At 38.2% G+C, this 427,956-nt stretch overlaps 1 protein-coding gene across 4 annotated transcripts; it reads left to right on the top strand.

Moving 5' to 3' along the window:
* Positions 1-69,571: 69,571 nt before the first annotated feature.
* Positions 69,572-357,674, top strand: NELL2 (neural EGFL like 2). 4 transcript variants are annotated; one of them, XM_074374993.1, is made up of 21 exons: positions 69,572-69,713; positions 70,358-70,443; positions 70,893-71,021; positions 119,690-119,840; positions 147,154-147,327; positions 147,417-147,513; positions 149,834-149,906; positions 150,077-150,159; positions 151,044-151,172; positions 152,656-152,758; positions 191,505-191,596; positions 195,197-195,299; positions 200,591-200,719; positions 226,473-226,598; positions 273,209-273,331; positions 276,109-276,204; positions 335,900-336,040; positions 344,894-345,087; positions 346,518-346,694; positions 348,119-348,343; positions 356,963-357,674. In XM_074374993.1, the coding sequence occupies exons 2-21, from the start codon at positions 70,389-70,391 to the stop codon at positions 357,011-357,013; spliced, it is 2,451 nt and encodes an 816-aa protein (XP_074231094.1). In that variant the 5' UTR covers positions 69,572-69,713; positions 70,358-70,388; the 3' UTR covers positions 357,014-357,674. The 4 variants fall into 4 exon arrangements, with proteins under 4 accessions (XP_074231094.1, XP_010962467.1, XP_010962468.1 ...); XM_010964165.3 differs by lacking the exon at positions 69,572-69,713 and adding an exon at positions 69,750-69,966; XM_010964166.3 differs by lacking the exon at positions 69,572-69,713 and adding an exon at positions 69,890-70,191.
* Positions 357,675-427,956: the final 70,282 nt, after the last annotated feature.

Below are 427,956 nucleotides of genomic sequence, written 5' to 3' on the forward strand. Positions count from 1 at the left end.
TTCGAAGGCTTAGATGATAAGGCTCTTCTGCCTACTTCATCTAGAATTCCCCGGCTCTCAGACCTCTGTGGATAGTCCCTCAAATTCACTTGAACAACAGAAATTATGACTTCTTATGATTTTCTCTCCTGTGTGTCTGTGTCACAAATTTCCCTCTGCCTTTCTTTTATAAGGACACTTGTCATTGGATTTAAAGCTGAAGTCCAGGAATGTCACATCTCAAGATCCTTGACTTAATTGCATCTGCAAAGGCTCTTTCTTTTTTTTTTCAGGTAAGTTTGCGTTTACAGGTTTCAGGAGTTAGGACATGAGCATATCTTTTTTAGGAACCACTATACAACCCACCCCAACTGTATTCTACAATATCAGAGCAGAAGACTTGAATAAATAAAACCAGCAGACTTAGACTCCCATGGCGTGTGTGGCATTACCTGTAATGGAATTTGACTTCTATTGCTTTGACTTAAGCTTTTGTGCCAACCAAGTGAGCACTACTTGCAAAAATATTTGGGGCAGGGAAATTTTCCTACAAATCGCCTCCATTTCAAATTTCTGTCTACACTGGGAAAATTTCAGAAAATGCCGCACTGATTTTTTCTAAAGCCCTCACATGGATTCCAGATGTTGACCATTTAATGCAAGAAGGTGTTTCCTCATTATACAAATGTGGTGCACATCAAAAAATTGGCATTGTTTAATTTATGACTCACACGTGAACCATTGTTTTTTGTGATGTTGTTATTTTAAGTGATTCATAAACTAAACAATGCCAATATTTTGGACACGTACCACATTTGTATAATGAGGAAACACCTTCTTGCATTAAATGGTCAACATCTGGGACCCATGTGGGAAGTTCTTTGAAATTTTAAAGAAAGACAAATTAGCATAACGTACGTTTTCTCAGAGATGCAGCTAGCCGGTAATCAAAAAACAGAGTGAACTTGGTACTATATTGTGGTTAAGAAACTAGGGATTGTTTTTGACAGAAGCATCCAATAATGTTTTTACAGCATTATTTTGAGAATGGGGTAGATGGAGGTGTGGAGGGAAATACAATATGGGCCGTGTTGAGTTAAGGATGAAAAGTCAACTCAAGTGTACTCTCTTAGTACGAGTGTAAAAAACCAAAGCCTTTCTGGAGGGAGGGAGGAAAGCCAAGGGGATGGGTGTCCTAGAAGCTAATGAAGAAACTGAATAAATTCTCTCCTTCTTTGTTCAGTTTGAAATACATATGTATGTTACATCAACTGGATCAATGCTGACAATAGCATAGTTAGATGGGAGCTCAGAAAGGACCACCGGATATGGCAGTGAGATCTTAACAAGAACAGCTGCAGTGGAGTGATGGCTATGAAAGCAGACTAGAGTGGATTTGAGAGGATCAGAGGAGAGGTGTTGGGGGAGAGTAGTTACCAGCAAATGGGAGCCAAGAAAGGGGCAGTATTCTCAGGGGGAGACGGGGTCATTGCTAATAGGAGTGATCCAGCAGAATGAAACAGGAGAGAAAGGAAGACTGTTGGAGAAAGGAAGCCAGAGGGGATAGGAGTCTAAAGCACAAAAACAGAAAAGGGGAGGGTTTAGCTCAGTGGTAGGGCGTGTGCTTAGCATGCATGAGGTCCTGAGTTCAATCCCCAGAACCTCCACTAAAAAATTAATTAAACCTAATTACCTCCCCAACCTCAATTTTTTTTTTAATGAAAAGAAAAAAACCACCCAAAGGCAGGCACCGGCTTTGCGTAGGAGCACAAATACTTCATCTGTAGCAAACAGAGAAGATAGAGTAAGGGTGCGGATACTGGTAAGTGTGCAGTAGAGGGAGAAATTCTTACTGCTTAAAATTTCTTGGAGTAGTAGCTAAGAAATCAGCTGAGAGGTAGGATATGAAGGAGACAGTGGAGGTTTATGTAGAGAACTTGGTGTGAAATATCTTATTGGACAGTAGATTACATGACAAGGTTTGAAATACACATGTATGTTACATCAGGCTGGTAGTCATATTGCCAAATCTTTATATACTTATTAATTTTGGGTTTGTTTGAACCAATTACTGAGAATGTTATGATTAAAATCTCACTGCAATAGAGGACGTGTCAAGTTGCTCATGCCGGTCTGTTGAATTTTGCTTCACAGATTTTGAAGTTATTTTATTCGTACGTATAAGTTTAGATTTACATTCTCAGTGAATCAAACCATCTGTCCTGTCGCAAATCTCTTTACCTTTGGCAATGCTATTGTGCTTGGAGTTTCTTTCGCGCTATTAGCTGTCCTGTGGGTGATATTCCACACTTGTCGTTTTAGCCTTTATTTCCTGGTGTTTCAGGGTGTCTCTTGAAACAGCATGTAGCTGAATTTTGTTTGGTTTAATACAATCTGTGTGGAGTAGGCAAGAGAGTTGTGTGTGTGGGTGGCGGGCGAGGGGTGCTAGAGAGATTGTATTCCACTTCAGAACTAAATTTGGAAAAGAACATCAAAACAGTGGGTGCTGGTAGCCTTTTAAAAAAATTGGGGGGGGGGAGGTAGGTTATTGGTTGATTTATATTCATTTACTTATTTTAAAACAGAGGTACTGGGGATTGAACCCAGGACATCGTGTGTGCTAAGCATGCAACCGACCGCTGAGCTATACACCCTCCCCTGCTGGTAACTCCTTAAAGAGATGAGGAAAGCAGGTTAAAATTCATGCACTTGTTGGCAAATGGACAGCAGAGCATGAGAATTATTCTGTACCCCACAAGGATTCCAGTCGAGGTGATAAGGATGCTTTGGATGTTATACACCTGCAGGGACACCTGTGACCTGCACATGGGGCCAAATCTATATGGCGCAGAGAGAGACTCCACTGCCAACGAGCCCGTTAATGGTGTGGACTGGGTTCACTGGGTTCTGTTCTCTCTGCTGTGAATCTCAGAGGCAACACGTTTACAGGAGGCAGGCATAAAAACAGAACTTTGGGAGGAAGTGACTCCAGAACTTCTTGTACTATAATTCTTTTAATTAAGGATAAACTCGAATAGATGCCATGAATTTCACAATTCGGTTAGTCAATCTTTAACTTAATATGTATTGATTGCCCGACTCAGGCACTGGGTTATGTGGTGGGGAGTCAAATCAGGTGAGCAATGCACCTCAACAAACCTAGGAGGTTTATGACTTTTTAAGCAACATCCTTGGACTTTCTGCAGACATCCAGCAATTGGGAGACCTTAGTCAAAGGTTTCTGGGAAAAATTAATCTGTAGGTGATGGTAATTCACAGGGGAAAGGATAGTCATGGGGGAGCCCATCACTCTGCCTGCCACAAGAGTAATAAATAGCAATGGTTTCATTTTGGGGAGAATCATACTTAAGACCGGAATGCTTATCTCTGGGGCCCATGGGGGAAGTGACTGGGACTCTTGTTCTGCATGCTAAAGCATGGCTCTTAACATGTCTGGGAATATGCTAAGAGCAGCGGACCCTTTAAATCAGTGGTTCTCCAGGGACATTGACATTGTAATGTCTGGAGGCATTTTTGATTGTCATGATTGGGGCTGTGCTGGTGGCTTCTTGTGGGTAGAGGCTAGGAATAAGGCTAATGATCCTGCAGTGCATAGGACAGCTCTCACAACAAAGAATTATCTGCCCCAAAATGTCAGCAATGCCAAGACTGAGAAACTCCACCCTAGAAAAAGATAAGTCTGCATAGACACACAAAACATTGAGCAGAATTCAAACAAAGACATGTCTGCATCTATACACAGAATTTTGAACACAGTTTCAAGGATTTCAGGGACTTCCTGAAATCTATCATTCGACCAACTCTGAGTTAACCGATCTCAGGTCACATCCTGGTTCTGGAAGTTTCTGTGTAGTCCCGTATCAGGAAGAAAGATAAACTTCTCTGAGCTTTGTTTCAAACAAGTGAATTAAATTTTAGGACAGCATCAAAAATGTGTTTAAAGGTTTACATTCTTTGAAATAAAGTACAAATTTTAACAAAAACTTTCCACTGTATTTTCAGATCATTGTATATTTTAAGTCAAACATGATACAAGTGTTTTTGATTCCTATATTAATACATCAAGATGTTTTGTGTGGGACATTTAATGTTAGCAAAGTTGTGTGAGCTTCCTTTTTAGTAAGTCTCCAAAGGGTCATTTAATTTTTTAAAAGTAGGAGGTCATGTTTTTCCATTAGAAAGTTCACAACATGGGTTCAAATCATGTTCAAGCACACAGTCTCAGTAGGATTTGGAAAAAGCAAATCATCCCTTCTTTTTTTTTTTTTATCATGCTTATCCTACATGCAAGTGCTTGGGGAATGACTTCAGTGATGGCTAAATGGATCTTTGTTCTATTATATTGCCAATGAAGTTTAGGCTTTTAGTCTCTTTGTAACTGTTGCCTCATTAAAACAGTTAAAAATTGCAGGAAATGGCGTCAAGTTCTTTGGTGAACAAGTGTGCTAATAACTTTCATAAAAATCTCACTCTTTGGAATTTATAAAACTTTCTGTTGCAGTCTAGGGATTTATTACAAAGCTGATTATATCGACCCTGCATATATATTAAAAGGCACGTTTTATTGCCCATTCAATAATAATATGCTCTGACTTCAGAAGTGTTGTATTAAATACATGCTATTTACTGTTCATGGTCCAGGGTTGAAAAGCAGACAGATTTAAGAAAAAAAAGCACTCCAAATCACTGAGCAATCTTTACATTTCAATGCCATTGAGCAACATAAATGTCACTCCTAATCCTTTGAACTCTAGCTTGTATGTCTGTTTGAACAAGAAGGCATATTATTTGTAGCATTTTTTTCCTCTCTGAATATGGAGCTCAAAATGCTAGAGATGATAATTACAATTGCATTTTAAAATGTTCACTGACTATATGACTGTTTGAGAAGTTCATAGGGAGGATCGAAGCAATTGTTTAGTTTTCACCCATTCAGTCATTCACTTACAGACATTTATTTGTTCCAGGCTCTGAACTAGGAAGTTGGGGTAATATGAAAACGCAGTGAACAGGGATCATCTCCTACCTGGGTTGATTGTTTGAGGCAGGAGATAAGGGAGGGCATCCATTCATTTATTCATTCAACAAACGCTTCCTGAGCACTTCCTGTGTTACAGGTACAGTTCTAAACCCTGGAGGAACCATCAGCAAAGGAAACAGCCAGAGTCCCTGTCTTTAACAAGCTTACACTGAGCGAGGAAAGCACTGGGAAGATCTGACGGGGGGGATAACCAGAAGAAGGCTGTTCCTGCGGAGGAATATGAGCAGTCACGCTAATGACAGCACCTCCTCTCCTTGTGTCTACTACGTGCCGGCTGCTGTGATGAGCTTGTTTAATTCTCTGTCATCCATTGAAGTAGGCATTCTATAAAATGAGTAAACTGCGGCTTAAAGAGACTAGATATTTCACTGAAGGTCATAGGCTCTATGTGCTATTTACTGAATTTGAATAGTTTGTCTTCAGACTAAGATGCCTTATTGTGTAAGTGTTGAGGAGCCACCGATGGCTCTTTGGCAGCGTTTTAGGAAGTGTGATTTGGCATGATGTGCAGCATGAATAGCAGGATGGTATTAAGGCTCCTGTAACCTCAATGCCTCCAAATACTTTTCTTGATGACTCTCCAAGGGAGCTGTCTGAGGATCTATGGCACCAAAACATGTGGCATTTGATTATATTTAATTGTATACTTTATTTTATAAGACCTTGTGGATATGTCTTTGAGGGCATTATCATCTTCTTGAAAACTGTAGAAAAGTTCTGTTGATCATATCCATTTACAAATCCCCGCCTTTGCAGAGAAGAACCCATTCCATATGATTTAGCCCTGGATGTCTCTGCCTTGCAGATGCAGAAGAAGACACATACCCCAGGCCTAATATGAGCACCCCAGTCCTCTGACCATTGCGCTTAGTTCGGGAAGAGTTGTCCCTGGTAAGTTTCTGCCAGAACTATTGGGAAAGTTGCCTTCTTTCTGTGGAGGTTGCTGAGATAGCCTGATGTGGGTCTTTGGGACTGCAGCTATTCATCGTGCCTAGAAGAGCTGTCCAAGATAGGAAGAGTGAGAGCCTCATATGAGCGCCTGGATCCCACTATACCTGAAGGCAGAAACCTATCAGCTTTTCGTTTATATAAGCAAATGAGATCTCTATTATAGTTCAACTTGGTTTGAGATGGGGTTTGATCACTAGCAATTGAAAGAATCCTGACAAGTAGAAATGACATGACATTGATTGCTTTTGTATCCTTCATTGTACCTTGACTATAAAATGCTGAGTTGGTGAACACAAAACTTACTGAATTCAAACAATTAAGAATACATAGGCAAAAATGCAAAATATTGGCTGTCTTAGTTAACTACCTACTTCTATTTCAAGGAAAGATATTGCGTCTCAAAATTCCCAAGTCATGCAGGACATGGTAGTAAAATTTTGCTTTTAAATAGAATGCTGGCATTCTACTTAATGTTTCTGAGAGTTTTTGAGGCTACTTGTAACACAATTTTCCAAGGGAAATACAGCAATTCAGATATATTAGAAGCTTGATAGAAACAGGTTTATGAGAAGTAGCTTACAGTATTCAGGTTTTGAATCACAGATCAACATTTTTACTAATGGCAAATAAAATAATAGTATTCCATGAACAAGAAAGCTTGTGGAAACTTCAGAAATCACAAAGACTGGTGAGGGATCAGCTTGGGATACTGAATTAATAAATTGGTGATACTGTGGGATAAAGCAGCAGATGGAGACAGCGATGGAGGCTGAGCCATATTTGCGTGAAATCATTGCCTTCCAAGATGCACAGCAGGGTGAGCATTGGGTAAAACCTATTAAAGGACTGTTGATGTAAGTGTGAGCAATTGAGCAAATAGCCCAGGGTCTTAGTAGCACTGAATGATCTGCACAAAGGGGTTCAAGAACGTTTCCATTAAATCAGAGAATGTGGTTTTATAATTGAAAGTGAGAGGTCACCTATGGAAGATTTTTTAGTTTTCCTGGAAAAAGAGCAGAAGTTTCCTCTGCTTATTACCAGTAGCTAAGCAGTTGGTAATATGTGCTTAGTACTAATTATACGCTAATTATATTCAATTTGTTTTTTTTTCTCATTTATTCCATCCCCAAACCATGCTGCATGCCAATGGCGTATTATTCCTAAAATAATCATGACAGCTATTGGTATCCTATGCTCTAAATACCTTAAATTTAGTCCCCACATCCAGTTTAAATCCAATAGAAATATTAGGTCCTTTTCTGAGAACTGCCTCTCCAAGATATTTATTTCATACTTCAATTGATAGTAGATCTGTATTTGCCACTCAATCACCTAATGTAATTAGGCCTTATTGTTCTTTAGGTATCTCAGAGTTTGGTCTATATTTAGGGAGTTTCTGGCGGTGGAGTTACACAACCGACTTAACGTTTTATATCTGCTTCTTGCCAGATAATCCTTGACCTGATTTCATTCACTGTCTGCACTGTTTTTTTTTTTTTAATAACCAAAATGTTATTTTTAAAAGGTTTATTAAGGTTTGATTTATATATAATGAACTACACATATTTAAAATGTATAAAATGACACATTTTGGCATGTTTACACACCCATGAAAACATAATCACAATCAAGATAATTAAAATATACATCATCCGCTCCCAAAGTTTCCTCATGCCCATTTGTAATCCCTTGCAGTTTCTCTCTGTTGTCTCTCAACCCCGTGCCTAAAACAACCACTGTTTTGCTTTCCTTTCATTTGCATTTTCATACCCCAGAATTTCATATAACTGAAACTACAGTATGTACTCTTCTGTCTGGCTTCTTTCACTCACCATAATTATTCTGAGATCCATCCATGTAACAAATCAACAGTTCATTTGTTTTATATTGCTGTGTAATATTCCAGTGTATGGAGAGACTACAGTTTGCTAATTATTACTCATTGACCTTTTGATAGATATTTGTATTGTTTCACCTTTTTAGCTATGACAAATAAAGCTACTAAAGCGCTGGTGTATTCAAATGTTCATATGAATATGTACTTTAATTTTTCTTGAGTAAATACCTAGTTGCAGAATGGCTGAATCACAGCACTTCTCTTCATCATTATACTGGAGGTTCTAGCTTATTCAATACAGCAAGAAAAAGAAATAAAAGGCATCCAGATTGGGAAGGAAAAAGTAAAACTGTCTAGTTTACAAAAGACATTATCATTTATGTAGAATATTCAATTGAATATGCAAAAATCTATTAGAACATAAATTAGTTTGATAAGATTTCAGATACAAGGTCAATACACAAAAAACTGTATTTCTATATAGTAGTATTAAATAATCAGAAATTGAAGTTTTAAAAAATACCATTTACAACATTATCTAAAGTTATTAAAAACTTAGACATTAAGATGAATCTATTATCCCACACCACCAAGCAATTATCATATAGCATTCATTTATGTCCTACGGTGCAAATTAATTCTGCCACTATCTGCCTGGAGAAAGTATCAGATCTCACAAGTTAAGGGCTCAATCATACAAGACTGCCCACCTCACCCAACTTTAGATGCTAGATGCAAGTCCAGGTTGTCACCTATGCTTCTGATTGACTGGCTATAGACAGGAGGTTCCTTTGACCCCTTCCTTGGGTTTGATTAATTTATGAGAGCAGCTCACAAAACTCAGAGAAACATTTTGCTTAGTAGATCACTGATTTACTATAAAAGGATATGACTGAGGAACAGCCAGATGGAAGAGATGCACAGGGAAAAGTATGGGGAAAGGGTGGGGAGCTTCCATGCCCCCTCTGAGGGCACCACTCTCCCAAGATATCCACGTGTTTATCAACCCAATAGTTCTCCAAACTCCACTGTTGTAGGGGTGTTAACTGGAGGCTTCATTACATAAGCGTAATTGATTAAATTATTGGCCATTGGTCACCAATTCAACCTCCAGCCCTTCTCCCGTCCCTGGAGGTTAAGGGGGTGGGACTAAAAGTTCTAATTCTCCAATCACATGGTTGATTCCCTTGGTAACCAGCCCCCATTCTTAAGTGCTTCTCAAAAGTCACCTCATTAACATAAACTCAGGCGTGGTTGAAAGTTTTTTATGACTATCAAGATAACTTTATCACTCTTATTACTTAGGAAATTCTAAGGGTTTTAGTACTAAAGGACAAAGACTAAATATAAACTTCCTAATATAAATCACAACATCACAGGGATAAATCTGATAAAAATATGAGAAAGATCTCTACACTAAAAACTGTAAAAATTGCTGACAGAAATTTTAAAAGACCTCAATAAATGGAAAAAATATACATGTTCATAGATAGAAGACATAAATTTGACTCAAATTGATTTTTAGAGTCAAAGCAAGTTCAGTCAAAATCCCAGAAGGTTTTAATGCAGAAATTGACAAACTAGTTCCAAAATTCACATGGAAAGGCAAAGGACCTAGTGTAGTAAAAATAGTTCTGAAATAGAATACCAAAGTTGGAAGATAAGCAGTAGCTAATTCCAGGCTCACAAAACTGGAGTAATCGAGAAAATGTGAAACTGATGTCAAGATAGAAAAGCAGATCAATGGAAAATATTACAGAGCCCAGAAATAGACCCACACATATACACACAACATTTTTTTTACAAAGATGTGAAAGCATTTAAGTGAGAAAAGATAGTCTTTTCAATAAATTATGCTTGAACAATCATGTATCAACATGCGAAAAAAATAGTAACTTTGATTCACTCCATGCACAGTTTATAAAAGTAGCTCAAATGGATCACAGATCTAAATATTAAACCTAAAAATATGAGGGATGATGTCATCAAGATGGTGGCTATAGCTAGCAGCTATGGTCAAAAAGAAACACAAATTCAAAGGAGATGTGATTAAATGACTTTTTCCTCCCCCCAAAAACCTAGCATGCATTTAGCACTGTGAAAGCTACATCTTGAAAAATTGTCTGGTCACTCTAGATTTAAGCAAATACTTCAGAGGAGTATCATATATTGAAGGATTTTGAAAAAATGTTTCTACCACGTGAAGATCTATAGAAATTACTATAAGAGCATAGACAGCAATTGAGCAAAACAAGCTTTTGGACATATTTTGAGGTCACGCAATAAAATAGAAATTTGATAATGATTTAGAGGATTCCTCTTTCCACTCATCAGAGAATATAAGGAATAAAGGCCTGAAAGAAATGGTAATTTCCTGTCTCCAAACTGAGCTCATCATCATTAAAAGAGATCATGATTTAACTATTAAACATGTCATATCTTTAGCAGGCTCTCCACTAATTGTGGTCCTCTTTACTGGGTATGCCAGATGTGGCCTGGATGTCTAACTCACACGGGCATCATAACGTTTTGTAGTAAAAAATTCCTGGCACCACCTCAGTCCTTTCTTGTGCAGGAGAGCTGTAGGGAGAAAACTAACAGAAATGAATTTCCAAAGACTGTAATGCTTGAAGATTTTCTGCTTAATGATTTTTATACAAATTACCCCTCTCACGCCACTGCTGCAGAGATTACTGAAAGAATTTTTTTTTTTTTTTTAAACTTGAATCCTTGTAAAAAGCCACAGGAAAATTACAGCTAAGCATTTCAAAGCTCTTCCAAGAATTCAGGAAACTGTTAGACTTCTTTGAACATTCACTGTTTTTAGTTTCCTAATTATTTCAGTTTGCAAATTGAACCGAGGTTTACTTCTGCTTTGAAAGTTCACACAAATATTAAAGGATACAATTTGCCTCAAGATTTACGAGTGCCAGTGATGGTGTTGGTTATTTCCATACTGTTTGCAAAGATTTTCCCATTTGATGATAATTTAGCAAATAGAGATTCCCCTTAGTGTTAGTCTGTTTAGATTTTAAAAGTCATATAGATGTGGAAATGGCTCCCAACTTTTCTAGAATAATAATAGGATTTTTTAAAAACTTTTTATTTTGAAAAACTTCAAAGTGGAAAGAATGAACACCTATAGAACATCTTGTAGGTGTAGCAGTTGTCAGCATTGCTACTTTTATTTTCTCTTTCACTTCCTTTATGCATATGTGTATTTATTTTTAAGAATTACTTAACAGTAAGTTACAGCACCACACCACTGCATTTCAATGCAGTCAATGCTTTGTCAGCATTACTTCCTAAAAGGAATGGTATTGCAATATGTATATTGCAATGCCATTATTACACTCACAGATTTAACACTGATAAAATATTATTATCTAATACACAGTCAGCACTCAAATTTCCTCAGTTGTGTTGATGATGTTCCTTACATCCCCTTTTAAAACAAATCCAAGATCCAATCAAGGGTGATATACTTCATTTAGTTGTCTTGTCTCTTGAATCTCTTTAATCTAAAGGAATTCCCTTTGTTTTGTCTTTCATACTCTTGACATTTTTGAAGAGTCAAGATCTGTGGTCTTGGAGTATGTCCCTCCATCTGGTAGAGTAATGGTCTTTTCACCCTAAACAATGCTAGTTAATCAGGTACCTTTTCTGAAAAAAAAATAAGCCTTTGTGTGAAGACTTTATAGCCATCTGCGCATTTCTGATGTTGCACATCGTCTACAACAGATCTAGTGGATTAGCGCTATCTTCTGGAGACACTTGAGAACCTGGCTCAGAGGATGAAGGTGGGGAATCACGGGGATGTATCTTCAGCATGTCTCCTTGGCTCCCAAGCTCTGTTAATTCAACAGGTCACTGTCATAGGAATTTTCCTACAATTACACTCTTTCATCCAGTCTTTCCTCCACCTAAGAGCACACTGCCCCAGGTTTGAATCCCAGCCCTGCCCTGTATTAACTGCAGCAAGTATTAACCTTATTAACCTTGGGCAAGTTTCTTAATCTCTTTGAACTCATTTCTTCATCTGCAAATATCACAAGATCATTGTGATACATAAAATAATGTGTATAAAAAGACATAATAAATAATGAATCATTGTAAATAGTAACTCATTAATGATAAAAGAAATCACAAATAACTATGAATCATTATACTGGCTCCTTATCACCTCTATTCTGAAATTCCTCTCCTCAGTCTGATCTTTGGCGACCCTGTGGCCTCCACCACCACCATATCTTTGTCCCATGATTTCCATCTCTTGCGGTTTTTTTTTTTTTTTTCCACTGTAATTGACACACCGTAGGAACTCAGTATACACTGAATGAATAAGTGCATATGTTGATTTCCTTCCTCGCTTCTTTTCCCTTGTTGCCTCAAAGGGCCTTTGTCCTCTTTGTCTCCTAACGAATTAGCAGATTAAGTGACATTAACAGATTCTGATTAAGTGTCAGGCGGTGTGGTACAGGGGCTGTCCTACGTACTTTAGGGAATGACAAGATTCATCAGATGTAACCTCCTCCCTTTCTTCTCTGAATGAGTTTACAATCTGGCTGAGATGGTGGGATATATTCATATAATAAAAATGCAACAGAGGACGTGATATGCCACGAGAGAGATACAGAGGAAGTTCCAAGAAAGCTGAGAGGAGGAAGATACTGTTTTGTGGTGGTGGTAGCCCTTGAGATATTATGCCCCGATGGGTGGATGGGACTGGTTCAGACATTGGCCCAGGTGATGGGGCAGGAAGCTAGGAGGAAATCGTGGAGGTGCTAGCAAGGATATTGATAGTATGGAAAATTAACTGCACCTGGCTAACATTTTTCTATGCATAATTTTTAAAAATTAAAATTGTACTAATTCTTTCTGTGCTAAAATAAAAACTCAATGTATTTTTTTGCAGAAAGTTGTTAAAACTAAGACTTCTAAGACATAGAAGAGCTGAGACATTTATTTATTAAATGTTAGACTTTTCATAAAAAGAAATATGCTGTATTAGTTGAGGTTTCCCCAGAGAAAGAGACTCAATACTATATATATAGAGAGAGAGAGAGAAAGAGAGAGAGAGAGTATATATATATATATATATATAGGCTCATGCATTAATGGAAACCAAGAAGTCTCTCGATCTGTAGTCTGAAGCTGGAGAACCAGAAAAGCCAGAGGTGTACTGAGTTGAGTCCAAAGCCCTGAGAACCAGAAGCACCGATGGCCAAGGGCTGGAAAAGATGGATAATCCCAGCTCAAGCAGAGACAACAAAATCCCTTTTCCTCTGCCTTTTGTTCTGTTCACCCAATAGATTGGATGGAGCCCACCGGCATTGGCGAGGGCAATTTACTTTACTCAGTCTACCGATTCAAATGCCAGTCTCTTCTGGAAACACCCTCACAGACGCACCCAGAAATAATGTTTAACCAGTTATCTGGGCATCCCTTAGCCTAGCTAAATTGACACATAAAATTAACCATCACCTAGGCAAATACACCCTTTAAGTTTATTGTGAACAATCCCCAAGTCTCTCACTCATTCACCTTTAGTGTAGAGTGCTCTTTGGTCTCGAATTAGCTCTCACCACCCTGCCGGTGCCAGTGCCGTTGTGATCCAAACACCTTCATCTCTCCCTGCGTCCCTGTGACAATTCCTGACTTATCTCCCAGCTCCCACCTCTGCCCTCTGCGGCCTGTTCTGCCCACAACAGCCAGGGTGCCCCCTTTCAAATGTAAGTCAGACCATGGCACCCCTCTCCTTAAAGCCCCCCAGTGCTCTCCCTAAGCTTATGTCTCATCAGTGTCTCAAGACCTGATTCTGGGCTCGTTCTCTGAGCTCATCCCAGACCATGACCCACCGGCTCACTCGGAGCTCCGGCCCTCACCCTTCCTCAAACGCGGCGGGGGCGCTTCTGCATCCGGCAGTTTCACTCGCTGTTCCTTCTGCCTGGATCGCTCTTCACTCTTTCACTTCCTGCCCCTCTTTCCTTTCCTGCCGGTTGACGTCAGTAACGCCTTCCCGGACCTCCCTGTATAAAAACCACACTTCCCTATTCCCTGTGTTTCCCTACCGCCTTAACCTGTTTTTCCCCTCCATAACACTTGTCAACTTCCAGCATTTTATTTATTTACACATTTATTTGGTTATTGGCGGTCACTCCCTGCCCCACCCCCATGCCTTCTTGAAGAACACAAGCTCTAAGAGGGCGGAGACTGACTTGTTTACCTTTGTTTCCTGCTCTACATCCAGTGCCTAGAACGGTGCGTGGCATTTGCTCAATAAATGCTTGTTTAATAAAGAATTTTTTTCTTCTAAAAACGACTAATGTTTATTGTAGAGACTGGAAAAATGCAGAAAGATACAAAGAAAGAATATTTATTTCCTCCCCCAAAGATATCTATTATTAACGCTTTACTAAATGACTTCCAGGTTTTTCTAAAATATGTTTTTTCCTTTTGTGCAATCAAGATTATTCTTTATGTAAAGTTTATATCCAGCCTTTTAATAAGCATATTGTGAGCATTTTTACACTATGTCTGCTTTTGGGCTTGTGATTTTCCCTGCTAAATTATACAATTTTCAGTACTACTCTGTGTTTTCCAATTGTTCATATAAGTTAATAAAATAATAATTGTATATGTTCATTTATGTCTAAAGGATATGCAGTGATAGACACCAGGTGAAGAAATTTAAAATAGACATTCTATTCACATGATAATAAATACTTGAAGTATTAAAAAAAAAAAAAGTCCATGGTGGCCAACATTATTTCCTAAGGGAATAATTTTCTAGATGAAGTTTACAGTGTTGGCATGTCAATATTTCAGGTGCCAGGACTACCGAGTTTCTGCTAGGACACTGTAAAATTGCTTTATATTCAGTCCATGGGTTGTTGAAATAGCTTGCTTTTGGTTACCTAGAAAAATGGATGTCATTAAAATACTCTTTATATGCAACCCTGGGAACATAGCCCATGCATAATGTATTCATAAAAAGTTCATTTTATTTACAGCTTGTCACATAATGTGGTATAAGGAAGCACAGTTCTGATATACTTCAATTGAATTATGCTTCTGTTTTTGACAGAGTGGGGAAATATATTTGTAAGAATGAATTAACACACCTTGAACTGCCTACTGTTTGAGAAGGAGGCAGAGAGAAACACATTAACGTTATTCTGTTATTAAAAACATCTATGGCGATAGACATTTTGGACATTTAATAGCTGTTTGTTTTCTAAATTGGGTGCTTGAAATAGTTTGTGTCAAAATCCGATGACAGTGACTCTAGAAAGCAGGAAACTCCTAGAAAAACATTTTTTTCAGAGTTGCAGTTTTATAATGTGGATGTGAAAAAAAACCTGTTGTTACCTTTTCTGGCATCTAATCCTTTGATGTTTAATTCAAAGTAATTCAGGGACTAGTTATTGTAATTGACTGCTATGGCAAATTCTCTATTTTGTGTATGGATAGAGACAGTGCTTGGTTTTGTAGGACAGAATGTACCAGTACAGCATTTGAATAGTATATCATAGCAATATTGACAAACATCTAGTCAAATAAACTAATTTTTCCTCCAACATGAATTCATTAATTTACAAATCAATAAAAACATGAAAGGTAGAGTACTATACCGAGATCAGAGAGGAGATAAGAGGTATTTTATAGTACTTAAATGAATATAAGTGCTCATCTAATAGATACACTGAGAGCTAATGAGGTCTAAATTCCAGTGTAATATCTGCGTAGATCACTTATTATTCATTCCAATTCTTGGGTGACTAACTCCCGTGCCACTCATCTCCCATCTTGCTATTCTGAAAATACATACTCCTGGTTATTAGGGATTTCAGAGGAGAAAAACAAATGGATCAGTGGAAATCTATCATGATTACAGAAAAAAAAGAGATGAAAGAAAAAAATCCAAGTGCAAAACTCCAAGCACATGTCCTGAGTAAAGAGACTTAGACAAAAGCCAAGATACTAGTTAATAATATACAGCTATTGTGCATTGACTACATTTCTGATTAGAGGATGGAGAACTCTTAATAGTTGTTTCTGTGTGTTTCTGGGTTTTCTCTAGTTAAGAATATAAACTAACAGAAACTAACTCATGGAATCAATTGACCTTATTTCTCTAGCCACATCTTCTGTTAAGAATCTCAGTGCTGGTTCAGTGTCTCCAGACAGTAACTACAGCCCTCATCTTCTCCTAATAAAAAATACAGCTGTAACTATCTGGTCTGTTGAGAGCTGTTAGGGAGATTAAAACAATTTGGAATTAAGGTAGGGTATTTGTGCGATGAAGGCTAGGAAAAATTGACTGTAAAGAGACCTGAAGTTTAAAATCTAAATTAACAATTTAAAACTAGGCTGAAGTCAGTGTCCAAGGGTCTAATGCAAAGACAGATGGGATGGGAGAAACGTCTGTGTGGGAGCACTAGGTGGGATCAAAATCATTAAACGGAATCTCTATGCCTGATGTTGGAATGGAGCTCAGGGGGAGTGTAGAGACCAACACCAGGTAAAAGGCCTGGCAGAGATTATTTTGGTAAGTTGGCCCCTCCCACTACATTTCCTCCCCATCCTGCTTATTCTGGTGACTGTAATTCAGGATGAGGCTACTGGTCCCTCTGGAAACCAAAGGTACCAGACATGCAGGTGAAAGTTCCATGTAGATATATTGGTTACACCAGGTAGGAGGTTAGGTAGATAGGCTATAGCCTGATGTTCAAGAGAACTATTAAAAATCTATGCCCAAAGTACAAAACACGGCAGGTTTAGGAGAGCGGACTTTTCTGGGGCATCTCATGTTTCAGCAGGTCTGATTCTTAATGGTCTGCAGTCTGGATGGATCCTGACAGAGATGCCAGATTTTATTAAAGGTAGCTTGGAACAGCACTGAATGATATACCCAGAGTCTCTGAGATTCCAATCGTATGAGGTTAAATAAAAATAACAAGACAACAAGAACAAATTCCTTTTATTGACTGTATTCTGTTTTTAAGCATCGTCTGTAACAAGTACTTTTCCATTTTCTAGATAAGGAAACTGGAGATTAGAAAGCTGAATTATATTACTCATCATATGAGGCTAGTAAATGGCAAAGCTGGAATTTGAACACGCCTGCAAGATCCGAAAGGCTGTATATATTTTATTATTTTCTAATTCCGACGTACAACTTTTCTCCTTCGGGGCAACATCTCTGGATATGTGTGAAAACCTAGAGGCTTCTAGCTGGGAAGGTCTTTTCTCTACGAAGCATGCCAGGCATCAGTGACCCAGAAGGCATCCTCATCTGGCTCCAAATACCCGAGGTCCGTCGCCTGCGTTCACCTATTTCAGCCTCAGCGCCAGGTCCTGGTCGGTGTCCCGCCTGCAAACGTCACCGCACCCCCGGACCGTTTCCTCCCGCGGCCCCCAGGGGGCGGCCTGCAGGAAGAGCCCCCGGGCCCTCTAGCGGTCAACCCCGGGACCAGCGCTCCCAGGAACATTGTCAAAGCCCCGCGGGTGTTGCCCCGGGAAGCAAGGGGGTGTGACACCACCTCTAGCCACCCCCGTAGCTTCCCTTCAGGTGCTTCTGGGGCGTGTCCGCTAGCACTGCCCCGACTCACGATGACTCCTCAAACCTGCCAAGTGTGCACTCTCGGATGCTACAGGGTAGATTCTATCACTAAATTTCAGGAAGAATCAAATACAGGTATCTAGAGGATGTGGCAGCAAGGCCAAAATTTGTTTCCGTATGTCCCTCAAAATGCACAGGGTAGTTTATTTAAATTGACCCCCAGAAGCAGCTCTGGATAGCTTATACTTCCCCAAGGTAAATATTTAAAGAGCTCTAGAAACGCTCAGATTACATGGGGTAGTACAATTCTGATTTTCTGGGATGTTTTGGGGGTATATTTATGGGATATATTTAAATAACACTGGCAAATAACACTGGCATGTTCTAATGTAGGGATATCAGTCTTTCCCTTTGATTTTAACATAATCATAATGACATTACAGTAATTTCCTTGTTATTAATTTAATGTAATAACTCTAGATTATTCTTATTATTTTGGAACAAAATATATGTCTCTCTCTCTCTCTATATATATATACACACACTTTAACATGTGTATTTGGATATAAAATATCGATAGCAATTTTAAGTCTATTTCACTGCCTCCAGTGGAGTTTATTGATATTATTTTATTATTATATTTAAAATAGACCAGTTAACAGTGTTAAGTGCTATAGAAGATTTAAATAGGAGTATGACAGGATTCCTAACCTCAGAGTTCAGGGTGAGGAAATAACATTTGAAAAAGATGTAACAGTGGAATTCCATCATCTTAGCAAAACAAAAGCAAACTAAGCAATCCCAGAAAGAGAAGAGAAAGAAAATTAGAATTTGAATACTGCCCAGCATTCCTTTCAGTCATTACCTGGAGTAAGTATGGCAGGAAAGACATGAATCTGTGGTTCCCTCTCTTGTCTCTGTTCTGGGGGCATCTCAAGTTCAAGCATAGCACTGAGCTGAGTGTGATTCTAATTTTTAAAGATATGCATATATGCATTTTTCATATAAAATGGACCCTAAAAGCAAGCACACTACTTCATCTGGTGCTCAACCAAAGAAACAGGACTCTGTTCCAACGCTGGAGGGAAAATTGGCTGTGCTGAACCAACTTGCGGTCTTCAGTGGAGCGCCTGTCCAAGGACTCTTCCAGGGTAATTTTGATTATTTGTGACTTTCTTATTTCTGATGTTAGAATCTAAGAGGCGTGATTCAGTTGTAAGATAAGTATTATTAGAGAAATATATACAGTGGAGGGGCTTGGGTGCCAGGTTAGGTAGTTTGAGTTTATTTTATAGAGTAGGAGGCTCTTAAACGTTTCTGGATAAAGGATGACATGACATTGGATTTGAAAGATTAATTAGGCAATAATATTCTAGATGAATTGGAAAGTGGCAGTTGAGGCAATTATGATTGTAGAAGTGAATGAGGAGTGACTGTCAGACCTATGGTGGAGGTGGAATAAGTTGTCCATTTTAACTGATGAAGATGGATTAAAAACACAGCTTTTAAGTTTGGGTGACCATAACATTGGTGGCTTCTGTCGACTGAAATAAACTCACAACCTAAAAGTTGAGAGTTATGTTTTATTCGGTGGACATTTCTGAGGACTTGAACCCGTTCGAGCCCAGGATGACAGCCTCCCACATCGCTAGGAGTAACTGCTCCAAAGGGTAGGGGAGGAGCCAGGATATATAGGAGTTTTACAACAAAGACCAGGTAGTTGGAACAATAAAAGAATACTTGCTCTCTAAAGAAAACCAGGCATCTTGAGTTAAAGAATTTAGCACTTTTCTATGTATGGGAGGAAGCAAACATTTGGGCTCATAGAATTCATTCCTTTGACAAGCACCTAGCTATCTAGGGCCAGAATCCTGTCCTTTCTTATTCTGAGTCCCCTCAGGGTGCACCATTGTGAGTGGCTGCAGAGGGCAGGCTGCAGGCTTGTCTTCACTGGGGGGTGGTGGCAGCCGCTGATGACTTGATGGTTTCAGCATTCTTTGTTTACTTATATGGTTTGCAGTATTTTTCGTTCACACTTCCTTAACCAAAATTAGGGAATTCAGAAGAACTGGTCTTGTTTAAGAAAGATGAGTGTGATTTTAGATGGAGTGTGAGGTGACTGTGGGACATCCAGATGGAGATGTTACTAAACTGTTACTAAAAGTTCAAGAATTATATCAAATAAGGGGAGAGGGTATAGCTCGAGGGGTAAAGCTCATGCTTAGCATGCATGAGGTCCTGGGTTCAATCCTCAGTATCTCCATTAAAAAATACCAACTAATAATAAATAAATAGACCTAATGACCTCCCCCCTCAAAATAAAACAAAAAATAAATAAAAATTTAAAAAAGAATTGTATAAAATAATGCACTAATTTTGAAGGTAGAAGGAAGAAAAAATAATAAGGAAATAAATGTTTATAAAGTAGAACAGGTGTGAGATTTCAGGAAGAGGAGATAGCAAATGATTTTAAATATTGCTGAAATTTCGAGGCAGGATGGATACTGAATTTGGACAGGTCAAAGTTTGAACCCTAAACTGGGATATGTGGTTTCCATCAAAGGATTTTTTTTTCTGATTTATAAATTTGTGTGACTAACAAATGTACTGCAAAAATCAGCTGTGTATTTAGTTACACAGTTCACACTTTCTATGCTCAAAATAAAAGTGTAGAAAACTGGGGTTTTCTCAGAAATGATTATCCAAGTGGTCATTAGTGACCTTCTAGGAGAATGTGAGTCGAGATCAGATTCCAAGCCAAGGAGAACTGGAATTGAAGAAATATAATTTGCTTTCCAGGAATTTAGTGATAAGAGCCAGGAGAGAGACGAGTATGGTTAAGAAGGCAAGAAAGAGCTGGAAGACAGCTCAGACCAGTCCGATGGTCTCATTGCAGCTTTTGGATTATACTTCAGTTACTCTTACAGCCTTTCCCTATGCACACACTGTTTTGGAATCATTTAGTATGACACAGACTTTGTCCATGTACTAAAACAAGTCGGAAAAAGTCATGCAGCTTTTGCTCTCACGTGAAACTAGAAATACACAGCAACTACACTGAGTACGTCACCTGAATGGAGAGATTATGCAAGGGTTCAGTCAAGAAGATGGTTTCCATGACTCTGAATAACTTCTTTAAAAATTTTTTTTAATTTTTTAATTTTGTTTTTTGTTGAAGTGTAGTTTATGTACACTGTTAGTTTCAGGGGTACAGCAAAGCAATTCAGTTACACAAATACATTTATATATATATATATATGTACACTGTTAGTTTCAGGGGTACAGCAAAGCAATTCAGTTACACAAATACATTTATATATATGTATATATATGTATTCTTTTCCATTATTGAATAATTTCTAACGTATCTTTAAGGTTCCTTCTATCTGTGAAATACTATGATTCTCCAAATCCTAGCCCAGAAGCCTTTGAAATAGTGGGGTGGGAGATGTAGCTGTTTCTGGGGCAGAGGTATTTCTCATTTCGGATGTGAGATTAGGGTGATACTGAAAAACCAGTCACCTCCTGAGTGCTCGGCTCTTTAGTGGGATATGACTTTCTCAGCTAAGCGGTGTTTTCCATTGGGCCCATTCGGGCACTTACAACACTTATTGACCATAGAGAATTACGTGTAGCTTTCAGAGCATATTAGGTTTAGTGAGATAAGAAACATGGTCCCCACTCCTAAGGGCACAAGTCAGACAAAATGGAAGGAAAATGTGTTGGAAATTTGCCTCGAACAAGTCCACTAATATGAGCCAAACATTCTATTCTGAGACGAGGAGTTAGAGTAACAGTACCTGCCACATGATGGCTTTATAAAGTTTGACATTTATAACATCCTTATCACCCAGCGCCTGGGGATGGAGCAGGTATTATCTTTTTATTGTATCTTTCAGAAACTATCTCATGCTTTCTCTTCTCTCAAAATCTTTAGCTCATGGAAGACCTGAATGTAGGACTTTCAGTGCTAAAACTGGAAAATTTCTGGGTAAACTAGGGCGGATTGTTAACCTCTGTTTGGAGCAAAGCAACCTGACTGTGTACGTGCTTACTTCCTGCAGTGATCTCTCAATCTCCTTGTCAGTCTTCCTCATTTGGTGAAGATTTTTACATTCAATTTACATTTTTCTCTCCATCACTGCTCCTGTTCATGTGGAAAATCCATCCAATGCCTTGTTTTTATTTAGTTCCTTGACCTTTTCTCTTAGAGTCTTTTCCTTACCTTCCCCTGGACCTTAGCTGCTGGCTCTCATGGTCAAACCTTAAATTTTGTCATTATGAATAACTCTACTGCCCTCAAAACATCAATTTCTAACATCCAAGTCACTGGCCACCTCTCCTCTCTTTTCAAGTCACTGCCTCTATGATCATTCTTCTGTTAAACTGGGGCTTCCAATCCATGCCTTCCTTGTCTCCCTCGCTGCCTTACTCAGATGACAGAAATCAATACTAATTAATCCTAACTGTTTGCAGAAAGGTAGGATAGCTTAATGGCTACAGGTGTGAGCTCTGGACCTGCACTCCTTGAATCTTGGGTCCAATATTTATTAGCTATGTGGCCTCGGAAAAGTTTCTTAACATCTCTATGCCTCAGTTTCCTTGTGTGTGTCTAGGGTACTTGTGGGCTCAATGTATTAATAAAAGTAAAATGCTTAGACAGCATTTGGCACATAATAAACATTCAATAAGCATTTCCCAAGCTTGCAGATGATGGCTGGAGAAAAACAACTAACTGTTCTCAGTGATCTCTTAAATTTTATGACTGTGCGTCTTAAGTGGGCCTTAATGCAGTCTCTGCAATTCAGTGGACCACAGTTCCCATTTCCTTATTGATTCATTTTCTCTCTCTCAGAGATTACTGTTTCACACCTTCCGAAATTCCAACTCCTCCTCCCTGCTCCTCACTCTCCGTGGATGACTTTGTTTCTTATCTCACTGAGAAAGCAGAAGCAAACAGAAGGTAAAGCTGTTTTTCCACCACCCAGCCTACCCCATCTGTGACCGTCTGTTACAATGAAAGTATCTCTTTCCCCATTTTGGGAAAATCCTTTGCTTGTGCACTGGATTCCATCTCTTTTCACATTCTCAAGAGCTTTATTTCCACAATTAGCTCTTTTTTGTCTTGCATCATTACGTGACTTCTTTCTTCTCTGCTATAAAGTGCTATATTATTAAGCATCAATCTTAAATAAAAAGAGGAAAGAAAGCTCCCTGGCTTCTCTGCCCTGTATCTCTTAATGGCTACCGACTTACTTACCATTTATAGCAAACAATGTCTTGACAGTTTCAGCTCCCACCCTCAAGACAATTCTAATCAGGCTTTTATTCCACTGTTCCACCAAAACACACACCTGGGAGGGCCAACAGCAACTTCCAGCTTGTCAAATTGGATGATCCATGCTCAGTCCTCATCTTACTCTGCTTGTCCCCAGTGTTTAACACAAGCAATCACTTCCACCTCCTTGAAACTTTTTTTAAACTTGGTTTTGGGACACCATACTGTTTTGATTTATCGTCCATCTTTCTTCTCAGTCTCCTTGACTGGATTCTTCTTTGGGTCTCTAAATATGTCTTAAATAACAGAGTGCACTCAGAGCTCAACCGTTGGCTCTCTTGGGCTTCCTGAAGTGATTGGAGTGACTTAAACCAGGCAAAATCAATTCCGTAGGCTTCAAATGAAGCAATTAGAACTGCATTGTGGAAAAGGGAATAGGCATGGCTTGTAGGAAAGAGGAAGGTCAATTATGATTATTTTTATGCTGAATTTTATTAATATCAGATTGTTTGATGGAAGCAATCTTACAGTGATAAATTCAGTCCCACAAATGTCTTCTGAGCGCTGGCAGTGGAAAATGGGAAGGGAGACTCCAAGATGAAGTAGATCAGCCCTTGCCAGCACTGTCCTGAAAGCAGTCAGGCTGTTATCCTGATTTAATTAATGGGAATTTAAGAGCTAAATCAATACTAGAACTAGGACCAGAATTCTTGGTGGTTCCAGGTCTTTGATTAGGTTGATTACTTTCAATCTGCCTCCCAGATTGAAATACAATAAAGAATAAAGTGTAGTTAAATTACAAGTTTAAAACGTATTCAAGTGGAAAATTGCTGGAAAAAGTAATAAAATAACAACCACAAAAATATAAATTTCCTTGGCATTTTCAACTTAACTACCCCTGAGCTGCTAAAAAACATATTCTCCTCTTTTTCAACAAGATCTCAGATTTTTCAACCAGCCACTACTAGGATTTTTGTATTGGTACAATTGGGTTTTCTTTTTGGAAACTGATTTTTGATGAAGGATGAACTAGAATAAAGATGGGTAATTCTATTTTATTATTAAAGTCCCAAAGCTAACGCTTTGAACAAACGCATGTTTTAGAAACATGTAATAATAAAGGTGCTTAACCACCCTTGAGGTTTTCTGTATGACACCTGAGAGATTTGAGCAGTTTGTCTATTTAGATTTGGGTTTTGGTGAATATTGTAAAGATTAGAAGTTTGGATATGCAATTTATAACAAACCGTTTGAAAAAATAATTCCAGTGTTAATAGTGATAGTGACTTTCTACTGAGCAACGACTTACAATTAACTGTTAGGCTTCTGTTACATCTTGTATCCCTTACAATGACTGGATGAGGTAATGTTATTATCCTTCCCAGGAAGACACTGAAATTCAGAGAGCTTTGATAATTTTCCCAAGGAAATGAAAAACATGCTCTCAGCCTCTTACTTCCAAAGAGAAAGAGAAGGAAACAGTTAAGTACCAGGTATCACACCTGGACCTTTTGTGTAACTCCCTTGTTTAATCAAAAGTAGGAGTTAAAAAATAGATTGTAATATGAGCTTTGTACTTAGCACTTTGTGTTACAAGGTACACTTTGAATGGCATTTTAAATTAGATTTGCTGTGAGTCATGACTGTTCCTCATTTCAGCAATGCATTTTAAGAGCAGATGCCAAAATTCTTGACCCTGTAGAGAGCTATAGAATTATTTCACATCAAGGTTTTTTTCCTCTCATTTAATGATTGCCGAAACATTTTTACTTTGCAAACCAGCTTATAAAACTGTTCCCTTGCTTAAAAGTGAGGTTGCTGGGAATTAGGTCTGCATACATAGAGTACAATCATATGGACAGCCGTCCCTACTTGAGCACCCAACCACAGCAAGTGTAGGACACTCCTGAAAGAAGCTGAACTTCTTGTTTAATAGTGGTTTCTCTCGAGAGCTTTACTTCCATTTGCTGGTTAAAAGTTGATCAGTGAGTTTCCTTGCTTTCTGCTGTCAAGCAGGCGGATGTGGATAGCTTGAGGTGAATGCTTAAATGTGGCCAAATAAAACAGAAACACAAGTTAGTCAAATAAGACAAACTGGACTCCAAATTGCTCTTTGTTAATGATTTTTAACAAATTCTCCTTCTGTGGTGGCTCCCAACTCTTCTGTAATCAGGTGTTCATATTTTAGTTAAAAAATAGGTTGGGGACAGCGGGAGTCAAGAGTTAAGAGAGAGGAGAGGCGAGGAGGAGGGAAATGTACCACACTGAGAGATTTGTCATCTTTTTGGATGATATTAATTTTCCCTACTTTTTTTTTGTTTAGTTCTTTAGCAAGTAAACGGGCTACATTTTAAAATTTTTATTTGATTATGTAAAGAAAATTTAGAAAATTTTAGAAAAAAATCATCCTCAAGTCCCCCTCCCCTAAATTTAAAACACAAATATAGATACAGAGACAATTTTTCTTGTATCCACTGCCCTTGTTTGTTCAGGAGATGGAGTTGTTAAAATAGATTCGGGGCTGAAAACCCACAAACAAGAGCTTGGTAAGTGACAGTCTTAGAAATAAATCAGCACCGTTATTGGTTAGTGCTGGTCTCGGTATCTTAAGGAATACCTACATCGTTCTTCCCCAGGAGATTATCACTGTGGCCAAACGCAAATACTACCGTAAAATAGAACTGATTCAATTCAACAAACGTGTTGAGTGCCGAACCTTGATTTTCCAAGAGCTCACAGCCTTAAGAAAAGCAGGCAGGTAAATACTGTTCAGAATTAGTCATTAGGAGTTAAGTTCCATATGAGCTTATGAGCACCGAGGGAGCAGAGGTGGTTTAATTCCCAGAAGGGCTGGACCGTACTCTGTGCTTTTTAGGGTTTATATGGGGTACATGGCAGTCTGTAAAAGTCTGTAGTCTTTGAAAAGTACGTTTGAGTATAGCGTTCACCCAGCGTTTCAGCATTTGGCTCTACCCACTGATTTGGGAGAATGAGTGAAAAATATTCTCCCCTTTCTCTTATCCCTTTTACCCCTTTCTGTTCAATGTCCTACAGACAGCATAACTTCCGTGATGACCTTCCTGAGCACTCCCTTCACCTTGAAATGATCCGTGTACTTCACTAGTCTCATAAGTGCACGTAGGGAGGGACAATGTGTATCAGTCACCTTTTTACTGCCCCTGCCTAGCAAGTGCTGGGCATCCTGTGGTCACTCAGTATATTTTGGTTAATTGAACTAAAAGGAAGAAAGAAAGACATACGTGCTGCTCTGATCTTAACTCAAACAACCTTATTTCCCCTCCCACCTCCTTGACTAATCCCTTTGTTTCCGATTGTGGATATTAAAGAAAATGCTCCCTTAATAATTCCTTCAGAAACTGTGCTGCAGCCGTGTTAAGGGTTTCCCTATTTCCTTTTAATTTGAAGAAAAGGATAGAAAAGCCAAGACCTCCAGCTTTATTCCTTTCCCACCCCTTTACCCCCTTTCCCACTCTCAGATTTCTTCTTTCGTTTCAGAGCAAGCTCTAATAAAGATATTAACCTTGTATTTTTTTAGAAATCCGTAAAATAGATATAAATCACCTGGTTTCTGTATTATATATGTTATTTCTCTAGGCTAATTCCATCCATTGCTGTTTGACAGACATTCCAGACTAAAGCGTTTAAAATAATAAATTATTAAAAGACACTACAGTTGGTGGCCAAGAAATTCTATCACATTTTTTTCCTAAAGGAATCAAAGCGGTTTACTAATTATATACTTTATTCCACAAGATGGTGCTGCAGTCCTTCCAATTATTTGGAGTCTAGCAGCCCATGGTTTTATTTTTTTTAAGTCTCTCCCCCATCCCCCTATTTCTTTACATGTAAAAATGACCTATAAGAAAGAATATAAGACTGTCACTTCATAAAAGGCCATATTTACTATCTGACTTTAAAGAGGTCTATAGGGATAACCATAAATTAGCCAATAGCAGGCATTAGTACCCAATGAATAATGACCAGAAATGAGATATCATAGGGTGTATTTTTGCAGTTTAAACAATTGTTTAGCAAGAGAAAGAAAAATTGTTAAACATAATCTAACTCAAATATGAATTAGGAATTTATTTTTTAAGCATTATGGATAAAATTTTTATGCTCTTTAATACTATTTGTAGTTTGGGTATTCAGAATAAGCAAGTTGTTGAATTCACTGGGCCTTTTTTTTTTTTTTTTTTTGGTTTATCCTCATGTAGAAAAACATCCTAGATATAGGACTAATTTTTTTTTAACTAAATATTTTGGTGTTTAATCGAATTCTCAGGTTTGTTCTAAATATTTTATGATTGTTTCAAAGTTGAGACTTCCCCAAATTTATGTATAAATTTGAAGTTAAATCCCATTTATAATAACGATTCTGAACCCCTTTTATGTGCAAAAGCACAGTTTCGGCTGGATCTACTCAAGAAGGCAAACTTTCACTGCTACTTTCCTATAATCTACTAAATATGAAAAGGAAAAATGGTTACTGCTAAAAAATGTGTTCAGAAGACAAATTTAAAATATGTGGAGAGTGATTTATTTTTGAGATTTACTTTGACAATACTGGATTAAAGTTACATACAGACCCCATATACTAAAGATTGTAATTAATGCCTAACATAGTCTTGTTAGAATCATAAATTTATTAAATTAAATAAGTCCAACATGAAGAGAAAACAGGTACATTGCTGTGTATGACTCTTATGTCTAGTTGCAATGAGTTTGTAATGCATTTACATTTATAAAATCACTGACGTTATCAATGAGACAACAGTTTGTGTTTACGAATTGCACATTTGTAAGGAGTGAATTAGTCAATGTGCTAATTAGAAAACTCTTGTAATAAGAGAAGACAGGTTGTGGGTCCCTTTTATCCGTTCAATCCTATTTGGATATTATAGTGTTGAGGGGGTGGAAATGCCATGGTTAAGTTTCAAAGGGCTGAATTCACAGTAGTAGATACGTTTGTGCTTTTAGTTGCTGACTGAAGTATTTAAGCCTTTTCTAGTTTCATTATTGCTACTACTGATTACTTTTTTTGAAGGTCTACTGTGAGTCAGGCACGTGAAGCATTTATTTAATTCACACAATAGTGATATGGAACAACTACCATTATTCTGCTTCCACAGATGAAAACACTGAGGCTTAGGGAAATTAGGTAATATTCCAGGGGCCAGGAGGCTGGTGAGTGGGGGCCAGCATGTGAATGCAGGTTTCTATGACTCCAGAGTCTGTTAACCATTTCAGCCTCTTACTTATACCGTGTGTGTCGTTACCATGTTATGTAGCTCTTGGTGAGGTCTGCACATTGAATATGAAACTTACTGTTCTTAATATGTAAGGAATAACTTAGGATTTCAATGTTGTCTATTCAGGGCACAATATAAGGGCTTGTGCAAAGGGGATTAGTTAAGTTATTATGGTACAGGCAGTAAGCAGAGCATCTCTCAGGAGAAGAGGAAGCTCCTTTTCCTTCTTCTTCCCACTCCCTAACTTCCCCCTATGTCACTTTGTCAGTGTACAGAGTACAAGCTTCCATGGCTCTACTGGGCAGACCTGATTGTATTAATTTCAAAAATACTGAAAACCCACCAAGTTCATTACCTTCCAACAGACAGGCAAAAGATGAAATGTTTCCATTTCAAAATATTATCTTTTTAATAGATATGAGTTTTAAAAAACACTTGGTAAACTAAAATGACCACTGAAGGGCTTTTTGTGCCATTTATTGATGGAGATTTTCTGCATATTCTGTTGCAAAGTATGTACAAGTTATTAAAGGAAGCCCAGCTGTAAATATCTTTTAAAAGTAGCTAGCTGGTCATGTGGATGATACGGACTTGGGTAAACTGAAGTCTTCATAGAGAAAATAAGCCTTAAGAAAGTGTATTCTAACCTTAAATTAACCCCAACTCTAAGGGTTCATTGCCTCCCTATGTGAGGCCAGAAGGGTCAGTTGCACAAGGCACAATGAGAGCTAAGAAGCAGAGCATCACATGCCTGGTGATAGAAGAATTCATGAATCCAGTCGTTCTGCCCTTCTTCCATCCGTCCAGCTGCCATTTGTTGGTTACTTAGTGTTTGTAACATATTCGATTCAGTAGTTATCGACCCGCTGCTACAGGCACGAGGTGAGGTGCTGCAAGCCTTAACTTACACACAGAATTAAATCATCAATCCAATATGTTTGCCTCAGTGTGCACTAATATCTTTTACGGGACTGCTGATTCAATCGTTTGGGGCTGTAGTCCTGGATTTTTATTGTCAGTTTGTTTAAGCAGGCGATAGTCTGTCAACTGATAGAGTTGATGGAGTTTATGGATTTGGGTGACTGAACTGATCTGTTTGGTGTTTAAAGGATTCGGTATGTGTTTTAGACCTAGTGATTCACATATTTGGGAAATGTAATGCTAAATTACGTTACACCACGGTTTTGTAGAAGTGATTATAGTAATCATAGTAATACTGTTTATAATTAGAATAGTAAATTTTACTTCATTGGTGGGGAGCAAACTTCATATGTTAGTGCTATAAATATTCCACTGAGGATCTGACTTAGTAGCTTCTTTTCAAGAAACACAGAGGAAATGTGTTTTCTTGGGCAAGACACCATCATCTCTGTCCCTTGGTTCCCTTAGTGGGGAATAAAGGATAAAGAAGCTGTACCAGGTGATCTCTAAGTTGAGGTTCAATACTAAAGCTTTGTAATTTTAGGATTTGATCTTCCTCCTGATTTTAGAAATATGAAGAATTCTATTTTAAGATTTTACTGTTAGGAAATGCTTCGCAAGTTCTCTTACACATTGTAGACAGTAAATGTAGTTGAGTGAATAAAAGGTAGCATTAGACCAATATCAACTTTACATTCATTTAATACCTATTAATTGAGCATCAGCTATGTGCTGGACACTGATCTGCATGCCTGGGAATCATGCAGTAAATCAGGATTTAAGTCCCTTTTCTCATTTAGTTTACAATATAGTAGGGAAGGATGGGTAATAAACATGTAAAATAGCAGTGATTTGGGATAGTAACAAATGTCCTGAAGGTAAGGGGGAAGACTTGAGGTGGGCAGGTGTGTATAGACAGGATGGTCAAAGAAGGCCATCCTGCTATGTGATGGTCAAGAGTAAGAATATTCCATTGCAGATACTAACTAGTAAATATAAGATAGATAAACAGCAAGTTTCTACTGTACAGCACAGGGAACTGTATTCAGTATCTTCTGGTAACCTATAATGAAAAAGAATATGAAATTGAATATATGTATGTATATGTATGACTGGAACATTATGCTGTATGCCAGAAACTGATGCAATATTGTAAACTGACTATACTTCATTAATTTTTTATTTTTTTAAAAAGAGTAAGCATATTGCAGGCATTGGGAAAAGCTAAAGCAAGGGTCTTGAAGTCAGATGTTGGCTGTCATCTTCGAGGGGTACATGGCGGATGGGTAATGAACAAGGAGGTGGTCTGAGATGCGGCTGGAGTTAGGCAGTGTCGAGATGGGGACGGGTCTACTAGGACTTAGTAAAGAGTTTGGATTTTCTTCAGTCGGAATGAGAACGTGGGGAAGTCTTAAATATATACCTAATTCTCCCCTTAAATAAATGCGTATTCTGAGCTTGTGGATGTTGAATTATACTTAAATGAAAATTTTCTGTTCCTCCCTTGTATCCATAGTGATACCCTATTACTGTCTTTAGAAACTCATGTCTAAAATTCCTTTATTAAAGCAGGAATGAATGTCTTTCCCTGTTCATGAAGTGAGGATTGCAATATTTCCAAAAGCCACTTTGAGACATGAGAAGTAAACAGGAATAAACTTCAAGAGGAGAAGAAATATATATTTGTAATCAGTTTTTAGAAAATTCATCATTTACAAACCCTTTTAATTCAGTGAGATTTCTGGAACAGTGGGAGTCTAATTCCTATTTTTTGTGATAAGGAGTTAAGATTTATGATTTTCCCTCCAGAGTCCCCTTTATATTATGAATTAGAGTACAGATAGCCTCATCATGAAAATACAGATTTTACTTTATCCTGGGGTAAAGGAACAGTCTAGATACCACCTCATTATGCAAAAGGAAGAAGGAAAATTCAAACTAAAGTGCATTGATATTCTTTCATCAGAGTTATATATAATTTGGGAAGGCAGTAAATATTAAATGATAATTAGGAAGTTGGTTGACATCTATTATTAATGTGAAACTCACTGATAGTGGGGTAAAACTCGTGTAGAATGATAGTGTCTAGTTCAGCACAACTCTTCCCTCCAAAATATGGAAGGATGAATTATTACATGTAAATGGTAATGTACTGGTTTGACCAAAGAAAAGCAAAGGTAGTATGTGTTTTTGGTAAAGTCAGTTAATGTCTGAGTTTCAGTTTCCTCACCTCTGAAAATAAATTGAACCAAATGACTTCTAAAGAGGCTTAGCATTCCAAAATTCCTCTGATTCTGTGCAATTGACACTGATAAGTTAATTTTGTAAACAGTAAGGAGAGAAGAGGAGAGAGTGTTTATGATCAATTTTTGAATCAGAGATAATGGAAGGGAACAGAATATATAAATTTTCAGATGAAAGGCTCTTCAAGGATGGGTTGGTTATAAATAAGCTTTTGTTTTCTGAATAATAAGACATCTTAAAATTTGCATTTTTTTCCTCTGAATTAAGTGGAAATTGGTTTTCACAAACATTCCCTAATGTTGCCCATTTCAAAAGCAGTTTCTGGAAAGAAAACTCTGTATGTGTTACTGCCTCCTGCATGAGTTTTCATGCTCTTACAACTCAAAGTTAGTTTTGTGAATTAGTCATGGTATTAAGTCATTGCTCTGTTTCTTGCCTTTCTTCTATTTATGAAGTTCTCAATAATCCAAAGGCATATCAAGTATGAAAGAGTAGTTCAAAGCTGAGAAGGGAATGAGAATTCATTCTGGTGACAATAACTTCTCTTGGGTTGGGTTTGTATGTAAGATGTTTATACTGGAAGCTTGAATACTGCAAGGCAGGTTGATTTCCTGTATGAAGAATATTTATCCAAAACTTACGTGGAGTTGACGTGTGTACAGAATAAATGCCAAGTGCTTTAACTGCTGTAAGTTTATCATTGATAGATATCAGAAGTAAATTAAATTTTATAATTACCATTAAATGAAATTTAGGATCTCAATGTTAAGAATAAAATTCAGAAGATTTAATGTTTTTCAGTATGTGTTTAATTTTTTTAAAAAACAAATTAGGCAGTGGAGAGCTTATATTCAAGAAAGTAAGGGGGAGGGTATAGCTCAGTGATGAGTGTGTGCTTAGCAAACACAAGGTCCTGGGTTCAATCCCCAGTACCTCTATTAAAATAAGCAAATAAATAAACCTAATTACTTCCCACCCCAAAACAAAAATGAAACAAAACAAACAAACAAAAAAGAAAACAAAAAATATTTCCTCTGGATTGTAAAGAAATTAAGCATATAGTTAAGTGCTTTTGTTTCTCAAGACATAATCCAAGACCTTTCTCTCTTCTCTCTGAATTCTTTAATCAACTACCATCTCTAGGTCTGTGATTCCTTACACTGATGTCTCTGGCCCAGCCCTCTCGGCCAAGATCTAGACTCATCTGTGACCCTGCCCACTGAGCATCTGCGTGTGGATATGTCATTGCAACCTCAGTTCAACGTGGTCAGAACTAAACTTACCCATCCTTTGTTACTCGATTCTCTTCTGGTTCCTTATCAGAAGAAATGATACCCCGTTCACCCAGCAGCACAAGCCAGAAACCTCGTCCTCATCCTCTGCTCCTTCGCATCTAATCCACCACAATCTTCTGCTTGTTTTTTTTTTTTTTTTAATACATATACAATCTTTGAATCTGTCTATTTCTCCATGGCTAGTTTCCTTCTCTGAGCTACCCTTATCTCTCATGCAGACTTTCCCTCTATGTCCTCTCTTGTCTTCCTCCAATACATAGTCAGGAACCAGAGGGAAAATTTTAAAAGGCAAATATGATTATTCATTCTTCTGGAGACCCTGAAAAGATTTCCCATTGTCTACTAGGAGAAGGTCAAAATGATTAACCTGGTGTCAGTGGTCTGGCCCCTGTCTGCTTCACCCTGATGTAGCCTTCCCTTCACTTTTTGGGCCCTCGCCACCTTCAATTATGAATTTCTCAGATGTACTATGTTCTTTTCTCTAAAGCCACATAGCACTTCATAAGTGCTATTTTCTTTGCTTAAAAAACTCTTTCCTGTCTGTTCTTCAAATTAATTCTCATTAGTCCCTGGTGAGCAGTTAACTTCTATTTATAACTCTTGCCCAAGTATCATTTCCACAGGGAAGCCTGTTTTGATCTTTTAGTAAAGGTCACATCTCCTTAATAAACACCCTTATTTTGTACCTTTTCTCATTCACTCATTCACTCATTCATTCATTCTTTCACCAATTGTTGAGTGTCCACAATGTCATGTACTCTTCCAAAAGCTGGAGGTGGAATGAGAGGAGGCTGATAACAATCATAGGGACAAAACAAGTTAATTTCATTATCTTGATGAAGATTATAAAGAAAATTAAACTATTGTGTTAGAGAATGACTTGAGAGAGGTACTTTGGGTAGGATGTTTGCATTAAATTTAATGGATGGTAGCTTGTTTAATGTTTGTCTTCTCTGCAAGAACACAAGTGCCCAAGAACCGGGACTTTGTTGCCCTTGCTCAGCGTCCTCACCACTTGGTACGGTGCCCAGCATACGGCAGACTCGATAAGTATCACTGAGTGAATGAACTGACCTACTGTGTTAGTTTTGTAGGGCTTCCATATCAAGGTACACGACCTGGGTGGCTTTAAACAGTAGATATTTATTCAATCACGGTCCTGGAGGCTGGAAGCCAGAAATCAAGGTGTCAGCAAGTCTTTCTTTCTCTGAAGTTTCTGGGAAAGAATCCTTTCTCACCTCTTCCTAATTTCTGGTGTTTGCTGTCAGTCCTTGGCCTTCCTTGGCTTAAAGCTCATCACTCCATTTCTTCCTTCTTCATTACATGACCTTCTTCTCATTGAGTCTGTCTGCTCTATCTCAGTGTCTAAATTTCCCTCTTTTTATAAGGATACCAGTAATTTGATCAGCGTCCAGTGTAACCCAGTATGACCTCATCACTTGATAAACGTCTGCAAAGACCCTACTTCCAAGTAAGATCACATTTATAGGTGTGGAGGTGGGACACACGTCTTTAGTCGGGGAGACGACCCACAATACCTACATCTCTAAGTTAAAAGAAAATTGAAAAGTTGACGTTTTAGAAGTTTAAAAGTGTATTTTAAAAAGTTGATATTTTAAAAGTTTAAAAGTGTAGCTTTTAAAACTTATTTTTAAATTGTATGTGATGTACACATATTTGAAAAGGTGTTACTATTTTACTGGGTGAGCAGGATAAATTACTTTTGTTTTGTTCTGGACTTTTTAGTTGAATCCTGACCACACCAATATCCGTGCCATCCTAAAAAATCAATACCATGATATGAACCAAATTCGTCTCGTGTTCTGTTTCCTCAGCAGACAAGCACTTACTTCTTCCTATGTTAAAAATGAATGTAGAAGGATATTCGTAACACTTGCATCATAAAAATTCATCCTAACATTTTTGCAAAGACTATGTGTGGAATGTTGACATATTTTTGTTATAAAATGACAGTTTTAGTGCAAGTTGTTTTTATTGGGACCAAGGAGAAAGCGCAAACAAAAGAAAAAGAGTATGTTACAGTACTACCCACATGTGAAGTGAACCTGTCAGGCAACAGAATGACAGAGGTACTTTCTGAAAAGGTGGGGAAGTTCTTTTGTGTACGATGGGGGTAGGGGAGTGACTAATATTATCTGCTTTATGCTTCCTATCTTAGGAAAGTATTCCTGATTTTCCCGCTGAATGCCACCTTGCCCTCCGTTGAATTCCATTAGCACTCTTGTTTTTAGTTTTCTCAAATGACCCTTACCGCATGCTTATTGCTTACACTGTTCTGAGCGCTTTACATTTATTAACTCAATTAGTCTTCATAACAGTCTGTTCCCATTGCACAGCTGAGGAGCTGAAGCACACAGAGTTTACAGGACTTGTGAGCTGGAGCCACAGTTCAACCCAGTCTAACTCATGCGCCCATCATGTTATACTGCCTGTGTAGTTAGTGAATTTTGAACTTATTTTATACCTCTGCCAGATTGCAAGGAAGCTTCTGAGAACTTGGTCACTATGTCTTTCTTACATTTGTATCTGCCCCCAAACCTAGCTTAGTATCTTGTGCGTAATCGATACACTCAATAAATGCTTGCAAAGAAATGGAAAGTTAGACGTTGGTTTGCACAAGTTTATCCAGTGTCTGGGGCTCTGACTTCCAAAATGTAATTTACACAAGAAGATGTTCATTTGGAAAAATGGAATCCTGAACAGACATAAATAAAATAAGTAAACTGACAAATGCCCGTTTGGGTGCTTCCAGCCTTCATCCTGGGTGCTTCTCCTCTTCACTTCCTAACCCCGAGCCCTCTCCTGCCAGCTATAAAAATGTGCACTTAGGTTGGGATCTCAAGTGTTTTCACATTTAAGTGTATTTAAATGTAGTTTTAAACATTTAAACATTTAAATATAGCTTAAAAAGTTACCCCCTTTAAAAATATTTATATTATTCTAGAATTAATCACTTTAATAATTTCTACCATCAGTCAGTAGGTGAGGGAGGTATTTATTTGAACAGGAGCACTATCCCTAAGCTACAGAAATTATACCCATTTTTATGTAAAATATTATTTTATAAGTTTGTTGAAACTTTTATGCTTGTTTGCACTATGTATAAATATAATATTAATAGCAAATAAAACCTTTAATCTTTATTAATCTTTAATTTTAAATCTGGGAGTTTTAACATGTAGCCATGTTGGTATTCATTTGCTTGTTGGAATTTCTGCCACATCAGAATTTAAATTTAATTTTGCCTTTTTATTATATGATATGTGCATCACAAGCCTGTGGGAAGTAGATGAGCTTTAATAAAGATAAAAGTGAATAAAATGGGAATGTCAATAAACCTTGTAGCTCATTAAACATTTGGATTCACTGAGTATTTATCTATTAATTTTAGATGAGACTACATTAGGAAACCTTTGTTACAAGAAGGTTGTAATTATGTGAATAATATATTCAAATTCAATATAAAACATCTTCTTCCACATCTTTTTTACTGACAATTCTTTAGTAAGAAATTTCAAGGAACTGAAAGACTTAAAAAGTAATGATTAAATATGCAAATATAACAATTTATAGTTCTTTGTAAAGAATGAAAATTTAAAAGATATGTCCAAATGGATTCTCTTAGACATCTCATTACCACCTTAATCTATTCTAGCATTTGTGATTTCATCGTTTTATTAAGAAAGTACACTTGTCTCTTAACCCTCTTTATTGTTCTTTCCATTTGTGTATTTGAAAATTCTCCCTTAGTTCCTATTAAAATACATAATCTCAAAATTATTCCTTTTTTTCTCTGTAGAATGTTCCTCTTGTAAGAAGCTCTTCAGTTTCTGACCTAAGGTTAATCCATGTGTAAAGACTTTACTTTGAGAATCACTTTTTTTGGTACTACCATCAATTATCCATGAAAATAAACATAAGCTTATGAATGTATGACGATGAAAAAAGTAAACATTCATTTTCTGGTTTTTTTCTTTTTTTGGTTTCGGAATTTGGGTTTATTTTTAACACTGAATTATGTATTAGTTTGCTATGGCTTGTTAAAAAACAAAATTCAACTGAGTAAATTTGAAGATCTAATTGGCTTTATTCAATGATTCATGAATCAGGCAACATCCCATCTAGCAAATAGAAAGGAGCTCTGAAGAGCTGCAGAGGAGGAAAGGCTTTTAAAGTTAGAAATGGGAGGGGAGGGTAAGGAAATCATAAATAAAAGAAAGGATTATTTCAGACAAGGTCACCTTTCAGTTGGGGAAGGCAGGGGTCTTTCAGGCAGACTATCTCAGTAGTGCCCAGGCAGTTCCAGGATGACTGGGTAAGATTACATCCCCAGAAGAGGCTGAATCTGTGGTCAGGTTTGGTTTTTAAGTCTTGGTTCACTGCCTAGGGCTTAGCAAATTGACTCAATTTTGGGCCTGTTGTCTCTTTTTCAATAGGCTGCTGTAACAAAGTACCAAAAACTGAATGTTCTTACAGTAGGACAATTTATTGTCTCATAGTTCTGGAGGCTAGATGTCTGAAACCAAGGCGATGGCAGAACTGGTTTCCTCTGAGGGCTGTTCCAAGCCTCTCCCCTCTCACCTCCGATGGTTTGCTGGCTGTCTTTGGTGTTTCTTGGCTTGTGTACACATCACCCTGATCTCTGCCTATGTTTCTGTCATGGGATCTTGGACTCTTCGGTCAATAGAAATTAATAAGGGGCCAGACTAGAAATTCAGGCAAGGCTTTATTGGGACTCATGCTGTAGCACAAGGGAGTGAAAACAAGTAACAATTTCTCTTGCTTGCTTCCTAAGAGGGGGTGAGCAGGTCCCTTGAATGGGGTGAGGGTAAGGATGGATGGGTGGGTCTGGCTGGAGGGGGTCTGCCCACCCCCTTGGTGGTGCTATGTGCAGGGATCATACGCGGGACCCTGCTTTTGCTCCTGGCACCTCAGAAGTGACAGTTGTTTTTGGCCTTTTGGCATCTTATTTTTCATAATTTGCCCCAACTACGAATGCATGTAGTTAATTCTAGTCCCTTATAGTTCTTCTGTATTCTGTTGCTTGAGGAGACATTTGTCCAGGTACAAGCACTCCAGTAAAGGGTCCGAGGTCCCAGTCTATCTCACCTTTACATACACGTGGTGATTTTTCCTCTGTGTGTGTCTCTGTCCAAATTTCACCTTTTTGTAAGGATACAGTCATACTGGATTATGGCTCACCATACTGACCTCATGTGATATTGTGATGTATAATAAGAAATATGCATTCGGTCTTTGTCTCCGATTTCAGTACAGATCTCCTAAAATCCTTGGAAATTCCTAAGTGTAAAAAAGGTGGCTTTTGTTATGTTAATGAGGTGACTTTTGGAAAGCATCTAAGGATGGGGGCCCATTGCCAGTGGAGCCAAACATGTGATTAGAGGTTGTAACTTTCAATCCCACCCCTCAACTACCAGGGAGCAGAGTCAGGGCTGGGGGCTGAATCAATCACCGATAACCAATGAGTTAGTCAGCCAGGCCCATGTAATAACCCTCTATAAAACCCTGAAGTGTACGTACCAGGTTTGGAGAGCTTTGGGTTTGGAGAGCTTTGGGTGGGTGAACGCAGGGAGATGCTGGGAAAGCAGTGCTCCTGGCAAGGGCATGGAAACCTCATCCCTTTTCCCCATCCCTTGCCCTATGCATCTCTTCTGTCTGGCCCTTCTGAAATTATGTCATTTTATAATAAACAGGCAATCTAGTAAATAAAATAGAGTGGGGGGTGTTGTCTTGGGACTCTCTCATTTATAGCCATTTGGTCAGAAGCCCAGGTAACAACTTGGCCTTGTGACAGGCATCTGAAGTGGTGGTGGGGTCTTGTAGGACTGAACCCTTAGCCTGTGTCATACGGCGCTATCTCTGTGTAGATGGTGTAAGAACTGAGCTGAGTTGTAGGACGGTAACCTGGTGTCCTGAGAATTGCTTACTAATATGGGGAACACTTCCCCCCCAGCCCCCACCCTCCACACATTGGAATTGGTACCAGAATCCGTTTATCTCATTTTAACTTGATTGTCTGCAAAGACTATATTTCCATATTTCCTTTTTCCATTGCTGAAAAAACTGAGGATTAGAAAGGTTAAGAAACTGTAAAAGATAGGCAAGTGTATCATTTAGGATGTTTGTGGCTACAAGTAACTGAATACCCTCAACGTGGTTTACCCAAAGCATTAATTTTTTTCACGTACAAAGCGATCTGGCAGTAGGGTGGTTGAAGGTCTGGTTAATTCATTGGCTGGGCAGTGTTGAGAACTCAAGCTGTTTCTATCTTTTCACTGTGTCATTCTCAGGATGTTGACTGTCTTTGTCAGGTCTGTTGAGGGTCATATGCTCATGATCTCAATAAGGAGGGTGAAAAACTACATATGTGGTCTTAACACCATCTACATTGGGAATCAGGACTGCCCGCAGGGGGAAAGGGAAGTGGTGAATGACTGTCCGGTAGTGTCTGTCATTGGAGAGATGCTGTTGGTCATCTCTGCGTGCCACCCTTACAAAGGTTATTAATAGAAAGGCTCCTTTTGGAAGTTAAAGATAGGTAATTCATTTAGTCTGACATAAAATCATTGGTTAGCAAGGGTAGAGGAGTGAGGCTTCATGATGTGTTTAGGTACGCAGTGGCTAGAGGTACTTATAAATGTACTTTCCGTGCACAAATATGAAGAGAGGAATACTAAAGTTCTGAGGTTTTCCTGATTGGCAGGAGAATCTACACGTGTGTGTGTGTGAGTGTGTGTGTGTGTGTGTGTGCAGATGTGCATATGTGTATGTATGCCAAATTAACATAAGGCTAGTGAGGTCATTATGCAACTCAAGTGATTAATACAAATTATAATATATGAATATAATCTACAATAGAAATGTTTATGACTTTATGCAACGCTCCAAAACCTATTTTGCAAATGTGGGAGTTAATACAAGCTTTGGATATAATGGGTTACTTTCCAGATAGAAAAAGAGAGACTCAGCAAAACAAATGTGCTAACAAAAGAGTCCTTTTCTCTTCACGGTAGATCTGAGACTAATTCAACAGAGGGGATCTGGACCTTAGGATGAAAAGTAGGGCAGAATCGAATTTAATTGTAAATGTCATGTTTCTCATTAAATGTATGCCACTACCACCGCTCTAGATTTAGCATCCATTGAAGTTTTCTGCCTGAATTTTTTATTGGGATGGTTGCATCCAGGTTTGCAAGCCACACTTCAAGGGAAATGTAGCTAAAGTGAAGCTGTTTGGGGCAGAGTGACCAGGACCATGAAAGAACTTGAAACATTCAAACAAAATGGTGTTGGTTTTCATACTACTGCAGACCAAATTACTACAAACTTAGTGGCTCAAAACGACACAGTATTAATTATCTCAGAGTTTCCATGGCTCAGTAGTCTGGGCACAGCTTAATTGAGTCATCTGCCCAGGGTCTCATGGGCTGCATTTTTATTTAGAGGCTTGGTGGAGAGAGGATCTGCTTCTGAGTTGACTCAGGTTGTGGGCAGAATTCGTTTCTGTGAAGCTGTATGGCTGAGAGCCCTGTTTTCACTGGCTGTTGGCTGGAGGATGTCCTCAGGCTCTAGAGGCACCTGCAGTTTCTAGTAGCCATGCACAGTTCCTTGCTTTGTGAATGTTTGTCCTGCTTGAAGTCTCTGACTTCAGGGAGAATCCGGTCACTTTCTTTAAGGGCCTTCACCTGATTAATCCAGGCCCACCCAGGGTACTTATCATTCTGATTAACTCAAAAATCAACTCATTTGGAACTTTAGTTACATCTGCAAAATCACCTCATCTTTGCCTTATTCTGCTGGTTAGAAACAACACACATGTCCCACAAACACAAGGGGAGAGTGTTTTACAGGGCTTAAACACCAGGGAGTGGGAATCATGGCGCCACACTGGGGTCTGTCCACTGTATTTACCTGGAGAGGCCTCAGGTGGATGTGATACTACTGCACTGGTCCTGTGGAGTGTATTGTCTCCTCAAACTCCCCATGAGTCACTATATTCCTTTATTTACAGATGTGGAAACTGAGACTCAGGACAGTTAGGCAACTTGGCTGAGGTCACACACTTAGGAAGTGGTTGGGCCAGGTCTGTCTGAATTTAAATCTTGTACTCTTTCCATATTATTATGTTGTCTATTTTTTCCATATAACCATCAAGGAGTGTACAGTCATCTGTATATCAATATGTATAATCATCGTGGTGTGGAGTGAACTTGGTTCAGTGCAACGTTTCTCAATCCTGGCTGCACATTAGAATTACATCGGGAGCTTTGAAAATATACTGATTCTTAGGGAAACTCCAATCATACCAGTAAAATCAGAGTCTCTCTAGGGTAGATGCCAGTCAGTGTGATTTTTAAAAATGTTTTCTTATCAGTAAATGTCCCAGGTAAAATGTTTAGTTTAGGTGACATAAGAATGGCATGAATAACAGGCTGAAGGTGAAATGGACCATTTTGGGAGACGGTGGATTCTCTATCAATCAACATGTTTCCATAAAAACAATACAGCTGCTTGGCAGGAATGTTATAGAGGGAATTCGATGCTTGGTTGGACTGGAAGACCTTCAAAATCTCTTTTGACCTTGATAGTCAATGCTTCTATAATGCTGATATTTAATAAGTGCTAAATATGACTTATAATGGGTCAACCTAAAGGGTCTCAAATTTTGCCATTTTCTTGACTTCTGTGCTCCATATAAATCTCTTGAAAAGTCTGTGTTGTGGTAAGGAAGGAAGTGTAATGCTAGATGCAATGAGAAGAGCTGGAGAGATGTGGTGGAGAAGAGAAGGTTCTAGAAATTTTATTGGAAAGGAGATTAAGAAAAGTTGACAGTGATAACCTATTTAATATCAGTTCCCTCAATATTCCAGGATTCTCTGGCTTCATTTACTCCCCTCAGTTATAATAATTTCTATTTTTTGAAATGTGAGTTTAATATGATGATTGAATCATACCAATTTCTTTTTAGCTTAGTTAGAGCCTGAACCCATTTCATTTACTTGATTTCAGGTTGTTTTTATATTTTCAATTTTCTTACCTTTATACATTTTTATTTTCACTTGATTTCCCTTGTCTATTTCCTGTATAGAATTTTAATTTCTTTCACAGCGTCTTCATGTTCATAACTTTACACCTGCAGTTATTTGCAGTTTTTATACAGTTAAGGTTGGCCTGTGGATTGCTTGACCATCTGCTGAGTCAGCGCCTTCTAATACATATTACCTGTTAAATTATGTAGGCTTTTCCAATACTTTAACTTTGATTTAAAACATACTTGAAATAGATAATGCAGATTTTTGAAATTTAAATATAGTAGGTGATGAAATATTACATTTTGGAAAGTGGTGGTTGTGAATATGCATTAAAGGTGTTTGGAAAAGCTTTTAGGTTATTCTGCAGTGAGGCAACTTCCAGCCCAAATGTATTTGCATCACGTTGAAGCAAATTGCAGGGATTGATGAGTGATGTCATTTAAGAAGTACAATGGGCTGACAACTTCATACATATAATTAACACAAATTACCGAGCAGTGGTGGTGGTGATTTTATAATACTTTCCCGACTTTATGCATCTGTTTCCACAAAATGCAGACAGCAGAGTCTTGAGGGGACCATTCTGCATTCTAATGGCTGATTCTCACAGTAAAGTGTCATTTGACCTTGGACTCTGCCTTTATATTTTGAAGAAGTTTCAGAAGAAGTTTCAAATTATTGGAAAGAGAATTGTAATCTCCACTTCCTTCTGTGTATATTGCTTTCAGTTCCCAGATGTCCTGCCAGTCTCCAGTACAATTGACATGGTCACAGAAGATGCAGGCTAGAGTGGGAATTCTTTAAGAACTCATTACATGTGTTTCGTTTCCTTATTAGTGTTCCATGGTTGTTGTTTAAGATCACATAGTAAACAGAAGGATGAGAAGACATCTAGTTTCTTCATTTACTGAGAAAGTAAGATAACCTTGACGATGAATGAGGCAAAATGCAATTAGAAAGCAATTAAAAGGGGAAGGGTATAGCTCAGCAGTAGAGTGGGTTCTTTGCACGCCCGAGGTCCTGGGTTCAATCCTTAGTACCTCCATTAAAAATAAATAAATAAATAAATAAATAAATAAATAAATAAATAAATAAATAAATAAATAAATAAATACCTAATTATATTCCCCCACAAAATACATAAATAAAGCAATTAAAAATTATTGACTCAGACTCCTGCAGTTAGTTAGATATTTTGTACCATTTGAATTACCTTCAGGTTTATAAATTTTGCTAATTTGAAATATGCAAAAAGTGCATTATTTTTTATCATTATCCTTTTCCAACAAATATTATGAAAAATGAATTCTCTTGAAAGTTTCCTTTTTCCTGAATCTATGCAGGCTTTATTTTTGATGCCATCTTCACTGATGACTCTTAAAATTATATCTCTAGCTCAGGCCTCTCTCTAAATTCCGGGAGAGTATATCCAGTAGCCTCCCCAATACCCCTCCACTTTATTGAACATTCACCAAATGTTTATTGAGCAGCTATTGTGTGCTAATTACTCTTCTAGCCTCTAGGAATAATATAGCAGGGAACAAAACAGGGACAAATCCTGCCTTCATGAAGCTTTCTTTCTATTGAGGAGAGACAATGAAAGAAAGAAAATAAATGCAATGCTAGATGGTGTTAAGTGCTATTAGAGAAAATTCCGGAAGGGATGATAGAAAATATTTGTATGGGGTGGTTTGCAATTTTAGAAGGGGTGGTCAGGGAAAACCTTATTGATAAGGTGACATTTGAGCCATATGAAAATCTGGAGGAAGAATATTCCAGGCAGAAAGAACAGCATGTGCAAAGGCCTGGCTGGCTTGTTCTGGAAACAGTAAGGAAACAAATGGAATGGGAGGAAGAGTGTGTTCAGAGGGGTAACATGGACCAGATCATGGAAGACTTCGTAAGGACTTTAGCTTTTACTTCAAACGAGCACTGAGGGTTTTGGACAGTGGAGTGAGACCACCTGACTTCCATCATAATGGGGTCCCTCCTTTGCATGCTGTTTTGAGTATAGACTAAAGGGGAGGATGATAGCCAGGAGGTCAATTAGGATGGTGGCTTGGACCAAGGTGATTGTGGGTAGAGGTGGTCAGTGGTCAGATTCAGGGTATGTATTGAAGAGGAGCAGAGAGGATCTATTAGACAACTGGATGTGGGATGTGAGAAAAATGACTCCAAGGCTTTTGACCTGAGCAATCAGAATGACCCATCCAACTTTTGCTGACGTGGGGAATTTGTTTTATTCAATCTGGCGGGGGAAGCCTTATAGACCTTGCTGTTATCAAATGAAGGCTATACAAAGCCTTCTCAGCTTTAATCCTCAGATTTTGAGTTTTTAAACTCTTTCCTACAATTTTAATTTTTAAGTAACTCTGAATACCTTTTTTTGGAAAGAAGATATAATCTGAATTTTCAAGCAGCTATGAATTCAGTGTGAATCATACTGTTTTCTTTAAAATACATTAATGCTTATGAATTTTTTTTATTCTATTAAGCATTTGGGAATCTCTTTGGTAAATTCACAATGGTTTCTAATTTGAAACATAATGCTTAATCCTTTCTCGATCTCCCAATTATTGGTCATCACCATATTTTGGATTGGGAAGAAGTTACTATATGTCATTTATCTTTGTTTCTAACTCGAAAGCTGAATTTTGAAAGTAATATTTTTTTCTGCATATAAAAATAATGCATACTGATTTTGGACAATTTGAAAATTAGGAAGAAGTTCATTTCTATGAAGAAATGAACAATCGACTTTATTCCTTCATCCTTCTGCTACATTTTCATACCCTGGCTTTTTCACCCAGGTGTGAGGAGACACTAGTGAGTGCTAGGAGGCCATGGCTCGCTACCTGGGGTAAAGATCGATGCTTCAGTGAAGTTTCCTACTGAAGGGAAGAGCCCGAATGGCCTTGTTTTATCTCATTTTCACCAACGTCTAAACAGGCTGATTTATTACCAAAATTTCCCAGAATAAATGTGCAATAAAATACTTTGGGAGAGGAAAGAAAAACACTCCCTCTGACCCTGGCATATTTATTTTATTTACTTAACAAAAAACCGCATTTTGCTTATTATAGACCTAGCATTGTTCTAAGCACTTTATAAATATGAAATTACTAAATGTATCTAATAATCAGAACAACTTTTGAGTTAGGCAGTGTCATAGTTTCCATTTTACAGAGGAGAAAATCAGCGCAAATTGGTTAAGTAAGTTGCCCAAAGTCATACAGCTAGTAAGTGGATTAAGTAGGATTTAAATTCAGACAGTCCTGCCTGCTACTGTACCCTGATGACTTTGTATCCTTTACAATAAGAATTCAAGCTCATATTTGTCTTGTTCAGATAAGCCCAGTAAGAATCTAATATTTCTACTCCTGTGGCCATAATTTGAATTTATAAGGCTCATGTATTTTTCTGCATGATTAGGCTTAGCATGTAGAAGGTACTAAATACATGTCTATTGGGTGAGAAATAAATATATATGATATCATGTGGTAGGAAACCAGTTTATATAGCAATGATCTCCCCATTGGCCCGGTAGCATTTTTCAGAATATATTCCCACCAAATACCATTCTTCTAATGTGCTCCTTAACAGAAGGGGAATTCTGTAGTCAAATTAGTTTGTAAAGTTGTGTATTTTCTTTTCCTTTTGAGATGCACAATGTGTGTTGGTAGATTAAGAAATGCAGAGATGTCTAGACTAAATAAATCCTTTAAATTTTGTTTAACTGTATTTGATGAGAGAGCTTTCTTTCTCGTGTAATACCCGACAACATCCCATCAAACTAATGTTTGTGGAACACACTTTGGCAAATAACTACTTACCAGGAGTAAAAACAGTCTGCTTAGTCTAACAGACTACTTAACTATTTTAAGAGTAAATTACTTACAAAGCTACAGTTTTAATTCCATTTCACAAATTTTATCATCCATTGTTTCTCCTTGTAAACCACACCTCTCCCTTCACAATTAACCTAAATGTCCTGTGTATTTATTCCTCTAGGTTTTGCTGATGCTTTTCCATCTGCATGACCCTCCTGTTTCCCAGTACCACCTGCCCCTCCACCCCGTACATAGACCTCCTTCAGTCTGAGCCCTAATTCAGTCCTCAAGGTCCAGCTCAAAGATCACCTGTGGCCCTCCTCTCAGAAAGATTTAATCACCTCCTCTGGTCCTCTAGCATTTGGTACACAAATGCATATTGTCAATTGATATTTTTCTTCTGTGTGTGTCCTTTCCCTTAGTTTATGGGTGACTTGAAGACAGGGATGTGTCTTTTATCTGTTTTGGTTTACTTATCACATAGTAAACATGGTCACAACAGACAGCTATCTTGAAAAGTTTCTATACTTTTTTTTTTCTTTTTCAGTTGGCCGTTGATAACATGGGCTTGAACTTAACTTGGTTCCACTTAATACACGATTTTTTTCAATAATAAATTCTACGGTAATATACCATCCACAGTTGGTTCAATCTACAGATGTGGAACCACAGATAAAGAGGAACTGTGGACATGGAGGGCCAAATGTGAGTTATACTTGGATCTTTTCTTTCAAGGCTCAACTGTACTTTTGATTTTGACATGTACACCCAAACCAGGTTGCCCATAAGAGCTCTGGAGCTTTCTTTTTTTGGGGGCCACAAAGATCAATGAGATAAGTTTTCTTTTTGACTCGTTTCATCTATTTATCTTTGTGAAGGATTATAATTTGTGAGTGTAATTAAAAAATCTAAAAGGGAATATTTAGTGCTTAACTGCTGCTGAATCACAATGTCTTCATATAGCTAAATGGTCACCACTAAAATATATATGTTATTTCTTAATAGTCTTCTTAATTTTAAACAAGTGTAATCAGTGTTCAGAATGATTGCAACAATTGTCCGAAAACTGCAGATTTCCCTGTTGATGTGGAGTGGTTAGAATACACAGAGAGGAAACAGCCTCATGTTAAATGGCTCAATCATTTTCTTCCTTATCATTCCTCTTGCCCTCATATTTGAAAAATAGTACTTTATTATTATTTATTAATTTTTTACTTTTTAAAAATTGAAGTATAGTTGATTTACAATGTTGTGCTTGTTTCAGGTGTAGAGGAAGTGATCAGATATATATATATATATATATTCTTTTTCAGATTCTTTTCCATTATAGGCTATTACAAGATACTGAATATAGTTCCCTGTGTTACACAGTAGGGCCTTTTTGTTTATCTATGTTATACATAGTAGTGTGTATCTATTAATCCCAGACTCCTAATTTATCCCTACCTCCCCCCAGCCCTTTCCCCCTTGGTAACCATAAATTTGTTTTCTATGTCTGTGAGTCTATTTCTGATTTGTAAATAAGTTCATTTGTATCATTTTTTTTTTGAGATTCCACATATAAGTGATATCATATGATATTTGTCTTTATCTGATTTACTTATTATAATCTCTGGGTCCATACACGTTGCTGCAAATGACATTATTTCATTCTTTTTATGGCTGAGTAATATTCCATTATATACATGTAATATTTTAATTGAAGTATAGTTGATTTACAATGTTGTGTTTTATATATACACCGCATCTTCTTTATCCAGTCCTCTGTTGACGGACATTTAGGTTGCCTCCATGTCTTGGCCATTGTAAATAGTGCTGCTGTGAACACTGGGGTGCATGTGTCTTTTCAATTTAGAGTTTTTGTCTTTTCTGGATATATGCCCAGGAGTGGGTATGCTGATCATGTGGTAACTCTGTGTTTAGTTTTTTAAGGAACCTCTATACTGTTCTTCATAGTGGCTGCACCAATTTACATTCCCACCAACAGTGTAGGAGGGTTCCCTTTTTGCCATACACTCTCCGGCATTTATTATTTGTAGACTTTTTGATGATGACCATTCTGAGAAAAACGGTACTTTGTTTTTAAATGTAACTACTTATTCACTTTTTAAACTTACTTAATCAAGCATTCTATTGATTTCATAGTTTCATTATTCTTATGTGCTCTGTGTATAGGTATTTTTAAGGTTAAATACTTTAAAAGTAAATCTAAATAAATTATGTCAAGATGCTCAACATGACTAATTGTTAGAGAAATGTAGATCAAAACTACAATATCACCTCACACCAGCCAGAATGGTGTATGTACACACACACACACACACACACACACAATAGAATAGTACTCAGCCATAAAAAAGAATACAATAATGCCATTTGCAGCAACATGGATGGACCTGGAGATCATCATTCTGAGTGAAGTAAGTGAGAAGGAGAAATAAAAATGCCATATGATATCACTTATATGTAGAATCTAATAAAAGGGACACAAATGAACTACTTATTATCTATAAGTTAGATGATTGATTTATTGAATATCTGTAAGCTCATTTGTCCTTTATGATTGATTTACTGCATTCTGTTGATTCTTATCTTGTATTTGGCTTTATTCCTTTGATAACTATGTAAGTTTAAAAAGCTAAAGCTCTAAATTGTTCTTAGAAACAATGAATAGTACTTATATGTATATTTTAAAACAGTTTTATCTCTCAATGAGTTACTCTTCCTAGAATAAACTTTGTTTACCCCCACCCAAAAAAAAATTAGTGATCACCTAATAAATAAAAAGCTTAACCAGGACAGTTTTGGGGCAAACTGTGATATCATTACCATAAGCAATTCTTTGTTGGATTAATAAATGAACAGCAAACACACACACCACAAATAATTAAATAAATAAATGCCAGCTGACTCTTCTTTCAGAGAAAGTTGAAATCCATTAGTCACACAGGTTCTTTTCTGAAGGGCTCCCCCTATAGGTATGAGCCAACCTTAAAGATGTCAGGATGATTTACCCACTACTTAATAGATTCCTTTTTAATCTAGATTGTTGAAATAGCTTTCAATGGTCTTTCTAGTGTGGTCATTAATACTCTGTAAAAGGCAAAAGCAGGTTCCTATTCCTTATGATGAATACCTATCTTTAGTGGCGCAAAGATTCATCAGCTCATTTACTGTAGACTCCTTGTTGAATATAATCTTATTAACTGGACATTTTAGCTCCTGGCTCACTTCACTTCTCTCAGCACTTCTCCTGCCGTAATTCTTAAAGGTTTTATCGTCCACATGAATGATGCTTCTACTACTCTAGACACTTGGTTCCTTGTCAGAGAGCTTGTTCTCCATTATTCCTCAAATCCATCCTATGTTCACTCAAGACCATATCCTAACTAATACCTTCAGCCTTGCCATAATCTTTGATTCCTTCCCTGACTATAAACTCTTTTCTCCCATTTATTTCCTAGTACCCCGATTCAACAATCATCTGACCCCTACCTACTTAGTGTCCCTCATTTCTTCAATTTTCACTGCCTTTTTAACTTGGCTTACATCTCATGATTAATCACTATGTCATTTTCTTGTACATACCCTCTATTCTTTTGCCATCATAAGACGGGTTAAATAAATTCTTGATCACTGAACTCAGCAAGATTTATAATGTTACCTGGCAGTCATATTTCCCCATGCCCCTCATACTGCCATATTTCTACACATCAATTTCATATCATCCCCTCTCCCCAAACCACCACCATCTCTGTCCCATCCTGAGTTTAAGCAGATGACCTTGCTTTCCCTTTCACTGAGAAAACAGAAGCATCCAGAGAACATTCTTAAGCTTATACCACTGCATTTAACCACCTTCTGCCATTGAGTGTCTAAGCTCTGTCTTCTCCTGTTAGCATGAAGGAAGACCTATCCAAGTTGGCAAATGCCAGCCCTCTACTTGTGTATTAGATTCCATTTCTAGAATGTACTCAAGAAAACCACTCCAGTGATTCTCCCTTCATTGTCTTCAATCATCAGTCTTCTCCTCCCTAATGCTCCTTTCTCACCTTCTTACCGACATACTGTTACGTCTTCTGTCTTTAAACAAAAACAAAGACAACCTCCTTTGATCCTACCCTCCCTTCTCTGCTGATACCACTGCGTTTTTCTCCCTCTCTTTATAGCAAAATTGTTCCCCAAAGTTGTCAGTCTTTACTCTAATTTCATTTTTTCTCATTTTTCTCTTGAAGCATTCCAAACTGGCTTCTGCCACCATCATTCAACTGACATAGCTCTGGCCAAGATTACTAATGACCTCTGTGTTGCTAAGTCCAAAGATCAAAAATCAATCCTCATCTTACCTGACCTACAAGCAGCACTTGACATTCCCACGACACTGCCTTCTTTCAGTTTCGCTCCTAATTCACTGGCTTGTTGGGGCCTTTGCTGTGTCTTTCTGTTCTTTCAGAACGCTTAATGTTAAAGTGTCTCAGAACTCGTATTCTTCTCTTTCTGTCTATTCTCATAGTTTCTGTGATCTCATTTGGTCTTATGGCTTTGCATGTCATCTACATGCCGATGACTCTGGATTTATATTTCCTCTGTGTGCCTTTCCTCTGAATCTGCATCATGAAACTCCAGCTGTCAGCTTAGTATCTCCATTTGGATGTCTAATAGTCACCTCAGGTTTACTGTGTCTCAGATTTATCTTCTGATTCTTGTTTCTCTTCCCCAACCAGTTGTCTGTCTAGATTCTCTATGTCAGTAAATGCCAATTTTATCCTTCTTAGTTGTTCATATAAAGACTGAGCGTTCTCCTTGATTTCTCTCTTTTTCTCATACTGCACATCCAATCTGTCAGTAAATCCTATCATCTCTGAATTCAGGGTACCTTCAGTCTCACCGCTTCTCATCGTATTCACCCTGGTTGGAGCATCATTTCTCCCCTGGATTATAGTCTCCTAGCCCCTCTCCCCCTTTCTCCTTCAGTCTTTGTCAGAGCAGCCAGAATCAAACCTTTTATTTATTCTTTCTAGATGGAATGTTTTATTTAAAAATGTTACAGAATATTTTATACAGCAGGTAAACAGAAATGGATACAATCTTTCCCTTTTGTCCATTTGAAAAAGCTATTTCAAGGGGTCACAGATTCTTTTAAAACTGTTGATTTATAGAGATCAAAAAACCCCACACACTTCCCATAAGACTCTTCCTTGCTGGCCACAAAATACGAGCATATGAATCCAGTTTCCCAAAATGAGAACATAGGAAGTTCCTAGGAGACAGAATTGGTTCTGTGGTGATTAGACAGAACTGTAACTTGCATCCAGGAAGGAGAGAGAGCAGAGCTCTGTTAGCAACCCACAAAGGCCCGGGGCTTTCCCCTCTCCCCCTTTCCTCTCCTCCTTTCCTTTCCTTCTTTCTTCCTCCCTTCCTCCCCCCCACTTACTTTCTTTCTTTTCTTTTCTTTTCTTTTTTCTTTCCCTTTCTTCCTTCCTTCCTTCCTTCCTTCCTTCCTTTCTTTCTTTCTTCCTTCCTTCCTTCCTTCCTTCCTTCCTTCCTTTCTTTCTTTCTTTCTTTCTTTCTTTCTTTCTTTCTTTCTTTCTTTCTTTCTTTCTTTCTTTCTTTCTTTCTCTCTCTCTCTCTCTCTCTCTCTTTCTCTCTCTCTCTCTCTCTTTCCTGTCTCTCTTTTTCTTTCTTTCTCTCTCTATCAGGATTAAAATATAAGTTATTTACTATCATTTCTTTCCACAGAATCCTTCAGTGACTTTCGATTTCACTTAAAGAAAAAGCCAGAGTTTTTACTGACTCACAGGCTCACAAGACTTGGCGCCCTGTTACATCTTTGACCTCATCTCCTCTTGCTCTAAGCCCAGCCCTACTGCTGCTGCTCCAGGCGCACTATTTTCCTTTAGTTCCTCAGATATGCCTAGAACATTCCTGCCTTAAGGCATTTGCTGTTCCCTCTGCTAGAAGCCCTCTTCCCTCAGGTACTGCCACAGCTCTCCTCCTTGCCTCTTTTGGGTCTTGACTCCAACATCCATCTTTCTGAGGCCTTTACTAAACATACTATTTAAAATTTTAACCTCTCAATAAACTTCCTATTTCTCTTTCCTACTTTATTATTTCTGTTAGTGCTTATGACTAACATATACTGTATAATTAATTAATTGTAATTACTTTAATTGATTACTTGTCTCCCCAACTTCTCCCAGACTAAGCCTTTGAGAGGGTAGTGATTTTTGTCTCTTTTGTTCATGAATACATCACCAATGTCTGGTGCATAGTAGACCTTTATTAAACATTAAACATTTGGTAAATGAATATATGTGTGATTGTTACACCAAAGGGATGTCTATTTGTGACAGTTCAAACCACAGGGCCCCCTCTGAGGCTGTGAGTGCTAGTCAGATAATGTATGATCTACCTGCTGACTGCAGGGTAACTTGATGATGATATTGGCCGGAAGAGGATATGAAATAATTCAATTTATCCCTTAAAAATGATTTGGGAAGAGACCTTAAGGATATGTCAGTGCTCAAATGGCCAGACATTAAAGAAGGAATTTATATTCATTGATTTATAACCCATTTTCTGATCTCTAAGTTTTGCTTGATCAGTCTGGTCTCATTGAATAGTCACTTTAAAAACCTATACTACTGAAACATATTTGGAAATTAGAGTCATCACAGATAGGATTTATAAAGTCACGAGAACTTATGCTTAGAACAGTTAAGTATAAGAAAGAAAACATTTGAAGCATAAAAAATACCACATAAGCAAATTGCCAAAATATGACAAATGTATTAAAGATAGATAATGAGAAAATGCCAGCTCACAAATACAACTACATTGGAAGAAGAAATAGAGACTATCCTAGAAAAATAAAAAATAAACACACAAGAAAAAAATCTGCATCATCAGAACTCTTACAAATAAGAATTTTCTTTTTAAACCCATAAAGCTGCAGAAAATATGGTTTAGTAGTTTCATTGTCAAAGCTCTGATGTCTCCTGCCAAAACTGTGTCTGACCCTCATTGAATAACGCCCACTGAAGAATCACCATGAAATATCGAAATCTCTAATAAACTTACCAGGCTACCTTGTTTTAAAATATAATGAACAGGGATTCTGTCCCTTTCCTTTAAATCATTTCACTTCAACTTTACTTTTTAGTATTCTTGAAATTTGATTTTATTTATAGCATGATGTTTTGGTGTATGTATTGCTGTGAAAGCACTTTAAAGTGTTTTGAGGAGAATTAGAATGTTATATCTTCAAGATTCAAAATAGTTTCCACTGGGTATTTTTGCATCTGGCCAGCATGCAAGGAAAGAGAGAGAGTATGGAGATTTCAGGAGCCAGACCTGGGAATGTTGCATATCACTTCTAACCACATTCTGTTGGCCAGAACACAGTCAAGAGCATTTCCTAAACAAGGGGGCTTGGGAAATCTATTCTTGCTACGTCTTCAGAAGAAAAGAGAGTGTGTTGAACATACAGAATCATTTCTATCACAGTGTCTGATCTAGCTTTTTCCCATGCACATGAGATATTTAATGCTGTGAAATGAAATATAGTTTTTCTAAAATAACATTTAATCCTTAATTTTGCTATCTTTGTAAACAAAATAGTCCAGAACAAAAACAATTCCTAGACATTTGATAGCTTTGTTTTCAGTGTTCCTGACTGTGCTTATTAATATGCCTAGATTTTAAAGCTGCTAAGTTTTAGCACAGGAAAACATTCCTCTTTTCCACATCTTGTTTTGTAAGCGTGACCCTTCATTGGTTTTCTGTTGTTTCTGAGAATTTTATGATCAGTTTCTGCCTTGCGTTCTGTGATCTGGCAACCCTGGCAGGGATCTGAGCAATATCAGCAGCTGATTATTACTAATATCATCTCAACAAATTTGAGAGGATTCACAGCTTCTTTTTAAGATTCTGATTTCACCAGTACTGTGTAGATGGGCCTTTTTTTTTTGAAAGAATGGCAATAATATATTTAGTATTTCTTTGTACAGAAGAACAAAATACACTTTAAAGTTCTCTGATTGAGTCACTCTTGTCCTTAAAAACCTACAATGGTTTCCTGTTGTCTTTAAAATAAAATCCAGAGTCGCTATGGCTTTCAAAACTACGAGCTTCACTTACCTGTCCATCCTTCTCTCCTACTTGTCCACGTTGTGCATTGTGCATCTAAACTAGATTTTATTCTTCAGACAGCGAGGAGACATGTGCTTCTGATGTACCATCTGACTGGACTGTCCCTCATTCTTTCTACCTTTTAAAAACCAAGTTTTTAAAGCCCAAGTCAAACACTCTGTTCTCCAAAAAACTTCACTGGTCTCCCCGTTAAACTACTGCCTTTGTCCTCTGTGTTCCTCTAGTGCTTTAAGTAATTTGTCTCCCACAGAACTAGTTACGTTTTGTTTTGCCCGATAGGTTTATGTGTATATTTATGTATCTCTGAGGCTAGACTACACATTCCTTAAGGGCACATGCCTTTAGAAACAGAGAACATTGTAGCTTTGACCATTCCTGTGTATTCCTTGGCCATACAGTTCCTTTAAGAAATGTTAGTTGATTTTGATTAAAATTGGGAAATTATGTAAATTTCTGTCATTTACTGACAAAGGGCACTGGACTAAGAGGTGATGTTAGAAGTCTCGTGTCAGCTTATTTAAGGAAGCTCATGGAGCTAACCTCAGCTGGATATCTTGAACTAAAATATCCATTTTATTCTCTTTTTGAACTTTGCTGTGTATTTCATACTAGCTTACACTAGCAAATATATTTAGCAACCAACGAGAATTGCTTAGTTGGATGATTTTTTTTGGTGAAGTAGCACAACTTTTAGCCTTTAAAAAATGGCATCTTGCCTTCCGAGTTAGCCAAACTAGGACCTGCCCTGATAGCCCCTCTCCCTGTCTTGCAGGTAGAGTGTGGGACGAGAATGGGGAGATAAAATGAGAACTGGAAGGCTATTCCAAACAAAGCTAGAAGTATAATACAGAAAACTTAGCTGTTTTTGTACTTGGCCTCCTTTGGCATTATTTTGTGCCCTCCCTCCTATCTTACCCCACCTCCCCCTTTATTCCTTTTCCTTTTCTGCCTCCAGAAGGCTCAGGGGCTAAATAGTTCTTAGAAGTATGCAGTCGTATGTACTATGAAAGTGAGGGGTCATTTTTTACTTTTGCTGCCCAATGAGTCTGAAAATGTTAGTTTATATTTTTTTCTGAAGATATGAGACATTTTTGTGACTGTACCCTGTACACTGCTGTGTAAAAAAGTCTGTTCAGTGCCTATTTATTGTACAACTGCAATTTTCCTGGCATTTGGGATTTGATGATAAAAGAAGGTAGCAATAAATCTCTGTCCCTATGGTGGCTACATTCTAGAAGGGAACACCGATATTAAACAAATAGTTATAAAGATGACAAGTCCATCCTGTCTACACTATACATCTATACTAGGGGAAGTATAATGTGTGAAGTGAGAGAGAACATGGAGTTTTTATATATGATCAGAGTAGAGAGAGTGAGAGGGAGGTGGCATGAGATGAGACTGGAGATCTGGGTGAGGATGCTTTATGTAGGATCTTGGAGACCAGAGTTACTCAAAGCGTGGTTCTGGTTCTAAACTGTTTATAATGGGTCCACATGAGATCACTAAAGAGCAAATGTTTAGGAACTCTTATTGCATTTTGACATTACCACAGTATCTAAGTGTGTGGTTTGCAGTTGACGTTTTAGGTAGAAGTATCCTCTGATGGTGGCACTGTAATAACAGAATAGCGTTCTGGGATAAATACCCGGATTAAGAAGCTTGTAATTTAACATTTCTTAATTGTAAAATAAAATTTCTTCATCGAGAAAGCTTATTATGAGAAAGATGTTAGCCGAACTAGACAACGTGTTTAGTGACATAGCGGAAATTGTGCAGTACCTTAAGGCAAATGTGTTAAATTCTACTACATTATTATTTTCTTTATCATGTGATGATGTGAAGGGTAGGAAAGCTGACCATAAACGGCTGTTTTTGCATGTTGAGTTATGATGACTATAGAGGGAAAACGTTCTGTTGAGAACGTCTGAACCACAAAAGAAACTCTTAGTCTTTTTGCAAGGAAAGAAATCACTTTTGTCGTGGCATTTTAAAGTTGTGAATTGGACAGCATAGATTTGTTTATATATCTGACATCTTTGATATTTTAAATGATCTAACTCCATTCGTGCAAGGAAGGAATGCAAGCTATATTTAATAATAGATGAAACTGAAGAGTAAAATTGGGGGTTAGTACCATGGAAGAACAGTTTCTATAGATTGTTATGACATGTTCTGTAATTTAATGAAAAATATCAATGGGATAATTGATAATCTTGGCATCTTGACATCTGTGAGTACCTTTCAAATTTGATAGAATGTTTGGAATTTTACTGTGTGTCAAAAGAATATCTATGCATAAAAATAGTGGATACAGCATTCCTTTTAATTTTTGGAAGATAGTGTAGATTTAACCATGACTTTACGTGAGAAAGCATTGTAACTGTTTATTGATAAAGGATTAAAGATAGATTTTTGAAAATATAGCATCATTTGCTTTATTTTAGATAAAAGTTAAAAACAAGTATCCTGAGCTTTCAGTAATTCATTTTCTTCTATTCCTGCCAATACATCTTGTGAGACTGATTTCTCTATTATTAGTGTTAATAAAACAAAACATAGATATATGTTCTCCCAGAGAGCAGTATTGGCACCTATTCAACCCAGATAAGTTAACAAGCAGAAAACAAGTGTAACTATTGATACACACAGTGTTCATTCAAAGTGTGTGTAAAGCAATTTAATGCAGGAGTTTCTATTTTCTTTATAACTTTTTGTTTTTTATGATTGTGAATGACGAAAGTTATGAGCATAATCGGCAATTCCCCATTTTAATCTCCTACATGCACATTTTCAGTAAACAATGTGTATAGTTTCTATAATTTTTTTCCTGTTATATTTGTTCAGCTTAGATTTATTGAAATGTAATTTTAAATCTATTGAGTTTGTATGTCTTTTAAAATTTATTTTTCTGTAAGCTCATTTTATTATACTTCACAAACATAAAGTTTTAAATCTCGAATCTGTTGATTTATGATGGATTCGAGATTGACAATTTGTCTGTCACTTCAATAAAACTGAGGGAAAAACTAGTCGTCACCATAGATAGTTTGAGAATATGTCTGTAGGAAGGTTGAGGATTTTGAAACTGTCCCAAGGGCAGGAAGAAGCCTTTGAACGTTCATGGATGGCTGCTTTCCCACTGTTAGGGTTGCTGTGTGGACTTTCACAGTTAGGAGGCTTGGGAGACCCCAGCTGTCAGGCTTGCTCAGGTGCTCAGAACAGCAGCACAGCTAATCTCAAATCCTGTGGCCAGCTTGGTTTAAGACAGTACAAGTGCCACCTCTGTAATCTCTCCTGATGTGCAGCCTCCACCCACTCCACGCAGGAAGGACATACCCATCACATTCCAGAAATACCTGATTCAACTGCATTAAGATAATTTTAATGGAGGGGAGAGGGTATAGCCCCCTGGTAGAGTGTGTGCTTAGTGGCAGAGTGTGTGCTTAGCATGCGTGAGGCCATGAGTTCAATCCCCTGTACCTCCATTAAAAAAAATTGAAATAAATAAACCAAATTACCTGCCCCCCTAAAAAATAATGTTAACAATTGTCATTAAGTGAGAGATGCCCTTTTATGCTAAATTGTTAGCAAAATCATGGTTATATGTATAATTACTAAATATGTGAAGGGTTGATCTGGCTATGTTTTATTTAGAATAATGAAATTTTCTATTGAGTTGAAAAGGACTTGACGTAGTCAACTTGGGCTCAGAGAGTTTTGGCAGAAAGAACTGATTAAGAATTTGGGTCTTGAACTCAGAGATTGGAGTTAAGTGGCTACAAACCTGAGGCTGCTGGAAACTAAAAAAGGCAAAAAAGGATCCTCGTGTAGAGGCTTCAGACCATCACCTTGATTTCAGACTTCTACCTTCCAGAACTGTGGGAGCAGAAATTTCTGTTGTTTTAAGCCACCCAGTTTATGGCAATGTGTTATGGCGGCCCTAGCATGCTAGTACCTGTGCTGACGGAGTGTCTTTGGTGTACGAATTTCCAAATGAGTTAAACTAATGTCCTTTCTAGGATTGCAGTGTTTTTTTTTTTTTAAAGAGTTTGGGTGTTGGAATCAAATTGTTACGTGTCCTTTAATTAACATTGACCTTGGGCAGGTTATTTAATTTTTCTATGCTTCAGTTTCTTGACCTGTAATAGTTTGATGATAATGATAATAATAATAATAGTAATAATAATAATAATAGTATTTACCTTATAGGGATAATGTGATTAAATTTTTTTATATTCCTTTTTATATTCTTTTTCATTATAGACCATTACAAGGTATTGAATATAGTTCCCTGTGCTATACAATAGGACCTTATTTATTTTATACATAGTAGTTAGTATCTGCAAATCCCAAACTCCCAATTTATCCCTCCCCACCCACTTCCCCCCCAGTAACCATGTTTGTTTTCTATGTTTGTGGGTCTGTTACTGTTTTATAAGTAAGTTAATTTGTGTCCCATTTTTTTTTTTTAGATTCCACAAATATGTGATATCATATTGTATTTTTCTGTATGTGTTAGATATTTTCATGACTATGATGAGTTGGTGGTGGTGATGATCTTCTGAGCTGCGCATTTGGACAGTGGGAGAATTGGCTGTAGAAACCTGTGTGTTGTCTTTGTCAGTCTGACGATGTTTTTACCTCTACTCTAGTCATTCCACCAAACTGTTCATTTCTGCACCTTTGGGGATTGATCGTCACATGTTAATTCCTTTTTCAAATGCTCACATCTTTAAAAAAATGAAATCCTATTCCCAATCATACCTTACCCACAGGAGGAAAAAGAAATCTATCAGATGTGAGCATTTGAAAAAGGTCTTAAATAGGAAGCCCTGACTAAGACAGGCACGAGTCCTGCTCACAGAGAGCTTTCAGCCTGTTGGGAGAGGTAGAAAAAGCTTTTTCTATACAGGATCCTTACCCACAGGAGGAAAAAGAAATTTGCTGTGAAAATAAAAACATTAAAAAAAAGAAAAGAAAACAGTAACATGTAACTACTTTAACAGTGAAGAATGAACAAAAATTCAGCAATAAAACAACAATGATAAAAATGTAAAAGACTTTGGCTCTTAAGGAATGTGTTCCGGATGTACCTGAACTCCTGCGGTGGCAGTGGCTGAGATGAGAGCCGAAGGCATTTCATTGGTTTATCCTGCAAGAGAACAACAAATGTGACATCTCTAATTGTGTGCGTATTGCATATGGATCTGCCCGGAATTGGAGCAGGGAGAATTTTAGCAAAATCTGTTCCTATGGCTTCAATGACCATCTTTGGGCTAGTTTAGACCTCTTTTCTTGGTTCCAGTCTATTTGACATTGCTCCTTGGATATCTGACAGGTTCATCAAACTCAATAAGCTGTGGTCAGAGTGGCAGGGCAGAGGAAGCAAGGATGGTGTCCTCCGAGTGAGAAGAGGGCACATGGATAAAGTCAGAAATTGGGACACCAGTAGCACACTCTAACCTGAAAGGGTGGTGATGGAGAGGCTGCCTTCTCCCCCAGTATCCTGATGAAATGTATGCACCTTTAGGGGCAATTATATGGAGGCAGAAAATTTTGAACAGAGTTTAAACTGGAAATGACCAGGGGGGAAAAAAACCAGAAGTGATCAAATCAGCCTGGAATTCACTAGATTAAGCTTTCTAGCAACTCTAAAACGAGATAGCTAGAGTGGAGGGGTTAAGAGAATCAGTTCTGGCGGCACACTCTCTAGGTTTGAATCCCAGCTCTCCCAGCTCCAATCATCAGCTGCATGATTCTAGTGAAGATATTTAACCTCTCTGTGCCTCACTTTCCTCATCTGTAATACGGGTACCTCACAGGATTATTAGAATTAGTGAGTCAGTTCTCTTAGTTGATGTCTGACACATCGTAAGCACTCAATGACAATAGTGATTATTCTTTCATCAGGAAAAAGTGAGGCCTTAAATTGAAAATGAGGTATAGAAAATAAAGTTACATTTTTGTACATCTGAGTTTTGTCAGTCAAAATAACATCTCACCTACAGAAGGGAACAGGATGCTACAATAGTTAAGCCAAAGGAAAACAATAATTTGTTGTGTGGGTAAAGGGAATCAAAAGGTGAAAAATATACCTGTAATGTCAGAAAAATAGTTGTCAGTCACATTGATGCAATTTGCTGTGGGAGAGGGAGGAAATGAAACGAGTATCTGTGCTTTGGCGTTTTGAGAAGCATTCTTGTCTACAATCAATAAGAGCCTGAAGTACTGAGATAAATAACAAGCGAAAATAAGTTGTCAATTTCTTTTTGTTGCTGACAAAATTTGTTACAAAACTGCTGCTAATTTTACACAAGAGGTTTTGCTTAGAAACTTAGATCTCCATCAAAAATTTCATTTATTGAATTCATTTTTTAAAAAGTGAAGTATAGCCAGTTTACAATGTGTCAATTTCTAGTGTACAGCATAATGTTTCAGTCATACAGATACATACATATATTTATCTTCATATTCTTTTTCACTATAAGTTACTATAAGATATTGAATATAGTTCCCTGTGCTATACAGAAGAAACTTGTTGTTTATCTATTTTATATATAGTAGTTAATATTTGCAAATCTGTTGAACCCATTTTGAATGTATAGTACTGATCAAGACATGAACGAGGTGGGCTTTTTCTATGTCTTAGCCACTGTGTACAATGTTCTGTAGAAGTTAATGAGGAGGTTTTACGTGCCTTACAGGATTATGTCCTGTTGATCAATAGTTTGTATACTTTCATTCTAGTAAATTCTAAGTAGTAATAGCTGCCATTTATTAAATGCTTACTATACGCCAGGCACATACTAGGTGTGTTTATCTGCATTTTCTTGGCTTCAACAAATATTTACTGACACCTACAATGTGCCAGGCACTGTGGTAGGTATTAAGAATAAAGCAGTGAAAAAAAATCCTGTGGAAAATGGAGGTTACATCCTGGAGTGGGGGGGGGGGGGATGTAGACAGTGAACACATAGGCAAAGCTACAATAAATATATAAATCAGTAAAATTAAGCAAAGAAAGGTGATAGACAGTGTTGGGTGTGTATATGGGAGTGGTTTGCAATTGTGAATGGGGTTGTTTGGGAGCGACCTCACTGAGAAGGTGACATTTGAAAGAAGTGAAGCAGCTGTGTGGGAGAGAGCATTCCAGACCGAGAAAACTGGATGTGCGAGTTCCCAGGGCAGGAGCGTTTTTGGATAGTTTGAGAAACACCCAAGAAGCACTAGGGTAGAGTCAATGGGATGAGATAGATAATGAGAGATTTGGTCAGAGACATGCAGGTGGGGTTTCATGTAGCTGTTCATGAAAGTCCATGTGGGTGGTGCATGATTTTCCTGGAAGATCTAGAGGCAGCAGTTTTATTTTTAGATTAATCTGTTACTCTGCCCAAGGTCCCTTTGGCCAAAGTGGTGATCTGAGACTCGGAGCATGGTGTTCATAGTTGGACCTCCACAAATATCTGTTGTGTAAAAGAATAAATTAGGAGAATGAGGCTTACGTGCTAGCTCTGAAATTAATTAGTTGTGTGACTTTGAACAGATTACTTACTTGTCTGCATCTTAGTTTGCAAATTGGGAACTTTTCAAGCTTTCCTATTAAGTGATCGTGAGTGATGGCCAGTCTTCCCTGCAAGCCCCTTACTTGGGTCTATAAAGGTTGAGAGTCAGCTCACACGGGGAAAGGATAAAGGTGACCTGAAGACCCCCGTACCACTAACACATTTATTTACCTGCTCACTCAGCGGCTCTGTCCTTTTGTTTCCCTTCTCAGCTCCAGTCTTTAGCCAAGACAGAAATGCTGGAGATAGAGGCTGGCTCTGGCAGGGTGACAGAATTCTTGAGGCATTTCTTCCTGTCAGAGGATTTGATGATATGTGTGAATTGACACTTTGGCCAGGCTCATGTTGAGTCTTGGTCCCTGCCAGCCTCTTTAAGATACTAACATAAACTTATCCTCGTTCTCAAGCCATGCATTTGGGAAACCCACTCTGGATTTTGCATCTAGTAACGACATGTTCATCAAAAAGAAGATTCTGATGTCAACTAATCACAAAGAATTATGTGATGAGTCAGGAAAGATTTTGAATTATTATGTCTTGAAGCCTGAACTTAATAAATTACCTTTAAGATGTGGGCTACAAATAGCCTTAGAAAAAGAATGATTTTTGATGATCGCAGAGGTAGAATCAAATAAAAATCTTCCTTTGAAGATGGATTTTTTAATGACTTCTATATTTACCATTTCTGGAGTTAAGTTTACAGGATGAAGGGAGAAATCTGATGTAAGTAAAGCTGGCTTCTGGATATTGCTAAGAATATTCTGGCCCTTAGCCCTTCTGGGGAGGTTTACATTGTCTCTTAATGTTAGACAAAGCCTTATCCTTTAATAGAAAACCCGAGGCAAGGCCAGAAGCCAGCAGACCGGCTGGGCCCACATGGATGCTTTATTCTATTCACATGAACACGAAGTACTGCAGTGTGTTGGCAAAAGCAGCCAGTGCTCACTCTGTTTGTCCATTGGCAGTTAAAAATAAGGGCTGCATGGTAGGATACATTTTTAAGCTGATGACTCATGGCTTTTGCAGACTGGTAACATTTGATAAGCCAGTAAGTCAGTCCTATCCTCAGAAATTATATATATACACACACACACACACACATACACACACACACATATATAATTTATATTTCAACCAGTAATGCTCACTAGCTAACAGTGCTATTTAGTTGACTATTAACACATTTCTAGTTCTCTTTTCCTTGCCATTCCTAGGGACTTAGTTTAATTACCAATATTTTGCATGATGGTAACTGAATCACAAAGGGGAGTGACAGAAACAGGCCAACCCTATGTGGTGCAGTTTAATGTGACAACAGCAGGGAGAACTAGCGTTTCTAGACTGCACAGCAGTTTTCAGAGTGGACTTGATCCTCCACAGCCCTGGGATAGACAGGCATTCGTTATTATGCTCTCCTGATGACAGGTGCGGGCAGGTTGCGTTTGGCTCAGGGAAGAGATGGAACGGGGCCTTGACCCAGAGCTGACCAAGGTCCAAGCTGGTTTCTTTTTGTCATGTTGCCTCTAGAACTGGGTTTGAAACACTACTTCCTTATTTTCCTTAGAGCATTTCAACTGAATTGTGTGAGTAGTTCAAAGTGTGTGGAGAATATAGTGTTGACTGAAACCTAACCTCCTTCTCTGTCCCAAACAGGCATCTCTTTTACCTTCTACTGTTGCAAGAGAATAAGAGTGTGCTTTGGAAGAAACCCACCTTTGTTATAAAAATTCTCTTCTCCCTCTTACCCTCCTTTTTTCAGTCTTGTACATAATCATTTTCGTTTTGAGATACTGCCTCCTGATTCTAATCTTTTTTCTCCTATACTTTTCCTTTTTGCTGTTTTAATGTTATCAGTCTCCTTTCATCTCTTAGGACCCCTTGTCGTTGACTTCTACTTTCAGAATCATTCTCTTATTTTCTGTGGTCCTATTGCTTTTACAAAACCTCACAAATAAATTCTTGAAGTGTTGGGCTCTGTCAAGTGACATGTGAGGTAAGGAAAGTGTTCAAGTCTGTGGCTAGTTAAATAAGTCTGAGCCACTCTACCCTTGAGCCCTGGAATAGAAACCGAGGTACTCTGATGATTGTTAATATAAAGTGAAGGAAACAGGAAAATGAGTCAGGGATCACTGCATCTCCATCCCACATTTTGTAACAGTCAACATGTGAAAAATCATATTGTTGCATGTTCATTCCTTTTCATCGCTGAATAGTGTTCCATTGTGTGAATTTACGACAATTTATTTATCTACTCCTTCCCTTTCCCCTCCTCTCCCTTCCCTTCTCCTCCCCTTCCTTATTTCCCTTCCATATGGGTGTCCAGTTGTTCAAGCATCATTGTTTAAAAATCATCCTTTATCCATTGAAATAGCTAGATGCTTTTGTAAAAAATCAATTAAGCATATATGAGTCTATTCTTGTACTCTTTATTTTATGCCATTAATATATATGTCTGCCTTCATTCCAGAACCACACTGTGTTGATTACTATAGCTTTATAATACAATCTTTTTTCTGCAAATGATTCTTTTTATTTTTTATTCTTTTTTTAAATTAAAAACTTTTTTAGTTGAATTATAGTCAGTACAATGTTGTGTCAATAGTCAATATCTGGTGTACAGCATGTTTCAGTCATATATATATATGGTATAATCTTAAAGCCGGTTAGCAGACATTTAGTCCTTTCTTAAAAGTTAGTAAGGTATTTGGTCTACACCAAAGGGTTCTTGATATTTGGTCCTATCCAAAACATCCATGAGCATATTTGGTTCATGCCAGATGGTTTTGGACAAACCAAATACCAAGGACCTTTTGGCTTGGACCAAATGTCTCCAGTGGATGTTTTGAACAGGACTGAATATGATCAAATATCAAAGACTTTTTGGCATGGACTGAATAGTCCTGCAAGTATCAGGACCTTTTCGTGTGAATCAGGTGTCTTATAAACATTTTGGAAAGGACCAAATATTCAGGACCTTTTGTTATGGACCAAATGTCTTATGGACATTTTAGACAGGACCAAATGCCCTGCAAAGTTGAAGTCAGATAGTGCAAAGACTCCAGTTTGTGCTTTTTCATTTTTTTTGGCTTTTCTACTTTCTTTTTTTTCTGTGTAAATTTTATATCAGCTTGTCAATTGCTACCAAATAGCCTGCTGAGATTGGACTTGTCTTGAATCTGTAGATAGGTATGAGTATAATTGATTCCTAACAATATGAAATCTTATCAATGAGCATGGTAAATCTTTTCATTCATTTAGGTCTGCTGTAATTTCACTTGGCAATATTCTGTAGTCTTAAGTGTAAAATCTTGTCTATGTTTAGATTTCTCCATAAGTATTTAGTGTTTTTTAATGCTGTTATAAGTGGTATTGTTTTTTATTTATATTTCCAATTATTCTTTGCTAGCATATAGAAACAAAATTAGTTTCTGTATGTTGGCCTTGTAACATTGCTAAACTCACTAGTTCTAGTAGCTTTTTCATAGATGCTTTGGGAATCCTCCTAACTTTACTTTGCAGTGAGTTGTTTCTTTTATCATCAATAGTTGTTGAATTTTGTCAGATGCTTGTCTTGCATCAATCAATATGATGAAGTAATTTGTCTTCTTTAGATTACAAACATGGATTACATTGATGATTAAAAAACTGAATCAACCTTGCATTCTTGAGATGAACCTTTCTTTATTAGAGTTTGTTATTCTTTTTGATGTATTGTGAGATTTGATTTACTAATATTTTGTTGAGGGTTTTACATGTGTGTTCAAAAGATGTATTTTTTTTTTATCTGTTTTAGTTTGCTTTTTTTTTTTTATTGTCTTTGGTTTTGGAATGAATAATACTAGTCTCATAAAAAGAGTTGGGAAATGTTCCCTTCTCTTCTATTTTCTGGAAGATTTATGTGTAGTTGATGTTATTTCTTCTTTAAATGTTTGTGTTATTTTTCTCTGGTTGCTTTCAAATTTTTTCTTTGTGATAACTTTCTTTTTCTATTGTTTTCATCAGTTTGATTATTTTATCGCTGGTCATGGATTCTTTTGTGTTTATCCTATTTGAGATTCATTAAGCTCTTTCAATATGTAAGTTTATGTCTTTTTCCAAATTCAGGAAGTTTTTGGCCATTATCTTTTGAAATACTTTTCTTGATACTACACTCTTTCTCCTTGCCTGGGGCTCTGATGACTTCTGTCTTTCTATTTGTTTTAAGAGTGTTTGCCCTTATTTTATGGAGCATTTTTGTAATAGCTTTTAAAATGTCTTTTTTCAGATAATTCCAATACCTGTGTCATCTTGGCATTGGTTTCTGTTGATTTTATTTTTCTTATGTAAGTTGAAGTCTCCCTGGTTTTTCATATGCCAAATAATTTCAGATTATACCCTGAACATTTGAATATTATGAGACTCTGAATTTTGTTAAATTCTACGGAGAATGTTAATTTTTTTTTTAAAGCAGGCAATTTGCCCTGCTATATTTAGACTGTGAGTTTTGACTAGCATTCTTTGGTGTGATTTTGAAGACTTTGTAGTGTTATTTCATGTGTGTACCACCCAGAGGCAGTCTGTGACTTGGGTGATGGTCTATTTCTTAGAAGTACTTACTGCTACTGTGGTGGTAAGTTCAAACTCTGGTCTTCTTTCTCAGTTTGCCTGCTGGTACTTAATTTTCAGAGTCCTCCAATACTCCATGCATTCCGTCCAGGTTTGGTAGCATTCAGTGGGAGAAAGAGGATGGAATGTGGTTACTCCATCTACCCAGGATTAAATTCTCATGCATGCTTTAGTTTTTGAATTCTTTTCACTCTTATTTGTTTAAATATTTTCAATAACACTGTCTACTTCCATTCTCTCTAGTTTCTGATTTTATCTCACTAAGTAGATGTGTGTTGGATCTCCTAATCAAAACACTGTTCATATTTTCCATTTTTTTATCATTCTTACCAGATTCTCAGTTAACATCCTCAGGTCTCATTTTTTTTTGTTCCCAGATTTTTTTATTCACTAATTTTGAGCTCTATCTGCTGCTTTTTATAGCCAATGTTTAAAAAATATTTTTAAAAAATACTTTTATTTCTAGAAATTCTATTTGGTTTCCTTTGAAAAATGCCTAATTTTTCCTCATACTTCTCTGTTCTTTCATTACTTTTTCCTGTTCCTTAAAAAAGCTCCAATAACTTAAAAATACATTTTTTTATACTTTTTGAACATGTTTTTCTGACATTCTGAGTTCATGAGATACTAATTCTCTTGTTCTGTGCATGTGTCTCCTGACTGTTTTTCATGGTATTTTATTTCAATGCAATGTATTACTGTTATTGTTATTATTATTATTTTATTGTGATCCTATCTTCATCAGATTTTTTCCTCTTATGTACCAGAAGTTGTGGAAGCTCCCTTAACAGAAGTTTTATGTTTGCTTTTCAGAAGACTCTAGGGGTTTTATTCTAATTTCTGATTTCAGAACTTCTTACACCAATGGGGAGTGTGATTGTGGATCATGTACTTGCAAGCAGCAAGGCTTGAGAGTTGACATTTATTATAGGTGACTTTGTTTTCCACCTATGGTTCTGTGCAGCTGAACATACAGTCATTTTTGTCAATTCATAGGCCCATGTGCTAAAGTTTATACACATATAAATATTTATATTTACATGTATTATATAGTATAATCATTCAAAGCTCCCTATTTTTATTGGAGGGGTCAGTAACATCGTCACCTCTTCTGGCTTTGGCCATAATTCATTGTTTCCAGTTCTTGCATAGATGTTAAAATCTTACTGCATTATCTTAAGGCCTGTATTGTGTGTCTGAAATCTTGTGTCCTACCCTCTCCCAATCATTACATGAGCTACTCCCTTCTCTGCCAATTTTCAGCTCTCTGTTTCTCCCTAGCATCTGGGAGTTTTCTTTCTTTCTTTTTTTTTTTATTTAAAGCTCAACTATGAATAAAATAATCTTGAACATTGTATTTAGCTTTGAGATGTATTTATGACAGAAGGGGATTATCTCAGGGTCATTAGAGTCTACCACTTTGACTAAACTTTATGTGGTTATTATTAAATTAGTTTTCTGTGAATGCTGAAATAAAGTACCACAGATTTGTTGGATTAAAACAGCACAAATTTATTATCTTACAGTTCTGTAGTTCAGAAGTCTAAAATAGATCTCACTGGGCAGAGTTGTGTTCTGTGTGTGTGTGTGTATGTTGTGTGTGTGTATGTATGTTGTGTGTCTGTGTGTGTGTATGTTGTGTGTGTTGTGTATGTGTATGTTGTGTGTGTGTATGTTGTATGTGTGTGTGTTGGGGGAGAGGGTATTATTATGCCTATCAAAATAATTGCAAGCAAAAATTTTAAGACTATCTAAAGGATATGTTGATTTAATATATAAGACAAAACACAACATAAAGAGGTGAGGATAAAGGGGCCAATATGGTGGTAAGCTTTCTATAGTACAATTCAAGTGGTAACATATAGGCTTTAGAGTAGATAGTACAGAGTATGTGTATTGTATTCTCTACAACAGCAATTTAAAAAGCTATACAGAATGATATAGCTATAAGACATACAGATAAAATGGAATATTTAAAATACTGGCATTTAGTGAGTAAAGACCAGGGATGCTGTTAAGCATCCTACAAAGCATAGGACAATCCTAACAAAGAACTGCCCAACCTTAAAATGTCAATAGCTCTGAGCTTGAGAACTCTTGTCCAGGTTGAGAACCCCTGCCTTAACTAATAAGATGACATAGTTAGTATGGTTTTTCTAAAGCTTTGCATTTTAATTTTATAGAAACAATTCTCTCTTTCTGTACTCATATTTTAATGGTTTCCATAAACTTAATTAGGTCACATAATTACCATAGCAGGTTCAACTGGAGTTAAGTTTTGGAGGGAACTTAAGTGCATGTGACAAGGTTACTAACAACCAGCTTTCAGCATGTCATAGGTGAGAGTCAGAGAGGTTGAGAAGTACTCCTGATTTTATGATTTGGTTGGGTACAAGCAGGTTAGGAGAACATCTACATGTAAATATATGTGTGTGTATGTATATTTATTTTTCCCTCTCATTATATCTTTCAATTTTTAATGTAACTTTTGTAGATACTTATTACAATTCATTATTTTGGATATATAGCTATAGAAGGATTTAATTTCCTGATGAATAATTTCCTTTGAATGAATTCAAGGCAATTATATTAATTTTATTTTGTATATTTTTGCAAATTTAGGACATTTCATAAAACAATGCTTCATCACACATAAGTACCAGACTATTTCTCAAAATTTACAAATTTACAAATAGAATCAAATGGAAAACTTGATAAGGAGATAATTAAAATAAACTTGGGGAAAATCTTCCAGATTCTGATTTTTTTTTCTCTTAAAAGTTTCAAGACAGAACTAAACATGTTCCCCTCATCCCATTATAGTATAATACAGTACATATTGCTCTGCTGCCACCTCTGACTCTGCCTGGTAGTATTTTGGTAACTGGCTGCCTAGGATCCTTTTGAAGACTTCAGAATCTATTGTTTCGATGGAAAGTTAATAAACTCAATTAACTGGTCTTTGATCGTTTTTGAAACTTTTTCAATATGAGAGTTTAATGAGAGTTTCACATTTTACCTCAAAATTTTAGGTCTACATTGAAAAATATTGTATACCATTAACCTTGAGTCTGCTTTTTTGCCTGCTGAAAATTAGACCTCAGATGACCTCCTTTACAGTCCCGACTTGGATGGTGAAGTGTGGGTAGCACCTGTATGAGTGTGGCCAACAATAGGGTGGCTCTTCTCTCTTGTCCAGGCTTCCTTGTCTTCTTCTGGTCATTTCTTCACTCCTGGACCCCATTCCCCATGTGTGACATCTATTCTTTTCTATCTTACCTATCTTATCTATCTTTCCTATCTACCTATCTATCTAATATCTATCTATTTATCTATTTATTTATCATTTATCTATCTTATCTATCTAATGTCTTTCTTCCTGTCTGCCTATCTGCCTATCTGCCTGCCTGCCTGTCTGTCTGTCTGTCTATCTATCTATCTATCTATCTATCTATCTATCTATCTATCTATCTATCTATCTATCTATCTATCTATCTACTATCTAATTACCATTTACCTCTTCTTTTCCCTTTGGGCAGGCACCCAGGCCGTGCTGCCCTTGCCTCCTGCTGTGCGCTGGTCCTGGAGAATCCGAGCCAGGTCTGGGCGCTGTGTTTGGCAGGGGGCGCGCGAGGTCCCGGAGCTGTCCAGCAGTTCCTGGCTAAGTTCTCTCCTGCGCTCTCAGCGCGAGGGAAGCTCTCCAGCGCCCCGACCCGGGCAGGGAACCTCTCCCCTAGTGCTCCCGGGGCTTCCCAGGCTTGTCGCCCATCTCCGCCAGTTTCTCTCTACTTCGTCCAGCCCCACCTCAGCAGTCTAGCTTGAGTCAGTAGCTTTCCTCCGGAAATCCCCGAGAGGGAGTCCCCTCTCCAGTCCCTGGGGCTGCACGGTTGGACCCGGGCTTCCCTCCTTTGCCTAAAAGGCGGGCGGCGAAAGCGTCTCCTTTTAGCCTCGCCTTCTGCGTTTGGGTGGTCCTTTCTCTCTCTCCGTCTGTCTTTCTAGACAAGCGCCCTAAATCGAGGGGTGAGGGCAAGGACTGCCCATCAACTTAGCACCCTTAAAAAAGATCTTTGGATCCCAAAGGAGGTTGGCGTTGCCGGGGTCATCCAGAGGGGGGAGGAGGAGGGCGGAGGCTGCAGCAGCTCCGGGGCTCGCTGGACGGGGTTTGGAGACCAAGGAGCCCGTGCGGGAGAGGGACGCGGGGCGCCGGGCCTCGCCCTCGGGCTCCCTCCCTTCCCCTCCTCTCCCCGCCTCTCGGCCCGCCCCTCCCTCTCCGAGGAGCCGTCTCTCCTCCGCGCGTCTCCGGGCGCTCTCTCCATTGTCTCTTCCTTTACAACAGGTTCGGGCGGCGGGGAAGACGGGCGGGTGCGGGGCCGCCCCAGCCCCGGCTTCCTTGGGGCAGCGCTCTTCCTCCGGGTGTGCGTGCCTTCGGCTGCTTTGATTCGGCTCCGGAGCTAATTCCCCGGTGGAGCAGCCCCTGGCGAGTCCGACCCCTCCCTCTGGGCCCCCTTCCAGCCCGTGCCCCGCCGCCTGGGCTCTGCGTGTGGGAATGATGTGCGCATTGGTGGGTCTAAGTTCTTTCTCATGCCTCAGGGTCCTCCCTTTTTCTTCTTAGGCAACCAAATCGTACTAATCTTACTAATCGGTAAATCAGAGGCAGCAGGAGAGACAAACGCTGTTTTCCCGCTTGATTCCAAGAACCTCTTCGATTTTTATTTTTATTTTTAAAGAGGGAGACGATGGACTGAGCAGATCCACACCATGGAGTCTCGGGTCTTACTGAGAACATTCTGTTTGATCTTCGGTCTGGGAGCAGGTGAGTGGCCCTAGAGCTGGGGCGGGGGAAGGGGTGGCCCCCGCCTCGGGGCAGACCCGGCTGCCTGGGGATGCCTCGCTTTTCCTCCACCCGAAGTAGGTCTGGAGTGGGAAGCCTGGAGTAGGGGGCGGGTTTGGATTTGGATTTTTTCTGTGCTTGTCTTGGAGACCGCAGGGCGGGTCACACCCCTAGTCCGGGATCTGAAGGCGGAGGGGAACTTTGCACGGAGAGGGGTTTAAAGTAGGTCACGGAAATGGGACTGGGTTCTCCGCTATTTAAAGCTTGGCTGCTGATCTCAGGTAAGGCTCTCGGCGGCGGAGGGAGTCGCCTCTCGTCGACAGTTTCCAATATTGTCTCTAAGACGCCGTTCTTTGCTGCCCTGGAGGAAGAGGCTTGTATTTTGATGGAGCTTCTTCTTTCTTTCCTCCTCCCTCCCCCACTCCTTCCAGTCTGGGGGCTAGGTGTGGACCCCTCCCTGCAGATTGACGTCTTAACAGAGTTAGAACTTGGGGAGTCCACGACCGGAGTGCGCCAGGTCCCGGGGCTGCATAATGGGACGAAAGCCTTTCTCTTTCAAGGTATGAGAAGCGTGCTCAGTCCCCAGTGTGATTTCAGTTCGAATAACCCCAGGAGGAACTGGCCTCGCCGCTCCTCCTAACTTCAGTATTGCCTCATGCGTGACAATGTCTGAGCTGAGATGTGAAGGGGTCACACACACCTCCTGTCTCTTTTTAAGTGGCTTGGTTTCTCTTGCCACCCGCCCCCTCTTCTTTCTTACTTTGTACTCTTGCCAGTTCTAATGGATAGTCCCTTAATTACTGTACAGAAACTCCGGTGGCAGATGGTTGATTTTGGAGTCTAGGGAACAATGAATTATAACACAAACGCCTCGTTTGTGTGAAATTGATTTAGGTTGGAAATAGGGTAGCTTAATCTTAGTTAAGATGCTGCTCTCTGAAAGTTTCAGATACAATGGTGCCCGATTGGGAAAGAATTTCTTTATGTGGGTAGCTTTGTGGGAAAATTAGTATCTCTCAATAGTTTTATCTACTGTATATCACAAACACGATCTTTGAGACAAGATTCCTCGTTGAAAGATCATGATTTTTCCTTCTCTATCAATGACAAGAGAAAGGAAATAATATTCTCTTAAAATTAATTTGAAAGTGTTTAAAATAGACGTTAATTCAAAAGTATACCTGGTGTCACCATTAATCGTGTACTTAGGATTTTAAAACTTTTTTTTGAAGTCAGTGGACATTGACTATGCACGAATGTCTACATTTTAAATTATATTTAAGTATGTTTTATAGTCAGAAGCAAATTTCAACGCATCAAGCCTTCAGCTTTGATTTACCAAAGCTTTTGAAAATTGCTTGGTTTGTGGGAAGATGCTGTGATATGAGCTTCTAAAAGGTAGCTAAACACACACAGACTAGTTTCACATATGGTGAAGCACAGATGAAGGCAAAGCGAGAAGTGGGCTTTGGTTTGACATCTCTGATGGGCTGACAAAAGCATCTTCTCCCCATCCCACCTGTATTTTTCTTTGGTGATTTCGGTGCTGTGGCTTAAAAAAAAAGTGCAACTGATAATTACTAAAGAGTTGAATATGCAAAATAAAACCACTTCAGCAAATTTGCCACCAAGAAATAGGCATAAAACTTGAGTTTCTGTAATGGTGTTGTTGCATGATATAGCCAGTATGTGTCACCATGGACAGTAACACCAAAGCTTACAGTTGGAAAAGGAGGAAATTGACATGTGTTGCATTTATTTAAAACAAGTTTACTCTTACAATAAATTAAACACAATTTTCTATTTTAATTACGGTGAGCCCACTAAATGTTTTTATTGTGACAAATATTTATGGTAATACTTTATTTACTTAAAGGTTTTTTTTGGGGGGGTATGTGTGTTGGGGTGGTGGGGTGTGACTTGGATATTGAATCCTTTAAAAACAATGACCAAATCTAATAAAGGAAATAAGGCTAGACTGTCCGCAAAATTCACATAGTGGAATAAAAGTGTCGTTAGGGTTAAGCTTCTGTTTTTTTTTTTTTTTTTTTTTCTTCTTATTTAATCTCTGATTTTTCAATTCCTGTGACCTGGAAACGGAATTATTTCAGGACTGACAATTTGAGTAACTGGAAAGCTTTACAGAAGTTAAAGCTCCTGATAAATGGCGTTGAAATGCCCTTAAAATTTCCAAAGGTTCTTTAAATTGTGTTGCTGTTCTTTTTGGCTTCTTCTGAAGAGTGTCTGAGCTGTCACAAATAGAAGTCTTCAGGACTGTGCATTTTATGTTCCAATGTTTAGACAATTAGACAATTTCTAGGAAGTAATCTCAAGGCACAATATCTTTTCTCAGTTAATTTTTTAAAAAGAAATGTTTAGTATTCATTTTTATTTAAATTGCTAGTTCTTGAAGGTAGGCACTGTGTTGCAAATAAATTATCCATAGTAACCGCATATCAGTGCACATTGATAAATTGTTGTTGTTTCCTTGTTGGTTATCAAACCCAATCTTGGGACATAATAAATGTCTAACAAATATAGTTTATGAGATTTAAGGATGTAAAGTTTTATTTCCTGCCAAATTATGAGCCGTATTTCATATAGCCAATCAACCAGCAAGTATTTGCTGCCTGCTGTGTTCTCAGTAAGCATATAATACTGATGTATTTATTATGCTCTAATGGTGTCTCTTATTCTAAGGTTTAGATCATCAAAATGACAACAGGTGGACCTTTGGCCCTGCTTAATCTGCATTACCTTGGAAGGGTCTTTGCTATTAGGATGTGGAAACTGTTGTTAAGAAGTCAGTTCTGACTCCTACTGCTTCACTGGGATTCCATGGTTTTTAGAGAGACAAAAGCTTTCAGCCTCCGAAGATTTTATGGATTCGATTTATAGTGAATTGAAGGTGCTGCAGGTATTTTGTATAGTCTGTAAAATGTCATAGCAGGAATAGTAACACATTATAAAACCTGTGAGATGCTCTCAGATTTCATATAAACCTATCCGATGAGTTGCTTTGTGCTGTCAGATATGTTCTAAACAGATGGAAGAGATTTTTGAACCATCAAATATCTCCTGCAGTAATATAATTATCTTCTTTTGTGTCTTATCTTTAAATTAAAGAAACCTCAACGTATAATTTCCCAGTGATTTTTGCTCATTTAATGTTGCTTCTCCTTTTGGCTACTTCATTCTTCTCTTTAGTAGTTTTTAAGATGCTTGCAATTCAGTACTTTTTGAAACTAAATTTTTTTTTGGTAAATTATTGTGTAATAATTATGTAATATTTATTAAATATGTATGATAAAAAATAGAAATATATTTCAAAGTCATACCTAATCATACATGAATATCACTGAAATTGTTTTGTTGTTGAAATTTGGTTTATAGCTGCTTTGGAAATTGAAGTAATAAGATACTAAACTAGACTATCCCTTGACACATGTGACTTTAGGTCTATGCCAATTATAATAATTTTCAAGAGAAAAAAGTGACCAGGCAACAGTTTGGAATCTGTATCAAGATCTCCCAAGTATTTCTAGCTACAATCTGACTGATAGCCACAAAAATATACTTATGCTTTTAAAAAAATGGAGGACAGAATGCTGACAATCAAAAGGAACCTATGAAAGGTTGTAAAGTTCTGAAATGTTAAGGACTAGTGCAATTATAAACAGAATTCTACCACCCTGGTTTAAAATCTAGGGGATATTCTTCAAGATGATGATCATAATAATGTTCTTTCCTCTTTGAACAGGAGAGCCCAAGAATGAGAGTACACAGAAGCATTGTTCTAGGACTTTCTAGCAGCCATTAGCAGGATTTCTAGATCTTTGGTTTTAACACTTTTTCTGGCCAGGCTCCGAAAGTATATACTTTCATCTGTTGGCTTAATAAGCTTTTGTCTAAAGTATTCACGGATTTTATAATGTCATTTATCCCCATAAGAGAAGCAGATAAAATCAAAGCATATTTTCTTTCTGAGTTGGTACTTTGAAAATAAATTTAGTAATTGTTTTTTAAAGAACTTTAAGATTTGAAAGGGAAAACAAATCTTCACAAATCTACCCTTATTCCAGTATTTGAAAACAGGAATGCAATTGGGCATTTGGTGGTGGGCCATTGACTCAACAAGGCAGAGGAAACTGCATTAAGGGATATTAAGTGGCAGTGAGTGTTTGTCTTCAGTATGATGGTCACTGAGGACTTACAGACAATGGTCATTGATGCTCCATTAGAATAGAACAGCACAATGACTAAAAGATGGGCTTAGAAACCAGATAGACCCAAATAGAATTTCATTAGTTGTGTGACTGTGGTGAAGTTACTTAATTTCCATGAGCTTCAGTACCCTTGATTATAAAATTAATGTTGTTATAAAGAATTTCTTTTGTGCAGTTTATTCTCCTAGGTGTTAGGCAAGTAACAAATTGAAGTTAGAACTTTACTTTCATAGTGCCTGAAAAATCATCATTAAACAATTCCATGGATAATAATGTAGTCACTATTAAGATAAATGATATGAAGAACTAAGGGTGTGATGAGAATCTATATTCTTGTTTAGGGAGTCACAGGATCAGTGAAATTGTCTTTGGTGAAGGGTCATTTAAGTGGATAGCTGAAGGGTAAATAAGAGTAGTCTGGAGAAGAGGAGGTGCGAGGATTTAGAAAGGAAGAGTGACACCAGCAAAAGAAATGGCATGAGCAAAAGGTCTTGGGCCTGGAATGAGCACGGTGCCTTTGAGCAAAATGGAAGACATCCAGCATAGTGGAAATATGAGCGTTATGACAGGCAATGATACACATAAGAAAGCATGGATCAGGTTACACGGTAGACCATGTTTATACAGAAGAGCTGAACATTTATCATTTTACCAGATCTATTGTGGTGGGCAGAATAAAAGTCCTTCAAAGATGTTCACGTCCTAATCCTAGGAAGCTGAGAGTATGTTATGTTACATGTCGAGGAGGAATTAAAGTTGCAAGTCAGCTGACCTTAAGATAAGGAACCTACCTTGGATCATCTGGGTAGGCGTCATGTAATCACAAAGGTCCTTTAAATCTGGAAGAGGGAGGTAGCAGAGTCAGTGTCAGGGTGATGGGAAGAGAGAATGACTAGATCTGCCATTGCTGGCTTGGAAGGTTAAAAATGGACCATGAGCAAAGGACTGTGGGCAGTCTCCAGGATTTGGAGAAGTAAAACAGATTTTTGCTTACTGTGTCCAGAAGGAACACAGCAGAGCTGACACCTTGATTTTAGCCTAGTGATATTCAATTTGGACTTCTGATCTCCAGAAACGTGAGATAATAAATTTGTGTTGTTAAATCACTAAGTTTGCAGTGATTTGTTATAGCAGCAATAGGAGACTAATACAGATTTTGATACATGGAACTAGGAGACTCCTGTAAGGAATGCTTAAAAATGTAGAAGGGGCTTTGAAATTGGGCAATGGCATAAGCTAGAAGAATTTTGAGGATCATGATTGAAAAAGGCTAGAATGTCCTGAATAGAATGTTAGTAGAAATATGAATGTTGATGATTCTACTTGTGAGGACTCAGAAAAAGATGGAAAAGCATGGTGGAGAAAATTCAAATTATCTTAGAGAATACCTAAATTGTCACAAACTGACTATTTGTAGGAATGTGGACATTAACGGCAATGCTAGCGAGGGTTCCGATAGAAATCAGGAATGTGCTATTGGAAACTAGAGGAAAGGGGACCCTTGTTATACAGTGGCAGAAAACTTAGCTGAATTCTGTTCTGCAGTTATGTGGAAACAAAACTGGTAAACGTGAACTTAGATATTTAGCTGAAGTGATTTATATACAAAGTTTTAAAGGTGTAGCTTGGCTGCTTCTTGCTGCTTATAGTAAGTAACATGTGAGAGGAGAGAGCTAGGTTGAGGGAAGAACTGTTAAACAAAAGGGATCTAGGATTTGATATTTGAGAAATTCTTAGCCTATGCAGATTGCAAACTGTGCTAAAATTGGGAGATTCACCAGCAGGAACGCCTGCTCTGGAAAGAAAGCCAATGGTGTGGCTAAAAAACCTTTTGCTAGTGCATCAGAAGTAAGGTCAGAGTATTCAGTCCCATGGAGGGCTTTCTGAAGAAACTGAACATGTGATGCATGGATTCCCTCAGACATCTCAGCAGAAACAAGTAATAGAGACGGATTTATCCAGGAAATATTTGTGGAGGAGCCTCCTGTCTAAAGGAGTAAGTCTCCATGATACATATGGGAGACCCACAGGTTCTTGAGAAATCATACCAGCCATAACACTCCTGGATTGGCCTGAAAGGGGAAGTGAAAAGGTTGTCGGAAATTCTACAAGCAAGAAACAGGCTGATTAAACCACTCAGCTGCAAATGTGAGGCACCTTTCATGGACAGAACTGACAGATCAGAAGGCAGAGTTTAGAACCCAGAGGGTGGTGCCAAGAATCACAGATGATTATTCCCAGAACTTGAAACCAAATGCAGTTTGCCTGACTGGATTTCAAAATCGCATGGTTCTGGTGTCTGATTTCTTTAACTTGCATTTTCTGCCTTTGTGAACGGGAATGTCTATAACTGTTATCCTATGTCTATTCCACCATTGTATTTTGGGAGCAGATGACTTGTATTTCGTGAGTTTTACTGGTTCATAGTTGAGAGGAATTGTGCCTCAGGATGAATTATACCCAAAGTCTCAGTTAGACCTGATTTAGATGGTAAAATCTGGGGGCTCTTGAATTGGTAAGATTTAGCCAGATTTTAAACTTTGGGTCAATATCCTAATGGTTTGAGACTTTCGGGGACTTTAGGATAGAGTAAATGTGTTAGCCTGTGGGATGGATATGAGTCTTGTTGAAGGACAGATTGTGGTAGGCTGAATAATGGTCTTCCAACTGCCCACATACTTAATCTTCAGAACCTATGTTTATGTTATGTTACATGGTAAGGGGGAGATTAAAGTTGCTGAAGGAACTGAAAGTGACTAATCAGTGGACTTTAAAATGTGGAGATTATTCTGGATTATCTGGATATGCCTCAAGGAATTACTCAGGGGGTTGCTCACAGGGCTCTGGGGGTGGCTTTCCCCGGAACAGTGCCTTGGGCCACGGTCACGGCACTCCTCTAAGTATGGAGGACGGATGTGGAAGGGTCAGTGTCAGTGTGGTACAATGTGAGAAAGGCTTAGTTGGTCATTGCTGACTTTGAGGTTGGGAGTGGGTCATGAGCCAAGGAATAGGGAAGCTTCTAGAAGCAATAAAAAGCGAGGAAATGAATTTTCCCCTAGAACCTCCCAGAGGAACACAACCTCACAGACACTTGATTTTAGCTCAGTAAGATTCATTTTGGACTTCTGAACCTCTGGAACTGGGAAATAATAAATTTGCGTTGATTTAGCCATTAAGTCTGTAAGTGATTTGTTATAGCAGCAATAGGAAACTGATGTGTATGTCAAACATTAATGTTAATTTACTTTGTAACTGAATTAAACTTTCTTTTGAGCCCTCCCTCATCTATGCATGAGGATATATTTGTACAGTGGCTGGAAATGGGAACTAGCCAGTTAAAAGTTATCTTAGTCTTTTTGGGCTTAAACATTTTTTAAGTGTAAAGTCAGAGTTCGTATTAAATGCTGAGTCTTTAAGGGATTGTCACCATCATTTAGCTATGCACTCATTCTGAAAACAGAGTAAAACCAAGAGGTGGGTTTTTCTAAAAATTATATTTCTTTTTTCAAAATATACCCTTCCTCCCTGTGAAAGGTTAATCCAGAGGTTGGGGTGGGGGGAAAGTTGAAAAGTATGCATACTTTGAAAGTAGAATGGATAGCACTTAGCATGGAGTTTGGCACCCAGCGAGTGTGGCAGTCATAACCACGGACGGGGCAAGCTTAAGTAAAAGTCTACCAAATGTGCCAGGGATCTCTGTAGGAGGCCAGCTAGGTTTGATTTGGGAGGAGCGGAGCAATCTTGACAGGCTCTGACAAGTGGATAAATTTGAATGTCATGGCTGAAGTCCCCCCTGCATAATGGCTGAAGTGAAGGCCCTGTCTTTCTTTGGCTTTCTTCCATCTCTCACTGGCTCACTCTCCTCGTGCTGGCCCCAGACCCTACTCTTGCAGACACCTATCCTTTTTTGAGTTCTTGTTATGACCTGACCATCATTCAGATAATTATCTGTCCATATGCTAACTGATAACCTAGGCATTAGGTATGAAGGTCTTATGGTGTGATATGTCTCCTGTTCATTTTACTTTCATTCAATGTAACAAGTATTTATTGCATTGCTTCTATGTATAAGGATAGGACATACTGTATAATGGAAGAAGGAAGATATCTATGTAAATTATTACAGGAGGTAAAGCAGAAACCAAAATCTAATTGTTAATAGTGCTAAAGAAAATTTGGGACTTTATCTTAAAGAAGCTAGAAACTATGAAAATGATATGTCCTAGTCTATATTTGGTAAAATATACATAATCATTTAACTATGAGCCAATTATAAGAACAAGTAGAAGAAAATCAAGTATTGAGGTTTTTTGTTTGTTTGTGTGTTTGTTTTTGCAAAAATTTAATGAGAAATCATTCATTTTGAGGTATTTATCATTCTAGTCAGATTTTTATTTTTCACTTAACAAATTTACCTACCTGTGTCAGGTCATCGTAAGTTAGTGCTTTTGTGTGTCATTTGAGCAGTCCTCTTACACTGTTTTTATTGACTTCATGAAAATGTTCATCTTTTGCTGGATTTCAGTTTAGAATTGACATGGAAGAAATAGGTGCCAGTTGTATGTGGAAGTTCATTTTATAAGTAAACAGTTTTATTAGAGGACATTTTTGATATGGTAGCTTTTGCTTCACATTTGTTGAAACTCAGGTATGGACCACTGTAATTAAAAAGAATTAGGGAGAGAGCTGTTGGGAAGGAAAGTGGAGCATAACTCTTCCCTTTCCCATTATGCCCGCTGCCAGGACTTGGATGTGGGCCCTTGGACAAGTATTTGCTGAGTTGTTCTTGATGGCATCTCTGCTGACAGTCTTCATTCTGGGGAAGGGGCAGAGAATCCAAGCAACCATGGGTCTCTTCCTTCAAAGAGATGATTTTAGAATAAGGACAACAAACCAGTGCTCGGAAGATCACAGTCTACTTGTCTTAACAAAGGGAAGAAATGATGGTGGCAATTCCAAGTTCATATTGACGTGCAGTAGTAGTTAGGAACACGGACTCCAGAGCTGGATATTTTGGGTTTGAATTTTGGCTCCTTTATTCACTAGTTGTGTGAACTTGAACTTGTTACTCAACTTATCTCTGCTTCAACTGAGGTAATAACAGTACTATTTCTTAGAGCTGATGTGTAGATGATACAGATAAAACTGTATGACATTTCCTAAGCACTCAGTACTTGTTAAATACTGTCTTTATTTTGGAATTAGGTTGGCAGCAGGTAATGCTCCCTTGGATTGTTTTAGGAGCTCCCTGGTAGCAATGCTGGATTTCATGGGGGAGCTAAGGTAAGGTGACTTTTGCGTGATGCAGGGAGGCCAGGTGAAGGTAAGCTGGAGTTGGGGAGATACTGACCCTGGAGCATCTCTGGTTCTGATTTTGCTGTTTTGGCTTTTTTGGATAGAGGAGGATATGTGATTTTGGTAGAAAGGAATGAGAACAGAGAGCCAATCTGGAGAGGAAGGGGTTCTAATCTGCTGTGTTGTACCACTCTTCTGAAATGGGAACATAGAGAAAAACAGCAAAAGAAGATTCAGAGGGTAGCTCCTCTGTAGTCACCCCAACACACATTACTTAAAATGTGCATTGAAAGTGTAGCTTCGATTTTCAGTTATATTTTGTAGGGGAGAAGTGCTAGCAGTTCTGAGGAATAACAGAGTTGTTTTACCTAGCTCTGTCTGGGTGACCTTGGCGTTCCTTGGCCAAGGTCCCAGTTTAGTTTGTTGGTGGGAGCTGGTGATAAAGGATGAGATTTCACTGAATGGTGGTTTAGGGGCCAGAGTAATGTTGACAGAACTGTTGAAGTGGCTCTGTGGGTCCTTGATGAATTAGAGTCACTTCACCTACGTTTCCTGCTACTTCTTTGGCTCCTCTTGAATATCTTACTGGCATTACTGTTTTTCTCTATAGTCCCGATGCCAATTTTTGTTTCAGTGGCACCCAGTACTCTGGTCTTAAGTGATTTACTGTCTATCTCCCTGTTGAGACTATAAGTTTCCCATCGAAAGGATCATGCCCTGTATTTCTCCTGGCCACTAGCAGCTCTGCCCCAGTTCCCTTTTCTGGATTATTCTCCTCCATTTCTTTTTCCCGGTGAACTTTTACCTATTATGCAGGACTCAGCTAAATTGCCACTTTGGCTACAGATCCTGTTTCTTCCTCTGTGCTGTCTTAGCCTTCTCTACTAAAATAACCACCTCACTGTGTTATAGCTAATTTTTTTTTAATATAAAAGCCTCTGACTTCTTTTACGTTCTCCTTATGCTACCTTCTTGATCCAAGCCACCGCCATCTTTTACCTGGATTACTGCAGTCGCCTCCTAAGCGGTCTTCCAGCTTACACTTTGCTTCCCTGCAGTCTGTTCTCAACATAGTTGCCAGAGTGATCCTTTTAAAACATAATACATATGTCACTGCTTTGTCCCAGACATTCAGTGGTTCCCCATTCCACTCAGAGTGAAGGATAAAGTTATTATTATGCCCTACAAAGACCTCCATGAACATTCCCCCCTACCCCATTACTTTTCTGGCCTGATTTGCTGCTTAAATAAGCCTTTGCTCACTTGGCTTTAACTCCACTGGCCTCCTTGCTGCTTAAATAGGCTGGTACTCTTCTGACTCAGGGCCTTTGCACTGGCTGTTTATCTGGTCTGGAATCCTAATCCTCCGGATGTCTACATGTTTTCCTCCTTACTTTTGACAGATGTGTTCTCAGATATTAATTTGTGAATCAGGTCTACTTTGACTACTGCGTAAGATTTCAGCTTGTCTTCCCCCACACAGGTATTCTTGAGACCCCTTATTCTGATCTGTTAGTTGCTACAATGTTTATCAGCTAACATGCCATGTCATTCACTTATTTATCATTTGAATGGTTTATTTTCTCTCTTCCCTCTAAAAAGGAAGCTCTATAAGGGCAGGGCTTTTTGAGTATTTTATTTACCGATCTATAACCCAAGTGTTTAGTGTACATTAAGAAGTCCTTAAATATTTGCCACATGAATCTACTTGTCTTGCCGACTAGAGTGTGATCTCCACGAGGCCTGGGACTCTGCCTTGTTCCTTCTTGTGGCCTCCTGGCCTATTGTGGTGACACTCATAATGTGCTCAGCAAAACAACTGTCAGTGAATATTTGTGGCATTGAATTGGGCCTGCTTGGTCACGGCAAATTTTTTTTTCTTTTTGGTGACATTATTATGTTTTATACTTATGTAACTTTCAAGAAGGCTGAAGAGCTCTTTTTCCAAATCAAAACATCTATTTTCTTCTCTGCTTATAAGAAAAGGTAAGAGTGTTGAGAGTCTTGGGTAAAAAGGTAGTTGTGCTTCACTCGGAGCTCTGCGTTGTACTGAGAGGGCTCTTCTCCACCCTAAGATGCAGCGTGCCTCCGAGGAAACAGCCATGTCTTGAGGAACGTGGAGATCCTGAATGCTTTTGACCATGAAGGTTTAAAATTTTAGTTTGAAGTCTTGTGAATTCTCCACTTAGCAGAGACCCTCAGATTCATATGAACGTATTAAGAAAGATTTCACAGGCAGATAGGATTAATTTGGATTATCTGTGCTGTGGTACTTCGCTGTTGCAAGTAAACCAAACAAACTGGAATGTGTCCAGAGCCCAGCAGCTAGAGGGTTGGAAGGGCTGGAAACCCTGTCACGTGAGGAGTAGCTGAAAGAACTTGGAATTTTTAGCCTGGAGAGTAAAAGACAGAGGAGCCATGACCCTATGTTTTAGATACTGGAAGGACAGTTCCATACTGAGGGACTTCTAAGGTTTGTTTTGTGTTTTTCTTGAGGAGTGATTCCCAAATGTCAGCCTAATGATCAGAGGTTAATTGACTACCTTGTTAAAGCGACTCTCCGGCTTTCCTCAACTAAATTCGTTATCTCTGGGGGAGGGGATGAATCCTGTATTTTGAAAAATTATAGTTATAGTGATTCTCATATTCAGCCAAATTTGTGAACCGTTGACTAAAAGTAAGCTCTCCAGTATAGCAGCCACTGGCCACACGTGGCTCTTGAATACTTGAAATGTGCCTGGTACAGACTTGAGATACAATGTAAGTATAAAAATATACATGGGGTTCTGAAGGCAATCTAATAAAACGAATGTAAAGTCTCAATATTTTGATGTTGATTATATGTTGAGATAATATTTTGAACATATTTGGTAAAATAGATGTATTATTAAAATTAAAATCATCTGTTTCTTTTACTTTTTCAACATGGCTCATAGAAACTTAAAATTGTTTGTGTGACTCACATTTGTGGCTCTCATGCTTCTTCTACTGGGCAGCACTGTTACAGGGGCAAAACTAGGAAAGAAAGTTGGGAAGAGGCACTTTTTGAGTTGATGTAATAAAACCATTTTCAACAAATAATTCCAAAAATTAAGAGGCTTATTTTAAGTCATATTTGTCTTTCCATCCATCCATCCATCCATCCATCCATCCATCCATCCAACCATCCATTCATCTGTTTATCCATCCATCCATCCATCCAATACACACACTTCTGATAATACTCATATAGAGATTAAATGACCTATTTCAGGGAAAATGTTTCAATGCGGTGGAGTGATGATTAGATGAAATTATTTCTAAAGTTACTTTAGTTCCAACTGAAAGTAAATTATTATTTTTTTCCTTTTAATTAACTTTTTTTTTGGCTGCTAACATTGGTATTAGTTCTATAAGGGCATAATTAACATAATATAAACTGCACTCCTTTAAAGGTAAAATTTAACAAGTTTTGACATATGTATACCGTTGTGAAACAATTACCACAATCAAGGTAAGGAACATACCATTCAGTCGCAAAGATTTCTTCCTAGCTTTTTTTTTTTTTAACTTTTCTTTCTATTGTAACCACAGATGGCTAGCACATCCTCTTGTCATCTGTCTGACAATCCTTAACACTCTCTTCAAAACAGTTCCCTTTTAAAAAGCATCTTGGATTGTTCTAGTACTCTGAAGTTTGCTACTGAGAGATAGCCTGCCATTTACTACTGTGCTCTGCATTCTGTATCTGTGTTATAAATATTCATTTTTAATGGCAGTGATCCACTTTATTTCTTCCATACACTGGTGTTTTAGTGTTTAATCTATTTTGCTTGTCTATTTAAATGGAGAATCCCCTAGGCAAGCAGTATGTCTAATTCTATGTTCCTACAGTCTAACACGTTGTACTGAAGGACCATTAAATGTCCCAGAATAAGTGCCAAATAGATTAAATATTTCAGAGCGGAACTTAACCTATATTTTTAGAACTTATTTAAATTTTCAGCGGTAATTGGGAGCCGAACATCCTCACTCTGAGTTGTGTGTGTTGACATATTCCTGTAACCGAGCAGAGATCTTCCTGGAGACTGACAGATTGTTAAAAACAAAATAAAAAAGGCACATAAAAATGGTTGCTCTATGCTACCAATGAGAGGCAGTGCTCCTAGTAACTGACTGCTTCTGGATGCTTCCTGAGAGCCTGTTGATTTTTGGAGAAGAACATGTACACTGATATGCTTTGGTGTATTCTTACTACATTTTATCAAATTGCTAATTATACTGTAAATACAGATTTATTTAAAGTATGAGGACTCCTGAGAGGCAGTTTATTTTATGATACTATCATTCATACATTTTTTCTTCCTTCTGAGACATTTTCAAAAATTTGTTGAAATATAAGTATTAGTGTTATTGTTTTTGTTAAAACTTTCTATCCCCTGATGTTCAGAGTGAACTTATATAGATACTTAATAGATAATTTAATTCAAATATCTTATAAGGCACTGCGACTCGAGGCTTTCTGTTTTTGCCTTTCAAATGAAAAAGATTTTTCACTACAGGAGAGGAAATATCATGCCCTAAGTAAAAGGGAGAAATGCTTTAAAATATCCCAAAGAAGGGATTATTGAATCCAAATCTGAGTTCATAGAATCCAAACTTGGGCTTGTCTGGAGGTTTAGGACACTATATATTTTATTATGATTCTGAAGGAAAGAACACTAATGTAACTTTGCCAAATTTCTTTAACTTAAAATTCAGGGGTCAGAAATTGGAACTCATTTTAATTGGACTTTTAACATTTCTAACTCAAATCTGAGTTACCTCTTCCATATCCTTTACCAAATTCTTCCTGAAGTTCATCACTAATTCTATGATGAACAATTATCCTGATGAGATAGAACATTGTTTTAAGTTATGCTTTTTGTATTTTATTATATTTTATGTGTTCTATTGAAATATAGTCGATTTACAATGTTGTATTAGTTTCTGGGGTGCTTCATAGTGATTAAGTTATATATATATATATTTTAATATTCTTTCTTATTATAGGTTATTACAAGATATTGAATGTAGTTCCCTGTGCTATATATACATTAGGACTTTGTTCTTATTTTATATTTAGTTGTTTGTATCTGCAAAAAACTAAGTTTTATTTTTTATAAGGCAATTATGGGTTAAAATTAAGAGTTATTTGAGATTGAAATGAATTGGATATAAGCACTTGAGTTGGAGTATGAAGTTGCAGTATGGGAATTTGAAGGAAATCAGGCCCATAAAGGGAAAGAAAAGAACACAGAATAGATGTGTATTTATTGCCACTCACCTTGAAAACCCTGACTCTGATGCAGAGGTCAGTTTTTTAAAGTTGCTACAAAAATTTCATTATCCTTATCATAGACGCCTCTCTGCAACAAAGCATCTCATAGTGCATTTCATCCCTTTGCTGCCATGGGTCTGCTTTTTAATAATAGAGTTGCATTTCCAGTGAAAGTAGTGTAATTTAAATTGTTCTTTGATAACACACTTCCAAATTAGAACATGTTTCAGAGACTAACGGAAAAAAATGAGTGTTCACTCTGTGAATCATTGACCAGGGAGGAAACTGTTGAGTGGGGAGAACCTACCTATTTAATGGATGATTACTTTTTGTTATTTTGGTCAGCAAATTAGTAAAGTCAGAGGGCAAAGTTGGGGAAAGGACAGAGGGCCTGTGGAAAGTTGCAGGCTCAGTCTTATTTCTAAAACTCTCCGGGACTGATGTTAATTACACAGGCATCAGACTAGAAAAGAGCTGGGTTTTAAGTAAACACTATCTTAGCTGCGTCAGGAAGAAACTAGAGGGAACGTTTGAATGGTAGCTAGCCATCTGTGTGTAACAAAGCTTTTCTCTCACGGGAAAAACACTGAATAGAGGCGCAAGTGCAAAATTATCTCATTTTAGACTTTCTGAAGTTATTATGTAACCATGCAACACATATGTGCCACTGGGAGCTATTGGAGCCCCCCACCCCCACTATCTTAGTAGAAGTAGGTAAGGAAAGTATAATTTGTTGAATTTTTTTCCAACGGTGCATGTTGAGATACAACTCCACAGAAGGAAAATTTCATATCATTAAATTGAGATCTAGAATTTCAGGTACAAGGCTCTCCATTCAAAGAAAAATAGTACATTGGAGGCTCTGTTGATATTGATGACCATTAGACAGCGCATACATTTATATTTCAGTGGATTAAATGGAAAGAATTTATAAAATAAATATATAAAAATATGACAGAGGACAATGGGAAGTGTTGGTATTAATGTTCTACATTCTTGCTGCAGAGAGATATTTTTAATTAGGGAAAGTAGAGTGGAATGCACTTTCAAACAAAAGATGAAATGCTTTTGAAGGGCAAAATCTGTCCTTGCGGCATTGTAGGTATTGAGAAAGAACAAGATGTGGCATTAGATGCCACAAACAGATTCAGCTGTCAGTGTGTGATGCATGAGGAGACCTGAGTACTGCTGGCCCTGGGACTGGGTCTCACTGGCACAGGTTGCTGCCAACATTTGAAACTGAAGTAGGCTGTTTTGCACATGGCACGTCATCCCTCTGTAGGAGGAATGGGGTTTATAATAAATGTTAGTCAGCCACCATTCCCTCCTCCAGACAGACCACTAAGCTTTTTGACATTTTGATTTTGAAAGGACTAGCATCTTTGGAGCTATAGTTTAAATCTATCTATAGCTGTAGCTGTAAATAAACAAATTACTAGTGGAAAGTGGAAATTTAACAGCATGCTAAAAAAGATTGAAAGAAGATAATACTTGCCTTTATATCATTCTGTTTAATATCACCAGGTACTAACACTGGTTGGTTATCTTTTTTATATGTACGTATATTATTACTGACATGCAATCATAAGCAAAAATCTCCAAATTCGGACTTGTCTGAAGTTTTAGCCCATTTAATGTTTTTCTGTTAGAAAATGCATAGATATGACTTTACCAAATCTCTTAGCAAATTTTCCTGAAGTTTACCATTAATATTTATTTATGAAAATGAATTCTTTACTCCTTTTGATTTGTGGTGGTGGATAGTGGTCGAGTGGATGAGTTTGGAAAACTAACCCAGTCAGATAGTGTTTACTATTTGCGGGACAGTGGTGGGGTCATCAGATGGATTAAGGTGTTTCTATTATAGACAATAACTGTTTAGGGTTCACTTGTTAATTCTTTGGACAGAAAAGGGAAATGTTAATGAATTAGTTGATTAGTGCAATATGGATAGCATTCTAGCCTAATTTCATTCATAGTTATATCCATCCGTACGTACAATATAGGTATTTTAAGTATTCTGTTTGTAGGATAGTTAGGCTCCCACACCCTCCTGATAACCCCAAGAGCAAAATCATGTCTGTTTCACCTAATCCCATCATCTGGACTCACCACCTTCTTCCTAAATTGCACTTTCTCCATCCAGGCTTCTCTGGCTGTTCTCTTCCGTTGACGTCTATGTTGTTGTCATTGTTGCCAAAGGTTTATAGAATCCCTATGGGCTCCATTTAATTGGAGGGTATTGCCAGAGCTAAGTTGCAAGCACCTATCATTTCAAATTATTTATTCATTTTACTACTGTTTCTCATGTACTTCAAGTCGGTAAATTTTGCAACAACTATGAGAAACTTTAGTTTCATAAACTTGCTTTATTCCATGAGCTGTACTCAGTTGTTGCGTGTATGCTCCCCATATTAACTTTTTATAGAATAAAAGATTGCTATTCTGTATTGATACCCTTTTTGATGAAATAAATCTTTCTAATTTAATGTAATCCTCCAAAATGAAATTATTAAAAAAGTAATCTTTAAGAATAACTTATTAACAAAACCATTAATATATTCTGGTTTTAAAGCAAATCAAAATATTTTTGAAATGACTTTCCTGATACCATTAAAAAAATGACCAAGTGCACAGAATGGACATCCTTGTCACTCCATCTCTTACACTTTGCCACTTACACAGAGCCTTCGCTTCCCACTTAGTTCGTTTTTATATTGTTGGAATTATTTATGTCTGCATTATTTTCATAATCATGAGAAAATAATAATTAAAAAATCTTTTTCAGGATGACTAAGTTTTATCTCTCAAAATGATTATTATTCCTACGGAACTATGTCAATCTATAAAAATATATTTTCATTGAGACACAAACAACATGCAATTGAATGTGTAAATCTTGAGTGCTTAGTTTGGTAAGTTTTGATTACTGTGTATCTGCTATCTAAAAAGCAGATATAGAACATTACCATTCCCCCAGAAAGTTCCCTGAGCCCCTTCGTGTCTGTTTTCCACCCCATCCTCCACAACTCTGCTCTGATTTCTTACCTGATAGATTAAATAAGTTTGCCTATACTTTGGAATAACACAGTAGGTATTCTTTTGTGTCTGGCTTCTTTCACTTAGCACAATGTTTTTGAGTTTATGTTGTGTGTTTCAGTAATACATTTCTTTTTTATTCCTGAGTATTATTCCATTGTATGAATATACCGCAATCTGATTATCTATTTTCCTATTGATAACTATTTGATCATTTTTCTAGATTTTGGCTATGTGAGTAAGGCTGCCATAAAAATTCTTGTATAAGTCACTTTTGGACATATGCTCTGTTTATCTTGGGTAAATACCTAGGTGAGAAATTGCTGGGTGGGTATATATTTAACTTTTTAAGAAACTGCCAATCAGTTCTGCACGGTGGTTGCACTATTTTGTATCACTTTGTACTCACAGAAATGCTCCACATCCTTACCAACGTTTGTTTTTGTAGTCTTTTTGATTTTAACCAATTTTGTAGGCGTGAATGGGTATCTCATTTTGGATTTAATTAGCATTTTCCTGATACAGCATAACATACCATTCAGTTATTTCTTTTTGTGACATATCTGTCCAGTTGTACAGTCCATTTGAAAAATGAGTAGTTCGTCCTTTAATTGTTGGTTCTCACAGACTTTCTTCGTATATTGTGGATACAAGTCATTTATCAAATGTATGCTCTGTGAATATTTTCTCCCTGTTTGTGGCTTCTTTATTCATTTTTCAATGAAGGCCTTTGATAAACAGGGACATTTAATTTTGATGAAGTCCAATTTATCCTTTTTTTCTTTTACGGTTTATGCATTTTGTGTCCTGTCCAAGAAATCTGATGTTCATCTAATTTTAAAAACCTCTTAATTTGTGAGTTCCTTCTTCCCAATGTGTAAATTCAGCAGAAAGAAACAGACCTAAATTATCTTAAAATTTTAAAGCATACTGTCATTATTGTTTATATGGTCAAGGCAAGTAACATAAATAAGCTCACTGAACCAGGTATGACAGTATGAGAAGCAGTGAGGTCAGTAGCTAAATGGGAGGTTCAGGTTTCACTGAAAGCTATTCAAATTCAAATTTACATGTCTGGAGAGGGATAGGCCAGTGAGGGGGATCATTACCTCTGCCTTAAAGAATTAGCGAAATAGATACTTATTAAATGATTTTTGTCTGGTGACCAGTGCTTAAAGCATGAGCTCTTTTCAGGTGAGAAGGAGTGATCAGTCTGTTGATAAAAAAAGCCCAGTTTCTCAGATAATTTGTCCCTTTTGCATTTTTTTTTCTACAATGATAATAGTTCATAAGGAGGGGAGTGTGGCTTTGGGGACCTCATCCCCAAAGGAAAGCCTTGAAACTTGCACTTGAGTTTACTTTGATGGAGCTGTGCCCCAAGTTGATACAATGCAGCCCCAAAAGCCATCATCTTCCCAGGTTCAAAGGGAGTGGGTAGGAGGCCTCCTCTGCTCTTTGATGCCCCATTTATTTCATGCACTTCCCTCTCTCCAGGCTAAAGCCTCAATAGAGGAAAATCTTTCCTCTTTGCTCCTCTTTTTATTTTCTTCACAAGCCTTTCCAGTCTTGTAAGGAATGTTTTTTAATTTTAATTTTTTTAATTAAATAAAAATCTTCTTGTGTTTCCCTTCTACTTCCTCACTGTCATGGTGGAAGCTTGGCTCTTGGTATATACAATGAAGGACTTGAGAAATGTATAAAATCCTCTCTGGATATAGTAGCAGGCTTGCAAGGCTATAGTCTTTCTGCAAAATCCTATTTTTGAGTTACAGAAGTTGAATATTACTTAGGTTTTGTTTTTTTTTTTTTCATTCCTTCTGTACTGAGCCAGAAACCTTCCTCCTAGGCAGAAGGATGCTTAGGCTAGCTAAGGTGAATGTATTCAGAAAGGCACATTAATAATTTATAAAATATTATCCCAGTTCCACATAAGAAATAGAAATAAGTCCACTGGGTTAAATCTACTGTATTAGTCTCAGTGGAGTTAAACAGTAAATAGTAATAGGATATATGATTACAGTACTTAAGGAACATGCATCTTACTTTGGGGGAGAGGATTAATAGAAGAAAATACCTATGTAAATAAAATAATAATCCAATGCACTTATTTCATAAGGACGATGATTTACATATTCCATTCTTAACGTTGTTTGCATCCTGCTGTACCAGTGAACTTGGCGTGCGGTCAGTAACTGCCCTGCCAATAGTAATGATGGTGATGGTGGTGACTGTACAACTGAATTTCTAGCCAATTACTGTGGCCCTTTTTCTGTCCTTACCTGCCAGCCCTGAAGGTATTAGAAGCATAGAATATTATGTAATATTCTGAGTTCTGGTATCAGACATTGTATAGTATGTATTGTATAGTATAGGGAGAAAACTTTGCCTGGTGGTGATCTCCTCTTTCTTAATGTCCCTACAAAAGATTCTAACAGTAAAAATCCACCTTCCAGGGGTAGGAAGGGATAAATTAGGAGTTTGAGACTTGCAGATACTAACTACTATATATAAAATAGATAAACAACAAGTTTCTACCATATAACACAAGGAACTATATTCAGTATCTTGTAGTAAACTATAATGAAAAAGAATATGAAAAGGAATATATGTATGTATATATATGACTGAAACATTACACTGTACACCAGAAATTGACACAACATTGTAAACTGACTATACTTCAAAAAAAAAAAAAAATCCACCTTCCAAAGACCTGTGGCTGATACTGGCTTCAGAACATGATTGTGTGTGAAATGTCAGAATGCCATGGGAGACAGATGGATTGTTTTTAATTTTGGAAAGTGGTGTCCCTGAAAAATCCCAAGAAACATCTGTATGGATCATTCATATAGAGTTTAAATGGAAATGGAAAGGTCATTTGGACAACTTAAAAATTATTGGACTGGGAAAAACCAGAGAAAAGTGTTTTAGGATTTATTTTGTATTGATCATCTTAAATGGGTTCCATTGCTTACAATGAAATGTCATAATGCATTGGCATATTGTCTGAAAGGGGAGAGTATGGAAGAAAAATTAGATTTTTTTTTCACCTGAAGCCCAGGCTCCTCTACTACTGTGGCAACTTAAAATACAATGGGTTACAGCAGGAGCAATAGTGACATGATAAATGATGATGGTTCCAGAGGAGCTGTGCTGATCAATATCGCTAGTGATCCATAAACTGAGGACTCTCTTAGTGAGGTTTGATATGATTAGATCAAGCAGCACTAAAGAAGCCATTCCCATCTGTAGCATCAAGAACCTTCATAAAAGCAGAACGTCCATTTCAATGTTGACACCATTGACTGCCTGGCAATGCTGGAATTTTTCCTACAGATAAATGCATCGTTAACTGTGATGGCTCCGAAGAAACTTTTGTGGTCTTTGGGGGTCAACGATCTCTAAATATATACTTGCATAATAACCACAGATGCTATGAGAGCACTTTTATAGATACCTAGCCTCTAAGTTGTCTCTTAAATGGCCTTAAACCATGTACATGGCCAAGTCAGTAACTTCAGTGAATCCACTCCAATCATTAGTCCATATGGTGATTAGTGCTCTTGGTGTCAATGTTCCAAGTCCATTTTTATTATAGCAGCATTTTGTAAGTCCAGAATAAGCACTGCTGGAGTGTGATGCTCAAGTCATTTTCCAGTCTAAAGTCTTGAAATTTATGTCTTTAGGATTAAATCCTTCACATAAATGGAGAATAACTAGGCAAAGAAAAAGTACATCTTGGCTCGAAGACTTTTCTTAGAAATGGAGGCAGATTGAATTCTGCTGCTACAAGATCTTTGGGGTGACTCTCGTGTGAACTGAGAGTAGATCGGATAATAAGACTGACTGACCTTTAGTTTTTGCTTTAGGGCTGTGTGTGTGTGTATGTGTTTATTTATGAAAAATCTCTGGTTTTCAAAGTTCCAAATCTTAATCTTTAGCATTGGGTCATTTCCTTCACTTCAGAATACCAAGTTCCATTGAATTTAAGATGTAGCTTTTACCTTAAGAACTACTGCCTGCCCCCAGCTTGCTTTCTAAATCAAAGGTGTCCAATGGAAAGATGTGCTGTGTGGAAATGTCCAATATGGTAGCCGTTAGCTATGGGTTGGTATCACACGCTTGAAATGTGGCTAATGTGAATGAGGAACTGAACTTTAAATTTACATGGCCAGTGTACTGGTGCAGCCACTGCACACCATACTGCAGGCCACAGTGTACACTATTCTGTATTGAACAGCACAGCTCTAAATACTGTACCTTGTTCCAGCTACCTTCCCTGTACTTTAAGTCAGAAATCATTATATTTGATTAAGAAAGGCTTTTTTACTCAGTTAATGGTCTTTATCCCTTTATCACTCATTTGTGATGGGGAAGTTGTTTTGTTTGACATATACAACAATTAATAGGATAACTGGCTGTTTAGAATACAACTTGGAGCCTTTATTATTTAATCTCATTTTCTCAAGTTACAAAGTGATTAAATACTTTAAATTTTTTTAGTCTATATAGAAAAGGAGGCTCACCTTTCATTTTGGAAACTTTATTGGAACTTTAGGACTCATTATTTCTATTTTTGAATGGAAAATATAGGGGATTAAGAGAGTAGGTCCAAAAATATTCAGTAAGGGACAGGTTGGAATTATCTGCCAGTTTATGGCTTGCCAGAGTCAAAATAATGGAATGAGTACCAATTGTAAATTTAAAAATTAGAGTCCTTTTATGTCACTTGTACACAGTAATAAACACTCTCTGTGGTGTTATTCTTCACTAATATGAGAAGAGGGAAATAAAGGTTTGCTGTGACCAGATCTCAAGAAGTGAATACTTCCTACTATAATAATAATTTATTTAAGCTATGGACTGAATTTTAAAATTGAGTAGAATTGTGCTCATCTTTAAAAATATTTTTCGGGTTCTAATTTTTCGAGATATTGAGTATAGTTCCCTGAGCTATACAGCAGATCCTTGTTGTTAACCTATTTTATGTATAGTAGTTAGTATCTGCAAATCCCAAATTGCTAATTTATCCCTTCCCTCTCCCTTTCCCCTTTGGTAGCCATAGTTTGTTTTCTATTTCTGTGAGTCTATTTCTGGTTGGTAAATATGTTCATTTGTATAATTTTTTTTAAGATTCCACATATAAGTGATATCATATGATATTTGTGTTTCCCTGTCTGACTTACTTCACTTAATATGGTAATCTCTAGGTACATCCGTGTTGCTGCAAATGGCATTATTTCCTTCCTTTTTACGGTTTTGTAGTGCTCCATTGTATATCTGTATCTATATCTATATATATCTATCTTCTTTATCCATTTATCTGTTGATGGACATTTAGGTTGCTTCCATGTCTTGACTATTGTAAATAGTGCTGCTATGAACATTGGGGTGCACGTGTCTTTTTGAATTAGAGTCTTCTCCAGATACGTGCCCAAAAGTGGGATTGTTGGATCATATGCTAACTATTTTTAGTTTTTTAAGGAACCTCTATACTGTTCTCCATAGTGGCTGCACCAATTTACATTCCCATTAACAGTGTAGGAGGGTTCCCTTTTTTCCACACCCTCTCCAGCTTTTTTAATTTTTAGACTTTTGAATGATGGCCATTCTGATCAATGTGAGGTGATACCTCATTGTAGTTTTGATTTGCATTTCTCTAATAATTATCGACGTTGAGCATCTTTTCATGTGCTTATTGGCAATCTGTATGTCTTCTTTGGAGAACATCTGTTTGGTCTTCTTTATATTTTTTGATTTTGAGTTCATTTTATTTTTTTTTTTTGTTATTGAGTCGTAAGAGCTGTTTGTATATTTTGGAAATTAATCCTCTGTCCGTTGCATTGTTTGCAAATATTTTCTCCCATTCTATAGTTGTCTTTCCATTTTGTTTATGGTTTCCTTGGCTGTGCAAAAGCTTTTAAGTTTAATTAGGTCCCATTTGTTTATTTTTGCTTTTATTTCCATTACACTAAGAGATGGATCCAAACAAATTTTGCTGTGATTTATGTTGAAAAGTGTTCTGCCTCTTTTCCTCTAGAAGTTTTAGAGTATTTGGTCTTACATTTAGGTCTTTAAATCCATTTTGAATTTATTTTTGTATATGGTGTTAGAACATGTTCTAAATTCATTCTTTAGCTGTCCAGTTTTCCCAGCACCAGTTATTGAAGAGATTGTCTTTTCTCTATTGTGTATTCTTGCCTCTTTTGTCATAGATTAATTGACTATAGGTGAATGGGTTTATTTCTGGGCTTTCTGTTCTGTTCCATTGATCTATGTATCTGTTTTTGTGCCAGTACCATACTATTTTGATTACAGGTTCTAATTTATATCCAGTGAAATGTACAGAGGCTAAGTGTACAGCTCAGTGAGTCTGACAAATACATATACTGTGTATCCTGTATCTCGTGACTCTAGGTACTCCAGTATTTCTCATGCAAAAAATTCAGGCATCCTTGTACCTCTTTCCAGCTGATCCCTCCACTCCTCTTCTGCCACCCCGACTTTTCAGGAAACTCTGATTTCCATAACCATAGCTCAGTTTTGCTTGCTGTTTCTTGTGTCTAGATTCCTTTGTTCAACATAATTTTTTTGAGATTCATCCATGTTGTACATCTGAAATCTGTTTTTCTTTATTGTCATCGTATAAATATTTCACAGCTTGTTTTTACATTCTTTTGTTGATAGATATTTGGGGTTCTTTCCCATTTTGGGCTATTATGATTAAAGCTGCTCTGGAAATTCCTGTACAAGCCTTTTGTGTACATATACTTCCCTTTTTATTGGTAAATATGGAGGAGCGGAATTGTTGGCTTCTAGTATGGGTATATGTTTAACTTAATAAAAAACTATTGAACTGTTTTCCTAGGCACTTGTACCATTGTATCTTCCCTCCAGCTGTCTGAGAGTTCCAGTTGCTCCATGTTTTCTCTTACATTTGGTGTTGTAACAGTGTTGTGAATCTTAGCCGTTCTAGTGAGTATATAGTGGTATCTCTGGCTTTAATTTGTATTCCCTGATGAGGAATAATGCTAAGTACCATTTCCTGTGCTTACTGGTCATTAAGATATCTTTTTTGGTGAAGTTTCTGTTCAATTCTTTTATTTACTTTTTATTGTTTTTTAAAAATTATTGAGTTTTAGGAGTTCTTTACATATTCTGATTAGAAATTAGTCATCATACATATATATGCATTGTAAATCATTTCTCTCATCTGTAGCTTGTCTATTTTTTTTTTTAATGAAGTCTTTTGATGAGCAGAAGTTTTAGCTACCTAGGGTAGCTGTAACAAATTACCACACACTTGAGTGCTTAAAACATCAGACATTTATTCTCTCACAGCTCTGAAGGCCAGAAGTCTAAAGTCATGTTAGCAAAGCTGCCTTTGAAGAGTCCTTCCCTGCCTCTTCCTTCCTTCCTTGCCTCTTCCTTCCTTCTGTGGGCTCCCAGCAGTCCTTGGTGTTCTTTGGTTTGTACCTGCCTTATTCCAGTTTCTGCCTCTGTCTTCACATGGCCTTCGGTATGTGTCTCTGTGTTTTTGTGTCTCTGTGTGCTACACGGCCTTTTTATAAGGATATCAGTCATTGGCTTTAGGCCCACCCTAAACCAGTATGATCTCATCTTAACTAATTCCAAAAAAGGTCGCATTCTGAAGTTCCAGTGGACATGAATTTTGGGAAGACTATTAAGCCAGTAGACTTGCCTCTTTATTTTCTTAATGAAATCTTTCGGTAAACAGAATTTTTTCACCTTGATGAAATCCAGTTTATCTATTTTTTTTTTAAATTTTATGACTGATGCTGCCTGTGCTCTGTCTAATAAATCTTTGCCAGCCTGAGTTCTGAAAGATATCCTCCTGTGCTTTCTTCCACAAATTTCGTAGTTTGTATCTTTTATGTTGAGGTTTGTAATGCATTTTGGATTTGTTTTTGTTTTTATGGCAGGAGATGGAATTCAAGGATGATTTTGTTTTCCATACGGACATCCAATTTTTCCAGCATGATTTACAGAAAATATTATCTTTTCCCCTTCGAATTGCCTTGGTGCTTTTGTCAAAACTTATTGAACATACCCATTTTTCTAGACTCTCTGAGCTTTTCTTGTATGACACTGCTCTTATTACTGTGGACTTACAGTGTTGACATCAGGTAATACGAGTCTTCATCTTACTCCTCCCCTCCCCCCTTGCTCTTTTTCAGGATTGTTTTGGCTATTGTAGGCTCTCTGTGTTTTATTGGGTTTTGTTGTCTTCTTCTAAAGAATACTGAGTTTTTGTTTTGTTTTGTTTTGTTTTTTTCCCTGATAGACAGTCACTTCACTGGAGGATTATCATTATCCTGGGAAGGCTTGGTTTTAGGATTTGTTAAGGTGACTCTGGAGTAGCCATTACTCTGTAGCTAGAGCGGTTACATGGCCTTTCTGGCTTGAATGCTCTTGGTGTTCAGAGAGGTCTCTCCACTCCGGATGGTCATAGCCCAGTGGCTTGTGTGTGTGACCTCTGGAATCTCTATTCGGCTCATACTCCCCAGGAGCTGTTCTCCACCAACCTCTTAGAGTCTTGTCCGGTGTGTGCACAGCTTAATAATTGGCCAAACTTGGTTCCTGGGAATCTTATGCAGATTCCTGGAGCTCTTCCTCTGCACATCTGTCTTCTGCCTTCTGTGCAGCAAAGACTGTGGCTATCTCTTTGAGCTCCATCCATCTCCCCGTGCCTCATTTAGGAGTGTGCACCTAGGCAGAAAATCAAGTTTCTGGCATGTGTTTGTCCAGTGACTAAATAGAATTGATTTCTATATTTTGTCTAATTTTATAGTTTTATATAGTAGTAAGTACGTCTGATAGCCGTTGCTGCATTATGGCTGAGACAAGAAGCGTGTGCAATCCTTTGGGAAATAGAAATGTAAATTGTATTACTAGTTGGCTAGATTCTTGAAGATATCTAATTTTAAAGAATTTGATCTAGAAAGTTGAGACAAGGTACATGATAGAGAAGTAAGGACTGTGATAAAGACCATGGGGTGCCCTTAAAGAAGTTCAGTTACTTCTGGCAGTCAGGGAGACTGCAAGAATTTTGAAATGTCATAATGTAAAGCCTGCCAATTTCTGTTCTCTTCTATCCATTGTACTTCCAGCTAGGAGATTTCTGAGGCATTGCCCAGTGCAGAAGTGTTTGCTGGTCTATTTATTTTAAAATGTTGAATTTTAATACTATTATTATGGTTTCCCCCCAATAGGTAGTTAATGCCAACAACAAAACACTAGTTTCGGAATATTAAAAATAGCGAGCTTTGGGGTCTGCTTGCTCATAGTGCTTTGCAAAACTACTTGTTATCTCCTTAAATTCAGACATATAAACAACTGTCCTAGAAAGACATTTTTAGCATTTTAAAAGACATCTCTTTTCCATGTACTTGACCTACTCCTGCCTTGGAAAAAAAGGAGAGAAAATGAATTGCTGCATTTACCATGGCACCTTTCACTTACTCATAGTACAATTGGTTTTAAGCTAGAGATCTCTAGGAAAAAGTGGTTGAAATTTCTGTTGACCCTTTATGATTCATTGCTTTATGAACCTGTATGATTCATTGCTTAGTTACAGTTTGTTAAGAGCAAATACAGTATATATTATGCCATTTAGAAAGAAAAATAAAGAGCCTTGCTTAGAAAAATACATTTCAACATCAAAGCAATATATAAGCATTTTCAGCCTACTTTGGGCCAGTTTGGATTTTGACTTTTTGATTATGGAGAGACATTAACTACTTTAAAAAAGGCCAGTATATAAAGTGACTAGGATGGTTTAGTCAGTAGTTCGCAACCGTGTGTATTGTATAATAAACCTTTTCTAAAGGAAAAAAAATTCTGACTCCCATTATGTACCTAAATTATTTGTATTATATTGTTCCTTAAATTTATGTAAATGTAAAACATAGTATAAATTCCCTGTGCTAGTAACACTTATACTACTTTTAAATCAAAGCACATTTACAATTTAAATACAAACAAAGCAGTAAATACAGATTAACAACATTAGTTTAATATGATGGATAATGTTTTGCTGAAAAACTAAATCGTTGTTTACAACATAAAAATGGTGGTGACTGCTGGGATGCAGGTTCTTTTTTAAAATATATTTTATTGAAGTATAGTCAGCTTACAGTGTTGTGTCAATTTCTGGTGTACAGCACAATGCTTCAGTCAAATAGGAACACACACATATTCGTTTTCATATTCTTTTTAAGCATAAGTTGTCAGGTTCTTTTAAGCCCGATTCATGTACTGTGAGATGATTCAATTCTGTCATCACTTTGCTGTGAATACTGTGAAACCTTTCTTAGCATTTATTCAGTATTGTTACTTGGCCATCCCTTGGTCTGAAAGCCATTGTGTGTGTGTGTCTTCCATGTATCTTTTGGCATTTGTCTCTGTCAGTTATAATAGTACTGTTGGGGTCAAGGCAGTTACTGAAATTTCATGACAGTCCTCCAGAAAGTGGTTTCCTAGATGTGCAAGTGTGTATTAATACTGACATTAAACATTATTATCAAAACAAGTCACAAAATGATACAGTTCTTACAGGTAGCCTAGGGACTGTTACGAAGGCATCCACACACATACAGTTTAATAAACCATCTTGCAGGGTGGATTTGAAGAGGCAAAGATTAGATGCAGGGAGACTAGGAGACAGTGGTCCAGAGGTGGGATATCCAGAGCTTGACCTAGAGTGGAAGTGGTGGACTGGAAGAGAGTCAGTGGGTGGTGACTGATCACTGGCCCCAATAGTCCAGTTTATTTGAGAGACTTTATTTATTCATTCAGTCAGTCATTTCTTCATTTGACCACTCATCACAGGGGAGGCTGTCTTCTATGATGACTAAAAATCTTACTTTTTTAATTGAAGTATAGTCAGTTTTACAATGTTGTATCACTTTCTGGTGTATAGCATAATGTTTCAGTCATACATGAACATACATATATTCCTTTTCATATTCTTTTTCATTATAAGTTACTGCAAGATATTGAATACAGTTCCTGTGCTATACAGTATAAACTTCTTGTTTATCTCTTCTATATATAGTAGTTAGTATTTGCAAGTCTCTAATTCCCAATTTGTCCTTTCCCATCACCCTCCCCTTGGTAACCATAAGTTTGTTTTCTATGCCTGTGAGTCTTCTTCTGTTTTGTAAGTAAGTTCATTCTTTTTTTAAATTTAAGATTCCACATATAAGTGATACTGTATGGTATTTTTCTTTTGCTTTATGGCATACTTCACTTAGAATGATTATCTCCAGGTCCATCTTTGTTGCAGCAAATGACATTATTTTATTATTTTTTATGGGTGAGTAGTATTCCATTGTGTATATATGTGTGTATATATATATATATACACACACACATTGTGTGTGTGTGTGTGTGTGTGTGTGTGTATCTCTCACATCTGCTTTATCCAGTCATCTGTCAATGGACATTTAGGCTGTTTCCATGTCTTGGCTATTGTAAATAGTGCTGCTGTGAACACTGGGGTGCATGTATCTTTTTGAATTAGAGTTCCCTCTAGATATATGCTCAGGAGTGGGATTGCTAGATCATATGGTGAGTCTATAAAAATCTTACTTTTATCATCTGTCATTTCTTCATGTTTAGTGAGATAAAAAAATGTAAAATCTTGGTAACTCATACGTTCTCAATAAATGAGGGCTATTACTAATCCATTCACATTTATTGGGTTTTAAATTATGTCAGGAAATAGACTAAATTGGAATAGAGAAGACCTGAGTACTGTATTCAAGGCATTCACAGTGTAGTGAAGGATACTGATGTGGAAGTAAGTAAATGTCCTGCAGTCTGGTAAGTTCTGCAGTGGTGAACTCCGTAGCACTCAGTGGACTGCATTCTGAGGAATAAGTCATCACCTCCACCAATTCTAGCAAGGTCTTCTGGACTGAGTCCTGGAGCAGGGTGCTTGACTGAGTGGGAACCTGGACAGCATTTAGGGCCTTGTTTGACAGGCCAACGAGGTAAGGAAGGACATTCCAGGGGGAGGCACAGCATTTGCAAAGGTACGGGGGAGGTTCAAGAGCTTGGTGCACTTGGAGGTGCACAAGTGGTTCGGTGTGTATGAGATGCAGCACGCATGTGGGAGAGTGGGCGGGGATGCGCTTGGAAGGGCTGCGACAATAAGACAATGTTGAATTCTGAGCATCCGAATGGAAAGCTGACCTGTGGCATCTGTCTTGCAAGCGTGTGCCATTGGTTGTGGGAGAAACTGAGAGAGCCTGGCTTAATTAGTGTAGCCAAGTCCAGCTGCCAGCAAAGCGATCCAAAGCTATGTCCCCAGATGGCAGGCAATAGTGTTGTCATGGGCGAGAACAGCAGAGCTATTATGGTCCTTTTCAGTGGCGTCATTATGAAAACTTCTCATCGTGATCATAGTCCTGACAGCACCCTGAGGGAATGGTAGTTTTCAAGTGAAAATTTCATTGAGCAAGTTGTGTTAGGAGTTTGAAAAAAAATCCCAATAGTGGAAAGAACTTTGAATTAGATTATTACCAGTACACATTTCATATTAATGTTCTGCATTGAACTGCAGGGCCTTTTTGGAAAGCATTTTTGTTCTGATATTATTCAATATTCAAATATTGATATTATTTTGAAGATAATGCAGGATTTTTTTGCTTTTATCTACTAATGCTCATGTTCTTAGTCGATATTTATGAAGAGAAATCTCATGGATGCTTAAAGCACTGATCTGGATTATTATGCCAGATAATTCTGTTTTTATGACATGTTGCATATCATTTATATGTAATCAATCATCTCTTTTTTATCTAGTACAAATTTCTTTTTCTTTAGAACCACTGTTGTAAGTAACATGAAAACATAAATATAGACTGGTTTTTCTAATAACGATTATAGTGCCTTAGTTTTCTCTAAAATGTTTGGAGTTACCAAGGTTACCCAAGGGGCACATAAATATTCTGCAGAAGCATAATTAGCACAATGGTACAGAATCATCCTTCACAGATGGTATAAAGGAATCAGAGACAAATTTTACAAAGATCATAATGAGAGCAGGAAGTAGTGTGATATAAATTCACTCATGTGGTGCAGATTGAAGTGCGTGTGCGGAGGTGTGGGAGATGCTCAAAATTAAGCCCCCTCATCACACTCTGAAAATTGCCATCTTGCAGTCCTCAGGTCCTCCTCCTCAGATGTTAAAGCTGTGCTTCCAGGCCAGCAGAAGAAAATGTCATCGTTTAACACATTTCCACTTGGTCGATGAACTCATCTCCCCTTGTGGCTGCTCAGAACCGTTGATGTGCGTGTTGGAATGACTGTTCATATCCACATCTGTTAGAGGGGTGTTCTGTTCTTCCCGTGACTTTTCTGTCACGCACTGTAATAAAAATGTAGGTGTTTTAGTTCTGCTAGAAGAGCTGGAGATGTGTCCTATTAGCTGGCATTGATGCTGGACTATTTATTTATCCCTATTTATTTATTTATCTATCCATTTATACACATCAATTTGAATTCTTTGAATATCAAAGTGTGTATGTGTGTGTGTGTGTGTGTGAGAGAGAGAAAGAGAGAGAGAGATTAATTGGGCACTTATTATGTGCCAAGCACTGTTCTAAGTGGTCTGTTTGTCTGTCTGTCTATCTATATCCTGACAATGATTCTATGTACTATTATAATTCCCATTTTACAGATGGGAGCCAAAGGAACTGAGGCCTAGAGCTGAAGCTAGAAAGTGATGAAAATACCTTAGACTTTCAGCATACACTCACTCCAGAGTGCAGACACATGTTCAGAAATGCTTATTCAAAATGTAGGTACATTTGTGTAGTGAAAGATTGGTGATCACGATACGTATATTACCTACGTAATTCATGTTGACATTGCTTACAAAAACCATTTTCACAATTGTTCCATGTAAGTAGTAGTTGTTGGGTTTTCAATATAGCCAACAACGTAAGTGCTCTGACTGACCTTTTGACGTATCTCCGTCGACATCATTTCAGACATCCTTTTAGTGCTTTGGGGAACACTGTGATACCAAATTCTGGTACCATGTTTCTCAGAGGGTCTCATTACCTTTAATCAGGGATATTTGTATCCTGCATCTTCTAAATACTGAAGACAGGTAGAAGGATTTGAAATGAAACCTATCGGACTTCCATTCCTAGGTAAATTTTAACAATGAGAGAAATAAACTCTCTGGATTGTGGTTTGCTCATGTTGCTCTTAGAGAGTTGAGGCTTCTGTGAGGTGCATTTTGCAGCATTACAATCAAGTGATCTCCTGTGCAGGTTTCACAAAGGCCATTTTCCTTGTGGAGCTCACATCTTTTAGGAAGCTATTCTCCACTGATTTGTGCTTCTGCTTTAAGATGATTTCAGGATATTGTAATAAAACTGGCACAATATAAGTCCTTAATGCCGCAGAGAATTCTGAATTGATTTAATGTGGACAATCTAATCCATTCAGTTCTGTAAGGAACATTGCCGTTACCAAAAATGGGGCAGAAAAGTCAGGGCCTTCGCAATCAGAAAACCAAAATATAGTTCTTTTCCTCCAAAAATATTTGAAAAAAATATCTGGAAGGTAAGAATCAACTTGTTAAGAAAACCACTGTAGAGTTTTCTTCTATAGTGTTTGGTTTCAAGGTAGCTCTCCAGATGCACGGCTGTGGTGGTAATGAGATGAGATGGTGTTGGAAAGTGCCCACGTGGTGCCTGGTTCATAGTAAGCAGTCGCTAAATGCTAGCCTGTGTGCCCATCCATCAGCTGTGAAGGAAGGTTGAGAACAGTGTCTGCAGTGGACAACCTGGGCTCAAATCCTGGCACTGCCATTTATCAGTGAGAAACCTTCAACAGTGGTTCTCAACCACAGACAGCTTTGTCCCCCCAGGGGACATTTGGCAACGTCTAGAGACATTTTAGGTTGTCACCCTTTGGAGTGGGGTCCTACTGGAGGCCAGGGATGCTGCTAAACATCACACACTGTTCAGAACAGCACCTCCTGCAACAAAGAATCGTCTGGTCCAAAACATGTACAGTGCTGAGGCTGAGGAACGCGGACCTCAGACAAGCAACTTCATCTCTCTGGAGAATACGGACACTGATCGTGCCTGTTTTGCTAATACGAAGAAAGCACTTAGAAAAGTGCCTCGTACCCTAAGCCCACAGGAGATGTTAGCTCTTGTTATTCTTTAAACAAAATTTCTAGAAGGCTATGTGCCGGGCACCAGCCTAGATGGTAGGTATACAGTGGAGGTGGAAGGGAAAGGGGCTCGGTCCCTGCCCGCGAGGAGCTTGCTGTTTCTGACTGCAGGGGGCGCCGCTAAGGTAGTAGGATCACTGTGGGGGCCACCTTGTGCTCTCTCTGCTTCCCTCCTCTTAAAGCAAAGCTCCTTCTTCATCTCTTTTTAAAAATCTCTCTTTTAGACTCAGAAGATCCACCCAAAGAAGACTTATTAGCCCAGGTTCCCCATCACACTCATCTGGACTTTAGCATCACAAACCCCTCACCTGGATCCACATGCAGGCACTGCCAGCCAAGTGTAATTTGAGAGTCGGGGTCAGGGGTCTCTCTCATGCCGGAGGCTCTCCAGTTAGAGAATGCTCTTCACCCCAGGACCACCTCTCTTCCTTCCTTCCTGGCTTTGGGTATCTTAGTCTTCATCAGTGCGGGGATCCCTGAGTCCCTTCTGTATCTTCCTTCCCTTGTTCCTTCTGAGCTGCCAGGAGCATCTCAGGCTCCTGCTCTTGCTCCTGTAGCCTCGTGTGGCTCAGCAAGGGGGAACCTCCACTCCCTTTACAGGTGCTGTTTTGGGAGGAGATATTCTTAGGGTCCTAAGTGCAAAGCTTGGATTGGTTTCACACCTAGAGGCTGAGCTTTAAAGGGTGGTCTGTGTCAGCGCTTTTAGGCTTGAGTAACTGAGGCCTTATGCCAGCCATTCCCAGTTCCTGAGCCAGTTCTGCCCAGGACAAGTATACCTTGGGGCCTCACCCTACTAGTGTGGGCGTGCGACTCATTGGAATTCACTCTGCTAATGATTGGTGCCTGGAAAGCTCTGTCCTGCAATGCCTACTGGGTGATACTTTTCTGTACACCCCACTCTGCTGATCCAGTTCACTTAACTGGGCTTCTGCTCTGAGCCATACAGTTCTTTGAGTAACACGGTGTCTCTGAAAAGGCCGATCACAGAATCATGATCTGTTCCTGACCACCTGTCTAGATTTCTTACCCATCCCACCTCCCTTCCTCCCACATGCCTTGTGTTCCAGCAACATAGAATCCTGGCAGGTCCACGAAGATACTGTGCTTCTGTTCACCAGATGCTTTGCATAGGTTGCTTCCTCTGCCTGGATTTCCCAACTTGAACCAAGCCAGAGTTCACCTTGACTTCTTTGACTATTAGATGTTGAACTCCCTCCTTTAGCATCTAGTCTACAGCCTGCTCAGTTATCCCATCCCTCCGTCTCATCTTGGCTTCCAGATTTCTCCCTTGCTCATCGAGGTGCTAGGCATTCTGAGATCAGCCTCCTGGATTTATGAAACCAGAATCTATTAGATTTAAATCAGCCACAGCATACTGCAGTAGCTTGAGGACCGAACCATCACGTATACCATTGCTTCTCTGAAAAATGCAGGCCACGGTCCTAAAAACTGATTGGCCAGCAATGTTTTAGAAACAGTCACATTTATAGATTGAAGACTGACCACAGCAAAAATGTGTGTGTGTGTGGGTATATGTATATATTAACACTTACACACATATAGACACGTGTTTATCTATACTATATTTATATCTTCTGCAGTACTTTATGAAACAAGAGAGAAGAATTAATAACACTAAAAATAAGAATTCAGAAGAAAAACAAAATTAGAGTATATTTCTAGTGAGTGAATGTGGAATTGTACAGATAAGAGAGCGAACGCATGCAAATGAGGAAATCTGTGAATGAATCGTTAGATGTTGGTATTTAAATAGGAAACATATTGTTGACGTTTGGGCCAAATTACCTAAATTAGAAATGGTAAGATATCTTTCACATATTCGTATGTAATTCAGAGCCATCTCCAAATGTGGTATTAAGGTAGGAATACCCATTTCATCTTCCAAATGCTAGAAAGAAAACAATTTTGTGGAATTGGAATATGAACCAAAGAGGAAGAAATATATTCAGATAGGACATTCTGGGATGAAAGGAAGCAACTTGTTATAAGCTACACTCAGATGTTATGGTTTCAAAGGAATTTTAAACCCCAGCAATTTTCCTAGCCTGAGCTAATGAGATTGCTGGACCTATTACATAGGATGGGCCAGACCTCCCTGGTCCTCTCCATAAACCTGTGTAGCAGGGTCAGTTGGCATTTGCCCTTGAGACCATCAGGCATCACCTAGAGATGTGCAGTGAGCCCAGGGTTGTAAACCTTGCTTCAGTGGACAGTTCGGATGGGAGGGGAATGCTGTCTTTAGACAACCAAGGTCGGTATGTTGTTTTATCTTCCAAACCTGGAAAAGGAAAATTAATTCAGCTCTATTCAACAAGTATTTATGAACTCCATCTCTCTGTCTTGGCCTATAATTGCCAGTAGTTAGGAATAGAAGTAAAATGTACAATTCTTGCCCTCAAGGAGGTTAAAATCAGTCTTGCTGAGGATGTAAGACTAGCATATAAAGCAATTAGACAAGAAACAGAAAGATACAAGACAGCACAAGGTGCTACACTGAAAAATAATGGAAGTTTGTGGTAAACAGTCAGCGCTGTAGACCACTATGAGAGGAAAAGAATTGTCAGGAAGGTGGGGCGTGACATGTTGAATCCGGATTGCAGTGTAATTCCAGGATTATTTTAATGCCTGGGTTCTCCTCTGTTTTTGAGTGTAAAATACAGATGAGGAAATTGTCTGTGGAGCCCTGTGTAGACTTTTCACATGAATAGTTTTTTAAAATCAAATTTTACACAGCAAAAGAAAAAGAAAAGCAAGAACATTAGTTTGTTAAAGTGTTCTGAACGTTCTTTGTAGGTCAACTCAAAACTGTCCCCAGAACTGATGGGGGAGCTGAGACAAGATGAGTGCAATGTTTTCATTTGTTTTTTGGCCATTCAATTAGAAATGATTTTCTCTGACATTCTAGAAATTTGTAACATTTCTAAGAAACTACTCAACCTACACTGTAATCATCTGAGGGGAAAGTTTTGAGCCTGTTATTAACTGATTATTCATTTTTCTGGGAACATCCTCACCTCAGAGTGTTACAAAGGGATAAGTTCTTTTCATAAATCTAGAATCCCCCTTGCAGCCTTGCTAGCTCATTCCATGGGGAAAGAAGAGAGTCTTTGGTCTTAACATATAACAATATAAACACTGTCGTAAAATTTTTTTGTATGTATTCTAGTTTTGTTCATTGGAGTTTTCATCTATTCTACCTTTTAACTCATAAATATTAAGCTGGGTGGTAATGCAAAGGAATATTTGAAGGCAAAATAAATCTGTAACCCTTTACTGAGTTATCTGAGCAAAGAACAAGGTACTGTTATGAAAAGGCATAGAAGTAGGTGATGAAGTCATCAATGAACAAGACAATTGGCCACACTCACTGTTTTCTACATGGATTGTGCCAAGAAGGGGAATTACCAAGTTGATCCCTGTACTTGGAAAGCCCATCATAGAATGAGAGATGATAGGATATGCCCCTCAATGTACGTGTCAACAGCAGTGATAAAACAGGAACTATTTGCCTCTTTTCTGATTCTGTAGCATCTAGGCTTGTTCAAACTAAGCACATCATCACATTGTTTCGGTCTTCCTTTCTAGACATAAACATACCTAAAGTTATAAAATAATTACTCTTAATTTAGGGAAAATTGTTTGTTGCTACCAGGGGTCAGTAAACTATGGCCCTGCAGACCAGATTTGGGGCCTATTTTTGTATGACCCTTTGAGCTAAAAATGGTTTTTACATTTTTAAATGATTGTAAAGAAATAAACATAAATATAAAAGAGTATGCAACAGAGATGTATGTGGCCTGCAGAGCCTGAAATAAATACTGTCTGGCCATATACAGAACATTTTCCTGATACTTGTTATATTCATTTTATTTTTTAATTGAATTATAATTAATATTATATTTGAATTCTAGCAATATTATGTTTGTTTCAGGTGTATGGCATAGTGATTTGATATTTGTATACAGTATTAAATGATCACCACTGTATGACCAGTTGCCATCGGGCACCAAATGGAGTTGTTATATTATTGACTAGATTTCCCATGTGTACTTTGCATCCCTGTGACTTATTTATTTTATAGCTGGAAGTGTGTTCCTCTTAATCCGCTTCACCCATTTTGTCCATTGCCCTACACCCTGGCAACTGTCAGTTTATTCTCTGTATCTATGAGCCTGTTTTGTTAAGAACTCTTCACTTTGTTTTTCAGATTTCACATGTAAGTGAAATCATATGGTGTTTGTTTTTCTGTGTCTGACTTATTCCATTTAATATAATACTTTTCATGGCTATCCATATTGCTGCAGATGACAAGATTTCACTCTTTTTATGGCTCAGTAATATTCCACCGTGTGTATATGTGTGTGTGTGTGTGTACCACATCTTCTTTATCCATTTATCTGTCAGTGGACACTTAGGTTGCTTCCATATCTTGGCCATTGTAAATAGTGCTGCAATGAACATAGGGATACATATAGCTTTTTGAATTAGTGTTTTTGTTTTCTTTGGCTAAATACCCGGAAGTAGAATTGCTGGACTGTATGGTAGTTCTGTTTTGAATTTTGGGAGGAACCTCCATTCTGTTTTCCATAGTGGCTGCCCCAATTTATATTCCTGCTGACAGTGCATGAGGGCTCCCTTTTCTTCACATCCTTGCCAACAAGTTTCCCTTTTTTTTGATAATAGCCATTCTGACAGATGTGAGGTGGGACCATATCAAACTAAAAAGCTTTTGCACAGCAAAAGAAACCATCAACAAAATGAAAAGGCAACCTACTGAATGGGAAAATGTTTATTTGCAAACAATATATTCGATAAAGGGTTGATATCCAAAATAAAGAACTCATACAACTCAATGAATGTCAAAACACAAACAACACAATTAAAAATAGGCAGAGGACCTGAATAGACATTTTTTGAAAGAAGACATAGAAATGGCCAACAGGCACATGGAAAGGTGCTCAACATCACTAATCATCAGGGAAATGCAAATCAAAACCAAAAGGGGATACCACCTCACACCTACTGATCCTTGTTTTAAAGAATGACACCTCATGGACCATCTGCATGAGTCAGGGAACTTGGAGAGATGTATTACTTAAGGGATGGGATAAGCTCCTGTAACGAAGAGACCCAAGGTGCAGTATTTAATTAAGAAAGAAGTTTATTTCTCTCTCACTGAACAGTCTAGAGGCAAGCAAGTGGTTCCAAGGCTGATGGGTAGCTCGTCCACGTGGCATAGTCTAAGGCACCACGGCACCCTTGTCCTCACTGAAGAACTTGACTTACTGCCACAAAATCCTGAGTCCAGTCTGAGAGAAAGCAGAGTTGGAGAGCCATCAGTTTCCTTTTTATTTTTAATTTTTTAATTTTTTAAAATTTATTTTGTTTTTTAATTTTTCTTAAGAAATAGGAATTTTTTTATTGACATGTAGTTCATTTATTGGTTTCGTTTTTAATAATAAAAATTTGACTGCAGTACATGTTGCTTCTACTTACATCCTGTTAGCCAGAGCTTCAGTCACCTGGTCACTTTAGCTGGGATGAAGTTTCTAGCTGGACGGCCACGTGCCCAGATGAAAGCGGGGAGTTTATTACTAAAAGAGAAGGTAATTACTGCTGCTGGAGGACGACCAGCAGTCTCTGCCACAGTAGACAGTCGTATTGAATTACTCCTGATCTTCATTGCTCAGCACAGAGCTAGTGTTCAGTGTATATTTGTTGAATTAATCAAAGTGAGCAGGAAACTGGAGGCAATACCTTAGCCCAGGATTGGGCATTACCGGAGACATCCACGTCTTGAAATGGGAGGGACGTAAGCCTGGTAGGGTTAGATGTTAGGCTCCTGGGAGTGGAGTTTGTATAGCTTTTAGTAAGGTGAAGTCCAGAGATAAGCTTAGACAGTAAGTGAGTCTGCTGTGCTTTATCCAGGGGTGGTATCAGCACTTAAATAACGAATTTAATTTAGAAAAACTCAGAGGAGTAGGAAGGACTCCAAGAGAGTGGTAAGATGGGGTGGTGGGGGAGAGCATTGGCATGAGTGGGAATTGGGGGTGGTATCCAGCTTGCTAAATGGGCGAGTCCAGGAGCCCCACACAGTTCAAACTCAGGCAGGCGTCAGTTGATGGATCTAGCATTCTGACGCTTTTTAGCAGGATTCATCCATTCCTGACATCAGAGGTCCCACCAAGCAGATGGGTGTGCAGGGCACAGTTTCGAGTTCTAGGCTGGGGAACAGCTTTGTAGGCTGGGCCAACATAGCAGGGCTGGGAGATGATTCATTTTAGAGACAGAACAAATCCTCAGATTTATTTTTTCATTGTTGTTGACTCTTTGAGCAGGAAGACTCAGTTCTGGGCCTCACTTCTGATTTTCTGGCATCATTATCATAACTGGCTCCGAAACGGAGGGGAGACAGGGCTGGGGTCTGGGGAACAAGGGCAGGGGTTGATTTAGGCCTGATGTCTCAGACTCTGGATTGAGAAACTGATTTTACTGAGTCCCATGTCCTTTGGTTCTTTATAATGCTGCTTTCTTTCTTGCAGTGAAAATAATAATTGTTTTTAAAAAAAGCACAATTTTGATAGGGTGATAAATCACAATAACTGATACTTTGGTGTCTTGTTATTCTAAAATAATTTGATTATTGTAATTAAAGAAGGATAAAAGCAGAAGCAACTCCAAAAATTGATGTCTCAGGTCAAATTGGCCTCTTAGGTGGGAGATGAAATTGTGTACTTCAGCACTTCAGCTCTGCATAATGGATGGGGCACCAGTACTGTCTCTTTGGCTATTCAGCAAAGAGTCTGTTAGAATCTGCTTGTGCAATCTGAGGTTGCACAATTTATAACCTTCACATTTTATAGATGTAAAACTACCTTATAGATCCCTATTCCTATTCTTATCAATTAATAGGTACAATGAAATATTGAAGACATATAATAAAAGTCTCACCTTGATCCTGTATATTTTCTTCCTTCTTTTTACACTAATAAATCTACAAAGCCAAGCCAAACAGTGGCAAACATGTGGATAAAAAGATAACCAGCTTTTTGAATGTACATATATATTTTTCTCTCTTATCCATTTCAGGGACTGTATGAGTATTTGATCAGACCTCAAAGAAAATAAATGAATGACTTATGATTCACTTTTTACCTAAAAATTTAATTTATATATATTTCTTTTGAATTTCTAGTTACTCTCTTAATAGATGAACATTTTACAAAGAGTAATTATACGTTTAGTTAAGACATAGCTAGGTACTATATATAGAATAATTTACAAAAGAGAAAAATTACCTAATTGATTAATTTGTACACTTAACTATTAAGGTAAGTAATTTGTTAATTTAAGCAAAACCTCACCCATCATAACTGTATCAGTATAGGAAGGTACAGCTGAGCCTTTTCATCTACTGTTAAGGGTAAGACCAGTGAAAACTCAATTTTTTTTCCTTTCTTCTTTTTTTATTATAAAAGAAATTCAAACGATCCATTTATTCAGGTTTTCTATGGTTTTAGTCAAGGCAGAAGCGTGTTTTGTAAATTACGACAGTCCATGAATTTAATTTTCCTTATGTATTTAAGACATTGGCTCAGGATATTAGATAACGCATTGTATGCATTCAGTTTGGGTAGAGTCAGATGTAATTTTGAGCCGCTTTAAATAAAGGTCTAGCAAATGACTGATTCTTAAATCTGCGACATACGTTCAAATGATTTTGTTGAGGCTGCTCTCCATAGGTAAGGAGGCAGGAGCAGCAGGAATGCAGCCAATCTCTTAAAGCTGTGAATGACGTCGCCATTAGCATCATCATCATCGTCATTGTCATCAATCATCATATTCCCTTTTATTTGCTTAGTATTTCTGCCTACTTGATCTTATTCTCGAGCAGTATTGCAGTTGGGAAAAGAGATGATTAAAGAGGAATGCTGTTTCGGCTCGTTTACCTCCTTAATTTTGCTGGTAACAAAGCAGCTGGTAACTTCACTGGTGAGGTTCTGAGGGACTGCTAACCACTAGCCAAAAGCACTAATCGGATTGTAAACTCAGGTGCCAATTTTAATTTTAATCTGCAGTGCAGATTATAACAGTGAACGAAACCAGAATACTTAGACTGGTTGACCAGTACTGCTCTGTCTGAAGGAGAATGTACCTCGGAAGCCAATTATCCTCAGAAAGTCACTTGTTAGCCAGAGAGCAAAACAACAGAATGGAATAATCTTAATATCTTGTATTATGTCTGTTACGGATAAAAACACTTTAATTTTAAGCTTCACAGCATAGAGGTGTTTATTATTTGTAGCCCCCTACATCCTGACTACATTTTGTTATACTTTATTAATGAGAATTCCAACATTTTGAGTCGTAAATGACTTTTTTACTAAATCCAGGAGTAGAACTACTATTTGTTTTTGTTTCTTTGATTCATTCATGAATGCTTATGTCTCTGATCATATTCATGTATGTATGTGTATTTTTATGCGGTTAGGTATTCACAACATTAAGCCAACAAACATTTTTGTAAATAATACATGAAGCTACAAGTGTTTATTATGCATTGAGTCAAATTATAATTAATTGCAGATTTGAAAGACACTTTTGAAATTGTTTTGGGGTTTAACAAAGGGATATTTCCAAGTTGGTTTCCTAGGAGTATGACCTTGCACTCCCCGGACCTCGTAATGTAACGGGTATAATAGATGTCTAAACTGTGAGGATGTGGCGTCATTAGATGTGAATTTGTTGATGAAAAAGTTGCAGATTACTCATACATTTTGCCCAATAACTTTTTAAGGAGAATTACTTGAAAATTATCTTTTTATTTATTTATTTATTATTTATTTTTTAAACATTTTTTATTGAGTTATAATCATTTTACAATGTTGTGAGAATTATCTTTTTAAAAAGCTTTTGGTTTTAAAATTTACTGCGGTTTACATCTCAGTAGTTTTGAGTGTCAGCTGAGAGATTATATGATATGAATAGTTATGCAGATTTGAAAAATCCAAAAGGACCCAAAGATCAAGAAAAATGTATTTATTTGTCTTCAGAATATATTTTTTATGAAAGCTAACTTAAAATGAGGGTTTGTCTCCTCTCCAGAGTGTGCTCCTGTCGTGTTCCTGTCATAATAGGAGGCCTGGGTGGGGATTCTGGCTGTGACACTTGAACTTGGTAGGTTCACTCCTACATCCTCTCATATGTGCCTTTGGTCGGTCTGTTGGAGGAGGTCATAGAGAGGACGTGACCACCAGTTGACCCAGGAGCTGGACCCGGGTAATTGGAGGCTCCTGGCCCCTCCCATCCTTGAAATGTATGTTCCACCGTTCCCACAGTGGGAGCCCTTTCCAAAGACACAGCCTGAGAGAACAATGTGTTGTTCAGACCGTCTGGTTGGTATATGTGACTGAACCTAGTGAAGGAAGGCCTCTTTGTAAACTTTTAAAGTTCTGGTGGGCGGGTCTGGAGATCTACTCGACTTGTAGCCGCCCAAGATAAGCCCAGGATATAAATTCTCTTGCTTGCTAAACTGGCCACCTACCAACCTGGAGTGGTCTGCCTCTTTCTGCTGTCTCGCCTTGCGCGCGGTGTATGGGGCCAGTTTCAGATTGCACTCAGGAAGCTCCCGAAGTTTTGAACCAACAAGTTCCTGATAGAGTAAGTTGACAGAAATCAGCTTTGATTTTGAGCCACTTATGGGGATAATCTCCAGTGTCTTGGTTCCTCTGTGTCTCTTTCTCCTCATCTGTAATTTCTATTACTGTGGAGCTGATAGTCCCATTTATTTAAAGTTACTGTGAAGCTGAAATGAGATTGTTTATGTTGAAGGACTTGGCAAACTGTATACGTGGTGTTAATCCAATTTGAATGGCTTTTAAAATTGTCATTATTTTGCCTTTAAAGTTTGTGCTGTAAAGGCGTGGATATAGTGAAGGGAGGGTAAGAGCAGTGGACGCCAACTGTAATAGTGGTTCTAACTTCATATATTTCTAACCTGAATTTAGAAGACAACAACCTTTCATAGAGACTGGGGTGGGGAGGAAGGTAATCTGGTGAGTTTTGGAACATTCTAAGTCAGCCTGAGGTTAGACTGTTTTTATAATTGAATTTGCACATGGTATTTTTATTAGTCTGGTTATGTGGCGGGAAATCAATTTAGGTTTCTACACACCACCGGTGGGACAGAAACCTGTCAGGGGACAGAGGCACATTTGATTCATGGTGGCAGTTGCAGTGATGCAGTTTAAGTGCAAAAGAAGAAAAGATTTCTTACCGATTTCTTTGTTATTGGAAGATGGACAAATCCCTTTTACTAATGCACTAATTACCCAAATCCCTTTACTTTTACTACTAATGCACTAAAGATACTTAAAAAGCTCCACTCTGACTCTTTTTCAGTAAGCATCCATATTTGCTACCACGTATATACTGGCATTAAGCGATAGCCTAGTTTAGAACGGAACCAGTCTCTCTCTCCATCTCACCCTCACTCACTTTCCTTTCTCCCCTAAACTGTGTATGTGGGGAGTTCATGGCACAGTGTTTAAATCCCTAGAAATTGTTACTGCAGCCACATAGGAACTCATCACTCCATCCCGGTAGTCCCATGACTGAAAATGAGTATTTTGATGTAATTGCTCCTGAGCGGCTCCATTATTTATTAATCACTGCTTTAAAACACCACTTGTTTTCTTAGTGGGAATTTTAGGCTCTGCACACAATAAAAACGGAAAACACTGAAACAAAGTTTTGTTTTAAACTTGAGCAGTTCTCGAATTAAAAAGACAATACAGCATGCGCGTGCTGGTAAGTTTTCTGTAAGGCTTCGGAGTAACATTGAAAGACCCCTTTTCTCAGCCTGTTTTTCTCTGAAGAGGCAGTTCAGATGATCTTCCCAGCCCTTCTTTGACAAGAAAGTCAGTTGACTTGGATTTTTGTCCATAAAAGAATGATCATTCACAGTTCTCTAGAAACTAGAGCGTGGCAGGCAGGATTTGATCTTCAGAATAATTTGATTGCTAGAAACTTTTATGTCAGTTGTCATCAGTGGAAACTGATACTTTGTGGCTGAACCTGGGTTGCTTAGGATGAAAGTAAGCTCAGAAAGTTGCCACAAGGGTCTTATGGCTTCTGATTTTTTTAGTGGGTTCTACAGTCTCATTGCTTGTAAGATTAATAATAATGTATCCTACTCCTAAAAGCCACCACATGGTGTTGTTAATGCGGAGTGCAGCTCGTCATCTGCATAGCTGGCATTGGAGCCACATTATTCTGGGCTCAGAGTTGGTTCTCATAACCACCACACTTAATTTTTTTATGTGTTCCTAACAGCAGATCTTGCTCAAAAATTGCTCAATAAATAACTGAACTTAATTATAAATCTTGAAAATGGAAATGATAACAAAAATCAAGTAAAATTAAGTCTCACATGGTGATTTCTTTGACTTGATTTTCTGGTGAGGACTAGAGCTGTTTTCTAGTAATAATGCACAGAACCACAGAAGTCTCCCCCAACATTATATAATCCTTGAGATGAAAAGCAAAAGCAGGAATGCTAACTTTACAAACTGGGAAGCAGAAATGCAAATGGAGAAGGTGACCTTTCTTTAAAATCACTGCTAAGCGAGTCACTTAAGAAACTAAAAATATTATCTTATATAATCACTGTTTTTCTGGATTATTTTCTGTGTTGGTACTCTCGAATTTGCCTCTGTTTGTGAGTGGCAATTGAGCACAGATAAGGGTGCCACGTTCAGGAGGCAGTGCAATTTAGTGGAAGGAATGCTGAACCAGAAATTATCATCCGCATTACACATCTAGCATGCCGGGTGCCTTTGGGTGAATCACAGGATTGTTCTTTGACTTGCTTTTCACATTGAAAAAGGCAGTAGTAATCGTTGCCCTTGTCAAGCTTTGTGAGAATAAAATGGAATGTGGGTTCAAAGGGGAAAATATATTATTTACACATTTTTGAAGGACAAGTGTTTCATGGTACCAGATGTGCAGCGTTATGTATAGTACATGTATAGAGTTATATGTGTTTTCCCTGCTGTGCTGCAAATGTAGTGTCTTTATGGTCCATCCTTTTATCCTCCTCTCGCTCCTGTGATTCCATGATTTGCCCAAGCCCTCCTATGGCTTTAGGTGCCATATTCCGATGACCTCTGCATCCATATGGCCAACTGTGACCTCTCTCTTGAGGTCAGATTCTGTAGTCCTGCCTCCTACTGGACTTCCACACGCACGTCCTCAGAAATGACCTCAGAACGACCATTTCTAAACTGAAATCCCATCTGGGTACCACTGTGCTCCCACTGCCTTTCTTTCATTTTTTTCTCTCAAGCTAGAAACTTTGGATTCGGTTTTCTCCCTTTCTGTTGCCTTTTGCAGGTGTTTTATCAGTGACCAAATTCTGCTTTCTAAAAATCTTTTGAATTCTCCTCCTCATTTTTTCTGAGCTACTCCCAGAGTTCAGGCCTGCATCAAGTCCTTCCCAGACTCAGTCTTAATGAATTCTTGAAAAACATGTTTTTAAAGGGAACAATACATTAGGGTTGGTGGGAGATGGTGTTCTGTGGACAGAAAGCTGAAAATTATGGTGCAGTCATGACTTACACTTCCTGTAGGTGCTCTGTCTGTCACATTCGGGTAACTTATCTTCACCTGTGTCCTGGGCCCCTGGGCTGGGGATGCCAGATTCTTGCAAGCCTCAGTTTTTAAACCTCTGTGCAGTGAACTTGGTTAATTAGGGATGGAAAAAAAGAATATCTTTTTCCCCCATCTCTACAGCATTAGCTGAATGGGGCTTCTGTTGACCAGGGTTGTGCTGGAGGGTTCCTCCTTCCTGCAAGACACCTTAACCCCCATAGTGGGAGCAAAATAGGAAGGTAATGGTCTTGGGGGAGAGGTTAGACCGGACAAGAGATCGTGTCCTGAACTGTGTCCCTGCATGAGTGAATAGCTTCAGTCTAATCTGGATGGAGACCTTGTAGGACCCCACTTACCACCCTGGTGGGATGGAGGATGGTTCCATCCTGCGGGTCTCCTTAAGCATCTCAGTGCAGAGATCCAGATTCACTCGGTGCTTCATGAATCAAAGTGCCTGGCAGTCAGTGTGAGGAGCAGGAGCACTGTACCCCCATCACTGCTGAAAGCCCACAAGGTCAGTTTGATTTGGGGAAGGGCATTTAGGGATGTCAAAATGTGATGTTTAAAATGTGGCAAAAACCAAAAAATTCAGTGAATTCAATTCAACCTGAATTGCCAAAGTTTCTCAAGAGTTTTCTCTGTGTTCCACTCTTTTCTCTCTTCAAATAAACTCCGACATGGCTACCAGAGAAAGTTTTCCAAAATGCAGGCTGCCCAGTTTAAAAAATGGTTTCCCTTCAACTACACATACCTTCATCATGTTTTCAATCATGATGATTTACATTTTTACCAACGATACTCAAATGTAATCCATTTTTTTAGATCCTTCTTCTTTTCTTCGTAAGGTCAGTCTTCACATGTCATTTCATCTGAAAACAGAACAAAACAAAACAAACAAAACCCCACAAAAATAATAGTATCTCTCAACTCTTCCCACAAATCTGGCTCCAGAATCAATGGAGAATAATAGAGAGATTTAGTGACGGTGTCCTTTGCATACCAAATGACAAAGCTTCCTAAAAATCCTCTGTAAGCATCTCTTTTCTAAAGTTCTACCTTGTCAGGCAGTTGCCACCATTTCTAAATTCCTTTTCTTTCACTCTAAGGGCTTAAGCTCCCTGGGCCACACCTTCGCATCTCTCTGTGACTCTGATCATCACTTCTCTATTCAATGTGGTCCTTCCTCTATTTCTCTCATTTGCATCCCTGTCACCCAGCTCAGCCAAACAAAGGATGCTGTTCAAACTCCACCTGCCTGGAAAGGGGCAGGGGAGGGAGCATAATAAATATTTATAATTTAATTTTAATTTTCTTTTATCTATCAAATTAAAACAAAGTAATGAAGTTTGTGAATGAGTCACTTGTATATACATTGGAGTGGATGAAAAGTTAATACCAGATAAATTATTTGCACAGAATCACATTCTGTTTGCCTGCTTGAGGAAGCGGAAGGTTTTGGAGCCTGGAGGAATTGTCTGGCCTGTCTCCACAGTCTGTCTTCACTCTAATGGAGTCTGGGGAGAAACTGCTACATTTACTGTAGCAGAAATTGCAGATTATTGTGATGCTTCTGAGTTGTGTATGTTGAGTGCAGCTGAGGATGTTTCTTTTTGGAAATGAGAGAGTTTCTTTTTCTTTTAGCTTTGAACAGATGTCCCATGCCTGACTTCATTGCCCTGGACTGGGTGCCTGCTCCTGTATCAGTTACTGTGGATGGGAGTAGGTGATGCTCTGACTGGTCAGGGTCCTTCTCATATAGAGGAAGTTATGGATTAAGAATGGGGAGGGATCGTTTTTCCGTGGTAGATAAGAGTTATTGTTCCTTATTTTTTCAGAGAATAAACTGATAATGGTGACAGAAACAACTCGTCCATTACATTGACACACAAGGTCCTGCCTGCATTGTCCAGCTTTGCTACCCAGCCCCATCCTCCAGTGTCTGCTCTTTGCTGTTTCAGCCATGTCCTGCCCTTTCACACATCTGTGCTTTTTCGCAAGCTATTCCTAGGACTGGAAAGCTTTCCCTTCTCTTCTTTACCTGCTGGACTCCTGATCAAATGCATCTGTTTTATGAGATCCTTCCTTCCAGACAGTATTGGCTACTTTTCCCTCTGTAATCCAGCCACACTTTGTCCTACATGTATATCATTTCTTTCCCTGTATTGGGATTATTTGTCCCTTCCTCTATTTTATGGGTATCTTGAGGGCTTCTCCATGTCTGTGCATCCTCAGGGATAGACACAGACCAGGCAATTACATTTTATTCCATAAATTTATGGGACTGGAAATGCAGAGAACTTTGGATTCATCCTGTAATCTCTGTTTCATCACTTGTGGTTCTTGACCTGATTTCTGCTGCAATGTTCCCAAGGGAATGCTTGGAAATGTGTGGGAGAACTTTGAGTCATCACGATGACTTGGATCGGGTGCCACTGGCATTCACTGGGCAAGGACCAGGTGGGCTCAGTGTTCTGCAGTGCATGGGACAGTCTTCCACTGGAAGGATTGTTCCCTCCAAATGCCAGTATTTTCCACATTGAGAACTCTTTATCTGGCCTAGCTAGTCTAAAGCATGGAAAGGAAGGGGATGATTTGATAACAACAGAAACTGTTTTTCTGTCTCCCAGCAATCCTTTGCACACTCGATGAATTAGGAGAGCCTTAGGCTGTGTTAGCAGCTGGCCTGAATGATAGGTTTTTCCTGTCCACTAAATCCAGTTCTATCCTTTGCTATCTCTTCCGCATCCTCTGGGTCCAGAGGTTGAAATGCAAGACTAAACCAGAAGAAAGTGCGGCGCAAAACCTTCTGTTCTCCCAGTTCAATCTCTTGTCTGAGCTTTCTCTAAGCCTGGGGAGAGGGACGTGGGAATTAAATTCTATGTATTTCTTTCCAAAATAGGGTAAGATAATTTGATCTTAATTTTTCATCCATTGCACAGAAGGCTGAGAGTGACTAATTTCAATGATCTTTTAAAAAACCTATTTATAGCAAGCCTTCTGGCTACAGATATCAGTGTGGAAGGTGGCACATAGATTTACATCCAGTTTTCTGTCAGGAGGTGTCAGGAAAGCTAAGCCGCACTATTGTGGTCTTTTAGGAACTATTCTCCAAAGGACCTTCTTTTGTTCCTTGTTGGCACCGTGTCACTGACCGTGAGGCTGTGGTGTCTAGGATATAGGAAGCATGTAAGGAGAAAACTTGGACGCTCACTTCTTCAAACAGGGTTCTTTGATTCTTTGCCTCAAAGGCATTTTTGAAAATAAGAGCCTTGAAACACAGGCTCAGTAATTCATGTGCTTTACTGTCCTGTATTATATGTAACAAAAAGTCTTTTTGAAAGATTTTTACCAGGGGAGTCTGGAACTTGGTATTTTTCAGCAATTACTCGATAATGTTTTCTGAAAGCTGTTGCATGGAGAAGATACTTTATAAAGCCAAATTCTAGTCTATTTACTGTATGCTTCTTTTTTCAGATACTCCCAGAAGTATAAAAGCATCCACTGCTACAGCCGAACGGTTTTTTCAGAAGCTGAGAAATAAACATGAATTTACTATTTTGGTGACCCTGAAACAGACCCACTTAAATTCCGGAGTGATTCTCTCCATTCACCACTTGGATCACAGGTACGTGTGGCTGCTGGAGTTCCCTGTGTTTTTATCATATATGGTTAAATCAACACATTAAAGAGGAGTAAACAAAAGCAAGCTATGCATGATTGGTTTAAAACAGCAAGAAGAATTTTGCTACATTATGCAAAACCACAGACACAAGTAATTGAGATCAGCCTAAAAGCAGAAGGAGCTTTTGATGTTGCTAAGAGCACACAGAAGTCACCATTCCTAAAACACATTTATTAATGACTAAATTCCTCCCGAGATGTCTTCCTCAGTGTTAAAGTCAAACATACTTCTTCTTAATTGGTGAACAGTTAGCCACAAAAATATCATATTCTCTCTTTCTTTAGGATACTGCCTGAGCTTAAAGTTTAAAGTCTTAGCATTTTAATCACGGACAGAGATTCTTTTTCAGTGCACTTCTTAGACCAGCAGTTACAGCTGGATTCTTGGATGCGTGTTGAATCAGAATGCTGTCTAACATTTCCTAGCTCCTTGCACATGCAGAAGCATGATTAGGCTAGCTGGTGGGAGTAGTGAGGAGGAAGGAGGAGAGAAAAAATTCTTGCATGCCACTTAGCAAATATATAAATTGCTACCAAATAATATCAAACAGCTTAAAGTGATTCCTTCCTGAAAGACTAGCCACTACTCTGACCATGAAAGTTCCTTCATGTTCATATTTTAAATATCCACTTCATGACCGTCTGTGGACCTTGGGCAAATCACATAACCTCTCTGTGCCTCAATTTCCTTACTTGTAATATGAGGATAGTAATAGTACCTCCCACATAGGTTGTTGTGAAGATCAAGGAGTTTATACATGTATAAATATAGTGCTTTACATATATAGCGGATTTAATGGTCCTGCTCAGGTGAGGGCAGAGATCTCTTATCAGAGACAGGGCTGCCTGGGACTTGGCAGATCTTCGCTAAACACTAAAGGGCAAACAGAAGCAAATATAAGTGGAGAACAAAATATAGCAAATTGACACGGAGAGCGGGGTTCCTGATCACATGCTACCTGGGTTACTCTCAGGGATTTAAGACCCCATCTAATTCCATCTTTAGCCCCAGTGGATTGGCATAACTTCTCAAGCCCCTCACTGGGGTTTCTTTCCTCCCAGGTTTTGGCCTGTGTTTGAGAGGGGGGTTCCATCCTACACTCATCCAGTTACTGGCTTAGGATCCTCAAGACAGAGCAAGAAAAGGGAGAGGTCCATCTCCAAGGGTTCGCTAGGGCTTTTCCCCGTGCTTGTTTCTGGTCCTCGTCTTCAGGTGACGGAAATCGGTTGAGCTCCTTGCTGACAGCACTGTGACCCCGCCCTTCTTAATTGGTCTTCAGGCAACATGATTCCCACACAGTAAAGGAATATCGTTCCTTTACAGAGCAGCCTGATTTATTGCTGATTATTTCCGCTCACTAGGAAATTTCCCCTGTATTTTGGGCACTCCATTCTTCTGCCCTGTGACTTTCCCCACTACTCATTTGTAGGGACATGGAACTCACCCAACCTTCTCCCAGATGGCATCTCTCACGTACTTGATGTCTCCTGCAGCCTCCTGTCTGTCTTGGTCCTCTTGCCTCTGGGCTGACCAGAGCTGCGTGCTCCATCTGCTCTTCTTGAGACTTGATCAGCAGCATGTCACTAGGTCTGCTGCCCTCATCTGTGTGCATCCCAGATGGTCAATGTTTTTGTTGGTCCCTAGAGTTGAATCTATTAATTCTACAAATGCTTGACCGACATGGACTTCTAGTAATCTATGCACTTTCCATCTGATACTTATTAAAATAGTTTGAAAAAAAATTTAGCACCTAGCTCATAGTAAGGATGTGGACCACTGAAATCCCCGACCTTTACAGGTAAATAGATCCTTGAAGGGAGATTTGCTGTCAGACCCTTTCTTACTGTTTTCATAAAATAGATTTGTTAAAGTGATATGTAAGGCTTTATACTGACTTATTTCAATTAAAAAGAATATTTATTTTTTCAGATTAATATAGCAATATATTTCTATTGTAGAAAATGTGGAAAACTAAGGGTCATAAAGAAATAGGAACACTCATACAAATCATGTCACCAAAAGAAGACTAACGGTGAAATTCTGTCATATTTTAATCCAGGTTTTTTAATTTGTGTGTGTAGATATGCCATATTTTGTTTGATCACCTTTTTGCTTTTGGATATTTAACTCATTTCCTTTTTAAACTTTAATAACAAACATCATGATGAGTGTATTTATACATAGATCTCTGAGCTCAGCTCCCATGCTTTCTAGTTACTCTTGTTGAATTTAATATTCATTCTGCAATTTCTTGTTTTACTTATTCATTCTTCCTTTGTATCACCTACAAGTTTGATGACGTTTGCCTAAATGAAAACCATATTTGAGATAGAGGGTAGGTTTTCTATGATATTAAAAGATCATTTAGACTTGTAAGGGACTTTTCATTTGCTTAATGAGTCAGCAATTATTAAAGGCTCGCCGTGTGCCAGGCACAGTGCTCGGTGTACTCCATGCATTAGTTCATTTTAGCATCAATATTCGATAGTGGTTAAGCGTGCACATCTGGAGATGGACTGCACGCATTCCAGGCGTAGCTCTGAGACTTACTGCTTTGTGACCTTGTGCAAATTACTTATCTCTTCCCAACTTCAGCTTCCTCACCTGTACATTCATATAAAGTGCTTGATAATACGATAGGAAAAATTCCGCAAAAATCTCATTCTACGACAAGATCATTTTCATTACCATTTTACAGATAAGAAAAACAAGCCTTAGAGAGGTTAGGTTGTTAAAGGTCCCCAAGAGTAAGTGCAGGTGGGGTTTGAACGCAGGTAGTGTGATCTGTGCTGTGCCTTCTCGAAGTGTCTATGAGAGGTTCTTTACTAGCTTCTCTTCTGCCTGTTTTTCCACAGCATCACTTACCTAGTTACTGACAGAGTCAGTACCCAAACCCACTTCTTCCGATTCTTTTCTTTCCTTCCAGCTTTACTGAGATGCGCTTGACATGCAGCACTGTGAGTTTAAGGTGTACAGCACAAAAACTTGACGTGCATGCATCATGAAGTGATGCTCACAAGTTTAGTGAACATCCATCATCTCATATAGATACAAAATCAAAGAAATAGGAAAACAATACTCCTTGTGATGAGAACTCTTAGGATTTACTCTCTTAACAGCTCTTATGTATAAGATACAGCAGTGTTAATTATATTTATCACATTGTACATTACACCCCTGTACTTATGTATCGTGTAACTGGAAGTTTGTACTTACTGACTACCTTCAGCCAACCCCCCCCCCCATCCCCTGCCTCTGGGAACCACAAATCTGATTTTTTTTTTCCCTATGAGTTTGTTTGAAGTGTAATGGACCTACAACACTATATTAGTTCCTACTGCACAACATAGTGATTTGCTATTTCCATACATTTCAAAACGATCACCACAGTAAGTCTGGTTAAGATGTCACCAAGCAGAGATAGTACATGGTTATTGACTATATTCCCCACACTGTGCATTTCATACTGGTGACTCACTTATTTTGTCACTGGAAGTTTGTACCTGTTAATCTCCCTCACCTATTTCTATCCTCCCCCAGACCCCATCTCTTCTGGCCACCATCTGTTTGTTCTCTGTATCTATAACTATATTTATGTTTTGTTATGTTTATTTATTGTTTTTCAGATACCACATATTAGTGAAATCATACAGTATTTGTCCTTCTCTGGCGGACTTGTTTCCTCAGTGTAATTCTGACTCGAGTCTGGTGTGTTCACCAGTCCACTGTGATTTCTATAACCTATCACCCTCACAGACCTTGTGTTATGGCTTATATTGTTTTTTCTTCCTGTTACTGTTGCTGAAGTTATCCTTCTCTCCTTAGTCTTATTTGCTCCCATTTCTTAAGTTTTATCATTTCCTGAATACTTACGTATTCTCCGCTTTTTTTTTAACAAAAAAATTTAGGTGGTTTTAGAGGTATCTAAAGGACAATAAGATAAATATAAAATGAAATATGCAAATCAGGGCAAAGAAAAAATAGGAACCCAGTCAGATGATTATTTTGGGGGGGGGTCAGGTAATTAGGTTTATTTATTTATTTTAATGGAGGTACTGGGGATTGAACCCAGGACCTCGTGCACGCTAAGCACGCACTCTACCACTGAGCTGTACCCTCCCTTCCTTGCAGTTAGATGATTCCCAACTAGTCTTGGTTCTGAGACCACAGACATATTTCTCCTATAACTTTCTATGGCAAAATGTTGTGAGTGCTTTTAGAGAAACAAGTTCAGAGGCCCTCATGTCAGCAGGTGGTATCAGGCCACCGTGCACCTTGAAAACGCAAACCTATAGTGATACCCGTATCGTGCATCTAGGTGTGAAGGTGTTTGAGGTAAGACTGTCTTTGAGGCCCTTCGTAGTGTGCACGAAAGTTCCGTACAACCAAGTTTTACTGCTCAAAATGCCAGTAGCACTTCCTATGTGAAACCCTGATAAAATACCATGTCCTTCAGACAACAGTCCATCTAAACTGCTTTCCTCAGTGTAGCTCTTAAGAATAATACTGCATTCAAGTTGGACTTCTCTGATAAATATCCGAATTGCGGCTATTCTTTGTTGGCAATTAAGTGAGAGTCAAGCATTGAACTTCAACAGCAATTGAGTTGGAGGAAATAGTGACATTTTATTATAAAAATTGAGGAGCCCAGCAAAGATACACCTGAACAGAAGGCACCCGCATCTGGCTATAGTGGCTGAAGTGGGCGGTTCCCAAGGGCAGGGCCAAGCTTCTCTTCAGGATGTGGTGTGGGTCCTGCTCTCACATACTAGTGGATGGATCCTCTAGGATGTGGAGGTTTTAATTTATGCTACAGATTTTAAACATGATGCATGGTATTTGTAGTGAATTTTATAAATTAGGAAAATCACAAAGAAGGACGTAAAATCATCTGTATTCTTACTCCTGTACGGATAGTTTCTAATATTTCCAGTTATGAATGTCTTCAAAGTGTGTAGATACGTTATTTAAAAGATTGAATCATACTGTAAATAATATTTTATAGCTTTTAAAACTTTAGCCAAGTGTTTTCATGCTTTTCCTATGCCAATAAATATTCATTTATAATCTATTTGTTAATGACCAAATAGCATTCCATTACTGGAGGCAAGTTAAAACAGGGGTAATCAAATTCTCACATTTGTCATTAAATAAGCCAAACTCACTATCCAAAAAATGTCAAATTTTGATCAGCAGAACTGTCTGGGGTATTCATGAAGATAAACCAGTTTGCAGAATATGTGCCTGGAAAAGTGAATGACTTTATGTGCTTCATGGGATGGTTAGCTATAAATCAGTTAAATGTTGAAACATGCCCATCAAAATAAACAAGGATCTGTCATCCTTTGCTGGCAGTGATTAGGTGCAGGTCCAGCTGTCTGAAGGTCCATCCTGACTCACGAAAGAGCTCTCCCCATGCCGAAGGAAGCACATTTCCTAGTTGCTAGTGAGTTGAGTGAGATCACGGTGCTGCAGCTGACTGCAAGTTCTTGCCTGCGTGGTAGGACGCAGGGCAGCAGGAGGATTAGGCTCTGTGAGTTTGACTGCAGAGTGCCGGCTACTGAACAAACCCTAGGTAACCATCAGTGTTAATTACTGGAGATGATGTGAAACACCCCCCGCCCCCATCAGTCCCTGGCTTCAGTCTCATCTCTGTGCGTATTGATGGGAGTGAGCTATCCTAAGATGTTTGGCTGTCGTGAAGCTTGCTCTGATGCCGAATGAAGCAGGGAGAAGTCTGAGAGATAGAGGCCGTGGGGAAGGTCAGCTCTGGCACTGGGCACTGGCGGAGATGGAGGGAAGTGGTATCATTCTGTAGGAGTAGAAATGCCGAGTACAGTGGCCAGTCTGCTCATCATCTGTGTGTCACCCCCTTCCTTTCTTTCTGCTCGTCCAAATGCCGCACACACTTCAGAACTTCACTCACATCTCCACGAAGCTTTTACTGACCTTTCCCGTTTATGTTCATTTCCTCCTCCACACGGTTTGTAAATTTGGGCCCCTCCTTTTGGCATTCTAACATAACGTCTTGCCTTGTTATTTACATGTTTCACATGTATACATACGTATTAACTGCATAAGAGACATTAAAATATAATTTACTGCCTTCGATCGCAATTGTAATAAGTATTTGTTGAAGGTTTTAAACATTTAAATTGTAATTAAAGAACAAATTAGTAATACATCCTGTAGTTCAAAATTTAAAAGGCACTATAGGATATAAAGGAAAAAAGTCTACCTCTACCCCCGTCCTTGGCCACCTAATTTCTGTCCCGGGGGGGGCAAACCACTATTATTATTAAAGATGCTTTGAAGATAAGAACAGTATAAAGAAGAAGATGTCTCTCAGCCAATCAGCAGTGTCCTGGGGCGGGCTCCTACTGGCTGACCGGAGTTGAAGCTTTGTGAGCTGTCTGACATTACTGTTGTAGCTTGAGGTGGGTCATGGAAATCATCAAATGCTACAAAGCAGAGCTTTTTTTAAAAAAATGTATTTTTATTGATAAATATTCCTTTTAAATGAGCCTTTACTTTTTTCACATTTCTTTTCTTCTGTCTTTCCTAAACAAATGGATAAATGAACAAATATCTGAGAATTGTTTCTCTAGAGAACAAAGAGCCAGGGTTCACCTGCACCACTGCCTGTAGTTCTGACATCTCGAGATAACCACCATAACACTCTGGGGTGCGGCTTTCTAATCCTTTTCCCAGGTGTACTTGTGTTTTTGTGTGAAATTTTTTATGTAGTTGATAACAATTTTTATTAGATTTCTCTTTTTTTGCTGTAAAGGATTGTGCATTAAACTTGCACACCCCATTTCACCTGCTGTGCTGTAGTACAGAATTAGATGCTAAATGAATATTTTGTGGATAAAGAAATGAATGAAAGATCAAGAGAAAGAGCATCATGAGTACATCGGGAATTGTCAATGACATCACAAAGGTTTTACCAGGCTGGAGCAAAGGATCTGGAGAAGGTTCAAACTGCTGTACTGATGCAGGGTGCCTAATCTAGCCTGAATATCATTAGCTCTAGACTGGAGGGTTTCTCTGACTGGTAGCCGCTGCCTCGAAACGACTGTAAGTCAACTTCCTAGAGAATAATGACACCTGTAATGAGCTGTACAGCAGCATCTCGGCCACGGCGTGAAAGCTGGAAACCTAATCACACAACTTTGTTGGACTGGACATACGAGACTAATGGACAGGCTCTGGGTTCTGGGGTGTCTGAAGTGAGCTGAGAGCAAGATGGCAGGAGGAAAGGCAGATATCACAATATCTCAGGATTGGAAAAGGGCTTAAGTCAAATCTTGGTACTGAAACACAGCTTCAGACAAAGTGACATCATTATGAAATGGCCGGGAACCTCACCAGCAGCGCCTCGGTGCGCTGTGAGCAGTCTCATTAGGCCTTCCAACCTGAGATGCTGGTTTCAAATCGTGTTTTGCAAGTCAGGGCTGATACTTAAAAGTGGACTACAGACTTCGCGTGAGCACAGTGAAGAGATTGTTGACTTTCTGTGTGTGTGTAGCCAACACTGTCTTTTACTTTCCTTTTCTGATATTTCATTGTTAGTGCAGAGAAATGCTAACATGAGAATTACCTAGAAACAACAGACAGTTATGTAAAGTAACTATATATGGTACTTTATATCTGAAATCATTAAGACACAGGCAGATCAAAGGAGTCTTCTCATCATTATAGTTTTTTGGCTATTGTGTCTTGAAAGGAAAAAAAATGAAGACCAAAGAAATAATTCTAAGATATTGGTTCACTTATCTATTTGGGCAAGAAATATAGAAGAAGAGAAATAGGAAAACAGTAGAGGCTCATTTGAAAAGCAGAAGTATATTTATGAGTAAAAATGAATGAGAAAATTTCCCCAAATTCTGAAAGAATTTTGTTCTTTTTTTCTTACTTTTACAAATTTGCAATTTCTTCAGGATAAATAAAATCTTTTTGTTGTCCCTTAGAGGTTTGGCACAGCCCCCTAGCGTATGTTCTGTGCTTTATAACACTTCTCTTTACTTAAGATAGTCTTGAGATTTAGGCATATAAATAGATTCTCATGAGGTTATTATTAGGATTTTTTTTGATACCTAAATATTATTTATGCTTCTGACTTTGAATAGTTTTCAAATAGCCTACATGGAAATAATTTGTGGCAGTAGATTTATATATAAATACAAAGTTGTCTTTTGCAGTTGACCATCATCTTCTATATTAATAAACTTGAGGTGAAGTAAATGAGATTTTTTCCTACTTTCTTAGCATTAATTATTGTACATTCTGGGTGAGTAAGAATGTCTTTATGTATGAGGCTGGTGAAATAAGTCTTGATATTTGTGAGTGCTTGCCATATATTAAGCCATTTCTTTCTTGATATTACTAACTAAAAGATAAACTTACTGGCAATATTTGCTTGGCTTAATGGTTCCGAATTAAAAAGATGACTACATATTATGGATAAAATGAACAGACTGACATAGCAGCTACTACACTCTTTAGTTTTTGGTTGCATTTCATAAATAACATTAAGAATAATAGGATTTATAAATTAAAATTTTAAACCCCAATTCTGTATAATTTAAAAAACTTAACTTGTATTTGATTCTCTTGAAGTGTGTTTCTATGTCATTATTTATCTCAAACCACATTGCATCTTTAACGTGTATTTTAATGCCTTATGATTAGAAAAGTTGCAATATGTATTTGCATGTGGTTAAGTGTACGCGTTATCATTACAAGGCGGGCACAGTGAGTTGCTCATCAAAGAAACTCAAAGTTAAGACCCGGCAAGCAAATAGGATTTCTCAGATTACTTGTACGTACCAAGTTTGTATATAGGGGAAGTGATGAAAGGAAGTACACTTTTTTTTTGTTGTAGTATAGTCGGTTTACAATGTTGTGTCAATTTCACGTTTTAATATATAGAGGTTATTTCATGGAGCACAGATCTCTTTCCCTGCTGAAGAAGCAAGGCATTCTTCTCCTTCCTGTCAGCATTCCACTCTTTCTGTAGGGGCAACAGAAAATCCTTTGGTGGCTTCTGCTGCCTCCAGGGATTAACCAGCCATCCCCGCCTGCATCACACATTTAGGGTGTTCACCTCCGCGGACAGAGATGCAGAGGGCCAGGGGTGTGTCTAGGCTCCTTCCTGTTTTGACCTCGTCCACTTACCGGGCCTCAAATATCTTAGACCATTACAAGACCCTTCTGTTGCATCCACATCCGTCTTGTACCTCATTATCTACTTTCTTCACTCCACATGACAGAATACCAATACCTTGGCTGTACTGGCCCATGTAGCTACAAAGATCAGTTCGCTACTAATTTTTTAAGATTTTTTCCTAGCATTAAAAAATATTTCTAATAATTGGAAAAGATTCTAAATACTGCTTTCTTCACTTGAGAATGAAAAGTTTCAGAATGTTATTTTAGTTCTTTTTTTTCCCTTTGATAAGCACTTGTGACTTTATTATTGCCTCTTTCACAACTTTTGATGATGTTGACATGTTTAAATTTTAGGGAACAGTAGCTCTGCCTGATTGCCTTCCAGTGAAAAGCTTCTGACTAAATGATTTACTTACTATCTAATCATGCTTCAAAAAGAATCTTCATGAAATGATACTGAAATGAATGAAGATTTTTTTTTTCAGTCATTAGCCCAGAATTTTTCTAGGATAAATTCCAAGAAATGTAATTTGTTTACTAACTGTTTATAATAGTGTTTTTTTCCTGTATTTCAGAAAAAAAGATTAAAAAAAATACCCAATGTCCAATTAATTACCATCAAGAAATCTTGTACCAATGTAAAGTTCCACAGACCAAGTAGGAGAATGTGAGTTTCCCTGTGGCTAAAACAGCTTTATCACATTAAATAAATCTTTTCCATTTTGAGTCGGGACGTAGTATATTGCATTTCTTTGGTTACTAGTGAGATTGAATTTTAAAAGATAATTTTGCTGTTCATTTTTGCTGTTCCTATACATTCTTTTTATAGGCATTATTTTTCTATTGTTATTTTCTTAATTGTTTATATAATCTTGGCTAATGACTTCCTATGTGTCATCGTTTTTAAATTTTTTATAATTATTTTTTCTGTTTTGCTTCCTGCCCATTAAATTAATTTTAATTGTAATTGTCCTGTAATTTTACATCCTTGAGCTAAAATTATTTCATTTATTCCATCCAGTCCCTCACAATAATCCGGTGAGATAACAACTGTTATTCTCATTTCACAGATGAGATAATTTAGACACAGAGTTTAAATCAGTTGACTTTAAGTTCTCACACTTAGTAAGTGGTAGAGCCAGCCTTTTTACCCAAAGCATTGTCTCTACAGTTCTCTTCTTATTCATGTGTGTTTTTATTATTTAATTGTTATTTCAATGAATTTATTCCTTGTAGATTATTTATTTAAAAATGACTTTTCTCATCTTGAAATCAGTTAGTCTTCCTTTCTTAAAATATATTTTTTACAGATTCCTTTTCATCTAATGCTTGGATTCATCTAAAATTTACTATCAAGTAGGTAAGAAATGAAGCTTTAAACATTTTTTCCAAACAGATAACTGATGATTCCAACATCATTTATTTAACTCTTCCCTCACCCCTCATTTGAAACATCTTTCTTTATCATAAATGCAATCCTATATTTGTATTAAAAATCATTTCTGGGCTCTCTCTGCCATTTCATCAATCAGTCTGTTTATTTTTGTAACAGTAATACAATTACATAAATAGGTTTTTTTATATTATAAATATAGCTTTTCAGTGTACACAGTTTAGAAGTGCAAATGCAAAAAAATTAAAAATCACTGTTCAAATATGATATTATAATATATTGATGTATTCATAGGTGATATTCAAAATATATTGAATAGAGGTGTAAATATAGATATACCTATCCAATTTAGTGTGTGTGTAATTCTGCGTGCTATGAATACACACATACACATATATATAATACTTATTTCCGGAAAGGTTTTACTTATTATAATCTCATCAGCAGTTTAAAGTACCTATGTACCACTTTCTTCAACAGTGACTTTAAAAATTTGCCAATCCAATAGGTGAAAAGCACTTTGTTGGTGAGGTTGAATATTTTCTCATATGTTTACTGGCCATTGATATGTCTTCTTCTGTAAATAGCCTATTTAGATACATTGTCGATTTTTCACATTTTCTTATTGATCTAAGTGACTGTTTAATAAGAATATTAACTCCAATCATCCATATTTTTCATTTGCCTTAAAGTCTTTATGGTGATTTTTGATATGCAAAGTTTTCTTGATATGCAGTGGAAGCAATAATTTCAATCTGTAGAAGGGTGAGGTAATGTTAATGACATGGTGAAGAAAGAATATGTAATTTTCTTCTCAAAGAAAAGAGAAAGCCAATTAGAAAATTCCAGGAAAAGAGTAAAATTTAAAATTTCCTTTGTGAGAAATTCATGGTCTGCTATATAAAATAGAACAAAATTTGACATGAGTTTGGGCACTTTGGGGGGAGTAAGAAAAAATGTCATCTGTTCCTGATGTTATTGGACAGTCTTCTTGGAATGTTGAAGAGTTTGTTTCAGTGAAGGCGAGATTATTATCTCAGCACAAAATTTGACTCTGCAATGAATACTAACACATAGGCATTAATGCAAATACTGCTGATTAGTTTACTATTGATGTTTTAATTTAAGATCTGTAAAGGGTACAATGATACCTTTGTATTTTACCTTCCATCTTAATCTGCCCCACTCTACTCAATGAATAATTTTTTGGTCCTGCCTATTAAGAAAAAGAAGTTGACAACTTGAACTTAGATCTGGGTACGCTCATGTAGTGCATCCAGTAGGTGAAACTGGTGTTCCCATTGCCAGTTACCCAACAGCTCATTCTTTTCTCACATATTTGTAGTGCCAAATGTAGGACCAACTCTTCTTCAGTTCTGAGGTCTGCTTCTGGGCCTTGTATTCTATTCCAGTGATGTGTTTGTACTCCTGCAGTAAGAACCGTACCACTCTGATTACTGTAGTTTTATAAGACTTGCTGTCGTATAGTTCAGGTTTCTACTTTTCCTGTTTGTTCAGAATTTTTTTTGCTACATTTGAAACTTCATTCTTTGGTATAAACTTTAGAATCAATTTGATAAGTTTCATGAAAAAAATTCCATTGGAATTTATATTGTAATTATATCACATTTATAGATTAATATGTGTTAAATTTCCCTGTATTCATTGTTTTAAAATTCAGAGATATGACTTATCTCTCCATTTCCTTTCTTGTCTACTTTTGTCTTCTTTATAATTATCTCCATAAAGGGCATATACATATTGTGTTAATTTTGTTGTTGTTGTTGTTAGGAACCTTACAGTCTGTGCTGTTACTCAGGTGGGATCTTTATTTTCCCATTATATTTTCTAATTTTTAGAAGACTTAGGTTGATATATTACCAGAAAAATCAATTCTGTTTTATATCAAAAGTAGCATCTTCCATAGTATTTAAATTTAAATTGTGCTCTCTTTTGTTTCTGAAAGAAAGTTGAGTTTTTTGGATTCAACTCAGTATAATAAGAACATTTTCAAGATGCCATCAAAGTTCATTTAACTCTCTTTTCTTTGTCTGCCATACCTTGATATGCACTGACATTTCAGTGATCTTTTCCAAGATGAATGCTGAAGGATTGTTGTAATATATTTTAATTCTTTGGTATTAAAACTCTTCTCCTTTTAGTCTTCTGATGTCGGTGTGAAACATCCCAAATGCTCTTTAGGTCTTTGATCAGTCACTTAAAATCATTTTTCAAAGGGTTCATTTGAAAATTTTGATCTTTCTGCATTATCTTTCTTGTTATCTTTCTTATTATCAGGTGACAGGAAATAGAATTCAGCTTATTTGTAACTTGTTTTGTTATTTCTTGTAGTTGTGGTAAAGCCTGTACCTTTTCAAAGTCCATGCAAAATATTATTTTGGCATCCTTATTGACATGGGGTTTCTGTTATCTCCATTACGTGAGAAGTCTTACTTCCCTGTCTATTGTGTACACACTTGAATTCCACTGATCTTGGCAGGGGGTCATATTTTTGTGGTTGAAATGATGTATTGATGTATTTCATAATAGTTGAATAAAAGTCTTTCATATTTTGCTTCTTCTTTTTAGTGATTTTTTTTCCATTGAGCATTTTGAAAGGAGGAGACGATTGACATGCTGTCATGTTTCCTTTGTACTTTAACCTTTGATTATTTGAAACTCTAGGTGGTCTAAAAATTATGTCTGTTTATTATTGAGGATGCTGGGTGCACCACAGAACACATGAATCCCTGAATATTTTGGCTTAAATCCATTTAGTTTAGCCAATAAAAATACCCTGAGCAGCACCAAAAGGGAAGTAAGACGTGTTTTGAGGAAACAATTTACTTTGCAAATGACTTAAACTATGCACTTTGACGGGCTGAGCATTATATTTAAAATATTTTTGCTAATACGACATCTGAAAAATGGCCATCATTTCTAAAATTTACCGATCTTTGAATATTAGTGAATTTGTACTTTTTTATATACTTGTTAGTAAGTTGCTAGCATCTCTGAGACTTGATGAATAGTTTCTAAATATCCTTTTCCATGTTTACATGGAAGTCTTGCCATTTTTCTTACTTATTTGTAAGAATGCCTTATCTGTTGAGAATGTCAGCTCACTGTCAGTTGTATGCAGGAGAGTTCCCACTTTAATGATTGCTTTCAATTAAAAACTTTTTGGAAATAATTTCAAACCTACAAATTTACAAATTTCAAACCTACAAATTTACAAAGACAGGACACAGAACTCCCACATCTTCTCTTACCAGATTCCTAATTGATAACATTTTTAGCTCAATTGCTCCGTATCACCTTCTATCTCTTATTCCAGTGTACCTTTCACTGACAATATACCCTTATCACCTTAAAAACCCTAGTGTGTACTTTCTTAAAAAACAGAAAAAAGAACACTCTCCCTGTGTAAGCATCATAGACATTCCAGTCAGGAAGTTGACATTGACACCACAAAATCATTCAATCTTCAGACCCCACTGAAATTTCACCAACTATATAAACAATGTCTCTTTAAAATTTTTTTATTGAGGTATAGTCAATTTACAATGTTGTGTTAATTTCTGGTGTACAGCATAGTAATTCAGTTATATATATATATTCTTTTTTAATATTCTTTTCCATTATAGGCTATTACAAGTTATTCAATATAGTTTCCTGTGCTATACAGTAGGACCTTGTTGTTTATCTATTTTATATATAGTAATTAGTATCTGCAAATCTCAAACTCCCAATTTATCCCTCCCTATCTCCCTTCCCCCTGGTAACTGTAAGTCTGTTTTCTATGTTTGTGAGTCTGTTTCTGCTTTGTAAATAAGTTTGTCTTTGTTTTTTAGATTCTACATATAAGTGATATCATATGGTATTTTTCTTTCTCTTTCTGGTTTAATTCACTTCATATGACAATGTCCAGGTCCATCCTTGTTGTTGTAAATGACATTATTTTACTATTTTTTTTTTATGGCTGAGCAGAATTCCATTGTATAAATATACCACAACTTCTTTATCTAGTCATCTGTTGATGGACATTTAGGTTGCTTCCATATCTTGGCTATTGTAAATAGTGCTGCTGTGAACATTGGGTGCATGTATCTTTTCAAATTAGAGTTTTCTCCAGATATATGCCCAGGAGTGGGGATTGCTAGATCACAGGGTAACTCTATTTTCAGTTTTTTAAGGAATCTCCGTACTGTTTTCCGTAATGGCTGTACCAAACTATATTCCCACCAGCAGTGTAGGAGGGCCCCCTTTTCTCCACACCCTCTTCAGCATTTATTGTTTGTGGACTTTTTAATGATGGCCATTCTGACTGGTGTGAGGTGATACACCTCTTTCTTCCTTCTTGGTCTGTGATTCCATTTTTGAACACATGTTGCATTTGGTTGTCACATCTTATCTCCTTCAACCTGGAATAGCTCCAGTCTTTCCCTGGTTTTAGCATACTTTATGGTCTCAGAAGTATAGTCATTTCATTCCATATTATCACTCTCAATCTGGATCCATCTGATATTTCCTCATCACTCAGGCCATGCATTCTTGTGAGGAATACAGCAGAAATGATGTTGACCACATCTGGAGGTATACTATGTCAATACATTCTACCATTGATGATATTAATGTTGGTCACCTGGTCAAATTGGTGATCCACCAGCTTCTACAGTATTTTTCCCTTTGATTTTGATTAGTATTTTATGGGGAGATAGTTCAATTTTATTCCAATATTCTGTTCCTCATCAGACCTTCACTCACCTGCTTTAATATCCACTGACTGTTCCCACCTGTATCAGATACAATTGCTTCTTAGTGACATGAGTAAAGTGATAAAATGGAAAATTGAACTCATTCTAACTCAGATTCATTTTTTGTACTGTCAAAAACTTGAGGAACACATGTCATGTAAAATATATCCCTAAAAATGGTAATTCAAACTTTATTGCATCTCATTTTAAGTGCATATCAGCAGTCACTATGTAAGGCATTTTTAAGTTAACTACTGTATTTTTCTTTAATTAAAATTATTCATCTATACTGAATGAAATTTGGAGAAAATCATATCTCATTTCCATACAGATGATCTGCCTAACTTTTCTACCTTTGTCTTTATAGCTTTATATATAGTGTTGCATTTATTGAACCAAAATTCACAGATATTTATAAAAACAAGATCAGAGTGTAGATAAGTTATATTTCCGGGCAAATTTTGCTGAGGGGCTTTTACATTTAGCCTTCTGTGACATCTAATTATTGAATTTTCACTTTTTGACATTTCTAATGGTTAAAAATGCATGTATTCTTCATTAAAAAAATTGATTATTTTCCATTAACCAGTAACTGAAATAAATAAATGACAAAATCTTTGTATTCTCCAATTTGTCAGAATCCAAGGTCTAATGCAGGAGTTTTGTTCAATCAGAGTGAGAAAAATTTGCTTATGTTTAAGCTCTCCATTTGTAACTAGATTTGATAGTGTAGAGTAATAAGAACTAATAAATATGAAAACAGTATAAAAATGTATGGTGATGTAATATAAAGTCTTGGCAGAAATGGAGAAATCCTAGACATGAAAAAAGAAGGCCTACATTTACAGCAGATTATCATCCAGGGGAGTGTCCGCTCAGGAAGGTGATGAAATGGGAAGCTCTTTGAGGGCCTGGACGTGGTCTCTTTTCCCAGCATTCTTCGTGCCTGGCACAGTGCCTACGGTCAAGATGGCTGGTAGATATTTGAGGAGGGACCGAACGAGAAGTGCAGAGCACCTGCTGATACTCGGTCTCGGGTTCTGGTTGATTTCTTAGGTTCATTGAAATGTTTTCTCTGCATTATAAGGATGAACACTTTACGAGGTTCCTACCTTGCGTCGTGTAGTCCCCTAAATACCTGACATGGATTAATCTCGTTAAACGTGCGTCACCATCTTGGAGGTAGATACCATTATTATCCCTATTTTCCAGATAAGGAAATGGGGCCATGAGGGTTTGTCTTATGTCCAAGGTTACAGTAAGTGGCAGAATCAACATTTGAACCAGGCTGCCTGGCTCCAGGGCCCGTTCTCCTAACCACTACTTGACAACTTCTCTATGTTTTAGAGCAGTCCCATGGCCTTTCTACTTCCCTCAAAACCCGAGAACTCTATTGACAGGGTTAACACTCTTGCTTTCTGTTGAAGACAACAATCATATATTTTCCCTCTATTTAACTTTTTTGTTATCCTAAAATTTTTTATCTAGAAATTTTCTTTCTTAAAATTTACTGCTTTATTTCAATGGCATCATCATGGCCTGCTGAGGCTGACACAGTATAAATAAAGCCCTGGTGGCCTGATGGTTGGGAAAAATATTTTTTAAATTTTTAATTGCTTCTTCATAAAAAGTTTATGCTAAAACTTAAACATAAGATTCCTACCTTTTTAAGATTTCTATAATAGCTAGAATTTGGGGCCAGACTGGATCTATTTTCTTTAGTTAGTGGTGTTCTGTACCCATTTCAATTGGGAATGCTTGAAGTAATAGGCTCACTGAGAGCGAAATGTCACCTCAGTGGGTGACCCATGAATCCTGTTGCCTTACTCCTTGGCTCTTATTTATTTTGAACAATAGAGGAGACATGATGACCCATGAAGCATGTCAGAAAACAAACGCTGCAGTGTTGACAGCTTACTCTCCCCTGTGACTAATTCCTTCCTTTCAAATGCAGCCTGCCTAGAACGTCTAGCTGTCTTACATGCATCAGTGCTTTTCCTTTATTGTCTGCCCATAGTTTCAGAATGTGTTACATATAAAGCTGCCTGAAATTCCTACACAGGCCAACCTCTATTGGCCCAAGGAAGTCCTATCGATTTTTTTAGGACCTTAGGAAAGCAAAATGTTAATTTAAGGGGAAGATTTGAAACCAAATAAAATACTGCATGAAATCAAAGTTCATTGAGGGTCTTGGGGGGTCACTTAGTCGCTTCAGATAGTTGTGTTCCTAAAAGCATCATAAATCACTTTTTAGGTGAAGGTGAAGATGAAAAGTTGCCATCTTGGGAATATAATTTTCTTCCAAAATATTGTTTCTTGTTTATTCTTTAAAATAGTGCAGTTGCATGCTTGCCTTAATACACTTGTAAAGCCACTTAAGTATCTGGAAATTGAAGAGAACGTTGACATATTCTCTTGGGAATACATATATTTATATATATATATATAATATATATATATAAAATAAATATATAAATATATATATATATAAAATAAATAAATAAATAAATATATAATTATATATATATATATATATATATATATAATTTTTCATCTAGAAATATTTTTTCTTAAAATTTACTTCTTTATTTCAATAGCACCATCATGGCCTGTTGCAGTTGATGCAGTATAAATAACACCACTGTGGCATGCATGATTGAGAAAAATATTTTTTCTTTTAATTTATATATATATATATATATATATATATATATATATAAATTATATATATATATATATATATATAAATACACACTCACACAAACACAAATCCCAATTCATGCAAAACTACAATAATACTTAATTTGTTTGTAAATGTATATGAATTTTAAGAGATCACCAAGTTCTTTCCTTCAGGCTGACTTAAATCATTCTAACAAGTAAAACTACATACAGAAAAGATGAATTTATTTTCCTTTTAACAAAAGAGTTTGACCTATATAGCCAAATTCAGAAATTAAAAAATGGCATAATACTGATTTTTTTAAAGTAAAATTAAGCACAGAATATCTTATGCACTAGGTGATCAAGTAACTAATGATTCCTCAGTAAGCATGTTACTGTCTTCTTACTTATCTACGTGTATATATATTTATAGATCCTTTCATATTAAAGTGGATGTGTTCTGAGAATTTGATGTGCAAAATATAATTTCTATATTTTTTGAACCCTACTTGACCATTAACATCCATCATGGATGGTTCCCCAAATCCAGGGATAATTCACTCTACTTCCTTCCTGCAGAAATAGAATTACATATACCCAGTCAGGGAAGAAATTTATGTTTTTATATAGGTCTTTAAAAATAACTCTTCTGTAGGAGTTTCACCTTTAAGTTCAAATGAAGTGATACCTCAGTTGATAAATCCCTTGAGATCAAATGTATTTCATTACTTAACTATATTAAACACACACACATATGCGCGCGCACACACACACACACAACTCCTTAAAGTCTTTTAACACAGAACTGCTGATGCTTATATGTAAATCACCAGATCTTCTAATTTTCCTCTTAATATGTTAATCTGAGTTGTATAGAAAAAAGTATGACCATTTCTGAAATGAGAAGAATGTTATATATTATATAGTATGGGGATAGTACGTTGGAAAAGTTTTAGAAAGAAGGAAAGAATGCAGTGACCCTTTCTCAACCTACCACACTTCAGTGTAAACCCCTCTTGGAGAGTTAGTGAAGGGTGAGACTTTACCTTCCTTTCAAGTATCATTAACATCTTCACATTGGAACAAGGACCAGAGGCAGAATAGGTTTGGAGATGCTTTCAGGAGTGGGATGGGATGAATCTAGTCTCCCAGTAGACACCCTGAGTTCTCAGGGAGTGACGGTCTTATTGTACATAGCCTGTACTCATAGGTCGTAAATATAAGTTGAGAATCATTGCAAAGGTCTCCTTTTTCCCATATGGATATTAATTGATGCTCCCCAGTTTTTTTAAACAACCATTATTTTCTCTAAGAATTATAGTCACTTTTGCTATAATCAGCTGAACCTATATGTATGGGCCTGTTTCTAAGCTATCTGTATGGCCCTGTTAGTCCGTATTTCTATTGCAGGTTTAACTACTGTGGTTTTATAATAATTTTAGATATGGTAGCATAAACCCTCCAAATTTTGTTGTTGTTCTTCAAGAATATCTTGGATATACTTGCATTTTTCACATTTTATACATGCTTGTAATTCTAGAGTCAGCTTGATTTTTGGTTGGAATCTCATTAAACTACATTTAAATTTGAGGGATGATTTATGTATCTCCATTAGAGATTTTAAAATTTCTTTCAGTAAGATTTCATGTAACATTTTATTTCATTTATTTTATAGAGTTATTGCACGTTTTCTGTTAAATTTATTCTGGGGTATGTGATGTTTTGATGTTAATTTAATTGGTGCATTTTAAATTTTATTTTCTAGTTGTTAGCAATACAAGTGAGTTTTGCACATTAATCTTCCAGTGATCTTTGTCAAATTAATTCATAATTCATTATTATTCATTTATTCATGAATTCATTTATTATTTATTATAATATTGACTACCAATAACAGTGATAGTTCTTTCTTTTCAATTCTCATACATTTAAGATTTTTTCCTTTCTTTTTTGCCCTGGCTATTCAATTCAATATGGAATAAATATGGAGTAAAAGTGTGCTAGCATCTTAATCTTCCCAATCTCGTGGGGAATGCTTTTGATATTCCATCTTTAAATACGATGTTTGCCATAGTTATTATTGTTATTTTTGTTTATTTGTAGATTATTCATCTCATGTAAAGCAACTTTAGTTTTATTCAAGCCAAAAACTATGAAGTGTTCCTTGATTCTCTCACACTGCACATTGAATTCTAAGAAAATCTTTTTTCAGTTAAAGAAGAGTTGATTTACAATGTTGTGTTAGTTTCAGGTATATCGCAAAGTGATTCAGTTATACATATATATGTGTATATGTTCTTTTTCAGATTCTTTTCAATTATGAGGTTATTATAAGATATTGAATGCAGTTCACTGTGCTATACAGTGGATCCTTGTTGTTTATTATATATACAGTAGTGTGTATCTGTTAATCCCCAACTCCTAATTTATCCCTCCTCACCTTTCCCCTTTGGTAACCATAAGTTTGTTTTCTATGTCTGTGAGTCTATTTCTGTTTTGTAAACAAGTTCATTTATATCATTTTTTAGATTCCACATGTAAGTGATATCATGTAATATTTGTCTTTCTCTGCTTGACTCACTTTACTTAGTATGATAATTTCTAGCAGTCCAACCTCCCCAGTTAGTCTTCCTCAACCTTGCGCGTGCCGGTGTGTTCTTCTGTTCATTCTTGATAAAGCAGGGGAGACTCATCTTCTCTGAGTCTGCCACTTCTTAGTACTCTTTCTCTCCAGTCTTTTTCTAATTTCTACCTGCCTGGTCTCAGTCACAACTAAGTGAATTGAGGTTATGAGAGGACCTGGCATTCAGTAGATTTCCAACAACTCATTTCAGCTCCTTGACTTTTGTGAGTGCCCCGTGCTGTGGAGTGAGTACTCCCTTATTATCAGTGCTTTATCATATCTGTTCTTTCTCCATCCTTGTACAAGACCTTTCTCAAAGTGATAGTTTAAAAATACCCACGATGCCACTAAATTCTCCTCCCCTCCAGGATCATAGCTCAAAGTGTTGTTTCTTAGAACATTTTTGTGTCATGATGGCCTCATCATTAGTAGTAATAAATTACCTCCATTTCATGAACGGCCATTTTTCCTTTTATTTTATTGTAAACACAATTATCTGGGGTAATAAGATGGAGAGGTTGTTATTCAAGCTGTCATGTTCGATCCCAGGGCTTCAATCATGAATCAGTTCCATTTGCTACCGATCTTTCCCCTTGGTGATATAATTTTGGCTCCTGGTTATATTATTTATGAAGAAGCTTTTTTATCCTCACTGATCTAGCTACATCCCTCTCCTTGCAGCAAGAATTTCATAGTAGTATTATTTTTAGTTTTGAAATAGCTAAACTTAATTTTCTGTTAATAATGTGCTTCTTGTTGAGGCTCTCTAAGCTTCAGTGTTATTTGGCCTTATTCATTGTCATATTCTCAGTGCCCATAGTAAATATTCGCTGGAATAGATGAACGAATAAGGCACAGTTTAGAAAATAGTCTTCCTTTTATGGTTTAAGAGAAGGAAGGTCTTTGTTTTATAAAAATGAAATGATCGACCCTATGAAGTCATGAATTATTGGTCACCAGATGAATTCAAACAAACTAGATGACCATTTGATGGGAATATCAGAGATGAGATTCAAGCTTCGTTACTTGGGTAGATTCTCATTAAATTACTTTCTGTCTGATATTCATGCTGAAGTTAAAATCAACCTTGAAATTACAGGTGTTTAAATAACATGCAGAAATATGTCATAGGAAATAGAAACATAATCATAACCTGTGTGGAGTGCTTACTCTATCAGGACTGTGCAAAGTAAGTACTTGTAACTCTTACTTCATTTGTAAAATGACCGTATAAGATCATCAACTCTTTTTTTTTTTTTAACATTTTTTAAATTGTGTTATAGTCATTTTACAATGTTGTGTCAAATTCCAGTGTAGAGCACAATTTTTCACTTATACATGAACATACATATATTCATTGTCACATTTTTTTTTTCACTGTGAAGGTCGCAGCTCTTATTACCCCTATTTGATAAGGAAAGAAACAGACTTGGAGAAGATTTTTAACTTGTCCTGTTGATGAACTGTGGAGACAGGAGTAAGACTCTGAGATCTTTTAATTTGCTACATTATACAGCCTTGCTGATGACCAAATACCATTGAAAACAAATGAACAAAAATAGAATCAATATGATTCTAATGAGGGATGCCCAAGACGATCTCTTTTACTCCCCTCTCTTCCATCTTTCTCAGTATTTGAGGGCATCATTGGAAAAGGCGAGGTGAAACAGCCATATTAGACGAACGCAGCCGCCTAACACACAATAATTCTGGCCGTACTACTGGACTTCACGTTTCATGTTTTACTTGTTATTCTACAGCCAACATAATGCTGTCAGCCAGTTTCTATGAAAGTGCAATAATCTTCTGTCTTGCCTGTAACTTATACCTCTCAGTTTCTCCATTTTTTCAACTAAAAAAATGTTTTCTAGAGGCAGTGGGTATAGCTCAGTGGTAGAGTGCACGCTTAGCATGCATGAGGTCCTAGTACTTCCCTTAAAAATGTATTCAAATTGCTTGTTGTTCACAGAATTGGCTATAAGGAAGCTGGACTTTATAAATGATGCCTGTTTGGGATTATTGACAAATAATACAAATAGTTACCATTTACTGAGTGCTCATTTTGTTTCAGACGCCATGCTTTATATGGATTGTCACGTTGAATCCTTATTTTACAGATGAGGAAACTGAGGCAGTGAGAGGTCAGGTCATAGGTAGTAGCTAGAGGCGGAGCTGATTTTTCGATTCCAAAGCTTGTGCATGTGACTCCTTTGCAACTGTACCAGCTGTGAACCACAGTAAGAATGCATCTGGCACTAAAAGTGCATGTGGCTTTTCTTCAGGTGATGAATTTACACCTGGATTATGGCTTAATGTTCTGAGATGATCTGATCATTTTTCTATGTAGGTTCAATTTAAGGCAGCAGAAAAATTCTCATTTCCTGTTGCATGCAACCTTTTCGTCAGATGAGACATGACCTTATTTTTAATCCTTTGATCTTGAGTTATGAAGGAGGTTGTTAAAATGAATGATGTCCTGCCACCATTGCCTCTTTCTCTGAAGCCTAATCTTAGTTTATATTTCTGCCATTGCAAAGGATATTTGATTAACAAGGGCATCAATTATGATAAAGGGTGAACTTTATTTCTGGTTTTAGTTACCTCTCAAAATTATGAATAACAAATCAGGGAGACATGATATGTTGCAGTGTGACAAATTATCTTCTTGGGATTTGAAATGTGATTTTAATTTAAGATAGTAAATGCTCATTAAACCTAAAAGGGGGAAATAAAGGGCAATGCAGAGAAGGTTAAAAATCACACATGATTCTACCACTCAATAGCTTTTAAAAATGTTGATACATTTTATTCCAATTATGTATTTTCCCCGTGTGCACAATTGTAATGTATTAATTAGGGTTCTGGCTCGTAAGGGGACTTTGGAGGGGGTGGGTGGGGAGGGCAGTTTAACAGAACTGATAGGAGGCTTGGGGCACCTGCGTTTGGAGCAGGCAATAACCAAAGGCAGCCCTGGTGGACTAGCAAACGAGAAGCAAGATGCAGAGTGACCTCAGTATAGCTGACTGCGATGCTGCTGCCCTGCCACCATGCAGGGGTCCCTCCTCCTTCCCTTCCCTGCTGTGCTGCATCCGGATACCCAGTCTGGAAGAAGAGTATCAGGTTGCTGGGATGTGTCGTGGGCCTGCCTGTGGCTGTACCACCAGGAAGGAAGAGACAAAATTTGACCTTGGCTTTTTGAAATGAAAAAGATAGCTGACATGTTTTGTGTGTGTCAAGTAGTGCTCTAAGTGCTTTCTTAACTCATTCCAATCCTCCCAGAAGGCCTCTGAGGCAAGTACAGTTCATATCCCTGTTTTGCAGTTGAGTAATCTGACGAGGCACAGAGAGGTGACGCGGCTTGCCACTGCTAGGAAGGCTGCCAGGATGTGAACCAGGAGGTCAGACTTTAAGGCTTGGGGGCTTAACCACACTGATCTGCTGAGCTTTGGGGTGAGGGGAGGGGTGAGGAGGTCCAGGCCTGCCTCTCACTGAGATGCCGCCCAGTGGGGTACAGGTGGAGTTCTGGAGATGAATGTAACTGTTAATAGATAAAAGATTCATTGAAATATGCCTAGTGTTCATCACAGATACTTTTAAACGTATAATTATGCAATAATCATATTTTCCTGTAATGTGATGTTTTTGTATGATTTTGTGCATCTTAATAGTGACTGGTTTTGAAGATTTGGATTGACTTCTTTCAACCTGATTTCCCTTCTTTTAATGAGAGCTAGTAGTTATTGAATACTAACCACATGCCAGGCACACCTCTAAGTGTTTTATATCATTATTTTTTTCTTCACTGAATGTGTTTTGTGGATGACTTATCTATTTCATTTCATTGAAAAAGAACAAGTGAATGATGCTAATACAAATGTAACTTTTAGTAAAATATTTAACTTCTGAAGGGTTGTTCTTTTTGGGGAGCCTTGTGTCAGCCTCTTTGTTATCAAAGGATGCTGTTAGTGCCTCAAGTTTAGGACTCCAATACAGGAGACATTTCTAATACTGTCCAGAGGAGGAGACCTGACCGACAACAGTGCTAAGGTTCTTGCCTCCGTGTGTTAAGAATTGTAGTTACAGAACAATGGGGCGATGTGTTTGCAGGTGTTTTTTTTAAATGCAAACACCTCTCCATCATTATAGATTTCACTAGTTGAGTTGATTAAATTATGAATACTTATTATCAAATAATAAGACAGAAAGGATTCTCTGATTGGTATCTTCTGGATCTAAACCCAAACAAGTTGGTGTTCTATTTATCCTTAATAAGTTCTTTGGTGTTCTATTTATCCTTAATAAGTTCTAAACATGATTTATATTCTTGACTACTTAGTTTATTATTTTAACTTAAAATAGAACTTTTACTACATATGTGTTTGCATATATTATATTAAAGAAGTAATACATAATTAATAAAGAACATTCAAGGTTGTAAAAATATTTGAGAAGGTTCTTCACATCCTTTTCCCCTAAATTCACTCCTTTGAGGTGACGACGGTTAACGTTTTGGCACATATTTTGATCTTTTTTCTAAACACACACACACAGTTTTGTCAAACTAAATGGGATTCAGTAGAGCTTTTTTTAGTTTACTTGATAGTTAACTTTGGCATTGTTTCATGTCAGAACCTCATTCTTTCAGCGAGTAGCATAGTGTTCCAGAATATGGATGTGTTATAATTCCCCTGTGAGCAGAAACTCGGTATTATATCAGATTTTCACAATTTCAAGTCTGCAGTGAGTACCTTCTGCATACATCATTGTTAATTTGTGCTGTTAATTGCAGGCTAGAATTGGAATTGCTGATTTAAAGAGTATGCACATTTAATGTGTTCATAGTTTTATCAGATTGCCTTTCAAGAAGTCCTTGTCAATTAATTTGACCACAAATAGTGGATCAGAGTGCTTATCCCCACATTCCTATTGACACTGGGTATCATTAATCATTTTGATTATTGCTAATCTAATGGGTGAATCCACTGAGTTGCTTTTTTATTGATTTGTGGGTGTTCTTTATGTATTGTGAACATTAACTTTTGATATGTATACATTTCATCTTGTCTTACAGAATGTCATTTGTTGTCTTAATTTTATTTATAGTATCTTTTCCATTGAGAAATTTCAAAATTTTTTGTACTTAAAATGTAGTTAATTTATATTTTATTTTATGGTTTCTGCTTTATTCTAATTTCTTCTCTCTTCCAATTATGGTTAATTTCCTTCTTCTGCAGGATTATTTCCAGTATTTTATTTCTTACCAGTTAAAATACAGAAAGACTTTCCTTGATATCATGTCTTTCAGAAGCTATCTTCCCATTTCTCCCGAAGTGTCTGTACTTGTCTCTGATTTATCTCTGCCCACGCTTTCTCGAACCTACTTCAAGTAGGCTTTCTTCTCTGAGGTTTTCTGAAATAGCGTTAGGGTCACCAAACATCTCTGTTTTACTAAATCCAGTGGTTGAGCCTTCATCTTACTTGACCTGTTAGCGGCGTTTGATTGATGCAGTTGACTGCTCCCTCTTTCTCGAGGCGTCTTCTTCATCTCTCGGCCTTTAGGACATGACTTGCCCTTTTTTCTCCTCTAATTTCATGGCCTATGTTTGCCTTTGCTGGTTCCTCCTCAAAATATTTTCTCCATGTTTCAGACTCTTATTGTTTGTTTTACAGTAGAATGTTTGGTAGCACTTACTGAGAGGAATAGGAAAAGTACATCTGATTCATCTTTCTGGAAACAGAGGTCCTGCCAATCATTTTTATTTATATTATAACTTTTTTATTGACTTATATTTAGCTTACAATGTTGTGTCAGTTTCTGGTGTATGGCATAATGTTTCAGTCATACATATACATGCATATATTCCTTTCCATATTCTTTTTCATTATAGCTTACTATGAGATATTCAATATAGTCCCCTGTGCTATACAGTAGAAACCTGTTGTTTATCTAATTTATATATATAGTAGTTAGTGTATGCAAATCTCGAACTCCCAGTTTATCTCTTCCCACCCCCTTTCCCCTCTGGTAACCATAAGTTTTTTTTTCTATGTCTCTGAGTCTGTTTCTGTTTTGTAAATAAGTTCATTTGTGTTGTTTTTTAGATTCCACATACAAGTCATATGGTATTTTTCTTTCTCTTTCTGGCTTACTTCACTTGGTATGACAATCTTCAGGTCTATTCATGTTGCTTCAAATGGCATTATTTAATTCTTTTTTATGGCTGAGTAGTATTCCTGTGTGTGTGTGTGTGTGTGTGTGTGTGTGTGTGTGTGTGTGTGTGTGTGTGTGTACACCACATCTGCTCTATCTAGTCATCTGTCAATGGAAATTTAGGTTGCTTCCATGTCGTGGCTATTGTAAATAGTGCTGCTATGAATATTGGGGTGCATGTATCTTTTCAAATTAGAGTTTTCTCTGGATATATGCCCAGGAGTGGGATTGCTGGATCCTATGGTAAGTCTATTTTCATTTTTTAAAGGAACCTCCATACTGTTCTGCATTGTGGCTGCACCAATTTACATTCTCACCAACATTGTAGGAGGAGTCCCTTTTCTCCACACCCTCTCCAGCATTTATCATTTGTGGGCTTTTTAATGATGGCCATTCTGTGTCAATTATTTATATGACTCTTCTTCTCTGTGCAGGTACCTGGAACTGGAGAGCAGTGGCCATCGGAATGAAGTCAGACTACACTACCGCTCAGGCAGCCACCACCCTCACACGGAAGTGTTCCCCTACATTTTGGCTGATGATAAGTGGCACAGGCTGTCCGTGGCCATCAGTGCCTCCCACTTGGTATTACACGTCGACTGCAATAAGTAAGTGGAGTGTCCCCAGTTCAGGAAATGGAAGATTCTGAAAAATGACTGTAAACTCACATTACTTACATGCTGTTTCTTTTCTGCAGAATATATGAAAGAGTGGTGGAAAAGCCTTCCACAGACTTGCCTCTGGGCACAACGTTTTGGCTGGGACAGAGAAATAATGCACATGGATATTTTAAGGTATCTTTTGGTTAAAGTTTGAGCTTCAAGTGTAAATATAAATGCTTTCTACTGAGTTTGGCAAAGTACTTTTTGCTTTTTGGGGTGGAAAGCAAAATAATTTGTACAGTTTTTTCTATTTGTTTTCTATTTCTATTTTAGTGGGTTTTTTTTTTTCTTTTTACATTGGTGTTCTATTGAGCTGGCCTACACTATTTTCTCTTTTTTTCCAAATGAGTTTGATCTTTAGACATAACAGAGATGATCACAAGGCTGCAATCAGGGCTGTTAACATGTTCTTGAAATTAGGCATTCAAAGTAATAAAAATCTAAAATGTTAATATACAAATAAACTCTCCACCATTGAAATATAATCTTTGATGGTCTTTTTACAGAGATGTTAATAATAGAAGATGAAAACTTTTCAATATTTCTTATTCATAGTCTCCTTGTACTCCTGAAAGTGAGAAAGAAAGGAGTACATATATATGATCAATCTATCAGGGCTAGAAAGCAGTGATAATCTATATCTTTTTCTTTAGTGTCTAATAGAGACCCTCCACAAAACTGCATCATTGTAAAGGATCTAAAAGACATCCCATTTAACTTTCTGTATTTGAGGATAAGGAAAGAAAGTCCAGAAAATCGCTTGGCTGCAGCCCATAGTGTAATCATTTTTCCTCCAGTGACTCTCACGATGCCTATAATGCAGAAGTGGCTCAACGAATGGTTGTGAAATAAAAGAATGATAGGTGGTGTGTCTAATTCATGGCTTTCCAGGTAGAGTAGTTCCCAGTAACTTTAAAATTGTGTTCTAAGAAAGGTTTGTAATCCTAGAAAGGTGTTTTAAAAACTTAAAACTATTACCTAAAAAACCAGGTGCTTTGAATATATCATTTCATCAAATCCTAGTCTTGCTGGCCTTGGTGCAGGGTCTTTTCTTCACCCTTTTATCAATACGTGAACCAGTTCAGAGAGGTTAAGTAACTTGCCCAAAGACAGTCATGGGGAATTGATTCCATGCTTGTGAATCCTGAAAAGTCAAGGCTTTTTTCCTCCATAAGGGATAGCAAGTTTGTGCTGTCAATGCTAAGTCTCTCCTCTGTTTAATCCTGGCAGCCTTTCTCATGGTGCCCAGATGTGGCCTCGAAAGCTTCTCACACATCAATTATATGTACTCCTCTAGGGGTCATAATTTTTACTGTAGATTGTAAATGGTGTCCAGTAGAGTTGTGCAGTGCACAAACTATAAAACTGTACATGGTAGCCTTGCTTTCATAATCCAGACCCCAAGCAAACAACAGATTCAGCTATTCACATAGAATAGTTAAATATTTATCATTTACACTGACACACTTTTTGTACCATGCTATTTTATCAGATTAAATATGTAGAAGATATATAGGCCAGGATTTGACTGGTAAATCTTTGTAGGAACATTCAAAATTGTCTTAATAATATGTTGGTACTGCCATCTCTGTCATTAAATATTCTGTTTGAATTTTTTTCAAAGGGATAAAGTGAAATATTAATTAGAGTATATAAAGTTGATGAAGGAGGAGAGAGGGGTGGTTTCATGAAGGGACAGCTGGAGTGTGTCTGATGAGGTCATTTCTGAGCTTCCATTTGCGCATTGCTTTAAGAGTCTTGATAGCTGGAAGCTAACTAAACGTTAGTGACCAAGGATGCATGTAAATTTCACATATGAGCATATGATGTGACCTTCTGGGTAAAATGGGTGATTTCCAGCTGGCATGTAAAAAAAATTTCATGCTAAACTTTCTGTACTCCTAAGGACTCATCACTAAGTCTTGCTGTAGCTGTTTAACAAATCTACTGACCTTTTTAAATTGAGAAATTTGCTTAAAAAGATCCAACAGGAAAATAAGAAATGCCCAAATAAGCATTGTTTTTCTGACTCAGTTTTTGTCTTCTTTTCTTTTTGATGATTGTAATTAACTGAAAATTGGTATCAGTTTCACTGTTGCTAATACCAGAAGTGATTTTCAGGTTGATTTTTAAAGGTCATTTTCAAGCCTTTCTTCAGTGGCTAACTAAAATAACTTCCCCCAAACAACACGACTATTGCTTCTTAATGGTATCTTGACATTTAATCTTAAGGCTTTACAAATATTACCAATAAGAAAGTACATGGGTAATCATCTATTTTGCCTGATGTTTTTCTTTCCCTTTGGTTTGAAGTCAACGCAATGTATTCAAAAAGATTTTATCAGGGTTTTTGGTGAGTCTCTTCTGCAATGTTTTCCTTTGTGAACTTGACAGTTGAACATAATTTGGGTAGATGAAAGTAATACGTCTTTTTAAAAATTTTCACACACAGGGTATAATGCAAGATGTGCAATTGCTTGTCATGCCCCAAGGATTTATTGCTCAGTGCCCAGATCTTAATCGCAGTAAGTCCATTAGTTCTTGCACTGTGTAATGAAAAGTGTGCTTTTTGCTTAATTTTGTCCAGAATGCCAATGTGAAATTGGAATTCTCATATATTAGTTGTCAGCATAGACTTAACCAGATTGAACCCCTTTTAAATGTAACTTGACCAATGTAGTGTTTGTAATTCCAGCCTGTCCAACTTGCAATGACTTCCATGGACTCGTGCAGAAAATCATGGAGCTGCAGGACATTTTAGCCAAAACATCAGCCAAGGTAAAAGCTACGTAGAAAAATAGTGCAGAGGGAGCGCAGAAATCCTTGAGATCCCTTACAGTTCCTTTAATAACCACCGTTGTTCACCTTTGAGACTTTTCTTACACCCTACTGTGTACAAGGACTGAATCAAAATCCCTACTCAAGGAAGGGGCTTATAAATATTCAAACCCTAGCCATCTATATAACAGATGTGTCAGTAAATCAGGAATGAGGCAGATTACTTGGCTTTTACATTACTTACTACAATAGGATTTATTGTTTAATTTAGTTTTTGTCATTATTTATTTTTATTTAGTTTTTCTTTATGAGGAAAGAGGCAAGAGGACATTGTAAAGAATATGGACACTAGAATTATGTGAAGGAAGTGGTCCCCACAAAGCTTCCCAGCACTGTGTTACAGTTGTAGGATTATTTGCTGTCTTAAGCACGTGGCGGGTTTACCTACCGTTTCGCCAGGCTGTTGTCATAACAGTTACTGATGAGCTGAAAGGTGTGTTATATATCGATGATTTGTTTCTGATGCAGTATCAATTCTAAAATTTATGTTTTCACTTCAGCAAACAGATTCATGAAATTAAGCATTTTAAAAATTAATGGAAGATGCCTCTGGGCACTGTGGAGGGTGCTATTTTGACTTAGCCTTCATTTCCATCTTATAAATAATGCTTTTTTTCCCCCAGAGGCAAGGGACAAATATACTACAAAAATAAGGGAAAACTCCTTCTAAATGAAAGGCTTCAGTGTATTTATAACAGATTGTTGATGGGCACAGCCAGCATTACTGCTGTCCACCTAAAAAACAATCCGATGCCTAGTGGAGTATTTTGCATTTCTGCATTGCAGCAATGGTGAATAATATAACCCCTTCCTTTGTGCCACAGCTGTCTAGGGCTGAACAGCGAATGAATAGACTGGATCAGTGCTATTGTGAAAAGACTTGCACCATGAAGGGAACCACCTACCGAGAATTCGAGTCCTGGACAGACGGCTGTAAGAACTGCACATGCCTGGTATGGCTTCTGCTGGAGCTCACACTAAGGGAACTCAGCCGCACCCCCACTCTTTAAAAATTTATTAAAACAGTGTAATCGTGAAAATTTCAAGACCCATTTCCTTGAGACACAACACTAAAGTGACAGCAAACCCGGGCAAATCTTAAGAACTGTGTGTTGCATTATTAAAGACACTTTCTAGCCCTTAAAGATGATGATAGTTTAAGAATGCTGTAAAGTTTTAAGTTTATCCGTACACACATGACATTAACAATTTAAATTGGGTCAGTAAGGGAATTCCCAAAGGATTCTATCTTGTAATCCTTAACTTTTCCAGGGATTTTTCCCCTCATGTTTTTATTAATGCATTTTTATAAAACTAAAGTATATGCAATGGGAAGTATGGGGAGCAGATTGGGCTGTATAAACAAATGATAGGCTTTAAATAATCTTTAAAAGTTTACTAATACAGTGGAATACAAATTATAGAGCTTTAATAAATATAATTTCTCTAATTGCTCATTAATAAAGTAGAATATTTAGTGCATTCTTATTTTAAAAATATAAGTTCATCTTCAAGGAAAGGTTCAAAATGAGTTTGGTTTTGAACTTTCAAATTCCTCATGAATGCATCTGTTAAAACTGGTTGACTGGAAAGAAGTCTGAAGTCTAAAAAGAATTTGTTTTCCCACGTTCATCCAGTTCATTCAAAAATGGAACATCATTGATATAAGAAGATCAAAGTTAGCTGTGAAATAACCACACATGCATGTGTGTGTGCGTGCTTTGTATGATTTCTATGCGGGAACATATTAAATTCTTACCAGTTTGGCATTTTACCATTTGGCATTTTACAAATGCGGTAAAACCTTCTCCACTTGTTAAATGGGTGCCAAAAATCAAATTGAGTGAAATATCAGATGTGGTGTGGTGAAGTCAATAACATGGCTAGATAACATGAAGCTACCTGGGAGTTCTGGATGACCTTGGGGAATCAAATTCCTTGAGGTCTCCTCTGCAGGTTGGCACCTCCTGTGATGATAGTCAGCACTGATTCATGGTGGTGGCCTGTCCGAGCTTAAATATCCATGGGAAGATTTCTGTGTCCCGAGACTGGGTCTTCAGGATGGCAGCAGCTAGTCCAGAAACCCCCTCATTTGTTGATGCTCACTTTGGGAGTCATCTGGGGAGATGAGTACCCCAGACATACCCCCAGCCTGCTAGTTCCCTGTCAGTGTGTGCCCTTCCCTCCACCCTTGTCCTCATCCACTTGACAGCAGGAAGTGAGAACTGTAGCTCAGTTGCTGGACAGAAGATGGGGCCAATTACCATCTGTGTTATGAGCCAATTTGTATTACTGTGGGTCTCTGTATTATGGGTTTTACTGTATAATAACCAAAGAGAATAGTGGGGCGTTTGAAATTTAAGAACCAAATTAAAAATACTTGAATGCTACCAAACTGCAACTTGGACATTCTTTAAAATACTGTTTTCTTCTCAGAATGGAACCATCCAGTGTGAAACTCTGATCTGCCCGAATCCCGACTGCCCCCTCAAGTCGGCGCTTGCATATGTGGATGGCCAGTGCTGTAAGGAATGCAAATGTGAGCATAACTTTCGTGATGAATACTCTTTTGGCCAAAAGAAAGCTTCGTATTGATAAATATTCACCCACCATTGGTTTAATCTGGGGAAGCTAAATAGCTTTTAGAGATGCTGGCAGTAGGAAGAATGCCTTCTCTACTTTGGTTGAGCAGTTCTTTTCCATTTAAAAATGCTGTACTTGTATTCTAGCAAGAAAATTTTTTTGGAGGAATCTATTCTGTATAGTGACAGTGGTAGCAAAGACATGGAAGAAACTTAGTGGAAGGCGTTTCTGTCATTACACTGCTTGATAACAAATACCTCCCAACTAGGTTAAGAATAGTCTGCACTCAGCCACAATGACCAAAGAAATCCAGGATACAAGTGACCTTCAACAGCAGGTGATACGAAACTCCATTAACCCAAACTGCAGAAGTACACATTGTTAGAGGATTGTCCACTGTGAACAGGGCCGGGTTCTTAATTCATAAAAAGAGGCTCACGCCACTGACTGAGGAAGCTGCCTGCCTTCTAGCAGCTGGTTTATGCAGTTCACTGGTGACGTCTGGAAGTGCTCTTTGAACAGGTTCTGTATCATTTATTTAATAACAGTAATCATTGCATCTATATCACTTATACTTTAAAAGACGGCCCTTAAATCCTTGTTAAAAGTAGCACTTAAAATTTAGCTCTTTTTTTTTTTAAACCAAGGGTTAGGTAATATATATGAAAATCGGGCTGTTATTAAATTTGTAGTATATCTAGGGCCATATAAGTGCAATATAATTATACACACACATGCGCACACACACAAGACAGAAAGGATGAGGGAGGGTAAAGGAGAGGGAGAGAAAAGTACTGGCTGCTTTTCTAGGGTTTTTAATCTTTGCTCCGTTACCATTGCCATACCTTACTCTCGCCTACGCAGTGTGCAGGGTGCAACTTCTGACGAGAGTGACAAGTTATCAGAGAAAAATCAGGGAGTCTCTTTGTAGTCCATTGATTGAGTTCCCTGAGGAGCTCATTTATATTTAATTTTGTTGGACTTTACATTGAAGCCAGTCCATTTCGTTAGAGTGTATTATTAGCCTAGTGAAGTAGGTTTGGCTGAACCAGGAAGGATTGGATGCAGTCACTCTCACACAGATCACTAGCTCATTTCCTCGGAGGGGGAATCTGAGTTCTTCCTTGAACTTGTCTCAGTAATGAAAAGCATGTGGTGATATTCAGTAGTTTTCTGAATATCAGAAGTGGATGCTTGGAGGTAGGAGGAAGAAGGGTCCTCTTTCGGACTTTATATGCATAACACAATAGCAGGCATTGTACTTTTGCTCTAACTTCTTTTATTCTTTCCACTGATCCTTCTACATTGTTACCTGTGAATAGGATAGATTTGCAGTAAGTGATGTTGATTTTATTAGCGACAGGCTGATTGAAATAATGGACCATCATGATAGATGGATTAGTCAGAAATTGTGAGTTTCAGTTCTGATTCTACCATTTGTCTCTGTTACCAACAGAAAGCTGCCTACTAAATCAGACTATGCTTGAAATCTTCCCAAAAAGCATGCAGTTAGACGTAATGAAATGGTAAAATATTTTGAGATTCATTAATGCAAAGTGCTTCTGGCAGACTTTGGTGTTAATGATTGAAAATCAACTGTGTCTCATATATAAAATAGTGATAGCTGTTAGTAAGCGATCAGTGAGTGTGGGGACCACAACATCACTGGAGAAGTGCCAGAATAATTCATTTGAATCTTTCATATGGTTAAAAATAATAAGGATGGAGTGACTCTGTCTTTCTGGTCATATTCAGTGATGAAAACGCCATAAAATATAGAGGATTTGTGTCCTGTATTTGTTTGTGTTTCGGGTATTTGAACTTCTGGTTCTGATGAATTCGACATTTTACAAAAGCTAGCAAGATATCTTCAGTAAACAGTCATAGAAGTTTTTTTTTTTCCCATAAAGGAAATAAGCACTTAGTTCATATGGAAGTATTAGAGATTATTTGGGAGTTTGTCTCCAAATAGATAAATTTAAAACCAATCACTAAAAATATTTCAGAAAATGTGCTTCTGAAAAGTTTTGCAAACACTTACTTTATGAAAGATAAATAGCACTTAAATTTAATAATCAGTAGCTGACTTGTTTAGACAGTTCAGCTTTTCACATGTGCTGAAAATGGGAGAAGCCAATAGTTAGACATACCCATGATGTTGTGTGTGTGAGTGTGTGTGTGTGTGTTTCACTGTTACATATGAGGGGAAGGAAACTGTCTCATTCTCCTATGTTAATTTTCCTAGTATTATCATCGTTATAATTTATGAGAGCTTATTTTTGGCAGAATATAAGTTAAGTTCTGTATGTTTCACTTTTTAAAACCCAAGCATAAGCCTTCTTCTTATACACTGCGCTCATTCTGTCTTTGAAACTCTTTTGCTCAATAGCCTTTTGAATGACATAAAATTAACAAAATATATTCTTTAGTGAGAACTGTTTAAAGAGATTCATCAGTGATTGTTTCTAAAGCCCTTGGAAGGTAAAACACATAACCTAACCGCTGAACATTACTCTTCCAAGACGATAATGAACAAAGTCATTGCGTGTGGCCAGTTTTGTTTGGTCTCCTTTATTTAACGCTTTCAGCCTGGCTTCATTGGAGTTGTTTGTGCAACATTCAGCATCCCTATTTTGCAGCCTGCTTTATATTTTCTCTCTGTAACTTCAGCTCCAGCCCTTTATCCAGAAATAAATACTGTTGAATGGTGAGAAGGTTGTTGTTCTGGGAAAGACGTCAGAGAGAGCCAAGCCTGTCCCTTGTCTTTATTTGAATCTACATAAGCAAAGTGTTGGGAGGAGGGGCTTAACCTTTTGTGTCCCCACCACTGAGCCACTGTGATGGAGTGAAACAGAGACAGAATGAAATCCGAAGGCAGGAATGCCAACACCAAACCATTAAGGTAATAATAATCACAACTGTAATGAAGTCATGTCACTTCCTTAGGTTAGAAGGCACATACTCTGCTTCTCATGTGATCTTTACAACAGCTCTGTAAGTTAGGTGTTGCCTTCATTGTCCTAATAAGGGAGATTATGTGACTTGTCCAAGAGCATACAATTAGATGCCCTAGAAAAATTCTATCTGGAAGTACTGTGCTTTGCCAGCCTGCTTCTCTCTTTAAAACCATCTGCTATAATTAATCTAAGTGATCCACTTTTATTGACTAGTAACTAAGCTTTTCAATGACATAAACACATTTGGGGTCCCGGCTGAGTCTAGGTAGAATTGCCAAGTAGGCAGTTTGCCTTTGTCCCTCTATCTGCCCCCCTTTCAGCCACTGCCACCACATCCTTTATCCCAGTCACAGCTCTTACCCAGCCAACAGCAAGATCGACTGACACACATTCAAGGCAGCTCTAGAAAATATAAAGTATAAGTATCTTGGATGACTTTAAATCTGAAATAGGATGAGGTCTAACTAATGAAAGTACGTAAAATCTCAAGCCAGGTTACAAAAAAAAAAAGAATTATTAGAAAGTAAACATCTAACGTTCTAGGAAGTAGGAAGTTACTGAAAATCACTGAAATTAGAAAAAAATTGAAAGTATTCAGTGCATTCTTTTTTTTCTTTCAGTGGATTATAGATTTAAGTTTGAACACAGGGCTCTGCTTCACAGAAAAGGTGGTTCATGGAAATAGGAAATCTGAAGCAAATCTGAACTAATGCTGTCATGTCTTTTGCAGAAGAGGCTGTATTTTAAAAAACAAAGAAGGCAGATTTCCTCTCCATTTCTAGAAAAGCATCAAATACAGGAAATAGAAATGTGACCTTCAGAATTGGTTGGTGCTTGCCTGGTAGCCATAGTTACTATAATTGGTGTTTTCTCAAAGAGGCCGGATTTATATGAATGAATTAAAATTATTCTTTTGGTTGAACAATGTCAGAGTTTTAATATGTAATATAGATTATATTTTAATATGTTCTGTGCTATTGGGTATCATATTGTTTTAATCTTCATTTAAAAGCACTCAGCTTACATAGAATCTATTTGCTATTTTGTCTTTGCATATTGAGTAGTTAAGTAGGTGGGTTATAGAGTTAGACTTTCTAGGTTTGAATTCTAGCTCTACTGCTTATTAATTTATTAGCTGTGTGACTTTGGTCAAGTTACTGAACCTCTCAAAGTCTCAGTTTTCTCATCCGTAAAATTATATCTAAGGGTTGGCGTGAGGACTGAGTGAGGAATACACGTAAAGTGCTTAGAACACTGTTAGCTATTATTATTGTCTTTATTAAAAGAATCATTTATGTTTTTATTGATGAAAATACAAAGTGGTGAAACTTTCTCATCTGGCCAAAAAGCTTAAAGCTACACAGGACCTTAGAGGTCATTAGAGCAGCAATTTGCTTTTGAGGAGCTGAGGTTTCATTATCCGTATTTTACGTAGAAGTAATACAGCCCAGGAGGTTAAATGGCTTTTCTAAGATTAAACAGTTAGTATGTAATGCAAGATAATTTTTTTTTTTTCAAATTCTGTTCTGATACACAGTACTACTCTCAAGGCCATTCCTCCATCAACATTTTGAATAGGTCTTAACCAAGTTTGATACTAAGAACAAATTTATCATGCATTATGTAGTCTTCTGTGTCTGGCTTCTTTCATTCAAAATCATGTCTGTGAGATTCTTCTCTATTTTTGCATGTAGATGTCGATTATTCATACTTATTGTCATAAATATTCTATCCGTGTTAATGTACCAAAATCTAATCTATTATTGCAGAGTGAATTAGATGGTTTCCAGTTTGAAGCTCTGTAAATAGTCCTTTTATAAACATCTTTACCTGTTTTTTGGTGTTGTGCATGCCCGATGGGTATATGCCTTAGAGTTGTTTGACCACAGGATAAAACTGTTTTATTCGTTGGCAAAACTGTTTTACTCTTTGGCATACTCTGTTTTGTCAAAAAGTTTTTTAAAGTGGTTATACTAGCTCGCCCTCCCACCGACGACGTACAAACATTCCAGTTGCTCCACACTCTCACCCACACTTGGCATTTTTGGACTTTTTAATTTAAAGCATTATGATAAATGATGTTGGCACATCATACTGTACTGTTGCTCAAATTTGCGTTTCCCTGATGACAAATGAAGATGAGCACCTTTTCCTGTATTTATGGACCAATTTCATTAATTTAAGAGTAGAATTTTTTTTATATGAACACTTTCCTGAAGAGCCTTTCTCTTGTTTTTGGCAGAAGACGGTAGTTTGGGAGGTTTGATTCTTTTATTTTCGCACTAGTGTGCAAACGTGGATGATTCTAGCTCTGTCACTTACAAGGCATAGCAAAGTAGGGGCAGAGCATTAAATGAATGCTACTCACGTAACTTAGGGATTTTTTTTTTAAAAAAAGGAATGACAATATAATGAAACTGACTCAGAGACTTTTGAACATATGAATATAGGGAAGAGGAAGAAAATATATTCCACCTAGAATCTCTTTGTTCTTTAAAAAAAGAAGAAACGTAATTTACATTGGCTATATATAAAAAAGAAAATAATTTTGGAGCAACATAGCCAATAAACTTAGCTGTCTCTACAGTAATTTTGGAAGCATGAGAAATCTGTAATATGCACCGGGGGTTCTCATGCATGAATACAGTTATAATTGAGTTGGCAAGTTCGCGTTATAGAGACATGAGGGGCTACCTGACCAGAATGCTGATGCTGGCTGAGGGCATCTATGCAGTAATGAAAAAGGTAGACACAGCAATCAAAAGGAAAGTGTGTTGTTTTAGACACCAAATGCAGTATTTTTAGAAAGCTTCCTGAAAGTCAGTAGTTATTAAGGAATATTATGTCAGCAAACAATTGAATGAGCTGAGAGCTAAGGATGTTGCTGTAAATCATGTGCACTGCCTTGGTCTGGATTCAGTATTTTCTCACCAAAATTACCTTAATTTAGTATTTAAAATAATATTGGATAACTCATAGAATGAGGGCACTTTTCTAATGCTGTAGCTATGTGTGAAACACTGGGCAAGAACATAGTTCGCTTGTATGTTAGTTAAGATCATTGAGCTTAATTTCACTGAAGACAAATAGCCACATTTTATTAAAGAGAGATTTTATCAAAATAACCCTGTAGGCTTCCTGAGCACGCTCATTAATTTTGTGCATGTATTTTTTCATAAACTCTTCAAACAGGCATTTGGCATACTGCTATCTTTTAAACATTATAAAAACTGATAAATGTCAAATCAATGGAAAAAATACTGAACTGGCAATATATTAATAAGCAAGAGTAATTAACAGTATAGCCTTCAGATTAATGACTTTGTGAGACACGACATGATACATTTTAATGATTTTTAGAAAATAAAAAATCTATTGTTAACAAGTCAGCTTGTAGCAGAGCTGGGAATGCCAGGAAAAGGCAGGCAGGGCAGAATTATAGGATGATGACAATGTCACAGTGATTTGCTGCTGTGTCCTCTGCTCCGCAGTCCTGAGATGTTTGACTTGATCATTCTTCCTTCCTAATCCTACTCTAGCATTTTTAAGGTTTTACCTAAAAATAAGGCATGCATATAGCAAATAGTCAATCCATCCAAAAAGATACAAAATGAAACGGAAAAATCTCTCTTCTCCTCCCTCCCCTACACGTCTAGTTCTAGTGTATCCTTCCGCATGATTATCAAGGCGTCCACTCACGTGTGCAAGCGTAGGCTTGTCATGTGCATGTAAAGGATGTCCTGTGTCTTCCTGTACTTTTATCTTGAAAATGTTTCCGTCGTAACACTTTTAAAAATGGCTGCATAGTCCTCCAGTGTAGAGTTTATCATAATGTTATTTCTTCCTTCTCAAAGGGTATTTTGATTGTTTCCAATTTATTGTTGTTTTTCTTATGAAGGCCAATATTGTGGGATGTCATTCATAGATAATCTTGAGGCACTTTTATATGGCTTTATACGGTCAATTGCTAAGGGCGGGATTGCTGGATCAAGGACCATGGCACCTTTAAATATTGCTATCTCTTGCTCCCCTATTCCTCTCTTGCTCTGAATGACTCTGCAGAAAGCTGGCCCTGGGTGTTTTCTCGTCTAGTGAGGAGCACTAGGTGGCAGTGCCCAGGGAAACCTGGAAACATTTTTCTCTCGGTTTCATGGCTCTTTTGTTTTGTTTTGTTTTTGTTTGTTTGTTTTTAATAGAAATATAGTCAGTCTACAGTGTTGTGTTAATTTCTGTCGTACAGCATAGTCATTCAGTTATATATATTTTATATTTTTTTATATTCTTTTTCATTATAGGCTATTACAAGATATTGAATATAGTTCCCTGTGCTGTACTATACAGCAGGGCATTTACAAAGGGCATCAGGGGGTGATTGATTTTCTTTTTCCCAAGCAACTTGGACAACGTAAGAGCAATTCACAGGAGACCCCTTAATGAAGGATAGTCTATGCAAGCCTGAACTTCTTGTCTTACCACAAACAATGTTGTCTGGTGAGCCCATAGGAAATAAGTTTTACAATTAATTGCTGTTCTGCATCTTCAGTAACCATGGATGGCCTAAGAATAAATTGAATTTATTTATTTTTTCGGAAATGAAAGTGGTTTTCTGGAAGACCTAACACAGGTCCTGCCCTCTGATTTTGAGGCATTATGCTGTGCCTGTTTAATCATGTTTTTTCTAAAATAAGAGAGAGTACTCAGCCTCTAGTTCTTCATCTGAATTGTAATTTCTCTTTATTATTAAGATCCTTGAATAAATGTATTTTGTGGATTTTATTATTTTTCATGCCCCATTACATTTGCTCAAAAGAATTTCTCTGCCCATCTAATGACATTGCTTAAATGGCATAAAACCTTCAGAAGAGAGCTTTATGCAGATCTGTCTGTTGATAATAATTAAATCAAACTGTCTGGCACAATTCAAGGAGGCTAAAAGTGGGACCCCTTAGAGGCTAGTCCTCCTTACCAGTGTAAGGCTTTGAAACAAATGAGAGGATTTCAGATTTCCACCAAAGCCAAAGAGCAATCATCTACATATCATTCATCCGAGACTCAAGTGAAGAGAAGAAAAACACTCGTCTTAGGCAGAGAATGCAGCCTCTTATCTGCAGTGTTGTTAGGTAATTGTTTCAAAAAATGAGCTGATTTTCTTCTCAATAGAGATCATACAAAATGGCGTTTTGAAATCAGAAGAGGGGAAAAATAAGATATATGCAATTTAAAGCCTCTTACAAGTTGATTTTGGCAATTATGTGAAAAGTAGTAACTCAGGAAGACCAGCCACGTAACAAAGGTAAATGGACACCATAGTGCCCATTGGAGGGTAGAGCCACGGGTCCCACCGTCCCCAAGAAAATGTACAGAACAGCGACACAGCACAGCGGACTCCCTGCAGGCTGCCTTGAATACTGTGTGTGGCCTGGGCTCTCTGGTATGTATTTACAGACTGTATGCAACTAGTATAGATTAAAAATTTGATGAAGAAAACACAATGATTTAGGGGTTTAGTGGGAGGAAGGGTCAGAAAGGAATTCTCCTTTTCAGTTCAGAGAGTACAACAAAGGCAAATTTCTTTTTATATAAAAGCTGGCTCCCAATTCAAAACTATTACGCTATTAAAAAACACACACAGGAAATTACATGACATTGTTTTAAGAGTTATTAGTGGAGTTGGTGGTGGAGAGAATGGAGCTGCATCCAGCTCAGGAACAGTAACTGTGTAAGACATCCGTCCCTTGGAACGGCCGCTGTAATCCTGTGGCCTGCTACTGGAACATTCTATCCACATAGGTACTAGAACCTTTGCCTAGAATTTGCTTCTAACTGGCAACAGCTCCTAGTCACACTCTCTCCACCCCAGTGGTTGGAATGTTGCCTCCAGTAGGGAACTGGCTATGTGGTCTCTGGAGTTTGGGCCACACCGGGTTTTTAGGATTTGATGTTCACATCTTGGCCTCGTTTGTTTTATACTTTAGTTACATTGTTGGTGTACAAGCATTTCTGGGCTGGCTGACTTCAGAATTGCCCTCACCTACAAATGTTATTTCCAAGTTGGAAAGACATGTTTCACAAACACTTGTGCAACAAACTCAGCAATGTAGCACAGAGAATTTTAGGTCTCCATAGTATAAGAGATCATATGCAGATACAGTATTTATGATTTTAACATTGGCAAGGGACCTGAATGATTCCTGAAACACACATTTGTAATTTTGCTGAGACCTGAATTTTCGTCCAACCAGCTGTGAGGCTTAGCCTGTATTGCAGAAGCACATCACTGAGCTGAGTGCTTCTCAGACTGTAATGGGAATGTGAATCACCTGGGGATCTTGTTAAGATTAAAATTATGATTCAGTGGTTCTGGGGTGGGGCCTGAGAGTTTGCATTTCTAAGCAGCTCCTGGGTAATGCTGCTTTGTGGAACACTCTATGATTAGCAAAAATTTAGCTCATGGATATGCTTTCCTGATTGTTCAGATTCTCAATGGAGCTTTATTTTTCTCTCTTGGATCTTAAGTATGCAGTAAGGTCTCAAAATATATGTTTTAGGGTTTATGGTTCGAGCTAACATTTATTAAGTATCTTCTGAGTGTGGGAACGTAACATACATCATTCTGTTCCTTCTCATATGATTTCTAATTTACAGATGAGAAAACCAAAGCTTAGAGAGGTTCCTTTACTTGCCCAAGGTAACACAGCCAGTAAAGTGGCAGCGTTGCGGTGGAACACATGCAGTGTTTCTCATATGCGCTGCCTCGTGTGATGTGTAACATGTTTCCTTGGTGGAAGGAGAGAATCAGTTTGAACAGAGAAGTAAAAAATTTATGATGTTCAGGAGGAGACAGCAGTAATCATATGTTGAAATTATATCCAAATACTTAGGAAATACAATTTTATAACACATTGTCCTCAGTAAGAAAGGAGAGAAAGATCAATTGTAAGTTACCCATTACGTGTTGCTAGTGTGAAGCGTCTGTGCCTGTTATAGGAAGCAGAACTTTTCATTGCTTTGTGGTATATCAGGTATGGAACAAAGACTGTTGATTCTGATAGTTCAGGAAAAGAAAATTTAGAAGCAACTATTTTCTGGTTGGATTTTTTGATTTTGGCAAAGAATGGGGAAAGAACTTTGAATTAAAATTTCAAAGTATCTACTGAAAAGGTCTAGAATAGACCTACCTGGATTATTGATTGGAATTCTTGAAAGTCTGTGATCAGGGAGAATTCTTCCTCCTTCATTCCAAAATCTTCTTTTTTTTTTAATTTTGTTATATTATTTTTTGATTATTTTCCGTCATAGGTTATTACAAGGTATTGAATATAGTTCCCTGTGCTATGCAGTGAATCCTTGTTGTTTATCTATTTTATATATGATAGTGTGTACCTGTTAATCCCATTCTCCTAATTGGTCCCTCCCTGCCTTCTAAATACTCTTGGTGGAATAATTCACATCAGTCTAACTTCCCAGGCCTTTAGTGGCTTGCCACAGTCTTCATAAGGTATATAGTTTCAGTTTATGTTGGGTGACTCTGCTGCGATGAACTGTGCTGTCTCAATGTTAAATTAAACTGTTCTCGTTAAACTTGTTAACTGTTCGTGTCCCACATACATTGAAGTCTTCGGATTTTTTTTTATTGTAGATCTTATAAGAATAAGATTAATAAAAGCAACCCAGCATTAGAAAGCTTTAGGACAATGCGTTTTCCATCAGCTTAAACTCCTTTTTCTCCTTTGCAAAAATTCCCTGATAAATCCATGCCCTTGGAACTGTGCTCCGTGCCCCTTAGTTCCCGGGGTTGATTCAGACGTCGTGGTCTAGGAGGAGTTAGTGAACCTGCACAAATGTACTTCGTAATGTAAAACCGAGTGTGTGCAGATGGAGCTGGATAGTCTCTTGGTTTTTATTCAACCTACTCCAGCCTTTTTGACCAATTTTAGGTCCTCATAGTTGATTGTAGCATCATTTGTAAGAAAACATGAAAGATGAAGTTTTTTTTTTCCCTGAGTGATTATTGTTAGATTTGGGAATTTGGGAAGCTAATTCTTTAGTGTGTTTGGAGGGAGAAAAGAAATGCAGTGGGTAACACATTTTTTTTCCACACTGTTTTGTGGGTAAGCATCATGTCCTTAGAACAGTTAAAAGGTACGCTTTTCTGATCACAAACAAGTTGATCTTGCAGCAAGCACTGTTAAGCATTTCTCATTTATGTTTATGCCTATTGTCTACCTCCAGCATTTCTCAGGCCCTGAATCTCAGAAAGGTCACTTTTATTTTGTTGGTTGGAAAGGAGGGTGGGGGTGGGCTAGTATAGAACAAGATGAACATTGTACTTGTTCACTGATTTATTTAATCTATTAATGTCCCTTCGGACCATGATTTCTAAATGCGGTAGGGCTTAGAGCTGGGGGAGACAATCAGCTGAATGTGAAATGGAATTGGATTAAGTGTCCTGGCTGAGTTTGCCGTATGCCCAGGGATGAGTTTAGAAGCAGGAGAGCTTGGAATAATCCTAGAAATAGTAGTACGGGGGTGATTGTTCTATGCATATAGAAATTGAGTGAAACAAAGGTGAAATTATGTGTCTTGCCACCGTGTCTCTTTCCAGTAATTTTCAATCATTTGGAAAATAGTTATTAAGTGCCTCCTCTGAAATTAGTCTCTGCTAGATGCTGAAGATAGAGTGGTGAACAAAATAAGATTGCTCTCTGCCTTCATGAACCTAATAATCAAGTCAAGGAGACAGGCATTAATCATGTAATGATCAAAAATGCAGTGAAATGTTGCAGCAGTAAGATGTTGATACAGCACATGTTATAAGTGAAATTCACCTAGCATGGAGATCAGAGAAGGCATCCTTCAGAAAATGATGTTCGAGGTGAGAGCTGATAAACAAATAACATTACACTAGTAAAGAGAAGAAGAAGAAATGTTCAGGCTGAGGAAATTTAATATGCAAAGGCTCTGTAGGGAGGTAGGATGTTGTGAGAGGAGGCTGGTGTGGCTGGCTGATGGGCAGAGAGTCAAGGGCAAGGTGTGAGATGCAGACGGAGAGGTCAGAAAGGGCCAGATGAAGGAGTTTTATTTTTATCCTAAGGGCGATGGTATGCAAGTTAAATATTTTAAGCAAGGAAGGTCTGTTTTAGCAGTTATCCAGAAAAGACTTGATGGGACCTTCATTAGGTAGGAGTGAAATATATTTTTAAGAGAGAGCCGACAAGATTTTCTGATGGCTGGTTATGGGTAAGAGTAAAAGGGGAGTCAGGATGACTCCAGGGTTTGGGGATTGAGGAAGTAGACGGATGGAGTTGCTATTAAGTCGGATGGGGAAGGCTGCTCTCTGAGCTGGATTTGGGAGGGTAACTAAGATTAAGAGTTCCTTTTAGATATGTTCTGTTTGACAGGTATGTTAGTCATTTAAATGGAAATGTAGACAAGTAGTTGAGTATGTGAGTCTGGAGTGTGGGACAAAGATCAAAAGTACAGCTAAAATTGGGATTGTTGAATTTTTTTTCATATGTTTCTTGGCAATTTGATGTATGGTGTGTGGTATCTCGTCCAGTGTGACTTAAGTATAGTGAATGGTGTGACAGTGTAAGTAGAGTATTTTGTGGTGAAGGTGGAGAAGGATTCAAAGACCAGATAATACAGGGCCTTTCAGGTGATCTGAAAGATCTTGATATTTAACACCAAAGCACTAAGAAGCATTTGAAGGGTTTTAAGCAATAAAATGTGATAAAGCATTACATTTTAGACAGATTACTCTGCAGTGGTGTGAGACCTGGATTGAAAGGAGCAGTAGGAGATACAGGGCATTAGGCAGCATTAGCACTAGTCCAATTGAGAGGGTTGCAGTCTGGGGTAGGATAATGGCTACAGAATTGGAAAGAATTGAATGGATTTGAACATGTAGGAAGTAGAGTAGGTCATTTATGCTGACTGGATTTCAGGGAATGATGGAGAGAGATGGATTACAAAGAAGTTTCATATTTCAGATTTCCGCCAGTAGGTGTATGATTTGCTCCTGACTGAAGTAGAGAGAACTGGAATACAAGCCAGTCTGGGCGAGATTATGAGTTCAGTCTGATCATACTGAGTTTGACATGCCCATGGGTGTTTTAGAGAAAATATTCAAGTTTGATGTATAAGTTAGAAGTTTAGAAGAAAAGTCTGAACAGGAGATACAAACACAGGTAGTCATCTGTATACAGATGCTAATTGAAGCCATGGGGGTTTGTTAGAGTCACTTAGGAAGAGAATATAGTGAGAAAAAATGAGGACAGGGACCAACCCTGGAGGTATCCTAACATTTAAAATCTGCAAGAGGTTGGATGAGCCTGTAAAACCATCTGAGAAAGTGTTGTCACATGGAAAATCAAAAGCATTTTTTGTACCAGGGGAGCTATGGGAAGAATGTTTTAGGAAGGAGGAAGTGGTGCATGATAACAAACGTACTGTGAGGACAGGGACGATGATATCCAACATAGTTCATCAGATTCAAAACATGGCTGTAACTAACATCATGAGAGCACTCTTGGTGGACCAGAAAGGAAGCCAGCTTGGAGTGGGCTATGGGGAGTGGATAGGAGGAAAGATGGTGATGCTTTTTGCAATAAATTTGTCTGTTAATGGAGGAGAGATGTTAATGGAAGGAGAGATGGACCAATGGGAAGAGACGGACCAATGGGAAGAGATGGATTGGCAGCACATGGTAGGGTCTAGGGATTTTTTTTTTAAGATGGCAGAGAATAGGAATAGATAATATTTAAATGTTGGTGGCATATACAAGAGAGAGGTTGAAAATAGAAGCGAGGAATTAATTGATGGTATAGATTGAGCAGAAAAGATAGGGCTCAGAGCATAATTGGAGGCTTTTACCTTTGATGAATGGAGGGACACCCCCTACAAGAGGGAAGGGAATGTGGGTGGGTACAGATGTAATTAAATGTATTGATTTGGTGGAAAGGAAATGGAAGGAGTGGAATCTGTCTGACAGCATTTATTTTCTTTGTGAAGTGAGACCCAAAATGAATTACTGGGGAGAAGCAGCAGAGTCAGAGGTAGAGAGACAGGTTGAAAGGTAGTTGCCTAAGAAACCTTAAATTTACTAACTAGAGGCTGCTATTCATCCATCTGTGTGTACGATTTCCCCTTAACTTTTTGACAACCCACGTGGAGGCATGAGGAAAGTAGATTGATTCATCCATGGTTGGGATTTTGCTTTCTGGATAAAGTTTATGATGTTGGCCAAAAATGGATCAAAACTGAAGACTTACAAGATTTAAGTTGGATAGAAAAGAAGATCAGGACAGTTGAGGGCGAATCAATAGGTAGAAAGTGAATTCAGATTGAACAGGAAATACTAATAGGGTTGAAGAATAAATGCAGTCAGAGTCGTTGAGGAGGCAACTTGGAAGCGTGAGGAGTTTGAGCCGGAGAGTAAGTAGAATGTCTGATTTAGAGCAATTTTGAGTGAGACAAGTGCAGATTATGATTATACAAGTGAAGTGGGGGTGAGGGTGGGGTCAAAGGAGCCAAGAGGTGGGGTGCTGGATGGATGGGTCAATTACTTAGATGCCAAAAATCTTCCAGAATGTTGTAGACATTTGGATGGAGAGAGAGATTGGATGGAGACCCAGATTTCAAAGTCAGCAATGAAAGAAAGGGAATGTCCAATGGTGTGTGTGTATGTGTGTGTGCGCGCGTGCATGTGCGTGTGCATAAATGGTAGGAACGCTGGTGACATGAACCTCAAGGAGCAGATTTTTGTTTGGGAGAGTGGAGAGTGTATCTTCTGTATCAGTGTCTTCTGACTCTGAAGTATGGAATGTGTACTTCGTAGTATACATGAAGTACATGAATGTACTATTCATGAATACATCACTTGAATACGTGAATGCATTATTTTACTAGGGCTGATTAGTGAAATACCATAGACTGGGTGGCTTAAACAACAGACATTTATTTTCTCAGAGTTCTGGAGGCTAGAAGTCCAAGATCAAGGTGTTGGCACGTTTGGTTTCACCCAAGGCCCCTCTCCTTGGCTTGCAGACGACCGCCTTCTCGCTGTGCTCTCCATGGGCTTTCCTCTGTGCCTGCAGATTCCTGTTGTTTCTTTGTGTGTCCAAACTTCCTCTTTTTATAAGGACACTGGACAAGTTGGATTAGGGCCCACGCTAAAGACTCATTTTAATTTTATCGCCTCTTCAAAAACTTTATCTCCATATATAGATACATTGTGAGGTACTGGGGGTTAGAACTTCAACATCTGAATTTTAAGGGGACTTAAGTCAGCCCATAAGAATGAAGTATCTGTCATGGTAAAAAAGCATATAGTTATCCCTTGAGAGATCCATTAGGCAAGTGGTATTCTTGTGGGGAAACCAGAATTCAATGAAGGCCAAAAGCCAAGAGGATGAAGCTGTAAAAGTGGTAGAATTCAAATTCTGGAGCACTCGGTGACTTTGGCAGTGAGGAGATTTGCTGGGTGTAGGTAAGTGTATAAAAGGAGAATCATAATGCAGTATAAAGGTTAGTATTCAGGAGGAGTGAATGAACAGAGTTTAGCTGATTGACTCACAAAGGGGGAAAAAAAAGGAGACATTTGAATTAGCTGTCTCATAGTGTTATTAATAGTAAATCCTGATGGGAAAAAAAGTGGGTTTGCAGTGCTTTTCACAGTATTTTACATTATTTCTGCTGCAAAGTGAATAGGTTTTCTTTTTTTATTCTATACTTTATTATTTCTATAAAGGAAAGCTATTGATTTTGGTCTACTTATTTTATAACTTCATTATTGGTTCAAATAGTTTCTCAAGGATTCTTTTTTCCAGGTAGTCATTCATCTCTTCCATAAATAGTGATCATTTTGTCTCTTTTCCAATATACTTCTCATCATATTAATTCTAATAATAGTGGTGACTCTGGAAATCCTTATCACATATTGTCCTAGCGTAAGGACTGGATTTTATTCTTAGAAAACGCACGCAATAGTCTAGTTAAAAGTTAATGGAATTTAAGCCAGGGTTGGTGGCCCTGAAAATGAAAGAAAAGGAATAGTTTTAATAATAAAATACTTGGCTTTTGATGGGATATAGAGTCTGGAAGAAGAAAGCTAAAGATGATTTCAACATTTCCTCTTAGATAACAGAGAAACTCAAGGAGAATGCCTCTCGTGTTTCGCTGTTAAGTAGAAGATTATTTCCTCATGGTAATTGTTTGGAAGGGTAATAACTGGGCCACAGTCTATTCATCATTTTAATACTTTTAGCCACAAACTACCAAGCTGGATATAGTTATACCAGCTGTGTTAACAGATTCCTTTGCCAACACTGGGTCTCATCATTTACAATTTCATTTGTTAGATCCATAGGAAGAAAATGGTATCTCTTTATGAATTCTTAAAATAGTCTTCTAATTTGAGGTCTGAACAATATTCTGTTAGTTTTTTTTTAACTGGTGTGATTTTAATATGTAAATACATTTGGGGTTCATCTTTGCTTATGGTGTGAGGTACCGATATGACATTTTTCCTCCCAATAGCAACCCAGTTTTTGTAACTCCAGATGGATAGCATTTTGAAAGAGGCAAATGTGGCCTGGGAACACCATGTGAAGGGAATAGCATCAAACCAAAATTTACTTATTGAAAAAATTAATTCATTGGGAATAAATTTAATAAAAAATAGTCATTAGTAATATAGTAGGTGCGAACTCCTCACTTTGACATTTAAAGCCCTGAACCTGCAATGGAAAACAGGCAACGAGCAAGCAATTATAATACCAGCTTATATCGACTGAATGTAACCATTTTATGTACATTTACCTTATACATTACCTCATTAAATGCTTGAAATGGTCCCAGAAGGTATTATTATCATTCCCTGAGGAAACAAAGTGTTGAAAGGTTAAGCAGTTTATGCAGGTCCCATAGCCAAGTCCTAGGCCACATTTCACCGACCTATTCACTATTCCCTAAAAATGCCGTCCATATATTTTTGTTCTGATGTGATCTGAGGCACACTGATAGCACTGTCCATGGTAAAATCAAAGAGGGAAGAGAGTAGAAATCCATCTGGTCATTCGTGCATCAATTCGTTGAATAACTCAGTGCCTCCATGTTCCAGGCAGAGGTTGAAGGGCAGGGGACAAGGTAAGGAATACAAGAGACGGAAGCTCTCTCTCTGGCATGAGGAGTTGGATCTGATCAGATCCTCTCTCTGGGATGGAGGCAGTGAACACAGAATAAATGACAATGATGTGCGATTCAGTGTAGCCTGAGGGAGCAGCATGGAGCAGGATGGGGCAGAGTGCTGTGGTCTCTCCAGGAGGCGGCATTTGAGCAGAGACCTGAAATAAGTGAAAGAAACAGCCATGTGATTATTTGGGAGACAGGATGTGCAGAGGCCGGAGGGCAGGTTTGTGCCTGGCCCCATGTGTTCAAGAAACTGTGAAAAGTCCAGGGCTGGGCTGGGGGAGCCTGCAAGGCAGGGTGGGAAAGAAGACGTGGCTTACAACATCCCGCGGGACCTTGTAGACTGTGGTCAGGACCTGGGATCTTACTCATCCTGCTCAGTGGTTTAGCGGATGGTAATGAGGACTCGAGCCTGGGCTGTGGCAGTGAATGGGGCGCCCCTGGGGCAGCGCATCACTTGGCAATTGACTGAACGTAGGTGGAGGAGGAATAAGTGACAGCAACATTTTGAGGCACAACTGAAGTGACTGAGAATGATGGTGCTGTGCAGAAAGGAAAAGATGGTTTCAGGAGAAGAGGGTACCGTCTGGAGGTAGGAAGTTGGGGAACATACGTATTTATGGAATGGCAGGTGGACCAAATGGACCAGGAAGGATTAGAGATGTAGGAGGGGAACCGAGGTGGAGCTGAGTCTCGGCTGAGTCGCGGGGCACTTGCCAGGACTTGCTGGGTGGAGATTTAGTGGCCTCCTAAGAACGCTGTTACTTTTGCTGGGAACCAAAGGCTGCAGTGTGGTGGACGCTGACTGCTGTTGAAGTCAAATCTAGATTGGAGCCAAGTCTCTGTCTCTTATGAACATTGTGAACCTGGGTAAGTCATTTAAGCTCACTTTAATTTCTTTGCTGCTTTGTTCATTTCTATGAACAAGAATTTTGTTTTTACTTTCTTATCACTTATAATTTATATTTTTTTCTTACAAAAAGAGCTCATAGACTTAAACATATATTTTTATCATGTAGCTTTTGTACATACTTAAAAAGGAAAATATAAGTGAAATGAAATGGTTGAAACTTCTTCACCTGCAGGGCCTTACACTCTACACTCCTTTCTTTTTAAGTCAGTGTTGGTTTCTGTGTTTTCCACACACCCTTTTCATCAGGCCGCAGAGAACATTGGTGATTTGGTATTTCCTTTCTTTCTTTTTTTTTTTTTTTAACTGGAGGGTGGTTGATTTACAATATTGTGTTAGTTTCCGGTGTACAGCAAAGTGATTCCGTTATATATGTATATATACACATATTGTTTTTCATATTTTTCCATTATGGTTTATTATAGGATATTGAATATAGTTCCCTGTGCTATACAGTAAGACAGTGTTTATCTATTTTATATGTAGTAGTTTGTATCTGCTAATCCCAAACTCCTGATTTATCCCTCCCTACCCACCTTGCACTCACTTGTTGTGAGTTTAAGTGAGATGCTGTATGCCAACTTTACTGCTGGAACAAAATAAGCCCTTATTAATGGTGATGTTATGATAATTAATCCATACTGAGTGACTGTTTTAGATAATGTGTATGAAATAACTTTATGAACATGAAAGAAACTAGGTGTGAGTTGTTAATGGTGTCGACAAAACTGAGTTCCCAGCTTTTCTGTACTGCTTTCTAACTGTACTCCTATACTAATTTTACAACTTTAGATGATTATATAATAGTCAGTGTTTTGTAGAAATGTGTGTAAAGCAAAATGGTGGTATTACCTTTTTGCAGAATGTTCAAAATGAAGGCTTAGATAATGAATTGGAGCTGAGAATAATTTAATTTTGGAGTTTTATAGTAAAATTACAAGTTCTCATATTTTGAATTTTGATGATCTCAGTATTTTGACCAGAAATTTCAGCCAGTTAAGGAAGAATTATTTAAAATTTGAAGTAATAATGTTTCTGTAATGTATATAGCTTTAGAATCATGAAGTTGAAAGTAAATGTAGGAAAAATATGAAATGAATTCTTGGCCATAGATGTAGGTATTTAATCTTATCTGTAGTTTCTGCTTTTGTCTTTCATAGATTTTTTTCTTGAAAATAAAATTGAAATTAAATCTATGTAGCTACTAGTTAATTTTAATGATTATTTTAAGAAGGAAGATGAAATGTGCTTCAGATTTTCAATGAAATGTATGTGAAATATAGTTATCTCGGAGGCTCAGATTCTTTTAGCACCTGAGCCACTCCCTTGAGACTGTAAGGATCTCTATCTAAAATAGAATGTAAAGAATAAAATATAATTGAAAGTGAAAAAATCTGAGTTGGTCTTTGAATGTCTAAAGAAAAAACGATTCCTCTGAAACCAAAACAAATATGAATACCTTTGCCATTCCTTTCTTCACCTTTTCACTTACTGTGTAATTGTATTTTATTTTCTGTTTCCTTATATCTCATCCCTTAATGACCCCAATTTTCTAATTGGTCCTCTTTGACCTACACAAAAGCCTGCTTAAGCATTCAATGAGTTCTTTATGAAATTCTGTGGTCATTTAATCTGCTCTGCAAGGTCCTTTTTGGGAGCTTTGTTCTGTTCTCCAACTTTAGGAGTAAGAGACTCTTGCCAAGTCCTGATTTTTATTTTTACTTCTGTTAGTAGTATTTCAAGGAGAACCCAAATATTGTCCACTCTGCTTTTATAATTACTCCTTATAATTTTCTTTTGATACTGGATCACTTTGAGAAATGCAGAATTCCCGTTGTCATCTGACTTAACTGCCTTTGTAACCTGTTATCTTCATCTTCCATTTAAAATATTTTAGTGCCAGTTATCAAGACTTATTCTCTTAATGTTTGTGGTTTATCCAAGCCCAGATGTATAGAAACATAATAGAAAGAAGTAGTCTTGCCTGAAAACTTTGGTCAGCCATGTTGCTTTTGTCTGTTACCATGGCGCCTGGGAGGGGCACCTGAAAAAGGAATGAGAAGGAGGCTTTTCCACGAGTGGTGTTCACTTGAATGTAGTAGTTATTCTAGTAATGCAAGTTTCTGATTACTCTATCTTCTATTAGTGATGTTTAGCCGTAGTAATCCAGAGTTTTATTAATACAATAAATGGATTTTTCGAGTTGCTTGATTTTGCTTGCATTATGCAGTATAGTCATATGAAACCAAAACTGTCCTATAACTTCTTGTTTTTTCTATCAGTGAATCCTCTAACATTAATGTATTGAGGCATATCTACTTCCTCATAAAAGCCTCAAAATAATTTATCCTAACATGAAATTTTAATAAAATTTCCCCTTCTTATCTAGTTAGCTCTGCTAGGGCATTATGGGCTTCTTTTGAACCCCATCTGCTCTAGAGGCTGTAAAGAAACATACCTCCCCTTTTCATTTGATCTTTAGCAATACACACTTGTTAACTATATTTTATTTAAAAAAATATGAAAAGAAAAAAGTAGTCTCCTTTGGGCTTCTTTCCCTTTAAGAAGAGCACCCTTCTAGTTCAACCCCTTGTGGAAGAAAGGTCTTTTCTTGGAATGCACATTACACAGAATCTTGGTATATGTACTCTGAATCCCTTCTATAATTTCTCATTTTCTCTTCCTTCTAATTTCCTAGGCTGGTTTTCATGGCTCACATAATTTCTCTGGTTCCCATAATTTCACCCTTTTGTGGTGATAATCTTGTTGCTTGAGAATCTTTCCCACCATTTCAGTGCCATCAACACTCATGCAGTGACAGAGTGTGCAAACTAATGCTCCTTATGCTGTGGTCCTTTCTCGGTTTGGGTACCAGTTGGCCTTTCACGCCAGTACATTCTGTATGGTGATGCCACCTCTCCTGCTCTCCCAACACAATCTGCAGTGGTTCTAAGAATAGCCTTGGCCATTTTCTCTTTTCCTCCTCCTAGGAGGCGTTGCCTCTCTGTTGTTAGCTAATAAGCATCATGGCATCTTGGAAATATAGGTAATAATCCTCAAATGCCATTAATTTTTCTTACTTTATCCCCTGAAGAGGTGACTAAATAGTTTCTTCTGGGGATGAGAATGTTCAACACTGCAGTAATTTTTGATGTGAGCAACATATGTCCTAGCTGGGGAAAGCCAGAAGGAAAGAAAAATGGCCAAAAGTATATTAAAATAGAATCAGGAAAAATAGTAGGATGATGACAAAAATTTATATCCTATTTTTTTCCATATGTCAGTATACTTGAGAAAAAGGGTAACGAAATATAGAGGGAAATTGAGACAACATTGAAAAATATTGAGTATGTGTCATAAATTATTTTTTAAAAGAGCTGATAATGCATTATTTATCTTTTCACCTTTATAGTAGTTCCTGCTGTACTGAATCCTCCAGGGAAATTTCCTTTGCATTTTGCCTTTAGCGAAACCTGTTGGGAGTAACAGGCAGCTTCAAGAGGTTCATTACATGTTAATCTTTGATTTAAACCCTTGCCGATGCTAACAAAATATCAGACTGGGTCCTTTGGCATCATCTTTTTCTTTAGAGGACTGACTTCGTCATGCAAGGTTTATGTGGCATGAGTGATAATTAATACTGAGATCGCTGTTTCTATCAGAACCATTTTGCCTTTCATAGTCTCTAAATTATTTGTGCGTGTGCAAATTTACCAGAATACACATCCCAGAAAGTGGAATAATAGTAAATGTAATAGTTAAAATTTTTTTTTTAATCTCCTCTCTTTGCTAGCCTTTAATATTCCCTCTTTGGCATTTGATTTTATTATTTGAATACTTCATTTGGAAAATTTTTGTCCAATTTTGTTTTAATTTAGTATGTGGATAGACCTTTTCATTGCTTTCATATTGTTCAAGTTTGAAGAATTTGGTTTGTGGAAGCCAAAGCTGCCTGGATGTTTCCAGTCCTATTCAATAAGCAAAATGTGCTCTATTTAATTACAGCGCCATGGAAACTAAGTAGTTCTCAACATTCAGTCTTATATGATCCCTTTTAAGCCATATTATAGGTACAGTGAGGATAATAGCAATACTGATTTATTTATGTTTGGTCCCTTTGCATGCACAATATTTAGTATTTTAAGTATTAAAGAAGAGAAAATAAATACACTGATAAAATAAATTGAATACACTGGATAAAATATTTAATTTTATTATTTCTATAAAACATGGGATCATGAGGAAATAAAAGAGGAATGATTCCTTGTCTATAGAGATTAAGGGGTAGAGCAAATAATACACTTACCAATGATTTATGAAAATGTGTCTACTGTGAAATGGCTGGGCTTTTTGCTGCTGTTTTTGTTGTTGTTGACGTCACGTAGACACAAAGAAGCACAAAGGGGCACTTTTATTTCTGTATTATCTGTTAGCCCGTATGAATGTTAATGCTATTTGTATTCTACAATGACAGTATTGACAAATGTGCCCATCAGTTTGAAGTTTTCTGAAAAATGCTTTTGTGACTTCTGATCTTTTGATGTCACTAAGTGCTGGTAATTTACTCTGTCCACATTTTGTAGAGTATTTTGCTCCTCTGATGGAGAATCCTCATTTTAGAGATGAGAAAATTGAGAGTCAGATAAGGGGCAGTATAATATATTGATTAAAAGCCTGGGCTCTAGAGCGAGACCACCTGGTTTCAAATCGTGGCATTGCTAATTACCATCCGAGTGACTTTGGTTAGTCCGGTGGATTTATTGGTAGAGTTAGAGTTGATATATACAAAGCACTCTGAACCCTTGCCTGGAACATAATATGTTCCAATGAGTGGTAGCTACTATTGTTGCTATAATTTTTATTAGGTGACCATATAGATTATCCTGTCAGTCTTAGATCAGCGTTTTTCTCTCTTGCCCATACGCTGTTACCATGACACATGCCGCCCTCCTACTATGCTGTGCTGCAGTGTATCCTGTCTCTCTCTGAAAGTCAAAGACACATGCGGAAAAATGGGGCGTGTGTGAATTTTAGAACTGTCCTTGGTACAACACAGAGGATTACTTACCTGTATGCCAACTGGTAACTGGTACGGAGGAAACCAAGTCTAAAACTAGAGAATATTTAGTTCACGTTCATTAGTGTGTGTGTATGTTTATATAAATATACATTTATTTATTTATATATTTTATATATTATTTATTTTATATATTAATGTTTATTTATAAACATTATATATATACATTTATATTTATTTAATATTTGTATAATGTATATATAATACATATATATAAAATGTTTCTTTGCCCCTTTGTTAAACCTCACACCATCCCCCATTCTAAGCTCTTCTTAGCTTTTTCTCTTGCATTTTTAACTGTATAGATGTCTTTTTCTATACTGAATGCTGCAGCAAGTTTTCTTTTTTCACGTGTTCACACCCAATACCATGCCATACAGTTTTGGGTTTAGCCATGGATGTCTTTGAATGCAAGTTACAGAAAGCTCTAATGCAAATTGATGGAAAAAAAGGAGAGAATTTATGGTATCACAAAAGAAGCAGTTCTCAGGGCAACTCAGGGACGGGTCTGCCAGAGTCTCATCCCTGCTTCTCTTTGCCTCCTTTTTTCCTACCCTCCTTTTTTGTGTTGGCTTGATCTTCAAGATCATAGCAAGATGATTATAACAATTCCAGGAATTACATTCATCTAGAGGAATAAAGAAAATACCAGCTTTCTGTATCTGTATAGCATTCTTTTTTTTTTTTTGAGTAAAGGTAGATTTATTTAGAGAGATACATAGGCTGTTTCAGAAGGCAAGAGAAAGGCCATGAGGTGTGGGGGTTGGGTGCTCAGGTTAAAGTAAAAGTGGGTACACACTCCATCACTCTGTAGACAGAATGTGGGCCGTCTCCGAAGACGTAGCGAGAGAGCGGATAGCATTCTTAAGGGCAAGAAGTCTTTCCTAGAAGTCTCCTCACGGGTTTCCCCATGTCTCTTTGGCCAGAATCGTGTCAGACCCCAGAGCTCAACTTACCATCAGAAACGGCAGTTGGATTCCCATGATTAGCCTAGAATAATAATTTGGGTGGAATAGAGGATGGAAAATTGCTTTCTGTAAAGAGCCAGACAATTAAGTTGTTTTTTTTTTTTTTTTTTGCAGGTAACATGTTCTCTCTTGCAGCTACTAAACTTTGTCTCTGCATATAAACTCTGCATATAAACAATATGTAAATAAACCACCATGGCTATATTCCAATACAACCGTGTTTATTGACACTGAAACTGAAATATCATATAATTTTCATGTGTCATAAAATCTTCTTCATTTTTTTTTTTTCCCCAACCATCTAAAGATGTGAAAACTGGTCTTAGCTCCCAGGCTGTACAATATTGTACACCTATAACTTATATAATACTGTACATAAACTATAATTAAATGAAAAATAATCTTAAATTGATGGTACCAGAAAAATGAAAGGCAGATGGATTTGTTCTGTGGGCCATAGTTTGTCAACACTGAATCAACTCTCAGGACCAGTACAAGCTATTTTGACTAAAGAAATTCTAATCTTGATATTTGTGTATGCTTTATCTTAATATTTGTGCATATTCTTGGAACTTTATTTTTCATACCATTTAGATATATAAAGAATATTCATTTTTCTTCTCTGAAACCACTTTTGGAAAAAAAAATTATTTCTATCTTTCATTTCCTGCTAAGGAGACATACATATGCATCATTACAAGTTGTGTAAGAGGGATGTAGGAAAAGGATAGGCTCTGTGAGAGGCAAATCTTGGGACTAAATGTACACAGGAATTGAGAAGGCCTTCTGTAAAAAAGTACCATCTAAAATCAGAAGGTGGGTATGCAAAGTGTGTGTGTGTGTGTGTGTGTGTGTGTGTGTGTGTGTGTGTAGCAATCTGCCTTCACCTTAGACTTCAAGTTATTCTTAGAAATATTATTTTTTCAAGTACAACTTGACACATAAGAAAATAAAACACTAAGAATGAGAACTGGCAGAAACAACAGAGGACAGAAAGAGACAGCAAAGAGGTCAGATTAGAATTAACCCACACTTAGTATGATACAAACATGCTCATTATTTTAAAATAAATATCAAGTTAAGCCTGGATTTATTTTCAGGGAACAGGAAGACATATGATAGCTAATCTGAGAAAAGAAACAGGAACTCTAGATAGGGAAAGTGGAATAAGTGGGAAAAAGTACAACTTCAGCAGACAGATGTAATAGCACAGTAGATGGAGATACATAGAGAATTAGTGAACTGGGAAATAGGTCATAAGAAATTATCCAGAGATTAGAACAAAAAATTTTTAACAGTTGAAATATATTAAAGAGAAGGAAGAAGAGAGAGAGGACATAGGAGAATGTTTAATATACATTTCTTCTGAGTCCCAAAAGGAGAGGGGAGGGAAAATGGCTGAGAATTTTCTGGAACTGATAAAAGACACCAATCTGCAGATTCAAATACCCTAGTGAATCCCATAGAAGATAAATTAATGTAAATCCTCATCTAGACACAATATAGTGAAACTTCAGAAAATTGAAGACCAAGAAAAATTCTAAAAGGGATTCAATAACAATATTACTTTCAAAGTAATGAATGGACCGATCACACTGACTTTTTAAAGACTGTTGTTATAGAACAGTTTTAGGTTCACAGCCAAATTGAGAGGAAGATACAGAGATTTCTTTTATACTCTGTGCATTGAAACATGCATATCTTCCCCCATTATCAGCAACACTCACCAGAGTGGTACCTTTGTTACCAAAGATGAACCAACATTGAATATCATTATCACTCAAAGTCCATAGGTTATCTTAGGGTTTACTCTTGGTGTTGTACATTCTATGGGTTTGAATAAATGTATAAAGATAATTATTTTAATGTTTACAGAGTATTTTCACTGCCCTAAAAATCCTCTGTGCTCTACTTATTTATTCCCTTTATCCCAAACCCCTGATCTTTTCATTGTCGCCATAGTTTTGCTTTCTCCAGAATGTCATATATTTGGATTCATACAGTATGTAGCCTTTCAGATGGTTTCTTTCACTTAGCAACAGGCATTTAAGGTTCCTCTATGTCTTGTCCTAGTTCGATAGCTCGTTTCTTTTTAGCACTGGATAATGCTTCACTATCTGGATGGACCACACTTTATCCATTACCTATGGAAAGACATCTTGGTTGCTTTCAAGTTTTGGCAGTTTTGAATAAAGCAGCAACAGTCATCTATGTGCAGTTTTTTGCATGGACATAAGTTTTCAACTACTTTGGATAAATATCAGGGAGAGTAGTTGCTGGATCCTATGGCAAGAGTTTGTTTAGTTCTGTAAGAAACTGCCCAACTGTCTTCCAAAGTGACTATATCATTTTGCATTCCCACCAGCACTGTGTGAGAGTTCCTGTTGCTCCACATCCTCTCCAGCATTTGGTGTTATCAGTGTTCTGGGTCTTGGTCATCCTAATAGGTGTATTGTGGTAGCTCATTGTTTCAATTTGCATTTCCCTGATGACACACGTGGAGCATCTTTTCATATGTTTATTTGTTATCTGCATATCTTCTTTGGTGAGGTGTAGGTTAAGGTCTTTGGTCCATTTTAAAATCAGATTGTTTTCTTGTTGAAATTTAAGAATTCTTTGTATATTATGGCTAACAGCCCATTATTAAGATGTATCTCTTGCAAATATTTTCTCTCTGGCTTGTCTTCTAATTTGCTTGAATTTGTCTTTTGCATAGCAGAAGTTTTAAATTTTAATGAATTCTAGCTCTCAATTATTTCTTTCGTGAGTCTTGCCTTTGGTGTTGTATCTAAAAAAAGCATCACCATACCCAAGGTCATCTAGGTTTTCTCTCTATTATTTTCTAGGAATTTTATAGTTTTGTGTTTCACATTTAGTTCTATGATCTATTTTGAATTACTTTTGGGATGGGTGTAACGTCTGTGTCTGGATTTATTTTTTCACATGTCCAGTTGTTCCAGCAGCATTTGTTGAAGAGACTGTCTTTGCTTCATTGTATTGTCTTTGCTCCTTTTTCAAAGATCAGTTGACTATATTTGGGGAGGGGGTCTATTTCTGGGGTCTCTGTTCTGTTTCATAGATCTATTTGTTTATTTTTTTTTTCAGGATCACACTGTCTTGATTACTATAGCTTAATAGTAAGTCTTGAAGTTGGATAGCATCAGTCCTCTAAATTTATTCTCCTTCAAAATTGTGTGCACTGACTTTTCAATAACAACAGTTGAAGCCAGAAGGGAGTGAAATGGTATCCTTAATGTGTACAAGGAAAAGAGTTTCTGCCCTAGAATTCTATGCTTAATAAGAATAACTTTATGAATGAAGTAAAGTAAAACTGTTTCAGAAAAATTAAAAGCTGAAAAAAAGTACATAGTAAATCTAAATGAATATTGATAGACTAAGATAATAATTATCATCATTCTCATACCTTATCTTGTAGTAACTTATGGTGAAAAAGAATATGAAAATGAATATATGTATGTTCTGTATGACTGAAGCATTGTGCTGCACACCAGAAATTGACATAACATTATAAACTGACTATACTTCAATAAAAATATATTTTAAAAAATAGAATATGTAAAATTTTTAAAATTCAACAATAACATTATGGTATAGTGAGGAGTGAAACGTGTTAAAATGTGTTATTGAGTGAGTGTAAGGGAAAACAGACTGAAGAAAACAATCAATTTAAAATAAGTTGTAAAATGAGGAGGAAAAGAAACAGATAGGCAGGGGAAAAGCACAAAATAAGATAGTAGATTTTAAAATTAATTACATTAAATGTAAATAGACTGAATGGTCCAATTTAAAAAGTGAATATTTTGAAACTGAATTAATGAAAGTCAGCTCGTTTAAAAGATGCACGTCTGAAATGTGAGGATACAGAAAGGTTAAAAATGAAAGAATAGTACAATATAGCCCATGGAAAAGAAAGCTGGTTTCTTCTATCAGACAACATAGATATTAAGGTGAAAACTATTACTAGAGTTACTTCATAATAATAACATTTCAAATAACAAGGAAGACAACAATTTAAGTTTGTATATAGTCTCAATAATATAGTCTCAACATATATGATATAAAATTGACAGAACTACATGGAGCAATAGATGAATCCACAGTCAGAGTGAAGTTGCAGTAATTGCCAGAATACAGGTGTGTGCGCGCACACACACACACAAATCGTTAAAAATACAAAGCACTTGAACGTGATGAACAATTCAACCTAATGAACCTGCATAGACCGTTAAGTCCCAAAGTGCACGTTACATACTCCTTTAAGCACCCACGGAACATTTACCAATATTGATTATGTACTGGGTGATAAAGCTCATCTCAACAAATTTCACAGAAATACTTTATGTAGGATATTCTATCCGACCACAGTGCACATAAGCTAGAAATCAGTAACAACAGATAAATGAAAAATTCCACGCTGGAATTCATTCAAATAAGCCCAGCTAATTTCCCCCTCTGCCTGGGGCATTTTTTTCCTTGTCATTTACCCCCACATTAGCTCATCTCAGCCTTTGGTCTCAGCTAAAGTGTTACCTCCTCAGAGAGATATTCTCTGATCAACCCAAAGTAGTAATCTCTGATCAGATCCCAAATGGCCGCTTTGTTATCCAGTGTCCAATTCTGGCTGGTTCTTTACTTGGTGTTAACCTGCAATTATTGCTTATTCGTCTGGTTAGTTGTCTTGAATCCCCCTCTGTATTGCAGATTCTGTGAAGGCAGAATCTTTCTTGTTACGGCTGAGTCCCCAGTGCTGAGCACAGTGTCTGGCATATAGTGGCCACCCAGGAAGTATTTATTGACAGCATGAGAATGAACATTTCCATAATTTTCTTCTTCATAAATGGAGGTGAAGAGAAATGCAGCAATACATATGATAGTATCTTCAAAGGCCTGAAAAAAATATGAGAAGCCCTTTCACTTCTTAATTCCAGAGGCTTCAGGGGGAATGCAATCACATTTTGACATGTTATTATGAGAAGTGTTAAGTTTGGGGGTAATTTAATTCTTAATTTCCAGGCTTAATGTGTTTAACATTTTAACCTCAATGTTTCATTTAGCATAGCTGTAGAAAATTTTACCTAATTGGCCCCCTAAGGGGGAAAATTGTCTGAAAATAGGGAAAAGTGCTATATTTTAACAAATATTTTGTCCCAAAATACAAGTATATTTTGTATCTAATGAGGCTCAATCTCTAGTCTCACAGTGTGCATGAATTCCTCTCTTTCTTTCTCTGTCTCCCTCTGGCATCCTCTCCCCTCCCTCACCCTCTCCCTGGTCCTCCACTTCCATTACTCCTGTGACCTTTTTTGAAGTTATAAATGTAAGTAAATGATTTAGAAGTTAAGAAGCCACTGGAGGTAGAACATTAGGTTTTTAATGTTATCCTTAACTATAGCATAAGAATAAAGTAATTTTGGCTAGGTTCTTTTAGTAACATCCTTTGAGTCACTCTGTGATAATATTCAGGATGGAGCTGTATGTTAAAAGCTCACTGAGTTGACTAGTTGGATTCATCTACATCAGTCATTCTCAACACTGGCCATTCATCGAATCACCTGGATGCTCTTATAAAATACTGATGCCCAGGCCACTCCCCTAGAGATTCTGATTCACTTGATCTGGGTTCCACACACTGGTATTTTCAGCAGTCTCCCTGGGTGATTCTTACGTGCAAGCAGAGTTAATAATCAGTGTTCTACAGCGTTGCCTCGCAAGGCGTGATGGCTGGACTAGTAGCATCATTATCACCTGGGAGCTAGTGAGACATTCAGAATCTCAGGCCCCACTCCAGTTCTACCTAATCAGGATCTTTATTTAAATAAGATCTCCAGGCGATTTGAGAAGCACCCATCTATAATTTCCATTGGCTCTATTAAAAAAAAAAAGTATCACCTCAATTTGAGGCTAAATCTGAGGCCATGACAGCATAAGTTAGATTTGCAAGCTAACCAGAAGGTAGATGTTTGTTCCCAAACCTACTGCTGGCAGTTGTCTCTGTATTGTAATTGTAGTATTATTGAAATACCATAAACACCTATACGTACGTAATAGATAAACCAATGAGATGGGAATGTGAAAAGAAATCATTTTTCTTCTAATAAAAATTAAGTTGAGGGCTTTGGAAACAGATGATAAACTCAAATTGCTAAAAACTATACTCTTAAATTAGATGTCACTAAGACAATGGTAAAATGTGACAGAAAGCAAGGGACAAGAATGATCCCTCTTCAGATTACTTGGCGAGTATCTATCTTGTTTCACTTAAACAAACAACAAATAGAACTTATAGGCAACACATTATATATTTATTTATATGATCAAGATTATAGTGAAGAACAATCTAAGAATCCATAGTGAAGAAAAATATTCTTCAAAATGTTGAATGTGTGTGGATGTGTTTTTAATTAAAATATTTAAGGTAATACTTATTGTTGACTGTCATTTCTCACTTTGAGTTTTTTCAGACTGGACCAAATTCCTACCCAGATAACATGGAATACAGAGGCTCCTACTGAATATCTATGTAACTGTCCCTATTTGAACATTAATTGTATTTTTCTTTTTCCCTAGATCTTTTTTCTTTTTTCTGCATAGTAAAATGGTTTTCAAGCCTACCTGCACCCAAGCAGCTTTGAAAAATAAAGAGGCCCAGAGCCTACCCTCAGAGATTCTTATTATTATGCAGCTGAGTCTAGAGTTTTAAATATTCTTCAAGTGATTTTAATATGCATCTGCAGTTGAGAACTGTTGGCCCAGTAGATTGGGAGTGTATAAATTGGTTATAAAGTCAATTTATCATAAACCAGTTCCAGCTTATATAAGTATCCTGATTAGACGTTCTTTAGTATCTGGTCCTATATATATTATTATGATTATTATTCTATTCTATTTTCTGAATGTATTAGAGTACTCGTCCTCTGATTAAATAATACTAAAGCCTTCCTCCTTCAGTGCTCATTTTTAAATGTTCCTCCTCTGAGAAGCATTTCCAGCTACATCGTCATAAGACGTTTTTCTTCCTCTGCGTTGTGTGGAGTTGCTGTGTGTCTGTTTCCCACGCTGGGCTGAACGCTCCTTGAAGGCAGGGAGGCACCTGCCTAGTACAGTGCCTGGTGGACAGGAGGTTGTCATCAATGTTTCTCATTTCCACTGGGTGTTGCTACTCTTGCAGCAAGTTTTTATGAAATTATTTTGCTTCTCTTGTTTAACCTTTTGTTGCTTTCTGCTTTCCTTTCTCCTGCTCCATCTCAGTTTATACTTTACAGTCTTTCTGTCTTCTGCTGTTTCTGTTAGCAGACAGAGGGACCCCTCAATTAAGAGGCCCACCAAAGTGTGGTCCTTGCTGCCAGCTGTGAAAGTATTTGCAGCAGAGGCAGAGGGACAGAGTGAATGGTTGCTTTTTTTCTTCAAAAGAGAAAAAAGATTTGACCAGGGAGAAGGAAAGAAAAGCACTCCTCTGGGAGAAGGAAATACTCGAGCTGGGTACTATCAGCCAAGATGGCCTGTGGAGACAGCTTGGCTCCGGTTGGGCCACGTGGATTTTTATGAGAGGCCTCTGCCATCATGTTCTCCTTCTGGGTGTGATGGAACCAATCAGTCCTTGTACAGGCTTTTCAGTCCTTGTATGGGCTTTTCTTTCTGGTTGTTGTCATGGCAATGTTCAATTGTCATGAGCTGGTGGGTGTGTCACTTAGCATGCTAATGTATTACAATGAGCATATAGTGAGGCTTACTGTCCACTGGAAGTCAAATACTCTGCCATCTTGGGCTCAGTTGATTCTAACCAGTTCTTGTTTCTTCTCTTTAGATTAGAAACTTAGATTAGAGTAATTGGTTTCTATTTGAGGGAGGGGTAGGGGTATGATCCTGGGGCATCAGCCTTGGTAACAAAAATAAAAGTTGCTTTTATTCAGAGTGCCTGCCTTCTGGTAGACCCAGTGTACCCCCACCACACACACACACACACACACCAAAAAAGAAAAAAAAAAAATCCAAAAATTCTGATCAGCCATGAAAGTTTTAAAGGGAAATGGAGTAATCTCAGTTAATTGTTGAGATAGGCAGTCAGAGTCATCTATAGGCTTGTCTTTATATTGCCACGAATGCTGTATTTTTCTCCAAATCTTCATCGTGCTCATTTTTCTTATTCCCAGGAGATTAAATGAATTGATTACATTATTAGTTTTAAAGAATCGATCCTATCGTATGTAAGCTAGGATCAAAAATAAGGCCAGTGATGGAAAGGTAGTTAAATGAAAAGAATTTCAGGATATATCTTAAATGGGTAAAATTAAATTAGGGGCAAAAGCACGACATTCTTCCTTCCAATTATAGACGTGGCCTTTTTGCTGTGATCTTCTAAATATCCAGTTCTTGTTTTCCCAGTACCTAGCCCTCTAACTCAAAGGCTGATCTGGAGAGGATGTTAGAATTTTTGCGTTTGTTCTATTCTGGAAGTTATTTTTAGCCTCCTTTGCCTCCTAACCCCTCTCTCCTGCTAGATTTATGGTGTTTCAGGGCCTGTTCTCTTTGTGGAAGAATAGGCTACTGACCTAAATTAAGGCCCCCTAGGAGAAGCCCTCTTTGGTCCTTTAGAAGCCCAAGGACCTGATATTTATAGACTGGGAGGGGAGGATTGCACATCTGCTCTCAGGATCTCATTTCCTCAACTCTAATATTAGTTTTGCAAACAACGAAGTTCCCCAACAATTAATGAAATTTGGTTAAAGGAAACAATCATGTATAATTAATGAATTTGGGAATTACTTAAACACTCTGAAATTTCGATCATTTAAAAAGCATTGAGTCATAGAAATTGGTTTTATGTAGAGGAAGGGAAAAATTTACCAACAGATTGTCCAAGTGGACTTTCATTGTATGTGTTGCCTTGTATTATTCATGTTGATAAGTTACTGCTTGGACAGTAGCCAGAGACTTTTTCATTAACCGATAGACAAACCTGCTCCCATTTCCAGGTTCCAGCTCTACTCAAGTGGAAACTAAGCTGCCATTTTACAGCAAGGGCCAACTATTTCGGTGAGACCCGATATATAGGACCTTTACTATAAGAGGCAAAATCAAAGGATAAGGTCAAATGGAAAACGTGAAGATTAGAGAGGGACAGTTGTCTTTTTTTTTTTTTTCCCCTGGCTTTTCGTCAAACAGGAAGCTGGAAGAGAACTTACAAAACAAATTCAACAAGCCTTTAGAGTTAATTACCCATGGCCAGTGCTGGGTGCTGAATACAAGATTCAAAGACATATAAGACACTCACTGTCCCTGTCTCATGTTGGAAAGATGAAAAAAGAATACAAGTAACTAGAGGAAAGGAAAAATGGATTCAGTGCTCTAATAGAGATTTAAGCATTGTAAAAGAGGGAGAAATTAATTTATAGCACTTAGTGCTCAAATCGTTTATTACAACCATATTGTTAAGAACTGACTCTGAGTGAGTGCAGATTTCAAAAAATGGCTGTGGGCTGGATAAATGCAGTGTGGCTGATTGGAGTCTTTAAAGAATATTGAAACACTTTGAGATGTTTTTGTTTGTTTGTTTGACTCCACGGAATCTTAGCCTGCCTCATGAATGCATTTATTGAACATTCTTTTTAAAAATGGATAATAAAACCATCAGTATATATAATTACAGTTAGTGAGATATGTTCTCATCCAACAGCTTTGATTTGTGTATCACTGACAAATAACTATCGTGTTGGCTCAAAATGAAATAACTGACATTGTACATTGGGTTTCTAAGAGCCCTCCCATAAGAAATCAAGATTTCAAAAAACATCACATAAAAACCACTGCTGTATACAGCTCTGCCCTTAACAGAGAGCTTAAACAATCTAAAGATCACCCATACCTGGTGTTTTCAGAGAGAATTTTAAAGAAACCATAAGTTTCATTTCTCACCTAAGTGAATCTTACTGGCTTTCTTCTTGGCATCCATAACTTTTAATTTTATGCTGTATCATTTTAAAAGGTGTTGATACCAGTTGGGAAAGACTAGACTCATGTATTTTCAATCCAGTAATAAAAAGGAAAAGCTAAATATCCAGTGGATGTGGAAATGTTTAGAAGTGAAATCTATGTCTTTTTGCTTTTATATTCTAAAATATTGTTAGATAGATTTGAATAATTCTTTCGAGAAGGGTTTGCAGAAGTTGTTTTAAATCTCATTAGAGGCATCTGCATTTTCTATTTCTGCATTAATGACCAGTAAATCGGGATTTTAGTGTGTAATTTAGGGCTTTTAGAGTTTTACTGGCTTCTTTTGCTTATCCATTTCTCAGTCTGTTCTGTAAATTCCTTTTCACCTTTTTTTTTTTTTTTTAACAACTGATGACTTTCAGATTTGCCTCTGTTGCATTTCCTGTCTTCCTATTTCTTGTTAATTGTTAAAATGGCGGGGGGGGGGGTAGTGACAAGAAAATAATTCATATTAATTGCTTTTGCACATTCTCTCATAATTATGGTGCTAGTAACTGTGTAATTAGTAATCCATAGCCTTGGTGAAACATATATACCAATTGTAATAACATCCTATTGAATTTTCTCTGAGTTCTAATTAATGTCCCTACCTATGGCTGAATAGGCTGTTCACTGGATGACTCTGAGTGACATAATTCACATGATGTGAATGGTACCCCCTGGTACCAGCGTATACCAGAGTCATAGTAAATATGCATTTGACATTGGTTGATATTAATAACTTAAGAGTAGCCACAGTGCTGTGGGTGAGTCTGACTTCATGGGGGCCTAGCTTCTTAGACTGCAAAGCACTAAGACTGTGTGAATGAATACCATCTCCCTAGAAACTTCACATCTTAGAACATAAACATGTTATATACTCAGTAAATCACTTAACATAGATCTTTGAAAAAGCAGCCTTGTGGCCATAATTCTGCTTTAAGTCAGTAAATGATTTGGACATAGGAATTCAGAGTTATAGCATAAGAAATTTAATACTGTGTATACACACACCAGCACGTGCACACACACACACACACACACACACACACACACACACACACACACCCCAAAACTAGGAAAGAGATGAAGTCTCTGACTATGAACACATGAATGCAATTCAGCTAAAGAAGAAGTCAATACAGCAGAGTGATTTTTCCTTTATTGTTTTGTTGAGGAAGTGATTTCTTTTACTTTACACCCTGCTGGGAAAGGGTAAACAGGCAGGTACGATTCAGTTAGGGAATTCTAGAGACTTTCTTGCAGTCAATGTAGTAGCCACAGTGAGTATTACTATCTTTGAGGCTTGGTTTCTGGAACCTGCAGGGACTGGCCTTGGTTAAAATTGGGGCCGATGCCTAATCTAATTCCTCTCCTCTGTTCTGACACTTGAGCAGCCCAGGGCTCAGTTCCTTCGTCTTGCCTTCTGCTTGCCTAGGGACCTCATTTCGATAAGTTACATGGACTTTTCCTTCAAACAGATCTGAATTAAAAAAAAAAATCCTCTATTTTCCCTCTTCAGAATTTATCTGTTCTGTGTTCTACTCTCTCATGCCTTTCTAGTCAACCTATCCTTGTAAACTGTTCCTCTTTGTGGTTTAAATTGAATTAATAAGAGAGCCACGTGTGCTGGGTGTTGGTTTTTCTTCCTGGGCAGCCCGGGTTCCCAGTTCCATTCTCTCTCCTTCTCTGCCTGGCTCTGTGCCCCAGGAGCTGGACTTCTGCAGACCGCATCGCCCCGCTCTCTTGCCAGCTGGCTTTGGGGAGGGTTTGCCCATGGGAGGCCCTGGCAGGAAATTGGAAAGCTGGAGGAGAGAGAGTTGGCCATGTTTGTCCCCTGCCCCTTCCCTGCACTGGGCTGGGTTTCTGGCAGTACCTGTGTTTCTCATGATTTCAGCTCCCACCAGGCTGTCCCGCCTTCAGAGCTTTAGTTCAACTTGGGCTCCAGTAAAACCATTTCCTCTCCTTGTCCCTTAGCCCTAGGTGGTGGTGACTTGTCGTTGCCAGAGCCTGGGTCCTTCTCGAGCCCTTGTTTGTTCCCTCAGCCTTGATCCAGTCGTTTCCTCCCATTTTACCACTCAGTCTCCTGTGTTTACATGTAACATGAATTTCTTAATTATAGCACTTTAGCTTGGCATTTATTATAGTTAGTTGTGTACGAGTCTGTCTTCCTTACTCAGTAGTGAGGGGATGAATCATATTTCTTTCTTCTTTGATTTCTAGTACCTGGCAGACTACCAGGCATGTAGTAGGAGCTCAGTACATGCTTGTTAAATGTATTAATAAATTAATATGACTTTTATTCCTGCAATCTACTCCTTTGTCCCAGAGCCATCCTAATGGTATTTTCAGGATTCTTTGTAGTATATTTTTAGGAATGAGTGTAGATTTCTGAGTTTCTTAACACTTTTACCCTAAAGAGCCTAGGGAAGTCATACCCTGTTGACATTACTAGGTATAGAATTATGGAGAGCCACAGCAACTGATCAAAAAAGAAATGAGACAGATATCACTCACTCTGAGTTCTCTTGAAGCCAGATTCACCCTGTTTGTGCTCATTGCTTGAAAGGAAACGAACCCATTGTGATCTCATTCGCTTTTGTGTTTCTCCCTTTGCCAAGCTCCATTTGGTGCCCTATTGTCTCACAAGTTGCCTATTTGAGTCTTTTGAATTAAGAGTTTCAAACAGAAGGTCCATCTGCTCCGCTTGAATATTAAATTATCATCAGACTTTGTATAAGAAGAATTTATCCTTGTGTTTTTTTCGGTGTTTTCTTTTCCTTCTGTTCTAAGAAAAAGACTTGGGGCATCAGTTTTTTCCTTCAACATACCCTTGAACTTGAATAGGCTGCAGTTATCAAGTTGTATAATATAATAGATAGAGGAACCTTTGACTGGCAGGTGCTGAATAGAAGTAAGAAGGTTTTATTTATTCTCCTTATCTTATAAAATGTGGTACTTATTAAGTATAATTGAACACACAATGCGCCAGATCCTGGTATTGTGAGGTCACTGAATCTCATAAGAAAAAAAGGCACACTCTTTAGAATTACATGTTGGAGAGATATATTTTACAATCAGGTTCATTAAGTAAATGCGCATGCTATTTTAATTCATAATATGATAGATAGTATGCAACTGACAATCTGTAGTTTCATTTTGAATATTCATGAGTGAGCAAGCTTCAGCCAGTTTTTAACTAATATAATTTATGCCAGTAAGTTGTATTTGCTTCCAGCAAGCTCCAAAACTTTAAAATCAATTTGCCAGTAATATATATTATGGAGTAAAATTTGATAATAAAAGCTGAGTAAGGAGATCAGTTGAAGATGGTATTTTAAAAATATGCATGCTTTCCATTATTTAAATGTGCACCTTTTAAATAGTTAACTTTTCAGCAAAGATGAAAGTTGGGTTAAATATGAATATTTGTACGATATAGATTCAATATTATTAATAGAAGTATGTCTAATTCATTATAAAATTTTAAAGATAATGGGATATGTAAATTCTGAGGAGGGACTTTAACTCACACAATGGAGTTAAAAGGAAATGTACTCACCCATTTTGTCAAATCCATGTGGTTAAAATTGAAAATTGGATTTAATAAGTAGGGCTAACAGACTGAGTCCTTTCCTATTGGCTGATCACTTCCTCTGGTCTTTTGAAGTAATTAGCTTGGGTTGACCTAGGTAGTGTGGAACTCCAAAGCATCTACAATATCGAGTACCCTTTGAAAGAAAAACAATACAAATTCATGAAAACAAAAGTTGTTTCAGAGTCTTAGAAGGATTCTAAACCAGAGAAGGGTACTGAAGGTTAAGCTCCACTTTAGGGTAAACCTGTCTCTATTTAGGTGAATAGTCCACATGGCTAAGTATGTAACATTCTCTTCAAAGCAAGCAAACGTTTCCGTTGGCTAAATGTTTGTGTGGATTGTAAATATTTTGGATGTCTCAAAAAATTTTGATACTTTCCAAGCATTTTCGCTAATTAAAAATGTTTCCCCTATCGAATCTGAAGTTCTGTTTTAAAAGTTTATTTAAAGGCGCACATCAAGACTTTTCAATATCCTAAACAGGGCACCCAAACACACGTGTACTTACAAGTAAAATAATACCAACCCGTGAAACATAAAGTCTACACATAAGTACTAAAATTAAAGTAGTTTCTTTCTAAGTTTCTGTTTTAAAATTCTGTAATGGTATTTAAAAAATGAACTTGTTTCATATTTGCATTGCCCTGATTTGTAGCTGCCCTGAGCACCTGCTTAAGCTACCCTTAAGTGAGACCTCATCCCACAGGCAAGTAATTGGCTTAGAGTCTGTTTATTGGCACTCCTTTTTTCAGAGTTTAATTCTGACTTACCATTGCCCCCCCCCCATCCTTTTTGTACCTTATTTTAACTCTCTGAACTTAACAGGCATGAAAATGACTTAAGCCTACATGTGCCATATACTAGATTGAATTTAGGCTTATAGTTACTCAAACACATTGAAAAGGCATAAGAACATGTGAAATATTGTTGCAAGAAGATCTGAATGCCTGTAAGCTATTTTTCCTAATGTAAAATCTTAAAAAATAAACATATGTATTTTTTTATTCCAAAGCTATATGCCAGTTTCAAGGACGAACCTACTTTGAAGGAGAAAGAAACACGGTCTATTCCTCTTCCGGTGTATGTGTTCTGTATGAGTGCAAGGTAAGAGAGCTTTTCATGCATCTTTCTAAATTCTTTCCTGTCTATAAACGCAGTAACTAATGTTTCTTTAAAATCTCACCATTGTGATGCCTTTAAAAGTTCTAAGGCAAAGAGCAAGTCTAAGATATTGATTATAGTTCAAAGGTATAGAAATTATTTTTGCAATCATGTAAATTAGTGGTTGTAAAGTCATTTCCCCAACAAATAAAAATGCTCTTTTACCAAGTTAAAGTTTTATGAAGTAGTCTTTTATTTTCCAAATACAAATTGGCTCCTTGTTTGCTGTTTTGAAGAAAATGCAGATAAAGGTAGACTCAATCTGTTGTCTGTCTTGGTTTTGACTGGTGATAAATATCATTCAGTCCAATTAAAGACAAAACATAAAAAAAATAAGCTATTGGATGGAGATGAGACTGATATTGATCTTAATCCTTTTGGGAGGGATCTTTTAAATGATTTGAAGGGGAATGCTTTATAAATGTACTACCATGGTCTCTTGAAGTTTGCTTGTGAAGCAAATGTAATTCATTTTAACTCTGTTTCTTGACCTGCTAGTTGAAAAGCTAAATATGTTTCATAACACTTTTCACATTTACCTTTCATAAAGTATAATTTTGTATTCCTTGACCATGATGTTATATTTCAAGCCATATTTTATCTGAAGGAAGCTGTTTATATATATAAAGCTTTTGCTTTAGGGTTCATTTACATTTGATCCTTAATTTTCTTCTTTAAATACCTTCTGTACATGCTTATGGGGGACATTTTTGTATGTATAGGTTATGTAGAAAATTAATAGAAGTGATTGACTCTGCTGGCAATAAATCATGAACATTCATATGATTGTTAAGTGTTGGGGAAAGTAAAATCCTCAGAATTTTGCCAAGATAAATTGAATCTGAAAAAAGCCAGCTACATACAGCATGCATCTTCAATTGGAAGACATTTGGGATAAGCTAGGAGGGGAGGTAAAGAGACAAAACTGTGACAGATTTGATTTCTCGAACATGAAAGCTCTGATTTCTTCATGCCCATTATAAGGTATTCTAGCTGCTGCTTTGGGCTTTAAATCAGCTCTCCCACCATGTAGGTTGCCATCTTAAGGATAAGGTTGCTGAGGCACAGGAACGATAACACGAATTGCTGAAGCTGTATTTCACGGTGGCTTTTTCTCTCTGCATCCCTTCACCCATGCTGTTATGAGTGGGAGTAGGTCCCACTGTAGATATAAGGATTGGAAGACTTGGAGTGAGATACAGTAACACGAAGGAAATCAGAGAAAAGTCACTGCAAGGAAGGTGGAAAACTTTTGTCAGTTGGTTCCTAAGTAAACTCTAACTTTGAAATATCAGCCCTGAGTTTAAAAATCATGAGAGCATTTGAAGATTCTCCCCTTAGTGTGTGTATGTGTGTTCTTTTCATTTGGCTAGTGTATTCCATAATACTGATAATTATGATTGGGAAATTTATTTGGATATTTGCCTATTTGATGTTAAGATACCTATAAAGTGATTTTATTTTAAACTGGGTTAGTGAGAAGTCTGCATATAGTCAACTGTGCAGGTACTTAGTAAATATTGGGTGAGTGATTGAACATTACCTCTTATTTACTCAGGCAAAAGGTACCATTTCCTACCCTCTAATGCTGTGCTATGCAGTAGAAGTATGATGCAAACCACACACATGATTTTTATTGGGCTAAATTTTATATATTCAACCCCATTTATCCATAATATTATCATTTCAACATGAAATCAATATAACATTCTTAATGAAATATTTTACATTCTTTTATTATAATAAGTCATCAAAATTTTGCCTGTATTTTGTATTTACAGGGGTCAAGAGCTACATGTAGTTAGTGGCTATGGATTCTACTTCACAGCAATATTGGATTTCCATATGCTTGTGTAGTTCTCAGCTGCATTCTTGACATTAAGGACTCCTATTGTTTCTTCTCCCTTCAGGCCCCTGAGCTTCTGTATTTACACCTTTACATAATTGACAGCTTTCTCAGGCTTCCGTCTTCTGGGCTGTCAATTCCAGTCCTTCTTTGTTTCTTTATTGTCAGTTTTGTGGTCTTGAACATGTGTCCTGGGGGGTAGGGGGCGAGGTCTGTGAGTTTAATAGTAACATAGAAAAGCACTGTGGTCCTCAAAGTAGGATTATCAGAATGAACATTATCATCCAACCAAAGGAAAAATAGCATTTGACTCCACTGTATATATATCTCCTGACATTTTCTTGATAAGAGATTATGGTGATTTGGAAAAGGTCCTTTCCATAGACAAGCCAGGAAGAGGGGGATATTGAAATGAGTGTTTCTTTAGTAAAAGCAGTACTTACAGCGCCTGAGGACTCCAGCCCAGGAGGCGGCCTCTCAGATGGCTCTAGACTGCTCCAAAGCGGTAGGGGAGGGGCCAGGGTATATAGGAGTTTTTGCAACAGAGACCAAGTAGTCAGAAAAATCAAAAGATGACTGTTAATTAAAGAAAACCATATATCTCAGGTTAAGGAATTTAGCGCTCTTTTATGTATGGGAAGGTACAAAGTTCTGGGCTCATTGAAATCATTCCTTTGGTAAGCACCTTAGCTAAGGAGGGCCAGTATCTGGCTTTTCCCATCCTGAGTTCCCTCAGGGGGGCACTGTTGTGGGTGGCTGCAGAGGCCAGGCTGCCTGCTCGTCTGCATTGGGAGCTCACTCTCTGGGGCGGAGGTAGTGGCTGATGACTTAAAGGCCTCAGCATTCTTTGTTCACTGATATGGCCGGCAATATTTTTCATTCACAGTTATTAAAATGGAAACCTTCAAGTTCCGATGGGTTTCGTTTTTATTACTTATGCACTGGTAAGCATCCCTCGTTCTTGAGAGATTGAAGGTGGACAGTAAGAGGTCACATGCTTTGAGGGCCACGCTACTCCGTTTATCAGCAGTGTTCTGTGTTTTGTTTTCTCCTTGAGTAGGATTTAATCTACTTTGGCTGCTAGAACTATAATCATTTTACACTGATTTATTCATTCATTCAGGAAATTCTTTGAATGCTAACTATGTGCTAGAAAATACACTAGACACTCATGCACAAAAGAGATGTGAATACAGTCCTCATTTTCCTTATAGTTCTGTGAGAGACCCCCCCTCTCCCCCCCCAGTATTCCTTACTGGACTCATTTGCGAGAATCTGTTCATAACAGCTTAGGAAACTTTAAAATGAAAGTGTTTTAAAAGTTCAGTTTTTGTTTATTGTTTTTTTCCAAAGTGAGCCGTTGATCGAATTCAAGCCGTATCTTTGCCACAATTGTCATCTGGATGTGCAAATATGTTGTAAACTAACTGAATCTTTCAGGATCACCCTGATGTTTGGCAGATTGAAACTATGGCTGCAGTGTGGTTTGCTCCCATTCCCAGAGCTGGCTTGTCAGTTTTAAAATGGCTTTCCAGTTGTGATTTATGTCATTTTGCAAGTGAGCCTGTGACCTGCACAGAGGTTCTCAGGATGAAAATTTTACTCTCATATTAAAAGAGATTTTCAGATGCTGGATCTGGAAACTTCTTAGCCAGTCCTAATTAAGTTTGAAGCGTTTATTTTCTGTTGTCTAACAGGAGCAGACCATGAAGCTGGTGGAGAGTTCAGGCTGTCCCACTTTGGACTGTCCAGAGTCTCATCAGATTACCTTGTCTCATAGCTGTTGCAAAGTTTGTAAAGGTAAGACTTTTTAGTAAAGTAAGATTTCTGTGCATGAGTCATTCTAGGAGGGTAGTTCAACTGACATGAAATAGAAATTTTTATGAGCAAGTTATTTCCAAAGACTGTCGAATTGAAATCTAGATGCTCTCATGAATTTCTGCTGGGTGTCTTCTATCTGACTCAAGTTCCGGGACCTCTAAAAACTTCTGTGTCCTGGTTCTGAGTGAGCATGACACTGGCGAAAATATGTACACAATAGGGCTGAAATATTTGATTAGTTTTTTTAGGGGTGGGGATTTGCTTTTCTTTTCTCTTCAGTTTTTTTTTTAAGTAAAGTATAGTCGACTTACAATGTTGTATTAATTTCTGGTGTACAGCATAATGATTCAGTTATATATATATGTATATATTCCTTTTCAGATTCTTTTTCATTATAGACTACTACAAGGTTTTGAATATAGTTCCCTGTGTTATACAGTGGGACCTTATTGTTTATCTATTTTATATATAGTAGTTAGTATCTGCAAATCCCAAACTCCCAATTTATCTTTCCACTCTACCCCTTTCCCCCCGGTAACCATAGGTTTGTTTTCTATGTCTGTGAGTCTGTCTCTGTTTTGTAAATAAGTTCATTTGTGTCTTTTTTCTTTTTAGATTTCTTTTTAGATTCCACATGTAAGTGATACATGTGGAATCTCTTTTTGTCTTACTTCACTTAGTATGACGATCTCCAGTTCCATCCATTTTGCTGCAAATGGCATTGATTCATTCTTTTTTATGGCTGAGTAGTATTCCATTGTATATCTACACCACAACTTTATTCAATCATCTGTCGATGGGCATTTCAGTTTGCTTTTATAATTGACTTAGCATAATTCCCATCTGACTACTTCACATCCCTCTCTTCTCAATTCCAGTCTCCTTCACTCATAGACCTCTGTACTACTGAGAAGAGAGAGGCCATCAGATATGCCTCGCTTGTTCTGTGTTGAGTCTGTGATGACAGGCCTACAACCAATAAGTAGAGGGGACTTAGATATTTAGTTCAATATAAGAAAACAGTAAAATTTCAAGTATTCAGAAACGTAGTGGGCTGTCCAGGAGGCAGTGAGTTGCGCATCATGAAAGGTTCTTAAACTTGGTAGTTTGTTATAGATTCAAGTATTAAACTGAAGGATTGATTTTATGGAACGTTTTATGATCCTGCCAACCATGAAATTATATGTGCCTTCCTGAATTATCATGAAATTATATATTTGTGAACCTACCCCCTTCCTTGGACCATGCACCTTGAGGACAGAGGTGGGTCTTTACATTCATCTCTGTATTCTTAATACCTAGTATGACACCTGGGGTATAGTTGGGGCTCATAGCTCATGTCATTGTTACTATATAACAAATTACCCTAAATGAGCTCCTAGCCCTTGTTACTAGTATCTTTATTGGTGCAAAATCAAGCTTAAATAGAAAAAATAAGAAAAAGAAATTTTAAAAACACATACTTATTTCATTTTGTCTTCTTTTAACCTAATCTATTAACAGGAGGACATAAGACCCCCCCCCCCCCCAGTTTTGAGGAGGGTGGTGCAGCTTTTTCATTTCCTTTTTAGCTCCTTTTTCCATTCATTCAATTAAGAGTTCTAAAATCTCAGCTCTGTCAATAGCTTTTTTTCTTTTTTAATGTTTCTCCATGCATGGGAACTACACTTGGGGAAAAATCAGAATTATCCATCAGCTCGCAAACAATACTGATATGAGTTAGTGTCCTTTTAGGCACAAGTGATAGAACACCCAGTTCAGCTGACTTAAGTCACAAATGGAACACGCGGCCCCAGGAAGCCACTTGATTCAGATCTGAAATCTTGCCCCTTTGCTTAGATGAATCTCTTCTTTTGTCTTCTCTGAGGTGGCTTTCTTTTCAGGCTCTGTGTGTTCTCAGGTAGACCCCTGACATTCTTACACTCACGTTATTGTGATACTCAAGTAGGTGGAAGAGAAAGTTCAGTATGGTCATGAGTTGAACAAAAGTCCCAGTATTGAGTTTCAGTCATCTGCATGAGCCCAAACTGGATCATACGCTCAGGACTGAAGAAATGATTGTGTCCAGGCCAATGGGATGCATTGATCGGTGTGACCTTAATCTGTGAGCAATAGAATCCATTTTCCTTTAAGCACCTAGGCTGACAGTAGGGGTGAATGGTTCACCCGAAGTATGACTAGGTTCTTTATTCTGTTTTGTTTTCTCAAAAAGGAGACAAACCAACAAATATCCACCTCAAAATTATTGTACTCTTTCTCCTGGTTGTTATGTATGCCCTTCATTTATATTGTTCTTACTCATAATGTTTGGTATCCACCTTCCCTGCTTAGTCAGTCATACAGAAATGCATATTGCTTTTTTACAGAAAGATCTAGTACGCTAATAAAAGACACAGAACTTCATGTAAATTTGAAAAGCCTACAAAAGGAATAGAAAACTTGGTATCCTTCTGGTTAAAGTCCAAAGGAGGAAACAAAAAAGAAAGGGTAGATTGTGTTAGATCATTGATCTATGCATCTGTAATATATGAATTTTCTCTTATGACAGGTATCTCAACATGTTTGGTTTATGGCTTATTAGTAATACTCTAATTGCTTTAATTATTAATGAATACTATACTATTATGCTTTTACAAAGATGATCTCATTTGAACCTTACATTTTTGTGAGGTAGATATTATCCTAATTTTACAGGTGAGAAAACTAAAGGTGTAGAAAGGTTAATTAGCTTACACAGCTAGCAATTTACACAGCCAGTAAGTGGTGGAGATCAGATGTAAATCTGGGTCTTTCAACTCCAGAAACCAAGCACAGATGAATAGAAATGCAGCTATGAAGGCAATAGGACTGTGGTTGATTGCCAACGCATGCTCTGATTTTTTTGAAGTTATTCCCTGTAGATTGGAAACATGTCCCTTTAATTGAGTCTGAATTTTCTACCCATCGATAGTGAGCCTTTTGACCCTGGTATTTTTGTATCTAAGTAGTGAAACAACCAATAGATTCAATCGACTTATTTGTTGAGAGAATAGATCAAAATAGCTATCTGACATTGTTAAGAGTAAATTAGAATTTTGGCAGAATTTTCAATGTTCAAGTCTCTGGATTAATTAAAAACCTGCATCTGATTAAAAGTAAAGTACTCCCCAACTGAACCTAAAACAATGAAAAGTAGAATCACATTATTATCTTATAGTTGGAAAATTCTTACAGCAATTAAACACTGCATGCTGAGTGTGTGCATAATACTTGATGCTAAAATGAAGGGGTCGTACCATTACCTGAGCAGAACTGGAAGTGATCGTCATAGAGGTGGCATATGGCGTAGACAGTGATCATGGATTGGGTGATCTGTGATGGGAGAAGAGAAAATGCAGTGAAGTGAAAAGTTGAAAGAGAGCTTTGAAAATTACAAACTTATGAAAGAAAAAAACACATCAGAAACAGTACCTGTTCTCAGTCACTGCCCTCTGAAAGTTACTTGAAATATTACAAGTGAAATTATACAAATTTAGTGCTGTGTTGATACATGGCCTCTTAATTCTTGGTGTATCTTAAGGTGTGGGCCAATATTTTTAGTAATTGTGTTTTAATTTACAATAAATATAAAGTGATTTTTTGGAGCCTTTTCATTTTAGGTTGATGATGTGCTGAGCTATTGAGATAGAGAATGAAGGCAACTTTTTAGCTGAAATTTTTCCCCCTCAGGCGTTGTAAAAAGACACTGGAATACATTTTAAGAAATACAGTCTCAATTAAGCTACTTAAAGAAGAAGAAAATAAAAAGACCCTAGGGGAAAACATTTTTAACTCTTCATCTTCTTAAGAATGAACTTTTTACTTCTAAATTTTCAGCCTTAATCATGAGAATATAGACTTTGAAGAATCTCGCCATGAAACGTTAAGTTGTCAAGTGATTTAAATGCTGTTATTAACTACGTATTTTTCTGGTCTTCATATGCTTCTATTTTATTTTATTTTTGTAGAAATCACTAATTCTTTTGATTTTTTTTCTCTCCTTTTTTATGCCATCACCGTATTTTGAGAGCCTCACCCTTCCTAAGGATTTATTAAGTTATACAAACAATATTTGACTATATATTGTAGTTGTATTTCATGAGACGTATGTTTTAACTCTGGGGTGATGATCAACATACTAATTATGGGCACAAACCAATTGGAATGGACACCAACCACTGTGCTGTACCAGAGTATACCTACGGCTGTGATACAGTTTAGTTGGCCCTTTTGTTGAATCAAGTCATTCTACGGTAATTTGATAACAAATAAGATGAGACAATGTAGAACTTCCATCTTCATGATTTGCTCAAGTAAAAATCTTTTCTTGGCTGCAGATAGATGAATTTATTTTGAGCTATAAGAAATGTATTCTCCTAGACTTCTTTTTTACATAGTGAAATAGTAATTCATTAGGCAATGTAAAACTAGATAGAAAATTTATGCATCAGGCAATTTGAAAATTGTTTGAATGATGTATAATGACATAACTTCCATTAAATATGGATTCCAGTGTTCAAGCTTTTCATTTCAGTGTTTTAGATGACCTTTGAACAAGGGATTCACCCAGGAAAAAAGAGATCTTGAGAGATTACACATGATTGGTGTGAATCTTTGTAAAATGTTCCATTTTCTTTCCTCTCAGAAAGACTTTAGAATCTGTGAAATCTTTGTAATTCACAAAAGTTTTCTTTTGAGTGAACATACTTTGCCTTGCAGATTTCCAGAGAAAATTAAAGTTGTAATTTTCCTTTTTTTTTTTTTTAACACATTGAAAATTTTGTTTTTTAGGGATGCCAGGCTGTCTGTCATTTCTCAAATACACAATGTGCACATCTCACCGGTCTGTATTACTCGTTGTTATTGACAGTGTTCAATCACTAACTCTCAGATCAGTTTCCTTCCTCAGTGCATTATCTTCTATATTGTAAATCTTCATTTTGGACTCCAAGAATCTTTCTTTGTTTCAAGTATTTGGAGGACTAATTAGAATATTAGAGACTAAAGATAGCATTTGTCAGAAACAAAGGAGACATAAAATTAACCTCAGGTAGGAATTAATTGAGTTAAACACATAAAAACACCTTTTTTGCGCACATAGCATGTGGTTCTATAAACACTGGATGAAGAGACCAACTTAACAAATCATTTAAGGAAATACAGATTCTAAATCAAAGGAAGATATTAGGAGACGAAGTTTATTTGCTCTGTCATAATTTCATTTATCATAAGAAGTTTCTTTTTTCTTGTAGGTTATGACTTTTGTTCCGAAAAGCATAACTGTATGGAGAATTCTGTCTGCAGAAATCTGAACGACAGGGCCGTTTGTAGCTGTCGAGACGGTTTTCGGGCTCTTCGAGAGGACAATGCCTACTGTGAAGGTAATCCTTGTAATGATGTGGAGCTTGGCTGTATCAATTTCCTAGGATTGCTGCGTGCAAAATTTATTAATTTCCCAGGTTGTCAGGTTGATGGGCCCATTAAAAGCAGTGAATTTAATTTGAAGCATATTAATCAGCTAAAAATAATTATCTTTCAAATTAAAGTTTTCCAGCTATCTGCTATATGTCAGACTAATAAGCTAATGTGGCTGGTTTCTTGAATTAGGACAATACTTCCGCTGTGAAATTGCCATTTTCATAATTAGATATTCCAGATAGTTCACATGTTGACGTGATTACTGTGGCTTGCAGTTAGAGTTGTAGTCAGATTTTGCTGTAAAACAAAAATTTTTGTCTGTTTGTAGACAGTGTTGTATAACAAAGACAGTTAATTAACAGGAAGGTAAAGTGCCCACTGATATTTTTGTTTGCTACTGTCAGTAATCTCAGTGTTTGTATTCACGTTCTGTGGTATACAGAAAATAGCTTCAATGGAATAAATAGTTTCCTAGTCATTTAAAAAAATCTAAACGAATATCCAAGATAGTTTATTGTCTCGTTGAAACCATCTCAGTACACCGAGGAGGCCCCTGGCATTCACAAATACTGTGGTTTCGACTATTCATGAAGACCCTAGAAGTCCATGAAATGTAGTGATTTATAATTTCCTTGAGGCACAGATTTGAGTAATTCTCATTAATTGTTGACTAGCTAGTGGGTCTTGCAAGCAAGAACACTGATATGGTGGTATTTAGGCACTTGGATGGCTCTAGACTTACCCTTTCCAAATGTCAAGAATGTGCTATCAGTTCTCGGAGATTGTGTTTGGCTACATGATGATTTATTGGTCCTTGGGAAAACAATTTCTATTGTTTCCCTTAGCTCTCAATACATTTTCTCTGCTTTGAAAATTGATAGTCATTTTTTAAATTGACTTTTGTCGCAGTGTATTCTTTAAGTGCTTCTGATGCAGTCCTAAAGAGACTATTCCATTTTTGCCAAAGGAAAGACATATGGCTTCCCTTCCCCATTCATCATGCAGATTTATTAAAAACTCCTCATTTTGAAAGGTTTTATATTAGAAATGAACTTAAACTTACTCAGTAAGATAATGTATTTTCACTATTATTTGAGATCTCTAATATATAATAAATTCCACTGATATTGTTGATATGTATAATATGAAATCACGATATAAATTCATGATACCTCTTTTTGAACCTTTATTTTATGATCATTATTTATATTTTGAGCTGCTGCTTTTTTTGTAGTTGTTAAGTATATTTACTCTTGTAATAAATATTTAGTGAGCACCTACTGTGTACCAAGCACATTTCTAGGCACTGGGTAGTAAATGGTGAATAAGGTTGATAAGGTTCCTGTGCTCAGGAGCTTATGTTCTAGGGAGAAGACAGAGAATAAATGGGTAACTTAGAAGCAGAGAAGGTAATTTAAGTTTGCAATTAATAATAAGGGAAAATGAAACAAGATGATGTGATAGAGACTAACTGGAGATTAATTTAAATGAGACGATCAGGGAAAGCTTCTGGGGCTGAGGTTGGGAGGGTATTGACAGTTGACTTGAGACTTGATGGTAAGGAAATAGCATGGAAGGATCTGGAACAGAGCATTCCAACTAGAAAGAATAACAGGTAGAAAGACCCTAAATGGTAACTAGCTTTGATGTTCTGGAAACAGGAAGGAAGATAGTGTGGTGGAGCAGACGAGTTATTTAAGATGCAATTAGAGAATCAAGTAGGGACCAGGTAATGTAGGCAGGCTCTAACTATTTTCAATTCCTCTAGTAGGGGAGTGATATGCATAGACTTGTATCAAAACGGATAGCTCTGGCTGCAATGTGTTAGATGAACTATGGAGTTAGATGTGGTAGAGAGAAGACCATTTGGAAGGCTTTTGAAAAAGTCTAGGCAAGGATATTGATGGCCAGCCTGGGTTAAGAAAGTGATAGGAGAGTTAAAGAGAAGGAGCGTATTCATGATATGTTTTGGAAGTAGAGCCAACAATACTTGCAGGTAATTTATTGTGGAGGAGAATTACAGAGAGGAGAAGGGTGAGAGGTGAAGGAGAGTCAAGGTTTTGATTTTGAGCAACACATGGATGATGTTGCCCTTTATTGAGACAGGAAAGAATTCAAGGGAAGAGGCCAGAGATTTAGATTAAATTACTTATCAATGCAACCTGTTGAAAATTGATTTAATTGTAAAGACTTGATCACTGTTTATCTGCATGTTTATCTGTAGCACAAAATGGCAGCCGTTTCCCATTCTGAATGGATTATACTGAGAAATGGTTTGTAAACCTCCTCGTTATGTATTTGTGACTTAAGGATGTAATCTTCAAAAGCTAAGAAAATGATGGAAAAACTTGTTGGTTCATTATAGAGATCTTGAATTTTTTATACATGAGTACTTCTAGTGTATCTTTTGTTATTCACGATAATAGGTTCTGAAGTAGTTTGATCAGATTTGGTTTTCTTTTTCATTTGGTTATTGTAATTGCTAACGTTAAGAATTTTTTTAAATTGAAATATAATTGAATTACATATTATATTAGTTTCAGGTGTACAATATAGTGATTTGATATTTTGATACATTACAAAATGATCACCATGGTAAGTCTAGTCACCATGTCACCATACAAAGTTATTACAATATTATTGACTATATTCCCTATGTTGCACATTACATCCCATTTATTTTATAACTGGAGGTTAGATCCTCTTATTATACCTCACCTATTTCACTCATTTACTTTCCCCCTTCACCTCTGGCACCCACCAGTTTATTCTCTGTATCTACGAATCTGTTTCTGTTTTGTTATCTTTGTTCATTTGCTTTGTTTTTTAGATATGACATATAAGTGAAATCATATGGCACTTCTCTTTGTCGGACTTATTTCACTTAGCATAGTACCATCTAGGTCCATCCATGTTGTCACACATGCAAGATTTCGTCCCTTTTATGGCAGAGTTATATTCCTGTGTGTGTGTGTGTGAATGCCACATAGTCTATATCCTTTCATCTATTGATGGGCCCTTAGGATACTTCCCTTCTCAGCTATTGTGAATAATGTTGCAGTGAGTGTAGGGGTACACATATCTTTTTGAATGAGTGTTTTTGTTTTCTTTGGAAAAATACCCAGAAGTGGAATTCCTGCATCTTATGGTGGTTCTATTTTTAATTTTTTGAATGAAGGTAAGACTAGGTGTGGGAAACCAGTGGATGGGAGACAGGGGTGGCTTGCAGTAAAAATGGAGATGGAGATGTGGGTGTATCTGAAAGCACGTGTGAGGTAAAACCAGTCTCGATCATTAACTGGCGATAGTAGATGATAAGTAGAGAGGTTTCAAGGTTGATGCTCAGGTTTCTGGCCCGAGCAATAGGCAGATGATAGTGCTGTTCACTTGGGAAACAGATATGGTGGGAAAATCGTCATGTTGGGTTATAGTGCCCAAGGGACAGACGAGTAGGCAGTTGAGTAGCTAGTTGAATATACTTGGATGTAGAGTTCAGAGAAGCTTAGGTTGTACATAAACTGTGGGATTCTTTGGCATATAAATGGTAGTTGAGGAAATGGAAGAAATTACCTAGAGAGTTTTGAAAAATTTCAAAGCATTTTATTTTAAAAAAAAAAAAGATGATTTGGTGATGGAGACAGCAAAGTCATGGCTGAAAATTAGGAAGAAGAGAAGAGATGGTGGTGTCACAGAAATCAAGGGAAAGAGAGGATTTCAAGAAAGTAGATGCTTCTGGGAGATCAAGAAAGATGAAGACTGAAAAATGTCCTTTGCATTGAACTTTATGGATCAGCTATGGTGATTTGGATGCAAAGGTGATGACAAAAGCCAGCTTGAAGCATATTCAGTATTGCATAATGGGGAAAATGGATCTGATGGAGGAAGAGAATTCATTTCGGATGTGAAAGGAAGGAGAAAGAGAGAGCAGTAGCTTAAGGGGAAGTGAGACTAAGGAAAAGTTTTCTTTCCTGCTTCTTTTTTTCCCTTTTCAGTTGTCTGCCCCCACCCCCAGTATCTCAGCCTTGCACATGATAGCTTCTTGTTTTGAGTTTTGCAATTCCTTAGATATTTATAAATGTGGTTTAAATTAAGATTTTATGAGTTGATGGTTCATCCAGCTTTTACATATTAAGGATCTAAAATATCTGAAAGTATATTACCCTACTTTATGTTTCTTGTGAACTGTACGTTTATCATATTTCTCTTTTAAAAATTATTTATCCATCTCCATCCATTCAATATCCCTCATTCCCTATGAGTCTTACCAAAATTTTTACTACTTTCCCTTTCATTTGATCGCTTGCCAGTAAAAATTGTCAAAAATTAGGTTGGATGTTGTGTTTTTCAGAATGATGCTTTGCTGCATGTCTTCATTTTAAATTGAGAAATGTGGGAGCTTTTGATTTTGACTACACTTCCCTCTTGACATTACACTCTTAAGTATTATTTTAGGACCGTCTTGGCATTCCATTTTAGATAATGTCTTCAGAAGCCGTTTATTTGGTAAGTTTCTTTCTTCAATGCATAATAGGTGCCAGGGATTATAGCTGTGTCAACCCAATAATACATTATGATGAAGAAGCTTTTTCCCATTTCCCAAACCCCTTAAAATTCCTGGCATTGTTGCTATCCAAGCTTTTGGCATTACACTAAGAACAGGAAAGTAAGTCTGCATAGGTGCGTTATTTATATAGTTGCATGTCAGGTATAACTGATGCAGGAAAAATGGATGTGGGTGGAGGAGGGCCGTGTCCCAGGCTTCGGTTGAGCCCCTGGGACATGCCCCGCCAAGTGTGGGTCCTTGGCTTCGCACAGGAAAGAATTCAAGAGCGAGCCACAGTTGAGTGAGGGTAGATTTACTTAGAGATACGCCGAAAAGCAAGAGAAAGGCCATGAGGTATGGGGGTTGGGTGCTCAGATTAGAGGAAAAGTAGGTACACAGTCCATAGACAGAGTGCGGGCCATTTCCGAAGGAGAGAGAGAGGGCACGAGGCACCATGTTGCCAATTTTTAAGGGCTTGTGGCTTCATATGCTAATAAGTGGAAGGACCAATCTAAGTAGCCTGGGGAAGGGGCTGGGATTCCCAGGAAGTTGGCCATTTCCCACTCTTTGACCTTTTGTGGCTAGCCTTGGGACTGTCATGGCGCCTGTGGGCATGTTATTCACCATGTTAATATATTACAATGGGCGTATAATGAAGCTCAAGGTCTGCTAGAAGTTAAATCTCCCACCGTCTTGAGCCTCAAGGACTACTGGGGGTTGAATCTTCCACCATTTTGATGTTAATTGCTGTATCTTTCCTTTAATGGCTGTGCCCTGCCCCCTTCCTGTCTCATAACGAGCAAAGTAGGTAATTGATGCCTTATTAATGAAAGGAAGTTTGAAAGACATTTCTTCAAATTAATGAGACTATAGGAAATCTGAACCCCCTAAAAGAATAATCCCTTACTGATGGACCAGCTTCTCTCAGATTCATCTTATCTGTTTCATTCTGACTGCTGCTGCCAAATATCATTCATTCCACCTTCTGTTTAGTCATCCTCTCTCTAGTGTCTCACTCCCTTCTGCGCAACCAGGACCCATTCTCCAGATTAATGTTTACAAAACACCATTTCTTCTACTTGAGAGCCCATGATCATGGTGCCTCCTTATTGCTCAACACATTAAGCTCACACTCTTTTGCCAAGGTTCCAAAGCTCTCTGCTGCCTGGCCCCACACAGGTATTTAATCTGTTGATTCTTAGCTGGTCACATCCAGTATTTCATCATTTTCTTTCCTCTCGATGGATCATCTGTGTTGTGGGTTGAATCGTGCTTCTCAAAAATTCATATGTTGAAGTCTTAAGCTGTAGTACCTCAGAATGTGAACTTTTTTGGAAACAGGGATGTTGCAAATGTCATTAGCTAAGATGAAGTCCTACTGGACAATAGTGGACCCTACTCCAATATGACTGTGGTCCTGATAAAGTGGAGCGATTTTGATACAGACACATGAGGAGAATGTCATCTGAACATGAAGGCGGAGGTTAGGGCGATGCCCCTACAAGGTAGGGAACAAAGATTTCCAGTAAAGCGCCAGATGCAAGATGAGGAGCATGGAGACATTGTCCTTCTCAGCTGTTAAAAGGGTGCAATCCTCCAACACCTTGATTTTGGACTATTGGCTATTAGCCTATAAAATTGTGAAACGATAAATCTCTCGTGCTTAAACCACCGGTTTGTGATGCCTTCGTACATTATCCCTAGAAAACTAATGCAGTCTGACAAAAATGCCTTTTGCTTTTTTTGGTCTATCTGTAATTTAATTATTGTTTTAGAATGCTCAATTTTTATTTTTTTGAAGATTTCCTTAATGAGTTAGGTGCACATAGATTTAATTTTTGAAATCTATTTTTTATTTTATCTGAATGAAGAATAAATACCGCTTTATATGCTGGTTTATTTCTAATTGTCCGGTTGTAATACTTTACTATATACTATATTATTTATTAAGGGATTTGTATGTGTTTATTTGTATATATTTCTACCACCTGTAAGTGTTTTGTGGTCAAAGACTCTTTATTTTTCTTGAATTCTCCCAAACCTCTAAAATAGAGATAGATAATTTAGAGATTAAGAAATATTTATTGGTGGCTTGAAACGCTTAGATCGCTGAACAGGTCAGCACCTTTAGGCTACCTCATCACTAAAGAATTTATTCAGGATAAGTATTGAACTTACTGAATTGTGTTTATATTGCATAAAAAAATTTAACTGTCATATAGATTTTCATAGCTAAAAAGGGATTCAGTCGTTTTAAATTGGTATATATTGTCCTTTAAAAAGTATTTTAAGTAGTGCTAGGAAAGGAATTTATTCATTTATAACACTCATTATACCAATATATGGCATGCATATTAAAAGGACTACAAATCCCAGATTTTCCTATATCCACCATTGCTTTTACTGAACTCGCTTTTTGCCTAAGGTTTGAATTTCATCTACAACTTGCAAACCAACTGAGTTGAACATCAAATGTTTGGCAGGTAGAAGGTGCTTAGTAAATGCCAGTTGAACGTGAAGCTTGGAATCAAAATAAACATTTGTTCACTTGCTATGTGCTAAGCATGGCACACCTTCAAACATAAACTATAAACTATTATATTTAGGTATCCAATTCAAATACCTATTTTTTTTTTTTTACCGGTGACACTAAATGAGACACCGCCTTCTCCCACCCCATTCCTGTCTTTTTAAGTGATTCTTTTGGCTAGTGATACCTCTTTGATCTTTTTTGTTGTGCATTTCAGTAGATTCTTGTCCATGTACAAAGTACTGTGACCATAAATCTTAAGGAAAACAAGTAATTTCTCTACTTGTTTCTATTTTGTATTCTTCTTTCCTGCTGTTGTTTGTCAATAAGGCTATAATAAAAAACAGCACCAACAACTAATAACCATATTGTTCTTTAGAGACATTTAGAATGCTTTCCACATACAGCATCTTATTTCGTCCAGCAGTCCTATGATGCAGGCATTATTGTAATCTTCTGTTTTGTGGTTGAAAACAATGGAAGAGCTTGGAAATAAAGTGGTTTTCCCCAAATCACTCTTATTCAGACAGCAAACAGTAAACCCCTGTCCTCTATCTTGAAATCTGGTGTTTTTTAACTTCTACTGCTTTTAATTTACTCATTAGATACCTAATCTAATTCTTATTTTTATAAGTAAGAGTAGCATATAGATTTTTCTTTAGAAAGACTTTTTTTAAGCAGCTAACTGGCTTTAAAAATAGAATGTTTCTGGAAAGGGAGAAAAAAATTGTAGTCCACTCAAAAAGCAACTCATTCACATTAGAGGAACTGTGATGAGCTGAGACCATGGTAAATAATCCACACAGGAAGACATTGGGAAAACAAACTCTGTCTCTCTTTCATTCCCTTCTGCCCTTCTCCTCCCTCCTTCTGACCTTCCTTCTTTCTTTTCTTCCTTCCTTCTTTCTTTTTTTCTTAGTTTCACACCCTGATTCCCTTAGTAATGAATTCCTGACATAGCCTGTATCTGCATATCATTAATTATGGAATATAGAGCCAATCTGAGAAGATTTCTTTAAGAGTAAGATGAGTGATAGCCTCACAGACTTGCTCCAAGAGATGTGAAGTAAAATATATAGAATGAGCTCAATTCTCTGTAAACCTAGCCCACTGGAGCTAATGGGAGTCTGCTAACAGAGTAGGGATAGATAACAGAGGACCTAGCCCAATGGGATTAATTAGGGAATTCTAGCAGATGTTGTAGCTTTCAAAACTATGGTTAATGATGCAGGGTCTGTTGGGTGTTATGGTAGAGTTTCTTAAATAAAAAAGGTCCAAGCATACTGTATTAATCAGGGTTCTCCAGAAAAATAGAAACAATAGGAGATATTTAACAATAAGAGATACGGGAGAGAGAGAGAGAGATTTATAAGGACTTGACTTTTATGGTTATGGAGGCTGAGAAGCAAGCTGGATAACCAGGGGAGTTGATAATGTAGTTTAAGTCAAAATCCAAAGACCTGAGGATCAGGAAAGCCAAAGGTGTAAGTTTGGGACCAAGTACAGGAGACTGGTGTCCTAGCTCATCAGTCAGGCAGGCAAATTTTCCCTCTTACTTAGCCTTTCTGTTCTATTCAGGTCTTCAACTGATTGGATGAAGCCCACCCACATTAGGGAGGGCCATCTGCTTTACTCAGTCCACCAATTCAAATGTCAGTCTCATCCAGAAGCACCCTCACAGACGGACAAACCCAGCATAATATTTGATCAAACATCTGGTCACCTCATGGCCTAGTCATGTTGGCAAATAAAATTAACCATCACAGTTAAAAATTAGCCAAAAAAAAGGAGAATATAAAAAGCATTTCTGATGTCTCCAAATGTGAATTAGCCTTTTAATGGCATCACCTACCCATCCAATCAAGTGAAAAAGTTGCCACATAAAGCAGCTTTCAGAATTTATATGATATATGGAAACATTTAAGTGTTTTTAGGCATTGAGGAACATCTCCTTAACGTGTTTATAATGCTGATAAAGTAATGTTTTGTTTTGTGTTGTTTTGTTTTGTTTTGTTTTGTTTTGTTTTGTGTTTTCATGAAAATCATTTCTTCTCCAATTGAGGAGTTTCAGTGCAGAACTTCTGAACATCCCTATCAAGTGACACAGCTGAATTTGAATTTGCATTAACAGTTCTGGGCTCATTCATCATTGACTCTCTGTGTTGCTTAACTTTAGCTTTCTCTAACTCAAAAACAATTTCTATTCATTTTTAAACTTGATTAAGTTTACATTAAGATATTCAATCAGAGGAAAAGGGTATTTTTTCTTAGAAGCCAGGGTCTCCTCTGATATGAAGGGAGGACATTGAAGTTTTAAAACCAAACTTAATAAAAATTAAACTTCTCTGAATTTCTTCTCAGGCATAGTTTCTCATGCATAGGAAGTTGAGGAAGCAGTCAGTGCTATCCATGTATTATCCTTTTGAAACAAAACATCATACTTGTGTGACTTCTATGGTCAGCTGTTTTTTTTCCCCCAAAGAATGCACATTTCTATTGAATACTCATACTTAAGTCTATTGGAGTTCATGATCACTTTGGATTCCCTGTAGAGGAAAATTCATAAATCAGTTCTCAATTAATGATACATCTGTGTATTAAATAGGGTTAAAAACAAGTACTTTCTTCTGTCTGAGGTGGATCTCTAGGCTTTTTTTGGGATTTTGATTTATGATTGGCTTCTATCACTAGACTTCGTATAGAGAATCTCTGTCCTGCATTCATTTATTTCCATTATTTATTGAGTACAAACCATGTGCCAGACCTTGAATGGGTGCTGGTCATGAAGTCGTGGGCAAAACCAATTGACGCCTCCTCTCATGGAGCTGACTTTCTAGGGGAGGTACCATTTAAAGTCTATGCCCATTTTCCAGATGCACATGGAAATGAGAATTGTGATTGAAAGTTTTATGCTGCGTTAAAATAAGTGGCCCTTGTCTTTATAGATTTTTGGTGGTTGTTTTTTAAGGCATTATTTATCAGAGGGGATATGGGGTAGGAAGGGGTAAATTAGGAGTTTGGGATTTGTTTATACTAACTACCATGTATAAAGTAGATAAACAACAGGATTCTCCTGTATGGCACAGGGAACTATATTCAATACCTCGTAATGGCTTATAATGAAAAAGAATATGAAAAGGTATATATATATACACACACATACATATATACACATGTGAATCACTATGCTGTACACCAGAAATGAACACAACATTGTAAATCGACTGCACTTCAATTAAAAAAAAAAGACCTTATTATTCAACATGCTGGTCCAAGGACCAGCAATATAGACCATCACCTGGGAGCTGGCTGAAAATGCAGAATCTCATACTTTATCTCAGACTTACTGACTCAGAGCTGCATGTTAACAAGATTTCCAGGTGATTTCTATGCATATGAAAATTTGAAGGGCACTGGTTTAAGGCATAGAGTTTATTAATTTATCATCTTAATAATTTAGTAGCTATCTAGTGTTTTTTAACCATATGTTCAACAGGAGAAGAATTTTAGTGTTCACAGTCTTAGTACATTTTCATTAGTATACAATTTCATGTCCTCAACTTAATATCTCAGAGTGCTCAGAGTTTAGAGGGTCAAGCTGCATCAAATTCATCCAAAGAGCTTGTTAAAAATACAGATCCTGGACGCAGCCTTTATTCTGTTTTGGTAGGCCTGGATTGGGTCTCAAAATTTTGCATTTTCACAAGCTTCCCAGGTGATTCTTACGCACGTTAAAGTTTGAAAAGGATCATTTTAAACTAGTTCTATATTGACGTCCTTCTAAGGATGAATTTTCAAAAATTGTTATTAATTTTGAATCTTTAATGAATATATGTCTCCCTAGACAGATGAACTGTTGAGCCTGTATGGTCATGTATCCCTCTGTATCACAGTGGTGTTGGTTTTAACCAGGATCTCTCCACTTTAGTACTACTGATATCTTGGACTAGAGAATTCTTTGTTGTAGGGGGCTGCCCTGTTCATTGTAGGATGTGTAGCAGCCTCCCTGGCCTCCGCCCGTTAGATGCCAGTAGCATTTCCATGTCCACCTCCCCACTTCGGTGAAAAGGGTTTATGTAGAGGTCTGTAAAGGCTGCCTGAACCTTTGGGCTTAATACTGAATGGTGGGAGAGACATAATGTGATGAGGGGAAGGGGATAAACACTTACATTTAGAACAAGGATACTGCAGCGCCTGGGTCCCAAGGAACAAAACAAAATTAGGTAGAAGAACTTTTTCTTCTGCTTCATTTTTTGGAGCTCTGAACATGCTGTGAAGACTGAAAAAGATGATGTGTGGTGTCTCAAGAGTTTTGTAGTTTGGGGATGGGAGCTTCTTGCAAAGGGACAAAAGTAGGAACACAGGGATATGTATTAGCTTTGGCAGAGATTCATGGGAAGAGCCTTGAGGATGCCCAGGGGTAGGGTAGTGGGCAGTGATTGGATGTACTGATTTATTCCTGGACCCAAAGAAGGGCTCAGGGTGCACTCAGATAATTGGGTGATGTTGAAGTGAGGCCTTTGATTTATGGGCAAAAAAATCTGTAACCATAACCTGTAACGTTATTGAATTTCTGGTGTGATTTTGAGTTTTGTTTGGCCTACTATTCTCAACAGATGTCTTAACCTTTGCATTGCTTTGTAGTATGATGGAAACATTTACTGCGTGCCAGTGTTCAACAAGCGCTTATAACTGTCATCCTTTTACTAGTCCATTCTGTCAACGCTGAAAAGTCAATCAGAACAAACACCTATTTTGTACAACTCTTTGTGCATAGAGAGTCATTCTGGTACCTGGATGGATGCTTTGCAGATTTATATGTACTGCTGCCTGTAATTATTTTTAAAAAGTACACGTCAGAAGGAATGTGGGGATTTAATAGACAGGAATATAAAATCTTTATATAATCAAATCAAAATCTTTCCATTTTTGACAACTGGCGGGCAGTTTTGATATTATGGAAAGAACATTGCACAAGCAGACTTGAATTTAATTCTTGTCTCTGCTATTTACTCACTGTGGGAACTTGTGCAAATCACTTCATATATCTGAGCCTCAGTCTCCTCACCTATTAAATAGGGAGAAATTGTCTCACAAGGTTGTTGGGGGAGCAGAGGTTAAGTAAGATTAACTAGGTGAAAATGCCTTCCAGAAAAATAAATTGTTGGTGTAAGTTTGCCATTGAACTTCTGTTTCATGCATACGTTTATTACTTCCAGTGTGTTAGTCAATTCATGCAACACGAATTTATTTTTGAAATTAAGATATTATTAGTTTACTGGAAACCTGAGGCAGCAATACTCTCAAAGCCCATGTGATAGTGTCTTATTTTATAAGCCAACTATAATGAGATCGTTATCTATTTAGTAACTGACTGACCATGAATTAGTTCTAGAACCAAACCATTTTATGCCAAATTCCTTCCTGGTGTGAATAATCGTCTAACAAGTTCTTGGGTACAGAGTATGTATAATTTGTTCTCTTTTTGCAAATTATATGATAAAATTTTGTAACCATGAGAATTCATGTTATTTTTCTATGAATGAGTAGCAGGTTAAAATACTTGATAATTACATGGTGTGTGTACTTGTTTTTAATATTAGGGAGAAAACATCTGCTTAGAATTAAGAAAATCTGTTGTAGGTGTCTTCTGTGAAGCAGTGGTTCTTTTTTTTTTTTTTTCATTAAATAAACAAAAATCATTTTTAAAAAAATCCACCTCTGGAAAAGAATCTGTTTGAATGATATGTGACACATTGCACATTGAACAATTTTTTAAAAATTTAAATTGATGGAAAAGTCTTTCTGCAAATTCATTAAGTTTTAAGGAACTATAATTTAGAGATTAAGTTATAAATACCATCTCTGTCTAGCCTTTCGAGAAATCCAGGTCATCTGTTCTAGTTATATTTGTTAAAAGTATTGATGTCAATTAGCAAATGTTGCTTAAAATGAATCACAGCTATTAGCATTCCTTTTACAGTTCTCTTCCTCTCTTTATGTATTCATTAGCTTTCAGAAGAAGACCAATTCCAATGTAAAATAAGATTATCATGAGCAGCAAGGACATTGGGGAGAAAAGGCTTGGAGACAGGAGATGGATTTTGAACATGGTCAATGGCAAGAAAACAGTATAGCTAGTAATACAGAAAAATTGTGCAAATAAAATAAATCTAACTTTGATTCAAGGGTCCTGAGATGATGTTTGGTATCTGTTGTGAAAACATGTGATGTTGTGAAGAAAAATGAAATGACATGGTCAAAGCAACAAACACCAGCGTCAATGTTAGTTTCATTGTTAACTGTTATGAGCAGAAATAGGAATAAGTTTTTAGGAGACCACAATAGCTGTGAATTGCGGGAAGTAGTTTTGCACAAAACTAAATGTCAGAGGCAAGTGAGAGATTTGAGTTACGTGGAGAAGGACTTGACTTTTTTGGGCAAATGACTATCCCAGAGCAAAAACAGCCTCATATGTTTGGACACAAGGGGCAGTTAGAAAATTGGCACTACCCTGAATGAGCATGAAATGTTGGGAAAGAGACCAGGACATAACGGTTCTAAACTGCATCATTATTCATTGGTGTGATGTAAAACTAGATCCCTGGGATTTTGATAATACTGAAGAATATTTTCATTTTTACTTCTTATTCCATTCTAAATTTCCTCCAAGAAATTTTTCTTTAATACGAAGTTTGTGCTCTTAAACAGATTTTTACAAATTGTGCATATCCTTAAATAAGAGTGTTACGGTAAAGAAATGGGACTGAAATTGTGGAACATACATGTTTGTTTATACCAAGTTGTTGTGAGGCCATACTTCCTAATCAGCATGAAATGTTGATTAAAATTGTCAAATTTAGCAATGCAATTTAGTCAGTGATTTGTGTATAAACAAACAATTGGAAATTGGAGTGGCTTCATATCTTTCATGAAAGCACTGATGTAATGTTTAGATTAATCTCATAACTCTGAATGAGCAGCAATTTGGATATGGCAATGACTCAAACCCTTGTTTTTGGCAAAATAAATATATATTTGTTAAATTAGTTTTTAATACTTAAAAATACTAATCTGCCTCCTTGGAAAGAATGCTGTTCAACTTAATGATTTTTATTTATTTATTTGTTTATTTATTTATTCATTGGTTTTTCTTTGGGGGTAATTAGATTTATTTACATATTTTTTTTAGTGGAGGTACTGGGGATTTTTTTTTTTGAACTCAGGACCTTGTGCATGCTAAGCATGTGTTCTACCACTGTGCTATACCATCCCCCCAAACTTGATGAATTTTCAAATTCACCATGACAAGGCAGTCTTTCAAAAGAGCCTGTCTGTACATCAGTTGCAAGTAAGTTGGATTTATCAAAACAGCTACTAACTAGCTATGAATAAGCACAGACAAAAAGTGAAAAAATAGAGGGAGGCAGAACATAGCTCAGTGGTAGAGCACGTGCTTAGCACGCACGAGGTCCTGGGTTCAATCCCCAGTACCTCTGTTAAAAATAAATAAGTAAATAATAAATAAATCTAGTTACCTCCCCTCTCCACCGCCCCATAAAAAGTACGGAAGTAGAGACAGATGAATTCCCTGTGGCCAAAGAGATTAGGGAGACACTGTGGAGGAACTGGACTTCATCTGGGCCTTGAAGAGTGAATCCAAGTTAGACTGGCAGAGAAAAGTAAGCCAAGAGAAAGAGCAAGATGAGTTTTGGAGTTTTTCTGCTTAGAGGAGGCTTCTGTCCAGGTGTGTTAGTAAGTTAGCAAGGATGGAGACCGGATTGTGGAAGAACAGAGGGTTACATGGAGTGATTCTTCTCTGGATTTGCCAACCATGACTTACAGCAAACATTTGGGAAACTTCTCAACTTTGAACAGGTGTCTTGCCTGTGACTAGGTCGCAGGGTTATTGTGAGAATGAACATACAGTGCATATGAACATGCACTGTAAGACTCAAAGTGTTACAGAAATGGCAGATGGTAGGTCTACACAGCTGTATGTGGGTGGTTAGCAACCCTAGCTGGGTGCCCACCCCTGCTTGTGACTGTACTATGCATCCCAGCGCAGGTTCCTGGCACTCCTTACAAGGGTCATCTCAGACCTTCACCATGCCCTGCAGACCGTCGACTCGACTCATTCCCTCATCCTCAGCAGCTGTCCTCTTTACCAACCAAACAGAAAACAGAAACTGACTTCCTCGTCCTGCTGCTCTCACTACGTGAGCCCACATGCATCCACCCACCCTCTCCTCCTTCTCCCTGGTCTCAGTGAGATGGACACTCCCCCTCCTGGGAGTAGCAGGTCCCTCTCAGTACTGATCTCATGTCTCCCTGTCTTCAGAGGAAACCTGCTCCGTCCGTTATCCTCCTGAACTCAGTTTTCAGCTTCTGTCTGTCCCTTCCCATCAGCTTTTAAATATGCTTAAGTTTCTCCATCAACCCACCTCCTCTTTTAGCTTTTATGTTACTACCCTCCTTCTTTAGAGCCAGATTTCTTAAAGGTGTGATCAGTTTTCACTATCTTTTTTTCTCCATGTCAGATGCTCTCCTTAACCCACTTCAGTCGAGATTTTTCGTCCCACATCCCCTCCAGACTGCTCTCACCAAGGTCACAGATGACTTCTAGATTGTTAAGTCAGACGTCTTTCAGTCTGTCTCTTGCTTGACCTCTAGGCGGCAATTAACTCTATTGATCACTCCCTCCTTCAGACACCTATTTACCTTGCCTTCATGACAGCATGCTGTATTGATCAGGAGACAGAGTTGCAGACAACAGAATCCACACTGGCAGTGTAAGCAGAAGAGGAATATATTGAAGGATGTTGGGTGGATCACAGTATGTCTGGGAGGACAGCTCTGGATGATGCTAAGGGACAACACCTGTCACATCTGGGTACAAACCCCACTACCTCTGCCTCTTGACCTCAGCGCTACAACTCACATAAATACCACCACTTTTCACTGCTGACACCCAGGACTGTCCCATTCCCACCGCCCTGAGTGCCCAGTGCCTTCTGCACCCTGCCTGTTAGAAGATGTCACAGCCGTGCTGAGTCATGAGTTCTCTTCTGAACTGAAGTTTGGCATGAGTGTCCCTGAGGGGCAGTCCTAGGTTACAGGCCTATATTCTAGCCACCAAGTACACTGAAACTTTAGAGTTGTGACTTCTTTCTTGGGGAGATAGTTGCAGACTCCCCAGACACAGTGTGTTGAAAAGGTGATAACTACCACTATTTCAACATTCATCTACCTCCAGCAGCCTTCTAGTTCGGCTGCTACCACTCTGAGCAGTCTTTCTCAATCTCTTTTCTTTACTTGTCCCTTAAACGTTGATGTCCTGCAGGACTCTGTCTTAATTTCCTTCCTCCTCATTCTGCGCCCTCTCCCTGGGTGATGCTGTTTAACCCCGTGGCTTTAATTACTGTCTCTCTGCTTAGGACTTCCACATTTTGATCTCCAGCCTTGTCCTCTCTCCTGAGCCCTAGGCCCGCATAGCTAAGTGCCTCTTGGACATTTCTACTTGGATATGTCATAAGCTCCTCCAAAACAACATGTCTAACACCATACTCTGCTGTAACCCAAATGCGTTCCTCCAGTTCCCCACAGTGCACATCCACCTCGTCGTTGAGAAAGAAGATGTTTTCTTTGAGAGCTTCCCTCCCTCGTCTGCAGGTGTCCAGTCAGTTTACTTATTTATTTATTGAATCTGCCGCACTCTCTCCATATTCAACTAGAATAGACTGTCACAGACACAGGACCCCAAATACTAAGAGGGCTTCCTCCTAGCGTCCAGTTTTCTCTTCTCTAATCTATCCTCTACCTTGCCATTAAAAACATCTCGCTCAGCATCTCATGTTATCTCATCCCCCTGCATGACGCCCTTCGGAGGAAAAGCACACCCTCCCCCGTGCCTGTGCTTATGTGGGTCTAGAGTATCTCCAGAATGTCGCACCGGAGATCAGTAACCGTGCTTGTCCCGGGATTGGGAGTGGGAGAACTGAGTGGCTGAGGGCCAGACTTACTTTTATTGTGCGCTCTACTGTATCTTGTAGATTTTATACCTTGCACACATATGGCACATAAAACATTGATTTAAAAAACTTCAGCAGATCTCCACTGACCACAAGATAACATCAAACTCTTTCCCGTGGCCTGCAAGACACCACCAAACACCTGGCTGCTCACTTCATTAGCCACATGGAATGTTTTGCTGTTCTTTGAGTTCATAAAAATCTCTGACTTTCCAGCACTTGCATGTAATTCCTTTGTTTGAAATCTCCTTTTTGTCCCATCTCACGTGGCTAACGCTGCTTCTCCTTTAGTCCTCTGCTTAGATGTCACACCCACCCTGGAAGCTTTGCCTTGCCTCTAAGACTAGATTTGCAGCCCTCACTCTTTTTTTCCAGGTGGCACTATCCTTACCAAACTCTCATAACATTATTATCACTCTTACTACTATGATTATTATTTGTCTCTCTTCGCAGAAAAACCGTAAACTCTGCAAAGTCAGATACTAAATCTGTCTCGTTCAAGGCTATGCCATTGGTGTCCAAGTTCACACTTTGCACATAGGAAGAATTCAATAAATATTACCCACGTGAATAAACTACTCATGCTTTCGTTTCCTCTGCCCCTTAATATTCAAAATTATCTCACCTTTCCCCATAGGTATTATTTCATGATCCACACTCCACCCTGTCTCAAATTTTCCTACTGCTTGTCTCTCTCTGTCTGTCTTTCTCTCCTTGTGTCTCTGTCTCTGTCTGTCTGTCTGTCTGTCTGTCTGTCAGTCTGTCTCTATATATATTAGGAAAGCCAAAGCTAAGAATGATATATTCTGTTAAGAGTAGCAAGAAAACTCATGTTAACGCTGGAGTTTCCACTCTTCTTGAAGTATGTACGCTACAATTTACAATGAATGAATTTTTTAAAAAATGAATGAAAGAAATATGTGGCTACTATTTTGAGATGTCAGAAATCATATGTTTCAGTAGCATATGATAGATATAGTTTTTAATACGTACAAATTAATATTTGGTAAACAAACTCATTAATGCCACTGACTTTAAAACATGATTGCTGGCAGTCCCTTTAAATGTTAGCTTATTTGTAAATGGCATTTTAATTTATTCTCTACTGATTTTTCACTGAGCAGCCTACTTATACTTGCAAATTTTTTTATTTTTAAAAATACTTCTCTCTTCCCAAATGTTACTCTCAAATCTCTTTCCAGAATGACATTTCTCGGAACTTAGCCTTTTTCTCGGTTTGTGAATTAAGTCGCTGATCTCTTTGCCAAGCTTTCCAACCTGGTTTTTCACAGCTGGTGGGCTAAGACTTAGCAATAACCCACACCCATCTGTATTATTCTCCAGTATGTGGAGTTTTTGCCACTGAGATTTTTTTCAAGATTTTATTGGCTGAGCAAGAAGACATTAGTGTCCATTAATGTGCTAATATAATCCTTTTACAGGGCAAAATTGAGAATGCTATATAGCCTTCAAAATACATCATGTTTTAAAAAATGGTATCAGTAACAAGCCAGGCATAAGATGGGGATGGCTGCCTTGTGCGGCAGAAGCACATGGGAGAGGGGGCAGCATGCCCGAATGCCCACTGCCTCCAGGGTTAGTGTGGAGGCCAGGCTGTTGGCCAAAAGGAACATGAACTTGGGATCGGGGGGCTGGAGACAGAGTTCTCATGCTGATTGCCACTCTAACTGTGTAAACTTGTGTTAGAAGGATCTTCCAAAAACACAGAGCTGGTTCAATTAACCCTCTCCTAAAACCTTTACCATTTCGGGTAGGATGGAGTCCATGTTTTTAATGTGGCTCACGAAAGTTTCATAATCTGGTCCCTGTTGTCTGCTTCATTCATCTCTGGCATCCAAGAGACAAGAAGTGTTGCTCTGTCTCTTTAATTGTAAATGACTGGGGTTTGGTATGATTTCTCAAGTTCCTTCAGGTCTAAAAAGCCATGATTCTGAATAATTACAGTCGGCTTCAGCTTTCAGATAGGATAAAAGGGAATTTTTATAAATTTATAAACTCCTATTTCTAAAATGGATCAGTTTGGATTATCCTGCAGCAAGAGAAGCTGTTTAAGAGACGTAGTTTACTTCTGCGTTTTAAGTCTGATAGAGCATGTTTGTGTGTCCTACAGAATCCTAGAGAGTCAGATACTTCACTGCAATCATATAGATCATGTCCCCTTTGTTAGAGTGGTAAAGCACGAGGGCTTGTAACGACTTGGAAACCTCCCGCCTTTGTCTTTATAGATGATTCAGTTAAGGTCCAGCGAGATGAAATGCCTGTCAGGTTTATAACAGAGCCAAAGACTAGACTCCACGCTTCTGTATTCCCTCTGTTGTGTTCTCCCACCGCACAGGACTGTTTCACCAGTGTGGCTTATGTTCACTGTTCATACAAAGAGCCCACGTCTACGTGAACGCCTGGGCAGTATCCTGGGAAGACAAAGGATGCACTCTGCCAAATAGAGCTCCAGCTCAGGCCAGTGTGAAAGAGGTTACTTATCTTTCCTCCTTCCAGCTGAAAAGCCAAGAAAGGATTCATTGATTCATTCAGCAGATATTTAGAGAGAGCCAGTCATTGTTCTAGAACAAGGTCTCTACCCTCTTGACTCTTATATTCCAGTAGAAATAGACAACAGACATATGCACAAGGAACACAATAGGATACTTCAGACACTGGCAAGTAGTGTGGAGCTACTGGGGCAGAGAAGTTACTAGATCTAGTAACCACCCAAGACTCAGACGTAGAAATCTGTGAACATTCTCCTCACCTCTAGTGTACCTTTATTTTTTCCTTCATGGTTTTTTTTTTTTGGTTTTTTTTTTTTTTTTTGGCCTACTGTTTTTTTTTTTTTTTAATTGAAGTATCAGTTTCTGGTGTACAGCATAATGTCCAGGTCATGCATGTACATACATATATTCATTTTCATATTCTTTTTCATTAAAGATTATTACAGGATATTGAATATAGTTTCCTTGTGCTATACAGAAGAAATTTGTTTTTTTTTTTTTGAATCTATTTTTATATATAGTGATTAACATTTGTAAATCTCAAATACCCAAATTTATCCCTTCCCACCCCTTTCCCCGGTAACCGTAAGATTGTTTACTGTACCTTTATTAACCCCACAACTGCATCTTACCAACTCTTGTAAGATGTGTTTTTCTATGCTACTTCCCCACACCCCTCCTTTCAAATGCCTTAATGTCTTCCCATCACAGCAAAGAAGATACCTTTCTTACATTTGTTGAGCATTAAGTGCATTTGCATTGTGTCTCTTATCCCGTAATTGTATTTTCCCTGCACAGACTCCATTCGAATGGAATATTCTTTGTTCCTCAACATTTCATGTTTTTGCCGTGTAGGCTGCCTACCGCAGACTTGACTCTTTGTAGTACTGTTCTTTGAACGCCTCTATTTGACAGGAAATTCTATTCTGTGACAGTCCCCTCCAACTTTGTGCAAATCAGTTGCTTTAAGCCTACTTCTTCAACAGCCACCTCAAGTCCTGCCACACCATCACGTATTCTTTGGTTGCCTCAGTCCTTAGTTGTCAACCTTCCTTTTTTTTTTTCTCTCTTTTGGCACTTAGCATGTAGGACCTCATGTTGCTATTCCTGTGAGTATGTCCTGGTTTCTTAATTTCATTATCAGTTTATCATGTTGGTAGAGAGAAGAATTATAAAATTATTTATATTTTATATAAATATAAGGGGAATGTAAGTTCCCAAATGTGTTGTGCATTAATTGGTGCCCAGACACATATGTGTTAAAAAAAATTTGGTTGCTCCCTGTTTAATGCACATTGTGTATGTTTCTGTCATCTAGGATGCCTCACTTTGTAATATCATTTAAGTGTTATTTCTCCAGCTAGAATTTGTCTTTGTTGCCTTGTGCAGTAAATGGGCATGGTTCATTCCATTATAAACTTGTTGAATAAATAAATGAAGATTTTTAAAAACCAACTAGATATTTCAAAGCCTGCAGTTTGCTCATGTGCATTGTGAATTTTAAGGAGGGATATGGAGGAAGGATAGTAGTATAATGATAGGAGCATAGTAGTATAATCTACAAAAAAAGGTTGGACAGGCCCGTGTCCTCCCAACAATGGAGGATGTAAACCTAACAGTGTTAGAGATAGTATTTAGAAGGCCAACTTACCGTTTCACAAATTATCCCTTAGTTATAACTATTTGATCATGTAATACTCTCTTTTCAAGGAACCATGACTCTCTCATAGAGATATTACTCTCTAAGGTGGAGGCTTAAAATGTAGAAGGCACCTGGCTAGATGGTGATGATGATGATGGTGATGATAATGGTGATGATAATGGTGATGATAATGGTGATGGTGATGATAATGGTGATGATGATGATGATGATGATGATGATGATGTTACTATTTCCTGGATCATAAGTCCTCTTAAGGCAGGGTCTATTCTTCAACTCTCTTTGCACTAAATTTTGGAAAGGATGTTAAAAGCCACATGGGTCAGCAGTGCACCCTTTGCTTGACTCTCTACAGTATGTCCAGCCCATGTGTGAATACATCAATTTTGCTGGAAGCTACCTCCTGTGGCAGCTTTTCCAGCGTTGTGCTGTTCTCTCTGCTTAGTGGAGCCTTGTGTTGAAGCATGCTCTGTCCATGGTTCTGTCCGCCTGCGTTCTTTTTCTATCTCTTAGGGTCATCAATATGACTGAAAATCCAGTAAAGTGACTTGGACAGAGCAAACATTCAATAAATGTATACAGAATTGAACTGAATTGTAAGAATTTGACTCATTAAGTTTTCGAACTGGGGTTTGAAACGAAAATATACTCTGGACTAAGTTGGAACATATTTTCCAGCAGACTTTCACTTTTTGTGCTGTGAGTATAAGCACATGTGAATGGAAATCACATCCATGTAGCTCTGCACGTTTAGTATGTAAATGTGGCTCTTTGAGGCGCTCCTTTCTTGAAGATGGGTCATGAGAAATTTAAAAAGGCAGTTGGCAATTAGCTATACAGCATCGCACGATATGTTTTGGTGTTTTACTTCTTTTCCCCTCACAATACTGCTCTAGCAAATGGGCTCTACACTTTGTATCTTTTAGTCAGGAATCCTATATTTCTGTGTGACCCAAATCATTCAGGTTCCTAAAAGGTTTCACAATACATAAGTTCCTCATTTTTGCTTTACAACTCTATGTTGTGTTTTCTCTGACCATGTGGTAGCTTACAAGGGAAACATCTGTGAAAGGAAATTGGACAGGCCATTGTCCCCTCAGCAGCCTGGGACCTAACAGTGTTAGAGACAGTATTTACCTTTCACAAGGTACCCCTTAGTTATCTTACAAACGAAATTATCCAATAACTTGTGGCTGCAAATAGAGTCACATTAACAGAAATAACCGCAATCCAGTCTCTTCTCTCCGTCTCCTCCCACAGGAGTTTAGTATTCTCAAAGCTGCCGTCCTTTACGTGTTCTTGGGAGGAATCTGGGGCGCTGTACATGTACTTATGAGTTTGATTTGCCGTGTTTGTAGCTACTCCTGCTGGGGCGGGCGTCCTTCTGTGGAATACCGTTTGGAGAAAGGTACTCCAGTGACTTCCGTGTTTGATGTTTGCTCCAACTGGGACTCAGTTCTGCTCTAGTCATTGAAGCTACTTCCTTGACTCTACCAGGATCTTGTTTTGAGGAGATGTCACAGTGTACCCAATGTATTTGTTCTTTTCTCTGATACCCAAGGTATCTTCCCTGAGATACATTCAATATATTTGGCTCTTTCATCCCCAAAGGTAAATCTTTGTGCTTTTGTGCACATGGACTTCTTTGTGGCCATCCCTCCAAGCTCGCAGCTTAAGCCCAGGGGACTTCTGCGGTGGTTTTCGGTAACTTTGACTTCACTGCAGCCCCCTCTCAGAGGGGCAGGGTTAAAGTCCTTAGATCCAGCTGAGTGCATTAATAATCCCATATGATTCCTATTATGATCTTAAGACCCTGGAAGCAAATGAGTTTTCTTCATGTTCCCCAGGGTGCTTGTAGTTTGGTTTTTCAGGCTGTAATTGAATGTGATACTTTCCTTACAGACCAGTGCAAACATACAGAGGCAGCATGGTATCATGACAAGAGTATTGTACTAGAAGTCAGAAAATCTTAGAGTTGTTTTTAGATCTCCCTTGAACTAGCCTTGAAACATTTATTCATTCATTCTGTAGCATTTATTGACCCCATAATGTCTGAGACACCGTATAAGGTATTATGGATACAAACATGATTATATATTAAGTGGTTCTTTTTTTAAATTATAGCTGATTTACAATATTTCGTTAGTTTCAGGTATATAGCAAAGTGATGCAGTTTTATATGTGTGTGTGTGTGTGTGTATATATATACACACATACATATATTCAGATTATTTTCCATTGTAGGTAATTATAAGATACTGAACATATCTCCCTGTGCTATACAGTAAACCCTTGTTGCTTATCTACTTTATGTATAGTAATTTACATTTACGTATTGTCTGTGGTAGCCTTCATGCTACCAACAAGAGTTAAGTGGTTGCAACAGAGATCCTATGGCCCAAAGTCTATAATATTTACTATCTGGCTCTTTACTGAAAAATTTTGCTGACCCCTGCATTAGATTCATCCCAGAGAAGGTTTAAAAATAAAATTGTTCCACCACAGATAATTAAATCAGAATTTGGAGTGTGTAGTGGGGTTTTCAGAGTTGTCATAAAAACTGATATTTTTTGTTATTTTATTTTTTAATTTAATTTTATTATTATTATTTTAATTTTATCTTTTGTTGAAATGTAGCTGATTTAAAAAAAAACACGACGTTTTTTAAAAGCATCTCAGATAAATACAATGTGTAGCAAGAGTTAAGAAACACAAATAAATGACCCCTACCCTTGAAGAGTGTGTTTAGCTTATGGGAGAGAAGAATCATACAGAAATTAATACAGGTACAGATGGCTATATCTATAATGGAAACATTTACAACGTTCCAAGGGAGCACTGCATAGGGAACATTTTACTTCATTAGGGAAGTTTTCACAGAGAGACATTTAAACGGATTCTTGAAGGATGAATCAACAGGTAGACAGGATCTACTGGGAGTAGTGACAGGGAGAGAAATAGAGGGAACAGCATATGCAAACACACACAGGTATGGAAGAGCGTGGCCCATTCGAGGAATGGTCAGAAGCTGAGAGGAAGGAAGAGGGTGAGGTCCTAGAATATAAAGCCAGAAAAGTAAGCATCAGTTGGGAAAGGCTTTGCTGCTAAGACGTTTGTAGTTTACTGTGTTGACTCTGATTTAGAAGTTTAATGGACAATTGAGTTTCTCTAAACCTGTTTTTTTATCTGTAAAATAAGCAGTTGGCTCAGATGATTGCCAGAAGCCCTCTAGCTTTAAAATACTGCTTCCTGAAAGATTGTGTCAGTTTCTTCCTTTGATGCTCTCAGGACTGAGAACACAGTTGCGTTTATGTGAATGGTATGACTTTTGTAGTGTTGGGTCAGCTGACTATCTCCCGTAATTGATGTATTTCTTTTACTTTTTTTTAAAGCTATTGCTTTAATTTTATTCTTTTGTGGGGAAGGGTAATTAAGTTTATTTGTTTATTTAATGAATTGAACCCAGGACCTCATGCATGCTAGGCATGTGCTCTCCCACTGAGCTGTACCCTCCCCCGACCCATTTAATAGTACACACGAGGTCCATGCTGCTTTGTGGGTTCACCACAAGGATTTGAGAAAGCAGACTTCTGGAGGAGAAGTACCTTGCCTGGTCAATGCATTAAGGCCCTTAATAAAAAGTATTACATGATGATAAAATACCTGTAAAATACTTTATGATCCATGCAGAGAGGTGCTATAAAATGGGGACAGTTTTATTGTTAAAATTCACATTTTTCCCAATTAGTACTAGTGCTTATTATGGGTTAGCATTTGAAATTCTCTACACTCAAAGCTTAGGATGTGAATTACTATGGAAGTTCTCCTACATGGTATCTTATTTTGCCATTTTATAGCTTCTCATTTATATCAGGCTCAACACTGTAATTTAGATTCTCTCTGTTCAGACACTTACTGGGATAGCTGTATCTCTACTCATACATCTAATAAACTACATGTTATTGGTTTCATAACTTTAAGTGAAGTTTTTCAAGTTCTGGTGGATATTGAATATTATATTTACCTCTTGCAGGGTCTCCCCAAGTGTGCAGAATAGCCAGTGAATCAAAAATAGTATGTGGTAGGCTCAGTGATGGAAGCTTCCCAGACGCTAAGGCAACCCAATCTCTACTTTATGATTCATTTTATCAAACATACTCTCTAAGGTAGATGAATGGACTGAATATTTCCAAATATATCTTAAAATGATGCAAGTTGAAATATAAAGACAACTTTGAAACTCCTGTAAGAGCTGCTAGGAAAAATTGTCATGGTTTCTGTCATTTGAGCATCAAACGTTTCTATTAAAGGAGAGGTTTTGAATACTTTTTAAAAATGCTTTTCAATTAGTAACTATTGCCCTCTCCCCACCAAAGAAAATGACAGAGACACTCTGGAATATGGGCCAGTGTTGACCTCTTTGCCCTGCTGTTTCTTCACAGACATCGATGAGTGTGCCGAAGGGCGCCATTACTGCCGTGAGAACACGATGTGTGTCAACACCCCAGGCTCTTTCATGTGCATCTGCAAAACCGGATACATCCGAATTGATGATTATTCATGTACAGGTAAACAGTGGCTATTTATGAAATAAAATCTTTCTGTGCCTTAACTTTACTTTTAAAATTTTCTTTCACCTTCAATTTTTTGGAGAAGTATACCATAAGTACCTCCTTTTAACAAAACAAGTCATAAGCAAAAGCCTGTCTTCTTGATTGGGTAGTTAATTCTGACTCTGTTCTAAGAAAAGGAATACCTCCTTGCTCTGGATAAGTTTTATACTCCCTGTTAGAAAAGTAGAGAAAAGTGAAAGAACAAAATCAATATGATACTAATTTTATAATTAAATAGTATTTACATTCAAAACGTGTGTGAATTCTATGGCAAATCTGAGAAACAACCCCTAAATAGTATTTCCTTTGTATGACAGTGGACTTTTGAATACAGGAATAATGACATAAATAATGTGATGTTTTCAGAAATAGTCTTGGAGTGCTAGGAAATGGAAATATTAAAGAGAATAGAGCTTCTTTATACCTCTGAGAAGTGCAGTTGAGTAACTACATCAAAGAGGTTTTGCCATGTTTGTTATATGAAATATCACCCCTGTCAGTACCATCCAGGGTCCTGCTCAGGGATATCTTGAGTGTTAGTAGTGTCCTTTTTTTTTTTTTTTTAACATTTTTTTTATTGAGTTATAGTCATTTTACAATATTGTGTCAAATTCCAGTGTAGAGCACAATTTTTCAGTTATACATGAACGTACGTATATTCATTGTCACATTTTTTTCGCTGTGAGCTACCACAAGATCTTGTATATATTTCCCTGTGCTATGCAGTATAATCTTGTTTATCTATTCTACATTTTGAAATCCCAGTCTGTCCCTTCCCACCCTCCTCCCCCTTGACAACCACAAGTTTGTATTCTATGTCTATGAGTCTGTTTCTGTTTTGTATTTATGTTTTGTTTTGTTTTGTTTTGTTTAGATTCCACATATGAGTGATCTCATATGGTATTTTTCTTTCTCTTTCTGGCTTACTTCACTTAGAATGACATTCTCCAGAAACATCCATGTTGCTACAAATGGTGTTATGTTGTCAGTTTTTATGGCTGAATAGTATTCCATTGTATAAATATACCACATCTTCTTTATCCAGTCATCTGTTGATAGACATTTAGGCTGTTTCCATGTCTTGGCTATTGTAAATAGTGCTGCTATGAACATTGGGGTGCAGGTGTCATCCTGAAGTAGGGTTCCTTCTGGATACAAGCCCAGGAGCGGGATTCCTGGGTCATATGGTAAGTCTATTCCTAGTCTTCTGAGGAATCTCCATACTATTTTCCACAGTGGCTGCACCAAACTGCATTCCCACCAGCAGTGTAGGAAGGTTCCCTTTTCTCCACAGCCTCTCCAGCATTTGTCATTTGTGGACTTTTGAATGCTGACCATTCTGACTGGTGTGAGGTGATACCTCATTGTAGTTTTGATTTGCATTTCTCTGATAATTAGTGATATTGAGCATTTTTTCATGTGCCTATTGATCATTTGTATTTCTTCCTTGGAGAAGTGCTTGTTTAAGTCTTCTGCCCATTTTTGGACTGGGTTGTTTGTTTGTTTTATTATTAAGTCGTATGAGCTGCTTATATATTCTGGAGATCAAGCCTTTGTCAGTTTCATTTGCAAAAATTTTCTCCCATTCCATAGGTTGTCTTTTTGTTTCACTTATGGTTTCCTTTGCTGTGCAGAAGCTTGTAAGTTTCATTAAGTCCCATTTGTCTATTCTTGCTTTTATTTCTATTGCTTGGGTGGATTGCCCTAGGAGAGCATTTTTGAGATGTATGTCAGATAATATTTTGCCTATATTTTCTTCTAGGAGGTTTATTGTATATTGTCTTATGTTTAAGTGTTTGATACATTTTGAGTTTATTTTTGTGTATAGTGTAAGGGAGTGTTCTAGCTTCATTGTTTTACATGCTGCTGTCCAGTTTTCCCAACACCATTTGCTGAAGAGACTGTCTTTATTCCATTGTATATTCTTGCCTCATTTGTTGAAGATTAGTTGACCAAAAGTTTGTGGGTTCATTTCTGGGCTCTCTATTCTGTTCCATTGGTCCATATGTCTGTTTTTGTACCAATACCATGCTGTCTTGATGACTGTAGCTCTGTGGTATTGTCTGATGTCTGGGAGAGTTATTCCTCCAGCCTTTTTCTTTCTTTTCAGTAATGCTTTGGCAATTCTAGGTCTTTTGTGATTCCATGTACATTTTATTATGATTTGTTCTAGTTCTGTGAAATATGTCCTAGGTAATTTGATAGGGATTGCATTAAATCTGTAGATTGCCTTGGGCAGTGTGACCATTTTAACAATATTGATTCTTCCAATCCAAGAGCATGGAATATCTTTCCATTTTTTAAAGTCTTCTTTAATTTCCTTCATCAATGGTTTATAGTTTTCTGTGTATACTTCTTTCACCTCCTTGGTTAGATTTATTCCCAGATATTTTATTACTTTGGGTGCTACTTTAAAGAGGATTGTTTCTTTACTTTCTTTTTCTGTTGATTCATCCTTAGTGTAAAGAAATGCAAATGAGCGTTAGTAGTGTCTGAAGTTGGTCCTAAGATAAGACAGCCTACTCACTTCATAGTCTGTAGGTTTCGACCTATAGAATATGAAAGAAAATGGTGCCAGCAGGGTAGACTGCCGACTATGAGGTTTGAGAAAATGTGAGTGTGACATAAGACATTCTTTTGAATTTTTTTTAAATAGGAGAAACATAAACATACCATATTTTAGGAAAACAGTAGAATCATAAAACTGGAGAGCACTTAAGATGTTATTCTTGTTGTTTTTACTCTACCTCCAACTTTACAATTTTTATTAAATAGATATATAAACCATACTTAGAAGGTTCCAGGGAAAGAGACTCTGTAATACTTCCCAGTAAAAATATGAATCTATAAGTAATATATAATCTATATTATCTTATGCCTATGGATTAGTGTGTCCTCTTCTAAGTTTTCATGACAGTGACCATACTGTGAACTACAGATTTTCCTTGACTCAATGATGTGGGTGTGAAAATTTTGTAAGTTCAAAATGCATTAAATGCACCTAACCTACCAAACATCATAGCTTAGCCTAGCCTACCTTACACGTGCTCAGGACACTTACATTTGCCTACAGTTGGGAGAAATCAACTAACACAAAGCCTATTTTATAATAAAGTGTTGAACATCTCATGTAATTTATTGAGTACTGTACTGAAGGTGAAAAGCAGAATGGTTGTAAGTGTATCGGTTGTTCACGCTGGACTCGCTGCCACTGCCCAGCTCCATGAGAGAGCCTCCTACTATGTATCAGTAGCCTGCGAAAGATCACAATTCAGAATTTGAAGTGCATTTACTACTGAACGCAGATCACTTTTGCACCATCGTAAATTCAAAAAAACCGTAAGTTGAACCATCATAAGTGCGGACCATCTTTACCTGGTATCTTGTTCATTAGTTACAGCAAAGGGAAGGTCTTTTCTCTAAATTCAAGTGTAATATTTATATTCAGACAAAATGATGAAAATAAAATGTAGTGAGAATTGACTTCCCAGTCCATGGAGAATAACCAAAGATATTGCGAAGGCAGAAAATATAGTTAACGTGGAGTTGCCAATGGATTTACAAATTCTTGCTTTTTTTTGGTCAGTTCATCCTAAACATTTCCACATTATGGAAATAATTCTGCACTTTTTTCTTTAGAAAAGAATGTAATCACATTGAGTGGCAGAGTATCCCGAAGGAAGAATGCAGAGATATTTTTCAAGTGAAAAAAGGAATATAAAAGGGCAAGTCTTAATAAATACATGAAGAATGAAATAAATAGTTTGCTGTAATATTGGTAATATCAGTAAATCTGAGTTGCAATGTAATGGTTAACAAAACAAAACAAAAGAGCTATCTAAGATAAAACTGTTCAGAGAGTGATATTTCAGAATGTGCTCATTAAAAATAAGAGTGCTGGCAATTTTCAAGGTGTCTGCATATTCTTGGCATTAGAGACTTAAATAGCTTTGTACATTTTTATATTTGCTAGTCATTTTTTTGTTTTCTTACATTTTTAAAAAGTGTTAGAGACAAGTAAGTAAGAGTACAGGACACCTAACGTGGCCTGGTGTTAAGTGAGAAGTGTTTCTTCGGGGCAGGGTATTTTCAAGACATTGATTTCCATTCTGAGCCTATCTGTTGGCTGTAAATCCAAGGAAGAGTTCACCTGTCATCCCTGTAGAGCATCTCCTGTTTGGCTTTACCTCTCCCAGTGTATTTTCCTTCTAAATTAAGTCCCACAAATTACTGTTTGTTTTTGACAATTTAGGGAGAATTTCCCCTTAATATTTCAAAGTATCTAATGATAAAAATGAAGTGTCCCTTCATAGGAATTCCAAAACCATCTCAAGAAAAGCTGTTTAGGCCATGATTTTTTTGCCTACGGAGCCAGAGCCAGGAATTTCACGATCTGGCAAATGATGGAATGTATTTCCTTAATGTTGTACCAGCATTTCCAACTAGTACCACAATTTCTATACTCCCACTTAAAGAAGAGAGACTTCCTTGCCCTTAAATGTCCTATCTCTAATGAGTAGGTGTACAAATTTGAGAATTTACATCTACACATAAAAGTTGGATTTTCTTGGGAATATGAGTGGATTTGTTTTTGTAGTCCAGAGTCAGGTGCTCTTGGACAAAACCTCTTATGCTAGAACATGTAGGGTCAGCACATATTTAGGGTTCCTGTAAAGGATATGAATGTTTAAATTCTCCCTCTTTGAATCTTTCCCTCCACACTCTAACATAGCATCTCTACAGAAGGCTTGAAGAAATGACTCCTCTCTGATGAAGGTTTGCCTTATGGTTGAAGGCATCTAGGCTGCACCTTTTCAAGAGCTCCTTTAAAGCCAGGGTAGGACTTGATTTCTCTGACAAAGATTGGGGTTTGTTTTCTCTGAATTTTAGAAACAGATTGTCACATACTTGCAGAAGGAGGCCTTCCAGAATACATGTCAAGACACCACTGCAGAGCCATTCTCTGATATTTGTGGCTGAGCACTTGAAATTCTGAATTTGTTTTGCTTCTAGAGCCCTACCTCTCTTTCCAATTGAAGAGTGCCCTACCAGAACGTACCTGACACCATCTGTGCTGTACCCAGCAGACACTCAGACATGCTTACCCCACCTGCAAATTAATCACAGGCATTCTAATTTGAAGAAGAATCCAAGGCAGTACACATTACTTTATAGTCAAGAGCTTCGATCAGTAAAATAAGCCTTTTTTTTTTTTTTTTTTTTTTTTGCTTTTCTAACCCTGTAGCTCTGGAGTAGAAATTATGTATGCTACAGAGTAATCACCTTCCATAGTTGGTGGAATTACACAATGTCATTCTTTCAGTTTCAAATAGTTTGAGTTATAGTTTCCCCACGATCATAAAGTTTTAGAGATGGAGGAATTGTGAAAGCCAACCTAGTCCAATCTCCTAAGTCCCACAGACGAGGAAAGTGAGGTTCAGGGGCAGTAGTTGCCTCACCGGTGGTCATGGTTAGTGAGAAGCCAGAGGGGCCAGGAGAGAAGCCTCCTTACTCTTAGCTCTTGTATTATCCACCATGTGTTCAATCTGAAACCATATGAAAATAGGTAAGAGGAAAAGGTTCATGTTTTCTGGAGAAATGCATTATTCACTGTATAATGTTCAGTAATTAAACTGCCTTTGTGTAGATTGTTTCACTTCATTAACTTCAACTCCAAGAGGAATTTTTTCCCCCTATAGATCTTAGCATAATAAACCTAAATCAGAAATCAGTCGAAGAAATGGAAATCACCATTTTCTGGGCCTCTGACTCTATTATAGTTTCACTGGTGACTCGGTTGCATCGTTTGCATCGTTTGCGCAAATGACACAGCACTTTGAACTCCTCTACACTCCTTAATGTAATTTTCTTGCCAGTGAGGCTGGGTTTTTTTTTTCCTAGTTAGCACTTCATAATCTCTGCCCTTCTCACATCCTTCCCTGTGCTCGTAGAGGAAACTGTGGATGTACCTACTAGTAAAGAGAAAGGAAGGAAGGAAGGAAGGAAGGAAGGAAGGAAGGAAGGAAGGAAGGAAGGAAGGAAGGAAGGAAGGAAAGGAAGAAAAGAGGAAGGGGGAGGGGGGAGGGAGGAAAGGAGGAAAGAAAAGCAAAGGGAAGAATACAGGTTTGTTTTACATGAGCCAAGATATTAGAAGCCCATTCTTCCATCTCTCCAATTGCAAAAATAATTTAATTTTTATGCAGAACAAAGTTTCTTGATTATTTATCTGGACTAATGCCGTTCTTGGTTCACTCACATAAGTGTGTATTAAATTGGACAAATCTTTCTGAGTTCCTGGACCTCTCTTGTTGAAACTGGTCTTGTGAAATGGACAAAGAATAAAATATCTCTAGAAATAAAGATGGGACCAAGAGTTTTGGAATTATCAAAGGATGAAAATATTCTGAAGGAAAAGGCATTCATCTCAGATCTTCCTGATACATCTCTCTGCTTTGATTATTACAATTAAAACACGGAGTCCTCATTCTTTTTTGTTTTGATGAGCTTGTAATCATCTCACTGTTGTGTAGTTTTTTTAGAGTGGGAGCAGAATGGCAAGGGTGAGCCAAGGGATGGGAAAGGTCTTGCCCTACTTAAGGGAGAAAGAAAATCGATCTTTTAGGGCAGTGTTTGCCCAACAGGAATGATTTTGCCTTTGCACTTACTGTAGGTTCTTTGACAAAGTCTGGAGACATTTTTGGTCATCACAGCTGTGGGGAAAGGAGGTTGCCACTAGTATCTGTATGTAGAAGCCAGAGACACTGCTAAGCATCCTGTAATATTATTAGATGAGCTGTCTTCTTGAGGAAATGTCTTATTTTTCTGCTGGGAGTTTTGCTCAGGTTACTTTCCAACTGAGTCATTCATCTTTCTCCTACACAGGGCGTCCCGTATAAGACAGCCCTTCATAACAAAGAGTTTTATGACCCAAATGTCAGTAGTGCCAGGGTGGAGAAATTAGGGCTCCCCAGTCAAAACTGTAGGTGTACACTTTCTCTTTAACTTTCCCTTTTCCTCTCCAAGTTTCTATTAGGCCTTGTAGAGTCATTTTTTCACTTTTTAGGGTACCCAGTGTCCTTTTATTGGCCTTTTGGCCACAAAAAGGACCTCTTCTCAGTAAAACCCACTCTCCCCCAAGTTCTTTCCTCTCCTTTCTCTGATCAAAAAATCTGTTCTTAGCTTGACTTAGGGGAATGATTCCCCAACGGTGAAACTGTAGGCCTCACCCAGGTGGCAGAGGGGATTTCTGAGGGCCCTCAAAGCCCCTCGAATTACACTTTCCTGATGCTTTCCCGGTATGTTTTCCACCGACCTGGACTGCTTCTGTCATTCTAGAGCTGCTAACGCTGGCTGTGGTCCATGTCACATAGCACAGAAGGTCCATAAAGTCTCCAAGCACAAGAAGTCCTAATGGATACTTGATCTTTGTTGTTAAATGAAGAGCCTCCCCTGGTGTTCCCCAAGGCCTTTCACTTCTTAAAGTACTTAATTTTTATAGCATTGAGTACTCGTAATGCTTACATTTTATGATCTCATTGTAGTTACTTCTTTTTCTCTAACATGGTCAATACTGATTTTTTTTTTTTTAAATCATCACTACCATCCTATTTGTCAGGTTTTATTACTGTTGGTTTTCCAGCATTTTCAAGAATTTTGGATGCTATTGACATGCACAGAAGGTCACAGAGGATTTACTACTGGGCAGCTGAAGTGAAGATTTTAAGTCAGTTCTAAGCCATGCGTGCCTCTTCCTCAAACAGGCTGTCTTGTGTGTGTATATTTCTTTCAAATTTCTTATCAATCAATGCTAGGAAAGGTCATTTGCTTAAAGTGCTGAAAGAGATGATATTTTGGAAAGGCATCATAACATTATTCTTTTTCATTCTGCTGTCTTCCCAAAAGAACTGAAATTGAAGCTAGTAATTTGTTGTATGGATGGGCAACGACTTTATTATCAACTGTTTAAAAATAGCTCTCGGATTTATCAAAATCACAAGTACGGAAGAAGGTGTACTTTATTGTGTGTGTACCGTGATAATTACTGGTATATACATAGTAAAGGAAATAGAAATATTGTGGACAATCGCAGAGAGGATAGGGGGCCAGGAGGAGCACAATCAGAGGGGACAGAGGGAGGTCAAGAACAGGAACTGAAAATATGCGTGTCAGCTCTCGAAAAAAGTGCTAAATAAACAAGTCCATTTTAGTTGTGAAGGGCCTTAACTCTATTTTTAGTAAAATGCCCAGCACGAATCTTGAATAAATGTTAGCTACTATCATTGTTGTTGTTGCTGTTATGATTAGGCAAACTATCCTCTTGCGGAATGTCTTATTTCCTTAGGACACTTTTAGTTGGGCCCTTTTCTCTGGCTATTTTTCATTTGAGTTATTTTTATTATTATTATAAATCGAGAGCTTTGCTGGAGCAATGGAGTCAATGTGTTTTTTATTTATTCAGCTGTACTTATTATGTACCTGTGAATAGGGGCTTAAAAAAAGGAAAGAAACCTGAGTATAACCGAACAGTACTTTCTCTGGAAGTTAGGAGGATTTGTTGCACTTCCTGCGATCAGGGAGGTTCCTCCTACTGTTGTTGGGAGTGAGTGTTAAGTGGGGTTACCCTGGGGCTAGGGGTCTGTATCCAGGCCCTCCTGTGGATGCTAATCTGCCCAGAGTAGAGACTCTGACCTCAACAGTGTGTGAGTCTGGTCAGTCCCAGCCTGGCTGCTTCTATGTGAATTTCTTTTCTAAAGAATCACAATCAGCAGACAGTCCTACCATCTGGCCACTAGTTGCCATGACTATTGGGAAAGACTTTTGCATTTTTATGAGCAACTGCTCCCAATTTTCTTCTCCCGGAATCGGCATTACAAAATATGATCCAGTTGTGGTATATTTCATAAAACATGAAAAATCAGATTTTAGTTTTTACAGTGTGAAATATGGCCCCTGATGCTAAAAGCTGCCTCATTCATCTCCTGTAGTTCACTGTCTATTATTACACTGTATAGTTATTAGCTGAGTAACTTGAAAATATAAACATGATCACAAAAGCAAATTAAAATACCAAGCCTCGGGTTTCAAAGAATTAATAATGAAAAGCTATTTTTAAACAAACATAATAGGGAAAACCTCTCTAAAAGAATGTGTCCTGTGGTTACCAGGAAGGGTTAATGTTTAGAAAACTTCAGGCTGCTTCTCGAAAACTTGCAGGGAACAGAAGTGAGATGTGTCTGCTCAGCTAGTGAGGAGGCCAAGGCAATGTGCTTATCTCTCTTCTGAAACACATATGTGCACGCATACAATTAGCAGTCAGCTCAAAATGGAACAGGCTCAAAGGCTCTGGGAGCCGAATTGCCTTTTTCAAGATGAAAAGCTTGGAAAAGAGTCTGTGCTATTAGAGTCTGTCAGTGAGTGGGGGGGAGCACACCAGCCCTGATGGAGCGGTTCCCAGGCTTGTCGGAGCCTTTGTGCAGCATCTCAGTGCAGCCTTCGTATCCACGTATAACCTCCAGCCCGGCCGTGGTTTGATCGTCACCTGCGCATTGAGATGATGGGAGCACCCTCATTAGCCAGCCCCACCTGCTCTGACTTGGTTGATAAACCCTGATTCACCTTTGTCCCCAATGGAGTATTATTTGAGTTTATAATATTATGAGATTTTTTTTGTGTGTGAAAAGCACAGAGCTGAAAACTCACATAGGGGAATAAAAAGATTATACATGCCAGGAGTGTGATAATAGTGGTGTCTTAGCAACAGACACCTGTGGAGGACAGGCTTACTGAAGTTGAAGTTGAACAAATGCCTTTCATTTCCTTCCTTGATGGTTGGCTTTGACATGTCAGCCGGAATGAAGGTTTAACCTTCTTTGTGCCTCTTCACTGTTCGATTGCTCCATGGCACAGAGTTCATCTTCTGGTTCTGCTGCAGATCTCATCTTGCAGTGGCTGGGTAGCTTCCTGGTGACATCGCCCTGTCTTGGTGTTCTCCTTTCCTCCCCACTCCAAGGTATCTCTGCAGTGTCACATTCAGATCATGGGTTTGGGCTCTGAGGGTGAGTTTCTTCTCTCAGATCTGGAGCTTTGTCTCTCCTGTGTTCTGCTGGGGCATAGCACTCACTGACTGTTTGGATAGTGTTTTCACTAGTCTATCTGTTGCCACCTCTTTTAGTGATTGTACTTTCTTTAGATAACTTCTGATACCACAGAAGAGGCTTTCTTTCACTTAAACCAAGTTCTTTAATCAGAGGGACTAATGTTGTATTAGTTGACTAATGTTGTATTAGTTAGCTGCTGCTGCATAACAAATACTGCCCCTCTTCCCCCATTTAGCAGCTTAAAGCAACACATATTTATTGTCTCACAGTGTCTGTGGGTCAGGTATCTGGGCATAGAAGAGCTGTATCCTCTGCTTCAGGGTCTCTCATAAGTTCATAATCAAGCTATCTTCCAGGGCTAGGGAAGGATTTTTTCCCAAGCTTACTTTTGTGGTTGTTGGCCTATTCAGTTCCTCACTGGCTATTGACTATTGATTGCCCTCAGCTCCTTACTGTGTGGGACTTTCCAACATGGTAGCCAGTAAGAAAGAGAGCCTGCCAGCAGGATAGAATCACCATCTTTTGTAACCTAACCACAGGAATGGAATTCTGAACCTTTGCTGTAGGACATTGGCTAGAAGCAAATCGCTTAGGTCCAGCCCATTCTAAAAGAAGGGGCCTATATACCAAGGCATGTATATCAAGAGGTGGAGATCACTGGGGACCGTCTTAAAGGCTGCCTGCTATAGACATTGAATATTACAAATAGTTAACTAACCTGCTTCAGCTAAAAACTGATAAAGAGCAGGTTGAAGAATAAGAGTAATGAGAGAGTAGTGAAAATGTAGAAGAACTGTGTGTGACCGATGGTGAAAATCTCATGAAATGTCCCACATTTCTCTCACTCTTCTTTACACCGGAGCTTTGATCTGGGTGCACAGTAAGGTCATCGTCCAATTTAATAGCGGGAGAGAGTGTAAATGAATCGTTACTGTGGTACATTCTGTAACAAAGCGATGTGCAGAGAGCTGTGGAAAGCCCAGAAGAGGCAGTGAGTAATCTGCTTTAAGTCCAGTTTGGGGCAGGCATCACTAAGTGATATTTAAATTGAAGTTTTTAAGGACAAACAGGCATTTCAAGAGAGGAAGAAGTGAGAGAAGGCATTTCAGGAGGAAGGAAGAGTAGGGAAAAAATACAGGCTCTTGTATAATAGCAAGTTTACTGGGAATGGAATCGTGAGAGATAAAGCCAGAAAACGCTGTGGAAATTCTAAGACACATTTTTTGGTTTCTAAAACATTTGACTCAGTCTGTGCACCATCTAATTGAGATGTGCATGTAGAAGAGTCAATGCTTTATTTTGTTTTTGTTTTATGTTCTTTTTCTTTTTTTGTGGAAAAGTTGTTTATTAAATTGATGATATGTCTAACCATCAGTGCAGAATCAAGGTGGTGCGATATTTCATTGCAAAGAAGGCAGAGTGCTTTATCGGTATTCTTGGACCTCCATGAAAGTATATTTGCAGTGTGTTCTAATCAGAACTGATTTAACATTTTTTCTGGAGCAAAATCATAACCTTTAAGTCACTACCTGAGGCATTTTTTTAACAATAGATTTGCCCATCCATGTCCATTAAATGTTAGAAAATGCCACAACAAACAACAACAAAAAGACGGGAAATGGGTAAGAGTTCCATAGAGCTTCTCTCTTTAGTTGGCCCAAATCGTAACTCTTTTGTGGCATTTCAGTTTGCGGATACTAGCTCCTTCAGGCTTCTTGGATTTGAGTCTTTGTTCTGCCGTCTACTAGATGTGATCTTGAGTGATTTACCTAACCCCATAATACACTATTATTATTAGCTAACATTGTTGAACTGTCCAAAACTATATTTAAAAATGATTCTCAGTTCCCATCTCTTTTTTAAAACTATTTTCTCATGTTAATTTACATGCTGTGTTAGTTTCAAGTGTACAGCAAAGTGATTCAGTTACATATATATATTCTTTTTAAGATTATATATATGTATTATTTTCCAGATTCTTTTCCATTATAGTCATTAGAAGATAATAAATATGCAGTAGGTCCTTGTTGTTTGTTTGTTCCACCCATGGCAGTTTGCATCTGCCACTCCCAAACTCCTAATTTATCCCTCCTCTCCCCCATCTCTTTTCTAATTGTTGAAGAAGAACAATTCAATTCCAGTAATTCTGGAGCAAGTCTGGTGTTTGTGGGGAGAGTTAGAGAGATAGTCTATTCAGTAGAAGGGGGACCCAGTTCATATTATGCCCAAATTCCTCATTTAAATGATTGAGTTGCTTTTTTTTTTTTCATATTTGGTTTTAGTGTAAAAGTTAAGGGTGCTCATTACTTTAAAAACATTTTCCTAGTCAGCTTGTGTCTGATGGACACAAACACATAAACACATAAAACTACGCAGAAACAGACTATACATTTTACCCAAACACAGGGAATCAGGTGATGATGTAGTACACTTCTCATTTGCCTACTTTTTAAAAAAGATTCTGAACTTCATAATATGAAGAAAGTTGGCAGACAGTCATTTTGAAAGCACTATTTTAAAAATGCATTTGTAGACTTAGTTGTTGGGAGATTGGTGGTACCATAGCTCTTTGGAATGGAATGCAGGGTTGTTGAGAATGACCTTTTAATTCACGAAGGCTCCATGCCAACGGGACTATATCTGAGCCACAAATTAGTGACCAAAATTGGCTTTCAGGAGCGATATATTTGGCTTTGGGGACATTTTAATGATTCAACATTGAAACAGTCAAAAGATTTCATTATGAAAATCTGGATTTCCAGATTGCTGTCCATTCATTCTGGATCTGCCTCAGTGCAACTCAGTTATCAAATCCAGCTAATGGTAGCAGTCCCCTTGGGAGAAGACAGTCTCCCCAGCTCGTCACAAGTCCTCATCTCCCAGCCACTGAGATCCAGCAGTTTCAGTAAGAAACTGATGTTTGAATACTGGATTCCTTTAGCCGGTCTGCTTTATCCATTTCCTTTATCTGTCTGACTCATGAATTAGGGTATTTTTAGTTTGCAACCCATGATTTATAGTATTAAAGTGATCATAAATATGGTCATCTTAAGCCATGGAGATTTTAATATAGAAATAATGTCAAAGGTTTGGCTTTTTTATGAGTCATGTTCCTACTAAATCCATAAGTCACGTTGAAATAAACCTCGGAAGAACCATCAGACGCTTCACTAAATTTTGAATTCATCTGTACTGGTTTTCCTTGCAAAATTAAATAATCTTAAAATAGTAATGTCACAAGCAGGATATACATGCCATTACAGTGTAGTGTCAGAGAGTTGGCCAACATTTAAAACTCCTAAAATTTTAGTTCATTGCAACGTTTGTACAGAAGACATTGTTTAGAACCAAAAAACATAAAATTTCTCAATAAACCGGAAAAGGTCCATGGAAGTGAAACTTGTGAATACTGGCTGTTGTTTTGTTTTCTAATGGCCAGTCTATTCTTTGATAGATGTGATATCTTTGAAAAGGAGGTAGCAGCCAATGGCTTGTAAGGAGATTACATCGATGTAATTATCTAAGCGAACATACCACGTAGCTTCAGTTTGCAGGATTTCACTGTTAGTTAATTGGTGAAAGAGGCTCCCTTCCCCTATGCAAGTACTCTGCTCGAGGAATGGGGCCAGGAGCTGCTGGCTTTAGCGTGGTTGATGTTAATGATGCTTTTGATTTTGTTTGGCTTCTCTTTATACACATAACCATTAGTGATGTTACCCCTCTGTTAGCAGTGAAGCTCTCCACGGTCTGTGCAGAATCTGACTAGTCCAGTGATAAACCACTGAGAGGGCGGAGGAGCAAAGAGCCCTGTGTGGCTGCCCACCAACTGTCCGTGTGACCCACAGGCAGCTCTCAGGCTTTCTGAATCTCAGCTTCCTGTCAGCCAACAGGGGGAAAATATGATGTATTTGTATGTGGTCAAGACTCTTAGTTGCAAGTAATAGGAACAACTCTGGCTGTCTTAACCTTAAAGGGATTTCCTGGGAAAGTGTAAGTGGCTCAGAGAACACATATAAAGCTTGAAGAACAGTCTGGAAACTGTGCAGAGACCAGGGCATTTCTGGAAGCTTTGAAGCCCTAACAGTTTTCTGAGGATGGGGCGATTTTAAGTTGTTGTCACCCCTGCTGCTGGGGCCACTGCTGGATGCTGTGTGGGGACACACAAGCACAGAAAATAAAAAAGAAGTGTCCCTTTGCTTTCCAGCCACCGACTCGGCATTCAGAATTCCTGGGCAGAAGCGTGTAGTTGTTCTGGTTTGTGTCACATGGCTGTGTATCGGCCAACTGGCAGGAGGTTGGCTGGGGCGGAAGTGTCTCGCCACTTTCCATAGTGGGAGGGGTGCTCTGCCCCCCTCTGGGACTCACACAGTAGGTGATGTTTTCAGAATAGACGAGCAGCTGAGATACTGGATAGGCAGAAAGGAAGAAAAGTGGGGGCAGGGGTGGAGAGTAAGAGACACACAGAGAGAGAGAGAGACAGAGAGAGAGAAACCTCTATTGTCCTTACTTAATCAGGACTCATACATGCTAAGCATACGCTCTACCACTGAACTATATCTCGCCCTACCCCTGGAAGTACCTGACTGACAATCACCTGAGACTTCAGCATTTCAATTCAAAGCATATTTGACTCTGCAAGGCTTCAACAGAGAGCCTGCTCCAAAGCCTTCCAGCAGGAGAAGGCTTCAATGTTCCCAACATGTGTCAGTCTCAGAGTCTAGCCCTGTAAGCCTCCCCATCGTCTGCTTCTGCCCACCTCTCCCGCATGGTGGGTTTGCATCCAAATGCAGTGACCCATGCAGCCGACTCTCCTGCTCCCTCCCAATCTCAGCCAAGAAAACCGAACAGCTAAAATGCCAGAAACCAGGAGCAAGCAGCCTCTGTCCCCTCCCCTGCAAACCCCACAATGCACTGCACAGTAATGGGGCAACCAACTAAAAATCATGTTTCTTGTTAACATCATAACATTGGTATCTTTGTCTTACTCAGTTAGATTTTTAGACCCCACTTATCCCGTGATGGCAGTTTTTATTATACCATTCTCCAGGAATGTCTTTGCTGATGTGGTTTTTACTGGCCCATACCGCTTTCTTTCCCTTTTTTTAAATTGAAATGCTACTCATCTTCCATGGCTCAGTAAACATGGGCTCACCTGTATGAAGTTATTTCGAGTCTTCTCATTAAAAAGTGTGAGTTAATTTAGTAGCTAATGGCATAAAGCTCAAGTAGATTTAGTGTTTACCTTCTTAGTCACAGTATGACATTTTAATGGATTTCTCCATCTGCATTTCTATAGCTCTTAATTAAATCTGTTTACATTTGTACTTCGTTGTTTACACCTCTGTCTTCCCCCATTAAATTATATGTTATTTGAAGACAGGCTTTATGTCTTTTTCATCTCCACACCCACAGAGTAAGACTTGGTAAATTTCATAAATATTTCTTGAATCAATTAATTAATATTGGTATCCTATCTCTATTAGAAGGAGAGCAAAGGAGTGATTGGCTAAAGCATTCACATGAGCAGTGCATTTTGGTGTTTTCAGATGTAGTTTTATCAACAGAAGTCAAGAATAGGTCTTCGGGCTAGATAGCATTTCTGTGGAATATATAGCCCTTATCTTGGAAACACTTCCCGGGTACTAGATATTTAATTAACATAATCCCATGCGGGAGATATCCCTGTTGCACAAAAGAGAAGAGAGGTTGAGTAACTTGCTCAAATTAGTTATTATAAGTGGAGCAACCCTATTCAAATAAGGAGAGGAAAGCACATTTGGCTACTTGCTTCTTTCATTATTTTAAGGAAAGCCAAACTGTCCCCAGAATAAATATGTGAGCCAAACATATATTTGTGACTTTGGACTGGCTCTGAGTCTCACCATTCTCAAGCTCACATCCATGGGGTTGTATATCAGAACTAGTCCCAGGCAGAGCTGGGTAGGGGACCTTCTACCCACTCTTTGGCACTTTGCTCAATGCCTTTGGCTTCAAGTAACCTGATTCCTTCTGGATGGTCAGAATGGATGTATGCTCTCACACTGGGTTATGCCCTCTCCAGGCATTCATTAAACTACTAATTATGATACACATATGTGTATATATATATATATATAGCACTTTTTAAGACATTGTGCCAATAATAACAGGAGCTGACATTCATTTGTGTTTACTATATGCTGGATACAATGCTAAACCCTTTACATTCATTTTCTCACGTAATCTTATTAACCATTTTTTTTTTATCAGCACTGTTATCACCCCCATTTTACATATAAAGGAACTGAAGCTAAAGAAATTTGTGTAACGTCCCAAATTTCTAAGCTTTTAAGTGATAGGACCACTCAGGGAGGTAAAGATAAGTGTCCCAGTAGTGTTTTGACTTAGCAATCAAAATAGCTGCATAGATCAAGAGTGATTTTTAAGTTCCATTCATTGAAATTTTTCTCTGACTTCTTCCCTTAAGTTGAATTCTTTATGTTCGGTAGATGGTATAGTACTGTCCACAAGCATCACTCTGGAGCAGATCACCTGGGTTTGAATTCTGGCTGTGCAGCTTAACCATGTGACCTTCAGCCAGTTACTTAATCCTCAGTGCTTCTGTTTCCTCTTCTATAAAATGGGGATGAAATTAATAATACTTAACCTCACACTCGATGTGAGGATTAGATGAGTAAAAAAATATAACATATGTATATAACGTTTACAGCAGTGCCTGGCATAAGTGTTTTGTTTTGTTTTAATATTTATCAACTGTGATTTGGAAGACATGTGCTTGTAGCTTTGGATGATATATAAGTACTACCTATACTCTTGGGGACTTTATAATGTATGAGAGGAGATAGAAATACATTCATTGAATCAGTTAACTAAGATTAATAAAAGACAAAGTTAATTACTAAACAAAGGTATAGGTCATGTGCTATGGCCATTTGCTTGTACAAAATTACAGGGATGGATGCAAAGTGAGGGAAAAAAGAAATGAGGGGGAAAACATTGGCTAGGAGTTAGGAAGCAAGGGGTGTAGGAAAGGACTTAACGCTTACTAGCTGGGAAACTCAACAGTTACTATATCTCCCTGAGACTTTCTCTCTTGGCAAAATAAAGAAATTATACCCATCTTATAAAGGTATCATAAGGATTAAAAGTATTAAGTGTTTGAAGTGCCTACAGCAATGGCTGTAACCTAACATCTGGTTAACCAGATAATATGAAATTCTATTCTATTATTTAACTATAAAAGAGATTATTATAGCCAAGGAGAAATTTGGAATTCAGGATAAGAAAACATTTCTCTCCCAGTCTAACCCATTTTTGCCTCAGCCAACCCCCATTTGCTAAAGCCCTGGGTGTGGAGGCCACCCTGATTCCTTGCTCCCCCTCCACATCCAATTCATCTACGTGTCCTTTGTTTTCATTTTCAAAATAAGAACTCAGAAACGCACACTTTTCTCTATCTCCCTCGCAGTATATAAGTCTAAGTCACCCCTTTTTGTCACCACCACATTGTTTTTCACGTTTGGCCTTATGGTCTCTTCTGCACACAGCAGCCGGAGCCATCATTTAAAAGCAATAATTGACCCATTTTCCTCGCATTCCTTTTGCGCAGTTGCTTTTTTCCTATCCTTTAGGTTTTAATTTAATTTAAATATTACTTTTCTTGCCACCTTATCTAATTAGCCTCTTCCCCATTCCTTGTGGTTTCCAATCATTTCACCTATGTTTCCTTCAAAAACTAATTCACACAAACCCTTTATGTGTTTTTTTTACTTATTGCCTATCTTTCCCCAGCTCCTGTAAGCTCCGCAAAGTCAGGGAAAATGTCTGCCGCTTTTCCTTTGTTCATCACTGGATACCCAGAATGTTTCCTGGAGTACTTGATGAATGACTATCAGTAGACATTTGGGTCCATTAATTCATTCAACAAATATTTGTGGACTAGCTACTGAGAGTATCAAAGTACATATCAGAGTTTTAAAGAATAAAACGTAGAATGTAGTGTATGTATATACTTTACCTTGTCTGGTATAGGATGTCTGTGGAGTTTATTATTTTAGTGCTTTCAGAAGACTGACAATGAAATACTTCTCCAGAAAGCCGAGCCTGAATTAAATTAAGACATTTTCTCCTTTGTCAATCCAATTGCCATACTTGCCTGATTCTATTTGAGGCGAAGTTGGGGATGTACCTTACAAAATGCTAGCAGGTGAATGTCATGTCTCTTTTTCACTTCTAAGTTATATTGCATAGAATTTATCTCAGATGTATTACACAGAATTAAACTCAGTTACTTGTCACACAATGAGCTCATCTCTATGGCAGTCCAGCTAGCCCCTTACTCATGTTTATTGCTAAACTAAGCCTATTTTGTCTGTATTTTTTCTTCTACTGCAGCATAATGACCTGAATATGTTATTCCGAGATTATCCCAGCAGAGGATTAGAATGAGGTGGTTAATCTCTCTGCAATGGTTTCTGTGTTCACAGCCTATCAATAGCGGAGTCTTCTTTTGTAACAGTTGTAAATGTAAATTTGAGGCACTTTCAACCCAAATGTTCTGTTATCCTTCCTTTCGAGTTTGTCTTATCTTATCAAACATCTCCCTGATTAGATCAGATTTTCCCTGGTAAATTCACTGATACCCTTCCAAGTGGAAACTCTGAGCCATGTTTCTAGCCTTTTTTTTTTTTAATCTTCAAAACGTTTTCTTAAAGTATAGTATTTTCTTTTTAATTTTGTAAAATCTGTGTGTTTTTATGCACATAATAAAGCCAGTCCACCAAAATGAAGTCAGATAACACTTATCAATAGAAACTTTACTGAAATTCAGGGGAAAACAAATACATGTTTTAACAAGCTTGACAAGGTTGAATTTAAACAGAGCACATTTACAGGAAACCCTGAATTTTGCTGCTTCTGTATTGGTACATGTTTTCTTTTGTATGTGTTTTATTTCTGTCTGATACAGATGTATTAGATGCACCCAGTAAAATAAATACAGAAAAACCCAAAGAAGGAGGAAGGAAATTAAAATCCCTCAGTATCACATCTCCCAGAGAGACTGCTGTTAATATTTTAGAAATAAAATTTAAAATTAAATTGGAATCACACTATAATACTATTTTTCAGTCTTTTTAAATGTTCAATTTGGTATGAATATTTTCTCGTGTTAATAATCTTTCACTGCATAATTTATAATGGTGGTTTAACATACTATAAAGTAGATAAACTATAATGTATTTAGTCAGTCATATTGTTTGAAATTTTAAGCTCTTACCAAATTCATTCTTACAGAGAGTATGTGGTATAGGAATTTTTGTAAGCCTCCTTGATAATTTCCTTAGGATGCATTTCTATAAAGAAAATCATTGGGCCCAAGTTGCACACATTGTAATGCTTCAGATGTATATTTCCAAATTGTCCTCCAAAAGTTTTCCCCAATTGTATTCCCACTTGGCAGCATACGAGAAGGCTGGTTCTCCAAACTCCCATTTGCACTGGTATTTTCCTTTTTTATCTATCAATTTTAAGGTTTAAAAAAAATATATCTATCTATCTATCTATCTATCTATCTATCTATCTATCTATCTATCTTGGTCTTTTATGACCAATGGATCTGAACATTGTTGTAGCATGGGTGTATTATTCTTTTTTTCTTTTGTAAGTTGCGTGTTCATATCCTTTGATCCTTTTATCTATTTTGGCTGTTAATGTTTTTTTTACCGATTTCTAAAAATTACATGAGTTTCCAAAACCTTTTTCAGGTTGGATAGCACAATTAGCAGGTTAAGAATCATCTAGAAATCCTTGCCTAGAAGGTAAACTAACTGTCCATCCCAGGGGAATCATAAACTGAGCTGTGGGAAAGTGCAAAATAGTGACTTCATTGGCCATTCTTTTCTAGCTTAAGAAACTTGTGAATATTGCAAGGAAGGCAAATATCATCCTCATTTCCCAGAGGAGAAAATTATACTTCCCCCAATTAAGAAACTGGTATAAGGCATCATAATTTTTAATACTTAGGCCATGACTAGGATTCTAGGTGCCAAGTCTGCTATGTTACCTTACTTGTGTTTATGATTTCCTTTTTTCCCTTTTCTCTTCTTTGCGGTTGATCTTTCCTCACTATTTTTTAACGACTCATCAGCACTGCTGGGGCATTTTAATCAATGTGGTTTTGGGTTGCTTCTCACGTTGTCAGGGGAGACTGGCTTTATGACGTACACTGGGCATTACCAGATGCCTTGCAAACTTGAACCATTTCATTATCTCTCATTTTATCCAAATCTCTTTTTATCATGAACTCAATTTGATCAAATTTTACAGTTAATTTTGTTACCTACTTCTGGAAAGAAAATATTTTTAATAAATAGACCAAGGGAAAAGAAACATGATTTAGCTGACAAGGAATTAAGACCCTCTTTGCCTTATTTCTGCTCTATGCTTTGGCTATATATAAATGCTTAATTATTTTCCCCACTAATTTATTTTTCATATAAGAAGATGATAGCATTAAAAGTCACCATTTTTCAGATATGTGCTTTGTTTTGGTGTTTTGTTAGTGGTGATGGCTTTGTCTGGAGTTAGCCATATGCTCCTTCTCAGTTACATCTGATTCCAAGAGAATGTAGCTGTGAGGATTCTGGCTAGGGTCTGGTATCTGTGGGTCATTTTTTTCTTCCCCCTTCATAAAGTAAACATAGTCCTCTCTAACACTACTTCTCTTAACTGGTTTAGTTCTAAAGTTTTAACAGCCTCAGCTCCATGTTATCACCCCAAACCATTTTGGAATCTAAATACATTTGATGACTGAAAGAAGTGTTTGGAAACTAAAGCATCCTGAACAGAAAAGCATCCACCTTATTGTTTATGCTTTATTGCAGAATTCCTGCTTTATAGTATGTTGCACTAAATTTGCCCACCTTGTTCCTCAGGTATTTCTACATGAGTAACATGTCAACTATATTATAACAAACATAATCTGGAAGATCATTTAGTCTAATAATGCTCGTTGCTAGGCAACCGTGTTCCCAAAATAGCAGCTGAAGCAGTGCAATGTCAGCAGAAGATATCTGAACAATGTAGCACATAGAAACGTTCATGTATGTACTGATTTTACAGATTTTAAGTTGTTAATATGGTTTTTAATCAAAGCGAGAGAAAATAAGTGCTCAGTTTAAAGCTTTCGGAAATTCAAGGAGGCAGATTAACTAATTGTTTGTAGGGACAGGTAAAGAATCAAATACCAGATCTATTATTTAACTGCGAAGGAACAGTGGGCAAAATATTTACCCCTTCAGCTTAGTTTTAACGTCATTGTTACAGGTATGATAATCACATGTACCCTGTGGGGCTGTTGTGAAGACTCAGTAAGAAGTGTTTCATGTAGTTCCCGGTGCATAGTAAGTGTTCGATAGGTTAGTATTATGTTGATCGTGATGATGGTTATAGTTCAGAAGGTCATGAAAACCATTTTTAACCCTTTCATATTTGGGAAGCAATCAATAATACTTCTTGAGCATGAGCCGTGAGTAATAAACCATACAGATAAATGCTTGCCTTCAAAGAATTTGCAATTCCGTTTGGGAGATAGGTATATACAAGAGAAAAGATAATGACTGCCCAGCAAATGCAAAGGCCCTGGGCTGGGATAAAAGGTTAACGTGTTTGAAGGACTGAAAAGCACTTGGGTGTGTAGCATAGTGAGCAGGGGAGAAGGTGGTGAGAGGTGAGAATGAAGGGGTCAGACAGTGTCAAGTCATGTAGAGTCTTAAACCATGAAAGGTGTTGGAATTTTGGTCTAGGTATCATAGTAAGCCATTAAAGTGTCTTAAGCAAAGTAGAGATGTGATCTGATTTATGCTTTAGAGACATTTCTGTGAGGACTATTTAGAGAGTGGTTTGGTTGGAATTAAGAGTGGACTTGGAAGGACCAGTAGGAGGCTCTTCCAGGCTAAAGATGACAGCGACCCAGGCCAGGGTGATAGCCCTGGAAATGGAGAAAAGCTAGCAGATTCAAAACACTTTGAGGGAGAATCAGCAGGATTTGTGATTTATGGGTTGTGCAGAATGAGGTCAAGCGAGGAGTCAATCGTGACTCATATTTCCAGACTGAACAGTTGGGTACATAGTGATAGTGAATAATGAGTAAAATATCAAGATTAGCAAGGAAAAGGAATTAACTTTTAGGTCCAAGAATTGACAATGAAAGAAATCAAAGTCTTGTCAGGAAGCAGCAAGGAGCAAGGGGCCCAGGTCTGCTCAGGATGATTGATGTGTGTGTCAGGAATGACATGGGGTGGGGTGGGTGAGATAAAGTCGGAAAGGAATTCATTTGCACAGGTACATGGATATCAAGCAAATAATTTGTAGATGTGTGTGGTTTATCCATTTGTGTCATTATTTCTGATCATAGCTACCCCTACTATCTGCAGACTTTCTTTCCTGCCTTCCCCTTTAGTCACTCCTAATCCTCAGGGAGGGTGGTGGGGGCAGGGAGAAGAGCACAGAGAAGAGCTGTGCTGTCCCGGAGGGTAACCACTGGCCACAGCCCTTGAAATGTGACTCAGCTGAATTAACATGTGGTCAAGTGTAACATATACATCAGGTTTTGAAGACTTATATGAAGAAAAAAGATTTAAGTATCTCAATTGTTATATATTGATTATATGTTGAAATCATATTTTGGAATGATTGGGCTGGATAAAATATATTAAAATTATTTTCATTACGTATTATAGTGGCACTATTAGAAACATTGAAATATACATGCAACTCCTGTATCTTTGTTGGACAGAGCTACTCTAGACTGGTTCTAACTCAGGCCAACTCACCTGGGCCGCCTGCAGAGTGGGTTCTGTACTGCCCGTCTGTACTTTCCTGAAGGCAGTGAGCCTGATGAGTAGAGCAAGTGAGATAGTGTGACTGAGTCTTTCCAAGGTACACGATCAACAGACACTTTACCAGGGTCCTTGGGTGAAGCTATAGGTCAGCTTCACTCACAGGAGAATTTGTTAATCCGCTACAACCCCAAATAAGGATTTTTGCTAACCATTCCAAAGCTCTGCTGATTCCTCTTTTCATTTTGTTTGTTGCTCTCCCTACAAGATTTGGCTCTTTTGCCTCAAGATTTATATGATCGATTCCTCCTGTAAATTTTCTCTAATCAGTTCTTCCCACTCAGAACTGTATGTCGTGCACTTGATTGCCATCAATCAGGTGATATCCCAGTGCTAATCATCATAGAAAATGTGCATATATTGAGGACTTTTATATGGCCTGTGTACATCTTAGAATCCTCACAAGGTCGTTGAGCCTTCAGTGGTACCTATGATACGACGTTTATTACTGGATCCTTAAGGGCATTATAGGAGACTCGAGTGAATGATTATTGAGCATTCTTGAAGACAAAAGAGTTGGAATCTGGTCAGGACAGACTCAGTCTAAAAACTACTTCTGTTTCATTGATTAAGAAAGACTACATGAAGGAGAAGATGTTTCAGGAGTTATTAAATGGATAGAGTTTATAAACTAAGTGTATATGGGGAAGAGTGTGACATAAATTTATAGAGCAGGAAAATTCTGAGTAAGACCATTCTGACTTTTTTTTCCCTCCTACTCCTTTATAGGATTATATTTCTTCTTCCTATTTTCTTACTCAATTTCTTATTCTTCCAATTTTGAGTTTTTTCTGCACACAGTTTTCACTGGTAGTCCCATCCACTAGTGTAGTCAAGAAGACTATTGCTCTTTGTGGCCCTGTTACAGAATTCTCCTTTGGTATAACAACTGTAGAGATAACTGAATTATAATTAGAGCAAAAGTAATTAATGAGATGATTCTAAGAAGACTGGGATACTGGTGTTTTTGGTCAGTGTAGCCCTTCCCCAGATCATAAAGAATATATCAAATTTTACTTCCTTCAGTTTCCCACATCCAGGCTTCGTGCAGACAGTTTCTTTTTCTTCTGTCTTTAAATATGTTAATGCCATTGATCAAATCTTGGTCAACATCTCTTTTTCACTCTGTCCTTTTGGCTTTTTAAGCAGAAGTGATGATAATATTAAAAATGATTTCCTCCAGTGGATCAGAAATAGTTCTAGATGCTTTACTTATGTTATTTAATTTAATTTTCATAACAGTATTATACATTTGGTGTTATTAGTCCCATTGCATAAGTGAGGAGTGTGAGGCATTAGAATTTTCAATAGCTTGCCTAAAATCACACTATTAATAAATACTGATGCCCAGGTCTGCTCATTTCGAAAGCCATATTTTTTCAATGAGTGCATTTAAGTCTATAAATTGCTATCTAATCTTTGCTTAGGCTACATCCTACAAATTTTAATATATAGTATTCTTCGTATCATTTAGTTCTAAATATTTTATAATTTCCATTGTGAACCCTCCTTAACACATGGGATATTTAGCTGTGTTTTCCCCATAACATGTGGAATTTTTACTACTTTATTGATTTACTTGCCTAAAGTAACTTTTTTAGACATCTATTTTTAATTGAAATATAGTTGATTTACAATGTTGTATTCATGTCAGATCTACAGTACAGTTATTTGATATTTTCATAGATTATACTCCACTTAAAGTTAAAAAATATTGGCTATATTCCCTGTGCTGTACATTCCATCCTTGGATGTTACTTATTTTGTACCTAGTAGTTTGTACCTCTTAATCTCCTTCCTCTATCTTGCCACTACCCTACCCCTCTTCCAACTGGTGACCGCTAGGTTGTTTTCTGTATCTGTGAATCTGTTTCTGTTTTGTTATATTTATTTGTTTTCTTCTTTAGATTCCACATATAAGTGAAAACATAGTATTTGTCTTTCTCTGTCTAACTTACTTCACCAAGCATAATACCCTCCATGTCCACCCATGTTATTGCAAATGGCAAAATTTCCTTTTTTATGGCTGAATAATATTTCACTGTATATATAGACCACATCTTCTTTATCCATTCATCTGTTGAGGGACACTTAGATTGCTTCCATATCTTCGCTGTTGTACATAATGTTGCTGTGAACATTGTGGTGCATAGATATAAATATCTATTTTCATTCATTATGCTTTGAATTTTATTGCTTTAATTTTTAAGAAAACAAGAAGAGTAACAGCATTATTTTTGTGCATCACTTTCATATGATATAAATAAATAAAAGATATGGATCCTATTTTCAAAGAGCTTAGTCTGTTGGAAAGTTTTATTACAAATCAGAGCAATCAAAAGTAGACACTATAATAATGCCTAGGAGTTTTGAGGATGAGAAATTCAATGGGAATTGTCTCAATCAGAAACATTTTTGTGAAAGTGATAGAATGTGAGTTAGGTCTTCCAGGAAGGATAGAATTTAAGAGAATTGGGTGAAGGGATACTCAATAATGTAACATTAAGAGGAAAGTATAATCAGAACATCAAAAGTTCCCACAATTTCAGTTTAAAATGAAGACATGTAGCAAAACATCATTACAAAAAACACAATGTTCAGCCTAATTTTTGACAACTTTTATAGATTATGTGTATTAACAAGAGACCAAATGAAAGGGAAGTACTAAAAATTTTGATAAGACTCTATAGGGAATGAGGAGCATTGAATGGAGGAGTGGGTAGAGGGGTAAATTGAGAGTTCAAGATTTGCACATACTAACTGCTGTATATAAAAGAGATAAACAAAGTTCTACTGTAGAGCACAGGGAACTATATTCAATATCTTATAATAACCTATAATGAAAAAGAAAATGAAAAGGTATATATATATATATATATATATATAACTGAAACACAATACTATACACCAGAAATTAATACAACATTGTAAACTGACTATACTTCAATACAAAAAAAAATTTAAAAAGATTTTAAGTGAAGAATATCCATTGGGTCAATTAGATCTTCTTAACTTACTGTAATGTTTAAGAGTTCAGACTTGGAATTCAACAGATCTGACTTTGAATCCAAGCTGCCCCACTTAAAATGCTGTGACTTTGGTGAATTTATTTAACCTTTTTAGGCTTCATTTGCTTCATCTATAAAATGGGGATAGCAATACCTGTTTCATAGGATTGATGTGATAACTCAATCAAAGAACAAAGTAAATCACGTAGTGGTACTTGGCACATTGTAAATGTCCAACAAGCAGTAGCTAAATATAAGCTTAGATGTAAATGTCGGCCAAATGCTGAGGCGTTTTCCTGCTCATATCAGCTCTACTTGATTGTACTGGCATAAATCTTATATCCTCAAAGTGATCGAATGTTAAGTATGCAAAACATGCATGTATGTATTGCTTCTGTATTGATAATGAACCATAATTAACGGGGCTGTTAGTACATAGGTACGAGTGACCGTGAGGGCTTCACTATTTATTACAACATGTGACCAAAATGTTATTCCTTAAAAGAATTCTTTTTAGTTGAGGTAGTACTACTTATGGGAATCTTTTCAGAAGGACAAAGGCAGATTAGAAAAGACATTTCTAGGGTAAACTTATGTTCTAAAACCCTTTATGTACTCACAGTTCTAGGTTAGGAAACAGCAATTGCTGTGGAGTTGAAAATTTATGACAGCATTGGCAAAAATAACAGTGCAAGCCCGCTTCGGTGGTTACTGGTGGGGTCTGGGGAAAGTGATTTGCTAATAAATATTTCTCAGTCTGCATTTTGATTCCATTACCATGATACTCATAAAAATGAGTGAGAAAAATAACCTTTTAACCCAGAAGTGCCAGAGAGAGTTACCGATGTATTATTTCATTGTATGTGTCCAATTCATCTCTGAAATGTGGAGTCCATCCATAAAGACCTTGTATTAATATGTGACTGTGAAGATGACAGCCTGTACATTTCCAAACCAACTTGCCTCTGACATCTTTGTGCTGCTTTTGGTTCTGATTCATTACTACTGGGGCAACACAATTCTGTATTCTGTTGCTAAACACAGTATTTATTTCTTTAGCTGGATCTTCATATTCTAGTTCTCTAAAACTCAATCTGATTTTAGATACTTCTGTTGACTAGATAATCCTGTCAGTAGACAACATGTTTTCAATACACTTAAAAAAAAATTCTCCTGAGGTGATTTCCAAGTGATTTTTTTTTTTTGGCAGATACATTAAACTCTGCTAACCCAATATTTTGCTTTTATAGTGGACTCTGTTAATATGCTGGAACTGAAATTACACCCTTTCATGCTTCAGTTTGAAAGTGACTATTTAGGCCTTTTATATGGAAATAGTTCTCACTCATAAGTAAAATTAATACAGTAGGATGAAATTATGGTATTGGACTTCTTTTTACCCAAATGTAGGTGCACTTTATATAATATCAAAATATAACTGCATTCAAATAAAAGCCTGACATTATACAATTATTCCACACTGACTGCAGAAGCTGTTAGTCTTATCCCTCACTGCGTATTTAGTCTTCAGACCTAGAGAATTTCAAATTTAGAGTCATAAAGTGTGATAAAAGGCATACAAATGGAAGGATACATTAGTCCAGTTTGTAATAGGAACTTTAATTGATTGCTAGAAAGAATGCAGAACAAAATAGACAATTTGGCAGTTTCTTAAACAGCTAAACATAATCTTAAAATATAATTCAGCATCTCAGATAACCAACTTATTTGAAAATTATGTCAACACAAAAACCTGCTTACAAATACTCATGACAGCTTATTCATAATCACCCAATGAAAACAAGCAAGATTTCCTTCAGTAGGTGAACAGATAAACATTGAGAACCTGCTCTGGTCTGGGCACAAGGCTAATCGTAGAATTCCTGCTCTCATTGACTTTATCATCTGGGGTTTGGGAAGAGTAGTTAAAAGACTAGTAAACAAGTAAGTGGATGAACATTATCAAATGCTAAGTATTCGCTATGTAGAAATGCTATAGAGACCAGCATTGGGGACCTACTTAGATTATGTGATCGGATGAAGCCTCACCAGGGTCAGGAGAGAGGAAGAACCTGGGGAAGACTTTACAGGTGGAGAAATCAGCAGGTCCAGATACCCCAAAACAAAATGCTGCCCGATAACCCAGGTCAGGTCTCAAGGTGGGGAATGTTATACAGAACCCAGTGGGACTGGAGATTGGAGTAACAGATTTAACCACCTCAATCTCAGCTGCATAAAACCACATTTTGACTTGGGTTTGTGTCATAGTGTATGTAGCTGAGTGGCTTACCACTCTCTACCATGCGGGTGGGTGGCTATGCTCTAATTCTTCAGCAACCACTGCAAAACTGCAAAGTCTGAATAGTTCAGAGAGGATTTACTGATTGACCATTGTTTTCAGTTTCAAACGCAATACTACAATGCCCATTGTATTAACTAACATTCCGTGCTGTTATATGTTGAAATGTATAATTTTCTATCTTAGTACACTAAGATACAAGGTGTTTGTGGGTATTCATGGCTTCATCTTTACTAATCCTTCTTGATTTTCACATAGCACTTCCGTCTCGATATTCGGACAGCACTTATTTACCTTAATTTTGTTACCAAAAAAATGAAGATATTAAATTTAAAAGTTGGGTTCAGTTCTTTTGTGTTGCTGTGGAATGAGGATCTCTATTTCAAGTCGCTGTGTACTTGAAATACATATCAGCCCTCTTTACTCATCGTTGGGTTATACTGCTGGGTGCACTCAACGCTGATGATCAAGTACAAGTCCTTTACTTTTGACCTCCTCACCCATTTATTCATCAGTTTCTGCTGATGGTGCCAAACTATGTTAGAACATGTGAACCCAATAAGAACACAATTAGTTCCATTTAATGATAACTGCCCCTCTGGTATGGTTTCCAGGAATCTATTGCATCATTAAAACAGGAACCACTTATTTGCAAAATCAAAATCATCTGGTTACTCATATACTTCTGGTAACATATTGGTGTTATCCACAGGGAGGGGGGAAATGTGTTTCATGAATGTGTTTGCAAAGAGTTTGTACTACCTTCTCCAAAGTGGGCTGGTTTTTAATGCTATGTTTAGCTATTCAATCTGTTAATCCCAGTCTTAGAATGAGAATTTGGTAATGATACCCGTTTTTTTGGAAAAGAAAGGGGAAACAAGTTATATCTGCAGGCAAGTATTTATCAGTGCATTTTTATTTTTTATTCTGACAGCCTACCTGTAATTTGTGAAGGATTTTGGCTGGCAGCCAAGCTCAGAACAGTCAGCTATTACCGTTGTTTGTTTCTGTATGTATTCTCAAGTGTCTTTGCAGTTGAAATAAGTGACAAATTTGGTGCACAGCAGACCATTCCAGACCAGGATTTTGGCGGATGCTCTATCTATTCAGTTCTGACTTTTTTGATGCATCTGCTTTTCTGGAAAGTATTCTGTGCATCTTTATAACCAGTGAGAACGCATTCTTCAGTTAAAGCAAAACTTTGTTAAAAAGATTTGCATTTCAATGGAAAAAATTAGATTAAAGCAGAATCAATACACACTACCTGAATTACGGTAAGTAATAAATGTCCATTTAGATTTGGGCTTTAATTTTTAAGCATTTATTTAGCAAAATACTACCCAAAATCTGTAGGCAAAATTTTTATTGGATTGACAGCAAAAGCAATTCTGAATTTCATAAAGCATTCACCAGGGAGACAGTATTGTCAGCAGCAGTAATTACAGCAGGTAATTGTGTCATTTACCCTGTTATAGACCACTGAATGTGACGAGCATGGGACATACCAGCTGTCACACCCCGTTAGCTTTCATGTTCTGGGATTTGCAAAATCACACTAGGACTCACTCCTGGTGAATGAAAGGAAAACAAAAATAAAGTGATTGCAGCTCTTTTGGAGAGATTTTTCTAGAAAACACGAAGTTTACATTTCTGTCAAGTTGGAAGTCAATGTGGGCATTCCTCTCCCTCATGTTTGTGTCTTATAGTCAAAGGCCATTGGACTGGAAGTAAATGTATCTCAGACCCATTCTGCTACTTATTAAACATGGCTTTGGATAAGTCATTTAATCCTAGTGAGCCTCGGTTTCTTCACGTGGTCAGTAAAAAATTTTCTGAAGGGTACACCCTCTGAGGTCCAATTTCCCTTTTAAAATTCTTTGCATTTCTACTGGGCATAAATACTCTGTTAGGCATTGTAGATATACCAGTGAACAAATTAGGGTTTCTGCCTTTATGAACCTATTGTTCTAATGAGGAAATCAGACCATGAACAGATAAGCAAACAGTTTTACATAGTGTCACGTTAGATGGGAGCAGGTCCTGACAAGAAGGATTCCAGGTGAGCAAAGGTATGAGACAGCCTCTCTGAGGAGGCGCCCTCTGAGCAGAGGCCTGAAATAAGTGAGTGAGCCATGAAAACTCGTGTGTTAAGGAGCATCTCAAGAGGAGGAAACAGTAAGGTATTTTGTCTGTTCAAGGAACACAGAGAGGCCAGTGTGTCTGGGAGGAGGAGAGGTAGATGACTGCACTGGGGCACACTGTGGCCATGGCGAGGATTTGGAGTTTATTCAAAATATGAGTGAGGGGACCCGGGGAAGGGTTGAGAGCAGAAGGATGTTGTGGGCATTTTAAGTTTTGAAAGACTCTTTCTGCCTGCTGTCCAAAATAAGAAGGCTACTGGTGGGTATATTTGCATTTTAATAGAATACACTCCAATATACTGGTATATATGTGGCCACTTTTTCAAAAATCTCGTGATTTCAAATTTATGGAGGAATTTTTGTAGAGGTGTCAAAGAAGACTAACGATTACAACTGGGGTTCTTTTGATAGCTTTTCATTTTTTTTTTTAAATTACCTCTGAGTTTTATTTTACTTTAGGTACTGTAGAATTGGCAGGAATCACCACAAAGGAAGAAAAATGCTAACTTCATTTGTGCTGGCCTGTTTAGTTTCCAGTCTAATTCAGGAAAGACTTTGGGATATGATACTGCTAGATTTGACTGAACAAAGGATAACAAATACTTTTCTAGGTGTCTTTCACTAGAATTGTTGAATTGGGACAGAGAGAGTTCACTAGCATAAATCTAACCAGACCTGAAGAAAAGTCTGCATGTATTCAGTGTTCAGGCCAGAAGCTTCTTCTGTAACATTCTAGATGGCTTTTTTTCGTCTGTTGGTGTATCATGCCGAAATTGAATGATAGCAAAAAACTGCTATCAAAATAATTATTTTGCTTTAGTGTCTCAGGCAGTTTAGGCTGCTATGACAAAAATACCACAGACTGGGTAGCTTAAATGGCAAACATTCATTTATCACAGTTCAGGGGGCTGGGAAATTCAAGATCAAGTTACTGGCAGCTTCATTGTTTGGTATCAGCCATCTTCCTGGTTTATAGATGGCAGTCTTCTCCTTGTGTCCCCACATGGCAGTAGGTGCGTGAGAGTCTTGTGGGGTCTCTTTTGTAAGGGCACTAATCCCACTCATGAGGGCCCCATCCTCGTGATCTAATCACCTCCCTAAGGTCCCACCTCCCAATACCATCACCCTGGGGATTAGGCCTCAACATGTGAATTGGGGGGAGACAAACATCCAGTCCATAACTTTTAGTCTGTCATTTTGTCTTGGGTTACAATGGGTTGAGGATGGAGGATGGAGGATGGAGAATGCAGAGTCCAGATTAGAGACTGAAGCAGAACCAGCCAGCAGAGAAGTCAATCCCAGTCTACTTGGTCAATCTGCCATAGAGGCCCAGGAGGCTGCTTGAGCCAGCTTTTCTTTGGTAACTTGGAAATGTTTCCCATTTTGCCTTCTTGCTTTCCTCCTTTTGTCCCCCTTTATCTTAAAGGGACATTCTGAGTGAGTGAATGGATTTTATCATTTGTGGGAGGATACGTGGAACATGCTTAAGTAGCACTCAAGGGGGGAACCTTTAAAGGCACTAACTAACTTGCCAGTTGAACTAGATCTGGACCCCCAGTGAAAGGAGGGAAGGAAGGCAGGCAGTGATGAGGGAGGGTGCTGGGTGTAATTAGAGGAGGGAGGAATAAGATCTGTGAATACAAAGGGCATGTGTTTTCCCCAGAGCCGGACATTGCCGATTATAATTAAAACACACTGGCAGTCAGGGAGAAGATTAGAAGTTACAGGTTTTTTTGATTTTTTAAATTCATGCTGTGGAAGAATAAAGGAACGTAGAATGTGTACATTGTAGAGGAAAGTAAGTTAAGCTTTCCCTGGGAAATACGGGCAAGAAACCGAGAGGTAAGAAGGCAAGCCGTGAAACCAGAAGGGAAAGGAAAGAAAGTTAGGATGGGTGGGGGGCAGGGACCCAGCCCTGCTTGTTATTCAGCTGTCCCTTACTGCTGCACATCTTCTGATTTTGAGGTCAGGTTTCTATTCACATCTGAACAGCAGTCCGATTGGGATCCCAGAAGCCAAAAGGCTTGAGGACCTATGACGCACGTAACAAGGGAAGAGCTGTCTGCTTGCTGGCTTGTTGAGGTGGCGTGCATACCATTCAAGGAGAGTGAATGGTGGGATGGCAGAATGAAGTCTTTCTTAAACTCCTTTGAACACTTTCCAAGATTCCTGGGGGCAAGGGATCTCCTCTGGGAGAAACTGAGAGAAGAATTACTGCATTTGAAGGAAACTCATCAAGTAAAAGTAGGTGATTCAGAATAAGGTTTGAAATCAAAGCCATTTCGAGTTCTTTGAAAAGAATATAATATAAAAAAGAAGAGGTACTCTCACCATATTATCAGAAGAGAACATCCTTTTTGGATTTTAAAAAATCGATTTTAACTGACAGAAAAACTGACAGATTTTACTATTCTCCTAAGCTGATTCCTGCCTTTCAAGAACTGAAAAAACACAGGCATAAATTAGTCACCAGCTTGCTACCTATCTTCTCTCTATATCTAGTCCATATAAATTATATGCATTCATACATATACGTATATACACACACTCATGTACAATATATTCACACACATAAAGAGATACATTTATGTGTATTATTTTACAGAGAAACAACTATAAATATCCTGAGGACAGGTTTTCTGCCTAATTTATTCTATAACAATTACAATTCTTAGTTACACATAGTCGAACTTCCATATTCATAACATAAATCAACATTATTGCAGTTAGAAATACTAAAGGATATCAAAAAATACTAGCTTTAATATGTCAGAGATACTCAAATGCTACGAAGCCCAGAGTACACAGAGAAACATGAAATAAAAGTGTGCAAAAATACTTTTATATGTAGCTTATGTTTTATCAAAAACCCTGAAGAACTATATATATGTATATATATATATGTATATATATAAAAATAACTATATACATATATATAATCCTTTGGAATAAAAAAAGAGTCTTATGTCTTGTATTTTGCTGTGGTGAAGACTCCAACAACTTGTCTAAGAGAGATGAATATTGTAAGGAAGCTCATTTTAAAAATTAAGTTCCTGAGTGAAAAGGTTGATGAATCTCCCTTGCCCCATAGTCCCAATCCTTTAATATCCAAGGAATCCTTTTATTTTCTGTAAGTTGCAAGATAAAATGTCAGAATATGATGTCTGATCCAAGTGTGGAAATCTTCTAAGAGTCTCTAGGATGGAATACTGTGGTTGCTTTTCTTAGATAATTTTATATTTCAAAAGTTCCCTTTCATGTTGCATTTTGTTTTGAGAGGCTTTGTTTCTGGTGCAGTTTGTTGAACATACTCTCTATTCTTGCGATTTTTTTCTAGGCATTAAAGCAGAGCAGGCCTTAGAGCTTTGAATGAAAGAATAGATCACATGGCATTGGGGCGGGTGATTTTTTTCTCCAGTAGAAGTTTTCACTGGCTCACTGTGAACACCTTTCTTTTCTTTCCAATAAATCTCGATAAATGGGAAAACATGCCTCTTTCCAAATTTAGGGGCAGCATTGACATGAAAACATAGGAGTGTGAAGTTAAGGGTCATGATCTCTTACAAGGTACTGCTCTAAATGGGAAATCCCAAGCATGTTACATGGATTTGAGTGAATACAGTGTAAAGTATAAAATACCAGATGTGAAATACTCTGAGAAATTGAAAATATTGATGTTGTATAGATTGAAGCCTAATGGAAGCCTTCTTCATCCACATTTACCAAGCACCTAAATGGGACTGGGGATTGAACCCAGGACCTCGTGCGTGCTAAGCACACACTCTACCACTGAGCTATACCCTCCCCGCAAATGTTTTTATTTTTATAATTCATTTAGCAGCAACATTTGATCTGATACTGTGTTATTTCTCATCTTTATTTAATCAGTTTGGTAAGAATCGTCATACTTTTACTACAGAAATAGCTGTTTGATTACTGAGTACTGCCTGGGTCCTGCTGGAGATTTTACTCCTGTACTATTATTAGGTCCCTTTAACAGAGGAGGACACTGTGATGTAGAGAGATTAAGTAATTTGTGTGCGATATCACAGCTAGCAAAAGGCAGAGCCAGGCTCCGAACTGAGATGACCTGACTCCGAAGTCTTTATAGCCTTTCAAGTGCTGTGGTGGAATTAAGCACAAGGCCCCATGGGGCCTACGGGGCTCAGGCAAATTGAACTGAGCGGGGTTTAAAGAAGGTTTTTCTGAAGAAGGAAGCATTGTTTGATCTGAATGGGGAGGGGTGGGTAAGAGAGTTAGACAAAATGGGGAAGGGCTTTCTGGGCAAAAAGCAGGGATGCATATGTGACATACACAGAGACTGACAGGCATGATCCTTGGCCACCAGTAGAGTCCCAGTAAATGATATCTTTGAGAAGCTGATGCAGTGCGGGAATTGTAAATGATGCAGTTTGGTGTCACAGCGAAAGTCTTGATGAGGAGGTGGTGACTCGGTGGCTAGTAAAAACGATGGTATGTCATTAAAAAAAGAATTAGGAGAGAAGAAGAGAGAATGGGGAAGAGAGAGAAGATCAGATTTTATTTGAAAAGTCATTCTGGTAATGCTTTGGAAATGTACAAAGCAAAGGCCAGTGTTGTCATCATGAGGCTGTTGCAATAACCCAGAGGAGGTAATTTGTGCCCAAATTTGGGCAGCTGTAGAGCAGTGGAGATGGAGATGGGGGGATGGCGATGAGAAAGAACTGCCAGGGAAGTAGACTCCAGATGAACTGGTCCCTGGATGTGGTGGCTGGGAGGTAGGGTGGAGAAGTCTATGGTGACTCCCAGGTTCCTGGTTTGGGAGGAGGAAAGGCTTACAGATATATTTAGATACAGATTCATCTGTGGGTAGGAAATCCGACACTGTTCTGTTCTGATGACCTGGATGGTTTTCTGCGTAGTTGTTGGTAGGGTTATGTGCCAGGAGTGAGGGAATGAGGAAGGGGCGGGCATTTGTAGAGAAAACAGCACAGCTGCTGACGGGAGCAGAAAAGAGAGCAGGAGGCGGACAGAATTGTCACTACAGAGCACGTACTTTGAATATTTTACATTAGCAGCTCTCTGAATGTTTTGCACGTTACATTGAGACACACTTTATAGTGATTGATTTACTCATGACCAGATACTCCCCGGAGATCAATTTTGTGCCAGTCATTGTTTGGATGTTGTGGGTGATTGATGGTGATTGATGAGTTAGACCCAAGGCTTTAGCATCTAGATGGTTATCCAACAGACAGATTCTGGGTGGAGTGTGTTTACTCAGTTGCTTGTCACCATCCGTAGAGTAAATTCAATTTCCTAATACGTTCTTTGCTTTTATACTTTGATTTCTTAATTCTGTCTTCTTCACCATAGAAACCTTTGGAAACGTACAAGAGAGGAGGCAGTGTTGTCAAAACCAGAACAACAAAATCCCTAAAAGTCAGAAGCCTTCTCACTTCTGTTCCTCTCACCACCATCTTCCCAGTCACCCAGATTTGAAACCTGAAGTTATTTTTTATGCCTTTCTTCCTCTTGGCTCAGAAAATGGATTCACTGTGGGATGCGTTTGTTCTGTGTCTAAATCTGCCCCTTTCTCCATCACTTTTTCCGTCTACTGCAGGCCCTCTTTTCAACACAGTTTCGTTCCACAAAAGCATAGGAACGGGGATGTAGAAAATGAATAAGACATGATTGCTTCCCTAAAGGGATTTGAATCTTATGATGTCCGTGCTCGCTTCCCAACTGTTCTTGCCGTGCCCTGTGGTTCTTCCTGAAGCTGCGCGTGTCCATTACTCAGCACGGGGCTGGGCAGGTAATAAGCTCCCGGCTTCCGTCTGTTTGCTTTCTTCCCCTTTCACTTCTCCTTCCCCCGCCCTTATTCTTTTGTTTCCTCCCTCTGTGTTGCACAGACTCCTTTCTCAATTCTGAATAATAATCTAACTCTGATTCAAAAGGAGAAGAATAAAAAGAAGAAAGAAAGATTAAGGAGAGAGGAAAGCTGGTTTGCTAACACGGGACACCCACTTTGTCCAGGAAAGCTGGTCTCTCCTCATCTGCACGTTGCTGTTAATTTCCCTAAACATCAACTCTAATTTTATTATGCCACCTTTTACTGTAGAGCTGGAAGTGGCTGTTTCTTGCCCACCAGATAAAAGCATGCTGTGCTTCTGCCCCGAGTCACACTTACTCCTTACTCTTCCTTTCCAGCTGTGCCAGCTCGATCACTTCATGGTCCTACCATACCCCATGCTTTCGTCTTTTGCACCTGTGCTCTCTCCGTGTGGGATGCACCTTCCCATCTCTATCCTTGCCCTGTTAAAACCCTTCAGATCTTTTCTCAAGACTCACTTGTTTGGCCTGTTTCCTACGTGACACTTTCCAGGATTGTGGGAATAGCCCTCGGACCCTTATCTCTTCCTCTTTAAGCCTCTTGAGATCTTTGTTTAAAGATTGTAGTTTTTTTCCTTTAATTTTATTTTAGTTTTTTTTTTAATTTAAAAAATTTTTAATTGACATATAGTCAGTTTACAGTGTTGTGTCAGTTTCTGGTATACAGCATAATGTTTCAGTCATACATATACATACATTTATTCCTTTTCATATTCTTTTTCATTATAGTTTACTACAAGATATGGAATATAGTTCCCTGTGCTCTATGGTAGAACCTTGATGTTTATCTAGTTTAGATATAGTAGTTAATATGTGCAAGTCTCGAGCTCCCAGTTTATCCCTTCCCGCCCGCTTTTACCGCTGGTAACCATAAGTTTGTTTTCTAAGTCTCTAATATAGGTTGTAGTTTCTTTTAAACACTGAAGGCAAACCTGACCTTGTCACTTCCTCACTGTATGACCTTGGGCAAGATGCGTATTTGCTCGGGGAAAGCTCTGTCTTCCTATTTGTAAACTAGGAACAATAGGAGTACCCATGGAAGAGAGTTTGGTGAAGACCGAAGGGGACAGTGCATATAAAACACTTAGTGCGGTGCTTTATAGCAGGTAGGGAGCACTGAAGGATTAGCTGTTGTCATTGTCATTGTCACTACGACTTTCTGTCTGATAGCACTAAACAACACCTGCAAGATATCACAGTTGATTGTCTATTCACGTCGCCAATCCTGTAATAGTTCAAAAGGTTCTTGGAGTCACAAACCCCAGTTTCATGCATCTTTGCCTCTTCCAGAGTGCTAGCTAGAATCACGTAGCAGAAGTTTTATTCGTGTGTGTTGAAAGAACAAATGAAAGTCATCTGGCTGATGGTTAAAAGTATTTTGTTGCCCTACAGGGTGTCGGGACAGAGCTTAAAGCAAAACAAGTTTTTGCCATAAAATCAAAATTTGGATTACTTTTCAAAATTACTGTAAGGGCAGAGAGGAAATTTGAGTGTGTTTTAATTATTAAGATTCTTTTTTAAAATATTTTATTTTATTTATTTTTGTTTGGGGAGAGGAAATTAAATTTATTTTCTTTAAAAAATTTTTTTAATTGAAGTACAGTCAGTTACAGTGTGTCAATTTCTGGTGTCCAGCACAGCGTCCCAGTCGTGCATATACATACATATATTCATTTTCAGTTGTTAAGATTCTTGCTCAAATAAGGATTAAGAAAGGAGGTTGAACATACCAGTGAAAAGACTAGAAGGAAATAACCCAAGCATGTCAGAGGAAAGAAATCTGAACAAATCCATGGTTGCCAAACAAACCGAGGGATAACAAGAATTCAGTGTTGAATGAATTGGTATGGTCAGTGAACAGGAAACTTGAGTAATGAACAAAAGAAATGCTTGGATGTTAAAAAAACGAGTTTTCCTGGGTATACTCCTGATGTAGGCACTGAGCAAGTTTAACGTTTAATTTCTTGTAGTTACTTGAATAGTGTTAAAAGTAAAAATAGATTTCTGTTAACATGCCATTGTAAAAATAGATTTTTCTCTGTTATATAAAGCGAGTAAATAAGTAACTGTAGGAAACAAAATGAACAGCTTTTGCTAAGTATGATAGAGGCATGTCTTCCTCTTGATGTAACCATTGAAAGTTTCTTCAATGGCATTTTGGAAACCAGAAAAGTGTACAAAATGTATTTGATTTCAGAAAAGATTATGAAAAGAACAAATTCCGTGAGGCATTTTAGATTTTCTTCAAATAACTGAAATAGAAAAGAGAAGCCATTAGCTAGCTAATATAGTCAAAGTGAATTTTCCCAACGCAGTAGATAATCTAATCAGATGAGAAGATAACTAATATTTGTTGAGTATCTATTATTTGCCAGGGTGTTTGTATTCATGATTAAAGTTTATTCTTTGCAACAGTTCTCTAATGTAGGTCTTCATTTTCTCATTTGTTAAACTTAGAAAGATTGGCTAACTTTCTCAGGCCACTGAAAACTAGGATAAAACGTCTCAAACCAGGGCTGTCTGGAAATCGTATATATATCACCCTGCCTCCTTGCTATTGCTTGCTAAAATAGCTTGTAATTTTCTTGTATTTTCACTTTGTCATTCATATTTAACTAGGGTCTTAGTACAGAACAGTTGATGGAGGACATGTTAAACCATAGAATGAACTGTAACAACCTTCCGTAAGAATCAGTAATCATTACGACAGATGTTTTGACTTCAGGAATATGTGTTGTTGGTGGCAGTGAGCACAGTGTCTTCATCTAGCAGACCACTGAGTATCTGTGGTGGGGCAGGAGGGAGGGAGAAGACGGAGGGAAGGAGTTCCAGTTCTTTCCAATGATAGACACCCAAACCATCTAGAAAGTGTTGAGTTGTAATAGAGAACATTCTTTATATTTAGTATATGCTTGTTTTGAAAAGACCTGCCGCAGGATAATTATCTTGTGAAAGTATTAAGGAGCTATGGACAAGTCCAAAGAATTGTTTAGTTTGAGAAATGGAGATGGTCTATGTCACCATTGTTGCCATTCTTTTTAGAGTAAAAGAAGAGGTCTCAGTTGCAGACCCATGGGCTGTCTTTCCCATGGTCTTAACAGACCAGTGCACGTAACTACACATTGACTTTGTTGGGGACACAAATAAGCGTAACTCACAGAAGAGCTTCTGCCAACCTAATTGATATATTCAGGCAAACAATCTGGTCTACAGAAATATAAGAGGAAAATAACCAAGCAGCTCTACATTTTTGAGATAAACCACCCTTCTAAATATATGTTTTGATGGTGTTACACTCTTCTCAAGAGTAATTTACTCTTCCATAGGTTTCCTTGTTTCAAGAATTGTTCAGTCTTAAGCCTAACAGAGCTTGTTCCCCAGTTTCCAATAATCAGAGAAGAGTTAAGACCTGAGGTGCATTGACACTAGGTTTAGAGCCATATCCTGTCATATTCTTAGAGAGAATTTGCTCTCTGTAAATTTATATTCCAGGAAACACTTGGGTCAGGGAAGGGGAAACAGCTTTCTTTGTGGAACTCACACCCCTGTGTTAGGATAGCTGCTGTTTTCCTGACATTTTTAGATTTGGACGGGAAAGTAGAAGATTGGGTATAGACAGTAGAAGCCTTGTGACTGAAGAAATCTGTCAGAGGAAAAGTTCTCCAAGGGTACTGGGCCAGCTATGAAGCTATGAAAGTGTATCACATTCTGTCACCAGAAGAGTGGAATTTACTGTATAAAGGTGTCAGCCAGAGGGTCTGGTATATTGCAGGGGTTGGAAAGCAGAATTATCCAGAAGCAGTGGATGGTATTACCAGGGCCTGACCACTGGTATCACAGGAAAGGGCTCTTGGACATTGGGGGTGTCTGTTTGCCAAACTGCATCCAGGTTGAGCTTCCAGAGATTGCTGAGTTGGGGGAATTAGTGCTGGAGTCCAAGTTCTATGAGCTGGTAACTGCTTTTCAGGCTTTTGTACTTGCCCATATTGGTGTCTTCCTTTTCTTTTAAAAATGTCTCTCAACTGTGTGAAAATGTGGATTTTAGTCTGAACAGAACCTCAAGTGTTTTGCCCTAAGGAGTTAGATAATTTTCTTCTTTCTTTATTGAAGTATAGTTGATTTACAATGCTGTGTTGGTTTCTGGTGTACAGCAGCATACTGATTCAGTTATACATATATATATTCTTTTCCATATTCTTTTTTCATTATAGGTTGTAACAATCTATTGAATGTAGCTCCCTGTGTTATACAGTAGGACCATCTTGTTTATCTGTTCTGTATATAATAGTGTGTATTTGCTAATCCCAACCTCCTAATTTATCCTTCCCGTCCTCTCCCCTTTGGTAACTAAGTTTGTTTTCTATGTCTGTGAGTCTGTTTCTGTTTTTTAAATAAGTTCAATTTTGTATTTTTTTTTCAGATTGCACACATGAGTGATATATCATATGATATTTGGCTTTCTCTGTCTGACTTACTTCTCTTACTATGATAATCTCTAGGTCCATCCCTGTGGCTGCAAGTGGCATTATTTCATTCTTTTTTATTTGGCTGAGTAGTATTCCATTTTACATACACACACATACATACACACACACACGTGTACATACATACATACAACTTCTTTATCCAGGGTTAAAAAATACTAGAAAATACAATAAAGAGATGATAACTTCCTAATTGTGAAGCATTAAAAACCTCTGGATAATTGCAAAGAAGAACACTAGGTTTAAAAAAAGAGAGATTGGAGAAAACATATGCATTAAGTATGTCAGGAGGCCCCATTGCATAGCAATTGGTAACCTAGTTTTTGGAGTCAGAAGTTGAGGTTTCACAGCTCTACCACTAACCAGCTGTGTGATCTCAGGTAAGATCCTTAACCTCTACAAGCCAAGTTTAATGTTCTGAAAAATAATAATAATCTTTCCTAATTAATATGAGGCTTAAATTAGATAGTGTATGTTACAAAGTACACATATAGGGCAAGCACTGAATTATAGCTACGATTATTACAAATAATTTGGGTTCATTCAAATTTGTAAAAGGCTCACAATTTCAAAAACAAAAAAAAAAGTGAAGTGCATGAATGCTGTTTCAATTTAGAATCTGCACCTTCCCCCCCACGTACATAAAAAATATCCATTATCAGATGCTCCATTCTCCGTGAAGTCATTCTTAATTTCCCACCTGACCCAACTAGAAGTGCCTTCCTCCTTTGATCTCTCCCTCTTTAAGCAGAGATTATTTCCTTACTTCAGTATTTCTCATAATGAAGCCATACACTAAAGACATTTGTGTTTTTGTCTTATCTCCTCAGCTAAACTATGTTTTGTGAGGGTAGCTACTATTTATAATCATACTTTTAATTCCAAGAAGATCCGAATACACAATAGACATTGAAGAAAATTGTACTGAATTGAATTGAAATGTAGATATAGTTAAATTAATTTTCACTTTTTATTTTCTGTAGAATTTGCATTTTGTATCATAGTGAAATTCTTGACTAGAACACGTGCTGTGTGTATTGTATGTCTGTGTTGAAATCCTAGGGTGAAAAGCTATGTGAATTCTGGAGTGGCTGTCTTGTCTCTAGGCAGTGCATTCATCCTGGAAACAGCTCAATATGAATACCAATTTTAAAGTCCAATCGTATGTTAGACTATATGACTGATGACCTTTTGGGTGTGAAGTCTTAAAATGATTTTAAGTATATTAATTTACTCAGGTTAAGAGTTAATCAGTGAAGCTATAGTATTATTGTTATACATAGCAGAATTTAGGTGAATACAGATGTGTATTATATTACTTTTTTCCCATAGAGGAATTTTACTATACTGAGCCTTGTCACTGATGTGAAATCAGTTTTACATAGTGTCTAAAGGTGCAGAGCAACCACGTTAGGGCACACAGGACAAATCTTTGCCACTTATCACTATAAGATTATTCCGTATATAACATACTATAATAATTGACACCTGTGTTACTTTTGTTTGGAACTGTTGAGTGATATTGTTTTCTTTCCTCTTTTTCTATTTTATTTAAACTTAAGATTAATAGATACAAAAATGATTAAATTTTTATTAAACTTATTAGGTGCTAATATTTTTAATGAAAAGAGTTAGAAAGAGGTACATTTGGTTTCAATCTCAGTTATTACTTGGAATGTCCTGTCACACAAACCATGACGTATTAACTGAAGATGTGAAGATAGCATTGAATCTGATGACTTGAATATTCTGAACATCAGACCTGAAATGTCTTCTTTTCATTATATGTGAAATAAAACTTGGAATTCATTCACAGTCACGTCCTGACATGCCCTTCTCCAACTCTGGGACATAATATTGATTTAAATTTTGTCTTAATATTTCTCTCCTTATTTTATTTAATTTTACACATTATATGTTAAAAATGTTGGAGGAAATATTCAAAATGGATAAGCTGACTGGTGAGTTGGTTGTGGAGTCTTTGGGGATGTGTGAGTCAGGGAAAGGGTAGAAGCTGACATTTGACCAAAGTTGGATGTGCAGCAGCAATAATTAACTGTTTATTGAGATGACCTTCTAGAATATTTGCTCCACACTTCGTTCACATTCTGATTTGTCAAGGGCTGTCAAATTAAAGTTAATTCTTCTGTGAGATTACAGTAGAGGCATTTTAAAAGGCTTTCCTTAAGATCACAATTTACATTCGTCGATAATTGTGAGTGTTAAGTGTAACCAGCTTTATTTTAAGTAGTATGAAAAAATTTAAGTGACAATATAAAGGAATTAATATTTTCTGTTTTCAAAACATGTCGTGCTATCTTAATTACTATTTGAAATATCACAAATCAAATAAAGCACCACAATAGTAAAAGTAGTGAAAAATAGCTTAGACTTTCTTTTTTTAATTGAAGTATAGTTGGTTTATAATGTTGTGTTAGTTTCAGATGTACAACAAAGTGATTCAGTTATACATAAACATATATTATGTAGTCTTTTTCAGATTCTTTTCCATTATTGAGTACAAAATACTGATACAGTTCTCTGTGCTATATGCTATACAGCGGATCCCTGTTTATTTTAGTAGTGTGTATATGTTAATCCCAGACTCCTAATTTACCTCCCCCTGCCCTGTCTTTGGTGACCATAGTTTGTTCTCTATGTCTGTGAGTCTATTTCTGGTTTGTAAATAAGTTCATTTGTATCTTTTTTAAAAAGATTCCACATATAAGTGATATCATATAGTATTTGTCCTTCTCTGTCTGATTTACTTCACTTAGTATGATAATCTCTAGGTCTACCCATGTTGCTGCAGTGGCATTATTTCGTTCTTTTTTAGGATTGAGTAGTATTCCATTGTGTATATATACCACATCTTCTTTATCCAGTCATCTGTCAACGGACATTTAGGTTGCTTCCATGTCTTGGCTATTGTAAATTGTGCTGCTATGAACATTGGGGTGCATGTGTCTTTTTCAATTAGAGTTTTCTCTGCATATATGCCCAAGAATGGGATTGCTGGATCATACAGTAATTCTATTTCTAGTGTTTTTGAGGAACCTCCACACTGTTACCCATAGCGGCTGCGCCAATTTTCATTCTTACCAACAGTGTAGGTAATTTTACACATGTGTAGGAGGGTTCCTTTTTCTCCACACCCTCTCCAGCATTTATTATTTGTAGACTTTTTAATGATGGGCATTCTGACTGGTGTGAGGTGATATCTCATTGTGGTTTTGATTTGCAAATAGTTTAGCTTTTCAATAGCTTTCCATTTTGGCATCTAGTCTACAACTGAACAAATTGGAATTGACTTGAATGATAATGGCAGGGGAGGTTTGTCCTAGCTTTCCGCTGATTTGGTCATTCATTCTTTCAATCAGTTATTCAGGAATCTTTGTTTGAAGCTGAAATGAAATACAAAAAGTATATATAAAATTCTTTTCCCCAATTTCCCACTCCCAGGTGGGTCATGAAGTAGACAATTATGATAAAAAATAATAACAGAGCCGTGGATCTGGTGCTAGGGAAATCAGAAGCCTCTAACTGTGCAGGATGGGGAGAGAAAGGTATTTTCACAAAACACACATTTTAGTGTAATCTTTAAAAGTGGTAAGAATTTTTCCAGAATTCATGGGCAGACACTTCACTTACAAGGAACGATACGTGCACGGGTGCACGTGGATAGATTTAGAAACCTGAAAACTGTCTTTACCCTTGAATTGCTTAGAAGCCACTCATCCATTTTAGTGGCCACTGAGAATAAATGACAACAGAGGAAACCAGATCCCAGGTCGTGTAATCATTTAACGTTTATTGAACATTTTCATACTGGATGCTGAACTGAATCTTGTTAGACCCTTCCTCTGCCCAATGACCACCGTCTGATTAAGAAGACAACCAAGACAGGGATGGAAACAGCATCAAATCAATCAGCAGCTGTCTTTAAAGGGCGGAAGGGCTGTCCTTATAGAGATTTATAGATTAACTGCAGCGCTTTGCTCTGGGAAGAAAACTGGCAGCAGCTGCAAACTTCACAGTGTGGGTTTATTTTGCTTCAGGCAGCTGAACCTAGAGGTAGGTGGGCTGCCCATTCTGGTCCCTCTGATATTTAATAGTGTCCAAGGGTAGCCCTGATCAGGAGACCTGGGTGTAATCCAGCTATGGTCTATGCTGTCATCAAGATGCATGAATTTATTTAAAAGCTGGGAAATATTCTAATTCTAGATAATAAAGGTGGCATGATATACAATTTAGGGAAATTGAGCCAGGGATTTGGATAGAAAGGTATCTATTCATGCAATTCTAAAACCTTAATGATTGAAATCTCTTGGTCCTCAGAAAGGTTATTGGAAATAATCTCTATGAATTTTATTATAGGGCTGTAGTTAAAGCTGTCATAACTGTGTGCTTGTATAACACAGGACAAAGAACCATGAAATGCTACTTTTTTAAAAATAAAACAAAGAGCATTCTATTTTAGTAGTTGAAATAAGTGATTTTGGTCTAATCTCAACTACATATGCCAAAGGCAATTTTTTTTTCAAAATTACAGGTATATTACTATTATATTATCTAGAATAATGTATATCATTTGGAATACAGAGAGTTCCAAAGTAAAAAGCAATTTTTTTTTTTGCTTTGATGATTTACATCACAGTGAATTAATGGCTCAATTAATATAAGGCTATTAAAATGTATACTTAATTTGGGGCTTAAATAATATTGATGTCAGAGCCTGGGTAATAAGTAGTCCCGTGATAGGGATTTTCGATGGCTGAACTAACTTGTATGCGTTTCACTTCCTACTCATCTTCATTTCAATGCTGGGGCTGGTTTTTTTTTTTTGTTTGTTTGTTTTTTTTCTCATAGGCAGTGTATTTATTCCTTACATTTACATTTTTGCTGAACACTGAGCTAGAATTCTAAAGTTAACTAATACTCCCGTGCACTTGGGCAGGCTGCTTAAGCACCCTGAACCAACCTTGACTCATTTTTAAACCAGTAATAAGGAGGATATTGCTTCAGCTTCTCTTGCAGGGGAGCTGGGAAAATCAGACGATTCAGTGCTTTCCAAACTGTCAAGTTACACACAGTTAAATGACGTATTATATTGATTGTACATTTAAAAGTCTGTATGTATTTACACATATCATAAAGGCGAGTTTGTCTTATTTAGTAGAAGTGTGATACTTTCTTTACAGAAAGAGGAAACATACCAAGAAATTTAGATACTTCCCCAGCAGTTTGCAGGTGTAACTTTATGCCTGCAAGTGAGGATATGGGTGTTAACTGCACCTAATTCCCAAAGCTTCAGCTCCAGAAACCTGCAGATCGGGATTCGTGGAGCAATAGTTACACACCCTTTCCTGTCACCCTTCCTGTGCTACAAGAAAGAGTTAGGTGGCATATTTAGTCCATGAGAATAATTCCCCAAATATTAACCACTGAGACTGTATACAGCTGGCTCTGGGATCTGCTTCTGAGAATTAATCTCTCTCTTTGCCTCTCCTCTGCTATTCTTTTCTACTGTTGGTGGGCCTTCTGTCCAAATCCTTTTGCGTTCAAGGTCTGGGGATGTGTACACTAGATATGTATTTCAAGACGGGTAGACAATATTTCAAAATATGAGCTATTCTTTAATAGGTAATTTGTGTTTGTCTGTGTTTGAAAGAACTACCATACAATAACAGAGCTGAAGGTGCAATGTGAAACACAGTGTCTTTGAGAAATCTCTCTTTGAGTAACAAAAATGTATTCTCGTTTCAGAACATGATGAGTGTATCACAAATCAGCACAACTGTGATGAAAATGCTTTATGCTTCAATACTGTTGGAGGACACAACTGTGTTTGCAAGCCAGGCTACACTGGGAATGGAACTACGTGCAAAGGTAGGAGATTTCAGCGCCCGCACCTCTTCCATTAGGGAAAACGCAGTCCGTCCCTCCCTCTCTCCACCCCTTCTCGTCGCTGTTACTTACCTTCTGGGCACCGTCACAGCCACTGAGAACTTTGTGTATGGTTCACAGTCTTCCTCTTGGGTTTCATCCGTGTTTAAGTAGCCAAACTGTTCAACAACTTTGATTTAATGTTCCGTGACCTCAACCACAATGGTTTTCACCTCTATTCCTCTCTAGCTGACCTTAGCCATAATCACATCCTGGGCACTTTTGTAGAGAACTGCTCCACCTTTGAAATCTAAACTTTAACTGTTTATTGTCTAACCCCAAGTCCCTCTGTTTCCACTCTGCCCAGTCTGTTCTTCCCATAGTTCTCAATCTTTAATCTCTCTGACCTTTTTGTCCAGTTTACCAGTCTCCCCCCGTGTTCCGATGTTTCTTTTTGAGCCCAAGCATTGCAGCTGTATTTTTTTTAGCAGCACTAACAACAATCAAGTAGTAGTTTGTTCTGCTGCTGCAATCCACTGTGGAATATCTATTTGGGTCAGTCTGAGAGTTTATCTTCCCCACTCTCTCTTGAGCTGTTAAGTACTAACTAACTGGGAATATTGTTTTGCTACAAGTTACTGTTTCCCATTTTACCTGGTTTGTCAGTATCAGTCAATAATTCTGAGATTTTCATTTCCATCAGTGGATATTCCAATGGTAGTTCACCACCGTTCATTAATTCCCTCTTCCCCCCATGCCCTCCTTTTCCTTTGTCAGATGAGCTTACCTCCTACTTCACAAGGAAAAGAGAGGGTCTATTTTAGAAACCCCACCAACTTCCATAGGATACAGTCCATATTCCATATTATGTCACATAGGTTTATTTATGACTGGTCCAACTTAGGCATTTTAAGCTTCAAAATTGCCCTTTCCTCAAAAACGCTGTGTTCATTATCCTGGAGTTTACTACTATTAATTTTCTTTGACACCATGCATATGGTAAGTAGGAAATAACAAGAAATGATTATTAATGCAGTGGCCCATGAACACAGGTCTAAGACCTGATCTACAATAATAAATTGGATGCAAATATAGGTGGGCCAGAGATTAGTATGGTTTGTCAAAGTCTATGGAAATCTGTAATTTAGCACGTCATAAAGTAATCTGCTCATTTGAGGGTCTAAATCCTACAAAGATTTCCTCAGAAACTAGAGCAGTCTTGAGAAAAGCTAGACTTTTAAAGTCCATAGTATAGTATAAGTGAACCCTTAGGACTTCCCCAAAGCATCCAGATTTCAGAGAGCTAAGATTTCTTCTGGGAGCCCAACAACTTCTCACTCTTACTTGTATTTGACTCTCACTCCTAATCAAGGTGAAGAATAAGATATATAGCATAAAGAACTCTTGAAGTCATGAACAGATGCAGACAGCTAATTCTTATCTTTGAAGGAAGGAGAACTTTCAAGGATCTATAAATTTCTTCTGGAAGTTAGGACTGCAGGTTGCCTGCATAAAGACTCCTTTCCTGTGTGCATCTCTGCTGGGAATGTCCAAAGCTGAGAGATGAGTAATTTAGATGTAGGACCTGGATCATTGAGTCCTGTCCTCTGTCAGCAGGCAACAACCTTACAGATTACTCCGAGGAAGACACACACATGGTCTGGTGGACGTACCCTTTCTTTTTATGAGGTTTAAATTCTCAATCTCTTTGCAAATCCTTGGTGGCTAAGCTATTCTTTTCACCTAGGATGAAGACAGATTAGGACCTAGAACCAAAAAAACCAATGGCTGCTTTGGGCCCCTTCCTTTAACACACTAGCAGGATCTCAGATTTGTACAGTTGGCCACTCTGATTAAGTACATCCTGACTAATTAGAGGAAGCACATGGCAGAAAACTAGAGGAAAGCTTTTGCCCCAATACCTGAAACAAGCTGGTCTAGTCCATCCATGACGAATCCTGCCAGGCTGAGGAACAGTCCTGAGCCTTTCAGAGCCAAGGAATGAGCTAAAGTGGAAATTGAAGCTTCTAAAGGCACTTCCTCAATCTCACCCATCTTGACTTTCTCACCTGTTTTGAAGGCAGCTCCTGCAATGGCTCAGAGCGTGGCTCCTTTTTCTACTTGTAGAAACACTTTCTCACTCACAAACCCACTCTAACACAACAGGCAATGCAATGCCTTTGCCCATGACCCTGGATCCTGACCTGTCCTTGGCAGAGGAATGCAAGGTTCTTCCTGAAGAGTCTTTAGCAAATTCTCATTATTGGCTCTTTTATCGTGGGACTGATTTAGAACTTTTTGTAGGATGGGCATTTCTCTAGTGTTTTGATACTTTGGACAGCGTGTAGCATGATCAGAGCCTCAGAGGGTTCAATCCTTTCTTAAAAACTTTCTTATCTCATTCTCTAGATCGTGGTTTACTCCTTAAGAAAACTGTCTAGGCTAGCTGTCATTTTTTTGTTTCATTTCAAGCCAGTTCGTTACAATGAGATGCAATACTAATTCAAATGCTCTTCCTGGTGTGTAAGGTTACTGTTTTTTGTTAAGAGAAAGTTCAGTATTTTCTTTTACAGGTGAAAATATTTCACATTGGAAAGAATAATGTTCTACACACTGTGTTGAAGCTTCTTACCTATCTGGAAAGTATTCTATGAAAATGAAACTATAATAGCACTTAGCGTTTGATGTCTACATCCCAAGGCCATAAAGAAAAGCTGGTTTGGAGTATCTTGAGCGACTCACTTCTAAAGTGCTAAAATAATGTGTCTGAATTATTTTAGCGTTTTGCAAAGATGGCTGTAGAAACGGAGGAGCTTGCATTGCTGCTAACGTGTGCGCCTGCCCGCAAGGCTTCACCGGACCCAGCTGCGAAACCGGTAAGGATGTCATTCCATCTTCTAGAGAGTGAATTTTTATGCCAACGTATAAAGTAATCCACGAGGAAAGTAATGTTTCAGGTTTCAAATGGGCTCTCGAGGGATGGAGCTATTAACACAGAAGTGTTAGGAGAGGGGAGGTGGGCCGTTTCAGTGACGCCTAATCACTGGGCGTTCCCCCAGGGTCACTCTAAGGAGGTTCTACAGCTCTTATAACTAGAAGCATATTGAACTTTTTCAGAAAAATATGTGGGATTGCCTGAGATTTTACAACTTTCTCATTCATTTTACTCATTGGGAGCCCATTTTCCCTGGAATCTGTATAACCACAGTAAAACACAGAGGTCAAGCTTATGGCCAGCTCACTTCCTAGGACACACTCCTTCCTGCATCTGCATCTGAGATTTTTACCTTGTCTATTTACTATTCATTGTTATTTGTTTACAAAATACTTAAGGTTTTCTGTTCCTTAATTATCCCTCATCCAAGTCCATTCAGAACTTACTCTTTCTGCTAGACACTAAAACTAGGAAGTTTTAAAAATATTTAAAAAATATATATATATAGGTCTTTATATAGCTTATGACCCAAAGTAAGATGTTTTGTCAGTTGAAAAGACACACTTTGAGAATGTAAAAATTGCATTGAATATTAGCTCTTAATTAAAATCATGTCAGTAATAGTTTTGGTTGCTTTGAGTTAGGTGGGTTCTAATAGCAGACAACCTCCCCAAATCTGATTATTGTCCCTAAGAGAAAGCTGCTGCCACCAGTGATGGGTGGTCGCCAGGTCGCATTGCTTACCGTAAATCTCAGTATGGTAAATGCATGAATGTCATCTCCATCCTACCTGCAGGGTCATCTGGTTTAATAAAAGCACTGACTGATCAGAATGGAAGACAGAAAATGCTCTGGTCCCTTTGGGAGGTGACAGTTTTTCTGCATAGGTGCTGCCACCGTGCACAGAAGGATGCTCACAGAAGGGCCTGCATCACTGCATCATTTCTTTCTACAAGTAACTCTAAGTGGTGCTTTTCAAACTTCAGTGACTAATTGGTTACAAAGGCTCTAATAGAAAATGCCCCGTGGCTATCTTTGATAGGTGAGACTCTTTCTTACGGAGATCATTTCCTTAATCAGGAGTTCTAAAACTCGTGCATGTGAATCACCCATAGCGCTTGTTAACTTGTTTAAAAAATACGGATTGCTGGTAATTAACCATCATAAGATTTACTAGATCAAAATCAGGTATTTCCAATGCAGTGGTCCTACAATGTTTCTATCTTGTGATCTCCGCTGATAAACCCACACACATCCAAGTACACGGTGACCCTCCTGTGTATGAACATCTATGGTGACCATGTTTCCTGATTGTATTTTGTGCTGCTTTTGGTGCAAAGTCTGGATGCTGAAATTGTGACTTTTTCAGGGCATTTCAGTGGTGTGGAATTTTGAAATAAAGGCCGTCCCAGAAAATCTGGGATGAATAATGGCTATGCCCAATCCTGCATATCATTCTTCCACCAGAGAAAAATCATACAATGAGATTGTGGAAGTCCGGGATGACATAAGATTAATCTGAGCAATGTAAAATTTAAAACTGGAGCTAAAAATAACCCAACAGAATATTTAGCTTTCTCTGTTTAATTATCCTTGAACTTTCAGTCTGTGAGAAGACAGTCCCACACTTGCTCTAAGTAGCTGTCTATAAAAGCCAAGGGCTTTGAGAAGGACAGGTGTGGATTTAAAATCTAGTTCAACCGTTCCCTTGTTATGTCACCCTGAGCAAGGTGCATAACTTCTGTGTCTTTTACTTTGTGCATCACCTTACTCTCCACAGGTCTCCTTCTAGATAGGTATTGTCTCCATGTACAAACAAAAATAGCGGTTTCATAGTGATTAAATTTTTTCTAAAGTCATAGGGTTAGCAGCCGAATACTAAGGTCTTTCTTCTCCCAAACTGAGACTTTTTAATCTAAATCAGTGCTCTTCAAAGATTCTTCTTAAGTCACTCTAATGTCAGAGGAGAGAGAAGAATGCCTTCATCCAGGGAGGTCCTGAAATGGTCTCCTACAAGGATGAATAAAATTTCTTCAAAACATCAAGTTTTAGCCTACGAATTCATTTATTTCAATTCCATATATAAATACTTAACTTACTTACCAATAAGTAGAGTTGTTGCTCCAAGACAATGGGCTGTAATTTATTTTTGCCTTCTAGCATCTCTTGACCCAAGACTGTGTTTCACTGTTTGAGCAGCAAGGCATTCCTGCCTCCTAGCTGAGAGAATGTAATAGCAATAGTGGCCTCAGAGCATCTCTCCCAATTACTGCTCCAGGTTAGACCCCAACTCCTCACCTCCCAACACCACCACTTTTGTTGACATAGATATAAATGGAAGACATGCCCTTTTAAAAACTGCCTTCAGATGAAAAGAGACTCGTGTGAAATAATATATTCACTCATTTAGTCAATAGATGTTTAGTTACGATCTGTAATATGCTGAGCACAGATCTAGAAAAAGGATATAGCAGTGAGCAAAACTGGGGCCCTGCCTGTGTGGAAATTATGGTGTAGGAGGTTTGAGGGACTTTAAACAGGAAAATAAACACATAAGATATTGTCAGGTAACAATAGTGCTATAAAGAAAATTAAAGCAGATAGTATAAAATTATTTAACCTGTGGACTGTGTTACATATGATGGATATTATTATTATCACTGATATTTACTTTATTGATAAAGGTAATTAGCATGAGCTTCTATATCACGTCCCAAGATTTCAGTGGTTAATGTAAAAGGCATATTGCTCACTCCCATCTCAGTTTGATACGTCAAATTGGGATTGGGGTGTCTCAAGCTAGGGATCCTGGCTGTTGGCATTTTGTGAAGAAGCCACGCTCAGTCCCTGACCTCTGGATCCGCCAGAGGAGAGGCTCACAGAGAAGGCATGGAAAACGCACACCCAGTGTTACTGCCTCGGGGCAGAAGTGACATGTCCCTTCCCCTCACATACCACTGGTAAGAACGAACCACGTGCATTCGAGGGGCTTAGAAAACATGGCTGAGCTGACTGTTCAGGAAGGTGAAACTGGTGTGGTCAGCATCCAGCCAGTCTTTTGCCATATCCGCCGTCTGTCATTGCTGCTACTTCTTACTCAAAGCAATCAAATTGTTTTCCGCGTTCCTCTGATCTAGTCAGGGCAAGGAGCTCTGAGTTACTTCCCTTTTCCACCCCTGTCTTCTTTCCACCCCTGGCAGGGAGTCTTCCCTTGGAATTCCTGGACCCCTGTGGGTCTATGGATGGACTTCGGGGGTCTGTGGATTCTCTGAATATCTGTGCATGTATATGTTTTTCTTCAGTGAGAACTGGGCTCTTAAAGTTCTTATATGAGTTCTGTGATTTCCAAATAGATAAGAACTACTAGAGAGAGAATCTCCCATCATTGATCAAGAGAACTAACTGCTATTTCATTCTCTGGACGATGATCCAGACTCAAACACCTGATGCTCCTTTGGGAGCTTGAAGCCAGAGACCCCCAGACTGAACTCGTCACCTCCCCCGTGACCGTGTGCGTGCTACGCGTGCGCTCTGCCGCCGAGCTGTCCCCGCCCCCGCCCCCAGTCAGCTCCTCGTGGTTCTCTTCACTAGGCTGCCTTTCTTTCCATTCTGGTTACAACTATAGTTGTTCAGGGCTCAGGCCTCTCTCTCTCCAGCTTGGTCTCCACAGACGATCAGAGCACGAATCTGATCACATCAGCTCATGTGGAAAAAACCTCAGTGCCTCCCATTGCCCTCAGGATAAAGGTCATGTTTCTTAACATGACATTCAAGAGTTGACTCCTGCTAATCTACCCAGTTTTCACCTTCTTGTCCCTCTGTCTCCTTGCCTCATTTCCATGCCAGGCATTGCATTTCATGGGGGTAAAGGGTAGAACGTGGCACTTTTGAATCTTTGAGACATAATATAAGGCCTGCCCCTTAACAGGTGCTCCACAAATATTTGTTGAATGAATAAACAAAGGTGTATGTACGGGAGGAGGAAAAAGATGATGTGGTTGCTTCCATGTTTGCTGGGCAACTTTGAGTATTAGTTGAAAGAGGTTTTCAGGGTCCTCTGGTCCTGTAGTCTCACGTGGCAGATGAGGTAATTAAGGCACCGAGAGGTGAAGTCACTTATATATGGTGTTTAATTGTAGATACAGATCTGCAATTTAGAACTCAAGTCTTCCGATCCTTAATAGGCTTAGGAATTCATCCTACTGTCATCACTTGCGAGGTCTGTGCTTTTTACTGTGCCCACCCCTTCAACCACCAGATAGTCCTGGTGTCTTTAACAGTGAAGACTGTGTCAATGCTTCTCTCCCAAGGCAGGGAGAGCACCAGGATTGCCAAGATTTCCTGAGTACAGGAATGGCCTAAATTTGGCCTTGCTGGACTTGCCTGCTGCCTGAGAGCTTAGAAAGGAGTTGAATTCCTGGCCCCAGTGGCCATCTGTTGAGCCCTCACAATGGAATCTCTGAGGATGAACTAATAGGATTTATGCTTTTTTTTTTTGAAAGACAGTCTTAATGTGCATGAACTTTACCAACCCCGGTTACTTTAGTTGAGGTCTCCTCCGAACCTCCTCCCCCTAATTTACTTAGTCTCTTTCTGCATCATGTGTGTCTTAGTGAAATGGCTGAATCCACTTACCAACTTCACAGAAGGGCTATGTGCATGTTTTGTACCGAGTAAAATTCATTTTTCATGGCCTTCTTTTCTAGCCACTGTGTCAGGCCACCCACCTGTGCAGCATAACTTCATTTTAAAAATTAAACATCCTAGTATTCTATCACATGTTTAACTCGGATTTAGCAAGGTGATTATTCCTTGGATAACTCAGTAAGTACATGCTACAGTTTAACGGTTCTGTCACTGCCTTGCTGTATTTACCACACAATCGCTAACCCTCAGCAAACATGTGTCTGAGGGCCTAATTAATATGCAAAGCTGTCTTCTTATACTAAAAGTAAATCTTTCAGGCATGATTTACAGCATAACTGAAAGATTTCACAGTCCTCTGTAAGTAACTGCTGACTTAAATCAAATTAAAATGCTTATAACTGGGAAAAAGTTGATATCAAACAGTTAAGCTAAAAAAATATGCTACACTATCAAAGAAAAGAAAATCAGACATTTTGGTGGTAAATGGCTTTGTGTGTGTGTGTGTGTGTGTGTGTGTGTATAAAATAATGGGTTTCTTGACCACAGATCAAAATGCGAGATGAGATTTTCCAAGAGTAATTAAATGAATATAAATTTAAGTTGCATTCCTAAGTGTTTTGTAGTTTTTTAGTATCTGTAGTTTCACAAAGATGAAATGAAGCTTGAGGCGTATATGAATGTTGCTTTACCTCCAAGGTAACTTCAAATTACTTGAGATTGGTTGATTTGTAAAGGTTTGTATTATTACTGCTATACTATAGGTGGTAAAAATCTTTCAGTTTGTTTATAGTAACAAAGTTACTTTGCTAGCAGTTTGGGTATGCATAGTGAGCATTTATTATTAATGTCAAATTGTACTAAATTTCCTGATTTGGTTAAACTAGCACATTTTTCATCATTAAAAGAATATATTGATTAATTTCATGATCATGTAGTTTTTTTCTAAAAAGCATATTTTTCAGAAGTTTACATCATTTTATATCCTTTTACACAGAGACTGAAAAAATTCAGAAGCAAAGGAAAAATTTCAAAACATTTCTGACCATAGCGTACTTTGCTTTACCAAAATGACTCATAGTGAAACTCTGTTACCAAAATGTATGTCTTTCTGTGGGACATGAGGAGAATTTGAGTAAAAATGCTGAGCTCACATAGTTAAAAAAGAAAGAAAAACTTTAGCTTTTACCAACAACGGTGATCTTTTTTTCAGTGTTAGTTTGAATTCATTTTGCTCTAGCTAAACAAATACAAACTTCACACACAAAAGCCATTAGATAAACTTTGTTGTAATGAAAACATGGAATGAAGGAAGCTCAGCTTCTGATCCTTCTGAGTGTCTACTAAAGTCACTGTTCCAGACCTGAATTTCTCAAGGGAAAAGACACAGAGCAGATCATTGTCTAGCTTTTGTAATGTGGGAACAGACCCAAGGAAGGAGCTGTTAATTTGCCCCAGGTGGGGCCTCCAGTCATTTTTACTGAGACCCATTTGATCTTCAAACTTGGTCTTTAATGATAAAAGTGAATGACTTACATTTGATGAATGAATGTGCATTGATGAACTTTGGATGAATTAGGAGTTTAGATCCCAATGTTACTTTTTCCTGTTACCAAATTAAAAACAAACAAAAACTCTCGCCAAAGGCTTTTTGACCACACCTGCATATGAGTGAACTTGAGTACTTAAGACATATTTTCTCTTTATGTTGGTGATCCTCTTTTAAATAACTCTTAACCTCTTTTAAATAACCCTTTCCTTGCTTAATGTTGTTGCCAATCCCTTGTTCTCCTTGAAACATTTCACATAGTGGGCAGAATGCAAAAATTGGAGTCAGAGCGACATCAGTATGAGTCCTAGCTGTACTGTTGGCCTTTTCTATGTTACTTCATTTTTCTATGCCTTAATTTTTATGTATCTAAGATGAAGATAATAATACCTACCTCGTGGATTTGTTCTGGAGATTAAATGATGGAAGCAAGGTGCACAACACAATGTCTTGGATGCAGTTAGTATTCAATAAATGACATTTGATGCAATTATATTATGCATTTTAAGTAACACTTTGTATACAGAACTGTTTGAAGCTTTTAAATGGCCTTAAATTAGCTGGACATACCCTGAGATGTTATAAAATAAGGGTTAAGAATAAGAAATGACTAGTTTTCTTGGTTTATAAATCAGCTTTAAGTATAATTTTCCTATACTTTATTGGTTTTAAATGTTCAATTTAGGAATTTGCATTCTTTACACTTACTTAGAACTTCTTTATTTTAGTTCTAATGCAAATCTTAAAAAATTAATGTTTTATGGAAATTTAAGTTTTGTATTATTCAAAAATTAGTTGAAAGGTCTCAGTGTTAAATCTCAAAGTCATTCTTCCAAGTCCTCCAGGTTAATTGGAAAAAAAACTTTCTCTTTCCATGTATCAGTCATGTATAATAGATAACAACTCTGATGGGGAAATTTTTCAGATTCTTTTATTTTAAGGCCCACCTAATTAACACTGGAAATGAGGACACATCATGGAGTTAACGTAAGGGAAGAAAAATAGGTTTCACGCTGTTAGAAGGCAGGTCTCCAAAAAAAAAAAAAAAAAAAAAAAAAAAAAAAAAAAAAACAACCAAGTGGTTTGGGATTTTGGAAAAGATCTTCACTTTTACTTTAAAAATATTGATAATTTTTTCAATGGATCACCTTTGAATAGAACTTATATTATATACCCCTGAGTTCCTAATATCCTTATCACCTCATTTTTTACTCAAAACAAACCAAATAAAAGTCACTTTTTAGATTTTTCTTTGATACTATTCTAAAATTAATTAACTGAGTATTTCATTAATATTTTGAATAAGCAATGTATGTACATGGTATAAAATTTAAAAGGACAACGAGCATATAGTGAATATTAGATTTCCTTTATATCTCTTCCCTAATCATTGCTTTTTCCCGCTTAACAACATGTCTTGAAAAATCACACTATTGATACATTTTCATTAGACGGAGTCATTCAGATCGGAAAGCCAGTGTTACAGAAGCCTGCTACCACTCAAAGAGTAGACTTTAAATTTTTAATTCTGGGGTTGCTAATGAGAATGCACATGTTGGGTACAAGATTTCTTTTTTCCCCCTTGGGCACCCCCATCCTTTGGTTGGGAGTGTTCTACAACTTTCTCGTTCATAACTTCTAATATGTTTTACATACATAATCTGATGAACATCTATTCATTAGAAATATGATAGGGGAATGTACAAACTGGGTATCCGGGAAAGACTTTAAAAAGTGATAGATAGAGGTGAACAGCTACCTGGCACTCAGTTTTCTCTAATTCACAATATGTCTAGGACACATTTTATTTATAGTCACATTATTTTTGCTTCTTGCATTCAATTTCTTTCTTCTGTGTTTTGTTTCTTTCTTCCTGAAGGACCTACTTTAGAACGCTCTTAGAATGAGTCTGTTAGAAAATATGGCTTAAGTACCCAAGTTCCCTCATACGCAGGTGCAGTCAAAAAGCCTTTGGTGAGAGTTTTTGTTTGTTTTTAATTTGGTAACAGGAAGGAGTATTGGTCTGAAGTGGGCTTGGCGTGATTTTCCCTCTTAGGTGAGTTAGGGGTGGAATTCCAGGTTGCTTCCTTGGAGCGCTGTGAGGGAGGCATTCCACTGCTTTTCCAAACTCTGAGATTTGTGTTTAGAAGTCTGCATTCCGTTCACCTGTAGTTCACTTGAAAATACATTTTTGTTCTGATGACTTTTAAGACCCCCCTTTCCCAGTCTGTGGCTTCAGTACTGGTATCGATATTTTTATTTATCTTGTTTGGGGCTCTTTTAGATTATTGAATCTGAGGAGTCATCTTTTTCATCTGTTTTGGAAAACACTCAGACTTTGTGTCCTGGAATATTGCTTCTCTCTCACTCTCCTCTTTCCTCTGGACTCCCCATATGTTGACCCTTGTCATTCTATGCTTCTTCAACTTTCCTTAGTATTTTCCATCTCTTTATCTCTCAGTGCTGTGGCCTTTGTGATTTCTTCATATCCATCCCCTAGTCTGCATCAGTTATCTCCTCTTCTCAGCTTTGTCTAATCCTTTGTAGGCCTGTCCACTGAAATTTTTTTAGTTCCATAACTACCTTTTTCATTTCTAGGAGTTCTAGTTTTCAAATTTTGGTTCTTTTCCCTTATGTTCTTATTCATTTCTTATAGTTTTGGCTCCTTCTTTTATATCTTTAAACATACTTATATTACATTATAATCTTTATCACATTGCTGTATTGTCTGAAGTTCAAGGGCATCTCAGTCTGCCTTTTACTATGTTTGCTGACTCTTGCTCATGATGCAGTGTTGTTTCATGTGTTTTGTTTGTTTGTTTGGTTGGTTGGTTGGTTGGTTGGGTTTTTTTTTATGTCTGACCTTACTTTCATTGAAGCTTTGCCTGTGAAACCTCAGGCCTCTTCCCTCCAGAGGAATTTTGCATTTGCTTCTGCAGGTATAGTAGGAGTATTATGATCAATATTTGTGTTAATTTCTTCGCCAAGTCGTATACCACCCAGGTGGTATAAACTTAAACTTCAAAACTCTGTAAGAGCAAACACTTTTTTCTCCTTGCCGAAGTACAGGCAAAACAGTGCCTCCTGCTGACCTCCTGTGCTGGTGAACGTTTTATTTGAGTGCATGTGTGTGTGTGTGTGTTCCTATCCTGCACTTAAACTGAAGGGCAGCTCTTCAAGGATCTTGTGGTCACCACGTGGACCATAAAATCCAAATCTTCTGTTTGGCTTCTTCTTGTGCCATAGAGGAATTTCCAGTTTTAAAAACGAGCTCACTTGTGAATTTAATATTATTTTTAAACCATGTGTTTGCAGAAAGAAAATGTTAATGTTCTGCCGTTCTCAGGATGACTGGAATCGGAAAGAAAGTCACTCATTTAAACATAAGTATGATTTTACCGATGACTTAGTGATTCCTGCAAACTATGAACTGTGGTTGCTAACAAATCTGCTCGTGGTGGCAGAATAAAAACGGGGCGGAACATAGGAAGGAACAATGATAATACGAACAATTTAACCCAGTTTACTAGAAGGGGGAGCTGGGATGTGGCTGCTGCTTTCTCTCCACTCAATCTCTGATGCTCCCAAAGAGAGTCTGTCCTTCTCTCCGGAGGGTTCTCATCTGTGGCTAGTTTCCATTTCTTTCTTCGTGTAAGCTTTCTGAAACAAGCCACTAGGGCTTAGGCACAGCAAACCCATAGCAGTCAGTTTTATCCAGCTGACAGGTGACCCTTCCTTTGGACTTCTGCTGCTTTTCGAGAGAATAAAATATATTATAGGTTTTTTTTTTTTAGATTGAAACTAAGGCCAGGGTTAAATATCAAATATATGGGGATAGAGTCGAGTTAAAGAAGGCGACTCACATTTGCAAATGACATAGATTAGGGAGGGTAGCTAATATGGCAAAAGACAGAACCAAGATTCAAAGCTCCTCAGGTTGTAGGCATGAGGGGATCGGAATCACACTCTGGCATTTAACAAACATTTAAAAGCACCTCCTGTAGTTGTCCTACTTTCAGCTTTCAAATAAGGACACGCTGCTGCTACCAGTGTTTCATTCTTAGATTCTTAATTCTGATCGCTTACATCTTGGGCCCACATTCATTGTGCACTTTGCCCTACCCCTCCGACTTTCTTCTTTCCTCTAGTTGTCCTTTCTCTCCTCCCCCTGTTTCCTCTTTCCTCCTGCTGGAGTACAGGTTCCTTGGGAATAGAAATGAAACCTATGATTTTGGGTTTCTCATAGGGCTTGGCATCATGCTTTGCATATGGTAGGCATTCAATGAATATTAATAAAATATAAATACCTTTTTGCATTTGGTTAGAAAAAATAATTGCACAGGACAAAGGAAACCAAATTTAACAGTTCCGTGCTTTACTTGACTGTCGATCCAAGTTAAATATGAGCTAAAGTATAAAGGGCTAGCTCTGAAAGAAAATACATACTTAGTCTGTGTTAATAGAAACAATATGCAAAATAATATAAGTAATAGTCTCCCTGAATTCTGTATTACTTATTCCATGGTGGAATATTACATTCACTTTGGCCAACAAATTTTGAGAGGTTCCTGGCAACTGGGAGTGTGATCGGGAAATAGTTACTGGGAGGTGAAACTTTTGGCAGATATAAGAGGATGGTTGAATAAACCCTAGATGTTAACCAAGAAATGAGAAAAAGAAAAGAAAATTGAACAATAGTATGCAAACTGCCCTTAAGTACATGGAGAGCTGAACTAGCGTGTGAATTTGGGGGATTATGTGTGGCTCTAGTGTGCAAAACTAGTCAGTTTACCAGGACACGAGTTTGAGCTCCAAATAAGAAACAAACTGATTATCGTGGGATGACCCAGCCTCCACGTTCAAGCAGAGCTGAGATGCCCAAGTGGTAGAAACTCGTAGGCCCCGGAGGATTTCCGCACCGGGTCTGGTTGGCCTTGGCCTGTTGGGGTGACCTAGGACTCTTCTCATTACAGTTTTTCATAGCAGTAGTTACTTCCATCTGCCTGGCTAAGGGCACTTTCTGCAATAATAAAGAGGCAGTGTAGCATGATGGTTAAGAGTTAAAGATAGGCTTGGAAGATGGTTCTCTGGGTATGCATCCAGCCTCTGCCACTAACCAGCTGTGTGGACTGGGGCAAGTTACTGAACTTTCATATGTCTCTGTTTCCTTGTTTTAAGTAATAATCCTTATTTTATTGTGTTGTTGAGAAGATTACCTTAGTTAATACATACCGATGGCTGCAGCATTGGCTCGGTGCATGTTAGTTATTATGATGACCTGACCCCTGATCCCTACAGAAGCCCTCTAGGGTAGTTAATATTACCAGACGAGGAAACTGCAGTTCAAAAAGGTAAAGTAATTTTCCTCTGGACTGTACAGCCAGTAAAGCGGGGAAATGAGGAATCAGGCTGACGAGTTAAAATACCCTGTGCTCTTTCTGCTCTGGTATTTGGCCTCCACTGCACCATAAAGGTGATTAAACGCCTTTGAAAACGGCAGCAAACTTTGTGGAATATAGGTGCCAAATTATCTAAATTAAATATTTATGGAGTTCCTGGGCGCACGCCGCACAGCGTGACATGTGTGAAGATGTGGAAAGGAAAATGCAGTGTTTTTCCTCTTGGGAGTTTATATCTCTGTCGAATGCACAGGGGAGCATTTTATCTAAATAACAGGGAAAGAACAGGTGGAAACAAAAATAATAGTAGTACCTTTTAAGTGATTGCTAACTACTGTTCCTGTCTGATATGGGAACCCCAGAAGAAATTGCTCTCAAGAAGAGTGAAGCTGTAACCCAGCGGTTGTAATTTCCAGGGGAAGACTTCCTGATAAACTCCTACTGCTGGGGCCTGGAAGGCAAGCAAACAGCTGATTAAATGTGTGAAAAGTAGACTGTAAAGTGTTAGATGGGTTTTTATTGCCAATTTTCTCAGTATTCAGCCTGAAGGTAATTATAAGGCTGAATAAGAGTGAACTTCGACTTCTTGTTTAATCAAAAGCCTTAACAAAACAAGTTAAAGGAATTCTCTGATATTCTTAGTCTTTTAAGATGTGGAACTCTTTCTTCTTAGATGAGCTGTGTTTTCATTTGCCTTGAGAAGCCTTTAAAATATAAATCACTCACTCAAGCATGTTTTTATTTCCCCCTTTGGATTTTAAAAGGCTCAAATCCAGTCTTAAAATGAACGTTACCTTTTTCTTTTTTATAGAAAGCTGAGTATATTGGTGCTACTTCTTATTGTTCTCTTTAAAAATGTTTAATTCAAGGAAAATAAAACCAGCTAACTACAACTATTTGTATTTCTCTTTTCTTGAAAATCAGTCAGTCTAATAAGACTCTGTAAACATGACAACTTATTATTCATCACGCTCTTTCTAGTTTTGACCATTTATAACAGAGAAATTAATTAAAATACAGAGACCTGGAAGCAGTCCTGAATAGACAAGAATCAAAATTAAGTTTCATATTATAGGATGCCAAAACCTTTACTCAGTGACTGATGGGAAGGGGGCTTTACCCGTAAGTCACAAAACTTAATTACAAACCAAAAGGTGCTGAATCTCTGTTACACAGATAATTTTTCACCCTACGCTGAGTGAGAGGCAAGATTTAGTGTCTAAAATCAATTAGATTAGAATCAATCAACTAATTTTAGCTTATGTTGGAACAGAATGAGGAGAAGTATTAGAGTTTGTTGACATTATTAATAAATATTCATACCATATTATCTGAGATCAAGTCTTTATCTTCAAGTTTACCTTCTTGAAAGGCAGACGAAAAGGAGATGTGTGTTGCACACTTGTACTCATTTACCTTACACCTCACTCCACTACTGGAATGACTCGGAAATCAAAGATAACTTCTTAATCACTATTTCCAAAGGGTTCACATCTCTTGATCTTTCTGCAGCCCCCCTCTTTCTAGCAACCCCCTTTTTCTTTGGTTTCCTTGACATGACATTTTCGTCAGGCTGTTGTACTGCAACAACTTTATGTTGGGGGTGTTTTGACTCACATTCTAAGGGGAAAGGATAGAGAAGTAAGTGAGTCGCCCCAGGTGCCAGAGCTATCCAATTGAAGAGCTTGGCGTTAAACACAGGATGGCAGAAACCCAAAGCCCGTCTGGAAGTGCTGTGCTGTTCCCCACTTGGCAGCTCCTACACACGTGGGCTCTTACTGCTCTCCCTTCTCTCTGTCTGTCTGCCTTGGTTGGCAGTGTTTTTCCTCTTCTTCTCATTTCCTGCCTGTGGAGATTAAATTACAGACTTGATCTCCTTCTTACTACTATCTCCCATGTGGAGCTCATCTACTCTCAGGTCTTCAAAAGGAACACCTCCGCAGCTTAACTCCCACATCCCAAGGGGCCGCTGTCTGGTTCTACTTGGACATTTTGCACGGGACCCTGCTCCCCTTGTGCTGCCTGGATGCTGAGTGTTTTCCTTCTTCCATATTGGAATCGCCTTGGCCCAACCAACCACCCATCTCCTTTCATGTCCTTCATTCCCCTCAAAGTAAGGCCAGTACAAATAATGTGTAGCCAGATTTTAAGCAAAGATTTGAAGCTAAAAGGCTGAGGACTAAGTAAGAAAAAAGCAAAGATCCAAAACCAAAAGGAAATAGCGATCCCATTCTTTGACTGTTTCTTGCCACAGAGTCAGAGGCAGATTTTCCGCCAAGCCTGTGAAGCGTAAGCTTCTGCTCTACTTATCTGACCTTGCTTCCTTCTCTCAAGGCCTTGGGGGGAGCCCTAGCAAGGTGCTCACCTGGTCATATACTTTTGTGCAATTAGCGATAGTTATATATTCTGATATCTCTTTTTCCTGAAAGGGCCTTCAAAATGATAAAAGCTTCTGGTTCCACAAATCCACTCCTGCAGAGTTAATTCTTCCCAGGCAGGATATCTTCTACCCTTAAGTCCTGGCATCATTCTTCTGTTCTCTCTGTAGACTCTTCTTTTCCTGGGGCCCTTAACCTCTCTTTGTAGCTTTCAATTCAAGCCCTTTAAATTTCTCTCTCTCCCCCTCCCTCTCTCTCTCTGTCTCCCTCTGCTACCCCCCCCCCCCATCTCTCCACTCTCTCTCCTCTCTCCTATGCTCTGGGCGGCAGGAGAAGGAGCAGCATTTTTCATACTCAAAGAATCATCAAGGTATTTTCCTAAACTAAGACTTTTCCCTCTGTTATGACATGTACCATTTCTCTTATTATGCAAAAACAATTTCAATCCTTATTTTGGACTGCCTTGTAAAATTTCCTGATACATCAGCTGGTCGTTATTGAAAACGTAGCATATGCCCAACATGGTGCTAATCACTTTACATTTTTTAACTCAACTTTAATCATAAAATTCAATCCATTTAATACCTTCAGCAGGGCATTACTTCTGTGGTTTATGTCCCTTAAATGATGACCCTGGGCTGTGCTGTGGAAATGTATACGCGTGTCATCAGGGACTTGAAGATACAGTGTGCCGTCTTTCCTGCTGGGTGATGTTGCTCTAACGCAAAGGGGTCTGTTAGCGGAAAGCAGGTATCCCTAGATGGTCGGGGGAGCCGCTAGAGGCCTAGTTAATAACTTACTGGTAATAGTTCTCACCTGATTCTGATGGATTTGGCTTGTATATGTACAAAAAGGATAAGGCAGTGCTTACTTACAGGTTGTATTGGGATGAATATATCTGAAGCTGTGAGTTCTGAGTTGAGCAGGCGTGAATGTGACTCAGTGAAGGGTGAGTGACGGGAGGGAGGAAGGGGTAGCGCCTCGGACGGAATGGGTATAAGAAGGAAGTGAGGCTGAAAGCGGACACCCATCATCTGAGTAACAGGCGAGGTGTGTAGTAGCGGGTTGGAACAAGTCGGCGATTTCCAGCACAAGAATGGGTCTGTGCGAAGTTTCTGTGAGGAGGACTTCAACAGGCATTCTGGTGAAGAAATTTTCATTTCCTTTTATTGTTACCAAATCAAGAATAGTCCTTGACAGTGACCTTAACAGCTGTGCCCTTCAGCACGCATTGCTTAAAACTAGCGCTTCTTAGGACTTGAAAAGACTGCCTGGAGCAAAATTGTTTCATCTTTCTCTTTGAATTTAAACGCCATAAATGGAGTATTTTGGCATCCAGCAGTTCTTTTTTCACTGAACTGACTGAGAGGAATGAGTGCAGCTCAGAAAAAGGGTTAACCAGGGACCCCTTAGGGTGGTTATGAGTATTAAGTGAGCTAATTCACGTAAAGCACTTAGCACAATGCTTGGCATATGCTCAGTGCTAAATAAATCTTAGATAGTACTACTAAAGTTAACTGAACAAAAGCGTACAGACAGAAAGTTGATTAGCTGCTACCAGAGAATGAGGGGAGGGGGAAATGGAGAGTCATTGCATAAAGGATACAAGAGTTTCTGTTTGGGGTGATGAAACTTTCTGGAAATAAATAGTGGTGATGTTTCTACATTGTGGATTTAATTAATGCCACTGAATTGTATATTTAAAGTGATTAAAATGGAAATTTTTGTGTCATGTAACATCTACACAATAAAACAAACAAACAAAAAAAAGAAAATTTAGTAAATGATGACTGTCACTTAGGCTCAGATTCTTTTGGTTCTGCCTGATGCCAGGAAATACACACATTACATAATTTCCGATCTAACACGCTGACTTGTTTCATTGGCACCTCTGGTGTCCTGTAATCCAAAGGGGAAGATCCCCAAGGTAGAGTACCCTCCAAGACGTCCCTGAAGGGGGCTTGGAGCTCATCTTGGCAGTCTTAGGGCCCCTTGGGCACAGGGTCAGGAGAAAACCACTTGCATTGACAGATGCCTGCAGCTTGAGCAGGGGAACGTGGCATGGGAGCCTTTTCCTGATGCCTCATGATGCCCCAGAGAGGAGGGGCGAGGCTTGAAGGGACAAACTCGGTCCTGGTGCTTATCAGTCAGCACCAGATGTGCTGGCTCTTTTACTTTCCAGTGCATCTAGGTCCAGCAGTCAATGCATGCCTTGCACATTGAAACCAACTCTTAACAGCATCCTACAAAATGTTGATCATTTTAGATCCAGAAGGTTCTACTAATTTAGCACTGGACAGGTGACCATCTGGGGGCTCATGATGTGGTCCCTAAAAACCAAGAAAAGCTAGGCCCAGACGAGACATTTTCCCCTACGATTTCTTCCAACTACTTGGTGGATTTTAGAGAATCTAGAGTTATTAAAGAAACATATCTCTTTTGCTACATTGGAATTACTAAAAAATAAAATCTGATCCCTCCTTGAAGCCTGGGGTCAGATGACATGACCTCAGAGGTTATTTTTGACTCTGATTCTACAATACCCATCCAGCATAACTAGTCGTGAAAAGAAAAGCGATATTGTTTCAACTCATTCCCTTTACCAAGTTATGAAAAAATATATAAAATAATACATGTGATAATGTTGTGATGCAATATGCATTTACTGGGTGTAGATGATTACTAAGCTTGTTTTTAAGCTGCTGTTGTTCATCAGTAATAGTCATGATAATTATGTTAGTTTAATTTCTTTCTAATTAGAGGTAATTCCTTGTGTAACTTGGTCTTTTAAATGTTGAAGTCAATGCATCGCTCAACAACTAGTATTTTAGATTAGAGATAGTTGCTCATTTGTACTGCACGTGAGGCGGGTGTGCTTTTAGTCCCTTAGCCACATGTACTGAGCTCCTGCTTTGTGCAGGGCACTGGGGTAGGTACTGGAAATACAGTGGGGAAAGAAATCAGGCAGTGTGACCTTGCTCTCATGAGGCCTATTTCATCCTCCTCAAAAAAATAACCTTTTATCTTAATAATTTAGATGCTAATATGCTATAGAACAAAATAGGGGAAAATTAGCTACTTCAATGTGTCTGTTATTGTACATGACATAGAAACCCTGTGAGATAATTTTTATCACCTCCATTTCACAAGAGAGGAAATTGCCTTAAGACACTTATACAACAAGTTAAAGCATAGTGTTTCTTATCAGAGTATTTGGTAAATTCTATATAATTATTTTAAGTACCTTAGCAAAATGAAGGAGAAATTTGAGAATTAGATGGGGCATAGACAATCCTACTCTGAGCGGAGCCAGAGAGAATGATAATTTATTATAAAAAATTAACAACAGCACAAGAAATGCTTGTTTTAAGAAATCACACATATATGACATGTAAATAAGTGTGTCAGTCTATCTGGTCTTTCTTCAAAGCCCATTATGTCTAACCAACTGACTATAGCATCAGGGCATTCAGTCAGAGGTGATTTTGCCCCCCACAGAACATATGGTGATGCCTGGAGGCATTTTGGGTACGCATAACTGGGGGGGTGGGGGTGGGGGTGGGGCTGCTGCTGGTAGCAAGTGGCTAACGGCCAAGGCCAAGGATACTGTCATGCTAGCAATACCCAGGACACAGCCCTGTAGCAGAGAAGTATTCAACTCAAGGTTCAAAACCCTTCTTTATGAGTGACTATTAACTATTTGGTTAATTTATGCACGCATGACCATACACAGTTTCATGGTGTGCAGATGGTATAATATTGTACCTGTGATCCTGTGATTTGTTATTTCTACTTACTACAAGTTGGAGGTTCAGTCAGTGCATTTAGTTCTGTCTCATTCTAGAGAACTGCATAGCATTTTCTCTGTACGTGTACATGTGTCGTAGCTTATTTAATTCTTTTTGTATTAGACATTTGGATTGCTTTCAGTTTTTTGCTATTTCAAACAGTTGCAGTGAACATCCTCAGATGTACACTTTTGTACAAATATGAAAGCATTTTTCTAGGACTTTTTCCTAGAGGTGAAATTGCCAAGTCAAATTGTTCTATGTTCATTAAAAAATTTGGTAGGTGTCACCAACCCCTCCAGAAAGGATGTACCCAGGTTATATTCCCACCAGTTGTCTTGAGAATGACCAGAATATTTTCAACTTTGCAAGTGTGTTTTACTAAAAGGGGACATATCATAAGCAAATACAGTTGTGCTCGATTCCAAGAATGTCTGGACAGACAGAGCCACAAAAGCCCATTAAACTGTATCAAAGAACGTAATAATGGTCACTAGAAAATAGGACATGATGATCACAGAAATCGTTCTGTTACACAGGCTGTGATGTTGAGAGGACTAACCCCCATTGCAGGAGTATCCAGCAGGTCTGCATTGTGCAGTGAGCTAATGGATTCTGGCTGCCTTGTTAATGTGATCCACTGTGTCATCTGCCTTCTCCTAACTGCCTGGTAGCGGGAGTAACAGCAATTGTCCACGGGATTTATAGCTACTTGGCTTTTCAGGAAGGCAGAGGGAAAATAAACCAGAAAACAAGTCGTCCCCCAAGTCGTTAGAAAGGAACCATGAATAAATGGATGCTAAGCATGAGATATTGTTGTTTAGACATGGAATAGGTAAAACATGAATTAAATAATCTCTTCCCCTAACCGTTCCTGAACAAAACAAGTATATAAATAAGGCCCAGGTATATAATAGAGGAATACAACTCAACTCACCGCTTTGCATATGACATGGAGAGCTGGTTATATAAAGCATGATGGATGTGTTGGCTGAGAGAGTGTTGTACAACACAAGATGCCAGCTGTCTCTCTGCATTGTCAACAAATCTTAAGGAAATCTCTATCATTTGTATGACATTTCCCACCGGTTCCTCTGTCATTAAGCTGTTTGTCCCGTAGGACGGTCACTCTGGCAGTCATCTGTGAATAGGATTGGAGGCAACAGTGTCAGAAAAGGTAGAGGCTTCCCCTCCTGTGGAGCACACATTTTCAAGTGGGAAACACACATTTAGAAGTCAATTATGGAATTATTTAACTATCTTTGTGATGAGTTGAAGGTGATGATATGAAAGATGTAACAGGGTACCTGCCCTGTACAGGGGTGAATGGGGAAGGCATCCTTAAAGAAGTGAAGCTTCAGTCAAGGCAGGGGAACGCCCTTTTTACCTTTGAACACCTAGAGCAGTTTCTATGACATTTAGGATGCACTGCATATATTTTGTAGTGTTTTCATCCATTTCAAGTACTAAACCTCCCTATGGAATGAAGGCTTCATAAAGAAAACTAATAATATTATAAATCTTTGTCTACTACTCAGCCATAAAAAAGAATGAAATACTGCCATTTGCAGCAACATGGGTGGACTTGGAGATTGTCATACTAAGTGTAGTAAGTCAGACAGAGAAAAACAAATATCATATATCACTTATATGTAGAACCTAAAAAAAAAAAAAATGACACAGATGAGCTTATTTACAAAACAGGAACAGACCCACAGACAGAAAACAAACATGTGGTTACCAGAGGGGAAAGAAGGGAGGGATAAATTAGGAGTTTGGGATTTACAGATACTAAATACTATATACAAAATGAACAACAAGGTCCTACTGTACAGCACAGGGAGCTATATTCAATGTCTTGTAATAGCTTACAATGAAAAAGAATATGAAAAAGAATATACAAATGTATAACTGAATCACTATGCTGTACATCAGAAACTAACAGCATTGTGAATCAACTGTAATTCAATGTTTAAAAATTAAAAAATAAACAAAATAAATCTTTGTCTTTTCATTAAGAATTAGCACAGTGCCTGACACATTGTAAGGGACTAATAGTTTCATTCATTCATTCGTTTTACTCAGTCAGCAATGCTTAAGATGTGCCTGTTACTATTCTAAGCCCCCGGGAGATAGCAGTGACCCAGATGACAAGGTCCTGCTCTCATGAGGCTTACATTTTGGTAGGGGATCAAGACAAACATACATATAAATAAATGATACCTAATGTGATGCAGTATAAAGAAAATAAATAGGCCAACCTGGTAGAGTATGAGCATTAGTAGTTAGAAAAATCTTTTTTTTAAGAAATGGGATTTAAGGTTTCAATTTATGCCATCAAACTACAATCCCCAACCTTCCACGTTGTTCACCGCCTTTCATTCATCGCAGATGTCTGCGTCTGGATGACTGTACTTTTCCACCACACCCTCCATGGCTCTCAGTTTGCATGTGGCTGACCCACCCGAAACCCTGGCTTTTCAGTCCTTTGATCTTCTCACCTCCTCCATCACCTAGTCCCATGGCCATAACCTTGACCTTGTACTCACTTAACTACATCACCCCCGAAATCTCACTTTCAAGCATCTTAGGCGACCATCTCCCATCCTTCCATCTCACATGCTCTAATACCTTCACTCCATTAATTGTTTAACTTTATTGAGAATATTAATCCTTTTATCTAAATACTTTTTTAATACTCAGCTTGATTCTATGGCTCAGCAATCGAAACACTCCTGTATGAATATTCATTAGTTCTCTCAGTCTTTCTCCCTACATCGTAATAACTGTCAAAACCTCATCCCTTGTCAAATACAGCCCTTGGCTTCCTCCGCTGTGCTCCAGAGCAGCTGTTGGTGGCTGGAGAAAAACATACAGCTGTACTGACTGGTCGCTCTACCGTCCTGAACTCAAGTGTCCAAAGAGAATGCAGAGCCACCATTCCTTAGAAGGTTCCTTTTCCACTCTCCAGAATCGCTGCTTCCTGCCCATTTCTGTCTCATCAAGCCTTTAACAGTTCTCTCCATCAAACTACCCCCTTCACAGCCTTACTCACCCCCTACTATTGATGACCTTACCTTTAACTTTTTTGTTACCTAAATGAAAAGGAAGAATTAGCCTTGAGAAGATTTGGGAAAAAATGGAAGCATGTAATTTTTTTTTTTCTTTTTCTTTCTTTCTCCACACCCTTTCTCAGAAGTGGCTGCTGTACCATTGTGTTTATAGCAGCATGAGTTCAAAATTTTTTGTTGAATTGAATCTTTTAAATGCCAGCCATAATTGGATACCTTTTTCTTTTCAATATTTACATGTCTAGGCCCTCATTTGACCTAGTTTCTTCTTTTGCCCAAATTCAAAACTTCCAGTATATTTCTAAGATCTCTATGTTCAAGTGAAATCATCTTTTCAATCATAGTTTTTAACTGACTTTTATTACCTTGTTATAATCTTACAGGGAAAGTGGCTCTGTGGCATTTAGGAACCCTTAACTTTCACTTCAAAAAGAACTCTGATTTTTTTCAAAAATGTATATTTTATTCTTTCAACCGGTCTAGAAAAAGACGAATGGTTAAAATGAGCCAATTAAAGGTTTTACACGTACTTTTTAAAGTATTGAGAGTTACTTTGTAGCTAAGACTCATTCCGCTGGAATATCTCCTTCATTCTGTGGGTTGATTGTCAGTATTTAAACAACTTTAAAGAAATTGTTCCAGATATTTCGAAGAGTGTTTTGCAATGAGATCTTTAATGCACAGATAACTTCTCAGTTACGACTCAAGTTATAACCTTTCATTAGTTTTTTCTGCCTTCAGTTTATCAAGTAGGCAATGTAGATTGCAAAGTGGAATTGCCTTTCTGCTTTTAAATTAAATTTCCATAAGATTAAAAGTTCTAACTACTTTTCCTCTGATTAAAACCTACATACACAAAAGTAGTTGTCCATTAGTGGTAAATTGGTTAGTAAAGACTGGTGGCTTTAAGTATAGGCTTTAATCTAGAACTACCAGAACATTTTATTTATTTATTGAGAGACCTGAAATTATACCCATATGAAAACCACCTAAAATAGAAATGGAGTTACTTATATAATTTGCTAAAGCTTTCAGAAGTTGAAATGTACATTGTCTCATGTAAATATTTAAATCTGTGTTAAAAATTGCCTCAAAATGAGGTTAACCTATAAAATGTTTTACTGTACTGACCATTTTTTGCAATAATACTGTTTTTATACTGATTTTAAAAAACTCTGCAATAATTTAAAACTCAGACTCAAAATCTTTCTACTTACCAGGGCACAGAAATAAGCATTTGTTATACGAGATGAGATGAAATATATAGCTCACAAACACTGAAACATCCTGAGGTTTGCCTGTAGTGATTTTTGGAATTTAAAGGCAATTTCCAGAAATTCAGCAAACCCAGCCCTTCTAATTTTTGTTTTGTGTATGAATATGCCCAGGTAAGAATTTATATCTTAAACATGGGAAGTGATTTAGAACAATATACTTTGTCTAAAGAAGTCAGTTGCTTTTGGCTAATGTGAATTGGTTTTTCATGTGATTTCTGGGGAATATACATCAAAGGAATAAATTCATGCATTGGGATCACTGTGGTATCAGTAAGTTGACACCAGATTTTAAAAATCATTTATAGATTTAATTATATGTATTATTGATATCTTATTTCTGCAGATATTAAAAAGTAGAGCATGGAATGGTTTGTGAGTATTAGCAGATGATCCATGAGGTTGACACTACTTGGTTTTCTTGAGATGAACCAGTTTCGGTGGAACTTTGTAAGGTACACCAGAGGTCACTTTGTTCTCAGGGGTTGGTCCATGTTATGTGAGGAGGGGATGATGCGGAGGAGAGAGCATCTGAGGTCCATGGAATGGCATCTGTCCTCCCTCTCTCCCCTGAGAGTAATTTGTGCATCTCTGTGGGGTACTTCTGTGAGAGACGGTCGTGCTGTGAAGCAAGACTGAGGAGAATTGCCCACTCATACCCTCAGCTCAGTCTCAACATACACCTCCCCTTAAATCATTGTGGATCTTCCGCATAACTGTCCTCTATTCTGATGAACCCATAATAGAAAAATGACATTATGCAGTTAAGGAGGTTATGACAAAAGGTTATGTCTAATGGAAATGTAACTTTAATTGGAAGTGAGTATAAAATTCATGCAGACTGACTTCTGGAGAGGTTCCTTCTCTAAACACATACCACTGTAGCGTATTTTAAAAACCAGTCTTGTCAACCCAGGAACCATCCCAAAAATTTATTTCTTGGTTCCAAGAAGCCTTCTGGGTAGCTTAAATAATCCCATAAAATCACTCCATAAAATTGATGTTATAAATATTTGAATATGGCTTAACAGTTTTATAGAGCTATGGAATACATTATATCTTTTGACCCTCTTAGAAAGCGCTGTCTTTATGATTTTATGACATGTATTCCCCAGTCTGGAGGTGAGGAAATTTAGGCTTAAAGAGTTAACGGATTTTTGTTTTCTGGTCTCACACAACAAGAAAGTGGCAGGACTAGGAATTAAAGTATGGTCTCCTGATTCCAAATGTGCCTTAGAAAACAACTGGCTTCATTGATTTAATACTGTGAGAAAGAACCATTTAACTGTGTTAAACTAAAGTGTTAAAGTTAAACTCACACTGTAAGGGGCAGTACTAAATAATTCTGTGTTACGTGGTGAGGCATCAAAATAGCTGGGGATATAAATTTTCAAGTTAACATCTTATAGAACCTATCAAAATATGGTTCCACTCAAAATCAGTTTACTTTAGGATTTGAAGTGTTTGATGAACAGGTGTGAGGCTAGGGTGCTAAGTGTTAACAACTTGTTTCAGAGCAGAATGGTTACTTGTATGCCTTTTGGCACAGCATCCTAGGGTCTCAGGTGAATACTGTCCATGCACTTTAACAGATTCATAATTAATTAAAAAAAAAAAACTCATCTTACCTGTAAGTAGTGCCATAGTATACCTACAAGAGTGAGGGAACCCTGTGAGCCAATTCCAACTTCTGATTTTTCACCAAAACATGTCAAGTTGGCTGCCCATGTGCTTGAATCTAGCCAGGGGAAAATCTGTTTCTTTGGGAAAACTTGTATGCATCATTTTGCTGGATGTTAAAAACTCTTCCTATTTCCCTTTGCGACTTGGTTGCCAGGAGGCTCACTCGCCTACTCCTGGTGCCTCTCAGTCTTTCCTGGGAGGTTTTTGCTGCCTTCACTTTCAATTAGTTATAATCTCTTTGGGAAGTATGCAAGGTATTAATTAAATAGACACATATATCTAAATTTTGAATACAATCAAACCAAAGTCTACAAGAAAGAAAGTAGCTTTCTTATGATTTTACTGTGGTACTCTCATTGGTTTTAAGAAATTTTCTTATTTCTCTGAATTGTCTTTTCATATCCTTATGCCTCTTTCTATCTTGATTAGTTTTTTTCGCTTTAAATTTAGTTTCAAAATTGAAATTTTATATTGTTTTCTTTACGTGCACCTGAAATACTACATGAGAGGATGAGATTTTTTTGGTTGTTGCTGTCTCTATACATTTAAATATGTATTTTGTTTTTATATATTTAAAATTAGGTTGCTGTATTTTGTTTACAATGTTTATAAAGGGAAAGGTGTGGCTCCTTGAAGAAAGTTAATAAAGAAAAAAATACTGGTAAAGTAGAGGTTTGGAGGAGAAGGACTAAAAACAGTATATACTAGTAGAATCAAAGAGAAATGATGAGTTAAAATAATACTTTAAGTCACACATCTATACTTAAGGGAAAATATTCAGGGTATTCAAAATGAGTACAGCCCAGCTCTTATCTCTAAGGAATTTAAAATTCGGTAGAAAGACTTGAAGATACACAAATTACTATAGCGCATGGAGAATTCAAAAGATTAAAAAAAACAGAACTTTCTTCTGATTGGTGAGATCTAAGCAGAAGTCAAAAATGCATGTTAGGTTTGTTCAGGTTTCATGTTAAGGGTCAAGGAAAGTGGGCTTACTATCATATAAATGCCATGACCCAAGGTTCACCAGTTCAGTTGGAGCTGAGTTTTGTTTTTTGTTTTGGTTTGGTTTTTTGCCTTTTTTTTTTTTTGGAAGGGGGAGATAATTAGGTTTATTTATTTATTTTTAACAGAAGTACTGGGGATTGAACCCAGAACCTCATGCATGCGAGGCATGCACTCTGCCACTGAGCTGTACCCTCCTCCTGGAGCTGGTTTTAAGAGAAGGCAGGCTCTAGGGGTACATAAGAAAACGAGTGTCTGCCAGCAATGATGATGATGGCAGTTAGGATAATGACAGTGATGATGCATTTGGTCATTCAATCCATGCTTACTATTAGCACAGGCACTGTGATTCAGTGATGAAAAAGACTGCCTGCCCTTAAGAAGCTCATGGTTTAGGGAGTACAGAGACCTAACCAAACAACCCCAGTGATAACTCACAGGTGCCACTCTGCTCAGTCCCGCAGAGGGTACAGGCTACCACACTGCACAATTGCACAGACCTCCTCCACATCGTGTCTAGGGCAAGTGGGGGAGGATGTGACCCACTCAGGGATGCCAAAGATGCCAAAGATGCATCCCTGAGATCTAAAGAAAGGGTAAGAGTTCAGTAAGTGCAGTAGGGGGGAAGTGCGTTCCATGCAGAGGAAACAGCACATGCAAAGGGCCTGTGATGAGGCAATGAGACCCATTGGAGGAGTGGAGAGGAGGTCGGTGTGCCCAGGACACAGAGCCCAGCAAGAGCCTGATGTGAAATGAGGCTCACTTTGTGAATGTTAAAAACTCTTCCTGTTTCCCTTTGCGACTTGGTTGCCATTGCATCACGCCCCTTTGCTCGGTTAGTTACTAGTGGTGATTTTTGTTGTGATTATTGCTAAAATCTGTGCGGTTGTCCATTCTACCATCTGGAGGCAGGTAGGGACCAAACTATGAGGGTCTTCAATATTTTGGTCTTTACTCTTCCAATCAGAGAGAAACTATTCAATCATTTCGTATGGTCAGATTTTAATTACCCAAAGAAGAAATCGGAAGGAAGTAAAAGTAGGAGTGGGAAGAAGAATTAGGCAGCTACTCGAGAGAGAAGTGATAATAATGGAGAAAACGAAAATGTATTGAGCTCCAACTGAGTAGCAGACACTACGCTGAGCGCCTTATATGCATTATCGAGAACTTGCCTGGATGATTGTGGTGCTCTGTCAAAGTCAGTTCACATTTCCACTTCTCCGCTCGTCCCAGGGCATTAAGCAAGCACAGTGCAGTTCGACTAAGATGTTAGCCGAGATATTGGAGCCAAATGGATGACCAGAAGGCAAGACCGTAGACCGAGACTTTCTCTCTCGACATTTCCTTATAAATTCCTCTTTTACTTCATATCTCTCTGATGCCAGGTATGGGCAAGTGTCAGTGCTTTGTAGCAAAGACACAGCAAATCAAGAAATCCAGATGCTTCCAGGTCTCTAAGAACCAAAGCTGCTAGGATTCAGTAGAATTATTGTCCTATACATGCCTGACTGAAGGTGAGTCCTCAAATTTCTGTTGTTAGGACAGCTCTGTTTACTTAGAACTCCTACGTTTTAAGGAAGTTAAAAAGTTATTAGAATGGTAGCTAATAAGATGATACCCAATTGTGCTCACTAATTTCTGTGTATTTTCTTGAGTCATTTGCTTGTTAAAGAAATATTTGCTTTGGTGACTACAGTGTCCAAGGCACTGTTTCAGCACGGAAGAGACAATAAGGAAAAATATAGGTGAGAATTCCTGCCCACGTGGAGCTTATGTTAGAGGGAGGGGAGGCAGGCCATGAACAAGACGTGTAAATAAAACATATAATACATTAGATGAGACTATATAGCAAATAGGATATGCCTTATCTTTGATACTTTATTTATATTATAGTATAGCTTGGACTCTATAATGTATATAAAATACTTATTAATGAGAAAATTAAAGCAGATTGGGGGTAGTGTCAAGTTTAAGTGCATTTGGAGGTTGTGATTTTAGATGTCTAAGGAAGGCATCCCTGAGTCTGTGACATCGTCATAAATACCTAAAGGAGATGAGGGAACCAGTTATGCAAATATATGGGGCAAAAATATTCTTGGCGGAAAGAACATAAGTAACTGTTACTTAAGTAACATTAAGTGCAAAATCTCTGAAGAACTAGCGTCTCTTGATTCAAACCATATTTTCACGCCCGTTTACAAATGCTGACAATCAAATTCGTAATATTTAATAAAAAGTCGTACTGTCACAGAATATTAAGTGGCTCTTTGGCTTTCTCTTTTCAAATTCCATTTAATGTGGCGTACAAGATGTTGAATGGTTTTTATTACAGCAAGATATATTATGTTTTAAAAGTTTCCTCTAAGGTTAAAAAAAAGAGTATAAAAAATGTTTGTTGTAGATATTTAAACAGTGTTTTTAAATATAGCACAATATTGATAAAGTGCCTAATGTTAAAGATGAAGATTTTGGTTCATTTTTATTTTACACAATTTCAGAGTTTATGAAGTTTCAGTTCTCTTTTGTAACCATAATTTGCCCAGATTTTTCAGATGGCAAAAGTCTGATGAAACAAGCATACAAACAAAACTTGGTTACGTTAAAAAAAAAAAAAAAAAAAGACTGGGGAAGTTCTTGGATTGCGTGGTACAGGGAGGACTCTCTTAATTACAGGGTGATGCTTGACTCAAGACAGGGAGGTTCCCAAGACAGCAGTCATGCAAAGACCTGGGTGCAGAGTGTCTGCATGTGAGCGTCCTGTATCAGATTTCCTAGAAAATGATGTGGTCTTCCTGTGTGCGATTAAAATCTGTCTTCATTGTGAAGACTTACGTTAAGTACTTTTTAAAACTCTTTTTTATTTGTTTTTTGTTGTTGTTGTTTGTTGGTATTTTCTTATTGTTTTGGGGTCTCGGGGGGTTGGGGGGGTAATTAGTTTTATTTATTTATTTTGTTAGTGGAGGTCCTGGGGGTTGAACTCAGGACCTTGTGAATGCTAAGCACGCACTCTGCCACTGAACCGTATCCTCCCCCAACATTAAATATTTTTAAACAGGTTTCCTCTTGCATGTATTAAAGGTCTCTGTTGCAGAGACCCCAATTACCCTTAGCTGAATTATGTTTGCCAGTTCTCCATATCTATTAACTTCATCCTAATTACTTAAATCTTCTTTTTCCTGCCAACTGTATATTCTGTGATTATGACGAGTCTTTCTTTTCATTTGGAAACTTTAAGCCACATCCATTCCATCCTTCACTGCTCTTGATCTAGTCATGGCTTCCGCAGAGATGTTGTCGTCTTCAATTTTATTTCCTTTGGGCCTGCAATTTTCGTTTTCTTTTTTGCTTTTCTACTATCTCACTTTTTTTTTTTCCTAAAGCTGGTGTTTAATTAATATATTCCTACAAAGTGCTGTGGGAAATTTCCTTCCGTTTTGGAGTTGTGCTTTTTCCTGGGCTGCAGATGTTCTGTTTTTCTATGGATGGCTATATGATTTGATTGTTTTCCATAGTTTTTGTGCATTGATTCAGTTCCCTTTCCTCATTGTTTACTCACGCTGGGCCAGTTTGGTCCAGATTTTTCTCTTGTCTTCTTTCCGCCCCATCTGAGAACTGTTTACTGTGCCCTCCTCAGTTGAATTCTAGCCATGATGTTCTGTGGCTTGAGGGCCTGGTGGGCTGCAAGGGGAGATCGGCCCAGGGAGTGACAGGGAAGCTTTGCCCTCAGTTCTAGGATTTCACCGCATGTTTGATGTCACACTTCAGTCCACAGAGTCAGAGAACTGTCCCACTCTCCCAGAGATTCGCCCCAGGCCTCGGGCTGGCCCCTGATTCCATGCCTCACTTTGGTACTTTCTCTCCTCTTGGTGAATCAGTCTTGGTCACGCACATCTGTCTCACCTGTTTGTCCCCTGCTGTTTCCACTGCTCTCTATAGTCAGAGGAGAGTAGGCACTTAAGTTTTCTTCTTGAAGATCTGGGAGTATTATTAAGAATGTCAGAATCTGGTCGATTCTCCCACATGGTTTCTTGGAAACAGGATGGGAAAAGGAATGTGGTCATGTCACTTGGCTGCAGAAAAGAAGGTTTCTTTAGCTAAGCCATTGTATCACACCTCTTTGCTCGGGTAGTTACTGGTGGTGATTTTGTTGTGATTATTGCTAAAATCTGTGCTGTTGTCCATTCTACCATCTGAACAGTAAATCTCCTATTACCTGCATATTACTCTAACTCTTTCATTTACCTGTATATAAACAGATGCAAAACCAAACACTGAAACATAGTTGTCCAAAAGACATCTTCAATCAGGTGAGTATCAAAGCTTTGTGTATTTGTTAAGGAAATTCCTAGTGTTTCCTAATTGGCAGAGCATTGTGTTTGTCATATTTCTTAAGCAAATCAAAATTATCACCAAAATAACAAACGTTTGAATCATTGGATCTTAAAAGTGTTAGATATAAGCAAAACGTATAATGATGGGCTTGGAATGATAGAATTTCTTTGACGAGAGCAACAAAATACAGAATGATCTTCATGACCTATCCAGAGTTATTTCTGTTTTGAGCACTGTGCCATTTTACCAGTAATATTAAAAAGTCCATCACACTTTTGTTATGGTCTGTCTTTCTCTTTTTCTATTTTTTTAAATGTACATGTCAATGGATATACTCTGCATACCAATTCTTGTTGAGAGCCATAAGCTTCTACTAAAATTAAGTTGAAATCTTAGAAGCTGTTTTAGACCTGTCAGGAGAAATGACATTGTACAATCAACTTTTTGTGCAGTTTTTTTTTTCTTATAGACATGGGGCCCCAAGAAATATTTGTCAGGCTGAGGGTAAGAACTTTTCATATTGCATGCATTGTGCCAAAATGCTTCAAAACTCATTTTGATATCTTAATAAAGATATTTACCAAATATGGACAATTATTCATTTATCTGACGCATGTTTATTAAATGCTTACCATGTGGCAGGAACTCTTCTAAAGATTGGAGATGCTCTGCTGAACAAGATAAAATACCTCCCTTTACATACATTAGGATGAAAAAAATGGACAATCTGTGAAAAAATAAAGATTACCTGATTATGTTCTTAATAAGCATTTTCAAATCTAACCATTTGCCCTTCAAACTCACTCATTGCTGATCTGAGACAGTGTATCAGTGCAGGCTAATTGCTAGCTGGTGCCTGAACTGTGTATTCTGGGCGACAGACCTATGCATACACTGGGCTAAGCCAGAGAGGCAAGACTGTTCATGGAGATATAGAAAGAGGGGGAATGAATAGCTGAAACTCTTTAAAGCTTGCCCCATTTACTGCTCCACCATCTAAAGAGGGGAAATGGTTGTAAGGGCTATTTAAAGGCTGACCTCTGTGGGAGCTTTTCCTTTTGCTGCTAAAATGGCTTTTGTTCACACACCTGTTTTCAGCATACTCTTTGTAAGGTTCCACCTGGCTTTTTTTCCTCTTAATATATAAAGTATGTGCTGTGCTTCGAGCCTATTAATAAAACACAATAGGGTTGTTGTGACCTTGATTCCTTATGGAAAAACCCCAATAGATTGTCAGTGCAGCTTCCAAAGCTAGCTTGAAATATTAGCTGTCTTTACAAGGCGAGAAAGCAGTACCACACATTTCGCTAAATTTGGTTTGGACAAAATGCATTTCTGTCCAATTCTTCAGGTGGCATATACTGATTTTCACTAATTGACACCGTATTCACGAGCTACAGGTAACAATTTTACCCCAAGTCCAAGATGTAGGGAAATGAAGCAATTTAAGTTCCAAGGACAATTTGGCAGGGAGATCAGTAGAACATTATCATTTTAAAGAGGCAATCCTTATAAAAGATAAAAAATCAGGTTGTAACTTTTGGGGCCAGCACTTAAAATTATAGTAGTCTTCTATCATTTGGTATATAATTTTTTTAGCTTAAATTTTAATGGGCATTGACATACTCTGCAGCGATGGTAACAGTAGGAAAATACATTATATACAAGTTTTTAAAAAAAGATTGAAGCATACATCTCATTCATCATGCCCAATTAAGTGTTCAGAATTATCAGCTTCGATTGTTACAAGTGTCCTCTCCTTTGATAGTATTGGCCACATAATAGGATACTGTCACCATCCCAGTTGTCTGTGGGCCTATGATTGATCAATTTTTGACAACAAAGAAATGTTAACAGGGCTACATGGCGAAGCAGGCACTGGAGAAAAATCCCTTTCACAATGTTTCTACCTAATTGTGAGCACCACCATCACCACACATGGTAGAGCAACACGATTAAATTTCCTTTTGCTCACATTTCGTGGGACCTGTGGGGGTGTGCAGAAATCAATGGGGGATCAGGAAACTGGAAAATTACATACTTGCAGAATTAATGAACTATAATTCTGTATTACGTTCTCAATCACATTGTGCTTCCTTTTCATTAATAGAACTAAATTGGTTTTCCATAGACAGGGTACTTTTTAAAAATGCAATCATGCTTTTGCTCAGATTAAAAAAAAAATGTTACCTGCTTTTCAGATGAGGCTTGTTCTATCATGAAATTTGTCAGTAGGAAATATATAGAGAAGAACTTATCTGCTGTGTTAACTCCACCTGTTGTAGTGCCTTGAAATCAGTCTTTAAGTCCCTGGCTGGAAATTGTAACTCATTTCTTAGTCCTTGTTCTTTTTAAGGAGAAAAATGTTTTTGAGATAGGTATTGCTACCTAATAAGAGTGATAATCAAAGGCTTCTCTGAATGGAATGAATATCTTCTCATAAAAATGTTCATAGTTCAAAATTTAGTTAATATTCAGAATGCTTATAATAGTCTCATGAGGATTTCCGTGGCTTCATATGATTTCTGGGTCCCAAGGCACAATAGCCTTTGGACATAATGTTCAAATTTTATAAAACTGATACCTAAACGTAACTTTCAAAATCTTTAGAGAGGTGTGAAGCAGAGCCATTTATAAATTCAAATTAAGATTATTTTCAGCATATGTGGCAGTGATTAGTTTAGCTAAAGAAACTAATTCATTATGGTAGGCATATAGCAGACATTGCTTTCTCATTAACAGGATGGCTTTATTGCTGTGGGCTTTACGTGCACGCACACGCACATGCAGGAACGCACACTATAGTTCAGAATCACAAAAGGATGTGTGGCAGTCTAACCTTGTAAAAGCAAATTCTGTCAGGTTGTGTGTGTCAGAAACAATTACATGAATTTCTGGTAACGTTACTGTTATTACGTACACATCCCTCAGATTCCAGCCTTTAAGAATCAGTTCATACTTCCTTTCGAGGTGATTCTCTTTTAAATATTAATAGTAATATGATGAGCTGTAAAAGTATAGACTATGATACCGTATTCTAGATGAATCAGAGCCAAAGGCTTTTATGCTTCTATGGTCTCACTATTGTGTTTCATTTCCATGATATCAAATCTCAAGTCAAAATTCAGTCTGAATGGAGCTAACACGTTGCAAATACGGGAATGACACAATGACATAAAAACCAACACATGGTTTTTGTTATAAAGTCAGCCACAATTTGGAATCAAATTATTTAAGATTGATTCCTAATTATATGATTCTGTAGTCTCTTTCATGAAATTGTAATAATTTGCTAGCTTTGAGCTTTTCACTTCTATCAAGCATTTGTGTCACCCCTTACACATACTGAGCTGTATTTCCTGCCACCAAATCACTTATTTTACAATCATATGTCAAATCAGATCCTTTTCCTTTTCAACCTTCCTTTCATCCATAAAGCTTTTATTTTTTCCTGATAGCCATTGAAATTTATTTTTCTATTAAACAGTGGAGTATCTTCTTTTCTTTATTTTTTAGGTATAATTACATATAGTAAAGTACACAAATCTTCAATGTTCAGCATGAAGGATTTTTTTTAATTGAATTATAGTCAGTTACAATGTGTCAGTTTCAGGTGTGCCATAAAGCTTTTAATGTCTCTGGTCTTGCCGTTCGGGCCAGCCACACCCAATATATTTTTCCTTTCCTTCTGCAATTATTTAGTATTCAACTCTTTAATTATTTTTTAATTATTATTTTTAAATCTTCATAGATTTATTTATGTGTATTGTTTGTGTCTACCTGGATGTCCCTTCCAAATTTAAAAATTCTCAAGTGCATTTTGCCAGCTTGGCCATTTCCTTACCAAATGGCTATAGACTGTGGAAAAGTCCTCAGCTGTACAGGGAAGTGACCTACACCTTACAAGATAATTACATAGCTGGTCTCAGGCACGAAGTGCTGGGCACGTCGTGGGCATATCTGAGTGCCCGTCTTATTTCTGTGGCCTTTGTTCTTTCCTCACGTGCTCCATGTTCTGATTCATCCTGTATCTCGTCCACTTGTAGCCACATAAAGGGGCCCTGGTGTGATTTCACCGCAGGGTGATGTATCGCTTGACTCTCTTCCCCTCCACTCACTCCACTGAGGCAGACCCTCCCCTAGAATATTGTGACAATGGCTAAGTGATACTGTACCTGATGGTATCTGTGCCTGTGTGCCCCCTGCTGCCCTCCACTCTCTTCCACACTGTGGACAGACTGCTCTTTCTAAAGCATGACTGATGACGTTGGATCCCAGCCTAAAACTCTTCAGTGGTTTCTGAGTAATGTCACAATAAAGACCAAGCACATGAAAGTGGCCTTTCAGTGCCTTCACAATTAGACTTCTGCTCGCTTCTTCAGCCTTCTGTCTTGCCGTTTCCCTCATCCCACCCCCAAGACACATCCATGTCCTTGTGAGCGCAAACACAGGCCATGGGGTCTTCACAGAAGCCAGGTTTTCTCTAGCCTCCTGGCATTTATGGGTTTCTGTCTTCTAACTCCTATGTACTTTTTTTTCAGTGTTTTAAAATTTTTTTAGTTTATTTTTTATGTTGTCCAGCTGACTTTTTAAAAAAAAATTTTTAGTTGAAGTGTAATTGATTTACAACATTAGTTTCAGATCTACAGCAAAATGATTCAGTTATACATATACATGCATAAATATTTTTTTTCTTCCAATGTACTTTTTGATTTCAACTTAGATATGTCTTCTTCAGGGAAGCCTTCTGGGGCCCCAATGTACAAACTAGGTACTATTTTTAAGCATTTTCACATACCCTAAGATTCCTACATCATAGCACATGATACCCAGCATTGTAAGTACCTATTTGATCCTAATTCTCTCCATTAAACCAATAACCTTTATGAGGACCACATCTGCATAATTCACAATTGTATTCCCAACACTTAGTATAAGGCTGAACACAGAGCAGTTACCAAATAACTTTTTCTTGTCTCTTGAAAAGCACATTTTTACCTTTTTTAAAAAGGGCTGCAACAGGCATTAGACATTTCATATACTATCAAGATGGGTCTAGATCAGAACAGATGGGCAATTCTGTGTAGCTTAGGTAGGGCTGTTAGACCCAGGAAAGATATTTCTGTACCTAAAGTAGTGATATGGAAATTAAGAAAAAAACCTAATGGTAAGTGCAATATGAATGTCATATAATGAAGATGCCTGGTTGGTCTTTTTTTTTCTTTCATATTTCTAGGCTCTGTTCAAGTACCCACTAAAGTTACTGTTTCCTTGTTCCCTGATTTTGATCTTTCTTCCAATACTGTTTCCTCTCTTCTTCATTTTCTCATTACCCTAGAGTTATCTAGAAAAATTCCGATTAGACTATATTTTAAGAACAATATTTTTAGATCCTGATGGGAAAAAAAAATCAGAATCTGCCCTAAAATAGGTTAAGTATTTGTGTCTCTTTTCTGTTTGCTCATATTTTTTTCACGAAAGAATTCCATTAGCATTACATCTCATTGGCTGATGTATCTGGAAACCAAGTATAAAGATATTACAATTCCTAAAGAGTAAATAGCATTGTTAAATGAAGGTTGCATTAATTTTTTAAAAAAACTAAAAATAATTTAAGCACTTTTATCCTGACTCATGAAAACAGAGTTTTTATGTCTTATTGAATTGTGAAATGGCACATCAGACAAAATGTATATAGTACAGTAAGTACAGCACTTCACAATTTTCAAGAAAATTTTTACGAAAATTCTGTGAAATGTGTATAAATGTTCCTGTTTTAACAGATCATGAAGCTGGATCAGCAAAGGTAGCTAATTTGCCTTATAGCACAAGCTATTAAAAGATCAGTGCTAAATCTGAACTCAGATTTTCTTTTTTTTCATATTTTGCAATTTGTTAAGATATTCTGAGGTTGAAGAATATTCATTGGTCAAATTATTTTTAACTTTTTTTGGAACTATAATTAATTAATTTATTAATTTATTTATATTGAAGTATATATAGTCAGTTTACAATGTCAATGTCTGGTGTACCGCATGATGTTTCAGTCATACATATACATACATATCCTCGTTTTCATATTCTTTTTCATCATAGGCTACTGCAAGATATTGAATAGAGTTCCACGTGCAACACAGTAGAAACGTGTTGTTTATCAATTTTACATATAGTAGTTAGTATCTGCATATCTCAAACTCCCTATTTATCCCTTCCCACTCCTTTCTCCCCAGTAACCATAAGTTTGTTTTCCATGTCTGTGTAAACTCAGATTTTCTGATTCCAGCTATAGGACAACCCCCCTAGCTGTGGATGTGTATCACATGTTATAGTCTTTTTTGTTATTCAGGAAACTTTTTGTGTGTGTGCATGAAGTCTCTTCTAGGCTGCATGCCAAATAGGGCATATGAACTTTGTGATTAATGTGTTGTTCCCTTTTTCTAATGAACTCCATCCATTCCTGATAGTATTAACCTACTGTCTATGCCATCTTTTCTCGCTGACATTATCTTCTCTTTATTTAGTGGTATCTGTGAATGCTAATTATATGGTGACTTCTAAGGTTTTCCATTTGAATTTTTAATTTTCTTAAGGGCAAAGGCTGTTGCAAATCTCTCAAATGTGTATCTATTGTCTATGAATAAATAAATCTGTAACCTAAAGCACTTGGGAAATAGCCTCACTAATCACTCGCTCACTACATCAAATTAGTCACAGTTGTGTAGTTTTACCTTTTAAATAGCTCTGGACTCTATCCAGGAAGTCTTTCCCAACCTCCATCCCCATTGCCATCATTCTTACCACCTCTCACCTGAACTATGGCCAGAGCCTCCTATATGTCCCCCTGTTTCTATGGTCCTTCTATTGAAATCCATTGTCCAGACTGACAGAATGGTTGTCCTAAAATGCAAATCAGACCAATCACTCTCCTACTTCAGTGAAGCCAAGGCTCTAAACGTCCTAGGAATGTGCAGTTTTCAGTGTCCTGTCTCCACTTACCGTTCCAGCTTCACCTTCTCCCACTTCTTATTCCTGCCCCACTAGACTGTTCCCTAAAGCAGTAATCATAATCGTAATCATAATAATGGACTGTAATTGAGAGTGTGTTCTGAGTATTGGACAATGTGTTCAACACTCCATTTGTATTCTGTAATTAAGCCTTACCACCCTATGACACAGATTACAATTCTGTTTTACAAATAAGAAAACAAGTCCGGAAGATTTAAAATTCGGTTGCCCCACTGTCACTCGACTGGAACATACCAAGGCAGATACTGGAACTCAGGAAGTCTGGTTTTAGAACCCTCTCTAGAGTTGGCTTGAGAATGTCATGTCCCTGTGACTTTGCACTTGCTCTTCCTGTTTCTGAAAATACCCTCCCCAAACACAAAGCTTCTTAGCAAACTTATGTTCATGCCTCAAAACTTTTAATTTTTACCATCCTCTTCCAAAATCAGGAGACATCTTGTAACTGATAGTGTATCATTGTTGAGTTGGCAGTATTTTTATTTTAGTGATACATATAATAACATGCAACTTTCAATTAATGAATTAGTTGGGTTTGATAAATTATGGTAATTTTTAGAGTTCAATGTCAATTGTGATATTAAGTCTCTTGAAGTCTAAAGCAAAAGGAAGAGACTGCTTTCACAGATCTGAATGCTGGGGTTAGAACATTCCTGGCTCCTTGGGTCAGTGGCTTTCCAGATTTAAGGCATTCAGGGGTTACCTGGGGACTGCATGAAGGATGCAAATTACCAGGCTCCATAACCTGAGAGTCTTTCCCAACCTCCATCCCCATTGCCATCATTCTTATCACCTCTCACCTGAACTATGGCCAGAGCCTCCTAAGTGCTCCCACTGTTTCTATGGTCCTTCCAGGATTCTGATTTCACAGGTCTAGGGCACACAGATCAGAAATCTATATTTTTATCCGGTGTCTTCAGAGGATTCTGACTCACAAGGTCCACACTTTGAGAATCTCTGCTTTAAAGGATGCAAAGCTGTTGTTAGTATTTAGGTCTCCGATGGAGCTTCAGGATGAGTATGGGTTGGTATAGGTGATGATGCTAATGCTGCCCGGACCCTCCGATGAAACCCATTGGCAGATGCACAGGACATTTGCAGACTGTAGCATCTGATGAAAGAAAAAGTGAGAGCACACTCTGAAGTCGTATCTCAGTGTAGTTTAGGGGAAACCAGAAAACAGCTTAAATGTACCACTTGTGTCTAAAGTTACGGGTTGGGGGGGTGGTATAGCTCAGTGATGGAATGCATGCTTAGCATGGGGGAGGTCCTGGGTTCACTGCCCAGTACCTCCATTAAATAAATAAGTAAAACCTAATTACTCCCCCACCCTGGAAAATGATTATTAAAAAAAAATAGTTAATAGAGTACTAACAAGCTGTGTATTCTTCTGACAGTCCTCACAGATAATTTATATACGTATGCAGATATGTATTTCATATACATACACCTATATGTGTGTTTATTAGAGTCTGAGTCTAACAGGGCACAAGCTATGTCTGTAGCCAAGTGCCTGGCACACTGTAGAGACCCAGCCCAACAATGTGCGTTCACACATATGACTTCATACCAAAATGCTGTGCCTCCTTGAGCCCACCATATAAATACTGGGAGCTGAAACAGCTCTCCCCGAAGACTGTTAGAATATGTACATCATTTAGCTCTTCCTTTGATAATGGAAGTTATATCTCTGTTCTTTTTTCTCGATAAAGAATTTCCTGAATATAGCTTGTTTCACTGCTTTTACCAAAAATACGTATTTTGCTTTCTAATACTTTCCTCTGCAGGTGCACCTCACTCATATGTATTAATAGCATTCGCCTTCTGGCTTGAACATTTCTTAACATAATGACAACTTCAGGGATGATTTTTGGTTGGAATTCGTATGTCAAGTATCATATCCTTTCATTACTGAAATGATACAGCCGGATGAATACAAAAACAGAAATATTCCGTCACGTGATGTCACAAAGTAGTTCATTAAACTAAAGAAATTTGTTATCATCTCATTTATGTACTTTTCCCAAAATAGTTGTCCTAAGGCTATCCAGAAATATGTGCTATATTCTTGACCTGCAGTAAGTTTATTAAAATAAGATTATCAATAACCATGATGGGAGGTTTTCAGCAGGGAACAGTCATAGCATTTGAGGGACCAGAAGGAAACTGTCAATTCTCTCTACACTTGGTAATATCTGTGACATTAACCTTTTATTTCTTCCAACCTATCTGTCAATGTGTTTAGCAAGTCTAAAAATAAAAAAGGCCATTTGTACTAGAAAGTATCAATGGAACTGACAGTTGTATCTATTCAATGATAATTAGTATTTGTAACGATGGCCCTGGGGCACTGTAAGTTTCTCCTACACCAGTAAAGAAAGATTGAGTTATGTTTGGCATAGTTTTCATAGCTAATGGGTTTTCTCATCTTGTAATTATTTGGAAATCATCCTTGAATGGTATGTACGATGATCTACTTAATTAGACTCACTCCTCAGTTAAGTCGGGCACCCTTTCCCAAACCTATGGCTGAATGATGACTTACTGGGACTAGTATGAGTATATTTATGTATATTTATGCATATTTATGCAGTATTCTCTTCTTCAAACTCAGGACTCAGAATTTTGCTGGTGACAGAAGCAGGAGAAGAAAAAAAATTCCATCTGCAACTTCCGTCTCCTTTCTAACACTCCATTTTCACCTTCCATCTTGTTCTATCTTGACCATCAGAGGAGAATAAAATAATTTGTTTCATGAACTATTTTTCATGCATACAGAAATAGCAAATTGGGATTAAAGTTCAGTTACCCATTCCATATTTTGTATCATCAGTCTTTCCCTTTTTTACTGGTGTCACTTCCTCAGCTTATAAATATACTCAAAGTTTCATTAAGTTAAAATATTCCTTGAATCCTTGCTTTTCCTTTCCTTTCTAATACCAACATATCCTTTTCCTCTTCTTCCTGGTCCAACTGTTTTGAAATGAAATCTGTACTCACTGTCTTTATTTTATTGACCTTCCATTTACTTTTCAACTTAATTCTCTATCCCCTTTCTCCTATCTGAATCGCTGTATCCAGTGGCCTCGCTTCCATTTTCGTTCTGTTTAACCAATTTGACATTGTTGAAAATTCTCTCTTCCTTGAAATCCTTTCCAGCAATTTCCACGTCTTACTGCTTGAGCCTGTTCTTTTTCCTTAGATTCCTCTTCCTCAGTTTTATTTCCTATCTTGCGTATTCTTCTTTAGCAATTCCATTTTCTCATCTATTTTCATGGTTTCATTTGCAATAGTATATAGCAAACAATACCAAATCTGTGCTTTGTTTTCAGCCTCTCTTGAATCCCAGATATGTTTTCATGGCCAACTAGACATCTTTGCCTACATGTCTCATAAGCACTAAAATATCAACAGCAAAGTGATCTTGCATTATTCTCTCCCTCTTCCCCTCAACATGCACTTAGACGCCAAGCCTTGTAGTCTGACTCTTCAGTACCCCTGCATTGATCCTCTCTGCTGAAACCATCATTACCTCTATTTATTGTCCCTCCTGGTCTTCCTGCCTCTAATTTACCTTTCTTCCTACCATCTTTCCCTTCTAATCCACCTCCAATCAGATCTGCCCTGTCTCTACCCTTGATGAACAGCATTCCAGAGGCTAGGACTGGACAAAGAATATTGGTACTTGCTGTTTCCATTTTGCCATATTGTTTTGGCAGTTAATGGAAGCAGTGGCCCCTGGACAGGGGGCATGGTGGGGGTAGGACCAGATCAGAGTTTAGTAGATAATCTATAATCCAAAAGGGGCAAGACACAGAGGACAGTTAAGGGATAAGCTCCCCAAAGCAGAGAGTGGGAGCCCAGGTTCAAATCTGGAACAAGGCATATTTCCTGGGAGAACAAGCAAGGGAGCTCATATGTGGGAGCTCATATCTGCTTCCTGCTGCCATTAGCATGCTGAGAGAGCTTCCAGAGACAACTCATGAGTGAGCACCCTATACTCCAAAGCGTGCTTGTCTCCATATTGCTTTCAGGATAGTACCTAAAATTCCAGCTCCAGCAAACAAGTCCCTTCAGCAACTGGCCCCAACCTGTTTCCTCTACCTTGTCTCTCTCCCTTTCCCCTCACATAAAGAAGCCCCTGCCACACTGAGTCACTCTGTCTTCTCTGACCATTGCCATCCTCCCGTGTCTATGCATAGGCGGGTCTCTGTTTGGAGTTCCTCACCAGCTCCTCTTTCAAGTGGGTTTAAAAGTCACTGGCTTGGCCCTGCCTTTCGGGCAGAGCACACACCTCTATGACAGCCCTGGCAAGTTCATGTCCAGTGATTTGCTGACCTGTTTGTACCACTAATCTAGCTTTTGCAGAGCTGGATCTGGCCTGGGTCAGCGCTCTTAACAAATCCCCTCCTATCCCTGAAGGAGGCCCCGGCTTGCTATACAAGTGTCAGTGTCTGTTTCTTTAGATAGAAGAATTCCTCCAGGTTGAGTCCCACTCCCTCCACTGCTCCAGTGTCAACTGTCTTACATCAGGCTCCTCCTCCTCCCCCTCAGGCTCCTCCCCCCACTCCTAGCCCCTTTGGGCTGATGACCTGGTAACACCCCCTGCCAAGTTTAGTGTTTGTTTCATCCCCACGTGTTTCTCATAGATCTCGGTCACGCACACTCCCACCACCCCCAAGGGCAAGCTCTGCCCAGTCTTCTGTCTTGGTTAGGCTTTCAGACCAGCCCCTTTGGGGAAGCACCTACTTTCCTGGAACGACTTGCCTGTTTGTTACTGAATCCACAGTGCCCGACATAGAGTTTAGAACTCATTACACTCTAATAATGTTTGTTTGATTAAATTGGATGGAAAAGCCCTGAAAGAAACTATTGAAACCGTATTTCCTCTTGTAAGATGCCAACTTTGCTGGATTAGAATCATCGAATTAAAGAGACTGTGCCCTTCCCACTCCGTGTATCATGGAGACTTAAAGATGCTCAAGAGCTTATTTCGGTAACTTACCAGGGGCGCTGACCGCTGCCTTCTAAGTGCTGTGCTCAGCAGAGTGGACCTGCAGGCAGCACACACCACGAGTACTTGCGTGCTTAAAGTGTGTGGACCTTAGCAGCTTGACTTCGCCAGATCTCCGGTGCCTCGTACCTGGCCATCCTCTCTTCAGTCCGTCCCCCACTGATAAAGTAGGGGAAGTGGCAGGGAAAGATAAATATCACGTTATCCACCTTTGGGCAGATTTGCTGGTGGATTTGTCTCCTGATTAGATGGACTGCTCAGAACCTCATTCAGGTGGAATCACACAGCAGGCAGGCCCAAGGAGCTCTCTGAATTGGAGGATTGAGTTCACATTTCTTGGCCTCCTGTCACAGTGGCCTTTGAAACTTTTAATCAAGCAAGTCCGAGATTTGCCATTGGTTAAAAGGTCATTGTCACTTCTGGGATTCTGCTGTCCATTCTTCACTTCGGTGAACTAGGCAGCTGAGCGTCTTTGAAGTGGATGATGGTGTCGGCTGGGAAACAGTACTAACGAGCTTCAGGAAAGCCTACTAACAATTTTATTCCTTCAATCACTTTATTGTCAGTAACATGAAGGATCAAAGATTCATAAGAAATGCTGTTCACTGTAGGAATATGAGCTCAGATAGAGGGTTACTGGTCGTAAGACACACACCAAAATAGCTAGAAAGCAAGTTAGCTGTGTTAGGAGACATACGATGAACCAGGAAGTGTGATACGTCCTCAGGAAGAGGATTTCATCTCAAGCTGGGCCTGACCTTCTAGCCCTTTTAAGATTCTGTTCCCACAACTAGGTCCGTTGATTTCCAGACAGGGTGAGCAGCCTGCTGCCCACCAGCCCTCCCTGTGAGTCCCGGCCAGTGCTGACCAGCTGCCTGGACAGTCATCTTTGCTTGCAGCAGCGTCTGGGAGCAACTGCCAGCCAGACTGACCTGCTAAGTTTGATTAGTATTCAGGGCTGTGGTGCGCCTTCTTCTGTCACGTGGTTTCCTCATCCTGAAAAGGAGGTTTCCCAGCCTGTGTTCCTGAACCCATGCCTTTGCAAAACGTCTGCTTCTTAATGTGTCTAAAATACTGTGTTCCTGTTAAGTAACTCCTATTCTAATGGCTCCTGTCCTCAAGTTCCCAAAGTCACGCAGTCTCCCTTTACCCCAACTCTGCCTCCCTTATTCCCCCCCAAGTTTCTGTAATTAATTTTCTAATCTTTACTGCTAATTTTGACTCCTTTTCAAAGGATAAGTTGTTAACATCAGTATTTGGAAGTTGTTTAGTCATTGCCAGTTATGCACCAGCAAATGATTAAAAACCAGTTTCTGACTATTGCATTGCACATGTGCATCAAGCTGGGAACAACTATTACTTTTTATTACATATTTTATTAGTTTCATGGAGCTAAAGTTGACATGTAATGTGCTTCACCTATTCAAAGCATGAAGTTTGATAAGTTTTGATATATAGCATACATCTGTGAAACCATCACCACAGCCAAAATAATTAATATATCCATCACCCCCCAAGTTTTCCTTTGTAAAAATAAACGCTCCTTTGTAACTGCACCACCCCACTTCCGCAGGGAGCTACTGATTCCCCCCACTTTGTATCACTATATGTTACTTAGCATTTCCTAGAATTTTTTGGAAATTGAATCATACAGTGTGCACTAGATTGTTTCTTCATTCTAGTCTAGATTTGATTTATTTATCTTTCTTGTTAGTTGACAGGGCATCCAGGCCGGTGAGTGAGGCGTATGGAGAGAGGTATCTTAACAAACTGCGGCTCAATTTGTGGGTCTACCCCCTGTGAACAAGATGACACCCATTCAGAGTTTTCAAATGTGCACTTCTAAAATTTCTATCATCAGAATGTTACGTTACTGTATAGCTTAAGTTTGGAGTCCTTCCTGAAAGTTTTCTCTGATAATATAGTAACATGCCTTTAGCAACCACCACCATAAGGTAGTTCCCTACACGTAGGACATGGTATCCGGAATCTGAAGTCGGTCCTGTTGCATTAGCACGTTTACCATATTAGGGTCTAATTAAGCCACAAAATATTTTGCACATGTCTAAATCATATTTGGGTGGAGCTAGTATGTGTAAATTAGCAAAGATGCTCAGGCATTAGGTTCCAGAAGGAAATAGCTCTGGTGTGTGTGTGTGTGTGTGTGTGTGTGTGTGTGTGTGTGTGTAATACTGTGTATCTGTGTGTACAGTAGTACGTGTCTGGAAATCAGCCATCTCATTCATTTGGAACACTTAACACTTTTTTTTCACAATGTTCAAATCATTGTCCTTTATAATCTTACTTTATGATTTATCTACTAAAATAAGCTCCTTATTTTAAGCGTTCCCAAAGTATAAATCACTTTATATTTGGATTTTTTATCCTTTACTTTGCACTTAGTTGCATTAATCATAGCTTCTTTTTTTTTAGAGTTGTTTTTTTTTTTTTTTGAGGAGAAAAAGATCATTTTTTTATATTTGCTGAGGGAGCAATTCTTAAGCATATTTAATAGGGTTACCAGGCTGTAGATATGAAGCCAAACCACAGTCTAAAACTAGCAGTTACTGTCTTACAAAGCTGCCTTCTTAGGGTTAAAGGTTATATTATGTCATGAATCAACCTGGGAGATGGGGGGGAAGAGACTCATGTATAGGACATGTTCACCTTGACCATCTCTCCATGGTCCAATTGAAATGGGGAGATAAATAGAGTAGATACAGAAGCTGAACAAATAAAGCCTCGGCGATGAGAATCCCGAATTATAGGTCATATTTTATGGCACATTTGGGATCCTTGGCCGATGACAAAATAAAACTTGAAATTCACAGCAATAACTTTAAGATGATGAGGAAAGAGCACTGTCATTAATGCAGGGATTTGGGGATGATTTCCTCAAAGTGTGAGTACAGTGTAACTGGTTCATAACTTTTTTTTTTTTTCACGTTTTCATGTGGTCTTCACATCATGTGCCAAAAATCATTTTGTAATTGCCTTCTTTGTGGAGAATTCTATATAATATTAAGAGATTTGGTAGTAATAATAATAGTTTTGGGTAGAAGTCTTTTTTTTAACTGGGGAAAGGCAATAATCACATGTAAAATTTTAGAATAATTAGCTTCATTGTAAGAGACCCTGTGATTGAAGTTTTCTGTGAAGTTCCAGAAACACAGTCAGTCTGAGTAAAGAGAGCGTTTAGGTCAATCAGTCAAAAAAAATATTGTGAAGAAAATACGTAGAGACTTTTTATAAACCCTTCTCGGAGGTGAATATATGACTTTAATTTCAGGATCATCTTTAGAAAGAACAAGCTATAAGGGACATAATTCATCTACTTCATAACATTGAGGAATTAAGAGACACGGAAAACAAGCCCAAATTACCAGTTAACCCTTTGATAACTTTAATCTTCTGGAAAAATTTGTGTTTTCTGTGTCTCGAAATGCTATCAAATTACATGCAATGAACAAAGTGCCTAGATAATCTAACAAAGTGATACCAAGGTAATTTTTCTAAATTACACAGCTGCATTCCAGGCTCTGCCCCAGATACTGTGTTCGCGTTAATAGTCCAAGGCTGTGCACTGTGGGCCCCTAATTACTAGCAATCGGACCAGTCATTTTCTGGAACCAGTCTCTGCAGAGTATATACACCCAGAGGATGCTCCCACGTACGACCTGGATGTCCTTGGGCCCCTTCGGTTTGTGGGTCCAGGATAACTTTACTTTCTAGGAAGGGATTCTGGTAGGCAGTGTTACAGGAGGGTACTTTGTATTAGGATCAATCAAAGCTTACTGGTGATTTTCAGTCATTGTGAGGGTCTCCACTCCAAATTGGGTACCAGGTCCTATCGATGCTACCCTCAGTAGTCTTCTGAGTCCTTCCCCAGATGTAGTATCTTCTCCCCATCAAATCCTTTCCTGTTTTCCCAAACACCCTCCACCAATTTATCCATCTTTGAATTTCCCAACCTTTGCTGCTATTTACAGACAGCAGGGAGTACATTGCTATTGTTGCTCAATGTTCTCTGTGTGAGCTGGGCATGGGTATTGGAGGAGGGAGAGAGGGCCCTTAGGAGAGGAGAAAGCCATTCATAGACAAGAGGAAAAGGGAAGGAAATGGGAAACACACATATTAGTACATCAGGTTTGACTCCTGGCACACAGATCTGTCTTTCTTGCCACATGAGCTTCTCAAAAATCAGGTTCCATATTCTCTTCACCTCTGTATCCCCAAGGTCTGCTAAATCAAATCTGGGCCCCAGTCAGATCTGTTGCATGAATGAATAAATAAATTAATATAAATGTGGACATGATGGCTTATGTAGATTACATATGCTTCTAGCAAAAAAAAAAAAAATACCCATGTTCAAGGGAGAAGAAATCATAAAGCAGGGCACACAACAACCAATTCTTAGATTTCCCATGCATGTGAGCTTGACAGATAGAGTTCAGATAGTGCATTAGGGTACAGTATTGAATCCCTGAGAGGAATATTAGCAGCAGTAACAAATAAGGGTCCAAATACATTATGACTTAATCATAATAGAAGTTTATTTCTCAGATAACTGTCCAAAGTGTTTCTGATTGGCAGGAGGTCTAGGGAATGAGGCCCCTTCTCTCTTTTGCCCCCCTTTCTATCCCTCTTTTCCTGTTTCCTGGGACGTTGTCACCAGCCAGCAGAAGGGGAGGAAAGAGGGTGGAGGGCGGCACACCTGTTTCTAAAAGCCTTGGCTGCTCATATTCCTTTGGCTGGAGCTCAGGTAGCCTAGCTGTGTGCCAAGGAAGAAGAAGAAACAGATTTCTGAGAACTGTTAGCTGTCTGTGCAGTGTGCATACTATATACTATATACTATAGTTTTTATTCTTCCCCCAGATTTGTCTTATTCATAGGTACTATGACTCCATTTTCTTCATAATGACAAGAGATTGAATATGTTGGTAGGAAAATTTATGGCCAGCGAGGTAGAATTCATCAATTAATTTCCCTGTCTAATAAATTGCACTTTTCTAGTTAAGTGAATTTCTTTTGTTCTCTAGGCACAGGAGATATTAGAGTGGAAAGAATTACAGAGGCTATCTTCATAGTTTAGGGAGAACCTGCCACTTGGGCATAAATAAAGGTGATTTAACGGAAAGTTTCCTTGTTTTTTAATGATCTGCCGTAGGAAATAAGAAGTATAGAGTGCTTTATTTTATAATTTTGCATTACAGCTATTTTTATTTATTATATTTGAAATAGTTCTAGTTAAAATGTGGGACCGATTCAGTCTTTATGGTTTAAATTTAAATTTCAAAGCAGTTATTGTTAGTGAGTGTAATTCTTCAAGGAGTGTTGGTTAATTGGGAGAACAAAATGATAGCTGTCATTAAATATCATATCCCTTAAACCATGTCAAAAATTGGGTAGCTTAGTCTTTTAAATCAGTCTCCCTGATATTTTTTTCTTTGGTTTTAAAGTTCAGATATCCTTCTTGTTTTGGTTTACTCACTGTGAGCCAAAGTTGAAAAGATCAGCACTTAAGGTATGTTCTTAACTTCACTACAGAATCATTTCCGTTGAAGAAATATCAATGCTTAAATAAATCCATTTCACTAATGATCTTTCAAATATTTTCAAAACTCATATGTGAATCCAAATACCTCCTACGCATGACTCAGTCCTGTTTGTTAAGGATGAATTCATCAGATTTCAACAGATAATTACTGAGCTCCACTGTACACCAGAATGTATCCTAGAAACAGAGGGACTCAGAGATGGATAATGTAAAATTCAGGCCCTCTGAGGGCTTTCATTTGCAGACAACCTAAGTATCCTCAGTGAATGAATCGATAAAGAAGATGTGGTATATATACAACGGAGTATTATTTCGCCATAAGAAGGAAGGAAATCCTGCCATTTGCAACAACATGGATAGACCTTGAGGGCATTATGCTAAGTGAAGTAAGTCAGACAGAGAAAGACAGTGCTGTATGAGGTGACTTAGATGTGGAATCTTAAAAAGCCAAACTCATAGAAACAGAGAGTAGAATGGTGGTTACCAGGGACTGAGGGGTGGGGGGCCCAGGACCTCATGCATGCTAAGCATGTGCTCTACCACTAAGCTCTTCCCTCCCCGTCACTGTGCATGTAGGTCATTATCTTTGCTCTAGCACCTTAGTACTGAGATGGTGTAGATAAAACAGGACTTCCAGATGCTTCTGTTGACTAATGCACTGAAACTACTAGAAGGGCAAACTTGTTGCCAAATCTCTTTACCACATTGGAGCCCACCTCTGAGCAGCAGGATGAATTCCTGGGAAACACAACCATGAAAAACTACAAGTAGATACATGCACTGCAATGTTCACAGCAGCACTATTTACAATAGCCAAGACATGGAAACAACCTAAATGTCCATCGACAGAGGACTGGATAAAGAAGTTGTGGTAAATTTATACAATGGAATACTAGTCAGCCATAAAAAAGAATAAAAATGCCATTTGCTGCAACATGGATGGACCTGGAGATTATCACTGTAAGTGAAGTAAGCCAGAAAGAAAAGAAAAATATCATAATGATATCACTCATAATGTGGAATCTAAAAAAGAGACGCAGATAAACTTATTTACAAAACAGAAACAGACTCACAGACATAGAGAACAACTGTGTGGTTATGGGCTGAGGAAGAGGGAAGGAAGGGATAAATAGGGAGTTCAAGATTTGCAGATACTAACTACCATATATAAAATAGATAAACAACAAGTTTATATTGTGTAGCACAGGGAACTGTATTCTATATCTTGTAGTAACCTATAAAGGAATATGAAAACGAATACATGTCTGTATATGTAGGACTGACACGTTATGCTGTACACCAGAAATTGACACCACATTGTAAACTGATTATACTTCAATTTAAAATTAATTAATTAATTAATTAATTAATTAAAAATAACATTTAAAAAACTGTAAGTAACGTGTGGCAGCTCTGCTCATATAGGGATTGTTTTTCCTTTGGGTCCCTTCACATCATTTCTCCAAGCACTGTATAAATATTTTTTTAAAAGTTTAAGTGTGTCTGTGTGTGTAAACAATGATGTGATGGAGTAGTGGAAACAGTGCTGTAATGGTATTTTACTTCCAGATACAATACCTGGCACTTAGTAGCCAAACAACTGTCAGTTATCATCCCTCTCCTCCTTTCTTCTTTATATCAGATAATCAAAAAAACGTAGTCTAAAGGTTTTTTTTTTTCTCCTTTTTAAAACACATTACTCAGGTAGAGAATTAGGCTGAGTCCGTAAGATCAAACACTCAGGATAAGAAACCCTTTGATCTATCATTTGTTGGTGCCCCAGTGATAAAATCTAATTGTACAACTGATCTGATTGATCACAAAGAAATAGGTTGTTCGAGAGAACAAAAAATATAATTAGTCTGGAAGAAGTTTGATTAAGTGACCTCATATTGACAGGACCAAACAGTGGCCATTAGTCTGTGTGGCTGAGAGGTTTTGGAGCACTGAAACAAAGCAAATCTGTCTTTAAGAAACCCGTAGTCTGTTTCACTTAATTGTAATTGGAAGGAGTTATTGGTTTGCTCAATTGCCTTCTTTTTGGTATTTTGTCCCTTCAATTATTTATGTGGCGGAGCTGTGGTAGTTCATTACTAGCTGAGAAGCCTGTTTCAAGCTAATGGGTGCTTTAACAGAGATGGAAGCAGTGGTTATAATAAAATGGTCTGAAAGTAGATCGTCTGTCAGAGATCTGACACTTGCTCAAAGCCAGTAGATGCCATCCATCAGTCCATTTCCTGCTTGAGACCCACCCAAAGCTCTATCCCACGACTTCTCCAGATTCAGATACGGGGAAGCTGTAGTGTCCCGTTTGTGTATTGGCAGCAGTGAACTCATTTCTCTCAAAGCAGTATTTCTTGTGATACAAGTTTGTCAGTTAGTTCACAAATAAATACAGAGGAGCTATTTTGACTGTCATCTTCCCATTCCTGGTGTGCCATTCAAAGCTTGTTTTCCTGAATAACCCATAAGTGAGCTCATCAGAATGCAGAAAGCCTTTTTTAGTGCTACAGTAATAATTAGATAGCTGGCAGGGAATTATTACACAAAGGCACTCTAACTGTCTTACTCTTACTGGATAGTTTGAGGAAATCAGCTTCCTTTTTCTCCTTCTGGAAATAATCTTGAGGTGGATCAAGTAGGCAAGCTAATCCTTGCTATTCAAAAGTGGCTGCCCAGGAAAGCATAGAAATCAAGAGTTTCCTGTTTCTACCCTGATTAAAAGCAGTCTACTTCGTATTATAGGACTAGCAGGTTCATATTATCTTGGGAGCCTAGCTGTAATATCATCTAGTAAATGAAAAAAGCATGCCTATTTTAAAAGTAGGTACTTGATCACAATGTAATAAATGAATAAATGTTTTAGCTGATTTGCTGGTATTTGTAGGAGTAAATCTGGAAGTTTTTGCTCAGCCAGGTTTTATTTCAGTGTCCTAGTTTTCAATGATCAGACTGCCGTAATGACCACCCTGTTTTTTGTGAGACATTTGACGTGTACTTGTTAAATAAGTGAATGACTAAAAGTTTTCTAAGTCCCATATCCCGTACATTAAGCTAATCTACTTTGTAAAAGGGATGGAAATGGCAACGATGTTTAAGTTTAAAGGTGTTTCCAGAATTCTGTTTTATTAATAAATGTTTTGTTCAGCTTGGTGCTCATACATCAGAGGCAGTTTCAATTCTAGGTTAAACCAGAAGTATTTATTCTTAAATTTACATCAAGAGGCCATTGGAAACGCCCCTCTGCACTGTTGACAGCCCTCTCTCCTCTCCGGAAGCCCCCTTCTCCCTTACACTTGGGATATTCCCACCTCCTCGCTAACAATTCCTCCTGCAGTTCCTCCTCCCTTTTCCACCCCTCCATTTCCCCCCCAAGGAGTGTCCTTGGTTCTTTCTTGTCTCTTTATAGTCTCACCTTCAGCAGTTTCATCCACCTGTTCCTAGTTCAGAAGCATCTTGCAGTACCAGTTCTGATTATATTATCCGCACCTCTCCGGTCCTGGTATCTTTTTCCAGAACTTCTGTCTTATTTATCTTTTCGTCCAGATATGACTACTAGCAAAATTGCTATCCTGCTGTTCTCAACATTTCTAAAATGAGGCTTCTGAAAGTTCTTCAAAAATATTTGTATGCGTATGAAAGAAAGTAGACACATGGTTAAAAAAAATCAACACAGAAGAACTTGGGATCAAAGGCAATGTCCCCTGACTCCCTTCCTGCTTACCTTCTAGCAGCTTTTCTGAAAGGAGTTCCTCCCTCATCTGAACTACAAGCCAAAAGATGACCTGAGAGACCCATTTCTTAGATCTCCCAAGGATGGTACATGACTAGTACCACACCAGCCACACAGGGGAGAAGTCGATTCATGATTTACACAGGATGCCTCAGGGCATTGGAACTTAATTCTCTTGCGAAAGCCCAGTTGAGACGAGGTGCTCGGGGGGACCACTTTCCAGTTCTCCTCGTATAGTTACACCACGCTTTGTTTAACTGGTCAATTTTAGACGTCATCAGCAGACTTCTTTTTATGACGGATGATGATTCTCCTCTTTTATACCATCCTCCTTCCATATTCCCTTTATTCTAATGTAAGTTACCTTTTCAGCCTTCACCAATATATTTTTCACCTTCATTTCTGATTTTATCTACTATGGACAGTTTTTCTTGTTTTATTTTCTATGTAAAATAAAGATGCTGGTTCTGCTCATCACCTCTGTCACCCAACTTCTGTCATCTGCTTTCTCCCAACTTCTGGTTTTTGTCTTTTTACGTTATCAAGATTGATAAGTTCTGTTCAGTAAGCACAATGAAGTATCCCATGTTCTCACTATCAACTGGGTTTAAAATGTGGAAGGTCCCTAGCATTTACATCATTGTAACCATGTAAATATTATTTACTAGAAGGAAATAATAGTCTATTATATATATATATTTCTTATTTTAAAAACCTTTTGTTTTATTTGTTTTTTCTTAAAGTTTTTAATTGAAAACCATTTTTCTTTTATACTTCATCATACATTCATTGTTTAAAATAGACTCTTATCTTCTGGTCTATAGACTTCTGTATCAGTCTGCATTCAACCAGGAAAATGAAGCCACTACAACCATTATGGGAATAAAGAGTTTTATATAGAAATGAGGGTTTACACAGGTGTGGAACAGCGTAGGGGAGCTAAAGTCTGCAAGGGTGCACCCAGAGGATTTGAGAAACATTCACTTATCACTTCAGGCTGACACAGGAGAACTAAGGCAGAAGGCAGAGCTCATAGGAACCACTGACACTGATCACCGTGACTTCCCAAGAATAATGGCATCTTCCTTCTTTCTCTCCAGCTAATCTCAGGAGTTCCACTCATTGTTAAAGTCTAACACAGAACCATGCAGAGAAAGGGTCTCTGGGAAATGTAGTCTCCAGCCTTAGAAATGAAAAATGGTTGATAACAGCATTTATCTCCTACAGCTTCTCCCCAGAATACTTTCCTGCAAAAATCCTCCCTGAATGAGAGGTAGGATCAGAGCAGAGGTATGACACAGTCTGACATGTATTTTAAAAGAATTATCTGGCTGCTATGAATTCAGAATATAGGAGGGGGAAGGTAGAATCGGGTATTTATTAGGTTGTTACATTAATTCACGTGGGAGATGGTGGAGACATGGGCGGGAGTAGTAAGCATGAAGGTGTTTGGAAATGATGACTAGATTCTGGATAGATTTTGAAGAGATATTGCCAATAGGATTTCCTGATAGATCTGATAAGAGGTGTGAGAGAAAGAAAAATTAAGAATAAATCTAAGGTTTTTTGCCGGAGTCACTGAATGGGGTTGCCATTTTCTGAGATGGGAAGATTTTAGATGGAGGAGTTCAGTATTCAAGTAGAAATATTGAGTGGGAAATTGAAACACAGGTCTAGAGGAGAGAAGAGAGCTCTGGGAAGAAAATATAAGTGCGTTAACATGTCATATTCTTAGAGCTGCTGTAACAAGCACCACAAACTGGGTGGCTTAAAATAACCTCGCAGGAATTTACCTCGCAGTTCGAAATGAAGGTGTCAGCAGGGCCGTACTCCCTCTGGGGGCTCTGTGAAGAATCCTGTCCTGCCTCGTCCAGCTTCTGTTGGCTGAAGGCATTCTTTAGTTGTGCCTCTGCCTCTGTCTTCACACGACTTCCTGTGCCTTTTCTACATAAAAGTACACCAGTCATTGGATGTAGGGCTCCCCTTAAATCCAGGGTGATTTCGTGTTAGGATCCCCACCAAATTGTATTTGCAAAGACCCTAGTTCCAAATAAAGTTACATTCTGAGTTCTGATTGGACATGAATTTTGGGGGGGAACAGTATTCAACCCACTATAGTTAGTTTTCAGTCCACTGATGGCGGTTGGGTATTTAAAGCCCTAGTATTAGATAAAATCATTAAGAAGTTAATTGATGGAAAAAGAAAAAGCTGAGAGTAGGTCCCAAGGGAACTCAAACTTTTGGAGATTGAGAAGATAAGGCCTGCAAAGAGGACCAAGAGATAGAGGCCAGTGAGATAAGAAAGCTAAGACAGTGGTGCCTCCTTGCAAAGGGGAAGGAGTATTGTAAGGAGAGAATGATGACCTACCGATAGGTCTTTCTCTACCTGGATTAAATTCCATTTATATTGTGTGTGTGTGTGTGTGTGTGAGAGAGAAACAAACACATTTTCTGTACTAATTTTCTCCATTTAATATTTTGGTCAATTTTTTGACATAAATATTTGAAATAGTCCATAGTAGATAAAACAAGAAATGAAGGTGAAAACATATATTGGTGAAGGCTGAAAAGGTAACTTTTTTGTAGTTCGGATGCGGAATTCCTTTCAGAAAAGCTTCTGGAAAAATGAGAAAGTGTTGTCTTACCATCTTGTTACTGCATCTCAGTGAAGGCTCTCAAGCTGACATCCCGGCCTGTGTTCCCTTCTGACCTAGCAGGGCTGGAAGGGTGGCATTCTGAGCTTGCCGCTTAGTTATGTGGTATTACTAACAGATCATTCATTCACTCAGTAAATGTTTATGAATCTCTAACCATGTGTCCAGTTCTTTGCTAGGTGTTAGACATGTGGTAAAAAAAATACACAAACATAGTCTGTGTAGAACATATTCAAAAAGACAAGCATTAATATTTATACAAATTAGTATTTTTAAACTATTATGATACAAAGGAGCTTTTCAGGGTAAAAGAAATGTTTTAGATCTTGGTTGTAGTAACGGTTGGGTTACATGTCAAAAATCATAAAAGTGTTGGTGATGTTTTATGTATATAAATTTTGCCTCAATACAGTTGGCTTTAGGTCTGAGGAGATAATATATATAATATGGTGACCATAGTTGGTAGTGCTGTGTTATATAATACAAATTTGCTAAGAGAGTAGAACTTCAGTGTTCTCACCAAAAAAAGAAAAAAAATAGGTAAATATGTGAGGTGATGGAAAGTTTAATTAACTCGATGAGGGAATTCTTCCACAATTTATACATTTATGAAATCATCATATGTACACTTTAAATATCTTACAATTTTATTTGTCAATTATACCTTAATAAAGCTGGGAAGAAATAACATTTTTTTTTCAAGGAAGATGAAAAAAAAACCATTTAGGAATAAGCCCAGGCCAAATATGTAGAAGGCGTCCTTTCGGAAATCTATATAGACCATAAAAATATAAAAATCATTCAGGAAAGAGGAAATACATCATGTGAATGGATGAAAAGATTCAATAATGTAAAGATGTCAGTTCTCCCCAAATCAATCTATAGAATCAAGTCAGACTTTCCCCCTCCCCGCCTCTTTTTTTTTGGTGAGAAATTCACACACTGATAGAAAACCCAAAGAGTCAAGATACTTCTGGAAGGTGGGGGGAAAAGATAGGAATAACCTGTTATGAGCCAGGTACTGCTTCTCCTGTGAGGCCTTGGAGAACCAACAGCAGTAGTTAATAGGAAATTATTAAGAAACATGTTATTTATAGTTCAAAAATAGAAAGCTCTGAGAAGTTCAGTAAAATACTCAGTTACATTGCTGACAAGCCAAAAGGTTGGAATTCACTCATGTTAAGATATACACTGAGATATCTCAAAGCATAGTCTGTTTCTGGTTGGCCAAGTGATGGTCTTGAGAGGCAGCCTCATGGGGAAGAAAGAGCCCTGAACTTGGTGCTGAAAGAGTTCTGGCCCGCAGTGTGACCTTGGGCAGCGTGTTTGTTCTGCCCCCTTGTTTGTCCGTGGCAGGGGGCCAAGAATATCTCACGTCGCTGTTGTGAGGACTAAGTGATGTGATGAAGAAATTATGCCTTTTTTTTTACAGCAGACATTAACTTCCTCGTTATGAACTGTAAAGTAATGAAAATAATTTTCACTAAATCCCAGTGTTATCAGTCACACTGTGAAGAGGATTTTTACAATTTTCAAAGTTTATTTATATATATAGTCATATTTTATTTTCAAAAAATGTATATGGGAAAATCAGTCTTCTTATGAAATTTTAGACAGTATTTTACATCCAAATCTGGCATAGTTATAAAAAATACTGTGATGCTCAAATGAGTTTGCATTCCTTGAGCGTGCTTATCTAAATATTGAAAGCAGATTCTTCAGAAGCTCAGCAAAAGACAGAGGAAAATGACCTTGTGATTTAAAAAAAATAATCTAGACAGCAAATACTCCACATGTGGGTAATCAAGAGTTGATTAATTGTTTTCAGGATGTTTAATTGCCTACTGTTTATCAATATAATTTAACTACCAGTGCATAGAATAGTGATATAAATAGTCCAAGTACTGTTTTTTATGAGAAATGTTGTCAGGTTCATTTTCATGATAAACAGTATGAAACACAATCCTCTCATTATTTGATTTTATCATTAAAAGTACTATGCTCATTTTTTTTAAAGTATTGCATTTTCTTTTCTTTTGTTTAGAGTAGCAGGTTCAACAATGGTGAGGGTTTATTTTAGGTATGGGTGGCTCTAGACATTTGCACATATTTTTGTTATTCTTAGTTATGTTGTTACAATGGAAGTAACTGTTACTATGCATGAGAAAAGGTTTGTTTATCATTCAGGTGTCTCATTTTATAATTACATTTAATCTTACCAAGAAATAATGTGTCACTTTCTAAACTGATCCTTTAAATTCTGACGTGAAAAGCCATTTTCAATTGGCAACTTCTGAAGCCAGTGGCCTGTGACATTTAGATGGCACTCAGTCTTGTGTCACCATACCTGAGGGAGACAAAGAAAACAAGATACTGACATATGTGAGACATTTTAAAAAAAATTCATACCTTTTCTCTTCTTGCTCTTCTGCTTGTTGGTTTGTTTTTAATGATTCTTCAAAACATATGTGCTTCCTAGAAAATCTATCCCCACAGTGCCTTCCACTTTTATTATCCAAGTCGATTTTGATCCTTGGAGTATGACTGCTATCCATGACTGCTGTTGGATGGCTAAATATCTTTTGGATTTTAGATTCTCTGTGCTCTGGGACAGCATCTTAACATCGTCACTGTTCTAAATGTAGCTGCTGAAAAAGTTCTAATTGTCCCTAAGGAACTAAGAACTAGTTTCTTTCCAAGACAGAATATATAATGAAATCACAGTTTTTCATAAAATTTATTTTTAGTTTTTTATATAATGTACCTACAGAGTATAAAGTTAAGGTCCTTGTAATCAAGACTAAATCATATGAGCTTATACATTCTGTATTTTCAAATACTCTTATTCAGTTTGGAAAGTAATTTGTTCCAACTTGGTAGTTCTTATGTGGAATAAAATAGTAACATTTTTCTCCCCTAGGTCTGCTGTTCTAACTCAATCAATTGGTTTTAATTGATCTAAAGAAAGTATCAAAGAAACAAGTTCTTTGAGTATTTTTAATACTATTTTCTGTTATTATATGATATATAAAATACATGTGCTTATTCAAAAGTTCACATAACATTTATATAATTCAGTAATATTTATATTTGTGTATAGGTAAAATATACTTAGTTCTTAAATTGTGCATCAGATTTTTTCACTTACTAAATGTTTACCGAGTAATAAAGACATACATCCCATCAAATAGCTATGGGTTGGGCTGTGTGTTTTATCTTCAGCTTTAATTAGAGCCATGAGCCCAGCAAACATACCTTGTGCCAGGGAGTGTGTACTTAAGCAATTCAAGCACACTTTTTGTTTTCCACTGGGTTTCACCAAAGTAGAAAAGTTTGCATAAGCGAATCAAAATTAGCAGGAACATGAAAGTGTAACATGAAGCAGTATATATTATCCAGCTGATTTTTCTTTGCTATTCTAAATGGTAGGAAGTATATAATTTGAGGCAAGACATATGTCTACATATACTATATTTTATACATTGAGTCATATTTTAAATGAATTAAGACATTTCACTACCTGGGAAATTACTCAGTAAATCCTTATGAGATGTGAATAATTGCTCCATATTATATCCTGGTGTTTTCAAAACTTCAATCATGTGTATACCACCTTCATAAGTTTTGTCATATTCATATACCATTTATACCAATATTTACTTAATGTTGCTTGTAATATTGCTCCAAGTTTATATACAATTTCAGTATTGTACTATTCGTATCATTTGCTGTCAATGGAAATAATTCAGAAATAGAAAAATGCAGCCATTAAAATAAAGCATTTGCCTCTTATCACCTAAATACCACACCAGTGATGGCAGATGTATCACGTGTTGGGAAACACTGTCCTGTATGACTGTAAAGTCAGACTTTCATAAATTGAATTTTCTTAAAATAAAGCACAATTTAGGTAAGTAGTAAACCCGGTGAGAGCAGGAATTATTTCTGGTTTGTGTATCGTTGTTTCCCCAATCCTTAGCACTTGGCATATAACAGATATTCAATAAATATTGAAAGGTAAATGAATGAGTGGCATCTATTTGCATATTCATCCTTTAAAATACTACTTAATAGTAATAAATAATACAATAATGCTCACAGCTGTATGTGAAGGTACATTATGGCCAACTTATGTTTGTATCCCCAGTCTCCAAACACTGATATACTGCATAGCATTTCGATTAAACTTTATTGGGTGTGTTTATTGCTCAAGGAAGGTTGCTGTGATGTAAATAAAAAGAAGTGGGGATGAGGCATTATAGGGGTGGGCCTGGTGATTGGAAAGAGCGACAAGAGAAAATGGTGAGGAGTAAAAATTGAAGTATATATCTGTATCGTGGGACCTGAGGTAGCCCAACAACTGTGTTGCAGTAAGAGAAAAGGGCTAAATTAAAGGGTAAACAGAGATATGAAAGTTGCTTCAGTGGAGAAGGCTCTGTTCCTTTAATGGTTACTGCCAAATTACCAATGCTAATGACCAAACTCTTTTTAAAAAGAGGTAATCTAAACCTCCCCCTCATGGCCTTTTTCCAATAAACTCACTTTAAAGCTTAAATTCATGGACAAAGCTTTTGTCCATGCAACTAAGAAATGACATAACCAATTTGCTGCACCATTTGGGTTAGAAGAAAAGACCATGTAAAGCTGAAATGAACATAGCATTTTCGTTTCATTTATAAACCAGAGGTTCATCAGTTAGGGAAGCCGCTGAAATACAAATAGGCTCAGTAAATTTACGAGACCTTAGGAAATGGAAGCAGACCACATCAGCCATGTGTCAGGAAGTCAATGGTTAGCTGGTTTGGCCTCTAACAATTATTTTGACAACAGGAATTGCCGGCAGTAGCAACTGACTCTTCAGAAGGGGAAACAGAGGCAAGCCATTCATAATTCAGAAACAATGTTAAAATTTTGCAATGATATAAAATATTTATTTATTTATTTATTTTACTATTACCTAATCTAAAAGAACAGTTTGCACCTTGTTTTAGCGAAGGAACTCTGGGCTTATCAAGAAGTAAATAAGTGATGGCTTATTTCTATTTTTTTTAACTTATTTATTCACTTTTTCAAAAATTATTCAAAAATGTGTCTCTTTCAAGATTGAACAAAGGAAAAGAGAAAATTTAAAAAGAAAATGAAAGGAATATATACTTCCAAGAATTTGGAGTCAGACAACACTGAAATACGAAAGCAGTAAATACTGCGGAGCTGGAGTGGATTGTCTTGGGGGTGGGGGTAGAAAGGACTGTAAAAAGCACCTGATCTTTCCTTCAACGTGAGGAGCATCATGCTGGTCGCTACAGCAGGGACTATGACGAGGTGTGGGAAGCATGTGAGAAAAGGTTATTCTTGGCAAGTGGAACCTGCAGTCATGGCAAAGGGTTGTCAAGATGGATATTTTTGGCAGCTCTGATGGTACAGCACCATCAGATCACTTAGCGACGTCTAAGTCAACCCCAAAGCACCTGGAAGGTAGATAAGAAGAAGGGGACACTCTGTAAGGCGACTCTAGGACCTCTCTGTGATGAATTAAAGAGATCTGGGTGGGCATCAGATGTTCCCATTAATCAACAGACTGAACAAGAAGAATAAAGGGCTTACAACACTTGGGAATAGTAATAAGCCACTGGAGGAGATGTATGAGACTTAAGGTACATACTCTGTTCAAACAAGTTTGCCAATTTCAGCCTGTGTCTCATTGTATGGAGTGTATGCCTACATGTTAGGCAACTGTGCACTTTTAGGTGACCTTGGTTAAATCCCATAATTTCCTTTGCCTCATTTTTTTTTCATATGTCCAATATGCTACCTACAAGGCAAGATTTTTTTCAAGAATTGAATGAGGTAATATATGTAGAATCCATTAAAAAGTGACATAAATGGGATATATTCTTAAACATATGAAGCATGTTGCTGCATGAATGCTATTGCCACATACTGGAGATTGGGCTGATAGTGATTTTAAAAAACCCTAAAACCTCAGTGATTTAAAGCAAAAAGGATGATTTCTTGCTCATACTGTATGTCCACCCCATGTAGAGGAGGAATCACGCAAGAACTCAGGCTGATTTGCAGAGCTTCTGGAAGTTGCTGGTCATTGCGAGGGAGGAAGGGTATGTGCGAATCACACACTGCGTCGTAAAGGCTCTGCCTGGAAGTGACACACGTCACTCCCTAATTGGCTTCAGGAAGTCACAGGGCACCCTTAGCTTATGTCCAGAAGAAGGGTTGTAAGTATTTGGTGAGCAACGCTAACGACTACCACAGACGGTTTCTTTCCAGTTTCTGCAGCTGGATGACTTTTGGGACAGAGAAGCTGTCTAGATGCCTTTCCTGTTGCTGATATCACTGCATTCTTTCTGTATCGCTTTCAACAACCAGGGAGACTTCCTTGATTTTTGTGTTTTCTCAGTTTTAAGTATTTGGTGGCACTAAATATTTTAATTGCCATCTAGCAGAATATTTTCGTTTCTTTGAGAGAAAGGCAGCAGTTGTCTAACATCCCATTTGTCTTTTCTTTCCCAAATAGACATTGACGAGTGTTCTGATGGCTTTGTTCAGTGTGACAGCCGTGCTAACTGCATTAACCTGCCTGGATGGTACCACTGTGAGTGCAGAGATGGCTACCATGACAATGGGATGTTTTCACCCAGTGGAGAATCGTGTGAAGGTCAGTACAAGGAGAAGACCTCAGTCTTAAGGTTTTGAACTTGAGGGCGAAGCAGTGACATGTAAACAGTAGACATTGATCTAGTGTTTAAGTTATTGGTGATTTTTGCCATGTGTTTATACAACAGTGATGGAAAACGTGTTCAGATCTAACTTTTGCTTGCTGATTATGATAGTTAATTGATTTTTAGATAATTAAGCTTGCAACAGTGAACCAATTCTCTATGGATTCTTGAAACTCTTGAAGGGTGTTTTTTAGAATAAATAAACCCATAATATCAGATAATTTTTTTTAAATGGCAACATGTAAAACTCTGACCCAAAAAGAGCTATAGAAAAAAATAGATGAGGAGAGCAGAATAGAGGGAAAATGAGGGAAGAGGAAATGCAATGATCGTATGGCCAAGGAAAGCATAATGCATGCTACTCTGGGCTGTTCCTAATGTATCACTTGCCTGGCCAAGTCGGAGATGTTTAGTGAATGTTAGATCCCTGCTTCAAAGAAGATATCAGTGTAATAGGAGTGAAAATTCAATCAGATTATATTCAATTATTTACCATTAATTTTGACTTATTTTCAGTGAATTGACACTCTGCTTCTTTAGACCCTCTATTATTAAGGGCACATTTTTTAGAAGGTGGACAAAGTAAACAAAGCACAGTGAATAATTGCCAGGGAAGCCACCCACACCAAGAGGATTTGCCAGGAGAGTTTGTCACAGGATTGGAAAACAAACCTCAAGAAGTCGTTATTTTCTCCATTGGTGTTTACACCTCATAGAGTAACAGCCTGGGAGAATGATGCGGCTAAAATGACACAGTCAATGAAAGCCTTGGAGAATCTAGAGTAATAGTACTTGTCACCTAAATGATGAGATGCCTTTTATCCTTGGGCCTCAAGAGGGTTTCACGCAGAGAAAAGTGAAACAGACATGGGTGACAGATGCCAAGGCTCCCAGCGTGCTTTGCCAGCGGCTGCACCGCTCGGAACCCTGAGCAGAGGGTTCGTCTGGATTTTCACGTGGAATGGAATGCTACTGCGTTACCAGGGGCTAAACCTTGGCATTTGCAGACAGCCCCTTAGCTGTGGTCTGGAGACTTCATCTTGCACTTGGTGGATGTTCCAGGGTGCGTACATCCAGCCCTGAAGAGAAAGCCAGGAACCACAGATTACAGTTCAAGAAGCAGCTCAAACAGTGTGATTTTTCTCTTCCCTGATAAACTATGTTGCCTGTACCCTGTAGTAAATTATGAGGAAGAAATCTTCAGTGCTACTTTTTAAAGATTGTCTTTTATTTTAAGCTACACACACAATGAGTGTAAGCTGATTATAAACAATTCAAATCATACAGAAATATATAGAGCAAAGCTGAAAATGTGTCTTTATTTCATGTCCCCTTTTCCCCATCCTTCTCACTTCTGCTCTAGGGGTAGCCTGTCTTTAATTTTGCTTGGTGTCCTTTTCTGTGCATCAGAATGTGACTAGAAAAAAAGATACTTCTGCTGACATTCTGCTTTCCCTATCTTTTAAATTTATGACCCCATATCTCAAGAGGGCTATGTTGGTTATCTACTGATGCATGACAAATTACTCTCAAAACTGAGCAGCTGAAAACAACAAACTTTATCTCACAGTTTCTGTGGGTAAGGAATCTGTGCACCTTAGCTGGATGCCTCTGGGTCAAGGTTTCTAATGAGGTTGCAGTCAAGTTGCTGGCCAGGTTATGGTCTCATCTTGAAGACTTGTCTGGGATGGGACTGGGGGGAATAGGACTCTGTTTCCAAGGCCACTTATGTGGCTGTTGGCAGGCCTTGTTTCCTTAACAGGGGAGCCACTCCACGGGGCTGGGAGCTGGCTGCCCATGAGAGAGCTGGTACCCAAGATGGCAGCCCCAGTCTTCCCATAACTTAATCTCAGGTGTGACATTCATCACTTCTCCTATAGTCTATTTGTTAGAAGTCAGTCAGTAAGCCCCGCCCACAGTTAAGGGGCGAGGACTACACAGCTTGTGAATATTAAATGATGAGGATCATTGGGGGCCATCCTGAAAACTGCCTACTTCAAGCACCATCAGCATTGCTCAGCATTTCTGTTTTATTTCTTTATTTACATTCCCCTGTACCTCTCTGATACAACCCATTTCAGACCTTCTCCAGTCTCCTCAAATCTTGGATGCCACTTCCTTTCTCTTCATTCTCTGTTGATAACTCAACTTCTTATTTACCTGAGGAAACAGAAGTGCTTCACTTTTCCACCAGGGGCTGTATTCGCTTACCCTCATTCACGTCTGTAACTGCTGCTGTCCCTCCCGCCTGTTTCACCGAATGAAGTTTTATTTCTCTTATCAAAAATTGCGCGCTCCATTGTACCTGACATCTCATCCTTTCTCACCTACCCGAGGTCTTTTCCATTGTACGATCCACTTTCTCTTCCAAGTCGTAAGTACTCTTTCCTGCTGCCTCTTATCAGCTTACAGCCTGGAGTAGCACCCATCTTTTAACAACGAAACAAAAATAAACAAAAAATAACTTCTCTTGACATCACCTGATTCTCCAAACACTTCCCTTATTTTTCTGCTCCCTTTTAGAATAATTCTCTTTGAAGGGATCTTCTGTACTCTGTGTCTTTGCTTTCTTGCTTCCAGGGAGGCGCTAGTCCCACTGCTCCAATGAGTGCTCTCCTTTCAAGATTACTCACAGCTCCCACCTTGCCAAATCCACTGGTCCATCACCATCTCCTTGCTTGACAACTTAGGCATTTGACCCAGTTGATCATTTCTCCCTCTGGAGACAGCTTTCTTCACTTGGTTTTAAGGATGCCACCCTCTCCTGGCTTTCTCGTACCCTACAGACCTCTCATTTCACTCTCCAGAGAACTGCCATGTTTAGGTGTCCCAGGACTCTTGGTAGTCTCCTCTGTCCATTCTCAATCTCCAAATCAACCAGTTCCACAGTTTAAAATGATGTCTGTATATTCCTAGGTCTTTTCTTCTAGCTGCAGATTCGTGTGTGTAGTTGCCCACTAGGTGTCTCAACTTGGACTTCTTAGACACCTCGACTTGATGACTAAAATAAAACTCCGGATTTACTCTCTAAATCCTAGGCCCCTAAACACAAGTGCTCCAGCCAACTTCTTGCAGTCATTGTTTCTTTCTTTTCTTTACACTTCATATCCAATACGTCAGTAAGTCTCAGAATTTCAGTTTTCAAAATGTATTCGCAATCTTACCATTTCTCACCATGTCTACTGTTACCATGTTGGTCTAAGTCATCATTATCCTATCATTATTGACCACTGCAGCCGTCTCCAGACTTGTCTCTCTATTTCTGCTCTTGACTCCCATAGAGTCTTTTTTTCTATAGCACCCAGAGTGATCCTTCTAAATCTGACGTTAGAGTATGTTACTCCTCTGTTCAAACTCCTGGAGCCTTCCCATGTCTCTCCAGAGTAAAATCTGAACCCTAAGTGATTTACAAAGGCATGTATATGATATGGGTACTTGGCTTTCTTGCCGCCTCTCAAATATCCTGGCTGATTCCCTTTTTATGTGCTGTTCTTTTTGTTTGGTTCCCCCCTACCTCCCACATCTTTGCATACTTCTTAGTTCACTTAATTTAGATTTCCTCTAAAATGGCTTCCCTGAGTCTCCTGACTTAAGATAGCATCCTACCCCAATACTTCATTTGCCCTGCTTCACTTTTCCTCCTGTAAAGTATAAGTTCTCCTGAAATGATTCCATGTATTGTTTACTTGCTTGTTATCTGCTATTGAATGTAAGCTTCAAGAATAACAGATTCTGTTTGCCTGTCACTCACCAGTGCCTAGAACAGTGTTTGTGACATAGCAGATGATAGGTTTATTTGTCTAATGAAGAAGACAATAGTTAGATGATAGATAGATAGTATTTTAACCAGAAGTAGGTTAAGAACATAACCTATGTTAGAAGCAGGTATTTAGTATGATACACGGTAGTTATATAGTGTGTTGGAAGTAAATATATATGTGTGTATATAATAGTTATCAGGACAAAATGATAAAATGTAATTAGTACATTAATTGTTGTCCAGAAAGTAACATGAAAAATTAAACTAGCCATTGAAATAATACATGATAAAGACAAATATAGGGATGTAAAGGATTCTGTGAAATGCCTATGCAGAAAAGGCTTTTTAAGGAAATTTCATAAATGCAGAAGCAGTGAAAAATTTATTTTTAAAAAAACAAAATTCTAGAAAAATGATTCTATTATTCCAATAGAATTTATAATGATTATCAGAAAAATCTACTCTTCCAGAAAACGATGTGCTCTTAAGGATTTTAAAAGAACCCACCTCTGTTATAAAAAAGAGAGAGAGAGAGAGAGACTAAAATGCTTCTTTTTAACATCTATGCATTTATTGCAATTTCCGTGATTTGTAGAATTTTAATATTAGTATTTAGAAGGATGCAGTTATATAAGAGTATGATTATATCTGAGCAGGTTCCATTTTTCTGTTGCTGGGGGACAAAAAAGTGTTTCAAAGTGGGCAAAGCCATAGCAGTGGGTTTATAATTTACTCTGAAGTATAAGATTCATATTTGAAAACAAGAATAAATAAATGCACACTGTTTCACTACCTTTCCGGCTGTGTAATCTACAACATACATGTTTATAAGCTGCATTCATACAAAGTGTCTGCTGTTTAGCTCATCCATGTACTTCGGAGGTATAGACATTTAACCCCCAGGTAATGTGCAAGGGTACTATTTTCCTTGTTCATATCATCATTTCTAATATACCCGGAAATTTGTCTCTCTCTGAGAACAAAGCCTAGTGTTTTTTTTCTGCATAAGAATATTTTATTTTTATGCCCTTTATTATTGTTATTTCCCTATATTGCTTTAATTTCTGGATTGTCTTTATGCTTGGCGAGGTTTTTTGAACTTGTAATAACAACAACAAAAAAGCGTTTATAGGGTAGCATCTTTTGAGTATTACGTTCAAGCCAGTTACTATAATCAAGAAAAGGGACAAAAATAAAATGATTCTATTTCTAGTTAACAAGTACTTGCTAAATATATGCACAGGTACCTTGAGGTCTTTTACCACGCATCTGCTGCGTACAAATGTAAAGGAGGTATGGCCACTGCTCTCAGCTTGGAGTAGAGATAAAGTATGTACAATAAGAGTTGTCATACAAGAGAGAACGTGGTGAGTTTCTCAGTGGAGGAGAAAGCTACAAAACTGAAACTGATAAATGCCTGAGAAAGATATAAATTCAGAGCTGTAAGGAAACAAAGAGAGAAATTATTTCCTGTTTGGGATCAGGAAAGGCTTGAATGTCTAGCATTGTTTCTGGACTTAAGTGTGATGTGATTATTGGCAAGTTGAGATAGAGAAAGAGAGTGCAAGCAAAGTAGCTTTAAATGCCTTTCTAAGAAGTTTGAACTTGGGTCTGAAGGTCTGTTTTTGAGAAAGGGGATGATGAAAGGGTATCTTCACCAGCTCCGGGTTTTGGCCCAGTGCTATTTTCTGAGCTCCAAACCCATATATGCCGACTTACTGGACAGGTCTGCCTGGAAGCCCACAGAAAGTATATTTCATCATGTCTTAAACTAAGCCATGCCTTTCCTCATCTCTGCCACCTGCTTCCTCTCCCCAGCAAAATCTTGCTCTTCTTTCTGTCTACAGCATCCACCAAATTTTCCAAGTCAGAAATCTGAACATCATTTATGACCCCTCTGTCTCCCTAATCTTTGAAGCCAACAGATCACTAAGTTGCTTTATCTTTGATGTTGGCTTAGAAGATTCTATCTTTGTTGTTTCCTTCCGTCATCCCCACTGCTGCTGATCAGTGCAGCGTTGTGCCTGGGCTCCCAGCTGGGCGCATACCTGTCCAGCTGTGTGACACTGGGAAAATTATCCAACATTTCTATGCCTCAATTTCCTGATCTAAATAATAACTGTACCTTTAATGGTTGTTGTGAGGATTAAATGAGTCATTATATGAAAGTACTTAGAGTCTGCTATATGCTAACCATTATACAAGTGTTTGCTTTAATTATATGACCATCTCTTGTCTGGAATACTGAACAGCCATTAAGTGATCTCCTAGCTTCAAGCTCTAATCCACTTAACCCCCTCTTCCAAAAAGAAGCCAAAGGAATCTTTCTAAAATGAATATCTATCTGCTTATGCTTTTTTTTTTTTTTTTTTGCTATTCCCTAAAATGACATTTTCTTCTCTTTATAAGGTTCAGAGTTCTTACAACATGACTTTAAACTGAGCCTAGGGAGCCTCTTCTGCTGCATGTCTACCCCCTCTGCTCTCCTGGACAGTCAGGTCATACCAGCACTTCTGATCCTCTGACACATCTTGATGGCTCTGCACTTTGGGTCTTCACACACATCATTACCTCTGACTGGACCACCCTGCCTCCTCTTTGCTTGGCTAAATCTTATTCATAATTTAAGTGCCACACCTGGAGAATGTGTCTGTGGGCAGGAGAAAGATCCAGAAGGAGCCACAAATGTGGTAGGAAGCAAGTAAAGAAAGCTGATCAGGGAGAGGGACTGAGCTGTGCCAGGGCTGCTGCTGGACCAAGTTCAACGGAATCTGTAAGCTTTGGCAGCATTATTTCTTCAATCGCTCACTAAAGGAGTTGTCAGTATTTTTAAAGTTGGAACTTACACATACTATAGTAATTTTTCAAAGCAGAATATACACCCTTTATGTATATGTCATGTAGGAATCTTACATTATGATAAAGTGATACGTAAAAGTGAGTCCCAAAATTGTATACTGTCATTCAATGGGGAGTAGTCTCTGCGTTGGGAAACCCAGTGTAGATAACAGACAGGAGAGATGAGAGGAGTTCAAGTTAATTCAAGGCTCATAGGACAGCAAAAGGTCATTATTTGTCCATTATCATGTTACATATTTCTCCAGTTGTAAGTACATGCCGACCATTGTTGTAAGCAACTTTTTACTCTATTTCTTTATTGTTAATGTACTTTATTTAAGAACATCTTCTCTTCTTTGTTTTCTACGGCAAATCCAAGGACTCTCTCTGCCTTTAGCCAAACAAACAAACAGACAAACAAGCAAACAAACAAAAAGACCTGATAGCAGAGCTTTTATTTTAGATATCAGGCAAAATGAGATGATTGCAAAAACCCAGCCATTGCCATTAATGGAATAATGTCCTTCAAGTAGGTATTTAAAGGGTTGAATATATGTATAAATGGAGTGGACGTTAAAAGAATAGTAGGAAGTATTTGTAGAGTTTGTGGTCAAAGAGACCAAGTGACTATGGTTAATGTTTTTCCTGCTTACCATAATTCCTAATTATAAGAATATTTAATAGAAGACACAGATCAACTCATCAAATACATCTGATTAATCTGAATAGACTAAATATAGACCTGATTTATAAAATTTCATTTCCATTACCCAGAGAAAATTATTTCTGATCTGAATATATATATATATATAAAGTACCAATGTACTTTTTAAAATGCTTAATATACCCTCATGCTGGGCAATAGTTCATTTTTCTATGATTATAAACAGTATTATCCTTGACAAATCAAGCTATAATAAAGTTTACTGTAGTTATAATAAAAACCTTTTCAGCTATTATCCCAATTCATTGGTTTTGTTGAGATAATTAGTTAGGAACTAATAAAAATCAAAGTACATAGATAGAAATATATGATTTATTTTCAAGAGTACATATATGACAGTACTTAAGTATTTAAGAATTTAAATGTGGCTAAAATATAATCTTGACTAGTCCATGTCTTCAACAATGTTAAAATCAAACCATTTAAGGAAGATAATTATTAAACTGTCTATAATTTTGAAGGAAAATCAGTGTACTGTTCCCCTAGTTAAAAGCTGTGTATTCTATCTTCTCTCTAACCCACTTTTCCTGCTGTGATTTAATTCTGTCTCTCTTGACCTTTACTCAGAGGAAACCAGTGAAATGGGAAATAACTCCTCACTGCCACTCACACAATATCCCTGAAATGTGTTTTGTCTTGTGACCTTTAAATGACAGGGATAAATAAAATGAATCACATCTCCTCGTATGGACCTGATCTGTGGGTCAACACATGTTTGCTTTTAATCTGTATGAAAATGCTTTAGGCTAGGCTTGCCAGGGAATAGGTGAGGTCGGGTGAAGAATGGGCAGTTGCCAACTGAGTCAGGCAGGAGATGAACCAATGATCTGAAATGGAAAAGTTAAGAAGTCGAGGATTCTTTGTGCGAGAGAGGTGGTGAGGGGCAGGGTGTAAGGACAGTGGGAAAATTCCTGGACTGTTAGGGAAACAACACCGAGACAGAACACTGGAAAGAGCTTCCAAGTGGGTGACACAGCTGTGAGAACAGGGCTTGAAATTGAATAAAAATGTCTCAAGAGTCCAATGATATTTCATCTCCCACTAAGAAAGGATTTTCTGTAAGCACCATTTTAACATTGAGGGTGATTTCCCCAATTTAAAGAAAAAAATTATAGGCATGTTTAGAATTTCCACTGCCAAACTGTGTGTTTGATAAATTGAGTCGTATTCCTAACTTTCAGAAAGTATAAATGTTTCATAAAGCCTAATGGTATTTACAGAGATACACAAGTTGAAAATCTAGCCAAGGTTATTTGGTGTTTGAAATCCAGCATGATAATATTTTCCTGTGAAATCCCTAGGTCATTAACATTGCTTCAGTCAGCATTTAACAGGCAGTCCATGCTGGTGAGATGAAATTTAATTTCTAGTTGAATGCTTTATGTCAGGAGACAACTTGCCTGATCGCAGTTGTTTGAAACTGAGCATGTTCTAAGCACATGGCCTGCTGCCTTCTCTTGGCTGTAGATATCGATGAGTGTGGGACCGGGAGGCACAGCTGTGCCAATGATACCATTTGCTTTAACCTGGATGGTGGATACGATTGCCGATGTCCTCACGGAAAGAACTGCACCGGGGACTGCATCCATGATGGAAAAATTAAGCACAACGGTCAGATCTGGGTGTTGGAGAATGACCGGTGCTCTGTGTGCTCCTGTCAGGTTAGTATAAACAAAAGCTCTTAACCATTTTTATCGAGGCATAATTTGCATACATTTCAAGTGTATGACTTGATGAACTTAGACAAATGCATACATCCATTTAACCATCATCACAATTAATATAACAGAACATTTTCATCTACCCAAAATGTGGCGTCTGTCCTTTCTTAGTTAGTCCTGTGCTCCCAGCCTCAAGCCAACACTGCTTCCAGTTACTATAGATTTGATTTGTATTTTCTAGAGCCTCATATAAATGGAATCATATAACACAGTTGGCCTCTGTGTCTGCAGCTTCCACATCCATGAATTCAACCAACCGTGGATCTGGATCAAAACTATTTGGAAAAAAATTCCAAAAAGCAAAACTTAATTTTCCCTGTACCAGCAACTATTTATGTAGCGTTTACACTGTATTAGATATTATAAGTAATCGAGAGAGAATTTAAAGTACACGGGAGGATGTGTATTGTTTATATGCAAATACTATGCCATTGAGCATCCATGGATTTTGGTGTTCTCGGGCATCCTGGAACCATTGTCCCGTGGATACCAAGGGACAACCATGCATACTCTTTGTGTCTGGCTTCTTTCTCTCTGCATTATGTTTTGACCTTCATTTATATTCATTACGTGCGTATATCCGTAACCCATTCCTTCCTACTACTGAATAGTATTCCCTTATATGGAAATACCACAATGCGTTTATCAATTCATAGGACAAAATTCTGTTTCTAACTATGCTAATGTTTCTATAGCCACAATATCATACTTGAATGAATTCATAAATGAAGCCAGAATGGACGAGCTATGGCCTATTTGGGTTATATTTCAGTTTTAGAGAGGTGTTCTGCGAACCCAGTTGATAATAGACATTTAAATTATAGTTAAGTGAATAATACCAAGGATTCAGCTGTTATTAAAGAAACTGATAACAGCTTGTACAAAAACATAAGGTTAAAATATTTCTAGAAACTTGATAGTATATAAAACTTGTTGACTAGCTACATGCCCTCACACAAAACAAAATTTAATTAGTATTCAAATTACTATACTGGTAAACAAGTACATATATATTTATATAGTCATACACAAATTTACTTACACATAAGGACCACGCAGTGGTTATCATTTTATACTGGTTATTTCTGAAAAATTTATTTCCAGTCAAGTCACTTAAAGAGTAATGTGTGGAAAGGAAATTGGAAGTTCTCCAGCTTGGGTAATTTCTGTGTGCTAGCTACAAAATGGAATTTTAAAGAAAATCAGTTATATTGGGTAAATAGTGTGAGTTCTCTCAACTTCCAAATCAACATCTGAGATCATATATATTATGTATATAAAGGGACAGCCACATACAGATTCACACATACGATGTTAGCATTTTGAGAAACGGAGGCTTTTGGTAACTGCTTTTGTCCCTTTTCATACAGAATGGATTTGTAATGTGCCGACGGATGGTCTGTGACTGTGAGAATCCCACGGTGGATCTTTTCTGCTGTCCTGAATGTGACCCAAGGCTGAGCAGCCAGTGCCTCCATCAAAATGGGGAAACCTTGTACAACAGTGGCGACACCTGGGTCCAGAATTGCCAACAGTGCCGCTGCTTGGTAAGTTCAGCTCCAGGAAGTGCAGGAAATGTTCAAGCCCAGAGTTGAAAGACGAAGGCAACCCTGCCCTGCCCCCTCCACCAGTGTTCAGTACCTGCCCATAGCACTGGCAGTTACAAAAAGAGAACCTGGTTAGGGTGACAGCATGATAGAACTTACGCATTCTGGACCTGAGAAGGAGTGTCCGGGTGTAGATGTGGTACACCACGTCATGTTAGTCTTCAGAAATACCTCCAGAGCTCAAAAATGGCTTCCCCAATCCCATTCAGTTTAAGTTTACATAGAGACGGTTATGAACAGAACAGTGACATCCAAAAAACTCATTTTTTCCAAGTGGACCTTTTGCTAGTCCATTTCTATTACGTATGTTCGGACTTAACAAAACAAAAACAAAAAAGCATACTTTTGTCTCCTAAAGATTGTTACCATCAATACTGTTCTGGGAGGCACTGTGTTTTACATATAATACGAATTTGCAATAAATACTTATTAGAATATAACTGAGTTGTCTGTATATATTTATGCAACTTCTACTGGAAACAATAGGTAAAAAAGAAAATAAAGACTTGATTAAAAAAAACAAAACCCACCAATCATTTTTTTCGTTTGGCCGAATTCCTTGTTCCTTTTTAGTGGTGTAAATGAAAAGAAAAATTTTCTTCCTAGAAGAAAGTTTCACAGATGCTACTTGAAAAGTTGTGGCTAGTTTCTGTTTGTGGGAGGGCGTTTATAAGGCATCGCTCTTCTGTTGCTTTTCTTTTTTATACTTTCAACCCCAGAATCGATTGAAAGAGCAAGGTCCGTTTCTGTGCCTGAAGGCTGCTTCCCTCCCCAAGACCAAGAGATGCAGAATTACGAAGAAAATAGGAGACAAGTGGGAACTTAATTTTAAAAAGACCCAATTCACACAATTTCCCCACTCGGAATAAAAAAGACTGAAATCCGTTCCTAGTTTTGTTTTGTTTCCAGTATCCCTACACTGAGAAATGTCAGATTCCCTTTGTACTTCAGTTTATTTTCTTGTAAGTGAACACACTTTCTTTTTGCAGAAGGGAATAAATGAGAAGGTAGGGGAAAACAAGAATGGGGAAAAAAAAAATCTCTTAGGCAAAAAGCTAAGTGAAAACCTCTTCCGTAGTAAACAGTGCTCCTTTGTCATGGGGAAAGAGAGAGGCACACGGATTTGATTGTTTTAAGAGAAAGGGTTTTGGCTTTCCTTGATTATTGTTCTTGTTTAACCCTTGAAGACTGTTTTAAAATCCTTCTGCAGTACAGAGCTCATCACTCTGACAGGGCTTTTGCAGATTCCCTGCAAGATTTGCAGCTGTGACTATAAATGTCCATCAATTAAATTGAGTTCTCTGTAAACACTGTGCTCCCTGCCTCCCTCTGCCTCTGCCCTTGTGCACCTGCTTTCCTTACAGCAAGGGGAAGTGGACTGTTGGCCCCTGCCTTGCCCGGATGTGGAGTGTGAATTCAGTGTCCTCCCAGAGAATGAGTGCTGCCCGCGCTGTGTCACCGACCCTTGCCAGGCCGACACCATCCGCAATGACATCACCAAAACCTGCCTGGACGAGATGAATGTGGTTCGCTTCACTGGGTCCTCTTGGGTCAAGCACGGCACCGAATGTACTCTGTGCCAGTGCAAGGTAAATCCCATCATATTCAGGCAGGGACCCCTTGGCCAGCCGCTCCCCGGGCTCACAGATGTTCACCTGGCCAATAGGAAATAGGATCCTATTTATTGTTCACACAGAGATGGGAGGAGGGCCACTTGGCTTTATTAGTGCCAAGGCCGACTGTCGCGTGCATCTTCTGCTGCATATTCAGGGAGAAGGAGGCGGAGGTGCATGGTCAGAAACCAGAATGATCGGTTTTTTGTATCACCAGAACAAAAAGAACCTACATGAATTGCCCTGAAGTATCTAACTGTACACATCTTTCAAAAAAGAAAAAACGACAACACCAAAGTTCATGTTTCTTTCATGATCGAAGACAATTTTATTTTATTGATTTTCATCTTGTCCTTTTATGAGCTAAGTTACTGATAAGAGGTAAACATATTACGTTTTCCAAAGTGACAATCAGTCTGGCAAAAATGGGCATGTTTCTTGGTTTGTTGTGGTCAGTTACATTGAGTTGAAAATTTAAGATCTATTGTTTACCATATTTTATTTCTACAGTTAGAGGAAAATCACTATAGTGACTTTTCTTTTTATTCTCATTAGAAAATGGAATTGGATCTTTTACTTCAATGAGGACAAAAAGATCAATAATGTAGGCAGAGTATATAGAATTCATAGGTGGTGACAAAATTGAAAGCATTCTACTTGATTATTGTTCCTACAAACAACTCATTTACTGGTCATTGTACTTCATAGTCAGAATTTTGAAATCGACACGAAAATTAAGTAAATAATCTGAAAAGCTTAACAACAGCAAGAAAACCAACATATCAGATTTTTCCCAGCATAGCACAGCCAGGTGTCTATAACTGCTCTATTTTTTTAAGAGAGCAGTTCCATTAAATTTTTTTTTCTAGTAGAGCAATTTAATTCAGATTCACTCAGTACAAATTTCTTACTGGAGTGGCTTGATGTAACAGGGCAAAGAAATACAAAACGATTTAAGTTTTGAGGTACTGTTATCTATTTCAAACCAAAATTTCTAGTTCTTTCAATCAATGCAACTTGTCAATCGAGCAAAGCTTTTTGAGGGAACATTTAATGCAATTTTCTAAAAGTGCATTAGCATATTTGAAAGTTACTACTACTACTACAAGTTGCTAATAATATAGATGTAATGTTGCTTTAATATACATTTAACGTGAGTGCATTTAACAGTGCGTATCTGGAAACTTCAGCATTAATGACCGACAGGGAAATACTTTCTGACATGTAATTACCAAATAGAGTTGAGTCCCCTTACACTCTTAATCTAACTGTTAGATTAATGTTCTGAGCAGTGACAACAAAAATATATACCAGGTGATGGAATGAAAACCACACCAAATATCTCTCAGATATTTGCAATAAGAAAAATGCATTCAGTAATAGGCAGAAAAACATCAGAGTGATTTCTGGGCTAAAGAGTGTGAATGAGCTTGTCGTTCACTGCCTTACAGCAACTACCAGGAATTTTTTGGCTGGTGGTAGGAAGATATTCCAGAGGGTGTATTTTGGCATTAAATTCATTTCTTGTCAGATAAGTACCAATCCTCAAAAGTTACTATTTGATGCCATTCGTCTTTTACCTTCTTATTAAATATGAGTTATAAAAATATGCTCAATGTTACCAAATGTATCCCTAATACTCATTTTATTATGTTTACTTTGTGCTATTTTAAAAATAAAATTTATGCCAAACAGGCTAGAGATACTGCATTGGAGGTGAGCATTCTTCACGATCTGGTGCTTTCAGAGCACCATTTTTACCTATTGTCTCCTCATCAGACTGCTTCTGAGTTATTCGTTCTAGTCAATAAATATACATTGTGTAGGGTATTTTGCTAGTGCCTGGCTATAATGATCAGCAAAAACAGACACAGTCGTTCCTGGAAATTATCGCCTGGTGGTCACATGTGGCTGTTTAAATTTATTGAAATTAGGTTAAATTCAAAATCTAATGCCTTAGTCACACAAGCCGCATTTCAGCTGCTCACGTGTGCTAGTGGCTGTCATGTTAGACAGCACATGTAGAGGACATTTCTATCATCAACAAACATTCTGTTGGACAGCACTGGTCTGGAGGTGAAGAATGTGGGGTCTAGAGTCAGGATACCTGGATTCAAACCACACTAGTAATGGTCAACTACACTAGTAATGTGACCACAAGGTACATTTTTTAACCTTTCTGTGTGGCTCCGTTTTTCTTATCTGAAGATAGGAATAATAATATTACTTACCAAGGAATAATGGTAGTGCCTACTTGAGAACATTGCTGTAAGAATTAAGAGAGAGGATACACACAAAAAGTTTCCTACACATTTCACATACGTTGAGTGAGCGCTCAATAAATGTTGGCTTTTATTACTATTGGTTGTGGAGTAAGTCATGAAACAGACCAGATAAAGACAACATTTCACAATAGTGAAATAATTGAAGTATGGAAAAAATTAGTTTTATGAGGCTGGAGCTCCTGGTTGCCTTCAGCTATTAGAAACAGTAAACAAAGTTTGGAAAGTGGACATCTGTACTAAAATTAGAATGGATAACTAGATCTATCTATGGAAAAAAATACCCCATGAATGGACAACGTTATAATGAAGACTTTAATATATGATCAGGAGAGCTTTGCAAATCAAAAGAGGAAGAAAGGACCAGTCTATAAATATTGGAATGACTGAACAGCAAGTTGAGGGAGGTAATTTATATATACTTTTATGTTATGTATCAAAATAAACTCCATGTGGGAAGTGCTAGGTATTAAAAATAAATCAAGACAAAATGTAATCAAATATTTATCAAAATTCTAGAAGGGAGATTCCTTTTCTAATTTAAAAGTGATGAAATACGCCTCAAAGAAAATTTAGAGCTTCTATATATAAACAAAATTAGCAAAACAAAGTTACAACCAGAGATGGGAAAAATACTTTCAAGAGATATGATTTTTTTATTAGATTAAAAACATATGAAAATTAATATGAAAGTACTTATTTCCCCATAAATAAATCAACAAAGGATGAATAAACAATTCACTAAAAAAAACAGAGCTACTAAAAAAGAGAAAATCATTCAGCTTTTAAATAATTGAAACTTAAATTTAAAATAACATAATGAATCATTATTTTCACATTCTACAGCAAAAAAAAAAATTTCACAATAATTTCTAATGCTGACAGAAATGTACTGGAATTGTAGTTCTTATGCAATGTCAGTCACATTGAAAAATACATGTCAAGGGCCACACATACACCTGCTTGCCCACTCCCCATCCCCATGGGGAAATATGCAAAAGATCGTGTTAATCCTGCTTCTGAGAATCCAACCTAAAGAAATAATCTAAAATATGGAACAAGCCATATGCATTACAATAGTCACCTCAACATTAATTGGCATACAGAGTCAAGGAAGAAACCAAAATAGAGAAATGGTTACCTAACAATAGAAATACAGTTAATAAATTATGGTAACTCTATGATATAATATATAATATATCAAAATTATTATTGTATGTAATTATATAATTATATTATTCAACCATTCAAGTACTAACAATGCTTATCATAAAAATTAAGATTAAAAATACTATGTATGATTTCATATACACTTTGATTACAAGAAAGTTGAAAATAAAGGAATATAAAGTGATTCCTGCGAGGATATACAAATATGGATAGTAGTGGAATTTTAAAATATATTAATTTTATGAAGATAATTTATAGCCATGTATTATGTATACATATATAACTACATGTATTATATATACATGTATTATATCTATAATACATATAATTTTAAAACAATTGATATATTAATAATATATAATATAGTGAGTGATTGATAAATAATAAATATATTAAATCTAAAAATAGTAAAATATTTTATACATCATATATATTATACAGAAACATTTTACTGAAAACCAAAAGTCAACTTTCTTCTATCTTGATTTTTAAAGTTTAGTTTGTAAAGAGTGATGATGACTTCTTTACCAATAAATAGAAACAGAAATAACAGGATGTTAAGGAAACTTACTGTGTTATATGTAAAAATAATTAGATTTTATAATTAGTTATGACAGTAGTAGGCAGTTACTATTCCTAGCAATCTGACTAAGTTTCAGTGGTACACCTTTTATTCTAATTTTGATCAAGGTAATGTTTATTAAGGTGAAATGCATAGTTATTATGTGTATAATTTAATGAGTTTGATGAATCAAAATATTGAATATTCCAACACTCTAGCAAGTAATTTTTTGTCCTCTTCCAGGCAATACTTCCCATAGGACACCTCAATTTTATTTCCTTGTAATAAATATATTTTGCCTATTTTAAATTTCATATAAATGGAATCACACAGTGTGTACTCTTTTATGTTTAATGGTGAAGTTACCATTTTATCATTATGTAATGTCCCCCCTTATCTCTAGCAAGGCTTCTAGACTTGAAGTCACTTTTGCCTGGTATTCATGTGGCCACACAGTATATTGTTTTGATCCTTCCACTTTCAACCTATCTGTGGTTTTATATTTAAAGTACATTTGTTATAGTTAATGTATAAAACTCCTTACTTTTTTTATCCACTGTGACACTGTCTTGTAATTGAAGTGTTTAATCTATTTACATTTAATGTAGTTTTTGACATTAGGGCCACCATTTTGGCATTTGTTTGTTACTTATTCCATCCATTTTTTTATATTCCTAGTTACTCATTCCTTCCTTCTTTATGTTTAGTAACATTTTTTTACATTATTCAATTTTAATTGTTCTTTTAGATTCTTTATAACTCTTTATATTATTATTTTAGTTGCTGGTATAGGGATTATAATATATTATTAATTTTATTACAGTATAATAGATTTAATATTATACCACTTTGTATAAAATGTTAGAATTTTGGAATAATATGATCTCATTCCCTTAGCCTTTGGCCTACAATAATCATATATTTATAACTATGTATACTATAAACCCTAAAAGTCCGTATCATTATTTTTGCTTTAATCAGTCAGATATCTTTTAAAGAAATTAATGGAAGAAAAAATGCTGTATTTTTAATTTTACGTTTGTATTTACCCACATATTTATCATTTGTGGTTTTCTTCATTTCTTCTCACACATTTGAATCTCCATCTGTTGTCATTTATCTTTAGCTTCAATGACTTCCTTCAGCATTTTCCATATTGCAGATATACTGGCAATAAATTCTCTCAACTTACAATTATCTGAAAATGTCTTTATTTTTGAAGGATATCTTTACTAAATAAAGAATTCAGGATGGACGGATTTGTCCCAGCACTTTAAAGGCGATGCTCCATTGTTTTCCGTTTTCTCTTGTTTCAGATAAGGATTCAGCTCTCATTTGTGCTTTTGTTCCCTCATGTACAGTGTGTCTTTTTTCCTGCTCTGTCTCCTTTCATGATTCTTTCTTTATATCTGGTTTTTAGAATTTTGACCATGATACACTTAAGTATTGCGTGTGTGTGTCTTTGTTCTCTTTGGCTTTTGCTAGGCTTTTTGAATATCTAAGTTGAAATTTTTTTCACCAAATTTGAGGAAAATTTGGCCATCATTTTCTTTAGATATTTTGTCTGCCACAGTTTCTTCCTCTTATTCTTCTGGGAGTCCAACTGCATATGTGTTATATGGTCTAATACGATCTTGAAGATCACTGAGGCTCCATTTTTATTTCAGTCTTTTTCTCTTTGTTATAAAGATTAGATAATTTCTATTGTTTTTTCTTCAAATTTACTATTTCTTCTGCCATCTCTAATTGCTGTTAAACCCATCCAATGATTTTTCATTTCAAGTATTGCACTTCTCAGATTCGGAATTTTTATTTAATTCTATTTCTAGTTTTATTTCTCTGCTGAAATGTACCATCTTTTTTCATTCATTATGCCCATTTCCTTTTTATTTTTCATCTTTGTATGTATTTGTAATAGATACTTTCCAGTCTGCTAATTATACTGTTTGGATAGGAATTGAGTCATTCCTATCCACTGCTTTTTTTCCTGATGAAGAGTCACTTTTTCCTGTTTTTCTTCACATGTCTAATGATTGTTATGGTTTCCTGGATGTCAGGGATAACAGGGTACGGACACTACATCCTATTTGTTTTCTCTGAAGACTATTTATTTTCGTTCGAGCAGATTGCAGATTACTGGCTGATCACCTTGCACTTGAGAGGCTTGGCTCTACATTGGGTAGGTGGGTCCATCCTAGATGCGGCCTTAGTTCTACGGTGAACCTCTTAATCTTGAGACATTGTTTTACTCCTAGTTTTTGCCCTTTGGGGCTTTCAGTGGAAAGCCTGAATTTTTTATCACTTCTTTCTAACTTGGCGAGACACAGATTTCAAACACTGCTGCCCACAGTGAGCAGCATCTGAAATCTCCGCTCAGATCTTTCAGACTTCAAGCTGGGACTCTCTGATTGTCTCTTTAGAGTCTCTTCTGCAGTTGGAAGATCAGCCAAGGATTTGAGGGGAGTTTATACGCTGATTCGCTCCCTTTTTCTCAATATTTTCTCCTGAACTTCCAGCCACTCTGGCAGCCCTCAGGGTTGTCCTCTGACATCTGGAGCCTATCAGATGGTGGCTTTCTGCTTGAGTTATAGTTATCCTAAGACTAGGGACTGCCCTAAAGGAAAATGCCAAGTAAAAATGAGTCTCCCACAGTACCTTTTCCTTCTTTCAAAGATTGAAACCCCCTCCGTGTCTGCCTACTTCTGGTTACTGTGTTGCTTTAAATAGTTTTTATATTTTGTCCAAATTTTATAGTTATCTGTCAGAGGGTTAGTCTTATATAAGTAACTATGTCATTACTGAAACTGGAACCCCAATGGAATATTTTACTAACCTTTCTTGTATGAACTGTGTTTCCCTGATTGAGGAGCTTCCAATGACATAGTCTGTAGAGCATCCATGTTGCTATAGCAGAACGTATTGACATGGAATAAGAAAAACACTACTGGAAGATTTTGGAAAGTACGCAGTCCCTTCCTAAAACATAGTCTTGGCCACCATACTAATGATTTTCCCCCCATAGGGTTCTAATGCTAGTTTCACATACTTAACGACAGAAGGCTCCAGAAATTCTCTCTGCTCAAAAGCCGTACAATTTGAGGCGCTGATATTCTCAGGAACTGGTACACCCCTCACTTCATTGGGTCAATGGATTGGGAAACACCATGTAACCAGGTTATGGTCAGAAAACCTCTGGTTCTGAACATAAAGAAAGAGCTTTAAAATATGGCTAGAGATCCAGAAGATGGTTGTCACACTCTTTTGCCCTCAGACTAAGAACTCTGCTTAATAACAGTTAAGAAAGGGGATTAGGTTTAATTGATCATGTTCTTCATGGATATCGACTGGCTTGTCCCTCATTTCATCAGCGTCAACAAAGGCTAAAATATCCAAGTCCTTTCTTAAGTTTTATCTTAGACAGACAGACACTTTGGGTTTTACCACATTAAAGTATAAATACATTTTCAACCATCTAAAGTCAATTATCTGAGAGAATATATCAAACAGGAGATGGGTTTTAGAATCAGGCTAGCCTGAATTTTAATCCTAGCTGCACCATTTTACTAGCTGTGTGATTTTGGAACATGATATTGAAGCTTTCTGATCTTCAGTTTCTGAACCTAAAAAGTGTGACTGTTAATAGTGATCCCATTGAGAATGCTGTGAGGTTGAAATCAGATAATGTATTTAAAGTGCCTGGCAAAGTGTCTGACACAGAGTACGCACTCCAAAAGTAGAAGGGTATTATCATCTTACGGTTGTGGTAACAATATTAGCATGATCATTATTGTTAGCTAGCTGGTGGGAGAAGGTAAGAGGGCAAGGAATTAGAAGAGTAAGACACAAATCTCTTTCTTTTCCATAACAGACTACACTATTTGGGTATTTTGTTATAAAAACTAATTATGCATATCTGGCCCTTCCCTGACTATTTTTCTTGCCTCACCTCTGCACAGTTTTCTTCACCAAGTTAAAATTCTCACCCAGACTGGACCTTTTTTTGGTTTCTTTTCACTATAAAGCCTTCACTCTTTCTGTTCCCTGTGCTCTTGGCCTTCCTTTTCACAGAACTGTCTTGAGTTCTTGGTTTAAATATCACTTCTACAGAGAAGTCTACACTGGCCGCCCAATCTAAGTAGCCAGTCTCGTATTAATCTCCTGACACCACCTAGTTTGTTTCTTTTCTAGAACTTTTCACATTTTTTGATTGTATGTTTGCTTGTCAGTCTTCTCCTCCCAAAAACTATTAGCCCTGTCCTGTGAGAGTAGTGACCATGTCTGCTTTATTCATCAGTCTAGCTAGGGCTGGATTTACTCAATGCTTGTTTTGTCAATGAATAAATGAAAGAACAAACGTCATCTGAGGGAGGCCCACCCAGTAAATACAGGTGGCCTATCGTTTGCCACAGGTAACTGGCCATAGTTGGAAAGACATGAAAAGTGATTGGGCCTTTGAACTTTCAGGGGCACATATGTAACAAACAAACCATTCAGTTGTGATGGGTACCAGTCAATAGGTGTGAGTATTTACCAATAGCTTAAAAATTCATACCATGCTTTTCCCCCTCTTTTTTCCTCTAGAATGGCCACATCTGTTGCTCAGTGGATCCACAGTGCCTTCAGGAACTGTGAAGTTAACTGTCTCACTGGAAATTTCTGTTTGAATGTTCTTTCATTAAAAAGACCGAAAAAAAAAAAGTTACAACTTAAAGTGGATGATTTGTGGGCAGCTAAGTGCAGCATTGTTAATAGCTGAGTGAACTTTCAATTATGAAATTTGTGGAGCTTGAGAAAATCATAACAGGAAAATTCCTGGGGCAAAACCTAGACCAGAATCCCGCCTCCTCGGCGTCTGACATCAGCATGTAGAGAATGGGTGTGGAATACACACCGTGACATCAGGACCGCTGGATGCAAAGCCCGAGCTTCTGGGAGATTTGAAAGCCTCTCGCCTCACTGGTGCAGCGAATTTTCCCTTGATCAGAATCTTCACGAATCAGTTCAGTTCTTCACTGCAAAAAATAAAATGCAAGGCAGTGAATGAATTCTATTTTCAGAAGCAAAGCGAAGGAGCTATAACATGTTATCTGTACAGTATACACTCTGAAAAGAAATCTGAAACAAGTTATTGTAATGATAAAAAAAATAATGCACAGGCATGGTTACTTAATATTTTCTAACAAGAAAAGTCATCCCTTTTTCCTCGTTTTACTGCACTTACTATTATTTGGTTGAATTTGTTCAGTATAAGCTCGTTCTTGTGTAAAATTAAATAAATATTTCTCTTACCTTATCACGTGTCCGAGTGTCTTGCTCAATGTGTTCCTTTTTTCCCACACATGCTTCAGCCTATAAATTGCTTTCTAGTTCTGCTGATGAAAACTCCTACCACTGCCAAGCTGAAAGGTGATTGTCACTAAATTATATGCCTAACCAGGCCGTGCGATGGATGCCTTTGTTCAGCCTCTGTGGATTCTCTCAGTCACCTCTCACCCTGCCTTGTATCCTGGGGGCTGACCTCCATACATCGTATTAATAGATTCTCTTGTCCTCTGGATTCTGATTCGGTTTGACCAGTGAGGACAACTGGTAGGATATCAGAAAGAGGAAGCTTGGATATTTTTTCTGCTGGCTCTTTTCCTCCAGGTCACTGCCCTGATTAGCTGTGTCACTTCCTGAAGGCCACATCTCCTGACACGTGGCCCTCTCTGTTCAGCTACCCTCTCCAGGTTCTGATAACTGCTATTTGCTTCTCCTGGCTTAAGGGCAATAACTCTGGCTGTTTTGTCCTTGCCGGTACCTGCTCCATTTCTTGTTGTTCCCTGTTTCCTATCGCATCTTTATAAATGGTCCCTTTGTTAAACTCTCTTTAATTAGCCAGCTTGAGTACACCATCTGTTTCCTGCCAGGACTCTGGCTGATACACATAAGGAGGGGCGTAGGGGAGGGTTGGGAGTATCTTCAAGAATTGGTACTTCACATTTTGATATAAAAACGTAAAGAATTCCAGCGTTAGGAGGGATTATGATATTTCATGTTAAATGTTTCTGATGCACTAGAATCTCAGCAGGAAAAAGGAAACTGGTACCCAGCTGAGGAAGGTAAATTCAATATTGCCCTATTCATATGTTTTGCATTAGAGTGAAAAGCAAATACAAATATCATTAAATTAAATTTTAGTTGCAAAAAGACTTTTTTAGAGAAAAAAAAAAAGTGAACAGGATATGACTCCCACAAGCTACACAGAAATGATAAAGTGGTGTTTAACTACCCCTTCCTCATTGCCATGGAAACAACCTAACACAAGCTGAACTGAAAGGATAATTTATAAATATCTTTATACTTTGGCATGTGTACCATTTATTGAATGTGTGAATTCAAGTATCTCTTAATATTCCCTGGATTTATCATAATAATTTTTTCTGCAGTCTTTAATATTTGATTTAAAATTTCAGCAGAGCCTGAAGTTTATTTTTATCAGGTATTATTTACTATGGTAACTTGCCATTTTTTTTCCAAAAGGATATTAATTTGAAGTTTTTTCCATCTATGTTTTTCCTTACATAGATTTGAGATTTCATATTAAATCTTCCTAAAATATGTTTATCTGCTTTTATGAGGAAAGTAAAACATAACGTGTGCATGTGTGTGTGTGTACATACACAGACTCACAATCTACGTCCGTATACTTGTGTGTATTCATCACGTAGATATTTTACGCCTTCTAGAAGAAGCAAGGCTGGAACTGCATGCTGTCCATCCATTATAAGCCTTTATAGGACTCTGAGCATATTGGTAATTGCAGACCCTGGCTTCTATAGACTTGTGAAAGAAAGCAAAGTCATAACATTGAGAAGAAAAGAAGGAAAAAATAAGATTATGTTCTTCTAAGGATCATTAAAGCAATGAATGTGTTCAGACTGAATTTTTTTTTCCTTCAAGGTTTATCCTGTAAATAATAGATCCCCAGGAGAATTACTGTTTACCCCGGCAAACAATAATCAATTGCTTCTTAAGAACTTTGTTCCTTGAAAAAGAGGTAGTTAAGGCCCTATTTCTTACTCTGGAGATAATTGGAAAAATGCCATGCTTGAATTATGCCAATGTTGTGGGAAAGTGAGAACTAAGAAGCATGAATTTAATTTGGGGGTACTTGGCACTTTTAAGAGCAGCCTTTGATGGAAACATTGGTACATTTCCTTTATTTTCCCTTTTCTGAAAGAAAAAGGGCAAGAATATTTGAATATGATTCTTCGGTAATTCATGAATGGTAATCCATATCCTTTACCTTCCTTTCAAAAGACCACCATGTTGCTTTTTCCCTTTGCCTTACATGGTGGTAAAGAGAATCATGTGTAATTGTTCAGTTATACTCCGATACCATGGAACTCCTTTCATCCTCCCAACAACTTTATCTAAAGACAAAGTTGAGACACCTTATAAACTGAATGGTATATCCAAGTTCTGAAACAGCAATCAATACTCTGCAAATTGGAGTAGCTGAAGTTACTCAGTTGAACAAAGCTGAGGTCACATGTACTGAATAAAAAATAAGCTTCAATTCACTAACCATTATCCCATCTATGAGAGCTTCATGTTGCCGACTAGCTACGAGGTCCTCTGAAGGTAAGCAGGTTCCACGGACACCTGCACCCGTCCCACTCCTGTTGACCTAGCACTAAGCATTGATGAGACCAACTGTTTGTTTTTTTTTAATATAAGTATAGTCAGTTACAATGTGTCAGTCTCTGGTGTACAGCACAACGTCCCAGTCATGCATGTACATACATATATTCATTTTCATATTCTTTTTCATTAAAGGTTATTACAAGATATTGAATATAGTTTCCTGTGCTATACAGAAGAAATCTGTGTTTGTTTAAACTAGTTTTATGTGTAGATGAGATCAACTTTTCGTAGAGCAAGGCTTATTTTTGTTTTTTTATGTTTTCAAACGTGGAGTGCTAGTGGTGCGATGGGAAGCTGATCTCAGAGGGATTCATGCCGAAGGGACCCCTGAAAGCAGTGAGTGGCTGCTCCGCCCCGTGTACGCTTTATTCACTGGACGCTCCCCTTCGGCAGTCACTCCGTTGTCATGAAGTTGGCGCCTTGTGTTCTTACTGACCTTTCATTATTGATGTACTGTTTTCCACCTTGGAATTCAACATCTTCTATAAAGGAATTGTCACTTCTTTGCAGAATAATTGTCCTTTCTTAATAGACCTGCAAGTAGAAAGGCAGGAGTGCCTTGAGCTGTAGTGGCTTTGGATAGTGAAGAAATAAATTGATAAAGGATAGAACCATTGGAGGGTCTGGAAAAATGATAATCTGAATTGCAGTTTCCTGTAAACCTTGTATTTGCCAGGAGGCTGGGACAACTCCAAACTTTTTATCTTCATACTGCATTTAAATCATTGTTCGCAGAGACTATTTGCATGGCAGGTTCTGAAGTTTTTTATTTTGAATGACAAATGGCACAACATATTACTGCCAACACCAAAATATTGCATTTAAAGCATCTTCTCCATTTATCTCCAGTGTTAGGTGCTTTAGTAAAACACTGTGGAATAAGAGTGTGACTAGATGTAGAAGTAGAAATGATACCAAGTTTATTTTTGAGTAATTTTCTTTCTCTTTCACAAAAACACAGATATAAATAGGGGAAAAGGAGAAATGGGAAATATACCTTTCTAAATAATATGTAAGAAGTCCAGGAATAAGTTTATCAAAAGAGATTCATGGCCTTATGGAGAAACATAAAACCACATTGAACAAATTCTATTCTTGAAGACTTACTATATATCTGGCACTGTGCTAGGCACTGTGTGAAGACTTTACACAGTGAGCCAATTTCACTGCAATAGTCCAGATACCACAGTGGAAACAGTGTGTACAGAGCAGAAGCATCCACATATTGTGTCCTCATTGGAGTTCATGTCCTAAATGGGAGGGGGGAACAAAATGAACAGATAAATAGATGCTATGTCAGGTGAGGACAGGTGCTATGAAGAAAAATTAAGCTGGTTCGGGGTCGTGATATGGACAAGGGTGTTAGTTGAGATAGCGTCAGCCTCTCTAATACAAAGTGACGTTGGAGCAAATACTTAAATGGCATGAGGGAGTGAGCCGTCTGTGGGGGGAGAATGACAAGCAGCAGGAACAGCGTATGAACAGTCTGAGATGGGAGCATCCTTACAAGTGGCGTGAGCGGACTGGGCAAGCTGAGATGGCAGAGGATGGGGTCACAAGAGCGGCTGGTGACCAATAGCATAGGTCTTCCTAGGTCATCATTAAAGATTCGCGTTTTTATCCTTGGTAAGATGGAAGTTGTTAGAGCGTTTTGAGCATAGTGGTGACATAGTCTGATTGACAGATCACTCTAGGCCCCATGTGGAGAGTAGACAGGGGAGGGAGGCGAGGTGGGGGGAATAAACATGGGCTCAGGAGGTACATTTATACTGCAGAATTTCCAACAAGATAATGATTTGGACTAGGACGGCAACTGAGAGTGAGAAGTGAGAACTAAAGGGATTTAACATTAAAGAAGATCCAAATAAGAGAAAAAATGTGTAGAAGAGTAAACACCATAAAAATATTAATTCTCCCCAGCAGTTCTAATAAGACAGAAAAGTGATCCTAAACTACTATAGGAAAGCAAATGGCCAAGAATATTTTGAAGAGTTTTACCCAGAGGGCAGGGGAGACTTGTGATACGAGAGGGTATAAAGCCATAGGAATCGAGTCATTGTCAGAAGAATAAATAAGATGAGTGACAGACCAATATATAATGGCATCAAGACCTCAGAAAGCATCCCACGCACAAACAGACACGTGAGATGTGACAGAGGTTAAACTGAAGAAGTGGGCATGTGGAAGCTGGTTATGGAAAAGCAAAAACATAAAATCACATCCTTATTTTATACAAATTAATTCTACATAGATTAAAGACCAAAATATAAAAAGCAAAATAAATTTATAAAGACATTTGAGGAGAATATTTTTTGACCTTGGAATATTTTTAAATGGACTCAAAAGTCATATATCATAAAACCATAATTAAACCTTACTACATGAAAGAGAGGAAAAGAAAGGCCACGAACTGGAAAAGATATTGGCATTATATACGATCACAAAGGATTGGTAATCAGAATATATGTATTTTAAAACTCCTGAAAAAATAAAAGTACAAAGTATCCAATAGAAAAGTGGACAGAAGACAGGCTAGGTGTTTCAAAAGAATGGAGACCCTAAAATGGCTAATAAACATATGAATATTTGTTTGGGCTCCCTAGTCATCAGGTAAGTTTATATTAAAGGCAGAATGACCAAAGTTTTTTAAAAAATTGACAAAATTAAAAAGCAGGATAACACCAATTGTTTGTGAGGACGTGAAACAACAGGAAGTCTTGTACACCAGTAGTGGGAGTGTGCATCGCACATCCCTCCACACCACTCTGGAGGGAAGTTTTGTAATATCCAAAGCAGAAGATGTGCACACCCCATGATCCAGCACGTACTCCTAAATGACATAGAGCTGACTGTCCAATACAATAGCCACTAGTCATTTGTGGTTCTTGACATTTAATTTAGTTACATTAAAATTCAGTGCCTCAGTTGCATGAGCACATTTCAAGGGCTCAGCATTCACTCTGTGACTAGTGGCTAGCGGCTACTCTAATGGCCAGCACAATGATGTTTCTTTCCATTGTTGTAGGAAGCTCTCATGGACAGCATTGATCTATAGAGATTCTTATAAATGTGTTTAAGAAGACATGCAAAAAAGATATTCATAATAACATTATTTATAATAACTGAATTCTAGAAACCACTCCAATGTCAATCAGTGGGATCACTGATAAACAAAATGTGGTATATTTATATTTTGGAATACTCGAGAGCATGAGAATGGGTAAGCATTACATGTAGTAACATAGATGAATCTCTGAAACAGGTTCAGAAAAAAATCAAGATGCAACAAAAGGAATAACATAGTATTTATATGAAATGTTTAAATATGTGAAACTTTGTGTGGTATTTATGCAAGTATACATATCCTAAAATGCATGGGAATGATAAACATCAAACTAGGATAGCAGTTGTCTCTGAGAGGTGGAAGAGGGGTGCGGCAGACAGCGTGCATAACTGTGTTGATAATATCTGTTTATCATTTTATTCTGTATATTTCAGATATTTCAAGATAATGCCATCTATTGCCAGCACTCAGGTAAATGAATTTACAAATTGATTAAATACGTTCTTATTTATATTTCTATACCCAAAACTAAGCCCGTTCGTTTTTCACATGCATGTGTGGAAGTCACAAGATTTGTGGAAGCCAGGCTTTAAACAAATGTACACGGTAATGCCTACAAGTTTTCCAGTCCTAATTATGCATTTAAGTAAATATAATACTACTACTTTAAAGACAAATAATAAAAGAAGAAAATCACATAATCTTACCACCTTTGATACTTTTTATTCTTCTTAGTTCTTTGTCAAATGCTAACATATTTTACTTTGCTGCAGTCAGCATCATTTTTACTTGTTAGAAATACAGTTTATTTCCTTTAACTTTTTCACTATTATAGATGCTGCTACAATTCATACGTTTTAAGTTATTTCTTTAGACCACATTATCAAGAGTAGATTTAATGAAGCAGGTTACGAACAGTTCTAATGACGTAGTTCAGCTTTTTTTTTATTGCGGTGTAGTTGATGTACAATGCTTGAGAAGTTTCAGATGTACAACATAGTGATTCACAATTTTTAAAGATTATATTCCATTTATAATTATAAAATAGTGGCTATATCCCCCATGTTGTACAATATATCCTTGTAGCTTATTTCTTCTATACATACTAGTTTGCAGCTCTTAATCCCCTACCCCTATCTTGGTTTAGCTTTTTTATTGCTTATCCAAAGGATGTACCAATGAATATTGCCACTGACAATGTATGCAATTATTTTTAAACTTTGCCACCATTGAATATTATCAATTTAATTTTAGTCCTCTATTGTGTATCTTTTATAGGTGTAACATGGTACATCACTGTTTTAATTTTAATTTCTCTAATAACTGTGAGATTAAACTTATGCAGGCATTACCATTTTCTACTAATGACCTTTGTTTATATACCTCTTGTGTTTTGATCAATTACACATGAGATACTCATGTGTAACTGCTAGAAATCCTTTGACATTTTTTTGCCACTGTTTTTCTCGGAATGTTGTCACTTTTTATAGATTATTTCTTTTCACTTTTAGTATAAGGAATTCTAATAGGTATCATTGACGGTTACTTTTGCAACCTCTTATATTTCTTCATAATTCAGATTACTGTACCTCCAAATAGCTCTTTATGACCATTCCAAAAATGAGAAACTCATCACCTCCAGAGATCATCCAAAAACTGTCTGAGTTCTTCTGAACATCACTTGAAATCAATTTTCCTAAATTTCAGCTGAATTTATGTCACATTGGTCCTGGCTCTACTCATTGCATTGGAACACACAGACTCCTGTCCAAATGTCCTTCCAGAGCCTTCTTCTTCCAGTATTGAATTCCTCTAATTCCTTTAATCTGTCTTCAAAAAACTCAAACTGTTCTTGTCCGGATCTTCTCCCATTGTTCGTGTGGCCGTGTATGCGTCCTGCCAAGAACCAAACACCATATTCCAGGAGGAATCTCTTCAGCCAAAGACACACTTGGTTTAGGACCTGAGACTATAAATTAGGACTCCTTTACTGGACTTCTCTATTTCACAGAGAATAAAAACATTTTTTTTCCTCTCAATTCACCAAGTGATCTCTTCTGATACATTTGAAATTCATAAAAACTTTAAAATGCTAAATAAGAGAACATTTATATTCAAATTATATTCTCCCAAGTGTGTTTACAAAATCATCTTTCTAAGAGCATATTCAATGCTGTATAAAATCGCATTCTATTCGGTGGTATATCACTATTCCATAAAGAATCCAGCAGCATGTATTTTCTACTTCAAATTGAATTTTTCTAGTAATTTGGGGTTTTCATCTATAGTAAATATATTTCTCAGTTGCAGGTCTTTGCGCGTCATTTCATGATATCAAAAAGATTTTCCAAAGGAAGATGACTTCGCCTTGCTATGAATAAAACAGCTTGATTTTATTTTAGTAATTTGAATCATTCTGACTGTGAAGCAGAGTCAGTAGAAATAGAATTGTATTACTTTGATTCAATTCTCCCTCTGCATAGAGCAGGACACAAGTTAAACACTTCATTAAGGGATGATTAACAATAAAGACAGTTATTGTACGGACACATTTGGGCCATGTTTTCTGAATGTTAGTTTTGTTATTCTGTTTGTGCCGTATGTTAATTAGGCCAGAGTTTTATCTACCTATTTTTTTTGCTTTATGGAAAATTGTTTATACTTTGTCTTTTATCAAACACGCACTGTTTTGATTCTGTGTTGCTGTATGGATATTTTAATTACTCTTTAAAGTTATTCTATCACTCTTACTGTTTGATAATCATCACTTTGTCATCATTCTGAGGAAGGAAGACAATTTGGGAAGGTCTGGTCCAAGCCTTAGAGAATCTCTCTGAAGGCGACTTGTTCTGATGCAAAGGGAAACATCACGGTGATGGGATTGAGTATGGAAGCAGTGAAGAATGTGGAACGCTTCTTAGCTGATATTATTATTATTATTATTATTATTATTATTATTATTATTATTATTATTATTATTATTACATTTAAGTGCTTTATTTCTATAACATAGAATAGTTTTCACGTCTTCTTCTTGACATCACATTTGTTTGGAAAAAATTTAGATAAGATGTTAAATCTAATCCTTGCTCCAGTTTGCAGTGAGGTTAATTCTCCCCCTCCTCCTGATCACTGTTACTTACACTAATTTGTTAGTTCTTACGAATATACCTGAAAGCAGGATTCACAGCCTACTCATCTTTGGCTTTCAAAAAGTGCAGGGGCTAGCGTAGAATAGACTGTCTATCCATATTTTTAAGCTCTAGGTTTTTTCAACTTTATTGAGGCATAACTGACAAAATTTTAATATATTTAAAGTATGTGTCATGATGAATTGCTATACACAGACATTGTGAAAGGATTTCTGCCATCTGGTTAATTAACACATTACTTCCATCACCATATCCATATCTATACCTATATACTTATATAGATATGTAGATATACAAAGAGAGAGAGAACATTTAAGTTCTACTCTCTTAGCATGTTTCAATTATACAATACAGTGTTATCAACTATAGACACCATGTTCTACATCAGATAGTCAAACCTTATTCATCTTCCATCCTTGTATCCTTTTACCAACCTCTTCCTATTTCTGTCACTCCCTGATTCCTGGCAATCACTTTTCTAGTCTCTCTTTTTATGTTTGATATTTTATTTTAGATATTATATCTAAGTGATACCATGAAGAATATGTCTTTCTCTGTCTGACCTGTTTCACTTAGCCTACTGCCCTCAAGGTCTAACCATATTGTCACAGACGAGAGGATTTCTTCCTTTTTGTGGCTGAATAATATTCCATCACACACACACATCTTCTCTAGCCAGTCACCCATTGACAGACATAAGATTGTTTCTATATCTTGGCTATTGTGAATAATGCTACAATGAACATGGTAGTGCAGATGTCTCTTTGAGATCTTGTTTTCATTTCTTTCAGATAAATACCCAGGAGTGAGATTGCTGGACCAGATGGTAGTTCTGTTTTTAATTTTTTGAGGAAATTCTACACTGTTTTCCATAGTGATGGCACCAATTTACATTCCCAATAGTACTTAGGGTTCCCTTTTCTCCACATTCCTGTCAAAACTCGTCTCCTGTCTTTTCAATGATAGCCAACCTAACGGGTGTGAGGCAATATTGTAATATTGATTTGAGTTTCCTGATCATCAGTGATATTGAGCACCTTTTCACGGAACTGTTGGCCGTGTGTGTATCTTTTTCAGAAAAATGTCTGTACACACCATCTGCCCATTTTTTAATCAGAATGTTTGTGTTTCTTGCTATTAAGTTGTATGTGTTCTTTATATATTTTGGATATAAACCCCTTATTATATACATGATGTGCAAATATTTTCTCCTATTCCACAGGTTTCTTTTCATTATGTTGATGGTTTCTTTGTTGTGCAGAAGCTTTTGAGTTTGATGTAGTCTTACCTGTTTATTTTTTTTTCTTTTGCTGCCTTTGCTGCTAGTTTCAAATCAAAAAAAAAAAAAAAAAAAAAAAAAAAAAAAGAAAGAAAGAAAGAAAAGAAAATCATTGCCAAGACTAATGTTAAGGAACTTATCCCTTTTGTGTTTTCCTAGGAGTTTTACAATTTCAGATCTTAAATATAAGACTTTAACCCATTTTGAGATGGTTTTTGTGTATGATATAAATTAAGAGGTCCAGTTTCATTCTTTTGCATGTGACTGTCCGGTTTCCCAACATTTATTAGAGACTAATATTTCCCTGTTGTATATGCTTGGCTCCCTTGACATGTCAATTGCCCATACATGCATGGGTTTCTTCCTAGGCTCTCTGTGTTGTTCCACTGGTCTATGTGTCTGTTATTACACCAATACTACACTGTTCTGATCACTATGGTTTTGTAATACAGCTGGAAATCGGGGAGTGGGATGTCTCTAGCTTTGTTCTTTTGCTATTCAAGGTCTTTTATGCTTCCATACATGTTTTAGGAGTATTTGTTCTATTTCTGTGAAAAATGCCATTAGAATTTTGTTTTTCATTCCCTTCCAGTTGTATTAAGATGTAATTCACGTGCAGTACTGTATAGGTTTAAGGTGTACAGCATAATGATTTGTTTCCATACATTATGAAATGATTATCACTGTAAGTTTAGTGGATGTCCATCATCTCATATCGATACAAATTAAGAAATAAGAAAAAGTCTTTGTGATAACAGCTTTTAAAATGTGCTTTCTTAACAACTTCCATCTATAACATACAGCAGTGTTAACTATATTTATCATGCTTTACATGACATTCCCTAGTACTTATAACTGAAGGTTTGTACCTTTGACTGCCTTCATCCAGTTCCCCCCACCACCCCCACCTCTGGGAATCACAGATCTGTTCTAGCACAATACCCTCTAGATCCATCAGTGTTGTCACAAATGGCAACATTTCATTCTTTTTTTTTTTTTTACTACTAACTAATATTCCATTGTTGGAATATACCATATCTTCTTTACCAATTAACCAACTGATGGTCATTTAGGTTGCTTCCGTATCTTGGCTACTGTAAATAATGCTGTGATGAACATAGGAGTGTGTATATCTTTTAAAATTAGTGTTTTTGTTTTCTTTGAATAAACACCCAGAAGTAGAATTGCTGGGCCATATTTTTAATTTTTAATTTTGGGAGGAATCTCCATGCTGTTTTGGGTGGGTGCTGCTGGGCAGGGCCGAGGCCTGGGTGAATCCCAGGGCTAGTGCCAGTCCACTGGTGGGCCGAGCCATGTTCCAAGGTCTCTTCAGAACCTTTGGTTGTCCCAGATTTGGTGTGTTGGCCTCCTTGTTTGGTGTGGACATTCCTGGCACAGCTGGCTGTGGGGTCCAGGGTGACCTGAGGCTGGTGTCAGCCCACCATTGGGTGGGCCTCTCCCAGGGCAGTGCCTGAGGGGCACTAGTTGCCCTGTTGCTGGTGTTGGCCTGCTGGTGGGTGGCCTGTGTCCTTCACAGTAGGCTGCGGGCTCTGATGGTCCCACTGGTGGACAAGCCAGTTCCCAGGGAATCCCAGGGTTGGTGCCCGCACCGATGTGTGAGGTCAGGTGCAAGGCTCGTGCTGGCCCATGGTGCATGGAGCTGCATCCTGTGGTCTCTAGCTGCAGAGTCGGGGGTTCCCAGAGCTGGTGTCAGCCCAGTGGTGGGTGGAGCGAAGCCGAGGGTTTCGGGAGCTGGTGCCTACCTACTGTATGTGAAGCTGATCCCAGGGTTACTGCTGACCCGCTGGTGGGTGGAACCAGGTCCTGCGCCCTCTGGTGGACAGACCCATGTCTCAAGTGGCTGTGGGCTAAGGGAGTCAAGGCAGCTGCCTGCTGAATACAGCTGTGTTCCCACCCAGCTACTTGCTTGGCATGACCTGAGGCATGCCAAGACTGATGCAGACAGGCAGGTGGCTGGGGCTGGATCCTGGTGCTAATAAGCTAGAAGGAAGATTCCAAAAGAGGGCTAGCCAGCCCGTTTCCTAATAATAAAGTGAGCTCCCCAAAATGGCTACTACCAGAGTCTATGTCCCCAGAGTGAGCTCCAGAAGCAAGCGGGTATGACCCAGCCTCCCACAAAATTATTTCCTCTGCCCCCTGGGTCATGGTGCAAGCGAGATTTGGTGTGGGCTCGTTAAGAGTGAGTCTGTATTTGCCACAACCCTCTATCTTTCCTGAAAACATATTCTTCCTGAGCCCACTGCATACATTATTATTTAAACACAGAATTCTTCCTTCAGAGCCCAGAGGCAGCTGTAAAATCTAGCTCACCAGGACTCTGGGAAGCCGTCTTGTCCTGGCTCCTCTGTATGCAGGACAGCTGTATCAGAGCGCTGTTCCAGGACGGCTTCTTCAGCCAGAGCCCTGCAGAGAAACATGGAGCGTCAGCTCAAAAAAGTTTGGGAAAGATCGCAGAGCAGCCTCATTCCTAACTACCAAAGCTGCAAGAGAAGGTAGACATAGGCTTCCTGAGATCCCTAGAATTCCCCTCCATTTGGAGCAGATGAAGGATATATATCCTTAACACAAACTCTCAGAAAATATTGCCTATTTAAGGCCAGTCCTACCCACTGTCCCTGAAGTGGCTCATTCTCCATTTAGTGGATCAGTACTGGGTCCCAAGCCATTACCCCAATGCAAGGAAGTGCCAGCATTTACAGGCACTTCTTTTTCAGTCTATATTGTCAAAAATATCTGCATCTTGGGGTTACTGGAGGAGCATCAAGACTGGTTACCCCAAATTCCCCTAAAAATTCTGAAAGATCTGGAAGTTGTTAAAAACCAAGAATGTGCTAGACCTGAGTTCACATCCCTGCCCTGTCATTCACTAATTTAACCTTGGTGAAGCTCACGATCTGAAAAATGGCAATAATAGCTTGTCGGCAATAATAGCTAACTTATAAAGTTGTCAAGAAGGTCACATTCTCTTACTTATTTGTTTATATTATATAGTTACTGAGATGAGTGGCTTTAACTCATCAAATACATCAAACCAAAGAAGGTTCACTGTAGGACTGAATACACAGCTAATCCTGACATGAATAACTTCATGAGATTGAAAACAAAAGAAATTAAAAGTTACTCCTAAGCTCCAAACCAGCTCCCAGGGTTACAGTGCAAACGGTGAGCACTACAAGGGAAAAGAACTCCCACTTTTAAAGCAGTGCTGCAAGCAATTAGGTTCTTGTCTTGCCACAGAAAAACTCAGAGACGAGACATGGACATTAAGAAAGTAAGGTGAGGTTTATTGACGGATAGGTAGTGCATTCTCAAGGGGAGAGTGGGCAGGCTCAGGTGAGCAGCTGCCCTGAGTTTCTTTGGCAAGTTGGTTACATAGTGTGTAAAATTGAATGGGCGGAATATTCATTGGGGAGGGAAGGGTCTGGGGTCATATTCCCTGATTTTCATCCCAGCTCCACCTTCCCGAGGGGAGGAGGGATCTGTGCCCTTATTTAGTCAGAAGTGTCATGGTGTCGGTGCATGATGGGTACTTCTCATCTGCAAGCCTCATTTTATTGAAATGAGGGCATAGTGGGCAAAAGGTTACATTCGGACACTGGAGAGTCCTGTCTCTTCCCACCTTTACTTGTTGGCTTCCAGGACACTTGTCACCCCAAAATGTGTGATTTCTTATCAGTCCAGAGGCTCCTGCTTTTCTTTGTCTGCCCAAGGACCTCTCTTATTTGCATGATACCTGGTTTCCTGCATTTGGCCTGTGCCCCTCTTTTTTGGCCCAGTTCTTGCCATTTGGCCTGTGCCCCACTTTCTCTGCTCATATCTAGCTATCTGCCTGCTCTAACAGGAGGAGATCTGCCGAGGTCCTGGTCAACTCACACGGCATGCTTGGCTGCTCTTCGGAGGGAGAGTATGGAATCTGCCTGGTTTCCTTCCTCTGCCACCTTTTGGATTCTACGCCTGAAGCTAGTATATGCCTACCTGCTGACTGGACATTCCTGATCAATCCTAGGAGAATCCAAGGAGATGGGTATTTTAAGAGCCTTAGACCAATTCTCTGGCACATGTCTTGCTCCTTATCTGGATCTGATTTTCGGTTTACTTTTTCCTCAGTTGTTCAAATGCCTCTCTTATACCTAAGTCCCTGTTTCATTCCTTCTAGTATCTTCTCAGAATCTTTAGGTTTGAAACCTTGTATTGCTCTTTCAAATCCCCTCTCAAGGACTAGAGTCTAAATGACTACATAGAAAGCTACCCAGTGGCCACCAAATTCTCACTGATCTGAATGAGAAATAAATTTAATTGTTAAGCTGTGGAGATTTTAATGTTGTTTGCTACAGCACTCGGTCTAACTAATACTTAAGTTTTCCAGGAGGAGTTGGAGACTATGTTTTCTCAGCAGGAAGGTGGTCAGCATTTTTAAAATCAGGAAAATACTGGGTCATGGATAAGACATTTGCAAAAATCTGTTGCCAGCAATAATTAGGTAAGCAGACCATGCGGTTACTGAATGGTAGCTCTTGGGGAAGAGGTTAGAAAACAGGGTTAGTCGTGTATACAAGCGAGTGTTATCTGCATTTGGCAGGTTATTATAAGAAAGGATTGAGTTCAGGAAAAAGTTGGCCACATTGCAAGCAGAAAGGAGAGGGAACAGAAAAAGTCTGAAAATGTGGGTCATCAAAGGCTTGGAAATATTTTTGTTCCTAATTCCCAAACAGTAAGTGATGTGATTGAGAAAGACCTTGAGTAACCGAAAAACTTCTGCTGATCAAAGTGTCAAAGTCTTGCAGCAAAAATCACCCACATTGATATCCATTTTTAGCCACCACTGAATTAAGAAAAAACAACTCGGGGGATTAGGCAATAAAATCAAGCTGATTAGAGACCAATGTCTGGAAAGCATCTTTGGCTATGGTTGCAGGCACATGGCACTGACTGCAAGCAAACAGACCTGAAGCTTTGTGTATTAGGAAATTGTGTGGCGCATAAAACCGCGTGGGTCTAAGGCAGTTTGCAATAGGTTAAAAAAAAAAAAAAGTTAAAATAGGTTAATACAAGACTGGAGTTTTATTCTCTGAAATTCTGCTTTTGATAACATATTGTGTGTGACACTTTGTCTTTAAATGGTCCGCATTTGCTTTTAAAATCTTTGGTTAAGTAAATAAGTATTGTTTAACAAATTCTAAAAGTGCTCTGGATGTCCTGCTAACTTGAAATTTTAAAGGAACCCTGAGGCATCTTAGATATTAAGTTAACTTGGATTAATTGATATGTTAAGTTAAATGTAATCAGTCATAATTCTAGTAATTGTAAACAAGTCTCTCTTTATTAATTGCAGAGGGGCACAGGTTCGTCTTCCAAAACTACCTCAGGGCTGGGTAGGGGCGCTGGCGCTGCCTCTCAGGGAGTACAACTCTCTGAGTGCCCAGTCTAGGGGTCCCAGGGGCAGGACAGCCTTTTGCTTTTGCATCAGAGGGCGATAACGTGCTGAAATCCTCGCATAGCCATCCATCATCGGATGTGGGACAGTCGTAACCTAGAAGACATAAGCCTTACCAAGCAAGAGATTAAAGAGAAAAAAGTTTAAAGAAGAAGATTATGACTGTTCACTGTAAATGAGACCAAATGTCTTAATGTACAGGCTTCCCCGTGCCACACATTACCGATACACAGTATTCATACAGAGGCTGAATTTTTCTTGGGGTATACTCGTTTTGGGGCCCCTATTTGGGGGAGGGCCACATATCCAGATATATTTTCAAGATGTAATAACAGATCTGGGAGCAGATGAATTTTAACAAGTAGCCGTCTGGACCCATGGAAGAGAAAAGTTATGAACACAAAGGTCTATTAGTATAAAATAGTTAAGTCTCATAGTATTTCATGTCCTCGGCTTAGAAGAGATGGTGGCAGAAGTGGTTTTTATCCATTATTTTAATAGATTTCATATGACTCTTTTTTTTTTTTTAAAGATGAAGCATCTTTTTTACATCAGTTTAACTCTATAATGACAAAAAGACTTAAAAGGCAAGGTTTTTAAGTTTAATCCAGATACAGGACTTTATTTACAAATATTTAGATTAATAGCATTTTGTTACATCAAATGAAGATCGCAGCAGACTGAATAAATCTTGTCACAAGAACAGTTAAGACCTGCTGTAACTAACTTCGGAAATCAGGGAATTGCATCATGGGAAGTCACAGTCTCGGGCTTGTGACTCCTACGTTACACCCCAATGGATGGATTCTTTTATTTGTAAATATATACACATTCCAGCAAGTCCTGGGCCCTGGGGGAGTCCCTAGTCATGCAACAAGTGTAAGCAGAATGGATCGATGTAAGCCTTTAACAGAATGTACCAATCTACTCCAGGAATCTCGTTTTTAAAAACGTTAAAGACAAAGGTGAAAATGAATCCACAAATTAACCAAATTCTATTCTCTGCACATTCCACTTTTGGCTTTTATTTACCATTGACTATACAATATTCTACTACACATTTACAACCTGGAAAGATACATTTTTTTACTTTAGTGTTTCTAAAAAGAGATTGAAAATGTGTAATTTAAACACTGCTGCTGAGCTGAGCGCATTTTGTACTATATGCTGAGGTTTTCCTATCCTACTTCAAATAACTTCTCAATTCCCAGCCTGAAACATGAATTCAATTAGAAATTGATGAAAGAAGTGAAGACCTTGTTAAATATAAGTTTGTTATCTAAAGAAATAAGATTGTTTCCTTTGCAATGCAGTGTTCTCTCAGAGGCCAAACCGCCTAGTGCAGAGTAATAACTTACTTTATATCAATACAAACATTGAAACACCATTAGAAATACTTTCCCTTTTACAAAACAATTTATGCCAACATGACATGATGTAGCCCCTCATACTAAGGACACAAAGGATATCAAATTATTTTACTGTAGTGTTAAAAGTGCACGATTTAAAATTCCTTAACAACAGACCTACAGTTCTGGCTGTCTGCTTAGGAATCTCACCATTGCAAAAAAAAAAAAAAAAAAAAAAAATTCTGATCATTATTATTCAAGTGGTTCTAATGTAATGACAATGGTTCTTATTTAAAAAAAAAAAAAAAAAAAAAAGGGAAGCCGGAGAACCAGTCAGAGGAGGAAATGGGATGATGGTAGCAGATGCTGGAGTTATGACATTGCTCGCTGAGGCCATGAGCCAAGGAATTTAGGAATCCTCTGGAGGCTGTGAATGGTGGGGAATTGGATTGTCCTATAGATATTCCAGAAGGAACACAGACACAACAATACTTTGATTTTAGTCCAGTTAGACTCCCTTTGGACTTCTCACCTCCAGAAATGCAGGGCAATACATCTGTGTTGTGCCAGGTCCCTCTTTGTGATGTTCCAGCAGCGGCAGCAAGCTAACACAACACGTATTGATGCTACCAGACTGAGCGCACACTGAAATAGTCCCAACCGACAGGAAACAATTTCCAGAAAAATTAGAAAAATGTAAAACAAAATATCTTATCGCAGTAAAATTTCTTCACAAAAATAAGAAAATGAAAAAATAAGGCCACAGCCTACATGAATTTTCTCATCTGTTAGCCAAGCAAGAACACTATTTGCTGATTGTGATGTAATTACATTGTGCTTGATTGCAGCTGAAGACATGCATCCAGGAAAATTTAATTCAAAACTATTACAGTTGCTCAAAGAATTAAGGAAATTGGAAACGACATCAACAGTTGACAAAAAAAAAAATTAATGATAAGGTAGATGATTTTGAATTGTTTGTCTTGGTTCTTGATGAGTAAATGTTACTCCACTCAGTTGTTCTTGGCTGCCAAGTTTTAAGCTACCGAATCATGTGAGTAGAACAACTACAACTAACCATACTTCAATAAAAAAAAATTAAAGTTTGATGGTTTAGCAGGGTTAATGTTTTATTGTCAAAATAAACAGTCAAAATTGAATTTTTTCTCAACAATGAAAACTGCGCTCAGTCAGTATTATCAAACACTGAATGACTTTGGAAATCACCTTTTCCCACGGAATTGATAATGTTTAAGTGAACTCAACCTCGAATTTCAAGGAAAAACAGCATTTATATGTGAAATACATGCCAGGTAAAGGCATGTCCATAACAACTGCTGTTGTTTGAGTTACAAGCAACGTCAAGCTGCTTTATACACTTTCTGCGCTGTAAAATTAAAACAAAAATCAAAATCGCCTTTCCCATGAAAATTTGCAGTAATATGTTTTCTTAGGCCAAACTACTGTGACAGCAATATTTTTGGTATCTCAAAGCAAGTACAAAAGAAATTTCCATATTTCAAAATCCATATAATTATTCAATAGTGGAAATTTCTCCCAGTCTTCAGTCGGAAGTGATTAATCTGCAATGTAATGACAGGTTGAAGGGCGATAGAAGAATCTAATAGCATCCTGAAAATGCCTTCCAAGAGATGAATATGGTTAATTAAAATCATACACTCATGGATTGATATCATTGTTGGGAGAACTTATCCATGTGAAAAGATGAAATACAAAAAAACCTCAATACAGATCAGCATTAACTGATGAACATTTGCAATCATTTCAATTATAGGTAAAGTTATTTTAAACCTTAACTAAGCAAAAAGCATCCCCCAATAAAATAATTCAATTTTTCTCATTAGTAGACTTGTATTACAAAAAAACTGCACTTAGTTGTTATATTTTAAATTTCATCAAAATAATGTTTGCCGAAATTTGTTTTCTCTCTTGTTTTATAAGTACCTACATAACAGCTTTGATTTTGCCTCTTGACTAGCACAGCCTAAAATATTTACTGTCTGGCTGTTTACAGAAAATGTTTTCTGACTCTGCTTTAGAAAAGTTGGAGCCTTTAGATACAAGGAGACTGGATTCCTGATTACTGTGTGGAAGGCTGATCACTGAACACTCAGTTGGATCACTGAGTGAGACATTAACCTTCATTGCGGTAAGCTACCAAGATTTGTAGGTTGTTACAGCAGCCAGTGTTACTTATCATGACTAAAACAACCTTTTAAATTAAGTGATTGAAATTCGCAGTTAAGGAAACCTCAGAAACCATGAGTATTTCCAGGAAATACTAAGTCACTTTAGGAAACAGCTACAGATGCATTAGCTTACTTAGTAAAGCAAATCGGCGAAGGAAATTCATCTTTCATTAATTCAGCCAAGATTGTTCAAAGCACTGTGAGTAAGGTTATGTGCAAGGTTGATTTGATGTTTCTCTTTGAATTATAAATTCCCACTTATTTTTGAGTTGAGCAATTTAATGCATTTAAATCAGTAAATCATTAGAAGCCAGAAGCAATCAGTTGTTCAATGGAAGTCGTTGCTTAAACAAAGAAAGAACGTGCATTTTTGCTTTGCTAAGTGAGGACTTTGTCATCCCTTGGAGTGATGCTAAACTGCTTCTTGCTTGCAAACCAGAAAATAATAAATTTTGAGGTCTGAATGAAACATTACTATGCAAACTCCCAGAGAGAGCACTAGGCAAAGTTTTATAATGAAATGCAGCCACCAAATTGTCTATATTTGTCCCAATTGCATGAAAAACTAGAGAAAGCAAAACATTGAGGAGAAAAAATTTTTTTTCTATTTGTGTATTGTGAAGTGAACAATTACTTGAGGTGAGAAGCATTTCACTTTCTGATTCAAAGTAGAATCGGGTCCATAAAATTAAATTATATAGGCATGGCTCAATATTTTTTTTAAAAGTCACATATTTTAAAATTACTTTCTGGATGTGTTTGATATGACTGTGCATCCAGATCTCATCTTGATCATTCTAATTAATTTTTCCCCAAATGTTCCCAAGCATGAGAATCCCTTGGGGTAAGTGTTTGTTAACATGTCTGTTTTTGTACCCAGAAGCTGATTCCTTAGGTCAAGTGAAGTCCCAAGATGCTGTACTTGCACAAATTCACCTTGGAGGTTAAAGTGGATCCCAGCTATTATGAATGAGGCTCACTCAGCCTCCGTCCTTCTTCCTAGACTCTCTTGCAGCTACAGTTCTGGCTGCAAATTAATTCCGCTAATTAGAAAGCACTTGCAGAAAATGTGGAAGGCAAAAAGCAAGGTGGAAGCCATCTTTCTGCCCCTTTTTGGCTATTTCTGGAAATTTTACTTACCATTCTGAATCTCTGAATACTATGATTCTCACCTCTGTGCTTCGCCCACTGGGCCAGCCACTTGTGCCCCTAGGTTGTGTCTCAGATGTTGCTCTGAGCTAGTCCTGGTCACTGCCAGCCCTTCACGTTATGTCCTAGAAACGACTCTGCTACCGCCCATCAGGATGCTAAGCCTACCCTTGCACAGTTTTGGTTTTCTAAGCACCTTATAACTGAGTGGGTATTGAGGTGGAAGCTTTGTCTAAGAGCCAAATCTAAGTTATCAAAATCAACACCCACGTTTAGAGTTGAGTTACCATTAGGTGGCTTAAAATTGAGCCCCAGAGCACTGGGCTAGTACACAAATCCCTCCTGCATCAGGTCCAGATTGTCCCAAGAAATGTTGAGAGGGCTAGTGATGGGTGATGGACATAGACTTGTAAAAGCTATGATAAGAAGTAGGTTGTACAAATTGATATAAACTCTGCTGAGGGAAATTTTATTTTATTCATTTATGTCAGTCCCACGTGCTGATCCTTTTCATCAAACATGGAATTCCCAAGGTTTGAATGAAGAGGAGCTTTGGGACAAGAATCTCCAAGTGATATTCTGTCTAGCTGACTCCATGACTTGTATCTTTCTGCTAGGATTCCCTCACTTCCATTATCACTGCCAGATTCGCTCTTTAAAACCATGATCCAATGATGAAAAAAATACTTAATACCCTTAGCAAAGCTGAGCTATATTGGCATTTAAAAACTTACCTGTGATTCTAAGATAGATAAGATTAAACAAGAGGAAAATATAAACCATATGAAAAGTGTCTATTTCTCTAAGAATAAACTTCCTTCTAGATAATTTGCATTTGCTTTAAGTTTTTACAATCGCTTTGATTTCAAAAGGGTAACCTATCAATAAAACATGACTATATGTATGTAAAGTATTTGAAAATTAAATTTAAAAAGCAAATAGGTTCTATTGACTTTATTCTTTCTAAATCTCTTGAGAATGCAGAACACAATTTTGTTAATTTTCATTAAATATTCTCTGTACTGTTTAGTAGTTTTCTTATTTTCAATAATAGACATGTATGTTTTCATTTTAAAAAAACATTTAAAAATAATTCTTTCAGATTTCCCTAACTTGGGGGCCACATGTTTTCTCTCAATTTCTTTAACCATAAAACCATTTCACTTATAAATGATAAGATGAAGGTAAATGGTTTTGTTACAAGTAATTGTGTGAATCCATACAATTGTTCAAATATCCTTGAAACTTTTAAACTTGCTATCAATGCTTACATAGTGTCACTGAATAATCCTGGGAATTATTGACTGCTGTTTCCTCATTTTCCCTAAGAGAATCAAAAAAAGAGAACTGAAGCACCCAGGACTACACATTTTCTTAGTTTATGGCAAAAATGGGAATAAATCCCAGAATTTTAGGTTCCTGTTTTAAGACAATTTTATTACAACACAGCTGTCTCCTTAATTAGCTATAAAATAATAAAAGGTCACTTTTGAAATAAAAGTTGTAAGTAAAAAAATTCTTTATGCAGCAGATATTTAAGTAGACTTATGATAAATAATATTATAAAATCTCAGTTTTGCAATTTAAGATATTTAAGAAATCTTACTTAATTCCAGTGCTTGACTTGAGTGATAAACAAAGTAGCATGTAGTTTTAAGCCAATGTAGTGCCCTAATAACATATTACAGTAAATCTCTTCAATTCAGAAGTATTTTTTGAACATTGCTACTTACTGAACACGGTTCCAGTTTCCAAGGAAAATGGTTGGGGTGGTTGGGGAGGTTGGAGAGGACATAAAAGACTAAAGAAAAGTAAAGGACACTGTGTTTTTATTTAAACACATCCTTCAGTATCTAAGTAGGTAGGGGGACAAGAACAAATAAAAGAACTTTCTTAGTGATCTTTTTTGGTCTTTAAAATTTTGTATTTGCTAAGATACAGTGAGAGAGGGCATCATCCCTAACTTTGCTCTTTCCTTCAAACCCCAAGTTCCATTCCAAGGATACATATTACACCTCTGTCTTTAAAATAGTTTTGGAGTCTGACACCTCTTGCCATCACTACCATTATATAATAATAGTATAATATGTAATAATATAAGAGTCTGACTCCACTTGTGGATACTTGACTGCTCCCCTTCTGCCCCACATCTGGAGAGCTGATGAGAAAGCCCCAGGTGCCCCCCTCCTTTGGCACCAGTGGAAATGCCAAGCCATGCGTGGGAGCTCTCAGTCCAGCCCCACTCCCTGAGCGCCTTAGTCTCCCAGGCCGTCCTCCTTCCCTGCTCTCGCAGCTGTTTTTTGGACCACCTTGGGAGGTTTGCCCAGTTCTCTCCAAAAAGCCTCCTTATATAAGCAATAAACCTTTCCCTGCCCTCTTGATGTGCGGTGGCGGGTTGTGGGGTGGGAGGTAGTCACACCTGACATCTGAGCTCAGTTCTGGGCGGGGTGCACCCCATTTCTGTGGAGGGGCCCTCGCACATTATCACGCTGGCTTAAGCTATCACTGACCCTCGCCTGGATTATGGCAACAACCTACATTTTTGGTCCCCAACTTCAGCTCTTGTCCCACTGTTGTGTACTTCCCATAGGGCCACCAGGGTGATAAACATGCAAGCCATATCATGTCACCCCTCCATTCCAAGTCCTCCGATGGAATCATAAGAGCCAAACTTGTGACCATGGAACACAAGACTTTCTGCAATCTTCCTGTTCCTGCTGCTACGACATCATCTCTTACTGGCTTGCCATTCGCCCTGTTACCCTACCCTCTGGCTAGCCACAGTGGCCTGCCTGTTGCTCCTTAAACATCTGAAGCAAGCTCCACCTCATTTTCACGTACTGTACCCTCTGCTGGACTTCGGTCCTCTCCTCTTCCTCCGCGTGGCCAGATGGCTAGTTCTCTCACTCTCTTCATCTTTCTGCACAAATACCACTTTATCACTGGGGCTTTCTCTGACCATTTGTACAAAAAAATAGTAATCCCCTCCCTCTCTAACTCCCAGTCTCTATTTCCCTGCTTTATTCCTTTTTAAGGCATTGATCGCTCCCCAACACATTGTATAGTATATAATTGTCTGTTTTCAGCTAGAAGTTAAGCTCCCTGAGGTCAGGAACTATGTTTTGTTCATTGCTGAAGCCCAGTGCTTATCAGTGCCTGGCACAGAGTACGTCCTCAGTATTTGCAAAGCATGCCTGTGCACCTCCCACATGCACACCAGAATCCCTAGTTTTGCAAAATCCCCAGTTTTGCAAAATCCCCTGGTGGGTAACTAAGCAATGATTTAATCCCTCATTCTCTCTATAGACACACTGATACACAATCTAATCTGTGCAGTACCTTTAACCTTAAATTCTATTTTGAGTAATATTACTACTGCTGCTCCTGCTTTCTTTGTGTTGGCATTCAGCAGGTATTTCTTTATCTCTAATGGTGACTGTCTGGAGAGTCCAGTGGTGGTGGTGGTGGTGGTGGTAAAGGCGCTAACAGGACTGACCTATGGCAGGACCAGGCAGTGTTTCTTGACACCAGCTCTTCTTGATTCTTGGCCTGTTTCCCAAGCCTGGTTCTCTATTCTTCCCAAGGATTCTGTGAGCTCCCCAAATCCTTGCAATAATTTTTTTGCTTCAGTTAGCTAAAGTCGATGCCCATTGCTTACAACCAAAAGTTCTAACTGACATACTATTGTTTCCTTTGACTGAGATAGTTCATGACACTCTGCTCTGATCTGAAGCCAAGGAAAAATGCCTTTTCTCCAGCCTCAGGAGTATCCGGGTATGCCTAAAAGGGATAAACTGGCTGGCTGCAGAAGATGCTTCTGATGCACACAGGAAGAAAGAAAAGAAAAAGAAAAAGAAAAAGGAAAAGGAAAAGAAAAAAAGGAAAAGAAAAAGAAAAAGAAAAAAGGAAAAGAAAGAGAAAAAGGAAAAGGAAAAGGAAAAGACAGAATAGGGATATTAGATATTTTTAAGAAGACCTATGCTCATTTCTTTCAGGGCTTGAGTCCAGAGCAGTAATTTTATTTTCATGTCAGCTCTGATGACTTTGGGTCACAAACATAAATCTGCTTTAAAAACACACACTCACATGCTAGGAAAGGCCTCCAGGAAATATTCTATTTAGTTGTTAATATATTTACATTTTAAAACACAAGTGAATAAGGATGGAAACATAATTATACCAGTTGATCGTAACAGCCATTAGTAGGCATGCAAATACCACATTTAATTTGTCTATGAGTCCTGGCCAAAGCAGGGGTGGAGGCCTTTCCTATGGGAAATACACATACAGGACATCATCTCAATAATAATAATTCTATGCCTAAATGGCCCTAAAGTCTAGAGGAAAAACAAGGGTTTATATCCCCAGCACTGAATATGTCTGCTACATAACAATGTTCAATAAATGTTTGTTGAGTGAATTCTTACAAGGACTATCCTTTATTTGGCATTTAGTTATGTTCCAGGCACTTAGAAAAGCAATTTATATGCATTATCTAATTTAATCGCCACTAATATTATCCTTATTTCACAAATGAGGGAACAAGTGAAATAAGGTTAAGTAAGTTGTTCAGTGTCGTAGACCTACTAAGTGGCAGAAAATCCCCTCTCGGAAGCCTCGTCTAAATAGAGAGAGCCGGGAAATGGGCTATTTCCTCCGCGTCTTCTGCGTGTGCTTTCAAGAAATGACTGCTACCACTTTTATTTCAGCTCAATCATCTTTGAGCTAAGTTTTATTATTATCATCAACATAAGTGTATCATAGAATAGAACAGAACAGAAACTAGAAATTATCTCTTCTTCTCCACCTGTATCTGTTTTCTTACACAGTCTATCCAGACCTTTATTTTTCCTCCTGGTGAGGTGGGGAGGGTTTTGATGTCACCTACAAAAGGGACAAGGGCTTTGGGACATGGTCAGGATCTATGATTTCAGGGAGCAGGAGGAAAAAGAAAAAATTTTCCACTTTTATTTATAGAGATAGGATTTCCACATACATAAGTCACTGCCTAGACAGAAACTTGACATAGAAAAGAAGCATGAATCCTGGAGAGCTTAAAAAGAAAGAAAAAAGAAAGAAAGAAAGAAAAAAGTTGACAGTTGTTAATTGGTTAATTAGTGCGTCACTAAAATGACTCCAAATTTGAGCACTCCCAGATGAGCAGTAGGAAAAGTTAACAGGAAACAAATTAATGCATTTGAAGTAGAATGCACAGCTGTTAGTCAGACCAGCAGCTGGTCTGCATTTTCTTGCCCACCCTTGGCAAGGTAGGGCTTTCCTGAAGTAGCGTATGATCGTGCATCGAACAAAATGGATACTCAGTAAATATGAGTTCACTTTCCTTCTTCAAACCACCCTCCTCCTTCATTCCTTGTCTGCAAAGAGAGGACCTGAGGCCCCTCCATGTGCCATCAGCGGAGAGAATGCATACATGCATCATTCACTCAACAGCACTTCCTGGGGGTCTGCTCTGTGCCAGGCACCGTGCTAGACATTGGGGAAAAGCCACAAACCAAACAGACAAGGTTTCTGTTCTTCTGACGGAACTCATAGACTTTAAATCAGTGGTTACGTAACAATCTTCATGATGCTATAGAGATACAGGGGACAATCACCCAGAATCCAAGAGGTGGAAAAGATGTCCAGACTGAGAAATAGTCTTCCTCTTCTTCTTTCTTCCTCCAGGGGTCCCACACCCGACATAATTGGGCAAGAATGGAAGAGGAGTGGGTTTAGTATTGTCAGTGTTTGCATAAATCAGGTTGTACCTTGCCTCCAGCTCAGACTCAGACCAAAGCCTTGCTCGGAGTTCCACCTAGTGTTTTCAGGGAGCACGCATGTGGTCACACTTCTAGTTGCCTTGGTCCCCAGGGAAGCTCCTGGCAACACACTTGGAGCCAGAATCTCAGGTATCCTTCAAATAGGTCAACAAGGGATGTCTGAGACGGCAGGTGCTCTTGTTCTAATGTCAGTAGAGGATCATGGGGTTGCACACTTACCTTCTGTTTGCTGTGTCCTTCAATCTCCACGTGGCTTTATAGCTAAGTAATTGTTCTTGTCACAGCGCTGAGCTTTGGAGGCTCATTATATCATAAACATAGAGGCATATAAGAGCTGTCTAATGCTTGTGGGCAGCCAAAAACTATTTCTTAATAGTAATAGCTAACATTTATTAAATATTTCCATGCCAAACACATTTCATTTATGGTCTCTTGGAGACATTATTATTCTACTTCATTAAGACCTGTGATGCTCTAGCAAGCTAGGTTTGGGGGTTTTGAAATTTAGCTCAGTTCCTAAGAGCTTACATATTTTATTTCAAACAGAAGACTTCAAATCAGGATCTCAGAATTGCATTTAATTTCAGGGCATTTCTTTCTATCATGTCACCTAAGGTAAGTGTTTTAACCCCATGGGCGATGATTCTTAAAAGGAAGGGGTTAAACTAGATAAACTCTAAGATCTTTCCCACTGCTGCAGTCTTTCTAACTCAAACCGATGAATCCTGCTTCTACATAGAAGAGAATGAGCATCATGAGGAGTTTTAAACCGTTTGCTTTCTTGTTCAAGAAAAGACATAAGAAAAAAGAGAAACTGATTTTAATGGCACCTAGACTAAGCAGTATTGTTTCATTTTTTTTTTTCCAAAAATGTTTTCTAATTCCCCATGGGTGTTCTTTATACCTGGCTAGATAGAAACTTCAGAAGTGAAACCCAAGTCTTTTCCAATGAGTCTAAAATGAAATCCTAATGAGACTACATTCAATTTATATAAGGGTGAGAATTGGGAGGGGGGCAGCTTTCCCCTAGCACATTTGCTGCCAACTTTTGAAAAATGGCCACGTAGATAAGGTTTGTCAGTCTTCCCACCATGGCCAGCATTCAGACCTCTGGGAAGTTGGAAATGAGTATTGTCCTCTCAACTACAGCCTAAGAGCAAGATCAATTTTCTGCTTTATCCAAGATTTTTGTGAAATCATGAAAAAAAAAAAAACTTTAAAGTGTCTCTTGCAAATTTCTCTGCCTCCAAAGAGAGAAAAATAAAATATTTCATACCTCACTGGAGAGCAGCAAGAACTCATGCTTGTTTGTAAATGTTAATCAAATGATAGGCACGGGTACCTGCAAAGTACGGTTTCTCTCTAAATTAAAATGGGCCAGGTTATTGACTGAGGTCTGAGTGACTATTACAGCTGGCGTTGGGTATGTAATTTGCATTAATTTGGATCTAGGTGGGAGCTGTAGGGCTTTCTGTGGACAGTGCCTGTAATGATTTATTTAAATTCTGACCGTGCTTTCTAATAATGTAAATATTCATTACCTCTGTTGCTGACTTGACTTTTAGGATATTGAGAACATTTTCTATACATAACGTTTGGCGAAGTTTCCTGGCTCCTCTGCATTAAATGCTATGAGAAAGTATGTGTTGCAGGGAAGAAAGAACCAAGCTGAGTGCTTTTCAATAATTCATCATTCTTCTGGGGTGAAAATTCAGCACTCACATTTAGAAGCACTATTGTTACCGAGTCCCAGCTCGTTCTGCTCACTGCACAACAGGCCAATAAACTGGGAGAATGAAGTGCTGGGGCAAGGAATAATGACTTTATTTGGAAAACCAGGAGTTCAGGAAGATGGAGGACTAATGTCCCAGAAAACCATCTTGCCAGGGGCAGGATGTTAGTTCCGTTTATAGGTCGAAGAAGTGGGCGGTGAGGAGGTAAAGAAAAAGGCCATAAGTGGTTGTAAATATTTCTTAGTTTTGGCCAGACTCTGGGAGGGGACGTGTTAATTTCTTCCTTTCCCGCAGCTGTTCACAGGTGGGCTGGGTCAGGATGCTTCCTGTGAGCTGAACAAAGGCATTTTAGTTTAACATTCAGGCATGGCGGGCAGGGATCCCAGAGATGGGCAATTATGTATATTTTGAACTATACGTAACACCCCTTTAGTGATTAACTTGTAGCAAAAGCAAGAGAATACAAAGTTTAAAGTAAAAGAAACAGATCCAATATGGAGTCAGATTTGGTCTTCTCTATGACACCGTTCCTACCTCCAAAATGTTAATATTGCTTTTGTTCACTGCAAGAGCTGGATGTGTCATCAGACCCTCCCTTTCTTGGGGTGTTGTGAAGCGTGTGAAGTGGCAGCACATCTCCTTGGCCATTCCAGGACAGGAGATGTGTGCCTGGGTCTTGACCGAATTCTCAGCGGTCAGTGTGGAATGGTCATACCTTCACACCTGCAATCCTGGGAGAAGAGAACCAAGTGTTAGCCAGCTCTAATGATTTCTCATCATCGTATCCTGTTACCTGTCAGTTCCTCCCAAACTTTCTGACTTCCACCTCTTAGAGCTCTCCCCTCTGCTCACCCCCTGGCAGCTACAGTGGCTTCTTTGTTGTTCCCTCAGACACCTGAAGGCAAACATCACCCACTCCGACCCCCGCCCCTGGGACCAGGGTCAACCTTCCACATGCTGCCCAGCCTTCCTGCCACTTCCTGCTGATCTCAAACGCCACTTACCAAAGACATCTTCCCTAACCACCCCCTCAGGTAGCACTCCTCGCTCCTCAGATAACCCCCCTCGCCCACCCCCTTCCTCTCTATCAAACTCTTTATCTCCCCAAGTTGGTTTATTTTTTCTTTAACTGATAACATTATTTTATATATATTTATTTATCTTCCCCAACTTATTACCCTGACTTTTTCCTTCCACAACTATTATCTCAATCTGACATTTATTTGCTTGTTTTATGTATTTTTTTGTCTCTGACCCTCTACAGTACCTTCATTGCCTAGAACAATATAGTCATCATTCATTAAGTACTTGTTGATTCAATACATGATTGGATTTTGATTGATAAGATTCTCTTCAACTTAACAATGTGTGAAATGTTCCTATTAGCTTAAAAAAAAAAAAAAAAAAAAAAAAAAAAAAAAAAAAAAGAAAACACCAGTCAAAAAACTCCCAAAGCCCCTAAGCTTTTTCAGCATAATGTTCAAGGTCTTCAGGAGTTGGGCTCCACACTCCTGACATGATCTTACCTTCCACTCTGGTCGCCCCCGGGGCCCATGCAGCATGTGTTCTGTTTCCGAGGAATGTCAGCTGTTTCCAGGATACACAGCATCTTCTTACACCAGGCTTTGTTCAAGGTGTATTGTATGTCTCTCTGTTTATCTAATTAAATCTTTTCCTTCTGTGGTAGTTTGCTGTAACAAAGTAACACAAATTGGTTTCTTGAACAACAGAAATTTGTTGTCCCACGCTTTTGGAGGCTCCAGTTTCTGCTGGTTTATTAGCAATATTTGGTGTTCCTTGGCTTCTGCTGATTGCTTTGATCTCTGCCTGTATCTTCACTGGTGTTGTCCTTGTGTGTTCATGTGTGTGTCCAAATTTCCTCTTTTTAGAAGGACACCAGTCATACTGGGTTAGGGGCCCACACTACCCCAGTACAACCCCACCTTGACTAATTACATCAGCAACGACCCTATATCTGAATAAGGACACATTCCGAGGTATTACGGGTTAGGATTTCAACATACATATTTTTAGGAGATACAATTCAGCCCTTTCCTTCAAGGCCTAGAACAAATACGACCCCATCTAAAATGCTTTCCTGATGCTTTCAGTGAGAGTCTGCTCCCTTCTGTGTCCCCATCATGTTTGCTGTATATAGATGTGTTTTTCCTTTACCAACACCTATTTCACTAACTCATTCACTTACCACTCAATGCTAAAGGATGTTTAGTTGTCTCTCTGGGAACATACGGTAATAAGATAAGCCTTCTGCCCTCTTGGAACTCCCAGACGAATGGGAATGAGATTCTAAACTCCAGCCAGACAGAGATTCTAATCTCTTGGTAGATACTCAGCAAAATTTGGTTGAATTCCATAATTACTCTCTTATTTAATATTGCCATGGTAGGTCCATGTGGAGAAACAATAGGATAACAAAGAAGACTGTTTTCACAGAAGAGACTTTTGCTTTTCTCTGGAAACAACAATGGAAATTGGGCTGATCAAGTGGGAAATGGCAGAGTCCCAGCAGCGGTGGCAGCAGTCTGGGGGAGGCATGAGGGGACAAGTCATGGGCTGTTGCAGGGAGTCACGGGTGCCCAGATGTAGACACGTGAGGAAGCTGGGAGGCGCCATCAGGAGTCATATCATGAGTGTCTTTTGAGTCATAATTAGGAAATCAGGAGTGACTGGGTGTTGAATACAATTCTTGTTCTCTCCAAGTTGACCTAAAGCCCCCAAACTGAGGGCAATCGATGTTAAGAGGCACAACAGACACCTTATTAGATCTTAATTGAGTCCAAAGCACTCTTTCTCCTCTTTTCCCCACCCCTCCTCCCAGCTGATAGGAGAATTCAGTTTATTGAAGAGGGGATTGATAGAGAGAGTGAATCTGATGCTTCAAGGAAAAGTACTTTGCGTTTCTTTCATCTCTTCATCTCCCCAAACTGAGAGAGAGCGAGGAAGAGAATGAATGAGAGACACTCAGAGAGGCAGAGGGGCCAGAAAAAAAGAAGAGGTCAGCGTTTTCCCCCTCTGTTGGCACTTGTTCGACTGCAGAAACTTAGTCTCTTCCCTGTGGAGCTGCCGGAGGGGAGAGAAGTCTTGGGGAAAAGACGTAGATCTAGAGGTGGCATGTACGTACTGGCCAGAGAGTCCCGCGGATGAGAAGCTGGGCAGAGCTCCACGTTCAGGCAGCAAGGCTGGGAGCAAGGAGAACGTCAGGGCTGTTTCCTCACCCAGCATCATCGTGGCCAGCGGTGCCTCTGAGATGATCACCCGAGGAAGGGCTGCTTCCCAGGGTGCAGGGGCCTCAGGGGTAAGACGCTGTGCGCTGAGTTACTGGGGCAGGTGCTGTCAGGCAGGAGGGCAGAGGGCATGGAAGGGTCCAAAACAGGTCCCCCAGAGAACGCTTCAGCCGCTGTGTGAATTGTGCAGTGTGGACATCCCCCTGAAGAGCCCACAAAAATGCCTTTGAATGCTGCTCCTGGGAAGGCATTGCTGGTGAAGAGAGAATTGCGTACAGTCCTATGTGATTAAATAGCTCTTAACCTTTTTTTCCACAGTCTTTTCACCAGGCCAGGTCCTAGAGCCAGAAGCAACAGAATGAGAGGAGGAACTAGAGAAAAATAAAAGAACAGACCACCCTCCCCCACCTCTTCCCTGCGGCAGGACCACCGCCACCCCCCAGCTTTGAGTTTGCATGCTAAACTGAAGTTTTCATTCAGACGGGGCTGCATGTGTTTCTACAGCTGAGCAGCAAGTTGGTTGTAGCATCTGATTCAGTCCATTTGATAAACCTGTTACACAGACCTTATCTTACAGTGGATACAGAATTGCTAAAGGTTTTCAGTCAAGGAGATGTGTATTTGAGTCATTCTAAAAGATAACACCAGTTAAATCCTACCCTTCTTCCACAGCCCAACCATTACTTTCTCAGGTCAGCCTCCTCCTCCCTCACTCAGTCAACTCTCCCGATTTCTAACATTTACCCATATAGCAGTATTTGCCCCTCTTTCAGAGACCAACTGGCTGGTTTTGCTCTTATTATCAGCATTCTTTGATAAATGCCTCTCTCCCACATGTGCATGGATGCTTAATGAGTATATAAATGGTCTGTTATATTTTTCTTTCCTTTTTTTCCCCCCACTATTTTATTTTACAGCCTAGCAGTCCTTCCATAAAAATACTGACTAAATAAAAGGGCAAAAATACACACAGGCACACCTCCTCTTCCTGTGCTGTCTGATGGTGTTGCTTCACAAGTAATTGCCTTTCTTACAAATTGCAAGTTGGTGGTCACCCTGCTTTGCCAGATGCTAGTTAGCGATTTTTAGCAATAAAGTATTTTTTAATTAAGATATGTGCATTTTAAGGCATAGTTCTGTTGCACACCAAATAGACCATAGTATAGTGTAAACATAACTTTTACATGAATTGGGAAACCAAAACGTTCGCTCGCTTTGCTGCAGTGGCCTGGAACAGAATGCGCAGTATCTCTGAGGTGTGCCTGTGTGAAGGAAAACCCGGGCGGATCTAACAAGATAACTCACAAGTCTAGCAATGTGAAGGAGAGGCTGGGCTGGGCTAACAAGATAACTCACAAATCTAAGTATTGGAATACTGATCTGAGTTCTGCTGGACTAACTTGTAAATCTAAGTTAATTAGTGTTGGTTTGCTGTCCATGTTTTTTGCTAGCCAGCTGGGTTTTCAAAGATACATATCTGGCTTTGGAATGTTGGTTTGCTGCCTCCCCGCCTCCACTTTTGTGATGATAATGCTGCTAAAGCTGTTCCATGCGTATCGGTCGAATACCCCAAGCTTGTACTTTACCCTATAAAACCTCATGCTTACGTCTTGGAGGGGCTCAGAGCTTCGGAGCAGAAGCCCCTCTGAGCCCGCCGGCGTAATACATCTGAGTACTCCAACCCTCCGAGTGGTGCTTGTTTCTTGGCTGGCCTGTCGTTTCCGTAACACCTGTACGTATCTTTCATGCCTCCACTGTCAATTCCCTGAAAGTGGGAACTCTGCTCTACTGGTGTTTGTATTACTGAATTGATCTAGACTAGTACTCAGCAACTCTTTGTTGAAATTAAGTTATTTCAATGCCCTTTAGTGATGTTGAAATCCCAGGTATCTGATAATTCCCATGTGATAGCCTGTGTCTATTCTTTTCTGTTGATCTCAGTCTTATTGTCTTGCCTCTTCATGGATTTTGTTATCTCATTGACTCTGTGTGTGATTTTGATTTGAAAAAAATACTTCTAGAAATTTGAGGTCTAGCACACTCTTCTCCTCCAGGAGAATTCTTACTTGCTTCTATAGGTACCTGGGGGCATTAATATGCAGGGATCATTTTACTCCAACTACAGAAGGAGATTTTCTGAGTGATGTGGATGGCTTGAAACCAGGCTGCAGTCAGAGAAAGGCTAGTGTACTTTTAGGTCACCTTTTCTCCTAAGGTCTAGTCTTTTGGGGTCCCAATCCAAGATGCAGCTGGTTTACCAAACTGCAACTGTGGACCCCGCCCCTTTAAGGTTGTAAAATTTTTTTTTAGTCCTCAGCTGTCTCACCTGGACCAGCAAATGTCCCCCGGGCAAAACCAGCCTTTAAGGAAGGAATCTCTTTCTCTTGCCAAGATCGGTCTGATATTCCCCACCATCTATCTCTTCTCAAGCAGATGATTTTTATCCTATGCCCATCTTTCCTAGTTGTTCTCAGTGACAGTACTCAGAGCTGGTCCAAATTACCCAGTCCATCATTACTGGACTCTGTAGTCTTGAAAATCACAATGTTGAACTGACAATGCTTTTTTCCCTAACTCGAAAAGAACAACCATTGGCTTTGGCAGATTTTAGGTTAGCCATAGCAGGAATCTTGGACTGTTGCCTGACTACTGGGTAACATTTTGAAAGCTACCAGAAAACATTAATGAAATATCAGATTCTACGCCTCTAGAGTTCAGCCAAGTGCCTCCTCAAATTCAGAGTGAAACAGAATACATTTAACCTTCCATGCAAGTCAGCCTTAGTTTGCTATGAATCTGTTTTCATCTCGGTTATGATAAAATGTAAGAATTAACATTGTGGTAACTTAAATAGTTTCCCCATAAGATCCACTTACTAAAACAACAGGATTTGTGAACAGAGAAAAAAGAAATAGAACAATGATAGGCAGACTCTGTGGACCAGACTTCTTTCTGTGGCGGCTTTAACATTATTTATCCATTAATTCATCAAATGTTGATCAGACCCCCAAGATGTGTCAGGTGGGATAAAGAATGCTGGGAATGGGAGCAAAATTGAAAAAGAAGTCTATGGTTCCTGTCTTCCCGACATAACGTACACTCCCAGCAAGCAGTTGATGCGTTATTACTCTAAACTTTCCAAAATTTCCCAACATTCATTCAAGAGGTTCTACTGCCCAAACACGTTTGGAGTGGGTCCTGAAACGAGCACTTCATGGCAACAAGAGATGAGCATTTGCTGGGAGCAGGGGCCAGGGAAGGGAGCGAGAAAGAGTTGACATCCTGGAAGGAGAGTTTCCAGCTATGCCGTTCAGGATGGAGATGGACAAGGAAACTGATCTGCAAGGTCACCTTAAGCCCCAGCTCCCAAGTCAATCCCTTTCTCCTACCCCACCTCTCTTCTCACTATGACCAAAGCAAAATGCCATAGGGAGACTTCTGCTCAGATGGATGAGTGGCGGTCTGTAATGAAGCCACAGATAAGACACAGCACTGTGCCTGCTGTTTTAACAGATCAGAAGCTTTAATGAAAAGCTAAGAGAGAACTGAAATCTGTCAAATTCACTAACTTTACTTATGCCTTAGACTTTTTCCCCAGGAATTCCTGGAAATAAAGCAACTGTTAGGCCAAGCACGTTTTCAAAGTATGAAAGAGAACTAGAAAGTTAAATAGACTAACGAAATGCTGTGGAAATTAATCAAGCTCCTCATCTTAGTTCTTCTTGTGTCTTAAAACCAGAGCTGTGACCAGGAAGTCTCCATGTGTCTCCTCTCTCTCTCTCTCGTAAATAATTCAACCAAAATGACACATCTTGGTGAAGTTCAAATATTTATGAATACGCTGGTTGAACAAACCTGCCAACTTCGGATATGGAAACTAAAGACAAACGTCAACGTTGTGATTTGACAGGTAGAAAATTAGAAGTTGGAGGATTACAAATGTGAAAGATTTGAGATTTAAAGGGCTAAAACGTAAAAGTAAATGCAACTGCATTAACACCACAATAATTCATGTTTCCTGAGGAAGCTAATCTGACGGTGGCAGTCTTAATTGTAAAACTGCACTGTTTTTACTCTTGGTTTGCTAATATGTTAGTTAGTTAATTAATTAATTAAGTAATTGAAACTGAGCTTGGTTGTCCAATCAAATTTTAATTAACACATTAATTGGAACTAGTCAAACATAACATTGCTTACCAGCAGCCCTCTGGGACCCGCTTTTGAACAGATCAAAATGACTTATAATTAGGTGTCGATTATTTATATGTAAATGATATTGCTAAAGGGCCTGAGGACATCTTGAAAAGTTTATTCTGAAGAGGTTTAAAATCCTTTCCACCTGTAACCTTATTTTCATTTATTATTAACTTTCTTAGAATGATGTATTTGCAGAGAACAAACCAGTGTTTTCTCAGCTTGCTTTAAACAATTCAAAACTTATCACAAATGAATTAATAGAATTCCCTTATGTTCTATTTAGTTTAGTCTTTCAAATGGAAGCTTATCAGTGGATAAATGACATTGTGTCTATTTACAAGAACCAGTTTGACTAAATCTAGCTTACATCTGGTTCCTTTCTTTTCCCTGGAGGAAACATGTCATCAACTAGAACGGCTGATTTATTCTTTTCCTTCTCTCCTTTTTTCCCTTCCTCTATCCCTTTCTTCCCTATTTCCTTCCTCTAAGATCAGGTCATCCCAGAGGGCTGTTCTCTTGCTCTCTGCACATCACCTGCTTCACCTACATCCTATGCACATGACTGACCTTCCCTCCTAATCATAGAGCCTTAGAGTAAATGCCGGCAGACTTGCTTCTGGCCACAGCTAGTGATTGTTCTAATCTTTAGATCAGAACATCTCCGCCATGATAGCTTATCAAAAGGGTGGTGAGGGGCACGTTCCTCTGCTGGTTTCCCTGGTAACCAGTGAGTCAACCTGATGCCAATTCCTCTAAAGCTGGTAACTTCCCCCTTCCCCTGGTCTTGCCTTCTGCCTGCTGTCCACAGGGGTTGTCGCTCCAGGACCCTTTTGCTTCCATTGTTTAAGATCCTCCTGTCTGCCACTGTCTCCAGGCTCTGCCTTCCTTCTTTCCTTCCTTCTTCTCTTTCTCTCTACTTCCCTCCTTCTATCCTTCCTCACTGCTACTTTGTAGGAAGGTCCCGAGCCTTTCTGTTTGTCTGTGTGTGAGGACACGCCGATTAAGTGTTTGTTGAATGTAGTTTTTTCATCAAAGATATTTCACACTCATGTAGAACTTGCATAAACATTTTCCCCTTTAATCCTCATAATTTAATGATATTTAGAGATAGTAATTTTTTTCATTCCATTGATGGAAAAATAATCTCATAAAAGCAAAGTATCAAACTCTAGATCAACAGTTACTAAGTCATGGCATTGCTACTATTATATCATGCTTGCCAATATTAAACAACTTTATGTGCCATAAGATTACAAAGTAAAATATCTATTAGATGTATCATGATTATGCTGCATGGATATATGGCAGAGTCTGGTTGGCCTGCAAATATTCTCTTTCCCTTTCAGTTTACTGTGCTTTTTTCCATCTTTAGAGGCTAAGAAAAATCATCTCTCCATGTTAGATAAACTTAGACCCCCACCAATTCCAATCTCTAAGCACAGAATCCCCTGAAACCTAATTTCAAAAACTCAGAATATTCTATTTTATTTTATTAATTTTTGTTTGTTTTTTAAATGAAGTTCCATCAGTTATAATGTCTCAATTTCTGGTGTACAGCACAATGTCCCAGTCATGCATATATATATATATATATATATATATATATATATATATATATACACACACACACACACTTATATTCATTTTAATTTTTTTCATTAAAGGTTATTACAAGTTATTGACACAGTTCCCTGTGCAGGATATTTTAAATGGTGTTCTCACCCTCTAATTTTGCCTGTAAAATTAGAACATTTTTGTTCTAATGTACGTTTTTGGTCGTAGGTCATAACTACTTTTTATGTCTCCTCTAAGGTAAGATGTGGGTCCTTATCTAAGGCTTCTTCCATGAAAATAGACAGGAGGGTCACCTGATATATATATATAACTTTGACTTATGATTTGGTTAATGTGTCTATGCTGAACCTCATCACCTTACCATTATAATTTTACATTTGTGCTTGTATAAATGCCCAAAACTGAGTGTTTTTCACTTTAAAAAGATTTAAAGCTATTTTTTTTAACAAGCACATGATCTCTGTGCCTCTTCCTCTAACCTTTCTGACAATGTTAAAATTTCCTAACTTGATAGGTTTATGAACTTAAAAAAATAATCAGTGAGACAACGTGTCCCCCATTAACCTAGGGCAAACATGATTCATACGTTAAAAACAAAAGGGAAAAAAATCTGACAATAACATCCATAGAAACATTTCTGAAAAAGTCAAATACACTATTGAAGAGCTGCTACAGAAAATGGGGATATGATAAAAAATACATTAAAATATATATGCGTGTATATATAAACAGAAATACATTTAAACATGTACATGCAAGCTAAAATATATAATTTGTATATTTGTACATATGTATCACACACATGCTCACATAATATACATAAATATGCCAGAAATGCTCTAAGATTACATCATTTCCCTTATTGAAGGGGAATATGTTGGCTGATTTACTTGGTAATCGATTAGAAGAAGATGGAATGTTCTGGGTTAGGCTCCTTTTAGTAAAAATAAACAGTAAAATAGTCCTTACTATTTGATTTATATTTTGTCCCCATTTCTATGATTAGCTAAGACCCTGGTAGAAGAAATGACACCACTGGAACTGGCAGGTGTCACAGAACCCTGGAATTGCATCAACAAGTAGTGGATGCAGGCAACAGCATATATTACAATTACATCAATCACAAGTGCATTCTTATTAGAAACCTTAGAGCATTGCGGCTGCTGGAGGAGGTCGCTGAGAGGACATGACTGCCAGTAGATCCACGAGCTGGACCAGGGCAGGACAATCGGAGGCTCCTCGCCCCCTCCCATCCTTGTACATTTCACCGTTCCCACAGTGGGCGCTCTTATCAAGGACACAGCCTTGAACAATGTGTTGTTGAGACCATCTGGATGGTACATGTGACTAAACCCGGCTGAGACCTCTATGTAAACTTGAAAAATTCTGGCAGGTGCGAGTGAGATCTACTCATCCGGTGGCCACACCCACGACAAGCCTCGTGTGTAAATCCCCTTGCTTATTAAACCTACCAGCTCCCAACCTGGAGCGCTTTGCCTCTTCCTTGGGCCTCTCCTTGCCCTCCGTGTATGGCAGCCAGTTTCAGATTTTACCCGGGAAAGTCCCAAGGCTTTGATCCAGCAGTGGCATGGGAATGCGTTGCTTACTTAGAGATTGTTGACAAAAGCAGAACCAAAAACGCACAGTTGACCTGTTCTGCTAGTCTTCCCAGCACACAGAGAGCTTCATTCCTGATCTCCACCCTGAACAACTTTCAGGGAGTGCTGAAGGTCAGGGCATGCAGTGGCTAATGGCTCAATCCTTGTAGTGACGGAGGGCAAGCAGTCTTCTTTAGCTGGAAGCTTCCTTCCTCATCCCCATTCCACCCTCCATAGTTCTACAGATTCAGTTGACAGAAGTTAAAGTAGAGAAAAACTTAATCTGTGTCTCCAAGGTATCACCAGCTTGTGGGTGGAGATGAAGTTAATATTTATAAAGTTATAATTTCTTATTTATAATAATAAAATAGGTATAATTATTATAAATTACACTGGCTTTTGTACCCACTTGTAGATTCAAGTCCCCCAGCTTCTCCAATATTCACCACCAAGTATTCCCACAAAACCCAAAGGGCTGTCTTATGTGCTCCCGTGAACAATTAAGCCCCCTTGGGACTCTGTTATTGCTCCATTAGGTTCCAAAGATCCCTCTGGGCACCATAATCTTCTAGGAAACTCCGCCATTGCTCCCCCAGGCATCATTGCTAATGCACTCAAGTCCACAGCAGACAAATGGGCAGGGGGTGGAATGCCTCTCTTGCCTTTGTGTTACCGTTTGTCAGAGGGGTCCCCAAGAAGCACCGCCTGGACACCAGCATTCTCAGAGCTTTTGTGTAAAACTGCACTTTCAGTTCTTCGTTATCGTTTTCCCTCACTCTGGACGTGCATCCAGGCTGGAGATGGATTTGAGAGACAGCCATTATGTTGTACTCAAAATGCTTATTCCTTCTCAGTGACACAGGCTGTGTTATAAGTGCGCCAAGCCTGCTTCCGTCTTCTCTTTATAGGAACACTTTTCTAGGTGGCTTCTCAGACCCTGTGAAGAGAGAGCTGATTCAGGCCCATGCCAAGGTGGGCTAGAGTTACCAGGAGGTCAGGACGAGACATAAATTGGACTAAAGATGAAACCCTTGCTGTAGAAATAAGAACACTTTGATGGACTGGTAGAACTAGTAGAAAGGTCAATTGGTGCTCTGATACTTAGTTCAAAAAATAACGAAAATTAATGGCAGTTTCACAGGAGAGTAACCCAATGCTTAGCAGTCATATTCCTTTGAGGAAAAGAGTCTGAGTGAAAACTGGACCATTGAGAGTCAGCTTGGAATTCTGACATGAAGCCCCCTACAAATGAGGAAAATAATTTTGGAGACAGAAGCCTGGTTTTATCACTTACTGGTTGTAAAATCTCGTTTATCTTTAATTTTCTCACCTGTAAAATAGAAGATTCTAATATGGAGAAAACTATGGCCTTAGATGCTATACTTCTCCTTGGACCCAAACCATATAATGACTTTTCACTCCCTCCTTTCAATTGAAATGAAATAAAAGATACAATGAAAACATATGTATCTTTTATATTTTTAATGTGAAAATTAAAAATTATTTTGTACAATACCCTTTGTACTATATGAACATCCAGGGCAAATTCTTTTAATATTTTGTGATTATGTCACTTCCGCAAAATCAGGATAAGACATCCTGGATAGAGGGTCCTTTAGACAGATGCCTCTGTACCTACTTACAGCTTCTTCTGCTGGATCTTCAGAACGACCTGTTTAAGGTCACTCAGGGGCCAGGCCTGAATGGAGTGGGGGAGGAGCTGTCCCATTGGTGCTGGCTGTGTCTCATTGAATTCTCTCCCTTCCCTTGAGGTCCTGAATGGTCCTCTGGGACAGTAGGGGAAACAACTGAGAGTGAAATTATTTGCATATGCTGAGCACTGTGAGTTCTGCTGCCTTTAAGCACTGAGTTTCTCAGCCTGATTAAGAAGAACCAGGGATTAAAATGAAGTACATGACTCTTTTCTCCATGTTCACTGAACTCTTTTCCTAGAACCCAAACTTTGCTCTCGTTATTGAGTGACTGGGTGGATCTGGCCTTGTACACTATAAAACACTCTATGAATATTTTTAGGATAATTATCACATGAGATAGAATAGCAGAGCCGATTTATTAAGCAGTCATTTATTGCCAAGACTGGGGACCAAAGTCCCAGTGAAGACTGATGTTATGAACTAGAAATGTGATGCCTCGGACACCAGCCTGGAATGAAAAATTAAAGTTCCAACAATAAAATCAATTCTCCATTCTTAACCGGTCACCTAAACGAAACCCGTGATGTCCCAAGAGTGTTTGACAGCTCTTTCTCGGCTGCCATGTCCTGCTCTGCATGGACCTGATGCCTGGTACCAGGGAAGCCAGAGATGTGTGAAGCCACCAAGACAGGATGCCCTCCTCCGTGGTGTCTCCTTTCCAGATGTTCACTGTTGTGATTTGCTGGTGGAGCTGCTGAGTTTGCACTGTGCTACAACACAAATTACAAATTACAAATGACAAAAGTCTTCACTGCTTGCAGATGGCACTTCTCACAGCCTACAGAGAAGAGCTGCCCCATGCCCCTACTGTCTCCACAAATCTTAGGGAAATAGCTCTTTAAGGTGCCTTTGGATTTTTCGCATGTTCTCCTTTCCTTCACACTTATGAGGGAGATTAGAAACTTTATATTCAGTGCAAAATGGCTCTTCCTTTTTGTCATTAGCTTTTGCTGTCAATAGAGGCCCATCGTCCTTTGTCCAAACTTATGAACCTCAGTCCTCTCTTCCCTTAGGTTAACATTGTTCCCTCAAGGACTTCACTGTAAGTTCCTAAAGCAAATAAACTGGTGTCATGTGCATTCTCATCAGTCCTCCAGAAGTATTTACTCAAGTCTGTATTCCAGAATGAAATAAAAAAGACCTTACACTGCCAAATTGGGCCTCCTTGCTAAAAAACAAAACAAAACAAAACAAAACAAAACCTTAGCCACAAAGTATTGAGAGTCATGTGTAAATTCTACACTTTAAGGCATTGTTTTATAAAGAGTATGCAACCAGTTGTCTGAGAAGGTTTATTTCTTTTTGCCTAGAAATGGATTGGAGTAGAATCCATGACTCAGTGGATGAGAAACTGAATTTCCACTAAAAACTCTGGTATTTCGTCCCTCAAGTACTGCTCCTGGAAGGAAAACTATCAGAGCTGGAAGAAGTGTCTCATGCGTGCATCACTGTTCATTTATTCAAAGATAACCATTCACTACATACTGTGTGTGTGTGTGTGTGTGTGTGTGTGTATATGAGAGAGAGAGTCAGTATTCTAGCCGGTGGGTAGAGCAGTGAATAAGATGACCAAACTCTGGCCGTTATGGAGCTGAACAAATAAATGAGGTAAATCCAGACTATAATATATACTGCATAAGAAATTGTTTTCATTATCTCGGGCTGTCATAACAAAATACCATGGGTTAGATGGCCTAGATGGCTTCAATGATAGAAATTTATTCCCCACACTTCTGGAGGTTGGAAGTCTGAGATCTGAGTGCCAGCATGGTCAGGTTCCAGTGAGGACTCTCTTTCTGGCTTGCAGATGGCTGCTTTTCTGCTTTGCTCTCACATGGTGGAGAGAGAGGTAACTGTCTGCTGTCTCTTCCTCGTAAGGGCACAAATCCTACTGTGAGAAACCCATCCATCTTCATGACCTTATCTAAATTTAATTACCTCTCAAAAGCCTCATCTCCAAATACCATCACATTTGGGAACTAGGTCTTCACCATAGGAAATTTAAGGAGACACAAGTTAAGTTCTGCCTGTAGCAGAACTGAGAAAGTGGCAGTTCTGTGAGATGCTCAAGTTATTTCAGACACAGAAACAGCAAATACAAAAGCCCTGAATATCTAAAGAGTATGGAAGGCAGATGAGACTGGGGACAAAGAAGGAAGAGATAATAGCAGCTCGGACTAGGATGATGGCTCTGGAGAGAGAAGGAAGCAGATGAATCAGGAATACAGAACTATCAGGATTTATGGATTAGATGTGGAGGATGAGGAAGAGGAGGAATCAAGCTGACTCCTGAGCACTGGAGCACCAGTAACTCAGAAGGGAATTCTGAGCTTATGACCCAGAAGAGCAAAAGCAACTCTATAAGTTCAGAAAACAGGCAAATAGTTGATCCAAATGATCTCCCAAAGATGCCCATATAGCTATGTGTTGATCATTCTGAACTACAATGAAGGTATCTTCAGAATAAGTTCTTATCCAAAATAAGTCTCAGAGACATGGAGGCTGGAAACCAAAAGATGGAACTGATCAAAATGAAGTCATGAGTCATGAATTCACATATTACACTTTGGCCCTATTTACTTCACTTTGATGACATCTGTGTGTGAGAAGCAAATTATTTCTGTATTAAAATAAACCATGAATAATTGTACCTAATATTTATATAGTGCTTACTTTGTACTACTTTTTAAGTGCTTCACATGTTGTTAATTAAGTTAATTAACTAGTGCAATTAATTGAACCTTATAATAGTGCTCTCATTAGGCCCACTGTGCAGATGGTGAAACTGAGGCACAGTTATTGCAATGAACTTCATAAGGTGTCAGAGCTAGGGGGTGGGCAGTGCCAGGACTACACACAGGAATCTGGAACCAGAGCCCATGCTTTTACCCACCTCCCTATAGTGTCTCATTCGTGACTAATGAGGTTGGGACAATTAATGGGTTAAACACACTTGTTTGCAGAACTAATGATTTTGGGGAAAAAAGCATTTGTAAAGAGACTTTTATGTACTGTGTAGATCAAAATAAAGCACAACTTCCAAGTATTTTAAAGTCTTTATAAGCCAATTAGGACCTTCTCGGATCAATCCTGGTCTGGTCATGAGAGAAACTGAGTCTACTGTGTGATTTCTCTCCTGGAGTTTGAATATTCAGCATTATTGTCCTCTAGAAGGTGTTTGATCCATTCCACTACCTGTGAGCTGTTAAATTAATGTCAATTAATAACATTTACCTGTTTGTGCAAGCTGTCAACAGATATAATGCTATAAATATCACAAACTTTAAAGTGGAAAATAATTTACTTCTTCAGTATAAAACTATTTATTGACTTCCCACCATGTTCCAGCCACTCTCCTGAGAATGGTGTCTCAGAGAGTTTTAATTGCTCCTCCACAAACACAAGGCTTAATTTCCTGACTTGGGTACAGAGAAAGATAATGACCACATTTTTAACATGACAAGTTTAGAACCAAAAGTTGCTTCATATCCACTTATTTTTTTTTCCTTCATCATGGTACTCTTTTCTTCTAATGAGTATTACATCAGTGCCCCTGAAATGATCTGACTATCTTCAGTTATTTTCTGCAGGAATATGTTTTCAAAGATGACATTTATTGGCCAAGAAGGAGGCACTATAAGTAGTGTGCTGGTCCAGCGCTGCACTTAATGACAGAATAACCTGAGATGAGATTTAGGACACAAACTTTTAAATGTTCCATATAATGGTAACTTGCTTTGTGTTCTGAATGGTGCTTGCTAATGAGTTCTACAGGTTGTCAAAACTTCTCCCATATCTCGTTTTTATAGCATAATGACCTTAGCCTGCCTGCTACTGGGCAGGTGCCTCTTCTGGTTTTCCTCAGCAGATTGTACAGAGTAAGAAAAGTCAACAGCCCAGTTTTAATCTCAGTGAGAGGAATAAGCCCAGGAAGAGTTTCAGTCAAGCTGTGCAGCCTCCTGACAGGGAAATACCTGGTTTTCCTCTTTAGATGCACAGTTTACAAGCTGCAATTGACAGTTTCACAGAACTTCTCAAGGTTAGATCTCGTGGTTCTTTAAGGTCTTACTGAGGGGGCTGTGAGTGTATCTGCAACCACCCTTTCCTGCCAAGCTCAGTTCCGTAGAGCTTTCTATCCTTGAATGTGCTCAATACATGTTAAGGCTGGCGAAGTAACTGGAGGAAAGCTATTAATCACTGCAAAGGTAGGTGTTGGTGAGCTAAACCAAGAGAAATCTGAACACTCTCCTCATGTCATATGGTACAAGGTTAATGTGATACTGTTTTTGATTTTAAACCCCTGTCAAATATGGAATGAATTTTAACCTACTTAATTTTGCTGATTGTTAGAGAAAGGAATAATGGAGAGTTGATTTAATCAGAGCTGGAAGCCATTTTGTGCACGTGAGCATGGTTAATTCATATGCGTATTCCAGTGAGCATGGGGCTATGGCTACTTTTTTAAACTTAAGGCAGAACATACTAGTGGAAAATTATCTTGGAGCAAAACCTCTATATTTTTTATACCGCTTATCATGGTAGAATGTATCTTTGTTAATAATAATACAGAAATAATAATAGTAGTCCTGATCTGAACTGTCATTAAAATGCACACCACTGGTGGTAGCAGATTTGAGAAGAACCAGACTTTAGGTCTTTGTTTCACTACTCACTCTTACCTTTCCAAAAAGAATGTCATCTGTGTTCCTTTAGTGAATTTTTCTCACCTAAATTTTCCAGAGCTGTATTGCTTTAACCACATCTCCACCCATTCCTGCTCAGCTCCCTTTCTCTAGGAGTAAGGTCATAAAATTCTACTAATAATCATTTACAGTGTGGTTTGTATCTTATAAAAATATATTTTTCATTTTTTAATGCAGTTCTCTGTTTCATTTTCTAAATTAAAGTATTGTCATTTTACAATGTTACATCAATGTCTGGTGTACAGTGTAATGTTTCAGTCATACATATACATACATTTACTCTTTTTCATGTTCTTTTTCATTAAGGTTACTGCAAGATATTGAATATAGTTCCCTGTGCTATACAGTAGAAACTTGTTGTTTATCTAGTTTATCTGCAGTAGTATCTGCAAATCTCAAATTCCCAATTTATCCCTTCCCATTCCTTTCCCCACCTGGTAACCATAAGTTTGTTTTCTATGTCTATGAGTCTGTTTCTGTTTTGTAAATAAGTTCATTTGTGTCTTTTTTTTTTTAATATATTCCACTTATAAGTGATGTCATATGGTATTTTTCTTTCTCTTTCAGGCTTACTTCACTTAGAATGATGATCTCAAGGTCTATCCATGTTGCTGCAAATGGCATTGTTTTATTCTTTTTTATGGCTGAGTAATATTCCGTTGTATAAATATACCATAATTTCTTTATCTAGTTATCTGTCAATGGACATTTAAGTTGTTTCCATGTCTTGGCTGTTGTACATAGTGCTCTATGGACATTGGGGTGCATGTATCTTTTTGAATTAGAGTTTTCATCTTTTCCAGATATATGCCCAAGAGTGGGATTGCTGGGTCATATGGTAAATCTATTTTTAGTCTTTTGAGGAATCTCCATACTATTTTCCATAATGGCTGCACCAAACTGCATTCCCACCAACAGTGTAGGAGGGTTCCATTTTCTCCACACCCTCTCCAGCTTAATGCAGTCCTTTAAAGTAAGATCCATTTAATTCCAGATGCCCATGTGTTGAAGCAAAGGCTCAGGACCATTGAGTGCCATTGTCCATGGTCTTGTGCTTGTAACCAGCAGACTGGAGAAGGCGATATGGTTGCCATAATTATGCTTCTCAGAGTATTTCTCCACATGTGGATCTGAACCACTTATATCTGAATTGTCTGGGTGCTTGTTATAAATGTTTGTTTCTGGGCTTCATCCCAGAACTACTGAACCAAAATCTCTTGCAATAATGCCTGTAAATCTCTTTTAAAATAAGTAGTATAAGCAATTCCAATACATACTCAGTTTAAGAATCCCTATGTCACACAGGGAACTATATTCAATACCTTGTAATGGCCTATAATAATAGAGAATATGAAAAAATATGTATGTACGTATATATAAATGAATCACTTTGTTATATACCAGAAATTAACACATTGTAAATTGACTACACTTCAATAATAAACAAAAAGTTCCCTATATCATACTATAGTATCATTGAGAAGATCATCTACATGAGGTTTTTGAATGATTTTAATGTTTTGTTTGTTTTGTTTGCTTTAACACAGTTCATCCTCAGAACACACCTGGTTTTGGCACAGAACAGATATTAATCTTCCTGCATCTCCCCTTTTCCCTAGGTCTCTTAAAATAGAGAAACTGTGACAAGGGGGAAGGTGATTTGCCCAAAATCACAGAGCAAGTCCCAGACTTGAAAGCAGTTTTGCAATATAAATACCATTACCAGAAATCATTTGAGTTAAGACTGCTTTTAATGGGAATCTATGTTAGATGCACTGTGGAGGAAAATAATTATGTTTCAGCAATGTTTGTTTCTATGGTGTAGTCTGTGCCAAGGCAGACATTGAAAATGGAGTGTAGATTTTTAAAATTAAGAATAATGAGCAAATCTTGACAGAAAATGTAATATTGCCCTTTGAGAGCTAGTTTCTACTCCAACTTCCAATTAATTGTATTAACTGTTTAGGTCTCAAAAGGTCTAATTAGAGAAAGCAGAGGTACCAAATTCTAAGCCTCTGTGATGGGTCAAGAGGAATATATCCTTTGGTTGTGACTGTTAGACTGAATGATGCTCCTCCCAATATGGAAGTCATGGTCATTGTCTGATGGTCTTCTCTGACTTTGGTGTTTCTCTCTTGAGTATCTTTCCATTTGTGGCACTGAGGCTTAAGGAAATCAGTTTGGTATTCACCTAGGATGGTATATTTTATTTTCTGCAGTTAAAATTGGGTGGAATGACATGGCAAATTGCCATTGAAAAAGGCACGCCAAGGATAAAATAGCAGAAAGTTAAATAGATTTATTTATTTATATGTTTTATAAAGAATATAGTTATTGAAGGAAATGTATAATCTTTCCATGTATGCATTTTTATTAATGTAAAATTGTCCACATATGACTTAGAGAATTCCAAAGCTTAATTCGTAAATGAATGTAAAGCATCATTTAATTAACAACAACAACAACAACAAAAGGATCATGGATGTTCTTTATTGAATTGATCAGTAACTCATTCTTCTATCAGTTCCCTCTCCTCCATTCCCCCAAAGTCATGTCCCTTTCCTGTGGGGTTCAAGTCCTTGTTCCAAGTTGGGGCAACTCTGAAGGGCCCTCCCAGCTCCAACGTTCCCTGTAGCATGGGGTGAGAGTTTTGTTGCAACCTCATCACAGTTGAATTTCTTCCTTTGCCGAGTTCTACTTCACTCACCCCTCCCAGGTGTAGATCTGGAGTACACTCCCCAATACACCTCCTGTATGCAAATCTCAGAGTCTGTTCCCAGAGTCTTACAACTGGTTCTTTTGAGAACAATGAGTGATAACTTCACCCCAAATCTAATTAGAGGTGCTGAGACATCCATGCTGAATATACTTAAAAGGAGCAGAACCAGTCTGGGACCATGAATCTCTATCAAACATTCCTGTCTATTTGAAGCAAGAATTGAGTGATATAAACCTACAGGAAGAATAACTGAGTTTGAGTACAAACTCTTTAAAATTTGGTTTATTTCACTCAGTGTAATGTTTGAAACTCATCCATGTTGCTTTGTGTATCAGTAGTTCCTTTTTTATTACAGAGTAGTATTCCACATATAGATATACTATAATTTGTTTACCCATTCACCCTTCAGTAGATCATTTGGTCATTTCCAGTTTGGGCTATTTTGAATACAGATCTACTAAATGTTAATGTGGATTCCAATTGTGAACATAAGCTTTCATTTATTTTGTGTCCATACCTAATGGTAGAAGAGGTAAATTTTATGATAAGCACTGTTTATCTATATTAAAATTAATAACATGTTTTTGAAAGTAGCTGTATAATGTATATTCCCACCAGCAATGTATGAGAGTTTATTTTACATTTCCCTGATGACTTAAGATGTTGAGCATCTCGTCATGTATTTTTTGCCATTCCTATGTCTTCTTTTGTAAAATATCTATTCAAGTCCTTTGTTCATTTAAAAAATTGGCTTGTCTTCTTATTGTCGAGTTACAAGATTCCTTTATATATTATTTATATTTATACCAATTTATTTATATATATTTGTATATTCTGTACACATGTCATTTGTTAGAAATTTCAAATATTTTCCCCATTGTTGCTTACCTTTTTATTTACTTAAAATCATATTTTAAACAGCAGAGGTTTAAATGTCTGTTTTCCTTAGTTGGTATTTTTTATGGTCTAAAAAATATCTCTGCCTATACCAAGGTCACCATTTTAAAGTCAAAAACTATTTCTGATTCAAGCGTTGTTTACATGTGTTCAGTAGTGATGTTTATGTGATTGTTGAATTCAAGATCATTAGAGCTGGAGGAGCATGGATCTAAACGCAGCTAATTGTCACCCCAGTTGTTTAGCTGATGGTTAAACACGTAGGTGGTTACCTCAGGCCAAATGGGATACTATGAAAATGAGATCGCATCTTTCATAATGTTTCCACTAACTCTGATCTGAGCAGCTACTCTTTGGTAGGCACCAAAGAAGCATAAATTCAGTATCAGTCACATAGCTGCAAGCAACGGGAACCACCCGTGTTACAAGCAATAAATGGATTTACAGGAAGGGTACTGAGTAGCTCACAAGATTGCGGGGAATCTGCAAAGCAGTCTTTGAAAACAGGCAGGAACCCAGAGGGCTCTGGAGGCTGAAAGGCAGGAGGATGCTGGCGTGATGCTTCCTCTGCTAGCGCGATGGCTCTGTGGACATCGTCTCTGTTGAGTACTTCCGTTGAACCCCTCGACTTCTGTGGTCCACCACCTGGAGTGAATTTTAACACTCTCTTAATTTTTGCATTATTTGTTCACAACTCAATGTTTTGGACAGAATTATTAAATTAGCTTATTAATCCTCTTTTGTGTGTCAGGCTGCGTTCTAGATGCTGGGGATACACTCGTGAACAAAGTATATGAAAATGCTTTTCATTATGAATCTTACGACACTGAAGAAAAAGGCAGACAATCACAATAAATATGATAAATAAACAGCATATATAACATGATAATATGTCTGTTACTTGTTTTCTAGAAGTAAGTAGAGGGTGTGTCTCCTATTTTGGCTTCTATTATAATCGAAGTGGGCATTGCGCCACATATTTGCAAATGGGAATTTCCCAAGGTGGGGAAGGAATGGGATGTTGGGGAGGCAAAAAGAAAGAAAAAAAAGTATACTGTGGATATTGTTTAATGTAAAGCATGGATCAGTGCTTCTTATTATTTCATATTTACTCAACAACATTTATTGACCTCTTTGCTCTAATTATCAAAGAAGTCAGTTCCACATATATTATTATTTCATTTTATTATCACAACAACCCTTAATCCTCAATTACTATCCGCCTTTTCTCAAGATAAGGCACCTGGGAATTCAGAGTGGCTGCTTACCTTATTTGAAGTTGGAGAACAGGATTTATTCCCAAATCCTTTCATTCTATACCTTGTGTTTCTTTCACTATGTCATTCTTCTAGTTAACAGAGAGGCTTGCTTACTGGAACCTTAAATGGTGGGAAGTTTAGTGTACGTTCAACTACCTTCCCATGGTTCTAGTTCCCCACCCACACACATGATAAATTCCACAAATGTCCCTAATCCACAGAATGAGCCTTCATGACTTTTCCTGTGGCTCTCACCAATATTTCAAAATAATAACTGGCCCATACTGCAGTTCAGGGCCAATTATTTCTACTTCTGGGGATAAAAAATCAGAGGAAGAGAAGCAATTATTGCCTCTTTCACTGATGGATGAAGTGCTCCTCATCCGTAGCAAGTCAGATCATAAAATACATAAAACCGCATAAAAAATTACCAGCAAGTAGGAAAGTATTTCCACTGACCTCAAAAGCACTCAAAGAGTCACTGATCTGGGGGGGTCACAAGATGAACCATTATCATTGCTTGTTTGCTTCCATTAAGTGTTTACACTTGGCATTCTACTTGGCAGTAAGCTCAAGGTTATGCTGTCAGTGCAAGATCATTAGCTTTACAATTTTTCCAAAAGCATTTACCTTAGCAAATGTTCATCCCAGCCTCAGTGAACATGTTTATGTCCAGGTGTAAATCCTGTTGCTGGAGGATCTGCTTGCTAATTACACTGGCTGCCGTTCTTTATTTCTCCGTGCATGCACTGGGCAGCAGAAATTCATCAGCAGTCTTTTCTTCCTGAACGGCCTGAGCTGAAGTTTTTAGCATAAGCTTGAGTTGTTGTGCCTTGGTAAGCAATTTCCTCCTGCCAGCTGTAGGTCTAAGGAGCCGTGTCTTTTTCACCCCTGCGTCATCAAGGCGACTGGAAGAAGTGACAAATGTCTAGCTATTTTTGGTTAAAGTGGTGTCAATTTGATGTCAGAGAATGTTCAGGCTCATAAGTATCTTCCTTTTTTTTTTTTTCCCCTCTCTCTGAATGTTCTTGGGAAAAGAAGGGGATGTGTTTTAGGGGGGAAGGTGCAGGGGGGTGGGAGATGCACAGGAGACTTTAAAGAGCAACTGAGGTGGGAGGGAAGGGGGCAGGGTACAACCACTGAAGGAATGACACAGCAGTGGAGGACAGGACCAACTGGTTAGAACCAAGATGGCAGAAGATTTGGCTCCTGGTAGACCTTGAGCCTCATGGCACACCCACCGGCGCCATGACCGTTCCTAGACTGACTATAAAAGGTCAAAAAGTAGGTGGAGGGAGGGTGTTCCCTGGAAATCCTCACCACTGCTCCAAAGTAGTTGAAGTAATCCTGCGACTCATTAGCATATGACATCACCAAGCCCATAACATCTAACAGCTCTGCATCTCGTGGTCTCTCTCTCTCTCTCTTGCCTTCTGAGTCGGCCCATACTCTGTCTATGGAGTGTGTATCTTCCTAAATAAACTTGGTATCACTTTACCATGTCTTGCTCTTGAATTCTTTCCTGCACGAGGCAAGAACCTATTCTCCCACAACACAACTAAAATATGGTTGGTACTGTGTTCGGAGCTTGAGCTACAAGGAAGACACTGTCCCTATCTTCAAAAAAACAAACACCTCAAAACCCCCCTGTCAAGGGGAGAGAAGATCACATAAAGAAATAGTTGCAATGTTGCAATACATACTTATGACAGGGATTGGCTCAGGTTGTCATAGAGACCAAGAAGTCCAGCAACCTGCTGTCAGCAAGCTGGAGAGCCAGGAAAGCCGGTGGTGTGAGTCCTAGTCTGGGTCCAAAAGCCTGAGAATCACCAGTGCCGATGTCAGCGGGCAGAAGATGAATATACAGACTCAAGAAGGGAGCAAGTTCATCCTTCCTCTGCCTTTTGTTCTATTCCGGGCCCCTGAGAGTGTTGGATAATGCTCAGCCTCGTTGTTGAAGGTGATCTCCACTCAACCTGCCCGCGCAGGTGCCAGTCTCTTCCAGGAACACCCTCATGGCCACTGGAATTTCACCAGCTAGCTGGTCATCACATACCCCAGTCAGGTTAACATACAAAAGAAGCCATCATATAAGGCATAGTGTAGGAGGTAAGATTTTTGTTGTTCTCTCAGGTAATTGAGAGTTCAACAGATTGGGTTTTAAAATCTGTTGTACGCTTCAAATTTTCAGTGTTAAATTTGAATTACGCTGTCACATACGTATTACTTCTTTTTCTGACTTGTTCCTGCAGTGACCTTTGAAATACATGTTGCATTTTTATATACTACAAAATTCCAATTACATACATGTATACATGCACATTTATCTATGTATATATGTGTGTGTATATATGTGTGTGTGCATTTTGCAATTCACAGATCTGGAGACAATGACTAGGAAACAGCTGTTTGAGTAGTTGTCCATCTACCTGTAGTTCTGGAGCAAAGAGGTAAACAGAAGCAGGACTGAGGAAGAGATAGAGAGGCTGCTTTGGGAATCTGATGGCAGGGAAACCTCTAGGTCTTTAAAAGGGCCATGCAAGAATTTTGCTACAGATGGTGTGTTACCCCGAAAGCCAGAGGGCACTCAAACAAGACTTCGTAGAGTCAGAAGACTTGGATTCCAGTTCTGTTCTGGCCACATTGAAGATGTGTGACTTCACGTAAAACCATCTGTCCTACCTGTGCTCCGAGGTTGTGGCGAGCGTTGAGCCAAATGAAATAGCTGTGGTCTTCAAAGTTCTCCAGAGACATAGAACCGATAAAGAGATCAGTGATAAGAAATTAGCTCACACTGTTAGGGAGGCCGACAGGTCCCAAGATCTGCAGTCGGCAAGCTGGAGACTCACAAGAACTGATGTTGTAATTCTAGTCTGAGTCCAAAGGCCTGAGAACCAGGATTGGTAATGGTGTAGTTCTAGTCCTCAGGCCAACAGGCTTGGAATCCAGCAAGAGCTGGTGTTTACATCTGAAGGTGGGAACAAAATCACCATCCCAGCTTCAAGGAACTTCCTCCTGCTCATGGATAGTCAGTCTTTTTGTTCTATCAGGCCTTCAGCTGGCTGAATGAGGCCCACTCACCTTCCAGAAGACAATATTTTACTCAATTTACCGATTTAAATGTCAATCTCATGCAAAGATACCCACGCAGAAGCACTCAGAATAATCTTGACCCCATAGCTGGGCACCCCATGGCCCAGATAAGTTGACACATAAAGTTAACCATCACAGAAGGCCAATTTGCTAGGTAAACTGAAGAGGCATAAGACTAGAAAGTGTTCATATGAGGAGTTCATACGTAGCCCCTACCCCTCCGCAGGCTGCAATAAATGGGGTGTTTGTTCCTTTATCCAGTCATTCATTACCCATTCATGTTTGAGACCTGTCGTGTACTAGCCACTGTGCTTGGCCTGGGGATAAAACTGCAAACAAAACAGTTCCCATCTTCATGGATATTGTCATCTGCAGGAGAATCGCACATTAATCAAGTCTCCACAAACATAAACAATGAAAAAGTGTGCTTAGTGCCAGGGGGAAACTGTACCAGAGGACCACAGGCTTGGGCTGGGGGGTGGAATGGGGTTCATCATAAAGTATCTGATTAAAAATTCTGTTAACCACAAATTCCAGCCATCCCAAAGGCTGCAAGGGTGTCATGGTTAGAAACGTTGACTCTCGGGCCAGGTTGCCAGAGTTTGCATTTGGGTTCTGCTAACTACAAGCTGATTGGTGTTGGCTGGTTGCTTACCTTCCCTGCATTTCATTGTTCAACTCTGTAAGAATGGGGCAATTGCAGTACTAACTTCTATTGTTCTTAGGAGAATTAAATGAATGGATTTATGTGATGTGTTTATGAGTAGTGAGTGGCAGATAGTGATTACTCGAAAAGTGCCAGTTATTAAACGGAGTTCCATTCTAAGTAGTTGCTCAGGCAATTCCCCTTCTTTTACTGAACGTGTGCTAAGCACCTGCTACCTTCTGGGTGTTGATGATACAGAGATGAATGAGGGCAAATTACTGTGAGGTCCTCTGAAGTCTGGAAGGTAGGAGCAAAATCTGATCAGACACTGTCCACGGCAGAAGATAAAATGATAGATGTAAGCAAGGGATTTCTATCTTACCATGCTAGTAATGCAAGTCTTTGAAAGGTTAAAAGCTTTCACTAAACTCCACTAAATAAGGAATAAGGATAGCCTTGTGACTTTATTAGAGTGACTGCAATGTGGAGTGTGTTAGAAGGGATGGCAAGATGAGGGGGAGGGAAAGTTAAAAAGCGAGTCAGTACGTGGACTGATTGGATGGCAGAAGTCAGGGAAAGCAATAAGCTAGGATGACATTTATGACTTGAGCATCCGGCTGACCTGTAGGGCCAGCTACCAAATAGGAAATCGATGCGAACTGTTCCAAAGCCCGGGTGGCAGATCGGAAGACCTCAGCTTGTTTGGTAAATATGGTAGCCTGTGGTGGAGGAGAGGTTACGTGGAGTCTATGCTTTCTCTTCCCCACAGTCTGGCCACTAGATGGTGTGTCACCAGGATAGACAGTCAAAGGCCAACTTCTAAAAGCCCGAACATGTTTAGCCAAAAGCACAAGAACTGTGCCGCACTTTGCCCCAGCCTCCTGACTAGCACCTTGCAGAAAAGGCTCAGGAGAAAGGATTCTGGGACTTTCTGGGAGAAGGGACAGCCAACCCTCTAGCCTGGTTAGGTTACAAAGTTCTGCGTGGAGCTGGGGGATGCTGCACCATTGGTGCGTTGGCCTCCGGCTCCTGCTAGGTTCTTATTCCACATTTGTGCAAAGGTAGTGAGGACAGGAGAACGCTCCTAACGGGTCATTTTTCTTGAACATATTCATATGTTTAATAACTATTTTTCAACCAGTTCTGATATCCCTTAGACTAATTACATACTCTAGGGTCTTAGATTTTGATCATGATCATTCAAATGTTTAGTAACAACCCTTGGAGCTTGATTTCTGATGGGGTACTTCTAACACTAACGAAACTGCCCTGGGGTGTAGACGAAAATTAACTTGCACAACTGATTACAGATGAAAAATCCTTCACACTGTTTTATGAAGTAAATTTTTAACACGAATTTTTAAAGTAAATGATCAATATACTAGCAAGGTCTGTGGGAAAGTTTCAGACACACTAAATATGCGACGCCTTTGGTGTCCAGGTGTATACATTTGGCAGGTTTTTACATATCTAAATCTGAAGTTCAGGAGAGAGGTCTTCGAAATACAGAATCAGGCATCACCAACACAGAGTATGCATGAAAAAAAAGGAACGAGATTAACTGGCCTGAGTAGAATATGTGTAAATTAAAAACTCATTTGCAGAATCTACCCCGGGTAGATTGCTTGATTGCCATTCCTCATGGATAATAATCAGAATGGCCACATTAATTGCTTGTATCAACTAATTAATTCTTAAATAACCCTGGGTAGGTATTATTATTCTACTTCTTGTAGATGAGGGAACCAGAGAAGTAAGTTGTCCAACATCACATAGCTTAAAAAAAAAAAAGCAACATGGTGCCCATGCCCTTTGCACTACAATGAAAACCAAGGTCTTGTTAGTAGCAGAGACAAGTTAGGTGGTTTTAGTAGGTAAGCGAAATGTAGGGATTTCCTTTATTTGTGTATTTCTAAAACAGAAAAGCAGATTACTCTGTCTACGTAAAAGCTATTGAAATATTCTGTTTGTTCCTGGAAGGTTCAGCCCTTCGAGTTTTAATTAAGCTTCTTAATTAAACAATGTGGGAAGAAGCATTTCTGAGTGGCAGATGGAAAGAGAGGGCAGGCAGGACCACAGCCCGAGGCAGGACCCTCAGGAAATAGTGATGTCCGATTCTCTCTCCATGAATTCATTGTTTGGCTCATCAGCGAGGTCAGGCACGTGCTTGGCATGCATGGGGTCCTGTGTTCAAGCCCCAGTACCTCCCTCCATTAACAGCAACAACAAAATAAAAATAAAAATAGTGCAGCTAATCAAGATGCTTATCAAACTTAGATCCCTGTAGAAATAAAAGCAAGAAGGGAAAGGTTATTTTTAAGCAAAGAGACCAGGAAAGATTAGTGGAGGAGGTGACATTTATATTCAGCTTTGAAAGGTAGAGAAGGAAAGGTGTGTGTTCTAGGCAGAGGGAACCCCAGAAGCCATAGCAAGGACCTTGGCAGTGACTGGCAGGTGTGTGGCAAGTCTGAGAAAGCTGGGAGGAGGAGATGAAGCCAGAAAGTAAACCGGTGACAGCCTTTGAACTCCAATTTAAGGAATTCTGATCTATTCTGATGAAAGGAAAGGAAGGCGGGGTGTTATTGAAGGTTTCTGAGCAGTGGATGAGATGATTACCCTTGTGAAATATTACGGCAGAAATGTGAAAGGAAAAATCAAGATGAAAGATGAGTAGGGGGTTGTGGCAATAAATAATAGGTAGATAATAAAATAATAGATAATAAAAAGCTGGGCTGGGTGGTAGCAGTGGAGGTAGACAAGAAGGTATCTGAAGTATATTAGGAAGGCTTAGATTCACTGCTGGGTTCGATTTGTTTTTTAAAAATTGAGGAATATCAACTGATGGTGAGGTTTCTGGCTTGTGTGAGTAGACGAGTGGTAACAGTAATCACATGCAGGCAGACTGAAGCCACCTGGATGATGCAACTCCCTTAGATGTTTTTATAAATGTACAGATAAAAAAGTTTGAGATGATGAAGATTACTGTTATGCATTCAGGGTAGCATGTCCTAATGAAAGCAGGTCTTAGACCACATTCTGCCACCCCCTTAGACATTTATTAAATATTTTCCAAATAGGCACAAAATAGTGCATACGATCTGTCTTGTAATCGTATTGACATCCATCTCTTTGTGCTTTTATGGGACTTACTCTTACTGCAACTTGCGTGAAACAGTCACCTAAGGCAGACTGAACACTATTTTAGAGGCAGAGCGTGGTCACATTTCTAGCAACCATCAGGAAACAAGGATTCTCTGTTCCACGGGCTGGACCCTGAGGGTCCTTAGGGATTAAATTTTGAGTGCCTTCTCTAAGAGTACAGTTCATAGGATTTACTGGGTTCTTATGCTGGGTCATTAAAATACCCGCATCACTTGAATATCATTAATTTTACCAATGAAAGCTCGTTTCTGGCACTCATGAAACTGTATAGCAAGATCAGATCAGAGAGCAACATAACTGGAACACCGTGGAAGGTACTTTGGAGTGTAGCCTTTCCCATCTAATATTAGCTTGCTAGCTGACCCCCCCCTACACCCCCCTCCCCCCCGTAGAAATGAGATTTCCTGTCGGGACCACTTTAAACAAACATGCACACATTTGCATCACTCTATGTTGAAGTATTTTAAAGTAAACTTTCTATATTATAACACCAAGATCTGGAATACAAGAAGAGGAATGGTTTTGAGGAAGGAAAAATAGTTTGCTTATGTAAATCCTGACATTTTACAAAAATACATAGCTGTGCATAACAGGAGGATGTTTGATCACTAAAAACAATCTTTTTTCGAATGTACTTCTTCTTTCCTTTTCGTCGGTACCATGTAAAATCCTCTGCCAATAGAAGCAAATAACAAAAGCTGAGAGCAGTTTTCCACCAGCCTTTTTTTTCCTGGGATCCGCATTTGAGAACATTGGCTTTCTAAAGAAGGGAAAAAGTAAGATCATATCGGGGCAAAAACTGACCAAAGAAACGACACATTCCAATGTGTATAAATTGTGTGTTGATGCTCAGGGAACGCTGCAGAAAATGAAGCAGGCAGTATGTTTGTAACTAAATCTGATTCAGTGATTCTGAGACTTAAGTTCTATGAGATGTTGCAGGAAGGGCATGAAAAATAAATTCTGTTTGTAGGGCTATGTCAAAGGAACACAATGGCATGGGCAAAAAGACAAAATGAGCTGAGCTGTACTAGCAGAATCTCTTTGATCTCTCCCTCCCATGCTTCTGGCTTTCTTCGCACCATACTGAGGATACTAGCAGGACCCTGTGGGGTCCTGCCAGGTATAAATCTTTCCATGTCCCCCATTTCTAGTTCCTAGGAAATAGGCTTCATTCAGTCTCCTGGACTTTCCCTGAGTTCCAAAAGGCAGATTCACACAGCTTCAGGGAAGGGAGGGGATGCAGAAAGGAGCAGTCAAGAAACAAAAGTGCAGCCCTGGGGCAGGGTTCTGGTTCCTCCTCAAGGAATATACATAATAATACATTTAATTTCTTCCATAGGAACTAACCCCCCACCCCCACCCCTGCCTCTTGTTTAAGACTGAGTAGGATCTTCAGAGATGGTTTTTTGAGGGGGACATGGGGTCCACCAGACTGCTGGCATTATGATGAAAAGCAACTTTCCTTTTTGTTACCAGGGCTGTTGCCCCAGGATCGTACCCCTGCCCCTCCCTTGAATAGAAACCAGTTACTCTTATCTAAGTCTCAGGAGGCAGCTGTAAAGAAAAGAAACAAGACTGGTTAGAACCTGTGAAGCCCAAGATGGCAGAGGATTTGACTTCCGGTGGACCTTGAGCGTCATTATATGCTCATTGTAATTCATTAGCATGCTCAGTGATGCCCTCCCAGCGCCCTGACAGTTGATAGTTGCCGTGACAACAATTGGAAAAGTCCATATAAGGACTGAGAAGTAAGGCGATGGGCTCCAGCACACCCAGAATGAGGACCAGACGGCAGAAGCCTCCCATAAAAGTCCACGTGTGCCTGCCTGGGCTGGAGCTGTCTCTGCTGGCCATCTTGGTGGATAATTCCCCATTTGAGCTCTTTTCCTTCTCTCTGTTTGAGCACTTTCTTTCCTTTTCCTCTTTTGAGAAATAAAGCAGGTTTTTGTTTTTTGGGTTTTTTTTTTTTTTTTTTTTCACTTTGTCCCTCTGTCTCTGCTGAGACGTCTTTCACAGCCAGCAGCAAGGACCCGCACTTCAATGGGCCTCTTAATTTAGGAGTCCCTCTATCCGCCAACACTGGTATGAAGTCTGGGTGTCCAGCACAGAGCAGGAAGGGAGGAAGAAATTTTCCTTTACCCTTCTAGGTTCTGGCTGATCTAAGAATTAAATTGAGATCAGGCAGGTTAACAGGAGAAAATTAAACAAAAGTTTAATAATATATATACATGGAAGAGATCCCCCAAAACTGAATAATTTGCCAAATGGCCAAAGCCCTCGCCCCAAATACCACCTTCAGCTAAAGACAAAAGAGAACGTTGGGGAGAGTGGTTTGAGAACTCAAAAGTCGGGGAAGGCAATTCACATAGAGATGAAAAAGCAAACGTTTGGTAAATAAATGTTTGCTGGTCCAGGCAGAGACAATGGGACACAAAGCGGACTCTGACCCCTAGGCCCTGCCTAGAGTTTCCCCCACCATAACTAGCCCATATTCTTTGCAGATAATAGCACTGTTCTGGGAACAGGCCCTCTATCTAAATTATTTCAGGCAGTTAGGGGGAAGGTCAAAGTTTTTTCCCAGAGTTTTTTGGGCCTAGATTGTTTTCATCTCAAAATAATCCACAAGCCCAAGAGATATTCGAGGGTTAGCAAGATTTGCTCCCCTACAATATCTGTACATCTATAGATAATTTATAGATCTATACATTTGAATCTGGCTATACCCCTGGCTAGTTCTGCAGCATTGTCCAAGTTTTTTAAACTTCTCTTGGCCTCAGTTTCTTAATCTGTAAAAAGGAGATAATGATTGTGTCTGTTGTCGAGACTATGTGGGGCCTGGCTCACAGCACAAAAAACTCAGCAAATGTTACTGTCATCCCTGCAGTGCAGTGTCGGGAGGGACCACACTGAAAGTTGTGGTTGTAATTGTTGTCCTTTGCCATGGCCCTTCTTTGTTGGGTAGATCCATCAATGCACCTTGTGTCATGTCTCCTGTGTTTGGTAACAGTCAGTTGGGTAGTTCTTCTTAGTTATGGTTAAGACTGATTTCCATCGAGGAAGAAGGAGCAGGGCATTTGGTGGTGGACAAGGGAAGTCCTTCTCAACACCCCCCAGTTTGCAGAGGAGGGTAAATATGGGGCCAAGAAGCCTCCTGTGAGGAAGCGAGACCTGCATCACCTCACTATGGGAAGGGAGAATCTAGGCTCAATGTCAAGTTTAAAAATGGGGGCAGGGCTGTTTTCAGTTTGCTGTGATACTAAAGCATCAATGCCCATTGCATTATGCTTTATATAAAAAATGGCCCTACCCTGAGGATAAACTGAAGAGCTTCACTTAGGGACCTCAAAGGGGTGGGAGACTCCTCATCAGCCTACTCCTTTTGTGGGGTATGTATTCTTAAGAGTGTCATTGTAGCAATGTGACTCCACCCATGTGAGTAAAAGGGACCAGTTTCCAACAGCAACCACACATGGCAGTGAGGAATCGACAATGGTGATGGACTAGGCAGTTGCCAGTCCTCTGAAGTGTGGATGGGGCTGAGTGGCCCGGGGTTAACAACTGAAGTGAGGACATTTCAGGGAGGTGTTACTGGATTCTGGAATAATTTGAGCAAGCAAAGTTTTAAGAGTTTTAAGGAATTAGGAAAATAAAGGGTCTAAAATCAAACCACTTATATTGTATTGATCCATCCTTCTATCCATCCATTCATCTCCCCAATTATTCATTCATTCATCCCTTTCTTTGTTCATCCATTCAATATGTACTTATTGAAGGGGCTATTTAAGATAGAAAGCTTTACAAGACACGTGTTTTTTGTTTGTTTGTTTTTGCTATGAAGGGCCAATAATCCCACCAACTAGATACGTTTCATGGAGAAGTAAGGAATATTATTACATTTAATTTATTACTATCCTGCTAATGAAGCATTGTATACTCAGTCCAAATAGTGATCTCATCACATGCTGAAATGTTTCACTTTGCGTTTGCGTGTGTGTGTGTGTGTGTGTGTGCGCGCGCGTGTGAGTGTGTGTGAGTGTACAAGTATTTGTGTTTACAGATTCTTGGGAGGAAAAAATATCTATGGTAATCTGCTAGATATTAGCCTAGCAACTGCTATTTTCATATGGAAGTTTGTTTTGAAAAACAAAATAAAATAAAAGCTGCACAACACACTACCTGGAGAAGAAAACTTCAGAAAGCCTCCCTCATCCACCTCTGGAGACAATTCAGTATCAGATTTGGCTCCCGTGGAAATACTGCTTGCCTTTTCTTCTGGTGCTCACACTGATAGAGGTGTTGATGAAGACAGCTTGCCTAATCACCTAGTAATGAATATCCACCCACTGCCACGCCAGCCTTTATGGTTCTGGAATAAATGAATTCCCACCTGTCATGGATTATCAGATATTTCTGCATCTCTTCAGTAAGAGTGATATTATTAACAGTGCAGTAAAAAGAGGACTGCATCTGTGTATTGGTCTTTGTTCCTTTATTCTATCTTCTATATTTTGCTTTTTGATCTCAAGATGTTGGAATAAGCATGTTCTTTGGATGCAAGAAGCCACCAGATCCAATATTCCTTAATTAGTGTAATCTTTTAAAAAGCATCCCAATATCCTTAGAAAGTCTTTGAGCACCGGGCAGAATGGGGAAAGAGCCCAATGCACCTATTTAAAAATTCCCATTCGTAGCAGCATCTCGCTGAAGTGTTGTAATCAGCTGTCAGACAGGCGGTCTCCCCGTAGCTTCTGGACAGCCTCAAGGCTCACAGAAAGACGGTGGAGAGGGTCAGGTTGACAGATTGTTTTTGCTGTCTTAACGAGCACAAATGAACTGATTTTGCTGAAAAAAAATCTCTCCGGATTATAACAGACAAAACATCTTTCAGAACATGATATGTTTTCGCGGGCAGCTCTGGTTTCTTCTCGTAGAGGCTGCCAATCCAGCTTGCCTGTTCTAGTTTATGCTTACTGATATTCTCTCTCTTTTTTTTTTTTTTCTGTGATGACTCAGCCTCAGCAATTCCCCGAATACACAAACACAAGGTTAGAAAGCAAAGGCAGAATATGTCATTTTTTTTTTTTCACCAGGGGAGTCCAATGATGGAGGCTGACATCAACTGCTGAGTCATTTTGTCTACGTGGTGGTTCAATTCCTCTTTCATGGTAAACGCATTCTTGTGAGCATGCACACATGATACAAAAACTTTACACGTCATGATCTCTCTCCTCAGGTCCATGCGTGTGCTTTCTACAGCCCCTGACCTGCCTGCCAGGCCACTGGCCGCGACCCATAGGTCCATATATATTCTGACCTTGGTTTACTATTCCTTCCACGCAAAGTATATGACCAGGTAAACCAACCAAAACACTGCCCGCTGGGAAAAATTTCTCTTTCCAATGTCTGTCAAGGCCGTCCCTGAATGAGCCTTATTAGATTTGCTGTCTACATTCAGCTGACTCTCCTGTACCCAGCCAAGCCATTCATTAGCCAGGCTTGGGTTTTTTCCAATGAGTTATCATTTGGGATCTGCCATACGCCACATAACAGACGAACAACGTACACTATTACAGTAGAGCTGGGTGCTGTCTTAGTCAGTTCAGGCTGCTGTAACAAAAACACCACAGACTGGGTGGCTTAAACAACGCACAACTTCTTCTCACCTTTCTGGAGGCTGAGAAGTCCCAGATCAAGTTGCAGATGTTGTGTGTGCTGAAGGCTGGCCTCCAGGTTCACGGACAGCTGTCTTCCGGCAAACTTCTCACATGGCAGAGAGATTCCGCTCCGGGCTCTCTGACTCCTTATAAGGGCACCTACTGCACCACGGGGTCTCTTCTCCTGACACCTCATCCAAACCTAACACCCTCCCAGAGGCCCCACCTCTGAAGGCCATCACACTGGGGACTGGGTTTTACCGTATGAATTTTGGGAGGAGACGAATACTCAGTTCATAGCAGATGCCGTGGGGGGCGGGTCTGGCCTACTGGCGTGTGCCCCTTACTTGTGCTCCCTGGTCCTGCTTGTGCTCGACACCAGGTGCATCGCTTTCGTCTTGCAATGAACTGTTTGTGGGCCTGCCCGACCTGTAACCGGCCCATAAGCAACTGAGCCGCACGGTCAGGCAGTGTCCCGCCTCCCCCAGGGCCTAGTATCGCATTGGGAGTAGCTTTGCACATGTCGTTCTCTGCCGCAGGTGGCATGGCCTTGCTCCAGAAACCCAGGGGGCCTGTGTTGTGACTGTCTCAGTGGGACACAGCACAGGCTCCACTCAGCCTCTTTTCTCATCACTGATGCCTCCAACACGGTGGGGTCTGTGGATCTCAGGGTCCGAGAGGTGGCAGGGTGGCTTGTCCCCATCTTAAACCAGCTGCAGTCCTTTCCTGATCAAGGCTCAAATCCCCTTAAACCTGGAAGCCTTTCACCTTGCCTGGTATGTGGGCTGGGACTGTATTTCTATGCGGGGAATGTGGCTCGTTAAGCTTCTTCTTCTTCCTTCTCCCCCCTCCCCCTTTTCTCCCCCTCCTCTCCCCCTCCCTCTCCTTCTTCTTCTTCTGTGGTAGGAGGTGCAAGATACACTAATTTTGAAGGGGATGTCTCAGTATGTTCTCAACCACTGGACTCCTAAAAATGTCATGAGTGTGTCAGGCCTCTGAATTTTCTCAGGGCCCATATCCTGCTCTATGGGGCACGTATCTCTTACCAAGGCCTTCTGTGTGCTAGCCATCTTTTGCTCGTTTGGCAGTACAAAAATAACATCACTGAACTGACTTTACTTCAATAAAAAAATAATAATATCATTGGTAAAATGAATCAGTGTGAAGTTCTGTAGGCTAGCTGGATGATCCAGGTTTCTTTAGACTATGTTTTGATTAAGGGCAGGAGAGTTCTCCTTGGGTGACACTATAAGTAAACATTTTTGTTTGATTCCTGTGAATGCAAATGGCTTCTGATACTCCTTTCTGATGAAGAGAGAAAATTATGTATCTGTGTTGCTGCAGGAAGTCGCGTCTGTGGGCGAGGCGTCTCTCTGCAGCTCAGGCTGACCTGAGGTGCTGACCTGAGGAGGTGTCCAAGGGCTACATCCCTTGCAGCTGGGCAGCAAGTCCTTTGTAGGGGGTCAGGGCAGCACATCTCCATGTTCACCGTGAGATGTTAAGAAACTTTTTATTGGCATTGTTGGTGTTTTTTAACAACTATTTGCAGAACTGAGGTTTTTTTTTTTTTTCAAGGAGTTGACCAGAGCTAGAACTGAGATACATTATCAGCTTTCCACTTTTGCATGTCATCTGTAATGTAGACTCAGACACATCTGCCTCTTTATTTCCCTATCTCTAGGCTTAGGTCAGCTTTTTGTAGAACAGTGCATGTATCACCTTATTGTATGAGCTGAAATCTTTGCAGGTAACCTTTCAGTCCTTAAAAACCTCTGCATTACAAGAGCCTCTTCTGAGATCTTTAAACTGGACGTCCCAGCCCACATTTATCGCCACCATTTCCCTGCTGCCTACAGTGAGCTCACAAGCTAAGAATTCCAGTTAAAACAAGGCCCATTTGGTGTGTTACTGTCCCACAAGCTGGGGGTGAGTATTTTGCCCAGTTGTGCAGAGGGGACCTAAAGACAACAAAGTCATGGCTAAGTCGATTTAATTATCTTATTGTATTGATGGGGTCTTGACCTGCGTTGTTTTTTTTTAATTGAATTATAGTCAGTTCACAATGTTGTGTTAATTTCTGGTGTACAGCATAGTGATTCACATATATATATGTGTGAATATATTCCTGTTCATATTTTTTTTCAGTATAGGCTATTACAAGGTATTAAATATAGTTCCCTGTGCTGTACAGTAGGACCTTGTTGTTTACCAATTTTATTTCTAGATAAAAATAGAAAAATGTATATCAAATTGACATCCATTCTTTGACATCCATTCTTCATCAGAGTGGTCTTTTAAAATATGCTATATCTAATGATGCCATGTCCTACTTAAAATTCTTTAGAGGTTTCCCATTATCTTGAGAAAAACATGCAAAGTCCTCAGCTTGGTCAACAAGGCCCAAGCGTGGCCTGCGCCACCCCCCCGTCCCATCTGAGAGAGGAGCTAGGGAGACAGGAGTGAGCCTTAACAAGAACGTGAGAGGGAGAAATACACTGTAAGCCCAAGATGACACACCGCGTGAGTAGACTTATGAAAATCATTACCAGTACTTCTGTCTTTTTTGAAGGTAGCCTGTTATAAAAGCAAATGCAATCTTTTCTGCATCAGCACATGATTATTCTCTAGCTTGCTTCTGTTTCCACAAGAATGGCCTTCTGTCTGTGGATTCAGCTTTGGTCATTAATTGAGTGACTCCTACCAAAATGTACCAGTGTCCTGGACACCCACCCTCAGCAGTGAGGTCTGTTCCCATAAGCCAGCTCCTTTTTAGGGCGGGGTAAGCACTGAGATATTTCTTCCCTGCTATGGTATGTCTGGTGGTGAGGGCTGGAACACAGCCTGGTCTCTTGTCTGCAGGCCCTAAACCCCACACCACTTAAATGGAGGCCAAGCACCCCAGAAAATGCAAACTGGTCCACCTCCCAGCTCTGGGCTGTCCACATGTCACTCCTTGGGCCTCTCCAAGGAATGCTTCCTGCTTCAAGCTGGACAGATTGTGGAACCATGATAACCCCTTGACGGCTTTAGCCGTGTCTGCTGCCACCGCTTCCTCCATATTGGATCCCTCGGATAAAGAGCATCTTCTGCCTTCTTGCACAACCTCTCCTTGGCTCTTTCAAATGGATGAGCCGCGCAAGGAAATTAAACCCTTGGCTCTGGCTTTTGTTTTCTCAATGTCCTGTTTTTCAGGCTAGGGCTGTGTCACATATTTAAGCCCTGGGGGGTTTCAGAAAAAGATTTCTCTGTTCTGTCCTTTAGAAAGAATAGAGGGAGTGGGGCTGGTGATGGGCGGAGTGGGACACAGCTGATAGTCACTGCCCGGAGTGAAGACTTGACTGATGATGCAATGCCAAGGAGGCAGAAGGCGAGGACATGAGACATCTCCTCCCTGACATTTTGTCCTCCCCCACAGCCTTCATTCTTTGGGGTTCCAGGCTGGCGAGGCTGGCTTGGATGCTCACACGCAGACCCCACGCTGTTGCTTCAGTTAGGGCTGTGCGCCAGTTTCCTCCTCCAGCCCATACAAAACTAATCAAATTAATGGATGCTGCCGCTGGTTCTCATCAAATGCCATTAAAATATAACTCTTTCATGAATAATTCTAAACATTGACTCAAAGCAATTGATTACAAGAACTGCGTATTTCAAACGGGAGGAGTAATTGATGTTTTCAATATGTAAATAGCTTCTAAGGGATTCTGAGACACAAGTTATAAGAGTACAGCTATAATCATAGCTCATTTGGGTTTTAGGACTCCTGACCTGGGTTTATTTTCCAGTTTTGGCTTTCAGAGACCAACACGTAGAGTCCTGCAAATCTGTTTCATCATCTTTCTTCACTCTGTGGAGTCCTGCCCGTGGATTCCCTGAGGACCCTGGGACTATGGAGGGCTATGAACTGCTCACACAGTTATGTAGAACGAGGCAGTGTATTCCATTTCTTCTAAAAGACCAGCATCTCAGGATACAGTCAGTCATCATGTCCCTGCCTACCCAGTCAATCACAGGAAACTCCGCCGTGGGAATCTGTAGTAGAAGCAACTGAACAGTCAGCACCCCTGTGTCAGGACTTCGACCAAGGACTTTCAGCTGCCGTTCTGGCTTGCTGCTCTCTGCCTTAATTCCTTCTCATGCTTTGTCCTGGTTTGGCTCTCAGTACCTGTCTTGAGCTTCCTTTACTTGAGGAAGAGTTTGTACTGTCTTTCTGGCTCAACTCTGACATCCCTTTCAATGAGATTTTTTGAATTTGCTACTTTTACTCCTTATGATGGTTAACGTCATGTGTCAAGTTGAAGGGCCGTGAGTGCCCAGGTTAGATATTGTATCTGGGTGTGTCTGTGTCCAGAGGGAATAAGTCCTCGGCTTGGTGGACTCAGTAGAGCAGACTGGCCTCCCCAGCGTAGTTGGGTACCATCCAATCTGATGAAGGCTTGAAGAGAATGAAAGGCAGAGGGCGGAGGAGCCTCCCTCCTTTCCTGCCTCCTTCCCTGCTTTGCTGATTGTGCTGGACTGTCTCATCTCATCTTCTCCTGCCCGTGGACTGAGATTTGTGTCACCAGCTCTGTTGGTTCTCAGGCCCTCGGACTCAGACTGAATTACATCACCTCTTTCCTGGGTCTCCAACTTGCAGAAAGCAGATGTGAGTCTTCCTTCAAGCCAATTTCTCGTAATCAATCTTCATATCTATACACATAAATCTATATTTCCTATATCTGTATCCATATATTCTTTTGGTTCCATTTCTCTTGAGAACCCCGACTAGTAGACCCCTCATTCCCCAGATTACAAGTAGGTAATGATCCTGCCTCCCACCTGACTTAAAGGATTTGTCTGCCAGAGTCCATTGCCCTACAACATTTGTCATCCAGGGGATCAGAGAATTTGAGAACATTATGCAACACAAATGAGACAGTTCTAAGCACATTGCTTCACCACATAGTTATTCAACCAAATTTTACCTCGGATCATCATTATAGGCAGGACCAAGGAGTTTATAAGCTAATAGGAGACACAGTCATGTAAACCTATCGAGGAAGGAATGCTAAAGAAGCAATAGTAGATAAAAGTTAGGTCAGTTAGGAACACAGGGGAGGGGCGGTCATTTCCACTTTGGAAGGTGACGAAAGACTTGAAGGGACGATCCTTGAGTGGATCTTGGTGGTCGTGGTGGAGAAGGAGATTCCAGACAGAAGACACTGTGACAGAAGCAGAGGTGAGTGGAAGAGCGGGTCACTAGATCAGTGAGTGGCTCAGCGTGGCTGGATGGTCAGAAGCCCGTGGACCAGAGCCGCAGTCAGAGAGGGTCTTTAGTGCTGACAGGCTTCTGCGTTTCATCAGCGGTTCCCACATCGAGGCTTGTTGGCCACCCATGGAACGTGGAACCCTCAGCTCAGCTGCACTTCTGTCCTAACTTGCTGAGTTTGAGCTTCCAGATGTGAAACCTGGTTGGCTTTATATTTGTAAATAAATGCTCTTTGGACTAGAAATTACCCAAGTTTCCCCTGTCCTTCGTGGGCAGAGAGCTGCAGGCATCCCCTAGCATCCTTTGCAGTTAGGCAGGCCCTGCAGCAGAGCTCTGGCCAGCGGAATGCAGAAAGTCATGCAGGTCGCTTCCAAGTCTGTCCCTAACACTTTCTATAAAGTTTTCCTCACCCTCTCTCTTTTGTCTCCAGCCAGTTAAATACACAGAAAACTCTCAAGACCCTAGAGAGTCAAAGAACTGCTTGTTGGCACAGGTCTGGATCCCCAAATGCTGAACGGGAGGCCACCCAGTGGATGCCCAATTCAATTGCCACGTGAGGAAGAAATGAAAATTTATTGTGTTAAGGAGAATTTGCGGTTGTACACGATACTATTAAAAACCACAGGGGAGCAATAAGTGGTCACTGAAAAGGTGAAGTAACATGACAAGATTTAGACTCTAGAAAAATGGTTTTGGTGAAAGTGTGGAAAATGGATTACTCTGGATAAGGTGAGCACTGGGAAGACCAGAGAAGACAACATGACAGTTATCTTGGGAGAAGGTGATGGGATCTCTGCATGGCCGGACACGGTAATGACAGACAGCAGGACAGCAGACCTGTGAGAATGAAGTAAATGCAATCTAGTCCCACTGGAGACCATTTGGATGTGGAAATGACACAACCTCCCAGTTTTCTGGCGCACTTGAAGCTCCAACTGTTGCTCTTAAAATTAAAGAACAGTGTAATTTATTCAAAGATAATTTTATCATAATTTCATATCTGAATAGTAATGATTAGTGTTGTCCTTCCTGATTTGGTCATTGTTCTTTCTCCCCATCTTACACATTTTGTTTCAGTCAAGAGTGACTATTTTAGTGGGGGAGGGTATAGCTCAAATGGTAGAGTGCATTCTTAGCATGCACAAGGTCCTGGGTTCAATCCCCAGTCCCTCCTCTAATAAATGAATAAATAAACCTAATCCCCCCACCCCAAAAAATAAAAAAGTGACTATTTTAAAATGTGCATCTTTTCTAAGATTGGTTAGGCTGATTAGGTTGAAGTCAACTGGACAATCCAGATAAAATAATGTATTTAAGGCAAATGTATCTATAAGCTGAATGGAAAACCACCATACTATTTTAAAATGTCATTCTACAGAACACCATGACTCAGCCAAGGTGTGGCCTTGATTGCAGGGCATTTTCAGGCGGGCTCTTCCTAAAAGGCGAGGCTTGAGTGACACCCTGATTCCGAGATGGCTACCCTGACGGCATCCAAGTACAGCCAGCAGGTCCTGAAGGCCAGGGGCTCAGGTGTGAGAGTCGACTCTCGTTTAAATGCGAGACGCAAGTGCTGCCACTTCAGGATTTATGAAAGGTGGTGGATTACTGGCGCGCTGAGAGAGTCCAGTAAGAGAAGCTGGGAAAGCAATCATACAAGGAAGGAAATAATTTAAGAATTCGAGAGCAGAGGAAACCTTGAGGAATAAGTTTGGCCCAGCAGCTCCAAAGGATTAGGGCCATTGATTTCAGGCAATTTACCCCCTTGCTTTAAACCAAGGGATCTGAACTTCCGTTAAAAGTGAAAAGGGATTGCAATGCAGCTCATAGAGTTCAAAACAACTAGGGAGAGACAGAAAACGGGGAACAGACAGCCTAAGCACGTTCGATGTCAGCGTCTGTCTGGAGCTGCGGTTGGAGGCAAGCCCAGCGGGCACCACTGAAAGGCGGGCACTGGTCCTGGAACCCACACTTGTGATCTCACCTCTCAGCTGCCCGGCTTGCTTCAGCTTACAGGACGCCCCCACGTGCAGTCTCGGTGGATTTGCTGCCAAAACTCGGTGAGCTATTCCCATTTTGGGAATGAGAAACCAAGGTTCAGGGGCCATGCTTTCAAAACCGGTGCTTGTTTATCACAATATATCTTGCTCACCTTGATAAAGATTTTAAAAGATCAATTTGGGATGCGTTACTCCAAAATAGAGTTGCTTCTAGAGCCCGTATTCAAATTACACTTTCTCCAGCTGGCCAATCACTAATCATTTTTTCCCTTGTTTAAATATTCAAAAGGAGGTAGTCCTCCTCTGACGTCTGTCTGGGGGTGCATTCAAAACATGCAGAGGTCCATTCTTCCCCTACTCCTTCCCCCCCGGGAAAGTGAAATCATGAAAGAAGCCAATTCCAAGGCTGGAAGTTGTACTGGGAAAAATCTGTGTTGTGTGGATTTATAAGAGTAGTTTCAGTCAGAACCCACGGCGATAAATGGAGCACTTCTGCATTTAATTCAAACTTCTGTTTCAGTCATACGATTTAACTTGTAAATTGCTTCCAGACAGCTGTTAGAAATTATTTACCTTAGATTCTTGAGAGAGAAGAATTGATAGACAATCAAGCATCTTATGGTTTCACAACTGCTCCTCAGGCCACCCTCACCATAGAGCCTTTGGAAATGGACACTCTAGTTTCCATGGGTCTTTTTGAAGGACTGTGACGGAAAACAATGGGGCTTTGTAGTCAAACAAACTCGGGTTCAAATCTTAACTCTGCATTTGCCAGCTTTGTGACCTTGGGCAAGTTCATCAACCTCTCTGAATCTCAGTTTCAACATCCATAAAGCGAAATGAACCATACTTACCCTTAACGGTTAACGTGAGGACTAAGTGGGAGAGTTTGTTGGCACATAGACAATACTCAAAATGGTGCATTAGAATGAGGATTGAACAAAGATCTAGATAGAGCAAAAATATATATTAGGGTGAGGCTCATCTATAAATTTGTTTTGTTA

This window comes from Camelus bactrianus, chromosome 12 (assembly GCF_048773025.1).
Source record: "Camelus bactrianus isolate YW-2024 breed Bactrian camel chromosome 12, ASM4877302v1, whole genome shotgun sequence".
Taxonomy (NCBI): Eukaryota; Metazoa; Chordata; class Mammalia; order Artiodactyla; family Camelidae; genus Camelus; species Camelus bactrianus.

Bases quoted from the DNA above. Each gene is read 5' to 3' on its own strand.
- NELL2 (XM_074374993.1), top strand. From the start codon at position 70,389: ATGGAGTCTCGGGTCTTACTGAGAACATTCTGTTTGATCTTCGGTCTG. The intron at 226,599-273,208 runs GTAAACAGTGGC...TTCTCGTTTCAG, and splicing joins TGATGATTATTCATGTACAG to AACATGATGAGTGTATCACA. The intron at 276,205-335,899 runs GTAAGGATGTCA...TTTCCCAAATAG, and splicing joins CGGACCCAGCTGCGAAACCG to ACATTGACGAGTGTTCTGAT.